Below are 554833 nucleotides of genomic sequence, written 5' to 3' on the forward strand. Positions count from 1 at the left end.
TGGAGGGTGCAGCAGGCCATCTCCCTCCAAGGAGACCCTTGCCTGGGGAGCTAGTGCCCACAGGCCTAACTGTCCCTTTCTGAGGGACAGAAGGCGCCAGACGTGCCACTTGGGGGCACCCTGGAGAGGTCCAGGCAGACAGTGACAGAGAGAACTGGAGGCACTCATGCTTGTGAACTCATTGAAGTTCTGGGGCCTCAGCTTCCCCATCTGTAAATGGGGTGCAGGCCCTGGCTCTGCCTCCGCAGTGTCCCTGGCTGCCCTCCAGCACAGGAGGCCGAGACCCCCCTGCACCCCTTCTCAGGGTGGTCGCAGGTCTGCCTGTGGGTCTGCAGAGCAGAGCGTGCAGAGTTGGGGTTGGGGTGGGGCAGGCTTCAGGTTGGGCCAGTCCTGTCCCAGATGTCAGCTCAGTTACCCTTCACAAATATCCCAGGAAAAGAGAGGGGGAACATTGGCCCAGGACAATTGCTTGGCCTCTGCAGTTTGCCCAGATGTGTCCACTGCCAGAGCACACGGGCACAGCACCCAGCAGGCTGCAGGAGGGTAGCTGGGGTGGTGGCCCTGTGCCAGGTATCAAGCCTTCTGTGACCAGCACCTTTCCAGCTGTAGCCGGGAACAGAACTCCCCAGGCCAGGGCCTCACACGTCCCTCGTGACGAGGAGAGAAGGCGGCATCCACTGACCTCAGCGGGCAGAGCGCGCAGGGGCTAGCATGAGGCAGCGAGACCCCCGGGGGCAGGCTTTGCAGAAGGCCCACATCGAGGAACAGTCAGAGCCCAGGCACGGACAGGGGTCCCGCGAGAGCGCAGGGAGCCAGGGTCCGGGGCGGGCAGCGGCAGGTCCGCGCGGAGGGCGAGGGCAGCGCGCATCTCGCCTGGTTCCCGGGCGCTGCCGAGAGACTGGAGGCGAGGGCGTCGCCGGGAGGCGGCGGCGCTGGGGCCTTTGGGGGGCGCCTGGTCCCCGCCCGCGCCGGCCGCGCCGGGTCGCGCGTGGGCGCGGCGGGCGCCGATTGGCTGTCGCGCGCGCGGGCGGGGCGGGCGGCGGCGGCGGCGCGGAGGGGCCGGTCACCCCGCAGCCCGGCCTCGGCCTCCGCCGTTCGCCGCCGCGCCCCGCCCGCGCGCCCGCCGCCGCACGTCCCCCGCCGCCGGCGGCCACCATGAGCACCGGCCTGCGGTACAAGAGCAAGCTGGCGACCCCAGGTGAGCCCGGCGCCCGCCCGCGCGCCCGCGCGCGCCTTTGTCCCCACCGCCCGCCCGCCCGCCCGCCTCTCACCGTGTCTCCGTCTCTCCCCCGCTCGCCGGCTGGACCCGCCCGGACCCGGACCCGGACCCTGACCTGACCCTGACCCCGCAGAGGACAAGCAGGTACGTGCGCGCCGCCGCTCACCCAGCCTGCTGTCACCCATTGTGCCACCAACGCCGCCGGCGCCCAGGCGCGACCCCGCCCCCGCCAGCCGTCATCCCGCCCTGTCGCGATAACAGATTGTCAGCCTGGGCAATGCCGCCGCGCCTGCGGCTGCGGAGGACAGGAGTGCGTGCCCTGCCCAGGGTGCCTGGCCCCTGTCCCTCACAGCATGCCCGTGCACCCTTCCCAGGTGCCCCTCTCCCATGGGTCCAGCGCCAGCAGGATCTTGCTGACCTGGCTTTTGACCGTGTGCTGGGGGTCCTGAGTGAGGCCACAGGCTAGGGGAGGGGTCTGTGTCCTGCAGCCAGCACAGAGACCCTGAGCAGCCCCATGAGAGAGCCTGTGGCCACCCTACCCTGCTCTTCTGCATCTTATGCCCCTCTCCCCACACACTAATTTGAGTGAGCTGGTCTGTGGCCAGGCCTCTTTCCCAGACTGGGAGCCTCCAGGGCCTGGCCTGAGTCATCTCCGTACCCAGCACAGGTCTTCAAACCTAGTGGGTACAAATAGGCTTGTGGCCTCCCAAAGGGGTGGCCTGGTCCCCACCCTCCAGGAATGCAGGACCCAACAGGAGGCTGGCCTGGACACCCACTGTGAAAACCCAGCAGAGGTCAGCGTTAAACAGAGCTGGAGACCCTGGGAGTGGGGTGGGCATGGGTAACCAGGTGGGCTGGGGGCTCTGGGCAGCCCCGCTGGAGGCCTTTCTGGCTGAAGCTCAGCCATGTTTGGGAGAGAAAAGAAGGGCCCAGCAGTGGCCTTGGCAGCCCCCATCGGGGATGGGGCTTCACACACCCACCGGATGGATGCTGGGTAGAACCAGATGTGGTACTTGGGCCAGGAGCTACCTGGCCGGGGGGGGGGGGGGGGGGGGGGGGGGGGGGGGGAGCCAGGAGTCACTGGCTGCTTAGTGCGTCTCCTGGCAAGGATGTGTCCCACCCTGGGACAGGTGAGGCTTGTGGGGAGGGGCCCTGTCGACCTTACACTGCCAGCAAGGGGCTCCCTGGGGAGCCGGGCCAGGAGCTGCCTCCCTATCCTAGCAGGTCAGACAATGAGTGAGATGCAGGGACTCACGCCACCAGGCTATTGTTTGAGGGAGAGAGAGGGAAAGCCTGGGAGAGCAGCTCCCACAGCTTCTCCTGGGCCTGCAGGCACTTGGGGTCACTGGGCCAGGCAGCTGCTGCCCAGCACCACCCAGAGACCCCTCCTGCCGAGGCGTGAGCTCCTTTGAGGAGCCCATCCTTCGAGGTCACCCAGGAGCCAGCCTCACCCATCCCCTGCCCCTAAGACCAGAGAGAAATGGCTCCGTGCAGGCGGAGGGGGAGCCCCAGGCAGGGCCAGGGAGCCAGGTGTTTGGGGCGGGCTCCCCGTGGGTCTGGGGGGAGCCAGAAGCACGTGGTAGCTTCACTGTTACCATTGTTGGTGTTACTGAGCTTCAGCTTATCCACACTCTGTGACAGGGGGTGGGGGAGCTCTGGTGGCGCTCTGTGCCCCCTCCTCCCACGCCCACCCCGTCTCAGGCAGTGATGGGGGCTCTGTCGGCTTTGGCGTCTGCTTTCAGAGCTGACTCTGGTAATTCTAAGAATGGAAATGCCTCGAGAGCCAGGCATTGGGAGGAGGTGGGCGCAGCTGTGTCTAGGGCTCGGAAAGCCCTAAGGAGTATTTGTTGTGTCTCAGTGGCCATAGAAAGGAGGTGGCAGGGCCCCTTCCTTGGGGCTCCCCTAGGGAATCCACAGGTCCTATCTGGGCACGGTCAGGTGGTGGGGCGGGCAGGGTGGGAGCTGGGAGTGGGACTCTTGCCCTCCCGACCTGGGCTCCCCAGACGCTGTGCCTCACCGGCGGGGAACGGAAGCAGGCTGGGAGAGCTGAGGCTCCTTCTCAGCCTGATGCCAGGCCCAGGTCTGTCTGTCTTCCTGGAGATGCCCTGGGCCTGAACTGCCAGCCTGTCTGGGCAGTGCTGGGCTGAGGACCATGTCTCAAGTGCACCCACGAGTGAAGTTGAGTGGGACTCAGCCTGAGGTCTTCTGCAGGTCAGCATGGCAGAGGGCTGGGGACCAGTGAGGGGGCTTTCTCGGAGCAAGGCCAGGGGACAGGCTGGGAGAGCAGGGGGCCCTGTGGCCTCCCCCTGCTCTCTACACCCTCCTCTGGATGAAAGACTCTCCTGTTCCCAGCTGCGGGCCCACCCCTTCTCCCCAGGTGCCAGCGGTCTCAAGGCCCCACAGCAACAGCATAAGCGTGGACAGGGGGACAGAGGCCCCTTAACCAGGGAAGCCAAGAAGGGAGGGTCTGGGTGGGGAAGAGCTGGGGGGCCGCCTGTCCCTGCTGACACACACAGTCCAGGGGCACGTCTCTTCATACCCCAGCTCTTTCCAGCCCTCCCTCCTGTCGGGCTGGCGCTGGTTTGTTCAGATTCTGGCGGGGTACTGGATGAGGGGGTGAGGAAGGGTTTGGCAGCTCAGGAGACCCTGGTTGTCCCTGGAGTGGCCACATGGGAGTGAGGGGTAAGCTGGCTGGAGCTTTCCAGTCCCAGTGCACCCAGTCCTGTGGGTCAGAACAGACAGGGAAGCTCAGAGGAAGCTGTCTGCTGGGGAGGGAGGGGTCCCGGCTGGCAGGGGTGCTCTGGGAGCAGCCATGGCCAGCAGGGATGGTGGCGGGTCGTAGAGCTGCACAGTAGGGCAGCACCCAAGTTTCCAGAGGTAGAGGAGCTAGCGTCTAGTACTCTGACTTCCCTCTCTAAGCCTCCGAGGACATGGGGGGTGGGGGGAGTGCAGGCTAAGGAGGCTCAGCCCTCGCCCCCTCCTACATGTCTTGGGGGATCCTCCAAACATACACACACACACACACACACACACACACACACACACACACACACACACACACGAGGGGAGAGGGGCAGTGCAGGCAGGGATGTGTCCGTGGCTGGTTGGAGGCGCTGGGACACCGCTGGGAGGTTTTCGGGCTGCATCTGCGAGCAGAGAAGGACTGGACCGGGCCGGTCCCTCGTGGGTGCGCGCGCGGGTCTCCGGAGCGCCCTCTGGCGGGCGGAAGCCGTACCGCACCTCTGGGGGCGGGAGGCGCGGCGGCGGCCGCAGACCCCGGGCCCGCGCGTGGCACCCGGCTCCCCGCCCCGGTTGCCCGAGGCCTGGACTGAGGTCGCGGCCCCGTCGCAGCGCCGCGGCCCCCGCGCCCCGCTCCCCGCGCGGCCCTCCCCGCAGCCCTGCGTGGCTCCGCCCGCGGCCCACTTTCCCGGCGCCGGTCTCCCGGCGACAGCGCCGGCGGGCGGTCCCTGCCCCTCCCGCGCGCCCGCCGCGCCCCGCCTCTGTTGGAGCGAGAGCCGGGCCTGCGAGGCTGCGGCCGCGGGCCGGCGCGGGCCGCACGGGCGGGAGGGGTCTCGCATGGCCTCCGCGCGCGGCGGCACCCGGGCGCGGCGTCCCCGCTCCGGGCCTCTGTTCCCGCGTCCGTGAAGCCCGGGCGAGAACAGGGCTTCAAGGTGGTGCCGCGCGTACGTCCCTCGAGAACGCCCGGCCCGGTCCGGGGTCCGGACGCGGCCAGCGGGGTGGCAGGGGCCGCTGCGATGGATTCGCTGGCAGCGCCCCAGGACCGCCTGGTGGAGCAGCTGCTGTCACCGCGGACCCAGGCCCAGCGGCGGCTCAAGGTGTGTGGAGCGGGCAGCGAATGCGGGGCCGCGCGCGCGCCGCCGGGGCCGGGCCCTCAGGGGCCTCCGCCACTATCTCCGGACGGGACAGGGGCAGCAGGGCCACGGCCGCTCGGGTGGGCGCAGGGACCCCGCGAGCGGGATGGCTCGGCGCCGCTGTCTATAAATAGCCCCTGCTCCGCCGTCGCTGCAGCCAGCCACCCCCGCGGCTGGATCGCGGCCAGACGGGGCCTCCCACCCGGGTACACTGTGGGGGGAGTGAGCGCGCTGGGGAGGGGCGAGTATTGAGGCCGGGGGCTCCTCCTGCCTGTGGAGGGCCTTGGGCCTGTCTGAGGTGTCAGTCATGGTGGTCTCTGACCACCACCCAAGGGAGGACACTGCCTGTGCCTGCTGCGGCCTGACACCCCCCTCTACACACACAAACACATTCTCGGGTCCCTGTGAAGCCTCTCTCTGCCGCTGGCGCAAGGGAGCCTTCAGCTGCCACTCACCTTCCCACCCCCAGGCCTTTGCCCACAGTCCATCACTCCATTTCTGCCACTGAAACGCCCCGCCCTGGGAACCCCGCCCTCTCTGCTGCCTCCTTGACTGAGCTGGGCAGGGGACAGGGCAGGGGGCAGCCCCAGGAGCTGCAGCATGCCCCTGACCTGCCCTGCTCCTGCCCCTGCTTCCAGGACGTCGACAAGCAGTACGTGGGCTTTGCCACGCTGCCCAACCAGGTGCACCGCAAGTCGGTGAAGAAGGGCTTTGACTTCACGCTCATGGTGGCCGGTGAGTGGGCCTGGCTCCCAGGAGGGGCGGGCCAGTGGCCAGCCAGGCTCTTCATGGCACCTTGGACTGACTCAACTCCTTCACTGTACCTGTGGGCAGGTGAGTCGGGCCTGGGGAAATCCACACTGGTCCACAGCCTCTTCCTGACCGACTTGTACAAGGACCGGAAGCTGCTCAGTGCCGAGGGTGAGTGGGCCCCACACTGCCTTTGCACTGCTTCACCCTCCCCTGCTGTGTGACCCCTCCGAGGCACCCTTCAGGGCCAGCCCCTGCTTCTCTCTCCCCACAGCGTGGGTCTCCTGTTCAGGGTCTAGGAGGAGTGTCCCAGGCCACAGGCCCGGTGGCCAGGGCCAAAACACTAGGATGGATGAGAACGAGGGTCTTGGCTGCCCAGAGTAGGGGGTGAGGGTCACAGAGGCCCCTCCAGACAGTCCCCCACCCCCACAGAGCGCATCAACCAGACAGTGGAGATCCTGAAGCACACGGTGGACATTGAGGAGAAGGGGGTCAAGCTGAAGCTCACCATTGTGGACACACCAGGCTTCGGGGATGCTGTCAACAACTCTGAGTGGTAAGGAAGGCCTGGCTGGGGATGGTCCCTGCCCAGGCTGACTCAGCCTCCTCCAGGCTGGCGGGCCGTCCTCGAAGCTGGTCTTATGCGCTCCCCTGCCCACAGCTGGAAGCCCATCACAGACTATGTGGACCAGCAGTTTGAGCAGTATTTCCGTGACGAGAGTGGCCTCAACCGCAAGAACATTCAAGACAACCGGGTGCACTGCTGCCTGTACTTCATTTCTCCTTTTGGGCACGGGTGCGTGTCTGTCCTTGGGCCAGGCTGGGGAGGCACCCACCTCCATGGATCTCCATGTCATTGCCCCTCCCCTGTCCGCATCCCCACAACCATTCCCCCCCTTAGCCCACCCCCACCCTCTCCCTGCACTACGGCAGCCCCCACCATGCCCCTCACCGCCCCGGCTGCTCTCTGCAGGCTTCGGCCAGTGGATGTGGGTTTCATGAAGGCTCTCCATGAGAAGGTGAACATAGTGCCCCTCATCGCCAAAGCTGACTGTCTTGTCCCCGGCGAGATTCGGAAGCTGAAGGAGCGGGTGAGCCTGCTGTGGCAGTGGGGCCTGGCCCAGGGCTCTGGGTCTGCGAGCACCAGCTATGGTGACCCCAGGCATCACTGTACCTGGCTCAGGGGACCTGGCCAGCCCCAAATCTGACAGCCCTTGCCCCGCCGCAGATCCGGGAGGAGATTGACAAGTTCGGGATCCACGTGTACCAGTTCCCTGAGTGTGACTCGGATGAGGACGAGGACTTCAAGCAGCAGGATCGGGAACTGAAGGTGAGCATGCAGCCCAGTGGGGCAGGGGAGGGAGCCAGAGGCCAGTTCACACAGGGCCCGGAGGAGGGCCAAGCCCCCAGGTCCAACCTGGTAGGGGCAGGGCTCTTTTGTCCAGCCAGTAGAGGCCCTTCACCTAGGGCTAGAAGGCTAAGATCACATGTGTCCCCAGCTGCCTTGTGTAGTTTGGGCCCCAAATGGTTAGTGGGTAATGGAGCACTTGCCGGGACCCAAAGGCACTGCTGCTGGCCAGGCCCCCACCCTGACCCTGCTTCTCAGTGTTCTTCACCAGCAGAAGGGCCCAGCCCAACGGCCACAGGCCTGTGCATGCCCTGGCTCCCAGAATTCTGAGCTCCAGAGGATGGTGGTGGCTTTGGGTGTCCCAGCAGCTAGAGTGGCGATGACTAAGCTCAAGCCAGGGGACAGGTAGCCATCAGGCCAGGAGCAGGGTTGGCCTTTGGCCCCAACCAAACTCAGCAGGGGCATCACTAGCCAGAGGCTTCGGCTCAGCTCTGGGGAGGGAAGGGAGAGGTAGCTAGATGGAGCAGCCTTGAGGTGGGTATTGGGAGGGGAGAGCATGCCTGGTTGGGCACAGCCTGGCAAAGGCCGCAGAGTGTGAGCTGCACCAGCTCCGGCTTCAGCTGGCAGCAGAGTGGCTAGAAGCAGGGGCAACGTCGGGATCTCTTTGGGGAGAGGTTGTTGATGGTGATGCTGAAGGGCCCCACCAGGCTCAGGCCCCTCTCCAGCCACTAACTCACTTTCATACTTACTGGGCGTGAGCCCTCACCTGCCCCTTCCCAGGAGAGTGCGCCCTTCGCTGTTATCGGCAGCAACACGGTGGTGGAGGCCAAGGGGCAGCGGGTCCGGGGGCGACTGTACCCCTGGGGGATCGTGGAGGGTGAGTTCGGGCAGGGGGCACAGGGTCCAGGGTGGGCAGGCTCCCCTGGCTGGCGCCAGCTGACCACTCACCCCTGCCCTGCAGTAGAGAACCAGGCACACTGCGACTTCGTGAAGCTGCGCAACATGCTCATTCGCACACACATGCATGACCTCAAGGACGTGACGTGCGACGTGCACTACGAGAACTACCGTGCGCACTGCATCCAGCAGATGACCAGGTGCGCTCCCGCCCTGGACCTGAACCACGTACCTTGTGGCCCCAGCCATGTCTCCGTAACGGAGGGCTGGTCCCCACCACCCACCTAGACCTGAACCTTGCCCCAGCCCCCAAATCAGCTGCCCAGTGCCTTGTCTCCCCAGAGCCAGCCCAGAGGTGTGGGAGCACAGGAGGGCAGGGCTTGGTAGTACCTGGGGTCAGCTGGACCTCCCATCAGTGCTGTCCCTCTCGTCCACCCCACAGCAAACTCACCCAGGACAGCCGCATGGAGAGCCCCATCCCCATCCTGCCACTGCCCACGCCTGACGCTGAGACAGAGAAGCTCATTAGGATGAAGGATGAGGAGGTTGGTGAGGTGGCAGGGGAGGAACGGGCTGGCAGGGAGAAGGGCCAGGCCTCTCCCATCGAGTTTCTCCCCCCACCAGCTGAGGCGCATGCAGGAGATGCTGCAGAAGATGAAGCAGCAAATGCAGGACCAGTGACCCCCCAGCCTCACATTGCCATGGATATACTGCCAGTCTCCAGGCTGGCCCTTCCCACCCCTGGACCCCTACTGGTCTGTACTCTACCCTGGATTCATCTGGATTTCTGACAGGCCTGGACACAACCCCAATCCCAGAGTGGCCCAGACCCGAACTGTTCCCTGCCGTTCCAGACCTGACCCGGAGGCACGGGGTTGCACCCCCCAGCCAACCCTAATTTATTCTCAGCATCAATCTCTCCTCTTATTTGTATTTGCCCCTACAACCAGTTCCTTCTGGCCTTGAGGGACCAGGAGCTTCGTTGGGCCGTGACTTCTGAGATCTGCCCCCACCCCAGAAGATCCTAGCACTCAGACTCCAGGCCCTACTCGGGGCGGGTAAACCAAGGCAGAATAGGGGCGCAGGTCCCCAGGGTCTCGGGCCTGTCCCCCCGTGCGAGTGCTGCAGAGCAGACCGGGGAGCCCTCCTGCGCCCACTGCCACAGTGTATGCTGGGACCGCGCTTTGTGCCAAGGTGGGCCGGGTTCGCCCTCATCTCCTCACCTGCAGCTCAGCAGGCGGGTTGGGCAGCAGAAGCAATTAGGATCCCTCCAGACCTGAGGAGGCCAGCCAGCTGCAGGGGGAGGAGCTCCGGGAGCGGGGCCATCTGTGACAGCCGGCGGGCCCCCCACTAAGGGGCCCCAGGGCTCCAGGAGCAGTGGGAGGTGGGTGACTCCCTGGCAACTCCCATGCCTAGACTGCCGTTCCCTGTCCATGGCTGGAGGTCCCTTCTCCCCAGCAGCACTGTTGCCCAGGGTTCCCTAGCCTTTGCCCTCCCCATCCCGCCACCCGCATGATCCCTCTCCACAAACCCTCTTCTCCAGTTTTGTTCAGTTGTGAATGCCGGGTCCTGTCCAGGTGACAGGAGAACAATGTTGGTGACCGTCGCAGCAGGCTTTGAGTGCTCTCTGCGCCCCTGGGAGCAGTGGGGGCGGAAGCCGGGCAGCTGGCAGCCCGGTGATAGCGCTCTATCTGGGGCCGCAGCGCCTGTCCGCGCGTCCTCGGGGTTATTTCTGGCGGGGCGGCTGCGCTGCGGTCGGCGTGGCTGGCGCCGGGGCCTGGCAGGGGTGGGCGGCCTCATCGCCTGGTTCTCTGGCCAACGCCTGGCGCTCCAGAGCCAGCCGGGTCACTATCCTCTCGCCATGAGCTCCGGTGAGTCTAGGGTCCAGCCGAGCCCCTGCCGCTCCCTGAGCACAGTCGCGTTGGGAGGCGCGCCAGTCGTTTGCCTGAAGCAGGGAGAGATTTGGGTCGGACTTAGAGGAGACTTCCACCCAGTGCGCAGGTGGTGCGGTTGGAGAGCCTTTCGGGCAATGGGGGTCGCGGGCCTGGCCTGGCGCTCCGGAGGCTCAGAGATGCCGCCCAGGTGCCCCACAGGCCGCCCGGCTCAACGCGCGCTTCCCTTCCAGGACCGCGCAGGGCGCTGAGCCTGCTGCTCCTGCTGCTCGCGCCACGGAGCTGCGCGGCCACACGCTGCCCCGCTCCTTGTGTCTGCGCGGGGACGCTCGTGGACTGCGGGCGCCGCGGGTTGACGTGGGCCTCGCTGCCGACCGCCTTCCCATCAGACACGACCGATCTGGTGCTGACCGGCAACAACCTGACGGCGCTGCCGCCGGGGCTGCTGGATGCGCTGCCTGAGCTGCGCGCCGCGCACCTGGGCGCTAATCCCTGGCGCTGCGACTGCCACCTGGTGCCGCTGCGCGCCTGGCTCGCCGGCCAGCCCGAGCGCTCGCCCTACCGGGACCTGCGCTGCGCCGCGCCCCCCGCGCTGCGCGGCCGCCTGCTGCCCTACCTGACCGAGGACGAACTGCGCGCCGCCTGCACGCCCAGCGCGCTCTGCTGGGGGGCGCTGGCGGCGCAGCTCCTGCTGCTCGGCCTCGGGCTGCTGCACGCCTTGCTGCTGCTGCTGCTGCTGTGCCGCCTGCGGAGGCTGCGCGCCCGTGCCCGCGCCCGCGCCGCGCACCGGCTGTCGCTGACCGCCCCGCTGGTGGCGGAGCCGGCTGGAGCCGGCGAGTCCTGAGAGCCGAGCGACGCGGAGCCAACCCGACAGGACCCAGTCCCGGGAGTCCTCGCCCTAACCTTGACCCATGCCCCTCCGCCGCCCAGGCACAATCTCCCAGACCACGCCGCCCCCGGCAGGCCCTTCCACATGGGCTCTGCTCCTTTCCGCCACCACTAGCGAGGCGAAGCCAATCCCTGCACGTTAGGCAGGTCCAGGCGGTGAGCTGCAGCCCGGACCCCGCCCGGGTCCCTCGGGCCAAAGTCCAGTGCGAATAAATCCTGCTCCAAATCCGACCTGGCTCTGCGGCGCGCCACGTGGAAATCTACCTCCCCAAACCGCGGGAAAACCCCTGGGAGGGGTTCAAGGGGACACCCCACAGCTACATGCCCGAAAGTAGCCTCCAGGCAAACACAAGGTCCCTGAGTAAACTCTCCCCTCCACTGACGATCACAGAGGGTCACCTGGGAAGGCAGGGAGCAGTGGATGAGAGTGGGCACACGGAAGGGGGCAGTGAGGACTCTGTGAGCCGTGAGGACTCTGTGGGCCGTGAGCACTCTGTGGGCAGTGAGGACTCTGTGGGCCGTGAGCACTGTGTGGGCAGTGAGGACTCTGTGGGCAGTGAGCACTCTGTGGGCCGTGAGCACTCTGTGGGCAGTGAGGACTCTGTGGGCCGTGAGCACTCTGTGGGCAGTGAGGACTCTGTGGGCCGTGAGCACTGTGTGGGCAGTGAGGACTCTGTGGGCAGTGAGCACTCTGTGGGCCGTGAGCACTCTGTGGGCAGTGAGGACTCTGTGGGCCGTGAGCACTCTGTGGGCAGTGAGGACTCTGTGGGCAGTGAGGACTCTGTGGGCCGTGAGCACTCTGTGGGCCGTGAGGACTCTGTGGGCAGTCAGGACACTGTGGGCAGTGAGGACAGTGAGGGGCAGTGAGATGAGCATTTCCAGGGGACAGTGAGGGGCCGTGAGGTGGCCTGAGGACAGTTCAGGGTGTGAGGTTTCCCCAGTGGCAGTGACCATGCCATGTGGCCAGCTTTCGGGGCAATTAGCGATGGATTGGGGACAGTGAAGACAGCCTGGCGGCCTGCCTGCGACTCCCTGGGCACCCGAGTGAGGAGCTCAGCCTCTGGGGGCTGGGGTCACTGGGCCCAAGGCTTGCCAGGTGGGTCTGTGGCTGTCACTGCAGGGCTGAGGGGCACCGGGCATGGCAGGGTCTCGAATCACGTGCTCCACCTGACCATGCTTCCTGCAGGAAGGCACCTCTGACCACCCAGACCAGCCAGGGGCTTCTCAGGGCCCTCAGGTCCTGGTCCCCCGTCCCAGCCCTAAACCCGAGCAACCAGGGCCTGGGGCTCCTCCGTGGGTGCCTGAGCGTGGCACAGGTTGCCAACAGTGTCCTAGGGTGCCCAGATGACACAGTGACACTTTCCTCACCATCAGGGTCCCACTCCTGCCCTAGGTGTGGCCCCACTTGGCTGGCCCTGTGAATAGTGAAGGCTACTCTCCACAGACCGCAAACAGGACACCGATGAACAGCCTCAGGCCTGGGCCCCAGCCGCCTGGCACAGGAAGACCCCTGGCCCCACTGACCGGGTCGGGGAGGCTGCCGTTGACATGGCCTTTGTCCTAGCCTTTGTGGGACAAGACGGATGACCCTCCGGTCGGGCTGATGCTATCTCCAGGCTGCCGGTCGGACGTGAGACAGGAGCCACCCCCTCCTTTAGGGCAGGTGCATGGCATCCGGCCCATTGTGGGCTGTGACCAACGGTCGAGCCGTCCATCCGGCCTTATCACCACACTGGGGATGGGGGCCCTCTTTGTACAAATGAACTGCCACCTTGCCCTCCCCACGGGGAGCCCAGCACCCCCAGAGCCCCTGGTGGGGTTGTCAGAGGAACAGTCGTTGTCACAGTGAGGTACATAAGCCAGCCCCCAAACTCAGTCCCAACGCGGCACAGGGTGGGGCATCCCCCTACTTTCAGAGGAGGAAACCAGATCTGAGAGCGGGGCTCCCTGCTGGGCCCCAGAGCCTCCACGGCTGCCCCAGGCAGAGCCGAGACCAGGCCCCCAGACACTTCTCCTCCTCACGGAGGCCTTCAGGGAACAAATTCAGGGCCCAGGAGAAAGTAGTCTGGGGGTCCTAGGTGACCCCAAGCTAACAGAAGTGGCCCTCCTGTGGGACAAGGCCCCAGCAGGAGCTGTGGGGAGTGGTCAGCGGGAGTGCAGGCACACTGCACACTGCCCACAGGCTTCAGGATTCCCAGGCCAGTCTGGCTGAGAGGGTGGGCGCAGCCCTGAGGAGCAGGAGCCGCGGGAGCAGTGCGCGGAAGAAAGAGGCTGGCACCGCGGTGTGGGCAGAACTAGGGAAGAACTTCCTGCTAGCTGGCGAGTGGGACAACTGCACCCCATGGTTTCTCTGGGGCCCCCCACCAGTTGTCCACTGTTTAGACTGGCTCCTGCCAAGGTACTGGCCACGGTGGGGTGCCGACCTGGCCTCGCTGGCTGACCTGCTCCAGGCTGCCTGGGAGCGCCCAATCCCAACTCCTGACCCTGAGCTGACCCTCCACAAGCTGGCCAGGGCCTCAGCCTCCAAGGAGTGTGGAGAAGTGGACGGTCCCAGCTCAGTGCCCCTGAATGGCCCTGTGCCCAGAGGGGGACTATGCACCCCTCCCCCAGCTCACGGGCCTACTGTGCCCCTCCCCCAGCAGTGTCCTCCATCTCGTGGACAACACACCTGCCGCAGGGCCCCTTCCCCACTGACAGGCTGGTTCCCACTGTGGCCTCAAACTCCTTCCAGATAGGAACAGGTCGGGGTCCACTCAAGGCCCTGCTGAGCCCCCACACCTCCAGCCCCCAGGCTGGCTGGTTCAGAGCTCCACGCCCTACAGCCCAAGGTCCTCTGACCACACTGCTGCCCACCCAGCCTCTCTGGGCTCCCAGGATCCTTGGCCTTCAATCAAGGCCCAAGCCATGGTGCCCCCTCCCCGACAGCGCCAGGCCCTCCACACCCTTGCCACGCTAGTCCCAAGGCGCGGCATGCCCTTCCTCCTGGGACTCTGTCCTCACTACACAAGGCCCACTCAAGCGTGTCCTCTGCAGAGCGCTTCCAGCCCTGCCCTGGACCAGTACATGGCTCAGGACACTGCCTCCATGCTGGGCCCCTGAAGTCGGTCCAGGCTCAAGCCACATCCAGGGCCTGGGTGCAGCCACCTGGAGAACGAGTGACCCACCAAGGGGTTGCATAGAGTGAGCCCTGCAGCGCCAGATGGCATTCCCGGGGCAGACACAGTCGTGACCTCCCGCCGAGCCCCTCATCCTGCCTGTGAAATGGGCGCCGCCCGCGCTGCCCACCTCCCGCCCCGACGCCCGGTCCAGTGCCCCCTCACAGGCACCAGGGGGCGCGCGCGGGCTGCGGGAAACGCCTTGGTGGGCCAGGGCCGCCAGAGCGGGCGCCGGGGGTGCAAACACCCGGCCGGCCGGCGGAGAAACAGAGGCCGGGAGAGGGGGACTTGCCCAGGCTGGCGGGGGTGGACCGCCGACAGGGGCGGGCCGGTCGCACCCCCGTGGGGGAGGGGAGGGGTGCGCCGAGCGGCGCTGACAGACGGGGAGTGGTGAGCGCGCCCCTCCATCCGCCTCCCTTTCCCCGCGGGCTCCCTGACAGCCTGTCAACCGGGAAGATAAGGGACCTCTTCCGCCGGCGGAGGGGGCGGTCAGCCCAGGTGCGCCCTCGGCCCTCCCGCCGCCTGTTTGCTCCGTAAACACTTATTGAGCCCCTGCTGTGTGCGCTGCCGGGCAGGGCCAGCAGCTGCCAGGCGGGCGTGGAGGGCGACAGTGAGAGGTTGGCCTCAGCCACTTCTGCCCGGGATGCCGGCTGGGGGGCCCTGGAACAGGCTTCTCCGGGGGAGTGGAACAGAGGTTCCCTTACCTCCCCACCAACGTAGGAGTGGGGGTTGTGTGCGGGTCCTGGGTGGGCCCCCTCCAGCCTGGGGACTTAAGTGGGGTTTGTCCTCTCGGCCTTGGGAAGATCTGGGGAGCTGAAGCCCTGGCCACGTTGGGGGGTGGGCGCACCCGCCGCCCAGACAGAGCAACAACATTGGGGTGGGTGGCGAGGCCCTGGGGGCCCATAGCTCACTGCACCGTCTGTGCCCACCCCCAGTGTTTCCGATGGAAGACAGGCAGCGGGTGATAAATCACCAGCCCCCACCCCCACCCACCCAGGCGGCTGTGGGGAAGGGGGTCTGCATATGACAGAGACAGAGACTGACCTAGAGACAGAGAGACAACCACAGAGACAATGGCAGCTATGGCTGGCCGGCTGACACCAGCCAGGTCCCTTGGCACAGGGTGTCTGGCCTCCTGCCCCCAGGCGCGCCCCCCCCAAACCAGGCCCATCTGGAAACCAGCTGAGAGTCACCCAACCCCAGCCCACCCCAACAGGGAGGAGGAGGAGGGAGGGAGCAGGCCTCAGCAGCCACTACTCCCAGACTCCCGCCCCCAGGACCATAAATCAGCAGGGGGCTCTCTGCAAGCCCTCCCCCAGCCCCTCCCCGTGAAGGGGGAGGGTCTTTGGGGTCACTGGTCCTGGTGACTGGGCCTGGCCTTAGCTATGACCCTCCCTGCTTCAACAGCCCTTGGGGGCTCCCCCAGCCCCCACCTCTCTTTTTCCTCAGCATAGTCACATATCCAGAGTTGTCTACACCCAGTGCTGTCTATACTACATGACCACTCACTGCCCTCATCTCTGTCCACAGACAGGAAACGCCAGCAGGGAGTGATGTCCTGTCCTATCAGGAGACCCCATAGGCTGGCCCTGCAGGAACTGGGGGTCAGTGAAGCCCCCCCCCAGAGATCCACTCTGCCCCAGGGGAAATGCCGTCTGTCCCTCTTTCTGTCCTACCTTCCTGTCACCACCCCCCCCCAGGGTGCTGAGGGCCAGCTGGACAAAGGGTGCTGAGAGATGGGCCGGGTGGGCCCCCCTCCGCAGGTGTGAGCACCCCCTGGGGGGTCAGTCCTTGGTGGATAAGGCTCGAGAGAGCATCTGGGGGTGCTCCCGGGACCTACGGAGTGTGCTCAGCACCCCCACTGCCCAGACCCCCAACCCAGTCAAGCAGGCCTCAGCGATCCCTGCCCCAGGGGTCTGTCCTGCAGACAGCCCCTCAGGGCTCATGCAGCAGAGATAAGGCCACATGTCCACAGGGAAATGCACAAAATGTCCATCGTGAAATCTTTCGTGGTTTATCTCAAAGAGCAGTGGAGGCAGAGATGGGGGCTTCCTTGTCTCAAAAGACCCTCGGAGCTCTTGGAATTCTGTGCCTGAGAGTGTCCAGTGGCCTGGCCTGGGCCTCCTGTGACCCTCAGAACAAGGCTCCTGAGCCGCACTGGCACTGGGACATCAGAAGCACTGACCCAGTGTGTCGACGGAGGACCAGAGGCCGCCCCAGTGCGCAGGGGGCCACTCGTTCATTCATTCCCAATCCTCGTGGTTCCCACCAGTGCGCAGCCGTGCCTGGAGGTGCTGGCTGCGAGGGGGAGGGTGCAGGTCCCTCGGTCCCCAGAACTTCCCTCAGCAGAGGCCCCACCCTCCCTCTACCCCTCCTGATGGGGCCTGCCTGAGGGAACTGGCCAGCTCCCTACTACCGGTGTCCCTGGGGGCTCACTTTGCCCTGTCGAAGCACGTCAGACAAATTGAGGGGCTCTGGGCCAGACAGACCCTCATGTGGCAAGGGGAGGGGCGGAGAGGGGAGGGGAGGGTACCTTCAACCAGAGGGACCAGCCTGCCCCACCTACCCCACCTGCCCAGGTGTCTCTGCTTCTGTCCCAGTCACACGGGATCCTGGGGCCATCCCCACAAGGTCACTTATGACCCCAGTGGGATAAAGAAATCCTCAGAGGTGGGAGGGACTGGAAGGGGATCCTTCAAGCTCTGCGTGATGGACTCCCTGGGGTGTGGAGGTACGGACCCCAGAGGAAGTAGAGGGTCCCCATGGCAGCCACTTCCCTTGCCCAGGTGTTTAGACAAGCCTGGCATGCCCACCTCCAAGGGGAGGCTGCAGCCTGGGGCTGGGGTCCAGGGAGGTGTGAGGGTCCAAGGGCAGTAAGGCCCACATGGTCCACCTGTGCGTCACCAGGCTGGCTGTGCTTCTGGCCTCTGAAGGCTCCAGGCTTAGGGGGCTTTGAGGAGGCGCCTGTGGGAGGCCCGAAGGCCAAGCTCTGCCGTGCGTCTGCGTGGAACTCTATTTTGATGTGATTTGTATTTGGGAGTTCGCTTTTCTCTAGGCTTTGTTTGTTTAAAGATGCTCTTGGAGAATTCCAGCCAGTCTGCAGATATGGAGGAAAGGGCTTCTGTCTGGGCAGGGTTGGGGAGGGCAGGCGCCCTGACAGCCGCCTGTCCCAGCACGCCTGCCCATGCCCTTGTGTGCCCACTAAAGGTGCTCCCACATTGCGCTGCCTCACCTTCCCGCGGGAGCACAGCCTGGGGCCAGGCCCAGGAGAGCACCTGCAACACAGACTCAGAGCAGGCGGGAGCCCATGGGTGCTGCCATCCTGAGGCAGCCATGCTGAGGGTCACAGTGGAGGTCACCAACTTTCTTTACAGGAAAGTGGGGACAGGCCTGTTCATAGGAGCCTTGGGTCTCTCCTGCACTAAATGCCTCACCTGGGCACCCCCTGCGTTGGGGGCCCTGGTGGGGGCCTGTATTTTGTGGATCTCTCTGCTGTAGTCCCTCGTCTCGGGCCCCAGCTCCGTATGTCTCTTCCCCACGGGTCCCCGGTGTGGGGGTCAGTGATGCTGCGTCTCCTTACTCAGGGTGCCATGATTCTGCTACAGTGGTCTCTAGGATATCCATGAGCCTTTCTCTCTGGGCTGGGGATCCATCAGAATCCTCCCAGGGGGCCACACTCCAGGGCCTCTTGTGGCAAGGCCAGCAGGAGGAGTGGCTGGAGCATGACTGTGTCCCCAGATCGTCCATGGAAAGGTGTTGACAGCTAAGGTTGACCCACAGCCTCAAACTCCACGAGACCCCCAGGTCCTTGCCAGCCTGCAGTGATGCAGTCTTGAGTCCACTGACCCCTTCCCGACTCCTCCCCAGGTCCTCCACAAGTCCTTCCAGTCCTCCTGGGTTGTCCAGAGTCCTCCCCAGGACCTTTCCTTAATCCTCCTCACGTCCTTGCTGAGTGCTCCCTGAGGCTTCCCGCTTGCAGTGCCTCCACATTCTCAGGCTGGGACTGCTCTCCCTGGATTGGTCCCAGCAGGTAACTGAGAGTGGTGCCACTGGAGCCTTGAGCCTGGAACCGTCCTGGTGGGCAAGGTGGGCAATGGGCACAGTGGTGGGCAAGCCTGGCAGCAGGACTGTCAAGGCACGAGGATGAACTGTGGCCTCTTTCCCTTAGCACTGGTGTCTGGGCTGTGTTCAGTGGCTGGCCTGGCAGGGCCGTGGCTGCCTGGCGCCCCCGGGCCTCCAAGACAGTTAAGCCTCAAAGCAGGTGGGACCCAAACAAGACGGAGGCATCACCACCGCGCCCTCATTCCTGCACATCCTTGTCTCTCTGCACGCTCGCTGTGTCCTCCTTTGACCAGCTGGTCCCCTGCTCTGCCTTTGCCTCCCCATGCGGTAGCCCTGGGTCCCTCCACCATGACCCTCCTCATGGACTGTCTGAGGAGGGGGGAGATCCTGCAAAGTCACCCACACATACCCACACACGCACACACACTCATGCGCACACAGCGTTCAGAGAGCCTTCCTGGCTTTCCTTCCCTGGGTCTGATTCCTCTGAGGGTTTGGAGAGAGCACACCTCCAGGGTGGGTCGAACACGAGGCTAACCACACATGCTTCTGGTGTGCGAGCATGTGCGTAAGCACCACTGTGCATGTGCGTGTGCATGGGTATATTGGAGATGTACAGTCCCACCTCCCCGTGTGAATGTGTCCGTGTCCCCAAATATCTGCTTGCGTGTCTGTGACCCCACACCCCTGTGAGTGTGTGCATGTCCTCACACCTCCTGTGTGCGCGTGTCCTGTTGGCCCACTGTGCCCTCGTGTGCCCCCCGGCAGCCGCCTGTCCCCGCCCGCCGTGCCATGTGTACACAGAGGCTTGTTTTCTCTGCCTTGCGGGCCAGGGGTGTGCTCGTAAATCGTGCAGTCGATGACACATTTATCCCGCGGGCGGCTGGTGGTGCGAATTTATGGCTGCCCCTCCCTGCCGGCTGAGGCAGGACAGGGGCCTGAGCGCCCCACAAGCAGGCAGCTACAGGCCACTCAGCCGGCCAGGCTGTCGTGGGACCACTGGGACTGGGGCTGGGCCAGGAGGGTCTCAGGAGCGCCCCCAAGGTCTCACCTGCTCAGAAACCCAGCAGTTTCAGAGAGCTCAGGGCAGATGGGAGGCCAAGAGGCTGGATGGGCTCCGCCTGGGCGAGGGCTGGGCTGCAGGGGCTTCTAACCTGCCTGAGGCATGGAAGCCAAGAGCTCGGTCGATGCCCTCCCTGTCCATCTGCCCCCCCCGACTCTGCCCCTCAGTCTTCCTACGTGTGAAACGGGGCAGTAGCTATAATGTGCAGGACTGGATGGGTCGCTTCTCTCAGGCGTGGTGTCCGCCCATCCACTGCTGCTGGGCCTGTTGGAGGCAGGGAGGTTTGCGGAGGTCTGTCTGGAAGGGTGGAGACCTTGAGGGCAGCTGGTGCTGCACCGAGGGAGGAAGGAGAGGCGATTGTGGAAAGTTACGGCCGGGAGGGCCCCTCAGAGCACGCCTGTTCTCCTCTGCCTTGTGAAGATGGGGAACCAAGGTCCAGGGAGGGGGAGGGCCTCAAGACCCCAGATTCCTGCTCCTCAGCGTGCAATGTGGGGGTCCCCGGCTTAGCCCCCATCCCTGGGCAATCTCCTTTGTCCTGCAAAGTCTGCGGGTGGGGGAGGGGGCGGCTGGGAAGATGATGTCAACTGGTCCGCAGGGGAAGATGATGGAGCAAGTCAGGTCTGCTCGGGGCCACTGCCGGGACTGGGAGCCAGCCGGGGCTGGGGGCCCTCAATGCCCTGCTCTGTCCTTCTGTCTGTCTGTGTGTAGGGTCGGGTCTCCAGGGGACCCTCTGTCGGCTCTCATGCTCCCTCCAATCTCTGGTCCCCGGCCCCCCTCGCCGCCCGCCTGTCAGGATGAGCGATGGCCGTGCCCCTCTCTGGGCTCTCGGCCCCAGGCCCGGTTCCCGCTCATTAGCCGCTGACACTGTTTGCTTTCCCACCCGGGACGCCCACCCCCGTCACACGCCATTTCTCCCGGCGCCCCCACCCCCGTGGGCCAGCCCAAGAGTCCAGGGTGCCGGGCAGGACCTGCATTTGGCTCCTAGAGTGATGGCCAGACAGAGGCCAGCCCCACCCTCACCTGCACGCCCTGGAGGACAGCCGTGCTGCACTGTCACAGCCAGGCTACAGCAAGAGTGAGACTGGGCCATGCCACTGAGGCTGACTTTGTGGTGACACACAGGGTGGGTCTCTGGTGACAGCCACCAGGCTCACCCTCCCATCTCTGTCTCTCTTTATCACTGGCTCCTATTTCTGCCGTTGTCCCTCTGGGTCTTGCCCCCAGCTCCATCCCATGGAATGACCACTCAACCACCAGCCCCATGCAGAAGGCCCATCCCCCACCTGGAGCCCCTCGGCTGCCCCAAGCAGCCATGACACACAGCCTGGGGTCAATGTGTGGCTCTGAGGATGAACCTGGGAGGAAGGCAGGAGGCAGGGGCGCCCAGGGCAGAGCTGGGGCAGACAGTGGAGGGCTTGGCATTGGCTCAGGCTTCAGAGTAGCCCTAGAGGGCATGACAGGGGTGGCAGGCACTCCTCCCTCAGGCTGGACACTTGCTGGCCCCCCCATGCGCCCTCTCTACCCCCTCCCCCAACCCCAACCCCCACCCATTGTGGCCACAGCTGGGCGGCATCAGGGCCCACAGGCCAGTGGCAGCCAGTCCTTCACTTAAAAATGTGTTTGTGATTTCGGCGGCGGGGCAGATAACGGTGACGAATGGCCCGCATGCCCCATGGGGCCCCCAGCCCATCTGGTTTGACTTTGGCTTGTCGTAGGATGCCCTTGGGCCCCCACCCCTGCCCTCAGGCAGTACCCTCAGAGTGAAGCCTGGGGGCAGGTGTGGGCAGTACCTCTAACCTTTGCACATGCTGGTCCCTCTGCTGGGCACGCCCTCTAGCGAATGTCCCCACCACCATCACCACAGGCCTCCTTCAGCTGTGCCCACCTGGGACCACCTGACAGCACCTGGGCTGCAGCCACTGGGCACTGGCAGGGTGGTGCAGAGGCCGCGCCCCGAGCCACTGTTCCCCCTGTGGACCGGGAGCAGTGCGCGCCTGGCTTGGAAGGCGGGCTGCAGGAGCTGGGCTGGGCGGGAGGGAGCGGCCCTGGCCCAGAGAGGGCAGGGCGGCCGACAGGCCTGTCCCTGCTGGAGTACACGTGGTCATCGTCAGGAGGAATTTCTGACAGGGCTCCCGACTCTCCCATGGCCGCTGCGGCCCCCAGACCATCGATTATCCGGGAAAGCAGCTTCCGGGTCCAGCCCCAGGCACGGCTGGGGCGGTGAGGTCGGCCCTGAGACCCAGGCAGGGGGGAGCAGCTGGCACCCAGGGCTGGGCCAGCACAGGCCAGCCGCGCCTGGGAAGGGGGAGCACGGAGGGCCACTAGGTTTGTGTGGCCTGAGGGACACAGGCTCACGCGTTCCTCAGTGGACCTTCCTGAGCTGTGTCTGTCCAGGTCGCAGAGGGGCTTGGACCCTGCCCGCAGCAAGGAGATAAGGGAGGTGGGAGCTCTGTGTGCAGGATTCCCGGCCCCGGCGAGTGGCCACAGGGCTCACAGGCCAGGATCAGGGCTGGAGGTGCCTCGAGAGGAGCGACCTGAGTTGCTCTGTCCCCAGGCTGCATCAGCAGGGCTGCCCAGTCCCTGCCCTGGCTGTGGGGACAGCCGAGGGGGAGGGGCAGCACCGTGGCAGGACCCCAGCCCCCTCCCCACAGCAGGAAAATCCCTCTCCCTCAGTATCACATTGTTGAGAATTAACTTTGTTGAAATAAAAATTGGTCTTGGTATTAACTCGGCCTTGAGGATTTTCTCCGGGATCCTGGAGGCCGCAGAGGGGTCAGACGCCCATTCCCAGAGCCAGCCGCCTGCTCGGGTTTCAGGGGCGCCAACGACCTCCTAACCCTCCTCCTGCTGTAACTCTCTGCCCTCGGGAACGTAGCACCCGGCCTGCCTTCTCCCGCCCTGGCTGTGAAATGGAACAGTGAGGACAGTGTGCATCTCGGGGACCCGCCCCTGGGCCCTCCTCACCCCCCCAAGACTCTGCCCCCATCCCTCCCTCACCACTCCATGTCACTTGGCAGCCATGTCTGAGGATCCACAGGACACCCCCTCCACGCTTCGGGCTCTGCCATGGCCCGGCCTCACAGTCTCTCTGGGCCTCAGTTTCCCCATCTGTAAAATGGGACACTTGTCCCAGCCAGGGTGTGGGAGGCCCTGAGAACAGACAGGGCAGCAAGATGGTCAGACACTCTGAGGTGGCCCTTGGGAGAGGCAACCCCCCCGATGTGTGGCTGTGTAGCCAAGGGTGTGACGGAGGGGCACCCTGCCCTGGGTCTCTTGAGAGGGCGCTGTGGGCGCACAGGCATTCACTGCCTCAGCCACAGACAGAAACTGCCCCCAGACTGTGCACGGGGGTGGGCTGAAGACAGGAATGCGGGGTCTGGGGATGCTGCCCGGAGCTCCCTGAAACTGGCTCCCAGGGAGGCGAGTAGAGACACTCCGCATTGGTGCTACCAAAAGAAGGGCAGCCACTATTCGCAGTGGTTAAGTTCGCATGTTCCACTTCGGCTGCCCGGGGTTCGCCGGTTCGGATCCCGGGTGCAGACATGGCACCGCTTGGCAAGCCACGCTGTGGTAAGCATCCCACATATAAAGTAGAAGAAGATGGGCATGGATGTTAGCTAAGGGCCAGTCTTCCTCAGCAAAAAAGAGGAGGATTGGCAGCAGATGTTAGCTCAGGGCTAATCTTCCTCAAAAAAAAAAATTAAAAAAAAGAAGGGCAGCCGCCAAAGCCCATGTTTCTATACAGACACAGATCTGTGTCAACAGCTTCAAGACTCAGGGGTCTTGCCCACTCCACTCGGTGCCCTCGGGCCGGCGGGGTCCCCTGGAGTTCTCCACTGGTCTGGAGTGTGTGTACTCCTGCAGGGAGACTGAGTCCACCAACACAAGCAGAGTAGCAAGGGGGGCCAGGTGGACCGAGGAAGGCCGGAGCGGGAGGGGGCATCCTGGGCTTCTACCCGACCAAGGGCGAGGTCCTGTGTCCTAGTAGGGAGCCAGTAGGCGAGATTAGCCAGCTGGTGGTCCCTTCACAGCCTCATCTGACCACATCCCCAGCAGTGTGTTTTGGGGGGTGGGGTGCAGCCTGGGAACGGGCTGGGACGGGGGCCTGGGAATGAAGGCGGTGGCCCCTGGGGGATGCTCGAGTGGGGCCAGCTGTTGCTGCCTGGCTCCAATTCCCGCTCTGTGCCGAAGCTGGTCCCCCGGGCCGAGGCTGGTGGTCTGCCTGGGAGGGGGTGGGTGGGCCACTGGGGCTATGCCTTCCTCCAAGCCGTGTCCCAGGGGCAGCAAAGGTAGGAGGGAGCCACCTTCGTGCTGAGGGGCAGAACCGGCCGTCCAGGAGGGCTCTCCTGTCCATCAGCAGCAGGTCCCAAAGTCTGCTCTGAGCCCCCGTCCCACTCTCACCTGGCACCTGGGCCAGCTGCCTGCCTGCGCGTGCGTTTGAGACCCCTCTGGGCCTGCCCCCAGGACCCTCCGTCCTACACCATGCGCCTGGCCCCAGCCTGTACCCTCCAGGCCTTCACTCAGGCTGGTGCTTCTGTCCAGGGAGCCTCCCCACCAGGACCAGCCTAAAACTCCTACTTATCTTTCAAGACCCTATGTGAGTGTCCCTGTCCCTGGGAAGCCACCTCGAATGCTGGGCCCAGCACCAACCTGGTGTCCTCAGCTTTTTAGGACCTCTCCCTGGTGGCCCTGCATGTGCCACAGGGCTGGACACCAGGGAAGTGCACAGCCCCCGCCATGATGAGGGGCTCACCGTGTGGCCTGAAGGAGGCCGGGCTCCCTCAGGCCTCGTTTTCCCCAGGTGGCCTGTCCTTGGCTGACAGCACCACGGGCCCTGCTGGAGCAGCTCTGAGCTCAGGGAGGAGACTGAGCCGTGGGGCCATGCTTCCTCGCCCAAGGGCTCTGGGGAGGGAGAGGGGCTCTGAAGACATGAGGTTTGAGGTGGGCACACTCGGGTTTCCCCCAGAGCAGAAGAGTGAGGGCCCGCGGGCCACCCCCAAACACTCGGTCGGCTCCAGTGGAGGCTCAGCGGGGGCAGGGGCGGGTGGGGGCCAGAGGAGAACCTTCTTATGCCTGGAATCCCGCCCGCCCGCCCAGCGGCCCCCAGGGAAGCCCTGTGATGCAGGAACCTGATATTTTAAGACTTAAAGCAAATGTTTCTGGAGCCCGAGCTGCGCCGAGGCGCCTGCCCAGGCCTCGTGGGGGGAGGGCCACCACAGAGGAGGGGGTCCCCACCCCCAGCCCCAAAGCAGCCCTGCCCCTCCCTGGGCCGCAGTTTCTGGTGACAGGAGGGGCAATGAGGCAGGAAGCTCCTTGAGGGGTCAGAGCCAGGGCCACTTCAGCACCAAGGGGGGCGCTGGTGTCAGCTGCTATGGGGACAGTGGCCTCCAGCACCATTGGGAGCCTGAACCCCTCTAGGTCTTCAGACTGTCCTCACTGCCCTCAGGGCGGGCAAGTCGATCGCTCTGACCCACCGGCAGAAGACAATTGGCGCTCAGGGCCAAGCCACCAGAAGCGTCCGGGTCCGTGGAACGAGAGATCTGGGAGGGACTGGCAATGTCTGCGCTGGTAGCAGGCATGAGAACAGGGACTTGTGAGCTGGAACTGGCTTAATGAAAAAGCAACATGACCAGGTTTCTTAACCTCAACATCAGCAGGGCCTCCCAATTCCTGGACGACAGAGGGGCCTGAAGCTCGGCTCGGGCTGGGCACAACTGGCTGGGTGAGGCCCAGGCTCCAGGCCCCAGCAGGAGGCTCAGCGGAGCCGTCGTCCTTCTGGGAGCCTCCTGGGGCCCTGAGGGCTGGAGCCTGTGGGTGGAGGGGCCAGGCGGGGGGATGGACAGCACAGGGCAGGGCCCCCTGCTGGGGTGGCTGGAGATTAGGACCTAATCGCTAAGAAATGCTTCAGGGGCTGGGCCAGCCCAGGTCCAGCTGGGAATGTGGGGTGTGGGAGGGCCAGATGTTCTGGAGATTTTTCCAGGGTGGGCCATCCTAATGACCCCAGTCAGCTGGGCCCCCAGCACCTGTGCTGAGTCCCTGGTCTGGTCTCAGCTGGCGTGGCTGGGCTGCACTCCCACCCCCAAGCCAGGGAGCCTGTCAGAGCCAAGGGCCTCCACAGGGGCTGTCGACCATTCTACAGATGGGGAAGCAGAGGTCCAGAAACGGGACGGCCCTTCCAGGGCCACTCAGAGAGGCTACAGCCAGCCCCACTGTGCGGACTCCTTCCCCCAACTCTACCCCAGGCCCTGAGGTCCCCTCCTCTCGGCGCACAGGAGGGACAGAGCGCTGGACAGCTAGGTGAGTCCCAGCAGCCTGCCTCAGGCGTCTGGGTGCTGCCTGCTCACCCTGAGCCCTAGCTTCCTCAAGGGGTCACCACCCGACTGTGGTCTGCGCCTTGCTGGCCCTTCTGCTCTGGTGAACTCCTGTGTACCCTCAAAACCCACTGGGGCCTGAACCGTGAGCCCCGGAATTACCCCCACATCCCTAGCTCCATCCCCAACTACTAATGCCCCTCCCCGGACAGGGGGAATTCTGTGCCTTGAGCTCCCCTGGAAGCCTATCAGCCACCACCTCAGGTAGTCCCAGGCCTGGCCATGACCCCTAACCTCACTGGACAGGCCACCCTCACTGCCAGTCCTGAACTCATGCTGTGAGGACCGACATACTACATTACTATGACTCAGTTTCCCAACTCTGAAATGGAGATGATGGGTGTCAGGTGGGGTGATGAGCCCTGGGTGCCCTGACTGAGTGCTTAGAGGGAGATCAGAGTAGGCTGCCCGGAGGAAAGGCAGCTGCTGGCAGCAGCACCCATGGGGGGCACCACTTCAGGGGCGCAGAAGAGGTCCACGGTCCCCTCATCCAGACAGCCGCTCAGGGCTTCAACCCCTCGCCAGTCCCCTGCTTTCTGCAGGCAACCCCCTGACTAATGGCCCCCCCCCAGGCTGGGGGGCCAGGGGACTGTGCCCACAGGGGGCTGAAGCCTGTAGAGCAGCCCCTCCCAGGAAGCCACTGTCTCCTCAGGGTCACGGCCAGCACCCGCCCACCACTGCCATCATCACCCCACTAGAGCTGGGACCACACCACTCAGCACTGCTTCATCTCAGCACTTCCTTCCATTGCTCGGGCCTCAGTTTCTTCAAGCATAGCTGGGAGAAGGGCCGGTGGGCAGATCTGATTGGAGGAGAGGAGAGGGCATCCCAGGCAGCTGGGGTTAGTTTGGGGAGCGGAGCCTGGGGGCTGGGAGGCAGGAGGAAGGAGGAAAGCCCCCATCGGGCCCTCCAGAGGCACAGCCAGGCACAGGGCCCTACACGCAGGAAGCAGAGGAGCCCGGATTTAAGCCGAGGGCAGACACATGCCAAGCAGGTGGGAGGCACCTCTCCTGAGAGCTCCACACACCTGCCCACTGCCCGCTGTCCCTGCTGTGTTCACACGCAGAGCCCGTTACCCAGGCATCTCCAAGGGAGGCCGAGGGGGACGCGAATCGGAGCTGCCTACTTTCAGGCATCTGCTCCCACCCCTGACCCTCCGACCACAGAAGCCCTGTGGAGGCTGCACCCTGGGTCCCCTCCTCGGCCTGCGACCGGGCCAGAGGCTGGAGGCAAGTGGGCTCAGGACCAAGCCTGCTCCTTGAAGCCCATGTAGGTGACCCTGGTGGCTCAGGGTGGAACTCGCCCACCTGTCAGCAGGTAAGGGCAGGCATGGACAGGAAGGTGGCAGCCAGGCAGGTCCCAGGCTCAATCCCTTTCCTCAGCCACACCCCTGCCAGGGCCTCCCCACCAGCCCCCATCCCTGCCCATTCCCAGGCTCCTAGCCCTGCTTGGGCACCCAGGCCCCAAACCAGAAAAACGAGCGGAAGAAAGCACAAGCCACGCTGCAGCTTCCACCACGTCCTGTGTGTCCAGCGAGGGCAGGGCCATGGAGCTGCCTCCCACACCTCTGCGGTCCTGAAAGTCGGGGCGGGAGGAGCTGCAGGGGAGCAGAAGGTGGTCCGCACTCTCCAGCCAGCACTCAGTCCCCTAGTCTCCCTGGCTGGCCTCGCCAGCCCAGCTCCCAGCCTCCAGGCCCCTGCCTGTGCTGGCCCTGCTCATCCCTCTGTGATGGGCTTTCTATCAGCCAACCTGCAAAGCAACGGCTGCAATGCCCACTGTCCTGGATGCAGTGGGCTGCCTCTGGGCAGTGAGCTTCTCATTGCTAGCAGTGAGCGAGCAGGGCCATAAGACCACAGCAGGGGGGCTGCAGAGGGGAAGCACAAGCTGGCGGGCGCAGCCAATTCCCCAAGGCCCTCCCAAGACAGGGAGTCCCCAGACCCATGACTCCTTCCTAGAGCCCGAGTTTCCGGGATTCTGATCTCTAGGATGGCGACATGTCTCATAAGGTAGGCACATCATAGGTGCTAGATAAAGCTTCACTTGGTCAATCAACAAACACCCAAGTAGGGCTCAGGGGCAGCTGGGTGTCTCAGACTCCAGTTCCCACTCTCTCCTCAGCCTGCCCCTGCCCACTCCGTGCCCCTGAGGGTCAGGCCAGACCCCTGGACCCTGCCGGGCCTTGGCCAGGCCTCCCTCCCCGATGTCTGCCACTCCTGCTCCAAGGCCTGTGCACATGACTTTAGTCAAGCAAGGGAGAAATTGTTGGTTTGGATTCAAGTAACTGGGATGACCCAGCAGAGAACTGGAAGGACTCATCTCTTCTAGGCTGCTCGGAAGTTTTCACTATGTTTGCAGATTATCCGCTTGACGGTCTCCTTCCTACAGAAAGCAGTGGGTGCTGCAGGGGCCAGAGGGACAGGCTGGCTGGGGAGAGCCATGGCCACAGGTGGGCCAGCAGGGGTCAGGACTTGCCCAGCAATGGGGGGGTCAGTGCTGGGCTCAGGGACCTGGGGCCCAGGATGCTGCCTGAGGGGGTGGGGAGGGACAGTGAGGGGTGGGGGTGGCAGGCACTCCCTGCATTGGAGCCCTGACCTCAGGGATGTGGGGCTCAAGGGGACCTGACCAGACTGTCGGGTTGGGAGAGCTTGAGGCCGGGACAGGAGATGGAATGAGCTGCAGAGGGGAACTCCGGAGGACACTGGTGTCGAGCGCCATCAGTCAGGCTGATTGTGTCAGCTCAAAACAGTCTGGAGTAGAGGGGTCTTGCAGGGATGGCACAAGGACAGGCACACAGGGCAGGCTGGGGCCTGAGGGTGGAAGGGACGGAAGAATCTTGCAGGGATGAGGGGTAGAGGGAAGTTGGACAGGGCCAGGCAGCATTCTGAGCATCTGCTCAGTAGCCCCACCTGGCCAGAGGGATGGTCCGTAACCACATGGAACCACAGGCCTGGGGCTGAGCCTGGGGAGGCCAGAAGGTGCCCAGGCCAGAGCGCAGGGTGGGTCTGCCTGTCCTGCAGGCCTGGCAGCAGCCTCAGAGAGGGGGCGAGGACAAGGGCAGGGTTCAGGGCTGCCCGAGCAGGGCGGGATGGGCACCAGCTGTCCTGGGAGGACAGGCCACCCCACTTTGGACCTCACCACCGGACATTCACATGACCCGCGTCTGGCTGCCTGCCCGGCCGACACCTCTGCCAATCATGCTGACCTTCCTCCCGCCAGCACCTGCTGGGGGCTGACAGAGGTCTCTATTCCCGGCCAGGCGCCTGCTCAGGTTATATTTAGGCCATGGGGTGGGGATGGGGGGTACTGACCCCCTCCCGGGGCCCAGAGCAGGGGCCACTGGGGCTGGGCCGTCTGCCCAGGCCTAGGGTGACAGCTCGGGTTGAGCTCTGATGTGCAGGTTGTTGCCTGTGGGGCCTCTCCCTGGGCTCCTGGCCCTTTGTCCATCAGCCATATGCAGGCTGGGAGGCACGGGCTCCAGCCGTGGTTCATATGGGAAACTGAGGCTGGACCAGGGTCTGAGCTGCTGGCCATGGGAGGATAAGGCTGATAGTGCTGGAAACTCCAGGAACCCAGCCCAAGGAGGGTGCTGGGAGCTCCAGGTCGGGGGAGGGGAGTCAGGGGGAGGCCCAGCTGGCCTTTGAGCTCCAGAGCTCAGACATCCGTGAGGTTATTCCCTCCTGGGACCCCCCCAGGGCCCTGCCCAAGGGGATGCTGAGCCCCAGGCCCTTCCTGCCCACCAGGACCAGGCCCTCTTCCCTCCTGCTGCCTGGGCAGGATGTTCCCAGGGAGGAAACGGCCCCTTGGAGCCCACCCCATCCCTGCTGGAGTCCAGGGCCACTTCCTGCCCCACGTGGGCCTTGGTCCTGCCCCTGATTCTGCCAGCCCAGGCAGACCCCAGACTTCCTGCACGCAGCAGCATGGAGAGGCAGGGACATCTCGGCCTCACTCTCCTGGCAGGCACAGTGCAACTCGCCAGACCCGTGGGCCTGAGGGCATCCCCTGGGCCGCCTGGTCCCTCTGCTCTGGCATCACCTGCTGCCCCCAGAGCCATCTCAACAGGGCCCTCAGGTGTCCCAGCCCAGCTCTGGAAGCTGTGTCAGAGCGCCACCCTGGCTACGGCAGAGGTGGGCCTGTCCACACCCACAGGGCAGGCCTGCATCCACAGGGTCCTGTGGCAGAGGTCATGACCCCGCTCCGTCGGCAGCCTCATCTCCAGGAGAGGTCCCTCCTTGGCCCAGCTCTCCTGCTCCACCCAGGTCCCTCGCCCACCAGCTCCTCACACCCCATTCAATGGGGTTTCCTGCCCCGCCGATCCCACGTCGGGGCACGTCGCCTGGCCACCCTCCTCCACTCCCCGCCCCAGGAAACACGTAGCTGGGGGCTGTGGGGCTTCAGGACTGAGTTGGAGAAGTTGAGGGCAGGGCTGGGGGCTCTGGAGGGAAGTGGGAGGGCCCCAGCCCAGCCCGTTCTGAGATTCAGGAAGTGGGGGTCTCAGAAGCTTCCTCTTGGCCAGACTTGCTCCCAGTGGGGCTGGGCAGCTGGGGGGTCAGAGGCCTGGCCACAGCTGCCCCTTCCTTTCCAGCCAGTCACCAGCTGGGTGGCCTGTACTGCCGCCGGCCTCAGGCTGGGTAGCTGGGTGTCCCTCGGGCCCTGCAGGTGGCCGGCAGTCAGGGCCGGAAGGTCTCTGAGCAGTTCAGGCTGGAAGCATGTCAGCTGTGGCCTCTGTGGGGCCGTCAGCACCATCAGCGCCCCAGCCCTCCCGGCAGGATTCGCCAGCAGATGGGATGGCAGGGCCCAGGAGTGCCCGGTGGGCCCACCCCTCCCCAGGCCTGTGTTTCTCCCAGCCGGAGCTCCCCTGAGCCTTGGTGTGCCCATCTGTACAAGGTGACAATCCTGCCCTGAGAGACAGACAGAGGGGCTGCCAGTGAAGGCTGGAGCTTGGACAACTAGGGCAGTGGACCCCAGGGGCCTTCTGGGATGGTGCAGTGGATCCAGGCCCTGCCAGAACCCTGAGACCAGAGGCCCCACTGCCTGGCCTTTGTGCCCCCTCAGCCCTCCGGGTGTGGCCACCTGACCCTGCCCTGAGCTCAAGGCCCTCCAGAGCCTTTTCTCCTTGCCCAGGTGTGGGCTCTGCACAGCCTGCTCAGACTCTGCTAGGAGTCCCAGACCTGCACGTGCAGGGGCTGATAAAGCCTTCAAAGGACGCCACCCCAGCCAGGCTCAGAAGGCCGAGGAGGGCGTTCTTGCCCTCTGGGCGACAGGTGGGAGCCTCGGAGGGGCCATGGAGGGCTTCACCCCCCGGTACGTTGGCTCACCCCCACCCGTGATAAGGCCTGGACTATGATCCCCATGCATCGATGGGGAGTCCAAGACTAGGGGCATTGACTTGCCTGGGTCTCGGTTCACCTAGGTCTCTGGACTGAGAGGGTCTCAGGGTGGGGTAAGGCCAGTATCACGGATCACAAGTGTGTGTCGTGCCTGTGCCCGAAGCCTCATCAGGCCCCCACCCTCTGCCTGCACATGATGGGCGGTCGTCCATCAGCAAGGCCATCCCCTCTGGCCATCCATCACCAGCCGGCAGCCACAGGAGGAACAGCCTGCTTGTTTTGCCAGCTCCATGTTGCTCCCTGGGCCGGGGGCCAGAGGAAATGGCCATTTTCTGTCTGGGTGGGTGGGTGGACAACAGAGGTGTGCACAGCACAGGAGCAGGGCCTGGCTGCGATGTGATGGACCCCTGGCTGGACAAGGCCCCTCATAAATGCCCAAGGCCTCACCCTGCTCTGTGCCTCAATCCTCTTCTGGCACCAGGGCCAGTGACATTGGGATTTTCTGACTGTTTCCAGGGCAGCTGTCTCTGGCCAGGTCACTCACTCCAGCCCCTTGCCACTAGATGGGGTGGGCTCAGGTGTCACCTGCCACCAGATGGGGGGTACCTTTGTCAGAAATCCAAGATGCTTGATGCTGTCTACACAGGCTTTGGGGAGCTGCTCTGGGGCTGGGGGTAGTCAGCAGACCAACTAGTGGCATGGGGTGTGTGTCTGCCAGGAGGTTTGGAAGGGCCTGGGAATCTATTTGGAGACATCCAGCCTCAAGAGCAGAGCCAGGGCCACATTAAGAGAGACAGCACATATAGAATGGAGGAGGTGACATGCCATACCAAGAGGGTGGTGCCCCCAGGGCAGGATTCAGCATCTACACCATGACCACTGCTTTTTGGTGACAAGTATACATAACAGTATGATTCACCAACACAGTGCTAGGCACCCAACAACCACTGATCACTTCTCACACCGCCTCCGAGGCTCTCGTGGGCCAAGCGGGGACATGTCTTTCACCGCTGCAGCTTCAGACCTCTGCCCTCATCCCCTGATCCATAACATGGTCACCACTCACTGCCCCGGCCCTGGCCTCCTGAGTAGGGCTCTGGGCTCCTGCCAGGCCCATGGACAAGGAAAGCGAGCTGCCGAGTCCACAGCATCCAGGTCATGGGTCGGCGGCCCCTGCCCTCAGGGTAGGCACCTCACAGAGCACAGACTCGCACTGAGTGTCTGAAGGGGACTTTGTCCCCAGGAAGCACAGCCAGAAACCCAAAGCTGGAGTCAGGAAAATGCCCTCCAGGTTCAGTGCCTGTCCCTCTGTGTCCCCAAGCAGCCTGTGCCACCCCACTGCTCTCCTCTCTTCCCCAGTGGCCACTCCCTTTGCCTATCTCCCGGGCAGCCCTGAAAAACGCATCGCCCTTCTTCACCTGGGAGCAACAATCTCCTTCCAGAACTTTCTTCCCTTAGACCTGGGCTGCTTCCTCTGCCCTGGGACAGCCCTGCAGATGTCTGCAGGGTATTGCCACATCCTATCCTCCCAGATGGAAAGGTGCTCTCCTGGTTTTAGTGGATGTTAGGAAAGAATCTGCAAAAATTCCCTTGAAGGTGAGAGGGATAAATCGTCATCCTGTCTTGAATATACAGACATGGGAGGGAGGGGCTCAGGGAAATAGTGGCATTGAGGCCACCTGAGGGAACTCTCGGGGAGCTAAGTTGAAGGGGCTCTGGGGAGAGCAAGGCTCCGGGACCAGGCCCACCTTCCCCGCCTAGTGCAGGCTGACTCTCTGGGGCCCAGTCTGGGCCTGGCTCACCAGGGCTGGTTCAACCCCACTCATGTGCCACCTCCCTGTGGACATTCGAGGCCACTCACCAAGACGGCTTGGTCCGGCCTTGCTGCTCACTGCTGCTCTACACTCCCAGGCCCTGATGTCTGGCCTGGAAGGGAACAGTGGCAGGACTGGCAAATGCCCTGGGGTAGATGCCCCCAGCCCCCGCCGGCCCAGGCTCAAGGAGCAGGCGGCAGCAGCGTGCAGGGCCCAGCAGGTGCTAAGGGGTGCAGCCCTGAGAGGGGTTTAACTGTCGGGGGGGCAGGCTCATGGCACAGAGCCAGGAAGGAGGGGACACCTGGATGGGAGCCAGGACACGGGGCAGGCAGGCATTTCGGAGCAGGAAGGAGGCCTGGCCGGTGCGGCTGGCCCAGGGAAACCCCAGGTGATCCTGCTCTATGGCAACTTTGTTGGGGGCACGCTGCCTCAGTTTGTCCAGTGGGCACCTCAGACACTCAGATCGGCCCCAGGGCCTGACTGTTCCCAGTGAGGCCTGAGACAGCCTGGCGCCTGCCCACAACCCACCCAGCATGGGGCAGCCTGGGTACTTTCAGTCCTGGCAAACACTGCAGAAGGAGGGGCCAGGTCAGCTTTGGGGCACCAGTGAAAGCTCGCATCTGTCTGTCTGTCCACCCAGCATAGCCGGTGCCAAGCACCCACTTAGCCAGATGGGGCGGTCAGCGTCTCCACACCACCCACGTCCCCGCCTGTCCCTGCCGCCTAGTGGTCACAGCCAGCTTCACCCTGCCCTCTCTGCCTCCGTTTCTCCGTCTCTGGGAGGCCCTTGGTGGGTAGAAGTGAAGACCACGGCCTGAGTGTGGCAGGGGACTCAGCCAGGCCCTCCCCTCTGTCCTCTGGTCCCAGTGCCGGGCTGGTTGGGGGCCCCTCCCCACACACAACGTTAGACCACTAAGGTACCTGCGTGACCTGCACACCTCCACTGGCATTGACTTAGCGCCACGGACAGCTTAGCGGGTTAGTGGGCACCCAAGTAGGGGGCTTCAGTAGAGACGAAATGGACCCAGTCCCTGCCCACCCAGTCACCAACGGCCACTTCGACAGCAGGAAGAGCCAGGCCCCTACACACAGAGACTCAGGCCGGACCCTCCGGGTCATGAAGGCAGAAGAGGCCAAGGGGGAGGGGTGGGTGGAAGAACCAGCTCCGAGTCTCAGCCCAGGGACCCACCTCAGAAGGAGTGGGGAGCGGCCTCGGGCAGGGGCTCCTGGGCCTCAGGGTTGTCAGGCCCGTCCCCTCCCCGCAGCTGTCTCAAGCTCCCATCTCTCCCGCCCACCCCCAGGACTCCTATTTCACCGAGGAGATTAAGACCACCTGGCGAGAGCCCCCTCAGGCCCCTCCCCTCACCCCAGCCCTCCCTCCTTGCCATGGGCCCTGGAGGTGCCCTCCCGCCCTCCCCTCGCCCGCCTCTCCACCCCACGTTCCCACGCGGCCTCCTTGGCCCTGCTCGGCCCCTTACAACATCACCCCCTCGGCAGCCGCCTGGGGTCACCCCCCAGCACATTGATCCTCCAAGCCCCTGACCCCTCCAGTCCTCACCGGCCTGCTCCGCCAGCCCTGCCCGCCGCACTGCGCAGGGCACCGCCACCAGCTTCTGTTCCCCCAGGGGATCCCTCTTCACGTCCCGCCCTGCCCCGCCAGGCCAGGTCCTTCCTGCTCAGGGCAGGCTGCAGTCTCCTGCCGTTGTTGTGGGTTCTCTGGAGGGACCTGGGATAGCCCCCTGTTATCGGGGATGGCAGGCTCTGAGCCTGGGCGCCCCCACCCAGCTCAGGTCCAGCAGCCAGCAGCCCAGGGGCCTCCGCCGCAGCCCCCGTCCAGCCTGCCATGGGCGGCCGCCTGGGCCTGACACTGGCTCAGACAGACAGGAGGAATCTGAGCTCTCAAAACCGCAACTCTGAGCTCGCCTGTTTGTTTGCTTTTGAGAAATTCCAACCTGGTTCTGCAGAGCCTTGGAGGAGGGAAGGGATTTGTCTGGCTGGGGTGGGGCGTGGCCGTGCTTGTGGATATGGGGAAACCGAGGCTGAGCCTGCGCCATGTGGGGAAGCCGGGCAGAGTGTACATAACCGGGCTTCCCGGGGGCATAGCCAGGACCCTCCTGGCTGAACCCCAGGCCAGGCCTGGAGGCCCCACAGGAGCACAGAGGCAACAGCTCTTCAGGGAACAGTTGGACTGGGGGCTGGCCCAAGGAGGCCTGGGCAGCAGCAATGGTGACGTCAGCTGAGGGGCTATGTTTGAGAGGTCTGTGAGCTCCTTGATCCACACTGTGGGGCCCAGAGCATTCTCCCCACTTCTCAGACGAAAAATTTGAGGTTTGCAGAGGCCAAGATGTGTCCTGGACACAAAGCACTGCATGGGCAGGCTCACGCCTGGCCCAGTTTGTGAGGATGGGGCTGCACCACCACCCCTGGCTCTGCCCTGCTCTGAAGGACCAAGGGGACAGGGGCCCTGCCTGCAGAGTCTCTCCTCTGAAATGTCATCACGGCCGCCTTCCTAGCAGCTCCCCCCCGGGAGAAGGCAGGAGACTGGGCAGGAACGGAAGCCCTGCTGGAGAGAGGCGTCCACCAGGAAGGTCTGGCTGCCTCCCTCCTTCTCCCCAGGCCTTGGTCTCCCATCTGCCCCTGGCAGTGCTGGCCCTTGGCGGAGGGGTCCCCATGCTGGAGCCTTGCCCATCATGCCACTCTGCCTTCACACCGACTCCACCGTGCACGTGACTCCGCAGCAGCATCCACCACTGCTTCAGGCTGGACAGTCTGCCTGCCTTCAGCCCCAGATCAGTGGGCAGAGGGGGAGAACCAAGGCGGACCTGCCGAGGGCAGTGGGTGCCGCAGCTTGGGAGGCCAGCCCATGGCACCCAGCGTAGTCCTGGGCTGACAGAGGCCATCTGGCAGCCCTGGGGGCTCTGCCAGGGAGCAGAGTAGACAGAGAGGGGCAGCAGCTCGGAGCCAGTCCTTCACTGCACCTGGACCTGATTTCCACCCAGGGTTTCTCCAAATAGTCACACAGGGACAACTTGAATTTAATTGCGAACTTAAGCATTTAATGAAAATTCCAAGTCTGATATATTTCATTATTTTTAATGCTCTAAGCATCTTTAAGGGCAGACACAATATATCCAACAATCATAGGGCCTGTAAACATAGATGCTGATGTCCCTGGCTTTAGTGGTCATTCTTCATCTGTCCCCAGTTTGTTGTCAGAGCTTCCCAGGGCTCATTGTACCCCGCACGCCCGAGTCAGTACTGGGGCCTGGAGAGTGGCCCCCTGGGGGATTCCCCTCAGAAGGGCCCCTGTGGAGCAGCCCTGTGATGGGAGACTCTTTTGCATCCAGTGTCCCATCCTGGCCACGGTACCCTCCCCCCCGGGACATCATCTGAGCGTGTCACCTTCAGAAAGTGACCCGACGTGAGTGGACTGAAACATTTCATTTTTCCTTCATCATGTGGCTCCACACGGCCCTCGTCCAAGCCAGTAAATCTAAGGTCCACTTGAGTGACTGAAATGAGTGTCGTCCACACTGAAGACTTGCCACAGTAGCCACTGTGAGGGACGCACAAGCGTGCACATCTGCATATGTGCTCTGCGCGTGCCAGGATGTGCACTCCGGCCCGGGTTGGCATGTGTGTATGTGAACAGTGTGTGCATGTGTGCCCACGCTCACATGTGTAGGATGTGCCCACATACATGTGTGTGCACACTCATCTGTAGGTGTGCTCATGTGTGTGTATGTACATGCATAGACACTCATGTCCGTGCTTACAACTGTGTGTGTAGTGGTGTGGGTGCCATGTGGGTGCACGGCAGGTGGGTGCTGGGGCCTGGCCGGGCCCCCTGGCTGGCTAGAAGCCCCCGAGGAGACTGTCTGCAGGTGCGTGTCCCGTGGCCAATCACCCTCAGCACCACAGTCCAGCTCTAGGGCGGGCCCTGAAGTGTGGCTTCCCCTGTCCAAGCCCAGGGAAGCAGGGGTCTCGGGGGGATGGGTTTCCTCAGCCCCCCAGTAGGCAGGGATCAGCCACCCCACCAAGCCTACATCTGAGGTCTCTGAGCCCCACCGCTGCCTGCCAGCACCCAGGGAGGAGGAGCAGCTAGCGTGGCTGGTAGATGCAAAGACAGACAGACGGCAAGCTCTCCATGTGGCTGGGTCCTCCCACCAAGTGGGCAGCTAAATCAACAGGCCCAGAAATCAGAGAGGAGCCTAGGGCCTGGCTGTCCATCGGTCTGTCTGTTTGTTTGTTTGTTCTGGAGTTGTGGAAACTTCCAGCCTGCAGGGGGGCCTGGTGCCCGGTGGGGGGCAGGGGTGCTAGGACCCAGCCCTAGCTGACAGCCCCATCTGGCCTGGCCATCCCTCTCACTATCTCCCCCCATCTGTCCTCCTGGGCACTGGGCCCAGAAGACAACGCCCAAAGTGAGGGGGTGCAGCTCGGCCGGGGGCAGACGAGAGGCTGGGACCCAGCTATGTGGGGCTGTGCACACCCGGCCCATCCCCTCCCAGCTCCGAGAGGGCTGGTGTCAGCGAGGTGTGTACCTCCCCGTCCCGCCTCCTCTGCTCCCCAGCCCTGCCACCCCTCCACTGTCTGCCCCACTCAGCGTCTTGGTTTCCCTCTGTTCGTCCTGCAGCCATCTGTCCCCCAGGGTTCAGGCATCAGCTCCAAGATGTATCAGGCCCTGCCCTGGGACTGGGAGGCAGGTGGCGCTGGGGTCCAGGTGATGCCACGGGAGGGGTGAGGGACCGGTCCCCCCACCCCAGCCATGCCTCTGCTCCTCTCCAGGCCACCAGAGTGCACACACCCGGCTATTTCTAACTCCCGGGCCTCTGCCAAGAGCTCCATCAGGTCTGCCCGGCCGGGTTCACTTGGGCTTCTCCTCAGAGCCCTCAGTCCCCCTCAGGGGAACCTCAGTGTGGGCCTGGGACTCCCAGGCAGGGCTGCTGCCTGCTGTCTGGCATACCCCACAGAGCCAGGGCCGGGCAAAGATCTCTCCACCAGAGGTTTGGGTAAGGGCTCAACACCAAGGAGGAGGCCCAGGGGTGGGCTCACAGGGACTACTGCTTCAGTGGGGACACCCAAGGGAAGGGCCAGGGAACAGATAGGGGCCAGCGGAGCCACTGCCCTTTCGGGTGCATTGAGCCCCTAAGCTGAGGAGAAGGGTAGCCTCCTTCTCCAATCCCACAGGACAGTGTCACAAGAGACCACATCCAGCAGACGTGTGCACCACAGGGCCAGGGCAGGGAAACTGCTCCTGCCCCCATTCCAGCCTCAGCCCCCTGGCCACAAGCCCCCTTACGACCCCAGTCTGGGCCCAGCACCTGACAAGCATCTGCAAACCCACCGAGTATGTGCAGACAGTGCTCTGGCCCGCGGTGCCCCATGCTGGGCGTGGGTGGAATGTGGGACTCCAGCTTTGGCACAGACCCCTCGCAGATGGAGCCTGCTCCTCCTCCGCCTCTCGGAGCCCGCGGTTCTTCTCCCTACTTGGCGGCTCAGCTGGGGACCAAGGGGTGGGACACCAGACCCCAGTGGCCCCAGAGATCTCATGAGCACGGTGGTCCCCACCTGCCTGCCTCCAAGGCTGGGAGTCACTGGCCGTCCGTGCCCACATGAGCCACCCAGAAAGCCATGTTCATCGGCACCATGAGCGAGTACCTTCATTGGATGGAGGAAGGACAGGGCGTGCCCGCCTGGCCAGGATCCTGCACGAGGCGCCCATGGTGGGCCAGGAGCGGAGAGGTGGGGATAGAGCCAGGAAGGCAGGACAGACCCGCCTGTTCACCTCCTCCCCCAGTTCCAGCGAAGGTCGCCCCCTGCGGCTGCCCTGTTGAGACTGGGCCCCCGAAGTCCCAGTCTCCCAGGCTGCGGGGCCAGGCTGAGCCACTGACAGCAGCAGAACGGCCCCGGGCCGGGTGCAGGCTAATCCTGGGGCGGGGCCTCCCAGAGACCCCTGAGGCCGAGTCAGGCAGAGGCACTGGAGGCGGTTCCTCCAGCCAATCAAGGGGATGCAGCCCAGTGCTGCCCCACTCTATGCTCTGATTCCAGGGAGAAGCGGTCCCCAGCGTCCCCTGCACTCACATCCTGGGGTCGCCTGCACAGTTCGTCTGTGTGAGCATTCGCCTCAGATGGCCAAAGAGCACGCCAGAGGCACAGGGGTGTGCCCCTTGACTCCAAGGGCACTTGAGCGCAAAGATTGCTGTCTTTGTGCCCGCCAGAGATGCACGAGGTTGCGCAGGTCCTTCCAGGGCTGGGAACCGAGAGGGTGGAAAGAATTCTGAGAGGGGTCCAGTGCCTTTACCATGGATGGAGAGTGAGGAGTGGGGTCCCGCCGAAAGCAACCATCTTGACAGCTCCCCTGGGGGAGCCATCGTGCTCTGGGGAGGTGGAGCTGAGCCGGCAGTGGGCAGCCAAGGCTCTCCAGAGGCCACCTTCTGTGCGCTGGGGAGAAATCTGAATTCGGGCTCCCTTCACGTGAAGCTCCGAGGTTTCTGGGGCTGTAAGGTGAGTGAGCGCGGCTGGCAAGGCTCCCTGGGCAGTGCAGGCGGGCAGCCCAGTGCCCACGTGGGACCCTGTGCAGGACCCAGAGGGAAAAGCAAAGGCTGCCTCTGTGCCCGGCAGAGGACCGGCTGCTGCCTTAGCCCATCCCACCCCTCCCGCCTCCTGCCCTCGGCCAGACTGCTGGTCCCCACCCTCTATCCACCGGCTGCCAGTCAAAGCCGAGCCTCCGTTTTAGGGCCTGTAAAATGGTCTCACCAGAGGCCCCACCTCGCAGCCAGCCGGCGCGGCGGGTCCTGTCTTCAGGCACGGGGGCGAACCGCGCAGCCCGGGCCCCAGCCGCGCACCGCAGCCTGATGGAGCAGACCCCGCGCAGCTCACGACCCCCGGCCAGGCCAGCCTTCCTGGCCCGCGCAGGCCGGCGCCCAGCCAGGCCTCCTACCTGCGGCGGTGGAGGCGCGGCCGGCAGGGGGAGCGAGGCGGAAGGGAGCCGCGGCCGGTCCAGGTGAGGGAGGAAGGCTTCCCGCAGGCGGCGGCGCGAGGGCTGCGGGCCGGGGCTGTGCGGGGCGCAGGGCCGGCAGAGGGGCGGGCCGGGGCGGCGGCGGGCGGCGGAGCGCGCGCGGTGAGAGCGAGGGCGGGGCGGCGCCCAGGAGGGACGGGGCAGGGTCGGAGGAGCCCAGCCCCGGTGGGCGGTGGAGGCGGCGGCTCTGCCGGGTTCTGGAGATCGGGCGGCCTCGCGCTTCGAGCGCTTGGGGCCCCTGTGGGCCCCTCCAGTCGAGGCTCCAGGAGGGCCGGGGCGTTGAGCAGGGCGTCCAGGGTTCTGCAGTTGCGCGGGTGAGTAGGGCAGAGGATGGAGCGGCCAGGGTAGGGCCCCTCACCTCTTCCCAGAGACCCTCTCCTCAACCAGCTTTTGCTGCCCCGGCACAGTTCTCTGCTCTGGCGCTTTTGCCCACCCCGCCAGGCCCCACAGGTCCCAGCTCAGGCGTGGGGGGGTTAATGAGAGTCTGGGAGGACCTGGCCCTCCCCTCCACCACCTCAGATGAGGGGGACCAGGGGACCTCAGGAGGGCGCCCCTGGAGGCTGATCCTGCGTCTCCAGGAAGCCCCTGGGTTTTTCACTTTCACTTCTCCCTTCTCAATCCTGGCATCACGAGGACTCAGTGTCTGGTGACTGCTTTCAGGGGTTCGCCCAGGTAATGAGGAAGGCTCCCCCAGGTGCATGCGACATGACCACCGGCACCCCCATCTGCTGGGGCAGAGTGCATCCCAGATAACACACAATCGCATGCAGGAACCACACCCCACCGAGCCCCCTCACAGGACCGACACACAGCCTGCAGGGCGGGTGCCGACCACCAGCGATAGGTACCCCTAGTGAACCGCCCTGCATGCCTCTCCGGGTGTGGACCCCCAGCCCGGGGCTTGCCTCCCGTAGTTCTGCCATGCCCTGCCCCCACCCACACCCCCTCCCAGGTGGGCTCTCCCCTTCATCAGGAGCAGCTCTTCCTGGGGTCCTGGAGGCAGTGGGCTGGCCCCTGCTCAGGGAAGAGGAACAGGGACATCAAGCCTGTTGGTTCCCCACATCACACTCTTCCCTAGACCTGCCCCTAGGTCCCACAGGTGACTGTTACTGTCACAGCCCCAAGGGGCCATTCAGGACCAGGGTGGGGGCCGTGCTCTGGCCACAGCTTCCCTGTCCCTACACAGTCCGCAAAGCTGCAGCCACAGCCTGGGGTTCGAGGGGTACTCCCTGTAGATGATCACACGTACCACACCCCAGTAACACAGCACTACCCACTCCTTGCCTCACGCTCTATCCTGGACCACAAGCCCAGAGCCAGTCAGTTCCCACTGGAGCCGACTCCCTGGTCCTCAGTTCCTGGGAGCTCCCGCCTCCCAGCCAGCACCGCCTCCAGCCTGGGGTCTGAGGCCTGGGATTGTAAAAACCCTGGGAGAGCCTGCCCGCCTCCCACCCCCATCTAGGCAGGCGCAGGCGCAGGCCTACAACATGGTTGCAGGCGGAGAGGCCTTGGAAACGGAGGCCCTGCCTGCCAGAACCTCGCGCAGGGCCAGAGAGGCTCCTGGGAGGCAAGGAGGCTTGACGCCCCGCTGGGGAGACTGTGGACGGGCAGGCCACGGATGCCCCAAACTGGTCAGAGAAGGCCCCAGAGGCAGTAGGTGGAGGAAGGCGCGGGCCAAGTCAGGCCTTAGGGTCCAGAATGCCTGGGCCTGGAGGCCTTGAGACCTTGGGGTGGACCTTGCCTCTCTCTGCTGGGCCTAGTAGGGCGCCGCGGCAGCAGGGCCTTCTCAGGCGGGCAGGCTGGCTGCCGGGTGGGTGGCAAGTGAGGGGTAGCACACGACCCGACCTGGCGGCCTTAACTCCTCCGACGTGTCCTCTGCTCCCTCGGCCAGTCCAGGCCCCGCCCCCGGCCCTCCCTGCACCGGCCGGGTGCGCGGGGAGGTCGGAGGAGCGGGCACTGCCCACCCTCCGGATGTATAAGCGTCCTGGCCAGAGGCGGGCGGTGCGCGCGGGTGCGCGTGACGCTCGGGCTCCCGAGCTGTGCGGCCTGGGCGGCGTCCCTCTGCTCGGGGTCCCTAGCCACGACAGTGAGCCGGCTGAAGGGGGCTGAGGGACGTTTGCTGGGCTGGGTCCTGTCTCGCTGCACCGAGAGGAAAGGACGACACCACGGCCCTGGGGTTGTCCGCCTGTGGCCAGTGCCGGAGCCCGAACTGCCCTCTCCTCACCCAGGTGCAGGGGCAGCCAGGGAGGAGGCAGCGGGAGGGGCCGAGGGCAGGAGCAGGGCAGGGCCCAGGCGGCCCCGCGGTGCTCCATCGGTGCCCCATCGGTGCCCCACTGCCGCGGGCTGGGGCTGGGTGCTCCCAGTGTTGTAGCCGCCTCCCCTCCGGGGCTTTAGAAGCTGACGGTGCCTTCGCCGTACAGAGGGAAGCTGGCCTCGCGGGAGCAGCGGGATATTTGAGGGGCGCTGGTCACAGATGTCCCCGGGAGCAGCGGGATATCTGAGGGGCGCTGGTCACAGAGGTCCCCAGGAGCAGCGGGATGTTTGAGGGGCAGGGAGCTTGAAAAGCGGGAGGGCCTGTACTCACAGGGCGCTCCACCCGTCTGGGCCCCTTGGCTGCCACTGGCCCGAAGTGGGGGGCCGTGACGCCATAATCCCCTGGGTCCTGGGCCGGTGGCTGTGAGTGGCACCACAGGCCCCCGCCCCCGGGGCCCGTGGGCTGGGCTGGCCTCGGTGCGGCTGGGTGCACGCAGTCGGAGGCGGCACCGGCCAGGCCGCCGGGCGCCTATGGACGCACGGAGCCCGCTGTCTCCCCGGGCCAGCGCGTTCAGCATCACCTCTCTGGTTGCAGCGGAGGCCTCGGAGCACACCACTCGCCTGGGCCCTGGGTCCTCCGAGCGGGTGAAGCTTCGCCGGCTGCTGGGATCCCCGGCCGGGATGCACTTCAGCACCGTCACCAGGGACATGGAAGGTGAGCCTTCCTGCTGGTTCCGCACCGACACGGGCAGACCCCGCCGCTGCTGCCTTGGGCCAGCAAAGAGGGGAGGCAGGGCCCCGACACGGGGTGGTGGAGGGAGCTCTGGTGGCTGGGCTCCAGGCTTCCAGCCTCGACTAGGGGCAGAGAGGAAGGGCGGGCATCCTGCCCAAAGACTGTGCACCCTCCAGCTTGGGGCCCCAGCTGCAGACACCCGCACGCAGCCAGACACGGGCCCAGAGAGGGCCATTGGAGCCGGGTAGGAAGGGAGGGGAGGACCAGAGAAAGGCGGCAGAGGTGGCTGTGAGCTCGTGTGAGAGGAGCAAGCGAGTCAGGGAACAGGGGGAAGGGGAGAGAGAAAGCGGTGAGGGCGGCCGGGAGGAGAGGAAATGGAGAAAAGTGGAGGCAACACAGAACATGGGAAAGGAAGATAGGAAAAAGGAGAAGATGAAAGAGAAATAAAGGCAGAACGAAAGAGGAAAAACTGAAGGAAAATTTAAGACAGAAAGTGAAGTCATTAAAAAAAACAAAACTTTAGAGGAAGGCTTCAGTTTTTATTTTTTATTTTTAAAGAAAAAAAGTATGAATGAGGGAGAAAGGCATACAGAAATAAAAGGGAAAAGGCAGACTGAAAAGAAAACAAAGACTGATGAACAATAAAGCGGAAAGAAAGGAGGGGAACAGGAAAAGAGGAAGAGGTAGGGAAAAAAACAGAAATAAGAGAAACGAAAGAGAGTGGAAGAAGGAAAGACGGTTAGGAGGGAAAATTTAAACGAGGAAGACAAAGGTAAAGGAGTAAGCCGGAGGGAGAGCCCGGGAGAGGAAGGAGCGACGCAGCGCGGGCGGGCGGAGAGCGGGGCGCGGGCGGCCGGCGCGCCGGGGAGCCGGTCCGGGCGGTCGGGGCCCGGGCCGGGCGCGCCGCGGCGGGCGGCGGGGGGCCGGGGGGGAGGGGCGCGGGCGGGGGAGGGGAGGCCGGCCGCGGTCTCGGCGGGGGGGCGCGGGGCGGGGCGGGGCGGGGCGCCTCCTCGGGGCGGCCGCGGTGTGGGGCGGCGCGGCCCGGGGCGCAGCGCGGCGCGGCGCCCGCCACTCGGCCCGGCGCGCGGGGCAGCGCTCAGCTCGGCGGCGGGGCGGCGCGGCGCCCGCCGGTCATGATCTCCGCCGTGTCCAGCCCGTGGCTCACGCAGCTCTCGCACTTCTGCGACGTTGCAGCCTTCACGGCCAGCAGCCTGAGCAGCCTGGGGGCCGCGGGGGGCTTCCCGGGCGCCGCGTCGCCGGGCGCCGACCCGTACGGCCCGCGCGAGCCCCCGCCGCCGCGCTACGACCCGTGCGCCGCCGCCGCCCCGGGCCCGCCGCCGCCGCACGCCTATCCGTTCGCGCCGGCCGCCGGGGCCGCCACCAGCGCCGCCGCCGAGCCCGAGGGCCCCGGGGCCAGCTGCGCGGCCGCCGGCAAGGCGCCGGTGAAGAAGAACGCGAAGGTGGCCAGCGTGAGCGTGCAGCTGGAGATGAAGGCGCTGTGGGACGAGTTCAATCAGCTGGGCACCGAGATGATCGTCACCAAGGCCGGCAGGTCAGGGCGCCCCCTCCCCGCCCGCGACCCTCCCCACGTGTCGCCGGTCTCGGGCAGCGCCTCGGTCCGATCCTCGCGAGTGGGGCCGAGAAGCGGGGTGGGAAGCGCGGCCCGGCCACCTGCGGGCCCCTCTCAGCGGGGCCGGCTCCTTCGCTCCGCGATCCCGGCTCCAGCGACAGCCGACGAGCGCGCCGGGCGGGAGGGGACGGCGGGGCGGCCCAGGAGGGCCAGCGGAGGGAAGCCCGGCGAGCGGGACCGGCCCTCCCGACCCGTGGCCCCAGGAGCCGCGGCGTCAGGAAGCAGGAGCCCGCGCTGTGCACACCCGGCTCGGGGGAAGGCAGCCGCCTCCGAGGGGCCTCCCAACCAGCCGGCTCCCGGTGGATTCCCCCTCCAAGGAAAGGCTCTTCTTTGGTTCCCTAGTTCAGTCCATCGGGGCTAGGTGAAGAGGGGCATCTGGGCAATTGTCTGAAAATTTTAGGAGAGAGTTAAGACCCTTAAAAACAGCGTGCTCTTGTTTGGTGGAGGGTTGCCACCCAGTTTTCTCAGGCCTAAATTTTGGGTGATTGTGGGGCCTGGCTCTGCCACTGGTGTCCACCACCTTCCATTTGGCCTGTATTTGTTTTAAGAGCTCAGAGAGAAGGGGAACAAGTTTTGCGATGCAACCCATTTGACCAGCAGACAAAGGCGGGTGCCGGACTGTGTCTAATGTACACAAGGAGACACCAGCTCCGTGTCTGCACAACCAAGGAGAGCTCAGGGCCTGTTTGCAGAGCCTTCTTGAGGTTTCCGTTTCCCTGCCGTGGCCGTCCTCCCTGGGGACTCTGGGGCCTGTACTTGGCTCCAGCTTGCGTCTCTTCTCCAGGGCCCCCTTGCTGTCCGTGGACACATGGGCCCCCCTGAAGACTACACCCCAGCCTCTGGCCCGGGCCGGCCCAGCAAGGGTGTTGGCGGTGGCCAGGCTTCACCCCAGCACCCTCCGGTCTTGCAGAGGCGGGGAGGGGGTGGTAGGCCTGTCCAGGAGGGCTGCTTCACGGCATCTGTGTCCCGCCCCCCACCCACAAGGAGTTGCCTGTGAGGGGAAGCAGTAGGAAGGGCAGGTGGGGGCCGAGCCCTCCTGCTGTCCTCCAGGGCCCAGCGGCCGGCCGGCACTCCTGTGCCGTCAGGACAGGGCCAGCTCCCCGGCAGCCCCTGCAGGAGCCACAGAATGTCCTTTCAAGAGCCTGGGTCAGTCACTGAGTTAGAGTCCAGGGATGAGGACAGTCAGGGGACCGTGAGGGCACAGCCCACTTTGCCCTGACTAGCTGCGTTTTGGGGTTATGGGGTGGGAACTCGCTTGAGTGCCCGAGGAAGGTGGGGAGAAGCTGGTGTTGGTCTGGAGGCAGGCCCTGAGAGTCAGGGCAGGGTCGGGGCTGCCGGCTCCAAGGCCTCAGCGAGGCCAACTACCCGGTTTCACTTTGTTCAAGCCGGGAGTTTAGGTGGATCGTTTTGATCGAGCTGGGGGAGGCCCTGCCAAGCAAGTGAGTGAGCGAGCGCGGGCTGAGAGTCTCTGGGCCGGCGACTCGGGAGTCCTGCTGCTCAGTGTTCCCTGCCGAGACCAGCCAGACAGGACAGCCGGGAATCGGAATCGGCAGTTGCTAGGCTGGGTCTACGCAGGCAAAGGTGGTGGAAGAAGCGCCAGGCCGAGCGAGGCTGGGGTGCGGAGGCGCAGCTGTGGCACTGCGTTAGCCAGTTTTGTGTTTCAGAAAAGGGGGCAGGGTCTGCCCTGGCGCTCCCCTTGCCCGCAGCCGGTAGGGGCCTAGTCGGGTCAGAGCAGCCGAGTGACTGGGAGATGTAACGGAGGGGCCAGGCCACCGAATGGAGCAGCTGTCAGGGAGGTCGCCATCCTGGCCGATCAAGGTGGGGTGGCCCTGCCTTCCCCTACCTGAGGTGATCCGAGGCCCCGCTGCCCCCAGGCGCATGTTCCCCACCTTCCAAGTGAAGCTCTTCGGCATGGACCCCATGGCCGACTACATGCTCCTCATGGACTTTGTGCCCGTGGACGACAAGCGCTACCGGTGAGTGCCCAGAAGGACCTGGGAGGGTCCCCACCCCGTGATGCCTCCCAGGGCGGCCCACAACATTAGTGACCAGGTGGGCCCAGGCACCTGCACCTGCCTGACCTGCTCCCTCCCCACCGCCATACGGGACTCCATTCCCACACACCCTACCCGCAGCAGTTCTCAGTTCTCAAGATCCCCCCTCAGGAGGCTGGGCTCCCTGCTGCAGCTGTGGGCCTGAGACAGCTCCCATTCCCCTCCGCCTGGCTTGGCCTGAGGTGGGCAGGCCCCTCGCACACAGCCCCTGCCTTTCTTCCTGTCTCCCTCTCCCAGGAGTTGAGCGTGGGCACCTTGTCCCCTCTCCCCATACCCCAGGAACGCTGGGCCCCGGAGCCAGGCAGGAAAGGTGGGGTGGCTGCGAGAGATTATGCGGGGCGGGCCTCAGCCGCCTGGACAATTAACAGCAATTAATAAAGAGAACGTGGACCGCCCTGCGCCTGAGGCCCCTGGCGCGGCCAAATCCGGGCTCCCGCCGCGCTGGCGACACTGGAGGCCAGCGGGAAAGCCCAGAGCGGGCCAACCCGCTTGCAGCGAAATATGGCGCCGGAAGCCCAGCCTCCTCCCTCGGTACTGGCTTCCTGCTGTCCTGTGTATTGGGAGTGGAGGGGGTTTTCTGCAAGATCCCCCTCAGAAAAGCTCCCAGCCCACGTGGCACCGATAGCGAAACTCATCAGAGGCACTTTCCGGTTTACTCATTCGGCAAGGCTCTCTCGGTTCACCCCAACATGGCACGACCCCTGTTCTGTGCCACCCCAGGTATGCCTTCCACAGCTCCTCGTGGCTGGTGGCCGGGAAGGCGGACCCTGCCACGCCAGGCCGTGTGCACTACCACCCTGACTCGCCCGCCAAGGGTGCACAGTGGATGAAGCAAATTGTGTCCTTCGACAAGCTCAAGCTGACTAACAACCTGCTGGACGACAACGGCCATGTAAGCGACACCCTCCCCAGGCTGCGCGCTGTCCTGGGTGCAGGCCCTGGAGAGCTTGTTGGTCAGAGCCAGAGGCAGGGCTGGATCAGCTCCGGCTGCGGGGGAGGGACAGGTTGGGGCTCATGGTGGTGGGGGGGGGCGGTCCTCGGACCTGGGAGAAGGGTCACCCTGCTTCCCTTACCCCACTCCTGGGCTCTTGCGGGAGGTTTTTAACTGGAAAGCCGGGGGGTTGTGTGTCAGGGTAGGACAGGAGGCTTTGTGGAGTCCTGACTGGTGATGCCGCTTCCCTGCCCAGCTGAACTCGGCCCTGCGGCCGCCTACCCACGGCAGGCCCGCAGGAGTTCTCCGGGATCTAAGGAAAGAGAGTCTAAGCGTCTAAGCCCAGATCTTTTGCCCCTCAGAGCATCTTTCCCGGAGGTGCCCAGTTGGTCGCAGCCTCTGCTTGGGCCGCGTGGCTGGGCTTCATTTTGGGAGTTAAGGGTTTTGCCCAAGTTCTCTGGGAAGTTCACTGCCTGTCCAGACCTTGGCCCATTTCCGAGCTCCGACCTTGCCTTCTTGTTTTCCAGATTATTCTCAACTCCATGCACAGATACCAGCCCCGCTTCCATGTTGTCTACGTGGATCCCCGAAAAGATAGTGAGAAATACGCCGAGGAGAACTTCAAAACCTTCGTGTTCGAGGAGACGCGCTTCACCGCGGTCACTGCCTACCAGAACCACCGGGTGAGGCCCAGGGGTGGGCAAATTCAACACTTCTGGGAAGGGGTGCAATTTCCAGTCTCAGCCTGGGGAACAGAAGGCTTGGACCCGCACACTGTGGGTCCGAGTGGAACACAACCCGACACTGACGCAGCCCCACCCCCAAGGCCTCCAGCAGCCGGCTCCCCTCTGCTGCAGGCGGCTCAGCCTCCTGTCAGGTTGACCTCTCAAGCGGCAACTGTCACTGCGGCCTGAAAGTTTGTTTTCCAAACCATTCCGGAAACTCCCCATCAGGGGCTTGATCCGTGGTTTACCCAGATTCCTAGGGCGCCCCTCCACTCCCTGCCACTGCGGGTGGGGGCTGGAGGTGACCACATTCCCATCCCAATCACTTGGGGCCACAAAGAGGGGCTTCTTAGTGAGAAAGGAGGCTGCCGAGTCCTTGCCGCAGGAGCGAGAGACAGTCTCTGTGGGGAAGGGAGCAGTTGTGAAGCGGGTTCTTGTCCCCGGGGAGTAGAGAGGCCCTTCCTGGGGGATCCCTCTTGACACCACCCCCCCCTCCCCGAGGCCCGGTGGTCCCCAGCGCAGGGGCTGGGCGGCTTGCACAATGCTCGCTTCTCGGCAGATCACGCAGCTCAAGATCGCCAGCAACCCTTTCGCCAAAGGCTTCAGAGACTGCGACCCTGAGGACTGGTGAGTGCCCTCTGAGGAGACCAGAGCGCCCGTGCCCTGGCCGCGCGCCCCTGACCCGCTGCCCGCCTCCCTCCCACAGGCCCCGGAACCACCGGCCCGGGGCCCTGCCGCTCATGAGTGCCTTCGCGCGCTCGCGGAACCCGGTGGCCTCGCCCACGCCGCCCAACGGCGCGGAGAAAGGTAGGGCCAGGGTCGTGGGATCCGGGCCGCGGCCCTGCGCGTGCTCCGCCCCGGGCTGGCGGCCGCGCCCGGCCTCGCCTGCGCCCCAGGGGCGCTCGCGGCCTTCGCGCCGGTTGCACAACGGCCGTGGCGGCGGGCAAGCGCGCACTCGCCCGCCCGGCCGACGGCTGCGCCCCGCCCGCCGCTGCCGCCCGCGAGGGGCGCGGGCCTCTGGGGAGGGCCTGGGTCTCGGGCGGGTTCGGAGAGAAGGGGCGGGAGCGCCCGTGCGCGGCCCGGCGCCGGCGGGCCCTGGCGGGTCCCCTCTGCGTGCCGGCGGGCCGCGCTCACCCCTCGGGCCTCCCTGCAGACGCGGCCGAGGCTCGGCGAGAATTCGAGCGCGACGCGGGCGGGCCGGCCGTGCTCGGGGACCCGGCGCACCCGCCGCAGCTGCTGGCGCGGGTGCTGAGCCCCGCGCTGCCCGGGGCCGGGGGCGCCGGCGGCCTCGTCCCGCTGCCCGGTGCGCCCGGAGGCCGGCCCAGCCCCCCGCACTCCGAGCTGCGCCTGGAGGCGCCCGGCGCGTCGGAGCCGCTGCACCACCACCCCTACAAGTACCCGGCCGCCGCCTACGACCACTACCTCGGGGCCAAGAGCCGGCCGGCGCCCTACCCGCTGCCCGGCCTGCGCGGCCACAGCTACCACCCGCACGCGCACCCGCACCACCACCACCACCACCCCGCCGTGAGCCCCGCCGCGGCCGCCGCCGCCGCCGCCGCCGCGGCCGCCGCCAACATGTACTCGTCGGCCGGGGCCGCACCGCCCGGCTCCTACGACTACTGCCCCAGATAACCGGGCGCCTGCACAGCCCGGGGGCCGGCAGAAAACGCGCTCCCCCAGCCCCGGGGCCACCGCGGGCTCCCCTTCCCCTGCCTCGAAGCCATCAGGGTCCTAAGCCCTCCAGCCTCGAGAGCCGTGGAAGTGTCCGGCTCCCCAGTCCGGGAGCCACCGCGGGTCCCTCCCCAGCCCCGGGGACCCGGGTCTGCCCGCCAGTGCCAAAGCGCCGGTTAGCGGCGGAAGGAAGTGTATTTATTGTTCTCTGCGAGACCGTGTCAGTTGCAGTGTAGACGACCCGAGAGCTCCGTCTGCAGGCCGTGTAGATAATTGTAGATACTGTAGATACCGCGCCGGCGCCCACTTGATAAATGGTTTCGCCTCTTTTGGAAGCTGCCTGCGTGTCCGTTTATTTGCGTCCAGTTAGATCGCATGGGGGTCTCGGGCACAGTGCGTGCGGTCAACTCGTCGACCTCGGGTTCTCCCCAACCCCAGTCCCCTCGGGCTGCCAGTCTGTCAGGGAGGAGCAGGGTCCCTGCAGGGCCCTCGGAGCGCCTCCTCGCAGCCCCCTCCTGGCTGGTCCAGAGCCTGTTCTCGCCACGCCTCTCTCCGTAGCCTCCCTACCCTCTCTGAGCCCTGCCTGAGCGCTGGCCTCCCCAGCTTCCACCTTGCCACTTCATCCCAGCCTCCCCCAGGCTGTGGGGACCAGGACTCTGCCCCAGCCCCAAGTGTGCATCTGTCCTTTTTACTGAAATTCCCCACCGGGGCTGTCGTCCCTCTTCTAGGACTTGGTCCTGCGCCCCTGGCCTGTTTGCAGGACGCCCGTCCTGCGGCGTTTCCATAGAAGCTGGGAGTAACAGTCGGGACGGGACTCTGCCAGCTGGGGGCTGGGATAGGGAGAAGCCCTGACTGATCGGAAAGACGAAAACAGGCAGTTCTGCTCTTCTAGCATTTCCCCTGGCTGGCCCTTGCCCAGGCCTGCATTTTCCCCTGTTTATTGACTTTACTGGCTGTGAGTGTCCCCACGGAGTGACCTGGACAGGGGGCACAATGATGGTGGTCATGAGTCATCTTGAAACCTGTCTGGGAAGCATTTTTCCCAGGCCAGGTGGTGAGGGACCTCTCCCCGCTATCTCAACACCAGGGATGGGGTGAGAGGGACCCTTTGATCCCGCCCTTCCTGAGTCCAGGCAGGAAAAGCTGACAGCTGGCTGGTCAACTGCAAGGCTGCTAACTTGGACACGAGATGACGGGAAATACAAAGGGCTGAGGTTCTACCCCCTTCCATGCCCGTCCCAGTGCATTTGTGGCAATCGCTGCCACGTGGCAGTGCCAACCTGGTGCCACCTCTCTGAGGGCACAGCCAGACATTTCCCGATGTCCACCCTGGACTGGACACTTTCTTCCAAGATGTGTTTGTCCTAATGGCATGAAGTGACTGAGGGCTTAGCAGTTGAATGGCAGCAACCATTCCCATGAGGCAAGTCTCGGAAGGGGGAGGGTGGCCAAGGCTGCTGAGGGACGAGCTCTGGAGCCAGGGCCCCCTCAAAGCCTCAGAGGGCACCTAGCACCAGGAAGTGAAGACTCTTGCAGCATCTGCCCGAGTGGCCAGCAGGCCCCGGGGACACAGCTTCAGGGATGCACTCCTAAGGGCAGCTCTGGACACCCATCCCGGGTGGACACTCGTCCACCCCCACTGCAGCTCTCCTGGGTGAGCCGCATGTGCCAGTGGGCTCACCGCTTGGGGAAGCCTGTTTCTCACTCGCACCACAAATGCACCCTGCACCCCTCCTATCCTGGGAGGCTGCAGGAGTGACGGGCTGTGGGCTGCCCTGCAGAGCCACCCCCGTGGGTGCTGGGCACCTCTCCAGGGCTTCCCTCTCCCTGTGCACATGTTCGACAGTCGGGCCATGGGGGTGGGGCACGGGGTGAGAACAGCAGTTGGAGAGAGCTCTGCTTTGGTTTTATTCAAAACTAAAGTGAGAAGAAGCTCCCCTGAGCTAATGGTGGTGCAGAGGAGAGGGTACGGCTGAGCACGGGCCTTTGGTGTGCAGCTTGCAGCCTTGTGCTTGTGCACCCCTCCTGCAGTTACTCCCCACTCAAGATGGAGAGTCACACTGCTGCTCAACCTGGTGGCCACTAGCCATAGAAGGCTACTTATGTTTTAATGAAAGAAAGTAGAATAGAACTTAAGCATTCAGTTCCTCACTGGCTTCATTCCAGAGGTGCATGTGCTGTGGTCAGCCCGCTGGACGCCACCGCTGAGGTCTCGCCCTGCACTGGGGAACAGCCCCCCAAGACGTGGTTTTCTCTCCTCCGCCCCCATAGATGAGTTTGCCGGGCTAACAACTTCTCATAAATCAGATCGTGCAGCGGGGCGCCTGGTCCAGCTGCTTCTGCTCCATAGTGCGTTCCCAGGCTGGCCTATGCTGCTGCTCACTGGTCAGTTCTCCTTACTGCTGACCAGTGCCCAGTCCCCTGCAAGGGGCACTCGGTTGTTTTAGGATGGATGCTGTGATGCTCAGCGCTGCAGGCAGGACTGGCTCCTCTGGACAGCCTGCTGTGTGCTGGCCACGCATCTCATCACTGTCACCCTTCCTTTCATCCTGAGGTGGAGGCGAGGGAAGGGCTGGCTCTGGTCACCTGGCTTCTGCTGGGAGCTCCGCATTTCAGAAAGGCACGAGGGCCATCTCTCGGTCGCTCATTCCTAGAACGAATGCTTGGTGAGCACCCCCAGCTGTAGGCGCTGTCTGGCCGCTGCTGTGTGGGGCTGACATTCCTGTGGGCAGCTGCCCCTGGACAGCCATTGGCTTCCCCGTGATGTGGCTGTCCCGCCTTTCTGTGACCATCCTTTCCTTCCCACTTCTGGCTCCCTCACTTTGAGCTCCTCTTCGAACACGCCTGGCCTGCCCCTTCTGGGAGCCGCCGTGCTGTGTGGGGCTCAGGGTCCTGTCCAACCTGGCTCCTCACAGCTTCACCCCTCAGCTGCTGGACTCCCCCACAGCACCTACCTCGGGTTCCCCAGTTGGCCCAGAGGCCCCGTTCTGCTCCCCTTGCCTGTCTCCAGGTGTCCAGCTGCCAGGACCTGGGAGGACAAGAGCATAGACTAGAAGGGACCTCAGAGATATTCCGGCCCAGGGACCCAGACCGGAGCCGTTCAAAAAACAATGGACACCCAACCTGTGACACAGTAGAGGAGGGGTGGGGCCTGTCCACTGCCCCCTTCACCCCTTTGGGTCCCACGTCAGGGGTCTAGGAAACTGAAGGGCCCTGGGTTGTGGTTGGATGACACCCTGGCAGCCCAGCTCCCTGAGCCTGGCGCCCCCTCAGCTCCAGGGAGGCTGGGGGACTCTACACAGAGTGCACCTTTAGTTGTCTCCCAGCACAAATGACCCATGTTTTTGGAGAACTCGACAAGTGCCGCCTCCTCTTACCTGAGTCTCCCCCAAGACATAGGAACTCTAACGACCCCACAGAACACAGGATCTCGCCCAGTCTCATGGCTGGTGCTCTGAAACGGAACCTGCTCCTGCACTGCCACCCAAGTGGAGCTGGTGACACCACATGCGGCGTCAGAGACAAAGAGAAAGCACCTGGAACAAGTGTGCTGGCTGAGCTGTAGGGCATAGTCAGACGTGGGCACGGCCTCTGGTGGCAAACACCTTCGAGGGCCCGGTTACGCAGCCTCCCCAGGGAAGCATCGGGGTGCAGAGGCCATGTGCTGGCATTCGGTTGCAGGACAAGCGCAGTCTATCTAGTGGCGCCTCAAGCCTGTAGTTGCAGAGGGAGGGGGGCCCTGGCTGTGGTGGGGCTCCGGTCCCCCTTGCCTCCAGCCGGGGAAGTCCACGGAGTGTGTGGGACCCATCTGTTGGCCAGTGGTTGGGTGAGCTGAGGCACTGCTCTCCAGGTGTGCTGCAGATCAAAGTGCCCGAGCACTGGGGAATCCAGGGGCACAGCTGCCGTGGGCAGAGCCCTTGGGGCCGCCTGCGGGCGGAGCGAGGGAGGGTGGGGGCCAAGGAGCTTCTTCTAGGACTAGAAGGGTGATTCCAATGATGGCAGGAGCGCAGCCCAGATTGGAGCTGGGTGCGAGGGAGAGCACCTGCCCTGGGTTTCGCAGGCCCCATGCCTCAGTTTCCCCTTAACGCTGTGGTATGGACCCCTGTGGGCATCTGCATTTGGGCACATCTGATGCGTGGGCACCATCCTGACCCCACATCCCTCCCTCGGCCCTCACAGCTGCCTCTGCATCCCGACAGCGGCCAGGGCGTGAGCCCGGGGTACCCGGCCCTGGGGGCACTGTGGGGTCTCCTGCTCTACCTCACACATTTTTTCTATTTAGAAAAACACCAATCGTGCTTTTGATTCACTTTCCTGCTTGTCACACTACTCCAAACCAGATGGCCTCACAAGAGGAGACTTCAGAGGCCAAGCGTCTGCACTTAACCGCTGCCAGGTCTGCGTGTGGGGAGCAGCAGAAGCCACAGCATTTTGTGAAGAGCAGCTCACGCAGGGGAGAAGCTTAGGTTTAATAGCAGTAATTAAATTATCTTCTTAATTGTAAAGAGGAATGGCACTGTCAACATCCTGTCTCTCTCAGCTTTTGATCGCGCATAAAGTGCACCGAGTCCTCTTCTTCCAGCGGCTGCCACCCGCGTCCTCCCCCCCTGCCCCTGAAGCCGCCGGTCTGTTCCTGCCCCGCAGAGCTCCTCCAGGGCTGCGGGAGGCGATTCGAGATGCCCGCCGGTGTTCCTCTCATCAGCATCTCTAAGTGGGGACGCATCTCGGTGGAAGGGGGCTCGCAGTCTCGATGGATGGCCTTTCCCCGGAGGCCCAAGCCCAAGTGTGCACCTTACGTTAGACGGGGGCCAGGCGGGAGGAACACAGTCATTTTTTCAGCCACATATTTATGTGTGGGGCCTGGAGCAGCTCTGGGTGCTGGCATCTAGCCGTGAAGACAGCCAAGCCCCCTCCAGTCCTGGGAGTGCTTGCAAATCAGGACCAGCCCCTCAGCCTCCAGTCCCGAGCCCCCCACAGCGGCCCCGCCATTCCAGGATGGGCACCCCTCCCTTTTCTTTGCCCCCTTCTCTTTGTAACTCTAGCTGAAATTCCTCTCTCCATTTTTTTTTCCTACTTTTGAACCCACCCTTTATCCGAGAACCTATTTTCTAGATTCTTCCCCAGGACAGCTTCTTCCGTGATCTCATCACACAGTGAAAGGTGATGGCAGCAGGGTTGGCCGATGGAGGCCTTGCTGAGGAAGAGGCCGTCACTCTCGGGCGCCCTTGCGCTGCCCGCTGCTCTGGGCAGCACATCCCCTGGAGGACACGGCAGGCTCTTTGTTGGAGGGCCAACTCCCCTTGGCTCTCCTTTGTGGTAAGGGAGAGCCTGGTGCACTCAGGTCACTGACTGGGACACAGGTCCCTTCCCTGTCGGCCTTAGTGTGCTGGGATTCCTGTGTCCCGGAGGGCTGCCCGGCCCAGGGAGTCCCTGCACCGTGGGCCGCGGGCGGTGTGGCTGTCCCTCTGAAAGGCCACCCCCTCCCCACTCGTGTGGAGGTGGGATTCGGAGCCCTGGTAGCGTGGCTGTCGGGCTGCAGCACACGTGGAGGCACCTACTTTGTGCAAATAGTCGCTCTTCTGCTAACAGCAAGTAAAGTCTCACAGGGACTGAGAGAACCAAGTGGCCGCCTCGAGGTACAGCTGTGGGCTGAGAGCTCTCCCCTCAGTGCCTCCCGTGGGAGAGCCCGCAGGGACGCAGAGCCACACCATGGCAGGAGTGCTGCTCAGCCACCGGAGTGGGCTGCCTCAGCCCCAGAGCCCGAGTGTGCCCTCCCTCCCTGTAGGTGGCAGGCCAGGAGCGCCCAGGGCCACAGTGGGCACTTCCTTCAGGAGAGCTGGATGCCCGGTCGTTGTGCAGGGCTGTCCCCAGGGCTGCTGCAGACGGCTCTGGCCTCGTCACTTGCCACCGTCACTTCCCTACCACCACCTGCTTTCCTGACTCCTGCCTCTAACAGGTGGGCGGCAGGAGGGAGCACCAAGGCACCTCACACGGTCGCCACCAGCAAGGGGTTGGGAGCAGGCGGGCCAGGACACCCAAGGGGTCGGGTGGCCTTCCTCCTCGTGCTGGCGAGGCCACTGTGCTCCTCAAAGCCTGCCCTGCTGCTGGGCTTCCCTTGTCACAGCCATTTCCCACTCATGTGTCTCATCCCCGTGAGAGTCCAAGTTTCTGGAAGACAGACATCCTCTCACATTACACCCAGAAAATAACTTATGATGAAAAAGAACCTGAATTAAACCACAATGAGAGACCACTTCATACCCATTAGGATGGCTATTCCTTAAGAAACAAAACAAAACCAGAATATAGCACGTGTTGCCAAGGATGTGGGGAAATTGGAACCCTGGTGCACTGTTGGTGGGAAAGTAAATGGTGCAGTTGCTGTGGAAAACAGCATGGAGGCTCCTCAAAAAATTAAAAGAATTACCATACGATCCAGCGATTCCACTTCTGGGTACCTCCCCAAAAGAATTGAAAGCAGGAATTAAACAGATGCTTGTACACACCCACACTCAAGCAGCGTTAGTCACAACTGCCAAAAGGTGGAAGCGACCCAGTGTCATCAACTGATGAACGGATGAAAAAATTGGTATATCAATGCAGTAGAATATTATTGGGTCCTAAAGAGGAAGCAAATTCTGCCACGTGCTGCAACGTGGATGAACCTTGAGGACACTATGCTAAGTGAAATAAGCCAGTCATAAAGAGACAAATACTCTATGATTCCACTTATATGGGGTCCCTAGAGTCATCAAATTCAGAGACAGAAAGTAAACTGTGGTCACCAGGGGTTGGTGGGGGGGCGTGGGGAGTCAGTGTTCAGTGGTGTGGAGTTCCAGCTCGGGATGATGAAGTTCTGGAGGGGGACAGTGGCAAGGGTTGCGCAACAATGTCGATGTACTTAGGGTCACGGAACTGAGCACCTAAAACGGTTAAAATGGCAAATTTACATTTTTTGGTGTATATTTAACAAAAGACGCTGGATTGTCCATAGTCTGCAAAAGCCAATCTGTCCGTCTTGCGTTGACCAAGTCCTTACCCGTCTCTAAACCAGTGGATTTTTACATGGCAGTTTCGTCCCCCAGGGGACTGAGTGATGTCTGGAGACAGGGATGCTGCTCAGCCAGTGCTCAGGATGGCTCCCAATGCAGAGTCATTGGGCCCAGATGGCACAGCTAATGCCGAAGCCTCAAGTATTTTGAGCCCCACGTCCTGCCTGGCATGAAGCTGGGCGGCAGCTGGATGAGCAACCACCCCTCCCGGTGGGAGCCGCTCTCCTGGCTCTCCTGCCACCAGGCCGAGTCCACCTCAGGCCCTCTCCACACTCCTCCTCAGTGCCCAGACTGTCCAGTGAGGCAGGCCGTCCAGCCTCCAGCCTGAGGGGTGGGCCCTGTGCCCTGGGTGTGGGGGTCAGGACCCCTGGGAGATGGCGCCTCCAGGTGCCTGTGCCCGGGCCAGTCCAGCTGGCTCCCGAGCAGAAGGTACATGGTGGGCAGCATGCACGGAGTGTTTCTACTGTGGCTGTTGGCACCCCTGAAACCATGTGGGAAGCCCCTGTGGCTTTCACAGCAAAAGGCAGCCCTTAGGCCTATGTCAACCCCTGCCCCCTACCCCCTGCCCCCCAGGAGCCAGGGATCTTGCTGGTCTCTCCTCCTCGCCACTCCTGGCCGGCCTGCACATCTCCCTCACGGGACTCTCTCTCCTCTGCAAGGCTCTATCGCTTCAGTGAGGGGCCCCGCCTCTTCCAGAGGACAGTGGGTGAAGGCACCCGGCTCTGGGAGGGCCCAGCCCAGCTGGTGCCTGCTCACACTTTCTCTGTAAGGCAAAGGTGAGGTAGGGAGTGTGGAGTAAAACTTTCACGGCACTTCACATGACAAAGTGCCCGCCACACTGCATTTACTGAGCAAATGACGGCGACAGTTTATGCCCTAAAGGAGTGCACATCCCCACAGGGAGGGACAGACAACATCCATCAGGGTGATTACGGCCTCCGTGGGTGGGGTGGCTGTCATGTGCTCCAGGGAGGGGCTGAGGGGTTCGGGACAGGCCCTGCAGAGGCAAGACCACCAAGGGGGGTGCACCTGCCCACTCTGCTCAAGAACCAGGTCTCCCAGGCCTGAGGGTCACTCTGGGGACAGAAGCCACTCCTCGGGAGCAGCCTTTCGGCCCAGAATGCAGAACTGTGTGTGGCTCAGGTTGGCTGGCCAGGCTTCAAGTGATGCACAGAGACTCACACTGCAGCGTCCACGGTGGCTGGTGTGGCCAAACCAGGATGCAGCCAAGATGTGCCCGGCAGGTGGGTGGTGAGCACTGTGGTCCCTCCGTCCCCGAGCAGGACCAGCAGTGAAGAGAAAGAAACAGCCTGGGTGGCTCCTGTGTCCCGTGAGTGGAAGAGCCAGGCTTGGGAGGCGCCACACTCTGTGACCTGTCAGCTCGCGGTCTGGAAGAGGTAAAGCTGAGGAGATGGGGGACAGACCACAGTGCCGGGCTGTGGGGGAGGGGGACAGCTGCAAAGGGGCAGGAGGGTGTTACTGGGTAGTGGGACTTTGTCCCCATTCACACAACCATCTCCTAAGGAGGGCAAAGGTCATTGAACATAAGTTCTCCTGTTACATATAAAGGCCCCTTCTCTGTTCTGACCCCATTCTGGAGTGTCTCTTCTCTTCTTGCCCCTCTAACGGAGCCGAACAGTGTGCTGGGAAGAGCTTTAGGGTTGTCAATTAGCAAAATGGCAGGTTCTCGCTCTTCACTTCTCCAAGTGCACCGGTAAGAGGGCCGTGGCGTCTGGCGGTCATGGAGAGGGATGGTGGGGGCGCTCTGCCCGTGTGGCTGCAGCCTCAGCCGACTCCATCCTCTCGCCGTCCACGCGGTCAGACACTGGACGTCGGGCTCGTCTATGAGGAACAGAGACCGTTTCATAAGGCACATCGCCCACTCACATCCGACAGAGTTGTTGCCATGTTCCACGCACGCTGGAGATGTCCAGGAGCATGGCTCCACTGCCGGGCACTCCATCCCGGGATGAGGATGGCGAGCGCAGATCCTCCGCCGCTGCGGGCCTGGGCGCAGCGAGGCCTCTAGTGTGGAAGCCGGGCCCTGGCTACATGGGGGGTTGCTGTTTTCCCCTTCATTTTGGTCTATGTTTGAAATTTCCACACACACACAAAAAGCCAATTGTTTAATAAATTCTCAAGGTTAATAAATTATATGTTGTGTAATAAATAATTCTCTATATTGTCACATTCTAACTAGTTGATAAATCAAAATTAGGGATGTAACAAAGTAAAATTTCCCTGACATTTAAACATTGGTTGCAAACTCATTAAGAACACTTCTACATATTCAATGAAAAATAGAAGCCTAACATAGTAGATCTAAAAACACTTCACATCTTGGGAAAGACACCACACGCAACGCGAGGTGCACTAACACTGGTTCTAAAAGCACCCAACTTTTTTAGCTTCTCTTTTCTTTTTTGAGGAAGATTAGCTCTGAGCTAACATCCATTGCCAATTTTCATCTTTCCTTGTTGAGGAAGATTGGCCCTGAGCTAACATCTGTGCTCATTTTCCTCTATTTTGTACATAGGTCGCCACCACAGCATGGCTTGACGAGTGGTGTAGGTCTGTGCCTGGGATCTGAACCCGCAAACCTGGGCCACCAGAGTGGAACATGAGGAACTGTAACCACTTGGCCATGGGGCCGGCTCCGAGGTTCTCTCTTGATTGTTTCTCATTCATTCTTATGTGTGTTCTCTGCAGCCCCAGGGCTCAGCCACCTGGCTCCCCGCCCCTGGCCCCTTCACCCCAGTTCTGGGGTCTCAGTTGTCTGTGCTCACTCTTTCTTGCTACACAGAGAGAAACAAGGATGAGCCTTATCTTGCAAAGGCTGCAAACACTTTGGCCTCCCCCATCACGAGATGGAGTCTGTGTCCCCTCCCCGATGCCAGAGCTGAGCAAACAAGGCTCTTGACTCCCGCCTGGCTTGCTGGACGAGCTCTTGGAGTCCCCACTTAAGAAGCCTGACTCCCCTGAGACCACCCTGCTGAGAGGCCACAAGAAGGTGCTTGCACTGAGCGCGCCCCGGTGCCCAGCCCTCCCAGGCCCCCGCCAGGTGGAGCAGACACAAAGCGCCCACCAAGCCACTCTGACTTCCTACCCGCGGACAACACGCGCACAGAGCTCAGCGTGGGCTGGTTTATTAACGCAGCAACAGAGAACTGCGACAGGATGAAGCGAGCAACTACACAGCTTAGAAAGAGCAACAGAAACGTAACGATCTTGTCCCAGTGGGCTCGGGCTGCTGTGACAAAATACCACAGACTGGGTGGCTCAGAAACAACGGAGACCCCTCTCACAGTTCCAGAGGCTGCGGTCCAAGGTCAAGGCAGGCTCAGTGTTGGCGAGGGCCTGCTCCCTGGCTCCTGTGTCCCCACCTGCTGGAAGGGGCGAGGACTCTCTCTGGGGCCTCTTTCATAAGGTGCTTGTCCCACTCATGACCTGATCACCTCCCAAAGTTCCCGCCTCCTGACACCATCACCTGGGGCTTCAGTTTCCACACGTGAGTCTGGGGACACAGACACTCTGCAGGCACTGGGCCTATCTGACCATTTCAATCCCTTCCCAGCAGACTTCGTACTGACTTCTCTTGCCTGCGTGTCAGTGAGAACTCTTGGCCTTAGCAAAGTCTCGCCTGTTCAAACAGATGACGGCGACTGTCATCTTGATGCCAGACGTCTCGCTGGTCTGTGTGGGAGGTCCCTTGACCTCAGCGCTGTTCCCCACACCTCTGAAGGTATTCTGGCTTTGTGGCAGCAGCAAGACACCCCCGTCTGCCCTATGCCACAGAAGCAGCGACCCCCTGGGGGCCCAGCACACTTTCCTCGGAAGAGCCAAGCAGTGAATCCTCTTGGCGCATGGGCTTGATGGTCCTGGTGGCTGCTGGGACCTGACCCCGCTCAGAGGGTCTGCGAGCAGGTCGGGTGCTGGGTGTGTCCCCGTCAGTGCCTGCTGACTCGTCCGGTTTAGCACATCACATGTCTACACCCTACTTCCCATGGTTGGTGCTCGACTCTCCCACTCAGATGCTCTCCTGAGTGGATTCCCTGAGCAGGGTTTTGGAACTCCTTCTGTAGAACTGGCGATCCGCCACCTGGTGGGCGTCTGTCTGGCGGGTCAGTGTGTCTGCCCCGCTCAGCCGCAGCTGCCTGGACCTCCGAGTCTTGCTCAGCCCCGTCTGACGAGATGCTTCCTTCCTGTCTGGCTCCCACTGGGTCTCCTGGACGAGCTGGTATGAGGCAGCACCACTGCCCACTGGGCTGGGGAAGCTGAGTCCAGGCAGGTCCAAGCTGTCCCCAACACCCGTGAAAACCAGAGTGAGGACAGGGATGCCCCAGGAGCTGCGGGGGTGGGCAGCTCGTCTGTGCCGAAGCACAGGTGCAGGGCAAGCTCAGTTGCGAGGTTTCCATCCGTGCCAGCTCGTCTTTAACACGAGGCTTTCCCATGAAGTTATAGCTAGTTGAGTATCAAGCGTTTCTAAAGAACCCCCTGAAGGAAGGTTTTCCCTTTGTGCAAACAGTTCTTTTGTGCAGAGGGTGTCGTGGCCTCTTGGCAGAGACACAGTCGCAGCTGACTGAACATCGCTCACTTGGGAGTGTAAGACACGCACCGCACGTCAGCACAGAGCCGGCCCGCCGAGCGGGCGCCACGAGGTCTCCCGGACGCTGCGCCCGGCCGGCCCTTCCTTTCTTTGGGGACCCTGGGTGCCCGCGGACCGCGTCCAGCTCTGCGGACTTCATGCACCACCAGACACTGGTCTGGGTATTTGCAGAGGACACATCTGTGAAACTCGGGGAGCACGGGCAAAGGTGGGAGATTCTCCACAGCCACAGCTGCCTCCCCTTGTCCAGAGGGACTCAACCGGCAGTGGGATGCACAGTAAGCGCTGCCTGCCCACTGGGCAGGAATGACCGGGGACCCACACTGCAGGGCGGCCACGGGGCTGGAAGAGGGTCGGCAGCAGGTTCCTCTGGGCCAAGCTCTCGCCAGGTGCACATGCTGGGCCACTCACCTGCCTGTGCCGGCTAGCCAGCACCTGTCTGTCCCTGCACAGCTGTGTCCCTGTCTTCCAGGGGAGACGGCCTGGAGTGGGATCTGCTGCAGCCCTGGCCATCCCGTTGATCAGAGGGGCCCTCACCCTGCACTGGAGGAGGCGGCAGGGAGAAGTGTCTAGATCCCAGGCTGAGCCACAACCGTCACCTCACAGAACACCCCAAGGCCACTCCTGCTGGCTGTGAAAGAGACTGGGCAGCTTCCAGGAGCCAGGAGCCTCAGTCCCACAGCACAACGCTCTGGAGTCCGTCAATGACCACAAGGGCTGGGAGAGACCCCGCCACGCTGACACTGACTGCCACCCGTGATGCCTGAGCAGAGGCCCAGCCATGCTGGGCCCACACTCCTGACCCAGAGAGGCTCCTCTAATAAGGACAAGATGGCAGAACCCCCTGGCGAGAGCCAGAGCTGCATGCGAGAAACGTCGATGGCTATTTCTAAGTATGCGTTCTCAGGCTGCGAGCATCCAAAGCATGGCAGTGGAGGACACTTTCAGAGACTGGTGAACAAACTCCGCACCTCTCGGGGGGGCAGGACTAGGAAACGTCTTGTGGAGGGTGCGAGGACATCCCAGGACACGTGACTAGCGATGCTTGTCCAGCGCATCTCTGGCGCTCGTCCCGGAGCCTCGGGCTCTGCGCTGGCCGCACATCCTCTCCCCTCGGCACCCGCACGCAGCCTTCGCCAGTTCTTGCCAGCTCAGGGGACAGGCTGACTGCTGGGAAGACAACGCCGATGCCTGTGGCACAGAATTGTCACAGGTTAGCCGTTGCGGACTGCAAAAAATCAGAATGACTCCTGAAAGAAATAGCACTCCAGGCCTCAAGACGGCAGCTCGGTAACAGCTAAAGCAGCCAGAAAAGGCCCTTGGGAACCGGGAGGAAACCACAGGGCTGATTCACAAAGCCACCCAAATGCCACGGACAGTTGTGGCTGGGGGTTCGAGGAGCTGCTGGGCCTGGGGAGGGTCCTGCTGAAAATGCCTGACAGGAGGGCACAGGGCACACGGGCCCGGCGTGGCTGGACACTGCCTCCCCACCCGCAGCCAGTCCCCAGCCCTGCACAGGGCCAGGCGAGCACACCTGTCAGCTCGCGAACTGTCGTACCACCCTCTGTAGGGGTGCCCAGGAGCGGGGCTTCTGGCCCGAGCCCTGCTCTCATCCTTTGTCTGCCTGATGGGTTGGAACACCACTGGCAACTGGGCTCCAAGGACAGGCTTCATGGACTGACAGGAGCACGGGGAAGTGCCTTTAAGGAAAGGCAGGCCTTCTGTATCGTGGTTTAGAATGGAGACTGGAGAAAACTGCTGTGGGACACATGCCCCCCCTCCACCCTCATCCTCTGCCCACGCCATCCACGGCTTCTCCGAGTGTTGGAGGCTGGCCCAGAGCAGCCTCTGCGAGGGCATCGCCCCGGGGCGCGCGGGCAGCCCTGCTGTAGACACCCACCCTCCCGGGGCTGGGCTGCGCCGGACTCTGCCCACAACGGCCTTGGCAGGCGCCCACCGCAGCACCTTCCACCCCGAGTCCCATGGTGCCCGTCGGCTCCTCTTCATGCTGGGAACGCTCCGTATGGACGTACCAGTCTGACTCCCCATTCCCCTGTCAATAGACATTCCACTGTTTCTAGTTTTGGGCTATTATGAATAAAACTGCTATGTGCATCCATGTTAAGGAAAAAGAAGCTGCTCCCAGAATGCAAAGGGCCCTAAGTTAACATCAAAGGGACTGAGGGTGAGGGCACACGTGGCCTTCAGTAAGGAGCAACCTCGGAGTGCATGGAGCAGAGCTCCTCCTTGCAGAGCACCTGCCTGTCTCATGAGAGCCGTGGGGATGCACCGTGCCCTCTGCAGCCCAGCCTGCGACACTCAGGGATACTGGCTCAAGCCCTCCCACCAAGCATGGCTGCATCCCTGTGCACCTTGGGTCCTGGAGCATGTCTCCCTTGCCAGGTCAGGTCTGGGGAAAGACAGCTTTGGGCATGTGACAAGGACGGTGTGAGGCTTTGCAAACATGAAGCATGTTCCCCAGGCCGGGCGTCTGGAGTGGGGCCCTGTTCCCTATTATGCTGTGGGGCGTTTGAGATGGGTGAGGTTGGTGGTGACTGGCTAATGCCCCAGGTCCTGTTGACACAGAGGCCGTGCTCTGCAAAGCCGTGGGCCCCACCGTGGGTGCAAAGGAGGGACCCAGAGGACGACCTGGAGGGCCCTGCTGGTTCGGACACTAATGAGCTAGTACAGTTGGTGCCACCACTGTCCCAGGTGGCTCAGCTGAGTGAACAAAAGTCCTGGCCACCAGCCTCTCCCTTGACAGCCATAAGGCCCCGGAGGCTGAGGAACCCATCTGCCTCCCCACTCAGCCCCAGGCACACGGCCCTGGCATGCACAGTGGGGCGAGGGCCGCGGCAGGCATGCAGGGCTCGCAGGGGCTGTCACAGCCCCACATGGCCCTCAGACACCAAGATTCAGCCACAAGACAGCCTCGGGACACTGCTCATGGACGTGTGACCTCGGTGGGGCAGCCCAGAGCTCAGCTCGAGGTCAGCTGCCTGTGACCCTCTGTGCGCCTCTGCCCTTGTCTTCAGCGCGAAGGCGAGGGCCACCTGTGGACACCAGGTCTACGTCTGCCAAGGCCTCCTCTTCACCATCTCTCAGGGTGAGACGCTGGCAGCCAACACGCCCGGCTCACCTCAGACATTCTGGAAGCATCTCTGGGTTTAATGAACCTCACGCTGACTTACAGCGCCCTGTCCCCTCATCTGCACACACTCCTCCACAGCTATTGGTGCAAACACAGAGATGCTGCCGAAGGACAGTCGCTGAGAATCTTGATGAGCCGAGGACATGGCCACACACAGGGCAGGGTGCCATCTCCCCAGCTATGGACAGAGAGCCCGTTGAGGCTGCTCCGGTGGCACCTGGCGCTCAGGGCAAGAGCTGAGGCAGGTGGACGTGCTGCCCGGGGTGCCAGCAGGGCTGTGGGGCAGTGTGGGCCACCCTCCCTGTAGCCACCTCCACGCGCAGCCCTTCTCCCGAGAGCCCACTGGGAAGGGCAGGCTGGCACCACTCGCCCTGTGCGCTCAGTGCTTTGCTTTTGCGGGAGGCCAGGCGGGTCTTGAGAGCCGTCTGACAGAACTCTCTGCTGTTTGGCGTCACCTGTGGCCACCATCGCCTCTGGTTCAGTCTCCAGAACAGGCTCCCACAGGAGGGGGCACTGGCTACGGAGCTTTGCTGGAGGTCAGGGAGGGTGTGCAGCATGAGAGCCTGGCCATGGGCAGGACCAGCAGAGGTTCACCTTCTGAAATGACCACACAGCCCAGTGCCTGCTGCCTTCCGCCAGGTCAGCAAATGGCGCCTCCCCGAGGTGAGGCAGCTGGTGTGCGTTCTGAGCTGGCACTGAGCAGACCACAGCTGCCGCCCCAGGACACCCTCGGCACGTGGCCTCTTGTGGGAGCTGTGGCCAGCCTGTGGCTCAGCGAGGCTGCCCTCGTCACCTCTGAGCTGACAAGCCCCCTGTGAGGGGCACCGAGAGTGTGGCTCATGCGGCAGCTGCCCTCCTGTCTGATGAGCCTAAGCAGAGCTGCCCCCTCTCATTCTTCACAATGCGGAATCCCTCTGGATGCGTCCCCCAGCATGCCGGCGACCCAGCTATAGGACACTTGGGGGTGGCATGGTCCCTCCAAAGGCGTCAGAGGACACCTGGCAGGCCCTCTGTCCAACGGGACCAACAAGGGAGGTGAGTCCCTGAGCTGGGAGGTCCGTGAGCTCAGACAAGGGGCGGCCGCGGGTGCTGGGAGAGGCTGCGTGGAGACCAGCAGGACACACAGTCGGCAGTGTAGTGGGGTCTTTCCTCAAGGGGCCTGGTCTGTAACTGAGGGGCCGTCCCTGTTTTGGCGGTTCAGGTTAGATGTCTGTTCGCTGGATACAGAACACTGCTGCTCTTGTGGACCAACTCAGGCCTCAGCAGGCTGCCTGCCAGCTCCCCTTCCAGGGACCATCACCAGCCCGCACCTGCGCCTCTGCAGGCCAGAGTGCTGACGGCACCCACGCCCACCCTGTCTTTAGCAAGTAAGTGTCACCATGGGATCTCACGATCCCACTGCACTTAAGGATCCCTGTTGTGTGGCAGCAGCTCCCTCTGCGGTTTCTGACCTGCAGAGAAGAGCGACGCAGAGCTCGTCGAGGATGCCGGGCTCCCCTCCCAGTCGTGCGGAAGGCGCGTCCTCTGGACCCTCCTGCACTGAGTGAGCAGGTCTCGGGGAAGTCCCTGGAACACCCCAATCTCCCCAAGCCCTGGGATGCCTCCTTCTACGGTGCACCAAGGCAGTTCTGTCATTTCAGCTGCAAGCAGCGTCCCTGCCTTTTGGTCCATTTTCAATGAACCAACCAAACCCTGGAGCCCTTTCTAACCCTCAAGCTGCCACGGTGAGTCCAGACCCCGTTAGTGGGCCTGCTTCAAGGGATCGGCCTGATGTGTCTCATATTCCCACCACCTGGATCCCACACGTGTTCTCCAGATTTCTGTCTGCATAAGCTGGGAAACCATGCAGCACTTCTGGAGTGTGGCCATCTCATCACGGGTCACTCTTTGTACCTCTTCTGTTGGGGCCAGCTGGGACCTGAGGGTGGTTATCAGCAGAGCAAGGTGGGGGCGGGGCCTGAGCAGCCCGCAAGGCCCCTGCCTCGGGGCTATTTTAGGTCCCTGAGGTAAAAGAGGGCTGGCAGGGCGCTCTTCTGGAAAAGAAGCTGGCGGAAGGAAGGGCCCTCAGCTTCGTTGGAGTCTGCCCACAGCCTGGTCCCAATTGTCAGGGTCCCTTCTTCTCAATCATGGCCTGGCTTTAGGAGAAGACGCCCTGACCCCTGGGCTCAGTCGTACGCGGGAGGAGACAGGGTGCTGCCCCGATTCCCAGCGGCCCCATGTGTGTGTTGCCAGCTGTGGCCTGCTCCCTTGGTCACTGAGAGGGCCGTGACTGCCTCCCCTCATGCTCTGCACTTCATGCCCAGAAGCTGCCCTGGAGCTGGCCCCTCATCCTCCTAGGTCTTGCTCCCTTGGGGGTGGCACTTCCTCCCCCTGCCCCTGCGTTTGGCCGGGCCCTACACCACAAGCTCTCTGTTGGAGGTGCCTTGGCTGTCCCTCAGTGGCACCCTCTTCCTGCCCTGCTATTTGGGAGTCCAGTCACCTCCTTCTACTGGTCCTGCCCTCAGCACTGCGTGCCGGGAGCTCCTGGCCATCCTGAGGTGAGAAGCCATGCGGAATTGGCAGGACCTAGGGTCACACTCAGTTGGACAGGCGCTGACCGCCCTCCCCAGTGGAGGGTGTGAGCATGGCTCTCAGCTCTGACTCTATGTGGGAATCAGGGGGGTCACCTGGAGAATTTGTACTTCGAGCCCGTAGGTTTGCAACTAGAAGTTTATCGGAGAGCACCCCCAGGTTAGCCTCTCCTGGGTCACAGACGCCCAGGTGTCTGGCCCAGTTACTCCTTTCAAACCACAGAGCCAGTTGTACAGATGCTGTATTTCATGAAAGGAAACACAAGGCTCATGCAGAAAGCAAGGACTCCATGGACTGGGCTCTTCTCGTAACTGGAAGAGAACCCGCGACTTGCCATCCTCAGGGTCCCCACATATGGTTTCCACACACCTGGGTCAGGCTGGAGTGCGGGCGCCCACTTCCCTGCCCTCCACACATCCTGACAAGGGAGTGGGCAAGTCACGTGCGTGGGTAGAGTGACCAGACACTGATGCGTTGATCCCTGGATCCCGCAGCCATCAAGCCGTCAGTGGCGAAGGCCACACAGTGGACGGTAGCGCTGTGGAAGGCCAGCACAGCCAGGGGCTTCATTGTCCACCAGTGAAACACACGAATGCGATGGTCCCAGCCTGCGGTGGCCAGGATCTTGCGGTCTGGCCGGATCTTGACATCAGCGATTCCAGGGTTGGTGAGTTCCTGAGTCCTGAGTGCCTACAGGATCAAGAGCAGCAGGGAGGAGCGTTAGGTGGCCTCTCAGACCCGTCACAGAGGCTCTCACCCATGGACGCCCCAGTCTGCCAGCTGGAACATGGAGGGACACACAGCCCACCATGACGGCCACATGCTCCTGCGCACTTACCCACCCCCACCCGAGCCGGTGCACCTGCTGACGAGAGTGGCCTGACCTTTGCCCTCAGCCAAAGCCTCAGTTATGACAGAGGACGTCAAGCCCTCCCCTCAGAGAGCCCTGAATCTCTCTTTGTCAGGCCCCAGGAAAGACCTCAGTGGGCTCCCAGCTCCTAGAGCCCCTCACCACAGAAATATACTGCACCCTAGCATCCAGATCAGAGGCAACATTTCTAGCTCGACAGCAGCAGGAAGTCAGCATTTCTCCCTTCTGGAGAAACCTCACATTCACCCAAAGCATGAGGAGTACAAGAAATGCCAACTCCATCTTCAGCAACACTAAGAGGGAAGTGAAACCTTAAAATGCAAGGGGCCTGGAAGGGCCGCCAAGAGTGGGAACTAGCAGAGTATGGGCAGGACAAGTGAGGATGACCAAAGGCCAGGTTCAGGAGCCATTCAGGGCATGCCACCCTGGCCACAGGCACAATGTCAGTGCCTGGCCGGGCTCTGAGAAGGGAGGAGGCACGACAAAACCAGGAGGTGCACAGGCACATCCTAGTGCGTGGAACCGCCGGGAGCTGGCCTCTCTCCAGGGGCTGAGTGCCCTTGCACTCAGTGCTGGGTGAGGACCCCTCCCCAACACGTGTCCCCTGCAGCGAGCAGAAAACCAGCACTGCCTCTGTGGTCACGGCCATTCTTGCTTACACAGGACTGCTGCGTGCCTTGCGGGGCAATCTGGCATCTCTGTCCCCAAACACTAAATGACAGAGGCACTTTGGTATCACTATGACAACCCAAAATGGCCACTTGCTTCCAGTGATGCTGTGTTTGGCCTAGCCCTGTGCACCATGAGCCCTTGCCGCCCAGAAGTCGCCCTCGCCAGCCACTCACTGCACCCTTTCCTCCCAATCACCTCCTGCTGGGGCATGGTGGCCTCAGTTGAGAATCACTCATTTCTACCAAGACACAAGGAAAAAGGGGGAAAGAAACACGGAAAAACAGAAGGCAACCTTCCTCGGAAGCAAACAGAAATTGTCACAAGCATTTTTACCATAAATTAATAAAACAAAACTTCACGAAGCAATTATCTCTGTAAAACAAGAACCCACAGCAGGAAATCTGGACTAGCAGAGTGCAGGGTGGAAGTGGAAGGAAAAATTCAGAGAAATGAAGGGGAACCGAGACAGCTGGAGGAGACCGGAGACAAGATGGCAAGAGCGGGAATGATCCCAAGTGAGTGAGAAGGAAGGGACACACAGGGTCATGGTGGCCGGCAGAGAGCCGCAGCTGTGCACAGCAGGTGGAGGGCTCCAACACTCACTGACTTAGAAAATCAACAGTAACGTCTAGAAACTGAAGTTTTATGATCCAAGTTCAAAGAAGGGCTAGAGAATGGTCAACGTCAAGAGATGCCTCAGTAAAATCAATGGACTTGGTAGCTCAAAAATGTCCTTGCAGTAGTCTGCAAAAAGATCAAGTAGATTATGAGGGTAAGGTTCAGGCTGTCCTCAGAACGTTCCACGGCCACGTCTGTGCCAGCAGACGGCGGAGTGAAGCCTGCAAGGGCTGCGAAGGGAGGCACGGTCCAAGAATTTTACATCTAGCCAACTGTGGCTCAAGTATAAAGACAACAGACGAACATTTTTTAACATGTAAGAACTCAAAGAATATGCTCCCATAAGCTCTTCTTGAAGGACTAGAAGATTAACTCCAGTCTTGTAAGAGATAACTGGAGAACTACGGCAAATGGTCTGGCAGAGCGCGCTGGATCTACTCACCTGTGGGATTACGTCTAAAACAATACGAGGATTATGGCTAAAGAACCGGTTATGTAACTAACAGAAATACGGGAGGACAGTGAGAGACGGGGCGCTTGTGAAGTTCACTGATTTGCTCATCTCCTGTCATCTGAGGCCAAAGACACAACAGTCAACCTCCTACTTGAGAGATTATCTGAGACCCCAGTGTAAGCAACGGCAAAAACATTACTTTCCCCCCAACCCCAACATCAGGCACTATGGTTTCCTAGTATTTGCCCTTGTATTTTTCCATAAAGGAATAAAAATACACTCAATAGATTCATGATTGGCTTCCAAAGTTAAATCCAAATCTGTACTGTGCATAAGAGACACCAAAAGAATGATTGGGAAAGATACCAGGAGCCTGCAGACAAGAGAATCAGGAGTCTATATTCTTAGTGATAGGAAAGACTGAACTCAGAGCAGAAGCCCTGAGATAGACTATACAGCAGAGCTGATGACAGAGGGTACAACACAACGAAGGATGGAGTATCTGTTGGACAAATCAACAGGCTTATCAGTCATGATGCAAGAACCGTAGGAATGTGGCTGTGACGGAGCAACTGGTACCAGACCCACGCTCACGCTGTAAACAACTGCCAAACTGGACAAAACACACTAAGCAAGCGTGTGCAGGCACTGGACAGCGGGGTGGAGGGGCAGCTGACGAGGCGAGCCTCCCCAGCGCCCTGGCAGCTCTCTGCCCAAGGAAATGTCCTGGCCATGAGGTCCAGGCGGAGCCCAGCAGCCACGTGAAGCTGAGGAGGCGAGGATCAGTGTGGGGCAGCTAGGGCAGCTGAAATCTGTGAGGTGAGGCAGCAGCAAGGAGGCAGCAGGGGAAGGGACTGAAGATCGTGTGTGGTTCCTCATGAGTCCTCGTGTGAGGTCTGTGCATGCTCAGGGCACTACATAGGGTGTACCAGACGGGGGCTGCTGCAGGGTTAAATAGATAAAAGAGATCAACAGTGATCTCAGGCCCAGTGGCCCAAGGGCAAAGACTGCTCGACAACCCAAGACCAGCTGAGGTGCTGCAGTGGCCATGCTTCAGGAACAAGGACCGACCGGCAGGCAGGGCCCCTCTCCACCTACTGAGACAGGGCTGGGACCACGCCCCAGGCAAGGTCTGAATGGGAGGCAGAGTTTGGGAGCTGAGTCCCACCACATGAGAGGAGCTGTGAAGGACCTGGGCTTTCCACAGAGCTGCCCTGACAGAGCAGGGACCCAAGGCCGCACAAGCTCAAGGTGAATGGCCAGGAGCTGAACTGCCTGTGAGAAAAAAAGTAAACACTCTTCAGAGCAAAATACTAGAATTCAGAGTCTCCATCACATATCACTTACAAGGTCCAGCACATAAACAAAAAGTATCAGACATGCAAAGATGCAGGAGTATATGACCCATAGTTAAGAGAAACTGGCCCAGAATGGTACAGATGTTGGACATATCAGTTGAAGACTTTAAAGCACTTATTTAAATATGTTCAAAAAATGAAAGGCAATGTATTCAAAGAACTACAAAAAAAATTGCCTTGATGAGTGAACAGATAGGAACTGTTAGCAAAGAAATGGAAATTATAAAAAAGAACCAACCCAGAACTGCCAACATGATATTAAAGGAGAAGAACAAAGTTGGAGGACTGATACTACCTGACTTTACTTACTGTAAAGACAAGACACTGTCATATTGCAAAAGAACAGACAGAGACCAGTGGGACAGAACAGAGAGCCCGGAAACAACCCACATACAGAGACTCAAGTGATCTTTGACAAAGAAACAGAAGCAACACAATGGAGCAGAGTCTTTTCAATGAATGGTGCAGGAACAACTGGACATCCAGATGCAAAAATGTCAATCTAGACACGGACCATACACCCTCACAAAAATTAACTCAAAATCCATCGTAGACTCAAACATAAAACACAAAACTATAAAACTCCCAGAAGGTAAGACAGGAGAAAATCTAGATGACCTTGGAATTGTGATGACATTTTAGATACAACATCAAAGACTTACTCCATGAAAGAAAGAACTGACAAGCTGGATTTCATTAAAATTAAAATTTTCTGCTCTGTGAAAGACACCGTCAAGAGAATGAGAAGATAAGCCACAGACAGGGAGAAAATATTTGCAAAGGACATATTTGATAAAGGACTATTATCCAAAATATACAAAGAATTATTAAAACTCAATAATAAGAAAACAAACAGCCTAATCAAAAAACGGGCCAAAGACCTTAACAGACACCCCACCAAAGAAGACATACAGATGGTAAATAAGTAGATGAAAAGATGCTCCACATCATATATCATCAGGGAATTGCAAATTAAAACAACGAGATGCCACTGCACAACTGTTAGGATGGCGAAAGTCCAGTTCACTGACAGCACCAAATGTTGTTGAAGGCGTGGAGCAGCAGGAACGCTCATTCATTGCTGGTGGGAATGCAATATGGCACAGCCACTTTGGAAGACAGTTTGGTGATTTCCTACAAAACTAAACATTTCTTACCATACAATCTAGCAATTGTAGTCTTTGCTATTTACCTATAGGAGCTTAAAACTTATATCCAGACAGAAAACTGCACATGGGTGTTTATAGCACCTTCATTCACAATTGGCAAAACTTGGAAGCAACCAAGACGTCCTACAGGAGGTGAGTGGATAACTGTGGTCGATCCAGATAATGGAATATTACTCAGCGCTAAAAAGAGAGAAGCTATCAAGCCATGAAAAGACATGGAGGAAACTTAAATGCATATCACTAAATGAAAGAAGCCAATTGGAGAAAGTTACATACTCTGTGATTCCAACTATATTACATTCTGGAAATGGCACAACTATGGAGACAGTAAAAAGGTCAGCGGTTGGCAGGGGTTAGTGGGGGAAGAGGAATGATTAAGTGGAGCACAGAGGGTTTCAGGACGGCAAAAATACTGTCTGTGAGTCTGTAACGGTGGATACCAGTGGATCCACATTTGTTCAAACCCACAGAACGTACAACACCAAGAGTGAACCTAACGTAAACTACAGACTCTGGGTGATAACGTGTCACTCTGGGACCATCAATGTAACAAATGTCCTGCAGAAAAGAGAAACAGGCGTCTTCCTCTCAATTTTGCCATAAACCTAAAATTGCTCTAAAAAAAAAAAGTCTTTTATAAAAAAAAAATAATAATAGAAAATGTAGAACTGAAAAGCTCAATAATGAAATAAAAAATTTGTAGGATGGCTTAACAACAGAAGGGAAATTATTTTTTTTAAAAAAATCAGTAAACTAGAGGACATAGCAATTGACATTATCCAACCCGAAGAAGAGAGAGAAAAGGCTGAAGAAAACACAACAGCTCCTCAAGGGCCAATGGGATGATGTCAAACTGCCTGACTTACAGAGGCCCCAGGACAGTCACGCTGCTGAAAGCACAGATGAAAAGGAGGTCTGGAGAGTAGCCACGGAGGGAGACACACGATGTGGATGGGAATAACGATAAGATATGATGAGTTCTCAAGAGAAACAGCAGAGCCCAGAAGACAGTGGAACAACAATTTTAAAGTGCATGAAGAAAAGCAAAACTAACGTCCCTGAATTCTATAGACAGAATTCTTGAAAAAGGTGGGTGAAATAAAAACATTTTTCAGATAAACAAAAGCTAGAGAATTTTTTGCCAGTAGAACTAGACTATGAGAAATGCTAAGGGATATTCTCCCAGCTGAAGGGAAACAAAACAAGACAGAAACTCGGATCTCCAGGAAGAGCACCAGAAATGGTAACGGGTGAGTAAATATAAAATACTATGTTGTTGATTTCCTATAAACTTTAAGAAATAACAACTGATGATTTAATGCAAAATCAATGCCATTATAAGGTGGAGTTTATAATATGTGTAGAAATAAAATACATAACAGCGGCAGCAGAAAGGGTGGGAGTGCAGGTGAGTGGGATCATGCCAGTGTGGGGTTGTGACAAGCAGGTGGGGACTGGGACAACACTAAGTTAAGGATGCGTACGTACTGTTAGCCTGCGAGTACCCACTTGGAAAAACATGACAAGACCTATAATAGAGAAGCCAAGAGAGGAATACTCAAAACTAAATTTCTGATTAACACACAAGGTGGCAGAAAAGTAGTAAGAGGGGGTCAAAAACAGAAGTGACAAGTGGAAACAAGTATCAAGACAGCAGACTTCATGCCAGACACATCAATAATTATATTAAGTACAAACAGACTAAGTGCTCCAATTAAAAGGCAGAGATTGTTAGAAAGGATCAAAAAGCAAGACTACAAAAGATGGTCTTAAGTACAAAAAAATCAAGATAGGTCGAAAGTAATAGACGCACCATGAAAAGAGGCAGCGTTAAGAAAGCTCACGCGGCGGTGTTAGTCAGACAAGGCCAACTTCAAGACAAAGGACATGATGAGACACAGACATTTCCAACAACCATTCAGCAGGATGTGCTAACCATCTCCAATGCTTCTATTCCTAATGACAGAGCTTCAAAATTGCAGAGGCAAAACCGACAGAACTCAAGGAGAAACAGGCACATTCACTACACTCAGAGATTGTAAGACCTCGCTCAGGAACTGCAAGAAAACTAGACAAAAAAACGGGTAAGGATATTGAGGACTGAACACCACGACAAAGTACCTCAACCTGAGTCGCGAGGACAGAACTCTCCACCAACACCTGCAGACCACATGCACTTTCACCAGGACGCACCATGTGCTGGGCCAACACAAGCCTCAATAAAGGTCTGAATCGTGACATTGCACAGGGCACCTTCCTTGACAGCAGAATTAAGCTAGATTAAAGATATCTACAAAATCAACAAATGTTTGGAAATTAATTAATGTACTTCTAAGGAACCACTGGATCAAAGAAGAAATCACAAGGGAAAATAGACAGTATTTTGAACTGAATAAAAACGAAGACACAGAAATCAAAATTCGTGGGAAAGACCCACCAAGGTTGGTGACTAGGCTGGGAGCTGGTCTCCACAGCCCAGCAGAGGGGCGGTATGAACCCAGAGAAGCACCTAGAAGTGCGGGCACTGTCAGCATGTGGCTCACACTAGAGGCCTCCACTGAGGGATGCCTGAAGGATGGCATTCCTGGCTTCTGGAAGGAGGGCCAGAAATGGAAGAACGCCCGGGGAAAACACTTGGTGCAGAACAGGCACGAGGAGTGCAATCCATGTGCAAACCGGGTCCTTGAGAGAGACGTCTACACCTGAAGGGAGGCTAAAGGCAACAGATTTTTTAAAATGCTATAAAAGGAAGTCATGACCAGAGGAAACCTGGCCTGAGCCATAGTTGGCAAGACAGGCTTTGAGGCAAAAATCCTTTCCAGAGACGATGAGGGAGACTAAAGCACAGCCTCTCCTCCTTCCAGGAGCCCCTGGAACGGTCGGTTGGGTGCTCCAGGGTGACGTGTGCATGGCTCTTCAGGACGGGAGGGAGTTTGATGAGGGAGGAAGTGACAGTTCCCAGGGGAGAGGAGAAGATTACTGTTCTAAACCTGCAAGTTCCTAAGCCAGCTTCAAAACGCAGAAAGCAAAAATGCATGGACATAGGAAAAGACAGCAAGATGCATGGCAGCAGGGGTTCTGCCTGACCCTCCCAGAGGCCCCGGGCCCTGCGGCATCAGACTGACAGCTGATGTGCCTGGCCCAGTGCGTCAGGGACGGCCGTGCAGCCAGCAAGGAGCAGCACTTCTTTCCCAAGCACATGTGGAATTCTTAGGAAACCTGGACTGGCCCCCACATTTCAAAGAGCTGATATCATTCAAACCTTATTCTCTGACCATAATGGAATTAAGTTAGAAACTGAAAAATAAAAAATAACTGAGGAAAACCCCCCAAATATTTGGAAACATAAAAGCACTCTAATCAGCTCAGCAGTCAGAGAACAAATAAAAATCAGGTCCACCAAGGGGCTGGCCCCGTGGCCAAGTAGTTAAGTTCGCGAGCTCTGCTACAGGCGGCCCAGTGTTTCGTCAGTTCGAATCCTGGGCACAGACATGGCACTGTTCATCAAACCACGCTGAGGCAGCGTCCCACATGCCACAACTAGAAGGACCCACAACTAAGGATATACAACTATGTACCGGGGGGCTTTGGGAGAAAAAGGAAAAAAATAAAGTCTTAAAAACAAAAAAAAATCAGGTCCACCAAGAGTGAGTGCTGATGAAGATGGCGACATCTCACAGTGTGGGACGCAGCCAGAAGGTCACCCAAGCCTCAGCGAAAGGAAGGCTGAGAACGAACGGGTCACACACCCAGCTCAAGTCAGCAGCAGGGCGAGCCCAGAAAACATGGGGAGAAGGGAGCGACAGATCAGAGCAGAAACAGTGAAACGGAAAAAGAAAGATTTTTTTAAAGATCAAGAAAGGTAAGATTGATCAGGAATAAAAAAGTGACAGTCCTACAAATACAGCAGAAATGGAAACAATCACTACAAACAACTAAAAAAAGGGCAGTATGAAAATAGCTTGAAAATTTTTATGCCTACAGACAAGTTCCTAGAAAAATGCAACTTACCAAGAAAGCAGGAGACCTAAAGTAGTCCGAGAAGAAAATCAGACCTTCACCACAGAGAAGACGCCTGCCCCAGGTGCACCAGCAAAGACTGGCCCCTGCCCACCTGGCAGAGATCAGGAGGGGAGGGCACGCTGCCTCCGGGCTCTGGGGCTCCTGAGGTAACAGGAGAGGGGGTGTAGCTCAGTCTGCCGAGAGACAGACAGACACACGGCCCTGAACAACTCCAACCGAGCCCCACAGAGTGCGGAAGAGGACAGGCTACGTAGCAGGTTATTTTAGGACTATAAGGTTGTTTTAATGTTACAAAAATCAAACAACGCAACTCACTAAATTAACAGGTTTGAGAAGAAAAGCCACGAGTCTGATGGCCCAACACCCATTCACCATCCAGGCTCCCTCCTGCCTAGGAGGAGAAGGGAACCTAACCTGACAGTGAGGACCTGCCAAAACCCCGCAGCAACACAGCCCCCCCCCCCCGGCACCCCACAGGCGGAAGGCCGCTCGCCGCAGCCCTGCTTGCACTGGCCACAGCCCACGCTCCCCACTAGTGCAATCAGCACTTGGGCACCGGCCCCAGCTGCGACCTGGCTGGCCACCTCCATGCCCGCCCCATTTCTCACTGTCAAGGCCCCCCCTCCCTGCCCAACCTCCTGCCCTTCCACCAGCTTCTCCCCAGTGCCTGGCTCCACCAATTCATGGGCCTCTGATGCCCCAGGCACCAGCCTTGATCACTTCTCACGGCCCGTCCTTCTCCACCGTCCACTGCAACCAGCATCGTCTCTGCACGTCCTGTATTCTCTGCCCCACTTACACTGCTCTGGCCTGGCAGAACTGTGGCTTGGGGGGCCTCCGTGTGCTTCCTATCTGTGCTAGCACACGCTCGTGGCTGGACAGCAGCACACAGCCTCTGACTCTCATTGCTAACCCAGGTGGGCCCTCGGTGTGTGGCCCCTCACCTCCACACTGCCTCCCTCTCTGCCTGCCCATGTGGCTGTAGGTTCCCGGGCTCCAGGCAGAGGCCACCAAGATGGGCGCATGCTGGAGCAGGGCTGTGGGATGGATGCCGCTGCGCAAATCCCATGTGTGCCCATGTGTGTGGGTGCCCCTCTGAGTAAGCCCTCCCGACTTTCAGGGACCAGGCAGAGCAGCCGGGAATGAGGCTGAGAAGCTGACCGGCATGGTCCCTCATCCTTTTCCCTCCTGTGAACTTTGCCCCTGAGCCAGTGGTAGGGAGGGGACCTCGGGCTCAGGCAACAGACTCCCTGGAACCTCCTCCTTCAGGGTCACCTCCTCAGGATTCCACGTTTATGTGAATTTGTTAACATTGGAGACATTTCCCAGGGAGAAAAGGGCTGCTTTCAAGTCTGCTCTCCACTGATGACTACCAAGAGCCCAAGCAAGCGGAAGAGGAATTTCAGCAGAGAGCCCTAAACTGTGGTCCCCACAGCGATGGAAGTCGGGAGCAGCGTGGGAACCCCTTTCACACTAGCATTGCCACCTGGGAGGGGCTGAGACGGACAGGACTGCCCACAGGGACAGGAGTGCCCGGCCTCACCTGCCACTCTTGCAGCCCCTCCCAGAGACTTGGCCGGCACCAAGGCAAAGGCACATGGCCCGGCTCCCCCGGCAGGAAATGAGAAGTGGCAACAGAAGCTTCGGTCATACAGCGGGTTGGGTGTGCCCACAATTCACTGGCCTCAGGGCCCTGTGCTCTCCCTCCTACCTGCCCCATGCATCCTGCGGCCGGCACTTTAGAGGAAAGCTCCTGGCAGGGCCAGTCATGCAGCGGGGACAAGAGGACGCCTGGCCGACCAGCTGTGGGCGCAGTGCAGGGAGAGTGCGGTTGGTCCGACTCAGCCCAGGCTGGCTGGGGCGGTGAGGGCCTCATTATTACTTAAAGAACTAAAAATATTGCTGGCCGTAAATCAGCCCCTGCTTCAAGGCCGTGGGCCCTGCCCCAAGTGTGGGAGGAAGGCGCAGGTCTGCGTACCACCTGTGTCTCTGACAACGGCCACGGCCAAACCCCCGTGGCTCGAGGGAAAGCCATCTCTGGAAGACAGGCGGGAGGCCTGGCGTCACCATGCGCCCCTGAGGCTGCAGCTTCCTGACAAAGGTGGCTGAAGGATTCTGGTCACTGCTGTGGCCCCTGGCCGAGCCCGTCCTCGATCAGGACCCTCCCGGAAGGATCCTTGGCCACCAGGAGCTCCTAGCGCATGACCTCAGGTGCCAGGAATGCGCACTCAGCGCTGCCGCCATCTGGCTCCCATTACCCACGCTCCGCTGCGGGAAACCTCATCTGCGTCTCGGCTCCCGGCGCCTGCCTGCGAGATGCTGATTTGGCCTCAATAGAGACTTCAGCAGCCAGGGGCGAGGTGAGGCACATCTGCACCTATGCGGCTCGAGGGCCAGCGTTGGCAGCCACGCTGCAGCACGGCAGGGCCCGGCACGCTAGCTGAGGGCCTCAGAGGACGACGCCTGTGGAGGCCTGGGATGCTGAGGGCCTTGAGGCCCCCCGTACTTCCTCCTCAGAGGTCTGTGCTTCACAACTGGAGCGTCCAACTTTGAACGTGGAGTCTAGTTGTCTCCGAGCAAGGGAGCTGGCCGTGCCCAACGGGAGGAGCACTCTCCTCTGTTTCACGTGCAGGGCCGAGCGGGGACCCTGGCCCAGCCACCACCATCACACCAACCACAGCCATTCTGCCATGCCTGGCTCCCCTCTGCTTTAACTTTCCAATTCATCAGGACAGTAAAAGTTCATCTGTGGACTGCAACATGCCCATAAATTTAAGTCTTAAGTTCCAGCAGCTGTTTCCCAAACAAGCCAGGAGAGATCAGGCAGCTCTAGGCCACGAGGGCAGGAGGGGCCTCTTCCCGGAGCCCTGGGTGCAGGGCCAGGGGTGCTGCAGTCCGGGTTACGACGGGGCTCTCAGGGGAGCGGCCTAGGTTTCAGCCCTTTGCAAAGTCAGGCTGATGAAGTTCAAACCACAGCGAGATGGAGCACAGGACCCTATGTGCTGCCTGGTTCCCAGCAGGAGTCGGGGGCTGTGAGGGAAAACCTGATGCCCGCCTGGCCGGGTGTGGCACCCAGGGAGGCGGCCTTGGCTGCTGAGCACAGGAAGACCCAGCACCGGAGTGGCTCCACCCCAGTTCCTAAAGATGACCACCATCACTATGACTTTCTAACCCAGGCCCACGATCCCCAGGCCTCAGAGACCCTCCTTCTGGATAGAGGCACCAGGAGCTCTGCTGCCTACAGCCAGGCCTGGCCCCACTGGGAGGCCTGTCTGATCCTCTTTCCCATGGGGCCTCCATGGGACAACAGGACAGAAAGATGGACAGGAAGTTGACTTTACTCCAAGTCAGCCACATGCTGGCACAGGCTGGTCTGCTGGGGAAAGGCGATGCCAAGGAGGTGTGCATGCGTGCCCTGTTCCCACATGTGACCGGTGACCCCTCCCACACTGGGCTCTGGCTGAGCTGCTCCCCAGGGCACCACAGGACCTGCCCTCTACCCTCAGGCCCCTGCTTAGATCCCACCAGCGACGCCAGGCAACCTCGCACCGGGGCAGGCGGTGTGGCTGCTTGCTCTGGTTCTAACCTTGGTTCTCTGACAGGACTGTTCTTTTTGGGAGGCTAGTAGCCTTCCAGCTGCAGTGTGACAGGTCTCACTTTGCCCGACCTCAGTGTCCATCTGTGGGCCTCTACGTCACTGCTTTCTGGGGTGCACCCTCTGGCCCTGCTCCTTCTCAGCTGCCCTCTTGCCCAGGACTCCTTGCCCACCCCATGACACCCCTGCTCCCAGCTTTCCTTGCTCCATGCCTCTCTTGGGATACCTGGTGACAAAGCCCCACCCCCAGGTTGCACCCAGGGCGTGGTGATGCCTGGTGGGCACTTCAGCACGTCCTGATTTTCAACCGGGACCACCCCCCTCAACCCATGTGCCTCAGGGGCTCAGTGCTGCCCACTCAGGGCCTCTTTCCCTGGCTTTGGGGGCCCGTGCTGGGCAAGTGTGAGGCAAGGCAGGCTTGCCAGGCTGCTGCGCAAAGCTTCCTTATCTGGAGAGGAGCCTCGAGAGATGCCCTCTTCCTTGGTCTCCTGTCTATGATGGGAGGCCTGGACCAGCACAGCCCCAGCAGAGGCAGGCTGCCCCCAGGCCCTGTCCTCCAGCGCCCAGTGATGAGAGCCCAGGTGAGGAAGGAGCGGGGCTGCTGCTGCTGCTGCTGGCAGACACCCTGAGGGCCACACAGCTTCCCCCTGGGCCCTGCTCCCCACCAGACCCGGGTGCAGAGAGCTGCCTCCTCAAGGAGCTTCTACTCGCTAAAGTCAAGCCTCAGCCCTCCAAGGCTTCCAGACTAACGGGAGTTCCTCGCCCACCCTCAGAAGCCAGTGTGCAACCAGGCCACCCCCTGGGGGCTGACAGGACAGGGTGCACCCAGCGCCTCACCCCCCATGACCTGCATCCCCCGGGACCTGCACCAGAGTGAGGCCTGGACAGGACAGTCCCCACCTCCAACTCCATCGCCTCCGTCTCACCCAGGGCTGAGCATGCGGCTGTGCTCCTCTATGCTGAGCACTGGGCACAGGCTCAGACATGGCCGCCAGGAGCTCGCAAGCCACACGGATGGGAAAGTCCGCTAGGACGTTAGGGGAAGGTTTTTAGCAACACTTCCCTCTGCCCTGACTCTTCACCCCTTCCCTGCGGCCCATGAGGAACGGCCTCCCTGGGGCTGGCTCGCAGACCACCACAGGGGCGTGACTCCATGGATCGCTCCACATTGCATTTTGGGTTTTTTTTTGATTAATCAGTTCCTTACTGACCAAATTCCTCTGAGTTTTTGCAAATGGGCTTGCACACTCCTGGACTCTACACGCCTCTTCTCTAGATGGACAGGACGTGACTGCCGCTAACCCCAGGTCTGAGAGAAAGCCAACCCAGCGAGCAGCCCCACACGCCCACGCCCCCTTCTTCCTGTGCCCGGCACCCGCCGCAGAGTGATTAATTAGCCAGGGATCTGCTACAGCTCCTCTTCATGCCTAAATATTGTTTCAGCCTATCAGACTGTTAGTGCAAAGCAGGATAAATGACACTTTGGGTCTGGCGCACTGACCTGCAGGGCCTGCTGCTCATCCAGGCTCCAGACAGCCAGCGCTTTCTCTGCGGAGCCTGAGACGCCCCTGGCCTTCTGGGAGTCAAAGTCAAGGGCCATGACGGGCTCTGTGTGGCAGGCAATGCGGCTGCACACCTTCCGCTCGGAAACGTCCCACAGGGCCACCGATCCATCCTCATAGCCAGCCAGGAGGAGCGGGCGGGGGCTGGAGTCGGCCTGCAGGGAACAGCACAGCAGTCAGCTCCCGAAGGGTCCTGGTGTGTACTGGGGGAGAAAGGGCTGAAGAGGTGGCCGGCCCAGCCGGGGCCTGTTTCTCGTGTTCTCCACACAGCAGTAGCAGTTCATAGGCTCTGCACGCCCCCTTGATGGCGGACACCGTCAGCACAGGGCCAGCACGGGTGCTGCTGGGGCCCCCTGAGGATGGGGACTAGAGGGCACAGAGCCCAGGCGCAGCCCTGCCTCATGCTGCTGTGCCACTGCTCCTGCTGGGCACTCACCACGACCACTGCAGGGTGCTGCATGTCCTCCTGCCTCCTTTCCACAGGCCTGAGACTTGTGGCCATACCTTGGTGGGGCCGGTCACCTGTCTAGAACTGCCAGCCAAAGAAAATCGAGAGCTCCATCTCAATGAAAAATGAACTTTCTGTGCTTTGTCAACGTCACTGCAGAAGCCCCCCGACCCCCAAGCCTGGTGCGGCGCTGCGGCGCTGACTGCTGTGAGCCGCCCTCTCGCCAGCCTGAGCTACTGTGATGGATGAGGGAGTGGGTCAGAGGCCTCTGCTCCCTGGGCAGGCGCCTCGTTCATCTGGCCTCTGCAACAACTCCAGAAAAAGAGCGCTGTGGGACTCTGAGTCACCCTGGCACCAAGGGTGGTGGCCACTGCCTGCTACCCTTCACTTGTCTCTGTTCCCCATCGAGCTGCCTGGGGTGGGCGTCACTCCAGTGTCAGGAATAGCTGAGCACATCCCCTCCTCGGAGAATTTTCAACTGGGCCTCGGGGAGCTCCAGCTGGGCCTGGCCCTCAGCTTCTGGATGGTCAACACTGAGAACGAGAGCCTGTGGGGCTCCTGCCTCCTGAGTCACCTGCAACCTGGAGGATGGTCCCCTGCCCGCGGGCAAGGCTGGTGCTGAGCAGAGTACCTGGGCCTCACTGGACATGGCCAACAGCACCACAGAGGCCTTCCTCACCCGCCTGCAGGAGCTGCTAGTCCTGAGTCGTGCAGGTGTTTCTGCCCGCCAAGGGGCAGAAGGGGAGTCCACGAGTGGACTCTGCGTCCTCAAACAACCCAAGGAAGCAGGGCTTTCTCTGTGCATCAGAAGGGAAGACTGAGGCTGTGGGGTGTGGTGTGAGTCACGGGGCCCCAGGATGGGAGCCAGGGAAGCCTGAAGCAGATCAGCTCCTTGATCTGGAGGAAATGGCTGTGCCAGGGGATGGGGAGGACACGGCCACCAAGACGCACACAGATAGAGCGAACCCTCCCAGGCCAGAGCTGGTCTGGAAGCCGCCTCGTGCACGTCCCTGGAAATGGCTGGTCCACTCAGGGCCTCCGCTGACAACAGACGTTCACACAGACAATAGAAAGGAGGAGTCCAAGGAAGGGAGTGAGGCTCCTGAGAGGACGCCGCGGCAGCCTGTGTGGCTCCCTGGGGCTGCTGCTAGGCTGACGGCCCCACGGCCACCTGGAAGAGCAGTCAGGAGAACGGCCCAGCGGCTGTGAGCCTGAGAGGTGCATGTGCACAGCACCTGGCGAGACCCTGCTTCCACCCGGCCTCCCTGCAGAAGCCTTGATAGCGTTGCTGCGCTTTCCCTGTAGTTTTGTAACAGAGAAGAGCTCCCTTTTGGCATTTTTCAGATCATCTGATCAGAAATTAAGTGTGCAGCATAAAGTTATTTACAATGGTTTTCTCCAAAAATGTGCAGAGGACTTTAAAAAGTGGTCAGGCCCTCTCCCCAAGCAGCTCCTTGTGGGCAGCCATGCCTCTCCAGACAGGGCCTCCCTCCGTGAGTGTATCTGCACGCGGGCCAGGCTGAGGGCCAGGAGCTCGCACTGGCCCTGGGACCGCCCTGCCAGGCTCACCCCACAGGCTGGCTGTGAGGAACTCTCCGGGGCCCACTTGGGTCCGCTCCCCTTGGGCCAGTGCTCTGTTGTGTCACCTGCTTCCCCTCCATGCTGCCTAGGCCCAGCCCGGCCCCGGCCCCCGGGCACGTTCCTCCTGTGTCCAGGGCTCCTCTGGGTGCTGACACATCGGTTCCGGTGAGTCTCTGTAGCCCAATCCCATGTGGGGCCTGTGGTCTCTGGGCTCTGAGTGCCTCAGCTAGCGCAGGGGCTGCACGCTACTGCCCCCCTGTTGAGGTGCCATGGGTGGCCAGAGGAGGAGCTGGACTGGCCTGCAGGCGCTCACCCTGCGGTTGCCAAGGGGGCCCAAATGCTGAGCCCTGGCCCCGGCTGGCTGCTCCTCCCCACCCGAGCTGTGGGCCCCTCTAGCTTCTCTCCTGGCATGTTGGGTCCCTGTGGTGCCCCAGCGACAGACGTTGCAGGCAGGACAGTGCTTCTGTGGCCTCTGGCCTTTGATGGCTATGCCCTTGGTGCCAGGCTGAGCTCCACGGGGCGAGAACCTGAAGTTGCCACAAGGACTCACTGTGTGTCCCCTCCTGTCTCTGGGCACAGTGCCCAGAGAGACTCCCAGCAGACAGGCCCTGGCCGCAGCACCTCGTGGCCCTTGGCTTGGTGGGGCCCACTAGAGGGGCCTGAGGCCCAGGGGCTGGCAGCTTGTTCTGGGCCTGGTGCAAATGGTCTTCCTGACCTTTTCACATGATCATCACAACCATGCAGGTCAGCCACCGTGAGGAGCAAAACAAGAATACATCTGAATGTTTCAGAAAAAATACCGTGTCAGGCCATCTGCCACACTCAGATTACTAAATTATAACTTAGACCTTCAGGTTTGGAGAGAAAAAAAGGGACATTTCACATTAACGTAGACTTTTCTTAACAGAATGCTTTGCGCTGGATCTATATCAACTAACAAAAACACGATTTGTCCTTCTGTCAACTATATTAATTACCTTAACAAGTTTGTACATCCCGTTTCTACACATTCTTCCGCTGGAATTTTTACATGATTACACAATGACAGTGTTACCAGGGGACAGAGTACAAGTGATGCAGCCGCGGCTGCCGTCCTGCCTGGGACCTGCGAGCCTCACACCATCGCCCACAGCATCGGGTCCGGGGGCGTCCCGACCAAGCGGCTGCCACAAACCTGCTGGCGCCAGGAGGTCTGTCACTCAGGTGAGTCTCTCAGGGCCCCACCTCCTCTGTCCCCAGCCCCCAGGCTTCTCTCTGAGAGGCTGCAGCAGCAGGACACTGTAGGATTGGCTGATCAGAGATTCCAAATTCCATCTGGAATGTTCTTGGCTAAGAAACTGCAGGGAGAACCAACTACAAGAAAGGGCCAGTTCCTGGAGGGACCAAAGCTTGGGGCAGGGTCTCTGGGGGCCCTGTCGCCATGTGTGCATCTCCACGTACACAGCCGCTGGTCTGGTTCTAGGAAGGACTCACGGGGTGGTGGGGTATGAGGCAGGAACCACCTCTTCCAGCCCCTGGCGTACGGGTGGCTCTCGGAAAGTGCTGTTGAACTCAACAGAGCTGGCAAAACAGCCCTGAGCCCTGCTCACCATGGTATCTCAACAGCCACGACACTGCCCCAGTCTTGCTGTATCATCTGTTCTCCTGCCCCAGGCATGAGTGCCCCAAGGAGTGCAGCGAATGCTGAGCCAGGGCTGCCCTCTTGGGGTGGGGGCTGGCCTTGAGGAGGGCTTGGCCTCAGGTGGAGGCAGGTGGGCCCGCGAGCATCCCTCCCAGGCCTGGGGCTTGACCCTGGGGCTGAAACTCATTCTGCCAGGACTCAAGACTGTGACCCCCTCCCTGGCCCCCCAGACTTCTGCTGCCAGCCCAGGAGATGCCTCTCTAATCAGATTAGACCCTCCCTAATCAGAAAGAACAGTCGAGATAGAAGGAAATGGCTGTGGACCAGAGATTCCAAGTATGGCTGCAGGGAAAGTCACATGTTAAGCCCACTCCTGTCTCTACGAGGCAGAGAAGTAACAGAAATTCATCCAAAGCAAGCAGGGGCCATGCAGGCCTGGAGAGGTAGTCAGCACTCCCCTCCCAGCCCCACGCAGCATGGCAGATGGGTGTGCGGAGAGGAGGGGGCCGCGTCCTCCCCAGGAGGGGCCAGTTCAGCTGATCCTGCCGTCCCTCCTTACATGGGCAGGGGTGCCCCTCAGAGCCTGCGGTGGTTTGCAGGACTGCCCTTGCAGTGCAGGGAGGCGGCAGGAGCCGGCCAGGACACGGAGGCAGGGAGGCGGGGAGGCGGGGAGCACACGTTCCCCGGGGCTGACTGCCCCTTTGGTTTGCCGACAACCAAATCCTGAATGAGGCATGATTCAGGGCCCGGGGGGCGTGGCTGGCAGGGCGTGGTTGGCGTGTGCTGCGCCTTACCTGCCACAGCTCCAGGCACATGGGCATGCCCGGCTTGGCATCTGCCTCCGGCTTTAGGGTGCACACTGACGTCTTGGATGGCATCTCCAGAATCTGAATCTGACAGTAAGAAAACAAGTTGATTTGGGCTGATGCCAAGTCGAGTCTGTGCTATACAAACAAGAGACTTTTAAGGTGATTAACCAAGGCTGCCACGAGTTTCTGTCTCTCCCTGTAGGAACCTAGGAGCCGAGACTCCTAATTAGGCCACATGGGCTCGTGGGCTTGGGCACTGCCAGGCCTTGCGAAATGCACACATCATTCCTGAGTGACCGGCACGTCCCTCTAACCAGTGTTATCACCTGGCAGCCATCGCTGGCCCCGCTGGATTTTACCTCTTCCCTGAGCAGGAGGCCTGACTCAGCTCACTGATTCTCCTGACCTCAGCCTGCTTCCCCTTGCTGGTGTGGGCTGTCCATGTGAGCGGCTCTGAGCTGTCTCAGGCATATCAGATGGTACAGAGCTTGCACAGGGACACCAGGGACCCAGCACCATGCCTCCAAAGGGACAGGATGGGCACCGAGGGAGCTCTGTTTGGAGCCACCTGTCCCCATACCTTTATACCGGGTCTCATGGCTATGCTTTGTGTCACCTGAATGCAGCTACAGAGCCCTCCTGTGCCTGGGCTGGGAGACACGCCTAGCTGGCCCGCATGACTGGCTCACACCTGGCCTGTCCACCTGAGCTGGGCCAGGCTCCGCCCCACACCATCCGCAGGCAGGGCAGAGGCTGTGAGGAGCAGGCTGGGTCACTGGAGTGCTGCAGACTGGAACTGGGCCTCCAGCCATCTGAATCCCTAGCGCCTCAGCTCCCTCATCCATCAAGTGGGGACAAGGGCGACCCTCCTGCGGAGCGTGGAGGAGGAGAGGGGATCCTGTGTGAAGCGGGGCCTCCGCTCGGCAGTGGGGACACTCGGCGGCCCTTAGCTCCCAGAGGTACTGGGGAGAGGCGCTCTACCAGTAACATCACAACACAACATGCAGCCACCTGGAGCCATGCCTCACCCCCACCAACATGGGGCACCCTCTGGTTTGCAGACAAGGAGCCTGAGGTCCGGAGGGGTTGTGGATGTCAAGGAGATAGCTGGCCTGCTGTCTGACATCCAGAACACAGAACCCCCAGTGAGGAGAACTCCAGGGGAACTTGAAGCGTGTGTGTCTGAGCCTCGCTGCTCTCACTAATCCCCCAGGAGAACCTGCCCAAGGCCCAGAGTTAAGTCCCGGGTCTGAGTTCCAGATCCACCACATGTACGCTGGGTGGCCGTGTCCAAGGGCAGCTGCAGGCAGGGCAGAAAGCCAGCGGGACGGCCTGGCCCTCTCAGCTGTGGCCCTGTGCCAGGCCAGCCCCTGTGCCCAGGCAGCGCCTCTGCGGCTGGGGCCGTGGGCACACTCTGGGAAGGGCTCTCACCAGAAGCTGCCCAGCTGCCCAGCATCCCAGCACCAGGGGAGAGGCTCGCTACCCAGGAAGGGTAAGTCCTGGGGCCCCCGCCAAGGGCACACACAGGAGCACACAGCACACACCAGGAGGCCTACGAGGTCACATCGACACCAAGAGCAGCCGTCTTGGCCCTCACTGCCCACAAAGAGACAGAAAAGAACCCAAGTGACATGAGCAGTTCTTATGTCCTGAAGAGACTGCTAGAAGGGGCCCTAGAACAGCAAAACGCTCAAGGAGAAGCTCTAGTGAGACGACAAGAAATATGAGAGAGAGGGCGCATGACAACCAAGGCGCAGTGGCCACTGAGCATGGCCCAGAAGTAACAAGAAAAACCAAGGGCAGGGAGAGGGCCTCTTGGAGCCCTCCCGCTTGGTCTCCGCAGTGAGAAACATCGGCCCAGTACAGGCTTATCGCTGGAGGACCGCAGAAGAGCTGTGGGGAGTGGGGAGTACCCGTGGGGCACATTCACCCCAGGGGCGAGCACCCCCAACAGAGCAGAGAGACACGCTCTTCTTGGTCTGATGCATCAGGGACCCAAGCCTGTTCAAGGGCAAAGCAGCAAGTGTCAGCTGCATGCATGGCAGCGTCACGGAGGCCCCGTGAGCTGGCCCATATCTGTGCTGTGAGGGACGGTCTTGGAGGACGTGGACTATGCTAGTGCCAGCTCTCCTACAATGAGATCTCTTCCTTCTGTCACCACATCAGGAGGATGGGCTGGTTTCAAGATGTTGACTGGGTGGCGGGAAGAGAAGCCACAGGGAGAGGGATGCCGGAGGACACAGAAGTCACCAGACACACAGTCTGCACAGGCCTGTACCTTGGATGGCCTGGCATGCAGGTCCATGGGTCAATGAGGGACAGTCTGTCCCCATCTGCAGGCTCAGGAATACCCCTCTGGGGGCAGTGAGGAGTGGTGTGAGGCCAACTGGATCAGGCAGGGGTGAGTTGCCCAGCAAGTCTGCTCTGGCCAGGAAGAGAGAGGGCGAGGGGAAACCAAGGGCAGCCCTGAGCCAGAGCCAGGCGCTGTGGGAGGGAGTGTGGGCGGCAGCAGCCAGGGCCACAACCCGGGTGCAGGAGAGCAAGGAGCCCATGCATGGCCTGAGGACTACGGGTGGGCTCCGGGCCCTGTGGGTCCAAGACGCAGTTCTGCGCCCTGACAGGGCCCTGGCGCCTGTGCTGGGGCCTCCTGCAGACACCACCATGCTTTACATCTGGCACTCAACTGCAACTTGTGTTTCCAGAAGGAAAAATGTTTGGTTTGGGCAAGTGTGGCCACCCAGACAGCCGAGTGGAGCGGGGGCATATTCTCTGCAGGCACTGTCTGGGCACAGGCCAGTGAGGCTCTTCCAGGGCCCAGTCCAGGCAGATTCCAGGTGGGAACATGGAAAACAGCTATTTTCCCAGGATATGCAAGGTCCCCAGACTGGCTGCTTCTGAAAAACACACACGCTGCCTGCACTGGGAGGGCTGTGGCCAGGAAGTTGGTTAGAAACAGCCTCGAGCAAAGGGGATGAATGGTCTCAGGGGCGAGGCCCTGGGAGTGGGGCCAGAGGGACATGAACAGCCGGAGCGGCCTGGGGTGGCCAAGATGTGGAGGACAGTATGCAGCACCCTGACCTCAGCGGAAAGAGCTGGCTCAAGCCCGGGCCGGTGTCTGCGGCATGCAGCACGGAAGGAAGCCCGGGCGCTGCCCAGCTCCTGCCGTCCGGGAGGGAGCACAGCCCTCTCTTTTCACGTTAATGAAACTTTTAACAGGTTTTTGGCAAATTGGCAAGAAAAGTGTATGTAGCTCCTAATTGGTGATTTAAACGCAATCATGAACAAATAAATGCCTGTTCTCTCTCATTATTTATGAACTGAATCTGCTTTAAGACAAACGACTCTTCTTGGGCGGGGGCCAAACCTCACCATGTGCACAGGGCCAGGGTCCTGCCCAGTGCCGCCTGCTGCACAGGCTCTGGGGGCCAACAGGGGCACAAGCAAGCACAGGAGTGGGTGGCAGACAGGAGGCTCCCTCCCCTGCCCATGTGCACCCCCAGCCCCCGCCCACACTTGGCACCCTGGCCCCTACACTCACCCTGCCCCTGAGCGTCTGTGCCCCACACTCACCAGGCCCGTCCAATTGCCCTCGTAGTTTCTGCTTCGATTTCCCTTCAGCTCCTCCAAGAGCTGGCACATCCAGCCATGCCTCCGCCCTCTACCACACCCCATCCTGGCTTCCTGCCCGTCTGCTCCAAGTCCTGGGCACTGCTTCTCTTGGTGGACACAGTCCCTTCTGCCCCCAGGCGTGTAGATGCCACTCTGCAGCCTGACCAGTCTGCTGCCACCAACCACTACTGGCTGCTCTGGCCTGAGCTCCATGTGACAGAGACCTCCGAGGCTCGGTCACGTCCACCACCCCTGGGAGCCCCACCCTCTGATGTTCCCCTGCTCACCTGTGCCCCTCTGTACTGCATTTGCCACCCTGGTGCCACCTCTTACTCCTGCATCCCAGTCCTGCCTGAGGCCTCTCGCTCCAGGGCCCAGTTCTGTTCCCCCGAAGTTCACCCTTCCCTGCTGCCCTGGCTCAGGGGCCCCCCTCAAGTTAACCAGGGCCTCGGTCTCTCCCACACCACCTCCTGCTGGCCTCCTGGGACTTCCGTCCACACGTGCCCACCCCTAAGTCCTCTGAGGATCTGTGTGGGTAGTCTTTCCCCGTGTTCCCGACGGCCTCGGGCCTCGACACTTGTCCATTGTGCTGTGTTGTGCCAGCTGCCAGGGCTTCCCAGACACCGGCCCACCCCCAAGCCTCCTTCCTTTTACCACCAGGGCACCTCTCAGGTGACCAGGCCAAGACCCAGCCTGAGGCCCCTGAAGCTGCGATCCAGCAGGCAGACCTATACCTGCCCCTGCTCCTCGGGGTCCTGCCATGGGCAATGCGTTCCTGTAACCAGGTGCTTAGGATGAGCATGCCAGTTTAAGGGAAACCAAGTGCCCAGCAGCTCGTGGAACAAAGGGCCATGTGGGCTGGCGCTCACCTCATCACTGCCTCTCCCTGGCACAGCCAGCGTCCAGTGCTGATGGCCCCTCGCCAGGACAGAGCCCCTGCAGAAGCCGATGCTCTCCAGGCGCACGGAATCCACCACAGCATTTCTGCCCTCTGCCAGGTCCCATAGGCACAGCTTCAGGTCCCGGCCCTGGCTGCCAAAACCAAGAGGGGATGGGCGTGAGCCTCCTGGTGAGCGGGCTGTGCGCCACCCGGACAGATGTCAGCACGCCATAGCCGGCCAGAGGCCACAAGGAGGCAGGGGATGCTTCCAGAGAGGGCCATGGCTGGGGCCAGGTCATCAGGTGGGGGCACCTTGGCCAAGGAAGGGCTTTGCATCCAAGATGCCCACTGCCAGGATGTGCTCACGGCCCATCCCGGGGCGCACTGCAGACTGAAGCCCAGGGCGGTCCGTGGCGCACGCTCCGCAAGCTGCCTCCTGTGGCCTTCCTGCCATTCTCTCTCCCTCCCTCTGTCTGTGAATTAACTGTGATAACTTGGCAATCCCACCCTCAGGTATTTTCCCAAGTGAATTTAAAACCTACATTCATACAAAAACCTGTACACGAATGTTTACAGCAACTCTGTTCATAATTGCCCAAACTGGAGACAACCCTTGGAGAGGAGACTAGATCACAAATGGTCTACACCATGGAATTCCACTCAGCAACAGGAGGAAGGAATGAGCACCACGCAGCAATCTGCAGGAACCTCAATGGAGGCAGCTAGCTCAAAAGGCCACAGTGCTGCATGACCCTTTCTGTGTGACACTCTAGGAGAAGTACGATGGAGGGACAGAGGACTGTGGGGCCCTGCCCACAGGGGGACAGCACAGGGGCTCTGCAGGGTGCCGACTGTCCTGGGTGGCCCTGGGGTGGCGCATACGTCACTGTGGGCCGCCATCAAAACCACAGAACTACAGCACAAAGTGAGCTTTACCATGTATACATTAAAAAGTCAACCAACCAGGAGGTCAGGATCCCAGGACGGACTGCAGACCATGACAAAAGCAGGGCATACTGCGCCCAAGGGGAGGGCAGACAGGAGCCAGCCCATAGAATTTGGGAAAAGTAGGTCCACTTGAAACTGCAAAGTTAAAGACAAAATAACCATGTGACACTTAGAACTCTGGCTGGTAAGTCTGCTCTCACAAGGGTGCAGGTCAGCAATTCTGAAACCCCTCACGTGGACAGCAGGTTGACCAGAGGGGCACGGAAGCAGTGAGAGCAGGTTACTCCCCATCACGGAAAGTGGTCACAAAGAAGCCTGGGGAGAGATGAATGGAGCCTGTGGTATTGGATTCACATCGGAAACGTCAGTATGAAAGTATGTTTATCCAAATACACAGATAGACAGACATAGAGATGCGCACAGGTGTGTGTGCAGCGTGGCTCATACCCACACAGGTATTCCCCAGGCTGCCCCAAGAACACCTAGAAGCAACAACGGCCCAGCAGCGATGCGCGCACCCAGTGCCCAGGGCTAGTTCCTGACCCCTTTCTCCAAAAACAGGAACGAGGTTTCTGGAGAAATGTCTGAGTCTAAGGCTGAAGTGGGGAAAAACTAAGATGAGTTCTGAGCATCTAGTGTAAGGAAATACTCTGAAAAATAAAATAAAGGATGGGGGCATATCCAAAGGACACAGGCTCCAAAGCTGGCACAATCTGAGCAATAACATAAATAATGGCAGCAGGAGATTATAACCCAAGAATACAGCAGGAGGAGTGTGGGAAACAAAGTCCCTGAGAAGCCTGCAGTGAGCGCAGGGGCAGACCCCACAGAAGGAGGCGACAGTCAGAGGGCAGGCCCAAGGAGAAAGAGGACACACGCACAGCCTCAGGGGTCCCCCCAGACGCTTACTAGCACTCCGGTGGCCCTAACACAAGACCACACATCCTTGGACCCTCCCTAATTCTTAATTCTTCGTCCCTTGAGGAAGGTCCTTGCTGGACCCAATGACTCACTGCCAAGGAGCCCAGTAAGCAGAGAGATAATATCCCTGAAGATAGGAAACACGCAGACACAGCCCAGCCCAGGCGACCAAGGTGGCCCTCACCAGAGACTAGTCCCATGGATGTCACGGACTTCTGGACGAGAAGGGCACTTTGACTCTGCGGGTCTCCTTCCAAAAGCCCCCCACCCCATCTACTCCTGAGAAAGCACGAGGCAAACCCCCATGAGGGGCATTCTACAAAACTCCTGGCCAGCCCTCTCCCCAAGGGTGGAGGCCATGAGAAACAGGGAAAGGGAACTGGTCACAGAGCAGAGGGGACTGAGGACATGGGACAAGTGGGTGGAGCCTGGAGCAGAAAGGACAGTGGCGGGAGATGGGAGAACCCTCATAAGGCCTGGCGTCCAGGAGCCGGTGGTGCAGCAGTGTTCTGCCAGACCTGCCCTGGCACATAACATGCCGGGCCCCCGAGGACGCGGTGCTGTGCAGATGTCCGCTCTCTGCAGGCTCCCCAGAGCAGCTCAGTCCCAATCCAGGCCTCAGCTCCATCTCAGAGAGCCCCCAAGCTGATGTGAAACGCGCCCGGGCATCCACAGGACTAGGCCCCCAGGCACTCCCGAGGAGCAGGGCTGACGCGGCGCTCCGCCAGAGAGCAGGCCTCAGCCAGACGGGTGGCAGCGAAGGAGAGAGACGTCACGGCGTTCTCAACACAAGGACGGACGGAGCCGAAGGAAGAGGAGGCACTGAGCAACGTGCTCACACACGGAAGGCATCTGACTCACGGCCGAGATGGCAGCCGTGCCAGGAGCAAAGAACTGGCCTGTTCTTAAGTAACTTTTTATTTTGAATTTGTTTTTAACTCACAGACCAGTTGCTCCCATGCCTCACCCTGTCCCCTAATTAGTTCCTTAATTGCTAATGTACACATTCTCTCCTGCCCTGATGCCCTGCTCCTAGAAGGTCCAGTGTGCACCTCACCACCTCCACACTCCCCTCCAGGGGCAAGGCAACCCCAGAACAGCCCACAGCCTGTCCGCACTTTGCCACTGGTCCTGCAGTGTGTCCTGGAGTGACCTGCTCTGGGCCCTAGCAGACCCACACCATGCTTGTCAGTCCTCATTAGCCCCCTGGACCAGGACAGGCCTCATCCTGCCGTCACTCGTGTCCTTGGCACTCTTAGAGAAAGGAGGCCTTTTGATCCCTAGGGTGACATTTCCACGTTTGGGAAGGACAGCACCCTCTCAGTGCACTGCACCAAGGCACATGATGCCAACTGTCTACCCTGGTCGCCTGGTCAACAGGCGCCTGCCAGGTACGTCCACTGCAAAGTCACTACTCCCTGTTTGCTGAATATTTGTGCAGAAGACATTCTGATATTATGCCGATATCCTAACCTTCAAATGGCCCACTGCCTTGGCACACACTGATGCTGCCCACCTGTCAACCAGGCCTTCAAGGCCGCTAACAGGCAACTCCCTATGTCCATCTTCCACATTCACGAGGTGCCATCCTGCTGAAGAATGTGCTTTCCCTTCTGCTGTTCCTTCTCTCCCTATGGGTGTGGACACATGCATTCTTATATTATTCAATGCAAAATTCTCATTATTTTTGTGCTCAAACCATCTCAGATTGGCCAATGGGAATCCCTTCAAGTTAGTTCAGAGTTCTTCTGACACGTGTCCGTCAGTAATATACTCCAGACCCAGAATCAGCCATTTCTCTAAGGAATCCTTGCTCCTTCCAGTGCAGAGGGATGTTTAGAAACCAAGATCTGGGCGCTGGCGTGCTCACTGTCATAAGGTGCCGTCATCACAGGCCCTCTCGGCAGAGAAGGCCAGGAAATACACACACACATACCAGACACCCCTCACCCCCCCCACACCTTACACATTCATACACCCGACACACACATACCAGACACCCCTCACCCCCCCACACACACCTTACACATTCATACACCCGACACACACACATACCAGACACCCCTCACCCCGCCACACCTTACACATTCATACACCCGACACACACATACCAGACACCCCTCACCCCCCCACACCTTACACATTCATACACCCGACACACACACTTACCAGACACCCCTCACCCCCCCACACCTTACACATTCATACACCTGACACACACATACCAGACACCCCTCACCCCCCCACACCTTACACATTCATACACCCGACACACACACTTACCAGACACCCCTCACCCCCCCCACACCTTACACATTCATACACCCGACACACACATACCAGACACCCCTCACCCCCCCACACACACCTTACACATTCATACACCCGACACACACACATACCAGACACCCCTCACCCCGCCACACCTTACACATTCATACACCCGACACACACATACCAGACACCCCTCACCCCCCCACACCTTACACATTCATACACCCGACACACACATACCAGACACCCCTCACCCCCCCACACCTTACACATTCATACACCCGACACACACACTTACCAGACACCCCTCACCCCCCCACACCTTACACATTCATACACCCGACACACACACTTACCAGACACCCCTCACCCCCCCACACACCTTACACATTCATACACCCGACACACACACTTACCAGACACCCCTCACCCCCCCACACCTTACACATTCATACACCCGACACACACACCTGACACATGTACACACACCTCACACTCACAAATATTTCTGTACCTATCTTTGTGCAATATTCTCAAAACCCCACAAGTTCATGCTGATGCCCTGGGGGTCCTTCCTCTCCTTCCTCCTTCTCAGGCTGTGATCCCTCCTCTGACAAGGAAAATCCAGCTGCTATTATCCTCAAGATATTTTCTGACACGCTCAGCCGATGAACTTGCTTGTGTGATGTAGCTGATCTCCCAACCTCCCCAGCCACCTGTGACCCTGTCCCCATCACTCTGCTTCTCTGGCCGCAGGCTTGCTGCTCCAGCACCTCTGCCCAGGAGCCACCGCCTTCCCTGTCCCACTTCCTTGGATGCTGATGTTGCCAAACTTGGAAGGGAAATGACAGCAGGGAAGATGGGAGCATTGGGTGCCCTTATGGAAACAAAGACCCCTCATCTGCACTGATAGTGGATTCCAGACAAAGGTGGAGGAAAAGGAACAGCAATGAAGTTCTGGGAGACGAGAGGGGCTTCACAGCCTCGGGCCAGGGCTCCTTCACAAGACACAGAAGCAGGAGCCATCAGGGAAGACCACGGACCTGACTTTACCAAGATGACTCACTTCTGCTCATTAAAGACAACACCAAGAGGGGCTGGCCCCGTGGCCGAGTGGTTAAGTTCGCATGCTCCACTGCAGGCGGCCCAGGGTTTCGTTGGTTCGAATCCTGGGCACGGACATGGCACTGCTCGTCAAACCACGCTGAGGCAGCGTCCCACATGCCACAACTAGAAGGACCCACAACGAAGAATGTACAACTATGTACTGGGGGGCTTTGGGGTGAAAAAAGAAAAAAATAAAATCTTTAAAAAAAATTTTAAAAATCAAAAAAAAAGACAACACCAAGAGAGGGAAATGCACGTGCGTGTTAGAGAAACAATTGGTGATATGGAAATATCTGGCATACCAAGACTATAAAAAGAACTCCTCAACTTCATAACCCAATCAGAAAAAGGCAGCCAATCCGGTAGAGAATGGGCAGTGAAGAGAATTTATCCAACTGGCCATCATGGACAGATGAGGCTTGCTCATCAAGTGGTCAGGAAAACAGAAACGAGGCCACACCAGGGGCTCGGGCTCCTGTGGGGTGGGGGCACTCTTGCTGCACTGGGGAGTGCAGTCTGGCCTCCAAGCCACCCAACGTGTGCACACCCTGTGGCCTGGACACCCATCTATGGGCACAGGGTCAAGCCTGCAGACGTGTGTGTGCACCTGGCACTATGAGACCCCGTGGGAGTCTCCTTAAGCTGCATCCTTCACAGCGCCAAGTGGACAACCCAGATCTTCACAGTCAGTAGATGGTAAGTAATCTGGGCATGCGCATCCAGCAGATACCACACAGACAGAGCCCACATGACAAAGCTTCATACTCCACCGGGGATCTTGCCAAGGCAGAGCTGAGTAAAGGAATCAGAGGCAAAGGATGCTGTTCCACATGGCTCCATTCTTTTAAGTTAAGAAAGAAACAGACAAAATGAGTCTATGCCTTTTGGAGATGCACATTCAACAGTGAAGCAAGAACAAGGCACGAGGGGCTGCCTCCCGAGGACAAGGACGGGGTGGCCGGGCAGGCATGAGGGGCTCCTGGGGGCTGCCAGTGCTCTGCTTCCCGATGGGAGTGGGCGCGCAGGCGTCCACTCCATGATAATACACCATTCTGCAGACTTGTTCTGGGCACTTTTCTCTAAGTGCATTACATCTCAAAATAAAAAAGGTAGAGAACAGACTCACCAGGTGGCTGTCGCGGACACAAGTGCGTCCTCGGGTGCAGGTGGGGCTGAGGGGTGTCTGCAGGGCAGCCCTAGGCTTCCTGAAGCCCTGAGCACAGCCTGGGGAGGGCTGGGGCCCCTGGCTTCCCGTCTTCTGTCCTCCAGCCTCCCCTTGACATGAAAGCACACGTTCCCTTCTCAAGGGCCACTTTGGAGAGACTTGACATCCAAACACAGCTGGGCGTGCGGCCTCTAGTGCAATGTACACACACCTGGGCATTCCAGGCACCTACATGGTCTGCACCGCAGACCTCCTGACCCACAGGCCCTGCCTGGATCGAGGCTACTGCAGAGCCATCTAGGCTAGAAGGGGAGGTGCCATCAAACATTCACTCACAGGCCACACTTGGAGCTTGCCTCCCCACATAGCATCAGGCCTGGCTCTCCAAGGAGTGGAACCTGAGATCTGGGCATCAGGCACCCAGGCACTTCTGCCATGGGTTCCCGGAGGACAGCCGAGGGTGCTCAGGCCCTGATGCAGCAGGAATCCCCACCAGGCCTGCACCTGGGCTGGAAACACAGGAGGAACACTTACAAATGGCAACTCTCGATCCAAGTGCTTAGTGGGCTATTTGATTATGACCTCTACTTGACAATCTGGGAAAGACCAACACTGTACAGAGGGCCCTCTACACCAAGCGGGGGCGCGTCTGGGCCAGCCTGGCCAGGAATGAGGCAAGGCCTGGCAAGGGCTCTACAAGCAAACACATCAAGGGCCACTGGCCCCCGGATGCCTCGGTCCCCTAGTCATTTGTGAGCTACCTTCAGGGTGGGGAGCTGCATGAGTCTGGCACAAAAGTGTTCTGTAGACCAGTGGGAGCCTGGCAGGCTTCCTCTTCTCATAACTGGGCTCCACAGTGCCCGGATGTCCAGGCTCTGAGTCCAGAGCAGAAGAGGCCAGTCCTGGAGCTCTGGGGCAGATGGTGTCAGGAAAGTAGCACTCTGACTTGGCAGATTCCTGGGCTGGCACAGCGATCCCCACACAGGGAGCAGACAGCACCACCCAAGAAAAGGGCCCACTCGGCAGCCAGGTGGGCCCCTGGCTCCTGCATGCCCTCCAGGCTGTGGCCTGCCCTGGCACTCCCCTGCCCCCTGGGAAGAGGGAAGCCCCTCCCAACTTGCTCTCCCACCCACCTGCCCCTTCCCGCTGCCTCCTGGCCCACTCTCACCTGCAGTCCTCAGCCTGTCACCTCCACAAGCCCGCAGTGGCAGTGCCAGGACACATCCCCTCTCTGCTCTGCTTCCCAGCCCCTTGTGGCCCCTTCTGACACTCATAGGCTGGGCCCTATGTGGCCTTGGCACACATTCTCCTCTGCTGGGAATACCAGCATCTCCTGCTCACCTTGCACTGGCCAGCCCTGTGCCACAGACCTGGGCACCCGAGTGGCACTTCCAGTGCCCCTGGAGGTAGCCGCGCTGGGGGTGTGGAGCACAGTCCCAAGTAGCCTGTGTGAGCTTTAGGATCAGGATCTGCGCCACCCTGGCCACCAGTCCTTGTCATGCTATGGGAAAGTGGCTCCATGGCCAGGGAGAAGGCCACTCTGTAGAGAGGCTGTCATGACACCCAGGCCCAGGTGCCTGTGGGAGAGAAGCTGAGGCTCCTTCAAGGAGAGACCTCAAGCTTAGCCACAGGCCCCAGCTTGCCACTGGGGAGCCCTGGCAGGCCAGGGCGGGCTCTGCTCAGGCCACGGACAGGGTGGTCCTGTGCATTCATCAGGCTCCTCTCAGTGGGCACCTGCTGGGACAGCACAGTAGTTAGAGAGGCAGTGACCAGCACCCAGCACACCTGGGCTGCGTGGCCTCAGGATGGGTGGAGGACAGAGGTCACACTCTGTTCTGCTGTTGGAGGTGGGGCCACCAGGCAGTTCGGGGAGGCCATGAGCGTCTCCACTGGAGAGCTCCTGGCTCCCACCAAAGGCCACAACTTGGCTCTTCCAGGACTGCATTCACTGCCACCAAGACCCACCTGAGGAGCTGGTGCCCCTGGGGCAGTGTCTGTAGCCAGGTCACACATTGGCCTTCGTGGCCATCCAGGGTGGCAACTGCTCTCCGTGTCTGCAGGCTCCAGATGTGCACCAGCCCACTCAGGGACCTGTTCAGACAAGCACAAGTGTGCGCTCAGGAGGCGGTGCTGCGGTGGGCGGACAGGCCCAGCACACTCCTCGGGGCGGCCTGGACGCCACACAGTAGGCAGACCAAGCGTTTCGGCTGCTCGGGTTTCTAGTTTAGGTGACAGCTTTGAAGGTGAGCTAAGGGTACAGTGCCATGTGCTCCTCTTCCCAGGGGGTGGGGCGTGCTTCTCTGGAGAGGGAGGGCGGGCCGCTGCTGACAGTGCAAACTGGATGGCGTCTCTACTGGGAGGGGGCCAGGCCCGAGGGGACAGTGTGTCAACGGGCAGCCCGAGCCCACTAGGACCCCAAACGAGCACTGGGCTCACTGCTAGCCCAGCCCCCGACTTCACCCTGGGCCAGGCCCTGGGGTGGGGCTGGGGCCGCAGCTACTCACCCAGAGAGGAGCAGTGGGTGGCCTTGCCCCTGGGCTCCTCCGCAGAAGTGTAGCGCGTGCACTGCTGACTGGGTGCCTCGGAGGACAAACTGGGGGTCTGGCGGCGGCGGGGCCGCCATGCGGGTGGGGGTGCAGTCACCTGGGGACCAAAAGAGAGGGCAAGTGAGTGGCCCAGCTCTCCTCTTTCTGAAAGGCAGCAGGAGCCTCCCTGGACACCACCCCCCACCTTCAATCTTGCCTATTGACCTCTGCACCCAAGGGGCACCACTCTGCTCCCAACCCATGCCATCCCTGGGTGGGCACAGGAGCGCCCGCACTTGCCTGCACAGAGCCCTCCGCTGGCCTCTAATTCACCCCCAGCTGCACCCTCTGGCTCCCCGAGCCCCACTGGCCACAGCAGCACCGTCCCACGCTGCCTGGGGCAGGGTCCTCCTTGCCCGGGCTGTGCACACCCTGGAGTCCCGGCCTGGCTGAGTCCTGCCCTCTGTCCAGGCCTAGTCCAGCTTCTCCCTCAGGGAGCTCTCCCTGACTAGCCCTCTTGGCAATTCCAGTCCCCCAGTCTTGAGCCCCATCTCCTCTCCTTCCTGCAGAGGATGTGCTGTTCACCTCTGCCTCGCAGCAAGCTCGGGAGCAGGTCCCACACTGGCCTGCTCCCCCGAGCACCAGGCCTAGCACTGGACACCAGGCACACAGCACCTGCTCAGCAAGTATGGGCTGAAGAGATGAACCAGTGGACAGACGAGGTGTGCGGGGTCCTGAGGGTGCCCCAGGAGTGAGCAGGACTGGGAGACGGAGAAGACCCGCTTCCTTACATGGTCCCGGGCTGTGTACCCACAATTTCTAATCACTGTAGACCCCCTTTGAGGAGGCAGCACCCCTTTACTGATGGGGAAACCAAGGCAGGCAAAAGTCTCGTGAGATGTCCCAAGCCCCTAAGACTCAGGCCCGAAGAGCTCCCGAGCCCACCCCAAGCAGCTGAGTGGCCGGTGCAGCGATGTATGGCAAGAGGCAGGAACCGAGCCACCTCGCTGCTCCCAGAGGGCTGCTACAGCAGATGAGAGGCCCTTCCTCAAATCACTAGCCCTGTGCTTAAGGCCTGCTGGAGCCCACCCACCCCAAAGGAGAGACCTCCCAGTGTCCCTGCTGGGCCTACCCCAATCACGCAGCCCTGCAGAGTCCCCACAAGGCCCCAGCCTCCTCTCACCACCTCAGCCCACAGGCAATCAGAGATGCGACACGCAGGGATGGCTGCGCTCAGCAGGCAGGGGAAGCCCCGGGCCAGAAGTGACCAACAGCAACAGGTGGGGGCACAGTGCTAGGGCTCTGGGCCAGCCCCTAACTCGCCCACCTCCAGCTGCACACCGAGCAGGGAGGAGGCCACCTGCCCACCTGCTGTGGCAGCAAAAGCACAGGGCACAGAAGAGAGGAAAAATTCCTCCAGGAGGGAGCCTTGATCTGAGGACAACGCCAGGGGCTAGAAGGCGTTCCAGGCCTAGGACGGAGGACAGCGCAGGAGGGGGCTGCAGGCTGAGGCAGGCACATACAGGCAGGAGAGCTGTGCGCTTCTCAAGCAGACGGCCAGTCCAGGACACTGCTTCAGCTGTGCCCTCAAAGGCCAAGCCGTGTGCCTCCCCCGCTTAAAAACACCCCAGGCCCTTTCCTGCTCGTCTATCTTCAGAAGAGAGCCAGGAGCAGCTTGACTGCAGCGAAAGGTTCAAAACTCCTAAGAAATGGAACTGTTGAGGCAGCTGGGGACCTTGCAAGCTCCCAGGGGGCTCCAGGTCACCCAGAAAGCAGAGGGTGGGCAGCAACTAGAGCCTGGAGACCACAGGGGCCTGAGCAGGAGGACGGGGAAGACCAGGCTGCAGGGATGGGTGGGAGGCCACTGCCAGCACCCAGGCCAACTGAGGCCCAGCCCACATGAGGGCAGTGGATGTAGTTTTGGGTCCCAGATCCTAAGGACCCTGAGCAGACACTGCAGGACTGACTGTCTCTGACTCCAGGGTGGATGGTCACCCTGACTGGAGAGAGCACCCATAGGTGGCCACTCTAGCATGAGACCTGACCTCTGTCATGAAGTTTAAGAGACAAGGAGGGGTCCCTGGGTCAAGCTTTCAAAGGGCCAAGCCTTTGCTTCTTTCTCTCTCTTTTAGCGTTTTCAGCCTAACAGCCTCTCTCACCTTTGACAAAAAGCCAACTGACTCTTCGTAAACACAAGGATGGGCTCCTGCAGGGGTCACAGGGACCCTCCACACTGCTCCACAACCCATGGCTCTGCTTTGGCGGGGGACAGGAAGGCCACCTGGAGACACTGCCAGGCCAGGGCCATTAATCCTGCAGTGGCTATCACTGGGCAGGCTGGCTTGGCGGACGAGTTCAGAGGAGCAGCTGTTGGGCCCTCAGAAGGCACTGCCTACTTGTGCTGTGCCTGGCCCTGTAAGACCAGTTGGTCGGCGATGGCACAGGGCTGCAGACCCCAGATTCAGAGAAACCCAAGAATGCAGACCCCGCAAAAGCACCTCAACCCAGCCAAAAAGTCCCAGTCCAGGATGGGGGGCACCCCAACTCTCAGTCCAGGCCACCTTCGCACAGGCTCCCACTGCGCAAGCCTGATGTGCACACGTACACCGCACCCGCACACAGGGCACACACACACACACGAGCTCACACACACATGTGCACACACACAGGCAGCACAGTGGCCTTGGGGAGTGCCAGCCAAAGCCCAGCCCACACTTGCCACCTGCCTGCGGCCTGATGGGAGTTTCCAGAACCTCAGCAGCACAAGGCTCGCTCTGAGGTGATGAAACCTAGTTCTCCTCTATTGTTTGCCCAGAACTGTAGGGAACAAACCCGTCACGTTGTTACAACAACCCAAATGCTCAGGCCAAGATGATGCATCAGCAATTAAGGGCTCCATCATTGCAAGCAATTAAAATAAACGCTTTATTTGAAAACTAATTAATTCTAGCTACATATTTTTCCCATGACAATATCCCATGATTACTTGATTTATGACATCTAATTATTCTTTATTAATCTAATTGAGAATAATCACATTATCCTATCTCCCATGGCACCGGGCCGCCCGGAGCAGAGGCCGCGGCCCCTTGTGCAAGGCCGATGCGCACTATCAGCCGCCCGCTGCTGGCTGCCCTGGCCTATCACTGGGCTTTTCCTCGCAGAGGGCAAAGAAACACGAAACTTAATCCACAGAGCACAACTTCGTATTCCGCCTGCATTTCGAGATGTCAAAGTGAGACACATTCTTTTCAAAATTAAAAAGAAAGACAATCTGGCACAATTTGCACAACTCTGACAGCCTTTCTAACTGGTGCTACAAATGCCCCGGAAAACTCACAGGCCCTCAGCTCACAGATGACAACAGTGTCCCCCTATGTCACATCTCAGCAGCAGCAGCCCAGCAGGCCTCAGGGCTATCCCCAGGAGAGCGGACCAGAGCCTTCCCCCAGGTGTGGGGAGCAGCGGGCAGCCAGGGCCCCAGGTAGCAAGGCGCACAGATGGCCGGGGCCAGGCTTCACCAGCACTCACCCTCCCACCAAGGCACACACTCCTCGGGCAGGTGCAACAGTGACAGGAATCCGAGGATGCCCCTCTCTGGGAGGCAGGACCCTGTACGCAAAGGACCAGGTGTTGGCAAAGACCTGCCACAGCGCAGGGGGTCTGCAGCAGCACAGACGGAACCATGCAATTCAAGAGGCACAGGAGGCAGGGCCAGGGGAGGGGCTGGTACCTGAAGTCCAGAGGTCCCTACCCGAGTTTCTTGCGCTGCACATCCCACAGCCTGACCCCCCAGCAGCTTGCAGGCCAGCCCCCCGCACCCGCCCTGCACTCAAGTCATGGAGTCATTTCCTTTCACTGCAACAGGAACATTGGGCCCTGAAGAGCTTGGAACTCAACAAAGAGCACCAGAAATGAGCCAGAGAAGGGACCACCACCCAGAGACGCCAGGCACTCCCCAGCCCAGTGGGTCCTGTCTCACTGTGCGTGTGAGAGGGCAAGGACGGGCCGCGTGGGGTGCTGAGAGCACCTCGAGCAGGACCCCAGGCCCGTGCGTGCCAGGCAAGTGCAAGAACCAGCTCCCCCAGGCCCACAAGGCCCCTGAGCATCCACAACCAGCACAGAGAGGGAGGCACTGCCTTCCCGCTGAACGGACGCCCTGACTGGTCCTACCCCTCAAAATAGCTAAAAATGCTGATTAGAAATTACCAAAACCCTTACTACACGACTAAGTTGGCAAAAAAAGAGTCCGGAACTGTCAGAAGCCAAATACTAAGTAAAAGTCAAACCTCCTGAGGCCTGTGGAGCCCACGCTGGCTGTCGCCCTGAGGGCGCTGCTGCACCGGTAACCAGAGTTCCGGTTCTTAGGGCCTCTGCAGAGGACAGGTAAACCTCCCAAGGCGGTGATCGCATGGGAGCATCCCCATAAAGCTGAGCCCCCATAGGGCTACATGCTCAGGGTCAGACTGAAGCAGAACTAAACCTGCACCTGGAGGCGCCAACATACCGCCAGCCCTCAGGTTTAGCCCGAATTCACACCTCCCTGGGGCTCCCCAAGCTTCAGTCTGTGAACGGCTCCTCAGAAGGAGCCCACCTTCAATGCAGGCCTCAATGAATTCACAGACAAAACCCTACCAAATGCAGGCTCGTAGCCAAAATGCATAAAAAGACAAACAAGGGAACAAGGCTCTAAGAGGGGAAGCCATCAGAAACAACAGGAAGCAGACCCAAGTAGGGGACGGCCATCTGCATACTGGGAGCCAGTTCTCATCAGACACCGGCTCTGCCAGCACCTGGATCTTGGACTTCCAGCCTCCAGAACTGCAAGAAGTAAATGTCTGTTGTTTGAAAAAAAAGAAAAAAAGAAACAACAGGAAGCAGAACTAGGCCCCCAGAGCAAAGCATCCCTGTATATAAAATAAGGATGCTTAATGGTTCTAAAGAAATAAACAGAGGGAGCTGAAGCTACATGTAGAAAGCAAGAGACTACAACAGTCGCCACTCAGATTTGGAAAAGGGCCCAACCGATGAAATGCTGGGGAAGAGGAGATTTGCACTCTGCCAAGGTACTACTCTACAGACTATGTGCTAATCACAAAAGGAAAAGGCACCTTTACAATGGAGACAGCTGGCTGTCACCACCTTCACCGTCTGATGGAAGCTGGCACCACCAACAGTAAACACACTGGCACCACGCATCTCCTAAGATGATGCAAGTGGACACGGCACCACCCTCGTACATCCGTGCCCACGCGTGCAGGAAACAAGCAGACACATCCAGATTATGCGACACCGGGCAAGACAACCAGCCGGGACTTATCACAAAGGTCAAGGGTGAGAGAAACAACAAGAGCAGAAGGCAGGGCCACTCCTGTAAATTAAGAGACTACAGAGGCATCAGGACCAAATGCACTGTGTGAACCTTACTAGATTCTGGATCAAAAAAAGGGGAGCTGTAAGGGACATTTTTGGGACAACTGGGGAAATCTGAATATGGACTGCAAACAATATAGAATGATTGTTAATTTTGGGGGGAAGGATCATGGCATTTTCTGTAGAAGAATGTCCATATTCCTAGGCTACAGAATTTTAGGGGTGAAAGGTCATGATGTCTGCAATCTGTTTTCAAATGTTTCAGAAAAAAACATATTCTCTCAGTCTTTATCTATCTACATATAAGTATGTAGGCAGAGAAGTAAAGCAAATGTGGGAAAATGCTAACAGGTGTGAACATAGGGAAGGGCACACAGGTCTGCACGATGCTGCACTTGCCCCTTTCCTGTACGTGTAACAATACGAAAGCTGCTCCGGGAGGGGAGGAAGACACGCACACTGGATGCGCTAGAATACACTGTTTCAATACAATAAAAAAGCAAACAGCACAAAGAAAAAGGGGCAGAGGCTTGAACAGACGTTTCACAAGAAATACACACGTCCAATCAACATATGAAAGATGTTTATCCTAACTAATAATCTTGAAAATTCCTGTCAAAACCATAATGTGATATAATTACTCTCCTACCAGATTAGTGAAAAATTAAACAGTTTGTCACATGTTGACAAAGATGTGGGACAACTGGACCCCCCTCCCCTGTGGCAGAGCAGAAATGGAGACAACCACTTTGGAAAACAAGTGTAATTACCTTGTACGCCTTATGACTCAGCAACCCCACTCTTAGATGAACACCCTAAAGAAATTCTCACAGCCTACATTAAGAGATTTGTACCAGAATGTTCATAGTATTGTGGATAATGATAAAACTAAGAACAACCCAAATGGCCATCAGTTGCAGAATGGGATACATTTGGTATAGTCATACAACAGAACACTCCACAAAACTGAAAATGGATAAATTCCAGTCTCATGGATGAAGCTCAAAATCATAATTCTCATCAAGCTATACCAAGGAAGTAAAAAATGAGGCTGCGGACAGGGAGAAAATATTCGCAACACATATATCTGTAAAGGACTCATACTCAGGATAAGTCAATATGAAAAAAAGATAAAGTGATTTCCAAAGGCTACAATCAGAGATGGACAAGGGTCTACAAGGCAAATGAAAACAGTAAGAAAGCGGGAGTTGCAATACTGACAGCAGGCAAAGTTGAATTCCAGCCAAAAAGCATTAGGTTTGACAAAGCCAGACACTTTCTAATTTAAAAGCTGCAATTCAGACTAAGTATATAACAATTATGAATATCTAGGGACTCAATAACAGAAACACCATCTTTATAAAGTAGAAACTACAGGAGATGCAAGGAGTCACAGGAAAAAACTCACTAGTAATTGGAGAACGTGGTATACCACTCTCAGGGTAAGCCAGATCAAGTGACAATAATAAGCCAAGGAGACAGAAGACTCAACAAGGTAAATATATGGATCTACATGGAGCGTCACATTCTGATTACAGAGACTACACCTTCTTCTCAAGGGCACATGGAACATGTGTAAAACTTGATCATATATTGGGTCACAAAGAAAACCTCAATAAGTTTCATGAAGAAATATTCTTTGAGCGATATTCTATGATCACAGTGTAATTAAACCAGAAATTAAGAAGATAAAAACCAAAAAGATCCTCCCAACTAAAAATTAAAAACCATTTACTAAACAACTTTTAGGTGAAAGGGGAAATACTTAAACCACAAATTTAAAAAAATGACCACGGAAACACTACATAATAGAATTCATGAGCTATATTTAAAGTTTCGATGAGGGGCCGGCCCAGTGGCACAGTGGTTAAGTTTGCACGTTCCGCTTCTCAGCAGCCCAGGGTTTGCTTGTTCGGATCCCGGGTGCGGACATGGCACCGCTTGGCATGCCATGCTGTGGTAGGCATCCCACATATAAAGTAGAGGAAGACGGGCGTGGATGTTAACTCAGGGCCAGGCTTCCTCAGCAAAAAGAGGAGGACTGGCAGTAGTTAGCTGAGGGCTAATCTTCCTCAAAAACAAAATAAATAAATAAAGTTTCAATGAGAAGATAAGTAGAAGTAATACCATGTATGAATATCATACAAAAACAGTAAATAAAATATTAGCAAATGGAATACAATATCAAATTAATAAAATAATACATGATGACTAAGTGAAATTTATCCTAGGAATGCAAGATTGGTTCAATTAGGAAATCCATGAATGTCATACACTGTATTAATAGATCTACGGAGAAAAATCATGTAATTATCTCCATAGATGCTGAGAAACCTTTGACAACATTCAATATACTCATTTTTTATTAAAATGCTTAAGCAAACAGAAACTGATGGGTTTCTTAAAAATGACTAAAATACACACACACACACACACACACACACACACACACACACTTTCTCCTTAGTTCTAAAGCCAACGTGCTCCTATGAAGAAATACTGGAGGTATGTCCACTAAGATCAGAACACCCATTGTCCACACTACTATTCAACAATGTACTGGAGGTTTAAGCCAATGCAATTAGACAAGAAAAATCAATTAGAGGCACGTGAATTGGAAGAGAAGATGTTAAACTATCTTCCAGATTATATGATGGTGTACATGAAAGTCCTAGACAATCAATGATAAAACAGATTCAAACACTGAAAAAGAACTTCAGTATGGTAGCAGGAAATAAAACTAACAAAGAGAACTCAGTAGTTTCCATATACAAAGACAACAACCCATTAGAGAAAAACACCATTTATAATACCAACTAAGAAGATAAAATACTTAACGAATTTTTAAATTTTTGCATGTCCAAAGAGATAAAAGTCTAGTGTCTTTAAAGTATATAGAACTCGTCAAAATTCAGGAAAGAAAGACTAAAGACCAAATAGAAAAATGGACAAAAGACATGAATAGATAATTCATTAAAAAAATATGAAAATGGCCCTCAAACACATGAAAAGATGCTTAACCTCACTCATGGAGAAATGTAAACTGAAACTACACTGAGAGGCTTCCAGTTCTGGCCAGGATGAAGTAACCTAACTGCAGCCTCTCTGGCTGACTGTAACTAAAAACTCTGGACAAAATATAAAAGGCAATTACTGGAGAACTCTGAAAAGTGAACCACAGCAGACAGATTTTGGAGGAAAGCAAAAACTTGGAGAAATGACCTGTATGGCAATGGTTTCCCGTTTTTATTTTTATGTCTTGGGGCATTGTCTTGAGGCTGGGCCAAGGGTGCATAGCTGCAAGGCAATGGTGGCTAAAACTTGGATAGAAATGCCTAATTTCTGGATGGTGGTACACAGAAAAAGTCTAAAGAATGTGAGAGGAAATCCCTAAGGTTTGTTTTTCTCTTCTCTCTAGACACTACCCCAAGGATGGGCCCTAGACACGGAGCTGTGTGGAAGAAGCAACAGAGAAACCTCCATCTTTCTGGCCAGAGGAACCAAGGGAAGGGAGCTCTGCCAGATGGAGTGCGTGTGCATGTGCGCGCATGTGTGTGTGTCTGTGTGTGTGTGAGAGAGAGAGAGAGAGAAGACTGCAGAGAGGAAAGAGCTAAAGAAAAAGGCCCCTTACCCTGTGAGTGGACCCACAAGAGTCCCAGGCTTACCTCAAGCTGGACGTGTATGGGACGGAACCAAAGCAGCACCCGTTTTAAGAACTTGATTAAGATGTAAACCACCGCCCCACACAGACTGACCCCCGAGTGACTGATGTATGGGGCAGACCCAATGCAGCACAGCAAAAGCTTTGAAAATTGAAACGGGATTAAAACCATAGCCCACAGAGGGCGAGACAGAACTTGTGATGCAAATCTAACTGCGTTGACTGCTTGCTAACACGAAACAACATTCTCCAGAGGACCCAATCCAAGACACATCTAGGGTACAATACAAAATTATTCAACACACCGAGAACCAGGAAATGAGAGCAATTCTCAAGGGAAAAGACAACTTACAGATGCCAACCTTGAGATGATTCAGATGTTGGAAATATCAGATAAGATTTTAAAAGAGCTTTTATGATTATGCTCCGTGAGACAAAGGTAAACATACTTGAAATGAATTGAAGGAAAGCTCTCAGCAGAAAAATAGAAATTACAAAAAGGGAAATTTTATAACTGAATAATATGATATCTGAAACAAAAAATCAATAATGGAATGGGAGATGACAAAGAAGAGTCAATGAACATGAAGATTGATCAACAGAAATTATCCAATATAAAATGAGAAAGAAAAAGACTGAAATAAATAATTAGAGCAACAGTGACTTGTGGAATAATAGTAAAAGGTCCAACATTCATGTCATTGAAGTCTGAGAAGAGAAAGAGATAGGGTAGGAAAATTACTTGAATAAATAATGCCTGAAATTTCACAAATTTGGGAAAAGACAAAAATTTGTAGATTCAAGAACTCAATGAATCATAAGCAGGATAAATGCAAAGAAAATCACACTCACGTCATAATTAAACTGCTGAAGAATAACAATGGAGAAAAAAAATCTTGACAGTAATGGCACATTATACACAGGGAAATAATAATTTGAATGTGTGTATTTCTCACCAGAAACTATGGAGGCCAGAAGACAGTGCAACATTTCTAAAGCACTGAAAGAAAATAATTCTATATCCAGAAAATTATCCTTTGGGAATGAAGGCAAAATAAAGATATTCTCAGATGAAGGAAAACCAGCAGAATTTCTTGCCAGTTGATGTGCTCTAAAAGAAATATTAAAGGAGGTTTTACAGCTCAAAAGAAATGACTATCAGAAAGAAATGTGGAAGAGAAATGGTAAATATCTGGGCAAAGATAAAAGACAAATTTTCACCTCTTAAGTGAACATATATGTCATTAAAATTATAACACTGTCTGGTGGGGTGTTCAATACAACAGCTATAACATGAAGGCAGGAGGGTAAGGGGATCTATATGGTTGTAAGCCTTCTATATTTTACCTGAAATAAAAAAATATTCACTCTAAGACGACTGTGAAAGGTTAAGTATGTATGATGTAACCCCTAGAGCAACCACTAAAAACATATAGAATACAATGAGATATGGCCAAAAAGCCAACAGAAAAACTTAAACAGAGTATTTGAAAATATCCAAATAATCCAAAAGGCAGGGAAGAGGAGACAGAGCAATAAAAAATCAGGGAAAAAGAGAAAACAACAAAATGGTAGACCTAAATAGAACCGTATCAATGATTACAACAATGTAAATGCTCTCAGTGTGTTAATTATAAGACCCAACAACTATAAGCTGTTAAAAAAAAGACCCATCTATAAGTTATCTAGCAGAAACCCTTTAAATATAAAAACATAGATAGATTAAAAGTAAAAAGATGAACGAGATACACTTTATAAATAATAAAAGAAAACCAGAGTGAATATATTAGTATCGGACAAAGTAGACCTCAGAACAGGGAATATTATCAGGGATAAGAAGGATACATAATGCTAAAAGGCATCAATTCATCAAGAAGATATAAAAGTCCTAAATGGATATTCAGCTAACAACAGAACTATAAAATGCACCAAGGAAAACCTGATGGCACTGAAGGGAGTAACAGACAAGTATGTCAGAGCTGGAAACTTCAACTCCTCCTGAGCCACTGACTCAACGAGTGGTCAGGGAGTCACACAGAAGACCTGACTAATACTCTACCTACCTCACCTGGGTGACAGCAAGAGAACGCTCCACCCAACAGAAAAACACAGGCTTCTCAAACGTGCACACAACATTCATCATGATGGACCATATACTGGGTCATAAAACAAAACTAAAAAAATGTAGAACCAAAAGTATGTTCTCTAACCTTATGGAATTAACTTGGAAATCAATAACAGAAAGAGAACTGGAAAATCTCCAAATATCTGGAAAACAAACAACACATTTTTAAGCAATCAATGAATCGAAGACGTTGTCTCAGGAAACTAGAAAAAAAATTTTCTTTTTTTTGAGGAAGATTAGCCCTGAGCTAACTGCTGTCAATCCTCCTCTTTTTGCTGAGAAAGACGGGCCCTGAGCTAACATCTGTGCCCATCTACCTCTACTTTATACGTGGGATGCCTACCACAGCATGGCTTGCCAAGTGGTGCCATGTCCGCACCCGGGTTCCGAACTGATGAAACCCAGGCCGCCGAAGTGGAACATGTGCACTTAACCGCTGCACCAGTGGGCTGGCCCCAAGAAAATATTTTAACTGAATAAAAATGAAAAACAAAATATCAAAACTTGTAGGATGTAGCTAAAGTGGGGTATAGAGGAAAATTTATAGCATTAAATGCCTACATTAGAAAAGAAGAAAGTTCTCAAAGAAAGACCTAGCTTCCACCCTAAGAAACTAGAAAATGAGGAGCAAAATAAGCCCAAAGCAAGCCGAGGGAAGGAAATCATAAGAAAGAGCAGAAATAAACGAAACAGAGACTAAACAGCAGAGAAAATCAACAAAACCAGAGATTAGTTCTGTAAAAAGATCAACAAAATCGATAAATTTCTAGCTAGACTGACAACAAAAAAAGAGAGAAGAAACAAACTACAAAAATGAATGAAAGATTATCAGTACAGACACTACAAACATGAAAAGGATGAGAAGGAAATACTATAAACAACTCAATGCACATACACCCGACAACTCAGATGAGATGGAACTGAAGACCACAAACTATTAGAATGGCTAAAACAAAGAGGAGAAAAATCTGACAAAACCAAGTGCTGACGGACACATGGGGCGACACTGTTGGTGAGAATGTGAGTCCTCTGGAAAATGACTGGGCAGCTTCTTATAAAATGAAATATACATATGTCACATTGCCCAGCAATCCCACCCCTAGGTATTTATTCTAGAAAAATGAAAACTTATTTGCAAACAAAAGCCCATATATGAATGCTTATAGCAGTTCTATTCAAACTGCCCCAAATGGCAAATTACCCAGATGAGCACCCAGAATGAGTGGCACACCCTTGAGCAATAAAAGAACAAACTCTTAACAAATGCGACAACGTGGATCAAGCTCTAGAGAATCATGGTGAGTAAAAGGCTACATACTGTACGACTCTATTGATATGGCATTCAGAAAAAGGCAAAACTAGGGAGGGAGCACAGATGGGCAGGTGCCCGGGGTTGGGGGAGGGGCTGACTACCAAGGGGCAGTTGGAGGGGGTCCTGAGGTAACACAGCCAGTTCTGTCCCCAGATTTGGCGGTGCCGGTATGGCCACGTGTTAAGACTCACCGTAAGTACATTTCATGATAATCATCAGTGTATTAATAACAGATATTTGAGAGTTCATACTGATATGAAGAAATAAATAAATGGAGGAGAGTAGACAAATCTCCCATGCAGAATTCCAAATAATTTATGTATCCTCCGCCCACAAGGAGGTGGAATAGAACTGCCACTCCTGTGTGTGTGGGGACTGCACAGAGTGACTTCCTTTCTAAGAGGACAGTCTGGAAAGGAAGGAAAAAAAAAATAACTTTCCAGTGGAGAAACCTGGCAACCACGACCTCAGCTAGATGACCAAGGTCAAAATCAACAGAGATGTCAAGCTGACAAGACATACCCTTGATATGAGGTATGGGATGGTACTTTATCTTTGAGGTCTTGTTCCCAGAAACCCACAACCCTAGTCTAATTATGAGAAAAACATGCGACAAATCCCAGCTGAGGAACACCCTACAAAAGACTTGTCCAGTACGCCTCAAAACTGTCAAGGCCGTAAAAACCAGGGAAGTCTACGAAAGCGTCACAGCTCAGTGGAGACTAAGGAGACACGATGACTAAATGTAACGTGGTGTCCTAGATGGGATCCTGGACAGAAAAAGGACACTAGGTAAAAACTCAAGAAATCTGAATAAGGGGCTGGCCTGGTGGCGTGGTGGTGAAGTTTGCATGCCCTGCTTTGGTGGCCCAGGGTTCACAGGTTCAGATCCCGGGCATAGACCTATGCACTGCTTGTCAAGCCACACTGTGGCAGCATCCCACATGAAGTGGAGGAAGACGGACACAGATGTTAGCACAGGGCCAACCTTCCGCGCGCGCACACACACACACAAATCTGAATAAGGTATGGACTTGAGTCAATAACGATGTGTCAATCTTGGTGCATTACTGTGACCTCTGAACCACGCTAACGTAAGATGTTAATGATGGGAACAGGGCTCAGGCATGCTTCTGTGCACAAGGTAATGCACTGGCCCACTGCTCTCTTGGCCATTTTTTGGGAGGCTATTTTTCAAATAAAATATATTGTACAATATTTTTGTGCTAACGGTATTTAATTTACCACTAACGTATTATGAAAACCCAGTTTCCTGCTTAGACTTCTCTGGCTTCAAAGCCAATTTCTAATTCTACTTAAAATGACCTTAAACAGATTTCATGCCAACTTGTAAGTTCTTCTCCCATTTAAAATAATTCACCCTCCTATTTTTGCCCTAATATAAATAGATTTAAATTCATCAACCGTTCCCCCACTACCAGGTAGTCAGTATTCAGTTAAGCAAATTAGCTGGTGACTTTTCTCATCTTCATCACTGTCGGCACTTCCAGAAGTAGAGCAGCGCACCAGGGAAATTCCCTGACCGCTGACTTAGCCACACTGCTCTCTCCCAGCCTCCTCAGCAACCCGCTTCCTCTCTGAAGAAGCTCAGCCACTCCAGGTAGGAAGATTCTGAGGTGGCTGGTCCCCCCGGCCAGCAGGAACAGAGAGGCGCTCCCTCTGCACCTCCCAGGCTAGCCCTGGAGCTGGAGAGATGCTCTCTGGACAGGACTGCCCTGAGTGAGGACTGGTCACTAGCCCCACCCCCCCACCACCCCGCCCTTCCTGATCAGGACAGACCAGAGCAAGGCCGGGAATCCCAGAACTGGCCCCTCAAAGCCACATCATACAAGCAGCAGCCTGGACAGTACAGGCCAGGTCACTGGGAAACCTGCTGCTTCACCCCAGGAACTGGAGGTCTGACCCTGCCCCCATCATCTTCAAAACTCGGGGAGATAGGGAGTCGGCACGGGCACCTATAGCACACCAGAAACCAGCCTCCGACACGGCGCTTCTCCAAGTGTCCCTCTCAGTCGCCAAGGCCCCTGCCGGTCAGTGTCCTGTCATCCATGGCGTTGGCTCATTGCCCAAGACAGGGGTAGGGACAGCCCAGTGGTCCTGCCATGAATAAGGCCAAGGACACAGCTGCCTCCCAGAGAGGCCACACCTGCCCACGGCGGCGGGGAAGAGCTGTGTCCCGCGAAGAAGACGGAAGGAGCAGGCCTGCTGGGACGGTCAATCCCTACGCCGCCCCCTGCGGCTCCGGGCCGCAGTGCACTGCACACACCCCGCGGGCCAGGGCCCACCCGCGCAGCCCCTGCTCACGCCAGCCCGTGGAGGACCGGCCGCCACGCCCACGGCAGCTCCCTCCGCGGCCCGCGCACAGGAGGCAGGGCTGCCGGGCAACTCCAACTTCACAAAGAAACCATTTCTGGAACGGGGCTCCACTTGGCGATTCGGAGTGAAAGGCGCACTTCATAGCTCCTTCCGAGCCCGCGCACCGCCAGGCCTCTCCCCTTTGAAGCCTCGGTGAGTGATTGAAGCGTCTGCTTTCCGAGGGGCAGATAGCACCGGGCGAGTAATCCGACTCTAAGCCCCAGGATAAAGGTAGTTTGTTTCCTCTCAGCCAGTCTGTCAACACCTCCTCAGTAATTAGCCCTAATTATTACCAAGGGCCAGCCTCCCATTCGGTTATTAAATCAGAAATAGTATCGTGGCCGGGCATCTGTCAACGCTGGACTGGCGACCTTGGATTCATTGAATCCCCTGTCAGTATCATGGCTTCAAAGATGCAGATCCCGGGGAGGGGTTCCGGGGATGCAGTGTGGCCAGCGCGGCCCGGGATGGGGGGAGGAGTGGGGGGGAGCAGGGAAGGGAGGGAGAGCAGACGGTGCCAGGAGCAGCCCTGCACACTGCAGGCTCGGAGCCCTCCACCATCTCTGAACGCCCCTCCCCGGGGCAGTAAGTGCACCCATTAACTCTGCATTGCGAGGGGGGGGGGCACGCCCACCAACAGCCTTCCGTCTACAGGGCCAGAGGCCCGTCCTAGGAGTGGCAGGCTGCGGCCTCAGTCTCCACTGACAGAGCTCAGCCTGGGGCTTGGCGAGGCCCTGTGCTGGCTGCTTTGTGAGTGCACAGGGAAATGCCCGAGTCTTGGCCAGGAGCCTCCTCTGAGCCTCGTGGACACCCTGGGCACCTCCCGCGAGCTGGGCGGCCTGTGAGGCGGAGCTGGGGGACAGCTGCAGACACAGGTATCTGCGGTGGGGCTGAGCGCAGCACCCCTGAAGGCCCTGGGAAGGACAGCCAGCAGCTCTGTGCTTGGCCTAAGGGCCTCTGCAACTTGGAGGCCTCCTGCTCCTGCAGAGCCCTCCCAGCTCCCGGGGCAGAAGCTGCCCCTCCAGCAAGGCTCACCTCCTCAGGCAGGAGCGGCACTCACCCCATCTCCCTGGGGCAGCGTCCCAGACCCCTTGGGGCTGGCTGCCAGTGCTTGTGTGAAGACCACTGGGCCCCAGGCTTCTCCAAAGGCCAAGGCTCCTGGCCTGCAGTGAGCCGGCAGCACTGAACACAGTGCCTGGACATTAAGTCCACCAGGTCTCTGAGCGACCCTTTCAGCCGGGCCCCACTGTGTTTGGGGGAGAGGGCAAGAGAGGCCAAGTCAGAGCCGAGTCCCCAGGACCAGGATCCTCTGTGGCAGTCAAGGCGCAAGCACTGTGATGGGTGTCCGGGCCCTCCCATCCGCCCGCTGCAGCCGGTTCTCCCCGGCTGTGCCACAGCCAAGTGCCTGCTGGGTGCTCCACCAAGCTTTCTCGAGCTGGCAGGGCCAGGCTGGCTGGGCAGCAAGTGAGCCTTGTGGAGACAAAGGTGCCTCCGGCTGCAGTGCATGAGGTGTGAATGGCCAGTCTGCCCCACAGCCAGCAGGGCTTCTTGCAGCTGTGGGCACAAGTCACAGACTTGTCCTTGGGACTGGCGGACAGACGGCCCTTGCCAAGCGGAGAGGAAATGCCAGGGTGAGGGGCCACTGGGAGGCAGGGGCGGGCAGGATGGGCGGGCAGGGCCTCTTCATCAACAGGCGTCTCAAGCTGCAGCTGAGGACGTCCGTCACCCCCAGGAGTGGGTCCAAGGAGCCTGGCGAGATGGCAGGAAGGAAGCCTAACTTAGGGGCGTTTTCAGCCAGCCTGCCCCCAGGCACTTACGGGCAGGGGCAGGAACCTAGCCAGCGCCGGAAAAACTCGTTGTTTCACAGGAAGTATGAGCATTCCTGTGCGCCAGTGCTGGCCTTTGGGGCCCACTTCTGCCGGGAGGCCTGGTTCACAGTGGCCAGGGTCCAGGGGTGACGACAATGCTCACCTAGCGCATGGACCAGAGGCTGATCCCCGAGGGTTGGTGCCTGGCCTGAGGGTTGGGAACGTGCCCAGGCAGCCCCTGGGCACCCAGTCCCACTTGGAGAGGGGCTCCTAACCACACTGTGGCAACACACTTTCTGACAGGGATCCACGTGGCTGCTCCTGTGGCAGACGCTACCTCGAGCGGGATGTCCCCCAGCAATGTCTACCACACGTTCACAGACGTGCAGATGATGTGCTGAGAGATGTACACATGTTTACAGTGCTCCGTGGGGTCTGTGCACACACGTGTGCATTACGCTAACAGCTGCCGGCAGCGTACGGTTAGTCTGAGGGAGGGGAGTCAGGGGCAGTGATCACAGCGCTGACACGCCTGCCACCTTGCAGGCACATGTGAGGCAGAAATTCCACCCAATTTACAGGCAGCAAAAGTGAGATCTGGAGAAGTTCGGTGACTTGCTGGGGGAAGGGGATGACGACAGGGACCAGGAGGCTGCGGTGGGCATTGTGAAGTGTGCGCCTGGAGCGGGCCAGGAGGGCAGGGGCTTCACTGCCCCGGGCCTGGGTTACCCTCCCAGCCAACACCACCCTCAGGCTTCCGTTTGCACCGTGATCTTCAAGGGAGGAACACAGGGTTTGGGTGGTGACAGGCTGCTGTGCCCCAGGGGCAGCACGCTGGATCAAGTCGCTGGCCAACCTCATGCCTTTTGGATCCCCTAGGCTGCAGACCCTCACAGGCCACCCACCACCCTGCGGCCTTTAGAAAGCTTGGCTACTGCGCGAATGCGTCAAGGTGAACAAGACTGTGCTCTTGGGACCTCACAGAGCACGGGATGCAGCACCCCTGGCGGCCACCACTCCCTGCAGTGACCACACAGCACTCACACTTCAGCTTTAAAGAACGGCCACCTGCATGGCAAAGCACGGGCTCACTCCCTGACCACTGGCCCAAGCCCTGTGTTGCTCAGACGCACACATGGAGAGCAGCCCAAGGTCATCCCTCTCCACTGTCTGGTGACCCTGCCAGTGGGAAGACAGAAGCACCTGGCAAGTGCACAAACCCACCAGCCACAGGCCCCAGCTGTGGCCGTGTGCCCCGAGCCAGGAGAGAAGGTACAGGCTGCTGAGGGCATGCTGTAGGCCAGGGGCTCCTCCCAGGCCCAGCCTGGATGCCCCCAGGTCACACATTGTGTCACCCACCTACAAATGAGGACACCAAGACCCCAAGAGAAACCAAGTGAGCTCATGGCTCCTGCTGTCTGGGAAGCACACTCGGCAAGGCCGCCACGGACACGGCACCCCCAGGGCCAGGACTGACCGCCACCAGAGCTGGGCAGCAGGCACGCCTTGGTCCACTAGGCCAGCCTATCCACTTCTGTTCGTGACAAAATTTGAAGAGCAAAGCGGGGGGGGGGGGGGGGGGGTGATGTTTCTCTACCAGATAATAAAGACTCACGACTGAGCTAGATCAGCAGCGGGGAGAGACCAGACCAGCGCAGGCGTGCAGGAGAGGCAGCACCGCGGCAGGCGCAGCCGGCACCTGAGGCTGCAGTCCTGCGCCCTGCGGGACAGGGGCGACGGGGTCCTCTCTCGGTCAGGATGGAACAGGCCATGCTGTGGGGAACACGAGCCCCCAGCTCAGCGCTGCACCAGTGGAAGCCCACATCCCATGCCTGCTGCACATCCAGCGCAGGTGGGCAGAGGGCCCTGCTCTTCACAGGCTCTCTGATGACAAGAGGAGACCCTCCCGTACCCTGCACATGACAAGGGGATTCGACACTCAATGTCAAAGGCAAAACACCACAACTTGGGGACAGCGGATCATGTCTTTGTCCCCTGAGGTAGGGAGAGATTCCTTAGTAAGAAGTAAGAGTCTCGCATGCAGAACTGGGTGCCTCTTGCTCCAGGCCTGGAGGGGCTCTGTGCACGGGCACCCTGCAACCCACAGCAGGCTGTGCACACCACCGCCCAAACTGCAAAAACAAAAACAAAGAAACCCATCTTGCACAGTATTATGGGCTAAATCATGTCCTTCAAAATTCCTATGTTGAAGTTCTAACGCCAGCACCTCAGAATGGGACTACACTTGGAGAAATGGCCTTGAGTGGGGTGATAACAGTTAAATGGGGTCATATGGGTGGGTTCCAACCCAATCAGACTGGAGTCCATATAAGAAGAGATTAGGAGACACACAGAGGGATGACCATGTGAGGACACGAGAAGATGGCCACCTACAAGCCAAGGAGAGAGGCCTCAGAAGGAACCAACCCTGTGGACCCCTTGATCTTGGACTTCTAGCCCCCAGAACTGTGAGAAAATACACTTCCATTGTTCAAGTCACGCAGCCCCAGCAGACTCACTCAGGCATCTTTCCACGGGAACTGACTCAGGCCCGCCCCCACTTCCTCAACGGCTGTACTGTGGTGTCCTGCTGAGTGGACACTCGCTCTTCTAACACAGAGTGCCCCACCCCACAGTAGGACTGGCCACTCTCATCCCTTGGAACTCAAGTGTGGCTCGGTGGCTTCCTTTGGCCATGAGAATGGAAGGGGAATGACACACATCACTGGTGGTTCACTCTGGTCTTCCCCCTGCCTCTGTGGTTGTGGAGAACTATGTCCAGCGGAATTCCTGACGGCATGGGTCCCTGAGGGACTGCAGTGCACAGAGGGCACCCGACTGATCTGTGAGGATAAGTGGCTGAGATGCTAGAGGTTTTTGTCACTGCAGCACAATCTGGCACATCTTGACTGGTAGAACGGGGTAACACAACAGGGCTGTGGACCTCACTCCTTATCCCTGAAACTGCACTGTTCCCAGTTTTGCTGTTAATAATGCAGTGCCCCCCACCAGCCTCGGGCCACTCCACCCTGTTATCTCATTCAACTCTCCCACCGCCCTGAGGACAAACCCTTCTAACTGCTCAGAGAGGTCAGGTGACACCAGGCCCGGCAGCTTGGGCAGAGGCGGTGAGGTGTCCGAGCTCAAGTCCACGCTCTAAAGCCCACACGCAGGACGAGCGGTGGCCATCTGCATGTGGGCAAGGGGTCAGGTCAGCGTCTGCCTCCTACAAATGCCATGTGGGTGGCTTGTGGGACCTGATGCTCCAGCAGCAGCAGGAGAAAACTTATTTCTCCACGCCTTCAGCAATTCCAGGCATCTAAAACATTTAAAGTCCTGGAATCACAGGCAGAAAAAAAATTCACCCATATTTCCCTGTAGTGCTTTTCTGGTTTCACGGTGAAATCTTTAATCCACCTGGAATAAGGCTGGTGTAAAAAGCGAGGTAGGGGAACAGCTTTACTGTTTTCTAGATGGCTAACCAGTTGTCCCAACTTTTAGTGAATAATCCATCTTACCCAATTAGTTTGAAACACCACCTTTAGCATAAACTAAATCCCTATATTTGGCTCTACATCAAAGTTCTCTATTCTCTTCTATTCACCCGTCCACACCAATTGCCAGGTGCCTTCATTATTACCAGTTTTATAAATGTTGACATCGACTTCAACACTTCCAGTGTTAGAACTTTCTTTGGAGACAGGTAGTTTTAAAAATCCAGCCATGGTGCCACGTCTGATCTTTAGGAAATCAGTCTCCGGGTATTTCCAAGGGAAGTGAGGGACGGACGCAATGGTCTGGAAGTCAGGCCCCAGCATCTCGGCCTGTCCCTGAGCACATGTGGTACACCTTGCCGGACCACCCTGCCAGACCATGCCACTTGCAGGAGCGCCCCCCTCTGGGCTGTCCACCTCTGTGCAGAGAGCCGGGAGTAGTTTATGACCCAAGGGCCCTCCTCCCACAGCACATGGCAGGGCCTCCTCTCCTGGCCCTCTGCTCCTTCTCCCCCAGAGTGTGAAAGCAGCTACATCATCACATCTACCCGAAGGCAGGCCACAGCGCCAGCAGGAGATGAAGCTGTCACTTCGCACAATACTGTAGGCACTGCTTGTCTGGAGGGCCAGGCCAGAACCCTCCCATCCTCTCCTGACCCTATGTGTGCAGACACACAGAACAAGCAACCTTGCTATTGCCACTGAGGCCTGGCCCTCCTTTCCCGTCCTTCGTGGTAAGAGCCCAAGCACAATAGGAATCATTTGCCAAATTAAAAAACAGGTCATCCAGTCTCTCCCCAAATTCCCTCAGGAGAGGTATGCCAGACTATACCCCAAGCCTGCAGGAGCTGTCTGGGGCCTGGGGGAGGAAAGGCCCCAGGAGGACAGGGGGAAGGAAGGGAAAACAGAGCCGTGAGCTGAAGGAATTACTCCAGGTCCACTAAATGGAGGTGGGAAAGGCAGCCCATGCAGAGGCCAGCAGCACACAGGGCGTCTACGGGGCCACACGGCCCAGAGAGCAGCTCGAGGGTCTACTGCCAGAGCTGTCTTGCCGGCTCAAACAAGGACCCTTCTGATATCACCAATGATACCAGGCCCATATAGGCAGGCCAGGCCACAGCCAACCACTGGGGGGGAGCGCGGCGGCAGTCCGACCTGAGCCTGCGAAAGCAGTGCCCACACCTGAACAATAGCACAGAGGGGCAGCAGTGTGACCCCGCAGAGGCACTGAGGCTGGGCTAGTGCATCCAGGGACTGCCTCCATCCGATCAGAATCAAGACTGCACGCTGGCATCTTCTGTCAGCTTGCAGCTCTTGCTTCGGAGGCTGTATCAGCTTCCCACCTATTTCCAAGGTCTGCACTGTTTTACATGTAAGGTATCTGTGCCGTGAAATAACTCACACATAAAACCACCTGAACCCAGAGCCTTTTAGAGTGACCATTACTAAATAACCCCAACAATGTCTATTTTTATTAATTTTTTTTTACCAGATGTTTATTACTGTTTTTCCTTTAAAAAAAAAAAAAGCTTTAGGAACTTACTACATTTCTTACTTTTTCTTCCTACTATCCAGTAAGGTGTTCTTTTGTTGTTTCCACAGTTGGAAAACTGAAACAGGCTTGAAATTCCTGCCTAATGGCCCCTCTTGAGTAGGCGCACTGTGCCCATCCTGTGTTACACTTGGCTTAAAGGAGCTTCCGAGCTCAGCTCTCATCATTAGCAAACCCTTCCTTGTGCAGAACAGGCCTTTCTTCATTCCAATCCTTTGCCCCTGGGGCCTCACAGCTCTGGTCTGCCGTCTGCTCAGTTCTCAAGCCCACACTCCACCTGCCAAGCCTCCCACTCCCACCCATTCAGCCCAACTCCTCCAACCAGACCCCTGGAGCCTCAAAGCCCCGACCAGAAACCACACGTGTGACACTGACCTGGCATGATGGTGGCTGGGCCTAGCCTGCTTCTGACAGCATGGGCACACTGCTTCTGCCCACAGAACCAGGACTCTGCTTGTCTGCAGCCAACACACCACAGACTCAGTCATGGATCCAACACACATTTAATGAGCACAGACTGTGTACCAGGGACACAAAACTAAGAAAGGACCCCTGCACTAGAGGCTCACGGTCTACCCAGAGATACAAGTATTACGGGTGTTACAGCATTGGGGCTTAAGTGCTGAATCAGCAATGTTTAAGAGTAGAGGGGGAGGTTGGGACTGCTGAAGAGCATAAACTGAGAGGGCAGCACGGCCAAAGGCCCTGAGACGTAAAAATTCATGCCAACTGCTGAGGAAAACCAGGTGTGGCTAGATGTTAACATACAGAAGGGGAAAACCCCTGGAACAGAGCTGAGACCAGCAAGAGGACCTGCATCCCAGCTTCCTGCACGTAAACCGCCCCAGCTGGCCATGGCTGCCGGCAAACCCACAGGGAAGCATCTTTCTCTGCCAAGGTGCCATCCCACTCATACCGAACGATGAAAGTGGCTGCGTCCCCCACGCAGGCTTCCTTAAATTCCAGGCCAGAGGGCAGAGGCCACAGAGAGCAGAGACAGGACGGGAGCCACAGCAGAGACCATCCAGGGACCGGATTCAAAGAGCGCCAGCACAGCAGACCCAGCCTAGTCCCAGCCAGCACTGAAGGCGGTGTTTTTGAGTATGGGCAATGCTTTACAAAGATGGTACAAATACCTGATGGGGACTATCTACGGAACCCTCTCCAACTGGTGGGAATAGGCCCAGGTGAGATGGTACTCCCCAGGGAGGTGTGGGCATGCAGCTGAGAGGCCAGCAGGAGGCAGCTTCTGGGCCCCTGGGGGAGCCAGAGGATGGAGGGCATAGGGCAGAGGCCAAATTTCTGCTGGGGCGCTGGGGAGGGCACATGGGAGATGACGAGGGCTGTGGGTGCTCAGATGGGGCAGAGCCCAAACACATGCACCCTGTGCCCAGTAACAGGGCAGGTGGACAGGGCAACACCTGGTATACGATGTCTAGAGGCATCCAGCTGCGCCACTCTGTCCTGACAGGGCTGTGGAGCTCATCAGAAGGGGCACTGCTGCACCTGTTGGCCTGTGTTCAGAATCCAGGGCTGTGAGTCGGGGAGCAGGAGAAAATGGTGGTCCTCCTAGGGCACCCCTGTAGGGCACCTAAGGATGCCTCCTGGTCTCCTGTCTCAGAAACCTCCTCCTCTCTCTTCTGGAGTTCTGGACCCCCTGAGTGAGCCGGATCTGGTTTCTGGGCAGGGGGTTAACAGATTCTGAAAGTACAGGGGTAGGTTTGGGGGCTACCTCCCCTGGCTGGGAAGAGACTGGCCCTACAAGACCAGGATGGGTGCTGCACGCAGAGCTGGACAAGGCAGGGGGTCTGTCGACCCAGGGCTGATCTCCTTGGCCAGCTGTTGCTCAGACAGAGCAATTTTGGACAGAGAACTGGAACTAGAAATAGCGGGGGTGGCCACAGTGGCTGGGACAGGCCTGGGGGGAGCGCCTATGTGGAGTGCCAAGGCCTCCAAGAACCTGGCTAAATACTGCCTCACTCCAGGCAGCTGCAGGGCCACAGGGGGCCAGCTTGAGGCTGGGGGCAGGGAGCAGGGAACTGCAACGTGGTAGTCAGCCAAATTATTTGGGTCTTGAATAATTTCCTCCAGATTCTGGCAAAACAGCTCTTAAGCGTCAGGCAGGGGCAGGTCCCCGTCGAGGTATGAGGCTGTCCATGCCCGGGCTCAGCCCGTCAGGCACCAGGGTCTCACAGATGCCACTGAGACTGTCCTGGCACTGCTCGAACTAGAAGGACATGTAATCGCCCAGCTGAGCCAAAAAGCTGTCCAGCAGCCATGGGGAGCCATCAAAGGTGCCTGAGTCCGAGCCTGCCACCCACTGGAAATCCACCCCGAGGGGCCATGGGCCGGGGATGCACATGGCCGGGAGCCCCCTTTCTGTGGGCTTACCGCCAGGAACATCACTGGGTGTGCTCTCCTGTTCCATGGTCATGTGCACACACACAGGTCCCCACAGCAGGGCCGCTCAATCCAGGGGTCCACTAAGGGCAGTGTACGTGACCACAGGGGAAGCCCGGTCCATCTGTGGCCAAGAGTGTGTACTGGCCTAAGTGGCTGCTGCCCGGATGGCACTGCAAGGACCCTGCCGACGGTGACGGCCACAAGGCATGCTGGGAGCGGAGGTAGCTGCTGCACCAACTACAAGAAGGGAGGAGGAAGGGAGAGCCGGTGCAGAGGGGAGGATGGGCAGCAGCAGCACACAAGACACAACGGAACAGAGATGGGCTGAAGAGGGGCGTGGCAGACCCCGGCATTCCAGGCAAGTGCTGAGGGTCAGGGGAGCTGACAGCTGCGGCCTCAGGAGAGCTGAGAAGAGTTGATGGGACTGTCAGACGCACCACCATCCGAGGCAATCTGTCCGAAAACAAGGTGGGAAGAGCGAGAACTAGGGCCAATCATCACCACTTGGGTAGCAGGAGGAGGCAACAAGTAGGCAAATCCCTGGTGCCCTGCTAAGAGCTCGACTGGAAGAAGGCCCAGGAGGTCGGCCTGAGAGGTTCAAGAAGGCAGGTAAATGCCACCTGTGATGTCTCAAGGGCACGGTGTGACGGCAGATGCTGTCAGTCCCAGGAGAAGAAAAGGGGGCCCGATCAGAAACCCCTGGGCTTCCTTGGGCATCCTGGCTGTCAGGGAACTTCAGGAGGAGAAAAACAGTAAGCTTCTACTGAGCTTTCCATCCGCGCTGAGCAGTGGCACCCTGATGAGGCTGCTACTCTTATCGCCCCCAAGGCAGAGTGGTGAGTGAAGTCACTTGTCTGCGGCCCCACACCAACCACTAAGTGGCAGAGGCAGCAGAACCCGGCTCTGGAACGCACGTGCTTAACCACTTCACCACACCGGTTACTACACTTCACAGTCCACTGAGGAGGTGGCTCTGGCTGCCCCAAATGCTGTGACTGCTGAGGACACAGACTGCAGCAGAAGATCCCTCTACAACACAGCATCAGGAGCACGGCAGGTGCTGCCCAAACACCTGACAGAAGCCTGGGGCCCTGCTACTCCCCTCCAGCCTCCCTGCCATGCTTCCGAGACCCTCCTCACCACTCCGAGTACAGCCTGCAGGCACGGCCACCCTCCCCGAACGCCACCTCCCTGCACCCCACGCACAGCAGCCTGACCCCCAAGGTTACCCTCGCTTGCCATCTTCTCTCACAACCCCAACGTCACTCCTGCAAAGAGCCTGAAGAGCAGTGGTTGCCAACCGCGAGCTGCCTAAAGAGCGCTGACGTGGAAAGGAGACTGCGACCATCAGCAGGTACAGTTCTCTTCCAGCGCAGGGAGCCCTCTCCTGGGGCTCTCACACTCTGCTTAGCCTGACTGTAGCCACCTTCCCAGTCTCTCTGCAAAGAGGTGCGCTCATGGCCTCCACAGAACCTTCCCTGTCTCACCCCTCCTCGTGCAGTTTTCCCAGCAACCCCTCCACGCATACCCCAATGCTGCATCAGCTTGCACTGATGGGCACCGCGGCCTGCACACACCCTCACACACAGTTTCCTATGTGTTTATCTACCCCAACAGAGTGAGTTCCCCCAGGACGATGCGACTCTGTTGGCTTTTCCGCCCAGCACCTTCCCAGGGTTGCCCGCAGCACTCGAAGCTGCCAGGGCCACCAGCACCTACCTCTGCCACCCACGCATTCTGGAACCTCGCAGGTACATCCCCCACTCCAGAGGATCTTCCACACGAAAGCCCCTCCCATCCCAACACAGGAAAAAAATATTCTAGAGCCTGCTAGCAGCAGTGGCCCAAGGAGCAGCACAGGAATGCAGTCCACTCACGAGTCCAGGGCAGTCCCTCACCCAGCTCTGAAGTAATAACCAGCAACAGCACTCCAGCTCCCACCACCAATCTGAGGTTACGTGTCAGGCTGCGGGCAAAGACCACATTGCCTGCCCACAAACCAGTGCACTACACAGCTCTCTGTCTTCCCTTCTCCTAGCCCCAACCTCCCACCCCACTCAGAACCCTAGCTGTCACCCTGCCCAGTCATCTTCATGCCTCTGTGTCCCCTGCAGCCTCAGGGAGAAGGTTCCCCCTGAGCCAAGCAGCCAGCCCTGCTTGGGTCTGAACCTCCGTAAGCCTGGACTTCACTCTCAAAACTTGGATGACGTTGGCCCTTCCGTGCCGGAGGATCTCTTGGACTCTCTCGCTTCCCTCCCCACCCTGCCTGGTGCTGAGGAACTGGAGCCCTTTTCTTGGACCCGCCAGCGCGCCACTCGCGGAGCAGGTACCGCGGCGCAGGCGCACTGGCCTCCGCAAAGCCTAAGGCAGCGCCTGGAACGCGAGAGGGTTCTCTGCTCCGAGGAGACCGGGGCACCGGGAGTGGACTAACCTGCCCAAAGCCTCAGAGCGCGCGGAGGGCAGCCCACTGCACCCTCTCTCGCAGTCGGCATGCAGGAAACCGCGGGGAGATGCGCTCACAGCCCCGCCGCCGTAAGAAGCCGACATACCTGCGGCTCCGCGAGGAGCCCGCGAAGAAGGTCCAGGGATGTGCGGCCAGGCAGTGCGGATGGCTTCCCTCCGACGGCGAGTCCCAGTGCCACCTAGAAAGTGGGGAACAAGACCGCCGCCGTGAGTCCAGAGAGCGCGACCCGGAGACGGCGGGAGCCGCCTGAGTCGGCTCCAGGAGCCCCAGCCCGCGGCGGGATCCAAGTCGGGGCTCCAAGAGCCTCTCTGCGGACAACGAATCGGGAAGGGATGGAAGGGTGGGTCTCCCGCCGGCCGCCCGGGTTCCCGCCGCCCACTGACCCTCGGGTCCAAGTCAGCGACGCCGGCTCAGAGCAGCACAGCGCTCGGGTCCCGATCCCTCAGCGCAGCCACGCCCCCTGCGTGCGCGCGGCCGCCCCGTACGACCCCGCGCCGGCTCCGGGCACGCCCCACGCCGGCCTCTTAGCCGGACCGCGCCTGCGCCATGAGTTCTGGGTGTGCGGCCGCCCAAGCGCCCCCACGCCGGGTCAGCCGGACGGCGCAGCGCGGGGGGTGACGGGAGTGCGCCCGGCCGCGCGCCACGAGAGCAGGCTGGGCGGCGTACAGGGCGCGAGGGCCGGGTCTGAGGAGGGAGGGGAGCGGCGGGGGCCTGGCTGCGCAGAGTGGGGCTGCCGCGGCCGTCGCCCTCGCGTCAGCTGGGCGCTTCGAGCGCCGGGGAGGGCTTGGGCGCAGAGGGGCGCGCGCTGCGGGACGGCGCGCCCGCGAAGCGCCCGGCTCGAGCCCTCGTCAGGGCCTGCTGGCCCGCTTCAGGCGGCGGCGGGCGCGGGGCGGGCTGCCGCACCGCCGAGGCCGGGCTCGGCGCTCGGGCGGACGCGCCGCGGCTCCTTCGTGAAGCGGCCCCTGCGGCGGCTGCGTTACGCCCGGGCTCGCGCTCTTCGATCTTTGAGACGCGAACCGGGCCGCGCGGGCGTCCCCGGGGGTGCGGGCTCCCCGCCGGAAGTGGGGAGCGGCGCCGGCGGGGACGCCGCCCGCAGGGCTCTCAGCGGCCGGGGAGTTGAACTTCCTGCCTCGGGGGAGGGGGTCGCCACGACCCGGCTCCCCGTGGGCCGGGCCCTCACAAAGGCCTTTTTGGGTCCAAATTGCTTTTTTTCTTTTAGATCGTCTTTTATGTATATATTTTTAAACTGTGCTAAGGTATACATGATATAAATCTTAGCGTTTTAGCCATTTTTCGGTGTACATCTCAGTGGCGTTAAGTACGTTCGCAGTGTACACCCTTCGCCACTACCCACCTCCAGCCTCCATTGCCCCCTCTCTTCGTTGGTGCCCGCTAAGGCTAGCCCTGGCTGGCGCTGCTTCCCCGGCCCTGGGGAGCTCCGTGCCCCTTGTCTGGATGAATTTGCCTATTCTCTTTCCCGCGTGAACGGAATCATGCATTATTTCTCTTAGAAGAATGTTTTAAAGGTTCATCCATGTTGTAGCATCTATCGGGATTTTTGTTCCTTTTTAAGGCTGAGTAATATTCCATTGTATGGATATGCCACCTTCCTTGGACCGTGATAGTCACTTGAGTCGCTTCTAACTCTAGGTTGTTGTGACTAATGCTGCCGCGAGCGCGGGCATGCGAGTGTCTGTTTGGGTCCCTGGCTTCACGTCTCACGTGCATCCCTAGGGCTGGAACTGCGGACTCATGGGGGAGCCTGTGTTGAACATGAGGCCCTGCCAAGCTTGCCCGCGGCGGTTGCATCATGCTAGATCCCCACCAGCAGCTCACAAGCATACCCACTTTTCCACGTCCTCATGAACACTTGTTCTTTCCTGCTTCTTTGATAATAGCCACCTGAACGGGTGTGAAGTGGTATCTTGTGGTTTTGATTTGCCTTTCCCTGGTGACTAGTGATATTCAGCATCTTTTCGTGTGCTTCTTAGCATTTGTATACCTTCTTTGGAGAAATGTCAAGTCCTGTGCCCATTTTTTAATTAGGTTGTTTGTTTTGTTGTTGTTGAGTTGTAGGAGTTCCTTGTATATTTTGGATATTAGTTCCTTATCAGATATATGATTTGCAAATATTTTCTCCCTTTCTGTGGGTTGTCTTTTTGCTCTTTTGATGGTTTCTTCTGATGCACAAAACTTTTTAATTTTGGAGTTATCTTTTTTTTTGAGGAAGATTAGCCCTGAGCTAACATCTGCTGCCGATCCTCCTCTTTTTGCTGAGGAAGACTGGCCCTGAGCTAACATCTGTGCCCATCTTCCTCTACTTTATATGTGGGACCCCTACCACAGCATGGCTTGCCAAGCAGTGCCATGTCCACACCTGGGATCCGAACTGACGAACCCCGGGCCACAAAAGCGGAACATGTGAACTTAACCACTGTGCCACCAGGCCAGCCCCGAAAAACTTTTTAATTTTGATAAAGTTGAATCACCCATTTTTTTCTTTTGTTGTTTTGCTGTCATATCCAAGAAATCATTGTCAAATCCAGTGTTGTGAAGCTTTTCCTGTTTTCTTCTGAGTTTTATAGTTTTACCTCCTGTGTTTAGTTCTTTGATCCAGTTTGAGTTTTTGTATAATTTGGTGTAAAGTAAGGGTCCAACTTCATTCTTTTGCATGGGGGATATCCAGTTTTCCCAGAAGCATTTGTTGGAAAGACTGTCCCCTCCCTAGTGAATGGTCTTGGCACCCTTGTCAAAAATCAGTTGACGATATATACAAGGGTTTATTCTGGGATCTCCGTTTTATTCCATTGGTTTCTATGCCTGTCCACACAGTCTTGATTATTATAGCTTCCTAGTAAGTTTTGAAGTCAGGAAATGTGAGTACTCTAACTTTGTTCTTTTTTTTGTGAGGAAGGTTGTTGCTGAGTGAGCATCTGTGCCCATCTTCCTCTATTTTATGTGGGACGCCACCAAAGCATGGCTTGCAGAGCAGTGCTAGGTCCGCGCCTGGGATCCAGACCTGCGAACCCTGGGCTGCCAAAGCAGAGTGCGTGAACTTAACTGCTACCCTGCTGGGCTTGCCCTCAACTTTGTTCTTTTTTTCAAGATTGTTTTGGCTAATTGGGGTCCTTTGAGATTCCATGTGAATTTTAGGATGGATTTTTCTATTTCTGCAAAAGACACCATTGGGATTTTGATAGGGATTACATTGAATCTGTAGATAACTCTGTGGTATAGATATTTTAACAATATTAAGCCTTCCAATCCATGAGTATGGAATATGCTTCCATTTATTTAGGTGTTCTTTAATTTCTTTCAGTGGTGTTTCATAGTTTTCAGTGTCCATGTCTTTTGCCTCTGGTTGAATTTGTTCTTATGTATTTTATTCTCTTTGATGTTATTGTAAGTGGGACTGTTTTCTTAACACCCTTTTTCAAATTGTTCGTTGTCAGAGTATAGAGATACAACCAAATTTTGTGAGTTGATTTTGTATCCTGCAACTTTGCTGAATGCATTTATTAGCTCTAACAGTGTTTTTGTGGAATCTTAAGGGGTTTCTACATGTGAGATCCTGTCATCTGGAACAGATAATTTTACTTCTTCTTTTCCAATTTGAATGCTTTTCTTTCTTTTTCTTGCCTTATTGCTCTGGCTAGGACTTTCAGTACTATGTTGAATAGAAATGGCAGGAGCAGCATCTTTGTCTTTCTCCTGATCTTAGAGGGAAAGCTTTCAGTATTTCTCCGTTGAGTATGATGTTGGCTGTGAGTTTTTCATATGTGGGCTTTATTGTATTGAGGAATTGTTCTTCTATTCCTAGTTTATTGAATGTTTTATCATGACGAGGTGCTGAATTTTGTCAAATGCTTTTTCTGTGTCAATTGAGATGATCATGTGTTTTTTTCTCCTTGATTGATATGGTGTATTATATTGATTTTGATATATTTTAAATGATTTTAACTTCCCTCTAGCTTGATCCTTAACAGGACCCAACTCTGCCTTTTCACAGACACAGTGGGGTGAGCTAACTTTGCTGAGAGCCCTCAAGCCCACCAAGTACCCAGCACGTGACCTCAAGGTTGTCAGTCTTTTCAATTTTAGACATTCTGGCAGGAATGTAGAGGCATCTCATTGTGGTTTCGATTTCCATTTTCCTGATAACTACTGATGCCCATGTTTTTATGTGGTTGTTTGTAATCTTTTATTAATTGGTAAGAATTTTTCTTATACATTCTGAATTAAAAAGTCTGTCAGGGACTGGCCTGCTGACATAGTGGTTAAGTTCGTGCACTCCACTTTGGTGGCCTGGGGTTTGTGGGTTCAGATCCCAGGTGTGGACCTACACACTGCTCATCAAGCCACGCTATGGCAGTGTCCTACATACAGGGTGGAGGAAGATTGGCACAGAAGTTAGCTTGGTGACAATCTTCCTCAAGCAAAAAGAGGAGGATTGGCAACAGACGTTAGCTCAAGGCCAATCTTCCTCACCAAAAAAAAAAAAAAGAAAAGAAAAGAAAAATAATGTCTTTGTCAGACATATGTATTGCAAATATGTTCTCTCAGTCTGTCACTTGCCTATTCATTTTCTTAATGGTGTCTTTTGAAGAGCAGAAGTTTTACCTTTTGATGGCTTGCACTTTTTGCACCCTAAGAAACTTTACTACCCCAGTGTCATGAAGATTTTCTCCTCTGTTTACCACTAGAAATTCTATTGCTTTATCTTTCACATGCTCATCTATGGTGTATTTTGAAGTAATTTTTGTGTGTGATGTGAGTTATGGGTTGAAGTTCATTTTTATCCCTACGGACATCCCATTATTCTAGCACCTTTTGCTAAAAAGACTATCCTCTTCTCTACTGCATTGCCTTGGCACTTTTGTTAAAATCTAATTACTACATTGTGTGGGTCTACTTTTGGACCCTCTATTCTGTTCCACTGATCTTCGTCCTTAGACCAAAATATCCTGTATTCTTTACTGAAACTTTATAGTAGGACTTGAGATCAGATAGTTTAAGGCCTCTGTGAGACAGTAGAAAATATACATTGTCTCTGCCCCTGGTTCCTGGCACCGGGCCCCTGAAACCTGTGTGATTTCCTGGGTGATAGGAGCTTCTTTTCTTCTAGTGAGGTGACTCCGGGTGGGCTCCCGGATGAGGACTGGTCACTGGAAAGACCAAGCCATGATTCGAAGCTTGGAATTTTCAGCCCCACTCCCCATTCTCTGGAGAAGGAAAAAGGAGTTAAGGATCAATCATGCCTACTGATGAAGCCTCCATAACATCCCAAAATATGGGTTTGGAGAGCTTCCAGGCTGGCGAACACATCCACACACGGGGAGGGTGACGCACCCCAAGTGCACGGGGACAGAAGCTCCTGCACTCGTGACCCTCCCAGACCTCGCCCTGTGTATCTCCTCATCTGGCCGTTCATACATGTCCTTTATCATCTCCTTTAATAAACTGGTCAACGTGAGCGTTTCCTGAGCTCTGTGAGCCACTCTAGCAAATTAACCCAACCAAGGAGGAGGACGTGGGAAGCTCCAATTTGTAGACAAACTGGACAGAAGTTGTGGGAAACCGGGAGGCCTACTGCTTGCGACCGGCCCCTGAAGATGGGGGCAGTTTTGTAAAACTAATCCCTTACCCAGTGGGGTCTGACACTATCTCCACGTAGATTGTGCTGGAATTGAGTTAAATTTAAGGACGCCCAGCTGGTGTCACAGAGAATTGCTTGATGTGGGGAAAGACCTCCCCTCTTGTGCATTTCCATCTAAGTTTAGAGTCACCTTGTTAATTTCTATAAAAAATCAGTTTGTTAATTTCTAATGGGGTTTTGGTTGAGGTTGTGTTGAATCTGTGAGTAGATCTGGGGATAGGGGACATCTTAACAATATCAAATCTTGGGGTCCATGAACAGATCATATCCCTTCATTTATTTAAGTCTTCACTAATTTCTTGCAGTCATTGTTACAGTTTCCAGTGCACAGATTTGCATGCATCTTGTTAAATTTATCCGTAAGCATTTTATGGGTTTTGATGCTACTGTAAATAGTACTTTTTAAACATTTCATTTCCCAATTGTTCATTGCGAGTATATAAATATAGAATTGATATTTTATCTCGAGCTCTTGCTAAATCCTGGTGGTCTGTTGTCGAGATTCGGCTCTCTCACTGCCGCAGCCCAGGTTTGTTTCCCGGTCAGGGAACCACATCGGTCGTCACACCGTGGCTGCTGCGTGTTGCCGTGATGCTGAAAGCTCTGCCACCAGGACCTCAAATACCAGCAGGGCCACGCACAGTGGACAGGTTTCAGTGGAGCTTCTAGACCAAGACAGACTAGGAAGAAGGACCTGGCCACCCACTTCCGAAAACACGGGCCATGAAAACCTTGTGAGCAGTGGAGCGTTGTCTGATACAGTGCTGGAAGGTGAGGGGACGGCGCAGAAAGACTGGGCAGGGTTCCACTCTGCTGTGCACAGGGTCGCTAGGAGTCAGTGTCCACTCGATGGCACTAACTTGCTAAAGTCACTTATTAGTTCTAGTAGTTGTTTTATAGATTCCTTCAGATTTTCTATGTACGTGACCATGTCATCTACAAATAAAGACAGTTGTACTTTTTTCTTTTATATATATGTGCATCTATATGACATCTGCATATCTATATATAGTGTGTGTATGCATACATACATGTATGTCCCTATAGCTATATGATTTTTTTTGCCTTGTTGCAGTGGCTGGGACTTTCAGTAATAAAGTTCAGTAGAAATGGTTGGAGTAGGCATCCTTGACCTCTTCCTAATCTTAGAAGGAAAGCATTTGGTCTTTCACCAAGTCTTATGGTGGCTGTCGCTGGTTTTCACAGATGCCTTCTGATCAGGTTGAGGGAGTTTCCTTTGAGTCCTAGTTTGCAGAGAGTTTTGTTTTTTCATAAATGGGTGTTGCATTTGGTCAAATGCTTTTATTCCATCTATTGCTATGATCACAATATTTTTCTTTTTTATTCTGCTAATGTGTTCAATTACATTGATTGAATGTCAACTGTAAAACCACTCTGCATTCCTGGAAAAATCCCACCTGCCATCAAGAATTCTTTGTGTGTATTTTTAGGTTCAACTTGCTCATATTTTAAGGACCTTTACATCTATGTACTTGAGGGATATTGGTTTGTAATTTTCTTTTCCTGTGATGTCTGTCTGGTTTTGATATCAGGGTAATGCTGGCCCCACAAAATGACTTGGGAGGTGTTTCTTCCTCCTCTATTTTCTGAAATAACTGGTGTAAGATTGGCATTATTTCTTCCTTAAATGTTAGATAAAGTTCATCAGTGAAACCATCCAGGCCTGGAGCTTTCTTTGTGGGACAGTTGTTAATGAAGAATTAATTCCTTTAATAGGTATAGGACTATTTGTATTTTCTACTTCTTCTTGTGTAAGTTAAGGAATCTGTCCATTTCTAAATTGTCAATTTTATTGAATTATATTTGTTCATAATATTGCCTTGTTTTCTTTTTAATGCCTGTAGTCTCTGTAACAATGTTTCTTCTTTCATCCCTGATATTGGTAATTTTATTTATTTTTTCAAATAACTTTTATTTTATTAATGTTCTCTATCATTTGTTTTCTATTTTATTGGTTTCACTTTCATATTTATTTCCATCTTTCTATTTCCTGTGGTCTGAAGTTTGCTCTTTTTTTTCTGATTTTTAAGGAGGTCGCTACTTTGTTTGATGTTAATATAGCCACACCAACTTTTTAATGCTTAACTTTTGGTCTGTATCTCTTTTCCTATCTGTTTACTTTCAACTTGGATGTGTCATTATATGTAAATATATCTCTTGCAAACAACACATAGTTAGATTTTGCTTTTTAAAATCAAGTATGACAATCCCTGCCTTTTACTTGGAGAGGTTGGTCTGGTTAGTTTATGTAATTATTGACGTGATAGGTTCAGGCCTTCCATTTTGCTATTTGTTTTCTACTGTCCCATCTTTTCTTCCTTCCTTCCTCCTCCCTTCCCTCCGTTCCTTTCTTTTTTTCTGTTCCTCCTTTTCTGCCTTCATTTGGGTTTATCAAATACTTTTTGGTATTTGGTTTTAATTCTTCTGTTGTCCTTTTCGCTGCGCCTCTTTGTGTTGTATTTAGTGACTGCTCTAGGAGTTGACGACATGCATCTTTAATTCACTATCGTCTACTTACTAGAATCTACATTAAGTGTAAGAAACTTGAAACTGTATAATTCCATTGGCAACCAGCTTGTTGTTGTTGTCATGTTTTTCATTCATATAAACCCAGTTGTACACTGTTAGAATTCTTGCTTTAAGTAATCAGTATCTTTTTTTTTCAAAGATTGTCACCTAACAACTGTTGCCAATCTTTTTTTCTCCCCTGCTTTTTCTCCCCAAATACCCCCAGTATATATAGTTGTATATTTTAGTTTTGGGTCCTTCTTGTTGTGGCATGTGGGATGCTGCCTCAACGTGGCCTGACGAGCGGTGCCATGTCTGCGCCCAGGATCCGAACTACCGAAACCCTGGGCCGCCGAAGCGGAGCACGTGAGCTTGACCATTCGGCCATGGGGCTGGCCCCTTACTTACTTACTTACTTACTTACTTACTTACTTTACTTACTTTACTTACTTTACTTACTTACTTATTTATTGTAATCAGTATCTTTTAAAGAAAATAAGAGAAGGAGAAAATAACATTTTAAATTTACCTAACGTATTCACCATTTCTAGTCCTCTTCATTTCTTTCTTCAATCTAAGTTTCCAACTGGTGTAAATTACCTTCGGCCCGAAGAACTTTCTTTCACACTTCTTGTAGTGCAAGGCAGCTGATGAGGAATTCTCTCAGCTGTCATTTATATGTCTTCATTTCTCCCTCATTCTTGAATAATATTTTTACTGCACATAGATTTTTGGGTTGGCTTTTTTTTTTCTGCACATAAATTTGTTCCACTGCTTCTGATCTACATTTTTACTCATGTGAGGTCAGACATATGTAATGTGTCCTTTTTTCTCTGGCTGCTTTCAGGGTTTTCCCTTTATCTTTGATTTTCAAGAGTTTGTGACGGTCCTAAGCGTGTTTTCTTTATGCTATAAGCTCAGGATTTGCTGAGATTCTTGGATCTTTAAGTTGATCCAAAATTCATGAAATTTTTGGTCATTATTTATTCAAACTTTTTTTATGCCCTATTCTCTCCCTTTTCTCCTTCTGAGGCACCATTATATTAGACTTTCTAATATGTTCTCTCAGGTCCGTATCACCTCTATTGTTACTCTCTATTCTTTTGATTAGAGAATTCTTTTTGATCTGTCTTCAAGTTCATTGACTCTTCTGCCATCTTCAGTCTGTTCTTTAAAGATTTTTTTATTTTTTCCTTTTTCTCCCCAAAGCCTCCCGGCACATAGTTGTATATTCTTCGTTGTGGGTCCTTCTGGTTGTGGCATGTGGGACACTGCCTCAGCGTGGTTTGATGAGCAGTGCCATGTCCGCGCCCAGGATTCGAACTGACGAAACACTGGGCCACCTGCAGTGGAGCACGCAAACTTAACCACTCGGCCACGGGGCCAGCCCCAAGTCTGTTCTTAAGATAATTTAAAGTCCATCCACTTACATTTTCATTTGCTGCCATACTTTTCAGCTCTAGAATCCCCATTTGGTTCTCTTACAGTTTCCATTTTTCTGCTGAAATTCCCTCTATTCATTCATTATGGCCATTTTTTCCTTCAAGTACTGAAACATATTTATAATGTCTCTTCTTAAATTTAATTCTAACATCTGAATCATGTAGGGGCTGGTTTCTATTAACTGGTTTTTGGCTAGAAATCACATTTTCACGTTCATTACCTGTCTAGTAATTTTTTCTTGCATCCTGGACATGGTGAGGCACTTGGTAGCGGCTCTGGATTCTGGTTTCTTCTGGAGTGTGCTGACATTTGTTTTAGCAGACGTTCCGCTCAGAACTTTTGGAGGCTTGGCTCTGTATTTGTTAGGTGGATCTATAGCAGTCTTGCCTTTAGTCCTAGCACAAATCTTTTAGTCCCAGAACACAGACTTTCTGTGGTTTCGATGGAAAGCCCACGGTGTCTGCCTTGTCACTGTCCTTGGCAGGACTTGAGATCCAGACTCTCCCCCTGGGTAGGTGAGAGCTGCAACCTCCGCCCAGCAGTTGCCGTCCTCTGGACTCCTTGAGTCTCACTCCTACACGTGCAGTTCAGGAGTCAGCCAAGGATTCAAGGGGAGTTGATGTGCACCTTTTCGGGGATTTTCTGCCTCATTTCCAGGTGCTCTGGCTGACCCAAACTCTGTTCTCTGGCACCTCAAGCCAATAGGACTACAACTTTCTGCTCACATTTTGGTCCCCTGTGCCATGCCCTGGAGAAGGTCCTCAGGGGAAAAGCAGTATAAACGTGGACCCCAGCCAGCATTTCTCTTCTTTCAATGTTTGGATTCCGCCTCCTTTCTGACTGCTTTTAGTTGATCTTCAGTGCCTTCAAACAGTTATCTTTTCTGTTTCGTCTAGACTTGATCATTGTTATCTGTGGAAAGTTAGCCCTAAACAAGCTGTTCAGTCACTACCCAGACCAGCCCCTCCATACACTGGTTTACAAGCACCATCCAGCTGTGCAAGCCTTTGCAATTACGACACACTGTGCCTGAGGAAATGCTCGAGCAGATCCGGTGCCCTGCTCACTTGATGCAGCCCTGGCACACCAGAACCAGGAGGAGGTAGGCCAAAGGAAGTCAGGTCAGATTCTAAGCCATACCCCCTGTCCATGGACACAGCTTGTGGCCAGCACATGGCCTCTGAGCTTGCAGAGCAGGACACTGTGGACATTTTAGAATAGAAAACATCACAAAGACTTCACGCCAACATTCACTTGACAGCCATGCTTTGAGCACCTGTTACATGTTGGGCACCATGCTGGGGACAGAGATGAAGGGAGGCTCCTACAGAGCAAGAGAGAAAGGGATGGTAATAGAGAAAGAACATTCTGTGGGAGCCCCAAGCAAGCCCCTTGCCACGTGTCAGAGAAGGCTTCCTGGAGGAGGAAGCCTGCACTGAATCATAACCAAGGAGTGAGAGTTGGCCAAGGCAGAAGGGTGGAGGCACAGCTTTGGCTGAGGGAACAGCATGGGCAAAGGCATAAGGGCTAAGGGTGTGCTGCAGGAGGAAGCACAGGGCAGCAGGAAGAGGGGCGGCCCCACTTGGTGCCTCTGGGCCGCAGGCACCTGGTCCTCACGGGGCCTCAAGGGTGGGGTGGGGTCAGAGCCCTGAGCTGCTGAAGGCAAGACTCCTTCACGGTGTGCCAGGGGATGGGGAGCTGACAGGGACGGAAGCTTTGCAGAGAGTTAAGGCGCTGGATGGGACTCTGACTTGCAAAGAAAGGGCTGATGTGACCAGCCTCTCCATTTATACACCATCTGCCCTGCTGAAGACTTTGAAAACCAAATACTCCCCAAGCCAAGGAAACCCAACCACTGGCTGATTGTTGGGACTTTATTATTATAGTCACCGGCCCAATTCCAGCTTCCAAGGGCAGAACAATGAGCCATTGAAGCAGTGCGGAGGTCTCGCTCCCATCCACCCTCTCCAGCAGCCGGGACCTGGTGCTGAGGCCTCAGTGGGGATGATGCCCTGGCTGCACCAAGCTCCCCTCAGGGACTTCTGGGGCTCTGGGCATCTGTCTCCTCACTCATCAAGTGGGAGCCCCAGAGAAAACACATCTGGATGTTGCTTTGATCTCCTCCCATTCTGTCCCATATCGACCCTGGTAGCTCAGGAGCTAATTACATCTGCTTTGGGGAAATTTATGGGTATGAAAATTCTTCAAAGATGCTAAAGACCAAGAGGTGCCATTCACTGTTCTCACCACAAGCGGCCTGCCTCGTATACAATGGTACACTGGTAAACAGAGAGCCTGTGGGGTGCCCTGTGCTGTGGTGCTCACACACAAGTGCTCAGTGCCCAGCACCCTGGGAGCCCTGGCTAGGTCAGTGGCCAGTAGTCAGGATGGGGAACTGGGCCCAGCTGGCTCCTGACCCCCAGCTGCTTCGTAACAAGGTCACACCATCTCTTGTTTATGGTCCCACTTTATTCCCAAGCAGTTGGTGTTATTTGATCATCAGTTATAAGCCAGAAAGATCCCGATTTTATTAGGGAAAAAAAAGCTAACTTCATGGAACTGCAAGGCCGGATCACTGTCCTGTGAAACCCTAGAGGCCAGGATCTCAGCAGGCTTGAGCTAGGCCTGCCTCACCGTTGTTACTGCTGTCGCTGCTGGCTTTGAATCTCCTGCCTGGGAAGAGGCAGGAGCAGGACCAGCTGAGGGCTCGGCTGTTTCCTGAACTCACCTGGGGTTGTCAGGGTTGGCTTTCCACCTGTGGGTGCCCAGCTCCCTGCCTGGTCCCTAGTGGGGGTCAGCTCCAAACACGGCAGGCACACAGGAGGGGGTCCTCTTGCTGCCCATTAGGATGGGGCTGGGACCGCTGCTGGGCCCCCTGCTTGGGATTCAGGATTAGGGAAACCCAAGTAGCATAAACCACGTCGGGGCTGGGATTAGGCGGGCTCAGCTCTAAGATGCTTTGCTGGGTCCTGCGGGCCAACGCGGCGGCCTCTTTGCTGCCCTTGCAGGCACAGGTGCTTGGCCAGGGACCAATGTGCAGCGTTCCTGGGGCCCTTGGGTGGCAGGACCAGAAACTGGAGAGCTTGTTGGGAGCTGCGCTGTGCAGCGAGGGCCGGCAGATGGGGGAGACGGTGGCAGGTGAGGCCTGCTCAGAGGGGGTCTGCAGGAGAGGGTGCCAGGCCGTGCTGCCCTGCAGATGTCAGGCCCAGGTCTGAAGGCCACAGCCCTGGCTGTCCTGTGATCAAACTCACACAGATCAAGATGCAGCATCTGTAAAATGGGCCCAAAGTCCGGACTCCTCCCTTCCATGGTTGCCCAAAAGAGCCAAAGTATCAACAGGAGTGAGCTCCAGCCTCCTGGTGGACCCTGGCTACTCACAGTGAGTGGCACAGCCTTGTTATTCTCATCACCTGAGCACCGTGGCCCCAGCTTGAGGTGGGCTGCCTGTGGCCTGCAGGAACCTGGGGTGTTGGCTGTGTGTCCTTGACCTTGAGCAAACTTTCCCAGTCAGGGTGGGGTCTGGAAACGGGCAGCAGTGACACCAGCCATGTCTGCTGGGCAGGGAGCTGTCCCTGCAGCCCAATGTCAGGGGCCACTGCCAGCGAGGCCCCAGGAGCACTGGGCGTGGCAGCCCCAGGGCCATCCGGCTCATTGCCACCCAGCCTCACCTCTGCCTCGTGGGGACCCCCCGTTGGGGGACATGGGCACCAGCACCTCCACACTTGCAGATATAGTCTGGCCCATACACACGCATTGATGTCTCTTCCGGTTCTCGTAGTTACCAGGGTCCAGCCCTGCTGGAGCTGGGACACTCGGCCTGGGCAGTGGGCAGCACAGTGTTGGTGTCTGCTCAGCTTTCCCCAACCCCCCCAGGAAAAAGAACAGCAGAAAAGCCACTTGGGTGGAGTGTCAGACACCTCCCTCGGCCTGTGTCCCACAGCCTCATGCCCTGTGTGTCCCCCCACCAGCTCTGTTCCAGAGGGCCGTGGCCAGGTCTAAGATGGTGGCAGAGGAAGGAAGAAACAAGGAAGGGGTGGGGCGGGACATAAAGTGCTGCTTGTGTGAGGCCTGTCTGGCTCTGGGCTTCCTCTCCAAGGCAGCCACTGGCACCAGCGCCAAGGGGAATCCCGATGGGGGCGGAGAGAGGGGCAGGAGGAGGGAGGAAAGGGAGGGAAGAAGGGGGCGGGGTGGGAGGCAGAAGGAAGCCAGTCAGCCCAAAGGCTGCTAGGACCATTTGGAGGGCTCAGTGACGTGGGCTGGTCGGTCGCTCTGGGTCTCTGCCCGGCTGACTCAGGGCATCTCTCTCACAGGGTCCTGGGCAGCTCCGGCAGCTCTGTGCCCAGCACTGAGCGGTGGGTGAGGGTCTCAGGCCTGCCCCTGGGGCCTGCTTCAGGCCGACAAGTGGGCACTGGCCACGTGTCCACTCTGCTGCTTGGGCTGGTGGGGTGAGATGCTGTGCGACGAGCCACCTCAGGCACCTCAGGGGCAAGCCCAAACCTGAGGCCAGGCACAGACCCCTGAACCGCAGGCATCGCCTGACACTGAGCAGCTTCTCCAGGGGCAACTCTGCCTGGGAGGGCCCCTGGCTAGGCACAGGGGCCACTTCCTCAGACAGGCCCCCCTTGCCACATGAAAGCGGGTACTCCCTGCTGCCCGCCCAGCAAAGCTGGGGTGCCGGCAGTGCTGTGGGTGCTGGGGGAGCAGAGCGGCCTGTGGAGGGCTTGGAAGGGGGCTGCAGGGTGAGCACCTCGGCCACCTCCTGTGGGGGAGGCCCCCTTCTGCACACCCTGCCGCCAGTCCCAGGGGCCCTCCTTGGGCCAGCCACCCTTCTCTTGCTGAGCCCCTCAGTCCTCAGCCCAGCCCTTGATAACTGCTTGTCCCCCTCCTCTGCGTCAGGACCTTTGGTGACGGCACCTCAGGGGGCTGGGGGAGGGAGAGGAGTGGCTTCACAGCAGAGGGTGAGGCAGGGAGGGGCGACTTGGCCCCTGAGCTGCAGCCCCCACCCTACATCACTGCACACTCTGGAGCCATAGCAGAAGTGTGGTCACACGAAACAATCTGAGGAATTAAAATCATATTTTCACTGCACCATAAAACATGCAAAGCGGCAGGAAGGCGGCCCGGCCCGCAGACGGCAGACAGCAACTGGCCTGCAGCGCTCTGGCCCCTCCCTTTTGGCCCCAGAGGGGACAGAGCAGGGGTGGGCCCAGAGAGGGAGCCTCGGCCACACAGTGAGCCTGACACCAGACTTCCCGAAAGACAGCCGGCCTTCGATCCTGTCCTGCTCCCTGACTTGGCTCTCAGACTTGAGAGCCAAGCGCACGGCCGGCCTGGCCCTGAGAGCTGGGCAGTGGCCCCAGGCCAGTGAAGCGGCTGTCGGCACACTCTGTCCTGCTGAAGCCAGGAAGCAGAGGGAACGTGGGACATCTGGGGCACTGAGCCCCATCGGCAGGCAGGTGCGTACTGACGCAGCACGTAGCCCTGACGGTGGCCCAGGTGACGGCAGCTGCAGGGCCCGGCCCTTCCTGGGAGGCTCTCGCCTGGAACACCCACTGCTGTGAGCTGGGCCAGGCACCTGCCCACCACCTAGGGGCAGGGTGTGAGCCCCCAGGCAGGGGAGCCAGCAGGCCCAAGGCCTCAGGGCCACACAGGCAGCCCCTGAGAGCCATCCCGCATGACTAGTCAGCAAGGCTGGAGATGCCGAGCACTGCGAATGCTTTGTTCTCTCCTAGGTGATGGAAAGCTGGTGAACTGGCCACACTCAGCACGGAGAGACTGGACGCTGCAGACGCAGCACGTGTGCTGGAGCATGGTCCATCCCAGGGAAAGGGGCATGCAGAGAAAGCCACCTGGGGGTCCGTGGGGACAGGGACACGTGGGTGGCACTCTGGCTGCCAGGACAACCACTCTTGACTGGTAGGGCAGGCAGGGAGGCAAAAGGCCCTCACCCCAGAGAGCCGCCCTGTGTATACTGAGGTCTCCCCAACAGGCTGCAGCTTTTCTATCATCACAAAAAGGCAACGAGGCCATTCCAAGCTCCTTGTTTGCCCGCAGCAGGGGCCCACCCAGCTCCAAGGGGCCCCTCCTGTTAGCTGACCTCTGCAGACCATGCCCTTAGCCCCCGAGGCAGGGGGACGCCTCCTCCTCAGTGTCAAGGGGAGCTCTCTGCACCCGCTGGGGCGTGCTGCCAGCCGTGCGTTAAATGGGACACGGCTGATCTCAAGCTGCACTTGCCGAGAGGGCCGGCCCAGCCCAGCACTTGGCGTCTTAATTGGGCGTCTGAGGGCTCCTGCACGCGTTTCACACCCAGCCATTCACACCCAGCCAGCGAGTACCTGAGGCTCCCGAGGCCCATTAAGATGCAAAGACATTCCTTTGTTCACTGACAAGCAGGGTCCCATCCAGGGCTCCTAGACCGGCAGACTAAGTGATGTTTTCTTAAGGAAGACACGAGATTAACCGCCACTAAAGCCCCAGCACAATGTGGGCCCTGCCCATGGCTGTCAGCGCTGCCTCTCTGCATGACTGACAGGAGCAGCGGGTGCCGGCGGGCTCCCAGGGCCCACCAAGCCCCAGTGTGCGGGATCAGCCTGAGCACAGCCCACAAGTGGACCTGGAGGGCCATGATGGAAACGTAATGAGGCGCCCCTTGCTTGGGGGACAGAAAGCCTCCAACAGCCCTGCCAACTCCTGTTGCTGGGCCACACCGCTGGCAGGGCGCTTGGAACAAAGCTGGTGGCTTCTGGCCCCTCCCAAGCAAGCACCTGCCGGGAGCTCAGCTGCCCGCCTTGCTCAAGACCCAGGGGGTCCTGGGAGGGGTGGAAAGGGTCTGTGGTTGGTCCCCTGCGCTGGGGAGGAGGGACCGGGGTCTTCCGAGGTGCGGCTGCTGGGTTATGGTGCAGGCTGAGCCCGGCAGGACTTGAAAGCAGTTCCCAAACGACGGAGTGGGGTCACAGGAGTGGGGAGTGACAGGCTAGGCGGCCAGGCCCCACCCGGCCCGAGCCATCCTAGGGGAGTGCCTGGGGACACCACAGGCAGGGCATGCTTCAAGAAAACACCCTCTTTATTTGCACTTCAGAAATGCCAGGGGGCTCGGACGTGGGCAGCCCACAGGGTGGGTTTCCGCGCAGGTCGTCATCGTCTGGCATCTGGAACCTGGCAGGGCTGGCTCAGGCAGGAGGGGTGCAAGGTGCAGTGTGGGGGCTCACAGCCCCCGAGGCATCCCTGCGGGGCACACGGCAGTCCATCCAGACACACTGCCCCACGCTGACCGTCAGGGCTCTCCAGGCAGGGCAAGACTTGCCAGGGCTCGGCCTCTGGTGTCCTGCCAAGGATCAGGGGTCAGAACAGGGTGGCCACGCCATCTCTGCATTTGCCTGGCCATGTCTCCCATGCCCACACATGGGGACCTTCTTGGGACACGTGAGAAACGAGCCCCAAAGAGAGCTCTGGCCCCCCAGGACTCATAGGGAGCACTGAAGTGTTAAAAATGTTTTGACATAATAAAAACTATGGAAGTTTCTTAACAAAACCGTTTTGTTAGGTACAAAATTCTGATAAGAGGTTCCTCAGGATGCCCTCTGCCCCTTGGGCTGGGGGGACTGTGGTGGAGCAGGTGCCCAGAGCGCCCCAGGGACCCTCAGCCACCTCTCGGCCCCTCACGCTGGCCCAAGGGGTGCTCACTGCTCTGTTCACAGTCCATCTCGGCCCTCAGGACCCCAACCTCAGGAGGAGCTGACAGCCACGGGGGACCCCCCAGGCCAGGTGCTGAGGGAGGGTGCTTTCAGACTGACGGATGAAAAGGCCCTGACCACACGCATCCCTCTGGCAGGGGTCAGGGAGGCACTCGCTAATTTCTTCCTCCTCAGAAGAGGGTCAGGATGAACAACACACCCCGAGGCTTCCGGCCACCCGGCCCAGCCTGGCTTTGCAAAGCTCTAACAGAACCAGATGTGCTGGCGGTGGCCGTGCGCAAGGCAGCATCTCCACCTTCTGGGCGAGAGAGAAACAAGCCGGCACTGCTCTGCGTGGAGCAAGGTGGCAAGGGAGGCCGGCCCCTCCACCCAGCAGCCCACTGAGCTCAGCCAGGGGACACTTTCAACACCCAGCGCCTGGACAGGCCGCTGCAGGTGTGAGCCTGGCTTTGACACTTTCTGTGTGTGGGGAGCAGTGGCAGCCAGGCCAGGGTCTGGGGGTGCCCTGTGGAGGGTGGGGCCGTCAGCGGCCTCCCTTCCCAGCCCTGTTTTTTTGGCTACTGTGGCCTGGGCACAGGGCTCACCTGTCTGAGGTGGCACGGCAGGTGTAGCCTCCCATGCACCTGGAGAGAGCAGTTCACAGTGGCCCCCAACTCCCCTCCCGCCACTGCCCCAGTCTTAACGCCCAGCCCATGTGTACCTGGATGGGAGCCTCTGAAGAGCTTGGCTGTGGGGCAGCAGGTGGGCCGTGCACCCTGGGCCTGGCAGGGATGATGGCTTACCCTCAGCAGCCTGTCACTGTGGGGTCCAGGCCCGAGCGCTTGGTGATGCGTAGCTTGGCCACCTCCTCGGCGCAGGTCGGGTGGATGCCCAATGTCCGCATCACCTGCGCATAGGAGGCCCCACACCTGCGGGTCGGGGAGGGGGATTCAGGGGATGAGCCAGCGAGGGGAGGCTTGTTCACGTCACCCCGTCCCCAGGAAGGTGGCACACAGGGAGGGCCTCGGAAGTCTCGGTGTCCTTGCTGTCCTCTAGCCCTGCCCCCACCCTCTCTTCTCCAGCCAGCAGCCAGAACACCTGCCAACACCTATGCTGGACCTGTCCCATCTCCCCCGAGCAGTGCCGGAAGCGCCAAGCAGCCCCGCCTCGGCCCACTTCCCACCTGCTCCACCCTGGCTGGCTCCAGCCTGGCCTCCTGCTGCCCTCAGCCCACCAGGCGCAGCCCCGCCTCGGGACGTGGCTCCAGCTGGTCCCTCTGCTCCCTCTCTTCACCAAGACGAGGCTGGACTTGCCTGCCCCCACGAACCCGAGCCCACTTCTCATGACTGCAGCTGCACTGCTCTTCTTCCCGCAGCCAGCACTTCCCACATGAGCCCCCCGCCCCAGCAGCAACGCTCCCATGCAATGCACTGTCCACCTCTTGAAGACACAGCGCGTGTGGATGCCCTGCAGGGTGTGTCCATCATTTGCAGACAAGGCTGCAACAAGCCGCCCTTCTCACATCTGCACACACGTGTTGGAATGTCTGTGGGTAAATCCCCAGCACCATCAAGGTGCGCGAGCATCTCTGACGGGGACTGAGGCCCCAGCAGGAGGTCTGCTTCACAGCCCCCTCCCTACTGTGTGTGCACACTGGTCCCTCACTCCACCGATTCGCCTGAAACTTCAGCGTCCCCACTGTGCAGACGCTGGAAAACTATCACCATGGGACAGTATGGAACCTTTTACTCTCACCAACCAAAAGGGTTTCTTGGTGTTTCAATTTCATCTTAAAATTCCAAAGGAGGCACTGCAGCTTTCTACTATTTTGTTTCATTTTCTTCCCTGTGGATTGCCTGTTTGCGTATACCTTTCTAGCGGATTCATCCTACAGTTATTGCGGCTGCCTATGGGGAGTAGGGGGGCCCCTGGGGTGTCTGCACTTGACCCTTGGCCTTTGCAGCCCTCATCAGCCTTCCTGGGTATTGGCCCTGGTCCTGGATCCCTCACCCTGTCCCCAGACCTCCCACCTCCACCCACCCCCAAGGCTGGCTCTCAGCCACACCCATGCCCCAAGCACACGTGGGGCTCCAGGTGGCCCACGTCCCCTCCACTACAAGTTCAGCCCTTCACCTCTGCTGCCAGCCCTCCTGCTTCTGAAAGCCCCATGCTTAGCTGCCCAACCTCCTCACTGCCCTAAGCAGTCCACTCCCACCCAGAACCTCTACCAGCAAAGGCTCCAGGCAGGCCCCGGAGGCTCACAGCACAGCCTGTGCCCCAGGCCCAGTGCTGGAGGGCACATGCCTATCCTGGGGTGCTCTCCCACACATGCATGGTGAGACCTAGCTCAGGACCGCCTGTGTGCTCGGCCCGGTGAGCGAGGGCCCAGCCCTGATCATTCTGAGTAGAAAAGACCCAAATGGTGACCCCACCAGGGCTGGCTGGGGACGCGAGCCTCCCCCTTGCCCCCAAGGTGGCCTGGCTGCAGACAGACACAGTGTAGCTGCCTCAGCAGTGTTTGGCTGGAGAAGAAACCTGCCTCTTGTCCGACTGGACCTACCACATCAAGGGAGACGCTCGGCTGAAAATGCATCCAGCACCACGTAAATGCAACGTCAACACGGTGGACGTCAACTGTAGTGCTGCCAGCACCCAGAGGGACAGCAGTCTGAGCACCGCGTGACGGCCGACATTCCTCTGGACTTACTTGATCCCCAGAGCAAATCCTTGAGTAACTTCACCCGCATTGGGGCCGAGGAAGTGCAGGCCCAGCACCAGCTGTGGGGGCTCCCGCAGGCACACCATCTGAAAGCCACATTGTCAGCTGCCAGCCTGGCTGGAGGCAGGACACCAGGGCTGCATGGGCGGTGGACCCTGGGGCAGGCGTGGCCGTGTACGGCTCCCCCACCCACGGTGGCCAGCTCTTCCCTCCTCTCACCTCCTGGCATGCCCCAGCCCAGGTCTGCGAGGACACCCACCTTTATGTAACACTGGGACGCATCCCGTTCAGCCACCGTGAACTCCAGTGGTTTATAATATGCATGATAAACCTGGGTGACAAGACAGCAATCCCTGGAGTCAGTGGCTATGGCAAAACAAGACCTGTGGGCATCTGACAGGTCTGACAGGCTCTGTGGGCACAGCAGGGACCAGAACTGCCCACTAGGCCTGCAGGTTGTGGTCTGCGGTGAGGACGGCTAGCCATGGAGAGCACCCCTCTCCCACAGACCAGCAGCCTGTGGCTGGAGCCACACCGTCTGCAGGACAGATCCTTTTCCACGCAGGCCCAGAGCCCCATGACCACAGCAGCAGAGCAGGCGCCACACAGGCCAAGCGCCGTCTACTATGATTTGTCTTAGAGCCCAAAGCTCAGGGCAGGGCAGGGCGCCACCTCGGAGAGTACACCAGGTGGATGCTGCAGAGTCAACAGGGTGCCCCGGGCAGTGGAAGGGGTGCCTGGCCTGCCCGGCGGGGGACGGGAGCAGGATGGCCGTCTGGCCTCCCTCGGGCACTGCACCGTGGCACTTGCTGGGCCCTCACTTGAGCAGGGAGGAGGGGACAGGCGCGAGGTGGCCCTGGCCCACACCGGAGCTGCCGGACAAAGGCTTTCAGCACCCGAGAAGAGATCGACAGCGTGTTCAGGGCTGCGGCCGAGTAAAAAATGAGCAGGGCCTGCACATGTGCTGCACAGCCATTATTAATTAATGGAGCTTCAGAGAATATTGTTCTAACTAAGACAGAATTGAAAAGAAAATAAACAAAGGTATTTGGCCATTCAACATTGTGAAACATAAAACAACATCATAGAATGCCATGAACACATGTCCCAGCGTACTTGTGATGAATCAAACAAAAACAGCAAATAAAGTGCTGGGGGGAAGGCCGGCCTGTCAGGCCTGCCTATTGACTGAGGGGGTGGGGGCGCTGGGGCAGGGCAGGCCCTGGAGCCCAGGGACTCATTCCCAGAGGGGACCAGGCCTTGCGGTGGTGGCTACGAGGGGTCTGGTTTCTCCCGGTGTGTTTGCCAGCTGCTGCAGCAGCGAGATGAAGCCACACTGAAGCACCACAGCCTGGCAGCTTTCAGGCCCCCTGCATCTGCCAGGTCACCTGGGATATGCTCTGTGGCCACCCCAGGGCCACAGCTGCCTGCTGAAGCAGACCCAGAAAGAGCCTTGTCTGATGATAACCCCCTTCCTCTGGGGTGAGTGCCCAAGTCTGGGCTATCGGGGTGGCCAGTGAGGACTGGATGATCTCGGAAGAAGAGCAGAGGTGGGGCTGGCATGGGGTGGAGGCAGGGGCGGGGGTCGTGCCTGCTGGACTGCTGTTGCGGGGGGAGCAGAGGTAGGAGAGCAGGAGAAGCCTTTCCAGGCTGAGGGAGACAGGTGCCATGTTGCGGGGGCCACACCCCACAGGCTCCGTCCTTTCTGGGGCTGCTCTCCAACACTCTCGTCCCACACATCCCTTGCTGCCACGTTACAGCTGTTGTTCTGGGCCCCCCTGCCCGACCCTGCCAAGGTGGAGGCCCTGGGAAGCAGGGACACCAACACTCCTGCTGGTCCGCTGGGCCTCTGTGGGAGGGGCCGCCATCGGGGCCTAGGTGCCACACGGCACTGCGTCCTGGCAGCCCCTCTCCTCTGTGCCCTGCAGCACCTGACTTACCTCCACGTGTTCCTCTCCATGGCGAGCCACAGCCTCCTCCTCTGACAGCCCCACACAGCCATACTCCAGAGGGGTGAAGACTGTTGTAGGGACCTGGAAGGCAGGCCCGGAGTCAGGCACGCCCCTGGGGACCCAAAATTGAACATCCCTACTCAGGGACACAGAGAGCAGCAACTGCAGGCAGCCCCTCAGACGTGCTGGCTCCCAGGCCACGAGGCCGGGGGAGACTTGTTTCCGGGCTGCACCCACACGGCTAAGCTTCACACACATGACGCTCCCACTCACACACGAGGCACCCATGCACGCACCCCCAACACCCCAGAACGCGCCACAGCCTGTCCCCGCTGGACTTGGCGTTTTGAAGAGCAGTGAGCACTCACGTTGTCGTAGTCCATCAGGTCTGAGGACTGACCGCACAGCCGCCGGGCCAGGAGCTTCCCCGCCATGACAGCCGGCGGTGTCAGCTCGGGCCGCCCCTGCCAGGAGGAAGGACCTCGGAGTCACCCAGCCCGACCTCTGAGGGCATCTGCTGGTCCCTGCCACCACCCTGCACCTTCCTAGGGAGGCGTCGCCCCTTCAGAAACCCCAACGCTGTTGGCGGCTGGGCCTCTGCGGCGCTGCAGGGCCAGGCACTCGGCCGGTTTGCCTGTCTGCCTCCGATTCCCTCCGTCCTACTCTGGGGGACACTTGTGGCCACGACCCCTCCCTGTGAAAGCAGGTGAGCTGCTAAGGGGCCCAGCTTCTCTGCGTCCCTTCTTCCTGTCAGTGATCTTGGATGGCTGACCCCACGGCAGAGCTCAAGATTCCGGGGCCCTTCAACCCGCTCGCGCTAACTAGGATTCGGGTAGAACAGGCCCTGGAAGCATCCGTGTGCTCCTGACACATCACAGCCTGTCACAAATCCCAAATCAGAGCGTTCTGTGCAGGCCCCTCTGTCCCAGGGGTGTGTCCTGCTCAGGGAGTGGTGGGGGCACGGCCCCAGGGTTCCTGCACGCGTGGCGGGACTGCTGCCAATCACCCTGGCAGCAGGAAATGCAGATGCTGTCTGACATTCCACAAATGAATGGAGATCTGCAGAGATAAACTCCTGAAAGCAGCCTGCATTCCCCAGGGTCTGACGCACTGCGGGAACGTCGTGCACACAGCACACATCTCGCCAAATGCCAACGCGCCGCCCCCCGCCCCCCCCCCCCCCCGCCCCCGTCCCCTGCGCTCGTCAACCGCTGGGCGTTAACTTCTCTAACTGATCAGAATGACCTTTCCCAGTGAGCAAATTTAATGTTGTCATAAATAATGTCTCTGCACGCACTCTGCATCTGTGAAGGGTTATGGTTTCCACTCTGTTAGCCTGAGCCCTGCAGCCACAGAACTCCAACTCGCTGGGCCAGGGCGTGCAGCACGAGGCCCTCTCCCCAGGACCCCAGGCGCTCTCGCAGGGCGCAGCACACAGGATGCATGCAGAAGGCCGCTGCCAGGGAATGCCACGGCCGGACCGTCAGAGATCACGCTGAGGCACTGCACTGCCTGGCCACGTGGGCTGGGTCCACGTGACAGTCGAGGACATGTGAAGCCACTCGCTTCTGTCCATGCTAACAAGCTGACTAGATGGTCAGAGACAACCCCGGCAGGAGGAGTGGCCGGAGCTCTGCCAGCGTGCCCCGGCAGAGCTGACCCTGCAGTCTCGCCTGCGCTCCCAGTTCTGTGCCTCATGCACCATTTCATGAGCCTGGGCCCACGGGAGGCTGAGGGGCTCAGATGGCAGCTGCTTGGCTCACATTTGAGCATTGGCCACAGCTGGACGGTGACCCTTCTGGTACACTGGGAACAACAGGGTCATGTTGCCCCAGCAGGAGGGGTCTGCATGGAGCTGGGTGTCTGGCAGGACAGACCTGCACCAGACAGGCAGGCAGGCTGACCCTTCAGGAAGAAAGGGAAGGCCAGTCTGCCACAGGCCCCTGCCCAGGCATGTTTCCACGCGTGTGCCAAGCTCTCCTGAAGCCCCTGCCCATCACGAGCAGAGGCTGGCAGGCAAGGGAGGGGGAGGGAAGTCCTGCAGCATCAGTGACGATGCCACCTCTGCCCTCTCAGCTCCAGGACACCCCACCCAGGGACACACTCCCTTAGACACTGGCTCCCCCTACCCTCAGGCATTTCCCAAAGTGGACTCTGGGATGCACGGGGAAGGGCGACATCTGCACCGTCTTGTGGGCAGAGCGTCCTCGCCAAGCCCCACGCGCCCTCTCCAGCTCACTCTGCTCCAGTCCAGGCCCCTCAACTCCCCCTCAGGTCTTTCCTGACCGCTAGCACTAAGCATCTCCTGACATCCGAAATAGTTTACTTATTCATTTGTCATCTGTGACCACTACCAGAATGTCACCTCTATGGAGACTGGGACTTTTCCCTGTTCCTGCAGTGGCCCCAGAACCCAGAAAAGTGCCAGGTGCCAGAAAAGTGGGCACTCGGTCAACACGTGGTGAATGATTGTGAATTAACACATCACGGTGGGCCCAAGAGCATCCCCCAAATTCATGTGTGTCTGGAACCTCGGCAGGTGACCTTATTTGGAAATAAGGGTCTTTGCAGATACGATTAAGGTAAGGATTGAGATGAGGTCCTACTGGACTAGGGTGGGCCCTAAATCCAATGAGAAGGTCCTGGTAAGAGACAGACCCCGGGGGGGCTTTGTGAAGATGGGGCACAGGCTGGAAGCCAGCACTGTCTGGGGCCATCAGAAGCTACAAAAGGCAGGAAGGATCCTCCCCAAGAGGCTTAGGAGGGAGCACGGCCCTGCCAACACCTTGATCTCAGACTTCTGGTCTCCAGACTTGTGGAGGGTCAATTCCTGCGGTTCTGAGCCTCCCCAGGTGTGGTGATCTGTGACAGCAGCCTTGGAAAACTAACGCACGTCGATGACACTGGCAGATCTTGCCCCCGAGAGGCCTGCTGGAGTCTGGGGGGCCTGGCACATCTCTCAGGCTCCTCTGATCAGGGACGTCCTAAGCCAGATTCCTCAGGATGTGTACACATGTGCGGGACAGGCCATTAACTACTGAGGCTTTGGGGGTGTGGGGGCCCACGGCTGACCAGCTGCAGGTCTTTCTGGGGGCCTGTGAAGAGGGCAGGGGCGATGCCTCCCAAGCCAGGGGCCAGGGCTTCCACCAGGGCCTCAAAGGGTGGGTCTGCACCCCCTTTCGGGGCAGGGCAGGCAGGCTCGGGGAGTAGGGCTGGGTCCACACCCCGTCAGGCTCCAGCACCCTCATGCCCTGCCCTGCCTGACAGCCGGGTGGGTTGGTGGAGAGAATACTGACCCGCCCACAGATCAGAGGGTCAGCTGAGGCAAGGGGGTCAGGCCTGGTGCTGTGGGGCCAGGACAGCCCAGGGTGGCCCCAGGGCAGCATTTCTAGGGCTCTGTATGTCCAGCCCACCGGCGGGGAGGTCAGGGCCAGAGCCGAGGTGTGGAACAGGCATCCATCCTCGGAGCTGGGGCACCAGGAGGTTGACAACAGGACTTTGCTGACATGCCCTCAGAGTTTTAACCCTTCCCTGCCCTCTCCCCACAGAGGGGAGGAGCACTTGAGAGAGAAAAGGCTGATGCCCGCTTCCTCCCAGAACCCCAGTCTATCAGCACCAGGGGCTTGGCCAGGAGTCCTGTGAGTGGCGTACGTCCCGAGGCCCAGCGGGGTGGGGTCGGGGCAGGGGCTGCGTGGCAGGCGCAGGTCTCACCTCTGCTACGTCTCCGATGGCATAGATGTGGGGGACGGAAGTGGCTTCCCCGGCGTCAACCAGGATCTTCTGACTGTTGGGGTGGGTGTTCACTCCAGCATTCTCCAAATGCAGACTTCTGGTTTCTGGAACTCGACCTGGAGGAGACAAAGAGCGAGGAAGGCTCAGGTTTTCTTCAGTGGTTTTGACTGAGCCTCCTCGGTTTATTTAAAACCCCTCTCAGCCCGTCCTCTTAGTATTGGTAGAACATCAGACACAAACAGAGTCAAGGGGCTCCTGGCCTCGGCAGGCCTCACACACACCTGCACATATACACGTGCGCACACACACAACCCCCTACGTTTGCACAAAGAATCAATGAGAGGATGAAGTGGGAGCAGTGTGACAGTGAGCCACAGAGAGGGAGGAGACAGGGTGGGGAGAGACGGGAGCAAGGCTTCTCCAAACACATCCTGTGACACAAGTTTGATTTTTAAATCATACACATAGTTTATGTATTAAAAAAAATAAAAATAAATAAAAAATGGAAAAAATCCCTATAACCTGTGAACAGCCTGAAACAAAGGGGCTTAACTGTAGATGAAGTTGGGAACGAGTAGATGAAGAAAGACAACTTGTCCAAGAGCCTACAGGAACCCATAGCTGGACTGCACGTCCTTGGACGGTTACATCCTAACAATAAATAAAGCTGCAGACAGATCTTCCGTGCCACTCAAACAGGACAGGTAATACCCTATAATGTCAAATTTGAATTGGAAATTCATGATTTCCTTTTTTTTTTTGAATAAGTTTTAAATACAAAGTTTCTGGCTCTGACCACAGTAAAGGTCTGAAAGCAACAATGACCCAAGAGAAATGCCTGGAAGCCTTGTGGACCAGGCAGGGTGTGATCAAAGCTCACCGCACTGCAGCCGCGGACACAGCAGACAGGGCACGTAGCCTCTGGAGGCGCCTGGCTCCGAGGGGAAGACGTGGCATGCATTTCCTGGTTGAGCAGCGGGAGCGGGCTGGGTCTCTGTGGAGCCAGTGTGTGGGCCCCAGGTGAGTCCCCATGTGGCCCTTCCCAGAGAGGAGCGCCTTCACTCCCACTCTCCATGACCCCAGGGTTCCCCACCCTCCCACATGGCACTCCTCCTGCAGGCTCGTACTGGGGGCAGGATGGTACTTCATGGTGGGTTGACGCTTCTATCCTGCCACCACACTGTTTGCATGAATAGGCTGTGACCTTTTGTCCCCAGAGTCTGGCAGCAGGATGTCCCTCAGGTGCTACAAGGAGGGGGAGCCAACCCAGAGCAGGCAGCGAAAATGCACGAAATCACACTCTGCTGAGGGTCTCAGGGAGGCCCCATGCCCTCTCTGGGCAGCCAGTGCAGGCTGAGCCAGCAGGGCTACAGGCCCTCAGCTCCTCTCCTGCATGCCCGCAGCGACTGCCCAGCAGGCAGCCCAGCTTTGAGACGTCCAGAGCTGAGAGGACCTGGGCGGAGGGGCAGAGCCCAAGCCACACACCACACCCACCCTCAGATGCAGTCTGCTTGGCTAATCCTGCTTGTGGGTGCAAAGGCCAGGAGGGGCAGGGGATGGCAGTCCCCAGGGTGCGGGCACAGCCGCCTCCCTGCCGGGCTCTGTATGCTTACAGCCCTGGACCTCATCACAGCTGAACTACCAGCAGAGATCCTTTCTCCCGATTCAGATGATGTGGCCTCACAGAGCCAGGAAGTAGCAATGGCAGCTCTTCCTGCTGACCCCAGGAGAGCAGTGGGTCACCCCTCGGGGCTCCCAGAGGCTCAGGGTGATCCCCTGATGGCAAAGACAAATGTTTTCCAAGGCAGAGTTCCCACAGCTCGCAGTGGCGTGGACACACAAGAGGCGGGGTAGCGGGTGGTGCCAGTCTGAACATCTGGAAGACCAAGCCTGTGAAAGGGAAACCTTAAGTCTCCAGCTGCTCTCCAGAGTGGGAGTCAAAACACAGACACAGCTAAGCCGTGCTTCTCCAGTTGGTGGGGGGCCGGCTCCAGCCTCCTCTCTGCTTAGCCACAGGAATTGGGAGCCAGGCGGGTTGGCACCCATCATCGATCAGACCAGACATGGTGACACCAGCCCCCGGAGGTCCCTGCCTTCTGACGGCACCCGTGCTAGAGTCACGTGAATAGAGACCCGTGGGAGTGGCGAGCGGGACATATAACCCTAGCCAGTGTCCTGCCCTGGACGAGGCGGCCTGGGGGCCTGGGCCTGAGTCCCACATGGCAGATTGGACCTCTGGACGCAGCAGGCACCCGGGAGCCCTTGTGCAGCTGGGAAGGGACTGGAAGGTGCTGTGCTTCCGGGAGGAAGGAGCTGGGGCTGATGGGCAGGACTAGAGGGTCCCTGCAGGCAGGGGGCTCACAGCTCAGCCCTCTGGTTCCTCTCCAGGCCCCTTGGGGAGCACAGCACACAGCAGCTGACCAGGCCCACCGCCTCTTGGTGATCATTCTGGGCTGGGGCTGGAGTGTCCACGGGCAAAGCTAGTCACCCACAGCCCGCTGCACCCGAGCTCTACCTGCACTCCTACCTGGCCAGGCACAGGGGGCCAAGAGCACTTCCTTGTGTATGTCGTGATAACTATGGTAACTACACACCTTGCAGAAGCCAGCCAAACCACATCCAAGGTCCCTAAAAAAAGAAACTTAAAAGTAGTAACAGGAGACAGTAAACATGCAAGCATCAGGAGGCCTCCACAGCCCATTCGAAGGCAGGACTTCCAGGACACGCTACGCACATAAGCCCGGAAAGTGCATGGAGCATGAGTCAGGCCACTAACAGAAAGAATAAACAGACAGCTGGAGGGACCGGGTGGGGAGATGATGTAGAAAAGAACATGGCTGGCCTGTGGTAAGCACTCCACGGATGCTTCTGGAAGGAACAGTGACGGCAGAGAGGATGCACCAAGCAGTTAAAGTCAGCCCTCAGAAGGGCAGCCGTGGGCACATCAGTTTGGAAGTTGTGCTGACAGGGCCTATGTGGGGTGAACCCTGGCGGGGACAGGGGTCCCAGCTTCACCCAGGCACCCCATATGTGGGGCCACACCCCAGAACTGTGGCAAGCACCACCAGCCCCACAGGGCCACAGCCAGGACGCTGGGTCCTGAGCCCCACCATGGACCTCCTGAGCAGACCACCCGGGCAGTAGGCATGGAGGAGGGAGGGGCATGCTCCATGACCCTCTGAAGCTCTGTTCCCTCTGCTCAGAGCAGAGTCACATGTCCCCACAGGGGCCAGGGCCCAGTCAGATGGTGTAGGCCCCCACTCAGCTCAGGCCAGGACTCCCAGAGGAAGATGGAGAATGGTTGCCGGGTTGGGACCCAGTGCTGGCCGTGCATCAGGGAAGCTCCAGCCACACAGACAGGATCCAGCTCGGCCCAGGCCAGACTTAGCACAAAGCAGAGCAAGACGCAAGTAACCCTACCCTTATGTCTTTGACCGTGTCCTCCTATCTTATAGAAAACTAAGGTGGCACTCCTCAGTGATCTGGCAGCAGAGATGGGCCCCACCACACCCTGTCATCACCCTGTGTGTCACACACGGCACTGTCCCCGACCCAGCACAGCAGGCCACCCACTCTGTGCCCCGTGGGCCCACTGGCTCCCTGCGGCCTTGGCTCCTCCCAGCCAGTCCAGGGGTTTGCAGAGCTGCTGAATGGCTCCCGGGGGGTGGGACTTCTGGGGGCTCCCCGGTCTCTGCTCCCTGGACACCACCAGGAGGGAGACAGTGGTTTGTCCAAGCGTAGGTTTAGTTCCCTGGGGCAGGCCTCGGAGGCAGCCATAGCCTGGTGGGCTTGCCCAGCACAGGGCAGGGGCTGCGCCCCGAGGGTGGCTTCTCAGGCTCTGCTCTTTCTGCGGGGCGCGGAACAGCTGGCTCTCGTGGGCCCTTTTAATTTGCACTTCTCTGAGTACTAGTAAAATTAAGTACTTTTTGGCCACACATTTATTAACTGTATTTCCTCTTGTGAATTGCCAGTTCCTGCCTTTTTCCACGCATTTATAGACATCTTCACGACTTTCTGGACTTGTAAGAACGTCTCATGTCATACACGTAGGACACTCCACCATAGTTCCCGCAAACACTGAGAGCTTTACAGTTCTAGTACAAACATATGCTCCCTTCCCCCTCAGAGGCAACGCCCACACAAATGTGGAGGGCCAGCCTCATTTCTCGCTGGAGTCCCTCTGGGGGACCACATGGCCCTGGTGTCTCTGAAGTTGGACAGTCCATCCTTCCTCGCACCCACCACCTGGGGTGCCAGGCCCTGAAGTGGCGGGAGACAAGCATTCAGCCTGAGAGCGCTTGGCGCAGCTGGACCAGGCCAGCCCCAATGGCCCACTGGAAGCCCCCAGCTCCTGCTGCTGAGTCGGGAGGCGGCCTGGCGGCTCTGCTCACCCAGCCAGCTGGAGAAGGGCGGGAAGGCTGAAGGCTGAAACCCCCAATGGTGGCTGTTGGTCATCACTACCTGCTCTGCTGGGCACAGGGACGCAGATGACCGGACACATGCAGTTTTACATGCCTCTTTCGTCCCATTATGGGAAAATGGGCCTTCCCTCCAATTTCCCGCCTGCCTGGAGCACGTGTTCTGACGAGTGAAGGGCAATCCGTGTAATGAGCTAAGATTTAAGTGCCAGCAGGAGTGCGACAGGGTGAAGGAGGGGCTGGGGTCAGAGAGACGCAGCGTGGGCGTGAAGGAAGCAACTGGAAGCTCGGTGCCGGGAGGACGAGGGCCCAGGAGGCTGGATGGGGTGGCGTGGGTGAGGGCCCAGCAGCAGCTTCACACACAGGCTGAGGGAGGAGCCACCCTGGGCGACCCTCCCGAGGGGCACGCGCGGCCCCAGAGCCGGCCACTCCCACCAGGTCAGGCCTGAGCAGCACCTGTACCAGGCACAGAACGCGACTCACACCTGTGGAACCTCCAGGCAGATCCTTGGAGGCCTACTTTTTAAAAAACTTTATTATATGTCTTTTGTCGTCTTTGAAACTTAAGGGAAAACAATAATAACAGGAAAGGGCTTCTTTTATTTTCTTGAATGGCCCCTTCTCAATGAGCCCCAGGCCTCCAACCACAGCTGTGAGACCCTAGGGCAGGGAAGAGTAACTGTCTGCTGGCCTCCAATCCCAGGTAGGGCTTAATGCTTGTTGAATGAACGATTGAGCCCCTGGACCGCAGTGTGACCCAAGGCTGGCTGCTCGCTGTGACTACCAGCATCCGCCAGTGCTCCCCAGGCTGTCCTGACGGCATCTCTTCCTTGGAAGGCTCCTCGGACAACTAGGGAGAGCTGAGCTGCCGGGAAGCACGGGGCCTGTCCAACTCCAGCGTGTGTGCGAGCAATGACGGTGCATGACGTGAACCACAGGGGCTCCACAGCCCCAGCTGCAGCCTGGTCCACAGGAGCCGCCAGGAGGAAGCACACTCCATGGGAGGATTACTGCTTTAACATTACAGACACAAAAATGATTTTCCTGCTGGTTGGCTGCTCCAAATGGCACCCGCAGAATTCAGATGGCACACATTACTATGTATACACAGTGTCCGTTGATCTCTACAAGTGTTTTCACTAAGGTTTTTTTTTAAATTAGTTTCCATTAAGTTCTAACCACAAATACTGAATCGGACTTGGTAAAAAGACCCTGCGTGACGACTGTGGGCATGGAGGCAGGCCGGCCGGCGGGTCTCACAGCTGTGGGGGACCTGCTGTGTGGGGTATCCCAGGCAGAGGGCACAAGGCCTGTCTGTGAGCTCGGGCGCTGCCTTCCTGCTGCCCTCGCCGGCCTCTGCGATGGGTCAGCACCACTGCAAGCCGGGCCGAGGGGGAATGATGGTCGCTGAGCTGATGGCACTGCTCAGGAGCAGTGGTGCACTGTCCAGGGGCCGTGCAGCGTGGTGGGAAAGGCCTTGGCCTCAGGCATGGCCACTTCCTTTGGCCTGTGGCCTGAGAGTTTGGGAGCTGCCCACAGGAAGGGCTCCAAAATGCCTGTCTTCTTCCCCTCCAAAATGACAAACCACACACAGCAGATTTGGGTCTCTCTTGGCGTCAGTAACTATAAACTTTCCACATGCACCAAATCAAAAAGGCGTTCGAACATCGGCAGCTCCCAGCAGAGCAGAGCTTCCATCGAGGCCACCGCTCCACCTTGGAGAGCAGGGAGAGGCGGGCGCTGGGTGAGTGAGGGGTCCGTCACAAAGCAGCTTCTGCATGTGAGATCCGTCACAGGCAGGCCGCTGTGCGGTCTCCACCAGGAAGAACGCAGTCACACACATGGTTCCCTACAGTTACAGCAGGAAATGGTCCCAGAGAACAGGCCTGCTGACCTCGGACCAGGCTTCTCCCAGGCAGACTGCATCCATGCTCAGCTCGCCAGCTCCACCCCAGGCTCCCAGCGCCAGCTATGCAGAGCCTGGGGTGGAGAGAGAGGAGCCCCAGGCCGCAGCCTACCCTGGGCTGACCTGCTCTTCCGTGGGCACCGTGGGCCCCACCATGTTTCCTCAGGCAGCACTCGCCTCCCTGCCGGTGGTCCACGCACACATGCTGTGCAGGTAGACTGACACGGAGCGGCTCATGTGGGGGCCTCAGTAAGGAGGTTGGATGGAAGCTGAGTGGGCCTCCAGTTCCCGAGGGCCAGGGCTTGCTGGCTCCACTTATACCATCTTGGAGGCTCAGAAGCGACCTCACTGTGGCTTGTTCACACAGGCGGATGACAGCAGCTCTTCTGCTAAGACGAAGCCGGAAGAGGAAATGGCTTCAGCGGCTGATTCCCACAAGTCTTGTCTCCCAGACCGAGGGGGCTCACAAGGCAGGCCCGGGGCCACTCCCCAAGCTCTCTGGATGCCTGGAACCATGGCATCTGGGCTCTTCCCACAGTGGTAGGACTCCTGTGGCCCAGATGCACCAGAGTCTTCATCCTTCCCTTGAGAGAAGGACCCTTCCTGGGAGGCTGAAGATGCTGAGGGATACAACAGCTTCAGGTCCCAGTTTCCCACGGCTGCCATGCAAAGGCCCTCTGTCCGTTCTTTAAAACAAAATCTAAGCTAAACTGAAGCCGAGCTCCAGCTTTGACGTGCTAGCGCTCGGTCGTGTCCACTCAGACACCAGCCTGCTCCTCTCCTCCAGAGCCAGGGACTCAGGCCACAACTGGTTAACTGTGAGGCGGATCGGAGCCGCGGCCGCGCAGGCTGACTGTCTTCACTCAGCACCATAATCGGCACATCAGCAGACAGGAAATCCTCCTGCTGCGAGTTCCCAGTCTATTATCTGAGACACCTGGTGTGGGTGGGTGATTCAGAGACAAACAATGAGCGGGCCCCCTGCACAGCAATTAACTGCTTTAACTGCTAATGTGTTTAATCCACCACGTGGAGATCAAGGCTGCGCCGAGGAAGCGGCGCCGAGTCCTCCTGGGCTTCCAGACTGCAGGGCCGACTTTGCCATCCCTGGGTCCACTATCCTCACCAGCTCTGGTCAAGGCGCCGGGCACACAGGCAGCTGGGCCAGGCAGGCGTTCGGCCCCACACGGGAGCTCCTTGAGGCCTTCCCTCTGTGGTCACGGGGCACGAGGGGCATCCTCTCCTTTTCTGTTTTTAATATACGCCAAAGCCCAGCTTCTGTGGACACAGTGCTCACTGCTGGGTGGGACGTGTGGTCCAGGAGCTGTTTGCTGTGCCAGCCGTACAGCCCCAGGGCGTTTTATTTCAACCTGGATTGCAGCATCCTTTATTGCCAGTAGAAATAACGCTTGGTTAAAGGCTTAGCGGAGTAAACCAGCAGAAAACATTCCCAGTTGTTAAACTGGAAAGTGGCTCCCGAATGTTTACAAAACCTGGCCCGGGAGTGAGCAGCAAAGTCAGCACATGCCCGTACAGCCCCAGAAGGCATGCCAGAAACCGCCGCCACCGCAGCGCCGCCTCGGGAAGCCAGGTCAAAGGCCAAGGACTGTGGAAAGCTTCCAGCCCAGCATCAATCACACTGGGCAGACTGAAAATACAGAAAATGCAACAGACTCTCAGTGGGGGAGGGCAGGCATGCGCACCAGGGGCCTGGCTGCTCGCCCAACAGGGCCCGTCTAGAAGCTGGGAGGACCCCTAGGTTTTCTGCGGGCACAGCCCCTCACCCCCCGCGCCGCTGCCGTCAGCGTGGGCTCAGCCACCGGCTTCTGGGTGCAGGCCTGTGCTTCAGTCTGAAGCTCAAGACACGGGCGTGTGTGTGTGGCGCACGGAGAGACATCAGGGGACAAGAGGGAGGGCTGGGGGCACAGACGGGAGGGAAGAAACTTGTCACCTCACTGTTTAGAATGGACTTTAAGACAATAAACGTCAGTTTACACTTCTGGGTCTCAGCACTTACACAGCCTTTCATGGTGTTCTTCAGAACAAACCTACTTAAAATTTACTTTTACGATATAATCAAGAATATTTCTTCTGGTAACACAATTTTGTTCAACAAGCACTAGATTCACTCCAGGGCATTTCAGACCTTTTCCTTGGTCCTCAAATCTGCTCACGTTGACAGCACAAAAGTCCAGAGCTCCGGCTCCTCTGGAGCTGACCTCGTTTCTGATTTCCAGTCATTCCGAGCAACTCAGGACAGTCTTTTCAGAAGCGTGTTGCTCTGCGACACAGCCTGGCTCCTCCCGGGAGCCCCCTCAGGGGATGCCGGGACCTGGCTGGCCAGGGGACAGCCCCTCTGAGTGCTCAGTCAACACGCACTGAATTGATGACGACTGTGGCAGCCTGGCAGATTCTGAGCCCAAGCTCACTGCAGACACCCCTGCAAACTGGTAACACCCAGAAAAAGCAACACCTTGATCGCTCCTACTTTAACATGCAATTTGGCAGAGTGATTAGGAAGACAAGAATCCAGCCACGGAAGCTGCAGGCATCAGGCAGGCAAGATGTCGGAGCAGGGCTGTTGCACGCACGTCCACACGCCCTCACTACAAGAACCCACTGACTCTCTGCACACGGAGCCCCTCACAGTGCCACCAAGCCCTCGCCACAGGGGCCTCACGACAGGCATGGGGCCTGAGCCCTCCGTCCTCCCTGGCCAGAGCTGGCCAGGTGCCTTTCCTCAAAGCCCATTCCCCCCACTCAGCCCAGCCCAGGACAGGCCCTGGGCACGGGTCTGCCCGACTACATTCTCACTCTGCACCTTGCTCCTCAGCAGGGCGGGCTGGGCTGCAGGGAGGGCCCAGCCTGGGAGGCAGTGTGTCCACTAATGTCGGCAATGGGCCAGTTCTGCACCACACTCGCTCAGCTTCCCTCTATGAAAAGCTGGACCCGGGCCCCTCAGAGAACAGGATGAGAATAGCCACAGGCAGGCCAGGTGGCAGCCACCCCACAGCTGGCTGGGAAGGGCCCACGGCCTCTGTCCCATCACCGTTTGCTGTCTTTGGAAATCTGAAAAGCATGACTTCTGGAAAGGCCAGCAAGATGCCTACTCCCAGCACATGATGACCTGCAGGGCTCAAAGCAACTCATGGGGAAGGATCAGGACTGATCCTGGGCTGTTATAACAGCCCAGGGGGTGCGCTCTGTGGTAGCCAACCACCGGAGAGCCAGCCAGGATGAGGGGAGCCTCCGGAGGCAGCAGGGAGGGGAGGTGGTATGCTGGTCTCTGCTTGTGGGTGCGCTCATGTGTGTGTGCACGCACGTGTGTGCGCATGTGCAGCTTGGTGCAACCTTACCTATGGCCCATAGGACAGTATCAAAGGTGCCCACGTCCTTCTTGCCAGAGGCGAGGTCCTCCCAGATGACCTGGAGCTGGCCGTCCGGGAGCCTCCCCACCCTCGAGGGGGTGCAGCCCCTCAGGAACCGAGTGCCATGAGATGCCATGTACTCAGTGACCAGGGAAGACATTTGCTGCAAAACACAAGAGGACATGCTGTGAGGACCAGGTGGCAGTGAGAATGTCACTACTGATGACTGGCAAGAGAGCACTGGGCCCCCCGCCTGCCTGAAAAAGCCCTGGGGGGGCCCAGATGGGTCTGTCCAAAGGAGAAGGTTCAGTGCCCATACCCCTTCTGCTACACGGCCTCGTGCCAGCCACCCCGTCTCTGACTCCCCTTGCTATCTGTGGAGCTGAAGGCTGAGCTGGGAGAGAATCTGGTGCCCCCTCCTCCCATTGCCCAGCTCGAAATCCAAGGACCCTAGGCCCTTCAGTTAGGATGCACTTGACCTTTTGGTGCTTCTCTAGGTGTTAATTAACTAAGTCTTCACTGAAAGCAATGACAAGGGAAGCATTTCCTTCTCCCGGGATCTCTGCCCTGCCTGAACTAGATGGTGCTCAGCTGTCCCCAACCCCTGACCCCTGTTGAGTGCGGTCAGCAACTCTGCCATGGAGGTGCTGGACATTAGGTGGGCACCTCTGCTCCCCACCAAGAAACGCAGGGGTAGCGGTTACAGCATGGTGGGGGGGGGGGTGGTCTGCAGAGAGGGGCCCAGCTCCTGGGGCCACTGTGGGGGTTTGCATAGGCCAGAGGTGCAGCCAGCCGTCTCTTCTTTCAGGAGAAAATCAAAGTCACTGTTTAAATCCTCAGCTGAACCAGCTCATTTAGGGACCATTACACCATGAGGAGCCCTGCCTGTCTGGAATTGTCACCCTGGTCACAGGAACAGATGGCTAGGCCACCTGTCCCTCCTGGATCCCTCTGATGAGCCTAGACGTCCCTGTCACAGTCTGAGGGGGATCTGCTGGGCCCTCACGAGGCAGAAGGCTGGTCCATCACCCCTTGGCCTGACACTGGGGCTGCACGTTCTTGGTCACCTGGCCTTGCCACGGCGCCTGTCCCAGGGCACATGTGGAGCCTGTCCCCTCTCCTCTCCTGACTCTCGCCTAGGTGACCCCACCATCTCCATGTGCCAATGACATGCAGCCTCTACTCAGGCACTAGACTCACCTGCCAGGCGCTCCTCCTGCTCATGTGGGCTTCACTATCCCACCCACCAGCCTCGCCCTGCAGCCCAGCCTCTCACGCTCCAGCCCCTCGGCAGTCCCAGAGGCACCCTCCTCCTGCCCCTCCACAGCCCCTTGCTGGGAACTGCACCCCTTCCATGGGTCTCCAGCTTCAGCCCTGGCTCAGGGCCAAGGCGCATCTTCCCAACAGCCCTGGTCGCTGCGGGCTCTCTGCCTCTCGGGCCTCGCCTCTGTGTCCGGCCATGCAGCCTCCTCAGGGTCCTGTCTGTTGCCTGGCATACTCTCCCCTCAGCCGGAGGCTCAGAGGCCTTCCCTGGATGCTGTGTCCCCGGGCAGGCACTCACTGCCTGTGTGCTGAGTGAAGCAATGGGTGAGAGACAGCTGCAGGGACAGCGGCCCAGGCCTGTAGGACGGAGCAGGCCTCCACCCTGGCCCGATGGGGCGGAACCTGGAGCCCACATGCTTGGGCCCAGGGACAGACCATGGCCAAGGGGCTGTATGTGTGGACTGTGGTGCCTTTTCCTTCACGGGGGTGCGGGGGGCCTGACATCTTGACGACGTCCCCAGACTTGGATTTTGACAGGGGACTTTTGAGAGGTGGGGAGAGTTTTCAGTTAAAAAAACCTCCACGTGCTCTGCACGCGGACAGCCTGCCCCCGCGCTGGCCCACGTGTCAGCCAGCGCACGGGAGCGGGAGGCTGCCAGGAGAACCAGGTGCTCACTGGCTCTCCATCACGTCTTTTCAGTAGATGGCGGGTCTGTCACCTGCCAAGCCGTCGCCAGGCCTCACCCATCCGCCCTTGGCGAGGCAGCGCCCTCAGGCTCCAGAGGGGCAGTGCGGGGATGGCAGCGCTTCTGCCCCACGCACCTGCCGCTCCCCAACGGGGCGACAGGAGGGCGCCAGGCCACGGGCACCCCAGGGCTGGCCCCTGCTGCCACACGCCCACGGGCATTTTATCTTTCACAATCTCCTCGTTGAACTCCAGGGCCGGTTTCTACAGACCAGACCTCCCTCGCAGCCCACCCCTGCGCCTGCCCAGCCGGGGCGGCCCCTCGGGGCACAGAGCCACAGGGCAGGCGATCGGCCCATGACACACTACCTGGTCGAAGCCCCGGAGGGGGATGCTGCGCACCATGACGGTGGCGTCCAGTCCCAGCCCGGTGAGGAAGCCGGCACACTCCAGGGCCACGTCTGCCAGGGGCGGGCTAAGGAATGCTGACGGCGTCTGACCTGGGGAGCCCTGTGCCCGCGGCACCCCCCGCCAGCTCAGAGACCCTCCACATGCCACCCTCAGAGCATCCCGGGTGAGCGGAGGCTGCAGCAGCCACAGCCCCGCGGCTCCCTCCAGCGTCAAGAGCCAGGCGGCATCTGCCTCCTCGGGCACCTGTCCAGGCCCCCTGCAGGCCTGTCAGCCTCCAGGCCAGGCCCACTGCCCAAGGGGTCCACATGGCGACGGAAAGGCAAAGCCTCCTCCATGAGAGACACGAGGCTGCCGTCAGCGCCGCCCCCTTCCCCCGCTGGCCCACTCCTGCCCCGGGGAGCTCCCTGTCTCGTCACCAGACCCTCCCTGAAAGGAGGATGTGCCCGGAGGGGCTGCCCCCAGGGAGGGCCGCCTGCCTCATGTGGCTCAGGGAAGCCTCCAGGAAGCCCCGGCCACAGGCATTGGCCTCACGCCATCCGAGCGCCCTGTGAGGGCCCGGCCCTGGGCGGCAGGGCGCCCCCGACGGAGACGAGAGCAGGGCAGGGCTCTGGGACCAGGCTTCCACTCAGGGCTGCAAGCACAGCCGTCTGTCACCTGCATGCGAGCAAAGGATACAGCTGGCCCCGACCACCAACCTGTTGGAGGAACGGACAAGAGAAAGGACAGAGGTGAGGCCCTCATGTGGCCCAGCACGATGCATGAGCAGCCGTCCCCAGTGCGGCTCTGTGGCGGGGAAGGCCTGCAGCCTTCGCAAGGTGCTCGGTCAGCTGATGCATCACTTTGGATGAGCCAGCTGAGGCGAACTGTTCAGACAGGTTGTCCCAAGGCACAAAACCTACTTCCCAGGGGCTCCAGCTGTGAAACACGACATGACAAACACTGTCACGGAATCAGGAAATGGCCCAGTGGTGAAAGATGTGAGTGGTCAGTGACAAAACAGCACATGTCACGTGAAAGGCCCCAGCAGCGGGACCCACACGGATCCCACAGAGGTGTTGAGAAAAGCCTGGTGAGAAGCAGCAGAAGGGTTTTCCTTCTGTCCTGAGGTAAGCTCTGCCACAGGGCCCCTCTGGACCTCTCACGGCCAGGGTGGACACAGAGATGCTGTGCAGGAGGCGGAGGCACCGGACAGCAGGGGGCTTCTGGGAAAGCATCATCTGTAGGCAGGACACTCTGGGGCCAGCAGGCCAGGCCAGGCTCGAAGGCCCACACCCACCAAACACAGACCCAGAGCCAGGAGAGCCAGCTCCCCTGAGAAGGGTGCAGGCACCTGAGGGGAGAGGGGACACAGGACAGTGGGACACAGCAGAGTCATTTAAAATATTTGCCCTTGGAGGCCAGCCCCGTGGCCAAGTGGTTAAGTTCACCTGCTCCACTTCGGCAGGCCAGGGTTCGCTGGTTTGGATCCTGAGAGCGGACATGGCACGCTCATCAGGCCATACTGAGGCGGCATCCCACGTGCCCATCTAGAAGGACCCACAACTAAAATATACAACTGTGTACTGGGCGGGGGTTTGGGGAGAAAAAGCAGGAAAAAAAAAGAGGAAGACTGGCAACAGTTGTTAGCTCAGGTGCCAATCTTTAAAAAAAAAAATTGCCCTTGTAGTATCAATCCCCTCCTGTTGTTCAGCTCCAGACACTTCATGCATGCACACACACATGCACACAGATGCACACGCATGCACACACACACATGTGCACAGAACCTAACACAGAATGGAAACTCCAGCTCAGGCAGCGACGTGTGGGTGGGCTTGTCAGATCACCCCTCCAGCCTTTGAGCAGAGGAGGCGATGTCAGGATGGATAAGCGCAGTGTCAGCACTAATCCCGGCAGGTACTAGTGAGATAATCCATTCAGAAAGCGGCGCACCCCATGGAGCAGCCCTGCAGGTGCCCTGCGGGAAGCAGCTGGCACACGGCCTCCTCGCAGGAGCTGGGGACAGAGGCACCGGGTTTCACATCTGGACTGAGTGGACAAGCTCGGCTTGTGAGGAAGTCGAGGGGGATGCTGGGACCCACCCAACAGGAGCACAGACGTGCACTCGGGACTCCACATGGCTGGCAATGCCTAAGAACCAACACACACGTGCACACGTGCATATATAACACAAATGTCTACATGCAGGTACATTTTCAAAACTACGAAAGCCGACCTTTCTGGAACTGGATGCCCATGGTGAAAAGTATAAGCCTTTCTTTAAGATATGAAATTATGAGTTACTTAAAATACAAAGTCTTCAGCCGCTTTGAATATCCTGCCCTAAATGTAAGAACAAGGTTGGGTAAAAGCATCAGTGCCCACACTCAGTGCCTCTGCTCCCTGCTTCCAGTGGTGGGGATGGCGGGGGTCGACTGCCTCGTGGGCAGACGTGCTGTGCAGGGGCCAGGTGGAGCCCCTCTGTCACCACATGGGCTACCCCTGCCTGTCTCAGAGCCTCCCTGTCTCTGTAGAGCAGACCCTCCTACCCAGGGTGGGCTAGGTACAGCCTGCAGCCTACAGGACAGCCCAGGCCCTCATACCACTGCCCTATCCAAGGCAGCAACATGGTCTCCTGATTTTGACAAAAACATTTTGTTTCTGCAGCCCACGGGTGCCTCCCCAACCTCCTGTACTACGCGGACAGGGAGCTAGACAGAGAGGCAGGGCCGGCAGGCGCCAAATCCCCAGCTCCTCCCACGGAGCCCCCTCAGCACCCTGGGCCTCCCACTCCCACCTCAAAGTCATGGTGCCCCCACCCCTCAGGCCACCAGCTCTGAGTCACCGACAGAGGGCTCATCTGGGAGGAGGCAGGCGCCAGCCAGCCATTCCTCTGTGGGTGTCCTTGACCGAACGTGTGTGACTGGAACCTCACACACGAGCAGGCATCCCGCTTGTGCTGAGGGTAACTTTGGGCCTCTTCTTGTCTTCATGAGCAAAGATTACCAACACTCTGCGCTCCCCTCAATTTATCAAATAATGATTATTCTTTGAAGAATGCAGGATCCAAGAACCCAACCAGAGAACTCTCTTCAGATGGGCTAAAGCAAGATGCTGGAGCAAAAATGGAGACAGATACTACAGCCCCCAGATCCCGAGGGCTGGAGGGCACCAGAGACCAGGCCACCGTGTTGTTTTTACAGGTAGCCTTGAAACTACAGCTCAGCCTACCCTGGCCGCTGGAGACCCCTGGCCTGGATGACCATGGAAGACGGTGGTGCTGGCAGCCACAGAAATTAGGGACCAGCTTGTGGGGCCTGGGGGCAGGGCCCGAGTGAGCCCGAGGGCTGGATAACTCGCCTTATCAGTACGTCGAGAGACGGAGACAGGGGCACCGGCCCACGCTGGAAGTCACTACCTGCACCCTCACAGCCTGACTCACTTGTCTGTGTGTTCTGGGCAGCTCCACTCTCTGTGCTTGTTGGTGTGTGAACGTGTTATGCGAAGGTATAACTACGAGGGGCTTAGCCTGATCACACGGCAGGCTTTCTTGTTCAAAATCTGAAGGGGGAGGAAGCAGAAACAAAAGACTTACTTCAGGCTCATGAAGCCTCGGCTTAAAGAGCTCTCCACCTGCCTCTCGAGTTTGAAGGCCCCTGATCCACTCCCCAAGGGGACACCCACAGAAAGTGAGGGCTCACAGCGGCAGTGGGCCCCTTGGCAGTCTCACCAGTGCAGGAAATGCCAAACAGGCTGCCAAGCCCAGGTGCCCCAGGGAGGCAGCACAGGGGGCAGGGGGCCCCAAGGCCTCCTCCCCGGTGGGGCTGGCTCTGAGCTTGCCTGGGACTGCCAGCTCCATCCCTCCCCGCTAGGGCCTGACGCTGGGCCCACCACCACCAGCCAGAGCCTCTATGTTCCGGCCCTGTAACAGATGCCACCCTGAGGCTCTGGCCCTGGGACTCATGCCACTTCGAGGAGGTGCATTCCTCAGCCTCTGCGCCCTATGCGTCTCAGCCACAGGGACACGCATGGGACGCTCAACGGCTTTAACCAGCTGGTAGCCAAGTCCCAGCAGATGGCTGGTCCCTCCTTTGCTGGACACGTGATATCACACCAAACGAATGTGGAGGTTAAACAGAAAATGCAAAAAGCCACAGTGAGTTTTCCTAAATAAATGGCTATGGTTCTTCGCGAGATAAAATTTACTTCTCCCTCTCACATTTAGAAAGAGAGAAAAATGATTACAGTGCTGGTTGGCTTCTGGACTTAACAATAAGGGTCAAACGAAAGCTCCTTCCACAGCCACCTCTGCAGGCCGCGTAGAGTCCGCCCGTCACAAGGCTGCCGCTGCCTCCCAGAGCCCCGGGCCCACGAGAGGAAGGGGCGGGCTGGGACACAGCTGAGGAGAGTGGGCAGGCCAGGCTGGCGCACAGGTGGGGCAGCGCGGGAGGGGTGGGGCAGTCCCTCGCTCTGCAGACCTTCAAGGGCACCCGGGCTACCTGGGTGGGCAGCAGAACAACAGGGTCCTGGCTGTTATCTGGAAATGGCAACTCAGTCGCCTGTAGGTCCAACGTGGGGGAAGAGCCACCCCAGGTGGCTCCGGCCTCATTCACGTCCTTGTTGCTGTCAGAGAAAGGTGGCAACACCAAAATCTGCCCAAAGCCGCCAGCTCAGAGCCCCACTCTGCAGAGAGCTGGCCTCCAGGCACCGGGTAGGCCCAGGCACACACGCACCTGCCACCAGGGAGTGAGGGCATCTGCAGGAGAGTGACCTCGGTTTCCCACTGTTAGGGCACCTGAAGAGTCACAGGAGGCGGGGACCAGAGGATCCTGGCCTGGGCAGGCTGGGCAGCCAGGCCCAAGCCCCCAGCAGGCGGCCTGGCTGCAGAAGCCTGGCAGGGAGGCGGCCCTCCAGGCGGGCAAGGAGATCAGCAGGCGTGGGATGGAGGCGGAGCCAGGTTGCTCGGGGTGCACTTGGATCCAGACACTCAGGGCCTGCCTCCTCCTCCGTGAAGGAATCGGGGAGTAGGCCCACCCTGCTCCCTCCACCTGCCAGGGGGTGGCTGGGCTGAACAGCTGGGCTGCATGTCACCTCCAAGCCTTCCCCCCCCACCCTGCCCCGCCCCGGGCTGTGCACCCTCTCTGTGCTCCCATCTCTCCACTGGCGGGGGGCAGCTTCCAGGAGTGGCCGTCTCTCCCCTCAGCATTCCTTCCAAAGGGGCTCCTGCTACCTGCCCAGGGGCCCCTGTCCTTCCTCCAGAATCCTCCTCACTTCTTCAGCCTGTCCTGCATTTCCACAGAAAAGTGAAGAAACCAGAGGAGGGAAAAGGCAAACAGGTCGCAGACAAGGCCAGCCTCGGGGCGGCAAGGCTGCGTGCTGCTCAGGGTCTGCTCGCCCACTGGGGGGCGCATGCCTACACTGTGTCTGCTGGGGTTTTCTACACTGACCTCCAGGGCTTCCACACCAGGCCAACTGTGGGGTGAAGGTGGAGTTTCGGGCTGCCTTCTACCCCTGGGCTCGCGGGCCCTTGTGCCCTCTCAGCCCTGGGCTCCCCAGCCCTGGCGGGAGCAGAGGCAGCAGGGGCTCCTGCTGACCTCTGAGGGGGATGCCTCTGTGGCCGCGGGCTCCACACAGCACGATGACTTGCGGGGGCAAAGGCGGCGTGGACGACCCCAGGAGGCCACAGGGCCGCAAGAACTTGGAGTTGTGATACACAAGCGGATTCTCCACGATTTCCCGATGGGCACGCTTATGTGGCACAATCTTATGAACAAAGGGACCCAGGTTTGCAATTTGGCTGGCGTTTAGGGTAGAGTATTTAGTGACAGAAGGGGCCAGGTATCCGAGTCTGCACACAGCCCCACCGTGGGCTCGACTTGCCAGGTCTGAAGTGACTGGGCCCTGTGCCCCACACAGACACGCCCTGCCCGAGCCCCCTTGTGGCGAGGAGGGGGTGCCCTGTGCATGCTGCAGAACCTGCAAGGGACTGGGGCCCGGCATGCCCATCAAAGCCTCCCTCAGGCCTTGGGGAGCTGGCCAGGGGAGATGGTGCCCACTGCAGGCGGAGGCCAGGCACGCTGGGCACCCTCGGCCACCGGCGGGCCTGATGGATGGGGCCAAGTAGAACGTCCCGCCCGGCCGCGGGAAGCACTCCGGGCCAGGGGGCAGCCCTGGGGTCCATATTAATTTCAGCTCCATTCTAAAGGCGAGTTAAAATAAACACAGGGAATATTTATAAGGCAAATAAATCTGGCAGAAACAGCCCCTCCAAGTGTGAGCGGAGGCCTCCCCCTCAGCCCCAGCCCAAGCTGATAAAATACAGAAATGCTACTGTAGACCCTCCGGGCTTATTTTGACTGCGGGGAGGAATGTAACATGTAAACACTGACTCCCGTATCGCACTGTTACAACTTGCATTAACAGCCGCGGACAAAAGCCGCATTTTCACAGAAGCATCGTACAGGGATATATCTCCAGCTTAATTTTTAAAAAAGCCATTTCCTCACATAAATCATGCTCAGAACGAAACGGGTGACTGATACATTGCAAACACTTTTTTTCTTAAACAATAACATACCTAGATTCCTTCTAAACGAGAGAGCTTTTTTAAAAAAAATCTTCTAAATGTTTTTTTCTGAAAAAAATAAACACTGCAGTTTCTTTCCTGACCAAAATATCTGGGGCCGTGTCTTCCCGGCCAAGCGGCTGCGGCCCCGGCACCTGGTCTCAGAGGAGCGGCCGTGCCCAGGGCCCGCTCTCAGAGCGTCGCAGGACCCGCTGCGCCTGGGCTCCCTCCCTCCGCAGCCCGGAGCTGCGGCCCAGGCTGGCCTCTGTGCACACCCCGACTCCGACGAACAGCCGGCAGAAAGAGCAACACCAGAATCTGACCCCTTCCTGGAAGCTGGAGATGCTGCTTTTAAAATGTAATGGGAAAGCAGCAAACAAACAAAACCCCAGGGAAACATACAAGAACTAATTTGACAAAAGACCAGGATTCAAAAAATGCTGGCTTTCAGTGATGGGCCAAGATGCCTCACAGGAGAAGCCCGGTGCGTGGAGCTGGCCCCAGACAGCTGCACGTTTAAGGCTGTTTCAATCCGGGGCTCAGTAGACTACTACGGAGTGGCTGGCAGTGTGTCTACATTCCACTCAGAGAGATCAACGTGAAAGCAAACTAAGAAGATCTGAAGACTCTGCCAGGCACTTGCACCAGGGGCTCAGGAAAGCCAAGTCAAGGGCCAGAGCAGGACGACTCCCCCCGGGACGGAGCTGTCACATTGGCTCGAGAGGCCAGGCAGTCAGTGATGCTGGAACCCGGCAGCCTGGTCTCCACTGCGCCACACCACAGGGAACTGCTAACACCCAAGGACACAAAAGAAAGTCCGACCTGCGGAAGGCCTAAAGGAAAATACAGGGGCTTCTTTTCAAAAACAACCTTGGGGTTGGGGCAGGCCTTCCTGAACATGCAATAAATCTAAAAGCCATTAAGTGTAAAAAGAGATCTAAGTTATACACACACACAAAATTTGTCCATTGCACAAGTTAAAAGACGTGACAAGCTGAGAAAATCTGCAATACAAACGACACGGGGTCACAGCGTAATATGCACACCAGCTGCAAGGTAAGAAAAAGAGAAGAGAAGAAAAAGAAAAACCAGATAGAAAGCAGGCCAAAGACCAAGCTGACAGTTCACACACACGCATCACACACTCACAGACAGACACACTCAATTTTAAATGGCCAATAAGCACACGAAAAGATGACTACTAATAGCAGACACAAACAAAACCAGGCCACGTTTAACCTACTGGGTAGTGAAAGATAAAAGAACAAATAACCCAAAAATTATGACATAAAGGGAAAAAGTGATGAATGTCACAACTTAAAAATTAAAAACTTCTGCATGAAAAACTATCGGCAAGTCAAGAGGTAAACCACAGCCTGGGGAACCAGCAGAAGGCAATGGACAACGGGACACAAACCTGTGCGAGCTTGACCGCAGTAACTGGGAGGGACCCCGACGTGCCTCAGGCAGGAGCGCACAGCGCTCAGTGCACAGTTCTATGCCTTAGGAGCAAGCGGATGCCCGAGGGAGGCGGAAGCGGAGGCAGGCGGACAGTGCACGGTTAGGCTGGTGCAGCCCACCAGGAGGGGGCATGTTAGCAAAACGCGTGGTGTGAAGGGCACCTACCCCTGGACCTGCGTTTTCTACTTGTGGAAATACCCCTGACAGGCATGTGTAATGCATAAGAGGCACTGTATGTGTGTATGTATATAAGACGTACCCCAAAGGTTTTCAGTGCAGCATCTTATAACACCGAGAAAGAGAAACTGAGATGTTTGCAAATGGCGGAAAGATAAAATAAACCGCCACGTACATTCAAGGGAATCAAGCCCCAGCACCAAACAAAGACATGTTGTGAAGTAGGAAACAATGACGACAAGCAGAACACATGACACACACGCACAACACACACACTTCAGCATGCACACAGCACACATGCACACACTCCCCCACACCTATACTTGCACACACATGCCTGTCCACCTCCGGGCACACTGTCCCACACACAGTCTCTTGGAGGCAAGTCCCAAGGCAGCCAAGCGCTGCTGATGGCCAAGCCTCTGCTGCCCTCTGCTGGCCTTTCTGGTCCATGCGAGCACGAGGTCCCCTCCGTACCCAAAGGCAAGAGCTGTCTGGACCTGGAGCCACCCTAACAGCTGCTCTGTGGGTGCAGTATTGAACTTCGTGCATTTCCACCTGCTCGGGGACTGTAAAACCACTCACGCTGCCGGTCTCACCTCCACAACTGGGCTGTGCTCTGAGGGCCGTGGAGCCTTTGCTAGATTTCAGGGAAGCCCAAGGCGAAAACCAGAGGAAAGTGGGGATGTTTGACCGAGGCCAGAGGAGGGCCGGACCCTGCTCTCCCCTCCTTGAATGCCCTCCATCCCTGATGCCTCTGACAGGGCCAGCTGGAACCATAGAACTCCTGGGAACCCTGTTTGAAAACCACTGTTGTAGGCAATAAGTGGCTGATTCACTTTATGTGAGTCAAGTCACCACTTGCAAGACAGTCACAGGACACAGTGTGTCAACAGTCCTGCAAGGGGCACGGGTACTGGGCTTCCTTCCTGATTTCAGGTAGAGAGGGAAAAGGTCCAACACAGGGCTCCAAGGAGCCCTGACACCTACAACAGTGAACAGAAAGAGGGCCCCACGGAGGCACACATCAGGTCTTACGTTTTTCCAGGGGATTCTTTCAGCCAGAAGATGTCATCACTGGTAATTCCATATTCCAAAGCACCTTCGATCTATCCGAGAAAGAAGGACCAGTATGAGGAGAGCACCACTTGGCATGAGGAGGATGTCCATTTTGCAGACACAACTCAACCAGAGTCCCCCAGCTCACGTGTGGGTGCACTTCCCTGCTCTGCAGACTTTTCTTCAGGTTGTGGCCTCTGGGGACGGGTGATCTGTCTATATCTAAGTCAGTGCACCACCTGCCCAGCAGCGACACACCGGGCACTCCTTGGCTGTGACAGGCGGCCAGGGAGCTGGGGCACAGCCAGTGGGTCTTTCTTCTCTGCTCCCCAGGACTCTCCCCTTGATCCAGACCCAGGGCAGAGGGGAGGAGAGGAGAGGAGCAGAGTGAGGCAGGGTGTGGAGGGGCTGGCAGGCTCTAAGGGCACCAGGATGAAGGCTGGATGCCGCCAGGCACCCTCGGGGCCAGTCGGGTGGCCCTGTGCCCAGGCACTGAACAGACCACCCCGTATCCCCTCAGGGCCTGATGAGGGGCCGCTAAGCAGGTGGGGAGGCAGAGAGACAGGTGCCCTTGTAGTGGCCCGTGAATAAGATGTGCTGGTGGAGAGGAAACGGATTTCAAACAGTTTATGATTTCAATTGGCAAAAAAAATAAAGTCAGGAATTTCTCGGGTTTGCTCAAGGAAAACCGAAAGGTCTGAAAATCAAAAGGACTGGAACATAAGCAAGCCTTGTTGCGGGGTCGTCCTGGGCAGGCAGTGGAGGGGAGAGGGCATCTAAGCCGCCTCCTCCAGCACCCGGCAGCTCCTGCTTCATCCTGCTCTGGGCAAGTGGAGACACTGGCAGCTGCCCTGCCAAGGCCCAGCAGGACGGGGCCAGGCCAGTCCCCTCCACAGGGCCACCTGGCTCAAGCACATGTGCAGTTCGGCCCGGTGCCTCAAAGGAGTCAAGATGACCGCCTGGCTCCCGGGAGATGACCGTGGCCTCGGGGGCTTTAAGCGGAACCAACATTGGCCTGGCTGCTGGGTGAGGGGTCACTGATGGTCACCTGCTCTGCCCGTCTGGTGTAGCTACCTTGAACAGCAGCACCCTGTCACCTACAGAGCTGTGCAGCCTGCCCAAGGTCCACCACTACGCACAAGCTGCCTGGCCCTCTCTGGAGGCTGCTTTTGCTGGCCTGAGGGCCAGAAGGGAGGTCTGGCGGCCCTCTGAGGCCTGGACGTACACATTTTCCTCGGTACCCTCTGTTCCCAGTTTCTAGAGAAAGCACAGAACTGAATGAAGGTTATTTAAGCATCTGAGAAGAAACAGAACCACTTCCCTTGCTCGTCCCCCCTCCATGCTCTGTCTGGGTCTACACAAGAGGCAGGAGTGGCCTCCAGCCTGTGGGATCTGTCAGTCTGGTGCCCTTTGCTGCAGCCCATGTGGAGGCTCAGGGCTCGGGGAGCTCAGCTCCCCGGGCCCCTGGGAGACCTGTGAGGAGGTAGCCTTGGCCAAGCCCCTCTGTTCTCCTTCCTGCTTCCCATTCCCCTCAGTCCAACGCTGGGTCCTCTTCCTCAGCTCCACTTTCCTTGTGGGAGGGAGGGCAGAGAAGCCCCCCCACTTAAGACTGGGCAGAGGTGACGTCAGGGAAAATGGTGGAGTGAGGCCCTCCCAAAGTTCACCCCTCCATAAAGACAGCAGAAGAGCTGGGGAAACGGTCAGCTCCAACTTCCTCAGAGCTCCGGAAACAAACTGAAGGTGCACAGCAACACAGGGAACATTTAGTCAAGAAAAACAGCTGATACGTGGTAAGAATGGTGAGTTTTGTGGAATTCTAACTTACACTAGTGCCATCCCCCAGCTCAGCGGTAGCCTTGAAAATTGACAGTACCAGAGAGAGCGGAACACAGCGGGAGCCTTTCAAAGCTCCTTCCCAAAGAATAGCCACTGTTCGATCTGCTGAGGTTTCCTGGAAGACCCACTCCAGAGGCCTGTCTCCATCTGGCCTCGCTCGAACCTGCCCGGGGCTGAAACCTCTCCTCGGGGGGGATTTGCCCAATGACCTGACATCACAGCTGACGGACGTGATGGATAACAGTTGAAGCAGACAACAGACTGACCAAAAGCTTAAAGGGAAAAGCTGAGGAATGAGATGTCCACAGGGGCTTTGAAAAGCTCCAGCACATTCCTGGGGATCTCAAAGGCTGGGCGTGCGCACTGGGCCGTGCACACACCTGGGCAAGGCCTGGGATGGCCCTGACTCTGACCTCTGGCTGCCCTTGGGGCTCTGTCCAGGTAGGAAGTGAAAGCTAAGGCAGAGTTTCCGCTACCTGGCTGAGCGTTGAAGGTGTGCCCCAGACGCCCACAGGGCCTTGGCAAAGGCTGGGAAATGCTAGGCTCCCAGCGTTGAAGGAACTCTATCCAGTTGTTAGCTGACCACTAAGCTAACTGAGCAGAGACTTCAGTGGCCTCAAGCGACAAACAATAAAGATTTACAAAATTAGTCCAGAAAATCGCCCAACAAACAAACAGCAATGAACAAAATCTTATGGTGGAGGGAGATTCTGATTTCAGACTTAACACATTACTTCATTTGAAATGTTCGGTTTTCAAAAAATATTCTAAGACATGCGAAGTAACATGAAAGTATGACCTTCACACACTGCTGGCGGGAACGTAAAATCATGTAGCTGCTTTGGAAAACAGTCTGGCAGGTCCTCAAAAGGTTAAACACAGACCCTGTGACCCAGGAACTCGACTCTAGGTACACACCCAGGGGAAGTGAAAACTCAAATCCACAGAAAAGCTGCAACACAGGTGTCCACAGCAGTGCTGTCCATGACAACCAAAGTGGAAACAACCCAGACGTCCGTCAGTGGACAAACGGATAAACAAAATACAGTACAGGCAGACCTTGAGACCACCACAACAAAGGGAATATTGCAATAAAGCGAGTCACACCAATCTTTCAGTTTCCCAGTGCATATAAAAGTTATGTTTACGTACACTGTAGTCTATTAAGTATAAAATAGCATTATGTCTAAAAAAACAATGTACATAATTTAATTAAAAAGTACTTTATTACTAAAAAATGCTAACCATCATCTGAGCCTTCAGAGAGTCGTGATCCTTTTGCTGGTGGAGGGTCTGGCCTCGGTGCCAATGGCCGCTGACGGATCAGGGCGGGGGTTGCTGAAGGTTCGGGTGGCTGTGGCAATTTCCTGAAATAACCCAACAGTGAAGCTGGCCGCACTGACTGACTCTTCCTCTCACCAATGATTTCTCTGCAGCGTGCGATGCTGTTCGACAGCATTTTACCCGCAGGAGAACTTCTTTCAAAACTGGCGTCCATCCTCTCAAACCCTGCCGCTGCTTCACCAACTAAGATTATGTCAGATTCTAAATCCCTGGTTGTCGTTTCAACAATCGTCACAGCATCTGCACCAGGAGGAGATTCCATCTCAAGAAACCACTCTCTCTGTTCGTCCACACGAAGCAGCTCCTCACCCGTCCGTCCGTCAGGAGATTGCAGCGGTTCAGTCCTCCGCAGGCTCCTCTTCTGACTCTAGTTCTCCTGCCACTTCCACACCTGCAGCTACTTCCTCCACTGAAGCCTGGAACCCTCAAACTCATCCACGAGGGCTGGAATCCACTTCCTCCAAAATCCTGTTAATGCTGCTATCTGGACCTCTTCCCATGAATCACAAATGTTCTTAATGGCATCTAGAATGGTGAATCCTTTCCAGAAGGTTGTCAATTTACTTGGCCCAGATCCATCAGAGGAATCACGATCCATGGCAGCTAGAGCCTTATGAGATGTATTTCAAAATGACTCCTTGATCCATGGGCTGCAGAATGGATACTGTGTTAGCAGGCATGAAAACAACACTCATCTCGTTCACATCTCCATCAGAGCTCTTGGGCGACCAGGTCAGGGCGACCGTGAGCAGTAACATTTTGAAACGAATCTTTTTTTCTGAGCAGTAGGTCTCCACAGTGGGCTTAAAATATTCAGTAAACCATGTTGTACACAGATGTGCTGTCATCCAGGCTTTGTCATTTCAGGTATGGAGCACAGCAGAGTAGATTTAGCACAATTCTTAAGGGCCCTAGGCTTTCTGGAATGATAAATGATCAGGCTTCACCTTCAAGTCACCAGCTGCATTAGCCCCTAACAAGAGAGTCAGGCTGTCCTTTGAAGCTTTGAAGGGAGGCACTGACTTCTCCTCCCTAGCGACGAAAGTCCTAGATGGCGTCTTCTTCCAATACAAGGCTGTTCTGTCTACACTGAAAATCTGTTGTTTAGAGTGGCCACCTTCATGAATGATCTTAGCCGGACCTTCTGGAGAACTCGCTGCAGCTTCTGCATCAGCACTTGCTGCTTCACCTGCACTTACACGTCACGGAGACGCTTCTTTCCTTAAATTTCATGAACCAACCTCTGCTGGCTTCAACCTTTTCTTCCGCAGCTTCCTGACTTCGCTCAGCCTTTGTAGAATTAAAGAGAATTAGGGCCTTGCTCTGGATTAGGCTTCGGCTTAAGGGAATGTTGTGGCTGGTTTGATCTTCTACCCAGACCACTAACACTTTCTCCGTATCAGCAATAAGGCTGTTTTGCCTTCTTATCTCCTGTGTTCACTGGAGCAGCACTTTTAATTTCCTTCAAGGACTTTTCCTTTGCATTCTCAACTTGGCTAACTTTTTGGCCCAAGAGGCCCAGCTTTTGGCCTATCTCAGCTTTGGACATTCCTTCCTCACTAAGCTTAATCACTTGTAGCTTTTGATTTAAAGTGAGAGACGTGTGACTCATCTTTCATTTGAACCCTTAGAGGCCATTGTAGGGTTATTAATTGGCCTAATTTCAAAATGGTTGTGTCTCAGGGAATAGGGAGGCCCGAGGAGAGGGAGAGAGACGAGTGTTGGTGGAGCAGTCAGAACACAAACATTTATCGACTGAGCTCGCCATCTTACTTGGGTGCTGTTTTTGGCACCCTAAAGCAATTACCATAGTAACATCAGAGACCACTGATCACACGTCATCGGAACAATTACAACAATAATGAAGAAGTCTGAAATACTGTGACAATTACCAAAATGTGACACAGAAACAGGAAGTGAGCAAATGCTGTTAGGAAAATGGTGCTGATAGACTTGCTCAACATGAGGTTGCCACAAACCTTCAGTCTGTAAAAAACACAATACCTGTGGAATGCAATAAAATGAAGTACAATAACACGAGGTGTGCCTGTGTATCCCCACAATGGGATACTGTTTGGCCATAAAAAGGAATGAAGTTCTGACACAGGCTACAGCAAGGATGAATGGTGAAAACACCACACTAAGTGCAGGACGCCAGTCACAAGGCCACATGCTGTCTGATTCCATTTACGTGAAATGTCCAGAATAGCCCAATCCACAGAGATAGAGAGCGGACCAGTGGTTGCCAGAGGCTGCGGGAAGCAGGGAGTGGACAGTGACTGCTAACGGGGGCAGGGCTCCACTTTGGAGGGAAGAAAATGTCCTAGAATTAGCAGCGGTAAAGGAGGAGTCAACAAAGGAAACTGAGGAAAGGTAAGTGATGCTGAGAACAAGGAGAACAGATCTGGCGGCACCCCAGAAGCCAGCTGAGCAGTGAAGTGAGAACTGCTCTCAAGAGTCAGCAGTGTGGGGTCCCTGGTGACCTGCTTCAGCGGAGTGGATTCAAGAGAAGATCAGATAATAAAAAGTGACAATACTGAGTACAGAAAAAAAAATTTTAACAATAGGAAAGAGTTGGGAGGGCAGCTGGTGTGGGAGGCACTTATGTAAACAGTGTACTGCTTGAGCCTGGAGACCACGACCGTGGCTGGGGTGGGCGCGAAGGCTGTGTTTTGGGGACACTTACATGCGTGGGGTACCTCGGCCGCCCTCCAGTCGCGATGACAATGTGCTCAGCCGAAAGCAGAGTCTGAGAATAAACCCAGAAAGCTACAGTCAAACAGATATGCTGCGGTCACCCGGGCAGAGGGCCCAGCCATGGGCAGGGACCCACGCGTGCTTATGACAACCTCTGCCCGCAATGCTGACCTGTGGGCAGCAGCTCAGAGCCCCACGGAGCGGGGAACCCGCCAAGGGTCTGGGGGACAGGTGGAAGAGGGCAGGGAGACGTTCAACTCCCAGGACTTCACAGTTTGCAGAGCACCCTGTGGGCATCACGTGCCTCAAGTCCCCACAAAACCATCCAAGGGGTGACCGCCCGGCACCCTGCGCAGCAGGCAGCGTCTCACGCGGCCCGTTTCCTCCTTCGTAAAGAATTAAGATGGCCTCAGAGGGACCCGTCGTGTCAACTGCAGCAGCGCGTGTTACTGAGCATAACACTGAGGCCGAGCAAAGCTGGAGCCAGGCCTGCCCAAGGTCCCTGGAACATGAGGATGGCCTCAAGGGCCCCCTCAGGCCATCGGGCTCTCACCTCTTTCCCATCTTTTGTGACACCGCAGACCGTGTGCTCATTGACAAAGCTGGCCCTGATGTTAAAGTACTTGACTTTTCTGCAAAATAAAAATAGGATTTTCAAACATTTCCTCTGCAAATTAAGCCTCACCTCTGGGTTAAACAGGGGCATGGGGCAGATTGCTAAAAAGCGAGCTCAGGCCCATGGCCCATGGCTCAAGTCAGGCAAGAGGTGACTGGAGAAGCGTCAGGAAGCATGGGACAGGCCACTCGCTGTTCCCTGGAGCATGGTGACCACAGCTGCCAGGCAGAGACACAGCAGCTCAGCACCATCCTGAGTCTGACTACAGCCCTGGTGTGTGATGACAGAAGTGGCCGGGCCTCCACTGGGGTCCGTCCTTGTCACCTGGGCACATCCCACCAGGGAGCAGAGGTCCCACGCACACCCAGTTACCCCTGCCACCCAAACCGCCAACCTCCCCTGGCAAGGGAGGGTGCCCACCAGGCATCCATCACCTCCTGCCTTTAGGGGACAGTGAAGCCAGAAGAACAGGTACAACAAGGACACAGGAGCGGAGGTGTGGGGTGTGCAGAAAGGACCCACGCCTTCTCATTACAAAGGCTGCGCTGCAGGGGGCTTCTTGGCAGCTCTGGTGAGGCTTCACCACCTCCTTGACCTCGTGTTCTCCCCAAGGGCAAGCCCGGCACCTTCAGGCACCGCTCGAGCTGCAGAAGGCTCCTGTGGAAGTCCTCACTCATCCAACAGCCCGCTGACAGCCGGGGGCCACAAACACCTGAGGCGGGCTCCAGCCTCCTGTGCAGGTGGCTCCAGAGCCAGCCTGGGGTTGGGCTCGTTTGGCACCTGCCCAGGAGCTGCCCAGGGCCAGCAGGGAAGATGGCAGAGCCCGATGCCTCCAGCAAACTGCACGAGGGGACACCGAGCCCCACGTGGAAGAGAAACAACACAGTACAGCTTAGCTCCCTGGGGGACCCCTGGGCAAGCCTAGGGTGGGTGGTGGGCCGGCTTCACTGGCTCAGTGCTCTTGGGTCTGTGGGCACAAAACTGCTGCCTACTTCACAGCTCCAGGAAGACCACCTTGGGGCCAAGCAGAGGGTGCTTAGATGAGCCACCAGACCTCTGAGGGGCCACTGTCCCCTCCACCACGCACACGGGCACAGGACAGCTACAAGGCACGGAGCAAGGAACAGCCCAACTCAAGTGCAGTTCCAGGCACCTCTCCTGGCAGCCACTCCTCAGGGACAATACTTCAGTGGGAGGAAGTGTGGGGATCTGGCTTGGGGGACCCCACAGGGCTGGCGGGGGCTGGCGGTTTCAGAGTAGAATGGTCATGTTGGACATCTGCTCCAGCAGACAATGCCAGGCCCCTTCATCCGTGCCAGGGGAGCTGGAAGTGTGCAGTGAGTGTGGGAGCCCGGAGGTGAGAGGTGAGGTGTGGGGTTCACTCAGTGGTGCCTGGGCCTCTGCACCAGCCATGTGGGGCCCACTGGGATCCTTCACATCACTGAGGTTGGCCCTGGCAGGAGAAAGGCTGCCTGCCTCGAGGAAGGAGCTGGCCACTAGGGTGGCCCTCACCAAGGCCCCACACTCTGGCCTGCATGCTCCCTGGCGCTGGCCCCGAGCACACTTCCTCCCTGGCACAGCCTCAGGCTCCGGCCATCCTGTCAACGTGCCCCTTGCTCCTCAGTGCTCTGGACTCTGCAGGTGGCAGCCAGCAGGGCAGCCTTCCACTCCCAGGGTACTTGCCCTGTCCACTGACTGTCTGCTCAACCCCATCCACAACAGGGTCCCCTCATCTTATCACTGAGCCCTGTTGTCAAGGTATGAAATGATCCAGAGGAGGCCACGGGGACGGGCAAGGCCTCAGCACCTGTCCTGCAGCTGGACCCGGTGCCCCCAGTTCAGGGATTTCACATGGTTTTGAACAGCTTCTGCCATTTTCTTCCTGTTAACACACAAAACAAAACATTAAAAACCACAACAGAAGTGTTAGCTGTAGTCTCACAACGGGCTATCGGATGTAAACAGTGTGTTTATGAACTGTTTCTAAAGGTGGAAAAACGTGACCTCCATCCCACAGCCGCTGTCTCTGCTCCAGGTTTGGGGCTGTGGGGCTTTGGACCCATGGAAAATGAGGGCTTTGGTCCAGAGCCATCAGAACACGGCCAAGGCCCTGATCCAGGCCATCTGAGCACAAGAAGGGGCCCGTGTGCCGTGTGAGCAGGAGGGCCGCCTGCTGAGGCTGAGGGGGCTCCCACACCTCAGCACTGGCCTTCGGGCCGAAGTGTCCCTCATGGGGCGTCCTGTGCACCACAGGATGCTCAGTGCATGCTGGGGCTCCCCCCAGTCGATGCAGCAGCCTCCGCAGTGGTGAGAACCAAAAACGTCCCCAGACTTTGCCAGATGTCTCAGGGTGCAGAGCATCCAGGGGAGCCCCATCCGCAGGCAGTACGCGCCCGTGAGGGTAAGGGAATGAAGAGACCTCCGCTTCCCCCAAGAGGAGCAGAAAAGTGCTGGGCACAGCCCGGCTCCTCACCAATCGTGTGGGACCAGCGGGGGTACCTCCCAGCCGTAGTGGGGGGCATCTCGGATCATGTCCCCCAGCAGTGCCGCCTGGTGCATCAGCTTCTTGGGGATGCAGCCGACATTCACACAGGTGCCGCCGAGGCCCCACCTGGTGCCTGGCACGGTAGGAAGAGCACATGTAAATTTATATTCAGGTGACTCCACAGGGTTTCCTATTCTTCTACAGTTGTTTAGAATTCCTTGAAGTTGTCGTTTTTCACTCAAACATGGCCCAGGTGGACCCTGCCACATGGATTTACTCTCTGTAATTGTATTCAGAGTCATTTTCAAATGAGAAGAACAAGGAACTTTAAAGTAATGGCGCTCACACGAGAAACAGGATGCTGTCCGCTGTCCAGAGACTCTGCATAGCGGGGGGTGAATGGCTCTGGGCTCAGCTGCCCTCTGTACATGAATCAGGGCCCCCTCCCAGTCCCCTTCCCAGACACACAGCTCCTGCCGGAGGCTGCCTACCTCGGGGGGAAGGCTCCACATAGTCGACCACGGCCACCTTCTTTCCCAGCTGAGCAGCTGGAATGACAAGAGGAGCAGGCAGGTAGGCACAACCAGGAAGCTGCTTCAGGGCTGGGGCTGGGGACACCTTGGGGCCCACGAAGCCCAGAAGAGGGCAGGAAAAGACCCGGGCCAGTGGCTGCCCACCAGCTCTGTACCCAGCCCCCCAGTGCCTGCTGCCCCCAGGAGGGAACCCTCAGGCCTCCTCTTGGACCACAGCCTTCACATTGCCCACCATGGCAGCGCTGGGACCAGTGGGGTCCCTGCCCTCCTTTGTGCACCCGCCTCAGCAGCACTGGGCCCAGCCCTCCCTTGCCTGCTGCCCCTCCTGGGGCGAAGCCCAGACATTCAGCACGAGTCCAGTGCTCCCCCTGAGCACACTGGGACGCATCACAGGAGCACCCGCTCCCTAGGAGAGGCCCCGGGCTTGGAGGCTCCCCCTCACGCTCCTAGTGGACTTGCTCCCCTCCTCCCTTCCCCCGCAGACACCTCATGGGGCCTCCACTGGAGATCTACCCTCATCGGAGCCCCCAAGGGGGCCTTTGCTGCCTCACTCTCGTAGTGAGAAAACGGAGGCTCAGAAGTGAAACACAGGAGGCCCAGGGTCAGCCAGCCCCCACAGTGGGAGTGAGACCCCGACTGGAAACTGCACTCCCTAGCTGGAGCCTCCCGGCCACCCGGGGCACTCAGCGGGTGCCCCTGGGCCGCAAATCCCCGGTTCTGAGGCTCACCCTGACACCGACCAGCCACGGCTGGCTGCAGGGCTTGCCTTGGCAGCCAGGGGCACTGCCTCCCCCAACCCCGGGCCCCGGACTGCACGGCCTCTGAGGGCACACCTGGCTGAAACGTTGTGACAGTGAGTGTTTGAAACACTACGGAACACACTTGATTCATGGCCATCAGAAACCAAAATTGGAACAAAGTTTTAGAAGTCTTCATTAAAAACCTGTTCTGCTCATTAATGATGGGATTGCAGTGCTTGACTTAAAAGTTCCAGCCAAAAAGACTCTTCAGATGCGCCAACACCCACTTCCATGACTGCCCACGACAGAGCAACAGGGTCCAGGCCTACCCTCCCTGCTGAAACAACCAAAACTCCAGACAAAATATGGGAAACAATGGGTTTCAAGACACTGGACATTGGAGACAAAGGACAGCGATCTCCGAGAGACAGGAAGGAAGCGAGGCGAGCCCCATGCCTGGAGAGTCGGCCCAGGGAGGGGTCCGTGTAGAGTCCAGCAGACCCCTGGCTGAGGAGAGGGGCCAAGAGTCCAGGAAGACTGAGGTCGCCAGAGTTCCTGGGGCGAGGACCAGGAGGAGAGAGCTGCACAGAGAACCTGGTCACCTGGTCAGCTCAGGTGTGTGAGGACACTACCCGAGGCCGGGAAAGAACCACCCAGAAGGACCAGAGGAGACAGTGCTCACACAGGGCCGGGAAGAGCGCCTGTTCCCAGAAGCCGGCCTGGAGAAAACACATCCTTCCTGGGGCGTTAGGTAAGTGCTGAGGAAGGTCAGGCCTCAGCAGTTGAGAATAACCAGCCCTAGATGGGGCACAGCTCTGGACCTGCCCACCAAATCTTAAGCAGAAGACCCGGAAGGATCAAACTGTCTCTCACCTGCATCCCAGAACATGCTCAAAAATATTTCTAGTAATACAAAAATATCCAGAACCCAACCAGTTAGGTTCAAAGTGTTTGGCCTCCGTTCAAAAATTACCAGGCATGCAAAGAAGCAGGAAAATATAAGCCATAAAGAGAAAAATAATCAGTCAAAGGAAACTAAGAACTGACACAGATGTCAGAATTAGCAGAAAAGAAAGTAAGAGAGGTATTATAGCTGTATTGCACATGTTCAAGAGCTAAGAATCAACGTAGAAGATACAAAAAATGACCCAAGTCAAATTTACGGAGATGAAAATTACAAGAGATGAAAAATACATTGCGTGGGGTCAGTGGTGGCCTGGGCGCTGCAGAATCTTTTATTAGCGAATTTAAAAACATAGGACCAGAACCCACCGAGAATGAGGAGAGCACTAACGAGCTGTGGGGCGACTTCAAGACCCACGTAATTAAAGTCTTCCAAAGTGAAAGAGAGGGAAGGACATGGCAATTATCTGAAGAAATAATGGTTGAAAATGCTCACAACTTGATGAAAAGTATAAATCCACAGACTCAGGAAGTTCAATGAACTCTGGCAGAAAAACAATCAGGGACTACACCAAGGCACGCCATCACTAAATAGCTCAAATCCAACGAAAAGAGAAAACCCTAAAAACGACCAGAGAAAAAAGACACACGACAGAGGAACAGAGACGAAGATGGCAGGAGATTTCTCAACAGAAACGAGCAGAAGACAGAGGGGCAACATCTGTAAATTGCTCAAAGGAAAAACTGTCTGCCTTGAATTCTGTACCCTGAGAAAGTATTTGAAAAATAAAGGTGTCTTCAGACATATAAATGCTGAAAGAATTCATCACCCCCAAGCCACATTACAAGAGATGTTCACAGACGTCCACAGAGCAGAAGAAAAATGAGCCAGATGGAAACTCAGTTCCACACAGAGGGACGAAGAGCACCAGAAATGGGGACTACATGGGCAGACCTGTACGATTTCTCTCTTTTTTCTTTTTAAAGATTTTGCTTTTCCTTTTTCTCCCAAAGCTCCCCAGTACATAGTTGTGTATTTTAGTTGTGGGTCCCTCTAGCTGTGGCATGTGGGACGCCGCCTCAGCATGGCCTGATGAGTGGTGCCATGTCCACGCCCAGGATCTGAACCGGCGAAATCCCGAGCCGCCAAAGCGGAGCACGCGAACTTAACCACTCGGCCACAGGGCCGGCCTCAGATTTCTTTATTATTATTTAAATCTTTTAAGAAGGTAACTGTTTAAACAAAAATAATAACAACGTGTGTGGGGTTTATAACATGTAAAAGTAAAACGTCTGACAAGCTAGAACAAGCTGGGAGGGAGGAGCGGAAGCGCGCCCGTGCGAGGGTTTGTACTAGACGCACAGCGGGAGAAGCCCCCTTGGCCAGACTATGACAAGGTGAAGGTGTCCCTGTAAACCCTGCGGTGGCCACCTCACACCACATTTGTACATTAACTCAAAATGAGCCAAAGACCTCAGTGTGAGACTTGAAACTGTAACACTCTTAGAAGAACATATAGGCATAAATCTTTCTGACCTTGGGTAGCCAACTGTTTCTATATGACGCCAAAAGCATAAGCAACAAATGAAACAAGAGGTAAACTGGACTGCACCAAAATTAAACTTTTGTGCTACAAAGGACACCATTAAGAAAGTGAAAAGACAAGCCACAGAATGGGAGAAAGTATTTGTAAATCAGATGTCTGATAACGGTGTAGTATCCAGATTATATATATCAAAAAACTCATATAACTCAATAATAAAAAGACAACTCAATTTAAAAAGGGACAAAGGTTCTCAATAGACATTTCTTCATAGATAGGCAAATGGCCAATAAGCACACGAAAATATGCTCCATGTCGTTAATCATTAGGGAGATGCAAATAAAACACGATGAGCTGCCACCTGACACTTACCTAGGATGACTATAAGAAAGGCAGATAACAAGAGCTGGTGAAGATGTGGAAAACCGCAACCCTCATACGCTGCTCGTGGGAATACAAAACGGCGCAGCCATCTGCATTATTGCACTTTGGAAAACAGTCTGGCAGTTCCTCAAAAGGTTACACATTGAGTTACCATACCACCGAGCAACTCCACTCCTAGGTATCCATGCAAAAGAAATGAGAACATATGTCCACACAATAATTTGTACGTGAATGTTCCTAGCAGCATCATTCATAACAGCCAAAAAGTGGAAACAACCCAAATGTCCATCAATGGACAAGTAGATAAAAAGAATGTGGTCTACCCAATATCAGAGGACAAGTAGAGAAACAGTCTGTGGTCTACCCAATATCAACAGAGAAGTAGAGAAACAGAGTGTGGTCTACCCAATATCAACAGAGAAGTAGAGAAACAGAGTGTGGTCTACCCAATATCAGTGGACAAGTAGAGAAACAGTCTGTGGTCTACCCAATATCAGAGGACAAGTAGAGAAACAGAGTGTGGTCTACCCAATATCAGAGGACAAGTAGAGACAGAGAATATGGTCTACCTAATATCAATGGAGAACTCTTCAGCCGTAAAAAGCAATGAAGCACTCATACACGTTATATCATGGACAAAGGCTGAAAACATCATGCTGAGTGAAAGATGTCATGACAAAAGACCACATATTTATGTGAAATGCCCAGAATGGGCAAATCCGTAGAGATAGAAAGTGGATTCACAACGGCCAAAGGCTGAGGAGTAGAGGGAATGGGGAGTGACTACTGGGTACAGAGTAGTTTTTGAGGGTGACGAGAATGTTCTAAAATGGATTGTGGTAGTAGTTGTACAACACTGTGAATATACTAAAAACCACTGAATAACACACTTTAAATGAGTGAATTATATGGTACGTGACTTATATCTCAATAAAGCTATTATAAAAAATATGAAACACTTAGGGATAAATCTGACAAAAGCTGTGAAAAGACCTGTACATTGAAAACTACAAAATCTTGCTGAAAGAAATGAAAAACCGCCTAAATAAAAAATACATACAACAAGACCCAGCTTTTCCACTTTTAGGCATGCACCAGGAGAATTTTGTGTGTGTGTGAGGAAGATTGGCCCTAAGCTAACATCCACTGCCAATCCTCCTTTTTTTGCTTCAGGAAGATCGTCACTGAGCTAACATCTGTGCCAGTCTTCCTCTGTTTTATATGTGGGACGCTGCCACAGCATGGCTTCATGAGTGTTGTGTAGGTCCACGCCCAGGATCCGAACCTGCGAACCCCTGGCTGCCAAAGCGGAGTGAGCAAACTTAACCACTCGGCCACTGGGCCAGCCCCTACCACCAAAGAGAATCTAAAATATGTCAACACAAAGACTCGCACACGAATGCTCACAGCAGCACTGTTCACAACAGCCAAACACTGCAAACAACCCAAATGTTCATCTACAAACAACATGCGCTACCTGCATACACAGCTACTAATCAGTGATGAAATCTGAATAGCTACGCCACCTGAAAGAAGTCAGGAAAGTGAGACTCCATCCAGCGTGCTGCCCCTTAGGCAGCACCTCAGAGCATGCAAACTAACCTCCAGCGAGAGAAGTAGGTCATCAGTTCTCTGGGGTACGGCTAGGGGGTGGGGGGAGGATTCTCAAGGTTTGAGGACGTTTTGGGGGTTGTTACAGGCTGAATTACGTCCCCGCAAATTCCTATGTTGAAGCTGTAACCCCCAGAGCCTTAGAACGAGAGCTTATTTGAAGACAGGGTCTTTACAGAGGTAGTCAAGATTGAATGAGGTCATTATGTTGGGTGGGCCCTAACAGCACCTCACTGGTGTCTTTGTAAGAAGAGATTAGGACACAGACACAGAGGAATGGCCACGTGAGGACAGAGAGACACCGGCCATCTACACACCAAGGAGAGAGGCCTCAGGAGAAACCAACCCTGCCAGCACCTCGATCTCGGACTTCCAGTCTCCAGAACTGGGAGGAAATAAATCCCTGTCATCTAAGCTGCTCAGGCTGTAGTGTTTGTCACGGCCACCTGAGCACACTAGTATAGGGGTGACAGATGCACCCACTCTCTTGATCGTGGTACTGGTTTCACAGGTATGCACATATGTCAAATCTCATCAAGCTGTCCACTTTAAATATGAGTGCTTTATTGTATGTCAATTATACCTCAATAAAGCTGTAAAAAAGCACAATTGGGGCCAGCCGGCTGGCATAGCAGTTAAGTCCACACGATTCACTTTGGTGGCCCGGGCTTCACTGGTTCAGATTACGGGCACGGACCTATGCACCACTCATGAAGCCATGCTGTGGCCAGCGTCTCACGTATAAAATAGAGGAAGATGGGCACAGATGTTAGCTCAGGGCCAGTCTTCCTCAAGCAAAAAAGAGGAAGATTGGCAGCGGATGTTAGCTCAGGGCTAATCCTACTTAAAAAAAAAAACCCAAAACAAAAACAAACAAACAAACAAAGAAGCACAATCATCCACAGGGAGAAATGCACTGTTCGGAAAGGTGAAGACAGACCCGGGAACTGCGAGTTAACCAACACGACACCGGAGTGCCCACAACGTCCAGGGTTTTCTTCTGTTAGGAGGGACATTACCCGGCAGGCGGCTGTCTGTGCAGGCCCTTTCCTGGGGTGGCTCTGTGGTCACTGGGGTGAGGACCTCATGTCCCTCTGTACTCCCCTAAATCAGCCGGGACCCTTCCGCAGTCCTTGGCCCCACCAGTGGATAGCAAATCTCCTCTACGCTCTGTGATCCCAAAACCCCCATCTGACGTCAGAGAACCACAGCTTCCCAGTCAGGGTGCCCACTCAGCTCCCCGCCCTTTGGGCCCATTCATCTCCCCTTATCTCCCGTCTCCTCCTCCTCCCCTGGCCCACATCTGCCTCCTATCATTCAGGCGGCCGGGTGAGCAGCCGGCCAGTACTCCTCCAGCAGACAGCCGACTCCCGGTGAAACGCTGGCCTCTGCTCCCACTCGGACTAGCAGCAAACCACAACACGGTGCCTCTGGAGGCCTCAGGGTCCAGCTGCCTCCACTGGACACATCTTTACTGAGCTCCCCTCGGTGCCCGGCAGGAGGGGTGCAGCAGGGGTGCAACATTACGTAGGGCCATTTTGCTTGCCAAAACTGAAGGGAGGCGAGCGAGTCCCACAGCCAATGGCAAAGGGCAGGCTGGGCGGGTGGGCAGCAGGGGGAGGCGCAAGGCCAGGACGACCCTTGGGCAGCACCTGCACATCAGTGAGGAGGCCAGGGGCTGGAGCAGGTGAGCAGCAAGGACACAGGTGGTGGCAGACATGGTCAATGGGTGGGGACAGATCCTGTGAGGTCTGAGGCTGCAGCCAAGGAGGGCAGACTCAGACTTGGCGCGCCACCCTGGTCTCTGTGTGCTGCACAGACAGCTGGGGCGCGGGTGCAGGGCACAGCAACGAGCCTGCTGGAGTGACCCCGACAGGGTGACAGGGCCCTGGAGGGGCCAGGTCAGCAGCAGAGACAATGCATTCTGCTCATGGCCCTCAGGGCGCATGCCCATCCGACACCAGAGAACAACACTGCCCTCTCCAGGGGTCCGGGAAGCTCAGAGGCCCTGCCACAGTGGTGGGACACAGGATACGTACCTTCCTTGGCACAGGCCAGGCCGCCGGATCCCCCGCCAATCACCAGGAGATCGTATCCCTGTCGCCCTGCTGGGGAAGGGGTGAGAGGTGAGAAGGGAGAGCCAGGCCAAGTCTGGGGCCCAGAGCCCGGAGGTTGCCGCACCATTGCCAAGGGCAAGCAGCTCTGTCCAGGAAAAGGTGGTACAGAATCCATCGGATGGGACCAGAGCCCCACGCTGTGATGGCCTAGGGTGGTAACGCATCACACATGAGGGCAGCAGACAATGACTGGGCTCACACTGTCTGCATGAATCCCAAGGCCAAGCAACACCAGGTGACAACATGTCATGAAGAAGGTGAGTTAACTGGCAGAACTGCTCGAACTCAAACTTCACCCGACATCCTGAGCCAGACACAGGACAAACATTTTCTGGAGTCCATCTGTCTTTCCACTGTAAAGGTCACCTTCTGCTATAAGTGAGGAAGGTAAAGAGCAGCCCCTGCATCAGGTAGCAGAGCCAGGCCGTGGGGCGGCTGTGGGGCGCCCGTGGGGTCCGGGAGGGAAGCGACTGAGGCCACAGGAGCTGCGGGCCCACATTCCTCCCTGGAAATGCCTTTTGGGCTCCCTGTGCTGTCACTTTGGAGGCAGCCGCATCCTCCCCTCACGCCCCGCAGAGGACACTCACGGCCTTCCTGCCCTGTAGGAGGCATCTCTCGTCTCTCTTCGGCAAACCACTGATGTGGAAGGAAGGCAAAAGACAGCCAGAAGGGGCAGAGAAGGAGGGACGGAGGAGGTGGGTGAGGGCAGGAGAGGCCTTAGTTGTGGTGAACCTGAGAGCTCTGACCCAAGGCCCGAGTTGGGGACACCCAGGGCCAGGCACCAGCCCACTCTCTATGGAAGGAGGAAGAAATAACAGCAAATTATCAGTATGTGGGGAGTGTGGGGAAGGCACGGACTGCTGCCAGGGCATCAAGAGCTGGCTGCTGCTCCTGGGCAAGGCTGAGGATCCCGTGATCGAAGGGGCCTGCCCCCACGGCAGGTGCATCGGCCCTCACACCAGCATGGGAACCTGAGGCCTGCCAGTGAGGAGGCTGCACCCGTCTTTGTGGCCACCTCAACCTTCCTGGCAGGCAAGTCTGTGGGGAACACGCCCAGGGTGCTGTGCCCCTGAGGGACCGCGGCTCCCTAGACGTCCTACAGGCCAGGGGGCCGTGGCCTGTGCTCCTGCAGGCCCCAGGAGCTTGAGCCTAGAGAAGGCCTGGCTTGCAGGTGAGGAAGCCCACTGGGGAGCCGGTGCTGGGAGCTGCATCCAGGTGCCCGCCCTGTGGAGACGCTCCACTGTGCCCCCCACCCCGGGTCCATCCCGCAGGAGGCATCGAGGGCCCTGAGATGCGTGTGCAGGCACACAGGGTCTAAGGGAGCCAGAACTGAGTTCAAGCAGCCAGTGCAAAGCAGACCCCATTCCAAATTCAACTCAAGGACTCTGAAGAGTCCTAAACTGCTGTTGGTTATCCCAATGGCTTTGCTATGAGCCCAGAGAACTGAAGACTGACTGCTGGCTGGAGGAGCTGAGGCCAGGCACCTAGGAGCACAGGCCTGCCTGGCAGGGCAGTGCTCCCTCCCAGTGGGGGGGCTGCCCAGGAGAACAGCTTACCTTCCATTGCAGGCGCCTCTCCTTCCTGCTGCCACAGCAGGGTCCCCGCTGGGTCTCCCTGCCCTGCAGTCCTGCACTGTGCCCCCATCTGCTATCAGCAGAGGGCAGGGCGAGTGGCTAGCCAAGCAAACTGTGGGTTTATCTTTGGCAGTTTGCTCTCCCCACCCACCTTATATGCTCAAGAGCCCTCCGGTCTGATAAACACTTGGAAGAGGCCAGCGGTGGAGCCCTCCACGTGTAGGAAATCTGCCTTTAAACACGTGGGAGGGTGTGGCTAGCCTGCTGGGGAAGAAGGACCCCGAGGTGGGTGGGGTGGGCACTGCTCAGCGCGGGTGTCCTGGGACACACCTGTGCACTCAGGTGCCCTGGGGTGCCTCACAGCCTCGCCTTCCCCATCTCAGCCAGGGACACCCTCTCCGCCCACAGGGCTCAGCCAGAAAGGTCTGTCTGCTCTGTGGTCTGAGCCCTGTCCTCTAATTTTCTGCTCCTCTGAACCTGGGCCTGGAACAGGGCCAGCAGAGAGCAGAGCCCGCTGAGCATGCCTTGGCTGCGTGAGCAACTGCTCTAGGAGGACAGGGGAGGCTCCCCGTGCCCACGGACACGCCGGCCACCTCGGGGGCCTCCTGTAAGGCTGTCCTCCCTGCCGCATGGTCTCTCCTGGTAGGAGGTGTGAGGGGACAGGTGACACTGGCTACACTGTCATTCTGGTTCTTGTTCAGGGGCTGCCTCGCCACCCCCAAGCCTGGGATGGGCCGGCAACTTCTGCTCTCAGAGAAGCTGTGAGGCTGAAGTGGAGGAAGAGGCCCCAAATCGGCCCTGGGTGTCCTCCTTGGGGGTTGGCACCATCACTGTCCCAGCAGCTCAGCCCTCGCCCTGGGGCCTCCCTTCCCCTTGCTGCCAGAGGGCCCGGCAGGGCTCTGCCTCCTGCCCAGATGGAAAGGACACGCTCACCCCAAGGCCACGGTTACCAGCAGCCTGAAAGGCCTTGTGCTTGTGACCACGGGGGCAGCTCCCATTGGTGGATCTCTGACTTGCGCCAGGTGGGGTGAGGGCTCCACTGCACAAGTATGTTTAATCCTCATGAATGTCCCACTGACATGTGCAGCAAGGGGGCTGGGAAAGACCGGCTGCCCTGGCCAAGGTCACAGGGATCAGCAAAGACACCCTAAGAGCAGCCCATGTCCCCACCTCACAAGCTAGTGACTGCGTCCCAGGACTCTGCACGGCCAAGCGAACCCCTTAGTTCACCACGGCCAATGCAGTGCACAGCTTTGCCCACTTACCCATCTGGTCTGCCCTCACCCGCCAATCCACCACTGACCAAGGGTCCGGCCACTCTTCCTCCCACGGGCACCATCTGTGCGAAGGAGCCCTCACCCAGATGTCCTGTGGTCCTTCAACACTCACTCCCTGTGGGGAATGGTCCAGGGGCAGGGTCTGGGGCCATCACTGAGAAGGTACGTGGTGGGGAACAGTCATCACGCGTGGGCCTGGCCGTGCTACCATGGCAATGTGGGGGCGCCGCAGCCGGCTCTGGGGAGCGCATCCTGCAGGGCTGAGCGCCAACTGTCCATGTATCCCTGCGCCCAGCCCTTGCGCCGGAACCCTGGCGACACCCGGTGCCGTGGTGACGTGACTATTGTCCTGGTTTGGTCGGTTTCCCTTGGTGGCTCCAGGAGGATAAGCTGCAGATGTCCCCTCCCCTAGGGCACCGGCAGAGTGGCGGCGTGCAGGGCCTGCTCAGAGCCCAGGGTGCCCTGGCGTCCCTCATTGAGTCTCTGCTAGGGCCTGTAGTGAGCACCTGCTGTGTGGCCGCTAGGGTCTTGGGCGGGCGGCGGTCCGCTCTGGCCAGGGGCGTGCACACGAGATGGTGCCTGGTAACCTCGGGAGCGGAGCCACCACCAACGGCAGGACACAGTTAAGACTGGGCTGCACCGGGGCGAGCACAGGTCACTCCACCCAGCAGCACACCCCAGGGGCCCCCCGCGCCACATCGCCGCCCAGGCCCCCCTACCTGCCGCGCCCCGCGCCCCACCCGCCGCGGCCGGGGTCCGCCACCGGAAGCGCACGCCGGGTGCCCGCAGGGCCGCCGCCATCGCCGCCGTCCCGCGCCAGTCCTCGCGGGGACCTCTGGAGCCGGGCTGCCCGCCGCGCTGCCTGCACCGGGACGGCGCCGGGCGAGGTCAGTGCGCCGGGCGTTCCGCGGAGCTGGACCGGGGGCGGCCGGACCTGGGCGGGGGTCTGCACCTGGGGTGAAGGATTCGGAAGAGCGTGGGAGTTCGAACCGGGTGAAGGGATCTGACCTAGGGCAGGAGGTGCGACCTGGCGCGGGGGTCCGACTGGCGAGTGGGGGGAGTTTGGAAGGAGGAGAGGGGACCCGCCCTGGGGCGGGGGTCTGCGGACCTGGGGCGGAGGATCTGATCTAGGGCGGGGGCTGGGGGGATCTGCCCCTGGCTAAGGAGCTCCGATGGGGCTGGGCATTGGCCTGGGGGGAGCGTCCGACCTGGGGCGGAGGTCTCTGGACAGGAGGCGGCGCGCCAGACTGGATCGAGGGAGTGGGAGGCCTGTGCTCGAGTGGGAAGATCCGACCTGGGAATAGGGGTCAAGACAGGGTGGGGGATCCGGGGTCCCATGGGGATCCAGAGCCTGACATCGGGGGTCTGTCCTTGGGGAGGGCTCTGACCTGGTGGCCGACCCGGTGGCAGAGGCAGGGCCTGGCTCACACTTGGGAGGGTCACATTGGTCTTCTGCTGGGATCAGCCCCTGGAGAGTGGGCGAACTGTGGGACCGGCCGAAGGGGCTCAGTAATCTCCCGAACAGGTTCCCTCTTGGAGGCCTTGGGGGTACCCCCAGGCCTTTCCTTTCGGGGCAATGGCTGCCCCACCAGGAAGGGGATGCCCGGAGCCCAAGACCCCACGGGACTGGGTCTGGGTGGTGTGGTCTCAGGCCCAGGGGAGAATGTAGACAAAGGGGAAGTCCCCCAGGCCTGACCTGCTGCCGGGCCAGCCTTTCAGGTTTTTCCTGCCAGGGACTTCTGGGTCCTTTGCCTGAGCTGGAGCTGCCCTGAGTGGCTGCCCTGGAGGGGCACTGCAGGGCCTGAGAAGATGGGCTGTGGATGAGCTGAGTGGTGACAGATCCTATTCAGTAACTGCTGGCAGTAGGGAGGGGCTGAGCGCCCTTCTGTTGGCTCAGAGGCTCTGGGCCTGGTAAAGGGAGGATGAGGGAGCAGGGAGGGGGATGGTGGGGGCTTGAGAGACTCAGGGAAGTGAAGAATTGCAAAAAGCAGAAATGGGGTTTTGGTGCGTGTGACACCTGCCTGGGTTTGCTGACTGGGCTTCTGGAAGTGAGGCTCCTCTCCTCCCACAGAGGCGGGAGCCGGGGTCCTGTCCTCAGATTTTGGCGGGAGCAGTCGCTTCTTTTGTCAGCCTTGGGTTTTCTCAGGCAGGCACCTTAAGGGGACAGAGGTCATCCCAGGGGGCTGGCCTTGAGCTGCTGGACACTATGCTAGCGTTGTTCGAGTCTTTGTTAGCCAAGGTTGAGGCCTAGTCAAGAAGAATGCTCCGGGGAGCCTGGTTAGGGTCTGGTCAAGGAGAGATCTTGGTCAGGTCCCCTCTTGCTGGAGAAGAAGGTCTCTTCTTTCCTCTGAGACATCTAAGTCTGTTTTCCATTTGATCACCCTTTGTTCATCAAAGAGCAGCTGAACCACAGGTTGGGTCGTGGTAGTAGAGGATATTTGCTGGATGGCTGAGAGATCAGGCATTTAATGAAGGGCATTTCTATGGAAACAGAAAGAAAAGCAGAAATTAATGGTTGGAGCTGGCTGTAAACCCAGTTTTTGAGTCCCAAGGCCCCTAGTTGAGAAGAGCTGCGTTAAGTTGTAAGCATCTCCGACTGGTGGAGTGAGGATGGCAGCGGCAGTCTGGTGGATGTCCTGGTTTGTAGTTTGAATGTAATGATAGCATAGATGTCAGCGTCACAGTTGAGGTTATTTCCCAGAGCAGAGCATGGTAGGTGTGGGAGTTCCAGTGGACTTTCTGAGCGGCCCAGGCAGCAGCAGCTGCAGGAATGAAGGTGGCCCACACATGACTTGTGATGAGTGCTTTGAAGTTTATATATGGTTGTCTGGCTTTGGCACACAGAACTGCCTCAGATCCTGGAGGAAAAGGGCAGCTACGAGACAACTGGAGTCCCAGGAAGGGTGTGGGCAGTCAGGTTTTAGTTCTTGGAGACGGCAAGTCAGGAGACAGGGAGGAAAATTGGAAACGTCAGTTTGGAGAGTTGTAACCAGATGTTGAAGGAAACTAGAACTGAGGATTTAGGAAGGGCTGACAAGACGTGTAGGACCGCAGGACCCAGTCCAACTACAGGTAGATAATAAAACCTTAAGGACAATGAATAGGACTAGATTATTTGTCTCCAATAAGACATAAAATTTCTCTCTATAATCACTTCCGTTTTTGACCAAAGATAATCAAAGTAAGATTATTCTTGTTTAAAAAATAATTCTGGTCCCATTAAATTTGGCCTGATTGGGGCCAGCCCAGTGGCGCAGCGGTTAAGTTTGCACATTCTGCTTCTCGGTGGCCTGGGGTTCGCCGGTTCGGATCCCGGGTGCGGACATGGCAGCGCTTGGCAAAAGCCATGCTGTGGTAGGCGTCCCACGTATAAAGTAGAGGAAGATGGGCACAGATGTTAGCTGAGGGCCAGTCTTCTTCAGCAAAAAGAGGAGGATTGGCAGTAGCTAGCTCAGGGCTAATCTTCCTGAAAAAAAAAAATTTGGCCTGATTATTTACATGAGGGCAGCAAGCATGGTAATTGGCCATATAGACTTTTTAAAGTTTGCTTTGTGCAACTTTTTATAGGGAATCTTAGATTGGACTTTTAAAAGCCTCTGGGGGCTAGCAAGCCAACTAAGAACTTGCCATCTGGGGCTGGCCCTGTGGCCGAGTGGTTAAGTTCGTGCACTTTGCTGCAGGCGGCCCAGTGTTTTGTTAGTTCGAATCCTGGGCGCGGACATGGCACTGCTCATCAAACCACACTGAGGCAGCATCCCACATACCACAACTAGAAGGACCCACAACGAAGAATAAACAACTACGTACCAGGGGGGGCTTTGGGGAGAAAAAGGAAAAAAATAAAATCTTTAAAAAAAAAAAAAAAAAGAACTTGCCATCAGAATTCACCTATGGATTTGAGTGAATTCCTGTCTTCTCAAGGTCTCCAAAATATCCTAAGGCCCCTGGGCCTGCTGGGAAATGAACTTCCTTACTCACTGGGAGGCTGGGAACCCTGTCAGCCAGGTACCAAGCCAGCTTTTTCAAGAGGGCTTCTGAGCATTGGCTCTGGGAAGTTGACTGCAGTTCCTTAAAACTGTCTGGTCATATCTGATTCTATATTTCATTGTTAAATTCTTTGGCAATATAACTAATCTTTTTAATTATGTCCTATCACAAGGAGGACAGATTCTCATTGAACCTATGCCAATAGCTATCACCATGAAGATAAGAATGCTCAGTAACAGTTTTTGAGTTTTGGAGAGATCAGGCAGGGAGAAAAAGATAAATGCTTCAATTTTGTCTATGAAGGTATAATTTGCTGGACTGTTAGGAGTCATGGATAGCTTAAGAGAAAAGGGAAGTGTTTTTTTAATATCCAAAAAATACAACGTTAAAGAGCCAACAATATTACAAACAAAACCCATGAAAAATTATGATAATCTTTTATCAGTTTGCTCAGTCCCATGGAGTTAATTCTTGTTCTGCTTGACCTTGGTCAGCGGTTTCGTGACCCCATCAGTTTCTCCACTAGGTCCTGGAGATCCGACTCAGTCCGCTGGGATGTCTCAGAGTTGTTTCAGCAGCGCCCTCAGAAGCGTGTGCCCCATGGTACCTGGCATAGTCCTTTCCGTGGGTTTCAGAGACAGTCCCTTTTCATTGCCGAGGGGGCACTCTGGCCTGTAGCTCCTGCAAATGCTTTTGGAGAAGAATCAGAGCCAAACGAAAACGAGCTGTCGTATGGCAGGAAGAACATTGCTCTACCCCCTGGGTCCTTCTGGCGGGTCTAAGAATTAAGTTGACGTGAGACGGAATAGCAGGAGAAAATCAGAGTTTAATAACAGGTGTACATGGGAGAAACCCAGGAAAATAGGTAACTCACCAGAATGGCCAAAGCTGCCGCCTTTAATACCGTCTTCAGCTAAAGACACGGGATGTTGTGGGGGGGGGGGGGGCGGTGGTTTGGGACTTCAACAGGGAGGAAGGCGATTCACATGGAGATGGAAATGGAAATGTTTGATAAGCAAGTGTTTGCTGGGCCATCTGTAGACAGTGTGATGGGGGGAGTAAGAACTTTGATTAAAAGGGGCTTGCTAGTACCTTCTGTCCACCACACCTGGAATTATCTATGGTGATAGCGGCTTCCTGGGACAGGCCTTCTATCTTAAATCCTTTTAGGCAGTTAGGGGGAAGGTCAGAGCTACCTTCAGAGTTTTTTTTGCCTTTAAAAATAGTCAAGCCAAAGAGACACATTTTGGGGTACCCAACTTTGATCCCCCACAGTCCCGCCTTTGAAACTTTAAGAAGTTTCACAGTCCAGGAGCTGAGTTAGTAGATTGTCTCATCTCACTGAACACCTCTCTTATTTCTCATGATAGATCAATCCAGTTAAATTCACTTCAGAAGGCGGTGATGCAGGTGGGTTCCCAAAGCTAGGCCTGTATTGTGTAAGCAAGCAATCAGATATTTAGGAAGAAGCATTTCTGTGGAAACAAAAAGAAAAACAAGGTTAGTGGTTGAAGCAAATTATAAACCAGTTTCTCAGTTTCTGAGCCCAGGGGACACCCAGTCAAGAAGATTTCTAGGGGGCTGGCCCCGTGGCTGAGTGGTTAAGTTTGTGCACTCTGCTTCGCCAGCCCGGAGTTCTGCCTGTTGGGATCCTGGGTGCGGACATGGCACCGCTCATCAGGCCATGCTGAGGCGGCATCCCACATGCCACAACTAGAAGGACCCAAAACTAGGACACACAACTATGTACTGGGGGCTTTGAGGAGAAGAAGAAGAAAAAAAAAGAAGAGAAGATTGGCAACAGATGGTAGTTCAGGTGCCAATCTTTAAAAAAAACAGAAGATTTCTAAGTGTCAGGGTCGAAGCACCTTTTGCAGTTTGAAATGTCTCTGGTGATGTCATCAGGTGCTCAGCTATCTTTTGAGTGGCTCACACAGCAACAAGTCTGCTGTCGTGGGGACACTCTTAAGTTCACATCAGGTTGTCCAGCTTCAGTTTGCAGAGCTTCAGAAACAAGGGTGGATTTGCTACAGAGCCAGAATGAGTCCGCTCCCTGGCGGGTTAAAATCAGGCTCTCCACCACAAGTATTCATCACACAAAGCAAAGTGTATTTATGGCAAGTAGGAGACCACGCGGAATCATTTCCAAAGTCGCGGCTCCCTGAACAAAGGGAAGCAGGTCTTCTTATTTCGGGTGGGGAGTGAACATTGCAAAGGGAAGTTTTGTCATCACATGTGGAGGTAGGTATTAGCTGGCACAGGTGCAATCTGGAAGCATGCTCTCACACACGTTGCACGTTATGCTAATAAGGCATAGGCTCCTCCTAGGGCAGAGATTATAGTATTCAGATGAGGAAAAGGTCATCTTCAGGTCATCTGTGCGCGTGCTGCCCTCATGGTGGGGCTTGATCTGGTTCAGGCTAGTTTTGGTTGTATCTTTTCCCAGCATAGCTCTGAAAAACAATGTGGAGGGAGCGCTCAGCACCTTTACACTTCCTTCAAGCTGCTTACGGAATGCACCAGTGCAGTTTCAGTTCTCAAGGATTCCAAATGAAAATGAGGGAAAAAATTGAAAATGTTAGCTTGGAGATTTTTAGCTCAACATTTCAAGTGACTAGAAGAATTCAGGATCCAGTCCAGTTTACAGATAGAAAACAAGACCTCAAAGACAACAGAACTAGAATCTAATATCTACTATTGCATATTGTAGTTTCTGCTGAAACGTAATTTTTTTCTCTAAAATCGCTCTCATTTTTACCAAAGATAGCCAAATTAAGACTAACTGGTTTGCAAAATAAGTCTAGTTTCAATAAACTTGGCCCAATTGTTTACATAAGTACAGCAAGAATAGCAACCGATCTTATAGGCTCTTTTAAATCTGCTTTGCTGGGGGGCTGGCCCCATGGCCGAGTGGTTAAGTTTGCACGCTTTGCTGCAGGTGGCCCAGTGTTTCGTTGGTTCGAATCCTGGGCACGGACGTGGCACTGCTCATCAAACCACGCTGAGGCAGCATCCCACATGCCACAACTAGCAGGACCCACAACGAAGAATATACAACTATGTCCGGGGGGGCTCTGGGGAGAAAAAGGAAAAGAATAAAATCTTTAAAAAAAATAAGTTAAAAAAATTAAAAGAATAAATCTGCTTTGCTGGATCTTTTTATCAGGAATCTCAGATCGAACTTTATAGGCCACTGGAGGCCAGGGAAGCAAAGTCAAGGACTTGTCATCAGACTTCACCTGCAATACCTACAGATTTGGGTGAATTCCTCTCTTCTCGAGGTTCCCAAAATATCCTGAGGTTCTTTACACCTGCCAGGGAAGTGACATTCTTTACTCACGTGGTAAGGTTGTTGGTAACCCTGTGAGTAAGGTATCAGGCCAGTATTTCCAAGTGGCTTTGTTTCGTAAAGTCAATTTTTGTTTCTTACCTGCCTCGTCATATCTGAGTCTATGCATGTTTCTCTCAAGTGTGACATTCCAGTCAAAGCTTTGATAATATAAGCAATGTTTCCAATTGTATCCTGTTATAAGGAGAACAGATTCCTACTAAACTTATGCAAATAACTACAGGTGAATATTCACTCATTAAGAGTTTCCAAATTCTGGAGGGATCAAGTAGGGAGAAAAAGATAAATGTTTCAATTCTGCTTATAAAAGTATAATTTACCAAATTGCTATGTCATAGTTAGCTTAAGAGAAAAAGATTTTCTTAAATCTGAAAAGAACAGAGCATTAAAAAATCAGCAATATTTCAAACAAGAGTCATAAAAATTATAATCATCTTCATCAGTTCACTTAGTTCCATGTAATCGACTCTTGATCTTGATCTTTTGCTAGCAGTTTCATGAAGTCATCAGTTTTTCCATTAGAGTTCTGTAATTTCTTACCCAGTTCAGTTTTACAATCTGAAAGTTTATCAGAAACCTGTATTCTAGAGTAAGTGTCAGAGTCCTTTTCATGAATCTCTCTGAAGCTGAAACATTTTTGCAAAAGCATCAAAGTAAAACAATTACTGTTTGTAAATGATGAAAGACTTAAAAATGGCAATTGACAAAGAAATTTGGTTGTTTCTGTGACACACCACACTTTAAAATAATAACTAGAATTATGACTGACAACTAGGATCGATCAGAATTTTAGGAATGTTATATAACTTTAAAAACACTTATATCAATAACATTTACCCACACAGTATCATAGGTCCCTATGAAACAATGCTTAGTTATCCATTTAACCATGGTGAAAATTAAAGATTTTTAGATGAATGCAGAAAATTAAATAACTATAAGAGAAACCTTAGCGCTTGTTGTTAAAGACCTGATAAAACAATACAGGAAATTTATTTTGATAAAACATTAAATCCTTACCCTCCTGGTAGACTACTCAAAGAAAAGCCTTTCATAATCTCTTTATCAAGAGCAGACTAAAAGTTTAAGAATTATCTTTTTAAGAGAGAGAAAATGAAATTCTAATTTTTGCACCAGCTTACTTTTTATATTAAAACTCATTTACTTAATTAAATTCATTTTAATCTAACCCAACTTGATCATGCACAAAACTCTTTCCACAAGGTTCCTCTTCCACAAACCTTTAACTTTCTTTTTACATTCAGAATTTATCCCATGCCTTCTTTCTCCTGTCCTATTACTTAGGACAAATATATCTTTCTTAGAAAAACAAACAAAAATATTTCCAGTCTTTACACCTTCTTTACTGAAAATATACATCTTACTTTCCTTGAATACAAAGATATTTTCCTTATTAATTTTTAGTACCTTTAATCACATATTAGAATTTTTAACCCTTAGAAACCTTAATTTTTAGTGAAAACTAAGAAGTAAGCAATTATAAACTGTCCTCTACATTAGCAGTCTGTGGGTTGGCAAGTTTATAAATACTTTTTATAAACTTGAACATGCTAGAAATTCCTAGAAACATGCTACTTCATAGTACAATCTTTAAATAAAATACAAGGCATGTTTACTAATAGATCCAAATATTTTTGGGTTTTCTGTAATAAGAAGCCAGAAGTAGATAAACCTCTATTTAATAATTAATGTCTAATACTTTATGTTATTTAGAAATGATCTAGATAGTCAATGAATTTTCCATCACTTAATTAACCTAGCAAAACTTCAAAGTTTCAAGTTAGCAAAGAGATTTTGGAAGATATTTTAAATACATATGCCATAAACTATAATTATTGCTATACGTTTATCTATAAACTCCCATCCCACTTGTATCTAAATCATCTGCTTCCAACAATTATATTTAGATTACCCATGAAAATTTTATGAGACATTACACAAAATTAGCTATCATTTTAAGCTATTATTTTGCTGATAAATTGTAACAGAGATAATATGAGCTTATTTGACTAGTAAACCCAGGCTGTATGTCTGCATTGCATCCAGTGCTGATAAGTTTGAGGACATGCCTATTTTAGTGAATCCAAAAAACTTAAGCTTTCATTCACCAAAGACTATTTCATATCGTGTTAACTTGAAAAAAATTTGGGTTAGTTTCTGTTATGTTTAGGAATAATTTATGTAAATGCTTACTTTACACTAGTTAAACAGAGCTCTTAATTTTTGGCCATGCATTCTGGAGGTAGAAAAATATCACATATATATAACATGCATATAGACATACACACACAAAGACTCCACAGCTATTTTAAAACTTTAGGACAATGTACCATATCTTTACAAGTCTGCACAAAGCATTTAACAAAGGCCCTCTTTCTAAGTGCACGGTTTAACCCCAGACCAACTTACCTGGGGGGCGGGGAGGGCTTTTAGTGTCTTTTTTATTAGCACCTGATATTAGCCTCTAGTTTTTATCTCACAGAGTGTGGGGGCACAGGCAATCCCCTTTTTTTGGTGAGGAAGATTGGCCCTGAGCTAACGTGTGTGCCAATCTTCCTCTGTTTTTATGTGGGATGCCACCACAGCATGGCTTCATGAGTGGTGCTAGGTCTCTGCCCGGGATCTGAACCTATGAACCCCAGGCCACCGAAGCAGAGCGCACGAACTTCACCACTATGCCACCAGGCCAGCCCCTCAGGCAACACTAGTGACTTCCTTTTAGCATGTTTAATTAACGTTGTCTGAAGGGCAGATTTATATGCTGTCTTACAATCAGGCAGGGGAAGTGTTCCCCAGTGAGACACAATGTCTATGCCCACAACACAATCTATAATACAATCAGGCAAAGAGATGCAATCACTCACATAAAGCCTATAAATTTTTTTCCCACAAAATTTCCCCTCAATTTCATCCACTCATGCTTCTAATCATAGCTTCCGCCTGGACTTCATCAACAGTTCTCAGTCTTATAATATTGGGTAGGGGAAGCATCCACAGCCAGACTGTCCATTTTCAAAACATACTCAGGCAAAGCTGATATAACCTCTTTATATAAAATTAGCTCAAACTTTATAATCTTATCAACACTTATACTTTTACATTTTCTCAATTTAATTGTAGCCTGAGTTAGGGCCTTAAGGCTAGTCATTATTTGTTTTGCATTTCTTTTTTGTTTGGTGTTTTAATAGGTACCAATAAAACAATTAAGACAAGAGCACTCTAAAAATCTTTCCAACTTAGAAGTTTTTCCAATTTCAATGATAATAGCGACTCAAACCAATAAGCCTTTATGGTTCAACCATGGATGCAAGAGGCATCCCCAAAAGAGAGTGCGAAAGAAGCCACCCCACAAGACCCAGAACGTTCACTCCCAGAAATAATCTAAGAAAGCAAAGGCTTCTGCTGCACAGGCAGAGGTGCACTGACAAGCAACGAAGGTTGAGACGACAAAGGCCCCTGATGGAAGCAATGGGACCCCTGATGACAAACTCACCTGAGAGCTGACACAGCCAGACAAAGAGTGCTTCTTGGAACCCCAGTCTATTTGACTGGCCACCATGATGCACACCAGTATGTGCATCCTCCAGAAGGTGGAGACCAAAGAGGTCACAAAGCCAAGCTCTCAAGACATAGAATAAGACAAAAGAAAAACCCTCATCTAATATGCACATTAACAGCTTTAGCTAAGCCTTGGGTCTCTTGGAGCCAGACTAATACCTAGGAGGGTGGTGCCATGGGGTGGGGGGTTGTGTGTGTTTTGCTGAGTACCTCATTGCATGGAAATTTTCTTGAAGTTGGTGGGGGACTTGTCATCTACTCCATTGTGTGACCAACTTATACTATCACAGGAGTCTGCATGAGGTGGCGAGCGCCCTAAAGGCTCTTAACTGCTCGACCCGTGCCCACCGATACTGCAGGCACTTTGGCTTCCAAGATGCCTTTAGCAACAGCTTTCACCTCACGCACATATTCCCAGAAACAGGCATATGGAGATGCCTATGTCTTGCCCTGTGGTTTTTCCTTTTTATCATAAGTGGTACAAGAGACAGAGACAAGGAAAACAGTGACCATCTCTGGGAGAAGGATCAAGAAACCAATGAGTACTCAAATGAAATTTCCCCAAGTCACTGAGCCCAAGAAGCTAGCTTCACCAATATTTTCTCCTGCTAATTTACATTTAGAAAAGGGAAAAAAACCTCACCACTCTTGTTTCCACTGGACCCTGCAGGCAGAGATCCAGGAGACTGATGTGGTAAGAAGTCTTCCCTCCTGCCAGCTCTTGTCAAGGGCCCAGGATCTCTCAGATTCAGTAGTCCAGGAGTGAGCAGCATCCAGCCAGTAAAGTTTTGTCCCTTCATGGTCACCAAACTGTAGGGGAGGAAGAACATTCCTCTACCCTCTAAGTCCTTCTGGCTGGGCTGCAAATTAAGTTGACATAAGACAGAGTAACAGGAGGAAATCAAACAAGTTTAATAATGTGTACATGGGAGAAACCCAGGAAAACTGAGTAACTCACCAGAATGGCCAAAGCTGCCACCTTAAATACCATCTTCGCTAAATACAGAGGAGGATGTTGGGGGTTGCAATGTGGACTTCAAAGAGGGGGGGGTAAGGAAACTTACATGGAGATGGAAATGCAACTGTTTGATAAGCAACTGATTGGGGGCCATCTATGGACAATGGGACCCCAGGGATAGACTTTAATAGAAATGAGCTTGTTTGTACCTTCTGTCCACCACACCTGGAATTATCCATGGTGATAGCCCCTTCCTGGGACAGGCCTTCTCTCTTAAATTCTTTTAGGCAATTAGAGGGAAGGTCAGTTTCCTTCAGAGTTTTTTTTGTCCTTAAAAATAAGCCAAAGAGACACATTTTGGGGTGGCCAGTTTTGATCCCCCATACTGTGGATGACAAAAGAGTTTAAAAGGCCCTGGGGAAAGATCCGATGAGAGTTCATTATAAAAATAGCACAATTTGTAAGGAGATTTGGTTGTTTTTATGAAATACAAGGTCTTAAATAATAACTGGAATTATGACTGATAACATTATAGCAAGACATTTCATGGACAGTGAAGGCATTGACAAATTTCTAGGAAATTTATATAATTTGTGACATTCTTATGTTAACATTTTTTCATGCAAATATAACCTATGGAGGGTTAAACAGCATTTTTTGTTTGGCAATGCCTTTCATGAGATTCAACATATCAAATAAATCTAGTTAGTTTAGTACCTCCCTTTTACAAGGTGAAAGAACAAACCCTTGGGGATCTTCAGGGGCCCTCTGGGAAATCCCAAAGTCAGTTCAAGATCAAGAACATTTTATTTAGGATTTGATGTCGGGAAGGCAAAGTTGTCAAAAATGTCAAAAAGTTTGAACACTTGACTAAATAGGATCCCAGGTCACTGTGAAACAATATTTAGTTATCCTAATTAACCAAAGTGACAATAAAAGAACTCTAAATGTAGGAGATAACGAGGTTGTAAAACAGCCTTGGCTGTTTTCAGAGTGAGAAGGCTTGGTTCTCTTAAGTAATTGAGGACATGATAATGACAACGTGAAGCACAGGAAATCATTTTGATAAGACTCAGTATCTTTGTTTGCTAGGCAGGTTTCTCAAATGGTAAACAAAAACCTTTTACAATCTCTTATTAAAAGCAGACCAGGGTGGGTGGGCACAAGGGGTGAAGGGTTGCACCTACAACACGACTGACAGACAATAGTGTACGGCTGAAATTTCACAAGATTGTAACCTATCATTAACTCAATAAAAAAATTTTTAAAAAAGCAGACCAATAATCTAAGAAACGTTTTATCAGAGAGAAAAAACAAACTCCAATTTTGTATCCGTACATTATTGATGTTAAAGCACATTTTAAAAGCTTTATATATAAATCTAATTTTAGTAGCTTTGACCTCACAGCATAAAATTCCTTTTCCACAAACCTTCTAAAACTTTCTATATCTGTTCACGTTTTTGTCCTGTACTTTCCCTCTTTTTGAATTTGACTTTAGGACAGAATTATTGTGTGTAACAAAAAACATCTACATTCTTTGCATCCTTTCTATATAAATGCAGGTCCTCTTTTCCTCCCATACTTTTGTACACGGTTGTTTTCCCTTCCTTCCCATTGTTTCTAGTAGTAGTTTTATTTTCACACATAGATTATAATTTTTAACCATTAGCAACCTTTATTTTACAGAGAAAACTTGGAAGTAGGCAATTACAAATTGTCATATACCAATATTCTGTAACGGATTAGCACATTTGGTAAATGTACCATCTCATAATCTGTACAGATATGTTTTTAATAGTACAATGTTTTTAATGTGACAAGAAGAACATGTTTATTAATAGACCCAAATATCTTTAGCATCTCTGTAGCATATAAAAATAAGCCAAAAGTGTATTAACTTAGAATTAATACTGAATGCTTCAGCACTTATCTTATTTAGGAACTATTTAGATATTCAAAGAATATCTATTCTTTAACTTAATTTGGCATAACTCTAAGGTCGCAGATTACCAGAAAGATTTTGGAAACTGTTTTTAGACAGATATATTACAAAGCACAATTATTGCTGAAATAAAGTTTGTTGGTATAGTGACTAAATTTGATTAAAATTGAATTTGTCATTTGTACAATCATCAACATCGAATAGATATAATATTAGCTTATTTGACTAGTATACAAAGTAGAATAAAAATTTAGATTTGCATCATCCTAGTTAATGTTGACAACTCTGAAGGTCTGCCTGTTTTATTAAACCAACAATATTAAGCTAGTCTTATTGACTAAAGGTTGACCCACATTATGCGAACTTGAAAAACGCTTGAGTTGGTTCCTATATTTCTGGGAGTTTCAGGAAGACAGTTTATATAAGCGCTTACTCCTCTCTAAGCCCGTGAGGGTAGAAGTCCTTGAAGGGGTTTTATAAATTTATTTGGTAGCACCATCTGGAGGTAGGGCAATATCATATATGTGACACACACGCATAATAAACACACAGACAGATGCAGCTAGAGGTCTGATGGTTTTCATTGAAACATTGTAGCCATGTGTCACATACGAATACTATTATATAAAACATGGTGGTGTATGAGATTCCGACGGTATCTTTGCTCTGTGCTACGTTCCTGTTTGAACTGTTTCTGGCAGATGGAGCCGCATAGTTACCTGTTCAGTATGAGGGCTTAAAGCTCTTTGTAACTAGCCCTTGGGTTTACGTGTCACTTCCAAATTTAGAATTGCTCTCCTGGGAAATATGGCTTGAGCAAAGGGGTTCGTTCGGTTCCCCCGCTTCTCCTAAGGCGCAGGTGCACGTGTGCCATTGTTACCGAACACTGGGTGCTTGTTGTCCCCCAGGATGGAAATCAAGAGAGACAGCACAAGGGAGGCTGCGTGGAAAGGAAAGGGGGAGGTGACGCCCGTTAGGGAGGGGATTGTGGGGCTGTTCTTAGGTGAAGGCTGGGGAGGAGGGCCTGGTCACCGCTTGTAGGGATGGGTTGTGCTTGCGCCTGCGCTATTGTTCAGCATGCCTCCTCATGCGACGTGCGTATCTTTAGTATGCTAGCTCTCCAGCCCTGGGTGGGATTTTTACTATGCCGATGGGGCTAGGGTCACCTTCAGTGGACTCCTGGGTGCTAGGGCGCATGCCCAAGCCCAGGGACGTCCAGGGGCTGTGGAACGTGGATCTTGGCGGCCTCTGTCTGATTCTCCTAGCCTGCCGATTGGTTAGGCCAATCTTGTTAGGGCCTTATCTTGTGGTTCCTGTCTCATTATAACCTAGAGGGCAGACGAGGACCAGGGAGACTTTGCCGATGTCCCGGGCTGTGGGACACTCGGGGAGACGTCTCCCTGGCTCTCTGGGGCCTTCCAAGCTCCTTCCGGGGAGAGAAAGTAGAGGACAGGGCTGGCCTCGGGGAAGGGGCCCGGATATCTGGACGCTGGTCATTTTCAGGTTATGGTTTCTGTTGATGGCTAACTGGAGGTGAGGGAACTTGGCACAAATGCACAAATGCCGTCTGCTTAGCTGCAGAGCTCAGAGGAGGAGCTGCAGCTCGGAGGGCAGGAGCGGGCTGGGAAAGTCGCTCTGAACGTCAGGGTGGCACGGGGAGTAGGGAGGGGTGTGGGCCGAGGATTTGGGCCCAGAGCACGTGCAGACTTTGGCGTGCTGACCTTGTGTCCACTCTGCCTTGTGTAAATGGGTCACGTGGCATCTGCCCTGCATTTTGTGAACTCTGCTGTGCTGGCCAGCGGCCCAGGGCTGCCCGGCTCAGCCTTGCCCCTGTCAGCAGGGGCCCTGAGCCCAGCTCCGTTTGCCTGCATCCTCAGCTACCTGCCGGAGTGCCGCCTGCCAGGGGAGGCCGTGCTGCAGCAGCCAGCTGGTCACAGCTGGCGTGGCTGGCTAACACTGTGGTGTGGGCAGCAGGCTCCCCTTCCTCATAGAGGAACAGATGCTCCATGTGTGGCTGTCCATGAAGGGAGCGGCGAATGCAACTGTGACCCGTGTGCCTGGCCTGGGGACTGCCTGTGTCCTTCCCTGGAAGCTCCCTTAAAGGACCACAGGAGTCTCCCGGACGGTCTGAGTGTGGGCGCCCAAGGGCCCTGCACATGGGCGCGCCCCTCGTGTGCTGCATCCACCCCAGGCCAGCTGTGCCCCCTCGCTCAGGGCCGCCTGGGAAAGCGCCCAGAGAGGGGGGCTGTGACTGGCAGGCCCCCAGGCAGGAAAGCTAGCCACACCTGTTCCGGGCACCTGAGGGTGTGGCCCCAAGGACAGGAGGCTGTTTGGGGGGTGGCTGCACTCCCCGAGGCTGACATGAGCTAGGTAACTGGGCATGTGGCTGGCTTCTTGAACCTTGGGGCCCCATCAGCATAAGGGTCCAGTGGTAGCACCCCCAAACTGAGGAGAGGGTGAGTGAGCCAGGAGGGGCAGGTCTGCGCTACCACTGAGGGACTTTGAGCTCCCGCACTGGCTGTGGGGCTGCCTGGCAGGCCACAAAGCACTGAAGCCTGGCACCCTCCCCTGGGCTCCTTCCCTTCCCTTCTCTCCCCTCCTCCCCGCTCCACCCCTGCCTACCTCAGATGCTAGAGCCAACACCCATGCTGTTGGCAGCCTTCTCATTGGGCCTGGCACTGCTGCCTCTGCTCTTCTTCCTGCGACGCTGGGGCTGGCTCCTCATCGGCTGGAATGAGTTCATCCTACAGCCCATCCACAACCTGCTCATGGGTGACAGCAAGGAGCAGCGCATTCTGCGCCATGTGCTGCAGCACGCGGTGGCCGGGGACCCGCAGAGCGTGCTGGAGACCATTGACGCCTACTGCTCGCAGAAGGAATGGGCCATGAACGTGGGCGACAAGAAAGGTGAGTGGCCCAGCCGGCAGGCGGTGGACACGGAAACAGGCCTCAGGCGGGGCAGCCCAGCCCATTTCTGGGTGTTGGGGTGGGGGCTCTTCTGGAGCCTCCCTCCCCCCACCAGGAGCAAAGGCCTTGCTGAGACCCTGACACCCACACCGCTGTTCCCATGGGGCGGGAGGGACGTCTAATACACTGTGCAGGAGGCCACTGCTCAGCTGGCCCCTTTGCCACAGACCAGCTCAGCCAACACGAGTGGGAGGTGACAGCAGAGGCTCCAAGCAGGCCCCACACTCGTGCGCCATCCCACAGACCTGGTGCTGGGCAGCGCATGCATCGGGTGCCTGGGTGTCCCTGCTGGGCTTGAGGGTATGCAGAGCTCCTTGGAGTTGCCTGGCCCAGGCCCCTGGCCGTCCCCAGGGCTGCCTCCTGACCTCTGGACTCCAGGCTGGGGCGTGAACATGTGCTGCACTGTCTGGAGTGGAGCCCTGGGGACAGACGTGACAGCCCCCTCAGAGCCTCTGACAGTGTCCAACTCAAGGGAGCCAGGGAGGCTCTGAGTATAGACCATGGGCAAGGTGGGGTGGGGGGTTCCACAGATGGCAGCTCTGGGTTAGGACGATTTGGGGTCAGCCAGGAATCGTGGAAAAGAGAGAGGGACCAGCGTGTGCAAAGTCACAGAGGCTTCAGGCTCTTTGGGAGCCTGGATGGTGCATGAGCTGGGACCAGGGCCTCGAGGTAGGGATGGGGTCCTCAGAGGAGGGGCGGGGGCCATCTGAGGTGGGCCTGGGGCCCTCGAGCGGGTGCTGAGGGCGTCAAGGAAGGCTTGGGGCCATCTGGGGAGACCTGGGTGCCTTCCTAATAAGCCTAGGGGCTATTGGGGTGTGCTGTAGGCCTCAGAGGAGGGCTGTGGAACTCAGGGGAGGGCGAAGGGCCATCTGGAGTGGGCTGGATTCATCTGGGGAGGCCTGGGGGCCTCAGGGGACATCTGTGGGCCATCTGGGGAGGCTTAGGGGCCATTGTGGGGTGCTTGGGGCCTCAAGAAGAGCTGGGTACCATCTGGGGAGGGCCAAGTGCCATGCTGGGGGTGGTGCGTGCTCAGGGAGGGCTGGGGGCCAACAAGGGTGGCCTAGGTGCCATCCTGGGAGGCCAGGGGGCCATTTTGGGGAGTGCTGTGCTCCTCAGAGAAGGGCAGAGCCGTCTGGAGAGTCCAGGGTGTCATCCTGGGTGGGTTGTGGGCCTCAGGCGATGGCTGGGGACCATCTGGAGGGCCTTGGTGCATTAAGAGGTGCTATTAGCTTCAGGGAGTCCAGGAGGCCATCTGGGGAGGGCTTTGGGCCTCAAGGAGGGCTGGGGGCCATTCAGGGGTGCTGTGGCCTCAGGGAGGGCTGGGGTCATCTGGGGAGGCCTGGGTGCCATCCTAGTAGGCCTAAGGGTCATTGGGGGATGCCGTAGGCCTCAGCTAGTGCTGGGGGCCATCTGGGGAGGCCAGGGTGCCATCTTTGGAGGGCTGAGGGCCATTGGGTGGTGCTGTGGGCCTCAGGGAGGGATGGGGGCCATCTTGCAGGGACTGGGGTCATATTGGGAGGGCCTCAGGGGCCATCTGTGGGCCGTCTGGGGAGACCTAGGGGCCATTGGGGGGTCCTGTGGGCCTCAGGGAGGGCTGGGGGCCATCTGGGGAGGCCTAGGGGGCATCCTGGGAGGACTGTGGGCCTCAGGGAAGGCTGGGGGCCTTCTGGTATGGCCTGGGGGCCATCCTGGGAGGCCTGGGGGCCTCAGGCAAGGGCTGGGGCCAGGCATCAGGAGGGGCTCTTGCTCGGTTGGGAGGCGCATGTCCTGGCCAGGAGTGGGTCCCCACCATTGCCTGCACTTACCCCTCCCGTGCTCCACAGGCCAGTTCCTGGATGCAGTGGTGCAGGAGCAGCAGCCGTCTGTGCTGCTGGAACTGGGGGCCTACTGCGGCTACTCGGCTGTGCGCATGGCCCGCCTGCTGCCACCCGGTGCCCGTCTGCTCACCATCGAGATCAACCCTGACTACGCCGCCATCACCCAGCAGATGCTGGACTTCGCGGGCCTGCAGGACAGGGTGTGGCGCCTGCCCCCTAGACAGATGTGCACACTGCCGCTCCAGGCCCGGCAGGCCGGGTGGGAGGGGAGGGCCCAGGGCAAGACCCATGGTGCAGCTCGAGGCCACACTGATCCTGCTGCAGGGTCATGGAGGGTTTCACGGGTCCCCCAGCAGCTCCGGGAGGGCGGTGTCACTGCCCCCATCCACAAGCAGGAAACTCCCAAGGCTGCCCCCACAGGGAGCGGGCAGAAGGGGGCTTGTCTCCCCAGAACCCCAAATAGAGCTGTCGGTGGACTCTCGCGTGGGTGCCCAGGCGTGGTAGTCTGTTTGTCCCTGTGGGTGTGGGCACTGACGGAAATCTGTTCCAGGTAACCGTTGTCCTCGGGGCCTCCCAGGACATCATCCCCCAGCTGAAGAAGAAATATGACGTGGACACGCTGGACGTGGTCTTCCTCGACCACTGGAAGGACCGGTACCTGCTGGACACGCTCCTCCTGGAGGTGAGCCTCGACCCGCCTGGCTGGGATGGGCCTGGGTGCTGGCTGCTGGTGCAGGGGCAGCCGTGTCGGCGGGTCGCGGCCACTCTGAGGAGCCAGGCACCCTAGCCAAGGAGGCCCACCGTGGGCAGAGGGTGTGGCCCTGGAGCTCAGGCACTGAGGGCAGAGCCAGGCTCCACTGCCACTGGGCCTGCCGGGAGCGGGAGGATCTCAGCAGCTCTGGCGAGCGGTGGTGACGGGGCCTCGCTCCTGGGGAAGCAGCACGGAGGAGCCTTAGTGACGGGAAGCCGGCAGTTCTCTCGGGGCTGCTGGCTCGAAGCTGGGGGTCAGCCCAAAGAGGAGGGGCCCTGGATTGGGAATGGCGGCGCTTTGAAACATGTCCTGCTGCCCTGCAGCTGGGGCTCTGCAGGCCCCTGGCCTGTGCGGGGTTGGGGCAGCCCGGCTCTGCAGCGGCCCAGCCGCCCCCTTCCTCAGTCAGGAATAAAGGGCCTGCGGGCTGGCGGGGGCAGGTGGCAATTCACAGTCCGATGGCTGCTGTGAGGGGCCTCAACCCCTTGTCACAAGGCGTACCCACGGGGCTCCTTGAGTGTCCTCACAACATGGCAGCTGGCTGTCCCAAGAGCCTGAAGTGGGAGAGCCAGAGATAGAGACAGAGACAGAGAGACAGAAGGAGCAAGGAGGGAGCCACGGTACCTCGTATGAGCCAGGCCCTGCGCCCCACACTGTGCTCCTGCTCTTCCCTCTGTCAGGAGCCAGTCTCTGGCGCGACCCACACCCACGGGGAGAGCATCCAGACTCCACCTCGTGAAGGAAGGAGGGTCGGGGAACTGTAGAGACATTTGAAACGCCCTTTTGTTCCGCGGTGGTTTGCTCAGACGCCCTGCTCTTTGGGTCAGAATTCTCCAGCGTTCTGTGTCCTCCGTCAGGAGGCCCGTGGTGTCCCCAGGGATCCCCAGGTGGGATGGGTGCCGCCTCCTTCCCCCTTAGGTCCAGCTTCCTTGAGGATGCGCCCCGGCACCCTCCAAAGGCCACCATAGCTTCTTCCTCCGCTTGGTTCGTTCATGGTGAACTCGTGGGGTTTGAGTTTCTGATGCCTCTCACTCCTCGGACCGTCCAGTCTGTGGCCAGCGGTGCCTCCTGCGTCCCTCAGCACGACCCCAGCAGGCTGGAGCCCTGCCCCCGGCTCCCCCTGGGCATTTCCTGCCCCAGCCTGAGCTGCCCTCTGGGGGCTGGGCCCGGGCTGCTCTCTCTTGGTCTGCTGGCCACCATTATTAGGAAGTTCCTTCCTTTTCTGTTCTGAAGAGAAGCCGCTCCAGGAGTCACAGTGGTCCTTCCAACTCTGGCTCATGGGCTGTCCCACCACGCAGTCCTCACAGCTGCATGTGCGCCTCAGGGCCGGCCAGAGGGCCCTCAGCCTCCCCTGTGGCCTGCAGGCTGGGAGTGACAGCCACCAGGAGAGCCCAGACACCCAAGACTGTCCTGGGGCGCCCCCTGGAGGGGTGCAGAGCAGAGCCCCATGGGTTTAGGTCATTGGGATGTCTGTAGGCTGAGTCACACCTGAGGCCACATGTGGGATTTTGCTCTCAATGTCTAGGATTACTTAGTTTCTTAACTTTTAATTTATGATTTTGTAAAAAAAGGCTCCGTTCCCCCAAGTCGAATATAGGGGACAGGACAACAGGGGCGTCCCTTGCCTGGTCTTCCCCCCACAGGCAAACCGCTCCTCTCAAGGTTTCTCTGTTCATTGTTTCCTGTGATCTAGGCAGTGCCTCCCCACGCCACTCAGAGGGACTGCCCACCCAGGTGGTCTTGGCCTGAGGCTGTGTCTAGCCACTCCTCCTTCCTTCTGAGAGCTTAGGCCCTGGAATGCCAGCTAGCTGCCCCGGGCCCGGCCACGGTGGTGAGGGGCACCTCAAATGCCGGGGCGTGGGGATGTTCACAGTGGACCCCCGAGGGACAGGCTTGTGGCTCCCGAGGTCTGCCCCTCCGCCATCCTCCGGCCCAGCAGGGTGGCCCGGGTCAGGTGGCCTAACCCTCCAGTGACAGCCTCCAGCAGTCCACACACAGGCACCAGGCATCCCTCTTACCTGGAGCAGCCATGTGTTCCTGGCACCCAGTGACCAAGGGACCCACTGGCCTTGAGGTGACATTGTGGGTGGGACCCCAGCCCCATTGTCTCCTCCACTCATTGTCCTGGTAGCATTTTATGAGCACCCTCTGTGTGCCTGCCACATGCTGTTCTAGGGGCTGGGGATGCAGGAGGGAGCAGAGGGGATCCCTCCTCACAGAGCTGACAGTCTGGACGTGGGACTAGTGCTGGGCACAGCGCTGTCCTGCAGTGGTCACTGCCAGGGGGAGATGGAGGGCAGTGGGAGACCCTGCTGACCCCAGGAGCTGGGGTGGGGCCAACCCCAGGGCCAGGCACAAGCCTCTGTGTGGAGCCCCCACCTGCCCTCCTGGTTTGGAGCGGGCTCCCTGGTCACCCCAATCCTCACCCCCCCCAACCCCCTGTCCCCTGCAGGAGTGTGGCCTGTTACGCAAGGGGACGGTGTTGCTGGCTGACAATGTCATCGTCCCAGGAGCACCGGATTTCCTGGCCCACGTGCGCGGGAGCGGCCGCTTTGAGTGCACGCACTTCTCCTCATACCTGGAGTACTCTCTGTGGGTGGTGGATGGCGTGGAGAAGGCCGTCTACCTGGGCCCGGGCAGCCCAGCACAGCCTTGACCTCCCACCTGTGCTGGGCTCCTTTGCCCAGCCTGCTTCTGAAGGGCACTATGGCTGCCCTGCTGCCAACCCACTTCTGCAGGTTGGAGTCTGTCCTCAATGGGTGACTCGAGGCCTGCGAGGCCGCGGCCAGCCCACACTGACCCTTCTGCACAGCGGTGCTGCGTGCTCACGCACTGCTCCTCCCCAGTGCAACTGGCTCAGCGCATAAAACCATAGCAATAAATCTGGAAAGTGTCTGCTCGTAAAGACCACATCAGGGCAGGCGGAGCTGTGACAGTGTCACTCACCCCCATGAGCATCCCTTTCTCACATGGGCAGGTCCTTGGGCAGTAGACACAGGACGCCGGGGGAAGTTGGGGACATGTGGAAACTCACACAGTCGGCCCTCGAGGTTTGCCATCACCAGGTGGCAGCAATGCCTCAGTGACGGCACTGGGACCAGCAACTCACACCACCCTTCTGGCTCCCGAGCTCTGTCACCTCCTTTTTAAGCATGAGGTGCGGCCTCTTCAGTGAGGTCGGCTGTTAGCCATCTTCCATGCCAGTGTTGGGCTTAAACGATACTAAAATGGAAACTGAAGAGTGACTACTCCGATAGGAGAGGCCGCCCTAGTGCTGCCTCCCACCGCGGTGCTGCTCCTTCCGTCCTCGGGGCCCTGAGCTTTGGCACCAGGCACGTGCTGCTCCCTGGACTGGGTGTGAATGCTGCGGGCGGTCCCAGGGGCCCCAGCCCCAGCACTGCTCTTCTTGCAGTCAGGCCCAGGGCACCTGTCACATCCCCAGGATGTCTGCAGGCTGGGCGGAGTCCCCACCCAGAGGCTGTCCGGCCTAGGACCCCGGAACAGGGCCGCTGGCAGCCCTCACAACCAGCTCTGAGCAGGCAGGCGCAGGGGAAGGTGGCCCTGGCCCTGCAGCAGCGCCAGGCGTGGTCTCTCCGGCCCCTCGGGGCCCCGGGGTGACCCTGAGTGGACACATCTTCGCCAGTCCAGCTCGGCGTTGTTCATGGGAGAGAGTGGGCTCAGACCACCCCCGGCACTTCTGCAGGCTGCCCAGCCGGCGAGTGAGGAGGGAGAGGTGGTGTGCGTCCCCCCGACTCCAGAGCCGACCGCAGCCCAACCCTGGTCCTTCAGCTCCAAGGCCCCCAGTGGTTCGACCTCTGAGAATCCCCAGGGAGCCCCTGGGTCCCATCTGAGCCCAGCAGAGCCCAGGCCGGCCTCCGGCCAGGACTATACCCTAGGGTTCAGGGCCCGCTAACCACCCAGGAGCAGGCCCGCTCACCCTTTGTGTGTAGAAAGAGGATCGCAGCGAGCCTGGGGATCGCAGTGGGGAAACGTCCACGGACCTGGTTGCTGAGCAGCCCCTGACACAGCAGAGGGACACCTGGGGCCTCTGCTGCCCACCGCCCACCAGGCAAGCAGGGAGGAGGGAGCCGCTCGCAGCGAGAGATCTGAGGCACAAAGACAGCCAGTTCCTTAAGAGTTTTTTAATTTTTAAGTTTTCTTACAAAAATTTAGGTGTTTACCAATACGGTCTTATTTTGGTCTTGTTTTTAATGCTTATTTCCGTGGTTCTCTTCTGACTTTAGTCACAGACAGCAGGCACTGAACAGCAGCCCCCACTGCTCGGAAGGCAGGTCCTGGAGGCGCCACCCGGGGCTCCCGCCTATGCACAGCTCGGCAGGGCCTCCCTGGCACTGGGGTCCAGGCATCACGGGTTGGTGGGCAGGGGGCAGCAAGCCTGGCACCCATCTTATGGCCTCCGGAGGTCCTGCTCAGCCGGCCCCCAGGGCATGCCACGCCCCCAGGCGGCCTGTATGCAGGGTGGCACTCACAGGGTGGCACTGGGAGCCCAGGGCACACCCTGCCCCTTGGCCGCTCCGCCCATGCGGGGGCACACTCTCCAATCCCACTGGCCCAAAGCCAAGCCAGGCGCCCTTTGCTGCCACCTCCCCGGCCTTCTCTCTGCCCCACTCCCTCTGTCTCACGCACAGCACCGAGTCAGTAAAGCGCTAACCGGCCTAGGGGCTCGGAGCGAGGGAGCCAGGGGGCGCAAGCGGGTGTGTCCAGAGTGTTGGCCCTAGCTCTTGTCACCTGTGGCCACCAGGTGGCTCCCAGCTCCAGGCAGGGTCTGCACAGGCCGGCCCGAGTTCCCTTCTTTCGTGATCAGGCCTAAGAACAGAAGGCCGGCCAGGCCCTGAGGAGGGAGAGGGGCAGGCTGAGCAGGGCCGCCAGGCATGCAAGCTAGACCCAGGAGTCGACCGGCTGAGCCCTAGCCGGCTCTGGGGAGCGCATCCTGCAGGGTTGGGTGCCAATTCTCCATGTATCCCTGCACCCAGCCCTTGCACCGGAACCCTGGCGACACCCGGTGCCGTGGTGACGTGACTATTGTCCTGGTTTGGTCGGTGTCCCTTGGTGGCTCCAGGAGGATAAGCTGCAGATGTCCCCTCCCCTAGGGCACCGGCAGAGTGGCGGCATGCAGGGCCTGCTCAGGGCCCAGGGTGCCCTGGCGCCCCCTCATTGATTCTCTGCGTGGGCCTGTCCTGAGCACCTGCTGTGTGGCCGCTAGGGTCTTGGGCGGGCGGTGGTCCGCTCTGGCCAGGGGCGTGCACACGAGATGGTGCCTGGTAACCTCGGGAGCGGAGCCACCACCATCGGCAGTACACAGTTAAGACTGGGCTGCACCGGGGCGAGCAGAGGTCACTCCACCCAGCAGCACACCCCAGGGTACCCCCGCGCCACAGCGCTGCCGGGGTCGCGCCCTCCAAGCCCCGCCCCGCGCCCCGCCCGCCGTGGCCCGGGTCCGCCACCGGAAGCGCGCGCCGGGCTGCCCGCCCCGCTGCCTGCACCGCGACGGCGCCGGGCGAGGTGAGTGCGCCGGGCATTCCGCGGAGCTGGACTGGGGGCGGCAGGACCTGGGCGGGGGTCTGCACCTGGGGTGAAGGATTACGGAAGAGCGTGGGGGTTCGAACCGGGTGAAGGGATCTGACCTGGGGCAGGAGGTCCGACCTGGCGCGGGGGGTCCGGCTGGCGAGTGGGGAATTTGGAAGGAGAAGAGAGGACCCGCCCTGGGGCGGGGGTCTGCGGACCTGGGGTGGAGGATCTGATCTAGGGCGGGGGCTGGGGGATCTGCCCCTGGCTAAGGAGCTCCGATGGGGCTGGGCATTGGCCTGGGGGGAGCGTCCGACCTGGGGCGGGGGTCTCTGGACAGGAGGCGGCGCGCCAGACTGGATCGAGGGAGTGGGAAGCCTGTGCTCGAGTGGGAAGATCCGACCTGGGAATAGGGGTCAAGACAGGGTGGGGGATCCGGGGTCCCATGGGGATCCAGAACCTGACATCGGGGGTCTGTCCTTGGGGAGGGCTCTGACCTGGTGGCCGAGCCGGTGGCAGAGGCAGGACCTGGCTCACACTTGGGAGGGTCACATTGGTCTTCTGCTGGGATCAGCCCCTGGAGAGTGGGCGAACTGTGGGACCGGCCGAAGGGGCTCAGTAATCTCCCGAACAGGTTCCCTCTTGGAGGCCTTGGGGGTACCCCCAGGCCTTTCCTTTCGGGGCAATGGCTGCCCCACCAGGAAGGGGATGCCCGGAGCCCAAGACCCCACGGGACTGGGTCTGGGTGGTGTGGTCTCAGGCCCAGGGGAGAATGTAGACAAAGGGGAAGTCCCCCAGGCCTGACCTGCTGCCGGGCCAGCCTTTCAGGTTTTTCCTGCCAGGGACTTCTGGGTCCTTTGCCTGAGCTGGAGCTGCCCTGAGTGGCTGCCCTGGTGGGGTTGGGAGGAGCACTGCGGGGCCTGAGAAGATGGGCTGTGGATGAGCTGAGTGGTGACAGATCCTATTCAGTAACTGCTGGCAGTAGGGAGGGGCTGAGCGCCCTTCTGTTGGCTCAGAGGCTCTGGGCCTGGTAAAGGGAGGATGAGGGAGCAGGGAGGGGGATGGTGGGGGCTTGAGAGACTCAGGGAAGTGAAGAATTGCAAAAAGCAGAAATGGGGTTTTGGTGCGTGTGACACCTGCCTGGGTTTGCTGACTGGGCTTCTGGAAGTGAGGCTCCTCTCCTCCCACAGAGGCGGGAGCCGGGGTCCTGTCCTCAGATTTTGGCGGGAGCAGTCGCTTCTTTTGTCAGCCTTGGGTTTTCTCAGGCAGGCACCTTAAGGGGACAGAGGTCATCCCAGGGGGCTGGCCTTGAGCTGATGGACACTATGCTAGCGTTGTTCGAGTCTTTGTTAGCCAAGGTTGAGGCCTAGTCAAGAAGAATGCTCCGGGGAGCCTGGTTAGGGTCTGTCTGGTCAAGGAGAGATCTTGGTCAGGTCCCCTCTTGTTTGATTAAAATCGAATTTGTCATTTCTACAATCATAAACGTGTAATAGATATAATATTAGCTCATTTGGCTAGTATACAAAGTAGAATAAAAATTTAGATTTGCATTATCCTAGTTAATGTTGACAACTCTGAAGGTCTGCCTGTTTTATTAAACCAACAATATTAAGCTAGTCTTATTGACTAAAGGTTGACCCACATTATGCGAACTTGAAAAACACGTGAGTTGGTTCCTATATTTCTGGGAGTTTCAGGAAGACAGTTTATATAAGCGCTTACTCCTCTCTAAGCCCGTGAGGGTAGAAGTCCTTGAAGGGGTTTTATAAATTTATTTGGTAGCACCATCTGGAGGTAGGGCAATATCATATATGTGACACACACGCATAATAAACACACAGACAGACGCAGCTAGAGGTCTGATGGTTTTCATTGAAACATTGTAGCCATGTGTCACACACAAATAGTAATATGTTAAGCTTGCTGGTTTATGAGATTCGGACCGTGTCTTTGCTCTGTGTTACGTTCCTGTTTGAACTGTTTCTGTTCAGTATGAGGTCTTCAAGCTCTTCACTGGTAACCGCGGAGGACACCTTGAAGAGCTTTCTGCTCTGATACATAATCTCATGGTGGCGTGGACTAAATAAATATCTTTCCCCAATTCGGTTCTTTTCTTTTTCAGCCTCAGGCGGTTGCTTTGGGTGGTCCCTGAAACCTTTGAGAGCCCCCAATGGGGTAGGAGCCCAAGGTTCTAGTGACTGTGGGAGCTGAAGGGCTGCGGGGACAGGAAGGTCTGGCAGGGTGGCCAGAGGGGTGGAGGAGGTACCAGCTGGAGGGGGACAAATCGGAGGATGCAGGGGCTCTGGAGGGAGGCCCGGAGGTGGTAAAGGAGGAAGGAGGAGCAGAGGTGCTGGAAGGAAACATCTCAGGAGCCAGTGTAGGGAGAGCTTCAGTTTCCTAAAGAGCCACTGAAGTTCCAGGTTATCCTTAGTAGAGTCATGCCGACCAGAAAGGAGGGGCAGAGTTAGCACCATGGTGGCACCTCATCAGCGGGGGTGCCAAGGGGGTTTCAGCCGGCTGAGAAGCTCCCGTGGGAGGCGCAGGATCAACGGGAGAGAAGGAGCCTCCCAGGAACCAGGAAGGACTTCCAGCCCCGGAGCCTCCTGCAGCAGCAGCCTGGCCCCTCCCCCAGCCTCAGAGGCACCATCTACCCTCCCTGCGCTCCAGCACACGTTTACCTGGAGCACTGGACCCAGAGTCGGAACCGCCACCAGATGCCCAAAGGAGCAGCAGACAGACAGGAAACAAAGGTCTCCGAGGGCGCCGCCATCCAGCCTTGAAGGAGTGACACGAGGCGGTCACGGCCAGGTCACCTGCAGGGGCAGGACTGGGACCTGGAGCTCTTGGGGCTTTGCTCCCAGTGCCCATGAGCTGACTGAACCTTCCCAGTTCCCAGGCTCTTGGGCTCTGTCCTGCAGGGGAGCATCCCTCCCTGGAGGCTCACCGTTCTGCCCCCGTCCTTTGTGTCCTCCCACAGGGATCCTGGCAGCCTACCGCTTTTGCCCCACAGTGTTCCTTCCGGGCGCTCTGAGGCCTGCCTTCTGCTTGGAGCCCAGACAGCAGCCCTGCTCCTAGCTCACGAGCCCATTGACGTGAAGGGGCTGGCCCTACAGTGGGGGTCCTCCAAGGAGCAGGTGCCAGGCTCAGATGCGCGTGGGGGAGCGGGGATGCTCCGCTCCTCCAGTTCTTTCTCAGGGAGGCAGCTGAGCTGGCTCAGGCAAGAATGTCCTTCTGTGGCTCCTGCAGCCTCCTGCCCAGCGCCATCCTGCCCCCCGAGCTGCCCCGGTGAGTGTGGGCAGAGACAGAGGCACCCACTGCTCTCCAGGTGGAGGCCACGGCCACATGGGCGCGGGGCAGATTCAGATCTTCGCACAGGGGGCAGCGGGAGGTCTGGTGATCCTTACAGATGTTTTAAATGAGCCTTGGAGCCAGGGCACACAGCTGCTTCATCTTTCTAGAGAAGCTTCATCTTTCTACAGAAGCTTTCAGAATCTCCGCTAAGTTGTCCACTGATGTTTACTTGCAGTATGTTAATGAAAAACATTCCCATTTCCTTTGTGAAAGTTATTGTCATCTAGGATATGTTAAATGTGAAAAAGAATACTGAGCAGCTGGCAAAAGTCATAAACCATCGGGCTACGTACGAAGCATGGGGCGGGTCAGAAGCAAGGCCAAGCCTGCCACCTTGCCAGGCTGGGGCTTCAGGAGCCAGGCGAGTGAGGAAGGCGCAGGCCGCCGGGGACTGGAGCCCCCGTGCAGACGTCGGCCTGGCCTTGGGGAAGTTAAGCTGTGTCCAGCTGGACGAAGCGCACACTTTTGTCACAAAGAGTCACGGAACTGAAGGTCCAGGGTTGGGGCTCTGCGTGTCAGTGGCACATCTGCCCGTCTCCCACCTGGGCCTGAGCCGTGTTGATTGCCATCTTTGGGTCTCGAGGAGTATAAATGGTGATCCGAGTTGATGGAGGTCAGGGTTTTGGGATTGCGCAAAGAACAGGCTTATAGTAAGGCAGGGTGTGGGGGGCTGGGGTGTTGTTATTGTGGTTTTGAGAAGGGAAGTTTGCCCCCCGTGACCCCCAGATCTGTGCTCTCAGCGAGGAGATGGGTGCTGGGTGCACACACTGTGGGCCCTTTGGAAGGAAGCATGTGGGGCCGGCAGATTCTGCTGCGACAGGAAGGCCCCTCCCCCTGCCTCCAGGAAGGGAGATGTGTGCCCCGCAGGAGGGGGGCATCCCTCTAAGGGGCCTGCACAGGCCCGCAGTCCGGCTCAGTGGGCTGGGCAGGGTCAGGCCTGCAGAGAGAGGCTCCCTGAGTGCCTGAGTCCCGCAGGGAGACGGGAGCCAGGGCTCTAGCTCTGCATGCCCCTTTTCCTTTTTGAAACAGAGGGGGCCAGAAGCAGGGTTGTTTGTGTGGTTTAGTTTCCACTATAATGTTTTCTTTTTACTGTAGTAAAATATACATAACTTAAAATTTACCATTTTAAGTATTTCTAAGTGTACGGTTTAGTGGCGTTAAGTCAGCTCCCATATTTGTTTAACCTTTGTGACTATTTCCAGGACTTTTTCATCACCCCACACAGAAACTCTGTCCCATTCAGCAGGTACCCCATCCCCTCTCCCAGCCCTTGCAACCTCTGTCCTACTTTCTGGCTCTGTCGATCTGCCTATTCTAGACACTTCATACAAGTAGAATGAAATGATGCAAATAATCCATAATCAATCTATAAATTAAAATTGGGTGAGCTTATGAGCCAGATCTGAGGACTAGCCCAGGGCCTTCTTTCCCCAAGGAAGGAAGGGCATCAAAGAAGTGGGGTGTACAGAGTGGGTATATCTTGTCTTGGAACAAAGAGCATACATCACACATGACAGGAATGTCCCATTTACAATTGTCATGAGATTACTTTGCTGGCACAACAGATCAGTGGTCAGCAGGTTGGTGGTCACAAGGTGAGTGCAGCAGGTCAGCAATTAATCCTTAGTTTAGGGAGAGATGCTTATCCTTAAATGCTGATATGGGGGAAGTTACATCCCTATCTTTAAGGGCTTCATTCTTGTCTTGGGGACATAGTAAATGTTTAAAGCAGATGTACAATGCATGTTCAACGAGCCACATCAGGCCCTTTTGGAAAAACAAGGTGCGGCCGAATTAGTTTTAATCCAAATGACTTCCTCATATACTCCACTATATCCTATTACTTGTCATTTATTTATCATTATCCCCCTTTTGATCTATAATTCAATAGAAAGCATTGATGATCAAAATATTGTCCCTCAGCACTAGAGTGGTTGCTGCCTGCTCTGGGTCCATCATGTCCCTTGGTGCCAAGATTTTATCTCATTTATTTGTCCAGTTATCCACATTGGGGGGAAATAGTTGGATATAGTGGACAAGCATAGAGGTGTATATATTAGCAGAGGAAGCATTTCATAGGTTGTATAATTTTTCAATTATTTTTAGGTTGTTGCACATTGTACATGACTCCTTATGTTTACATGGTTTACAATTATAAAAGATTCATTTAAGACATTGACCTGCTTTTCCATGTGCTTTAGCAGAGATGACACACTGGAAGATTCATCAGGTATAAAAACACAGCATTCAGTTTGAAGGACTGTACATGTACCACCTTGGGATACAGATAGAATATCTAAGCCCATTCTGTTTCGAAGAACAGCCTTTCTCATTAAAGACATTTTAGTATTTAATAAGGCTATTCCTGCTTGACTATCATTAAGGGTTTCTTGAGTAAATTTCATCAGGGCTTCCAAACGTGATATGACATCCTCTAGCCCCAAAGAAGGAACAAATATAGCTGCTCGGTGGCCATACCAGTGGAACACTGAATGAGCCCATCTGGCCCTAAAGAGAGGAAGATTTGCAACAGGTGTTAGCTCAGTGTGAATCCTTCCCTGCCTCCAAGGGAAGCTCAGTGTGCAGCGTCCTAGTCATCCAGGCAGTAGCCAAGGTCAGAGATTTGTTCCACATAACCATTGAGTTCCATTAGGAGCCACCCAATAAACATGTGGCCTTCGAGACCAGTCTGTTGCAAATCAACCCCTTTCTTTAAGCATGATAGAACTCTGAAAACCTTAAATGGAGCAATTATAGAGTGGGTATATGGTTTAAGCATTACAAGGGTTTAAATGAGGACATATAAGGTTGCGAATACAGGCCTAGTCCAGAGTCTTGGGACAGCTGTCTGAGGCTGTCTTCTTCTCAACCTTGTTTGGAGGTATTTGCATTGGTCAGTTGAAGTTGGGTATCCAAAATAGGAACTGACACCCACTCAGGCAGAGGAGGCTTTTTAAATGAGAAATGTGAGTCCATGAGTTTCTGCCCTTTAATTCTGCAGCACATGGATTGGTTAAAAGTACCTGGTATGGCTCTTTCCAACAGGGCTCAGAGAGTCTTATTTGATGCCTCTTCCAACAAATAAATTCTCCAGGTTCTAGTCTATGATCCTTAGGGTCTTTACCTCCTGGGCGCTCTCTGTGAAAGGAGTCAGCTACAACTTTTCATTTCTTTTAAGCGTCTCAATGAGACCTTGAGAACAATGTATGATATCTCCTTTAAGCAAAGTTGGTTCATACATTCCTTGATCTAATTGCAAAGGCCGTCCAGTTATTATCTCGAGAGCGGGCAGCTGATGTTTACCAAAGGGTGTGATCTAAGGTTGAGGAGCACTAGTGGAAGAGCTTTTGGCCATGAGAGATGAAATGCTTCTGAAATCTTTGCCAATTGAGTTTTGATTCTGCCATTAGTTAAAGTATTGTGTTATTGGCCACATGTCAAAAATAGATTTAATTATTTGTCCTGGTCACTCAATTATGAGTTCCCCAGGCACTGTAACTCGGTAGGAATTCCTCAATCAGGAATTATCCTTTCCAATAATAAGTCACCTGAAGCCATTGCTCTTCTGCAAGGAAAGTCCTCAACCCAATGTGAGAACACACGGATCTATTTATATTCATCCTTGAGTTGGTGGCATTTGAATAAAGTCCCATTGCCATACCTCAAAGGGCCCCTTAGAAAGGAGAGAGTGGCCTTGTGATTCATGAAATAGTTCCCCTAGATTGTATTTTCAGCATATAGCACAATGAGTGTAGGCTTTATGAGCCACTGTGGGAGAAAGTATCTAAAAGTATTGTTTTCCCCCTTTTGTTGTCACCTTTGTTTCTCTTCTTCCATGGTGATTTTTTGACCATATAGAATGGAATTTTTTGCTGAGTTAGAGTGAAAAGAAAGTAGCATTTACAAGGCTGAACAGCATATCCAGCTTTATAATGTCCTTGCTTATCATTTAAGTAAGACCCACCTGTAAACCAAATTAGATAATAGAATGCAGTGATGGTCTTTTCCTCTTGTGAAGTCAGAATCAAGATAGCAGGCTAAAAATAATGAATAATATTTACCTGCACAATATACCCTAAGAAGGTTTATCATCATTTACTTGACAATGCTTTCCATGCAATTTAGCATACCAAACAAGCCAAATTAGTATCTCCCCTTTATATGAAGAGAGAACAAATTTCTTTGAGAAGTCCCAGGGGCCCTCTGAAAATCCTCAGAGAAATTTTTCTTTTGTAAAGATGGGCACCTGAGCTAACATCCGTTGCCAATCTTTTTTTTCCCTTCTTCTCCCCAAAGCCCCCCAGTACATAGTTGTATATTCCAGTTGCAGGTCCTTCTGGTTGTGGCATGTGGGATGCCGTCTCAGCATGGCCTGATGAGCAGCGCCATGTCTGCTCCCAGGATCTGAACAAGTGAAAGCCTGGGCTGCTGGAGCGGAGCGTGCGAACTTAACCACTCAGCCACAGGCCAGCCCCCTCAGAAAAATTTTTTATTTTAAGTCCAAAGAAAGACTTCATTTAGGATATGAATTTTGGGGAGCTTGTCAAAAATATCAGGTTTTAAAAGACTTGTCAAACAGGATCAAGGGGTTGCTGATCTTGTTGCTGTGAAACAGTGTTTAGTTATCCATTTAACCGAAGTAAGACTCACTCAAAACTAAAGAAAACCTTTTATAATCTCTATCGAAAGCAGACTAAAAGTCCAGGAAAATTATCCTTTTTAAGAGAAAGAGAAAACCAAATTCTAATTTTTGTACCAGCTTACTTCTGAGATTAAAACTCATTGACTTAATTTGATTTACTTCAATCTTAGCCAACTAGACCATGCATAAAACTCTGTTTTAGGGTTTCTTTTCAACAAACCTATAACTATCTTTTTACATGCAAAATTTGTCCCATGCCTTTCTTTTTTCCCCTCCTAGTACTTTGGGACAAATTTATCTTTCGTAGCAAAACAAACAAAAATGTTTCCATTCTTTATGCCTTCTTTACTAAAAACATACATCTTTCCTTGAATACAAAAATGTTTTCCATATTAATTTTAGTAGCTTTAATCACTTATATTAATTGGAATTTTTAACCTTATAGACCTTAATTTTTCATGAAAACTAAGAAGTAAGCAATTATAAACTGTCTTTTACATTAGCATTCTGTGGCTTGGCAAATTTGTAAATACTTTTTATAATTTCTAGAAAAATGTTACTCCATAGTACAATCCTTTAATAAAAACAAGACATGTTTTTTAATAGACCCAAACACTTTTTAATTTCTCTGTAATAAGAAGGCAAAAGTAGATAAATTTATACATGTTCAGTAATAATGTCTCAATATTTTATCCTATTTGAAAATGACCTAGATATTCAGTGAATTTTTATTGTTTAATTTCACCTAGCAAAACTTCAAAGTTTCAAGTTACCAGAGAGATTTTGGAAGTTATCTTAAATATACAAACCGTAACATACAATTATTTTAAAAAGTTCACGCAATACTTATTTTTTTCACATCTGTTTAGTTTAGTCATTCCCAATAATAATTTAGATCGCCTATAAGACTTCATGAGACATTAGGCAAAATTAGCCATCATTTTTGGCAAATAGGCACATGAAAAGATGCTCATCATCGCTGATCATCAGGGAAATGCAAATCAAAACTACACTAAGATATCACCTTACACCCATTAGAATGACAAAAATATCTAAACCTAATGGTAACAAATGTTGGAGGGGTTGTGGAGAAAAACGAACCCTCATACACTGCTGGTGGGAATGCAAACTGGTGCAGCCACTATGGAAAACAGTATGGAGATTCCTCAAAAAATTAAAAATAGAACTACCACATGATCCAGCCATCCCACTACTGGGTATCTATCCAAAGAGCTTGAAGTCAGCAATTCCAAAAGTCCTATGCACCCCAATGTTCATTGCAGCATTATTTACAATAGCCAAGACATGGAAGCAATCTAAGTGCCCATCAACAGACGAATGGATAAAGAAGATGTGGTATATATATACAATGGAATACTACTCAGCTGCAAAACAGAACAAAATCATTCCATTTGCAATAACATGGATGGACCTTGAGGGAATTATGTTAAGTGAAATAAACCAGCTAGAGAAGGATAATCTGTGTGTGACTCCACTCATATGAGGAATTTAAAAATGTGGACAAAGAGAACAGATTAGTGGCTACCAGGGGAAAGGTGGGGTGGGGGGTGGGCACAAAGGGTGAAGTGATGCACCTACAACGTGAGTGACAAACATTAATGTACAACTGAAATTTCACAAGATTGTAACCTATCATTAACTCAATAAAAAAAACGGAATGGCTTCAAAAATAAAATCTCAAAATTGAGCTAATAATTGTTATCATAAATAAATATAAAATGTAACATTAAAAAAATTAGCCATCATTTTAAGTTATTATTTTTGTTAACCAGTTTTGTAATAGAGATAGCATGAGCTTATTTGATCAACAAATGTAGAATAAAGGCTGCCTGTCTGCATCATATCCAATGCTGATAACTTTGAGGACATGCCTATTTCAATCAAACCAACAAATTTAATCAAACTTTCATTTACCAAAGATTATTTCATATCATGTTAACTTGAAAGACATTTGGGTTAGTTGCATTTAGAAATAACTTATGTAAGTGCTTACATTAGCCAATTAAACAGAGCTCTTTAGAAACTCTACCACCCAGAGGTAAAAATATCACATTCATATAGACACATACACAGAGTCTCCACAGCTATTGTTTTAAAATTACTGACATGAATCAGGTCCAGTAATATAAAGCTCCCTAGTTATGAATCCAAATTTTGTTTTCAGCCTCTTTTACTAATATTTGTGGAGAAGACACCCAAGATGCTACATTTTGGGCAAAGGGACGCTTATGGCCATTTTTTTGGCCCTTTCCCTTTTTTTCCCTTCAGTCTTACGAATTGGTGATAGGCCAGATAACATATCCCAGAGAGGCGGGGCCATGATCCTTTCTGAGATGAAGGAGCTGGGTGGAATCTGAACTGCCTCTAGTGCTGCTTTTCCAGTCTTACAGGGTTTGTAAGTTGAGGACAGTTGTTCTACCTGTCCAACTGCATCACCCTAATTTTCTTCCTTCCATCTGGGTATTTAGTTTTATTTTAATTTAGGGAAGAAGGCCTAAAAAAAATTCTTATCAGGCTCTGAACATCAACTTCCAGTTTGACCAAATTTCTGATGATAAGTTGCTAAATCCTTTCAAATACCTTGTCAGGTTTCAGCTGAGACAAACAGTAACTACCTGGCTGTATTGAACAGTTTCAGTAATCTTTAATATAGCAGTTTCCAAGAAAAATCTCTCAGTCTCATTAACTCTAGGGGTAGATTACGGGGGTGTCTGTAAAGTCATGGCCTAATATGTTTTCCCCTAGGTGCCTTTTATAACTTAATTTTTATTAGCTTTTCACAACAAAACTTTCAGTAAGGTTATTTTGGAATTTTGAAGTCTTTGCTTTTAAGTGCACTTGTAAATAATCTTATCTAATTGGAATGTTCCTTCTAATGGCCAGTGTAATTCCCCTGAGGCTGGTGGCAGTTTGGTAGAACCCTTAGCCATGGATGGAGTGCAACCTACATTTCTGTCTGAGTATTGCTGACTGCAAAATGGGATGCAGCTGCATATTGTCTGACCATCTTTTGGGACCTCAATCTGACAACTATTAAGCCAAACCCTCAGGACACAGAACAAGCTTAGTAAGGTTTTTTGTTTTGCTGTTTTTTGTAAATATTTACAGCTTCCAGAAACTAGTTGGAGCAATTGTGCCAGAAGTTGGTGAGCTCAACTCTTTAAAAATTTCTTTGTTATCTGCCTCTTAAAAAGAAGCCCCACAGTGGCCACTGTAATTTTAAATTATCCCAGGTTATCTTGCCAGCCATTTACACCTATCCTTAGTTTGTTAAGCACTTGTAAGTTTCAGCAAGAAGCCAGCTGGAGCTCGGAGGGGAGGCTGCCCATTCCGGAACTGGTCAGCTTTTAGAAGCTCAATTTCCCACTTTTCCTTTAGTTTTGTTTACTATAAAGCCTAAAAAATTTCTAGGGATGATGTAAGGAGCTGAACAAGTTCAGACTCTTGTTTCTCTATCAAGCAGTTTGTTGAGACTTTATAAACACAATTCTTTTCCATTTAAAGCCAAACTAAAAAGGTCAGCCTGCCCCATTCACTCCAAAGTTCCCCCTAGGCTCCTCAGTCCTAGGAGATTCCCCCCAGGCTCCTCAGTCCTAGGAGATTCCCCCTAGGTTCCTCAGTCCTAGGAATTCCCCCTAGGCTCCTCAGTCCTAGGAGATTTCCCCCTAGGTTCCTCAGTCCTAGGAATTCCCCCCAGGCTCCTCAGTCCTTGGAGATTCTCCCTAGGTTCCTCAGTCCTTGGAGATTCCCCCTAGGCTCCTCAGTCCTTGGAGATTCCCCCCAGGCTCCTCAGTCCTTGGAGATTCCCTACAGGCTCCTCAGTCCTAGGAATTCCCCCCAGGTTCCTCAGTCCTAGGAAATTTCCTCTAGGCTCCCCTGGCCTAGGAATTCACCCTAGGTTCCTCTCGCCTAGTGTATTTACCGGTACCCCCATAAGACACCTAGTCTTAAGGTTTGAAACAGCTCATATAAACTCTGGACCATTGACTTAGAATAAAGGAGCCTAGGTTTCAGGAGAACTCCCAGGGTCCCCTGAAGAATGCAGTGATCCAGGGGTGCTCAATGGGCCCCTATTGTACTCAATGCCAGTTCAGTGTAGATTCCAGGTTGTCTCTGGTGGGTTTCTCTGAAATCCTGCCATGACTATGCCAAGAAATGTTGATGCAAATAATCCCCAATAGATCTATAACTCAAATTTGGGATGAGCTTATTATGAGCCAGATCCAAGGATTAGCCTGGACCTTGTTTCTCCAAGGAAGGAAGGACACCAAAGAAGTCGGGTGTACAGAGTGTCTATATGCCATCTTGGAACAAAGAGCATACATCACACATGACAGGAATGTCCCATTTACAATTGCCATGAGATTGCTTTACTGGCACAACAGATCAGTGGTCAGCAGGTCAGTGGTCATAAGATGGGTGGTCACAAGGTGAGTGCAGCAGGTCAGCAGTTAATCCTTAGTTTAGGGAGAGATGCTTATCCTTAAAGAAATGCTGATATGGGGGAAGTTACATCCCTATCTTTAGGGGCATCATTCTTGTCTTGGGGACATAGTAAATGCTTAAAGCAGATGTACAATGCATGTTCAACAAGCCACGTCAGGCCCTTTTGGAAAAACAAGGTGCGGCCGAATTAGTTTTAATCCAAATGGCTTCCTTATATACTCTAATATATCCTATTACTTGTCATTTATTTATCGTGTACAATATTTATCCTTTTGTATCTGGCTTATTTCACTTAGCATAATGTCTTCAAGGTTTGTCCATGTGGTAGCATGTGTCAGTGCTTCATTCATTTGAATAACTAAATAATATTCCATTGTATGGATATACCATACTTTGTTTCCCTATTCCTCTGCTGACAGACACTTGGGTTGTTTCCACATTTTGGCTATTGTGAATAATGCTGCCATAAACATTGGTGTGCAAGCATCAGTTCAAGCCCCTGCTTACAGTTCTTTTGGGTAGACACCTAGGAGTGGAATTGTTGGGTCATATGGTAATTCTATATTTAACTTTTTGAGGAACCACCAAACCGTTTTCCACAGGGGCTGCAGCATTCTACATTGCTATCAGCAATGCACAGGGGCTCCAATTTCTCCATATCCTCACTAACACTTGTTATTTCCCTTTTTTTAATTATTATTTTTAAAGATAACCATCCTAATGGGTGTGATGTGGTATCTCATGGTTTTGATTTGCATTTCCATAATGACTAATACTATTGAGCATCTTTTCCTGTGCTTCTTGGCCATCTGTATGTCTTATTTGGAGAACTTTCCGTTCAAGTCCTTTCCCCATTTTTTAATTAGTTTTTGTTGTTGTTGTTGAGTTGTAGGAGTTCTTTATATACTCTGGATACCAGTCCCTTGTCAGATATATGATCTGCAAATATTTTCTCCCATTCTGTGGGTTGTCCTTTGGCTCTCTTGATAGTGTCTTTTAATACAGGACAGTTTTTAATTTTAATGAAATTTGACTTATCTAGTTTTCTTTTATTGCCTCTTCTTTTGGTGTCATATCTAAGAATCCACTACAAAATTCAATGTCATGAATATTATATTTTCACAATCTTCAAGACACTCCTATGTTTTCTTCTAAGAGTTTTATCCTTTTAGCTCTTAAAGTCAAGTCTTTGATCCATTTTGAGTTAATTCTCTGTGTATGGTGTGAGATAAGAGTCCAGCTTCATTCTTTCCCAGGTGGAAATGTACTTGTCCCAGAAGCATTTGTTAAAGACTGTTCCTTCCCACTGAGTGGTCCTGGTACCCTTGTAGGAAAATCATTTGATCATAGACAAGAGAGTTTTTTCTGGCCTCTCAATTCTATTCCATTGGCTGTATGTCTGTCTTGTGCTAGTACAACATTGTTTTAATAACTGTAGCTTCACAGTAAGATTTGAAGTCAAGAAGCGTGAGTCCTCCAACTTTGTACTTTTTCAAGATTGTTTTGGCTATTGTAGGTCCCTTGAGATTCCACCTGACTTTTAGGATGGATTTTTTAATTTCTGCAAAAAATGACTTTGGAATTTTGATAGGGATTGTATTGTATCTGTAGATTGCTCTGGTACTACAGACATCTTAAGGATATCCAGTCTTTCACTCCATGAACATGGGATGTCTTTCCAATTATTCGTGTCTTCCTCCATTTCTTTCATGCTGTCATGATACTAAATGTGTCATCTGGGAAGGCCTCATAAAGGCCCAGCCTCCTCAGCCAAAGCTAGAATTCTGTAAGCAGCTTCACTCCTAGTACTGCCCCCACCCTGAAGCTGAGAGCCATGCAGGATAGACACAAAGGACAGCGTGCCAAAGCTTTGCCTCCTCCCCTCACTGTGGTCCAGAAGCCACATTCAAAAAGTGTGCTTGCCTTCAGGAAATGGACTATCTTATAAATGAGATTCTGAATACAAACCTTAGGGTAACCACTAAACAAAAAAGCAGAACAGAGACGCAAAGAACAAATAAGGAGAAAACAAAGAAATACATCATAAAAAAACTACATAATTCAATGGGTAGGCCAAAACACATATTATGAGAAATCAAGGAAATGCAGGAAAACCAGAAAACAAGTGATAGAATGACAACATTAAGCCCTCATACATCAATAATCACCTTAAACATAAATTGATTGAATTCTCCAATAAAAAGCCACATAGTGGTGAGATGGATTAAAGAACAAGGCCCAGGGGCTGGCCCTGTGGCCAAGTGGTTAAGTTTGCGTGCTCAGCTGTGGCAGCCCAGAGTTTCCCTGGTTCAGATCCTGGGCATGGACATGACAGCATTCATCAGGCCATGCTGAGGCAGCGTCCCACATGCCACAACTAGAAGGACCCACAACTAAAATATACAACTATGTACTGGGGGATTTGAGGAGAAAAGGCAGAAAAAAAGAACAAGACCCAAGAATATGCTGCCTCGAGGAAACACATCTCAGCTCCAATGACAAACACAGGCTCTGAGTGAAGGGATGGAAGATGATACTCCAAGCTAATGGCAAACAAAAGAAAGCAGGTGTTGCAATACTTATATCAGATAAAGTAGACTTCAAGATGGGACAGGTTGGAGCTGGCCCTGTGGCCGAGTGGTTAAGTTCACGCAGTCCGCTTTGGCAGCCCACAGTTTCACCAGCTTGGATCCTGGATGCAGACATGGCACCACTCATCAGGCCATGCAGAGGCGGCGTCCCACATAGCACAACCAGAGGCACTCACAACTAGGACATAACTATGTACTGGGGGGCTTTGGGAAGAAAAAGAAAAAGAAGATTAGCAACAGTTGTCAGTGTAAGTGCCAGTCTTTACTAAAAAAGAAAAAGATGAGGCAGGTAAAGAGAGATAAAGAGGGGCAGTATATAATGATCATAGGGACACTCCATCAAGAAGAAATAACACATAAACATCTAGGCACTCAACACAGGAGCACCAAAGTTCATAAAGCAACTGTTAACAAACCTAAAAGAAGATATTAATAATAACACAATAGTAGTAGGGGACCTCAACACTCCACTCACATCAATAGATAGATCATCCAGACAGAAAATCAACAAGGAAACACTGGAGTTAAATGAGAAGCTAGAACAGTTGGACTTAATCGACGTATATAGAACACTCCATCCAAAAAGAGCAGAATACACAGTCTTCTCAAGTGCACACAGAACATTCTCAAGGATAGGCCATATGTTGGAAAACAAGGCAAGCCTCAATAAATTTAAGAAGATTGAAATAATAACAAGCATCTTTTCCAATCACAATGCTATAAACCTAGAAATTAATTACAAGAAAAAAGCTGAGAAAGGGACAAAGATGTGGAGACTAAACAACATGCTACTGAACAAGAAATGGATAATTCAAGAAATTAAAGGAGAAATAAAAAATATCTGGAGACAAATGAAAATGATAACACGCCATACCAACTCATCTGGGATGCAGCAAAAGCTGTTTTAAGAGGGAAAATCATTGCAATACAGGCACACCTTACCAAACAAGAAAAATCCCAAATAAGCAATCTCAAACTACAGCTAACTGGATTAGAAAAAGAACAAAGCCCAAAGTCAGCATAAGGAGAGAAATAATTAAAATGTGAGCAGAAATAAATGTTATTAAAAACAAAAAAAAGGCAGTAGAAAGGATCAATGAAACAAAGAGATGGTTCTTTGAGAAGATAAATAAAATTGACAAATCCCTAGCCAGACTTACAGAGAAAGAACGAGAGAAAGCTCAGATAAACAAAATCATAAATGAAAGAGGAGAAATAACCACAGACACCACAGAAATACAATGGATTATAAGAGAACACTATGAAAAAGATATGCCAACAAAATGGATAATCTAGAGGAAATGGATAAATTCTTAGACTCTTACAACCTCCAAAAGCCAAGTCAAGATGAGACACACAATCTGAATAGACCGATCACAAGGAAAGAGATTGAAACAGCCATCAAAAACATCCCAAAGAATAAAACCCCAGGACCAGATGGCTTCCCTGGGGAACTGTACCAAACTCTCAGAGACGATTTAATACCTATCCTCAAGCTATTCCCCAAAATTAGGGAAGATGGAACACTTCCAAACATATTCTATGGGGCCAACGTCACTCTGATACCAAAGCCTGACAAGTACAACACAAAAAAGGAGAACTACAGGCTAATATTGCTGATGAACATAGATGCAAAAATCCTCAACAAAATTTTGGCAACCCAAACTGAGCAATACATCAGAAGGATCATACATCATGATCAAGTGGGATTTATACCATGGACACGGATGGTTCAACATCCTCAAATCAATCAACATGATCCACCACATCAACAAACTCAGGAACAAAAACCACATGATCATCTCAATAGATGCAGAGAAAGCATTTAACAAGATCCAACAGCCATTTATGATTTAAAAAAAAAACAAAACAAAAAACCTCTTAACAAAATGGGGATAGAAGGAAATTACCTCAACATAATAAAGGCCATATATGACAAACCCACAGCCAACATCATACTCAATGGGCAAAAACTGAATGCCATCCTCCTGAGAACAGGAATGAGACAAAGATGCCCACTGTCACCACTCTTATTCAACATAGTACTGGAGGTTTTGGCCAGAGCAATTAGACAAGAGAAAGGAATAAAAGGAATCCAAATAGAGAGTGAAGAAGTGAAACTCTCACTGTTTGCAGATGACATGATCTTATATATAGAAACCCCCAAACAATCCATCAGAAAACTCATAGAAATAATTAACAACTATAGTAAGGTTGCAGGGAACAAAATCAACTTACAAAAATCCGTTGCTTTTCTATACTCTAGTAACGAACTTACAAAAAGAGAACTCAATACACTTCCATTTATAATCACAACTAATAGAATAAAGTACCTAGGAATAAATTTAACCAAGGATCTGACAGACTTACACAATTAAAACCATAAGACATTACTGAAAGAAATTGATAATGACATAAAAAGATCGAAAGAGATTCCATGCACATGGTTGGGAAGAATAAACATGGTTAAAAGGTCCATACTACCCAAAGCAATCTACAGATTCAATGCAATCCCAATCAGAATCCTTCCATTCTTCATGGAAATGGAACAAAGAATCCTAAAATTCATTTTGGGCAACCAAAGACCCCGAATTGCTAAAGAAATTCTGAGAAAGAAGAACAAAGCTGGAGGTATCACAATCCCTGACTTCAAAATGTACTACAAAGCCACAGTGATCAGAACGGCATGGTACTGGTACAAAAATGCACACAGATCAATGGAACAGAACTGAAAGCCCAGAAATAAAACCACATGTCTACAGAGAGCTAATCTTCGACAAAGGTGCCAAGAACATACAATAGAGAAAAGACAGTCTCTTCCATAAATAGTGTTGGGAAAACTGGACAGCCACATGCAAAAGAATGAAGGTAGACCATTATCTCACGCCATACACAAAAATTAACTCAAAATGGATCAAAGACTTGAAGATAAGTCCTGAAACCATAAAACTCCTGGAAGATAATATGGGTAGTACACTCTTTGACATCCAACTAAAAAGGATCTTTTCGAATACCAGGTCTTCTCAGACAAGGGAAACAAAAGAAAAAATAAACAAATGGGAGTTCATCAGACTAAAGAGCTTCTGCAGGGCAAAAGAAACCAGAATCAAAATAAAGAGACAACCCACCAACTGGGAGAAAATATTTGCAAATCTTATATCTGACAAGGGGTTAATCTCCATAATATATAAGGAACTCACACAACTGAGCAATAAGAAAACAAACATCCTGATCAAAAAATGGGAAGAGGATATGAACAGACACTTTTCCAAGGAAGATATACAGATGGCCAATAAACACATGAAAAGATGTTCAACATCACTAATCATCAGGGAAATGCAAATTAAAACTACACTAAGATACCACCTTACACCTGTTAAAATGGCTATAATCACTGAGACTAAAAATAACAAATGGAGAGGGTGTGGAGAAAAGGGAACCCTCACACACTGCTGGTGGCAATGCAAAGTGGTGCAGCCACTATGGAAAACAGTATGGAGATTCCTCAAAAAACTAAAAATAGAACTACCATATGACCCAGCTATCCCACCACTGGGCATCTACCCAAACAATTTGAAATCAACAATCCAAAGTAACATATGCACCCCTATGTTCATTGCAGCACTATTCACAATAGGCAAGACATGGAAACAATCCAAGTGCCCATCAACTGGTGATTGGATAAAGAAGACGTGGTATATATATATATATATATATATATATATATATATATATATATATATATATATATATATATATACAATGGAATGCTATTCAGCCAGAAAAAAAGACAAATTCATTCTATTTGCAACAACATGGAAGGACCTGGAGGGAATAATTCTAAGGGAAATAAGCCAGACTGAGAAAAGACAAACACCAGATGATTTCACTCATATGTGGAATACGAACAAACACATGGACAAAGAAAACACTTCAGTGGTTACCAGAGGAAGGGGCATGGGGGGTGGGCATAGGGGGTGAAGGGCAGCACTTATGTGCTGACGGAGAAGAAATAATGTACAATTGAAATCTCACATTGATGTAAACTATTATGAACTCAAAAAAGTGTGCTTGCAAGCCAGTTAAAAGTCTCTGTAATGAGGTGTGGAAAATATACAAAAGGAGATGTTACCACACAAAGGGCATGATCTTCTCATCATGAGACAAAAGTCAATCATCAAGAGCCAAGATGGTGGCAGAGAAAGGGCATTTTATCACAGCTTACTACCAAGAGGGAAGATGGTCAGCTAATGTCCAAAAGAACCATCTTAAGGGGGCACAGAACCTTGAAGCAGTTATATAGGCCAGTGGGTTATAGGGGAGGGGTTTAGGAATGTTGACCCTCTGGTGTTACAGACTGGGAATCGCCACACCAGATCTTTCAGTTGTCATTGATGATGGCTATCAGCACAGACTCTCTGTTCAGGGGTCATCACATTCCTAAGAAACTCAAAAGAATGAAGTTATCACCTTATCACAGCTGGAGGGATATGCCCTAGCAGAGGTCATAAAATCTACAGACCAAGTGGATCTCCTGGAGGGTGCAGATCCAGCTGGGTTAGTAAATCAGAGGTCATTCAAAGTTACAATATGGTCTCTTTTCTACAATATGGCTTCCCTTATGTCAACCTTGTGTTGATCTGGTTTCAATTCCCCCTTTTTGTTTTTCATCCCTCAATCTTGAGGGACATCCTGTTGATGAGGGGCATAGGTTGTTCCATCTCATCCAACCAGTCTCTTAGTAAGATGGTGATTCAGGTGGGCTCCCAAAGTTAAGCCTATATTGTGTAAGTAAGTAACCAGCTATTTAATAAGTATTTCTAGAGAGGGAAAAGGAAAACAAGGATAATGGCAGGAGCAAATTATAAACCAGTTTCTGAGCCCAGAGGGAATCCAGTCAAGAATAGTTCTAGATTTCAGAGTCAAAGCAGCTTTTGCACTTTGAAATGTCCCTGATGATGTCATCTGGTGTTCAAGTATCTTTTTGAGGGGCTTACACAGCAACAGATATGAATCTCTCTTAAGTTTATATCAAGTCCTCCAGCTTCAGTTTGCAAAGCTTCAGGACAAAGGGCAGGTTCAATTCTCAATGATTCCAAGTGAAAATGATGGGGGAAAAAAGTGAAATAGTTGGTTTAGAGATTTGTAGCCAGATTTCAAGAGACTAGAAGAATTTAGGATCCAGTCCAGTAAACAGATACCAATAAAATCCTCAAAGGTAACTAACAAAACAAGAATCTAATATCCATGAATGTGTACCATAGTTTCTATTGAAACATAATTTTTCTCACTAAAATCATCCGCATTTTTACCAAAGATAACCAATTGAGACTCAGTGGTTTGCAAAATAAGCCTAATTTAAATAAAACTTAATTCAATTATTTACATAAGTATAGCAAGAATAGCCATTGATCATATAGGCTCTTTTAAATCTGCTTTGCTGGAACTTTTATAGGGAATCTCAGGTTGAACTTTAAAGGCCTCTTGAGGCCAGAAAAGCCAAGCTAAGGATTTGTCATCAGGCTTCACCTGCAATACTTTAGATTTGGGTGAATCTCTCTCTTCTCTTGAGGTTCCCCAAAGTATTTTGAGGTTCCAGGCACCTGCTGGATTAGTGACCTTCCTTACTTACCCGGGTTACTGGGAATTCTGTAAACAAGGTACCAGGCCAATATTTCCAAGTGGCTTTATTCCAGAACGTCAACCTTTACTCCTCAAAAGGTGTCTATTCATATCTGAGTGTATGTTTCTCTCAAATATGACATTCCAGTCAAAGCCTTGGTTATATAACCAATGTTTCCAAATGTGTCCTGTTATAAGGAGAACAGATTCTTATTGAACTTATGAAAGTAACTATATTGCCATGAAACAATCATACTCACTCACTCACTAAGTTTCCAAATTCTGGAGGGATCAGGTAGGGAGAAAAAGATAAATGTCACAATTCTGCTCACAAAGGTGTAATTTCACCAAATTGCTATATGTCATCGTTAGCATAAGAGAAAAGAGAAAAAGATTTCCTTAAATCCTAGAAAACAAAACAAAACATCAAAAAATCAACAATATTTCAAACAAAAATCATAAAAATTATAATCAGGGGCTGGCCTGGTGGCCAAGTGGTTAAGTTTGCACGCTCTGCTGCAGGTGGCCCAGTATTTCCTCAGTTCAAATCCTGGGCGCGGACATGGCAGTGCTCATCAAACCACACTGAGGGAGCATCCCACATGCCACAACTAGAAGGATCCACAATGAAGAATATACAACTATGTACTGGGGGGCTTTGGGGAGAAAAAGGAAAAAATAAAATCTTAAAAAAATAAATAAAAATAAAAATAAATTATAATCATCCTCATCAGTTCACAGTCCTGTGTAGTCGATTCTTGATCTTCATCTTCTGTTGGCAGCTTCATGAGGTCATCAGTTTCTCTGTTGGAGTTCTGTAATTTCTTACCTAGTGCAGTTTCACAATCTGAAAGTTTATCAGAAACCTGTATTTTAGAATCCTGTGTCAGAATTCTTTGCATAAGTTTCTCTGAAGATGAAACACATTTTGCAAAAGCATCAGAGTGAAATCATAACAGTCTGTAAACAACAAAAGACCCCAAAAATGGCAACCGACAAAGACACTTGGCTATTTCTGTGACATACCACCCTTCAAGATAATAACTAGAATTGTGCCTGGCAGTCAGGACAGATCAGAATTTCAGGAGTGTTCTATAATTTTTAAAAGATTTATATCAATAACATTTATCCATATAACACCAGCTAGGAAGTTTATCATCACTTACTTGACAATGCTTCCCGTGTAATTTAACAGACCAAATAAGCCTAATTAATTTAGTATTTTCCTCCTTATAGGAAGAAAAAGCAAATCTCTTTGAGAAGTCCCAGGGGCCCTCTGAAAATCCCCAGAGAAATTCTCTTCCTTCTTCCAGGTCAAAAGAAAGTCTTTATCCAGGCATGGAATTTATTTATTTATTTATTTTTGTGAGGAGGCTTGTCAAAAATATTAAAAGGTTTTAAAACACTTTTCAAATAGGAAACAATGCTCACTGCAAACAATGCTCAAGTAATATTCAAAATGAGAACAGAAACAGTCAAAAAATCTTAATAGAGAGACTTCAGTCCTTCTAAACATAGGAAGTTGTTTTAACAAAACATAGATTTTCTGTCTTTTAGGTAGACTTCAAGTTAAAGAAAAACCTTTTATAAGAGCAGACCAAAAGTTCAAGAAATAATTTCCTTTGGAGAGAGAAAACCAAATTTTAATTTTTGCACCAGCTTCTTTTTGACATTAAAGCTCATTTACTTAATTGGATTTACTTTAATCTTAGCCAACTTGACCAGGCATAAAACTCCTTTCAGAATTTCTCTTTCACAAACCTTCTATAACTTTCTTTTTACATTCAGAATTTGTCCCACGCTCCCTTTTTTCTTTCTTTCTTCTAGTACTTTAGGACAAATTTATATTTCTTAACCCAACAAATAAAAATATTTCCATTCTTTATACCTTCTTTACTGAAAACATACATTTTAATTTCCTCGTATACAGAGCTGTTTTCCTTGTTAATTTCCAGTGGCCTTAATTACATATATCAATTTAGAATTTTTAACCCTTAACAGACCCTAATAAAAGCTAAAAACCAATTGTGAGCTGTCTTTCATATTAACATTCTGTGGCTTGGCAAATTCATAAGCATTTTTTTAAAATAATTTCTAGAAACATACTACTTCATAGAACAACTTTTAATAAAATACAAGACATGTTTACTAATAGACCCAAACATATTTTAGTTTTTCTGTAATAAAAAGCCAAAAGTAGATAAAGCAGATTTAATAATTAATATCTAATATTCTATCTTATTTGGAAATGATCTAGATACTCAATAATGTTTTATCATTCAGTTTAACCTAGCAAAACTTCAATGTTTCAAGTCACCAAAGAGATTTTGGAAGTTATTTTAAGTACTCATGTCATAAACTATATTATTGCTAAAAGTTTATCTATAAACTCTTATCTCACTTTCATCTAACCATTTCTTGGTAACAATCATATTTAGATTACTCACAAAAACTTCATGTGACACTAAAGCAGTTAGCCATCATCGTAAGTTGTTTTGAGTACGTACATCATAACACATAATCATTGTTAAAAAGTTTTCCTCCAAAACTTTTACCCTTTCTACATTTATTCAGTTTACTTGTTTCTAATGATTACTTAGATTGCCTACAAAACTTCATGAGACATTAGATAAAATCAGCCATCATTTTAAGTTATTTTTGCTAACCAGTTTTGTGATAGAGATAACATCAACTTATTTGACCAATAAACCCAGACTTGTCTGCAACATATCCAAAAGCTGACAACTTTGAGGACATGCTTATTTCAATCAAACCAACAATCTTAAATAAGCTTTCAGTTACCAAAGATTAATTTTATATCATGTTAACTTAAAAGACATTAGGGTTAATTTCTTTTCCATTTAGAAATAATTTAGATAAGTGCTTACTTTAAGCCAATTAAACAGAGCTCTTAACTTTTGGCCGTACCATCCAGAGGTAAAAATATCACACACATGTAACATACGTATAGACACACATACAGAGAGACTGCACAGCTATCATTTTCAAATTACTGCCATGAATCAGGTACAAGGCTCCCTAGTCATGAATACAAATTTCTGTTTTAAGCCTTTTTTTTACCAATATTTGTGGAGAAGACATTCAAGATGCTGATGTTTGGCAAGGGCACTCTTCTGGCCGTTTTTCTTGCCCTCCCCCCTTTTTTCCCCTGCAGTCCTAGGAATTAGTGATGGCTAGATATTCCCCAGAGGATTTGCAGGCTCTTTTTTTTTTTTTTGAAGATTGGCACATTTTTCTCCTTCTCCCCAACCCGCCCCCACCCCAGTACTTAGTTGTATATTCTGGTTGTGGGTCCTTCTGGCTCTGCTATGTTGGATGCCACCTCAGCATGTCCTGATGAGTGGTGCCTTGTCTGTACTCAGGAGCCAAACCCCTGAAACCCCAGGCCACTGAAGCAGAATGCACAAACTTAACCACTCGGCCATGGGGCGGCCCCTGCAAGCTCTTTGAGATAAGAAAAATGGGTGGAACCTGAACTGCCTCAAGAGCTGCATTTCCAGTCTTGCAAGAATTTTTTTTTAAGTAATTGCTCTTAATCTCTCAGAAATTGAGTTGTAACTTAAATGACATTATAGGTTGATCTACCTGTCCAACTACGTCATAAAGACACAGAGAAACCACTCAAGTTTTCTCCAAGGTGGAGTTTCTGGGGCATACTTGCCTTATCAATTTTTTAACATTCCAATACCTACAAGCATTTATGGCTTAACTATGGATGCAAGAGGTGTCCCCACAAGAGAGTGCAAAAGAAGCAGCCCTCACAAGATGTAGAAAGTTCCCTCCCAAAAATAGTCCAAGAAAGCAAAGGCTTCTGCTGCACAGGGGGCAGTGCACTGACAAACAGCAAAGGCCCCCGATGGACTCGGACCCCTCATGACCAGAGAGGTCACAAAGCCAAGCTATCAAGACATAGCACTAGACAAAAAGAAACAAATCTCATCTTGCATGCACATAACAGCTTTAGCTATGCTTTAGGTCTCTCAGAACCAGAATGATATCTAGGAGGGAGATGCCACAGGGTTGGGGATTGTGTGTGCTTTACAGAGTACCTTGTCATTGCACAGACATTTTCTTGAAGTTGGCAGGGGGACCTGTGTCATCTACCCTGTTCTGTGACCAACTCATCCTTTCACGGGAGACTTCTTGAGGTGGCAAGCACCCTAATGGCTCTTAACTGCTCGACCTGTGTCCACCAATATCACAGCCCTTTTGGCTTCCAAGATGCCCTTAGCAACAGTTTCCCTCTTATGCACATACTCCATAGGCAGGCCCTGCAGCAAAGCCTACTGGAACCCCCCTGGACAGCAGGCTTACAGAGTGCCTGGATCTTGCTCTATGGCTTTTCCATTTTATGACAATGACACACACACAAAACAGAGACAAGGAAAAATAGCGACTGTCTCTGGGAGGAGAAGGATCAGTGCAATGAGGACTCACTAGCTTGTACTACTTACTTGTAGCTAAAAGTTGCCCAATTCAGGGGGCCGGCCTGGTGGCAAAGTGGTTAAGTTCACACGTTCTACTTTGGTGGCCTGGGGTTCGCTGGTTCAGATCCCGGGTGTGGACCTACACACCGCTTGTCAAGCCATGCTGTGGCAGGCATCCCACATACAAAAAATAGAGGAAGATGGGCATGAATGTTAGCTCAGGGCCAGTCTGCCTCAGCAAAAAGAGGAGGATTGGCAGCAGATGTTAGCTCAGGGCTAATCTTCCTCAAAAAAAAAAAAAAGTTGCCCAATTAAGGAGAATGCAGCCTAAGGGCCTACAGGTGGGAATTGCATTAGTGTTTCCCATTGTTTCAGAATTTAGACATTGCTGGTCAAAAGTATATTTATGCTGCAGCTAGAATCAGATCGCAAAAATTTCAAGCATCCCTGAAATAAAGACCTTCACAATGAAGTGCCCACCAAGGCTTCCTTCTAAGGGCCAGCGTAGGTCCCCTGAGGCTGACCATGTTTTGGTAGGACTTTCAGCCACAAACAGGAGTGCAGCCCACATTTCTGTCTGACTCTGTCCTACCACAAAATGGGGTGCAACTGTATTTTTGTCTGACAGTTTGGGGACCCCCCCACCCAACCTGACAGTTACCAAGCCAAGCCCTCAGGACACAGAACAAGCTTGGTGAGATTCTGCTGTTCTCTGCAAACATTTGCAGGTCCTGGAAACTTTCCGTGGAAAAGTGGAGCCCTTGACTCTAAAGAGTAAAGATTTTCCCTTGTTCCTTGGTTTGGAGGCTCAAAAAGAGCCCAGAATGGCCTCTGGAATTTGAAGTTATGCTAGGTTCTCTTGCCAGCTGGTTACAGTTGTCCCCATTGTAGGGGGCTTTTCCCAAGTTGGCTGCAACAAACAAGATAATTTCTAAAGAGAGTTTGTTATGATCACCGAGAAACTCACTCCCCAAACAGCCAATTTTAACAAATGGAACAGTCAGACATAGACAAACATGGACAGACACCAAAGTTCAATCCTCCTGACATTCTAACCTTTAGCTCAGGACTCTAACCCGATCCTTTTGAGTGCCCCAGCGGCTCTGAGCCCTTTATATTGTCTCCCACAATCCTGGCCTTGTGACTTTAACCCAGCAGCCAAATCTCACAGTGGGACCTCTAACCTATAATCTGGGTGAGATATTAGACGATTTTAGGCACAGGTGCATTTCAACGAGCTCACTCACCCCAAAGACGTCTGATCCTGGAGCTCTTTATAGACACAAACACAAACACAGAAAAACTAGACACCAGCGAACCAGCTCCTACATTTCGGGTGAAGTCCTATACCTCTTCCCATCCAGCAGGGAACCAGATGGTCCCCCTCTCAAAGAGGGGATGTCCAACGTGGGGGGGAGGTGAGTTCTCAGTGGTACACCCCCAAGCTGACTTACCCTACTCCAGATGTGAGCCCGGAGACCCACCACAAGTAGCTGTTTCTCTTTCCACCATAGGGAGCGTTAGGAGGCACCCAGCGTCTGCACGGGAGAGCAGCAAGGGCAGACCTGATACAAAGGGAGTCTCAGTGGCCGTGAGGGACTTACCCAACAGGTCACCCATCTGAGGTCAACTTGATGTCAAACCTGAAGTGAGCTCACTGACCTGTTGCACAGCAAGCCAATCTCTGACACTGGGTATAGTGGAAGAAAGTAGGAGTTTTATTATTGCACAGTGCTGGGCGAGGAGAGAGGGAAGCTAACGCTGAAATCCCAAACTCCCCGAAAAGCTAAAAGGAAGGATTTTCACTTGGGGTTTTAGGTAGGGGAGGGGGAGCATATGGCCCTGCTGGTCGGAGCTTTCCCACCAGCCTGTCTTTGGCCTTGAGACAACTTGCAGAGAGGAGGGAGCCCATGACCTTGCCGGTCAGCAGCTTTCCCACCAGCCTGTATCTCTTTGTGGGGAGGAGATAATGAATCCAGGTGCTTGTCCTTGGTGGTGTCTGTCTCCATGGAGGATAGTGGATTCTGGAGCCAGGAAGCCAGGGAGTAAGCAGGGACAGAGTGTCTTGGTTTTAACCCCATATATGCTGGGTTTAATGTAGGGAAACTGATATCAGGGTCAGTATCAAACTGGCCAAGTCCCTAGCAGGACTTATTGTCCCTTCATGGTCACCAGATTTTGTCACCTCCAAAGGGCACAATCTGCTCACCGTGAGACAAAAGCCAGTCAAGAGGCAAGATGGTGGCAGAGAAAGGGCATTTTATCACAGCTAACTAGCAAGAGGGAAGATGGCCAGCTAATGTCCAAAAGAACCATCTTAAGGGGGCACAGAATCTTGAAGCAGTTATATAGGCCAGTGGGTTATAGGGGAGAGGGTTAGGAATGTTGACCCTCTAGTGTTACAGACCGGGAGTGGCCACACCAAGTAAACTCTCTGTTCAGGGGTCATCATGTTCCTAAGGAACTCAAAAGAATGAAGTTATCATCTTATCACAGCTGGGAAATGCATGCACAAGCGGGGGTCAGAAAATCTACAGAGCAGGTGGATCTCCTGGTGGGTGCATGTCCAGCTGGGTCGGTCAGTCAGAGGCCATTCAAAGTTAAAATATGGTCTCTTTTCTACAATATGGCTTCCCTTATGTCAACCTTGTGTTGAGCTGGTATCACAGAGAGGATCTGAGATGCCCCTGGGCTTCCATGCTCTCACCTCCTGGCCAGTGGCCATTTCCTCTGTCCTCCTGTCACCCCACCCCAGGGTGGTTTGAAGCCACGTCCCAGCATAAGCCCTTTCAGTTTGGATCTCTGTGAGGTAACCAAGACTCTTTACCCCCACCCAGGGCTCAGAGTCAAAGCTAGGGGGTGGAATCTTGGGGATCCTGAGGCTGCCGCTGGAGGACACAGAGCAACCTTACTAGTTGCTCTTTCCAAGGGCAGAGCAGCAGGTGCTCGGGACCCAGGACCCAAGACAGGAGGGGCACCCCGTGTTTTGTTTCCCCACAAAGGAGTCGGTTCCTGGAGCGAAATCCCAGGTGGGGGCCCTGCACAGCCCTGAACGCTTCCTCTGCCTGCGTCTGTGTGGTTGTCTTGAGCAGCAGGATTCCCCGTTTCTCAGGACCACTGCCCTCCATTCGCTAACTGGCTCATTCTTTTGCTGTACACACCTCCAGGCAGACCTGGACATGTCCTACCCTGGACAGTCAGGTGGGCGTGGCCCTGCATCCCCCCATGGAGAGGTGGGTGTGGCCTCAGTCCAGCTGGGCGATGCAGAGCCTGGGAGGTTGGGAGAAGCCGGGCCCTGGAGTCTGGACCCCCCCCCCCCCACCGTGTTATGCAGGGAAGAGGCTGTGAGCAGCCAGTGCGGGCAGTAGTCAAGGCTCGACTGGTGGCCGGGAACAGCCAATCCCTCACTCTGGGTCGTGGTCCCTCACACTCACAGGAGAATCTCAGGACTCCCCCCTGGGGCCCTAGAGGACCAGGCGAGCTGGTATTGAAGCTCCTTCCCCCAGGCACTGCATCAGGGGCTTTCAGCGTCTCTCTGAGCCCCAGTGCCCTGTCCCAACAGGGTCCTGGAAGGGGCCCAGGGGCCGGGGGCGGAGAGCATGGCGGGGGAGTGAGGAGCATTGTGTGCAGTGGGGCCCACGCCAGCCCCGTCTGGCCGCCCTGCCTGCCAGAGCGTGCCACCCCTCCGGACCGGAGGAGAGGGGCTTTGGCGCCCCAGCTGCGACCCCTCCTGCCGTGCCGTGGCCCCATCCTGACTGCGCCCTCCATTATTCCCGAGGGACACAGTGCCGCGCAGAGTGAGGAACAGACAGACCTAGAGAACAGAGGTTTGAAAGCCGGATTCTTACAGAGCTCCGGTCTCGGGGATGGAAATGGATAGTTCATGACTGCAGGGTCCAGCTAGTAATTCGCCCTTTAAGCCGAATATTCTTTCTTGTTTTTGATATTTGTTTCTAACATTTACCAGATATTATTAAAATGCAGAGAATGAACAAAATGGCCCCCTAACTCACCACCCAAACACCACTACTAGCAACAATAATAAGTAAAGCAACACAGGTGTGTCCTCAGAAAGTGTACCACGCAGGAGGAGCGCAGGGGGAGCTTCCAGCCTCTTCCCGGCCGCTGCCCCAGAAGACCTGCGCTCGGTCCGCGGCCTGGCCGTGCGCGAGTTCTCCCTCGCGCCCGCTGGGTCGGTGCGTACTGCCCGGTGGGCCTCTCCCGGCGAGGTCGGTGCTCCTGCAGCGGGACTGCCGCCGCAGGCCCTTGGAGAGATCGCCCTTCGCGCTTCCTCAGGGTGGGGCAGCGCCCAGACCTGCCCCAGCGGGCACGCGCTCTATGGCCTTTTTCTGTGAGTTCGTAGTGGCTGCCTGGGCCCATTTTCTCTTACATCGTCTTTGTTTCGTTGATTTCCACGAGCTCTATGTAACTAGCCCTTGGGCTTATGTGTCGCTTCCAAATTTAGAATTGCTCTCCTGGGAAATATGGCTTGAGCAAAGGGGTTCGTTCAGTTCCCCTGCTTCTCCTAAGGCACGGGTGCACGTGTGCCATTGTTACCGAACACTGGGTGCTTGTTGTCCCGCAGGATGGAAATCAAGAGAGACAACACAAGGGAGGCTGCGTGGAAAGGAAAGGGGGAGGTGACGCCTGTTAGGGAGGGGATTGTGGGGCTGTTCTTAGGTGAAGGCTGGGGAGGAGGGCCTGGTCACCGCTTGTAGGGGTGGGTTGTGCTTGCGCCTGTGCCGTTGTTCAGCATGCCTCCTCATGCGACGTGTGCATCTTTAGCATGCTAGCTCTCCAGCCCTGGGTGGGATTTTTACTATGCCGATGGGGCTAGGGTCACCTTCAGTGGACTCCTGGGTGCTAGGGCGCATGCGCAAGCCCAGGGACGTCCAGGGGCTGTGGAACGTGGATCTTGGCGGCCTCTGTCTGATTCTCCTAGCCTGCCGATTGGTTAGGCCAATCTTGTTAGGGCCTTATCTTGTGGTTCCTGTCTCATTATAACCTAGAGGGCAGACGAGGACCAGGGAGACTTTGCCGATGTCCCGGGCTGTGGAACACTCGGGGAGACGTCTCCCTGGCTCTCTGGGGCCTTCCAAGCTCCTTCCGGGGAGAGAAAGTAGAGGACAGGGCTGGCCTCGGAGAAGGGACCCGGATAACTGGACGCTGGTCATTTTCAGGTTATGGTTTCTGTTGATGGCTAACTGGTGGCGAGGGAACTTGGCACAAATGCACAAATGCCGTCTGCTTAGCTGCAGAGCTCAGAGGAGGAGGTACAGCTCGGAGGGCTGGGAAAGTCGCTCTGAACGTCAGGGTGGCACGGGGAGTAGGGAGGGGTGTGGGCCGAGGATTTGGGCCCAGAGCACGTGCAGACTTTGACGTGCTGACCTTGTGTCCACTCTGCCTTGGGTAAATGGGTCACGTGGCATCTGCCCTGCATTTTGTGAACTCTGCTGTGCTGGCCAGCAGCCCAGGGCTGCCCGGTTCAGCCTTGCCCCTGTCAGCAGGGGCCCTGAGCCCAGCTCCGTCTGCCTGCATCCTCAGCTACCTGCCGGAGTGCCGCCTGCCAGGGAGGCCGTGCTGCAGCAGCCAGCTGGTCACAGCTGGCGTGGCTGGCTAACACTGTGGTGCGGGCAGCAGGCTCCCCTTCCTCATAGAGGAACAGATGCTCCATGTCTGGCTGTCCATGAGGGGAGCAGCGAATGCACCTGTGACCCGTGTGCCTGGCCTGGGGACTGCCTGTGTCTTTCCCTGGAAGCTCCCTTAAAGGACCACAGGAGTCTCCCGGACGGTCTGAGTGTGGGCGCCCAAGGGCACTGCACACGGGCGGGCCCCCCGTGCGCTGCATCCACCCCAGGCCAGCTGTGCCCCCTCGCTCAGGGCCGCCTGGGAAAGCGCCCAGAGAGGGGGGCTGTGACTGGCAGGGCCCCAGGCAGGAAAGCTAGCCACACCTGTTCCGGGCACCTGAGGGTGTGGCCCCAAGGACAGGAGGCTGTTTGGGGGGTGGCTGCACTCCCCGAGGCTGACATGAGCTAGGTAACTGGGCATGTGGCTGGCTTCTTGAACCTTGGGGCCCCATCAGCATAAGGGGCCAGTGGTAGCACCCCCAAACTGAGGAGAGGGTGAGTGAGCCAGGAGGGGCAGGTCTGCGCTACCACTGAGGGACTTTGAGCTCCCGCGCTGGCTGTGGGGCTGCCTGGCAGGCCACAAAGCACTGAAGCCTGGCACCCTCCCCTGGGCTCCTTCCCTTCCCTTCTCTCCCCTCCTCCCCGCCCCACCCCTGCCTACCTCAGACGCCAAAGCCCACACCCATGCTGTTGGCAGCCTTCTCATTGGGCCTGGCACTGCTGCCTCTGCTGCTCTTCCTGCGACGCTGGGCTGGCTCCTCATCGCCTGGCACAAGTGAGTCCTACAGCCCACCCATAACCTGCTCATGGACGACAGCAAGGAGCAGCGCATTCTGCGCCAAGTGCTGCAGCACGCGGTGGCCGGGGACCCGCAGAGCGTGCTGGAGACCATTGACGCCTACTGCTCACAGAAGGAATGGGCCATGATCGTGGGCAACAAGAAAGGTGAGTGGCCCAGCCGGCAGGCGGTGGAAATGGAAACAGGCCTCAGGCGGGGCAGCCCAGCCCGTTTCTGGGTGTTGGGGTGGGGGCTCTTCTGGAGCCCTGGAGGCCCAGGTCGCCGCCCAGCCTCCCTCCCCCAGCCAGGAGCAAAGGCCTTGCTGAGACCCTGACACCCACACCGCTGTTCCCATGGGGCGGGAGGGACGTCTAATAAACTGTGCAGGAGGCCACTGCTCAGCTGGCCCCTTTGCCACAGACCCGCTCAGCCAACATGAGTGGGAGGTGACAGCAGAGGCTCCAAGCAGGCCCCACACTCGTGCGCCATCCCACAGACCTGGTGCTGGGCAGCGCGGGCAGTGGGTGCCTGGTGTCCCTGCTGGGCCTGAGGGTATGCAGAGCTCCTTGGAGTTGCCTGGCCCAGGCCCCGGGCCGTCCCCAGGGCTGCCTCCTGACCTCTGGACTCCAGGCTGGGGCGTGAACATGTGCTGCACTGTCTGGAGTGGAGCCCTGGGGACAGACGTGACAGCCCCCTCAGAGCCTCTGACAGTGTCCAACTCAAGGGAGCCAGGGAGGCTCTGAGTATAGACCATGGGCAAGGTGGGGTGGGGGGTTCCACAGATGGCAGCTCTGGGTTAGGACGATTTGGGGTCAGCCAGGAATCGTGGAAAAGAGAGAGGGACCAGTGTGTGCATAGGCATAGAGGCTTCAGGCACTTTGGGAGCCTGGAGGGTGCACAAGGTGGGACCAGGGACTTGAGGTAGGGCTGGGGGCCTCAGAGGAGGGCTGGGGGCCATCTGGGGAGGGCCTGAGGCCCTTCGAGGGTGCTGTGGACCTCAAGGAAGGCTGGGGGCCATCTGGGGAGGCCTGGGTGCCATCCTAGTAGGCCTAGGGGTCATTGGGGGGGTGCTGTAGGCCTCAGTGAGGGCTGGGAGCCATCTAGGGACGGCTGGAAGCCTCACGGGAGGCCTGGGGGCCATCTGGGGAGGGCTTGGGTAATCTCGCGAGCCCCTGGAGCCTCAGGGGACATCTGTGGGTCATCTGGGGAGGCCTAGGGGCCATTGTGGGGTGCTTGGCGCCTCAAGGAGTCTGGGCACTATCTGGAGAGGGCAGCGTGCCATGCTGGGGTGTGGTCCAGCATCAGGGAGGTTGGGGGCCAATAGGGGTGGGCTGGGTGCCATCCTGGGAGGCATGGGGGACATTGGGGGTCACTGTGGCCCTCAGAGGCGGGCATGGCGCCTTCTGGGGAGGCCTGGGTGCCATCCTAGTAGGCTAGGGGTCATTGGGGGGTGCTGTAGGCCTCAGGGAGGGCTGGGGGCCATCTGGGGGCGGTTGGAAGCCTCAGGGGAGGGCTGGGAGCAATCTGAGAAGGGCTAAGTGCCCACTGGGAAGAGCTGTGGGCCTCAGGCGATGGCTGGGGACCATCTGAAGGGCCTGGGGGTCATTGAGGGGTGCTGTTGGCCTCAGGGAGGGCAGGGGGCCATCTGGGGAGGGCAGGGGCCCATTATGGGGTGCTTGGGGCCTCAAGGAGGGCTGGGTGCCACCTGGAGAGGGCCGAGTGCCATGCTGGGGAGTAGTGCACACTCAGGGAGTGCTGGGGGCTGTCTGGGGAGGCCAGCGGGCCACTGGGGGGTGTTGTGGGCCTCAGGGAGGGATGGGGGCCATCTTGCAGGGACTGGGGTCATATCGGGAGGCCTGTGGGCCTCTGGGGCCATCTGTGGGCCGTCTGGGGAGACCTAGGGGCCATTGGGGGGTCCTGTGGGCCTCAGGGAGGGCTGGGGGCCATCTGGGGAGGCCTAGGGGGCATCCTGGGAGGACTGTGGGCCTCAGGGAAGGCTGGGGGCCTTCTGGTATGGCCTGGGGGCCATCCTGGGAGACCTGGGGGCCTCAGGCAAGGGCTGGGGCCAGGCATCAGGAGGGGCTCTTGCTCGGTTGGGAGGCGCATGTCCTGGCCAGGAGTGGGTCCCCACCATTGCCTGCACTTACCCCTCCCGTGCTCCACAGGCCAGTTCCTGGATGCAGTGGTGCAGGAGCAGCAGCCGTCTGTGCTGCTGGAGCTGGGGGCCTACTGCGGCTACTCGGCCGTGCGCATGGCCCGCCTGCTGCCACCCGGCGCCCGTCTGCTCACCATCGAGATCAACCCTGACTACGCCGCCATCACCCAGCAGATGCTGGACTTCGCGGGCCTGCAGGACAGGGTGTGGCGCCTGCCCCCTAGACAGATGTGCACACTGCCGCTCCAGGCCCGGCAGGCCGGGTGGGAGGGGAGGGCCCAGGGCAAGACCCACCGTGCAGCTCGAGGCCACACTGATCCTGCTGCAGGGTCATGGAGGGTTTCACGGGTCCCCCAGCAGCTCTGGGAGGGCGGTCTCGCTGCCCCCATCCACAAGCAGGAAACTCCCAAGGCTGCCCCCACAGGGAGCGGGCAGAAGGGGGCTTGTCTCCCCAGAACCCCAAATAGAGCTGTCGGTGGACTCTCGCGTGGGTGCCCAGGCGTGGTAGTCTGTTTGTCCCTGTGGGTGTGGGCACTGACTTAAATCTGTTCCAGGTAACCGTTGTCCTCGGGGCCTCCCAGGACATCATCCCCCAGCTGAAGAAGAAATATGACGTGGACACGCTGGACGTGGTCTTCCTCGACCACTGGAAGGACCGGTACCTGCCGGACACGCTCCTCCTGGAGGTGAGCCTCGACCCGCCTGGCTGGGATGGGCCTGGGTGCTGGCTGCTGGTGCAGGGGCAGCCGTGTCGGCGGGTCGCGGCCACTCTGAGGAGCCAGGCACCCTAGCCAAGGAGGCCCACCGTGGGGAGAGGGTGTGGCCCTGGAGCTCGGGCACTGAGGGCAGAGCCAGGCTCCACTGCCGCTGGGCCTGCCGGGAGCGGGAGGATCTCAGCAGCTCTGGCGAGCGGTGGTGACAGGGCCTCGCTCCTGGGGAAGCAGCACGGAGGGCCCTTAGTGACGGGAAGCCGGCAGTTCTCTCGGGGCTGCTGGCTTGAAGCTGGGGGTCAGCCCAAAGAGGAGGGGCCCTGGATTGGGAATGGCGACGCTTTGAAACATGTCCTGCTGCCCTGCAGCTGGGGCTCTGCAGGCCCCTGGCCTGTGCGGGGTTGGGGCAGCCCGGCTCTGCAGCGGCCCAGCCGCCCCCCTCCTCAGTCAGGAATAAAGGGCTTGCGGGCTGGCGGGGGCAGGTGGCAATTCACAATCTGATGGCTGCTGTGAGGGGCCTCAGCCCCTTGTCACAAGGCGTACCCACGGGGCTGCTTGAGTGTCCTCACAACATGGTAGCTGGTTGTCCCAAGAGCCTGAGTGGGAGAGTGAGAGATAGAGACAGAGACAGAGAGACAGAAGGAGCAAGGAGGGAGCCACGGTGCCTCGTATGAGCCAGGCCCTGCGCCCCACACTGTGCTCCCGCTCTTCCCTCTGTCAGAAGCCAGTCTCTGGCCCGACCCACACCCAGGGAGAGCATCCAGACTCCACCTCGTGAAGGAAGGAGGGTCGGGGAACTGCAGAGACATTTGAAACGCCCTTTTGTCCCGCGGTGGTTTGCTCGGACGCCCTGCTCTTCGGGCCAGAATTCTCCAGCGTTCTGTGTCCTCCGTCAGGAGGCCCGTGGTGTCCCCAGGGATCCCCAGGTGGGATGGGTGCCGCCTCCTTCCCCCTTAGGTCCAGCTTCCTTGAGGATGCGCCCCGGCACCCTCCAAAGGCCACCACAGCTTCTTCCTCCGCTTGGTTCGTTCATGGTGAACTTGTGGGGTTTGAGTGTCTGATGCCTCTCACTCCTCGGACCGTCCAGTCTGTGGCCAGCGGTGCCTCCTGCGTCCCTCAGCACGACCCCAGCAGGCTGGAGCCCTGTCCCCGGCTCCCCCTGGGCATTTCCTGCCCCAGCCTGAGCTGCCCTCTGGGGGCTGGGCCCGGGCTGCTCTCTCTTGGTCTGCTGGCCACCATTGTTAGGAAGTTCCTTCCTTTTCTGTTCTGAAGATAAGCCGCTCCAGGAGTCACAGTGGTCCTTCCAATTCTGGCTCATGGGCTGTCCCACCACACAGTCCTCACAGCTGCGTGTGCGCCTCAGGGCCGGCCAGAGGGCCCTCGGCCTCCCCTGTGGCCTGCAGGCTGGGAGTGACAGCCACCAGGAGAGCCCAGACGCCCGAGACTGTCCTCGTGCGCCCCCTGGAGGGGTGCAGATCAGAGCCCCTCGGGTTTAGGTCACTTGGACTTCCCCGCGGGCTGCCTGTAGGCTGAGTCACACCTGGGGCCCCGCGTGGGATTTTGCTCTCGATGTCTAGGATTACTTACTTACTTAACTTTTAATTTATGATTGTGTAAAAAAAGGCTCTGTTCTTTCAAAGTCGAATCTAGGGGACAAGACAACATGAGCATCCCTTGCCTGGTCTGCCCCCTACAGGCAAACCGCTCTTCTCAAGGTTTCTCTGTCCGTTGTTTCCTGTGATCTAAGCAGTGCCTCCCCACGCCACTCAGAGGGACTGCCCACCCAGGCGGTCTTGGCCTGAGGCTGTGTCTAGCCACTCCTCCTTCCTTCTGAGAGCTTAGGCCCTGGAATGCCAGCTAGCTGCCCCAGGCCCAGCCACGGTGGAGAGGGGCACCTCAAATGCTGGGGCGTGGGGTTGTCCACAGCGGACCCCCAAGGGGCAGGCTTGTGGGTCCCGAGTTTTGCCCCTCTGCCGTCCCCTGGCCCTGCAGGGTCGCCCAGGTGAGGTGGCCCAACTCTCCAGTGACAGCCCCCAGCAGCCCACACACAGGCACCAGGCATCCCTCTTTCCTGGAGCAGCCATGTGTTCCTGGCACCCGGTGACCAACGGACCCACTGGCCTTGAGGCAGCATTGTGGGTGGGACTGCAGCCCCATCGTCTCTTCTGCTCATTGTCCAGGTAGCATTTTATGAGCGCCCTCTGTGTGCCTGCCACATGCTGTTCTAGGGGCTGGGGATGCAGGAGGGAGCAGAGGGGATCCCTCCTCACAGAGCTGACAGTCTGGATGTGGGACTAGTGCTGGGCACAGCGCTGTCCTGCAGTGGTCGCTGCCAGGGGGAGACGGAGGGCGGTGGGAGACCCTGCTGACCCCAGGAGCTGGGGTGGGGCCGAGCCCGGGGCCAGGCACAGGCCCGTGTGTGGAGCCCCCACCTGCCCTCCTGGTTTGGGGTGGGCTCCTTGATCACCCCAATCCTCACCCCCCCAACCCTCTGTCCCCTGCAGGAGTGTGGCCTGTTACGCAAGGGGACGGTGTTGCTGGCTGACAATGTCATTTTCCCAGGAGCACCGGATTTCCTGGCACACGTGCGTGGGAGCGGCCGCTTTGAGTGCACGCACTTCTCCGCTTACCTGGAGCATGTCCAGAAGGTGGATGGCGTGGAGAAGGCCGTCTACCTGGGTCCAGACAGCCCAGCACAGCCTTGACCTCCCACCTGTGCTGGGCTCCTTTGCCCAGCCTGCTTCTGAAGGGCACTATGGCTGCCCTGCTGCCAACCCACTTCTGCAGGTTGGAGTCTGTCCTCAATGGGTGACTCGAGGCCTGTGAGGCCGCGGCCAGCCCACACTGACCCTTCTGCACAGCGGTGCTGCGTGCTCACGCACTGCTCCTCCCCAGTGCAACTGGCTCAGCGCATAAAACCATAGCAATAAATCTGGAAAGTGTCTGCTCATAAAGACCACATCAGGGCAGGCAGAGCTGTGACAGTGTCACTCACCCCCATGAGCATCCCTTTCTCACATGGGCAGGTCCTTGGGCAGTAGACACAGGACGCCGGGGGAAGTTGGGGACATGTGGAAACTGACACAGTCTGTCCTCGAGGTTTCCCATCACCAGGTGGCAGCAATGCCTCAGTGACGGCACTGGGACCAGCAACTCACACCACCCTTCTGGCTCCCGAGCTCTGTCACCTCCTTTTTAAGCATGAGGTGCGGCCTCTTCAGTGAGGTCGGCTGTTAGCCATCTTCCATGCCAGTGTCAGGCTTAAACGATACTAAAATGGAAACTGAAGAGTGACTACTCCGATAGGAGAGGCCGCCCTAGTGCTGCCTCCCACCGCGGTGCTGCTCCTTCCGTCCTCGGCGCCCTGAGCTTTGGCACCAGACACGTGCTGCCCCCTGGACTGGGTGTGAATGCTGCGGGCGGTCCCAGGGGCCCCAGCCCCAGCACTGCTCTTCTTGCAGTCAGGCCCAGGGCGCCTGTTACATCCCCAGGATGTCTGCAGGCTGGGCGGAGTCCCCACCCGGAGGCTGTCCGGCCTAGGACCCCGGAACAGGGCCGCTGGCAGCCCTCACAACCAGCTCTGAGCAGGCAGGCGCAGGGGAAGGTGGCCCTGGCCCTGCAGCAGCGCCAGGCGTGGTCTCTCCGGCCCCTCGGGGCCCCGGGGTGACCCTGAGTGGACGCATCTTCGCCAGTCCGGCTCGGCCTTGTTCATGGGAGAGAGTGGGCTCAGACCACCCCCGGCACTTCTGCAGGCTGCCCAGCTGGCAAGTGAGGAGGCAGAGGTGGTGTGCATCCCCCCGACTCCAGAGCCGACCGCAGCCCGACCCTGATCCTTCAGCTCCAAGGCCCCCAGTGGTTCGACCTCTGAGAATCCCCAGGGAGCCCCTGGGTCCCATCTGAGCCCACCCAGGCCCAGGCAGGCCTCCGGCCAGGACTCTACCCCAGGGTCCAGGGCCCGCTAAACACCCAGGAGGAGGCCCGCTCCCCTTTGTGTGTAGAAAGGGGATCGCAGCGAGCCTGGGGATCGCAGTGGGGAAACGTCCACGGACCTGGTCGCTGAGCAGCCCCTGACACAGCAGAGGGACACCTGGGGCCTCTGCCGCCCACCGCCCACCAGGCAAGCAGGGAGGAGGGAGCCGCTCGCAGTGAGAGATCTGAGGCACAAAGACAGCCAGTTCCTCAAGAGTTTTTTAATTTTTAAGTTTTCTTACAAAAATTTAGGTGTTTACCAATACGGTCTTATTTTGGTCTTGTTTTTAATGCTTATTTCCGTGGTTCTCTTCTGATTTCAGTCACAGACAGCAGGCACTAAACAGCAGCCCCCACTGCTCGGAAGGCAGGTCCTGGAGGCGCCACCCGGGGCTCCCGCCTATGCGCAGCTCGGCAGGGCCTCCCTGGCACTGGGGTCCAGGCATCACGGGTTGGTGGGCAGGGGGCAGCAAGCCTGCCGCCCATCTCATGGCCTCCAGAGGTCCTGCTCAGCCAGCCCCCAGGCCACGCCACACCCCCAGGCGGCCTGCTATGCAGGGTGGCACTCGCAGGGTGGCACTGGGAGCCCAGGGCACACCCTGCCCCTTGGCTGCCCCGTCCATGCGGGGGCACACTCTCCAATCCCACTGGCCCGAAGCCAAGCCAGGCGCCCTCTGCTGCCACCTCCTGGCCTTCTCTCTGCCCCACTCCCTCCGTCTCACGCACAGCACCGAGTCTATAAAGCGCTAACCAGCCTAGGGGCTCGGAGCAAGGGAGGGAGGGGGCGCAAGCGGGTGTGTCCAGAGTGTTGGCCCTGGCTCTGGAGCCAGAGGCCTTGTCACCTGTGGCCACCAGGCGGCTCCCAGCTCCAGGCAGGGTCTGCGCAGGCCAGCCGGAGTTCCCTTCTTTCGTGATCAGGCCTAAGAACAGAAGGCCGGCCGGGCCCTAAGGAGGGAAAGGGGCAGGCTGAGCAGGGCGGCCTGGGGCTGGGCGCCTGCCTCCATGGGCTAGGTGGACGGAGGCGTGGACAGGACAGCTGCTGTGGGCGGCGTGGGCCCATCCGGACTTGCTGGTCCCGGAGGCCCTGTGCTTGGGGCATGTGAAGCTGTGGGGGCCCTCCCTGCTCTGGCCCCAGCTCCTCTGGGCCTTGCTGGCACAGTGCCTGAGCCCAGCTGCAGGCCCAGGGAGGCCTCCCCCTCTCAGACCTTGGCCTGGCCTTCCCTCAGGTGGGCACGCAGGCCTGCCGAGGTGTGGCCCTGGGCCACAGGGAGCGCGCAGGGAGAGCAGAGCGTGCAGCCAGCAGCGATAGATGATAGATGATGGACGATGGACGAGAAGCCCCTGCCCTCGGGAGGGGACTGAGCGGACGAGCAAGCAGATGAGAGAACGTACCAGACATGCAAGCTAGACCCAGGAGTCGACCGGCTGAGGCTTAGAGTCCCCCACGGCGTCCACCAGCCTGACCGCAGGCCTGCTGGGCCCGGGAGGAGGGGCCTTCCTGCTGGGCTCGGTCTGCAGCAGAGGGGCGGTGGGCAGGAGGACATTAGAGGCAGAACAGAGCAGATTATTTGGAGCTGCCGGGTGGGGCTAGGCTGCTCAGCTGGGTGGCTCAGAGCTGTGGGGGCTTGGGTGGAAGCCTGAGGGGAAGGGTCGCTGAGCTAGTGTGGCTCCCACAGATGCAGTGAATAGAGGATGCACAGAGCCCTCTGCCCAAGGTAAAGGGACTGGTGCAGAACAGCTGGCAGGTGCTGCCCTGGAGGCAGGGCAGGGCGGGCCTCGCCCAAGCACACGTGCAGAGAAGGATGCAGACATGCTTGTTCAGACTCCCATGGTCCAGGGCATTGTGTGGGGCAGTGCCCTCTGTCCCATGCCTCAGCATCCCACTTGGTAGCTTTCAAACATCCGCACCTACAGACCGACTCTGACGTGAGGTTACCAAGGTGGAGGGGACGCTCCTGGGGCTTGGTCTCCCAGCCCAGCTGGCCTACAGTTGAGCACCACCCCAGGCTGATCCCTGATCAAACTCAGCATCTTGCTTGGGCCCCTCTCCAGGCCACCCCTAGACATGCTACCTACCTGGGCACCTGCCGACAGCCACTTACTTTCAATGGTTCCTTCTCAGAGCTGTCCCCTGCAGGGTCACTGCCTCGAGCCCTCCGCTCCCTCCGGTCCACAGTGGAGTATCCATCTGCGGGGTGCGGGCACGCAGAGAACTCTAAGAGGAGGCACCGCAGGAACTAATCTCTCTTTCTGCCCAGATGCAGGGAGCCCCTGGGACAGGGCCCTCTGGAGAGGTCCCCCACTGCCCAGCCCCAGCAGTGTCCTGGTCCCCTGGGCCAGGTCTTCTCACAACCCTTGCCTGACCATGGCGTGGGCCTTGCAGCCTCTCACTTGCTTGCCGACAGGGACTCAGAACCCTCCAGCCTCCGCTCAGCTGCCCACCAGGGACTCTAACTGGGCCCTGGCCTCCCTGGCTGCTTTGCCCCTGCTCCCTGAGCGTGCCTAAACCAAATCCCTTTTCCCCAGCGTGTCCTTGGAAGGCCTTCCCAGCACCAGCTACACGCGGCGCACCCTGCAGCCCTCTCCGGCCCTTGCGCCTCCCCACACAGGAAGCCAGCAGCCCTGCGCCTGCACTCACCCGGGCCAAGTGCCTCCATGGGGAGCACGTCACGGCTGCCTGGCTTCTCGCCCTCTGCAAGGCAAGAGCAGGCGCTGGCTGGCTGCAATAGTGGCGGTGGGACCAGGGCAGACAAACCCACGGCAGGGCTGACCTCAGCGACCCTGGGTACTCTTTGTCACTAGGACCTCTGCACCCCTCCCCTAGGCTTCTGCCTGCTGGCACCACCACACCTGGCTTGGCACTCACGTGGACACCACGGTGGAAAGGATCTAGGAGGGATCCTAGCAGGAAAAAGGGACCCCCACCCTGGGGCCATCCTCCTGGAAGAAGACCCTCTCTTTCCTCCACCCCTCACCCACCCTGTCATCACCAGTGCACCTGGATGGAAGAGTCACTTTTGAACCTCAAGGACGGTTCCCACGCTGCCCCGAACTCACCAAGGCTCTTGTCCCCCAGCGGCAGTGTGCTGTCGTCGAAGCCTCCGGGACTCGGGGTGCCCTTAGCTCCCTTGGCATTAGCAGCAGCTGACTGGGCAGGAGGCACAAAATAGACAGGGGTTGGGGTCAGGAACGTTCCCCTGGGGGACCCAGCCTGATAAGGGGAGAGGACAGGCCGGATAAGCCGCACCTGGAAACGTGCCTTGGTCCAGCCTTCCTTCTGCAGGGCACCGCGCAGGTCCTTGTAGCTCCACAGGGTCTGCAGCACGTGGGACGCGGCCTTCGCCTCGCGCACCGATTGGCTGCAGCAGGCCCCCATGGGTCAGCGTCCGCCCTCCCCCCCCCCGCCCCGCCCCCTCCGGGCCCCGCTCACCTGGCGGCGCCAAGTGCCACCAACGCCGGCACGCCGTGGGCCTGCAGTAGTGAGCGCGCGTTGTCCAGGCTGTCAGACACGATCTCATGGATAGTGTTGAGCACTGCCACCACTGTGTCCTCCTCCAGGCGGGCCCCGGGACGCAGCTGGGCCTGCGCACTGCGCACATTCCGCACTAGCTCGGCCATGGCGTAGCTCCCTGAGGGCAGGGTCGGGTGTTAAGACAGCATCTGGGTGAAGGGCGCCCTCAGGAGCTCCAGGACGCCGTGATGACACCCTCCCCCGCCCCCCTGCACAGGGGACTAGGCCTCAGGATGGTTCAGGAAGACACGAGCTCCTGCAGCTGGGATGAGCGCTGGGGCAGCCAGACACCTGAACCACCCATCCTCCAGCTCCGCTGGCGCCCCGAACCACCCGCCTGGTTCCGCTTCCTGGCTCGGTCCGCCGGCGCCCTCACCAATGAGGTCCTTGTTGCGCCGGTCCAGCGAGAGGTTGCGCAGGGCGATGGCGACAGCACGCACCACCTTGTCAGTCTCAGACTGCAGCAGCTCCACGAGCACCGGCAGCCCGCGCTCCTTGCGCACCGTGGCACGGATGTACGTGGCCCACTGCAGCGGTGGAGGCGCCCGGAGTGTGCTCAGCACCGGCCAGACACTCTCACCTGAGCCCTGACTGCTCCCTGCAGAGTAAGCCCTACCCAACAGCTCAACTCCCTCCACTTCCCCGGGGGCACGCTGAACCTCCAGGACCTTGGGGGCTGTGTGCCCCCTCCCTCCCAGCTTGGGGATGCGCAGGGGCAGGGGCAGGCACCAATGAGGCGCCTAGGATTCCCCTCTGCCCCCTCCCTGTCAGATCCAGCCTCTCACCATCCAGCTGCCAGCACTGAGGTTCTGCAGGGCACCTGCGGCAGCCTCCAGGGTGTTGAAGTTCCGGCTCTCAGTGAGGAGGGAGAGGTAGAGACGGACCACCTCGGGCTGGTACAGCAGCTCAAAGCCTGGGCACAGGGCACCCGCCGCCCACAGTCACCCAAACCTCCCCCATCACTCCCTCCCCCCACTCCTCCAGGCAGTGCTCCCAGGACAAGTGTGAGCTGGGGCCCAGGGACAGGCATGGTGCAGGCAGGCAATGCTTAACGGTCAGTGTATTCACCCCTATGGCCCCCCAAGAGGAAAAGCATTCCCATTCACAGAGGGCCAGAGGCTCAGTGAGGAGGCAGTGGGTTTGGGTGAGGTCCTTCTGCCCTTGACCCTGCTGCCAAAGAAATGGGATTAGACCTGCCTGGCAGTGGAGCATCCAGGAGGCCTGAGGTGGGGAGGGAGGCAGAAACCAGGGCCACTTCCCTAGCAACATGATTCAACCTCCCTAGCAACAAGGAATCCCTCCCCCCATCCCTGTCTGAGATGCTCAACGGCTCCTGGTCCCTCAACAATTGAGGCCCTGCCTGGAGCAGTTAGCCCACGATGCTCCAGAGGGGAGGCGCCGAGAGGCCTTCCACATGTGCCCGTGCTCAGACACATCTCCCTCTCCTCTGTCCCCCTGCCCCTCCCCAGTCCTCATATTGTCCCCTGCTCCCTCCATTCCAGCCTTACTGGCCTTTCTGTTCCCCAAATGCCCTAAGCACCTTCCCCCCAGGGTGTCCCTCCCTCAGGATGTGTGCAAGGCTGCTGCCTTCGCCTGTGCTGCTTCCCCCTGGACTTCCCACGGCTGGGCCCTTCTAGCTGCTTAGGGCCTCTGTGCTCGCAGGGTGCGCTGTGGCCTAGTATTCACCAGGACAGACCTGACTCACTCAGGCCGGAGACCCAGTGCACAGAACAGTGCCAGCACACAGTAGGACTCCAACAGACACAGGGGACTCTGCCCCGCCTGAGTCAGGGTCCTCTCCTGGCCCGGCCTCTGTAGGGATCTCCCAAGGTGTAGCGCACCCTCCCAGCTCCCTTGGAATGAACCCGAGCTCCCTGACTGACAATGAGTTCCTGCCTGGTCAGACCCTGCCTTTCACTGAGGACCTGGCTCCAGTCCCTGCCAGCCCCTCACCTGCTGTGACTCAGCAAGTGCCTGGCCTCTCTGTGCCTCTGTCCCCTCCCACTGCCTGAAGTGACCCATAGTACTGACCCTGATTCTGAACCCTCAGCAGGTGCCCAAGGACTGGATGGTCCCCAGGGAACCCCACACCTGTGGGCCTCAGTTTCCCCAGTGGATCTCAGAGGCCCTCCAGGCTTACTTGGTGGCACAAACCTTCACAGCTGGACAGGCCTGGGCCTGGACTCCACCTCTGCCCACTCACCTTTGGCGGCCTCGGTCCGCTTGGGAAGGTCCAGCGTGTCAAAGTTCCGGTCCATCTCACCGTCCTTCTTCCCTGGAACAGAAGAGCAGTGAGAGGTCAGGTGGACCCTGTCGGGGCAGGTATGTGTCAGGAAGGCTGGGCACAGCACTTTCCTGCTGAGAGCCCAAAAAGCACCACCACGTCCAGGACTGGGCACCAAGAGGCCATGGGAGTGGAACACCATTCTGTGTTCCGGCAGGCAGGTTGGCCCAGGGGAGGGCAGTGGTGGCAGTGGGGCCTGGGGACATCCCAGCCCTGCCCCTAGCAGCCAAGACTCATCTCCCATCAGGTGCTGGGAGCTGCACTGCAGACTCCAAAGGCCTCCTTGCAGCTGCCAGGAGCCAGCAGCCCAGGCTGGCTGGCAGGCAGGTGCAGACATGGAAGCCAAGGGCTGGCCGGGACAAGACATGCCTGGTCGCACAGCAAGTCAGGGCTGGGGCCAAAAGTCCCACCCATGGGGAAACTTGCTCATCTAGGGGTAGGATCCAGTCCCAGGATGTGCTGGCCAGGAGAGACCTCCATCCATAGGCCGAGCTCACTCCCGGCCACGCTCCCCATCTCAGATGAGAGAGCATCGCCCCCTCTGGAATGCAGCAGAGCTGAGGTCAGATGGTCTGGGCCCCTGCCCTGCTCAGCCTCATGGGGCCTTTGTGTGGTCCCTCTGAGCCACATGGAGGGGCAGACTGCTCCCCGGTGCCCTAGGGGACAGACACACCCCGAGTCCTACATACCCTCGGCGCTGCCCCAGCTCCAGCTCCAGGCCCAGCCCTGGGAAGCGGAGTCTAAGGTTACAGAGGGACAGCCCCTTGGCCTCCCAACCAGTCCAGGGTTGACATTCCTGCCGTTGTCATGGAGACAGCTGCCCAGAGAAAGGACTGGGGATGGGCAGGGCCCTGAGGCTGGAGCGCCCTGTGGCTGTCATGGAGACGACTGTCTGAGGAATGGAGTGGAGAGTGCCTCCCTGGTGCCCACTGCACCCGCCAGGCCTGGACGGTAGGACAAACAGGGACTCACCTGGATGGAACCACTCCTCTGGGCGGCCGGAGGAAGCAGAGGAGAGAGGAGATGAGCCTGAGCGGGCAGCACCCCATGCCCTCCCAGGAGGCCCCCAATTCCTACTGTACAACCCAGGTCGAGCAGGCAGCCCTGGGACCTCACCCCACTTACAGCTGAGGGCTGAATGCCCACAAGTAGGCAGGGGGGAGGCCTGCGGTCAGAGCAGACCCACATGGGTGGGGCAGGTGATGGTAGGGCAAAGACTCCAGCTGGCAGGTGCCACGGAGTGTAGGTCCCTGGAACTCACACCCGGCAAATGCCAGGGGGGGACGGCACGAAGGCAGGAGGGTGCTGCCCTCAGGGCTTCAGGTGCTCTGCAAACGCCAGGAGGCGGCATCATCTTCATCACTTTCCAACCATGGGCCTCCAGAACCCCTCCCAGAGCTGAGGGACTGGGTCCAGGCACTAGCAGGGACACCACGTGGGTTCCCTCCTGCCCTCCCCTAGGGGCCCCAGAGCGCAGAGGAGGAACCGCAGGCCTGTCAGCTGCATGCCCCAGGGCATGTCCTCCCTAGCTCCCTGCATCCCCGCCTGCCCTCTGGGCTGTGACTGCCTGCCACAGGTAAGGAGAGCCTCCAGCCTGGGGGTGGGGTCCTAGAGTGGTACCCCAGGCCCACTCACACACCTTTGGCCTTCTTGCCACCAAAGCAGCTGGCGTCGTCCCGCCTCCGGCGCTGGGGGCCCGCAGCACTGCCCGGGGGCCCAGGATCAGCCTCCTGGTACCTCTCAGCCCCAGGCACCTCCTTGTGCACGTGGTAGGATAGGTTCCGCATGATGCAGACGCAGTTCTCCACAGACTGTGAGGAGAGGAGAGCTGGTGGGGCAGGGCCAGGTGGGTTTGGGGACCACTGACACTCCCAGGGAAAACTGGCCCCATCCAGCATGCATGGAGGGGCCTAGGAGTATAGAGATGGGGAAGCCCGAGCTAGGGGGCCCTCATGGGTGAGCACCTCCAGCGAGGGGCTGAGAGAGAAAAGGCTGGGACACCTACTGTTTGTAGGCCCGCACACCCGTTCCCCTCTGTGCCACCCAGAGTTCAGGCCTCCTGGGCCCTGTTCCTGCTCCTTCTCCCTGACCCTTTGTGGGAGGCTGCGAGACTGACCCTGCCCAGGAAGGACCTGCTAGGACCTGCCCCACCCTGCCCACCTTGTTGTCCGTGTCCTTCCTGCCCACAGCCGACTGCAGGGCGTGCAAGAGTGCGTCCACCAGCCCTTCACACTCCCGGAGCCGCCGCCGGGCTTCTGCACCATCCGAGCTCACGTTCCTGGGTGGCCAAGAGCAAGCCCTGTGACAGCTGGCTCTCATGGGAACTCCCCTGGCCCCTACCTGGCCTTGGGGGGGGTCCCATCTGCATCTGCAAAACAGCTCTGACGTCACCCTGTTGAGGATATTGGCAGATGACACCAGCCTGGAGCACAGTGAATGTGGAGCAGTGGTGGCCTGACCACTGAGACCCCAGGAAGTAGCCCTGGCCTGGCATCCGCGTGGGGTAGGGGGCTTCCCAAACTCCCAGCTGAACTGGAAATGGACAGAAGTGGGTCCAGAGGCCTGATTCTGCACAGGCAGCTCTGGGCTCCACCTTGCCCTGAGGATGGAGCCCTGTAGAGCCATGGGAGCACATCCTGATGAACAGGCAGGACCATGAGGACCCAGGACTTCCTGTGGGGTCTCTGCAGGGTGAGAGGACAAGGGCAGGGGTCACCAGGAGGTGGGATGAGGCCTCCAAGGCAGACTGTAGATGAGGGTCCAGGCTCCCCCTCCCCTGTCTGTCACAGTGAGGTAAAAGTGGGTGAAAGCTGGGTAGGACTGGAGCTGTGGGGTACCACACGAGAGGCTGGCAGACCTTGTCCAGAGGCTGCTCTCGGGGGTGAGTACAGCCTCATCAGCCCCCATTCTCAGGACTTGGCAAGAACTGTGACATGGCTCAGAAATTCCTAAGACTGGAGCAGCTAGCTGTCTTCCACGATATCTGGGACACGAGGATGTGGGCGTCCCAGGACAGCTGTCCCCAGGTGCCCCAGGGCTCCGGTGCCCAGCTCCTGCCTCCTTGACTGGGAACCGCCCTGGGCAGCTGCGTGGGGAGTGCCCGAGCCTGGCCCCCGCCCACACCTCAAGCAGCCTGAAGTGTTCTTGAAGACAGTTGTCCACTCGGCATCCCGTGGCTTAGAGTCCTCATTGGGCTCACGCTCCCAACCCGAGTGGGGCACAATGACCTCATGGGTCAGCGTCTGCAGGCCGTGATCAATGATGACCATCTTCAGGGGCTCGTAGGATGACAGGTTCCAGAGCGTGCCTGCAGGGCGCCACCGACCAGCCAGTGCTGACCACAGCACTGCCCTCTCTACCTCCCCACCAGACCCTGCTCAGGTCCGGCCCCACCCTCCATCCAGTCCCAGCTCAGGCCAGAGGCAGTAGTGACAAAAGCCCTGAGAAATCCTAAGAGCCCACCCTGGCCTGGGCAGGACGTACACACAGTGCCTGGGAGTGGCTCCCAGCTAGGAGGGAGCCCCAGAGAGTGTGGGATGCAGAGGAGGGACTGGCAGGGACCTGGGGCTGGACATGGTAGGTGCCTTCTCTTCCCCACCCCTTCCCAGCCACGTGGGCAGATGGCACTACCACTCTGGGTCCATGCCAAGAGGTGGTCATGTGACCCTGCCTGGCCACCTGGGTCCCATAAAGACAATCTCCACCACTGCCCTGCTGGGGGTGGGACCAGGGAGGCTGGACCCAGAGGAGTCATTGTGGGGACATGGGGACAGGCGAGGAGGGGGCCTGCCTGAGGGGTCGAGTGCCAGCCCCACCTGTGGCAGCAAAGTCTAGAGGCAGAGACTGGGGACCTGTCACGGCATCTGAGCCGGCTGCCTGACCCCTACAGCTGGGACTCCTGACTAAATGGGGTGCTTTCTCTGGCCAAGCCTTGCTCTTGCCTCTTCCCAGGGGATGTGGGGAATGTGGGTGCTGGGGCGCCACTCACCTGTGACAAGCTCACGGACCTCATTGTCCCGAGCGGCCCGCAGCAGGCGCACCAGGGCAGGCACGCCGCCGCAGTCCCGGATGGCAGCCTTGTTGTCAGTGTCTCGGCCATAGGAGAGGTTTCGCAGAGCCCCGCAGGCCCGACGCCGCACCTCTGCCCTTGGGTGGTCCAGCAGAGCCACAAGCAGCGGCAGCCCCCGCAGCTGCCGCACACGACGCTTGATGCCCTCGTTCTCGAAGCACAGGTGCTGCAGGTAGGCGGCCGCGTTGGCCTTCACGGGGTCCACAGGGTGCCGCAGCATGGCCAGGACCTCAGGCAGCTCGGGGTCCCGCCAGCGCGGCTCCTTGCGGGCACTGTCAACTGAGGGCGAGCGCCGCACTGCCCGGTCCAGGCTGCCCAGGCTGCCCCGTTCTGGCTGGGCTAGGGGTGCCGTCGCGGCCGGGAACAGGGGCCGCTCCTCCATCAGCTCACCACCATCATCTGCCCCGTCCTCATAGGCCCTGTGCAGGAAAGCAGGGCGTAGGAACACCTTGGCAGCCGCCAGCCCTGCCCCTGAGCTACCCCCTCACACCTTCTCCAGGGTACCGTGAACCCATGGACGGCGGGGCTGGGCCTAGAGCATTGTCCCCAAGCATTGGGCGGGTGCTGAGAGTCACAGCTCAGCCCGGCAAGAACTGACTCAGTGCCAATGACAGAGTCAAACCCCAGCCAGTGGTCATCAGGGCTTACATCCCTCCCAGAGAGCTCACTCACTCCCATCAGCAGGCCACATTCCCCAATTCTGAGGTCAATGTATTTCTAGAAAACATTTGTTCATGACTGGGGGTCCCACCTCTCCATGAGGCTCATGTCTGGCTACTGCCAGGAGGTGGCCATCCTGCTGAGAGGATCTGAGGGGCATTCAGGCCACCAGTCCCCCAGGGCACAAGATGTCCCTGTGGGTTGTCACTATCAAACCCACTTCCTGGGGGGGCAGCATTGAGGCAGAAAGGGTCCGGTGTCTAGCCCACGGTCACGCAGCAAAATCCAGTCGTGTTCCCACTCTAGACAGGGAAACTAAGGGCAGAGAGGACAGAACCAGATGCTGTGCGAGGCAGGGCTGGGGGGCCTGGGTTCTGGTTGCTACTGTACATGGGGGAAATTGAGGCCTGGGGAGAGGCTGGGCCTCGAGCTCAGAGAAATGCCCTGAGCTTCTTGTGCTCACATCTTCGTGGGCCTCTGGCTGGAGCAGGTGTCAGGCACTGTCACCAGCTTCTCTCAAGGCCCAGACCCACAGGGAGGGTGCCCAGTGCACCTTCCACCACCCCAAAGCCTGCCCTTACCACTGTCCTGGAGAAGAGCCAAGGCCAATTCAAACTGACGTGTGCATGACCGACTCAGCCCAGCAGCTAGACTACCCGCGGTGGACTCTGTGGCGAAGGAGTGGAAGGCAGACCTCCTGGAGGTGGCAGCAAGGCTGAGGACGCTCACCTGGTGCGGAGGCCCCGCCCACAGTCGGGCCTCCTCCGTGCGGTGGTGCCACAGTCGGGCTGCAGGTCCGCGCCTCCCTCGTCATCAGCAGCCAGGCTGCGCGTGTCGTCCTCCAAGCCATAGGGCTCAGCCTGGAAGCGCTCAGGCTGGGAGCGGCCAGCTGGCAGCACAGGCTCAGGGCCCACGGGGAAGGTCTCACGGTGGCCAGGCAGTGTGAAGCAGCCATCGCCAGGGCCTGGGCCAAGGGGGCCACCTCGCGGGGGTCGCACACCCAGCCCACGGGACAGGCTGCCGTAGTTGGGGACCTCACGGGGCTCAGGGCTATCAGAAAAGGTGCCCCCGCTGCTGAGGTAGGCGCGGGAAAGCGTGGCCGCTGGGCCGCCCCCACGCAGCAAGAAGTGCCTGTCCAGGGGTCCATCAGCAAAGGGGCCTAGCAGGGGGCCGCCATCCAACAGGGGGAGGCCGTCTGGGCCCACGGGCACCTGGCGCACTGTTCGTGTTGTCACCGTCTTGACGGTCTTGGTCACCTGGTGGGTAAGTGGACGGCCGGTGGGCTGGGCAGCCTGAAGGGCTCAGACACTGCCCCAGTAGGGCCAGGGTGGCCTCCATTTTCTACCCAAACAATGGGCAGCCCCCAGGAGGCTGGGACACGTGCCCACTCGGCAAATGGGACAACTGCGGCTGCAGAGCCAACATACCCGCTGCCTGGGCCCGGTCATACCTTGGTCTCAGTGCGTCGGGTAGTGCCATCTTCTGACGTGACAATGGACACATGGGAGGTGGGCGTGCCAGGGTCCTCCTCCACTGTCACTGTTTCCTCCAGAACCTCGGGCGCCTCTGGCATGGCAACCAGTGAGGCCTGGCTGCCCGGGCTCTGCTCCTGGGCGAAGGGGGTGGGCATCAGTGGAAGGATCCACTGCTCACCCTGCCCTGGAGCACTGATACTCATGCTGGCAGGGATGCAGCAGTGCCTTCTTCCCAGCCCCAGAACCCACCAATCCCAGGGCTGTCTCAGCCCAAGCCGGTGAGGACGGCAGCACATTCCTGCCTCCAAATGCCGAGAGGCTGACCTTGCCCTGTCACCCCATTCCATGGGGGGCCCTGGGGACTGGCTCCCCCTCCCAGGGCATTCATGAGATGAGCTGACAGATGAAGCCTTTGGACCTGTGGTGCAGCCTTGGACAGCCCTGTCTGAGTGCCAGGCTTCTGGAGGCCCGGAGTATGCTCTCCAGACATTGCTTGCCACCCCCGGCTGGACCTTTCCGGTGCCCCAGGCCTCCTTCCTGCCCCAACCCAGAAACCTTGAGCGCAGAGGCCTTGGGGGAGCAGTTTCAGCATTGTTCACCGACTCCCCGTGGCACACCCAGGCTCCTGCTGTCCCCAAGGCCAGCTAGATGCCCTTGCAAAACAGAAATATCCAGCTTCCAGAGTGCCCTGTGCACTCAGAGCACCAAAACACCCTTGCTCCTTCCGGCATGGACACTCCTAGGGTGTTGAGCGGGCACAGCCTGGTCCTACCTTGCTTGGGCCAGTGGCCCATGTCCCCCACCAAGACCCTGGGTATCACATCAGAGCCCAGAGAGGATGGGTTCAGGCCAAGGGGACCCAGCTGGTCCTTGACGGCAACCACAGTGTCCCCTCCCCACACACCCCCAAGGTCTCCTCAGCTCTGGGCCACCTGCCTCATTGTTAACCTGCATCTCTTGCCATCATGTGTCCCTGTGAGGTATGACCATGGGGGAATTCCAGGCAAGACGAGCTCTGGACAGAGGCTCTTCTAAGGCCCACATACCTACTGGCCAGCAGGGAAACTGAGGCTCAAAGAGGACAGACCAGCCCATAGCAGAGCCAGGCCAGACCCCCGCTGTGCTGAGTGGCACAGGAACCTGAGAGCCACAGTCTTCCCCCGGGCCTGACCACATGGGTCCTCCGCACAGCACCGGTGTCCTGGGATCAGCATCTGGCCAGGATGGGTAGGGAATGAAATCCAAGCCGAGGTGGGCGGGCAGCCAGGGCTGGGTCAGCAGGAGGACAGGCCCTGCTCCCCAGCCCAGGGCCTGTGCCTTGCAGGATGGATCCCTTGCTGGGCCCCCAGACCCTGAGGCCTGCAGAGACACGAGCTGAGGCCCAGGGAAGGCCAGCAGCTCACATCCTCATCTGCCTGGCATCAGAGCCCTACTCTGCTCCTGTCCTTGGGCCCAGAAGCTGTGCAAGGCAAGGCACCCAGAGCAGCCTGCAGGGCCTGTCTCTGGAGCTCCCCAGGGCAGGAAGTTTCCCCAGGTTGGGGCCTGGTCCTGAAGGGATGCTTGATCCTGCAACTGCACGCAGTGTTGAGAGTCTGGGCTCCTGTGATCTCTTCAGGGTTCCAGGGAGAGACCTGCACCAACATGTGAGGACAGGGGATCCCTCGGGCTCTGGTGACACAGGAAGAGGCCACAGAATGCAACCTCCTGCTCCAGAAGCAGGGCCTCAGAGGACAACTCGTGATTTTACATAAAGGGACACAGGCCTGACAGAGGGCACAGGATTCACCCGAACTCCCCAATCCACTAACGGGAATCTCAAGCATCCGCAGGAAGGTGACTTTGCCAAGCCTTTTAGTCACACTTTGCTCCTCGGGGGGCTGTGGCTGCCACCTTCTCAGTCTTGGGATGTGGGCGGAACGTCTGTTGGGAACCTTGCCAGGAAGGAGGAACACTATTCCCTGGGAAAGAAAAGTAAACTGAGGCCCAGAGTGGGGGCATACTGGTGGGCTGCCGCACAGGGTGGCCTGGGCTCTTCAGGGCACTGGGGAGCTGGGACAGTTCTGGAGCAGGGGAAGGTCCAGGGACAGCGTGTCACTGCTGAGGCCTCAGCAGCCCCATCTGTATTTGGCAACTGCCAGAGCAAATGTGTGGCAGGGGCCGCGCTCTCTCTGCTGGGCCCTTGGGGCCAGGTCCTGGGGCTACAAGTCCGGGCGATGGATGAGGACCAAGACTGACTAAAGGGGACCAGGATGTTGTCCAGGACACTGCCAGTGGGACATGGCCCCTTAGTCGGTTTGCAGACATTTGCAGACATTAACACCCCGAGAGAAGAGCCTGCTACCCCCTAGCCAAGCAGTGGCGGGGAGGTGGGGGAAGCCCACCTGGGCCCTCAATGCGACTATGTGGCCCAGCTTATTCCTCTCACGCCAGCCTGTGGTGACGGTCTGACAGAGTGCAGAGTTGGGGGGATGAGGGGATGGAGGAGTCCAGGAGAGCCAGAGCCCCTCAAGGAGGCCTAGCAGTCCTGCAACATGGCCCACTAACACCCAGCTTGGGCAGCCTGGCAGCAGGATTGCAGGGCCCCAAGAGCCCCCGCTGGCACATGACCTCAGGGAGCTAAAAATGGGCAATGACTTCACGCGGGCGGGTGGGCAGGCAGGCGAGCGTGAGTCAGCCGGTAATCATGGGAAGGCCCAGCCCCATTACACATGCAGACAAGGACCTGGACACACATGTGCACATACCTGGTCCTTCCAACAGGGACACGTGCATGTACACACGTGCGTGAGCACCCAGCCCGGCCCACAGGCCTGAGCACATCAATCTTCGTGCTCTCCTGACAGCACCCAGCGCTCAGTGCCCACTGTCCCCAGAAGCACTCACATGTGCACACACCCCCATCACCTCCCTCAACCACCCACGCAGATGTCCACTGTGGGGGTCTCAAGAGTGGGCAGCAGATGGCAGAACTGAGGCCTAGGGTAGGGAGAGGCCCTAAGGGGACCCATGGCTCAGGCCTGTGCAACACCTTCAGGGCAGGGACATGGGATCATGGCCTAACAACCAGCACACAGTCAACGCTCAACAGAGGTGGCTGAGCAGGGTGCCTGGATCCTCATCTGGCCTTAAGGCCTTGCTCTAAGGCCCCATGTCCCACGTCCACCTACCCAGGCTGGCCTACAGCCCCAAGTTCCCCCTGCACCCCAGACATGGGCACCAGCCTGGAAACACCACCCCCAGCCTTCGCCCACAACCCAAATCCTGCCAAGTCCTGTCAACTGTTTCTTACCATCTCCTCCTCAGCCCTGGCCTCGGCCTTGCCCCTCTCGCTGGGACCACTGCCCAGCCTCCCATCACCGACCTCCAGGGCCCAAATCTGTCCCAGGGCACTCTCATCCATGGTCTACCTGGTCCACAGCTGCTGGGCCTGGCCCAGGGAGGTCCTGCTGTGCAGGCCTGGGGTTTCCCCTGGGCATCCTTGAACTTGTGGGAGGGGCCTGGCCCAGGACTCCAAGCCAGCACCCCAGAAAGGTGGACCCAACCACCCGCCACTGCTCTCAAGAGGGTCCCAGAAGCACAGAGCTGAGTGCCGTGCGAGAGCCCTGGGCGCTGTCACACCCCTGGGGCTCAGCTTCTTCATGGGGAAACAGGAAGGACCCAGGGGTCAAGGCTGTCACACCTTTGTGGCCAGATCCAAGGAGCGTGGGGAGTAGAAAAGTGAGGTGTGGGACAATGCAGAGGGGCTGCCATCTGACCAAAAGCCTACAACAGCCTCTGGGGTGCATGTGGGAATGGCAGAGGGAAGGGACAGAGCAAACAAGCCAAGTTCTAATGATGGGGCTGGACTGAGGTCCTGGAGACATGGATCCACTTATCCCACTTACAGTTGGCAGGTAGGCACCTACAGGATGCATCATGGAAAATAAACTGTGGGGTGAGTGCCCCACCCTGTTCACGGCCTCACTAGCACACACAGGGTAGAGGTTAAGGTGGGATCTCACATTTGGCTCCCACAATCCCCAAAGGGCACAAGACGGCCGCATGGGACAAATGAATGGAGAGGTAGAGGAGTGAAAGGCCCCCACCAGCACAGCCATCCTGGATGGAGTCCAGGACAAGCCAGGCTGGCATCTCCCACCAAGGCACAAACTCTTGGCCACCACAAATGCTCTCTCCCTTGGAGCCCATGGCCTCTCCCCAGCCTTGGTAGACAGGAGCTCATCCCTCAGCAGCAGCAGTCCACCTGCCAGGGCGCGGCCCCATGCTGAGTGGCCAAGAGGCCAAGGGGTGCGGATGCTCAGCAGGCTAGGGGAGCAGGCTTGTATGGGTGTGTGTGGGGGGAGAGTAGGGCTGGCTGTCACCCACCCCAGCTTCCCTGAGCCCTGCCCACATCCACCAGCCACACTGTGGCCCAAATCCCCCCAGTGCCCCCAGCTGGCCCCCCATCTCTGGGGCAGTCAGTGGCCAGATCCTGGGGGCCACACCAGAGATGCACAGCAGGCAGGGACTCAGCGGGCGTGTGGGGGACCTACTTCCCACAAGGGGCTTGGGGTGGCTGCTCCTCCACTCGGCCTCTCTCTCGGCATGTTACTGGACCCCGCCCCTCTCTGAGCAAGAGTGCAGGCTGTCCACATGCCCGGTACTCAACCCCGGTACTGAAAGACCCCCTCCCAACTCTCCATGCAGGCAGGGCATCCTCCACCCGCCTTCACGTGGCTGCCGCACAGACGGGGCTCCATTAAAGCTCCGGAAGCTTCTTCACAGGTCTCCAGAGTAGGAGCCCGCTTTGGGAGTGTGAAGGGAGGGGAGGCCCAGTGAGCCCCCAAGGAACAGGAGGCCCTGCCAGGCTGCCCTCTCCAGCCTCGGCCTTCCTCCTGCATAGAGGGGCTGCTGGGGAACGCCCTCGCCCCCACCCCCGGCTCCGGCACCTGCCCTGGGCGCTGGCCCGGGGGTGAGCCCACCCGGTCCGGGAGCCGCTCCCTGCGCAGGGTCGCGCCGCCCAGGGGGCCCCGAGCCCGGCCCCCAAGGAACGGCTCTGGAGACCCCGCGGCCAGGCCCGCGCCTTGCACACCCCCAGGGCGGCGCGCTCACTCCGCCGCCCCTCCTGGCCCCGGGGCCAGACGCGCCGGCCGGAGCCCAGACAATAGCCGCCTCCGGCCGGCGGCTCTGCGGAACAAAAGCGGTCCTCCCGGGAGGCCGGCGCCCCGCCCTCTGCCGCCGAGCCTGGGACGGTGCCACCCGCCCCGGACAAGTTCCTCCAACCTGTCTGAGTTCGGCCGGCATCGGGCCGGGCTCTGGCGCGCGGGCGGCAGCGGCAGCTGGACCGGGCTCGGCTCCGGCGCCTGGCCGCTCGGGTTCGGGCTCGGCGGACCCGCTCCCCGCGGGGGCGGGCCCGGCGGCGGTGGCGGCGAGCAGCCAATCGGGCGGGGCCGCGCCCAGGCGGGGCGGGGCGGGGCGGGGCTCTGCGGCCGGCGCGCCGGGGCTCCTCCGCCACCCGCCGCCGCTCTGCCCTCGCGCCCCTGCCCACGCCCGCCCCGGGGGGGGGTGACATTTTCCCGCCGAGCAACTTTGGCCGAGTCCTCCTTCCCAGGCCTCGGTTTGCCCCGGGTAAAGGAGTTCACACGCCCCTTCCCCTGAGAAGTCGGGGAAACTGAGTTCTGGCAGAGCCGGCGCCAGTGCGGCCATCGAGAGAGCGCAAGGCCACCCTCCCGGGCACGAGCTGCTTATCTTGGCTGCGACTCAGTATCCCCTTGCTGCGAAATGGGGGCCGATGAGACAGTAGTTACACTGCAAGAGTTCTCAGGTCTCCCAGATCCGGCCCCAGGCCCCTGCCCACCCGCCAGCATGGCCCTCCAAAGAAACGTTGGCATGGATCTCCACAGGGACCTGGCAAATGGCGGTGCACCCCTGGGCTTTGTCTTGTGTTCTCCCCACCAAGACACAGAGGCCCAGGGTACCCCCCGACTCCGAGTGGTAGAGCAGATCAAACAGTGGGGTGGGGGCCCAACTGTTGGGTGACCCTGGGCGAAAGCTCATGGGCCGAGCTGGCCTCAGACTCTCTCCTCTAGGCCTGTGATCTACTGGGAAGTGGTGGCTGGGGTGTCAGGGTGGCTGGTTAATCAGGGCTTCTACTGCTGGGGTGCACTCCCCCCAGCAGCCTGGTGAAGGGGTAGCCACACCCTGAGGAGTCTGGCTCAGCTGGGGGGACACAGACACAGGGGAAGGAGCCACCTCTGGGGTCACACCCCACAAAGGCAACTCAAAGGCTCTGACGTTGTGAACAAAGAAGCTGGGCTCTGAGATAACCAGAGGGGGCCAGCACAGGGAGGTTCACTGGGTGGGGCAAGAGAGTGCCTGGGGCCTGGCCTCCTGCCTCCCACTTGTTTTTCCCCAGATCCCCTGCTCAGAAACCAAGCCATATCTGGGGCCACCCTCTGCTTCCACGACATGCCATGTACACAGACCATGTAGCTGGCATGCTGAAGCACTCTGGGTGTCCACTGGAAGTCCCTCTGAGCCTCAGTTTCACCACCTGCACAGGGGTAAGTTGCCCTGACCACTGGCCCCCTGCATCTTCCATCCATGGCAGCCCTAGGTAGAGCCCCGTGGGGCCGGAGCAGGAGGACAGGACCGTTGCCCTGAGGGAGCCTGGCCTAGATGCTTAATTCGAGCTGTCTGTCTTCTCCCAAAGTTCACCAGCTGCTAGTGCCCCAGTCACATCCCCACCTTGGCCTGGCCCGAGGCTGGCAGGTCCCTAAAGGCACCCCACACACACACACTGGGTGAGGGCCAGCTCTGCTCCAGCCAGCGGTCTGGAGGAGGGGACTCTTCCTGCTGGAGGATGAAGGGCAGGCGGCCAGGACTGTGGAGCAGCTAGCGGGCACAGCAGCAGTAAACCCTAGCCTCTCAACCCCCTGGGCCCAGCTACCTGCCTGGCCACTGGCCCCTGTGTTTCACAGACCTCTGCTCCAACCCCGAGGACAGGCTCCAGGCAGTTGGTGGCTCAGCAGGTAGGTCACCAGGCACCTCCTGCTGAGAGGAATCTGGGAAGCAGGTTCAGGTTCAGCACTGAGGCTGCCAGGCCTGGCCAGCTGGATGTGGCCCCACCTCCCTAATGTCCCCGTCAGCCCTGCCAGTCTAGCCACAGCCCTGGGAACACATGCCCTCTCAGACCTCAGCCTGAGAAAACCATCTCCTCCTGAGAGAAAGAAAACCCAGGGCAGGCTGAGAGGGCCTTGGGTGGGGAGGGGCAGTGGGCACGGTAGGGTGGTGGCCTGAGGTCCTCAGTCCACAGCCCTCAGGGGGCCAGAGCAGCACCTGGCTATTGGAACATCTTCCCACAGGCATGTCAACCCTCAGTGGTGCCCTCTGGGCTGGAGACTGGAGCCCCTTCCAGCCTGGGAGTGCTGGATAGAGCACCTGGAGCCTGAGGGGCGGCCTCGGGGTCACTGGCTGCCAATAGTGGTGGCCCAGCTGGGCTGCTCCACTCCCCTCCAGGTTTGGAGGTACAGGCTTCATCCTTTGCTGTGCCTGGGGTTGGGGGGTGGCAGCGGTGGGCCCCACACCTAGACCCACCCCACCTCAGCCCCAGCCTCCTGTGGACTGGCTATGTAGCCCATCTGGGGCTCTCTGGAGACATGGCTTTGGCTGTGACTGTGTACCGTGTTGGGCTGCGTATGGAGATCACCCACTGGCACATGAGGACATCAAGGCTTGGGGGCAGTCAATTTCCAGGTCCCCCAGCCTGACATGAGCCACTCCTTCTGAGCCCCGCACACCCCAGCTAGGCAAGGCTAGCCCCCTGGACCAGTGTCAGCTGAGACCAGCACCTTGCTTCCTTTCTCTCTAGCCACAGAGGCCCAGGCTGCCCCGAGCCTCCAGCACGTGTGTGCGGTGCCCGCATCCGCAGCCTGTCTGGTTCCCTAGATTTGGGGCCCAGTAGACCAGAGAAGGAGGGTGTGCATGTGCTGGGGGACACATCAGGACAAGGGCTGGCTGCTAGGTTTAGGAGGGCAATGATGCTGCCCCTGCTCAGGGAGCTGAGCCAGGGAAACTGAGGAGCCTGCGAAGAGGGCCCTGTGCGGTCACGCTGAGGAGCCCCTCAGGCCTCTGAGCCCAGTGGTGAGCAGGGGCAACAGGGGGAGGCTGCACGGTGGGCTTCCACCCAGGGGCCCTCCCCTTCCCGCACCTCCTAGGAGAGCTCCGCCCTGCCTGACCTCTGCCCTGCACCTCAGTCAAGAACAGGAAGCACAATGATCACACCAAACTCCAGGCGCCCTGCATTTCCTGTGCTGCCCCCACCACCTGTGCACCAGGGGCTCTTGCTGCCCCATCTGCAGGTTAGGCACCGGGCACAGTGGAGTCCAGGCAGTCTGACTGTAGCGTACACCCCCTACTTTGGAGTTCTCAGGCTCTGGCCCCAGAGCAGACAGGGCTCCACACCTCCTGGGCCTGAGCAGGGGCCTGAGCCCAGCCCGAGTCCAATGGCCAGGCCCAGAGGCTCCCAGGCTCCCCTCTGAGCTGCAGGCAGGGCCCAGGGCCTTTCTTGAGCCTTCCCCTGGGGCTGACTCACTGATGCATGCAATGGAGGAAAACACCATGGCAGGGAGACTCCAGGGCTGGCAAAACCCTCAGTGTCACCAGGCTGACCGCTGAGCTGCCCAGAACAGACCTTGTAGCTGCCTGGGCCCTGACGACTCACTTGAGTGGAGAGTGCTATTCTGAGGGTTGGTTGGGCTGTGTCCTACCCATTCATCACCTGGTGCTCTGCACACCCAAGTGAGACTTCTAGCCCCCTCAGGATCTCATTTTTTTCCCCTCCCCAGAGGCCCTAAGAGGTCTTGCTATAAGCCATTGCATGCTGGCTTGTGGTCCACCAGGGCCCCTTGATTGTTTCCCCACTTAGCTATTTTCATGCTTCCTGAGTCACTGGGCTGTTACCTGCAGGACCAGCTGTTGCCAGGCCATCGACAGGGGCTGCCCACTGCCCACACCACCACTGCCCACACCAGGCTGCTGGGCACGTTCCAGCTGCAGAGCAACATGGCGCCGCTCCTGCTCCAGTGCCCGAGTCAGCCGCTCGAAGCGGGCCTCCTGCTCCTTCACTGAGGCCAGGATGCTGGCGGCAGAGTGCATGTTGCAGTCCTCCATGACCAGAATGCTCGCTGGCTGCAGGTAAAGCAGAGCAAGATCAGGGTGGGGCTAGAGCAGAGGCCTGGAGAGGCCATCACAGGCCCCCTGTCCACCCCACTCTTACATCATACAACTCACTCCCAGACCGGAACATCCAGCTCTCCAGAGAGACGCTGCATTGATTAAATTCTAAATTAAAAGCCATTAATCCGAGCCTGGCCAGAAGCGACCCGCTCCCTCCCTGTGGGGTATGGGCTCTGACTCAGGCTCCCCTGCTCCCTGCCAGGCCCAGCAGAGCCAAGGGCCACGGGCGCCCAGAGCCCGCCAGGCAGGGCGGGGCAGGAGGAGCTGACATGTCCAGCTCACAGACCTCCTAGGCTCTCTGCTGCCCACAGCGCAGTTCACCTCCCCACCATCTCATGGGCCAACCCAAGCCCATTTCACTGAGGTGACCGCTGGGGCACAGAGAGGGTGGGGGACCTGTCTGTAGCCACACAGCTGGTGTGGCAGAGCTGGTGCGCCTATAGGCAGGAAATGAGAAGCTCCGCCACAGCCATCAGGTGTCCTGGACACCTAGGGAGGTGCAGGGGTGACACTGGCCTGCAGACCAGCATCCGACCTCCAATCACAGCCACGCTGGCTGGGAGCAAGGGTAGCGTCTGCGCATATGGCAGAGTGAAAACCGAGCATAGTCTGGTTGAGATTCTGTGCCTGTAAACGGGTTGTGTACCTGATGCCCAATCGGGAGGGAGACTGAGGGCAGAGGCCCGGGCGTCCAAAGCCAAGCATGAGGGGTGGGTCAGCACTGCCCCTGCAGGCCCCAGGGGAGCAGGTGGAGGTGGCAAAGACTCCGCAGCTGCAGCAACAAGCCAGTGCCTTCCTGACCACTTCCCCCTGGCTGCCCAGCACGTTTGTTTTTCATGGGCAAAAAGCAACAGAAGTCTGTGGAGCTCAGACCAGGCATACGGCGGTGCGTGGGGTGCAGGCCATGCAGCCACACTGCCTAGTGCTGCTCAGGGCCTCCTCCTGGCCTGATGCATGCCAGCCCACTGAGGCTGACTAGCCCCCTCCCCCTGCACCAATGTGGGGCCTGGGCTTAGAGACACAGCACAGCAGGCAGCAGCCCCAAACGGCCAGCTCTGCTGCTCACTGGCCTAGGTGGAGCTGGCTGCAAAAACATAACCCTGGAGAGGAAGGGTCAGTGCTGGGTTTGGCCACACCAGTGCTGGCTGGGCCAGGGACACGGTTGGGGGGTATGGGTGTACTTCAAGGTGAAAGGACACTGCAGAACCCAGCCCACTATGACAGCTGGGGAAACCAAGGCCCAGCGAGAGTAAGAGACCAACGTAGGTCCCAGAAGCTGTGCTTCATTTTCCAGCCCCTCTCACACAAATAAAACGGTGCCAGCATGACCTAGCAGAGGGGCAGTGAGGTCAGCATAGCTGGAAGAACGAACCGAACTCCTGCTGGAAGAGGTGGTGGCTGTTGCAGGGCGGGAGGCAGGGGGAAGTGCAGACCGCATCCTCTGGCCAGCAGGGAATAAAGGACAAAGAGCATGGCGCATCCACAGTAATGGGCACGCAGCCTCAGCCTCCAGCTTCCTTGCCCTGAGCCCTCCAGCATACCTCAGCTCTGAGGTCCAAGGAGCCCCATCCCCTCAAAGGGGGTCCATTTGCTCTGGCTAGGGGTTGGCCAGGGGCCCAGAATCCTGAGGCTACACCAAGAAGGTGGCCAAACCCACAATGACCTTCCCCTTGTCCAGTTCTCTCAGCTGGAGCTAAATAACTGTGCGTCCCCCAGGAGACACCCTCACACGACAGCCAGCCCAGGGGTGGAGAACCCCACAGCGCCCACAGGAGAGCAGAGGCCCTGAGTCTGGTGCCCATGCCCTCTGTCCCAGCCTGAGGGTGCACCCCTCTGTCTGCCTGTGGGTTGGGGTGCCGAGCACTTCTGGCTGCAGCCTTGTCACTTTGGCGGCCTCGAGGCCAGCCACGGGGTGCATGGGAGGCCGGCTGCTGGCCAGGGGCATCTAGGAGGCAGGGAATACCCGGACCCACTCCCCTGACATGGGGGCCCCTCCAGTCCAAGATGCAGGGCCCATGTATAGTAGCATGTGCAGGCGTAGGCGCCCCAGGCCAGCACCCCAGAGAGCAGCTTTTCTGATGGCAACTCAAAAGGTTATTTTTATATTAAAACAATAAATATGTGATGACATGGAAGGCAAAATGTACATGAATTTTTAAGATCAACCACAGACTTCAAAGACATTTTCCCCAGCTGGGCCTTGGGATGGGGCCCCAATCCTGGGTAGGGGTGAGCACCAGACTCGCTTCCGCTGTGGCCCCGAGGGCCTGGGGCAGGCAGAGAAGCGCCATTCTGCGAGACCTTGGCTGACCATCTCCCCTCTGGCTGATGCCATCACAGCCTCTGTTCACCTGAGAAGGGCCCCACACTGCCTGCCGGGCAGACCCCTCACAACCCCAATCCAGACCCCAGCCACCGGCTTTGCAACTCCTGGGTAGGGGCAGCATTGTGCCCCACATGCCCGCCTGCCCACCCGTGGAGTCGATTTAGCAAGAAGAGGTGAATGAACATGCTGGCCCGAGACAGCCTTGCCCGTCCTGGGGCAGAAGTGGACATGGTCGACCTAAGGAAAGCCTGTCCAGGCCCGGGCACCCCAGGAGTGACCCAAGGTGGGTGAACTGATGGGTGGATGGAGGGATGGAAGGATAGGCAGCTGGATGGAAGGGGAAACGGATGAATGAGTGAACAGATGTATGGACAGGAGGGGGAGCAGGTGGTTGTAAGAGAGGATGGGGTGAACGGATGGGCAGGTGTATGGGTACACAGGTGGGTGGAAGAATGGGAGGCTGGCGGGAAGAACGAGTGAATGAACAGTTGGGTGGATGAACAGGCGGGTACGTGAGAGAACGAGGCTCTGCAACAATACCAAGAGGAGCGAGTCTCGGGCCCTGGACGCTCTGGACACAAGTGTGGCTAGTACTCGCTCCATCAGGAAAGTGAAGGCACCATCAGAGGACCCAGGGGGAGACGCCAATCCTTCCCCAGAAACCTAAGCCCACATCTGACGTCTTCCTGCTGACCCAGACATTCCTCTTCAGGAGACCAGCCAAACCCTGCTCCAGAAAATCAAATGATGGGGCCTGAGTCCAATCTGAGGAATCAGAGGAATTTCCTAAGGGTCAGGCCGGCAGGGGGAGGCCTGGGCTCCATTCCTAACCCCTCAATGACCATCTGTGGGCACACTGCCCACTGCCCCTGTCCCCCATGAGGGGAGAGAGGGAACTGGCCACTGGATGAGCTTCCTTCCACAGCCCTGGCTCCTGCCCATCCAGATGGGGAGGGAATGGTGCCAGCAGGAGCAGAACCCAGGCCCAGCAGTGCCAAAGCACCTCTTGGCCTAGGAGGGGGTCATGTCCCCCCAGGCGCTGCCAGCATGGAGACGCGCTTCCTACCCCACTGGCAAGGCCCCATGGGGCCCATCTTTACCCTGTCGCCCTTCCAGTGGTCAGAGGGTGCCCACAACCTCGGGGATAGCTTCTGGGCGAGCCCACAAGGACAGGCACCATGCTGAGGCCGGGGACAGGGCTGCAGCAGGAGGCCTGGGGTGTGGGGTTCACACAGGGTGGAGTCCACGTCCGTCCGTCCTGCTAGGACCAGAGGGGCACTTGCAGTCACTGCGGGCTCTGGGGTACCCGGGTGGAGGAGGCTGCTGAGGGGAGGAGGGCCTGCTCACCCCGGGAGGGGGAGGCCTTCCTGCACATCCAGAGCAGCATCACATGCTGCGGTTACGCTCCCCTTATTTTCTTAAAGCGACACTATTTAGAGCAGCACATGCAGCAAGCGTTTTGGACAAAAGCTGGGCAATGACTTTACTTCTGAACTGTGACTTCATCAGGGCAGAAGCTGGTGAGGGGCACATGGGGACACGTCACATTAGTCTCCCTGTTTTTGTGCATTTGTGATTCTCTGTAACAGAAAGTAGGAGAAAAAGACATAAAGACAATGAAAGGCAATGAACACAGTGGGGTCAAGTCTTTGTAACATCCAGCAGTGAAGCAGCACCCTCATCTATAAGGTACTCTTACAAATCAATAGGAAAATCCAAAATCCCAACTCAAAGTGGGTCAAGGTCATAAACAAGTGATGTGGCCACAGAGACAAGGTGCAAAGCAACGAGTGTGGAAATGATCCTGTGTGCACACATGTGCATGGAAAAAAGAAAGCAAGGGTGCATCTCAGGCAGCGTGGCACTCTGGGTGGAGGGCTGACCTCAGGCAGCTCCAGCCCACATGCTGCAGGCACCAGCGTTTGAGGGGGAGCAGGAGCTCCTGCCACAATCAGAACGTAAGTCAGAGGCGGAAAGCAGACATCCCAGCAGGCGGGCAAGTGAGCGAGGAGGCCGGGGAATTCAGCTCCTGGGGCCTGCGTGGCGCCAACGCCTGCGGGAGGGAGGGAGGGAGGCAGCAGGCTTTTCAGGGAGCTGGGGGAGCCATAACGGATTCAGCCTGAAAATCACATTTCCCCCGCAAAGAGGGAGCCCGCCGCACTGGACCAGACACCATGGAGGGCGGGGGGTGGACAGAGAGGGCCCCCCAGTGACCTCTTATTGCCCCCAGGCTGTCCACGTGGACATCCAGCAGCACACAGCCGACGATTATGCAGAGCATGACGCCCATGTGCAGGGAGAACAGTCTGGGGTGTTCTTCCCAAGGGGTTCTTGCCCTGTGCAAATGGGGTGCCCCAGGCCAAGGGCAGGCCAGGTCCAAGGCAGCACTGGTCAGCCCCAGGGCAGGGCCACTGGGCAGGAGGTCCAGGAGGACTAGGGGCTGTGAGGGGGCTGATGTAGGAGGCTCAAGGTCAGGTCAAGGTAGGGACATTTCTGCGGGCTTGGGGAGCTCAGAGGCCAGGGCCAGAGCCAGGTCTGGGGAGGGGCCAGGTGACCGCAGGCTGGACGTGGCACAAGCAGGCCTTACCCTGGCGGGTGGGCAGGTGGGGCAAGTGAGCATCTCAGCTGCTGCCCACTTGGCAGGCAACATGAGCCACAAGGAGCCAGCACCAGGGCCTCCCAAAGGGTCTCAGCCTGAGAATCCCACTGGGGCAGGTCGGAGACACATGCTGCCTGTGCCAACTGTGGCACCCTCCAAATCTTGGTTCCCTGGGACCGCCTCTCTGTGAGGACTCATGGGATGGGGATAGGATTCAGAGCAGCCCCCTAACTCCCCTCCTGCACCTGACCCAGATTCCAGCAGCAGCTGCAGCCCGAGGCCCATGCCCTGCAGGCTCTGAGGGTGGGGTACAGGCAGCAAGGACCCACCTCCTCCAGCGTTCCTGTGGCAGCCAGCCCAGGGGAACCCCAAGGGCTCAAAGCTGCAGGGTTGGGAAGCCATGGAGCTCCAGGCAAGGGTGGCTGGGGCCTGGCAGTCACAGTGCCCTCTCTGCCTGCATGGAAAGCCCACCCACCCCATCCCTGACCATGAGAGGGGAGCCTGGGGGGGTAAGGGAGGGTTTGAGCCACAGGCATCCCACGGTGTGGGGTTGGCTGGCTCGCTGCCTCCATCACCTCCTCCACCAGACAACTGGCCTGCAAGGTGGCCTGTGTGGTTCCCTCAGTGCCCCACCCCCCAGTCCTGCTTACCCTCCACCCCATCTCAGGGAGAGCAGAGAAGCAGTGGGGGACAATTATGAGGGCCCAGCCGCAACTGACTGCACTCTGGGACCCAGGCATTGAAGAGGAGGGGCCTGTGGCTCACAGCCAGGCTGGGGCCAAATCCAGACAGATCCGACCAGCACCAGGGCCTGGGAGCCCAGCCCCTACCAAAGGGCCAAGGGATCAAGAGATGCCCTGATGGCCCCCCCCCGAGGCACAGCCAGGGCAGTTGTCTAGCCAGGCTGAGGGCTGCAGCCTGAGGACATCAGTGCCCTCTGCCTGGAATGCCCTTTCCCCACTCCAGCAGTGGACCCCCCCATCACCATGGCAACACCCAGGCTTCTCCGGGAGGGACAGAGCCTCTTTGTGGTGGTACAAAGCCCCTTTGAGGGGTGGCGGGGGTGCAGCCCCTGGAAGCCTGTGGCCAATAAGCCTCTGGGGGGCAAGGCAGGGCCCCCCTGCCCATCACCCTCCTTGGTAGGAGAGCCTGGTGGTTAGAGGCTGGGACACATCCCCACTTCTGCACCCCCTGCCCTAGCTGCCCACAGAAGGGTCCCTGGGAGGAGCCCAAGGCCCGAGCAATGGCTCTCTGCTGGGGGTTGGGGGTTTTCCTACCGTCTTCCTTATGGTTTTGACAAGGAACACACTCCGCCTGGAGAGGTGGAATGGAGGAGTGGAAAAAGCATTGGCAGCAGGGAAACTCCCATCTAACGGGAACAAGCTCAGGGCCCAGTGGAATGGACAGTCCAGTCCTCGTGGGGCTGGCAGGGCAAATGGCAGGAGGTCCGGCGTCAGGCCAGCTAGGGGGCTGTGCACGTCCCAGCTCACTGTCTCTCCCTTCTCTGGCTTCTCCTGCTGCAGGGGCCCTGCCATCACCTGTCCACCCTGGGCAGAACGCGGCTGGCTCAGCTGAGGAGCTGGGTCAGCCCTGCTGCAGCCACAACCTCAGGGCAGGCCTGGCCTGGACAAGGGCGAAGTGGCCTGGTTCGCCCCAGGGTTGGGGTGACGGGACCCTGAGGACAGTGTCAGTCCGAGCCATGGTGACAGGACCCAGCACAGAGTGCCCCCCCGCACCCAGCGTGGCCACCCTGTCTGTGTCCTAGCCCCACAGCCAGGGAGGCTCACCCCAGCAGGTCCCCAGCGCTGGAGGTGGCCTCAGGCCTGGAGTCCCTGCCCACCCTAGACAGTGGGTCCCTGAACTGCTGACTGCTGCTGACCAGGCACTTGGCAGGGCCCCACATGCTGGGCGCTCTGCCTGCATGGCCCTCCCCAAGTGACCTCAGCCTGACCCACCGCAGCTTTGCTAACTAAGCCCCTGGGGTGGGGTCACGGCCCCCAGGCTGCAGCATGAAGCAGCGCTGGCCCCAGGGGGGATTTGTCCCTTTGTGGGCAGATTCACACAGGTCCCAGGGAGGGTTCAGGGGCCGCCTTGGCACAGCAGTACCCCTCCGAGTCAGCAAGTGCCCCATGCACCCCCATGAGGGCCCCCACCTCACCCTCCCCGCCTGCTTTCCCGTGGGCCTTCCTGCTAGCTGCTGACACTTGCAGGCACCAGGCATGTCCTGGGACCATCATCAGCAGTACCGGTTAATCCTCCCCACAGCCCTGGCAGGGAGGGGACAGCAGGGCCAAAGTGGCAGGGGGCGGGGTGTCCCAACAAAGCCCAGCCTGGGTCCTTGCCAACTAGGGAGACAGGCCTGGGACTCAGCTGGATGCCTGAAGTTCTCTGGGAAGAGTGAGACGTATGGGGAAACTGGTCATTCATTCTCTCATCAGGGAACAACACCGGGGACCCAAGCAGGGAGACCCCACCAGGCCCTGCCTGAGGCGCCAGGGCCAACAACCAGCGCAGGTGTCAAGTCTTCCTGCTGTGGGAAGAGGCACCGTGCCGTGGCGAGGCTGTTGCAGTGGCCATGGCCACCCGGGTCTGAATGGATCAGAAGCGGGTGAGTGTGAGGGAACGGGGCATGCCCTGAGGAGGGAGGTTCCAGGCTCCTCCAGCCCCACTCCTGGCCCTCTGCCTCAAAGGGCCAGGTCCCCTCTGGTCTGCCCTTGCCCAGGGTCCCGCGTGGTCTTTGGCAAGCTCTGGATCTTCCTGGGGCCCCCAGGGAACCCCTTCCCTCCCAGAAGCTGAGCTGGACACAAGCCTTGCTGCTCCCAACCCCCTTCCCTGCCTGAGAGCCAGCTGCTGTTCCTGAAGCTCCAGAGCGCCCATGGCAACAGGTCCAGACACCAGCAACCTCCAGCAAAGTCCCGCCTTTAATATGCAAACAACCCAGTGGGAACGGGCAGGGGGCTCTATCCCACCCGACCCAGTGCAGACTTTAGGCCCTGCGGCGTCCTCATCTGGCTCCCCCCAACCACCCCCACACCAAGAGAGCCTACTGGGAGAGTCTGTGTCCAGCCCCTGCCACAAGGAGGCAGGGACCCTGCAGAAGGTGTGCTGACAGTTTGGGGATCTCCTAAAACTCACCCGCAGGCACACACATGCAGCCACCCACACTGTCATGCACACATATGCATACATACACCCACCCACAGGGACTCACAGACGCACCCAAAGGCACACACATCCCCCACATTCCCACAGGTACACACACGCCCATCGACACTGTGTGGCGGTTGCTGAGCTCACCAGGAAGCCAGCATCACTCGCCCTGCTGGACAGTGGGCAGTGGGCGGCCTGAAGTCGGGCAGGTCTGCGAGTGGGGGAGGGGAGGATGACTCCTCAGTCATCATGGCTCCTGGTGAGGGTCAGCATCCTGGGCAGACCCCACTACTGTCCTGAACACTGGGCAAGGATGCCCCCCACCAAGAGGTCAGGCCTATCTCTGACACCATGGCCTGCAAGTGGCTGCAGCCTCTGATCTACACTGAGGTCTCTCTGTGACAGGCGTGGGTGGCCAGGCCAAGGGCCCCAAACAGAAGCACCCAGCGTGCACACACCTTCCCCCACTGCCCTGCAGTGCTCCAGTGTCCCCTCAGAGGACCCAGGAGAGCTGCCTTCCACTGAATTGCGTTTTAGTTTTTTTTAATTTAGTTCAATATTTGTGCATTTATTAGCACACGTATTAGGGAATGGCTGATGCGTGTCCTCAAAAGGTTAAAGACTGTTGAACTAATGAACGGGGAACAGACCACAATGAAAAGGAGCATCATAAATGATGGGGAGCCCGTGGAGATTTACAGGAGACGAGGGCAGTGGCAGCAAGCAGCAGACAGGCCGCTGCAGCAAGTCAGCAAACAGCGAGGGAGCAGAAAGCCAACTCAGGGCGTCCTTCCAAACCAGGAGAAAAGGACAGAGTCGACAGAAGAGGGAAGGAGGGGATAGATGGATCCAACACGGATCTTGGGCCAAGCTCCCACCCAACAGGAACTCCCGGGGAGAACAAGCAGACACAGGGCTCAACGGAGAAGGCCTCTAGCGGGGCTGTCAGTGTCCAGGTCGGAATCTGAGCTCTGTCCAGAAAACAAGCCGAGAATACTGTGGCTAGGTCTATTCCTGGCATTTTACGACCCACTCTCATGAGACGGGTGTTCCCCCAGTCTCCTAACTGTGCAGTGTCCGCTCCACAGTGTGGGAGGTGGCCCGCCCAGCCTGGCCCGCGGCCGTGCAAATGTCCCCAGCTGCACCGAGGCCTGGGCCACATTCTCCACTGGGCTGTCTCCATCCCTGGAGGGGCCGGCATCGTCCACCCGCAGAGGTCAGCTGCAGCGCTCCACGCTCACTCGTCACCTCTCATGTTACAGACACTCTTTCAAGGGAAGGAATAGCTGACAGCTTTGTTAAAATAAACAGAACGCCTTGCCTCCCTCGCTGGAGGTCTCTAAAAGGGCTGACCCGGCTCTGAGATTCCTTGAGGAGACGCCATGGTGAAGTTCCTGGATTTTCTGCCATCATTTGCTGTTCACACGGTCGCTCTTTCCCTGGGAGGCAGTGCACAACGGCTCACCGGGAGCTGTCACTACCGCTTTAAGAACAAAAAGAAGAGACCAACTGCAGGCTCCGCGAGGCCTGGCCGACCCAAGCGGCCCCCGCGCTGTGCTTCGGGGGTTAGAATCAGGGAGGGGGGTGCCCCACCGCAAGCAGAGGCTCAGGCGCCACCCTCAGGGAACAGGGCTATTGAGAGGTCCAGCTCTCTCTTTTCCAGCGGGGCCCTGCCACTCTGCAAGCCTTGGGACCACTTTGGCTGTCGGCAGCAGTCCTCTGCCAGCTGCCCATGGGGAGTATTTCAGTCTCAGGAAATCTGCGGATCTGTGGACTGTGATGGCTGCAAGCGAGTGGGTGTGAATCCATGAAACACAACACAAAGTCCGGCCAACCCAGACAGCCACACATGCACGGGAGCATCAATATGTGAGGTGATGGGCGGGTTAATTAACTAGATGGTGGAAACCTTTTCACAATGCACATGTACATCAAATCACCACAATGTACACTCCAAATATCTTACAGAATTATATGTCAGTTATACCTCAACAAAGCTGAAAAAAAAGAAGAAAAACAAAGGAATATTTTTAGCTACCCTAATTTTAACATTCAGTTGCTTAAAAAGAAACTTGAAAAACGTAAAAAAGAAAACAAAACCTACTCACTTGTGTTTAGTATGCCTTTTCCTTGTTAATATTTTAAAATAAAAAGAGAATAAAAGAATATTGTGAACAATTATACACCAACAAATCAAATAACCCAGATGAAACGGACAAATTCCTCAGAACACACAACCTACCAAAACAGACCTATGAAGAAACAGAAAAGCTGAGCAGACCTCTAACTAGTAAGGAGATTAAATCCATAATCAAGAACCTCCAACAAAGACAGGCCAGGACCAGACAGCTTCGCTGGTTATCCCACCAAATATTCAAAGAAGAATTAACATCAATCTTCATCAGACTGTTAACAAAAATTGAAGAGAAGGGCATACTTCCTAATTCATTCTATAAAGCCAGCATAACCCTGATACCAAAGCCAGAAAGAAAACTATGGACCAATATCCCTTAAGAATATTGATGCAAATATCCTTACCAAAGCACGAGCAAACTGAATTCAGCAGCATATTAAAAGGATTATAAACCATGACCAAGCGGGATTTATTCCTGAATGCAAGGATGGCTCAACATACAAAAATCAATCAACAAATGCACACCACGTTAACAGCATGATGGGAAAAAAATGATCATTTCAACTGATGCAAAAAAAGCATTTGACAAAATTCAACACTATTTCATGATAAAAACACAACACAAACTAGGGATAGAAGGGAACTCCCTCAGTGTAATCAAGGCTACATCATACTATACACACTACATATCCTACTATACGCACACCACACTAATGCCACGTTCAAGGGTGAAAGACTGAAAGCTTTTCTTCTAAGAACAGGAATAAGGAAAGGATGCCAACTTTTGCCACTTCTACTCAACAAAGTTTAGAAGCCCTAGTTAGAGCAATTATGCAAAAGAAATAAAAAGTATCCAAATTGGAAAGGAAGGAGAAAATTTATCTCTGTTTACAGATAAGATGATGCTTTATGTAGAAAATCCTAAAGATTCCATAAAACCTCAGAACTAATGAACAAGTTCAGGAAAGCTACAGGGTACAAAATCAACAAACAGAAATCACTTGTATCTCTATGCACTAACAATGAGCAATCCGAAAAGGAAATTAGGAAAATGATTTCATTTACAACAGCATCAAAAATAATACAGTACTTAAGGATAAACAACTAAGGGAAAAAAGAATTGCATACTGAAAAATACAAAATCTTGCTGCAAGAAATTAAGAAGACCTAAATAAGTGGAAAGACATTCTTTGCTCATGGAGTGGAATATACTGTTAGGATGTCAATGCTACCAAAAGAGATCTACAAATTTAATGTAATCCCTATCAAAATCCCATGGATTTTTTACAGAAATAGGAAAATCCATCCTAAAATTCATACGGAACCTCAATGGGCCCTGAATAGCCAAAACAATCTTAAAAAAGTAGAGCAAATTCGGAGGATTCACACTTCCTGATTTCAAAACTTAATACAAAGCTATAGGAATCAAAACAGTGTGGTTTGGGGCCGGCCCCGTGGCTGAGTGGTTAAGCTCACACACTCTGCTTTGGCGGTCCAGGGTTTCACCAGTTCGAATCCTGGGTGCGGACATGGCACTGCTCATCAAGTCATGCTAAGGCGGCATCCCACATGCCACAACTAGAAGGACTCACAACTAAAAATACACAACTATGTACCAGGGGGCTTTGGGGACAAAAAGGAAAAAAAAAGATTAAAAAAAAAGTGTGTGGTTATAGCATGAAGACAGATTTATAGACCAATGGAACAGAACGGAAATAAATCCTCACATTTGTGGTCAATTGATTTGTTATGAGAGTGATAAGACCATTCAACGGAGGAAAGAATACTCTTTGCAACAAATGGTGCTGGGTAAACTGGACATCCACATGCAAAAGACTGAATTGGTACCTTTACCTTACACCATATACAAAAATTAACTCAAAATGCATCAAAGATCTAAACATAAGACCTAAAACTATAAAGCTGTTAGAACAAAACATAAGAGAAAAGCTTTGTGATGTTGGATTTGGCAATAATTTCTTGGATATGAGACCAAAAGCCTGGGCAACAAAAGTAAAAATAGATAAATTGTACTATATCAAATTTAAAACTTTTGTTCATCAAATGGCATCATCAACAGAGTGAAAAGGCAATCTAAGGAATGGTAAAAAATATTTGCAAATCATATACCTGATAAGGGATTAATAGCCAGAATATATAAAGAACTCCTATAACTCAACAACAAAAACCCAATTAAACACTGGGCAAAGAATTTGAATCAAGATTTCTCCAAAGAAGATATACCAATGGCCAGCAAGTATATGAAAAGATGCTCAATATCACTAATTATTAGGGAAATGCAAATCAAAAGCACAATGAAAGGACATCTTACACCCATTACGTGGCTACTCAAAAACACAAAATAGCAAATGTTGGAAAGGATGTGGATAAATTGTGCACCTTGTGCACTGTTGTGGGAGGTAAAACAGCACAGCTGCTATGGAGATAAACACGGTGGCTCCTTAAAAAATCAGCATAGAGAGAGTGACGTCAGCATCACAGCTGAAAGAACTTGCCCGGGACTCTCTCCCCTCCAACATACAACAAAAAGGGGCAACCATACTCCAAAAGAGGACGCCTTAACACAATGCAAAAACCTCGGAGAGGCACGCAGCCACATGACGGAGGGCAGAGAGGCTGGAGCCCCCTCTGGAGGAGCTGGAATGGGGTAAGAGAGAACTTTGCTCCCTCCCCTAAAGGCGATCCCTGAGGATCCATGAGGGAAGGAACGCGGGAGGGGACGTGCATTCTCAGGATCACCAAGGACTCCCTAGGGCCCTTGCAGCCTAAGGGAAGCCCTCTAACGGGGCGAAAGCTTTTGCGGTGCATGACCTCATCAAGCCAACAGCCTAGGAGACCACAAAGCAAGAGCTGATAGAAATTCCGGAGTGCACACAGGAAAAAGTTCCCTCCCCCCACCTGCCCCGCACCCCTCCACTGCCTGGGATCTCGACTGACAGAGGAGAGCTCAGAATATGTGGCTCTTGACCCCCACCCAGTGGCGATAGGCAGTAACTGCAACCGAATAATAGAATGCCTAAGACCCACCTTCCAACATCAGACCCTACATCAAATCTCCAGACCAGAGAGGAAACGACACTCAGAACTCAGTCCTGAGGACACAGAAATATGTAAGCTAAATGACAATGAATTCAAAATAGCTATCATCAAAAAGCTCAACGAGGTAAAAGAGAATGTAGAAAAACAATTCAACGAGTTCAGGAGCTACTTCAGAAAAGAGATTGAAACTATAAAGAAGACTCAATCAGAAATATTAGAGATGAAAGACACAATGGAAGAGATAAAGCAAAATATGGATTCCCTGAACACTCGAATGGACAACATAGAGGAGCGTATCAGCACAATCGAAGATAGACATGTTGAAATGCTCCAGACAGAGGAGGAGAGAGAACTAAGACTAAAAAGAAAAGAAGAAAGTCTCCAAGAAATACTGACTCAATGAGGAAATGCAACATAAGAATTATAGGTATCCCAGAAGGAGAAGAGAAGGAGAATGGAGCAGAAAGCGTGTTCAAAGACATAATAGCAGAGAACTTCCCAAAGCTAGGGAAAGAGAGGGAAATCTGTGTGGAAGAGGCTTCCACATCTCCTAGATTTGTCAATGTTAAAAGACCTACCGCAAGGCATATAGTAGTGAAACTGGTAAAAATGAAGGACAAAGAAAGAATACTAAGGGCAGCAAGGCAGAAGAAAATAACCTACAAAGAAACCTCTATCAGACTTTCAGTGGATTTCTCTGCAGAAACCTTACAGGCTAGGAGAGAATGGAATGACATATTCAAATCTTTAAAAGACAAGAATCTTCAGGGAAGAATACTCTATCCAGCAAAAATATCCTTCAGATATGAGGGAGAAATTAAACGTTTCTCACACAAACAAAAGCTAAGGGACTTCATAGCCACGAGACGCTCCCCTCCCCCCCACAGAAATCCACAAGAAGGCCCTCATACCTGAAAAAAATAAAGGGGAGGGGAGAAAGGAGTCACAAAACATAGAGTAAGGAGATAAATAGGGAGACAGAATCAGAATAGGATAGCAAATACTCAAGTATAGCCTTAAGCTAAATGGAAGGAAAACACCAAAAACAAAGATAATCCTGTCATTTTAACCACAAACTCACAACACAAGATGGAATAAGATATGAGAAAAACAACTTAGGAGAGGAGGAGGAAAGGGACTGAATTGGTTTAGACCAAGGAAATAAGAGACATCAGAAAAGGGACTATCTTATACTTGAGATTCTGAATACAAACCTCAGCATAACCACTAAACAGAAAAGCTGAACAGAGACACAAATAGTAAATAAGGAGAAAACAAAGAAACACATGATAAAAACTATGCAATTCAATGGGTAGACCAAAACAAAGGACAAGAAACAAAGGAAATGCAGGAAAACTGGAAAACGAACGATAAAAATCATAGCATTCAGCCCTCATACAGCAATAATCACCCTAAATGTAAACTGATCGAATTCTCCAATAAAAAGACACAGAGTGTCAAGATGGATTAAAGAACAAGACCCAACAATATGCTGCCTCCAGGAAACACATCTCAGCTCCAATGACAACACAGGCTCAGAGTGAAGGGGTGGAAGACGATACTCCAAGCTAATGGCCGACAAAAGAAAGCAGGTGTCTCAATTCTTATGTCAGACAAAGTAGACTTCGAGATAAGGCAGGCAAAGAGAGACAAAGAGGGGCAGTATATACTGATCAAAGGGACACTCCATCAAGAAGAAAAAACACTTATAAATATCTCTGCACCCAACACAGGAGCACCAAAGTTCATAAAGCAACTATTAACAAATCTAAAAGAAGATATTAATAATAACACAATAACAGTAGGGGACCTCAACACTCCACTCACATCAATGGACAGATCATCTAGACAGAAAATCAACAAAGAAACACTGGAATTAAATCAAAAGCTAAATCAGTTGGACTTAATAGACAGATATAGAACACTCTATCCAAAAACAGCAGAATACATAGTCTTCTCAAGTGCGCACAGAACATTCTCAAGGATAGACCATATGTTGGAAAACAAGACAAGCCTCAATAAATTTAAGAAGATTGAAATAATAACAAGCATCTTTTTCAATCACAATGCTATAAAGCTAGAAATTAATTACAAGAAAAATCTGAGAAAGGCACAAGGATGTGGAGACTAAACAATATGCTATTGAACAAGCAATGGATCATTCAAGAAATTAAACGAGAAACCAAAAAATATCTGGAGACAAATGAAAATGATAGCATGCCATACCAACTCATACGAGATACAGCAAAAGCTGTATTAAGAGGGAAAATTCATCGCAATACAGGCACATCTTAACAAACAAGAAAAATCCCAGATAAGCAATCTCAAACTACACCTAGCTGAATTAGAGAAAGAAGAACAAACAAAGCCCAAAGTCAGCAGGAGAGAAATAATTAAAATGTGAGCAGAAATAAATGCTATTGAAACAAAAAAGGCAGTAGAAAGGATCAATGAAACAAAGAGCTGGTTCTTTGAGAAGATAAATAAAATTGACAAATCCCTAGCCAGACTTACAAAGAAAAAAAGAGAGAAAGCTCAAATAAACAAAATCAGAAATGAAAGAGGAGAAATAACAACAGACTCCACAGAAATACAATGGCTTCTATGAGAATACTACAAAAAAGATATGCCAGGATCCAAGATGGCGCCGTGAGTAGTCCTCTTTGTCTCTCGCCCTTCGAGTCTACAATTATTTGGACACTTATCGCTTGACAAAGGATATCCAGACAACATCTCAGGACGTCTGAGACACCCACGCGACTATACATCGGAAGGCGGATGGACTTTCCTCCGGGAGGATGTGGAAATAGGTGAAAACTCTCCGACCCCGACGGGCAGCCTAGTACCCGCAAGCGGCTTTCTTCCAACGGACGCCCCCAGAGGATCCACACACATCTAGGCCAGGAGCGAGAACACAACAGAGGAGCGACGGTGGAAACAGGTGACCAGAACCCTACCTAAACCCCCCGCAATTACTCCTAAACGCAGAGGGAAACTTTGGAGTTGCACACCTGAGCCCGCGGGGAGAGTCTCTCCCCGCCATTGGCGGGGAGACCCAGCCTGGTGCTCGGGGCGCCCGGAGGGTCCCAGAGAGAGACACGGAGGGCACGGAGGTCTCCCAGATGCCGTTGCCCGCCCCGTGGGACTAGGGATTGCCGGAGATCTCGGAGAGGACCGGGGCGGGGGGAAGTTTCAAAGGCCGGTTCTGCGACCCGGAGGGGAAGCGCCGGAGCTCTGCCCGGGCAGCAGACAAAACTCTCTGTCTGCCGTTAGCAGAGGGGCCACACTGAGCAGTCACGGCTCCGGGAGAGGCCCGGAGAGAATCCCAGAGAGCAGGGCGACCCCCAGCTGCCCTTGCCCGCCCCGTGGGGCTAGGGATTGCCGGAGATCTCGGAGAGGACCGGGGCGGGGGGAAGTTTCAAAGGCCGGTTCTGCGACCTGGAGGGGAAGCGCCGGAGCTCCACCAGGCAGCAGACAAAACTCTCTGTCTGCCGTTAGCAGAGGGGCCACGCTGAGCATTCACGGCTCTGGGAGAGGCCCGGAGAGAATCCCAGAGAGCGCGGCGACCCCCAGCTGCCGTTGCCCGCCCCGTGGGGCTAGGGATTGCCGGAGATCTCGGAGAGGACCGGGGCGGGGGGAACTTTCAAAGGCCGGTCCTGCGACCCGGAGGGGAAGCGCCGGAGCTCCGCCAGGCAGCAGACAAAACTCTCTGTCTGCCATTAGCAGAGGGGCCACGCCCAGCATTCAGGGCTTCCGGCAGAGGCCCGGAGAGAAGCCCTGAGGGCGGGGCGACCCCCAGCTGCCGTTGCCCGCCCCGTGAGGCTAGGGATTGCCGGAGATCTCAGAGAGGACTGGGGCTGGAGAGAGTTCCAGAGACCCAGCTTAGTAGCCTAGTGGGAAACCCTACAGGCTCACAGCAGCCTTAGGGAAAGCCTCTGCACAGCACCAGTAGAAGGCACCCAGCTGCCAGCCACAAGGCTGGAAGACCCCAGGGCAAAAGCAGCATAGCTAGGTGTACTAACCACAGACTGTAGAAGATGCCAATAGCTCTCCTGCGACCCATAGAGGACAAGTGAGTTTTGGTGGGTGCAGAGAGCAACGGAGCAACAAATATAAGTGATCCCACCCCTGGCCGCTGGAAAAGCCCATAACACCGTTGCAGACCCCAAGGAGAGAGCACATCTAGGTGGGCTGCAACAGTAGGCACCTGCAGCCTGAAGCCCCCCTGTGACGGCCCCCACGGCAGAGGAGGGAATACAAAGGGCCACTGTGGCTACGAAGAGGGGCCCAGGCCCAGTTAGCAACTACGGACAGGGTTCCTGGTTGGTGAAGTATAAACAGCGGCTCCCCCCACCACAGCAGCTGAAACAAGTGAAAGGAGCAACTAAACTCTATCTCCATGCGGAGGCACAAATCAACAACATCAAGCAATATGAAAAAATACATTAAATCTCCAGAACAGAAAGAAGGTAACAAATACACAGAAAACAATCCCAAAGAAAATGAGATATATAACCTAAATGATGACGACTTCAAAACAGCCATCATTAAGATTCTCAATGAGTTAAGAGAGAACTCTGACCGACAACTCAACGAGTTCAGGAGCTATGTCACAAAAGAGTTTGATACGATAAAGAAGAACCAAACAGAAATATTGGAAATGAAGAACACAATAGAGGAGATTAAGAAAAATCTAGATGCTCTGAACAGTAGGGCCGATAATATGGAGGAAAGAATTAGCAATTTGGAAGATGGCAATATAGAATTCTTGCAGGCAGAGGAGGAGAGAGAAGCAAGACTTAAAAGAAATGAAGAAACTCTCCGAGAATTATCAGACACAATAGGAGATGCAACGTAAGGATTATAGGTATACCAGAGGGAGAAGAGAAGGAGAAAGGGGCAGAAAACCTATTCAAAGAAATAATGGCTGAGAACTTCCCAAATCTGGTGAGGGAGATGGATCTGCAGGTGACAGAAGCCAATAGATCTCCAAACTTTATCAATGCAAGAAGACCAACTCCACGACATATAGTAGTGAAGCTAGCAAAAGTCAACGACAAGGAGAAAATATTAAGGACAGCCAGGCAAAAGAAACTAACCTACAAAGGAACCCCCATCAGGCTATCAGCAGATTTCTCAGCAGAAACTTTACAGGCTAGAAGAGAGTGGAATGATATATTCAAAAATCTGAAGGACAAAAATCTACAGCCGAGAATTCTCTACCCAGCGAAAATATCCTTCAAATACGATGGAGAAATAAAAACTTTTCCAGATAAACAAAAATTAAGGGAGTTTATTGCCACAAAACCTCCTCTTCAGGAAATCCTCAGGAAAACCCTCACTCCTGAAAAATCCAAAAAAGGAAAGGGGCTACAAAACCAAGAGCAGAGGAGATAAGTAGAAGGACAACAACAGAGAGTAGCAGCTCTACATCAGAACAGATTAAACCATGGGACGAGAAACAAAGGAAACTGAAGAAAACCGGAAAACAAGACACAAAATGGGAGTGGAAGGCCCCCACGTCTCAATAATCACTCTAAATGTAAATGGATTGAACTCCCCAATCAAAAGACACAGAGTGGCAGGATGGATCAAAGAACAAGATCCAACAATATGCTGCCTCCAGGAAACACACCTCAGCCCCAAAGACAAACACAGACTCAGAGTGAAGGGATGGAGAACAATACTCCAAGCTAATAACGAACAAAAGAAAGCAGGTGTCGCTATACTAATATCAGACAAGGTAGATTTCAAAGCAAAACAGATAAAGAAAGATAAAGAGGGACAGTATATAATGATAAAAGGGACTCTCCACCAAGAAGACATAACACTTATAAATATATACGCACCCAACACAGGAGCACCAAAATTTGTAAAGCAACTCTTAATAGAACTAAAAGAAGACATCAACAACAATACAATAATAGTAGGGGACCTCAACACACCATTAACACCAATGGACAGAACATCCAGACAGAAAATCAACAGGGAAATAATAGAATTAAATGAAAAATTAGACCAGATGGACTTAATAGATATATATAGAACACTTCATCCAAAAACAGCAGGTTACACATTCTTCTCAAGTGCACATGGAACATTCTCAAGGATTGACCATATTTTGGGAACCAAAGCAAACATCAATAAATACAAGAGAGTTGAAATAATATCAAGCATCTTTTCTGATCATAACGCTATTAAACTAGAAATCAACTACAAGAAAAAAGCAGAGAAAGGTGCAAAAATGTGGAGACTAAACAACACGCTTCTCAACAAACAATGGATCATTGAAGAAATTAAAGAAGAAATCAAATATTATCTGGAGACAAATGAAAATGAGAACACGACATACCAAATCATTTGGGATGCAGCAAAAGCAGTCCTAAGAGGGAAATTCATTGCAATACAGGCTCACCTCACTAAACAAGAAAAAGCTCACGTAAGCAACCTCAAACGACACCTAACAGAACTAGAAAAAGAAGAACAAACAAAGCCCAGAGTCAGTAGAAGGAGGGAAATAATAAAAATTAGAGCAGAAATAAACGATATTGAAACAAAAAAGACAATAGAAAGGATCAATGAAACAAAGAGTTGGTTCTTCGAAAGAATTAACAAAATTGACAAACCCCTAGCCAGACACACCAAGAAAAAAAGAGAGAAATCGCAAATTAATAAAATCAGGAATGACAGAGGAGAAATCACAACAGATACCAATGAAATACAAGAGATCATAAGAGAATACTATGAAAAACTATATGCCAACAAATTGAACAACCTGGAAGAAATGGACAAATTCCTAGACTCCTACAATCTCCCCAAACTGAATCAGGAAGAAATGGAGAATCTGAATAGACCTATCACAAGTAAGGAAATAGAAACGGTAATCAAAAACCTCCCCAAAAACAAGAGTCCAGGACCAGACGGCTTCTCTGGAGAGTTCTACCAAACATTCAAAGAAGACTTAATACCCATTCTCCTCAAACTGTTCCAGAAAATTGAGAAAGATGGAGAACTCCCTAACACATTCTATGAAGCCAACATCACTCTGATCCCCAAACCTGACAAGGACAACACAAAGAAGGAGAACTACAGGCCGATATCACTGATGAACATAGATGCAAAAATCCTCAACAAAATTTTGGCAAACCGATTACAGCAATACATCAAAAAGATTATACACCATGATCAAGTGGGATTTATACCAGGGACACAGGGATGGTTCAACATCCGCAAGTCAATCAATGTGATACACTACATCAACAAAATGAAAAACAAAAACCACATGATCATCTCAATAGATGCAGAGAAAGCATTCGACAAGATCCAACACCCATTTATGATAAAGACCCTCAGTAAAATGGGTATAGAAGGAAAGTACCTCAACATAATAAAGGCCATATATGATAGACCCACAGCAAACATCATACTCAACGGACAAAAGCTGAAAGCCATCCCTCTGAGGACAGGAACAAGACAAGGGTGCCCACTTTCACCATTCCTATTCAACATAGTACTGGAGGTGCTGGCCAGAGCAATTCGGCAGGAAAAAGAAATAAAAGGAATCCAAATAGGTAACGAAGAAGTAAAACTCTCGTTGTTTGCAGACGACATGATCTTATACATAGAAAACCCCAAAGAATCCACAGAAAAACTATTAGAAATAGTCAACAACTACAGCAAAGTAGCAGGGTATAAAATTAACGTGCATAAATCAGTAGCATTTCTATACACTAACAATAAACTAACAGAAAAAGAACTCAAGAACTCTATCCCATTCACAATCGAAACGAAAAGAATAAAATACCTTGGGATAAACTTAACCAAGGAAGTGAAGGATCTATACAATGAAAACTACAAGACTTTCTTGAAAGAAATTGACGATGACATAAAGAGATGGAAAGACATTCCTTGCACATGGATTGGAAGAATAAACATAGTTAAAATGTCCATACTACCTAAAGCAATATACAGATTCAATGCTATCCCAATCAGAATCCCAAGAACATTCTTCACAGAAATTGAACAAACAATCCTAAAATTCATATGGGGCAACAAAAGACCGCGAATTGCTAAAGCAATCCTGAGCAAGAAAAACAAAGCCGGCGGAATCACAATCCCCGATTTCAAAACATACTACAAAGCTACAGTGATCAAAACAGCATGGTACTGGTACAAAAACAGGTCCACAGATCAATGGAACAGAATTGAAAGCCCAGAGATAAAACCACACATCTATGGACAGCTAATCTTCGACAAAGGAGCAGAGGGCCTACAATGGAGAAAAGAAAGTCTCTTCAACAAATGGTGCTGGGAAAACTGGTCAGCCACATGCAAAAGATTGAAAATCGACCATTCTTTTTCACCACACACCAAAATAAACTCAAAATGGATCAAAGACCTAAAGATTAGGCCTGAGACAATAAGTCTTTTGGAAGAGAATATAGGCAGTACACTCTTTGACATCAGTTTCAAAAGAATCTTTTCGGACACTGTAACTCCTCAGTTGAGGGAAACAATAGAAAGAATAAACAAATGGGACTTCATCAGACTAAAGAGCTTCTTCAAGGCAAGGGAAAACAGAATTGAAACAAAAAAACAGCTCACTAATTGGGAAAAAATATTTACAAGCCACTTATCCGACAAAGGGTTAATCTCCATAATATACAAAGAACTCACACTGCTTAACAACAAAAAAACAAACAACCCGATCAAAAAATGGGCAGAGGACATGAACAGACATTTCTCAAAAGAAGATATGAATATGGCCAATAGACACATGAAAAGATGTTCATCATCGCTAATCATCAGGGAAATGCAAATCAAAACTACACTAAGATATCACCTTACCCCCGTAAGATTGGCAAAAACATCCAAAACCAAGAACGACAAATGTTGGAGAGGTTGTGGAGAAAGAGGAACCCTCATACACTGTTGGTGGGAATGCAAACTGGTACAGCCACTATGGAAAACAGTATGGAGATTTCTCAAAAAGTTAAAAATAGAAATACCCTATGACCCAGCCATCCCATTACTGGGTATCTATCCTAAGAACCTGATATCAGATATCTCAAGAGTCCGTTGCACCCCTATGTTCATCGCAGCATTATTTACAATAGCCAAGACGTGGAACCAGCCTACATGCCCAGAAACTGATGATTGGATAAAGAAGATGTGGTATATATACACAATGGAATACTACTCAGCCATAAAAAAAGACGAAATTGGCCCATTCACAACAACGTGGATGGACCTCGAGGGCATTATGTTAAGCGAAATAAGTCAGTCAGAGAAAGACGAACTCTATATGACTCCACTCATAGGTGGAAATTAGTATATTGAGAAGGAGATCTGATCGGTGGTTACCAGGGAAAAGGGGGGGTGGGGGGAGGGTACGGAGGGCGAAGTGGTGTACCCACAATATGACTAACAAAAATGTACAACTGAAATCTCAAAAGGTTGTAATCTATCATAACATTAATAAAAAAAAAAAAAAGATATGCCAACAAAATGGATGATCTAGAGGAAATGGATAAATTCTTAGACTCTTACAACCTCCCAAAGCTGAATCAAGAAGAAACAGACAATCTGAATAGACCAATCACAAGGAAAGAGATTGAAACAGCCATCAAAAGCATCCCAAAGAATAAAACCCGAGGACCAGACAGCTTCCCTGGGGAATTCTACCAAACTTTCAGAGAGGATTTAATACCCATCCTTCTCAAGCCATTCCCCAAAATTAGGGAAGATGGAACACTTCCTAACACATTCTATGAGGCCAACATCACTCTGATACCAAAGCCTGACAAGGACAGTACAAAAAAGGAGAACTATAGGTTAATATTGCTGATGAACATAGATATAAAAATCCTCAACAAAACTTTGGCAACCAGAATACAGCAATTCAATTTCCACTGAAATGACCAATGCATCTCTCACTGACTACCTTTCACATGCTGAAAAGAGAAATTTCTAATAGATACGGTTCAGAGAGGACAGGGCTGAGGGAAGATGCAGAAAATTAACCCGTGAACCTGAGGTTGTCCTGTGAAGTTCACTGCTGTGTCTCTGCCAGCGCTCAGGCCTCTGCATGGACAAAGCAGACCCAACCAATCTAAACCTCCTCCTGCTGCCTCATATAGAACCAAAGGTGGCTGTGGGCAGGCACAGAGACCACCTTGGCCTCTGCAGATCACAGGCCAGAAGCGAGGGGCAGTTAGCACAGCACCTGGCATGTAGCAGGTGCTCAATTAGTTTCTGCTGCATGAAGCAGGTAACGACGAGCAGCTGCAGACCAGCGTCCAGGCCGCCCTGAGGAATCACAGCACGTGCTCTAAGTGAGGCCAATTTTTGCAAGAAACGAGAAACGTCAGGTGGACTGCCTTGGGGCTCCCGATGGCTCAAGAGGATGCTGCCTTGCTGAGGACACCCCTGTGTCTAGAATGACACAACAGCTGGGTCCACAGAGACCCTCACCAGGCAGAACCTGCTGGGTCTGGAGGTGGGTGCAGCAAGGAGTGAGGCTGGTGGTGTTGCACGGACCTGGTATGTCTGTTATCCTGAAGGTGATGGGGGGATCTCCCGGGGGAGGGGGTGTTGAGGGGAGAAGCCAGATAAATATTTGCTGAAGGAGTGGGCAAGAGAACCAGGCCCATCTCAGGGGCTTCCCCTGTCCCAGCTGAAGCGGCCCCCGACTAGCTTCGGGGGAGGGGATGGCGGCACTCCTCCACTCCCACACAGCCCCCTTCCCCTGCCCAAGGCTGCTGTCCTCAGACCCAGTTTCTGGCCTGAGGCTCATTCCTGCTGACCATCAGTTGAGGGGTGGGGCTCTGAGCGATAGGGGCAGGACAAGTGGGGTCAGGGCAGGGAACTGAGTCACCAGGAGCAAGGGGATGTGCTGACCCAGGGTTCCCTCGAGGTACAAGTGTGCCACCTGTATCAGGGTCACAGACGGCCTCCTTCCCTGCCCACACCCTGGGGCACTGCCCGCCCCACCTCTAACAGCAGTAAACCTCTGGAAGTCCTGGCTCTATAAAGACAAAGCCTTAATTACCAGCATAATTACAAGCATAAAGGCTTAATTACAAATTAACCAATGCCCCTGTTTCAAAGGTTTGGCAAATTTATTTCTTCAAATACAAATACTCACTGAATTAATCTCCTCACAAACAACAGCTCCCTGCAGATGGGCAAACGCTCGAGAATTGTCACCAAGAAGCCTGGAAAGGGAAGCTGTGCGTGCCTGAGGCAGGCCTGTGAGGAGGGCTCAAGGTCCACTCCCAGAGCCTCAGTTTCCCCATCATAATCCCCTGCCCCTCACCTGGGAGGCAGTGAGCCAGGTGGGGTCTGGGCCATGGCCCTGTCTCCCCTGCGGCCCTAGACAGGTCACCTGTCCTCCTGGGCGGCAATGAGCCTGCCCCCACCCTGGGCTGGAGGTGACAGGTGAGGCTGGTAGTCTGTTCCCATCAAACAGGGCATCCGGGAATCCCAGACTCACGGCCTGCCCTCTCCCAGTGTGTTCAGGAAAGCCCCCTCTCCAACTCCAGTTCTCCTCAGGAGGCTGGGCATGTGGCCAGGGAGCTCAGAACACACTGTCCCAGCATCCTCCTCACTCCTATCCCGGGGCCTGGGCTGGGCTCTGGGGCCTCCCGCCCCCTACAGGCCTGTCCCCGAACCCCTAACACCTCTGCCTCTCCCCTCCCCACCTTTGCTTTCCCTTCGGCCTGTCAGGCCTCCTGGACAGGGTCCCCAGGACACCACCTTCACCATGGTGGGCAGACTGGGTGGCCCATGGCATGCTCCAAAGGGCTGACACCCTCAGCAGAGCCTCCAAACAGCACGGGGGGCGTGTGCTGCGGTGCTGGAGCCCTGGGCCTCGGGCTGTGTGCAGAGGAGACTCTCACGGCCCAAGCGCACCCTCCCTGGGGTCCTGACTGACCACAGAGGAGATTGTCCGTGGGAGTGCTGGCCACATCAGGTCTCCAACCCCCACGGGGATCAGGATGAGGGGAGCTGAGGATGGGGGACCTGCAGGGCACATCGCCACAGGGACAGGTGTCACCTCGCACACGCCTGCTGCGGCACCTGGGCTCCCCTTCCACACATGAGGGAATGGGTGGGTGGCCCTCCACAGAGGTGTGGCTTGCCCAGTGGGGGTCTGTCTCCTGTGCAGGTCCCGGGGTGGGCTGTCTGAAGATGGTGGGCTGACTATTTCTCGGGAGAGGGGCTGTCGTGGGCACGCCCCAAGGCCACTCTCTCAGGCTTTGCTCAAGTCTGATAATCCTGCCCCGACTCTGCCCCCAGCACACCCCCGGCCCTGCCTGGGCCTCCAGGTCAAGCCTAAGTTGTTTAAATACAGAAAAACAGCTCTGGGCACGAGGTGTTTCCTGCAGCGGCCCTGACAGGAGAGAAGAGCTGCAGACAGCCCGAACATCCACAATGGGATGCACTTCCCCAGCCCTCAGCTGCAGCAGGACACAGGCCCCAGGGACAGCGGGACCAGGCCTGAGTGTGTCCAGAATGTGCAGAGGCCCGAGGGGCAAGGGCCAGGTGGTCGGAGGAGAGGAAAGGCAGGGGCACAGCGGGTGGCACAGGCAGGAGGGGGGTCGCGTTGACGAACCATCCAGACATTAACACAGGAGGCGCTGGTAAGGCAGGGGTCCCAGCCCCACGCGCTTTTTGCCGCCCACACAGGGCCCAGCTCCCAGGAGCATGGAGGGACAGACCTCCTGGCTTGTACGGTGTGACAGGCGGGATTTCTTTTTCCTTCTTCTTTCTATTTTCCACATTTTCCATAAACAAGCACATACTGCTTTATAAAATTTTTAAAAAGGCAAAACGGGGGACTCAGTGCTGTGGTCACTTGATATCTGCAGGCTGGTCTCGTGGCCTCTCCCTCACTCTCAGCCCTTGGGCGCACCATGGGAGGCTGGTGGCCTGGCCAGTTCCAGGAGGCAGCTCTGCACCAACACCAGGCCGTGGCCTTGACCCACGCCTGGGGCAAGGGCTCTGGGGTGATGCGGGGTGGATTCTCTGTGAAGGGAGACGCTGCTTTGTGAGGGGTGGGCCTTGCCTGGGGCTGAGACCCTCCACCTGTGCCACCCAGATTCCTCAGCGGCCTAGGCCTTAGTTTCCCCATCTGTGTGCTCGGTGCCCTCCCAGGCTCTGTGGTCCAGATCCCATGGGCCAGGAATGGCCGCGGGGCAGCGGCAGCTCTCTCCAGAGCACAGAGCCAAAGCCCTGGGAGGAGGACGTGGGGCTGGCAGGCGCTCCGCAGCCTCATTATCTGCAAAACGCAGAGAGCGTCTAGTACATTCAGACGAAGACTGGCCTAATTAGGATTTCACGGAGACTGAAAATATTTTAAAAAGAAAAAGTTTAACTAAAGGCATATTTGAAATACCAAACTCATCGACTGCAAAAGTCAACCCAGCAAGATGCGCTGTGGGGGCGGGTACCTCCCTCTCCCCTCCCCCACGCTGGGCAGCTGCCCTGTGGCAAGACCAGCCAGGGCCTCAGCCCCTGCACATCAGAGCAGCAGGGGGGCGTCCTTGCTGCACAAGACCTACCTCCCAGGGCTAAAGGTCATGCTGGGACAGGGGATGCCCAGGGCCTGGGGGAAGGGAGACCCTCAGCAGCATGACTGTCTAGGGGCCTCACAGGCAGCTCCCCAGAGGGCAGTCCAGGCCGGGGAACAAAACAGAACAAGTCCAAGGTACAGGCTGAAACTGACTATGCCCAAGTGACAGTGAGAGGTACTAGGGACAGCCACATGAGGCATGTTGGAGGCAGGGATGCCCAGAGAGGAGAGTGACGAGGCTGGGAGCCAGGGGCTGGGTCAGCACACAAATAGCCACTGTGGGCCTGCAGAGATGGCCCAGGAGAACCTGCGGGCAGAGCACGGCTGGTGCGGCACCATCTCACCTGGTGGCCTGGGTGATGTAGGCTTCACCGGGCTGGCCCCACAGTACTGGCCATGCCACCAGCCATGAATCACCCAGAGCAAGGGATGGCACAGCTCACGCTGTATCTCTGGTGGCCGACACAGAACACCACAATGTGGAGCCTTTTGTGCGGCTCGGAATTGGTCTTGCCGTGCAGAGTGTTCCTCCTCCTGCCCCACCGAGAACCACGGGCTCCAGGGGTGGGGAGTGGCTTGGGGCTTCCCTGAGGACCGAGGTCTTGGCCCCCGCTTCTGATGTTGAGACCACCTGGGCAATGACCCACAAGTCCAATCACAGAGGCCCCTGGACGCCTGGCTGAGAGCAGCCCCCAGGCATAGGGTGGCCGGCTAGCCTGCACCAGGCTCACCAGCCACACGGCAAGATCCTGGTGGCAGGCAGACTGGCTGTCCAGGACTCACCTCCCAGCCCCCAAGGCTGAGACACAAACAGGACAGTGTGAGCGCCGGGCCTGGTGGGGCCTCCACCTGGGGTCATGAGGAAGAGGCTGGCTCACCCCCCCACAGCATGACAGGGACACCCACCTGTGAAAGTCACCAACGCTAACATCAGGAGACCCATGCCCTCTGCAGGCGGCATGGCAGCTGTCTCCAGCCACAGGCAGCACACGGCACTTGAAGGCCCAAGGCCCGCAAGGGGCCCAGGTCACTCTGGGGTCTTCTGAGGAGGGCCCACCACAGCAGGGACCTGTTCTCAGTAATTGAGGGTGCTCAGCAGGGCTGCGAGAGTCCCGAGTGACAGGGAGACCAGAGCAGGACGTGCGGGGACCTGCACAGGCCACTAACCCAGCAGGGAGGGCCACTCGGAACAGCATGTGCCTCGGCGAGTCCAAAGAGGTCCTCAGAGGGAGGGCTCCACGGAGGGGATCCAACCTGCACCCGCAGAGTGACCACAACTCTTAAGAACAAAGGCTGATCAAGGGGAGGCTCCAACCTGATCTTTCTTACAAGGCAGGGCGCGCTGGCCGAGGGCCGCCACCACCAGGAGCCCCACAACCTGAGAACACGTGCTGTAACATTGCCGACTTCTGGTGACAGAAAATATTCATCAAGAAACAGTTCAAGTATAACTGAATCAACAAAGATACAACATCACCTTATATTTATGTCAAAATAAACTCTAGATGGATGGAGCCTTGGGTGTAGACCCTAACTAGAAACACTTACAGGAAAAGATCAACCCGCATTCATCCAGCTATGTGCTAGGGCGGACAATGCACAGAGCAATGGAACAACTAAAAGGAAGAAAATTCAACAGATTTCACCACAAAATATGAAAGATTTCTGAACGTGAAAGCCATCAGAAACGAAAATTCAAAAGCTGAAAAGAACCTGCAGCAGACAGACAGGGCGAGAGCTCACAGTTCAATGCGTGAAGGCTACACCAATGGCTGAGAAACACAGCAAAACCCAAGAAACCCTGCCTGGAGCCGGCTGTCACAGAAGGGCAGCCGTGCTCAGCAGCAAAGGCCACAGACTGCCGAGGGGCAAGGCCGGCCCAGGGGCTTCCCAAGTGGTGATGTCAGTGCCAGCACGGCTGTAGTGAAGGGCATCCACGTCCCCTGGGCCAGGCATCAGCGTCACCCCAACACCACCTTCCAGCTCCCCCCTCTCAGGAGGTCCTGCTGTTCATCACCATCTTGCAATTCCACAGCTGGTCACTCCTTTCTCTGCTGCCATCTCCTCATCCAGGCTGAGGGCTCCCCCAGAGCGGGGCTGGGCCTACTGTGGTCACAACGCCCAGTGTCCAGCATGGAGCTCAGTGAGCAAGTGCTAAACGGCCGGAGGCGAGTATGGAGGACACATGGGTGCTTGCCATCAGCCCCTGTCCCAACTTCGTCTGGAGGCCCCCACCCCATCTCCCTCTTGATGGGGGCAGGGCCTCACCCCAGGGCAGGGCAGAGCAAGGAGCCCTGAGCCAGGGCCCAGGTTCTGCATCCCAGTCTACGAAATTGTCCCAGCTCAGAGCAGAGATGGCACAAATGCCACCATCCATCCATCCAGTGCCCACGGCAGACACGAATATTCAGTCACCATGGCAGACAGGCATAATCAATCACCACACTAGAAAAGGGCAGGACAGAGACAGGAGACAGCGAGAGGAGAGAGAGGCAGAGAGAGGGCCAGAGACAAACAGGGAGAAGACTAGGAGCAGGAGACAGGGAGGGAAAAACAGGGAGAGGAAGAGAGCAAGCAACGAGGGCCACGGGGTGAGGGCGGTGGGCGACTCCTGCAGGTCGTCACCAGGGCTGTCATCTGGCATCCGGCTGGCCTGCCAACCTGAGGCCCGGTGGCCTACCAAGAGTTAAGGGAGACGGGGGCCAGGCTCCTGCCACATGTCACCTGTGCCACAAGCAATGTCACGTCCCAAGGCCTGGGTGCTCTGGCCCAGCGAGCCCTGGACGTGGCTTGAGCCTCTTCATCCCAATCCAGAAGCCCTCGTGGGGCCCAAGAGCCTGGGCACTGAGATGCTTGGCCAGACCCTGGTCCTCCTACACAGCCAGGCGGCAGCAGACCCCCAACTCCCACCAGCACGGCCAGCAGCTTTCCACACCTGTGGTCCTGGGGAACAGAGAAGAAGGAGCTGAGGCCCCCAGCCCTCTCCTCTGTCTTACAGCCCTCAGCACAGGACACTCAGGCGTCGGGAGGCCTGGGGGCTCCTGTGGTCTGTGGACACTGCCTTCTTGCCACCACGAGAGCATGGCACTGGCTGGGCCAGGCCCTCTACGCTGGACACTCCGTGACACGCAGAATGCACAGGGCTGGGTTGGCCGAGCCTCCCATGGAGACTATGCTCAGTGGGGCAGGGGCAGATGGCCGGGCTTGGGACTAGGGACCTGTACTGGAGGAACAAGAGTGACCGGGGTCATTCTTATCAGCCACCACTACTCTGAACATGAGACCACCACAGCCAACTCTGACAGCCTTGGGTGCCAGCAGGGCATACCTCCCCACCATTCAGAGGGTCCTGTGGGACACAGGGACTACTCAGCCTCTGCCCCTGCTACACTTGCCAGGCAGCACACCTCAGTTCCACTGGAGCTATAACCGAGGAACCCACAAACATAGATAACACCCAAGGCAACAGGCCAGCACACAGCGCCCATGGCTGTGACCAGGGGCGTCACGACTGCTTGGTTACACGCTGTCCACGGCTGCCTCCGCCCTACGATGGCAGACTGGCGCAGCTGTGCACAGCAGAGGCCATGCAGCCTGCAGAGCTGAACATCTGCTCTCTGGCCCTTCAGACAAAGCCAGCCACGTGGCCTCGGGGCCCTCTTCCGGGTGCTCCAGGTGTGGCCCATCACCTGTCTCCCCCAGGCAGCAGGGACCACCCTGAGCCAAGAGCAGAGCTGGGTGGGCTGGGCCAACAGCAGACTGCCGTGGCAGGCGTCCAAGTCATGGTGGGTGAAGATCAGCCCTAGCTAACAGCCTGGTCGGTTGGCCCCACCACAGGCTTGTCCACCAAGCCAGACAGCGAACTGGTGGCTGCTGTCCACACTTAGGCCATCAATAAATCCAAGTAGGGCAGTGAGAGGCCCCCACATCCAGCTCTGTCCAGCCCAGGGGCTGTGCCCACTCATGGTGAGGCTGACCAGAAGCGCACACAGGCTGGGGCCACAGTCCATCCCTCTGTCAACCACAGTGGGCAGACCCTCTAGGACACTCTGCCGTCCCAGGTGAGGGGATGTCCCCAGGCCGCATCCAGGTCACTTACCTGTCTTCAGGGGAGATCAGCACATCCTGATGTCCATCCTGCCGGCTCCGGCTCCTGCAGGGAGACCAGAAGGCACCACATGAGGCCCACCTGCTGGGCTAACTCCTTTCTAGATAAGACCAGATCCCTGGCTGAGCACTGTCACCCCTGACCCCAAGGTCATCCCATGGCGTTCCCAACGCATCCCCACACACTTGTGCAGACTCTCTTGTCCCCACTCGACTGGGATTGTCACATCTGTACTTTACGTTGGGCTGCCGTGGTCCCTTGTGAGTGTTGCTAATGCTGCTGACTAGCATTCAAAAGCGTGATGGTTCAGAGTTGTGGACTGACGATGACGTCTTTCTCCTTCTAGAAGGCTGGGTGTGCTTCTTCGGGATAAACAGCATAGCAGGGAGAACTCCCACACCAGGGTCCCACCAGCCCACACAGCGGGTCACAGCCCCCCAGGGGTCTGCCCCAAGACCCATGTGGCCCTGCTCCCCCAACCTGAACCCCACTCCTGCCCTGTGGGACAGGCCACTTGCCTCTCCTGAGGCTCCCTGAGGTCAGTCCAGAACCCATGTCCCTGCTGGGTAGGCAGCCCTGCTCCGTAGTCCCCAGGACCCAGGCACTGGAGCTATGGCCAGGTGTGTCCCCATGCAAACCCCATGGGCTTCCTGTCTGTGTCGATGACCAAGGGGATGCATTCCTTCTTGTTGTCTCTAGGCCTGGGGATGTTGCCAGAGAGTGTTTGTGATGTAAAAATGAAAAACAGGGTGGCACAGATGGAGGGAGGGTCTGGGCTGTGGATGGAAGGCCGTCTCTAGAGGGACACAAGTGATGGAAGCACTCTCCCCTCGGCTCAACCATGTTTTCCAAATTGTTCCGAGCCTCTGTCCCATCTTCCTTGGTGGATATGGCCCATTTAGGAGCCCCGAGGGTGGGTCTCTCTGTAGACAGCAGCCCCATGGGGAGGGTGGGAGTCAGCATGGGATCATGGGGGGTTAGGATGTGGGGGCCCAGAGGCAGGGAAGAACAAGGCGGCCAAGCCAGGCGTGTGTGTATGTGTGTGCACACTCACACGCGCGTGTGCCCAGTGGGCTGCTGTGGTTGGGAGTTGGCCCGCTGACACCCTCGGCCCCACGGCAGAGGAGAAGCAGCCTTGCTGGGAATGTAACATTTTGGGACAAATCGTGCACAGAGGTTCTGTTCCGCCAAGAACCACGTGCCTTTCTTATCAGGCCTACTAACCGCTGGCCTCGCACGAGGCCTCGCGAAGCACTGGCTGCACACCCTCATCTCACTGACTCTCACTAGGTGTCCTGGGTCAGCCTACTACCCCATTCTGCGGATGCCCAGTATTTGAACTCAGGTCTTCCTGTACCCAGGACCCCCCCAACTACTCACCAACCCAGCAGGGATGTGTGGTCACAAAAACGGGCTCCCTCCTCATGGGGCTCCGGCCAGGCCAAGAACTCCACAAAGGCAGAGGAGAACCAGTAGAAGACACCAGTGTGGAGGAGTGGCGGGTACCCACAGGGCTGTGGGGGTGGAGTCCCAGGCAGAGCTTCCCGCAGGAGGAAGGGGGGAGCAGGTGGACTGGGAGATACTGGGGGACACAGGGTGGTGCTGGTGGCAAGGGGAGGCCTGGGTCTCGGTCCCTAGAGCACCCTTGTTATAGGGCACTGTACAAGTGGGGTGGGGCAGAGCCTGACAGGAGCCCTGGGGCAGTGGACAGATGGACGAGTGTGAGACACGAAGGCAGAACTAGTGACGGGATTTGTGATGAGAAGGCAGGGGCACCTGTCTTGAGGAGCCCTTCCCAACATCTCCTCAGTGCTGGTCTGCAGGCTCTGGGGTCACTTGCCCGGCCGGGGACCCTGAACCAGGAGCCTGGGGGCCAAGGGAGCCCCACGCCCCTTATCGAGCTCCAGCCCCAAACAACGACAGCCTGAGGAAGTAGACAGCCCCACTGGGCTTCACAGCCTGGGCCTACCATTGATGTGGGCCCCCCACGCTGGCGCTCTCCGAAAATCTGTCCAGTTTGTCCCCAGCCTTGGAAAGGCCTGCTGGGTCTCCAACTGGGGCAGGAGGCTGGTCCAGGCTGCAAAGGCAAGTCACGCAGCCAGACTGGTAAGCTATGGACCTGTCATGTTTGACACATGAGGCAGCTCCCATGGACACAAACAGAATCCAGAGGAGGGATGGGGCCTGGGCTGGGCGGGCTGGGTGGGCAGCTCAGGGCAGTGGCAGGTGGTGAGGAGCCCGGATGAGGGTCAGATAGGCCTGCCTGGGATCTGGCGTGATACTCGAGTCGTGCATCCTGCTCTGCCTCGGCACATCCTGACGTGCCCTTCCAGGCCCCTGGTCACTCTGTGTGCGCTGTGAAAAGGCATGCACCTCCGCCGTACCTCTCATTTCACAGGTGAGGATGCTGAGGCACTGGGAGGCACAGGCCCGCCCTGAAGGGCTGGCTCAGAGTCCTCTCCTGAACCCCTGGGCAAAGGTAGGGCGGCCCATGGAAGCCAGGGAGGCCCCTGGGGCAAATGCCTGAAGGAGGCCCCACTTCAGGGCCGTGCAGGGCCTGTCCTCCACTGTCCTTGCCCAAGTCTGTGCTCAACGACTCTCCATCAGCCCTTGGTCCCCCTCTGCCTGCACCAAGGGTGGTCAGGGGCACTGGAGCGACCAAGGGGCCTCTACTTGCATGCACGCCTCTCCAGCTCCACACCCTGAGCGGGCAGGCTGGAGAAGGCAGGGCTCTGGCCTCCCTGCCGGCTGCCTCAGGGACAGGTCCCTGCCGCAGGGGGGGCTGGGTGCAGCCTGCCTGCCATGGCTGTCCGGGGGCCCTCCAGTGGCCAGACTTGGCCTGTTGCTGCTTTGCTAGAAGCTGAGGACCCCTCAAGGCCCACTGGGGCAGTGGGAAGGGCCTGGCCTGACACAGGAGGGGCGAGAGAGGGGAGCCGTGTAGGGGACAGGGGTGCCACCAGCTCTGGGCTCATCTTCTCGACCTGTGGAGCAGGCCAAGACATGAGCCCTCCCCGTGGGGAAGCCCGTGAAGGGATTCCTGACTGCCCTGCTCTAGTCAGTCCCTAATGCTGGGACTCCTGCAGAGTGGCCCAGTGACTCATTCCAGCCTTGATGGGAGCAGCACCACTTGAGCCACCACTGGGCAAGTTCCCAGTACCCTCTATGGTCACCTTGGCCTCTCACACCGCTTGCCCCCAGGACCTCCACCCTCACAGGGCAGATGCTAGGGGCTGGCTGAGGCTCTGGGGTGCCTGTCTGTGCCCCCTAGCTGTGCTACAGTTCCGGGCTCCCCAAGGAGGTGCAGGGTCCCACTGCTCATGTCCCCCAGGCTTTTTTCTTGGGGTGAAGAGAAGGCAGTGAACCCACCCTGAACCCTCATGCAGCGCAAACAGGGATGGAGGTGCAGCCCTGACCTCACGGAGCCTTGGAGAGGCCGAGGGGCCCCTGGGACTGGGAAGAGACCTGAGAGGCTACCTCTGGAAGGGGTGCCACGCAGCCCAGATGTGGCAGGCGGGGAGCAGCTCTAACTCAGCAGGACTGAGGGCTGGGTCCAGTGGGCCCAGGAAGAACTTGGTCAGCAGAGACTCATGTCTGTGCAGAAAAGCCCATGAGGAAGAGCAGGGCCGGGACTGGCTTGGCTGTGCTCCCACGACCCTCCTCCCCAAGCCAGGACTAGAGTCCCTGAGCACAGTGGACTGAGCTCTGTGCCCAGTCCTGTGCTGAGTGCTGTGGACCACAGATATGAGGGCGTGGGGCAGCCGGGGACAGACATGGTACTGTGCATGCAACAGGGTGAGGCTGAGGGAAAGCACACACTCTGGATTCACAGCCCCACACACCATGGCCGGACCTGAGGCCTGGACCACGTGCTCAGGAACTCAGTGGCCATGGGCCCAGCGTGCTGGGCAGAGGGCTCTGACAGTCCCCTGTGTCCAGCACTGTCCCGCGTCCAGAGATACACTGAGCACAGGACAGGCAAGACCTGCTGGGAAGGGGCAGGCCTCTGGCGACGGCCTGGATCTGGGAGCAGAGGCAGAGGGAGTCACAAAGGGTGTAGGCTCCCAGTGCACCCCCGGTATGTGTCCTCGCAGGGGGAGGTTGCCCCCACAGGTTTAGCCACTCATCCCCCAGTCCCTTGGGTTTACTAACCCTGACCTAGTGTGTGTCCTGCACAGGGACGTGGGTGACACGGGGAAGAGGTATGAGTGAGGAGTAACCGCCTGAAACTCCATTGGGGCGGTTCTTTCCTTTTCCTTGTTTCTAAACACGCCTGGGTCTAAAGGGAGTGGGGAGCCAGAGTCTTGGAGCTCCCTCTTCACTGTGATACGTTACTACAGGTTAACGATGATGACACGCTGTAAGAACCCAACATTTAATTCTGTAAAGATTAAAATGGGAAGGCTGGAAACTGCAGGCTGCTGGCCCAGGGAGACGCCTCATCAAACCTGGATTGCATACTACTCCGAGTGGGAAGGACACGCCTCCACCTGGGGCCGGTGTTTCACCCAGGGGTCGAAGGGGTGGCAGGAGGTGGGGGACCCAGGTCGGGACACTGGGCAGGGACCCCGGGCGGCGTCCCCTCCCTGGTCTTCTACGGGGCGAGAGCAGCGCGGCGCAGGGACATCCCTTTGGCCGGCCCGGCCGTGTCCCCGCGCTTCCCGGCAGCGCACCGCCCCAGTAAAGTTCCCCGGCCCCGCCACCCCTCCGGCCGTGGGAAAGTTTCCGTGGCTGCGCGGCCCTGGCTTGAGTCGCCTGGCGTCGCGCGGGGCGGACACGGCTGCGGGGCCGGGCCGTGTCTCGGCTGGGGCGCGCGATGCGGGGCGCCCCGGCTGGGCCAGGGCCCCGATACCACGCACAAAGGGACCCGCCCCCGCCGGTCCAGGGTCTCGCGCCCGGGGCGCCAGCGAGGTGCAGGTGGGGCAGAGCCGGCCTTTGGCCCCCGGTCCCGACGCCCCCCCCGGACCTCGACTCCTGGCCCAGAACCCCACATGGACCCCGGCTCCCGCCCGGACTGCAGCCCGAAACCCGGTCCAGATCTCTGGCCTCACCCCAATCTCAGCCCCGACCCCAGGCCCCAACCCCCCGGCGCCCTCCCCGGACCCCGCCCCCCGGCCCGAGCCTACCTGGAGCGCGGCGTGGGCGGCCCCGCAGCGCGGCCCCCGCCCCCAGACGGGCGTCCCCGGGTCCCTCGGCGCGCGGCGGGAGCAGGGCGCGGCGCGGGTGGCGGTCAGCGGGGCCTCAACTCGGGCTGGCGCGGGGTCAGACCCCTCCCGGGCACAGCGCACAGCCCCGGGGCCAGCCCTCCCCGCCCGTCCCGCGGCCCGTGCGCAAAGCGGGCCTGGCCGGCGACGCGACCCTCCGCCCCGCCCTATCCGACCGCGAATTTTCCCATTGGCCGGGAGACCCGGCGCGGCCCGGCAACCGGCGCCGATTGGACGGACGCAGGGAGACGCCGGCTTGCCATAGGGCCCCCGGGGTGTCCGTCCCGGATGACGACCGGCCCCTTCGTGAAGTGGCCGAGGCCCGGGCACCTGCCGGGACCGCTGCGGCGGCGGCTGGGGCCGTGAAGCTGCCCCTGCCTGGTCGCCTTCAGGGACGTCCGCGGGCCGTGCGGCCCCGATCCGGGGCTGGCAGCCTCGGCGCCCCTTTCCCGGACCCTGGCTCCGTTGCCTCCATTACTACCCCCAGTTCGCAGGTATCTTTCTCCAGCGCCTACTGTTCGCCCGGAGTTGCGCGAAGCGCCCTCCCGTCGACATCAAATTGTATTCCTCGCACAACCCGCGAGGCAGAGTTCTACTGCCATCCCATTTACAGATGGGTAGCTGAGGCTCAGAGAGGTTCTCACTTCCTTTCGGTCACCGGGGCTCCACCCAGTCTGTCTGACCCTGGGGTCTAGGGGTTCTTCCACCCTCATCGCGCCACGGTTGCCATAGCGGAGGAGGGGGTGCGGCCTTGGCTCAGCGAGGCCGGAGAGGGTGGCGGCCTGCAGTGTTTCTGAGGGCAGAAAAGGACACCTCAGTGAATCAGGGGTTTTCCTCCCTCAATAGGCCTGAATCTACAGACACCCTGAGCTCAGCCCATCCTGTAGGGCCCCACGGGACTGTCCTCTGTCACCTCCGCCATCACATCGCCACAGATCTGGGCCTGGGGAGGCGGAGTCTGTGCATTTATCACCCCCACTTCTGGGTGTCCCATTTCCTCCACCCTACCTGCGTCGTGGAGGAACACTGTGGGGTTCAGCCACCAGAGCTGAGTTTACCAAAGGTTGTATTTCCCTGCCAGGTGGGGAGCAGATGCCTGGCCCCTGCAGCGACACAGGGCACAAATGTGACGACAAATGGGACTGTTACCCTAGGCTAGGTCCACTTAACTTCATGGTGTGGAGGGCACCAGTGGGAATGCTGCCCACTGGGGCTTGTTTTAGGAGGTTCCTGAGATGGCCCTGGCTCACACTTTGTTCTAAGCCTTTTCTGCTCTGGTTTTACCTAGATTTGACCAGATCCTCAGTTTACCGTGTTCCCCAAGGCCGCCAGGGAGCCACACCAACCATGACGGTGCTGATGGGGGACCAGACAGTCCTGTCTTATCCATCCACGTCAGGGAACCGGTGTGTTCACCCAATAGTTTCTGGGTCAGAACAAAGAAAGGGAAATGACTTGGGGCCAGAACTCACCACTGCTACCGCCACTGGGTCTCCTTGTGCCCTGGCATACATGGCACATCAACCCTAACAGCCCTGCAGAGCCAAGCAGCCACCAACAATCAACTGGAGCTGGCACTTGAGGTGACAACCATTTGGCACCCTGGCACAAGGATGTTGCTCAAAGCTCTGGGGAGGCAGAATGAAGTATCTCTCTCTGGAACACAGGGGCCCCCATGAGCAAGATAGCACTCGTCCCAGGTAGCCTCACCATCGGTGACATTCTGACCCAGCTGCCTTGTGACCTGGGGGGTTCCCTTTCCTACCCTTAGCAGTGGAATTAATTAGCCCAATGGTCCCTACACATCTCTCCAAGGACATTGGGCCCTGGTCCTCCTGGAGCCCCTCCTCTCTCAGTGACCTTGTGGTGCAGCACCACCCCTTCCCCACACACTTGCTGATGGAGGCAAGAGGGCTGGACAGACCTCTGCTGAGAGCAAAGGGAAGAACTGTGCACCCAAATCAGCCTAATTGAGGGCTGCCCCCCTCCCTCTCATTCCCACCCACCACTCCCAACAGGGTTCCAGAGACCTATCTGCCCCCAAGCTGGATCACCAGCCACATACAGAGGAGTAGGGGGACAGCACCAGTTCCAGGAGGACTCAGGGCCCCTGTCTGGCAGTGGGCCTACCATGACCTAGCCTGCAGGTGGGGGTCAGAAACAGTCAGAGAACAGGGGAGATGGCCTCCCTCCACCACTTGATCACTGCCACAGGGACCAGTAGCCCAGTCTCCTCTCTCTCTCCCACTTTCTCTACCCAACTACTGGACAGCTCTGTAGTGACATCCCTGGGGCACGTGAGGAAAGCTACAGAGAGAAAAAGATTTCAGCTGGAAGTCAGGAAGAACTTCCCACGAGTTGTAGATGTTCAGAGGGTGGCCATATAAGGTGGCAGACATGTGTAATCAGAGGTGGGATGGCAGTGAGCCCCTTGCAGCCCTAAGACCGCAGGGCTCAGGTGCCCACTCCAACCCATCTCATTGGTCTTGCCTGCTCCCTACCACTAAATGTCATCCAGACTGGAGTCAGTGGTGACAGAGAACATCAGAGTGTCTGATCTGGCTCCACTGATATGGGGAGAGCGTGGCTAGGGTTGGGACTGGCCCAGGGCCATATGCTGTTCTCTGTGGCAGAGTAGGATGTGAACTTCCATCCAGCTCGTGTGACACTGCATCCCCCTTTGCAAGCAAGGGGGAAGCACTGCTCACGAGGGCCCCACCAATCTGTACCCCACTCCTCTGAGGTATGTGGCCCAGTGGTTGGGGGTAGACCACTCTGCAGCTGCTGCCCCATACCCCAGGGCATGGTCACTCGCCTCCAAGCCCCAGGTTCTATTTATCTGAACCACCACCTCTTGGCTGGACTGCATGGTCCAGGTGCCCAGAGGGAAATCACTGGCACCAGCCCAGCACAATTCTGCTGCTGGATGGCAGGAGGGAGGATTTGTGTGTCTCGCTGGGTCTACTGCCTCCTGGCCATGGGTCCTTGGGCATCCAGACTCTTTTGGTTCCTGTGCCTGCAAAGGGCTTCTGTTAGGTTCCAGGAGGAACACAGATGAGATGGCGAAAGAGTAGGGTGGAATGGGCCTTCGGGGGTGTCATGCAGGCTTGGGTTCGACTCTTATCTTTGTTGATTACCAGCTAGGCCCTTCTCCTCTCTGAGCTCGTTTCCCACAGGGCGTCAGTGCTCCAAGTCAGGATCAGGGTGCTTAGGTCTTCAACAATCCAGCCACCGCCACTTGCCACCTTTTTTGACTTCAAACAAGCAACATAACTGCTCTGAGCTTTGGTGTTTACATCCTTAAAATGGGATGAATGAGAACTGTGTATCAGAACAGTGGGTTTAGAGCACTTAGCACATTGTTATTATCCTTGATATAACTGTCATGCTTGTCATAGTTTGCTGAGTGCCCACTTTTGAGCAAGCGCTGGGTCTGTGACTCTCCATTTTCCCTGCACTCAGGCCCCAGACACAGCCCCGAAGCCAGTGTGGGCAGGGAGCCCAGCAAATGCCTCTGTCCTGTTGGGAGGGCCCTACTCAGTGCCCCTTCCCAGCTCATGCTCACGTGCTCACTCAGTACAGATCAGGCTGGGTCAGCCCTTCATCCTTGGCCCAGATCTGCAGAAAGCCTCGAGGTGGGCTCAAAGGCTATGCTGGCCAGCTGGGGCTGGAGGGCCTGGTCTGCGGTCTGCCCAGAGCGAGGCAGGGATGTCAGGGGGTCAGGGTTGCAGTGGGAAGGATGGCCAGGTGCAGAGGCCAGGACTGGGTGGATGGGGAGGGGGAGACCAGAACCCAGCCTGAGGGGTGGGTCTGGAAGTGACCATCCCTGTAGCGCTTCCTGCGAGGGCCCGGTGGGCAGGTGACCGATGGGCGCCTGGAGCTCAGGCCGCGGGCCAGACGTTTCCGTGAGGGCGTGGGCTTGGGGGGCTGCAAACGCTGCGACTTCCCGCGGGGTCCCCTGGGTCGGCACGCCAAGAAGGCCGGGAAGGCTGCGGGGGGTCACGATGGGCCCAAACACCAGCGGGGCGTGGAGGCTTGGCGCAGCCCCGGGGGCGGGGCGCCGGGCAGGCTGCAGCCCCCGAGCGACTGCGCGCGCGACCAACGGTGCCCCTGGGTGAGGCGCGCCGCCCCGCCCCTCGCCGCGCGGCCCAATGGCGAGCGCGCAGACGGCGGCAGGGGCGGGGCCTGGGCGGCGGCGGCGGCGGCGCGCGAGCGCGGCACCCGGAAGTCTGCGACGCAGGAGGCGGTGAGTGAGCTGCTGGGGCGGCCCGGGCCGGCGGAGGCACCCTCGCGGGCCGCCGGAACTTGGGGACGCGGGTCTCCAGGGGCGCGGGCGCGACGGGGCCGCACGTCCCGCCCTGCCTCAGTTTCCCCTTCCCGAGGCGTGGAACGGAAATCCAGCGGCCGAGTCCTGGGAGACCCGCCGAGCCCGGCGGCAGGAGAGCCCTGCGCGTCTCTGGAAGGCGGTCCCCGCCGGCCTGGGGTGCGGGGCTTCTGGCAGGCGGAGCCCGGCTCGCTGCGAGGAAGCAGACCGGAGGGAACTGCGCGGTCGCTGCGGGATGGTGGGCTACGGCGTCGTCCGCTCTGAGCCCTGAGTCACGCTGCTGCCCGCCGCGCCTTGCTGCTGGGGCAGCGGGATCATCGCTGATGTCCCGGCGCCTGGACACGGCTTTCCCGGGGTGGCTCGGGGAGTCAGACTCCTCCCCTGAGGCCGTCAGGGGTGGAGGAAGGGCAGGGCTGCGCCCAGGGCAAGGCCTGGCCCCGCTGCTGTCTTCGAGACCTCTTCCACAACCTTAGCACCTCTCGTGCTTCCTGGCTTCCCTCTGGGCCACAGCTAGAGTGAACCTCCTGCTCTTGAACCAGTTCCTGAGCCTTAGGCCCCCTTCCTCCAAAGGGGATGTCGCATGCTCAGCACAGGGCTGGCCTGTCATCCCGCTATGCCCGCTGACTGCTGTTTTGCTGCTGCTGTTTGGGCTTGCAGGCCTCTTCTGTGAGCCCAGTGTGACCTGGTGGCAGCTATAAGGGGTGCTTCCAGCTGGTAGCACTTCAGAAGTGCTTTCTCACACTCGCTTGTTGATCTTCTGGGCAACCTTTTGGGGCAAGTGTTCATTGGCCAAACACTGAAGAAAACTCAAGCTGAGGGACAAATGGTGTTCCCAAGGTCACTCAGAGCCAGGCTGGCTCCCGGTGTCTCTCTCTTCCTGGGCCTGTGTCCTGGAGCCTTCCTCATCAGGTGACCTGTCAGGTGGGGTGAGGGCAGCTGGAGAGGGTGGCTGTGTTGTGTTGGCTGGTGGACATGGCAGAGCTTCTGGATCTCAGTGCTCCTGTGGGGTGGGGTGGGGTGGGGTGGGGTGGGCTGCCCTGGTGCTCCCAACCCTCCGGCCCCTGACCATTCACTCCAGTCTTGCTGCTTCGTGTTACTGTCATGTCCGCAGACTGCAGGCCCCTTGGACCAGGCCTGCTCCAGCGTGATTGACAACAGCTTTCCCCAGATGAAGGCAGCAGGCCGTCAGCTGTGCCCTGGCCACCCAGCCCCTCAGCTCTTGTTACTGCTTCATGCTTCCTCTGTGTCATTTGTGAGCTGTCGTTTTGATCACAGTTCACCACAGGTGACTCATCCTCCTGCCTGGCTTCCACACTAGAGGGCCAGCTCTCTGGAGGCACTGTGGACACTGTTTCCAAGCACATCCGTGGAGAGAACGGCCCAGGGCAGGGAGGCTGAGGGGGCTTCTAGAAGTGGGCCCGCACTTGTCATTGATGCTCCAGATGTGCAAGAACTGGGTTCATCTTCTGCTGAGATGTGAGTCGGTGCATTGAGGGCAGCACCACAGAGTCTGGCATTTGTTGGTCCAGACCATGGGGTTTGGTGATGGGCTTCGTGAAAACAAGGTCATCTCAAAACCAGTGAGCTGCCCTTTTTGGGTTATCAATGCAGCTTTTTTCTTTTTCTTTCGATTTTCTTTTTAGATTGCAAAAGCAATATATGCGCTCTTAAGAGTAAAAGGTCCAGCCCCTGTCTCCTGGCGGCTGCTGACACCCAGGGTGCATCCATTGGGGTCTTTGGGACCATGCTGGCTTAAAGAGCTTGCTTTCATCCTCTTTTGAGAGGTTAGTGAGAATGCCCTTTCCTTTTTTTTTTTTTGACAAAGATTAGCCCTGAGCTAACTACTGCCAATCCTCCTCTTTTTGCTGAGGAAGACTGGCCCTGAGCTAACATCCATGCCCATCTTCCTCTGCTTTATACGTGGGACGCCTACCACAGTGTGGCTTTTGCCAAGCAGTGCCATGTCCACACCTGGGATCTGAACTGGCAAGCCCCGGGCCGCCAAGACTCGGAACGTGCGAACTTAACTGGGCTGGCCCCTCCCTTTCCTTCTTTATTAGTCACGTGGGCCATGGGGGCTGCTGTGAAGCTGGGCTGGGCCCTGGCTTGGAGGGAACTCCCATGTTCTTGCCAGAAGGAGCTGAGGAGCTTTCCGTAATACTCACTGTGTCCCTCGTTTGTGCTGCACGTTCAAACTGTGAAGGGACAATGATACTTGGTGTGAGGCTGAATTATTGCTCCAGAACAGCTGAAACATCTTAGGAGAGAGTATCGCAGTAGAAAATTTGTCATGGTGAAATGCCACTTACCAGCCCAAACGACGAAGTATAGATTGTAGAATCCTCAGTTGCCGAGTAGGCAGGAAGGGGGAGTGTTGCTGTGGGCTGGCTGCTCAGAATATTTACAGACGTCAGGGCTTTCTCAGCCAAGGCCCTGGGAACAGCGACACTGTGTTCCCATGTGTGTTTACCTCCTCTGCTGGCAGCTGCTGGGAGGATGTCACACGTCGGGCGAAAAGAGCAGCTCATGCTTTCCAGCTCCACCCCTGGGGGCTGCCACAGCGACACTGCAGCCGCATGGGGTGGGGATGAAGTGCCTGGCTTCTCAGCCCCTCCTCATGAAGCCCGAGGGACCCTGGCCTTTGCGTGGCCTCTCAAGACTAGATGGACAGGCTGGCTGGCCTTAAAAATGTACTCCCACATGTGTAAAGTGCTTAGCATAATGAAATGGGGCTACAGGTGCTAGGGCCCAGTTGCCCTCCGCCCAGAGCCTAGAGGGGCACGGTCTCCGTGTAGGAGGCTGCTTGGGTGCAAACTGGGAGCCTCGTCTCCTCGAGTGTCTCAGCCCTGCATCTGTGTGTCATGGTAAAAATACCTCCCCATTCACTCGCGTGCGTCCCTGTCGTTCATCGCTGCCTTCCGACCTGGCATGTCTGCCCTCCGACCAGATGCCCTCTTTGCTTTTCAGTTGACAAGGGAAAGCATTCCTCACCTCGTGGCCCCCGGTTGTCGGTTGTGGCTTTGCTCTCTGCCCGGGTGGGTGGCATCACTGTGCAGAACCCACGACAGCCCGGCGGCGCTGAGTCCTCCTCTGAGGCATTCTGAGCCAGGCCTGAGTCCGTTCTTGCCCAGCCTCCTGTGCACAGCCTCTTCTTCCGGCCTTTCCTTCCTCACCTCCCTCCACCCAGAGGAACATCTCGAAGCCAGTGGGGGAAGGAGGACAGGGGCTGTCCACTTGCTTGTCATGCAGCGTTTGCGAGTGGACAGTCCATTTTTTTCCCCGATGTAAGACGTGCTACCGTGAGAGTGTGCGTGTGTTGAGTGTCCAGCTCCATGGGTCGTGCGGTGAGTCTAGTCACGCAGCTCCATCCATATCACTGTGTGGAAACCATTGCCAGCACCCTCCTGTCTCCCTTGTGTCCCATGTCCCCCAGTCCAAGTGGCCCTGCCCTGACTTCTGTCCTCATGGGCGAGTACAAGCGCCGGCGGTGTGCTGTCTCCTGGGTGGGGCCTCCCGCTCCGCCACACGCTGCTTGGGCGCATGGACACTGCTGTGGACAGACACAGGATGGCTTCCAGTTCCCGGCTGCAGCCTTCCTTCCCTGTGTTGCTTCATGGACCAGGGCACGTGCATAGCACTTGTTGGTGAGTGGGGAGGGGCATGGCACACTCACTCAGAGTTTTAGAAGATGCTGTGAATAGCCAAGAGGGAGACTTGCCCTCCAGACACTAGAGTATGTGCTGAAGCTAAGGTAATTAAACCCATGCGTCAGAGGCCTGGTGACATGTGCAGAGCCCCAAGGGGCCATGTGACTGGATGTCTGAAGTATGCCTGAGGTGGGGCAGACTGGACGCCCGGGTGGCTGGGAAGCACAAGGGGTCCATACCTCTGACCACTCAACAGGCAGACCTTGAGCAGATCCAAGAAGTAAGCTAAGCCATAACTGTGCAAGGAAGTCAAGAGAAGGGGCTCTTCCTTTGGGACAGGGAGGGCAAACACTGCACTCAAGATAAGAAAATCTGCAGTGAAATGACAGACCACTTTGGATAGGGAGTACCACGGCAAGGCTGCGAGGAGGGGAGGGCTGGGAGGAAAGCTTTGTGGCTTGGGGAGCACTCAGGGCCTGCCGCCACACCATGGCACCTGCGCCATAGACCAGCGAGGCCAAGGCCTGATTCAGTACCCAGGTCAGTGATTCGTGGACATGGGGGTGCAGGTGGCCACAGGGCACACAGCCACTGGGGATGCCAATGAAACCTTGGTGAGAGTGTTTTCTGCCACTGGAGGGTGGACAGCGGCAGGTTCTGGTGCCATTGGGGACGCCCCCTTGCCTGGCAGGCAGGACCTGTACAGGACATTTGGAGGGAGTTGTGCCAAGTCTGCTCATCTAAGAGCGTCACCCTCTGACCAAGCCATCCTGCCTTCTGGACCTCTGTTCTAGGAAGGTCCTCAGCCCATTTGCAAAGTGTGTACATGGGGTAGAAACTTGATGGGACCAGAGCCGAGAGGCGGAGCGAAGGCCACATCCCCTGCAAAAGCTGGGCAGCGGCAAACAGGCAGGCACACTGCCCTCTGGTGAGGACGGACCTGCGTAGCCTATCATTGGGGAGATAACCCCACAGCACACGCCTATACTTTGCTGAGAAAGTTCTGGAAGTACACAGCCAACCGGAAAAGGGGCTTTTGTGTGACTCCTGTAGTTGGAAACTTACCAGATGAAAGTGTGCTCCTGGATGACCTGGGAGTGGGGACCACAACCCCAGACCCTGCTGGCCCCCAGAAGCTGCTTCTTGTCGCAGCAGGAAATGTGGAGCCTTGGACTGTGGCATGGAGATGCCAATGGAGAGGGTGGACGATTAGGCAGCAGGCGTGAGAGGCCAGGGTGGGCTGTGAGGCTGGGAAGCAGGCTGTCCCTTGGTGCAAACACCAGAGGAGGCCGTGCTGGCTGTCCCAGGTTGGGTGGGCAGCCCTCACAGTCAGTGTGTGATGCCCATTAGACCCTGGGGCAGGGTGAGACTGGCAGCCAGGTAGGGTCTGGTGCGCAGAAGAGGGAGACGGGCCTGCAACCACCCCCAGCAGTGCTGAGGTCTGCCCCGTCCCCGTGCAGGCTCCTTCCTTGTCTGGACTGGTGGTGACAACAGGGCCCTGTCAGTCTCACCCTCAGGCCCCTTTGCCTCCTCTCCCCGTGGGCCTTGCCTTCCCTCTCACCAACCTGTCTCTGCACCGGGCACGAGGGCCCAGGGAAGCAGATCCTTGCCCTTGGTCAGTGGGCTATGGACCAGTCCGTCCAGGCGCCTGGCTTTGTCCCCACATGGCCCTCATCTGGGCCACTACCTCCATCACCACATCCCTTGGTGTGTGGTCTTGACCCATCCTTGGCCATCTTTGCCTCTGTCTGTCTGCGTCGCTTTTCGTTATGCTCTAGTTAGACACTGTGGAGGGAGTTTGGGGCTTGACTCTGCTGAGAAGCCTGGTACTTCTGGAAGAGGGAGTTTGCCTGGCTCCCCATGGCTGTCAGGAACACCCTGTGGGCTCCTCTGGAAGACAGGGGCGGAGGAAAGAGGCCTGGCTGGAGGGGTGACATCCAAGGCCACAGTGAGCAGGCAGTACGGAGCATGCGGGGAGAGCTCTCGAGAGCCGGATCACCAGATGGGCCTGAGTGCTGGGATGGCTTCCGTGCCTCGCCGCCAGCGCCGTGTGCTCAGTCCCTGGTGCTGAACCCACGGCCGTCCTTTCTGTCTTGCAGGACTCCCAGGGGTTAGGCCAGCAGAAAGCGGGCTGCACCGACCTGGGATCGGGAAGACTTCCACTGGCTTTCTTAGAGAGGCCGGGAAGCCCTGGGCTTTGGTTGAAGAGAGCTCTTTCCTTTTGCTTCACACCTTGCAGGTTCTTCTGGCTGGGGCTGAGGTGAGCTGAGGGACCCGAGGTGTGTGCAGGAAGCGCAGGCCCTGCCCTGCACGCAGAGCTCTGGGAGAAGGCCTGGCAGAGGGGCACGCTCAGGCTGGTGGAGGTCCCCCCTGGGACCCAGTGCTTCCCTGGTTGCTTCTAGGCAGGCCAAGGTCACAGCAGGAGCCCCAGGCCACGTGCTGGGGAAGCAGTGGCGAGTCGGCGGGTGGGAGGTGTGGGCGTGCTGGCCTGCTCCATGCTCATGCAGCCTCACACGCTTGCCCGGCCTGCCTTGCAGTCCCTGGGCTGAGGGCCTTCACGGCTGTCTCAGGCTGTGCTGGACCCTGTGGGAGCGAACACCCTTCTTGGGGCTGCGGCCTTCCTTTTCTCCTCAGGACTTCGTGCTGGTCCCTATTTAGTTCCAGAAAAGTCCTGGGTAGTTTTTGAAACAGGGTCATCACTTGGCCAGGCTCACAGAGGTTAGTATTTTATGTGAAATCTTGTTTGTGACAAGGATTGCCTGGTTGTCGTGTGCAGCCAGGGGCATCTGTGTGAGCCGTGGAACGTGGTGTCGCAAGGAAGCCATAGTGAGGATGCTCCAGAGGTGTGGAGCTTGAGCAACTGCCCGTGCTGCCTCCTACCCTGCAGGGCCAGCACCCTGGCTTTCTATTTAGAGCCACCCAGGCCACAGCTGGCATGCCCCTGGGGCCTCACAGACAGCATGCAGTGGCCTGCTCCCCCGCAGCAGTGGGAATGATGGCTTTCTCCTGGTCGGGGCTGTGGAGCCTGCCACTGTGCTGTGCCTGTGTCCTGGGCACTTGTCAGGACATTCGGCCACCTCACGGGCTCTGCTCTCCAGCCTCATGTGTGGCCCCTCAGACTCCTGCCCATGCTTCCTCTCCTTTGCCTGGGCCACCGTCTGGAGTCTTCCATTCTTATGGGCCAATCTGAGGCACGGCCACACCGCTGTGTGCATGGCACTTGTGAGAAGCACCCGTAGTGGGACCACATGTAGGCACGGTGACTTTCCACCATGGCCGGGATGGGGCCACTACCTTATCACCAGCTTTCCCAGGGGCTTCTCACCCCTGGGGAGGGTCGGCTACTGGGACAACAGCGAGACCAGCAGGGCCACTGTGAGAGGCATGCTGGCTTCCAGGTGTTTGTGTGATGTGGCTGAGTGGAGCGGCTTGTGGATTTGCCAGGGTGGTGTGGATGTGCAGGTCCTGTGCTGGGGGCGTCTTGGCCTTCTGGGGAGACACCTGGGAGTGGATACCAGGTTGGGGAGGCCCAGTTGACCCCAGCACGCCATGTGTGCCCACTCCTTCACCACGAGTGCAGTCTGGCCTCCTCCAGGTCAGTGTGTCACCTGCCCAGAGAGCCAAGTTCTGTGGCACATGCTCATTGGGTGGGGCCCTCTTCTCCGTGCCCTGGGTTACCTGGCTGCCGTCTCAGTTGCTGTGAGGTGAAATGAGGGGAAGAGAGGAAAAATGAGCCCTTTACAGCTGGAGAGGGCAGGCATGTGATGTCTAACTGTCTTCCTCAAGCCTGGCAGGTGTGCACATTGTACATGGCCTCCGTGATCTCTGGGGCAGGCAGCACCTGGGCGCAGGATGCAGAGGTGGGGTGTGGCTTCCTGCAATGCTCGGGTGCCACCAGGCATTACCCACCTCAAGGTGTCCGCCCTGTGGTCACCAAGGCCCATGGGCAAGGCTCCTAGTCAGATCCCCTAGGACTCTCCTGCCTTCTTCTTTGGGCTGTGGGCTGGCTCTGGCCCCTGGCCCTCGGGGATGACCCCAGAACCCTGCATAGATCTGTCTTCTTGGGCCACCAGGGACGTGTAGACACTCCTCCAGGGCCTTGGCCTGTGCGCTGGGCCCCGGGTGAAGGTGGGGACAGCTGGGTTGGGGGCCTCACTGAGAAAGCCAGTCATGCTTCTGCCTAGGACGCCACCCTGCCCACACTTTTTACAGCGCAGGTGCCCTTTAGGGTGCTCTCCCGCTGACAAACGTAGATGCCATCTGTAGATGCCATCTGGTGCAGCAGGACCTGGGGAAGCCCCTTCTATCTCCCCACCCTCCCACCGTGGGCCAGGAGCCAAGGGGAGTGGGAAGGAGCGTTTTCTTAGCGCCCCAAGCGACAGGCGGACAGGCCCACAGCAGCAGGGCAGGACTCCGTCTGCCACTGTGGGTGGGGCCAGCCGCCCACCTGCCCTGTGCCCAGGAGATGGTGCAGTGACCAGGACGACAGTGGTGTATCCAGGGCTTGCTCTCGGAGCCTGGAAACTCAGCAGAAGTGAGAAGGTGGCTCATGAGCAGGGGTGTCAGGAGGACCCCCCAAGCCCTGAAGAAGGTTTTGGAGCTCTGGTGGGCCTGGGTGGGGGCACACTGGGAGAAGGGCCTGCGCCCACAGGACCTGCCGGGAGTTTGCTGAAGGAACATATGGAGCCTAGGTGCAGGGGTGCTGGGGCGATGGGAGGTGACACTGGGAAGGGGAGGAGCCACTGGGCAGCGGGCCTGGCTCGAGTAGGGGGTGAGGGATTGGAGAGAAAGGCAGTTCCTGATGGTCCCCTCCTCAGGGGCTGGCTTTCCTCTGGTCCTTCCTTCCCAATGACCGCGTCTTCGTCAAGGCCGCAGCCCTGGGCTCTGTGCCCACATCTCTGGCGCCAGGCTGCCTGGAGACCCACTGGGGACCTGCCCTTTGACCTCCTTGCCGCCGTTTGGAGGGCTGGTCTGCCACCCGCCCAGGCTGGCTAGGACGGTGAGGTCCTGCAGCCAAGTTGGAGGAACTCTGCATCTGCCCTGTGAGCATCAGTAGCCAGAGCTGCCCCTGACCAGTGGCCTCACCCAGCAGCCAGGCAAGCAGCCCAGGGGGCATGTGGCAGGCCAAGGCTCCCTCCCCTGAGAGCCCAGAGTGGCACGTTCCTGGTGGGGCAGGAGGTTCCTGGTGGGGCAGCCGTCCATCCCAGTGGGGCTCTGGCCAGTGGGATTCAGCAGGGATGGGCTGGCAGGGCTTCTCCCACTGATCGCGGTCAGCCTGGGTACCACAGATATCACCAGCTGGCCTCGCCTGGAACATTCTTGTCTGGGAGAGACCAGCTCCCCCAGCATGAGGGAGCCTGTGTCTTCTGTGCTGGACTGTGATCAGGTGGCCAGTGCTGGGTACCCTATCAACTGCACCTGGCGGATGGGACACCTGGGGCCCCGGGAGACCCAGCATGCTTCCCATCTCCCTGTACTGGGTTCTGGATGATTCTGCTGACCCGTCTCAGCAGCTGTGTCTAATCTGCTCTTAAATCCACTGCTGAGTTTTAATTTGTGATTGCTGTAGCTTCCATTTCCAGAAGTTTTTTCTGGAGCTTGATGAACCTCCTGGTTTGCTCTTTGTCACTTCCTGTTCCCTGCAGATGCTTCCAAGCTCTTTACTGCAGAGCATGGTCGGTTCATGAGGTGTGGGGATCTCTTCCTGCTGCTTGCTCATGGCGCTTTGTTTCGTGTGTGTTCTTTCTGACTGCGTGCTGCTCTCCGTTCGTGAGGCTGTTTCTGAGACTTTTTGGAGAGCTTTGGTTTGCTGGGTGCCTGGGGGCACTACTGGCATGGTAGCCCCTCAAACCAAGTCTAGGCATGAGGCTCCCTGGACCCCTGGGGTGGCCCTGGCTCCGCTGGTGGGACTTCTCAGGGACTCCCCCGCTTCTGTGTGCTGTCCCTGCGGCCCCTGGATGGCTGTGGATGTAGCCCACCTTTATCCTGCGAGTGCTGCTCTTTGGGGTCCCTTCACTTGGGGGAGGGTTTTCTAAGAGACCCCCATCTTGGGGCAGCCGTAGGCCTTTTCTTCTCTCTCCCTTGCCACCCAAGGCCGCCAGAGCCCAATGTGCTCCGATGGGCCGAGGCCCCAGGGCAGGACAACCCCGCACTCTGTGTTCTCTCTCTCTGAGTTCCTGTGTTCTCTGAGATGTTGGCCAAACCCTGTATGATCTTGTCAGCTCTTGCCTGCTTTTAAGATCTTTTTATATTCTTTCAAGCATTTTGAGTTGTTTTCACTGGGAGGGTGGTCCCAGCCGCCTGCCCACCAGTGTTGGGATTGTCAGGCACCTTTGGGATGATAGGCCCCTAAGAGCGGGGACCCAGCCTGGCTCCTGTCACCTCAGGGCCCCTTCTGCATCAGGCACTGCCTTTGGCACAGCATCCTATGAGGGCCAGTGGCCAGCAGCCCATCTCAAATGGTGCACGTCCTCTAGCACCCTGCACTTCTGCGGATGGTACTTGTCACCATGGCAGTGCTCCACCTGCATAGCCACCAGGTCCTTCCTGAGGGCAAAGCTTGGTCCTCTGAGGCCATCACCAACAGCCAAGCTTGCGGGGGCCTAGAGGAACACGGGGCTGAATCCTGGGGGTCCCTCCAGGGCCTGTGGGAGCCAGTGGGGATAGTAGTGGAGTGAATTTTACCCCCACCCAATCTCCTACCCTGGCCAGACCAGTGAGCAGAAGTGAATGGGGTAGCAGGGACCCCATGGTGTCATCACACCCGGTCTCATCCACGGGAAGGCCCCACAAGCTCGGCAGCTTCCATGTGGCTCTCAGCTGTGGTCGTGTCCTCAGTGCCGGCCTAGGGCTTTGGACCCTCCTTGGCTTCTCTGTCGGCTGTGGCCTCTTAGTGCTGGCATAGCTTTGATGCAGGGTTGGTGTGCTGGGAGCATCCTCCTTCTGTGAGTCCTGAAAGAGGAAAGGTTTAACGTCAGAGACCCAAGAGCTGGGAGCAAGTGCACTGATGTCAGAGGGGAGCTCTCGCGTTACTCTTACCTGCCTGTCTCCAGGGCCGGGGCGGGCCATTGCCCAGAACTGTGGTGCGTGGACATCAGGGGCCCCCAGCCTGGGCAGTGAGCTGGAGCCCTCCTTGGCCCACTCCTGCTGCCCACATGCCTGTGGGGAAGACTACTGGCGTGCTGCACAGCAGGCTGGCCCCCTCCCCTCTGTGGCTGCCCTGAGACCGGGGGCAGAGGAGCAGGAGGGGCAGAGTGGCCATGGCTTGTGCTGACACCTGGAACAAGGACGTGCTGGTTCTGGGCATCCCAGCCCCCCTGCTATCTCCAGTGAGGGCCTGACTCGCGTTACAGATGAACTCCCTGGGGCGGAGCCCAGGCCCTGCCTAGCAGGCAGCTGGCACTTAGCCTGCCACTGCAGAGACTCTCCCTAGCCCCACGGCACGAGTTAGGGCACAACCCTGCCCAGCCCCAGGGTGCCCCGAGATAGGGCACAACCCTGCCCAGCCCCAGGGTGCCCCGAGATAGGGCACAACCCTATCCAGCCCCAGGGTGCCCCGAGATAGGGCACAACCCTATCCAGCCCCAGGGTGCCCTGAGATAGGGCACAACCCTCCTCAGCTCCAGGGCACCCCAAGATATGGGCCTTGGAGCTCAGTGGCCTCCTCTAGACACACATACACGCACATGTAGTCACACACATACGCACATACCCATGTACTTACACATGTGCACAGGCCTTGCAGCCTCACATATGTGCACATACACTGAACACACCTTTCCCCCCTCACTCATCAGGCCCTTCTGGGGGCATCTTTTTGGCTCACTTCAGCAACTTTGGTGCACGCTTCCCAGCTGTGGGTGCTGGCTCTGCCCTGGAGCCATGTCCCCAGCTCGTCACACACATGCAGAACTAGAGACCCTCACAGTCACCTTGTCTAGGGTTAGTGGCCTTGGGATCTCATCTCAGTTCTTAGCTCGGTTGTGGGAAGAGATCTGCTGGTCCCCGAGGCCGCCAGGTGCAGGGCCTGTGTGTACATGCACGCTGAGTCTGCACTGCCCATGCCTGGGAGCACGACCATGTCCCCTGTGTATGTGCTTTGCTCTGCATCCCTGCCTGCAGATGTGGAGTGCACAGGGTCCACCTGGTCCCCTGGCTGTTACTGGGCCATCGTGGGCAAAAGGCATCTGCCAAGGGCCCTCTGTGGACCCTGCCACAGAGCATACCCGGGTCAGTTGGTGTGGCCCTGCCTTGAGGTGCTGGGGGCTGGAATTGGCACTGTTGCCAGGAGAAGGAATGGGCAGTCTGCTGCTGGGCACTGAGCAAGCCGCAGGGCCAGCCAGGCATGGGGTGGAAGGGCTTGCTGCCCGCCACCCCTGCTGAGCTCATGGTTCTTGGATTTGCTGCTGTTCCCCTCCAGTTTGCACCTGCCACCCCCATGAGGTGTGTCCAGGGCTAGCGAGCATTGCGGGTGTCAGGAGACAGTCTAGCCAGTGCTGACGAGTGTGTGGGTTTAGGGAGATGATTGTGTGGTGCCAGCGAGCATCGCGGTGTCTGGCATCTGGTTCTCCCTTGCCCAGCGAGGTTCGGGGACATTGCAGAGGTGGTTCTATTCCGGGCCAGGGAGCATTGCTCGTTTGGGGAGGCAGTTCTGTCGTTTGCCATTTACTCAACTCATTTTTTCCTTTTCCTGCAGACCACGTGATCCCGTGTGAGCAAAGCCACCCTTGGGGACCCATGTGCATCATCTTCTTTAAATTTGATCCTCGCCCTGTTTCCAAAAATGCATACAGGTAACCCCCTTGTTCTGCATCTGTCATCCTCCATTCGGCCTTGGGTGCCCTGCAGTCCTGGGAGCACCCGTGTAGGAGAAGGGGCATGCCACTGCTGCCCGTGGGCGGGGAAGGGCAGGACCCCGGGAGGAGCTGCATGATCAGACAGTGGTCACTTAGTGTGGGGCCTGGGGGACTACCTCTTGGTGGCAGGGACCCTGAACTGATGTACAAAGATGCTAAGACTTGGCTTCTAAAGGTGGTTATGTGGGCAGGACAGAGGAGTGAAGTGGGTCCACGCAGGGGTGCAGCCCTGTAGCCTCTGATCAGAGGATTGGGGGCAGCTGAATTGGGGTGACAGTGAGTGAGAGCCCAACTTGGGCTGGCTGGTCCATGTTGCTGGTGAGAAGTCTGGGTGATGGCGACAGAGTGTGTGTTGGGGAGAGAGCTGGGGGACCAACCAGAGGAGATGGGAGACCGAGGCCAGGGAGTGGCGAGTGTGATCCAGTTCTCCCCCTCTTCCCTGTGACCCTGGGCCCTGGATGGTGCCACTGCACTCTGTGGAGCATGCCAGCAGGAATCCACCTAGAGAATGAGGCTGAGATGTAACCCACAACCAAAAATGACATTTGAAATTGCTCACTAGTGCAATTGCCTGGGAAGTTTTCATCATTTTAAAATCTGTACCTGGAAGGACTTGAACTATGTTGACTAGCTTCTTGAGTCACCATGCAAAGTCACAGTCGCTGTGTTGCCTAGCATCTTGGCTGAGTTAGCTCACTCCAGGCAGGGAGTGGGGAATGAAGAGTGTCCAGGCTTCCCTTCATGCAGAGGACTGGGCAGCAGAGCCAGCTCAGAGTCTGGGAGCGGACTCTGAACGGCCCCCAGCAGGGTGAGCTGTGTGAGTCAGGGTGCAGCCAGTGGACAGGGTCCAGGTGCCATGACTTGAGCAGGGAAGGTGTAATGTACAGAGGTACTGACTCTAATGGGATTGGAGTGCCCGGGGCAGAGCCGCAGACTTCACCCCTGGGCTGAGGTCCAGCCCTCCTGGAGAGGTACAGCCGAAGCATACTGAGCGGCCAAGAAGTCTCTGGGGTGCTGTGCTTGCAGAACTTGCTGGAAATGTGCCCTCTAGGGTGCAGGCAAATGTCACAGGGGATGTTGGGGGAAGGTGCTGGGTGCTGGTGCTGCTCACTGCTGTGTGCTGGGGAGCCACGCGAGCTGCAGGAGCTGGATGTGGGGAAGCCGCCTGTGACTCTGAGACTGCTGGAGACTGCTGCTGGGGAAGCTGCCTGTGCAGCAGGCGCCTCCTGAGGGAGCAGGCTGGAGCCAGGCAAGGAAGCCTCTCCTCCTCCTCCAGCGTCTCTCCAGTGCCCTCTACTGACAAGACCTGACGTGGCCCCAGCTGCAGAGTTCTGCTCCATGATCACAGAGCAGGCAATGGAGGGCAATGTGGGGTGGGAGGCAATAAATGGATAACTGGTGCGGCCCATCCCTTTGGCTACTGAGCTTTCACACGCACCTTCTATGTCGTTTGAACTCCCACGTACCAACAAAAAGACTCTTTTTCCACTCAACAAGTGAAGAATGTCTCCAATGAGGACAGGCAGCCGCGCAGTCATTGAGTCCATTGCTGGCTATATTTGTTCCCCCAGATTCAGCCCAAGCCCCGCTTGATAGCCTGTTCCCTAAGGTTACCTCCAACCTCCTGGAAGTAAAACAAAGATGGGAAGGAGGAGAAGGGAGAGTCATCATGAGTCTTCCTTGCTTTAGCTCAGGACCTGTTTTTTACTGCCTAGACCTGTCCTCATGACAGCTCCTTGTGGGTTGTGATTCGAGACAGCCTTAGCATTTCTCTCAGATGTTTTCCAAAGCCCCAAGCCAAAGACTAAGTATGTCGTCTCTGGACGACTAACTGAATCTACTTGGCATTTTTCCTACTTCTTGGTGAGCCGAGCCTGGGCCTGGTGGAGATTGGAGAGGGTCTCCCGGTGCCTGGAGTGGAAGGGGGAGCAGATCAAGTGCCAGGGCCATCGACATGGAGGGGATGAGGCCCAGGCTGTCCAGTGCTGCCAGGAGCCGTCTGGGCCCACAGGGCCTGCCCCAACACCTCTCACTTGGGTTCCCTCCTGCCTTAGCTGTCCTGGCCTGGGATACATCAGCCTCTGCCCCCCGCCCTGGCGTCCTCGTCTTCCCCCCACCTAACAGCAGTAAGGAATGAGGGTGTCTGTTTTGTCTGTGGCAAAGTGTACGTAACATAAAATGATGCCATACTAAATATTTATAAATGTACAGTTTAGTGGCATTAAGTATATTCACATTGTTGTGCAATGGTCCCCACCATCCATCTCCAGAACTCTTTTCCTCTTCCCAAATTGAAACTCTGTCCTCATTAAACACTAGCTCCCCATTTCCCCTCCCCCAGCCCTTGGTAACCACCATTCTACTTTTTCTTTCTGTGACCTTGACTACTCTGGGTATCTCACATAAATGGAATCATATAATTTATCTTTTTGTGGCTGGCTTTTTTCACTGAGCATAATTTCCTCAAGGTTCATCCATGTGGCATGTGTCAGAATTTCCTTCCTTTTTAAGGCTGAATAACATTCCGTTGCATGGATATGCCACATTTTGTTTATCCGTTCATCCCTCAGTGGACACTTGGTTTGTTTCTGCTTCTTCGCTGTCATGAATATTACCATACAAGTATCCATTGGAGACCCTGCCTTCCGTTCTCTTGGATATGTACCCAGAAGCAGAATTGCTGGATTGTATGATGATTCTGTTGGAGTTTTTGAGGAACTACCAAGTTGATTTCCTTGAGCATCTTTTGATAGCCACGTCATAGGCTTCCTGCGCCATGCCAGCCCATGACCCCTCTTGGGTGGCAGAGTGTGTCCTCAGAGCTAGTCCTCACTGTGCACCATCCAGACCAGGTCCTCTCCCCCAACCAGATAGGCTGGGTGCCAGGGCCACCATCCACTTGGGCCCTGCTGCTCACAAAGCTACTCCACGAGGCTTGGGCCCCTCGAGGCCCCTGTGGTTCCACGTCATCTCTCAGGCACCCTAAGTGTTGTCGCATGTGCAGTCTTGCCCCACAGGGTAGCAGACAGCACCTGTTTTTATTCATATTGGTGTAAGCTCATCCCTGCAGTCATTGTTGCTCCAGGGTCGGGGGCCAGCGGACTTTCACAGCTGCGTCGGTGGCCGTCGTTGCCGTGTATGTAAGTGTTGATTTCAACAGGCCCCCTCTGCCCTGCAGAAAAGACAGATGTCTTCACTTAAAACATTATTTTACTGAGGTCCTAATAGTTTGTAACACTGTGTAATGTCAGCTGTACGTTATTATTTGTCAGTCACCATACATATATGCCCCTTTACCCCTTATGCCCACCCTCCAACCCTCTTCCCCTTGGTAACCACTAATCTGTTCTCTTTGTCTGTGTGTTTGTTTATCTTCCACAGATGAGTGAAATCATTCGGTGTTTGTCTTTGTCTGTCTGGCTTATTTTGCTTAAGATAATACCCTCAGGGTCCACCCATGTTGTTGTGAATGGGACGATTTTGTCTTTTGTTACAGCTGAGTAGTATTCCATTGTGGATATTTACCACATCTTCTTTATCCACTCATCAGCTGATGGGCCCTTGGGTTGCTTCCACGTCTTGGCTATTGTGGACAATGCTTCAGTGAACGTAGGGGTGCATAAGTCTCTTTGAATTTCTGCTTTCAAGTTCTTTGGATAGATACCCAGTAGTGGGATAGCTGGGTCATATGGTATTTCTATTTTTAATATTTTGAGGAATCTCCATACTGTTTTCCATAGTGGCTGCACTAATTTACATTCTCACCAGCAGTGTATAAGGGTTCCCTTTTCCCTTTTCTCCACAACCTCTCCAACATTTGTTATTTTTAGTCTTGGTGATTATAGCCATTCTAACAGGTGTAAGGTGATATCTCATTGTAGTTTTGTAAGAATTTTCCTTTCTTTTATTTATTTTTTTTAAAGATTGGCACTTGAGCTAACATCTGTTGCCAATCTTCTTTTTTTTTCCTTCTCCCCAAAGCCCCCAGTACATACTTGTATATTCCAGTTGTAGGTCCTTCTGGCTCTGCTGTGTGGGATGCTGCGTGAGCATGGCTTGATGAGCGGAGCCAGGTCTGCACCCAGGATCTGAAACGGTGAAACCCTGGGACCCCTAAAGTGGAGCACTTGAGCTTAATCACTCAGCCACGGGCCGGCCCCTCTCATTGTACTTTTGATTTGCATTTCCCTAATGATTAAGGATGTTGAACATCTTTTCATGTGCCTCTTGGCCATCTGTGTATCTTCTTTGGAAAAATGTCTGTTCATATCCTCTGCCCATTTTTTGATTGGGTTGTTTGTTTTTTTGCTGTTGAGTTGTGTAAGTTCCTTATATATTTTGGAGATTAACCCCTTGTTGGATATATGATTTGCAAATACTTTCTCCCAGTTGGTGGGTTGTCTTTTCATTTTGTTCCTGGTTTGCTTTGCCTTGCAGAAGCTCTTTAGTCTGATGTAGTCCCATTTGTTTGTTTTTTCTTTTGTTTCCCTTGCCTGAGAAGACATGGTATTCAAAAAGATGCTTCTAAGACCCATGTCAAAGAGTGTACTGTCTATATTTTCTTCTGGGAGTTTTATGGTTTCAGATCTTCCCTTTAAGTCTTTAATCCATTTTGAGTTGATTTTTGTGTATGGTATAAAATAGTGGTCCACTTTCATTCTTTTGCATGTGGCTGTCCAGTTTTCCCAACACCATTAATGGAAGAGATTTGCCGTTCTCCATTGTATGTTCTTAGCTCCTTTGTCGAAGGTTAGCTGTCTGTAGATGTGCGGTTTTATTTCTGCGCTTTCAATTCTGTTCCATGATCTGTGTGTCTGTTTTTGTACCAGTACCATGTTGTTTTCATTACTGTGGCTTTGTAGTGTGTTTTGAAGTTAGGGATTGTGATGTCTCCAGCTTTGTTCTTTTCTCTCAAGATTGCTTTAGTTCTTTGGGGTCTTTTGTTGTCCTATATGAATTTTAGGATTCTTTGCTCTATTTCTGTAAAGAATGTCATTTGGATTCTGATTGGGATTGTGCTGAATCTGTAGATTGCTTTAGGTGGTATTGACATTTTTTCTTTTCTTTTCTTTTCTTTTTTCTGCTTTTTCTCCCCAAACCACCCCCCAAACATGGTTGTATATCTGAGTTGCATATCCTTCTAGTTGTGGGATGTGGGATGCCACCTCAACGTGGCCTGACGAGCAGTGCCATGTCTGTGCCCAGGATCCGAACCCTGGGCCGCCGTAGCGGAGTGCACGAACTTAACCACTCGGCCACGGAGCCGGCCCCGACATTTTAACTACGTTTATTTTTCCCATCCACGTGCATGGAATATCATTCCATTTCTTTAAGTCATCATCGATTTCTTTCAGTAATGTCTTATAGTTGTCATTGTGTAGGTCTTTCACCTCCTTGGTTAATTTTATTCCTGGATATTTTATTCTTTCTGTTGCAATTGTAAATGGGGTTATATTCTTGACTTCTCTTTCTGTTACTTCGTTATCAGTGTACAGAAATGCAACTGAGGGACCGGCCCCATGGCCGAGCAGTTAAGTGGGCGCACTTTGCTTTGGTGGCCCAGGGTTTCACCTATTCAGATCCTGGGTGCAGACCTAGCACCGCTCATCAAGCCATGCTGAGGCAGCATCCCACACAGCACAACTAAAAGGACCTACAACTAGAATGTACAACTATGTACTGGAGGGCTTTGTGGAGAAAGAAAAAAAGAGAAGAAGATTGGCAACAGATGTTAGCTCAGGTGCCAATCTTTACAAAAAAAAAAAAAGAAATGTAACTGATTTTTGAAGTTGACTTTGTACCCTGCAACCTTGCTGTAGTTGTTGGTTATTTCTAATAGTTTTCCAATGGATTTTTTAGGGTTTTCTATATATAGAATCATGTCATCTGCAAACAGCGAGAGCTTCACTTCCTCCTTGCTAATTTGGATACCGTTTATTTCTTTTTTTTTGCCTAATTGCTCTGGCCAAAACCTCCAGTGCTATGTTGAATAAGAGTGGTGAGAGTGGGCACCCTTGTCTTGTTCCTGTTCTCAGAGGGATGGCATTCAGTTTTTCCCCGTTGAGTATGATGTTGGCTCTGGGTTTGTCATATATGGCCTTTATTATGTTGAGGCACTTTCCTTCTATACCCATTTTATTGAGAGTTTTTATCATAAATGGACGTTAGATCTTGTCACATGCTTTCTCTGCTTCTATTGAGATGATCATGTGGTTTTTATTCCTTATTTTGTTAACGTGGTGTATCACATTGATTGATTTGCAGATGTTGAACCATCCTTGTGTCCCTGGTATAAATCCCACTTGATCATGGTGTATGAACCTTTTAATGTATCGGTGTATTCGGTTTGCCAATATTTTGTTGAGGATTTTTGCATCTATGTTCATCAGTGATATTGGCCTGGAATTTTCCTTCTTCCTGTTGTCCTTGTCTGGCATTGGGATCAGGGTGTTGTTGGCCTCATAGAATGAGTTAGGATCTGTTCCATCTTCTTCAGTTTTTTGGAATAGTTTGAGAAGGATGAGTATTACATCTTCTTTGAATGTTTGGTAGAATTTTCCTGAGAAGCCATCTGGTCCTGGACTTTTGTTTTTTGGGAGGTTTTTGATTACTGTTTCAATCTCTTTACTTCTGATTGGTCTATTCAGATTCTCTATTTCTCCTTGATTCAGTTTTGGGAGGTTGTAAGAGTCTAAGAATTTATGCGTTTCTTCTAGATTGTCCAACTTGTTAGCAGATAGTTTTTCATAGTATTTTCTCATAATCCTTTGTATTTCTGTGGTATCCATTGTAATTTCTCCTCTTTCTTTTTTTTTTTTTTGATTTTTTTTTTTCCCTTTTTCTCCCCAAAGCCCCCCGGTACATAGTTGTATATTCTTCGTCGTGGGTCCTTCTAGTTGTGGCATGTGGGACGCTGCCTCAGCGTGGTTTGATGAGCAGTGCCATGTCCGCGCCCAGGATTCGAACCAACGAAACACTGGGCCACCTGCAGCAGAGCGCACGAACTTAACCACTCGGCCACAGGGCCAGCCCCTCTTTCATTTCTAATTTTATTTCTTTCAGCCTTCTCTCTTTTTTCTTAGTGATTCTGGCTAAGAGTTTGTCTTCTCAACCAGCTCTTGGTTTCATTGGTCCTTTCTACTTGTTTTTTTTTTTTTTTGGCTTCAATTTCATTTATTTCTGCTCTAATTTTTATTATTTCCCTCCTCCTGCTGACTTTGCACTTTGTTCTTCTTTTTCTAGTTATGTTAGGTGTAGTTTGATTGCTTATTTGAGATTTTTCTTGTTTGTTAAGGTGGGTCTGTATTGTTAGGAATTTCCCTCTTAGGACCACTTTTGCTGCATCCCATATGAGTTGGTATGGTGTATTTTCATTTTCATTTGTCTCCAGATTTTTTTTTTGAGGAAGGTTAGCCCTGAGCTAACTACTCCCAATCCTCCTCTTTTTGCTGAGGAAGACTGGCCCTGAGCTAACATCCATGCCCATCTTCCTCTACTTTATACGTGGGACGCCTCCCACAGCAGGGCTTTTTGCCAAGCGGTGCCATGTCTGCACCTGGGATCCGAACTGGCGAACCCTGGGCTGCCGAAGTGGATCGTGTGCACTTAACCGCTGCACCACCGGGCCAGCCCCCAGTCTCCAGATATTTTTTGATTTCTTCTTTAGTTTCTTCATTAATCCATTGGTTGTTCAGTATGATGTTGTTTAGTCTCAACGTATTTGTCACTTTCCCAGCTTTTTTCTTGTGGTTGATTTCTAGTTTCATAGCATTGTGGTCAGAAAAGATGCTTTGATCTGATTTCAGTCTTCTTAAGTTTACTGAAGCCTTGTTTCCCAACATATGGTCTGTCTTTGAGAATGTTCCACGTGCACTTGAGAAGAATGTATATTCTGCTGATTTTGGATGGAGTGTCCTATATTTATGTATTAAGTGCATCTAGTCTAGTTTTTCATTTAATTCCACTATTTCCTTGTTGACTTTCTGTCTGGATGATCTATCCATTGATGTAAGTTGGGTGTTAAGGTGCCCTAGTATTGTTGTGTTGTTGTTAATATCTCCTTTTAGGTTTGTTAATAGTTGCTTCATGTACTTTGGTGCTCCTGTGTTGGGTGCATATATAAGTGTTTTGTCTTCTTTGTGGAATGTCCCTTTTATCATGATATACTGCCCCTCTTTGCCTCTCATTGCCTTTTTTATCTTGAAGTCTACTTTGTCTGATATAAGTATGGCAACACCTCCTTTCTTTTGTTTGTATCATCTTCCATCTCTTCACTCTGAGTCTGTGTTTGTCTTTAGAGCTGAGATGTGTATCCTAGAGGCAGCATATTGTTGGGTCTTTTTGTTTAATCCCTCCTACACTCTGTGTCTTTTGATTGGGGGATTCAGTCCATTTACATTAAGAGTGATTGATGATATGTGAGGGCTTAATGCTGCCATCTTATCACTTGTTTCCCAGTTCTTCTGTATTTCCCTTGTTTCTCGTCCCATGATTTCCAACTGCCGGTTCAGTTTGGTAGTTCTCTGTGGTGGTTTTCTCAATTTATGATTTGTGTCTCTGTCCTGATTTTTTGTTTAGTGGTTACTGGTAGGTTTGTATAAAAGATCTCATAGATAAGATAGTCCATTTTCTGACGACCTCTTATTTCCTTAGTCTAAGCAGGTTCCATCCCTTTCCCTTCCCCATCTAAGTTATAGTTGTCACAACTTATTCTATTTTGTGTTGTGTGTTTGTGATTAAAATGAAATGATTATAGTTATTTTTGATGCTTTCCTTCCCTTTATCTTTAATATTATAATTAAGTGTTTGCTAACCTGTTCTGATGGAGAGCTGAAATTTTCTGTTTTTTTCTGTCTTTTTATCTCATTGCTCAAGGCTTCATACACCCTTTCTTTTTTTTTTTCAGGTATGAGTGCCTTCTTGACAATTACTTGTAGAAGGGGTCTTGTGGCAATGAACTCCCTCAGATTTGTTTATCTGGGAAAGTTTTTCTTTCTCCATTGTATCTGAAGGATATTTTTGCTGGACAGAATATTCTTGGCTGAAAGTTTTTGTCTTTCAGAATTTTGAATATATCATTTCACTCTCTCCTGCCCTGTAAGGTTTCTGCTGACAGCCTGACAAGGGTTCCTTTGTAGGTTATTTTCTTCTGCCTTTCTGCCTTCAATATTTTTTCTTTGTCATTGACTTTTGCAAGTTTTACTCATATATGCTTTGGAGAAGGTCTTTTTACATTGATGTAAGTTAGGAGTTCTATTAGCTTCTTTTACTTGTAATTCCAGATTCTTCCCTTGTTTGGGAAGTTCTCAGCTATTATTTCTTTGAACAAGCTCTCTGCTCCTTTCTCCTTCTGGAATACCTATAATCCTTCTGTTGCATTTCCTAATTGAGTCAGATATTTCTCAGAGAATTTCTTCATTTCTTTTTAGTCTTAGTTCTCTCTCCTCCATCTGTAGCATTTCTATATTTCTGTCCTGTAAATTAATGATTCTCTCCTCCATAATATCAGCTCTATTTTTTAAGGACTTCAGATTTTTCTTTTTCTCATTCTGTTTTTCATTTCCAACACCTCTGTTGTTTTTTTTTTTTTATAGTTTCAATCTCTTTTGTGAAGAATTCCCTCTGTTCATTCATTTCATTCCTGAGATCATTAAACTGTCTTTCTGAGTTTTCCTGTAACTTGTTGAGATTCTTTGTGATAACTATTTTGAATTCTCTGTCATTTGGATTGTAAATTTCTGTGCCTTCAGGATTGGTTTCTGGGTGCTTGTCATCTTCCTTCTGGTCTGGAGTGTTAATCTACCTCTTCATGCTACATGATGGGGTGCACTTTTCCATTGTGTAGTGGTAGTATCTGGTCTTGGCTTCCACTTTCCACCACTGGGCGGGGGCGCAGGAGCTGTGTTTTCTGAGCCTGCTGTGACCCTGGCAGCTGTGCCTGTGCGTTGGAAGCTGTGCTGATAGGGCCCATCTGTGTCTGTCCCCTGGCCGCTGCTGCTTTACACATGTATGTGCAGGTGCTTTGGCGGGGCTCCCCTGCTCTGGTCGACCGGCCAAGCTGGTGTGCCAGGTGGGAGGGGGGAGAGGGGGCTTTCTTTGGTGTGTGCACCCTGGCTCTGCACTCACTGTCTTCCCGCCTGGGCTGCTGGCCTAGTATGGACACCTCCATGATTGCCCAGCCGTCTTGGTGTGGAGCATCCCACAGGCTGGGAGCAGCTCCGAGAGTGCAAGTGTTCCCGCTGAGGGCTACCTTTTCCCCTTCTCCTTAGAGTCCTGCACCAGCTGCCGCATGAGGTCCCACACCCTACATCACTGCCACTTGGGAGAGAGAGGGGATCTGCTTACCTCCTCCTCCTGCCTCCCAGGGGGGTCCAGCACCCCGACCTTCAGACCTATGGTTGCGTGAGTCTCTCAGTCGTCTATTGTGTTGTGTGAAATGTTTATGAGTGTCCTTTTCGTTGTGTCTTGGGAGGAGAGACTAAGGGAAGAGGTCAGTCTGCCATGATGCTGACGTCACTCTCGAGATGTCCTCATTTTTGACGCTGTGGGTGGTGTCGCCCATGGCTCTGCTCTTGCCACATGCTGATCTCGTGGGAATTTGTTTTCTGGCTTCCCGGGAATTAGTTCCTGAAAGAGGAGCCTGTCCCCATCATGCCTTGCCAGGAACAGCCCAGTGACATTCGTGCTTGTTTGTGCCTGCGCTTTACTGGCCTGCTGGTGGAAGGCTTGGTTCCTGAAGCATCTCTCCCTGTCTTGGGCCACATCTGAGCATCCTCTCGTCTGTTTCCCCACAGTAGAAAGTGTGGCCCACTCAGGGTGTGTGTCTTATGGTCCATTCCCATCCAGATTCAACAGTTGTAGCCTGTCGCCAAGTGGCTCTCGGCATGGGAAGGGAGTGGAGCCAGCTCACCATTGCCCTGGGAGTGAATGTGAGCACAGCTGCCTCGGCAGAGCAACTCTAGGCCTGATGGTGGGTTGGCCCATGGCCTTCACGGATCCCATAGGCTATCCCACGGATCCCACCCCCATGTTGCCACCCCACTGCCCCTCCCTCTTAGAGGCAGCCATCCCTCCAGATGTGGCAGCCCTCCCCACGTCACATCCTGCTGCCACTGCCCCCTGGGCACCACCCTCGCCTGGCCCCCCAGGTGCCATCAGGCCTCCCTGCCTGTCCTCTGGGTGCTGTGCTAGCCCTGGTGCATGTGTGGTCTGCCTTCCAGGCTGCATGCTGGCCACACCCACAGGTGGCTTCTCAGGTGTCACTCCCTCCTGGGATCGCCTCCGGTGTGGTTTGTCTTAGCCCTGCCCAGGGGTGTGAGCCTCTGGGTGGTCCTAGCCCCTGCCCACCACACCTGTTGTTGCCTGGCACTTGAAGCCTCTGCATTTTGCTTGCCGTTACCCCTTGTGAGTACCTTCAGTTGCCTGTTGGTCTTGCTCTTGTTTTTAGTTCTACTACGAGTATCTCTGGTGCTCCAGCAAAGGACATGGCGGATGGAAATGATGTAGTGGGCCGTGAGAAGCTAACTTTGGGGTTCCCTGTGCTGGCTGTGGTTTTGCCCCTGGGTCCTGACAACCTTTCCATGCCTGTAGAGGCAGCTGTGTTCCAACGGGATTCCATTTGTTGTGATCGCCCTGATTGTAAAGGGATATGGGCTCTTTGAAAAAAACCATAGCTCACAAAACCTACAAGGTAAAACGTGAGCTCCCATAACCCCTGTGGTAGATGGATGCCCCTGCTATACACACCTGTGTGGTGTGCTTCCCCAAGTGCAGGTGGGCCTTCGAGGCTAAACCTGAAGAGATTTTGCTGATGTGATGAAGGTCCCTAATCAGCTGACTTTGAGTTAGTCAAACAGATGTCCTGGGTGGGCCTGACCTAATCAGGAGAGCCCCCAGAAGGGACAGGCCCCTCCTGAAGAGGTGAACTGCTGTGCCTGGAGGGGCCCTGTGGCCAGGACCTGAGGGTGGCTCCCAGGAGTTGAGAGTGACTCTGGCCAACAGCCAGCGAGACAAGGGGCCTCAGTCACACAGCTTCAAGGAAGTGAACTCTGCAACAACCTCAGGAGCATGAGGAGGACACTGAGCCTCAGCTGAGACCCTGCTGGCTGGCACCTTGATTGCCACCTCAGGAGACCGTGAGCAGAGCACCCAGCACACTGGGCTACACCTAACTCTGGGTTGAGATGATGAGTGGTGTCACTTTCAGCTGCTACATTGGTGGTAATTTGGTAGGCCGCATGGAACACGATTACCCCGCTCCAGGTGCTGCTGTCACCACTCTTACCTAACAACGTCTTTATCAAAACATCTCTTTAAACTCACAAGCTGCTGCCCTTTACTGGCTCCAACCTGGAGGGACTGCTGGGTGAGCTGAGACCCCCTTGTGGCAGCTTCCATGGGGTCATCACTACTGGGGACATGACTGGGCCACAGGCCGGTGCCTGCTACCTGCACCAAACTCCCTACAGACAGCGTACAGACCACCCCTCAGACGTGCGCAGACCACTGCTCAGACGTGCGCAGACCACCCCTCAGACCTGCACAGACCACCCCTCAGACGTGAGCAGACCACCCCTCAGACCTGCGCAGACCACCCCTCAGACGTGCGCAGACCACCACTCAGACGTGCGCAGACCACCCCTCAGACCTGCGCAGACCACCCCTCAGACGTGCGTAGACCACCCTTCAGACGTGCGCAGACCACCACTCAGACGTGCACAGACCACCCCTCAGATGTGTACAGACCCACCCCTCAGATGTGCACAGACCACCCCTCAGACGTGCGCAGACCACCCCTCAGATGTGCACAGACCACCCCTGAGATGTGATAGACCCCCCCCGCCCCGTCAGAAGGGGTAGAGATCACCCCTCAGACTGCGCAGAGCCACCCCTCAGACGTGCAGAGAGCCACCCCTCAGACATGCGCAGAACACCCCTCAGACATGCGCAGGGCCACCCCTCAGACGGGTGCAGACCAGCCCTTAGATGTGCATAGACCCACCTCCCAGACATGCACAAACTCCCCCTCCACAGCAGGATGGGGAGCCCCGTTGGTGGTGAATAATTAGTGGTTTCGTTTACTAGAAGGAAACAGAGCCATGGGTGACTTGCCGTCCTCAGAGCCCCTGGCTGGGGGCACGCCGCTGCCCCTGGCTGCAGTGGGCTGACGGACTTGCATTGGCATTGCAGTCCCCAGAAGTGGTGGGTGAGGGCTGCTCCCTCCCACTCAAGCACTGATGTGGGCACTCAGCGTGCCCACACGCCTCTGACAAATGCAGCATGTATTTGATGAAATCCCCACAAACCATTAGCAGTGCAGCTAAACAGCGACTCCTGTGACAATAATAACCCAGCAGTTAATGTTCCTAGTTATTAACAAGCACAGGTAACTGCTGCTTGCTTTAAAAATAGGCGGGTGGAAATCTTAGAACAGAAGGTTTTCCTCAGTCAGCTTTTTCTTTTTGTCTTTACTAATTTTTCCTTCTCTGGAGCCTTGTGTAAGAATCAGAACCAGAAGCCAACAGCACCGACCTTGTTCTGGGCGCTGCCTCCCTGTCCCCACTCACTGCTGTGAGCACAGGAGGGGTGTTGTGTATCTGAAGGAGAATGCTTGATGCTGACCACAGGCAGGGGTTGGTGGGGGGCCCGACCTCTGCTGCATGCCCACCACAGCTGCCTGGTCCCCCCACTCGGGGGCGTGGCGCTCTGCCTCCTCCTGACCACTGTCCAGGCTGCTGTGGATGGGACACTTCCACCAGGACAGGCCTATGCAGGCAGCTCGTGGGAGCGGCGCCAGCCAGGATGAACCGGGTGGGGTCCCAGAAGGGACAGAGCAGATGTGGCAGAGGTCAGGGGTCAGGTGGTCAGGGCCCGGGTGGCTTCTCCCTCAGGCCATCTACCTTGACTTGGGCTGGGGTCTGGGTTGGAGCTTGGCAGTCGGAACTGCAGAGGGTTGTTGTGTGAGTGGCCAGGGCTCATGTCAGGGACAGTGACCTCCTGTGCCACCCAGGTGCACATCCCCAAGGCCTGGCCGCAGCCCTGGAGCTGGCTGTTTGGAGGGGATAGAAAGTGGCCGCAAGCCAGACAGGCAACCCGAAGGTGGTGGGGCTTCCTGGGCAGACCCGGAAGCTTCCATGGCCACACACAGTCTCCTGGGCTGCATGGGGAGGTGTGGAGTAGGGGGTCACGCTCCACATTCATGGTGTGAAAATGCTCCCACTGCCCTGGTTTCACTTTCACTTTTACGAACGTCCTTGTTAATTCACATTGTACCATTAGCAAATGTTCATAAAATCAATGAGTCAATACAGAAATTATTTTTGAAGACCTTTTAGGATCTGATCACTGATGAGAATAACTTGGTTTCTGGCCCAGTGTGACCACAGGCCGCCAAACCTCCGCTCCTGGCCCCGCGTGCTCAGCACCTGCCTCTGGTACTCAGGACCTCTGTCAGCAATCACTTCTCAGACCCAGAGGTCTAGCAGACATTGTGAGGTGGACCCCTTCCACTCAGTCACCATCTATATTCTTATGTAAATCGCAAAGCAGACTGGAAACTTCATTTTCTTACCTCAAAATCAGGGCTCTTAAAACTTTGACAACGTCTTTTCTAATTGCAAAAGAAACACTTGGTTGATTCATAATGCAAAAGCCTGGTGAAACAGAAGTCCTTGACCACTCCCTCCCAAAAACCCCCCAAATGGAGGACAGAGTGGCCCTCGGAGACCCTGTGTGCTGCTGCTGCCCACACGCGTCCCCAGGCCCCTCTGGCGGGCGTGCTCACATTTCCAGGAAGCTCACTGGCTCGCTGGGGGTGTCCTGGGGGAAAGGACAGGTGGACAGAGGAGGGACATGAACTGCCACCTGGGCACCGAGGACTTGCTTGTTGCCAGTGCTCAGTGCCCTTACCTGCCTAGCCTGGTCCTGCTGCCCGCTGAGCCCTGTTCCTGGTGGGCGGACGCCTTCCTCCCGGCCCCGAGTGGCCTGGACACGTGCCTTCCCCTGGCCTCTGCCTGCTCCTCATCAGGGCCCAAGGTGAGTCCTGGCTGTGGGCTCCTGGGAAGCACCCTCCTGGAGCCTCCATTGACCTTTGTCCGTGCGGGTTCCTGTCCTTTTGGAGCCCTGCCTGTGTTGCTACAGAGACAAATTTTCTTTGTTAACAAGAGAAAGAACTGTAATTTTCCTGTTGCGACCCGAGAACTTCAGCCCTGCTTTCTCCTGCAGGCTCATCCTGGCAGCCAACAGGGACGAGTTCTACCACAGACCTTCCAAGTTAGCAGGCTTCTGGGGGAACAACAGCGAGATCCTCAGTGGTGAGTCTCCCTTCACGTGGGCGGCTGCAGCGTGGCAGGGCGGGTGAGCCCCAGGACCCCACAGGCGTGACTGGTGCTCCTTCTCAGGGGAAATAAGTAGACACTGATGGGTCTCATGAGGCTGGCTCCAGAGTCAGCGTCCAGGACCTGGGTTGGGGAGACCAGGCCTGGAACTGCCCACCCAGCACTGTCCCCATGGTGTTGTGTGCCATGGATCCCTGGAAAAAGTAGCTGGAAGGGTAGGTTGGTCTTGTGGGGACCCACCCTTTAGCTGTGGGTGTGCGGTTGGCTCTGTAGGAAGTGCACGTCCACACACAGTCACTCTGAAGCTTCACAGTTGTGGGTGTGCGTGTGTGTGCACTTCTATCTGCATGCCTCTATTTATGCACAAGCACCCCTCGCTGCAGGGAGAGGTGGCTTGAATTTGGGGAGCAGAGGCTTGGTTGGGGTGCGTTTGGCCCACCGAATGCTGCACAAAGAGTTACCACGGGGGCAGAAGTGGAGGTGACAGCTGGATTCTCTGCCTTCCCAGTGGCAGCCATCTTGAGCCCCTTGGACAGGGAGCAGTTCTTGCCCGTGGGGTAGGCAGGGGTCTACTTGGAAGGTGTGTGGTCAGATGTTGGCTGGGCGAGGGGTCCCTCTGCCTGCAAGCCAGGCACTAGGCAAGCAGCAGGGAGCATGGCAGAGCTGACAGGGGCACTCCAGGTGCCTGGTGGGCGGGGCGTGTGGCCTCATGGGGCCAGGGAGGCTGCGTGTGCCCCACTCTGCTTGTGGTATCTAAAAGCTCAACTGTAGAGCTTCCTCAAAAGGCCTCCTTTAGACTGTGGTCGGGCAGTGCTTTGAGGAAAACATTGCCAAGGCTGGATGGTCCTGGTGCCATGTGGGAGGAGGCCAGGAGTGAGGAGGCTGGGGCAAGGCACCATCCTGGGTGGGAGGTCTGGTGGGTGGTGGGGAAAGCTGCTGAGAGGCTGTGAGCAGGGACTGGAGCATGGCTGGGTACAAGAAGGAGAAGAGGTTGGGTCTCTGGACTGTGTCTTGACCTTGTCACAAGCTGCACCTGGTGGCCTGGATATGTCTAGACATGCAGACTGGAGCGTGGGGCAGGGCTGGTGAGGGGGCCCCTGCTCTGTAAGCTCTGGGCACAGCAGTATGGGAACCCAGGGTTCGTGTGAATGTGGACCTCTCCCAGAGCTCATGGGGTAGGCCTACAGGGCCATGGGAGGAGGGCAGAGGGGAGCTGTGGCTACCGTCAGAACCATCCCGGGCTAGGGTGAAACAGACCGGGGTCATGGGGACAGGGCAGGCTGTGTGTGCCACTGCTGCAGGGCACGAATGGGAGGCTGAAGTGGGGTGAGAGGGCTGGTGCCCTCAGGCACAGGGGCAGGAGGCCCCTCTTGAGGATTTTTGTGGATGACACAGAGGCTAGAACAAAAGCTTAGCCTGCTGGGCCCCTTGGCTGCCTGGGCTTCCTGGGCTCCCTCTGACCCTGGCACTTCCTGCCCCTGAATCAGTGCTGACCTTTGCTGAGTGCTCCAGCCACTCAGACTCATTCATCCTTTTTAGGGGCTTGGAGGCAGCCGCTGGCATGCTAAATCGGGGCTCCTGCCTAGTGGGAGGTGGCCCTGTCGCACCACAGTGCTAGGTGGACCCAGTGGCCACCACACCCAGCCTAGGGCTGGAAGACACCAAGGTCTACACCCTCCTACTGTCTAGCATTGCCAAATTGTGTGTAAAATTGTAAACCAGTGGTTCTCCAAGTGTGAGCCTTGAGCCAATAGCATCAGCATTGCTTAGGAACTTGTTAGAAATTTGGAAGAATTTACGTATTATTTCTTCAAATGTTTTTCTGTCTCCTGCTCACTCTTCTCAATCTCTTTCCCTCTCTCTGCCTCCAGTTACACCTATATTAGTGTTCTTGAGACTGTGCCGCACTTCGATGATGCTCAGTTCATTTTTTAAAACCCTCTTTTCTGTTTCATCATAGATAGTTTCTATTGCCATATCCTCCAGTTCACTAATCTTTTCTTCTGCAGTGTCTAATCCATTTTTAGTCCCGTCCTGTATGTTTTCATTTCATGCTTTGTAGTTTTTGTCTCTAGAAATTCAATTTTTGTGTCTTCCTTATCTCTACCTAACTTTTTCAGCATATAGAATACAGTTGTAATAACTGTGTAAATGTCCTTGTCTGTGACTTCTGACATCTGTGTCAGTTCCAGATCAGTTTTAATGGATTGATTGAACCCCTTTTAGTGGGCAGGGACGTATTTTCCTGTTTCCTCATATGCCTGGTCATTTTTGATTGGCTGCCAGACATTTGTGGGTTTTATCTTGTTGGGGTGAATGTTTTTGTTACACCTGTAAATATTCCTGAGCTTTGCTCTGGGACACAGCTAAGTTACTCAGAACCAGTTTTATCCTTTGAGGTCTTGCTCTTAAGATTTGTTAGGTGGGTGGGTCTAAGCTGGGCCCAGTCTAAGGCTGATTATTCCCCATACTCAGAAAAGATCCTTCTGTCTACTCTTCCCAGTGCTCCCTGAACCTTGAGGTTCCCCAGGCTGGCTTCTGGGAACAGGCGCTCTTCCCAGCCCTGTGTGAGCACTGTCTCCTCTGGTCCTTCTGGTGGTTCTTTCCTGGCCTCGGGTAGTGTCCTCACACACGTGAGCTGACCAGGTGGCCAGGTTCTCTGTGCAGATCTCTCCTCTCTGGTCCTTGCCCCAGGAACTCTGGCGACCTCAGTCTCCCTGGACTCTCGGCCCCTCTCCTCAGCCAGGGGTCTGCTGGACTCTGCCCAGACCCCTCCCTGGGCCAACTCTCCAGGCGTGGGGCTCGCCTCGCTCCCTTCCTGTCTCTTGGAGATCACTGTCTTTTGTCTCCAATGTCCAGTGTCTTGAAACCCATTGTTTCCTGTATTTTGTTTATTTTTTGGTTGTTTTATGCAGGAGGGTAAATCTGGACCCTGTTGGTGGCCAGATGTAGAAGTTTCATTTGCATTTTAGTTGTTGATTTGTGGAAGTTCTTTCTGCATTCTGGAGATGAGTCCTTTGTTGGACAAATGTGGTTCTATTTGTGTCTTTGCCACCTTAAGGTCATAGAGATATTTTCCTGTTTGCTTCTATAAGCCTTCTGATTTGGGGTTTTATGTGTAGATCTATGATTTCTCTGACATTAATTTTTGCACATGGTGTGTAGTGGGGTTGAGGCTCATGCCACCCCTGTCTCTCCAGTTGTCCCAGCAACATTTACTGAATAGATGTCCTTTGCCTATTGTGTTACTGTGGCAAATGGTTGAACATCAGTTGAACACGTCTGTTCTGGACTCTCGTGTCCCATGGATCAGTTTGTCTGTCTTGACGCCAGTGCCACATGGTCTTGATTACTGGAGCTTTTTAGCAAGTCTTGCGGTCAGGCAGTGTAAGTCCTGCAGCTTTGCTCCTGCTCAGGACTGCTGGGCATCCTGTTCCTTCGTATGTGCGGATAAATTCTAGAGTCAGCTTGTTAATTTCCATACAGCGAAAAGTCCGCTGGGATTTTGATTGAGATTATGTTGACGTTTGGTCATTTGGGGAGAACTGTCGTCCTGACAATACTGAGTCTTCTGGCCGAGGAACAGGGCATCTCCCTTTAATTAGATCTGGGTGACTTTCCTCAGCAATGCCCTGTGGTTTTCACTCCTTAGGTGTTACACATTCTTCCTTAAATGTTTTCCTAAGTTGCTTTTTTTTTAAATCATTTAGTGCTGTTGTAATGGTATGTTTAAATTTTCATTTTCCAGTTCTTGCTAGTATTTAGTTATTAGTTGAAGTAGATTTTATTTTTATAGATTCCTTTTGGATTTTTTTCACATACAATCCTGTCATCTACACATGGAGACAATTTGACTTCTTCTTTTCTGATCTTGACATCTTTTATTTCTTTTACTGTTATAATTTATTATTGTTATAAAAATAATATTTTAATGACTTAGCAGTTTTTACCGCAATCTTGAAGTAAAATAACGCTCTAATCTAGAAAGATGCTCTGCTGTGTCTTTAAGGGCCCCTCTAACCCATGGGTGGGGCCCATGAAGCATTAACCGTGGCCAGGCCTGTGCCATGGGCATGGGGCACACTGGTAAGTCTGGATGTGCCCTGGGTTCCTAGTGAAGCACCCACCCCAAGGGACCCTGGGTCCTGCTGAGGAGGGCAGCCGGTGTCCGTGCCCCTGATCTAGGATGCAGGATTGTGGCTTGGCATGGTTCCTTGACAGGGCTGGCTATCCTCCCAGTCCAAGGCAGGCTCTTGGGCCAGGATGTGTTCGGCAGGTGCTCACTGCATGGTTTCGGGGGCTCCCACAGGCATCAGATGTCATCCTGTGGGGCAGGAGTCTCTCTCGTGTGCCCCTTGGGCCCCAGAGGCTACCTCGCCCTGTGGAGTCAAGCCCCTGTTCCACAGTCAGGCTGCTGGGCTGAGCTGCATCTCCCTGCCGAGTGTGCATCTCCCTAGGACGCAGGGACAGCGTGGGGCTGGTGCCCACCTGTGGGTGCTGCTGGTGGTGATGCCATCATTGTCGCAGGGCTCGACATGGAGGAAGGCAAGGAAGGAGGCACGTGGCTGGGCATCAGCACGCGGGGGAAGCTGGCAGCACTCACCAACTACTTGCAACCGCGCCTGGACCCGGATGCCCGCGGCCGAGGTACCGCAGGGTGGGGACGAGGTGAGGCGGGGCTTTCTCCAGCAGTACAGAGACCTGAGAGGAGCGAGAAGGGAAGGAGGGCACATCCCAGCCCTGCAGCCCACTGGCTGGTGTCGCTGGAACTGCCCTCGGCCTGGGCCGTACTGTACCCACTGCACAGGGTGCTTCACCCTTCTCGGGGAGCCTGTTCTGTGCTGTCCCCCAGCCAAGGCATCACTCCTCAGAGTTGTCATTGTCCCTCACCCGTGGAATGTTTGTAGAGCAATGTCCCCAGGAGGACAGCCCCATGGACATATATTGTCCCCACTGAAGATTTTTTTCCCTCATGCAGAACTTCCATATGGGGGTGTAATGGAGAAAAAATTTTAAAAACCAGCAAAAACAGAGTTCTTGATGCAGACCACTTTGGCTGCTGGGTCGTGAGATGTGGCTGGTATGGAAGTGTTCAGCTGTGGGTGCCCCACACCAGTCTCCTTAGGGGGCGGGCTCAGTCCTGCCTCCTTGCTATGGATGTCTGTCCCCTGCCCCAGGTGAGCTTGTGGCCCACTTTCTGACCACCGACATGGACAGCCTGACCTACCTGAAGAAGGTCTCCGCAGAGGGCCACCTGTACAATGGCTTCAACCTCATAGCCGCCGATCTGAGGTGCGTCGTGGCGAGGTGGCAGCCCCCACAGGCCGGGCCTTGGGCGTGCAGGAGGCGGGGTTCCTGCCCCGCTGCTCCGCTGGAGGTGCTGTGGCATCTGTGGCAGCCTCTCAAGGGATATCGTTCCTTGGTGAGCATCCCGGATGCTGAGGGCCTCCCAGATCCACTGTTGTGGGGACTTGGGGAGCAGAGCCGGGGTAGGGGGGCTTCCTGGGCAGTGTGAGGGCCACTGGCTCCTGCCAGGCCAGCCCGAGTGTGACAGCAGAGGGCACTCCCAGGTGCAGGGTGCGGCCCTCACCCACGCTGGCCCCCACCCCTGGGTCTTCTGCCCACCTCTGTGGCTGAGGAGTCCCCTGTTTTTGAGCTACATCTTACTTGATCTGACCTCTGGTGGGCAGAGGTGCCCCAGGCTGGGGAGGAAAGGTCCGAGCCCACCTGACCATGGTACGGAGCTCTCCAGGACCACGGTGGCTGGTGCAGCTGAGCGCCAGGCCCGGTGGCGGAGTCTTCTGGGAGGAACATCTGAGCCGGCGGCCTGACTCATCTCCAGTTCTGCGAGGCGCTTGGTGGATAGCGCCTGGCCCCGTCTGGAGTTGTCAGGGGGCAATGAACCTGTCCAAGCTGGCTGTGGACCCTGTCACCAGAGACATGGAGGCCCAGCTGCACGGGCAGCTGGGAGAGCAATTCCGTCATCTAGAGTGGGGCAGACAGGCAAGGAACAGGGCCAGGAGAGGCAGAAGGTCCTGTCTTATGGCTGGAGGAGCAGGGCCCCCAGGGAGGCTCGGAGCTGGAGCAGGGACACCTGTGCTGGCTGTGAGATTCGGGAGTCAGGTTGTTGGGACCCTGCAAAGGGCCATGGCCTCATGGGAAGTGGCAGTAAGTTGGAGCCTTGCCAGGCCCATTTTGGGTCTACAGAGAGGTACAGCACGGGTTGATTGCTGCAGCAGCAGCTGGCGGTTACCTGGATAGCCTGGGGGGTGCATGCTGAACCCTTCAGGTGCAGCACTGGGCACCCTGTGTGCCCCTGATGCGGCCAAGCTCAGATAGGCGGGCAACATGGCCAAGACCACTGCTGGTGCGAGCCGGGGCCGGGGTCCCGTGGCTCTGCCCTGGGTACCTAGCTGGGGTCCCGGGTGCCCCTCGAGATAGCAGCCACATCCCACCAGTTGGGCACCAGCCTGGGAAGGAGCGCTGAGCCCTTGGCCATGGTGCCGCTGGACACCAGCTGGCAGCATCTGCGACTCCACCTGAGGTGCAGGTTCTGTGTGCTGGACGGCTGCGTCGGGCCTTCTCCTGGCTTCTCCGAGTGTGTTTATCTCTGTGGCTCCTGGGCCTGGACCCCGGCCATGGGCCCCCAGTAGCTCAGGCACCAGCTGCACAGCGACAGCCCTCCAGGGGGCTGCCTCTGGCCCAGGCCCTGTTACCTGGTGCCATTTGCTGAGTGCTAGCTGAGGAGGGGGTGCTGCCTGTGGCATCAGGGTAGTTCACCTCCCACTGTAGACACTGAGCCCCAAGGAGAAGTGATCATTGGTGCTTGGTGCAGGTTACAGGAGTCATGCTGGACCCTGGTCTCGTGGGGGGACCCCGGGGCCTGCACCAGGGCTGACGGGCAGATGCTGGTGGGCAGAGGCCAGGGGGTGGCTAGGGCTGCATGATGGGCACCAGGCTCCCGCCCAGTCCTGCCTGCAGGTGTGCAGACAGATGAGTGGACGCTGTGGACAGACTCAGTGTACATGACGGAAGGTGTCAGGTGCTAGAGTGGCAGTGCTGGAGTCTCGAGGGGTGGCCAGTGTGCAGAGGCCCTGGCTGGGTGTCCACCCCCCGACTACCTGAGGGCTCCTGCGTGTTTCTCGGTGTAAGCCTCACAGAGCAGCCTGTGAATTCAGGCATCAGTGGGGCAGCCGCGTCAGCCCCACCAGGGTGGGCTGGGTGTGCTGTGTTCCCTCCCACGGGAAGTGTGCTTTAGAGATGTGGTCACAGGACCTGCAGGGGTTCTCTGTATTTGCCTTTCGGGGAAGTGAGTATCCTTCCCTCTGCACTCCTCCGTCCTCTCCGTGTGCTCCTCCACTCCCCCTCCAGTGCCCCAAAAGTCAGTGGATGCCATCAGCTCAGGGACTTCTGTCAGGGCAGGTGCTGGAGGAGGCGGTAAGTGCCCTGCAGTAGGCCCAAGTCCAGATGCCTGTCCTGAGCCTGCCTTCTTCCACAAGGGCAGGTCCACGGGCCCCTCTCTTGGCTGGGAGCCCTGGCCTGCTGTGCCTCGAGTGTCCACTGTGCAACCTGCTCGGCCCTGCGCCACCTTGTGGATGGGTGCATCATTCTCAAGGGAGGAGGGCCAAGGGTATGGCCGGCACTGGTACTTGCTGCCCAGAGCCCTCCCCTCACCACCGTGGCATGCTGGCACCGGCTGGCTCCTGGAGGGGAGTCCCCGTGTCCTCCCTGCTCCCCAAGTTCAGGGGCCACTTTACCTGTCACTAGTTTCGTGTATGTCTGCCCCGGTCCAAGAGATCAGCCCCTGGCTGTGATGCCAGCAGAACTCGGTGCTCAGCAGCCATGTCAAGTGACTGGGGGATGAGGGCCCCATGCTCTGAGTGGATGCATGCACGGACAGGGGGTGCATGGGTGGGCGCTTGGGCCCCTTGGAGCCTGAGCAACTCTCCCAGCTCCTGGGCTGCAGGGTAGGGGCCTGCCTCCCTGGACATGGCCTTTGAGGACAGGCGGTAGCCAGGGGAGCCCAGTGGGTTATGCTTGAGGACAGGTGTCCCAAGAGGAGCATCCCAAGCGTCCAGTGGCTGCTGGTGCCCAGGCCCAAGGTCAGAGAGTGGAGGGAGTCAGAGGTGAGCAAGCAGCCTGGGTGGTGGGTGCCAGGAGGAAGTCAAGGCTGAGAAGAAGAGAGCCTCATCCCCATCGTGGCTGGTCCCTGGGTCAGGCCCCCTTTCTGCCTAACCAGGTATGGTGGGAGTGTGTGCCCAATCCCGCAGGTTCTCGTGCTTTCCAGCTCTTTGCCTACAAACAGGCCTCTGAAGTCATTAGCCAAACATTTTAAGAAAGGAGCCAAGGGCTGTGGGGAGGAAGATGTGAGCAGAATAGTAAGCTGCATGGGAGCGGGGGTCCTGCCTGCGGGGTGGCATTGAGCAGGAGGGCTGAGGTGGGCACTCTGGGACTCCACAGCACCCCCCACCTGGCCCTGTCTCTACGCTTGTTCATCCTGAAGGCTCAGGTCACCGTGTCCAGCATCCCACCAGGAAGGCAGGTCATAAGCCAGAAAGAGTCTCTCTGTAGTTTGCAGAAAAGGCATTCTGACTCTTAGCAGAAAGATTCACTATGGTATTTAGGAACTGGAACATTTTCAGCTCCAGAGCATTTCAAACTGCTTCTAAATGCACATTCAGTGTATGAAGGTAAGAACATGTGATCTTTGGTGTGTTATTCAGAAGCCTCTGTCACCTTGGGGCATCCTGTCCTGCCTCGAGGCACTCAGAGATGAGCTGTAGGGATGGGGGTCATAGCTTTCTGGAGGGAACTGGTGTTGGTGGGTGTGGGGCTGAGCCAGCAGCTGTCGCCACAGGCAGCCTCTGAGTGCCTGTGTGTGAGGGCACCCATCGAGGCAGGAGGGTCTTTTAGATTCTGCTGCTCCCAGGCCAGTGGTCTCTGCGGTGAGTTGGGGGTGTGGAGCTAGGGGTCTTGATGACCCTGCCTGAGAGGACCCTGGGGGTCTGGGGCCCTGACTAGCCCATGCCCTGACTGCAGCGAGCCCCTGTGCCTCCTCTGGCTGCCAGCAGGGGTGCTGGGGAAGGGGCCGTGGAGACTGCCGGGCATCAGGGTCTGGTGCCCTGGCTCCCAGCTGACCCCTCCCCGCCCCTGTCCGCAGCACAGAGAAGGGAGACGTCGTTTGCTACTATGGAAACCGCGGGGACCCTGAGCCTGTTGTCCTGGCCCCAGGTGAGTCTGCTCAGGGGGTGGTGACAGGGCTGCTCCTCTGGGGACACCTCTGTGCTTTTCAGAGACTAGGCCCCTGTTGCATTTCTCTCCTGGGCCTGTGCTTGTCGGTTGTCTGTGTACCTTGTGATCTGACCCTCGTACCCAGTCTGTGTGTCAGGCTGCCCATGGCCTGGGACAGCTTCCCCCAGCACTGAGCCGCAACTGTCGGGGTGAACTGGAAACTAAAAGGCACAAGAGACCCCCTCCCCCCAAATCTGTGCTTTGGCTCAGAGGCCTTTTTGTTTTTTTTATTGAGTTATTGATAGGTTACAATCTTGTGAAATTTCAATTGTACATTAATGTTTGTCAGTCATGTTGTAGGTGCACCACTTCACCCTTTGTGCCCACCCCCCACCCCACCTTTCCCCTGGTATCCACTAAACTGTTCTTAGTCCATAATTTTAAATTCCTCATATGAGTGGAGTCATACACAGATTATCTTTCTCTCGCTGGCTTATTTCACTTAACATAATTCTCTCAAGGTCCATCAATGTTATTGCAAATGGAATGATTTTGTTCTGTTTTGCAGCTGAGTAGTATTCCATTGTATATATGTACCACATCTTCTTTATCCATTCGTCTGTTGCTGGACACTTAGGTTGCTTCCACGTCTTGGCTATTGTAAACAGTGCTGCAATAAACATTGGGGTGCACAGGACTTTTGGGATTGCTGACTTCAAGCTCTTTGGACAGATACCCAGTAGTGGGATGGCTGCATCGTATGGTAGTTCTATTTTTAATTTTTTGAGGAATCTCCATACTGTTTTCCATAGTGGCTGTACCAGTTTGCATTCCCACCAGCAGTGTATGAGGGTTCCTTTTTCTCCGCAACCTCTCCAACATTTGTTGCTATTAGTTTTAGATATTTTTGTCATTCTAACGGGTGTAAGGTGATATCTTAGTGTAGTTTTGATTTGCATTTCCCTGATGATCAGCGATGATGAGCATCTTTTCATGTGCCTATTGGCCATCAGTATATCTTCTTTGGAGAAATGTCTGTTCATGTCTTCAGCCCATTTTTTGATTGGGTTGTTTGATGTTTTGTTGTTGAGTTGCGAGAGTTCTTTATATATTATGGATATTAAGCCTTTGTCAGATATATGACTTGCAAATATTTTTTCCCAGTTAGTGGGTTGTTTTTTTGTTTCAATCCTGTTTTCATTTGCCTTGAAGAAGCTCTTTAATCTGATGAAGTCTCATTTGTTTATTCTTTCTATTGTTTCCCTTCTCTGAGAAGGCATGGTGTCCGAAAAGATCCTTTTAATACTGATGTCAAAGAGTGTACTGCCTACGTTTTCTTCCAGAAGCCTTATGGTTTCAGGTCTCACCTTTAGGTCTTTAATCCATTTTGAGTTTATTTTGGTGAATGGTGAAAAAGAATGGTCAATTTTCATTCTTTTACATGTGGCTTTCCAGTTTTCCCAGCACCATTTGTTGAAAAGACTTTCTTTTCTCCATTGTATGCCCTCAGCTCCTTTGTCAAAGATAAGCTGTCCATAGATGTGTGGTTTTATGGCTCAGAGGCCTTTATGGAAATACCTGGAAACCACCCTCAATGCCCTCAATTCTCAGGGCTTGAGACTCTGTGACTGGAGATGGTTGTTTTCTACTGAATTGTTGCTTGGAAGAAATTCTTTCCAACTACATCCTGTTGTTTTGTTCCTGAGCCTACCTCCACCTGATCCATGTCACTTTTCTTTAATAACAGCTTTATTGAGATATAACTCACATATCACACAGTTCACTTATTTAAAGTGTATCCTTCAGCAGATTTTAGTATGTTCACAAAGTTGTGTGACTGTCAGTGCTGTCTAATTCCAGAACATTTTCATCACCTTAAAAAGAAACCATATCCAGGGGCTGGCCCGGTGGTGCAGCGGTTAAGTTTGCACGTTCTGCTTCTCGGCGGCCCGGGGTTTGCCAGTTTGGATCCCGGGTGTGGACATGGCACCGCTTGGCACGCCATGCTGTGGTAGGCGTCCCACATATAAAGTAGAGGAAGATGGACATGGATGTTAGCTCAGGGCCAGTCTTCCTCAGCAAAAGAGGAGGATTGGCAGCAGATGTTAGCTCAGGCCTAATCTTCCTCAAAAAACAAAAACAGAAACAAAGACATATCCTTTAGCAGTTACTCTCATTCCCCCTGCCCCCAGCCCCTGGCAACTACTCATCTACTTTCTGTGTCTGTAGCTTGGCTTATTCTGGACGTTCACATCAATGGAGTCAGACGATATGTCGCCTTTGTCTCTGGCTTCTTTCACTCAGTGTGTTTTCAAGGTTCATTCATGTGGTGGTGTGAATTAGGGCTTCGTTCCTTTTTATGGCTGAATAATATTCCATTGTACGGATGGTCAGTGTTTTGCTTCTCCATTCATCTGTTGCTGGACATTGGGTTGTTTCCACTTTTGGGCTATTGTGGATAATGCTGCTGTGAACGTTGGTGCACAAGTTTTGGTGTGGGCGCATGTTTTCATCCGTCTTGTGTATATACCTAGGAGTGGAGTAGCTGGACTGTAAGGAAACTGTTTAACTTTTTGAGGAACTGCCAAACTTTTTTCCAAGCAGCTGCCCCATTTTGCATTCCCACCAGCAGTGTGTGAGGCTCCAGTCCCTCCACATCCTCGCCAACACTTGTTATTGTCTGTTTTCATTACACTCATCCTAGTGGGTGTGGCGTGATAGCTCCTGGTGGTTTTGGTTTGCATTTCCCTGATGGCTAATGACGTTGAGCATCTTTCCATGTCCTTATTGACCATTTGTATATCTTCTTTGGAGAAATGTCTATTTAGATCCTTTGCCCCTTGTTAAATTGTTTTTTTTTTTTGTATTTTTATTATTGAGTTGTAGTTCTTCATATGTTCCAGCTACTAGCCCCTTATCAGCTGTGTGATTTGCAGAATTGTCCCCTCGTGTGGGTTTTGTTTTCACTGTCTTGTTGGTGTCTCTTGAAGCACATCATTTTAAATTTTGATTAAGTCTAGGTTATTTTTATCTTTTGTTGCTTATGCTTTTGGTGTCGTATGTAAGAAATCATTGTCTAATCTGAGGTCATGTAGCTTTTCTTGTGTGTTTTCTCCAAAGAGTTTCATAGTTTAGCTCCTACATTTAGGTCTTTGGGGCATGTTGCATTAATTCTTATGTGTGGTTGAGGCAGGGGTCCCACTCCATTCTTTGGCATGTGGCTCCCCAGGTGTTCAGCACCACTGACGCGTGGTCTTTCCTGTTGCTCCTGATGGATAAAGCACAGTGCTCCCTTGCGCTGGCAGTGTGGTTTCCTGGGAAGCGGGTGCAGTCATGTCAGACCTGGTCGAGACCCTCACCCAGAAGTCTGGCCGCAGCAGAGGGGTGGCTGCCTGTCCTCAGTGCATCTTCCAGGGCGCGTGACTCTGAGTTCACTTGCCCCTATTGCCTGCGGAGCCTCTCAACAAGAGGCTCTGGGGGGGCTCTCCAGCCCAAGTCTCAAGCTTCTCCTTTTGCTGACATGAGAAACCCTTTCCTTTTTTTTTTTTTTAAAGATTTAATTTTTTCCTTTTTCTCCCCAAAGCCCCCCAGTACATAGTTGTATATTCTTCGTGTGGGTCCTTCTAGTTGTGGCATGTGGGACGCTGCCTCAGCGTGGTTTGGATGAGCAGTGCCATGTTTGGATGAGCAGTGCCATGTCTACGCCCAGGATTCGAACCAGCGAAACACTGGGCCACCTGCAGTGGAGCGCGCGAACTTAACCACTCAGTCACGGGGCCAGCCCCCACCCTTTCCTTTTTTTGTCACTCCTTCTGTTAACCTACGAGAACTCGTTCTGAGGAACTTGCCTGAGACCCTGTAGCACCCCCAGCCCTGGCCCCTGCCAGCAGGTAGAGGTGGGCCCTGCCTGCGCCCACTGAGTGGGTGGATTTGGGTGTGCTCCCTAACCGCTGACTGGTGTTCTCCAGGCATCCCCCTGGCCTCGGGTTGCTGATTCTCCCACCCCTGACCTTCTCGGGGGGACCCCCAACTCGCAGCTGTCCCAGCTGAGAGCGGGAGTGAGCTGGGGAGGCAGTGCCCTCTCGAGCACCCGCTTTGCTTTGCCCTGTTGGATTTCAGGTTGTTTATTCCTTGTTATCCCATCCATCAAGGCCACTTGGCATCTGTGCCTCGTGGTCTCCTGCAGGAGCCTTGCCATGTTGAGTTCTCCACCCCGGCCATGCAGACGGGTCAGGAATGTGCATAGAGAAGGTGCTGGAGTATGGGGCAGCCTGGCCTCAGTGCCCTTGGCCGTAGCCCTGGTACCTCGCCCAGTGCTGGGTGGGTGGCTGAGAGGTGATCCTGAGTTCAGACGGTGGGGCCTCTGCACTGGCCAGGCTGACCTTCTCCCCACAGGGACCTACGGGCTGAGCAATGCTCTGCTGGAGACGCCCTGGAGGAAGCTGTGCTTTGGGAAGCAGCTCTTCTTGGCGGTTGTGGAGCAGAGCCAGGCCCTCCCCAAGGATGACCTCATTGCCCAGCTCCTGGACGTGCTCAACAACGACGAGGCGTGAGTGGGCGGGTCCCCCTGGGGCCAGTGGAGTGGACGTGCACCCCACTGCTCCGGTCAGGGGTAGAGAGGCAGGCAGGCTCTGCTGTTCTGGGAGGTCTGTGCAGGCAACTGAGGCTGGCTCCTTGGCCACGGGGGGAGCCTGACGGACAGCTTGTCCTCTGCCCCTCCTGCCTTTGCCCCTTGGGCAGCTGCCATTTCTGATGTGGAAGAGGGGGGCTTTGATGACGGAAAATGGAACAGTCCCAGGCCAGTGTGCTGGGAAGCTCGGTGCTCCCAGTGGCTTGATATAGGCTTGCATGGGGCTGTGAAGGGCTAGAGGCTCCCCTCTGCCTGAACACACAGGGCTGGTGGGAGGTTCCAGAAGGCTTCAGGTGCTTAGCAAACCACAGAAGGGAGCAGCCAGCTTAGGAGTCTGCCTGGGGGTCAACTGTCATTCCCACATGCTGTCCCACCATGGCCAGGATGGGGAAATCCAGGGAATTGCCTGGGGAAAAGAAGCCCCCAACCTGGTTTCCTCAACTGTAGGCCTTGAGGTACCTCAGGTGGCCTCTGCAGGGGACACCTGCCACCCCCTGACATGTCTTGGCCATCCCAGCTGGAGGTCAAGGTGCTCGCTAGGCTGGCCTTCCTCCTATGCAATGACCCAGCTCATAGGTCCCTCTCCTTCCCCAGCCAGGCCAGGCCAGGCCAGGCCAGTGTCCTGCCTGGATGGCCCCTTGGAGGAGCCCCCCACAGCCTGCCTTGCACTGTCCTCCCCCAGGGCCTCTCCCTGCCTCTTGTTCACCCTCTCTCTCCTCTCTGAACCATGGCACCTTCAGCCTCAGCACAGCCGCCCGCTTGGGGAAGCCCTGCCCAGTGGCCTCCTCTCAGCTGTAGGTCCACACGGCCCACGGCCACTGTTTGTTGTCCCCACAGGTCTGTAAGGGGGCGCTGGCTGCTCTTATTGATGGCTGTGGTCCCAGCCCTGGCTACGGTGGCAAGCAAGCCACGGGGCTCGAATAGACTCCTGGCAAGTGCGCAGATGCCCACAGGGCACCTCTTATAAGGGGCAAGCAGGGAGAACATGTGGTCAGGTGACCGCACCCCTTAGCCAGGCCACCACCCACCATGCCCCTGCCCACTCAGGCCCTCTGAGATGGGAGGGCGAGCTCGCTCTGGGAAGTGGCTTCCATCCTTCCTTAGGGTGCCCTGCCCAGCTCTGGCCAGATGGACCCCAGGCATTTTCAGACCCAGCAGAGCCTTACCCAGCACTGAGCTCTCAGGTGCTCGTGTTCCTGGATTCCTGGGTCCTGGGAAAGCTGCTGGTGGCCCTGGCAGGGGGAGCTGGCCCTGTGGTCGCTGGCTGGTGACCCAGGCCCAGCAATGGAGCCCTAAGTGAGAGTCTGGACAGAGATTTGAGGCCTTGAGCAGAAACGTGCATGCAATACCCTGTGGGCCCCACCTTCCAAGGCTGGCGGACTCCTCAGGCACTGTAGGGCTGTGAAGATGGCAGGTAGGGCTGTGGCGGGCAGCAGAGGTGCTGGTGCTGACCCCTCCCTCCTCTATCCTTCTAGGCAGTTGCCAGACCCAGCCATCGAGGACCAAGGCAGGGAGTACGTGCAGCCCATTCTGAGCAAGTACGCGGCTGTGTGTGTGCGCTGCCCGGACTATGGCACCAGGTACAGAGGCCGCTGGGCACCTCCAGTCCTGTCCCATGAGGAACCTGGCCTTCCCCTCACTCTGTGGGTAGCCAGGGCGAGGCCTTCCTTCCCTAGCTCTGTGGATCCTGGAGCCTCTGCCCTGCCTAGAAGCAGCTGCCATGTCAGTTCAAGGGCCATAGGGTGAGCAGACGCCACGGTTGATGGTCATGTACAAAACACCTGCCAGCTCCCAGAGGTACTGCAAGCCGGGCACGAGGGCTCTGAGGCTTCCTTGCCTTCCGGGGGTGCCCCTGAGCTGCCCCCTTCCCCCTGCACAGCCATGAGGGGGCCGAGATGGCCTCCGGCTCACTCCTGTCAGCAAATCCCTGTGGGCCTGCAGGTCCCACTGCTTGGCTCTTCCCCTCACTCGCCCTGTGTTCCTGGGCCTGTCATGTTCTTCGTGTGACCAGGGCTGGGATTAGGTTAGCTCAGCCAGGTGATGTCACCTCACCCCAGGAAAAGGGTAAATGCTCATCTCGGCTGCAACGTGAGAACATCTGGGAGGGAGAAGCTGTTGGCACAGGTGTCTGCTGTTCCAGCAAGTTCCTTCCCTGCCTCCCTCCCTCCTGGGTGGAGAAGGAAAGGCTGTGTGTGGCTGGGAAGCCAAACCTGCCTAAATGGCTTCATCAGAGGGCCATGTGGAGGGAGCTGAGGGCAGCCCCCCTGCTGCACTCGCAGGCGGCTGGGATGCACAGAGAGGTTAGGCGGCTGGACCAGCTGGGATGCTCCAGGAGTGCTGCTGCCACATGCCCAGTACACCTGGCCTGGAGGTGGAGTGTGGCCTCCTGTGTAGCCACATCTGCCTGGGTTCAGCTCGCACTGAGGCCTGTGGGTGCAGCCTTGTGCCGGGCTGGAGACCTGTGGTGACTGTGATGGACCCTTGGACCCATGGCTGCCAGGGACTCATGGACGGGGTGCTTGGGTGGTGACAAGTGCTGAGTGATGCTGGAGTGATGTCACCTGTACCCCTGGTCATGGTGATGTCACCTTTATGCCTGGCTTTTGGGTCAGGTCAATGAGCTCGAGTGAGGCCCCTTCTGTCCCTGCAGATGGGAGAGGTTGGGTTATTGCTGCCTTCTTGACGGTGAGGTGCTGGTTCTCCCAGGAGGCAGTGAGGTGACCTTGCCATGGGGACATGGCTGATGCTCTACGGAGGCTGAGGGCATCTGGCAGGGGCTGGATGTGTGAAGTCCTGGGGACCAGCGAACTGAGAGGAGGGCAGGCCTGAGTTGTTCATCCTCAAGGAAATGACAGCTTCAAGCACTGTGGCTGGGGGACAGGGTGCAGGGTGGGGCCAGCTCGGTGTGGACTCCCAGCACTGCGGCTCCAGGGCCCGTGGGTTGTACACCTGAACGGTGGCCTTTTCCCTTAGGCCCCTTTTCCACTGGAGACTTGTTTTCATGACTAAATTGTGTGCTCATGTGTCCTCGTCTTCAGAGCACCAAGTCTACTCCCTGGCTGGGTACGTGGCTGCTGGGTCCGACCCCAGCCGGGAACCCCCGCTTTCAGCATGCGTGGGCCCTCCATGGGCGCCAGCCTGTGCTGGGGCTGCTCGGCAACCTCGTACTCGCCCTCTGGCCATGGGAGATGGGCAGGAGGACTCGCTGTGGGGAGAGCTGGGCAGGAGAAGGAAGGTGTGCTGAACATTTGGGACAGGCGCTGGGGGAGGAGAGAGAGGAAAGGGGAGAGTTCCAGGTGAAGGCCTGGGCCCTAAGAGGTCGACAACTTGATCTCTTGGAAGAGCCGAGCTCGGCCACATGTCTGGGCAGCCCCAGGTGGCAGTGTGGGGCCATTGCCTGGGAGCTCTAGGGGGTTCTGGTGGGAAAGTGCCTGGTCAGCCCAGGGCCACCCTGGTGAGAGTTGGGGCTTTGCTGCAGAGGACAGGCAGGGCGGCTGGGAGTGTTTCAGAGTGGAGGCAGCAGGACACTGAGTGTGGCCTGGGGCTAGCCCAGGAACCCCAGACCCCCCAGGCTCAGTGCCCAGATGCCCCAGAAAGACCCTTCACTCCACAAGGCTGTGGCAGCTGCTCATTCGTGACCCGCCTCAAGCTGGGCCAGGTGCCTGGCACAGGCCCCAGGTGTGGTTGGCTTGCCCCTCCTGCCTCAGATCTTATCCCTGTTGGGGCTCTGATAGGTGGGCAGAAGGCATAGGACAACGGGCTGAATATGGGCCCCATGCTCTGTTTTCTTTTTAAGATTGGCACCTGAGCTAACATCTGTTGCCAATCTTTCTTTTTTCTTCTTTTTCTTCTTCTTCCCAAAGCCTTTCACTACATAGTTGTATATTCTAGTTGTAGGTCCTTCTGGTTCTATGTGAGGCACCGCCTCTGCATGGCCTGGTGAGCGGTGCTAGGTCTGCGCCCCGGATTTGAACTGGCAAAACCCTGGGCTGCCGAAGCGGAGTGCTCGAACTAACCACTCGGCCACGGGGCTGGCTCCCCATGCTCTCTTTCAGAACCAACACAGTCATCCTCGTGGACGCTGATGGGCACGTGACTTTCACAGAGCGCAGCATGTTGGACAAGGACCCCTCCCGCTGGGAGACCACCACCCACGAGTTCAGGCTGCAGAGTTAACCTCCACCCCTAGGCGTGGCCGGGGGGCTCCTGGAAGGCCCTGCCTCAAGGGCCATTGTGGATGGGTACCTTCCACAGCCACATGTACTGCCCATGACTTGGCCACTGTCCCCCAGGACCAAGGCCCTCTGATTTGTGTGTGATCTATCTGTGTCCCTGTGTCCAGCTCGGGGTCCACCCTTATGCCAATGAGAGTGACAGAGTCCCATGGCTAGGGCTGGGGCAGGCCCAGTTGTGCTATGCATGTGTGAATGCATCTGGGCCTATCCCCTGCCCCTGCACAGAAGCACAGGTGCATAGGCACACACGTACACTCTTAGGGCATGCACACATGCTCAAGTGTGCACATGTTCCCAGGCAGACACAAACCCAAGTACCAGATAGGCCTCTCGCACCCACACGTGCTTCTGGCTAGTGGGTCTTTGCTTTGAACAATGTGACAGAAGTAGGCTTTTCTTTAAAAGTGGCTCCTCCTCTCCTGGGCGTTCCAGGTCCCGGCAATCAGACCTGCTCTTGGAGGGGAAACAGGCCACATTTGGCATGAGGAATGACAAAGACCTGGGAAGAACCCACTCTCATAGCATATGCACAACCTGGTTGGTGGATCTAGTGGTCCTGTGTGTGTTGGGGGTCCCATGTGCATGGGGTGGTCCTGTGGGAGGGGTGATCCCCCATGCACTGGGGGTCCTGTGTGTGCTAGGCACCTCAGTAGGCTCTCAGGCCCCTGCCCACCCACTGGGAGCCGTGGGTTCTGGGGAGGCCCAGCTCAGTGAGGGGATGCAGCCAGCCCCTGCCGTTTCCCTTCTCCTTGGGGAGTCAGACTTCACAGGAATCTGTACTTGAATGTGAGACATTGGTAATAAAACTTTCATGCTGGAGTGAGTCAGTGCATTCCAGATCCCTAACTCGTGTGATGGGGATGCCGGCAGCTGTCGTGTGTGCGGGGTTGGCGGGGCTCTCTCCTGGTGGCCGGGCTCCCGAGGCACAGACACCGGCACTAGCCTCCTTCCACTTTCTCCTTTGCCCACGGCCTCCTGAGCGCCATGATGGAAGCCCGAGGGTCCACTGGCCTGTCTATCCGTCTGTCCTTGGGCAGAGGCCAGGTTGCGAGAGAGCCTGTGTGCACAGGATGCCGTTGGTGCCTGTTATAGGGCCTGCTGCGCTGGGCGGAAAGCCGGCGATTCACCCAGGTGCAGGCAGGAGCCCCGAAGGACCCCCTGAGGGGGTGGTGTGGTCAGGCCTGCAATCAGGGTGGACTGTGGAGGCCAGGGGATGGCAGGAAGGGGTAGGTTTCAGAGCAGGAGAACAAGTGGAGTGTGTCTCAGCCCCAGGACCCTGGTTTTGGACAAGCACTCAGGAGTTCCTGTCCCCAGGCAGGGCCGAGCATTCGGCGGTCCTGTGTCCAATGCTGAGACCCAGGTTTCCCTCTGCCTCTGACCCCCAGCTTGGCCTTCTCAGAGCAGTGAGAGCTCGGGGTGGGGTGTGGACCTACACTGGACCCAACTTGCCTCCCCACCCCTCCTCCTTCCTTCCCTGACCACCCCTCAGGGCCTGACGTCCTCCTTGCTCACTTTGAACTCAGAAGCAAAGAGCCTGAGCGCAGCCAGGCTGGAAGGGGTCTCCCAGTGACAACGCAGCCTTGTCTCCCAGGCCCACGGGGAAACCAGCTCCCTGTCCCACACGTCTCTGGCTCAGCCACGACAAGCCACGCTCTCAGCTCGCGCACTGCTGCTGCTGCCAATACCCTTTGTCTGCCTCAGTGGGCTGCCCACATCATGGACCAGTGCCCCACGCCAGCACCCACCCTAGCCAGGCATGTCTGCCCTCGGGGGCGCCGCTGGGCTGGCTTCAAAGCCATCTGAAGAGCCTCCCCAGATGTTTGCCTCTGCCCCAGGGATGGGGACTGTCCTGGGATAGCTTTCCCAGCCCTTGTCACGGACCCCCCTGACCCCAGCCTGCCCTGGGCCCCCCGAGGAAGGGGCAGCCCAAGATGGAGCTTTGTCGTTGCTATGGGTTGAGTTGTGTGCCCTGAAAAAGATCAGTTGGAGTCCTAGCCCCATGCCTCAGAACGTGGCCTTATTTGGGTCTTTAAGGAGGCAGTCAAGATAAAATGAGGTCATTAGGGTGGGCCCTAATCCAACATGACTGGTGTCCTTATGGAAAAAGGGAAAGTTTGGACGCAGTGACAGACATGCATGCAGAAAGAACACCCTATGAAGATGAGCTAGCCTGCTGCCCGCCAAGGAACTGGGAGACAGGCCTGGAACAGACCCTTCCCTGGAGCCTGCAGAGGGAGCACGGCCCTGCCGACACCTCGGGCCAGACGTCTGGCCTCTAGAATGTGAGATGGTAAATTTCTGTGGTTCAAGCCACTCACCTGCAGTACATTATGGCAGCCCTAGCAAAATAATTCACTTGTGACCTTCACTTTACAGATGAGGAGACCGAGGCTTGGAGAGATGCTGTAACAGTCCCTCAGTCCCTGGGCAGGTGGGGAGGCAGAGCCATGAGGACAGGAAGGAGCAGGATGAGGACAGGTGGACCTTGGAGTACCTGCCTCTGTCAGCCTATTGTCCTCCCATGCTGGTCTCACCCTGCTGCCTGGCACCCCTCCTGCCTTCACTTCACTTGCCCTGGCCCTTGCCACTGTTCGTGGCCATGCTTTCTGCTCAGCTCCTGCCCCAGGGCCTTTGCATTTGCTGTCCCCTCTGCCTGAAGAACTCCTCTCCTGGATATCCAAACTGCACTCGCCCTCACGTGCTGCAGTTCTTTACTATAGTGTTGGGGAGGCATCCCATCCAAAGGTGCCTCCGTCCCTGCTGTTTTTCTCCATAGCAGTTGCCACTGTCTGACATGCTGTGTATTTTAGTGGTTTCCTGTGTGTCTCTCTGTCAGAACGAGCGCCCCAGGAACGCAGGACCTTTCCTCTCTTGCCACCACTTTATTCTGATGCTTAAGGCAGGGAGACATTTGAACCAAAGAGGACAGTGCTGAGGCTTCCTGAGCCCCTGTTGATTTAGGCCAGTGCCTTGAAGTGAGGCACCTGTGCTGTAAGAAGGGTGCAGGGACCCTACGACGCTGATCCCTTCTAGAAATGCTTTTGACGTGCCATGCAGGAATGCCTGGACCTGACCTTGGCATGGCCTAGCCAGTCCTCTGTGCTTGTCACCAGATGCGTCTGATCCCTGAGTCCTCTCCTCCTGGCAGATGGGGATTCACCTCCTTCTCAGATACCCTTTCTCAGAGAAGCCACTTCTGCTCTCTGGCTCCAAGATGGCCGAGTTGAAGTGTGCAGGCGTGGAGGCTGGAGGTGAGGGGATGACCAATGTGGAGGCAAGTCTATGAGCAAACACAACCAGTCCAGGAGTGCAGCCTGGCCCTGGGGCTCATCCTAGCAGGCTTGGGCTCCTGGTCTTCTGCCCACAGAGACCCCCCCAACACCCTATCTTTTGGTCTCTGCCAGCAGAAGGCATTGTCCAGGCCGTTTAGCAGAGACTTGGCTCATAAGTGAGGTGGGCTGAAGTGGAAACACAGGAGCCTAGAAGGAAAAGATTCCTCCCCAAGCTTGGGCTGGAGTTCCAGGTCCCAGGTATTGATCCTTGCACCTCAGGCTGGAGCCAGAAAGGGACTGTGGGGAGATCCTGTGGTGAGAGGGTCTTTGTCCATCACCCAGTTGGTCCCGGGCCATTTGGGAAGCTGGTTGTACTGTGCAGGTCTGAAGTCTCAGGTCCGACTGGGTCAGGTGGGGCCCCCAGCTCACCAAGCAACGAGGTGTAGCAAGGTCCCTAAGGCTGGATGATGGCGTATCAAGGGTTCCCACAGGCTCTGATTGCACTTGGCCAAGGCCAGCAGCTGGCCCAGCCACAGGGAAGCTGGTGTCCCTTGACTGAGTCCAGGAGCCAGACCCTCATGGGGCTTGGTGCCCACTGTGAGGTGCCTGGTGCTAGCCACCGGGGCAGCCAGGTGAACAGAAGCGGGCAGGAAGGGAGGGAGAGGCCTGGGTAGGCCACCGGCTTCATCACTGGCAACACCCACTCTCCTCGCCTTTTTTAACTTTTTCATTTTGAAATTATTTCAACTTAACTAAAAACTTGAAAAAATAGAACAGAGCAATCCAATCTTTCACCCTGTTTCCCCAAATGTTAACACCTTACCTAACCACCATAAAATGATTACAACCAGAAAATTAGCATTGATACAATACTACTAACTAATCTACAGGCTTTATTTGAATTTTACCAGTTGTCTCACTCATATCCCTTTTCTGAGCCACCATCCAACCTGGGGTCCAGATCCCACATCACACTTAGCTGGGTCTCCTTTAATCAAAGATGGCTCCTCAGTCTGCCTTTGACTTGAATGATGACACTTTTGAAAAGCACTGGCCAGTTTGTTGGTAGAGTGTCCCTTATTTTGGTTTGCTCTTCATGATGACATTCAGGTTTTGTGCCTGCAAGTGACACACGTCCTCAGGAGGCCCATGATACATCCCTTTACTGGTGCTAACTTTTTTCTTCATTTTTATTGAGGTACAATGAATACAATGCAATGCACATCTTTAAAGTGTACAATTTGGTAAGTTTGAATGTGTAACATTTGCACGTGACCGTGGTCACTTGGTTAAGGCGGTGTCTCCCAGGTTCTTCCCCCTGTAAAGTTACTATGTTCCCTTTGAAATTAGGAAATATCTGGGGCAGAAACTCTGTAGAAAACAAAGAAAAACCTCCACCTGTTTCTCATACTTTCGTTCACTATTTTTAGCATCCACAATTTTTGTCTCCAGCAGTTATCGTGCTAGCTGCCACATGGGCGATTTTCCATTTCCATCATTCCCCTTACAGTTATCGAGTGGGATTCTGATCTAAGGACGAGCTGTCCCTTCTCCGTTTACTGACGCCCTCCCCTCTCGGAAGCTCCCGGTGCCGGCTGGCAAACGAGGCGTGCCAGACAGCGCATGCGCTTGTCTCTTCGCTTTGGCTGGGAATCCTGCAAGGCCTCCGTGTGGGCGGCCTCCCCCGCAGTCCAGACCGGAGACGCCCGGCCGGGGCCGCCCCGCGCCCTCTGCCCCGCGCCCGCCCCGTTCCCGGCGGCGCCCCCGCCGGCCCCGGCTCCCGGCGGCCCTCGCGCTCGCCCCGTTCCCGGCGGCCCCGCCCGCCCCGGCTCCCCGCGGCCGTCCCGTTCCCGGCAGCCCCCGCGGCCGCCCTCCGCGCCGCGAGCCCCGCCCAGGCGCCGACCGTTACGGCCGCGGCCTCGGCGCCGCGCCATTGGGCCGCGCGCCGCGCGTCGGATTGGCGGCGCCGCTGCCCGCCCCGCGGCTCCCCCAATGCGGGCGGCCGCGCTCAGGGATTGGCCGCGCGCCCCAGGGCCCGCCCTCCGCTCGCCCGCGCGGCAGGCGGGGCCGCCGGGCGGAGGAGCCGGGCCGGCCTTCCCGGGGGCGGCGGCGGCCGCGCGCTGAGCGCTCCCCGCGGCGGTCGGGCTGTGGCGGCTCGGGCAGGCCGCGGGCGCCGGAGGTAGGTGCGGGGCGCGAGGGGCGCCCCGCGGGCGGCGGGCGGGCGTGGGGGCCGCGCGAGGGCGCCCTTCCCGCCTCTCTCCCTCCCTCCCTTCTCTGCGGCCGCGGCGCGCGGAGCGCCGGCCTTTGTGAGGCATCATGGCCGCGGGCCTCGAGAGCGCGGCGGGCGGGCGGGCCCCGGGAGCAGCCGGGTGAGAGAGGCCCGCGCCCCGCGGGCCCGAAGCGTGGCGTCGCCTTCAGGCGGGAAAGGTACGAGCAGGGCCGCTCGCCCGGCAGCCTCCGGGAGCACAGTTTGGGGAATCTGTGAAGTCGCCCAAGTCTTTTCTGCCACCAGATGCTCGTGGATTGAGTGTCGCGCAGACGATCGAAGTGTGGCTTTATTGTAACCATGAGCGCAGTAGAAATAAATGGGAGGTGGCAACCTGTTGACAGTGATACCTGTCAAGTGTCACCAGCGGACTTGCGGTGCTTGTGGTAGGAATTGGGCTTGCCGTTTTGCATGCTTGCATGTCCCTTGTTCCCCGATGCACGACAGTCTAGTCTAAGGCTGTTGACTGTGTGAGGCCAACCACTAGGCGAGGACCCTGTTTCCCGTCACCGGGCCACGGGTGGAGTGACCCAAACCCCACCGCAGGCTGTCATTCGCCAAAGAGAGTGAATGGCCACTTGGGGTGCAGAATGTGAGGCCCCTTGGAGGATGACAAAAGGAATGGATGAGGTCATACTGCCGCTGGGTTGGGCGGGAGGCTGCAGCATGAGAGGTTTGACCGAAAGGCAGCAGCCACAGCACTGGACCATCACAGCCGGCCGGTGCCTGATGCCAGCCCAGCGAGTGGACTCCAACGAAGGGTGCTGTCCAGGCGTGTGGGTCTTGCCCTGGGCCGGGGATCCCAGGGAGCCTGCTGCGAGTCTGCTGCTGGCTCACGGTCCAGTTGGCATCCTGTGCTCACTCGGCAGAAGCATGGTGAGGCTGGCGGCCGAGAGCCCCCTTGGAGCCCTGTGTGCCAGGCGCTGTGTAGGGTGCTTCCAGGGCGGTTCTGCAGCCCAGCTGTGCCCTCAGGCAGGAAATGTGCATCTGCCTGGTTTGTCCCGTCTCGGCCTCTCTCCTAGCTGCCCTTCCCTCCTCGGTGGTCGCCTCTAGCCTCCTGGCTTTAGTGCCGTCATCGCTGCTTGACATCTCTCTCTCCCTCTCCAGCCCTGGCCTGCCTTCTCAGCTACAGCCTCACGTTTCTCCCTGCCTCTTCCACATCTCCCTGTGTTACTTTGATGCTAAGTAGCGGTGTCCAAACCAAACCCCGATCTTCACCCACCCCAAAACACTCCCCATGTTACCTTTACCACCTCAGCACACGACGTCTCTGTGCTTGAGTTTGAAGTCTCCTGGATTCCTCTCTCTCAGGCCTTTCTGCAACCCTCAGGACCATTTCTCACCACCTCCAGCTTAACGTTGGTTGGAGCCGCCCGGTGAGCCTCTTAATTCCTCTTTGTTCTCGTCCTGTTTTTCCCCTCCTCCCCTCGCCCCCAATATGTAGTTTTTCTAGACACACAGTGGTTCTTTTAAACTGCAAGATAGTGTAAAACCAAGGCAGTACAGACTGGAGCCAGCTTGCCTGGGTCATAAAGCAGCTCCACCACGTTCTAGCTGTGTGACCTTGAGTAAGTTGCTTAACTTTTCTGTCCTTAACCTTTCTCTCACAGTGCTGTGTGAGAACTAGTGACTAAAAATGCATAAAGTGCAGGGCCTGGCTGAGGGTTGGCTGCCGCTGTTGTCGTTGGGTCATGTGACCTCACTGCTTGAACTCTGCTGTCCAGTGGCTTGTGCCTCTTCAGATAAGAGCCAAAGTCCTGGTCTTGCTCTTCCTCACTGACCTGGCCTCTTCTGACTGCCCCTCCACACACTGCTCTCCCTGGCTAACCCACACTCCCACCCCAGGGCCTTTGCTCTTCTCTGTGTCACCTGGAATGTCCCTGCCCCTACCCCCACTATGCACCTGGCTCGCTCTCTTCTGCATTCGCTGACCACCCTTCTGAAGCTGCCTCCTCTTCCCCAACTCTCTGCTTTGTTTTTTCTTGAACACTTTGAGCTGTTCTTAGTCGTTACTTGTGCCTCTGTCCTGCTGAGGTGTGAGCTCTGTGGAGAAGGGCTTTCTCTGTTGTGTGTCCTCAGCATCTAGAATGGTGTGTGCCACGTGGAAGGCGTTCGGCACACACCTGTTGAGTGGATAGAGAAAGCTTACAGAGGAACAGTAAGTAACTTGCCCGAAACTGCCCTACTGCAGAGTCCTGAGCCTTGAACTGCTGCCCCTGGGCCTGGGCAGGCTTTCCTGACCTCCTAGGAGCGCACTGTCCCTCTCACGACCCCTGACCCCGCCCTGCACCCTTCTTCCAGGTCCCTTTCGTCAGTTATTATTGTTAGCGTCTGTGCTTTGTGCCTCTACGCTGGCTGCTTTTTAACCTTTTAATATCCTGTACCAACATTTGTCTTCAGTCCTCCCATCTCCTCACTTGTCTTCATGTTTGTTTTTCGGTCTCCAGGATCGTAGATTGGCCCTCATTAGGGTCTCTGCAAACCTGCCGGGCGCTGAGGGGTTTGGTCCTGGTCTTCTCTGTGTTCTGTAGCACTGGGCGTGTGACCTGTCTGTCCTTCTCTGAGATGATCTTTCTTGGTTGCCAGGAGACTGGCCTTGCTTCATTGAGTGTTCCTTGTGCCCGTCTGCTGCAGCCTCCTCAGCGTGTACTGCAGGTCTGGGTCTCATTGTCTCCATGCTGTATTTCCTTGATCCTAAGCACTTTTGATGGGCACACCTTTGGAGGAGGTATTGTGTTAAATTCCCATTGAATTCAGAAATGAAAGGACAGCTTAGAATCTAGGAAATAGAGTGACAGCACAGTGGTCATTGCCTTTCCAACTTTGTCCAGGGGGTGGGGACCTTGTTGCTTGGTCATGGTAGTGCCGCCCTCAGAGTAGATGGTCAGTGAACATTTGTCGAATGAATTAATTAAATCTAAACAAGTCTCTGGTTTTTATTTGTGTCTCCATTAAAGTACAACCACCACGCTCTGTCCCTTCCCTGTAAACTTCTTAAATGTGTGGGGTCTGCTCTCTCCTGTTCATGCTACCAGTCAGCCTGCCCCATGTGGGCGTGGGCGTGCATGTGCATGTGTGTGTCTGCATGGTGCGGGGGTGTAGATGTATGCGTGTGCGTGCGTGTGTCTACATGTGCTTCTCCTGCTCTGATGCCCGGCCCTTCTGCAGACCTCCGGCTTTTCGGATTGCTCTTCTGACCTGCCTTCTGAGCCACACATCATCCCTTTTGTTGTGCTTCCTCTAGAGTAAAGCTTCTCAGAGTTGTGTTCTCAGCCCTCTTGGTCTGTATTTCCTCTCTGGATGGCCTCTCTCCTGTCGTTTGGCAACTCCTGCCTCACTCATACGTTCTGGCCCCCTGTTTCTAGGCCAGTCACAGTTCCAAAGCTGTGGCCTCAGCACCTGTCAGACAGGTCTGCCTGGAGGCTCCTTCCATTCTCCTCTGCGGGCTCCTGCCTGGATGCTGGAACACGTGTGTACCTCCAGGGGAGAAGCCTCATTCCCCTTCAGTTCCCTCTTGTCTGTTCTCCCACCTCTGCCTGGTCAGCAGTGCGCTTAGTTCTGTGTTTTCGCCGTTCTCGAGGGCTCCAGCCTTGTCACCAGAGCCCCTTTCCCACTTTTGCCTTTTGGTCTTGAGGATTGGCCCCTGTGCCTTGGGTGCAGGCACTGTGCCTAGCATAGCTATCAGTCTTCTTCCTCAAATAGTGACTAACTATGGCATGAGAGTCACTTCACCCTCCGTGGCTCCTTATTGCCCCCAGTATGGAGCCAGGCTCCAAATGGCACCCAGGGCTCCCTGTGCCTTGGTTCCAGCTGTCTCCTGCAGCTCCCCCCACCAACCCTGGCCAGGCTCCCTTCCCCACAGCCACTACCCCCTCCTCTTCTGGGAACAGAACCATGCCACCTCTGGCGATCTTATCACACAGCATCACTGTCCCTATCCACGTCCCACCTTGTGGGCCCAGGAGAGCTCTGGGGTCCGGGATTGCAGAGTGCCGGGCCGTACCTCTAGGCCCTGGTGCCGCAGAGTTGAGCCAGGGGTGTGGCGCTCCCCTCTGACTGACCCAGCCCTAGCAGGTGAGTGGATTGCTCTTGCTCTGATGGCCAGAGGGAGACCGCACACCTTTTGTGTGTTCTGGAAAGGGCAGCCCTGCACCGTGTGCTTGCTTACCTGATAAACTGAGTTAGGGAAATGCTGCGGTGATGTTTAGTGTGGCTTTTTTTTTGTTTAATCCCTTTGAACCTTAAGATAATACTCGTTTTGTGTTTCTGAAGTAGGAATTACAGTGGACAGTTAATAAGATATTTAACTCTGGGCTTAAATTGTAACGCAGGTTCTCAAGAAAAAAAGTAAAGTCAGTTTGTTTTGAAACCTGAAAGGTTCTCTTAGGCAGTATTATTTTAAGTTCTTTACTATACCGTTAATAGCACTTGGCTCTTTGTACCAGGGAAGTTGAAGGTTTCTGTCATTTTGTGATGATGTTTTTAAATCTCTTTGCAGGTGGAAGAAGAAAGGTGCCACTTTGGCATGAAGACAGACTCGCTTAGTCGTCAGTCATTTAAGCTGAGTGCATTGTGATTTCCAATAATTGAGGCAGTGGTTCTAAAAGCTGTCTACATTAATGAAAAGAGCAATGTGGCCAGCTTGACTAAGCCGCCAGCGTGTGCAGCGCGGGCAGGACGGCACCCGGGTCTCGACGGACTTGTGCATGTTAGCTGTATAGATTTATGTAAGGTCTTTTAAAACTCTGGTCTTTAAAATAGTCTTAACGCTTTTACTATGGAGACATATGAGAGTCCCTCTCCTCTCCCGCGTGAGCCCGCAGGAGAAGTGGTGATGGAGAACCGAGCTTGCCCCCTCCAAGCGCTGCCCCGTGAACAGTCTCCACCACCTCCCCTGCAAACGTCCAGTGATGCAGAGGTAATGGACGTTGGCTCTGGTGGTGATGGACAGGCCGAACCCCCTGCTGAGGACTCGCTCAACTTCTACGGAGCTTCTCTTCTCTCCAAAGGATCCTTCTCTAAGGCCCGCCTCCTCATAGACCCGAACTGTAGTGGCCACAGCCCGCGCACCGCCCGGCACGCACCTGCGGTCCGGAAGTTCTCCCCTGACCTTAAGTTGCTTAAGGATGTAAAGATTAGTGTGAGCTTTACCGAGAGCTGCAGGAGTAAGGACAGGAAGGTGCTGTACACAGGAGTGGAGCGCGACGCTCGTGCAGAGTGCGGTCGGGCCCTTAGCCCTGTCAGTGGAGACGTGCATGCTTGTCCCTTTGGCGGGAGTGTTGGTAATGGGATCAGTGTAGGGGGTGAGAGTGCTGATAAGAAGGATGAGGAGAATGAGCTGGAGCAGGAAAAGAGAGTGGAGTATGCAGTGCTGGATGAGGTAGAAGATTTTACTGACAATTTGGAGCTAGATGAAGAAGGAGCAGGCGGGTTCACGGCTAAAGCCATCGTGCAGAGAGACAGAGTGGATGAAGAGGCCTTGAATTTCTCCTATGAGGTATGTCAGCAGCCCCTCCTTTGGGGTGTTCTTGGCAAATCCCAAAGAGAAGTGTTTGGGAATGGCAACATCTTTTGAAAGCTGATATTGCAGAGAAAAAAGATACAACCCAGATGAGGAGGAATAATGTTAAGGTGGAAAAGAGAAAGCTCTAAAGAGTCCCGATTTTTAAACTTTCCTAATGAAAAGTTTAGCCGACAGGTTGACCTTGTCCCTGTTACCTGACCTGAGCTGAGTTGGAAGGTGCTGCTGAGAAGGCTCCCTGGTGGGGTGTGCACCGGGACCAAGCGTGTTGGTTTCTGTTGTTGGTGTTTTCCCGTTCGTCGTTGAGATGATCACGTACCATAAAGGCACACCTAGGCCCCCTTGACAGTGCCTTGTTTCTGTGTCCATTCTCACAAATGCTGTTAAGCTTGCCCATGGTGCAGGAACGCGGGCGCCGGGGGCCATGGGGTCTGAACAGCATGTTTTGCAGGATGATTTTGACAACGATGTTGATGCTCTGCTGGAAGAGGGCCTTTGTGCTCCCAAAAAGAGACGAATGGAGGAGAAATACGGAGGAGACAGCGACCATCCGTCTGATGGAGAGACAAGCGTGCAGCCAATGATGACCAAGATTAAAACAGTACTCAAAAGTAAGTCGCAAAGTCAGAGGCGCTGCATGTCCCCAGGGCAGCAGAAGTGCAAGTGGAGAGCCCCAGGGTGCTGGGCGGTCTGGGCAGCGGGCTTGTGTTTTAGGGCACGGTAGTCACGTGTGGCGAAGGGAGGACAGGCTGCAGGATGCACCCGATGCAGCGGCCCAGGTGCCGATCCTGGTGTGTGCTGTGGGAGCCACGCAGTGGCTGGTGTTGTGCGGAGGAGCAGGGAAGGGACCTCTGAGGAGGGGACGTTGGTGTGTGCTGGGAGACTGGCAGCCAGTGGGTGTGGAGGCTGAGGCCAGAGGTGGGTGCTCAGCCCCCGTGGCGGATGATGGTCGTGGTCTGGGTTCTGGATTCCATGCTGAGTGTCAGGGCAAGCCGCTAGAAGCAGGCAGATGTTGGTACACAATTTTTGTCTGAAAGCACAGCTCCTGTGGCCTCAGCATGGCTGGTGCATACACTTCGGGTGGATAGGGTGGGAGCTCCTGGGTACAGGTAGAGGTGTGCCAAAGGTGCAGGCAGTGGGATTTGCACTTGGGCTTGGGGACAATGGGGAGAGTAGTCGAGAGGTGCCTAGAGTTGTGCCTGTGTAGTGACTTCACCAATGCGATGCTGGTCTGAGAGGAGTTGGTGTCAGTTTCTATCTCTCCTGGCCGGGAGATGCCTTTGAGTGTCCAGGTGAGATGTCAGGCTGGGCACTTGGGCAGTGAAGAGGGGCTGAAGAGACGTGGGGACTTGGGTACACAGGTGACACCTTCGGCTGAGGGCCAAGGTGCAGAAAGTGGTAAGGCATCACAGGGGGAAATCGAGGGGCAGGTGGTGTGTGGTCTCCTCTGGCTGCAGAACAGGTATGTCAGCCATGCTGGGTGTCACGTGTCTGCCCGTGTCAGCTAGTGTTAGAACAGGACAGGTGTTGGGTTCACTGGTTGCAGATGGAGATGAACCTGGGGCCTCAGCTTCTGGGAAGTGGGGGCAGTCTTTCCCTCGGTGCCTCTGGAAGTTTAACTTTGTGCTCTCTGTGTAGCTTCAGCAGTCTCACTCTGAGCAGATGAGCTGAGAACGTCCTGAGCAGCCCCCAGCGTAGCAGTGTGCCTGGCTATGACTTCAGGTGCCTGCAGCGGCACTGCTGTGCCTTTCTGTAGCCTCCTCTTCCACTTAGCTGCCTGGCAGGCTGCCCGGCAGTGCTGCCTCCCTCCCAGGAGCTGCAGTGTGAGCCTTATGCTCACAGACTCCCTGTGGGCTGCATGGGAGTTCTACTGGTGGCCGGGTCCACTTTGTGACTGCTCATTGTCTCAAATGAGTGGCCCAGATGCACTTGTGTCCTGTGTTGTGCTTGGCTCTTATTTTGTTTCGTTCTCCTTCTCCTGCCTTAGCCCAAAGCTGGTGTAAGGTGGCTCCGTGTTGGCCCTAGCACCCGGTGAGAGTGCCTGATGGAGTCTGTGCAGCACTCCTTCCTGGGGGCTGTCCTGACACCAGCCATTGGCCAGTGTCAGCCATGTGTGTGTGTTAGGCCTGGGGTCAGTGATGCTGGGTGGGGACCTGGCACTGGGGTGCCATTCCCTTTTCCTTGAGAGTCATTGGTGCCTTTTTTGTCACTATGTATTTATTTTTTATTTAACTTTTTTTGAGGAAGATTAGCCCTGAGCTAACATCTGCCACCAATGCTCCTCTTTTTTCTGCTGAGGAAGACTGGCCCTGAGGTAACACCTGTGCCCATTTTCCTCTATTTTACGTGGGATGCCTACCCCAGCATGGCTTGACAGCAGTGCGTAGGTCCGCACCCGGGATCCAAACCTGCGAACCCCTGGCCGCTGAAGTGGAACGTGTGAACTTAACCGCTTCACCACCGGGCCAGCCCCATGTATATTTTCTTTTAGACTTCGCTTGCTTTTTTCCTTTGTTTTAAGTTTTTAACTTGCTCGAGTATCTGCAAGAAAATTAAGTCTTAGTTAAATCTTTGCCTTGTGCTTTTCCCAGCAGCCAGGCCTGTGAGCAGCAGGTATTAAGTGGATAACAAGTTTTGAGCTTTTTTTTATGACTGCCTGTAAAGTGAGGAAGGAGTTGAGATAGTGTGTTAAAACTGATTTAGAATTTATTAATTTGCAGCAGTGTTTCCGTATGCTAGTGAGAGTGTGCAGCTCAGGTCCAGTGCAGACTTGTCAGCTGGTCACGGAGCAGTGGTTGACAGACATGCAATTTATTAGCAAAGCGTACCCAGCTCCTGGGTTGTCTGAGCCGTGGCCATGGCAGGCAGGTGAGGAGTGGAGTGTACATGGTGCTCACTAGCTGGGGAGGCAGCAGCTGAGGCTAGGACTTGTGTCTTGCAGAACCCCGTTCCAGGCTCCTTCATGCACCATATGTTGTTCTAGGCCCAGGATTCCAGCACTGAGCAGGGTGGACAGCTTCCTGCTGTCACAGAGGGACTTGGATTCTCTGGGTTAGACCCCGGGAAACAAGGACACCAGTACTGAGCACAGTTTGGAGTGCAAGAGGTGCCGAGCAGCAGGCACTGAGCGACAGGTGGGGCTGGGATAGGCTCTCTGGTAGAAGGGGTGGGCCACTCCCCTACTGCCCTAGTCCTTAGGGGTTCTTTTCAATATTTGGCCAACTTCTAAGTTTTTATCTGCCATATGTCATAATTTTTAAACATCCCGACAATTCTAAGTGTTTTCAAGAGATTGTAGGATGTCCTTGTCTTCTGTGCAGGTCGTGGCCGCCCACCTACGGAACCATTGCCCGACGGGTGGATCATGACATTCCATAACTCCGGAGTCCCCGTGTACCTACACAGAGAGTCCCGGGTGGTCACCTGGTCCAGGCCGTACTTCTTGGGAACGGGAAGCATACGGGTAGGGGGCGCGCCAGTCGTGAATTTAGTCTTGTAAGTTCACAGACCAAATATGCTTGTCTGCACACAACTATATCATAGCCAAGTAGTGGCAGGTGAAAGGCATCGGTTATTCAGACTTTCAGGGTCATCCTTGTAATCTTGTTGCAATTTCACTATCCACAGAAACATGACCCTCCTCTGAGTAGCATCCCTTGTCTACATTACAAGAAAATGAAGGACAATGAGGAGAGAGAGCAGAACAGCGAGCTTACCCCAAGTGGGGAGGTGTCCCTTGTCAAGCCGCTGAGCCGATCTGCAGAGCTGGAGTTCCCCCTGGAAGAGCCTGACACTGTGGGGGCCGACCCAGGGCCCCCAGATGAGAAGGACCCGCTGGGGGCCGAGGCTGCCCCTGGGGCCCTGGGGCAGGTGAAGGCCAAAGTCGAGGTGTGCAAAGACGAATCGGTTGGTAAGTTTCCGCAGTGAACTGTCTTCCCCCTTGCTGGCCAGGACCTGTCTGCGGGCATGCTGCATTCCACGCCTTCCCTGTGGTCTCCTTCCTCCTGCTGAAGGCCATTTGTTCCTCCTGTTTGTGAGGAAGGGACTGTGCTAGGGACCCCTGTCCACTCCTGTCTAGTTGGAAAGGCCCGTCTCCCTGATCCTCGGGAGTCTTGAGCTCTAGGTGCTCAGAGTGAGCTTTTTCAATCCGTGGAGGCAGCGCTGGGGACCTCTGCCACTGTTATGTGGACATTTCCCTCTTCTCAAGTCACAGTTGCTTTGAGGATGTGTGTGGGTGTTTCTCATTCTCTCTCCTGTGTCTTTGAGCTTAGTTCTGCCCATTTGAGTAGTAGTTGTCTCTTCACTGCAGGGCAGGCTGTTTGAGCCCACCTGCTGAATGTTTTTCAAAGAGAGGACTTTGCACGTTCAGGATTTCCGATTGTATCTTGCTGCCCTGCCTGTCTCATAACTCCTGCGTGTGAGGGGTCCTAGAAGAGCTAGGAGGGAGGTGTGGGGCACTGTTCCTGAGAAAGGGGGCCTGTCACTGTCGCACTCACTGGGCAGAGGAAGCATGACTCTTACATTGAAGATGAGTAATCTCATCCTCTGGTAAACCTCATTCAGATCTTGAGGAGTTTCGGAACTACCTGGAGAAGCGCTTTGACTTCGAGCAAGTTACTGTGAAGAAATTCAGGACTTGGGCTGAGCGGCGACAGTTCAACAGAGAGATGAAACGCAAACAGGCTGAGTCCGAGAGGCCCATCCTGCCAGCCAATCAGAAGCTCATCACTCTATCTGTGCAAGATGCACCCACAAAGAAAGGTGAGTGAGGCTGGTAAATTTTAACATTGGCAGACTGGTTGTACTATTATTTTTCATTTCATGTTCTTAGAATGTATGCTTTGTGTGTGAGTTGCATTGAATTCCAAGCTTGTGTTTGTCCTTTGAATGCAGAGGTCCACCGCATTCATGGTGGTGAGCCCCTGATTCAGTGACTCCGTAACTTGCATGGTGTCAGGTCCTGAGTGCTAGCTTGTGGTGGGTCTTAATGCTGTTGCTGAGATGGTCTTTCTTGTCACAGAGTTTGTCATTAACCCCAATGGGAAATCGGAGGTCTGCATCCTGCACGAGTATATGCAGCGTGTCCTCAAGGTCCGCCCCGTGTATAATTTCTTTGAATGTGGTAAGTTTGACCTTCCCCATCTCTGTCATGAACAGTCACATGCGTCACTTTGGTCACGGCTGGGGAGGCGGGAGCTGACCATTGGCCCCACTCTTTTGGGAAAGGGATGAAAGGGAAGGGCAAGGAGAAGCGTGTTGCAGGTAGGCGGTGGGTCATTTTCACGGAACGGGTCCTGTCGGAGGCTGAATCCTCTGCTTTCCACACTGCCTTCCTCTTGTCTAGCCCCGGCTGCCTTGCTCTGAGGAAGGCCTTCCTGCTGTGTCTCCCAGTCGCCCTAGGCCTGCCCTTCCCACTTGCTGTCTCTGTGGTTGTCCTCATCACACCTTTGTGGAATCCAGTTTCTCCTCCCCTTGGAAGCCAGAACCTAGGCGTTTCTCCTCATTTTCCTTGTTGTTTCTTTGGCTCACAACATCTGTGCATCCCTACCCCTCACAGTCCTCTGTCCGTCTTTCTCAGACATTGGTCCCTGTCCCTGGTGCCCTCTGGCCTCCTGTTTCCCCTCCAGCTCCCTATCCCATGGTCCCCCGTTTCCTTTGATTTTCCTGGTCTCTGCCTGCTGCCTCTCCCTCGGCTCCATCTCCATGCCTCAGAGCTTCCCGGCCTCTGCCTTCCAGCAGCAGCCTTGACCCCACCTTGTCTGTTGGTGTGAGCAGATTGTGTGTATGCGTGTGTGTACACTTGTAATGTCTTGGCAAGTGTGTTTAAAACAGTAATTTTAATTTTAAGAGAACCCAAGTGAGCCTTTTGGTGCCTCGGTGACCATTGATGGTGTGACCTATGGATCTGGAACTGCAAGCAGCAAAAAACTTGCGAAGAATAAAGCTGGTAATGTGCCTGCTTGGGTGTCAGAGAACCATGCTGCTCGCCGTGTGTGCCCCTCCCCTTGGCTAGGGAGGGCTGAGCAGCAGCCCAGGTGGGAGGGGTGTTGGGGGGACAAATCCATTTTATTTGTGTAACCACTTACTTGGATTTTTTAAATTATGTGCTCACTGGAAAAGATTCAAGTAGAGAAAGTAAAATGTGAGAAATAAAAGTGGACGGTCGTTTCCCCACTCAGTGGCAGCTGGGCTGGAGTCTCCTGCTCTCACCCGGCTGCTCACAGACGGTGGGGTGTGCTCAGCGCCAACTGGCTGTGCCGGGCACACGCTCTGGAGTGGGTTTGTATTTAAACCGAGCAAAACGTGGGTATGCTAGGAGACGGCGAACAGACAGATCGGCATGCTGTCAGCATTCTCCGCGAGTGGTTTTTACATTTGAGGATGATTTCCTGAGTCCTTCAGACTCCGTACTTGGGACTACCACTCACTGAACAGGGCATTGCAGGTGTCTGGAAAAGCTTGTTTTATGGTTGAAACCCATCGCTCTTTTTGACCATGTACTTGATGTTTGCTTTCATGCCCAGCACTAGTAATTGTTGACATTCTTTTCCAAAAGCCATTTTGCCCCAGTTATTTTGCCTCTTCTGGGGAGTGGACCACAATGCCAGGTGGTTGTTGGGTGCACCCCAGACCCTGGCACTCACACATCGATTCTTGTGGTTTCTGCTATTGCCGTGTTGTCTTCAGAGCGGCTCTGCCCTTTACAAAGTGTGAAGTGTGTCAGTTTTATCACAGGCTCACTGAGTCTCGGGGTCAGTGAGAGTGTTTTTGCTCACTGGACTCAGAGTTCCCTTGGTGTTGCTCTCTTTTGATGGTATATACTGAGGATGATTGGAACAATACATTGCTGTCTGCCATTCCTCTGTGAGGCTGTGCTGGGCTCACATACTCTGGCCTGGTCTCCAGGAAGGCCTGCTGTCCGTTTTAGAGAGCTTCTGCCAAAAAACTTTTTCAGCTCAACAAACTGCCTGTTACCAGGGTGTGGAGCAGATCACCTGTGGAGTGGGGCCCCAGTGTGTGGGTGGAGACATCCTAGTGGGAGGGCCTGCTGTGCTCCTCCCACGTGCAGAGATCCACGTCCTCCACCTAGACCCCAGCTGCTCTCTGCACACCTGTGCTCCAGCGTTCGGCAGGCATTGACAGCCCTGCAGGTTCAGGCTGTTGCACACATTCCCTGCCTTCCCCCGGGGCCCTGCCTCCCTCTCCAAGTGGCGAATGGCAGCTTCGTTCACTCGGGCGCCTTTGTCCAGCTTCAGGCATCCCTGTATTCTTCCCTGCGCACACTTTCTTCACAGTATCCATGTGATCTGGCTGCTTCTCCCTGCCACTCACAGCAGCCTGATCAGGCCTCAGTCGTCCCTACTTGGTCCAGGTCCTGCTGAACCATTTGCCCGCACGCCACCACTGTGATTCCTCCTACCGGCGGATCTCCTTTCCTCCTTCACCTGCTACAAGTGCCTCAGGGCGAAAGCTTGTGAGGCTGCCCGCAGCCTGATGCTTGCCCCACTGCCTCCTTTCCTCAGGACGTCCTTTCTTCCATGCTTTGTTGTCCTTGCCTCTAAAATGCTGTTGCTTCCCAGGGCCCTTGCTCCCCTCTGAGCTGTGGGGACCCTGGCCCTGCACAAGAGCCAGCGTGCAGCTCACTCAGGAGTCAGGAAGTAGGCTGGGCCCAAGCCCTCACCCTCAGGGTTTTTCTTTTCATAGCCCGAGCTACGCTGGAAATCCTCATCCCTGACTTTGTTAAACAGACATCTGAGGAGAAGCCCAAAGACAGTGAAGAGCTCGAGGTGAGTGTGTGGCACTGCCCTGTTAGTGCGGGCTGCACAGGGGTTTAATCACCCCAGCCCCAGGGGACTCTGTTAACTATAGGGGAGGAACAACATTCCTCTACCCTCTGGGTCCTTCTGGCTGGGCTGCAAATTAAATTGACACAAGACAGAATAACAGGAGGAAATCAAACAAGTTTAATAATTTGAGAAATTCAACATTTTGTGAGAAACTCACCAAAATGTGAGAACATGGGAGAAACTCAAGAAACTGTATAACTTGCCAAAATGGCCGAGGTGCCAACTTAAATGTCATCTTCAGCTAAAGACAAAGGAGAATGTTGGGGGTAGTGGTTTGGGACTTCTACGGGGAGGAAGGCAACACTTATGGAAAGGGAAATGTAAATGGGCCAAATTACGGACAGTGTGACCTGAGAGACACGTTTTATGTGACATTACAATTCTCTTATGGTATTAGCTCCTTCCTGGAACAGGCCCTTATATTTTGAATTCTTTTAGGCACTTACAAGGGAAGTCAAAGTTTCTTTCAGAGTCTTCTGTTCTTAAAAATAGTCAAGCCAAAGAGAGACTTTGGAGTGGCCAATTCTGATCCCCCACAATATTTCATAAAAGAAACTTCTTGTTTTTGTGCGAGCAGGGGAAAAAATGTCATTTTTGTCAGAGATTTTTGTCTCCTCCGTCTTGCAGTGGGAGGTAAGAAGTTGTGGGTGCAAATAAATGTATTTGGAAGTAAATCAGCTCTTGAATCTTTGAGGCAGAATCTACAAAAGTTAGGTTGTTCTAGGGGCTGGCCCGGTGGCATAGTGGTTAAGTTCATGCGCTCCGCTTTGGTGGCCTAGGATTCACAGGTTCGGATCCTGGGTGCAGACCTACACACTGCTCATGAAGCCACGCCGTGGCAGTGTCCCACACAAAATAGAGGAAAATTGGCACAGATGTTAGCTCAGCGACAATCTTCCTTAAGCAAAAAGAGGAAGATTGGCAACAGATGTTAGCACTGAGCCAATCTTCCTCAAAAGGAAAAAAGAAGTTAGATTGTTATTTATATTAAGAACCATTTAAAGTATTTCTAAACCTTTTTGGGTAAATATGATTCCAGTGTTATTTGTAGCAAGGGCTTCTCAAACTTTGACTCCATTCTTTCTTTATAGCAGCTTAATTGTTAATATAATTTACATACCATTAATTTTGTCCTTTTAAATTGTACAGTTTGGTGGATTTTTGTATATTCAGAGGAACAACCATCACAACAATCTAATCTTGGGATATTTTCATCACTCCAAAAAGAAACCTTCTACCTGTTAGCAGTCACTCCCAATTCTCCTGGTTGCCCAGCCCCTCACCCCTGGCAACCACTAATCTACTTTCTGTTTCTATGGATTTGCCAGTTTTGGATATTTCATGTCAATGAAATTGTACAACGTGTGGTCCTTTGTGGCTTCTTTCAGTTAGCATGCTGTATTAGCTGTGGGTTTTCTCAGATTGAGAAAGTTTCCTCCTCCTCCTGGTTTGCTGAGTTTTTGTCAGGAATGGATGTTGGATTTTGCTCGTTTTCCAGTTCTCCTGCATTTCCTTTGTTTCTTGTCCCGTGTGTTTTGGACTAGCAATTCACTTAGGTAGTTTTCTATGCTGGTCTTCTTAGTTTTCTCCTTATTTATCATTTGTGTCTCTGTTCTGATAATTTGTTTAGTGGTTGCCATGTGGTTTGTATAAAAAATGTCATGGATAGTCTATTTTCTGATGGCCTCTTATTTCCTTAGACTAAGCTGGTTCCATCCCTTTCCTCTTCCCCTTTTAAGTTGTTATGGCTACATCTTATTTCACCTTGTGAGTTTGTGGTTAAAATGACAAGATTATATTTATTCTTGGTGTTTCCCTGCACTTCATCTTTAATGTTATGCTTAAGCATTTGCTAACCTGTTCTGATGGAGAGTGGCAATTTTCTGATTTTGTCTTTCTGCTTATCTCCTTGCTCGGGGTTTTATAACCCCTTTCCTTTTTTTTTCAGGTATGAGGGCCTTCCTGAGGATTTCTTGTGGTAGGGGTCTTGTGGCAATGAACTCCCTTAACCTTTGTCTATCTGGGAAAGTTTTTATTTCTCCATCATATTTGAAGGAGATTTTCCCTGGATAGAATATTGTTGGCTGAAAGATTTTGTCTTTCAGAATTTTGACTGCATCATTCCGTTCTCTCCTAGCCTGTAAGGTTTCTGCTGGCAGCGTGATAGGGGTTCCTTTGTAGGTTATTTTCTTCTGCCTTGCTGCCCTTAATATTTTCTGTTTGTTGTTGACTTTTGCCAGCTTTACTACTATATGCCTTGGAGTTGGTCTTTTTACATTGATGAAGTGTGGAGATCTCTTGGCTTCTGCCTCATGGATTTCCAACTCCCTCCCTGGGTTTGGGAAGTTCTCAGCTATTATTTCTTTAAACAGGCTTTCTGCTGCATTCTCTTCTCCCTCTGGGATACCTATAATCCTTATGTTGCATTTCCTAATTGAGTCGGATATTTCTCGGAGAGTTTCTTCATTTCTTTTTAGTCTTGATTCTCTCTCCTCCTCTATCTGAAGCACTTCTATATTCCTGTCCTCCAGACTGCTAATTCTGTCCTTCATAATATCAGTCCTACTGTTCAGGGAGTCCAAATTTTTCTTTATCTCATCCATTGTGTTTCTCATTTGGAAGTAAATCAGCTCTCCCCTTACAGTAGATCCACGGTGGGAATGAATCTTTGAGGCAGAATCTACAAAAGTTAGGTTGTTCTAGGGGCTGGCCCAGTGGCATTTCTAACGTTTCTGATCGGTGGTTCTTTATAGTTTCAAGCTCTTTTGTGACGTAGCTTCTGAACTCATTGAGTTGTCTGTCTTCATTCTCTTTTAACTCGTTGAGTTTTTTAATGATACCTATTTTGAATTCTTTGTCATTTAGGTTATTGATTTCTGTGTCTTCAGGATTGTTTTCTGGGTACTTGTCATTTTCCTTCTGTTCTGGAGACTTAATATATTTTTTCATACTGCTTGACGGCTGGATTTGTTTCTCTGCATGGAGATAAGAGTTTGGTTACTGCTTCCACTTGCTACTGGGAGGAAGGGGCAGGAGCTGTGTAATCTGTGCCCACTAGGATCCCTGTCAGCTGTTCCTGACTGGGCCTGGGACACTCCTTGGGATTGCAGTGGCCCTGTGAGGTCCCCCACCAACTGTGGGAACAATCAGGGGCTCTGAGTTGCTGCCACCTGCCCCCACAGCCCTGCCTTGATGCGCTCCCCCCTCAGGGACTGCAGTGGTGTTATGGGCTTTTGAGGCAACTGGGAGCTTGTTCGCCCAGACTTGCAGCTCTGCTCGCATCTGGTCCTAGGTTGCACCAGCCTTTGAGCTTGGTGGGCAGGGTGTCCCCACTGGGATGGAGGCTGAGTCGCTCTCTGGGGCCATGGAGGGACCATGGACTTTCCCACTGGACCTAGGAGCGACCACACTGGGGCTCAGGGTTGTCACTGCCCACTCCCACTGTCCCGCTGGGTCTCACTTGCCCCTTCTGAGCTGCAGCAGAGCTATGGGCGTTTCAGGCAGCTGGGGGTTTGTTTTCCCGGACTTGCAGCTGCGCCGTGTCTGCTCCTAGGTTGCACTGGCCTTTTGTGCTTGGTGGGCAGGGCCTCCCTACTGGATCTGAGCCTCCCTGGGGCTGCGGTGGGCCTGTGGGTTTTCCTGCTGGTCCAGAGAGCAATCACAGGGGGCTCAGGGATGCTGTCACCTGTTTCCACAGTCTCACTGAGGCGCACGCCCTCTCAGGGCTGCGGTGGTGCTATGAGTGCTTCAGCTGGGAGAGCAGTCGCTCGTGGGTACTGGGCTTTCTGGGGGCCACAAAGTTCTCACCCATCTCCCTCTCCCCTGGGGCAGTCCATTCACCAATGTATAGCAGCGTGGGTCTCTTCAGCATCCTGAGGTGCTGTGTAAGTATCCTCCATTGATCAGTGCATGCTCATTTAGTTGTAGTTCAAAGGGAGAGACAAAGGGAACTGCTCACTCTGCCATGTTGCTGACGTCACTTGTGATCTGGATGTTGGATTTTGTCAAATATTTTTCCTACCTCTGTTGAGATGATTGTATGAGTTTTGTCTTTTATTTTACTAATATGGTGGTGTAATATATTGATTTTTGAATGTTAAACCAACCTTGACTTCCTGGATAATCCCACTTGGTCATGGTATATAATTGTTTTTATGTGTTGCTGGATTTCATTTGCTAGTTTTTTGTTAAGGACTTTTGTAGCTATATATTTGTAAGGGATACTGGTCTGTAGTTTTCTTTTCTTGTGATATCTTTGTCTGATGTTGGTATTGGGATGATACTGGCTTCATAGAATGAGTTAGAAAGTGTTCCTTCCTCTTCCATTGTGTGGGATAGTTTGTGAAAGATTAGTATTAATTTATTAAATACTTGATAGAATTCACCACTGGAACCATCTGGACCTCGACTTTTCTTTATTTGAAGTTATTTAATTACTAATTCTTTTTACTTGTTATACATCTACAGCCGTGCATTGCTTAAGGACCAGGATACATCCTGAGAAACATGTCCTTAGGCTATTTCGTTGTTGTCCAAATATCGCAGAATGTGCACTTACACAGACCTTGATGGTATAGCTGACTATACATCTCAGTTGTATGGTACTAATTGTATGTGATCCCTGTCGTATATGTGGTCTGTTGTTGACTGAAACCTTGCTGTGTGGCACGTGACTATATTCAGATCTCCTGTTCCTTCTTGAGCCAGTTTTGGGACTTTTTGTCTCACTGGGAATTTTTCCATTTGATCTAGGTCATCTGATTCATTAGCATTCATTTGTTCATAGTACTCCCTTATCCTTTTTATTTTGGTAAGGTTGCTGTGTCCCTGCTTTCATTCCTGATTTTAGTAGTTTGAATCTCTCTTTTCTCTTGGTCAGTCTAAAGTTTTGTCAATGTTGATCTTTTCAAAGATCCAACTTCTGGTTTTGTTGATTATTCCTATTGGTTTTATATTCTCTATTTCATTTATTTCTGCTCTGGCCTTTATTATTTCCTTTATTCTGCCAGCCTTGGGGTTTAGTTTGTTCTTTTTTAGTGTCTTAAGGTTTGGGTATTGATCTGAGATCTTCTTTTCAAATATGGAATTTACAGCTGTACATTTTCTTCTAGAACCACTTTGTGCAGCCCACAATCTTTAGTGTGTTGTGTTTTTGTTTTCATTCATCTCAAAGTATTTTTCTAATTTCCCTTGTGATTTCTTCTTTGAACCATTGGATATTTTGAGAAGGTTTACTTTTAATATATTTCTGAATTTCCAAAATTTCATTTAGTTATTGATTTTTAATTTAATTCCATTGTGGTTTGAAAACATAGTTTCTATGACTTCAATCAGCCCTTTTAAATTTCTTGAGGCTTGTTTTATGACCTAACATATGGTGTCTCCTGGAGAATGTTCCACGTACACATAAGAATGTATATTCTGGGGCCGGCTCAGTGGCGCAGTGGTTAAGTTTGCACATTCCGCTTCTCGGCAGCCCGGGGTTCGCTGGTTCAGATCCCGGGAATGGACATGGCACCGCTTGGCAAAAGCCATGCTGTGGTAGGCGTCATACGTATAAAAAGTAGAGGAAGATGGGCATGGATGTTAACTTAGGGCCAGTTTTCCTCAGCAAAAAAAAGAGGGGGATTGGCAGTAGTTAGCTCAGGGCTCATCTTCCTAAGAAAAACAAACAAACAAACACAAAAGAATATATATTCTGCTGTTACAGGGTAGTGTGGACCACGTCTGTTAGGTCTGCTTGGTGTGTGATGTTGGTGGTTCTCTGACCTAGTTCTTCTATCCGTTATTGAGAGTGGGTATTGAAGTTTCCAAATATTATTGCCAAATTGTTTATTTCTCCCCTCATCTGTCATTTTTGCGTCATGTGTTTTGGGGATGCTGTTGTCAGGTGCTATGTGTTTGTGATACTGGAAATACGTATTTGGTCTTTGTCCTTGGTTCCTGGCACAGAGCTTCTAATGTAACACAATGAATTAGTATTTGGTTTTTGTCCCCAGTTCTTGAAATAGCTCCAGGTTCATAAGGTGAATGGAAGTCTTTTTTTCTTCTTACATGCCCCTTTCAACCAGCCCTGACTTTGTGTTAATGGAGTTACTTTTGGAGCCCTTAGGATGGGAAGGGGGCTGATTGCAAGAGGAACCTACTATGTAATTAGAGGGTTGGAACTTTCAGCCCCACCGTTCACCCGCTTCCCCCATGCCCAGGGAGGGGAGAGGCACTGGAGGTCGAGTTATCACTGATGGCCAATGATGCGATCAGTCATGCCTACGTAGTGGAACCTCCATAGCAGCCCTGACAGAAGGGCTTTGGAGAGCTTCTGGGTTGGGGAGCACTGGAGGGCTAGGAAGACAGCATGCTCTGGGCGTGGGAGCTCCACACCCTCCCTTATACTCGGCCTTCTGCATCTGTTCCATTGGGCTGTTCCTGAGTTATATGCTTTTATAATAAACTGGTGGTCTAGTAAGTAAACTGTTTTCCTGAGTTCTGTGAGCCATCCTAGCAAATTACTGAACCTGAGGATGGGGTTGAGGGAACCCTCACATATATGGCTGCTTGGTCAGAAGCGCGGGTAACAACCTGGACTTGTGATTAGCATCTGAAGTGGTGGCAGCAGTCTTGTGGGACTGAGCCCTTCCTGTGGGGTCAGCTCTAATTCCTGGCAGTTATTGTCAGAACTGCTGGGGGTAGAAAACCCACACATTTGGTGTCAGAAGTGTCGACAGTAGAAGTTTCTATTTAATGTTTATAATAGTTATTGTCATCTTGATGGATGGACCCTTTTGTCATTATAAAATCTTTCCAGTAAGAGTTTTTATCTGAGTCAGTTTTGTCTGATATAGTCACTCCTGTTCTCCCTTAACTACTGTTTGCATGATAAATCTTTCCATCCTTTTACTTTTAACCTATTTGTGCTTTTGACTCTAAACTATGTCACTTACGGATAGCATGTAGTTGGATTTTGTTTTAATCATTCTGTCACTTTCTGCCTTTTGATCAGAGGGCTTAGCCAATTTAAATTTAATGTAATATCTGATAAGGTAAAATTTATGTATGTCATTATGCTATTAGTTTTCTGTCTTTTTTTTCCCCTCTGTTACTTGGTTACTGCCTTCTTTGTGTTAAATAGATGCTTTCTAATGTACCATTTTAACTCTCTTGTTTCTTTTCATATATATTTTTTAGTTATTTTCTCAGTGGTTGTTCTAGGGAGTTCCAGTAACATCTAAATGAAAACAATCTAGTTTGGATTAATACCAACTAATTTCAGTTGCATACAAAAACTTTGCTCCTGGAGTTCTGTTTACCTCCATCTTTATCCTGTTTTCACAAATTACGTCTTTATATGTTGTGTGTCCATCAATATAGATTTATATTTATTGCTCTCTGTAGCTGTCTAATTTTAACTCAGGTAGGAGAAGAAAGGAGTTTTAAGCAGAATGCATTTCTGTTGTCTTTTATTTACTGATGCAGTTATCTTAAGCTTTTACAGTGCTTTTAGTTCATCGTATGTGTTTGAGTTAAGGTCTGTAGCATACTTTTATTTCAGCTTAAAGGCTCTTTGGCATTTCTGGTGGGGTAGGTCTACTAGCAATGGATTCTCTCAGTTTTTGTTTACCTAGGAATTTAATTTCTCCTTCATTTTTGAAGCATAGTTTTGCTGGAAACAGAATTCTTGGTTGACATTCTTTTTCTGCATAGTGGGAAACGTCATCCTCCTGCCTTCTGGCCTCTGAGGAATGAGAGGTCAGTTGTTAACATTACTGAGGGTCACATTAGATGGATTGCTTTTCATACTGCTTTCAAGATTCTCTCTTTGTCCTTGGCCTTTGACAGAGATGTCTAGGTGTGGATTTCTTTGGTTTATTATTTTTGGAGTTTGTTGAGCTTCTTGGATGTGTAGATTAATGTTTTTCATCCTCAGGAAGTTTCAGCCATTATTTCCTCAGATATTCTTTTTTCCCTTTTATTTCTCTCCTCTCTTTCTGGAACTCCTGATATATGTAAATTGGTACACTTCATGGTACCCCACAGATCTTTGAGGCTCTGTTCTTTTTTTATTTCCATTCTTTTTCTTTTTTACGTTCCTCAGACTGGATATTTTCACTTGGCCTGTCTTCAAGTTTGCTGATCTTTCTTCTGACTGCTCAAATCTGCTGTTGAACTTCTCTAGTGAATTTTTCATAACTTCTGTCTTTATTGGTATTATTTGGTGAGATATCGTTCTTATACTTTAATTTTTGAGAGATGGGGTTGTGTTTTAGTTCTTTGAGCATATTTATTACAGCTGAGTTAGGTCTTTTTCTCATAAGTCCATCTTCCTCAGGGATGGTTTGTACTGACTGCTTTTTTCCCCCACGTGTATGGCCTATTGATTTCAGTTTCTTTTCATGTCTTGTAATTTCTTTTTTGGTGAAACTTGGACATTTTATTTTTTTATTTTAATTCTTTTAGGGAAGATTAGCCCTGAGCTAACATCCACTGCCAGTCCTCCTCTTTTTGCTGAGGAAGACTGGCCCTGAGCTAATATCCATGCCCATCTTCCTCTACTTTATATGTGGGACGCCTGCCACAGCATGGCTTGACAAGTGGTGTGTAGGTCCGCACCCGGGATCCAAACCAAGGAACCCCAGGGTGCCAAAGCTGAACGTGCGGACTTAACTGCTGTGCCACCGGGCTGGCCTCTCTTTCATGGTGAAATTTGGACATTTTAAATAATGTAATGTGGCAACTGTGGATATCAGATTTCCTCCCCTTCCCAAGATTTGCTGTTTTTGCTATTTTCTGTTGTTGCTCTCTGTTAGTGACTTTGTTAGTTTGTTAGGACTGATGTAACAAAGTATCACAAACTGGGTAGCTTAAACAACAGAAATTTATTGCCTCACAGTTCTGGAGGCTAGACATCTAAAGTCAGGATGTCAGCGGGGTTGGCTCCTGCTGGGGGCTCTGCAGGAAGGGTCTTTTCCAGGCCTTTCTCCTTGATTTGGAGATGACTGTCTTACTGTTTATATGGCTTTCTCCTTGTGTGTGTGTTTGTCTCCAGATTTTCTCTTTATAAGGACACCAGTCAGATTGGATTAGAGCCCACCCTAATGACCTCATTTTAACCTGATTATATCTCTATAAAGAGCCTGTCTTCAAATAAGGTCACATTCTGAGGTACTGGGGGTGTTAGGACTTCCACATAGGAATGGGGGGCGGGGGGGGGCACAATTTAACCCGTAACAGTGACTTTCCTAGACTAATATTGTGAAGTTCAGGTCAGCAATGTCCTGACCTGAGCCGGTAAGCCTCCCAGCTTTGGCCACAGGGCTCTGGGTGGGTTTTGGGGCTCCAGTAGTTGACAGCTCTGCCTTAGTCTTTACTTCCCACTTGCACAGAACTTCTGGGTCAACCAGCAGTGAGAGATTAGGGCCTTCTTGTGTCTTTCCTGGGCAGGCACATGGCCATCTAGATCCCCAGACATGTTGGAGCTTTTTAAAACCCCTATGGGCATCTCATTCTTCAGCATTTCCTTTTATTTTATTTTTTTGCTGGGAATGATTCACTCTGAGCTAACATCTGTTGCCAATCTTCCTCTTTTTTTTTTTTTCTCCCCAAGGGCCCAGTACATAGTTGTATATTCTGGTTGTAAGTCCTAGTTCTTCTATGTGAGCTGCCGCCACAGCATGGCTACTGACAGATGAGTGGAGGTTCTGTGCCCGAGAACCAGATCCTGCTGCTGAAGTGGAGCACACTGAACCTTAACCACTAGGCCATCAGGGCCAGCTCTCCTTTCACAGTTTTTGACTTGTCAACTGGTATCCCAGCCTCAGGCAACTGTGATATGAAACAGTTGCCACTGATTATTTTTGACCAGTTTCCTGGGGAATTGGGTTGTTTTCAACTGAGTGAACTTGCAGTTGGGTCAAATACAGACAAGTCCTGCCACAGAGCTTTTCTAAAGAGCTGCCAAACAGGCCGGATCGTGACGGTTCTGTGGCTCAGGTGTTGGGGCCATTCTGCCTTCTTCAGTGGCTGTGAAGCTGCTGGTTCTGAAGGCTGCCACGGAGCTGGGAAGAGGAGATGGGAATGGGTCTCCTAATGCCACAAAGCTCGTGCTTAGCAAGGTTCTGTTGTTTTTCTTGAATAAATGCTCCTCAGGTTATAGTCTTTGTTTAATTTCCAGAATTCTGAAAAAGTTGATTTTGACAGTTATTGTCAGTGTTCTTGTTTCTTTGGAGGTCCTTATTCTGCCGCTCCAGCAGTGCTTCAAGATGCGTTTAAAATTTTTTTCCAGTCTTCTTGGACTTACATTATTATAAAATATGGTAAAATACCCATGGCACTGTTGACTTACATTCAAGTTTGCAGTGTCTTCTGTGCTTCATTGTTAAGTACAGGCCCCAGATCAGTGGCACACATACTCAGAGCAGACACAGCCTAGAAGGAGTGGCTCCTCCAGGAGCAGTCGCGTCATCAGCTTGATTTCTGCACGAGCTGGCTGTGGAGCGATGGTGTGCAGGGAGGCTTTCAGGCACTGGATGAGCCTTCCCTACACTGTCCCTGGTCTGCCCGACCCTTGGGATGGGTCGTTGCACTTGATGGTACCTGGGCTGTGTAGGTTTCATCCCCTGTCCTTCCTGACCTCTGATACGGGGTGGGGACGCATGAAGGCATGATGGTGGTTTTGGCGCTGGGCGCCGGCTGTGGCCAGGGCAGGCAGGGGTGTGTGGCTGCAGCAGCCTTTCTGGAAGATGATGGGGCTTTGCTTTGGTGCACCAGTTGATCTGAGTAGGCTCTGCTGTGACCCCTAGATTGGGGGGGGCGTCTCACCTGTCCTAGCTTGTAGGATCTATGACCCACTTGCCTGTGGATATTATTGTGGTAGAGTTTACAGAATTCAGGTGAGTTAAGATTGATTTGAGAAATTATGACATGTTGAGATCATTGGGAATTCTCCAGGGCTAGTAGAGTGAAGGTTGGGAATGCTTGGTTTCAAGGGAACTTCCAAAAGAGTCTCTGTTTAGTATTGTAGGCTTCGAGATAACAGCATCTTGCTTGATTGGTTGTTGAGTGACTAAACAATTGAGTCCATTTTTTATTCACTCTGAAAGTCTCTGTGCTTATTCTTACTTTAGCTTATGTTTGTGTTTGGCCCCATTGGGCAGGGGCCACCCAGTTTTCCCTCCGGCCAGCACGGACCGGGGCATGTTCCGTGCTCTTCCAGCCTTGGGTGGCTGTGTGTGTTGCAAAGCAGCCTGTGCTCCCTGCTAGACTGATATCTCAACTGGGTATGACAGGCCCTTCCCTGCCCTGTCCCAGCTGTCCTTTGCAGTCCCACCACCTGAGTGTGGCCTCCTCACGTGTGGCTATGCTCTGGGATACACACCTGTGGGGCAGTGTGCCCAGGCCACGCTGTCAGCCCTGTCACCGCCTCACTTTTGGTGCTGGGACCTGGCAGTCAGCTGCGCAGAGCCTCTTCTCTGTTGCAGGCACGTGGTCTTGTTGGTGACCAGCTGGCGGTCTTTGTCCTCACTCGTTCTGTTGTCCATCTTTCCTCCTGCCCTCAGTCCTTGATCTGTGGGGTCATTGTGTCTGTAGCCTTGTCCCTGGAGCCTTTCACGTCAGGGCCTCTGAGGAAGTGTCTGCTGTGACAGAGACTGCAGGTTGCTGGCAGCCTTGCTCAGGCAAGCCCGTGCTGATGTGCATTGTTGCTCCGCCCTCTCCCACACAGCCAGCAAGGTGATGCACACGGTGGTGGTGCTGCCCGCTGGAGACTCGTAGGACACAGGTTCTCACCATGTACCCTGGGGCTCTTCTAGAAAGCAAGGGATTTTTCCAGAAATTGCATCAAGAACAAGCCTGAGAAAGGAGGTTTCCCCACGTGGAGAAGGGCACATGGGAAGGGGCCATGTGGGCAGTGTCAGCTGGGCTTGGAAATCCCAGTTAATAGATTGTCTTGTACACATCAGGGGCCTTTCTGTGTCAGTTCTCCAGTTCTCTGACACCAGCTGAGTGTCTACAGCTCAGTCAGGTCCAACACTGTCTGTGTGCAGTTGGCTCAGGTCCCAGGCTCAGATGGTTAAAGGCCAATCCCACAGGACTGCCCCACACCAGATGCGAGCCACCAATGGGCTGCCCAGACTAGCCACACTCTGCTTGGCTGGCTACAAATTCAAGGATGCCCATGACCTCCCCATAGGTTTGATAATTTGCTACACCGGCTTCCAGAACTCAGGAGCAAGCATTATGTTTACTGGTTTATTAGAAAGGGTGCAAACAGACGGCCAGATGAAGAGGTACTTAAGCATGTGTTTGGTCTTTCTGGTGACCAGCCGCGTCCTGAAGCCGTCTGGGCACCCCACCCCGAGCCACCTGGTCAGCATAAACTCAGGTGTGGTCCTGACGGTTCATTTTAAATAACAAAAGATACTCTTATGGCTCAGGAAATCCTAAGGGTTTACAGGAGCTCTGTGCCAGGAACTGGACACAGTGACCAACTGTGTGTTCACGTCTCTTGAGAGGTTTTATTCACGCTTCTGAGTTACACAGTGTATGTGTGCGCACACATGTGTTCTGTGTTGTCCCTGTTTTAGACTCTGTCAGAGGAGCAAGTGGCTTCTCTGTCAGCTTGGGGTGTTAGAGCCTCACCGGAGTGGCTGGCTCTTCCTCCCAGAGCGTTGGCTCAAACCCCGCTGTTTCTGTCTCACGTTCTCGTGAAGGCTGGGCAGTGGCAACCACTCTTCCTCGTGGTGCTCGTGTGGCACCAGAGCCTGGGCTCTGGGGGGCAGCGTCCTCATTGTTTGCACTCCAGAGGGGAGGGCAAGTTGCCAAGGTGGGCCGGGTGGGCCCCGGTGCTGTGGGAGCTCTTGCGTGAGCTGCCGTCTGTGAGGCCACACACAAGGTGGCACCAATGCAGGGCGCCCAGATCGCGAATTGCTGTGGGAAGCGGAGGCTTGGGGCAGAGCACGCTTGCTGGTTAAAAAGGGGGCACACAGCCAGAGCAGGGGCCACGCCCTTTCACAGGCCTGGGGTTTCTGCTTGGCATTTGTTTACTTTTGCATTGTTTGGTTCACGGCCTTTGTGGGTTGGTTGGTTCACGGTTATTCTAGAATTTAGGCATTAGTGACTGTTTCTGGTTTTTTTTCCCCTTTACTTTTTTTTTTAGTTTACCTAGAGATAAGTTCACTTTTGGGTACAGTTCTGTGAGTTTTGACACATGCATACTTTTGTCATGTAACCAACAGCACAAGCAAGACAGAACATTTTCATGTTCTCCCCTCCTAGATTCTCTCGCGCTGCCCCTTTGTAGGCAGAACTCCCTCATCTGTATTCTCTGGTAGGCACTGAACCATCCCTGTAGGTTGGCCAGTTCCAGAAAGTCCTGTCGGTGGTGTTACATTTGAATCAGGATCTGACCCCGTGCGATGCCTGTGGGATTCACCGGTGTTGGTGCCGCGTTGACGGTGCTGAGTGGTGCCTGCCGCAGGGCTCTGTGGAGGTCCTCCCTGCTTGCCTGAGGGCCGTGGGGCGCGTCTCTATTTGCGGTGATGAGCAGTAGGCTGCTGTGAGGCTGTGTGGGTTCCTGGGCAGCCTTGCTGACCTTGCAGATGGGCTTGCGGGGCCTGTGGCAGGCGTTCCGTTCAACTAGGACTGCCTTTGCCCCTCTCAGGAGCCGTGTGACCGTGTCAGTGTGGGTCTGTCTCTGGACTCTGTTCTGTCCCCTTGATCTGTGTCTGTCCTTTCACCAGTGCCACACTGTCTTGATGACTAGAAGTCTTGAAATCAGATTGTGTGAACCTTCCTACTTTGTTCTTTTTCAAAAACACTGGTTATTCTAGCTCCTTTGCCTTCCCATGTAGATTTTAGAAACAGCATGTCAGTATCTACAAAAATTTCTACCGGGGTTTTGGTTGGAATTGTGTTAAACCTGTAGATACATTTAGGGAGAAGTGAGATCCTGACAGCATCGAGTCTTAATCTGCAAGCCCAGCATGTCCCTCCATCTGCTGAGGGCGCCTTGGATGTCTCATTGGTGCTGGGCCGTTGTTGGCACACAGATCCCACGCGTGTCGTGTTCATTTAGGCTAAAGTGTTTCCTGTGTTTTGGTGCTGTTGTGAGTAGGACTTTAGTTTCCATTCTGACTGTCGATTGCTAGTATATAGAGATACAATTTATTATTTGTATATTGACCTTGTGTTCTGTGGCTTTGCTGAACTTAATTTATTAGTTCTAGTAGTTTTTTGTGGGTTTCTTTGGGATTTCTGTGTACAGGATCAGGTTGTCTAGTGGGAAGGTGGTTGGCCTGCTTCCTTTTCAGTCCAGCTGTCTGCCTTTTTTCTTGCCTTCCTGCTCTGACGGGGGCTCCAGCACAGAGTGGGGTAGCTGTCGGGGGAGTGGACACCCTTCTCTTGTTCCTGATCTCAGGGCCAGCAACCAATCCCTCCTCTGAGCAGGATGTCTGCTGTCAGTCTCTGTCGATGCCCTCTATCAGGTTGAGGAAGGGCTCTTCTCTTCCTGGTCTCTCGAGTGTTTTTATCATGAAAGGGTGTTGGGTTTTGTCAAATGCTCTTTCTGTGTCTATTGACATTATCATAATGTTTTTCTTCTTTAATTTGTTAATATAGTGAATTGTGTTTGTGATTGATTTATTTTTAAAAAATGCATTCCTGGGGTAAGTCCTACTTGGGCATGGTATCTATTCCTTTTTGTGTGTTAATGGTTTCAGTTTGCTGATACCTGGTTTAGGATTTTTACATCTGTGTTCATGGGAGATTATTAGTCTGTAGTTTTCTCGTATCGTCTTTGTCTGGTGTTAATATTGGGGTACGCCCAGCATCATTAAATGAGTTGGCACTTGTCCCTCCTCTTGAGATTTTTTGGAAGATTGTATGGAATTGGTGTCACTTCTTCCTTAAGTGTTTGATAGTTGTCACCAGTGAAGCCATCGCTCCTGGAGTTTTCTTTGTGGGAAAGTTTTTAACTATAAATTCAATTTCTTGAATAGAATGGAGCAGTTTCAGTAGTTTGTGTTTTTCAAGGCCTTGGTCCATTTTATCTAAATTGTTGGATTTATGGGTGTTGGGCTGCCTTTGGTGCTCACTCGTGGTCTTTGGCTGGCTGCTGAGCACTGGCCACCTGGGCTTCTCCCTCTGCCTGTGCAATCTGAGCTGCAGTCCCCATGCTCCCGTCAGGTTAACCGTTAGTGACGTGTGGCTGAGGCCACTTGGTGCAAGGAATTGTGGTGTGGGCCTTCACCAGAGGCTGTTGAATGTCTTTGGGCTTCCGGGTGTGTGTTCTCCAGCCGTGTGTGTCGGCCTCAGCCCTGTGAGGGAGGCTCCTGGAGCTTGCGGGGCACGCGGGTGCACTCCACATGCTCAGCCTGCCTGCAGGTCCGCAGCCTGGGTGCTGCCTGCTGGTGAGAGAGTGGGTCCTCGTGCGCTGAGGGAGAGCCAGGCGCTGCTGACGGCTCGGCTGCCTGGCAGCCATTGAGGACGGGACCAGGCCCTGACGTCCTGGTGAATAACTCTCTGGAAACTGACCCACACTGATGTGGGCACTTGAGAGTGGAGGCGTCTTGTGGGGACCTGATGGAAGACAATAGCCAAACGATAGCAAGAGGACTTCCTGCTCATCAGAATCAGCAGTCTTCTTCAGGAACAGAGCCTTTCCATCCTTGACTGTCACGAGAGTCTGCCTCACTGCTGAAGCAGGTGGAGAGAGTAGAACCCCCACCTCCCGCTGAGAGCAGCAGTGTCATAAGTGTTCTTGTAAGAAGAGGGGCGGGGGATAGAGAGGACGCCTGGTGGAGATGGGAGTGATGCTGCCATAGGCCAAGGAGAGCTTGGGCCTAGCTGGAAGAGTCAAGGGACGATCCTCTTCAAGAGGCTTCAGAGGGAGCAGGGCCCTGCTGACACCTTGATTTTGGACTTACAGCCTCCAGAATTGTGAGAAAGTAAATCTTGTTTTAAGCTACCCAGTTTGTGGTACTTTGTTATGGCGGCCCCAGGAGACTAAGGCTGTCCCTGCGGGGGAGGGGGCTGTGCTCCTGAGTGGGCCGGGCAGTACCCTGCGTTCACCAGGGCCCGGCTGGGCTCAGAGCCACCTCCTGGGCTGGTGGAGCCCTGCAGAGCTCTCTTTTTCCCCTGACTGGTTAAGTGGTTTCCTGTAAACCTTTCATAACTTTTCTGTTCTTTGGTCACAGTGATTGGTTTCAGAGCCAGGACGACTTTGTGTTTGAAAATAGAGCCGGGCCAGGCCCTTGGCAGCCTCCTGGGCTGGTCTGTGCTATGGCGCTTCGGCCTCCAGGGAGCTTGGCCTTTAGGAGGGCAGCGTTTGTGTCTGGCTTACCTCCTCTCTGCTCTCATCTCACTTATGACGACCTTCACGTTCTTCTCCTAAGGTTGTTTATCTTTAGATTTCTAACTGTCTGATCAGACTCAGATTCAGGCAAGCCTGCCAGGCCTGGCCGGCCATGCAGCCTGGGTCCTCACGGCACCCGTCTCTCCCACCCCGTCGCGCAGCGTACTCTCTAGCCTCGAGTAGTGCCGTTCTCACTCTGTCTCGGGGCAGCTGGACAGGGGCTGTGGGGGTGGCGTGCTCCATGAGGTAGTGAAGAGGACAGGAAGCCTCTGGGGGCAGCAGCACGGGGAGCAGCTGTGCGAGGCCGGCAGGCTTGGCCCAGCATTCAGGGGCGGCTACTTTGTTTTGTAGTATTTTAACCACATCAGTATCGAGGACTCACGGGTCTACGAGCTGACCAGCAAGGCCGGACTGTTGTCTCCCTATCAGATCCTCCACGAGTGCCTTAAAAGGTAGGGCGAGGTGTTTCCCCCTAAGTCAGGTTGCGGGGGCTTCCCTCGGGCGCCAGCACCCTCACTGGCTGTTTATCCTGGTTCACGACGGGATGCTGAGTCCGAGCCATTGCCAGCGCTCCCCGCACGCACAGAAGCCCCTCATGCCTGGCGACCATCAGGGCCCCGTGGGGTTGGATTGGGTGTGCTAGGAGGATCTCTTCGGCTGAGAAGTGGTTCAAGGAAAAGGCTTGGCTTGTCTTCAGAGAAAGGGCTTTCCAGAAGCAGTCATTTCCTCCTCAGCTGATATCACCTGTTGTCTTTGTTTTCTCTTAAAGAAACCATGGAATGGGTGACACATCCATCAAGTTTGAAGTGGTTCCTGGTAAAAACCAGAAGAGCGAATATGTCATGGCGTGCGGCAAGCACACAGTGCGCGGCTGGTGTAAGGGCCCCCTCCTCTCCTCCCGCTACCCACCACGCTTTTAGACGGCCACTGGGGGTGTCGCCTGCCGGCTTGCTGCCTATGGCCTCTCCCAGAGCCTCGAGCCTTTGTGGCTTCGTCCCTGGCCGCTGCCCTGGCATCACTTCCAAGCTGCACTGTGTCCACCAGCACCTCACGGCCACATCTGCAACAGTCAGCCTGAGGCGCGACTGTGGCATCCGTCTGTGCGATCTCTGTCCTCCTCCCTCTCCCTGGCTGGGGCTGGTCATTTTGGCTGGGCCATGTGTTCCCCTCCTGCCACCACTGCCGCCGTCTAGCCCTTGGGCCCTGTGGTGGGAGGAGGGGTGTCCCAGTAAAGGGCAGCAGGGCTCTACCGTGCCGTGCTCTGCACCGTGTGTTGAGTGCGCCTGCCCCTCTGTTCTGGTCTGGGTGTGCTACCTGTATCCTCTACCTAACTTGGTTTTTGAAATAGCCACTTTTAAAAATATTTTTTTTTTATTTTATACTTATATTTATTTTAAAAGAAAACTTTTTGTAACTGCAGTAAATAACAAAGCCAGTGCTATGTAAATGAGAAGGCAGTGCATATGTGGGCCTTGGGAAAACTGCAGGACCACATTCAGACCCAGGGGTACCCTGCACCCCATTCCCTGCTGAGACGCACTCCTGAGCAGGTGGGCAGGGCGTGGGACAAAGGAGGGATCCTGGCGCTGTGATCCCCTCGTCCAGCCTGAGAGGCCCTGTCTGGAAGCCTGGCCAGTCTTGGCCCCCCTGGCCAGAGGTATCTCCTGGCACTTGCCATTCTCCTGACCCACTCTGCGCCCTGGCCCTGCCTTCCCTCTGCCAGAAACCTCCTCCAGAGCACACACATCCTCTGGATTCTCCTCCTCCAGGCCTTCTGGTAGAGCCCCTCCCCTCTGCCCTCCCCCCAGGAGCCCCAGGCCACGTGCTTTGTGATGCCTCGTTTCTTCTTGTCTGTGTGTCTAGAAATGTGGGGTTGTGGCAGGAGGGAGGCCTCTTAAGCTATGTGACCTTGGGCTTGTCCTGACCTCCCAGAGCCTTTCGTGGGCTACTCTGCACAGCAGGCTAGGGGTAGGTCCTGGCATTGGTCACGAGATGCCCATGCTCAGTGCAGTGGCGGAGCACTTCCCACCCCTTCCTATAGCACATGCCCTCAGCTGGCTGGGGGGAATGGCAGGGGCACTGCTGTTGAGGTGAGGTAGCTGTGTGGACAGCTGGATGTGACTCCCTCTCTCCATGTTTCTTCTCCCTCTTCACAGGTAAAAATAAGAGAGTTGGAAAACAGTTAGCCTCTCAGAAAATCCTCCAGCTCCTGCACCCGCACGTCAAGAACTGGGGGTCTTTACTGCGTATGTATGGCCGCGAAAGCAGCAAGATGGTCAAACAGGTACCAGACCCTCCCCCGGGCCTTGGCCAGCTTCTGTGTCCTGTCCTCCCCCAGCCACAGCCACGGCTGGGGTCCTGCTGTCACAGGACAGTTGGGTCACTCTGCTCTTGTTCACAGCTGCGTCTCAGGCTTGCTGCTGGGCCACGTCTGTGACTTTATGGTGAGAGTGGGGTCATCCTTCCCAAAGAGGCCTGGGCCAGCTCTGGCTGTGGAGGGAGAGGTCTGGAGCATCAGGCAGAGCCGCAGGGCCAGGCAGGAGGTGCAGGTCCCAGGAAGGCTCAGCAGCTGGGCCTCTCTGAGGGACCCCTCATGCTAATGTGAGGACACCTGCTGGCTTGAGGGGCGAGCATGTAAGGGCAGTGCTCCTGGCTACGAACACTAGTTTACTTTTACCTAAAAAGCTTGTATGTGTCACTATTTTGTTTTTGTTTTTGCCAAGATCTTGAGATTTAAACCAATACCCTTAGGTTTGTGTGCTTTGTGGGGTGGAGGGAATTGTTGGGATGTGAGTGTTACATTTAAAAATTTTTCCCTTGGTGTTTACAGAAACAGTCTGGGTTATCCACACCCCAGTAAGTGGAGGGTGGTTGGTGTGGAGGGTCGTGACCCTGAGGACCATGCTGTGGGCCCTCAGGCCATTCCTGAAGAGGCCCTCACTCTGGGCATGAGACGGTGGGGTGAGGGAGGTGACACTGGGACCCAAGGTGCTTAAAGGAACCTCAGGGTACGTGTTGTTGAGAAGACTCAGATGCAGTGCAGATGAAGCTTACTTCTGCCTTTCTGTGTGTGTTTTACATCTGCATTGTCTTGGGCTGAGACTGAGGGAGAGAAAGCCCGCTTTGGTCCATGGGTGGGAACCCCTCCTAAGCTGGAGGGTGAGGGGTCCAGCCCAGGCACGGCCTCAGTGCGTGGCTTTGGAGGGCTGGTGGAGTCTGGTACCCCAAGGCATGGCTCTTGTCCTCAGAGATGACCTCAAGACAGGAAGGGTCTCAAGACAGCTTGATGCTGTTCTGAAAGTCATAGGGCCTGCAGAGAGCTCAGCCTCTGGGGCCGATAGGCTCTCAGCTGGCCCCAGTACCGCCAGGGCGTGTCCCATCTAGCAGTATGCGGTCTCTGCTGGCCGTGTTGGAGGTGTGTCCAGCCTCCCTGCTGTGCCTGGGTTAGGAGCAGTGGCAGCTGGGTGCTAGGGTGCCTTTGCCCCCTGAAGGGAGAAGGCTGTGGCCTTCAGCCTGCTGAGGATGGGGCGGACGTGGGGGTGGCCGTGGACTGCTCCACGTTCTCTGCTGCTGCGTCAGCCTGCTGGGCACGGGTCGACTGTGGGGCTGTGCAGCTCTGGCTCCTGGCCAGAGGGTGCCTGTGAGGCCCTGGGCAGTCCTGAGAGCACTGTGCTCCCCAGGAGACCTCCGACAAGAGCGTGATTGAGCTGCAGCAATATGCCAAGAAGAACAAGCCGAACCTGCACATCCTGAGCAAGCTGCAGGAGGAGATGAAGAGGCTGGCCGAGGAAAGGGTGAGTGTGTGGGCCCTGCCAGCACCGTCCCAGCCAGAACCACACATCACAGCTCCTCGATGCCCTCCATACCCCCGCCCCAAAGACAGCAGAGGGGCACTGAGCTGGAACCACACTGGCAGCTGTCGGGGAAGGCCATTTCCCAGGAATCCGTCACTGGTTCTTGAGGCCCTGGCACTGCCCGGGCACCTGAAAAGGCCCGTCTTCCCAGCGAGCCCTCAGTCCTTCCAGATTAGATTTGCTTTTCCTTGAGCTTCAGCATTCCTGCTACTTGCATCCAGTCATTTCATTTTTAGTTAAATTAGAGAGCTGGCAGCCCTGGCCTGTGATTGTGAAGGGCCTGGCCTCCTGTGCACTGACGCTGGGTCTCCACTCAGCACCAGCCGTTTGAGGGCAGAGACAGTGCATCGGCCAGGGTTCTTGTGGGTGACACTGCCATCCTTGACCTCTTCGTCCTCGAGTCCATGCCTCACAGAACAAGGGAACCTGGGGAGGGCTCAGTCCTGGTGAAGCTTCCTAAAGCCACCCACCTGTGGGGTTTCTGGGCCAGGGCCTTTGTTAGCTGTGGTCTTAGCCCGGGCATATATAAAACCCTGAGAAGGAGGTGTCTGCATCTGTGTGGCTTTCCAGTCCAGGAGACGCCTCACTCCTGCCCTCAGGGGGCCGTGAGGAGAGAGACTCACCCAGGTGGCTTGTCCCTGGCGGCTGTGACCTTGGCCCTTCACTTCGGGGGTGTGTCCTGGTTCCCAGGGAAGTGCCAGCACATGGTGCCCTGTGATGGCCTCCAGGGAAACCGTCCCGCTCAGCCCCTACCTGGCCTGCTCCTCAGGCCTTCCCTCCTCCTTCCAGCCTGGCATCACAGAGCATGGGTGCCATTCTGCTGGTCTCACCCCTCACCCACTCGTCTCCCTCTGAAGCCTCTTGCCCAGTGTAGGGCTGCATGTCCCCACGTTGCCAGCATCACTAACCTTCGTTGTTCTTCCAGGAGGAGACACGGAAGAAGCCCAAGATGTCTATTGTGGCATCTGCACAGCCTGGTGGCGAGCCCCTCTGCACTGTGGATGTGTGAGGGAGGTGGTGGGGCCTGGTGCAGGGGGCTGCCAGCTCCACTGCTGGAGAGACCACACGCGACTCACTGCAGCCTCAGGCCTCCAATCTGAGTTCCTTCCCCGCGGCTGCGTGTCTTGAGGGCCAGGGCCGGAGGGGTGGGGCTCCGGTGCACCGGGACAGCCAAGGCCGCAGCTCTTCCTTGGGAGCCGCCCACAGGTCTGAGTGGACAGGTTCAAAGATGGACTCAGCCTGCACTCACAAGTGGAAGCCAAGAGCTTGAAGACAACTGTGGACCTCTGCTTGTATGGATTTGCTGCAGACTGGTTTTATGAAGGTTTTCATGAATTTTAGTACATAATATGCACTGATAAGAAATGATAGTTTAATGACAGATGAAATGAGAAAGTGACTCCTGAGTCTGTGGTGCTCTGTGCCCAGGGCTCCTGTGGGCCAGTGCAGGGACCTGGTCAGAAGGCACACGCTGGCACCCCAGTCCCTTCCCTGCCTCCTTTGTTTTCCCCTTTTCTCTGAAAAAGATACAACGAGAAGGAGTATTTCAGTCCTTTTTCGTTTAAAATAAACACAATTTTAGCATCAGAACTATTTTTCAGAGGTTTCAGGCAAACCATCAAGGTGATGATTCTTCATCCTTGTAATGTGTTGCCAGTGTTAGTATGAGGTCTGCCAGTCTCCACCTGGCTTGTTGCCCTGGCCCTGGGGCTGGGGTGTGGTCCAATTTTCTGAGCAAGTCTTAATGCCCTAAAAACACACCTTAGACACTGAGGCCCCTCACCTTCGCTGGCCTCTGGCAACTTTTTACTAAAGATTTTTGCACAGTCAAGTCCATCTATCCACTCATCAATTTTTAAAGCTTTTATGATATTTTAGCATTTGGAAAGAAACTTTTACAGTGAGAGTAGAAGATAGATTTGGAATCATGTAGCAGATATATAAACAATTAATGCAGTTTAGCACGTAGACTTATTTAAAAAAGAAAACGAGGACCTTCAGTGCAATCCCTTCTTGATCACAAACTGGCGCTCCTCTCCAGAGCTGGTGCAAGCAGGGGGAGGGCAGCTGTCCTGCTCCCTGTGACAATGGCTTCGCTGGGTTTCCAGGGCAGCCGCCCCGCACAGCCAGGCCTAGTGACCAGCTTGCTCCTCTGACCAGCAGTCTTGTGTTCTCCAGGTGACCTCTGTGGACAGGTGCAGGGGCGGATGTGTCCCCTGCCCTGAGTCCCAGGGGATGTGGTTGTGCTTGGGGCCCTGGGTTGTCCCCACGTGCAAGGTAACGGTGAGCCGTTGGCTCCCTGTGCCCAGCACTTGTTCACAGTGCCATGTACTTGTGGCGCACTGCTGGATGCAGGAGCCCAGCACTGGGCTGCACTGTCCTGGTCCACGGGTATGCCACTCGCCCACCACATCCCCCGTGGGTGGGGTTGATGGCATTTGTTTTCAGGAAGACAGTGTCGGCCTTGTGGGCCAGCCACAGTGTATCCTTCCCTCACCACCTGTGTGACCAAGGTTGGCTCCTGTGTTGATCTTTATAAAACAAACTCTCAAATCAAGTTGCTGTAATTAGACGCCTGCTTTTGTCTTGCCTCTGGTTTGCAGCTGTGAATAATCATTTGACACAGACTGTTTGCCCTTAAAACAGCCAGATGCACCATCGTGAGCCAAGGCTTTGTGCACATGTGTTACTAGAGGCGGGCGAGCCTCACTGTGGCCTCCTGTGCCCTTCCTCCCTGTCCTGTGTGTAGGTGCAAGGGTCGTGTGCACACAGCCGTGCAGTGCGGGCGGAGGGCAGGGACAGTGTGCAGCCACAGCCCATTGTGTACCTTCCAGGTGGCAGCTAGGCCACGGCTGTAAGGGTGAGCCTTATTGTCTGAACACATAAAACAAAACTGTCCAAAGAGAATGGCTGGTGTTTGTTTCTTCTAACTGTGGGAGGCTGGTGGGCTGGAGGACCCTCTACTGTCCAGAACCTCTCCTGGAGCCTCCCCTGAAAGGCTGGAGCCTTCGCTTGGACGCAGCTGGTCCTGCAGCAGCTGAGCAGCATCCAGTCTGACCCTTGGCTCCTTACTTGGTCACTAGGGAGGTGGCTTCCCTTAAGGGCTCAAGTTCAGGTTGGGGATGAGGCCCAGGAGGGTCCTCCCCTCACAGAGAAAAGTAGGGGCTGACCACTGGGCCTGCCCAGGGTGGGGAGGGTAGGCGGGGCCGGCACCTTGCCTTGAGCTCTCCCCCTAGCGTGTACACTGGCCATGAGATCTGCATGTCTGCTTCTCAGGGTTAAGCATAAAACCAGCCATTCTATCAAATAGCAAGCTCTCTGCTGTGACTTACGGCCATGCAGTGGGACTGGGAGAACTGCGCCAATGCTCAGCCACACCGCGGCTGATTCTCGGCTGTGCCCAGGGCTGACAGTGCTGGCAGGAGGCAGAGACTCAGACCTAGCTTTATCCCCATGGGGTGCCCTCGGTGCCCTCCTGGCCCTGCTCCTTTGCACCTGTAGCGGGGGGCAGAAACGAGCACTTGTGTGCCAAAACTCTGGGCTCATCACAGAAACATTGGTGGCTCAGCAATTGTTTATTCTGGCTCTTTTGGCCCAGTTGGTCCAAAAAGAACGGGGCGGGGAGGGTGGCAGAGGGGCAGAGGATCCCATGGCCCTGGGCAGGGTGGCCAGGTCTCATGCCCTCCGTGGTTGGTGGCTCAGCGTCCTGGGGTAAGGCAAGGTCTCAGGGAGCCCCTGGGCTGCTGCTCCTGTGATGCAAACTGGGCCCTGTTCTGGAAGGGCTGGTTTCCGCTGCTCCACAGGCCTAGGGAGAGGGGGAGACCCCGCTTCCCTGCAGGGTGTCATCTGGGGGCCCTGGTGGGGGCTGGGCTGTAGAATCCTGGGGCTCCGGGGCCCCTGAGCCATTGGATTGCTCCACTCTCTCAAATAGGATGAGCATCTCACAATGTGAGGTCTGTGGGAACAGATCCACGGCTACAGCCTTGACAGGCCGGAAGGGAGTGCCTTTCACCCGGTTAGACGGGGCCCTGCAGAGGCTGTGGTGGGAATGGAGTGTCATGGTCAGCCACATGGGTCCAGCCAGGGGCTCCTATGGGGGGCGTGGGGCTGGGTGCTGGGCCCCAGTCCACCCCAGGCCCCCGACTTGACACTCACTCCACAAAGTTGCTCATGGCCGCCCGGGGGTTGCAGGAGACGTACAGGAGCCGCTTGAGATTCTCAGCTCTGCGGACGGCCAGGATCACTTTGGAATCTGAGGAGGCAGACTCTTCAAGGAAGAGTCCCCACGGGTCCCTCACCTCAGTGAGAGTATGGGGGTCCCAGGGGGGTTGGGCATCAGGCCTGATGTGTGCCACCCAGACATCGCTGCCCGCCTCTCCCCACATCACCCCCTAACTGGAGGCCACTCACGCAGGCCGGCGCGGGGTGGGTCCAGGACAGCAACGAGCTGCTGGGAGGCCAGTCTGCTCACCAGGGTGGGCACCAAGTCCTCAGCCCTCCCACAGTGGAACTCAACGTTGCTCAGCTCTGGAAATGGCATGGCAGCCCTGTCAGGGGATGCAGGATATCCACCCCCACAGGGCCCGCCCAGCTGCCTGGTATCCTGAAGCCCCTGGCTAGAGGGGCCTTAGGAAGACCTGGCCAGGGAGCCTGCTGGCGCTTCCTTCCCTGTCGGGCAGCCCCAGGCATTGTGGGTGCACACTAGGTCCTCAGGGAGCCCTTTGCACCCTCTGCCCTCCTGGTGGACCCTAGGAGCCACCTGGTGGGTTCTAGGTGCTGTGCTGAGGACATGCAGGGATGACTGCTGCCCCCCAGGGCCTGCCCGCCCACTCGCTGTGTGGCACAATGGCTCTCACCATTGTCGCGGGCGTTCACCCGGGCATCCTCCACGGCCTCCTGGCACAGCTCAATCCCCACGACTCTCTTCACCTTCTGAAGCAAGAAAAAGGCACACACTGATGGCACCCCACCCGCCCCAGGGGGCTTTTGGGGGAGGGGGATAACAGGAATCATGTGGGCAATAGAAAAGGATCTGGGACAGGGTGGGGGTTAACCTCTCAGTCTTTAAGCTGCGGGTCACTGGGGGTCACGAGGCGAGGAACAAAACGGGTAGAGTGGGGAGAGACTGCCTTGACCGGGGCAGGAGGGCTCACCCGGGCCAGGGCCAGGCCAATGGTGCCAGTGCCGCAGCACACGTCTAGCACCGTGCTCCCTGTGTCAAGCTGGGCCCAGTCCTGGATGACGGTGTAGAGCACCTCGGCTGCTGGGGTATTCACCTGGAGGGTGGGCCGGTGGCACCCAGGATGTGAGAGCAGCCCTGCTGTCTGGGCCAGCCCCCGCTGCAGCCCCTGTGCCCCGGATGCCCCTCCTGCTCAGAGGCCTCTGTGGCCCAGTCCCCAGCTCAATCGTCCTCTTCTCAGGTCTCCTACTCCCACTGCTCCCCCACCTCTAAGTGCCAGAGGGCCCAAGGGTCAGTCCTTGGACTGCCCCTTGATCCCCATGATGCTGAGGGACCTCACCTAGTCTCCTGGTTTTAAAAAGCAACTTGATGCTAACAGCCCCCCCCCCCCCACCCCCTCAAGCTTCTTTCCTGAGTGCCAGACTTGTGGGACCCCCGAATCAGCATGAGACATCACAGACTCCAGCAGAGCTCACACCAGAGCCCTGGCATTGCCCTGACTCCTGCTTCCACACCCATACGCGGCCCTCCAGCAGGGCCGTCCCAGGGTCTAGTCAGCGGTAAACCACCTTTCCTGTCTCACAGCCCTGCAGCTCCCCCGCCTGGACACTCCTGCCCACGCCTCTGCCAGGCTAACCCCTTGTTGCTGCTCTTGTCCCAGTCACGTCCTGCCATCAAGTCAGGCCTCCCTCTGTATGTCCTTGTGATGCCCAGAGATTCTGGGCTACCTGGAAGAAGGCGTGAGGGGAGATCCGGAAAGTCAACCCGAGCAGGTCCTCGTGGATGCACCGGTCCCCAGCCACATGCTCCAGGGGCAGGCCCTCCTGGCTGGGAGTCTTCCTGTGGGTGGCAAGGTGGCCCGTCAGTGTCACGAGCCCAAACAGGGATCTGCCCCTCTCCCCCACTGGCTCCTCACCGCTGTCCCTCCTCCACGAAGTAGAGGCAGGTCACCCCGCTGGCCTTGCCCGGTCCTGCCATGAAGTGGTGCGCCAAGGAGGCCTTCAGCCCTGCCAGTTCCTCAGGGCTCAGTTTCTAGAGTAGGCAGTAGGAAAAACCCTGTCAGGCTGTGTCGCAGCTCACTCCGGCCCGGACAACCCCTCCTTGAGGGCCACCCTGCTGGAGACCTGGGGGTGGAAGTAGGCAATGGCCATGGCCTGGCCACGGCGGCTGGTGCGCACAGTCAGCTGCTTCCAGTGGCCCGAGTATGTCTCTGGGTCGTATGCCGAGTATGGAGTGGACCTGTGGGAGCCATGAGGGCCCTAAGTCCCGGACATCTGCCGACCAGGATTCAGCCAGCAGCCTCCCTGCTCTCTCCTCCAGCAACATCCATGAGACCACAACCACCAGACCCCCCGCCCCCCTGCCAAGCAAGACACAGGCCCTGTGTTCTGAGACCGCCTCAGGACTTCCGAGGAACACCCAGCCCAAGTTGCAAGTCCTCACCGGATGAACTCCTGGAAGGCCTTCACCACCCGCTTGGTGGCCTCGGGGATGTGCACCGTGTCAAAGGGGGCGGCTACAGCACACGTCCCACCCTTGTACTTGCCGAGGCGGCAGCCAACTGTGTTGTCCTCCCCATCCACCCCGACGCCGATCAGAAATTCACACTTATTACGATACTCAGTCTGCAGGGAGGGCAAAGGAAGGCAGAGATATGCTGACCTTATCCTGGCCGTCAAGCACTCGTTCGCGGAGGGAACCCCACAGTGAGGGAGAGATGGCGGTGACCGAGAGGCCTGGTTGCCCCACAGGGCCTAGCAGTACAGGGGACGAGGCTGACAACAATTAGTGGTTCTGGGACAAACACTAGGAATACACACAAAGCAGGAAGACGGCAGAGAGAGACTGGCGAGCAGCTCCTCAGCACGACTGAGGGGCGGGGCGGGGCCTGACCTGCTGGGGCGACGGCCTGACCCCCTCCAGCGGGCAGCAGGCCTTGTTGTGCTTGTGCCTCTGCGAGAACAGCCAGGGCAGCAGGGCGCGGTTGGTGCTCCCAATTTCCCTGTAGGGTGAGGTGGGGCTGAGGCTGGCCTCAGCCTGTCGCCCCCTGCCCATCCCCAGCCACTCTCCAAATGTTCAGGTGCCCAGACCCCTCCCTTGGGACTTCATCCTCCCCACTGGTAGCCTAAGAGTCTTACTGGCTAGCTCCCCAAGAGACTGTGCAGCCCGGGGGGTGTCCGTGCAGTGCACCAGGCAGGCTGAGCCAACACAGCGCAGCAGAGCTCCGTGCTAAGGGGGTGGCCTGTGCCCACACTCACTTGGCCAGCTTCTGCAGCACCTGCTCGCACTCTAGCCGCTTCCGCTCAAGCTGTTCTGCGTAGGGCACGGCCCAAAGAGGGGTCACTACATCAGCGACACAAGTGGCGGGTGGCTCCCCCTCACTCTCAAGCCGCCTCTTCCTGGCCATGGGGTCAGCCTTGGGCCTGGCCAGGCGCACGCTGAGCGGCCGGCCTTTCCAAAGGGCACCATGCAGCACACGCAGGGCCTTGTCCCGCTCAGCTGAGCTGCGGAATGTCACAAAGGCGCAAGGAGGCTGCCCGAAGAGTTTGGTCTTATGGGGCTGGAGGCCAAAGCGGCCCAGGAAGCGCCGGACATCGCTGAAGCTGGCGTGGCGGGGCACGTTCTGCAGCTCCAGCTTGAAGATCTCCGAGGTGAACAAGCCGTCCCTGATGTAGCCGTAGAGCCCAGGCTGAGCCCCGGGTTCTGCAGCCGCCCCAGCCCCCTCTTCCTCCTCCTTCTCTTGGGGGGCCGCGGCTGCGGGGCTGCCCGGGGCACTGCCGCTGTCCTGGCCGCAGCCCTCCGTGGGCCCAGGGCCCTGTATGGGGACAGGCAGGGTCTGGGCTGGGGCCTGGACGCCCAGGCTCCCTCCCCACACGCAGACCTCCAACAGACCACCTTCCCGCAGCCCTGTCCCCTTCTACCCTCCTCACTCCTGTCCCCTTCTCCAGCCCTCTCCCCTCTCACCGCCCCCCATCCCTCCCCGTCTTCTCTTGGGCGTTCCTGCTCCGCCCCATCTCCACCCCGTCCTCTCTCATCTCCGCCCGCGTCTCGCCCCAGGATCTCCTTCACTTTACTTCGTTGTCCAGCTTGTCACTCATCGTCCGGCCCGTCCTCTGCCTGGACTCGGGCCTACGAGGGCCACCTCGCCTTGGGCCAGGCACACGAGAGGCGCTGAGGGCGGGTGCACCGCCACGAGGCCGCCCCCGGCTCCGCCCAGGGTGGGGGCGGGACTCGAACCCTCGTAGCTCAGGTCCGAGCGTCGGACATGGGGTGCCCCGCCCGCCCGCCAGGGGCCCGCGCCGGGCGCTCGCCTCGCCGGCGGCTCTCCCGTGCGCCAGCGCACGCAGCCCAGGCGGCGCGTCTCTATGATCCTGGCTTCCGGTAGCGTCATCGCCGCGCGCCGGCTTCAATCCCAGCCGCGTTTGAGAGCTCGAGGGGCGCGCGTGGCCGCGGGGCGGAAGTGCGCGCGGGGGCCGCCGGGAGCGCACACTCTCGGGGCGGCTGGGCGGGTCGGGCATGCGCCGCGGGCGTTTTGGCGGGAAGCGCGGGGCGGGCGGGACAATGAGAATGTCCGCCGTCTGAGCCAATAAAGCTGCACTGGTTTTGAATCGCGGCGCGTTTCCCGCCGCCGGGGTCAGGGGTCGGGGTTCGGGTCGCGGGGCGGAGGGAAGAGCGGGCGGGCGGGAGGCGTCGGCGCCAGACGCGGAGGAAGGAGCTGCGACCAGCCGCCAAGAGGCCGCGGAGCCAGCGACGACCGAGCCAGCCGAGCCGCCGCCGCCGCGCCCCCATGGCGGCCGCCAAGGTGCGGCCGGGCCCGGGCGGGGATGGGGGGCCGGAGGGCCGAGGCCGTTATCGGGGGCCACGTGGGCGGCCCGCGCCGGCGCCGCCAACCCCCGCTGGCCTGCGAGCTCAGCGCCTGCGGGCCTGCGCGGCGCGGGTCGGGTTGCGGGCAGCCGGCCTGGGACTCGAGGCCTCCGGGGCCGGCGCGCGGGGTTCGGGGCGGCGGGGCCCCGCGTGACCTTGGGGCGGCCCGTGAGCCCGGAGCTCCACCGGGACGTGGGGCCCCCGCGCCGCTCGGTCTCGCGTTCACTTCGCCGCTCGCCGGGGACGCGAACGAGGGGCCGGTTTTCTCGGGCTCGGCCCACTGGCAGGCTTCCCTCCGGTCCGTCGCTCACGCAGCGCTTCATTCATTCTGATCTCGTGTCTCGAGCCGCCACAGGCCTCTGCGGCGGGAGCTGGTTCCGGCCGGGTGGACCGGTCCTGGACGCACGGACCAGGGCGGGGGCGGCTCCGTGGGTTGCGGTGCCTGCCTGGGTGAGCTCGCGCGGCAGAGCCGCAGTGCCGTCCCACCGAGCAAAGCGGCGAAGGCTCAGATTTTCTTTTTCGGCTTGAGTTTGGTAGTGAAGTCTCCAGATTTCTCTTGGACTTGCAGATCCCCAAGCCACGTGTTCTGTAAGACTCAACCCACGATATCCTTTGTGCCTCATAGCTATCTTAGCTGGATCGCAGTGTTAGGGCTCTTATTATGTGATTTCTTTTGACTTACCAACTTAGCTTCCGGAACCGAGACGAAACGGCTGATAAACCTGTGAATTCTGTGTAAATCACAGCAGTCCCATAACAACTTTTTTTCTTTCTAGTAAGCAAGAGCACAGTTTTTTCTCAACCAGGAAGAAGTCAAAGGGTTGCTCTTTGTTTTAAGGGTAACACCCCTTGAAGCTCTTTTCGACTTATCTGTCTTTTAATCTTCACTGGGCAGTAGCATCATATGTGTTTTACAGAGGAGGAAACTGAGGCTCAAAAAGATGGGGCAGTTTTCTCCAGGCCACTGGGCCAGGAGGTGGCTGAGTTTTAGGAGCCCCAGCCGGTCTGCACAGATGCGATTGATGCCTCGGGGGCGGGTGCTGAGGTCCAGTGTCTCCCTTTGTGCTGGGGGGACATGCAGACCTTTCCTAGTGTGGAAGCCTTCAGGCTTAAGTTCTTCCTTTCGGGTGAGGCCGTTTACTAGCAGGGATGCACTGGTGAGGCCTGGTTGGGGTCACGTTCACAGCTAGCACACTCACCTCCACACCTTCCTCCACAGGACACCCATGAGGACCACGATACCTCCACCGAGAATGCAGATGAGTCCAACCATGACCCCCAGTTTGAGCCCATAGTTTCTCTTCCTGAGCAAGAAATTAAGACGCTGGAAGAAGATGAAGAGGAGCTTTTTAAAATGTAAGTAAGCTGATGTTGCTCCAGAAATAGTTATCTTTAGTGTAAGACTGAGGTTACGGGTTTTTTGGGGTGTTAAGGTCTTGGTCGGACCTTTACTCAGACTGAGGCTGAAGAAAGGGCCTGGAATTGTGTGGTGACTAGTCCCTCATGGAAATCAAGGCTGCTGAGAGTCCACTTGTTCATTAACTCTCTTGGGTGCCCCTGCTGCCTGGTGGCCAGTGCTGTGAAGGGCACAGTCGCTCCCTGGTATCCTGTCACTGCTGCACTGTCCACAAGGGTGCGTCTCCTCAGCACCCTGCTCCCGTCTTTGCCACCCTCACCTCTAAGACTCCCATAGCCCCCTTCATCTGATTGAGGGAGGAGTATCTACAGTTGTTGTTATTTTCCCACCATGGACTTAGCTGTCTGAAGCTTGTGAGTCCCTGACTCAGTGTTTGGATTGCACAAAATCACGCTTGGAGTTACAAGTGAAAGTGGGTGCTGTTAGAGTTGAGATTAGTTATTAAAAATTACTCTCCACACGGGGCCAGCCCCGTGGCCGAGAGGTTGGGTTTGTGCGCTCCGCTTCGACGGCCTGGGGTTTACAGGTTTGGATCCCGGGTGCGGACATGGCACTGCCCGTCAGGCCATGCTGAGGCGGCGTTGCACATAAAATAAAGAAAGATGGGTGCAGATGTCGGCTCAGGGCCAGTCTTTCTCAGCAACAACATAGTTACTGTCCACGCGCTTCTGGAGCTTCGGTGGGGAGCTGCAGCGGCAGAGGTCGTTGAGAGGCAGTGCTGGCACCGCCGGGTCAAGATGTCCCAATGGTCACAGCACTGCCGAGAGTGGCCTGTTGCCTCCACTCAGAATTGCAGCACGTTGTAGGCTCTGTTACACGTTAATGGCAGTAAACACTGGTGTGTTCCCTGGCCGAGCTCGTGGAACTCCCCTGCTCCCCTCCCTGTGCCGTCCAAGACACCAGGTTAACATTTGAGTGCTTTGCTGTAGATGTGGGGCCATCACCGCTGCTGCGACCCCTAAGGAGGGGGGCCGGGGGGGGCCTGCATGCCCCGTTGGTCTCCCAGGGTGGGGGGCGTTTCTCTGAGGTCTGGCGCCTCCCGGGGGTGAGGACTGCTAGCGGTGCTATTGCTGCCCCCTCCCTGCTCTCCCTGGTGTCCTAGACCTGGGCCCTTCCTGAGGGAAGTGAGGCCTGCAGGGTGGGCCTCTTCATCAGGGACCTCAGGCTCCAGTCAGCCCTGAGGGCGTCTCACTCCACGGGGTTGAGTTTGGGAGAGAGCGGTCTTCTGCGGAAAGGGACCTGTGAGCTGCGGGGAGGCAGAGGGCAGGTGTGAGGGGGAGAGGAGGGCGTCGCCCCAGCCCGATGCTTGTTGCTGGGGCCTTGGTGCCTGGTGAGGTGGGGCCTCGCCTGGGCCCGTGAGGGGCTACCCTGGGCAGGAGGCAGGGGTTGGACCAGGGCCTGGTGGCCTGAGCAGAGGCCTGCAGCCTCCTCTCTGGGTGGGGGCCGGGGAGCACAGGGTGCATCTGGAAGCTGAGAGAAGGGCTGGCCCTGTGGGGCACGGGTCCTCAGCCTCACCTGCTTCCCCTGTGGCCCTCTGGGCACGGGACTGCCCTTGCTTGGTAGCCGCAGGCACGCCCAGCGTACTCGGGTGGGCTGCTTTGCTGAGAGGTTGGGTCTTTCTGTTGGAAAATGCTGTGACTGTAGAAATCTGTTTTCTTTTTTATCGTGAAGTAAAAACCTGGAGTTCGTTGGGCTGTTTTGCCCTTTTGGTGGCGTTTGACTTGTAGTCCTGGCGGTACAAAAAGGGAAAGGGTGTGTGGAGACGTCACACATAGCCATCTGTGTGATACACAGAAAACGCGTGCTCTTCCCAAGGACACGTTTGACTGACTCGTTCCCGTTTCTCTGCACATCTAAGCTCTCGCTTAACGGCTTTTCTTGAAGGCGGGCAAAGCTATTCCGATTTGCTTCAGAGAATGATCTCCCAGAATGGAAGGAACGAGGCACTGGTGACGTCAAGCTCCTGAAACATAAGGAGAAAGGGACCATCCGTCTTCTCATGAGGAGGGACAAGACCCTGAAGATTTGCGCCAACCACTACAGTAGGTGGCCGCCCGGGCCTGGGTTTGCTCTGAGCCCAGCGCTCTGCAGTGGGCAGGAGGCTTCCAGGGCTGCGCTGACAGCCTGGGAGCACACTGTTACATGGAGTGCACGGTCGTGGTGTGTTTTTTTTTAATTTAAAATAGGAAATGAGTTTTTCCGGTTCCCTCTGAGCCCAGAGCAGACCTACAGGGAAGGTTATAGCACGCAGGGGTGTGGAGTCTGGGCAGACAGGACCTGACAGGATGGACACAGCCCCCCAGCATGGGCTTGGGACCATGCTGTGCCTGCTTGAGGACCAGGCGGGGCGTGCGTGCACATGTGTGCCAGGTGCCTGGGAGGGAGAAGGTGGCTGCTTGTGAAGGTCATCCTTAGGTGCCTGTGGAACTGCACAGGGAGTGGGTGGTGGCAGGTGGAGGCCCTTGGTCAGGTGTGATGTAGGGTCCAGGAAAAGCCACACAAAGCCTGGCCTGTGAAGAGGTGACAGTAAGTACCCTGCCACAGGAGATGTCTGTCTCCTGGCTGTTGGGCTCTTCTGCAGTGCTGTGAGCGTGTTGAGAAACAGCTGTGTTCTGGGCTCCCTGTCCAGTGTCTGTATTTCTGGGTGGAAGGCGAGGGGGATGCAGAAGGGTCGGGGAGGGGCCTCTGTGCACCAGGCCCCACGTCGCAGCCTGGCTAGCTGCCTAGGAGCAGCTCCTGCAGTCCTCTCGCCCTCTACCTGGCCTGTCTGCTCTGGCCTGGTCTTTGTCTTTCCAGCCCCTCGGAATCGTTTCCTCGGGGTCTTCCTGACACCCGTGCTTCTCCCAGACCCTTGCAGGTCACTGGGTTGTTTCTGAGTCGTAAGTGGGTCACAGACGCTCGATGGACAGGGTGGGTCGTGGCGGGAAGGGGCCGGGGCACCTTTGTGTGCCCTGTACAGCACGCGGCCTCACCAGGACTGCTCCAAGTTCAGATGTGATGTGTGCCCCAGGCTGGGCATGGGCCGTCCCATGTCCCCAGAGACCTCTGCCCCAGGCGCATAGGCAGATGTGGTTCTGGGGATACTTCTGTTGTTAGGGAGCCTGTCTCCTTCGTTCCCCTTGGGTCTGCCTGGAGCCTGAGGACATGGGGAGTTGGTGCTCATTCCAGGCCATGTTTCTGTCTTCTGTGATGCACGAGCAAGTCACGAGCAGTGTCCACTTCTGGTGTCCTCATCCCCCGAGGTCTCCTTGGACAGTGCAAGGCTAAGAATGGTTGCCCTCCTGGGTAGTCACCCCCCTTCAGGCTTCGGCCTTCCACTGCCCCCACCTTGCCATGGGCTGGGGCCCCGATGGTGTGGCTGAGCGTGGACACAGCCGTCAGGTGGGCGCCCTCCGCAGGAAAGGCAGGGCCTGCTTAGCTGGGTCCCCTGCGTGTCCTGGGCCTGGGGGCTGCTCTAGCAGGGGCAGGACCAAGGGGTTGGGTATGAGTGGCCATGTTGGCCTTGGAATCCTTGTCCAGTGGGGTTGGAGAGCCTTGCTATGGTGTCCTCGTGGTCCGGGAGCCAGCCACCCTGCTCCCCAATTTAGGACGGTCCTGGTTTTAAGTGAACATGAGTGTTTTCAAAGAGGACTGGGTAAAATCTGTGTCCCAGAGGACTTTGTCTAGCCCTAGTTTGTGAACCCCAAATCATCCTTGTTTTGCCCGAAGTGGAACCTTGGGTTGGTGACTAGGGCCCCCTTGTGGGGCAGCTGGGGGTGGGTGGGCTGGCCTCCTGGCAGTTGGCACCACCCTCACAGAGCTTCTTCCCCCAGTCACGCCGATGATGGAGCTGAAGCCGAATGCGGGCAGTGACCGTGCCTGGGTCTGGAACACCCACGCCGACTTTGCCGACGAGTGCCCCAAGCCGGAGCTGCTGGCCATCCGCTTCCTAAACGCCGAGAGTAAGTCGAAGGGCGGCAGGCTGTCGGGGCCTGGCCTGCCTGGCCGCCTCCGTTATAGTGTAGTGGTTTAACTGCAAACAGAAATGATGTTGCTCTTCCAGGAGAGGTGACATAATGGGGGCGTGTGGTAGGGACTGTCTCTGTCCCGCAGTCTGGTGGCCCCTGAGGAAGGGATCAAGGTCCTGTCGAGCCACATACCCGTGGGGCCGCACCTGGACTTTGAGGTCACGAGCAGTGTATTTCCCCTCTTAACCCCAGGGGACTGTGCCAGCTGGTCTGCCCAGGGCAGGCATGTCCCTTTACAGTCACCTGAATGCCAGCAGAGCCTGTGCTGAGATCCACAGGCCCAGGCTGACCTCTCCCCTGCTTGGGTATCTCTCCAGTCCAGATTGTCAAAAGCTGGAGCCAGTGTGCCCTGGAGGAGTTGGGTGGGTGCCGGGGCTCGGAACCCAGTAGCTGACCGTTGGTGCTGAGGGAGCCTCACCTCTGCATTGGGGCGGGGCCTGTCTAGGCTACTCCACCACGAGTCGGGAGCAGTGCCTGGTGAGGATGCCCTGCCCCTGGGTGGCCTGAGGCCATGGTGCTCTGTGCTGCTCTGCCCACCTTGTCACAGAGTCAGATGGAGGGAGGTGGCCCGGCACAGCACCAGCTTCGGGAGGGACTCGGGACACTGTACCATCCAGGCAAAAGCAAGCCCACGGCCGTGTCAGATGGCCTAGCTCAGCCTCGGGTCAGAAGTGGCCGTGGGATGGGCGCTTTGTGAATCCTGGCTCTTTAGAGCCACCAGGACGTGTTTCTCTCACTGCTCAGGCTCTTAAGAAGTCTCCTCTTTTCTTTCTGTAGATGCACAGAAATTCAAAACAAAGTTTGAAGAATGCAGGAAAGAGATCGAAGAGAGAGAGAAGAAAGGTGATGTGGCACCTGCGGTGGGGCTTCCCCGCAGACTCACTCTGCACCTGGCTGCAGCCCCAGGCGGGTGCTTTTTCTGTCTGCCACAGAAACGTTCCAGGGTGCTGTGGCCACCTTGACCTGTCAAGGGCGATGCAGCTGCCTGGGGACATGGAGAGCTCTGGGGAGTGAGCTGGCCGTGGGGCCCTGAGCACGTGCTCTCTGGCCTGGGCTCGTGGCACTTGGGCAAGCAGGTCACGGCATCTGACTAGAGCCCAGCAGAGGCTGAAGGGGCTTCGAGATGTCCTTGTGGTCACCTGCCTACTTGGGGCCCGATGATGGCTTCTGTAGCAAGTGACGAGAGGTCACTGAGCAGCCTGACCAGGGTCACAGGCATGAGCACGTGGTTGTTGGGGTCACCCTGGAGTCCATCTTGGTGGCGTAGGGTGGAGAAGCAGGCTGTCCTATGGGGCGTGTGTCCCAGGGCTGCGTGCGGGCTGGGGAGAGTGGTGCTTCTGTTTTCTTACTGTGTCTCCCTGTGTTTGAGCAGGATCGGGCAAAAACGATAACGCCGAGAAAGTGGCTGAGAAGTTAGAAGCTCTTTCGGTGAAGGAGGAGAGCAGAGAGCAGGCCGAGGAGAAGCAATAAGCTGTCTGCCCTGTCTTCTTTCCCTTCCTTTCTTTCCCTTTCCTTTCTTTTTTTTAATTTTGCCCCGCCCTTTTTTGTTTTTTTATTCTGTTTTGTTTTTACAAGGGACTTTATATAAAGAACTGAATTCCAGCATTCAGGTTGTTTTTTCTAAGTTTTTACCCTGTGAAGTTGACTTCAGAAAATCCATTCCCAGTCATGAAGATGTGCTGTGCTAACTTTCTTTTCCATAGTGGAAACACTTATTTATAGTCGTCAAGATAGTGAATAAACGACACGTTTGAAACCTGCACGGAGGGCAGGACCGTGTGTGCGCCGGCCCTGTCCGGGGAGCAGTGTGGGCTCCTGCAGGCCCACCACTGCCACTTGCGCTCTGCCGGGGGCTTTGGGCTGCTGTTGGCCACTGGGGACGTGGCGTGTCTGAGCCAGGGCTGGTGTGGGGCTGGTCGGTCAGGGAGGCGGCGCTGGGTGCTCTGCCTCCTGAAGGCTCCTGTGCTGCTGCCCTGTGGCTGGGAGTAGGTAGCTTTTCTTCTTTTGGCCTTTCAGGGAGAGAAACGACCACCAGAGTGCGTTGGCTTTGTACTGGGAGGCCAAGCAGGCCTCCAGGCTTTGGCCGAGGCTGTCTGGGCTGTCCCAGCTGTGGTTGGCCAGGATGGCCCTCAGCCCTGGCGGAGGGAAAGGCCAGTCCCAGAGCACGCGTGTCCAGTCTGCCGCAGTGCATAGGTGGGGCTCGCCCCTGCGGCCCTCATTAGATAACCCACTGCCATCGTGGGAGGGAACCGTCTGTCCGCTTGCTCCCAGCATCTCCATCGGGGGGGAGTTGTGGGTATCTCCAAGAACTTTAAATGAAAGGATGTTTTCAAGAATCAGATGGTTAGCGTCATTTGAGGGTTTGTCTTGTAGAAAGGTGGTGTGTGTAGACGTCATCCTAAGGGGAGGATTTTCAGTGTACTGGGAGACTAAAGTGCACGGTCCCACCCATGATAGCATGTGTCCGGGGAGACCACTGGGGCTCTGAGGAGCGGTGGCTGCCCTGCCCTCCAGCGGGGAGCAGCAAGTGAGGACCTGACTCCAGAGTGGACACCCTGGATTCTCTGGCTGTTCGCCATTAACACGTACAAGAGGTGCTTTACGGTGTGGCCTGAGTCGTGACTAGCTGGGCTGTTCCTCTGACCTCCCTGTCTACCCTTACGTTCTGTGACCTGTGTCCGACTTAAACCTTGTGTTCTTGGTCCCCCTGGGGGATGCTCGTCCAAAGGAAGTCACTCTTGTTTTAAAAGCCAAATGGAAGACTTAGTTTGGCAGCCTTAGCCCTTGTGGGGCATGGGTCTCCTCTGATGCTCTCAAGGAAGTGGGCACAGTGGTCCTCCTGCCCAGAGAGGGACATTGGAGCTTGTGTACCTCGTCCGTCTTGCATTGGAATTGTGGCGCTCTAAGTGGTGGAGGCTGCTTCCCTCAGGGCTTGTTGGATGCACTGATGTGGAAGGCTCCCCCCAGGGCTTGACCCTCCTGGAGGGAAGGACGTCAGACTCCCCTTTCAGCACATAGTGGGTGGTTAACATTCTGTCTTTGCTTTAGACTCCAATATGAAATCAATGCCACTTGATGTAAAACCCCAGGCTGACCTCCTCCTCCTTGGGTGAGGTGATGTGTCCAAGCGAGAAGGCCCTTAGAGTGGCTGGGGGCAGAGCCACGCTGTGACCAATGTGCATGTAAAGATGGGGCTTGTTGACACTGCAGCACAGTGGGCCCCGCTGGGATGAGCAAGGGTGTCAGCAGGGTTCCTCTGAGCCCCGAGCCAGTGCATTTTCTGGTGGGCTCCCTGTGGCACAGAAGTGATGGTGAGCCAGAAGTGAGGTGCTGATGGTCTTGAGGAAGGACCTTTCCATTCCTGCAGGTTGGAGAAGCTGTGCTCCCCTTTCCTGGGACCTTAACTCCCTGGGAGAGGGTGCCCGGGCTAAGGCTTAGCAGCAACGTTGGTGCTGAGGCCTCCTGTGGCCTCGCTGGGCGCACCTCACCTGAGACCCACTCTACCAGGCAGTCTGCAGGGACTTAAGGAGGAAGTGCAAGTACCTGTCTTCCATGACCAGCATTTGGCACTCTCTATGGCTCTCAGCCATCCTGGTGCCCCGACCCAGAGCACAGGCCGAGTCAGGCCCGGTCCCAGGGCTCAGTACAGTGGGGAGCCTGCTGGGAGGAGCTGGGACGTGGGCCTGTGGCCTCTGTGTGCTGGGCTGCAGAAGGGCAATAGCAAGGGCAAGCCCAGTTCGTGTGCGAGGCACCTGCACCTTGTGTCCGCAGGCTCCAAGGCGCCCTGAGGGCTGCAGCAGCTCAGGCCCGAGGTTAAGGAGGTGTCTGCTCCACGTGGAGTCTGCTCTTTGCTTATCTTTGCACCCTGAATCCTCTCTGGTGTCCCACACCTCCCCCTGGTGTTAGGGCCCCTTTCGTGTGCTGGGCCTCCTAGAGTGGACACCTGCGGGGCAGAGGCTACAACTAGGGTGTTGTGGGAGAAAGCCCATCATCATATCTGCTGTCAAGCAGCCACATTAACGTCCTGGTCCCGGCTCCCGTCCTGGGTTCCTTAACAGCAGCTCACAGCCCGCAGCCCGCAGCCTGCAGAGCTGGGGCAGAGCCTTCCAAAGGCCTATGTCAGGGCAAGGAGGGGCCCCGGGGCCAGGAGGCGCAGGGCCTGCAGTGGTGGTCCGTGCCACATGGGGTTCTGGCCACAGAGGAGCGGATGCCTGGGGTGGCAGGGCGAGGACCCCACGTGGATCCCCACGCTGGGTGGGGCTCCTGAGTCAGAGCAGAGGCGCCTGGGGACGAGTGGAGGACAGAGATACTGGCTGGTCCTCATTGGGGAGGCTGTAGAGCTTGACTGAGGTCCCACCTCCCAGAGGTGCTGTACTGGCTCCTCCGCCAAGGGAGGCCACCGCCACCGCCCAGCCAGTCCCACCCACGCCCTGGTCCACCTTAAGTGGTGGCTGCCGTGGCACCAGCGGGTGGGATTTTCTGTGGGAGGTGGGCCTGCCCAGGGGCCTATCCGGGCAGGGCAGGGTGCCTGGGCTTGCGTGGGGCACTCCACCTGCCTCCAGGGGCTGCCTGGCCCTGGGTCCCCACCCACATACACTCCCAAGCCTGCGCAAGGGCCAAGACCCGGAGGACCAGCGCCCCTGCCCCTTAGCCAAGTGGCCTGAGGGCGGCGAGGTGGCAGGAGATAATGAAGGTGCCCCTACAGTGTCACACCCCCGCCCTCGTGAGTGCCCGGGGCTCCAGATGGAGGGCTCTGGCCCTGACTGGGACTAGCATGGAGCAGGGGCCATGGCCTGCCCCGCTGAGACACACTCAGAGGGGTTTAGGGAAAGGTCTGTGCAAACAGGCCCAGGAGGGGACCAACATGCCACAGCGCCAGGGCCTGGCCTTCACTAGGTGGTGGCCCAGGGGGCAAGGCCTGCAGGACTGCGACGTCTGCGTAGCTTCAGAGAACCGCGGGCGCTCGCCTGCCTGGGCACCAAGGGGAGGAGCGGCTGCCGGTCCCAGGGTCCTGATGGCTGCGCAAGATGCCGGCCGAGCTCTGCCGCGCACCGGGCCGAGGGGGCTCAGGGGCTCCAGCGCGCCGGCTGCATCCCGCCGGGAGCGGCCGCGGACCGGTGCGTGGGGCGGCCAGGCCCGGGTGCGTCCTCCGGCGTACCCGGCCCCGCGCCCCGCCGCGACCCCCGCGCTGCTGGTCCACCTTAAGGGGCGTGCTGACATCAGCGCGCCGCCGCCGCCGCCGCCGCCGCCGCCCGAGGGGTGGGATTTCCTCCGCCGCCGCCGCTGCCGGGCCTGCGCTGCGTCCAGCCCGCCCCGCCCGCCCCCGGCCCGACCCCGGCCGGCCCCGCCCGCCCGGCCCCGGGGAGGGATGCGGCGGCGCGGCGCCCAGGATGCCCCGCAGCCCCGGGACGCGCCTCAAACCCGCCAAGTACATCCCGGTGGCCACGGCAGCCGCGCTGCTGGTCGGCTCCAGCACCCTGTTCTTCGTGTTCACGTGAGTCCGGCCCGTCGCCGGGGGCACAGGCAGCCATGGCCAGGCCAGAAGGGGCAGGGGCTGGGTACAGCAGTGGCTACGACCTGGTGGGACTAGGGGAAAGGGGCCAGCGGGCTGGGCAGGGCAGGGGGCACCAGAGCTGTGGGCGACATGAGCCCCCACCCTTCGCTGAGGCTGAAGTCATGAGTGTGCTCATCCTGGGGCAGCAGGGACAGGTGAGTCCTGTGTGTGGGGACAGCAGGCACCTCAGGAGTGTGCCAGGCAGGTCCTGGTGGGGGTACTGGGCCTGGACAGGGGAGTGTGTGCAGTGGCTGCCCAGGGTGTGGCTGCAGCCCTCCCCTCCCCGCAGGCTGCATGAGGGGACGTGGGCTGCCCAGAGCTACCAGCGCTCCCTGCAAGGAGCGAGGGTGGCTCTTGGGTCCCCTCCCAGCTCTCTGGCCCTGGGCCAGAGCCATATTGTTCCCACGTAGGTGTGGCCTGGCCCGGCTGCCACGTGCCTGCCCCACAGCTGCTGGTGACGCTGGCCTGGCAGTGCCCTCCGCCCTCCCTTGACCTCCTTCTCAGGAAGGCCCAATGGTCAACAGCTGGTGGGCCCAGGCCAGGCCGCACCCACGGACACTGGCCATGGCCGGCACTGGGACCCTTGAGGCAGAGAGCAGGCAGGGCCCTGGGTCCTGGGCCCGTGCAGCCCTGGCTTCTGCACCTGAGATGCGGAGTGGTGTGTGGATGATACACTTCCTCTCCACGGTCCTGGGGGACCCCCCCAGGGCTCTTTCAGCCACAAGGAGGGGTTAGGGGCTTCAGTATGCAGATCTGTGACCACCCTCCCACACACACACAAGTCCCAGGCAGAGACACTGCCCAGGTGACCAGAGCAACTACCACTTAAGCCTTCCTGGGGACCTGAGGCCTCTGGGGTGGCCGCAGCCAGTGGGGTGTCGGTTCCAAGGCGGGTCAGCCTGAGTGTGAGTGAGCGCGGAGCAGGGGGGGGAGCAGCTGGCCTGGCACCCTTTCACCTGAGCGAGAGTGAGGGTGGCAGCCATGAGGACGACGGGGCTGACTGGGTGCCTGTGGAGGCAGAGAGCGCTGCCTGGAGGCCGGGCTGGGGTGGGCGCAGCAGGCCGCCAAAAGCGTGTTTGAAAAGGGCCTGTGTGGATCGGCTTATTTCGGGCTTTGGCAAGCAGGCGTGTTCTCGTCGCTCAGATGCTGCTTGCTGTGGGGCACAGAGGAGCAGGGCGGTGGGCAGTGGGCACTGGGCAGGGGTTGAGGGGGCGTCCCGCTGGGTTTCCTGGAAGGTGGGTCCCAGCCTAGTCCTGGCCTGGGGCTGAGCCAGGATCTTAGGGGTCCCGGCCCTGCCTCCTAGCAACTTGGCCTCCACTTGCCAGGCCTGATGTCTCACTCCCCAAGTGCAACTCAGCGTTTTCCTTCTGACTTTCCAAGTAATACGTGTTCTCTATCAAGAACTTGTAAAATGCAAGAAGAAAATTTAAAGAGAAATTGAAATCAACCCCGCCCCAGAGAGCCCGCCGTCTCTTCTCCTCCTAGGCTCTCCTGGGCCCCACTGGAGTGTGCTTGTCGTGAGCCCTTCCTGTGGGGTCAGAGGGCCCTTATGTAGCTGTCCTGTGAACTTGACCCACCTGCAAGTGGCGGGCACTGAGGCTGCTACATGATGCCAAGGGCCAGCTCTCCCTTCCTCTGCTCTCACAGCTGGGCTCTGGGTTCAGGGACACCCGTGCCACCAGAAGCAGGGTTCCCTGGGGGCACCTGCGTCCTGCCCTGCTGGGGACCAGTCTACCTGGGAGAAGGAGCTGTGCATGGCCCGCGGCAGGGGGCTCCAGGGGCACGAGCCAGGCTTCAGGTGCAGCGACCATCTAGCCGGGGCGCCTCACTCGCTGCCTGGAACAGGGCTTCCCCACAGCCCGACCCGGAGGCCACATTCCCTGGGCTGAATGGCCACTGGGGTCCCTGGCTTGCCTCTGCCCTGGCCCTGCTGGGCTCCTTCGAGGCAGCCGGCTTCCTGAGGACAGGCTCTGCAGGGCGGCCATGCCCAGCTTGCTGATTCCGGGCAAGCAGGGGCCAGGCGGCTCCCTCCTTGCGACCAGCCTCTCGTCACCTGGACGCCCACACTTCCACCCTGTTTCTGGGCCCAGGCCTGCTGCAGCCTCAGAACATGCCAGGAGGGAGCAGCCCCTCTTCTGCCCTCCACCCTGTCTGCGGGGCCCCTGACTTCTGCCTTCTCTGACTTTGCGCCTTGGACTTCACTGATCCTGAGTGGCCCCAGACCCTCTCTCTGCGCTCAGGAAACGTGAGCTGCCCGCTATGGGGCAGGTCCATTCAGGCAGTGGCTCCTGGTGTCATGCAGGGTGGAGAGCCCCAGGCCTGGAGGACCAAGGACCCCTCCTGCAGGCCAGCTCACTGAGGGGGCTGGGAGCAGCAGGACATGCCGACATGTTGCCAGGAGAGACTGGGGCGTGGGAAGGATGCCCAGAAGTGAGGGCATCCCCCTCTGAGGATGGGGAGCACACCACAGGACAGGTTCCCAGGGGCCCTCCTCCAGGAAGCCTTCCTGGGCTCCTGGTGTGGTCATGTCCCCCTGGGCCCCAGAAGCCCTTCACCATTATGGCTCAGCAGCAGGCTAGGTCAGGTGCTGGGTGCAGGGCTCCCAGAGCCCCCAGGCCGGGCCTCTGCCTCTGCCCTTCCTCCTTCCAGAGCTACTTTGCTGACTGATGAGGACGCTGTGAACGTCAGAGGGCCGCGGCTGCTTGGTGGGATGGGACGCCTGGGGCCGGACTGAGGCGTCTCGTCTCTGCCCAGGGCCAGTGGGCTGACTTCTGGGATGTTGAGGCTGGTCCCCAGGATGAGCCCTCGCCATGCTCGGAGGCCTGGACAGGCCATAAGACCCAGCCTGGGACAGTGGGAGCTCCAGCCCAGGACCAGGCCTGCCTGTGGCAGGGCCGGGTGGACAAAGCTGCTGGCAGGGGCTGCATGGGGAGGGGGAAACTTGGTGTGTGCCCTGCCAGGACTCGCTGTGTGTGGGCTGGGATATCCCTGGCCCCTGAGCCTGTTTCCCCATCTGCTCAGCTGTCTGTAGGCATTGGATGGGTGGGTGCATGTGGCCAGAGGTCCCGCCTGGCATGATCAGGGAAGAGTGGCCGCAGACCCTCTGGTCCTGGGTGCCCCCGTGTGTGAGCATCACTCTCAAACACAAACGGTGTTAATGAAGAACTTGATTTAAATGAAGACATCTGAGTTAAAGTTTTCCATCCCACGTTTAGCTGTGTTGTGCATGCTCCCCCTGCAGAACCCCCCCCACCCCTGCTGGGTGGTGTCTCCCTGCCGGCCTTGACCTGGGTGGTGCCCATGGCAGTGGCCTTGATGCTGGGGAGGTGGGGGCTGTCGAGGGAGGAGGGCTTGGAGCCTCAGAGCTGGGCTGACCCCAGGCCTGCAGTGCAGCTGCAGCCAGTAGAGAGTGGCTGACCCCTGCCTGGCAGGGCAAGCCGGGAGTATATGGTCCCCTGGGTGGGTGTGGAGTGTCATCCCTGTGGGCAGAGGGGCCCTCTGAAGCCTAGGTGTGAGGTGGCCTGAGCAGTGCTGCGTGTGAGGCCTGGCCCCTAGGCTTGCGTGTCTTCCATGTCTTCATGCTTGCCCGTCCACAGGGAGCATAGGGGAGTCCAGAGAGGGCGTGCAGTGGTCAGTGGGAGAAGGGACGTGTCTGCGTCTCTGTGTTCACGTGTGCATATATCTGTGTTTGTGCATGAATGAAGGTGGAGCTATGCCTGTGTGTGTGTGTGTGCCAGCATGTGCACAAGTATGCATGTCTGTACACACAAATGTTCGTGCATGTGTCTTTCATGTTGACACATGTTCGCTTGTGTTTGTGCACATGTACCTTTTGTGTGTGTGGGTGTCTGTGCATGCTCGTGCACTGTGCACATGTGCATTCACACATGCATGTCTCGGGGCATGTTGGGGGTGTCTGTGTGCACTGTATACGTGTGCAAGCACTTGTCCCTGCATGTTTGTGTGGGCATGCCTGTGTGTCTGCATGTGCCTACATGTGCTCTTTCATCTTCTCTCACTTAGCCATTTCCTGAGGTAGCTGAGTTCCGGGCCCTGGCAGCATTGGCCAGTGAGCCAGTCCTATTAGGCATGATCCAGGCCCGGGCCCCCTTACGACACAGCCTGGTGGTAAAGGCCACCTGGGGGAAGTTGAGGGGACAGGAATGCATGGGAGTGCCTGATCCTGGGTCTGAGTCAAGCCTGGGGGACTGGAGACCATGGCCAGAGGGACAGTGGCTCAGGCCTGGTCAGAGAACCCGACCCTCCAAAGCCTGCCCGACACTGGTTACAGCCCCACCCAGCCTCTCTAGGATGCGCGGCCCAGGCACGCAGATGGCTGTGCTCACGCTGGACAGAGGCCACCCCGTGCCTCAGTGCAAGCACGGCCCAGTCACAGTGCAGATTTCCAGATGTGGCCCCGTCGCTGCATGGTTGCTGTTCCCCCAGCCCCAGGCATCTCACCTGGGGATGCTGTCTAGCCCATGTGGCCTGTCTGTGGGGTCGCTGAGGCTGAGAGAGGACAAAGCAGTACCTGCCGCCTGGGCCCGTGGGAACTCTGGTCAGGGCGGGGGGTGCTGCCCGTGGGCTTTAGTCCCTGCCTGCCTGTGAGCTGGCCCGATCCCAGCTCAGAAGCAACCTGCCCTCAGGCCGTGGGCGTGTGACAAGCCACTGATATTTGCTCTTTCTCTGTAAAATGGGGAGGTCAGAAGTACCCCGCTGCAACTGGGAGGGTGGAATGTCTGGTCCACTGTGCAGGGCTGTTGGGCAGCAGGCTAAGGGTACTCCCCAGCAAGAGCTGGACAGCAATGGCGGACGGGGCCCACCCTCCAGCCTCCCCGACATGTCCTCCTGCCTTCAGTGCCTGCCCATCTGCTGCACCCCTTGTCTGCACGTCCACCTGTCCTCAGCCGGTCCCAGCGCTCCCGGGCCCCCACAGCCCCTTCCTTTCCCAGAACAGGCTGGACAGGGCAGGGCCGTGAGGTCAGAAGTGGCCTGTGGACAGCACAGCCATGAGGACCCACATTTGCTTTGATGATCTTCTGTCAACTGCTTGAAATTCTTGACACTTTTGTAACAACGGGCCTGTGTTTTCATTTTGCGTGGGTCGTGTGGCCAGCTCTTCTCAGAAGGTGCTGTGGGGAGCTGGTTTGCAAGGCCTGAGTTGGGTCTGCAGTGCCCATGTCTCCCTGGGTCCGGGGGTGCCTGCTTCTCTCCAGGGGGTGGCTCCACCTTTGCAGAATGGCTTGGCTCAGAGGCCACAAACACACATTAAGCATCATCTGTTTGCCAGGATGGACAGTGTGGAAGGTGTCTGCGGGTGGGCACTCGGGGCTGCCTGGGCAGGGATGGCGGAGGAAGGCCCTCCTGGCAGGTAGAGGGACCCCATGTCCTCAGGCCGTGTAGCCACCTCCACAGCGGGTCCTGGAGAAGAGGAATGGGTGGCTCCCGGCCCAGCGAGCATGCTGCCGTGGGAAGCATACTCTTTAAATAGCCTCTCGCCTTCCACTAAAAATAGGAAGTTCTGCTGCCGTGGAGGTGGGGCTGGGGCGGCAGGGCTGGCTGCTGGCCAAGGCAGGCGTGGGTGCGCCAGCATGGCCGGTGTGCGCTGGGGCGGCGGGCAGGGCCACGGGCACTGCTCACCCTGCTGGCAGCCATGACACCCTGTCCTCCTGATCGAGTCTGCTCAGGGGGATCCCCACGGGCCCCCCAAGTCTGCAGAGAGCCTGGGTGCCCCCTGCTTGTCACAGAAGCTGTGGGAGAGATGGAGAGCCTGAGGCCAGAGGAGATCCGTGGGAGGAGAGTGAGCAGACTCAGGAACCCACTGCAGGCTCAGGGCAGGGGGCCACAGGCCATGTGCCCAAGAACCACGGGTCTCCACAGAGGGGGCTCTCGTCGGGTCCCATGAGGGCTGAGGAAGACGCTTTCTGGGGCAGACCATCCACTAGGGAGGTGTGCAAGCCCCTTACAGGGAGCCAGGAGTCTGAGAAGGCTTCCTGGAAGAGGGGGCAGCCTGAGCCAAGTGCTGAGGGATGGTGAGGGGTGGTGAAGGGGTAGGGGCATCGTGCTTTTCAAGAGTCTCTGTGTTCCGCACTGCCACGTGAGGAGTAAGGTGACAAACCAAAACGAAGGGGCTGCCTGGGTGGGGATGTGCCCGGGGCCCAAACCCCGAGACTGTGCCCCTCAGGGGAGCCCCCCTTCCTTGGGGCCCCCCACGCCCCAGAGTCTCCCTGGAGAAGGGGCCCTGCCAAGCCAGGGACAGGTCTGGGTGAGGGGGAGCGGGCTCACTTCCTGTCCTGGGCTCCTGCCTCCAGTCTGCGTCCTCCCAGGGCGGGGGGCCCGGGAAAGACACTGGGCTGGCGTGGAGGAGGCGGCTTGGCTCTGGCCGCTCCTCTGAAATGCTGTGACCCCGGGCCTCCGTTGAGCATCTCTGCACCCCACTTCCCCAACTGTGAGCTGAGAGTTCTTAACAGCCAGCGGGGTGTGGCCAAGGCCAGAGTTGGCACACAGGGAGCCTGCACACTGTCACGACACGCACAGCGCCTGGTGGCTGCGCACAGGAGTGGCGGGCCTAGGGGCAGAGGCCTCCCAGGGTGCCCGTGGCAGCAGTGGCTTCCCTGACTGCCACGCTGACCACTGATGGTGGCCTCAAAGGCCCAGCGTGCACACACGTGGCCATGCCCCTGCATCCCTCTCACCCACTCGCCACACCTCCAGACCCAGCTCTGGCCTGCTGTCCAACGCAGGTGCCCATGGTTGACGCGAGCTGTGTCCCCAGCCATTCCCGTCTACAATGGCATCATCTTCCTCTTTGTCCTGGCCAACTTCAGCATGGCCACCTTCATGGACCCTGGCGTCTTCCCCCGAGGTAGGGCCCTGTGCTGGGGCAGCTCATCTGCTCACTTTCACTAGAGTGTGAGTGGCTGACCTGGGAGGGCCTTAGGGGAGGGGGGTCCTGGTACCTGGGCTGGCAGATCGGGGAGAGGCTCTTCTGCCAGGGAAGTCACTTTCCTGCTGCTCCCCGGCCCCGGCTCACAGCGGATGAGGACGAGGATAAGGAGGACGACTTCCGGGCCCCCCTGTACAAGAACGTGGATGTGCGGGGCATCCAGGTCCGTATGAAGTGGTGCGCCACCTGCCACTTCTACCGCCCGCCGCGCTGCTCCCACTGCAGCGTCTGCGACAACTGCGTAGAGGTGACCGCCCTGCCCCGCCCTCCCCCTGCCCCTCCCCCCCGCCCGCTGTGCGCCCTGATGTGCTGCTCCTGCCCAGGACTTCGACCACCACTGCCCCTGGGTCAACAACTGCATCGGGCGTCGCAACTACCGCTACTTCTTCCTGTTCCTGCTGTCGCTCAGTGCGCACATGGTGGGTGTCGTCGCCTTTGGCCTGGTCTACGTGCTGAACCACGCCGAGGGGCTGGGCGCTGCCCACACCACCATCACGTATCCTTGGCCTGACCACACTGACTTTGGTCCCCATGTTTTACAGGGGGAACCGAGGCTCAGAGGGGTGGTCGGCTGCTTGGGAGTCCCAGGGGGTCGTTTGCCCTTGCTGGGTGGGCAGTCTGTCCACAGGCACCTGCTTCATGTTCTTGCCCACGGCTGTTGGCCTTAACTGGCCAGCATGGCTGTCATGTGTGTGGCCGGCCTCTTCTTCATCCCCGTCATTGGCCTCACCGGCTTCCACGTGGTGCTGGTCACTCGGGGGCGCACCACCAACGAGCAGGTGCAGACCCTGAGTGGGGCCATGCGGTGATGGGGATTGGCGTGGGAGGATCCTGATGGGCCAAGAGGGCCAGAGCTGCACAGGGACCATGGCGGGGTCGGGGCAGAGCTGCAGGAGCCCTCTGTCTGTGCAGCTTCAGTGGGGGGCTCTGCCCCTGGAGACCCCAGGTGGGGTTTGGGGTATAGGGCTGTACCTGCCCTGTCCCCCTACTCACTCCCGCCTGCGGACACTGTGGCCACCAGTGACTCAGAGCCGAGAAATTCAACAGCTCCCTGCAGGGACAGGCCTGGGGTGACCTGGGTGGGGTGCCCTGGGCTGACCCTGCCCAGCCTGCCCTGAGAACCCCAGCTGTCCCTGTCTGTCCTCCTGCCCACCTTGGCCTGGACCCTGGGTGGCCAAGTCGGCTGAAGGGTCCCGTGTCCACAGGTGACGGGCAAGTTCCGAGGGGGCGTGAATCCTTTCACCCGAGGCTGCTGTGGGAACGTGGAACATGTGCTGTGCAGCCCCCTGGCGCCCCGGTGAGGCTTGGGCGGGGCTCAGGGTTGGCAGCTGCAGATCCTCAGCTTGGTCCACCTCTGCCCTTGGCAGGTGAGGCCAGCAGGGTGGCCCTGGCCACTGACCCCCCTGCTCCGGATGCAGGTACGTAGCAGAGCCGCCCCGGCTGCCGCTTGGCGCGCGCCTGAAGCCACCCTTCCTTCGACCCGAGCTCCTGGAGCGAGCCGCACCGCTCAAGGTCAAACTTAGCGACAACGGGCTGAAGGCCAGCCTGGGCCGCAGCAAGGTGGGGCCCTAGGGTGGGGTGTGGGATGCGGTGAGGGTCAGACCGCTGGAGACAGGGAGCAGGCAGGTCGGAGGGGCCTAGAAGGGAGGGACTGGAAAGATCCCCAGGATTCTCCAGATGAAGTCCCCGGTTAAGCCCCGCCCCTCGCCCGCACCCTCCCCACCACTGACCACGCCCCCTCCCAGTCCAAGGGCAGCCTGGACCGGCTGGATGAGAAGCCACTGGACCTGGGGCCGCCGCTGCCCCCCAAGGCGGACGCCGGCACATTCAGCGGCGACCGGCAGACCCCACGCCCAGGCAGTGCTGGTGAGGTGGGGGCGGCCAAGCGGGGTGAGGGGCACGGACTGACCGCAGCCTGACCGAGGTCCATCACCCCCAGAGAGTGCCCTGTCGGCGCAGAGGACCAGCCCCCCGACACCAGCCATGTACAAGTTCCGGCCCGCCTTTCCCACGGGTCCCAAGGCGCCCTTCTGCGGGCCCAGTGAGCAGGTGAGGCCTGGGCCCACCCCGGGAAGCCCCGCCCCGCCCTGGGAGGCCCCACCCCCAGAGGCCCTGCCCCGGGACGCCCCTCCCCCAGGGGCCTTGCCCCTGGGGCTCTGTCCCAGAGAGCCCGGTGAGGGCGTTGGTGGCATTGCCGCTGGCCGGGTAGGGGCTGCCCCCAGGATGCCTGGGACTCCACCATTACTCCCTCGGCAAGGCCCAGAAGGCTCCAGAAGAATCTGAGATTGTTTGAGAAAGCTCGTTTATTTTCCCTGAGTTGTATGAGCTCTCTGTTCACTGTGGAGCCGTTGGCAGCCTGGACAGCCTGACGAGTGATCCAGAGCCCTGAGCATGCCCCAGCTGCCCCCTCCTCCACAGCCCCCTCAGAGGCAGGCCTGCAGCTGGGCCAGCACACCTAGACTGGGGAGCTCCTCCCCCACGACAGATGTCCTGTGTGCCACCTGGCCTCTTTGGCTGCTGGGCCGGGCAGTGAGTCTGGGCTTTCCTGGCCCCAAGAGGAGTGTCCATTAGCCCTTCTTGGGGATGGGGGTGCTTTAGGTGCCATCGCCCAGGTTGCCTCCTTCCTGGGATCATCCTGGATCCCATGGAGGGTCCTGCTGGTTGGCCAAGTGCCCTGAGGCCACATTTGTCCTCATCCACATCCCCTCTGGGTTTTGACGTTCTGCAGGCTCTTGTCCCCAGACCAAACCCATATGCCTCAATCATGGAGATCTGTTGTGGTGGCTGCCCCTGGGCTGGGCGGGCTCTAAAGGCACTTCCCTGGGCATCTGCAGCTGCCAGCTCTGCCCTTGCACTGCAGCACCCCTGACCCTCAGCCGTGGGGTGCCTGGGAAAGCACCCTGGGTCGTTGTGTGGTTATTACGTCTCCTCGAGGTCCCCCTCCCAAGGCTGCCCCCCCAGCCCCTTTCTCCCCACTGGGGGACTGCCAGCAGGGGTAGAATGTACAGCCTTCCGTGGGTCGACATCGTCTGGGCGCTCTGCTCCATCCTGTCCCCACTTCCTTCTGTGATGGGCAAGGAAGAAGTAGTCAGGAAATAGCTTCTGGGGACAGCTGGGTGGTTGCAGCTGCCACCGCCTTTGATGTCTGCAGGATCGCAGTCTCCACGTGGGCACCGAGCACCTGGTGGTGGGCAGGGCATGACGAGTGGGCAGCGTAGACGTGTCCCCTCTCTCCGCCAGGTCCCTGGGCCTGACTCCCTGACGCTGGGAGAAGACAGCATCCACAGCCTGGACTTCGCGTCCGAGCCCAGCCTGGACCTCCCCGACTATGCTCCTGGTGGCCTGCATGCGGCCTACCCACCATCCCCGCCTCTCAGTGCCGCCGACACCTTCGCCGGCGCCTTGCGCTCCCTGAGCCTCAAGGCTGCGAGCCGGCGGGGGGGGGACCATGTGGCCCTGCAGCCCCTGCGTTCTGAGGGTGGGCCCCCCACACCCCACCGCAGCATCTTTGCCCCCCACGCACTGCCCAACCGCAATGGCAGCCTGTCCTACGACAGTCTGCTTAACCCCGGCTCACCTGGCAGCCACACGTGCCCGGCCCACCCCTTGGCTGGTGTGGCTGGCTACCGCTCACCCTACCTGCACCCGGGGGTGGTGAGCGACCCCCCGCGGCCCCCGCCCCGCAGCTTCAGCCCCGTGCTGGGCCCTCGGCCACGGGAGCCCTCGCCCGTGCGCTACGACAACCTGTCCAGGACCATCATGGCCTCCATCCAGGAGCGCAAGGACAGGGAGGAGCGGGAGCGGCTGCTGCGCTCTCAGGCCGACTCGCTCTTCGGCGACTCAGGCGTCTATGATGCGCCCAGCTCCTACAGCCTGCAGCAGGCCAGCATGCTGCCCGAGGGCTCCCGTGGCCCCGCGCGGCGCTGCGGCTCCAGAGATGACCTGGTGGTTGGGCCTGGCTTTGGTGGTGCCCGCAACCCTGCACTGCAGACGTCGCTGTCCTCGCTGTCAAGCGCTGTGAGCCGGGCTCCGCGGACCTCATCGTCCTCCCTGCAGGCTGACGTGGCCAACAACAACGCCCCAGGGCCCCGGCCAGGCAGCGGCTCACATAGGTCGCCAGTGCGCCAAGGCCCACCCTCCCCACCCAGCACTCCTCGCTCACCCTCCTTCGCTGGCCCCAAGGCTGTCGCCTTCATCCACACGGACCTCCCGGAACCACCGCCCTCACTGGCCGTGCAGAGGTGGGTGCTGGGGTGCAGGGGCTTCCCGGCCCAGGGCAGGTGTCCAGCCGCCTGTGGGGCCTCTTGGCTGAGCACCTGTGGGTTGTCCACGAGGCCTGTGACTGCCTAGGAGGAGCAGCTTCACCTGCCTTGGAGGCTCCTGGCTGGCCCGTGTGAGGGTAGCCCAGCTCCAAGGACACCCGGCACATCCCAGGACCGGGAGGCAGGAGGATTTGCTTCTTGAGCCCAACACCCCACATTTCCTTGGCTCACACAGACTGGGTGCATGGGGGACCCAGGGCTTCTTTTTGTGGGGTGATGCCACTGTCCCTGTCCAGGAGGCTGAGTCTGGGTGACATCGCCCCGCAGCAGAATGTGCCACCCTGGGGGCCGCAGCCCTGGCCCTCTGTGGGGCACACAACCCAGGGCAGCAAGGGCTGCCCTGCTCATAGATGGGAAAACCAAGGTCTGGAGGAAGCAGGTTGGTCCTAGGCCCCCAGCGGGTGGGTAACAGGATGCTGGGCTGGCTGCCTCCCAGGGCCAGGTCCAAGTACAAGAGCTGAGCACCTGCTGTGTGCAGGGCCCCACCCTGGGCGCATTAGTGTCATCAGGGCATCACCCCGGCTACCGAGCACAGGCTTGGTCCTGGGGGTAGGGTGCTGTTGTGGGTGTGAGGGCGGGGCCTGAGGCCCAGCAGGTGGCAGCTGTGCAGTGGTGAAGCAGAGACAGCCACCGAGAGTGGGAGGGGCTCCTGCCCTGTGAATGTTTGCACAGTGAGGTCAGAGATGCACTTGGTCAGTGCTAGGCAGCCGGAGGGCAGAGGGCAACCCCACGTTTTCCTCAGAGGGAGCAGGATCCCCTGTTACCACTGGGCTTCCCAGGTTCAGGCACTAGAACAGGGCCGGGCCTGGGGGCTCGGCTGGCTAGTGTCCACCTCGCCTCCCTATGCAATGGTCTGTGCTAGTGGGAGGTACCAAAGGACCAGGAAGGGGGATGATGGCCATTCTGATGTCTGTCTGTCTGTCCTGTGACAGCACAGCACCTCCCTCGGCAGGCTCTGCATCCCCACCCATTTTCTGGGCAGGACCTTCCGAGCTCAGAGGGTGGGGCTGCCGAGGGCTCTGTTGCGTCTGCGTTATCTGTCCTGTTGCCTCTGCTGGCCCATTCTGCCGTGGTCCCGTGTTCACTGTGTGCGTGCGTGTGTGTGCTTGTTTTGATGCAGGGACCACCCTCAGCTGAAGACCCCCCCAAGTAAGCTTAACGGGCAGTCCCCAGGCCTGGCCCGCCTGGGGCCTACTGCCGGCCCCCCGGGGCCCTCCGCCAGTCCTGCCCGGCACACGCTCGTTAAGAAGGTGTCCGGCGTGGGTGGGACCACGTACGAGATCTCGGTGTGAGGACTGACCAGCACCCATCTGCTGGGGCACCACGGGGACCAGGACCCCCCAGCGGCTGCCCCCCTCCCGACTCCTCTGCCCCAGGAGCGGAGGCCCAGGCTTCGTGTGGACACATCAGCGGGAGAGAGAACTACGCCTCCACGAGCCTGTCCCTCGCCCTCCACCCATCCGTCCACCCATCTGCTCACCAGGGCACGACTGGGCTGAGGGCCACCGGGCTGCAGGATCTGTGTGTCAGTGGCCCCGCCCCATGGGTGAGGCAGTGAAGGGGTGCAGTCTGCAGCTGCACAGCCTGCACCTGTGCCCCCTGAGGTTGTCACCAGGCCAGTCCCTACCACTCCCCTTACACACGGGTCCCTATGGCCCAGAGATGGACAGAGGGGCCTGGGCCCATCCTCCTGGACCAAGGGCCCCACTGCCCGGCTGCTCCTAACCGGTTGCCTTTCAGGGACCCGCAGAAGTTTGTAGCTTGGCAAGGCCAGTTCTTCTGTGGGGAGTCCAGCCCCCAGCCCACTAGCACCCAGCTGCAAGGTTGCTCTGGGTTCTGACAGACAGGTGGACGGACAGACGGACAGCCAGCTATGGGTGGGGTCTGGGCTCCGTGTGTCCCGTCTCGCCCAGCTGGTGGGCGCGTCCCCGTGTCTGTGCGCTGAGCTGCCGTGCCTCGTCCCCTGTGTTAACGCTCGGGCCCCCCTGCCCCCCTGCCGGGAAACCCGCTTTCATTGAAGCCTTAACCTCTGCTTTATGCTCTTGTGGGAGGCGACAGGGGCAGGTGGGAGCAGACCGGGCCGGACGCTGCCAGGGGGGCCCATGAGACCAGGAGCCCCCTCCCTGCCCACCTGGAGATTCCCCACCCCAAGGCATGCAAATCCGGGCTGCCGAGCCTCGGCGCCTGCGTGGGAAGCACACTGGGGAGGGGTTGGAGTTTCACCTGGCGCCAGGGACCTGAGAGTAAGCACACGGCAGCGTCCGCTTGCGTTGTGTCTGTTTTATGTTTTTATATCTACATCTATATATATATATAATTTTATTAAAAAAAGAAAAAGAGTCACTTTGATTCTTTCCTTGAGCAAGGCCAGGCTGTTGCTGCAATGTGGGGGCTCCGGGGGCGGGGGCCCGCGGGTCAGGCTCTGGGAGAGGCGCTGGCTGGCAGCCTGGGTTCAGATGTTCCGAGTAGGCATTTCTGCTGACTTAAGCCGAGCTGGGGCCCTGGGAAGTGGGGGCTGAAAAGCATGAGGTTCCCTTGGGTCCATGTCATCCCTAGCCGTTAACGGGTCATTTGGAGAAAGGCTGGGGTCGCAGCCACCCCAGGGGACCCCTGGGAACCCAAGGGCTAGGAGGAGGTGGAATGGGGGTGCATATGGGGCCGCCCATTGCTTTGCAAAGCTGAGACAGCCTGGGCAGAGCTGGGGGCTGGCCCAGTGTGGGAGGGACCTGGCCTGGCCCACACTGGGCAGTTCTGCTCCACGCTGACCCCCACCTTTCTGCTTCTCTCTCATGGGATGCTGCGGCCCGCAGGGGGCGGATCGGCACCTGCAGCCGTGGATGGGGGTGGCGTGGCCAGTCCAGGGTGCCCCCCGGCCTGCACCTGTGCCACCTTGGCCTCCCTGAGGACCACTCGACGCTGCGGGCCCCCTGGAGCCCGGCTGCTGGGGCTGTTTGCCGCCCGCACTCGGCCGCCTCCAGCCTTTTCCCTGGCCTCTTGGGGCCTGAGCGGGACGCCAAGTAGGCGGCTCTGGGGCCCAGGACAACCTAGCCCTAGGAGCCAGGCTGCCACGGACCCTGGACCTGGGCTGGGGGTCCCCTCTCCACCAGCCACACCTTGACGGACTCCCAGCCCACCGGGGCCCGTGACCCTGTGCCCACCCACCTCAGGAAGTCCCCACCTACTGCAGGCTGTCCAACACCCCAGGTGGGGGCCCTGGAGCTGTTGGGACCAGCACAGCCTTCCCGGGGTGTCATGCCATCACCCCAACTTCCCTGTCTGACCAAGCACTTTAGATGCCACTTCCTCCCCAGGGAGCCCAGGCCTCTATGGGTTGGGCTGGGGTGGGGGTCTCAGGTTGCCCCCGCAGGTCACTGCACTCCCCCCTCCCTGCACCTGACACATGAACGGATGCCTTAACCTGGAGCTACCAGCCTGGTGAGCGGTCCAGGCCCCGCCAGGGTCGGGAGGAGCCCCTGCTGCCCAGTGCGGTTCATGGACGGCTTCTGCCCTCGCCCCGCCCAGGTGGTGCTCACTCTGAGATGTCACATCCGGGGAGCTCAGAGGGCTCCGCTGTCCTCTACCCTGCAGTCTCTGGCCAGCAGGGCCTGGACGCCCCAGGGGCAGGGAAGGGCCCGCCAGCCCTTTTCCCCCCGGGGCAGTGGCTCTGTTTCTCCCACTGGGGGTGAGCAAGCCACAAAGCTATTCTCTATTGTTCTGAAGCAGATTCCCCTCGCCCTGATTTAATGCCCTAAATAAAATGTTTGGTGTTTACCTCCATGGCTCTGTCCACCAGCATGGTCTCCCTGTCCACTGAGCCTTGGGGCAGTACCAGGAGGCCAGACTGGACAGGGACCCTGGGTTGGGGAGGGGACAGGAGCAGGGGGGCCGGGGGGTGGGAAAGTGGCCAGGTGGGTGTGGGGAGGGTGGGGAGGTCTGCCAGCCAGGGACTGGGGTTACGTGAGGGATGGGAGGTCAGTGGGCCAGTAGATTCAGGGCTGAGGGCCTCATCACTGAGGTCCCCCAGTTGGGCCGTGCCGCAGGGATGAGGCCTGAGGACCCCTGGTGCTCACAGTGGAGACCCTCCTGTGACAACCTTGGCTCAGAGCCCTCCCGGGTGCCAGGGACAGGCTGGGGGCTTCCTGTGGAGGGGCGGCTGTCCAGTGGGAGAATGGGGCGTGGGGGCTGAGGTGGGGGCACCACCCTGAGGGACCCCCCTGTGAGATGTGCCTCAGAAGGTGGCAAAGCCTCCTGCCCCCCATTTCCATGGAAACAAGCTCACACACCACGCGTGTCACCACTATATGTCTGCAGGCCCAGCCCTCAGGACAGACCCCACCGCCACCCTTCTCCGAGGCTCCTGGCAGGGACTGTACCCGGCAGTGCGGGAGCAGGGGCCGGCACAGCTCCTGGGCACCTGGGGCTGCCGGCTGCCTGGCCTCCTCCTCCCTGGGGCCGCTGGGCCTCTGGCCTAGAAGGGCAGGAAGTCGTCCACCTCGAGGCGCAGGAACGGGCCCAGCAGGGCCCGGAGCTTCCAGACGGCAGCACGGCTCAGCAGGGGCGGCACCAGCCCCTCGAAGGGCACGGGGTCCACCACGTACACGTAGGCGGCCGTGCAGGCCAGCAGGGCACCCAGCAGCAGCCTCAGGGCCAGCAGCCTGTGGGCGGCGGCCGTCAGGGGCAGGGGTGCCGCGGGGACGGTGGGGATGGGCTCTGCCCGCGCTCACGCAGCCACCTACCAGAACTGGCCTCTGAGGCCCTCGGAACATCCCAGTGGTGGCTGTGCCTTCTGCCGGGGAGGGGCCAGTCAGAGTCTGACCCGGGCAGGGGGCCCAGTGCAGTGGGCCCCTGCTCCCCTGCCCAGGACAGGCGCCTGCACCCACCCAGATGTCTCTGGTCACCTGGCTCCCAGTGGGGCTCCCGCCCTGGGGCCTCCTCCACCGAAGCCCACCTGTCTGCCTCCAGGGCGGGAGCCTGGGAGAGGGTGTGGGGTGGGGCTCACCGCTATGCATGCCATGTGCTGCTCCTTCCTGGCCTGGGTGCGGCACTGGGCACGCTCCCTGGGGGGGGGTCACACAGTCAGGAACACGTGCCGCCCGCCCCGGCCTACAACCACCCCCTGGTCTGGTGCAGTGGAACTGGAGAGGGGTCAGGGATTGGTCCAGCCCATCCTGACCAGGACCCCTGCCCCCATCCCAGCTTAGCCAGGCCCCTCAGGCCCCCAACTCTGCATGTCACCCTAGAATCTCCAGCTGAATGTCCTCCATCTGGTCTAGCACGCCCCGGATGTCCTTCTTGAGGTTCTGGGCGGCAGAGGAGGAAAAACGTGTCCTCCACCTCGATGGGGCTGCTGTGCCCCTGCCACTCGCCACCGCACCAGGCCCTGCCCCTCATCCTCTGGGTGTCACCTCAGGGACCTACCAGGAGCCCAGTGGCCTGGTTATTCAGGGCCATGTGTACCTCGGCCACGCCATCCCACACCTGGTGGGAGGGGGAGGCCAGGTCACGCCTTGAGTTAGATCCACCATATGCCCCACCCGCTGGGCTCCCCAGCGCCCCCTCCCACCCCAGCCCAGTGGGCACCTCAGTAATGGCCATCTTCTTCCTCTCAAAGGACAGTCGGATCTGCTGCAGCTCGTTCTGGGGGAGGGAGGGGCACAGTGTGGGCATGGGCAGGGCCCGTGGTGGTCAGCTCCCTCCTCCTCTGCCACCTGGGACTGCTGCATGGTGGACCCCCCCACCGCCCACCCGGCCCCACCGCCCAGCTCCCTGGCCCACCTGGGACTGCTGCACAAAGGCCTCTTCGCCCCGGCACAGCTCCCGCCGCAGCAGCTGCAAGGGTGGCCTGTCCTCTGGGGGCCGGGGGCCTGCCTGCTCCGGGGGCTGTGGAGGAGCCAAAGGGTCCAGCCCTCAGGCCACGGCCACATCTGAGTCCGGGACTGCTCGGAGCCGGCTGGAGCGTGGTACGTGCAGTGACAGCGTGGTTGCCAGCCCCCCTCCCTCTGTCCTGCCGGCCTCTGCACGCACTCACCCAGGCCAGGGCAGTGCAGCTCGAGTGCTCCGGGCACAGGGGCAGGAACTGCTGCCCTGGCCCCAGCAGGGCTCCCAGCTGCTCCCGCAGGTCCTGGTTCTGCCTTTTCTGGGGGTGGGGCAGAGAAACAGAAGGCCCATCACAGCCGCTTGCTTCTCAGGCAGGAGACCTACGCGGCGCGGGCTGGGAACTGCCGCGAGCCCATTACACAGACGGGCTCTGAGCCCGGGCCAGCCCTGCAGCCGCCACAGGCCCCTCACTCACCAGATTCTGGTTCTCCTGCTCCAGCTGGAGGAAGGACTGCTCTGCAGGCCCCAGGGGCACACTCTGGAGCTGGGAGGGGGCTGCCCTGGGTGAGGCTGGGGTCCCTGCCCCCACAGGCAGGGGCGGGCAAGGGCAGGTTCTGGGCCCTGAGCTGGGGCCGCCTCCCCGCCTGGGGGCCCCCTGTTCTTGTCCTGAGTGCAGGGACCAGCCCCACCCCAGCCCTGCCTCCATCTGTCCTTGTCTTGCCCCCGCTGGGTCTCTCGGTCTCTGCCGCTGCATCTCTCCCTCTTCACTTCCACGAAAGCCACCCGGGGCCTCGTTGCCTACCCGGGGCACCCCGCCCCCTGCCCCTGGGGCTGGGAAAGGCCTGGCTGACTCCATTGAGTGAGTGGAGCTGAGAGGCACCAGACAGGGCCACCTTACAAATCCCTGGCAGGGTGGGTCCAAGCATCCTCCGTGGCTGCTCGAAGCTGGGGACTGGGGGCACTGGAGGTGGGAGTGGCCACAGGGGGCCAGGGTTTTCGGCCCCTCCATACCTCCCTGGGACCCCTTCCTGACCCCAGGTCCAGGCTCTGGCCTGGTCCAACCTGCCACTCTCTCACTGAGGGCTTTCTGGGTGTCACGGCTCACAGGTCTGCCTCAGGGGCGCCTGTCACAAAGGTCTAGGCACGGCCAGGGAGGTCACAATGGGCCAGGGCGGTGGCCAGAGCCAGGGCTAGTGGGACCCACCCAGGGAAGGTAGCGCCCCTGTTACTCAAGTGCCTACCTGGTCACCCTGTCTGCATGCCCCCGACCCCTCACCTGCTTGTAACACAGGTGGTACAGTCACATGGCAGAGACAAACTTGGACAGCAGCCAGGTGTCCAGCACCACCTCCCTCCACCTCGAGGTCCTTGCCCCAGCGCCTGCTTCGGGGGACAGCTGCACATCCCACGCAGCTGAGCACCATGACTGCTCTCCCTTCACAGAGGTGATCATCCCACAATCTGGCTTTTTTGCCTAAAACAGCTCCAAGTTTTTTAAAAAATATATTATTTATTGAACATTTACTTTAATGGTCCTCTAAGGACAATTACTATATCCTCTTCACAGGTGGGGACACTGAGGCATGAAGACATTTAGTCGCTGGCCCAAGGCCGCCCTCCTGTTGAGCAATGGAAGCAGATTCGAGCTTGCCCTCTGCTGCTTCAGAGGCCCCTTTAGTGACCGCAGAGCACACTCCTGTGGTGGAGCCAGACTCAGGCCCCTGGTTTGTTTCTGCTCCCTTCTTTCCAACATTCTGTTCTGCTCTCTGTCCTACCGCCCCCCACACTGTTCCTGGAGCCCCTGTTTCCATGTCCTCCTCTCTCTCAGTTTCCTCCCTTGTGTGGTGGAAGCACATCCTCAAGTAACATCCTCAGAAAGGTAGATGAGATGAAACTCGAGTCCCTATGTAGTAGAAACAGCCACAAATCCCTCCTCTCCTGGCGTCCTTGCCCCTCTGCAATGTGACTTTGCCCCTTCACAGAAAGAGATGGAGCCCCTCCCTTCACCCTGCACTCTGGGCTAGCCTGGGATTTACTAGTCTGATGGGCTGTCACTAAGTTGCGGGCTGCAGAGCTTGAACAACGCTCGTGTGTAGGGCCGCGATCACTCTCTTGCTCTTCTGGAGAGTGTCTTCTGTGGGGGAGGTGTGGCCTTCCTGTAGGACTTGAGGTCATGGGGAGGGAGGCTTCTGTCATCCCAGCTGGTCCCAGCTGCCTGAAGGTGGGTTGACAAGCAGAGTGAGACCCGCGGAGAACCACCCCCTGGGGCTGGCCAGGCCACCAAGCTCCGGGCTGAATTGTGCTTGCTTTAGCCACTAAGTTCTGGAGTGGCCTGTCACATGGGATACATGATGAGGCCCCTCACAGGCCTGAAGGCATCTTGCTCTGTCCTCACACTTGTTGGATGTCGGGCTGGGAGAGAATCAGCTCAGTGGGCATTCTCCCACAGGAGCTCGAGGGGGCCTCGCACCACAGCTGCTGGTCCGAATTCCAGCAACCACGTTCTGGATTTCTAACCCAGCTCGCTTGTCCTTTAAGTGACCCCTCCTCTTTCCTCAGAGCGTCCTGTTTTGTTGTAGGGATGAAGTGGGTTTTGGGGGAGGAGCTTTTTCTTCCTGTGTTTTCTCTGTTCTCTTTGTGGTTCTTTTTTGTCTTCGGTCTTAGGATTTCCCATCAGACACTATCCTCAGTGTTCGGCTTTTCTGCTCCTGTGTGGAAGGGAGGCAGGAGAGAGCCAGGGTCTCTCCCCGCGAGGACCCGGAGCTCCTGAGGGCCAGGCCCCTGGAAGGGCGGCCTCCCGCCTCAGGCAGACTGCAGGGCTGCGGTCTGGATGGGATGGCTGGGGGAGTCGGCCTGGGCAGTCCCCGTGTCACCCGCTGTCCCTCACAAGTGTTGGACAGTCACCCCAAGCCACTCCTTAGCCAGCCCCGTGTTTCTGTCCTTGCTTTGTCCGCACCTGGGCTGCGCTGCTCAGTCCACCCCTACTTCCCGTCTTAAGCAGTTTGTTGAAATCCCTTGTCCGCAGGTGGTCTCACTCCTGTTGCCTTTGTGGGATGGATATACTGCGGGGGCCGCTGGTGGGGAGCTCACCAACCAAGGAGGTGGCGTGCACAGTCCGCAGGCTGCGCCAGGCCGGATGCCTGTGGCCCTAGCCCCAGAGGCCCCTCCGTGTTTCTGGGGCAGGGGGTGTCTATGTAGCCAGTAAGGACAGGCTGTGGCTGGGCGTGAGCTGGGAAGGATAGGCCTGAGCCCCCCTCAGGCATCATCTGTCCCCCGAACTGCCCAGCCAGCTGGGGAGTCTGCTCAGCCACTGGAGCGAGGCAGGGCCCCATGGGATTCCTCCCCCAAGACCCCCTCAGCCTCGGCCCTGAGGCTCCTATCTGGAGTCTCGTGGGTCTCGGGATAGGCTCAGTTCAGAGTACCCATCTGGGGGCCACTCAAGGTGGGGGCCAAGGAAGGCCTCTTGGAGGACTTCCCAGGTGAGATGGCTGGCCATGAGGGCCACGAGGAAGGGGGATGGGGCAACGACTCTGGGCAGCTGGCAGCTGGTGTGGGGAGGGGGCCGGGAGGTGGAGTGGGGACAGCATCCTGTGCTTGGTGCCCAAGCCTGCCAGGTGCCGGTGGGTGCCTGGGAACGTTACATGGGGAGAGAGAGGTCCTTCCTCCTGTAAGAACAGCAGCCACAGCTGCCTGGGGTCCTTGTGTCTCACTGTGGCAGTCCAGGCTGGGCTTCAAGGCCTGAAGGCAGCAGCAATCCCTGGGCGGGTTCGAGGAGGTGCCCAGGGCACCCTGATGACACAGGAACCCCACCCCACTTGCACATCCTCCCCTGCCCATGGCCCCAGGGCGCCTCCTTTTCGACTGGGGAGCCCCATGCAGCTTGCTGCACCCCCACCTTTACCTAGGCTGTGCCCCCGTCTGGAAGGCTTGCTGGTGGCTCAGAGCCCAGCCCTGAAGACCCCAAGTCCCTGAAACCTTCCTCACCCCCTCCCTGTGGTCCTTGCAATGTGGCCCTCGGCTCCAGAACGCCCCAGTGGAGGGGGGCTCTCAGAGCGAGAGCGGATGCTTGGGATCCATAGTCCTGGTGGCATTTCCATGTATAGGGACAGATATGCTAATGTATGCAAAGTACCCTGAAAATCAGTGTCCTGGATTGGGGTGGTGGGGTCTGCATGGAGCCTGGGCTCCAGGGCGCCCGTGTCGGGGTGGATGTGAGTCTGCCCTGGGTGCAGGCACCAGCCGGAATTCCTGGCCATGGGCGGGAAGTGGGGCTCGAGTGCACTTTGTGGGGAGCTCCAGGCCACGGCCCCTGCTGCCAGGCAGCCTGCGTCTCCCTGGTCGCCAGTTGCCATGGCAGCCGCTTCCTGCCCAAGTTGCTATGACGCCCAATGGCCTCAGGGAGCCTGGAGCCTGGGAGCAGGGGTGGGGCTGGGGAGGGAGAGGTGGCTGTGGATGCCCACACCCTTCCTGCCCTGAGCGACGGCTGGGGCGCTCCTGCCGGGACTCACTGTGGCCTCAACATTCAATGTCCTGAGCTGATTTCAAAAGCTGGGAAGCGGGTCTGCAGCAGATGGAATTCGGGGTCCCTGGGTGAGCTGCAGCTCCTTGGGAGGAGCCCCATTTCTGTGCCCCCTAACCCGGGCTCCTGGCCCAGGCCCTCCCCCTCCAGCCCTCAGAGCCACCTTGTGTGTCCCTCAGGCCCTGCAGCCTTCCTGATGCAGCCTGGCTGGGGGGATCGCCTCGCCAGGGGCTGCAGGTCTCTCTTGATCCCTCACCTCCTTCCCAGGGGTGGGATGAGTTCTCCTTTGCTCTGAGTGTGTAACAGACAGAAGGTGGCCACTGGTGGGGCCCCTGGGGCTCTGCGGATGGTCCTGCACCTCTCAGGGGCCTCTAGAGTCAGAGCCAGGACTGGGTGTGACCATGAGAAGGATGGGCTGGCCTGAGGGGTGACTGCCCCACCCCAGGGCCAGAGGATGGGCACGCTCTGGGTGAGCAGACACATGTGGCTGAGCACAGGGAGCCTCCCTCCCCTCCCCAGCCTGTGGGGGCAGCCCTTCTGGATGGGGGACAGGCTGAGGCAGGCCCTAGGAATAGGGTGCAGGTGAAAGGCAGAGGAGGGCGCTGGGTGGGCGGGCCCTTGAGAGCCACCCTGGGCGGTCCCCCTGCACAGGCCCAGGCTGGGGCAGTAGACCCTTTGTCTGCCCTGTCCCCAGCACAGCCGAGCAGCTCCCTGGGCATGGGGCTGTGGCAGGTCATTTGTCTTCCCTTCCTGGGTGACTCTCCAGAACCCACTGCTCACATTTTTTATTTAAGAATCAGAAAAGATAATAAGAATGTCAAGGAAAATCCTCTCAGGGACATGCAGCCCCAATAAATTACCATCAGCCGAGGCGTTGAGGGCTCCAGGCTGGGGAGGGGCCATGCTGGGGGCTGCGTGGGCCCCTGCACTCCAGGGAAGGAGAACCGGATGTGCCCACCCCTGCCTGGGCCCAGAGACACCCCCCCCCCAGAGGATCTCACCCAGCTAGGCTCAGCACTTTCTCTGTCCCCCATGCCCATCTACCCCTGCCAGCTGGACAGTGGTGCCCAGAAAGCCAGCGTGGCCAGAGTGCCTGATGGTCAGTACCAGGGTCACCTCACCAGGTCCTTACTGGGGCCAGAATCCAGGATGCCTGCTCACCCAGCTCTCTGCCTCTGTCCCTAGCCAGCTCTTGCTGGGCGTGGACGGTGATGGGCCATGAGCTCCTGGCCTGTCCCTGTGCCTGGGCCATGGGCCCGAAGGGATTGAGTGAGAGACCGAAGGTCAGTGAGGGGCGGAGACCTCGAGCGGCCACAGTCGGCGCTAGTATTCCTTGAGGCAGGTGCTCCCACCCCTGAAGGACACCTCTTGTTCTCCTGGCCAGCCAAGGTGTAGGTCCCAGGATCCACCACCAGATGGCGCCACAGCCCTGCAGACCAGCTGCAGGCTTCAGGGGACCCCAAGCCCAGGGCAGGGGGCCGCCCCTGGGTGGGGAGGAGCGGTGGTGGGGGGTTGGGGGGGTGGGGGGGTGGGGGGCGATCTGCCCAGGCTGAAGCTTCTAGAGAGGGAGGGACAGTGCAGGGGAGAAACCCCCTCCCACTTGGATCTGTGGTTTTGTGAGGGCCTGGGGCAGCAGCTGGCCGTTGTGGGGTGGAAATGTCCTTTGGGGGTTCCACCCCACTGTTCACACTGAACATTGAAATAAATCATCCTGGGACTCACCCCGCACTCCTCAGGGGCCCTCGCCTGCTCCCTCTCAAGGGGCTGGGGCTCCTTCCCCAGCACAGAGCCCTGCCTGGCAGCCCTGGGTCATTCTGTCATTCGCAGGGTGGTGTGAGGGGTCCTGGGGGCACAGCTGCCTCTGGCAAGGGCCTGCGACCATGGTGGTCGGTCGGGCTGTGAGGCCTTGGCTAGGAAGTGGCTCAGGTGCTGAGAGCTGAGAGGCAGCAGAGGCACAGCAGTGAGAGGACTGCCGCCCTCAGGGGGCCAGAGTGGAGTCAGGACGGGGGTCCCTGCAGGGTCTCCAAGACACAAGCCACAGGGAGGAGTTGCCCAGGAGGCTGTGGATGGGGACTAGAAAGGAGACCGGGCAGGGGTAAGGGATGTGAGAACCCCACTTTTAAGCGTTGCCTCGGCCCCCAAATTGAGAATGACCACCACTGTTCTTTCTCGCAACAGCATCCAGGTGGGCACACCAGATGTTGACTTGTGTGCTGGGGTCAGGGCCTTGGGAGTCTCAGTTCAGGCTCCCCAGCCCTGGGTCTGAAGACCCAAGGTGCCACCTCTCAGCATCAGGTGAGCCAGCCCTTACTGAGGCCTTCAGACCCCTGGGCAGCCCGGGGGCCTCACGAGCCCTGCTTCCTGGAGCCAGGCCAGCAGTCCGCGCCCTGTCCTGGTGAGACAGGCTCCCGGGTGTGGGGCTGAGAGCAGGGGTGGTGAGGTTGGCTGTCCGGGATCTGGGGATGGGCCTTGTCAGGACCAGGCAGGACCTGAGAAGTCAGAGGCAAGTGGGCAGGGCCTGGGGGTGGGCTGGAAGCTCTGAGTTAGGGTACGGGGCTGCAGGCCAGAGAGAGCACGGGGCACAGGCCCTCTCAACCCTGGGCATTTGGGGCCTGGGCCGGGCCTCGTCCCCAGGAGCTGTCCCCGTGACTGTAGCTCCGTGTGGCGGGAAGAGTGTGATGACGGCTGTCAGAGCTCCCTCACCCTGTTCCAGAGCACACGGCTGCCAAGTGGACTGAAGTCACACACTGCCGCCTGACCACAGGCTTTCCAGACCGATGATGCCACCAGGGCCTCCTGATGAGCCCTGGGCTGCAGGGCCCCCTGGGGGGCCAGGTGGGGATGGAGAGGAGGCGGTGCATAGTCACGGGGTGCAGGGTACCCAGTCCCTTCCTGGGCTGTCCATCATCCTCCCTGGCCCGCCCCGTTCCAGTCCCCTCTCCATCAGCAGAGGGCTCAGCCCAAGGCCTCCTGACCTTCCAGGAGAAGGTCAGCCTTCAGTGCCCGGTTCCAGGCTCCTGGTGACCTGAGCTCACTGCCCTTGGCCGGAGTCCGCCCGGACGTCTGCAGTGGAAGTAGCTCCTCGGGCTTCCCTCCTTCTGTCTCGGGAAGCAGAGACTGGTGCACCCCTCTCTCGGCTTTCCCTTGTGACATCTCGCTGTTATGTCCTCTGAAGTGGGGTCTGCTGAGTGCAGCCTGCAGACACTTGCAGCAAACTCAGTCCACAGCCTGGGAGCTCCGGCTTCCTGGCCGAGAAGGTGAAAGGCCGCCCGCTTGCCCAGCTGGCAGGGGGCGCGTCAACTGCCCGTTCACCAGCCGACCAACATACCACCAACCGACTCCCTGCTGGCCCCTCCGAGCCTCTCAGGGGCTGACTGGAGGTGCCATGGGACCCCAGGTGCCCGGCCCAGCCTGGCGGGCAGCTGGCTCCCTGGGGTCAACTTGGGTCCACTGGAGGGGCAGGTGGGTCCCCCTCCCTCCCTCCCGCCAGGACTGCTCACAGCTGCCCCTCCTCCACCTTGTCCCCTCCTCTGGCCTCAGGCCCCACCAGTGACCCACACCATCAGCCCACTACCCAGCAAAGGAGCCGCCCACCCACCAGCCCGCCCACTGGAGTATGCAGCCGGCCAGCCCTCTGGAGCCAACTGCTGCCCACTGGGAGCTGCGCGGTGGAGCCGCCCGGGAGTGCTCTTCTGAATAAGGCCCGCATCGACCGCGAAGGGCAGTGTCTCCCTCACGGACGCGCTGCGAGCCACTCGCCATACGAGGGAGACGTTTAATTTATCTCAGGAACTGGGCACAAGTTATAAAAATGGTAATTTCTTGGAGATTCAATTACATATTTTCAGCATTACCCTCGGTAATCAAGGAACGATTTTTAAAGAAAGGCTGTGAGATGATACGAATCCCGGGGAGGATGGGGCCAGGCGACGGTGTTGGGACGCGGGGGCAGTGTCTGCTGGGGCAGAGCCACAGGGCAGAGTGGGCTGAGCTGCCAGGCCTCAACCTTGCCCCCCCAGGAAGGGCCCGTCTCCGGCCCTGCCGGCCTGGTCACGGAGGGCGATGAAGTGACTCGGTGGCTGCCCAGGACGCCCACGTCCCTGCCCAGCTGGGCACCGTCTGTCTCCCGAAGCCTCTGCGGGGAATGGAGGGGGCTCCTTGTGGGGCTCAGACCTGGTTTTTTTTTTTTTTGTGATGTCTTGGCTCTAAATAACATCCCCAGGATTACGGCGCTGGCGGCCAATGGCACCAGGTGATTGGAAAAAGGGTTTATGGCCCCGCGGGTGAAATTGAACTTGCATCAGATGAGTATTTCCAAGATGGGATTTTCCTCCCGGCAAAGGAGGCACGTTTCCTGCTAATTACAGCGGTGGTTCCTCCTGCTCATCACCTGCGGCCGTGTGCGCACTCAGGCACAGGGCCGGGCTCCTGTGGCCTGGGGATCAGGGCTGGGGTCACCACCAGGCCCCTAATCCCAGCAGACCCTGGCGCTGGTTCTGGGGGAGGTGACCTCACTCACCAGGGGACCAGGAAGGGGAGAGGAGGCCGGCAGGGCCAGGTCACACAGGAGGGGGCTGGCAGGAGGCCCCCAGGCTGGGGTGGGAGGTCTGCCAGGCCATCAGCAGACTCGGGGCAGGGGTCCTGGGCCCAGCTAGGCAGTTGGCCCCAGATCCAGCTCTGCTACTCCTGAAAGTCCTTTTGTACCTGACTGCAGGCTGCCCAGGGCCGGCCAGGGTGAGCAGGAGCAGCCGCTGCCTCAAGAGGCCTGCGCGGTACCACCCTGCCTAAGAGGCTTTGAGGCTCAGGGTTCTGTCTTAGGGCCAGGCTGGGAGCCTGGGGGAGGTGCTTATGGTGAACCCCTTGGGCTGAGTTGGCTTCTGGGGAGGGAAGGCGAGGCCCTGCTGTCTACACAGCAGACAGGTTGTTGTCACAGGCCAGCTTCTCCCTGCTTCCTGCTAAAGGGACACAGACCATCAACATGGACCACCCCTTTGGGGGGCAGCTGCCTCATCACCCATTTTCCAGGTGAGACACAGGCTCAGAGAGGTGAAGGGCTTGTCTGGGGTCATACAGTGGATAAGCAACAGAGTGGACAAGTCAAGGGCCTGGGGATGTCCAGAGTCATCCCTCTGCCAGAGTCTGGATTGGGACGGTGTCCAGGAATCCAGGGATGATGGGTCAGGGCCTGGCCAACAGTTGGGGACTGGCCAGGGAAGAGAGGGCATTGTTATCCCTGCAGCCACTGCCCTGAAGGACAGAAGGGGGACCTACTCCCTGGGGGGAGGCAGGGCCATTCTTCCCTGCTCCCTCCCACCAGGCTTGCAAAGTGGCCCACCTGCCAGTCGTGACGCCGACAGGAAGGGTATGGTGCCCAACATCCTTAAAGGGGACTTTTCCCAGAGTAATTACCTTCGATTCACTTGCAGTAAATACTAGGCTATTTTTTCCCTCTCCGATAATTGGACTTATTTATTTTTAACTAAGATTAAATGTTCTCTCTGAGCTCAAGATATACCGCTGTCCTGTCAGGTCTGGTCAAGCTCTCCTTCTTCCTGCCTCCAGAGGACAGCCCACCAGGCAGGGAAGGGGCCAGTGGCTGTTTGGGGCAGAGGTGCTTGGGCAACGACATTGCTTGTTGGACACTCTGGGTCCTGGAGAATCAGTTTCCATCATCACTGCTGTCACCGTGAACATGACCATCATTACCATCAATCACCTCCATCATTGCCACCATCACCTCCACCGTCACCACCATCACCCCCATCGTTGCCACTACCTGCCCACCTTCACCACTACCACTGTGACCACTGCCTTCACCACCAGCAACACCAACACCACCATCATGACCACCGCCTTCACCACCACCACAACCAACACCAACAGCTCCATCATGACCACCACCTTCACTACCACCACCATCACAATGACTGTCACCACACCACCACTATTGGCACCACCATTGTCACCACCATCATCACCACCACAACCACCATCATCACCACCACCTTCACCACCGCCACCACCATCACCACCACCACCACCATCACCACCACCTTCACCATCATCACCATCATCATCACCACCACCATCACTATCACCACCATCACCACCATCATTGTCACTACCTGCCCATTTCACCTCCACCACTGTGATCACTGCCTTCACCACCATCCTCACCACCATCACCACCAGCAACACCAACACCAGCATCATGACCAAAACCTTCACCACCACCACCACCACCATCACCACACCACCACCATTGCCATCACCATCATCACCACCACCTTCACCATTATCACCACCACCATCAACACCACCACCATCATCATCATCACCACCACCTTCACCTTCACCATCACCACCACCACCATCACCACCATCATCATCACCACTACAACCACCATTACCATCACCACCACCTCCACCTTCACCACCACCACTATTGCCACCATCACCATCATCATCACCACCACCTTCACTACCACCACTATCACCACCATCACCACCATCATCATCACCACAACCTTCACCATCACCACAACCTTCACCATCACCACCACCTCCACCTTCACCACCACCACCACCACCATCACCACACCACCACCATTGCCATCACCATCATCACCACCACCTTCACCATCACCATCATCATTATCACCACCACCATCAACACCACCACCATCATCATCATCACCACCACCTTCACCTTCACCATCACCACCACCACCATCACCACCATCATCATCACCACTACAACCACCATTACCATCACCACCACCTCCACCTTCACCACCACCACTATTGCCACCATCACCATCATCATCACCACCACCTTCACCATCATCACCACCACCACCTTCACCATCATCACCATCATCATCACCACCACCACTGTCACTACAATCTCTGTGACTGTGCCATCACCACCACTATTGGAACTCCATGTTGACAAGCCCATACTACGTTTGAGTTCGCCATCATTTGGCAATAATTGCTCCAGCATAGGAGCCTCCACACTGGTCTGATGGCAACTGGCGGAACGTCAGACATGGCTACTCGTTGGGGAGCACATTGTGAGGAGGAAAGAAGGGCAGGCTCAGCAGGTCTTGAAGAACTTGGGCCTTTGAATGTCCACGGTTCATGGATACTCCCAGTGCCCTCAGTTCATGGACACTCCCAGTGCCCCCTCCTGTCTCAGCACTGACTCAAGTTCTATGTGACCAGGCTGAAGCAGAGGAAGCCACCGTGGGTGGAGAATGGGCAGAGGAGTCCCCAGTCTGTCCACACCCGCATCACCCAGGCTGGCAGGTAGCCTCTGTGGCCTCCCCAGAGCTAGGGAGCGCCAGTGCTGTGGGAGCCAAGGGAGTGGCTTGGGGTCGAGGCCGGGTGCTTGGCAGAAGCAGCTGGGTGGCATCAGCTGTGCAGAGTCTGCATCTGGGCAAGGCGGGCAGAGCCTGGCTTTGCCAGTCTCCTGCCTCTGAGCCTTGGTTTCCTCACCTGGGACATGGGGTGACACAGTGTCCTCTGCACAGCAGGCCATGAGGACAGAGTGGGATGGTGCCCACCAGGGGCCCTAGGGCGTGCTGCCAGCTGAGGACCAGCATCGGTGGGGTGGCCTTACCGTGAGGACCCTCAGAACAGCAGGGAGTGAGTGGGGAGCTTGTGCCCACTGTGCTGCTAGGTCACTGGGATCGCATAATGTCACTCCGTGGTGCCAGCTCCATCCTGCCCCAGGAATCCCTAGCCCCACTCAGCCACCAGCACTGCTGTCCCATCCTTGCAGCTGCCCGTGCACACGAGGAGAGTGGCTCCTGGTGGCTCCTCCAGTGTCTGCTGGTCACAGAGCCGAAGCCAGAGTTCTTGGGGACGCTGGAGACTGCCGTGGGGCTGAGTGGGCAGTAAGGCTTGTGGGAGCTCATGGGCCTAGAGCGAGTGGTTGGGGACTGACCTTGGGACAGTGGGGCTGTCAGTGGGTGCCTGCCACGTGGTGGACACTTTGCAGTCTCCCCGATGCCATCCTCCCAGCAGGCCTCAGAGAGACTGCCGGCCTGGGGCTGGGGGTGCAGCCTCGGGGAGAGGGCCATACTCCTGGTCATGCATTCAGGGCCCTGCGGGGTGTGGAGGGAGCTGGGTCCTGCCCAGGGCCCAGGACGCACTCACTGGGGCAGGGCCTTCCACTCGGAGGCCGGTGGGCCCTCCCTGCCTCACCCCGGGAGGGAGCAAACGCGTAGAGAAGTTTGTTCAAGAAGTATTACCAACAATTAAAAATCTTGGTGACACCCCCGATGGCCAGATAATTAGTACAATAGCAGGCAATAATTACTTAATGATTAATTACTACACTTAATAGTTTTCAAAGTAATTGTGATCAAGAGAAAGTTAAGTGAAAACCCATCAGAATTGCCGACGCCTGCACAGCGTGGGCATTTTGGTGCTGGGGCACGGCTGAGTCCCCTGGGCTGGGGCATGTCCAAAGGAGCCCTCGCTCGCCCACTTGCCGGGGCTCACACACCAGGGCTGGTGCCATCCACACCCAGAGGTGAGGACCCCACACCCACCTGCAGAGAGTCTGGGGTCTTGCTCAATCACTAGGATGGTGGGTGGAGCCTGCCTCTCACTCTGCTCCACAGGGGCTCGTGGAGCAGCTGCAGGGTTGGCTCAGGGGGCCCAGGAGTCTCTGCCCCAACCCTGCAGGTGTCCTGGGTCTCAGGGCTGGTAGGCAGGGGCATCCTCTGTCTTCGGGGGCCAGTCCTTTGTCCTCCCACTGTCTGCAGCCTCTTGGTCCCTGGGAGTAACCCTCTACTATTGGGCTTACCCTGCTGTGCTCCTGGGATCTGGCACAGGGCTGCTCCATCCACCAATTCTCACTAAAATGTGAGTGGTCACTTGGTGCCACCCTGAGTGATTCTAGAGGGCTGCTCTAGGCCTGCAGTCTGAAGCATTTAGCGGTGTGAAGCCTTCACCCGTAGGGAGAGGAGGGCAATGCCAGGCATGGGAGACCTGGCACTTGCTGCCCTGAGTCTGTGAACTCTGCCAGCCCTGGACAGCGGCTCAGATAATGCCAGGAGCCCTGGGGGGTGGGGGGACGGGGCAGGACCTGGGGACCTGCTGTCTTTCATGTGAGCCATTCTTTCTGATTCTAGATCCTGGCCCCGCCTGGTCAGACTCGCAGCTGACACCATGTGCAGTCCCCTCACTTTGACCTTCAGGCAGGACCATCATGTTTATACCCCTCCCCGAGTCATCACAGCTTCCAGAGGCCTCAAAGCCACCTTGTCCCCTCTCTGGGGCCAGTGCTGTCCCTGCACGGCACGCCACAAAGCCACAAAGGGACAGGGTGGCACCCAGTGCCTGATGGTGGGCCAGGGGCAGGCAGATGGCCACTTAACCTGCTCTTGCAGCTTTTTTGAGAGCCTAAAGTTTTTCAAGGTGCAAGATTAAGAACAGGCGGCAGCCCCACAGGGAGGTCGGTTGGGGACCTTCTGTCTCTGCGCAGATGTCGCCGGGGCAATGGGCGAGGCAGGTGAGGTCTCAGACTCAGTTTCCCCATCTCCCACTTTGGAGAGAACCATCTCCTTCATTGCTCCTGTTCCAAGGGCACGCCAGGATGGGTAAACTGAGGCCCGGAAAAATTTGGGGCTGCCCAAGGTCCTGAGGGCAGGCGCTTGGCCCTGGCCACTCCCACCCCCGCCCCCAGCCTAGGCCCTCAGGTCCAGACCCTCTCGACCTCTGGCAAGGGGTCACTGCCCTAGGAGTCTCCCTTGGCCAGCGCTCCCTCATTAGCCTGTCAGTTCTCTGATCCGAGGTCAGAGGCTCTGAGGCCCTCAGCGGGATCGCTCCTCCAAGCCCGATTGCTCATTAAAGCTCCTCCACAGGCCCCACTTGCTCTCCTCCTGTGCCCGGCAAATGACCCGATGCAGGAGTCAGCTGTCCGCTATGTGAGCACCCAGTGGCCTTGGCCCTGATGCAGCGGGTGATGCAGCTGGGTGGGTGGCGCTGGCCCTGCCGCCCTCCCGCCCAGCCCAGCAGGTTGAGCTGCTGCAATAAGCCCGTTGTCTGCCCCCCTCCCCGCCTCCTGCACTGGTCAGGCAGGGGCTGATGACCTATCAGGAGGGCTCCTGGGACGCACCCTGACCAAAGGAGTCAGGACAGGGACAGAAACATAGGGTTCCTGGACGGTGGGCGGGCCGGGCCCTTCCCTGCTCTGCAGTCGGGCCTCACTTGCCTCATCTGGAAGGTGGGTTTGGGTGAAGGGCGAGGCTCTCTCACTGGATGCTGAGGGGCCTGTTGTCGGGGTCCCTTGGGGCCCAGGCTAGTCCTGAGGGCAGCCTCTGTGCAGCCCCGCGGTGGGGGTGCTGGGTGGGCTCAGGAGATGCTGGCCCCCGGCTGCGGCTTCAGTCTCTGTGAGGAGGCTGAGTCTGCTGTGGGCTCGGGGGCGGAGCAGAGGGTGGGGAGAACCATGTGCCTAGGGGCCTTGCCCCTCGGGGCTGCCTCTCCCTCCTCAGTAGGGGCGGGCAGCAGGTAGACAGCGGGAGTCAGGGCAGATCCAAGGCCACAGACACACTTGCCGTGGGCAGCGGCTGTCCTGTGGACCCCGACTCAGCTCCCCGTGGGGAGGTCCAGGGATGGTGGGAGCTGAGAGGATGAGGCCAGGGGAAGGAAGTTTGGAACAAGTTCAGGGCGATTCCATGAGGTGACTGGCGGGGAGAGATAATGTGCCCCTGCTTCCTGTGAGGTGGGGCCTGGGCTGCTGGGGAGGTGTTCTTGCCTCATTTTACAGACGAGGAAATGGGGGTCAGGGAGGGGAGGGACCCAGCGCTGCCCAAGGTCCAGCTGCAGAAGTGGGGCCTGGGGGAGGGGCCAGCTCCCATCCCAGCCAATCCTGCCCCGTGGGCTGAGACTCAGACCCGCCAGGGACAGAGGACATGCTGACCTTGGGAGACTGGCGGGGAGTCTCAGGCCAGGGCCCAAGGATGCCGAGGTGGCTGCCCTGCCTGCCTCCAGCTCAGGCACGAGAGGGTCCAGTCCCCACCACCCCCTCTGCAGCCAGCAGTGAGGGGTCCTCTCTTAAGCGTGGTCACCAAACCTTCCAAGACTTAATTAACATCAGTCTCCGGTTACTCAAATGCCATTGATCTGGGTCTCGACTGATGGGGAAAATATCATCATCGTTAGGGGAAACGTCAATAAACTTTGAGCGTTTGTCTCGGCATAGAGCAGGCGGGGACTCTCCCACGGCAAGAAGCCCACGCTCCAGGCCAGGGACTCTGAGCCCTCGCTCAGAACCCCCTTCCAGAGGCTTCTGGGAGGGATGACTCTGCCGTTCTCTGGCTGGGTGTCCCTGAATCGTCACCTCCTGGCTGAGCCCCAGGAGCTCATAGAAACGGGGCTGTTGGGAGACTCAATGGTTTCTGAAAAGTGTATCTTGGAGTGGCCTAAGGGAGTGTTCCCTGAAGATGGCTCTTTATGGTGTGGCTGTTGCAGTGGGAACCCCTGGCTGACAGGCCTGAGTCCTACTGGGGTCCATGGCTCCTGCCCAATCAGCACCCAGGTGACTGAGTGCAGAAAGGAAGGGCCCGTCGCCTTAACACGAACCCCTCTTGCTCTTGCGGATTTCGAGGCCCGGACTCAGCCCCGGGGGCCTGTCAGGCAGCAGGTGTCCGGTGAGCAGCATCAGACACCTGGATCTCTGTGCACCTTTGTTCTGACCCTTCGGTTCAGCCTCTGCAGGAGAGGGAGGGTGGAGAACAGGACACATCAACAGAGGTAGAACAGCCAAGAGGAAGGAGGTGATGCTGCGTAAAGGCTGAGAAGTGGCTTGGACCAGAGAACGTTGGGCCCTGGTCTGGCCTTGGATCCCTGAGCCTGTCCTGGGGTGAGGGGCAGCCCTACCTGTGAGGCCCCAAGGTCAGGCCCCTAGCAGAGGGAACCAGGGAGACTGTTTGGGTGGGTGAAGTGTATCTGGAGACCATATTGTAAGCCACGTAATCTAGTTTTCCATTTTTCCTTAGAGAAAGAAATATAAAACTCTCAGTTTGCCTGCTCTTAAAATAAAAAGTCGCATAGCGCGGCTCCTATAAATGCAACAAAAAACTAACCTTTGTGTGAGTGTGGGTTAGGTTGTTGGGGTGCAGGCCCAGCAGGGCTGAGAGAAGGGAAGAGATGAGGGAGACGTTGCCATAGGCGCACGTGCAGGCTGCAGGGTCAGGGCCTGCCTCCTGGTCCTCTGCCCTTGGCCATGGACCCCAACTGCCCTGTGAGCCTGAGCCCTTGTGCCCGTCCAAGGAGCTGAGCGCAGTCTGTGCCCAGCGGTGGCGGTCAGGCATCTCCGGGGGTCACAGGGGAGTGGGGAGGGGGCTTTGGCCAGAGCCGACATGGGCTGTGACAAGCCTCCAGGGCCCCAGGGGCCTGGCGAGCATCGGTGGGCATCCCTCCTCTCTCCCCGGGGGGTCAGCACATAAAGCCCAGAGAGGCCCAGCCCTGGGCCCAGTATGGCCAGGAGCTCAAGGCACAAGGCCCCACGTGACCTTCAGTGAGTGGCCTGAGCGGCAGGTGGTGACAGAAGATTCGAAGATGGTCAGGTTGACGGGGGTGGATGCCGCAGGCGAGTGCGGCCAGTGCTGGCCACGCACTCGGCCTCCCGCCTTCCCAGGCGGGCCCAGCTGGCCTCGTGCTGATTCTTCTGTTACTTTAGTTAATGCCCAGCTTCCTGACACCTAATTAAACTGGAATTGCTCCACGTCCAGTAGCTAAGCGCCCCATTAGATACAAGTGAACACAACTGTCTCAGCGGCAGCGGCACGAGGCTGGCGCCCGGGGAGGCGTGGACGCACCCTGGGGAACAGCTGGCTGCACACAGGGTGGGCACCCAGTCTGCACCTGGGAGGGACTCAGCCCCGGGGGAGCCTGACCTCTCCCTGAACCCCGGCCCCCAGCTCCCCGCATGCCCCAGGGGAGCCTGGTTTCTTCTTGATGACACTTTCTGTTCTGGTTAAGTGAGAAAATCATGCCAGTGTAAGAAAAATTGGAAAATGGAGAAAAATTAGAGAAAGGAAAGTGAGGATCCCCCCACTCCACAAATGAGTGTCCCTTTCCTGCGTTGTCCTCCTGTGGCCTGCCTTGGGCTTCACCAGGGGCTGGAGGGTGCTCTCCTCAGCCCGTGGTGGGGCTGGCAGGGCCCTCACGTGAGCGGTGGGCACAGAGGCCACAGTGAGGGGACCTCATTCCTCAGGCCCCAGTAGTTCCGGGAGGGCCCTGGGCCTGGGGGGGCGGCAGGGCGGGCAGCCAGCTGGGGGTGGGGGTGGGCTCCTACCCCGATGGCCTCACTGTCCCTGGCAGCCCTCGGGAGGGGCTCTGCCAGGGGCAAAGGGGCTCATGCCTGGTTGGCCTGTCACCCCAGAGGCTTGGTTCCATTCCTCGGTGGCGTGCACACCAGCGAAGGCCCCTCTGGGGAGCTCTGTGGAGATCACCCCGTAGGGGCTGACTGCCCTCTAGTCTCCCACGAGTGGCCTGGGAGGCCCCTGAGGTGGAAGTGGCCGTCACCCAAGTGTGGGGCTCAGGTGGGGCTGGCTGTGCCCTGTGTGGTGGGCACCGGTGCGGGCCAGGGCCGGTCCTGCCTGGTGCTGGGCCCCGCACGCCATCTACAGCCACTTGAGGCCGGGGCGGCATCCACCTTGCCCTCTACTGTCCCCCAGTGTCCAACTCGGTGCCCCTAGGGGCTGGGTACGTGGCGGTGGGTCCCATGCCTCCCCCCAGGGACACCCTATGGTTGGCATCCGTGGGGAACAAAGGACCGCCTCCTATGTCCCTGCCTGGAGGGCCGGGCGCCCAGGCCCCGCGGTGCGTGCAGTTATTCTTCCAGCCCCTCATTTGTGGTGCGGCAATGGCTGCTGTTTACACAGAGCAAATCCAGCGTGTTTGTTTAGTGAGATTGCCTCTGCCGGGGCCGCCCCACGGGACAGGCCCGGCTCGGCCAGGGAATGTGCGTGCACACCAAGCGTCGCCCCCTGTGGCCACTCCAGAAGGGCCAACCCGGAGTGCTGGACAGTGCGGCCGTGAGGCAACCGCCCGTGGTGGGGCGCTGGACCTGCACACACCGAGTCCTTGCGTAGTGGCCCCATCACACCAGGCACCGCCTTGCCCTTCGGCCCACCTCTTGGGGCCCTGAGCTGCCCGTGGGGGCCACACCCTGGGCCGAGGGCAGGAGGTGCAGCCCCCTGCTCAGGGGCTGCGGGGCAGAGTGGGAGGTGGCAAGTGTGCACAACAGACACGAACGCTCTGGGGGCCTGGCTAGGGGAGGACCCTGGCGCGTCTGTCCCCCATCACTATTCAGATAGGATAGGCCCCAGCTAGACCCTTGGCATCACTCCCTGTTCATTTTTTTCTGGAAAAGATGCCCCTGAGGGGATCTGCCTGGAGCTTTGGGGCCCTTCAGTTGGTCCCGTTTCCCAGGGTGACCTCGGTGCCTGTGGGCTCTTGGCTGGGGTCTGGGTGGGCTTCTGCTCCTTGGATGCCCCCAGCACTCTGTACTGAGCCCGGCCTGCAGGGACTCGATGGGGCTGCTGAAGGCGGCCACACATCCCTTAAGCCTCCACGAGGCCGGTCTTTATCTCTCCCCGGCCCCAGGCTCTGGCCCTCACTGTCAGTGGACATGGCGCTGAGCCAGGCTCAGGGTTCTGAGCCAGAGCGTCCTCCTGCACTCGGCCCTGAGCTACCAGGAGGGAGTCTGAGAGCTCTGGGAAGGCGGCTGCCTGCTGGGCCGGGTCGGGCAGCCAGCCTGCCAAAGCTGGCACAGCCTGAGTACCCCTGAGGGGCCCCTGCAGACCCCGCATGGAGCAGAACCCGCCTGCCCCACCTGCCCGGATTGCAGAGCCACCATCGGGCCGCTTCGTTACCTGCGGTAGGCAGGTGACCCCCTCAACCCCCTCTGCAGCCCTCTCCATGCAGCCTGCAGGGAGGCGACCCTGGTCCAAAGGCTGGAAGCTTGTATCTAGGGGCTGAAAGAGACCCTGAAAAGGACCCTAGCCAGGCCTGCCTGGGGGCTCCAGTGGGGTTGGGGTCAGAATCTGACTCAGGGGTCTCTTTCTAACCCAAGTCTGTATCCCATCCAGCCCTGGAGGCACAGAGGATGGTGACCCGCAAGTCTCACACTGTTGAGCTCCTACCTATGCCTCAAAGCCCAACTCCACAAAGCCCCTGCAATCTGCTGTTGGAGCACGACAGCACCCGTGCCTTCCTCTGACTCAGCATCGACCACTTTGATACTGTTTACGGTTTTGTGTGTTTGGGGAAAAGGCCTGTGACAGGTTTGGCCGCCTGGTGTCTGCTGGGAGGCTGTGAGCTGCTCAGAGCAGGGCAGGCTGGGCTTTCTTCTGGGTCCCATGTCTTTCTAGGCACACACCAGCATACAGAAGGGAATGCAGAGCCTGTGGGGGGTGGTCCTGGCGGAGGGGTGGGGGCACAGCGAAACCCCAGGAGGGGCAGGGCCCGTGGGAAGGAGGGAGGCCTGGTGCCTACCCTCTGCCTCCCATTGTTTCAACAGCAGCCGAGGAGAAAACAAGGACTTTAGGGCTGTCACAGATATTTCATCCGGCGCATTCTACGGTCATGCCTGCCGTGAACACTGCACTCCTGTTGAGCCAGAAGATTCATAAAATGCATGTGAATTTTTATGTTCTGTCACCCTCCCAGGGCCCCCTGCTCCCCGCCCTGCCTCCATCCCGTGCAGCCCGTGCTCAGAGGAGAAGGCTGTGCCTGCTGCTGTTCCAGGCACTGCTCTGGCCAGCTCCACGTGCTGGACCAGTCTCTCCCCACCCGAGGGGCGATGGCCCTCAGTCTACCCACCCCCCGCCGGAGGCCTGCCTCGTGGGTGACGCCCCGCCACGAGAGGGCGCCCAAGTGACCTCCGCCCCAGGGCAGGAGGACCAGGGCTCCAGGGCCCCTGGGGGGCCATGCCTGTGCCCCGGTATCTCACCTGGAAAACGGGTTTATGACTAACGTTGCTGCTGAGAAAGTGCCTGTCAAGAGGCTGGTACTGGGCACTGGGACCCAGGGCCTGGCCTCGGGCTGCGATGGTCCGTGTAGCTGCATGGCAGGGAGCGTCTCATCAGTTGCGGCCTCACGTCCCTTCATTACAGTGCCTGCAGAAGATGTTCTCTGATTAGTCTGCTGAATTATGAATTAGGTTCCGGGTCCCTGTGCAGCTGTTCCCGGCTTGTCATCCCCACCACTTTATTTCCCCATCTGCTTATAAAACCAGGAGCGCCGTCCTGCAATAAACACTTCAAATGCTTTTTTTAGGGGCTAATTAATTGTGTTGCATTTCCCTGACCCAGCATGCAGACCGGACCTGCCCCGAATTCCCAGTGTGGGCGCGGCCTCCGCCCAAGTGCCTGGGAGAGGGCTGGGGTGTCCCTTCCCCAAGCACATGTCCTCAGGGCAGCCCCCAGCCTCTGCCCTGGCAGGCTCGGCTGGCCCAGGAATAAGCTGGGCAGGGCACTTCTCCTCCCCATCCCCCTTGGCCCCCTCTGGCAGCAGATCCCCTGCCAGGGCCAATGGATGCTTCCTCCCCCCGACTCACCAAGACACATCCAAGGTCAAGTTCACCCTCCCCCTCCACTGGCAGCGCTGACCCTGAGGCCCCCACCCCCTCCGCAGCGCCCAGCTTTCACCAAGCCTCCCTCAGCATCCACCCTCTCGGCTCCCTGCCTTTGCCCAGGCCGTGCCCCTGCCCGGAGCCCCTCGGCCCTTGTCTACCTAGTGAGTGTCTGCCGTCCCCGAGACCTGGCTCCCACGGCCACCTGGGTGAGCGCCCCACGGAGCGGCGCTTTGAGTTGAGCCAGGCTCTTTGGACCCACCTATCTCTCGGAGGGAGCCTTTGGGAGACCCGCCTCCGCTCTGCATCCTGAGGCCCAGCGGAGAATGTCGGGGAGGAAGTTTAAAATAATGACATTAATAAGAAAACAAAATCACAATTATCCAGTTACAAAACAGAGAGCTCAGAGACAATTAAGTTCTGACAGCCATTTGGCTATTCTCAATGCCAGGCAAGTGGCCTTTTATTAAGTTGATTCTCAAAGTGGGCTCTGCACCAAGTCAGTAAGAGTTTTTGGTGTTAAACCTCTGCCCGGGTGTTGGTGTCCCCCTCCCACCCCCTGTGGCTGCAAACAGCGCCCAGGAGGTATCTGTCACTTGGGGCTGGTGGGGCCAAGGTCCCCTGTCCCCAGCGCCAGCATGGCTCCTGTGGGCCACCGTCATGCCCGTTGGAACTGGCCGGGCTGGCTCTCTCTGACACCTACTGGCCTCGTCCTCAGAGGCCGTGGTGGGCGGGGCCTCAGCCTGGTTCCCAGCAGAACTTCAGGCTCTGGTTGGCACCTTGGCACCATCTCCCTCCCACGGAGTGCCGGACAGGGTCCTCCCATCGAGACCATGGTCCATCCTGGTGACCGAGGCTGGGCCCAATGACCAAGCTTGTCCTCCCCAACCTCAGGGGCCTCGTCCCCCAGCTGCGCCTCGACACTGGAAATGCCTTGGGAGCCATGGGTGGGCTTTGCTCCTCCGCCTCATCTGTCCAGGCCTGAAAGCCCCTTGATCTGCCGAGGTGCAGCCCCGATGGAGGACGCTGAAGCCAGGGGAGGCCAAGCCTCTCCCTGTGAGCCTCTGACCCCTCAGGCCAAGGGCACAGGGCAATAGCACTTGGCCTGTGAGGGGTGGTCCCATGGGAGACTTGGGGAAGTGTGAGCACAGGTGTGACACGGGGACACATGAGCCCTCAGACATGTGGCAAGCTCGCTCACTGCCATCTTGGGTCCCCCGAAGTGGCCCCTGACCCCAAGCGAGGGGAGGAAGCTTGTTTGGAGGTGAAGCCAGGAACAGGGGCAGGGGCCTGGAGGGCAGGAGGCGACTGGGGTATGCCGGGGGGCAGGGGGAGGGGGAGGATCCTCAGGGAACCCTGTGGAACCACACCCTGCCAAGGGATGCAGCCGTGGGCGGGGCCTGAGGGCACCTGTCACACTCAGGAAGGGAGAGGGAGCAGGCCGGTCCTTGGACCCACATGGGAGCAGAGGGAAGCTCAGGGGCTTCCGGGAGGCAGCCTGACACCCTGGGCCCAGGGACCTAGGATGGTGCTGCCCCCCAGGTAGGCTCAGCAGGCCCACGGGACCCCACCCGGAGGAGAAGGAGATGCTCTTCCCTGGTTGGTGGGGCTCCGCTCAGAACATTTTTATGGGCTGTTAATTGTTATGCTTCCATTTAATTCTGGGTGCCATTCCACGTCAGCCAAGCCTGCCAGGCTGGGATTTATGCCTCCAAATTATGGGGCTCAGGCTGTTCAAGGTAAAACAATTACCCATCAATCAGCCAGCAACTGACTCCCCCTCGGGCTGGCATCCCCGTTGGCGGGTGTGGGTGGCCATGGCCCCAGCAGGACCCCTCATGGGGCAGGGCTGCCATCCAAGGCAGGGGCAGGCGGAGCAGGGGGCCAACACTTGTCAGCCCTGTCCCTGTATCAGGGTTCAGCTTCCTGGGGAGATGGCCTCCGCGGGGGAGGGGCCCGGGGTCTGCACTGGTTCCTTGCTTGGAGTCTTGGCCTCTCTCATGTGTATGTGTAACCCCGGGAGGGCTGAGCTTCCCCATGCTGTGAGGGCGCTGCAGACTCAGCGAGAGTGCAGGCCCACATGTCCTGTGCGCTGAGGGCATGGTCAGCCACGGTCACTCGGCAGACGGTCAAAGTCTCCTGCCTCAGGCACCTCACGCCTGAGAGGAAGGCACTGGCATTGTCTGACCATCCAGAGAGGGAAGCCTCAGCTGCCTACGGGACGCCCAGGGCTCCAGCCCAAGGAGACCACTAGCCCAGATCTGTACACGCAGGGCCACGGGCTGGGCCGCGAGCTGTGAGCTCAACTGCTGACTGGCCACGGCCTTTGGCAGAGATTCAGTGTCTTAGTTTCCATTCTGTGACCTCTAAGCACTGGCTCTGGAGTGTGCAGAAGGAAGTCTGGGGTGCCCTGTGGAGGGTGGGCTGCGCAGACACCCCAGGCCAAAGCCTTGGAGGGTTCTTCCTGGGGAGAGGTGATAGACAGTGTCCTGGGAGCTCGGAGCTGTAGGGAGCATGTATGATGGGGAACGAGGTGTGGCGAGGTGGCACGAGGTGGGGCGAGGTGTGGGCAAGGTGGGGCGAGGTGGGGCGAGGTGGGGTGAGGTGTGGGCAAGGTGGGGCGAGGTGGGGCAAGGTGGGGCGAGGTGGAGGTGAGGTGGGGTGAGGCATGTGGGTGAGGCAGGGTGAGGTGGAGTGAGGTGGGATGAGGCGGGGTGAAGTGTGGGGTGAAGCATGTGGGTGAGTTGTGGGGGTGAGGTGGGCTGAGGTGTTGGGGTGAGGTGGGGGTGAGGCAGGGTGAGGCAGAGTGAGGCGGGATGAGGCGGGATGAGGCGGGGTGAGGTGTGGGGTGAAGCATGTGGGTGAGTTGTGGGGGTGAGGTGGGCTGAGGTGTTGGGGTGAGGTGGGGGTGAGGCAGGGTGAGGCAGAGTGAGGCGGGATGAGGCGGGATGAGGCGGGGTGAGGTGTGGGGTGAAGCATGTGGATGAGTTGTGGGGGTGAGGTGGGCTGAGGTGTTGGGGTGAGGTGGGGGTGAGGCAGGGTGAGGCAGAGTGAGGCGGGATGAGGCGGGATGAGGCGGGGTGAGGTGTGGGGTGAAGCATGTGGGTGAGTTGTGGGGGTGAGGTGGGCTGAGGTGTTGGGGTGAGGTGGGGGTGAGGCAGGGTGAGGCAGAGTGAGGCGGGATGAGGCGGGATGAGGCGGGGTGAGGTGTGGGGTGAAGCATGTGGGTGAGTTGTGGGGGTGAGGTGGGCTGAGGTGTTGGGGTGAGGTGGGGGTGAGGCAGGGTGAGGCAGAGTGAGGCGGGATGAGGCGGGATGAGGCGGGGTGAGGTGTGGGGTGAAGCATGTGGGTGAGTTGTGGGGGTGAGGTGGGGGTGAGTTGGGGGTGATGTGGGGTGAGGTGGGGGTGAGGCAGGGTGAGGCGGAGTGAGGTGGGATGAGGCGAGGGGAGGTGTGGGGGTGAGGCGGGGTGAGGTGGGCGGTGAGATGGAGTGGGCTGACTGTGGGCAGCTCTGGAGAACGTGGAGGTCCGGGGAACCTGGACCTGCAGGGCCAACCCTGTCCTGCCCTGAGCCTGGTGTGGCTGGGGCAAGGCCCCCCGGCCCTTCCCCTGGGATAGACCCCCTCTGCCTGTTCCTCTTAGGGTCTTGGGGACAGGAGGATGGCTGGCTGGGCTCCTCCTGGTCTGAGTCCTCCAGGCGGGCCCCATTCCCCTGATGAGATGGCGTCTCCCTGCAGCAGTCTCTCCCCTCAGCTGCCTGGTGATGCCGTCCCAGCCCCCCTGGGCCCTTGGCAGTGGGCAGGCCTGTGTCCCTGCTCTGTTTGCTGCCCCAGAGTCTCCTGACACTTGGTCGTGTCCTCTGCCAGGGCCGTCTCATGCTCAGACCTGCTGCCAGTCAGTGCAGACACGCCCTCTCCGCGGGCTGCACCTGTCTGCTCCTCTGCATCCGCATCCCAAAGCTCTCCTCCTGCCCCTGCTGGGGGCCGACACCCCCGAACCTTCCAGCAGGCATAGAGAAGCTGGAGACAGGCCCTGCTGGCGCCCACCTCAACTTGGCCCCCTGGGCTTTGTCCCCTGACCCTGTGCTGGGCAGTCGGCGTGCAGCCCTTGCCTACAGGGCCCTGAGGTGGCTGGCTGGCTTCCCGGCACCCCCAGCCCTGGCCTCCCCATTGCTGTCTGCAGGCCTGTACCTTCCTCGTGGACCAAGTGCTGTCGTAGGCTCTCGTTCCGTCAGGGCTTTGAGACCCTGCGCTGGAGAGCCCCTTCACGCGCCCCGACCCAGATTCCCTGGCAGTGCCCCGATCTCTCCCTCAGCAACTCCGGTGGCACCGCATGGCCCATTGTGCTGGATTTCCGCCCGGCTCCCCTCAGAGAGAGCCCCTTGGTTTGAGCATTTGTCTTCCTGGCCTGTTGACTGCAAAGGGTGACAAACAGCAGGGGTGTCAGTCACACAGATAGGACCTCCCGGGGTTGGGTCCTCCCAGGGATGATTGGGTCAGGTCCTCCCAAAGGTCATGGGGTTGGGTCCTCCAAGGGACCTGGAGGAGTCCCTTACCTCAGCAGCCTCACAGGCAGAGTTGGTTCAGCAGCAGATTCTCCTACCTTGTATATTGCAGTCTCCCAAACCGAAAGGAAAAAGCCCCATTTTCGTTTTTCAGCCTATTACCACAGTTGAGTACTGTCCTAAGTATGTTCTAACAAGTGGTACCTACCAGCCAGGTGATCACACGGGCCTTGGCCGGCTCTGACAGCCACGAGGGGGATTCCGAGGCCCAGCCTCCTAGTGCGCATGGAGTCTGCGGGCAGTGAGTGTGCTAATTTGCTTTCCCACGATGGATGCCGCTGCCGCCGGTGGCCTGTGGAAACTCTCTGGGCGTGTTAGCCTCCGGGAAGTGTTGGGGGACGGGACCCTCCCTCATGGCTCCTTCCTCACTGAGTGAGCAGGGCTGGCTGTTGTCAGTTCCCGGGTGCCCCTGACTGACCTTCAGGCTGGGGCTTGGTCTTGGTATTCGGCAAACCTCCCTGGGCTGGCTGCTGGGGTCTCCTGGACTAGATGTGGCTTTGATTCTCGGGCTATGTGGGTCCCTGGAGGGGCTGCTCTAGGCTCCGTGCGCAGGGGTGGGAGGGGCAAGGCCAGGCAGGGCTGCATGGCCCCACCCCTGCCCCCAGCTGTAGAGGGATGCTTGCCATAGGGAATGGGGGGTGGCCATGGGGCCCCCTCTAGCTCTTAACCAGCAGGCCCGCCAGCCCCGCTGCACTTGGCAGATCAGCCCCGGGACCGCCACAACACCCTGGTTGCTCATGCCCATGCTGGGCTGCCTGATGCTCGGTGGGGCTGCTGGCCTCTCCTTGCCACGCTTGGGCAGCCATGCTGGCATTTGGAGCCTGGGGAGCGGCTGACAGTGCTTGTTCAGCCTGCCGAGGAAGTGCTGCCAGCCTGTTTGAAAATGTCAGGCTGGTGGGGTGCAGGCACTGCTCCCACCCCCCACCTCCGCCCGATGATGCTGGACATGGGCTTCGGTCTCAGTGATGAGAGCCAGGCTGACAGTGCTGAGGGTGGAGAGCTCGCTGGGGCATCCCAGGCCACTTGGGGAGGGGCAGAGGAGGCCAGCCCCCGTGGGGATGCTGATGGACGAGGGCCTGTCCTGGCCGGCATTGCAGCCCTGGTGGGCCGGTCGATCCGGAAGAGTGATGGTGCTCTGGGGACTGTGGGGTGTCTGAGGGAGTTTCATCTACGTCGGTTGATTTCTCCCAGGGTCCCTTGCTGGCAGCAGTCACCATGCCCCCCCAAGAACTAACTGTGTCAGGCTGGAAGGGCAGTGGGAGGCCTGGTGGGCCCAGTGGAGGAACCCTAGCTATCGACTAGGTGGGTTTGGACCAAGCCCCATGATGGGCACATGACAGGCATGACAAGGGGGTTGTGGGCACCTGGGGGCCATGGGCAAGGCAGAGGCCAGGAGGCCAGTGGGAGGGTCAGAGGGATGGGGGGACAAATGTCCTGGGTGGAGGGCTATGGGATGGAGGGCGCTGGGTGACACAGTGAAAGGATGACCGAGGGACTGTGGTGGCGGGGAGGGGACATGAATCTGGGTGGGACAGATGGGGACATGGGCCCAGGAGAGGCCTCCAGCTTGTGACTTGGTCCACGCTCCTTATTCTTCTTTGCAGCCCAGCCTGGATGTCCCCTTCTGCCCGCACTGCCTGGCTCAGGCCCCCATGGTATCCTCCGTGGCCACCACCTTCTTGTTTCCTGGTCACCCACATCGAAGTTCCTCCTGGCGGCTCCCCTAGTCCTGGAGCCAGTGAAGGCTGCCCAGCCGCCCGGGCCAGGCCTCGGCCCTCGTTGTGGGGAGGCCCTTCCCTTGCCAGTAACTCCTTGTGGGGCCAGCTTGGTGACGAGGAGCAGGGCCTAATCTGATCATCGTCACACAGTCTGCCCTGCCTTGGCGTTGGCAAGTGCTCCACGAAGAGGTGATGCTCAGCTGTCACTGCCACGCAGAAGGGGCAGGAGGGGGCAGGGGGCCCTGTGGGTGAGGCCAGCTCCCCGCCTCTGTGTGATGGGGCTGAGTGGCCCCCAGGACAGCTCCCTCCTCAGGCCTCATCACCCAAGCTCCTCCTGTGGGCTTCACAGGCCCCCACACCTCTCCCTACTTCTCTGTCTCTTTCTCTCTGTTCCTTGTCTCCGTCTCTCATTCCTCTGGGTGTTACTTTGTGTTGTCACCAGCCCTGGTGACAATGTCCCCTTTTCCCTGGACTCATGTCTCTGCCCTAGAGCTGGACCTGCCTCTTCTTGGCTCTTGGGCCACATGGGATCATCCAAACACGTGGACACTGTCCCTCTGCTGACCTGGGCCCAGACTGGCTCGGCACACTTCCTGTGCACCCCGGCCCCGTCTGCTCCTCAGTCTACCCACCTGCCCCCTGGGCTGAGGATGCCTGCCTTGGACGTGGCAGGCAGGCCAGACTGGCGACAGCTGATGGTGGTGGCCTCGGCTGCCTAGGGTCCGGCCTCTCCAAGATGCCCCCAGTTCTGCCCCATATCTACCCCGTCTAACTCCAGGCACATGTGCCCTGAGCTGGTCTGCAAAAGAGGTACCCATAGCTCCTGGTAGGGACCTCCTTGTGCTCTCCCTGCATGCCCTGAGGACGCACTGGAGTGCATAGTATCTTGGGCAATGTACACCCATCCCACCCACCTCCCAAGCTGGTCTAGGCTCTGCCCAAAGTCAGACTCGAGGGGTCCCCAGGGCAGTGACTGGCTCAGAGCTGAGGCTAGAGTTGTGTAGGGTCTACAGTCATGGGCCTGACCCCTCTGCGCGGGGCCTCTAGGAGGCTCCTGGCCCCAAGAAGGCCCCAAAAAGAGTTGGCAAGGCGGGGACAGGTGGCTGTTTTGAAGTCTCTGGCAGGGTAGCCTGCCTGGAGCACAGTGGGGACAGACGGCTCTTGGCAGGACACACGACCCCACCCTGTGGAGCCAGCTGCTCTGAGCTGGCACGGAGCAAGCCTTCCGGCAAACCCAGCGGACCCAGGTCTGGTGGCAGCCAGGACCCCAGGGATGCTTGAGGCCTAAAGCTGGGGCTCAAGGCACACAGTGGGGTCGGGACCCAGGAGTGCAGAGGCCTACTGCCCTGGCCAGCCTTAACTTTTCTTGCTTTTCATCTTTACGAAAGGAAGTACATTTCTGTGGAAATTGGAACATAATAAATCTAGATAGACTAGAGGTTGCGCCCCACCAACTGCCCCTCTTGGGGGATTTCCCGTCCCACTCTGCTTGTGCCTGGGCTACTCTTGAGCGTGGGTCCTGCTTTCCCATGAACACAGCCTTGTGTGCCCCTTTGGCAGGTTTGCTGGCTGCCTCTTCCAGCGCGAGGACCCACTACTGCGGAGCCGTCTTCCTCCAGTGGGACACTGGGTTGTTTATGACTTCTCCCTTCATAGACCAGGCCACAGAGGTGGCCCCGGCACACGGCCGCATGCCTCTCAACTCGTAGGGTCAGTTCCTGGCGACGGTTTAAGGGGCCGCCGTGGACCTGGTGGTCCCCACAGCCTTGCCAACACCGCCATGGGGAGGCAAGAGCTTCACGATCATATGTGGCGTCTCCCCCGATGCTGGGCCCACCACACACCCAGCCCCACAGGTGCCCTCGCCGCTTGGCCAGCAAATTGGGGCCTTCACTTCCAGCGTCCCCTGTGAGGCTTGAGACGCGGCCTCATCAGGTGGCACAGAAGGAGGCCAGGGCAGAGGCCCTTGTGGCAGATGCCCTCACAGGCCTGCAGGGCACCAAAGTCAGGCCCAGGTTAAAATCCTGGCTCTGCCACTGCTGGGCCTCACGTCCTTGTCTGTGGGGGGCTGGCTGTGCCATGTTGGCGGGGCCATGGGGCACTCCCTGAGCGAGCGCGTGAGGACAGCCCCCAGCGCCCCGCCTGCAAGTGTGGGCCCCTAGGGCCGTCCAGGGTGGCCAGGAGGGAGCCCCCTGCCAGGCCCTCCTCTCGCCACCCTGGGTGGGCAGGAGTGGGCGCTTTGGAGCTGAGGAGGCTGTGGTTGCCTTCCTGTCCCAGTCACCAGCCAGGCCGCTCCGGGCGCTTGTCCCTTGTCACGGGGCTGGTTGGGGCTAGTCTGAGAGGTGAGTAAACGGCCCGCTGGCAAACCTATGTCCTAGTCCTGGGCCCCCACCACCTGGGGTCAGGGCAGATTCCAACTGTGAATCTCTGAGCTGGTGACCACACCCTTTGTCTCAGTCTTGTCCTCCTCCTTAAGTCGGGCTCCCCTGTGGATTCCCACAGTCCCCTAAAACTCGCACAGCCTCATGGCCCCAAGTCTCCTACAATCCCCACAGCCCCACAGCCCCCACAGCCCACACAGTCACACGGCCACACAACCCACACAGCCCAACAGTCACACAGCCACTCAACCCACACAGCCACACAGCCACACAGCCCACACGGCCACACAGCCCACACGGCCACACAGCCACACGGCCACATGGCCACACAGTTACACAGCCACACAGCCACACAGCCCACACGGACACATAGCCCACACAGCCACACAGCCACTTGGCCCACACTGCCCACACTGCCTCCGTGGCTCCTGTGGCCCCTTACCCTCTCCTGAGCCCACATGACATTATGGGATGAAGCTGGCACCATGGCGACGAGAGGCTTTGGGGTGGGTGAGGTCGCCCTCCTCAGTTGCGGGGCTTCCATGGTCCACTCAAGCTGCCCCCGGAACTCACTGCCTGTTTGGTGTCACACACCCTGGTGTCCCAAGGCCAGGTGGGGCAGGTCCCAGGGGCCTAACAGGTGTAAAGGCCCTGCAGGAACCCTGAGGCCTGGGTTGGACCTAAGGGGTACAAGTCCCTGTGGGGTGCTGCATGACATCCCAGAGGCACCACTGGCCCGTAGCCTGGCAACTCCATTGCTCCCTGGGTCCAACTCCCAATGTCACCAAGTCCCAGGATGGCCTCAGAAACCACGAAGTTGGAGTGGCAGGCGGAGTGGGCATGTTTGAGCAGCAAGCAGCGGCCGAAGCCAACTGCCCAAGATTCCCAGGCAGTGGGCCTCCCGTGGGCGAGGGCTGGGGCTGGGAGGGTGCCCTGATCTCCCCAGAGGCTCTCCCTGCCCCGAGCATTTGTCCCCAAGCCAAGCCGTGGCCCTTGCAGAGGGAGTCCAGCGCCCTCCCTGGCCACACCCTCCTGAGGACGAGCCACCCAGGAAGCGGCTCCTCGCAGCTTTGCAGGCCTCGCGCTGGGCCCCTCTGAGCAGAGGGACCTGAGAAGCAGCCCCTCTGGGCCACTGGCCCCTGCCGCCCCGGACGAGGGCAGAGGGAAGGAGGTGTACTTGGGGCGCCCGGACGGTGGAACTTACAGTGGCCACCCCTCCCTGTCTCTTGGTAACCCCGCCCCTGGTATCCTCAGGGATGTGGGTATTCTCAGGCCTGGAGCGCCTCCGGCAGCTCCCATCTTTTCCCCCGCCCTCCCTGCCTCCCCACAACCTCGGGAGCACCCTCTGGCTGCTGCTGCCTCACCAGTCCTTGGGTGGCTGCGTCCCTCCTGCCCTCCCTCTCCAGACCCCTGCCTGCTGACAGCACCCCCTCATTGCAGATGCCAGCCCTCCAGAAGGCAGCCGGGGTGGGCTCTGCGGCCTCTGAGGCATGCACTAGGCCCCTGGCAGGCGGCTTTACTCCAGGAGCTGGCCCACGCCACAGGATCCTCCTGGCAGGCCGGACCCCAGAACTGGGAGCCCACAGCTCCTTAGAGACCTTTCAACAGGCCTGATCCCACCTACCACCATGGCTCAGAGCACCCCACGGATGCCTGAGGGAGGTTCCCCTCCCTCAGCACCCATCTGCCGGACCTAGGAGATGTGGGGCCTGGCAGGGAGGGGACAAGAGTCTGTGTTCTGTCCCAGAAGCCTTCTCTGAGCACCACCATGTGCAGGAGAGGGCCATCTTCACTTTCCTTTTATGGCTCAGCACAAGATGTCCACGTAGAGGGACATCAGCCAAGGTGCTGATAAGGCCTGCAGGGAGCACACAGCTAAGGGCTGAGCAGGGGGTGGGCGCAGCTCTCCCACTGGGGCCGCTCAGGCTGGGGGTGGCTGGGCTGAGTGAGGCTGTACTTCCTGGCCTGGCTTCTTGGAGTGGTGGGCAGCCCTGTGTGTGTGTGTGTGGCCTTGTGGGACACAACAGGAAGAATGGCCGGATGCCAACAGGTTGGAATCATCTCACTGTTGGAGCAAAGCTGGACTCGTAAGCATACTCACCAATGAGGATGGATGTGCTCTGTCCAGGAGCGCCCGTCTCTCCATCCTCCCCCGGGACTCCTCTAGACCCAGGGCGAAGCCAGGGAACAGCAGGGGCTTCTTAGTGCTCTGAACATCTCAGATGAGGGGAGGAAAAGAGATGGGCAGGTAGCCTGCGTGTGGGTGCTGCCAGGGTAGGGCTGCCAGCTTCCTGCTCTGTCCAGGGCCTTGTGCAGCGGCTTGGGGGCGAGGCTGGGGCTGCTCAGGACCCCAGGGCCTGGGGGAAACAGTAAGAGGTGGGAGTCCCTGTCCCCAGCCGCCGCCTCTGAATGGGGGCCGAGACTCAGTCACTTGATGTCCTCACTAGGCGGTGCTTGCAGGAGGTGCCCAATTAATGCTGCACTGAATAAAGGAGGAGCTTTCTGACCCTCCAGTGGGGGCACTCTCCCTGCAGGTGGGGCGTTGGAGGCAGAGAGCCCTGTCATCTGAGGCGTGACAGGGACCGTAACTGAGGAGTGGTGGGGACCAGTGCCCCTCGGAGCAGGAGCTGCCTGCGGGCTCCAGCCTTGCATTCGTCCTGGCTTTCCGCAATTCAGAGTGTGTTTTGTTTGCTTTCTGTTTGTAGGATAACTTCTATTTGCCACCCGCGATGCTTGTTTTCCGTTTCCACTGGTGCTGTAAGATTTCCTTTCAAAATATAATCACTTAAGTAAAAAAAAATCAATTTGAAGAAAACCCTCCTGTAAACAGTAGTGAAGCAGGTGGGCGGATGCAGGATGGAATGTGGCCCTCGGGAGTGGGTGGGGGGGTGGAGCAGGAAGGGGTGGGGAGGGGTGGACCCCCTGCTGCTGCCTGGACTGGCTGGGCCCCCATGGCTGCTGGCCTTCGGCTGAGGCGGCCACTGGTAATCCACGTCTGGAAGTGGCTGTGGCTGCTGGTCCAGCTGGGGGCTCCCGGGGTCCCCCCAGCCCAGCCTCATATCCACTTATGCCCTTGAACCCTGGTCAGTTGTGCTTTTTATTTGCCTGTTAACCTTCCAGCACATTTATTGGTTGGGAAGGTGGCAGGGGGTGGAGCGTTTCGGGGGAAGTCTGGGGAGCTGTGAGTGAGCAGGGGGCTGCTCCCGGAGCCCACCTCAGTTGGGGTCCTTCTGTCCCACTTGGGCGATGGTAAGAGGCAGCTGTTTTTGGCTGCCTCCCTACACAGCCTCTCTCCCCAGAGGGTAAACTGAGGCCCAGGGTGTTGCCCCTTGCCTAGGGCTGCATGCCTCAAGGGACAGCATGGGGGACAGGCTCTGACTTCTCTGCTCTCCAACAAGGGCTGGTGTGGCTGTGCAGAGATCAGGTGTGTAGGTGTCCAGCTGGTGAGTGTCTCAGGCTGGGCCCTTCCCTCTGCCTCATGGCCCATCATCTGACGCCTGTGGGTTGGGACTTCATGGCGGTTGCCCTGTTCTCTGATGCCGTTTTTTTTTTTTTTTTGAGGAAGATTAGACCTGAGCTAACTGCTGCCAATCCTCCTCTTTTCGCTGAGGAAGACTGGCCCTGAGCTATCATCCATGCCCATCTTCCTCTACTTCATATGTGGGACACCTACCACAGCATGGCGTGCCAAGTGGTGCCATGTCTGCACCCGGGATCCGAACCAGCGAACCCCGGGCTGCCAAAGTGGAATGTGCACACTTAACCGCTGCGCCACCGGGCCAGCCCCTCTGACGCCTTTCTTGATGCACGGGGTAGAGCAGGACACACACACATGCACACACACTCCGTGAGGCACATGGAAGGATGGGCTGGGGCCCCGATGCAGACCCTGCCTGTGGCTGGAGGTCATGTCATCTGGCTGCTGAACCCACACGGACACGGAGGAGGGGCACAGACCTTTCACAGACGGGGAAAGGGCCCTGGGTGCCAGAGGCTGCAGGCCTGGACTCGAGTCCTGACTTGGTCACCCTGCAGTGAAGATGGAGCTCACAGGCCAGGGCTGTCACCTCACTGTGCCCCGCTGTCACCTCTGCCGCGGGTCAGGTGTGGGGCAGTGGACAGGGGCTGTCAGAGCCCAGGCGATGCTCACAGGGAGTGGCTGGGAGTGTTACCAGCTCTTAGCTAATGTAAGCCCTGATGTTGGTTCCCCTACAGTGACCCGGCAGAGATGGGTTAAAACTACAGGCGCACATCCCCAGGTCCCTGGGTCTTTAGTTACACTCTATGTAAATGCTTGTTTCTTTAACCTCTGACCCCTGAGCTGTAGAGCCAAATAGAAGTTACAAATTGTTAAAGTCCGGATGGCCTCACCCTGGGCTCCCACTAAATCTGCAGCTATCACAGGACCTTGAAGTTCTTTTACAGAGAAACGCATGTCCAGGAAATATCAGGAAACCAAGGCTTCCCAGGCCCGACTCCTCGGCTTCCTGACATCAGAGTCTCCCTTCCACCATGGAGATACACGGCCACGCACGCTCATCTGAGCAATCCTTTGTCTCCTCTGCTGGACGCAGCCCCGGTCACAGGCCGATGGGAAAATGCTGACCAAGAAGGCCACGGCCCCCCTCCCCTACCTAAAACTCCAAATAAAATCCCCTACCTGTTTCTTAACGGGGAGGAAGCAACTTTGGGGGCACTGGCCCTTGCTTTGCTCCCTCTGCCTGGCAAAATAAAGCCTTCCCTTTTTCTCCCAAGACTGTTCTTGGTTCCTGGATTGGCACCGGGATCAGAGATGGGACTTTCGGTAACAGGAGCCTTGAGCCCCGAGCGCCTGGCGCCACTCAGCCCGCAGCCTGTCAGAGGGCAGATAAGGAAATGGAGGAGGGTCCTCGAGTCACCTGCTCGGGTCTCATGAAGAGCTGGTGACAGAGCCAGGCGCAACCCCAGGCCTGCCTGCTCCCCATTCAGGAGACCCAGCCGATGTCCCCTCCCCTCCGCGGGACTTGCACCACTGACTCTGCCCCCCCCCCCCCCCCCGCCCTGGGCTCAGACCCGCCCTCCCCGCCCCGGACAGGAGGGGTGGCCGTTTGTTTGAACCGTGTGAGACACCCATGTGTGTAAAAACAGCAGCCATCGGAGCGCAGTCCTGCGGGAATGGACAGTGTCTCTGCTTCCAGCCTCTCTGCCCTCCGCAAGGGGCCTGTGCTGGCTGCCTCCACGGCTCGTGACCCACCCCCAGCCATCGCCTTGGGACCTCCAGGCCCCATGACTTGCCATTCTGTTCTGTCCCAGACAAACCCCAGGGGCTGGACCTGTGGGTCATTTTGGGGATTTCATGGGTACAAACGACTCCAGGACAGATCCTTAGACACAGAGCTGGAGCAGGAGTTGCCGACTGATTCAGCTCGATCACTGGCAGGCTCGTTGGGGCACAGGCCTTGGACCCCGTCTGCCTCCCCACCTGCGGCAGGCAGGGACCTCTCCAGAAGGCCGTAGACTGCCTGGCTGGGGCTGGGAGCACCGCCATACAAGAAGCTGTAATTCCACATCTGCTTGGGAGAACTTGGAGATGCTGTGGGTGGGAGGGGCTGGGGGGACGGGGTCAAAGGACAGTGAAGGCTGCTCCCTGTGAGCCAGCCTGGAAAATGGGTGGGCCTGAGGATTCCCGGAGGGTACTCATAGTAATAAAGAGCAGGAAGCTGCCTGTGCTCCCCCGACCTGTGCTCCTCTGGGCCCCCAGCCAGGCTGACCTGACCCCCTCCCCACAGGCCAGAGCTGCACGTGGCCTCTGGGGCTGGGCAGCCCTGGACCCCGACTAAATACTCTCCTGGGGGTTTCACCGCACTGAGCTCCTGAAGACTCAGCCCCTCAACCCTAGGACTCTCTGTCCCATCATGGGGCCTGGAAGGCAGGTGTCAGGACTGCGAGGCCATGCAGCCCACGCGCACCTACTGTGCGCCAGGCCCTTGAAAGTGCATTGCTTCCCTGTGAAGCAGGTATGGTCATTCGGGGTGGGGTTGGGGACATGGGGGTCCCAAAGGTGCTGAGCTCTCATGGTGCCCGGTGTGGTCCAGGGCCTGTGTGCCAGACTGAGGGTCACCCTGGGCCTGGCTGTGTGTCCTGGCACTCCGGCTCTCAGCACCAAGTGTTCTGGGAGGACCGGGATTCCCTGGAGGCAGGGGTCGGCTCCCAGCTAGACATCAGGTAACTCATTCTGCTGTTTTCATGCCACACAGAAGTCTCAGAGGCGGCAGACCTGGGTCAGGGCTGACCTTCAGGCAAGTGTTCCCCAGCGGCCTGCCTCCTTTGCCTGTCTCCAGAGCAGCTTCCACTTCTGCAGGCCTGCTGCCCCACTGTGCGCCCAAGTCTTACTTAAACCCCAGGACGGGCTGAGGAAGGTGCCAGGGGAGGTGGAGCCTGCGGCCAGCCCTGGGCTGCGCTCCCTGGGCTCCCACACCTCTGCTGTCTCCCCCTCCCCCACCTGCATTCCCTGCCCTGGCCCCAGCTGCCACTTGGGGTCTGCATCCCAGGGGCCCTGCCCCAGACACATGGGGTGGGGATGCATGACAGTGCTTTGTCACCACCATGCCTCCCCTGAGGCCTGGCCAGGCCAGGGTGGCTGAGGGAGGCCCTCCCTGAGAGGGAGCTCCAGCCCAGTGGCTCACTTACCTAGCACAAGCCGGTTCCCCGCGGCTGCCAGGGCAGCGGCAGGGCGGTCTGTGGCCATCCAGAAGCCAGGAGTCCCGCTGTCTCAAGGGCCTCCACAAGCCTCCCCTGCCTCCTGAATGCCCTGGGCTCTGCCCTTCTCTGAAGGCCCCTGACAGTGTCCATCAGCCTCTCTTGGGTCATTGCTACCTCCTCCACGCTGACCTCTGAACTGATCACGTGAGGATTAGAGCCAGGAATGAAGAAAATGAAAAATGGGCCACCCCGGGGAGGATGGGTCAGGAGACTGGGCCGGGCCAGCGCTTGTGGCCGTGGGCCTTGGGTCATTAGTGAGCCCCCCAGTAAGAGGGGTCAGAAGGGCGTCTAGGCTCAGAGACTGTGTGAGCCCCAGGGCAATGAGGCGTGCTCATGCCCAGCTCGGCTCCTGCACTTTTATGCCCTTCATCAGTGGCAGACACCACTCAGTGCCCTCCCCAGCCCCATCTGGCCGGCCATATCCCACTTGCAGCTCTGATGGCCTCTGTCTGTGGACTCGAAGCCGAGCCTTGGCGAGCCCTGCTCAGTGGGCAGTGCAGCCGCTGCTCCAGGCTCCGGGTGAGGGTGCGGGAGCAGGACCCTTTTGAGGGGGATCCTGCTATCAGGCCACAAGAAGGAGGTGCTAGTGAGGATGTGAGGGCAGCAGCGTCCGGCAAGGGAGAGCAGCTGCGACTGGCTCTGCAGAGCTGCTGGGCCGCCCCAGGCTGGTCAGGCAGCCTCCCAGAGTCCTCAAGCCCCTCAGCCACGTGGTCAGGTGCGGGGCCTGCTGTCCAGGCTCCTGATGGGAACAGGCCTCTCAGAGGGCCTGGGACACTCCGCAGACAATATTGATGCTGCTTCTGCCCAAACAACCAGATGCCAGATATTAATTCCAGGCTGTGTTGGAAACGTGGAAACTGATGCCCACAGACCGGGGAGGACGGACTCGCAGTGGCCGCTCTTCAGGAGGTGGTGACTGCGGAGGCGCTGGCTGGCAAACAAAGCTCTCAACAGGCGACATGTCCTGTTGCCGCCTCCTCCCCAGGGTGTAGACATCCCTGAGCTCAGGCTCCCAGGTCAGGAGGAGGGCTGGCTGGTTCCTGGCTCCACCAGCACCTCGTGACTGTTGACTCAGCTTCTCACCTTCTCTCAGTGGTGGCCATGTCCCCTGCCCCTGCCCCATGCCCTTCCCACGCCCCAGCCTGGGACATACGTGGTGTGCACCAACCTGCCAGGCTCCGAGAGTGGCATTCTTGGCCTGCTGGGAATCGCACACAGGAAGTGCTTAATACTTGTTTAGGCAGCTGCTGAGGGCCTCCTGCTGGTGTCTTGAGCTCATGTCCCACCTGCAGCTTCCAGGCAAGGCTCTTGGTCCCCCTGGGCCCCTGCAGCCCCCACTAGCGATCCAGGGCCCCACCTAACATCCCCCAACCCCTCCTCCTGCGTGGGGAGCTGGTGCCTCTGTCAGAAGGGGTGGTAGGTATGGGGCAGATTCTGGGTGGCTAGTCTGTCCTAGGTTAGTCAGCCTCCCGGTGCCTGGCACCCATCCCAGAACCAGGGAGGCGCCAGCAGCCTGGAGAAGGTGAGGGTGGGGGCCACTCCTCTTCGCCCTCCACCCCTCCCCATTCCCTCCTTTGCCATCCAGGGCTGCAGCTGCAGGACCAGCGAGCATCTCAGAGCTGAAAACCGGCTCTGAGAGGTCCCGCACCTGAGTCTGTGATTGTGGTACATGCCGGGTACTATAGACTGAATGTTTGTGGCCCTGCTCGATTCTTAGGTTGAAATCCTAACCCCCAAGGTGATGGTGTTAGGAGGGGGTGCCTTTGGGAGAGATGATGTCATGAGGGTGGAGCCCCCATGAATGGCATTAGTGCCCTCATAAAAGAGACCCCAGAGGGCTCCCTCACCTCTTCTGCCGCGTGAGGATACAGTGAGAAGGTGCTGTCTATGAACCAGGCCGCGGGCCCTCATCGGACGCCAGATCGCCTGCTCCTTGATCTGGGACTCCCAGCCTCCAGAGCTGTGAGGACTACACTCTGTCGTTGATAAGGCCTGGTCTGCGGTGTAGCTGCTGCAGCAGCCCGAACACACGGAAGTGCCAAATCTGTGCAGTAACCTCTCTGAGCCTCGGTTTCCTTGTCTGCCCTATACTGTGTGTTGGGGGAGGGGAAACTCCTCGCAGACACATGGCCTGCCCAGTCCCTGTGCTCTCTGGTCGTGCTGGGGCACTGTCATATTCCAGTGGCTTCAAAACCCCTCTGATCCTGCCCAGGTCCCTCCTGCTCCTCTCCTGAGACCTCCTGGCCCCACCCAGGCAGCTGACCCTCCCAGTGTTCTCATTGACTTATGGGGCTGCCTCCAGGGGCCCCGCAGGCCGATGCTGCTCCATCTGCCCCCGTCCAGGCCAGCTGGTGGCCCAAAGCTCAGAAATGCCCACATCTCCTACTGCTGACCCCAGCCAACGCATGTGTAGACTCTTCCCTTGGCTGCCAGACCCATCACCACCCGCTATTCTGGGCCCCAGGAGGCTGACCATGTGGGCCGGACCAATGTGCTTGGTTGGGGCAGGATGGGCAGTGGGAGGAAGGGAGGTAGGGGACTGGCTGCCCATCTGGAAGCCCTTAGTTCCTGGTGGCCCCTCCCCTGGGAGCATCTGCCGCCCCTCCCCTCAGCCGCTGGCCCAGCGTGACCCCTCCATAGGCCCTATCTCCCCAGTCTCTGGCCGGAGGGTAAGGGGTGCTCTGGCCAGGCCCTGACTGGCTTTTGGGCTCCCCCATCACCCCTTCCTTGTGGGCATGTGACATACTCAGCATAACGACAAAAGGACCCCTGCTCACTGAGGCACTCGGCAAGCCCAGAAAACCCTAAAGAGGAAGGACGCCTGCAGACACCCTGCAAGGGGCCCAGCCCGGGCGACTTTCCACAGGGGTGGCTCTGGGCTTGGGGAGCCTTGTGACCTGGATGCTTGGTTAAGCACCTGACTGATGTCTTCCTCAACCGGGGCACTGAGAACGGGGGCCAAGGGCTGGGGGGCCATTGGGGCCTTGCTCCCTCTCTGGACCCCTGCTCCAGCACATGCCCTTCAGCCATGTGTGGGGTCCCTGGCAGAGCACCCCTTCCTCCCACTTCCAGAGGCCCATCTTCCACCTTCCTCTGCCCGCAGTGACCCGTGGGTCCCACAGACTCGCAGTGTGCTCTGGAGTGGGGTCCCACCTCTCAGGCCAGCTTGGCTGTGCTCCTAGCCCCTGCCAAGGGGTCTCAGAATTCACAGGTTTTGGGAGGAATTCCCTAAACACAGTTGTATTTAATCCAAAGGCTGAGATGCTTGGGGCATGAGCAGGAGTGTGTTAATAATGGCGGGCGGTAGACAGCGGAGCCAGCGATCTGCCCCCAGCACAGGACAGGAGGGGGGATCCACCCCAGCACAGGGCAGGAGGGGGGATCTGGCACAGACCTGGAAGGAGGAGGGAGGGATGGGGCAGCCTTGGGCCTTGGTTGAGGTGGAACCAGGTCTGCCGGGCTCTGGCCTCCTCCCTGACTTTCATTCTACGTTCAAACTTGACCCCAGATCAGGGAAGTGCAGGGAGTGGCCATGCCCACCTTGAGGCATTAGTAGTTCTCAGAGGCTGCCGGGAACAGGGCCTCCTCCTCCAGGAAGCCTCTCAGAGGTGTCTGCAGACCTAGGCCTCCATGCTGCTTGGTCCCTTGCTTGCCCCCAGCCCTGGACTGCTTAGGAAGCTCTCTGAGTCCCAGCCGGGCCTTGGGTGGGCTCGCATTTGCACCAGGAGCCCCTCCTGCCTGGGCTCCTTGGAGGTTCGCTCTGTGGCCAGGGCTGTTCTTTGAGTCCTTGCCCCGGCCCCTGCCTGCCCTGCCTGGCTCCTCTGCCCCCGGCCCCGCCTGAGGGGCCTTGGAAGGGCAGGGAGGGCCCATCGCCTGCCAGGCGCATGCCACACCCTGAGCATCTCCAGGCACCTTGCAGACAAGGAAACTGAGGTAACAGTGCCAGCACAGGTCACACAACCACCTGGGGCGCCTTCAGGTTCACCCTGGTGGGCATGCCTGCCAGGAAGCCGGGCTTTTCCAGGGGAGGTGCCTCGATGTGGCGGGACTGCACGCATGTGGTCGAGGCCTTCTCGACCCTCGGAAGGAGAGCGGGGAGGCCATGGGCCGGGGTGGGCGTGCTCAGGGTTACCTGTGGCCCTCTCACTGCTGAGAAGTCGGGACATAGCCCGCTGTGGCCTTCGGAGGGAACAGATCCATTTGTCCCACCGCTCGGCCACAGCGCCCAGTGGTCTTCCCTCCCGGCCTGGCCTGGGGTCTTTCCCTGCCAGCTCCGCAAGGGTTGGGAGTGCCCCTGCTCTGATTTTCTGCTCATGTCTGCCTCCTCCAGCTGCTCCCGCTGCGGGATCTCTCATCATGCACGAGCTGAGCTCAGCCACAACTCCCGGGCCTCAAGAGTTCCCCTCTGTGGACTCCTCCCTGGCGCCCCGCCCTTCCCAGTGGGGAGATCTTGTTTGCAATAGGCCATGCGGCCTATGGGGTGGGACCTGGCGTCTCCTGAAATGAGCCTCCTGGAGCTGTGTGGACCAGGCCCGCCTGCCCCTCCAGCACCCTGATGGCCCTGAGCTGCTTGTCCTCCTGGCCTGGCCTCTGGACCCACTCGGGGGGTCTCCTCCTGTCCTTCGACTAAGCCCCCCTCACCCTGGGCCGTGGCATACCCAGAGGCAGCACCAGTGCTGGGGCCCTTCCCCTGGAGGCAGCGGAGTGCTGAAGCCGCTCCCGCTGAGAGGGAGCTAGCTCTCTGTTCAACTCCCAGCTCAGGGACATCCTGTTGTCAGCGTTGGCATCTGCCCCGCCAGGTGGAAGCATTTACACCCGGAAATCGGCAACCGCAGCCAGTCAGAGCCCCTGACCTGTCCCCTGCGGCTGTGCAGCATTCACCAGCACCTCACATCGGCCAGGCAGCCACCGCTGAAGGATTCAGGGTCACCCATGAAGAAGCCCCATGGGGTTTGGCCAAGCGCAGCCCTCTGCCGGGCATGGGGGACTCTGCGGGGTGGACGCTCTGCTTCCTTGCCCAGGGCTCTCGCTGTTCGCCCAGACCTGCAGCAGGTACACGTACCCACCCAGTGCCCTGTGTGGATGGGATCAAGAGACGCTGCAAGAGGCCAGCTGCCCTCACCACATCCCAACCCCCACAGGGCTTCCACAGAAAGTGGATTCCCGGAGGGAGAGGCTTCCTCTGGAGAAAGTTAACCCTGGATTGCCTTGGTTCCTCTGAAGCTCACCCAAAAAAGCTCCCAGCCCCTAGGGAACAAGACACCAGAACGTCCAAGGTGTGAGCGACCGCACACTTCCGTATCTGAGCCTGGGCCAGGCCTCGAGGTGGGGGGCAGGTGGCTGAAGCGGAGAGGCCTGCGGGGGTGGGGTGCCACTCACTGGCCGCTTTGCCTCCATTCATCAGCCCGTGGCTCCCCCACCCCAACCTTTGAAGCTGCGATAAAAATTGATTCAGCAAGTCGATGTGTTTCCAAGGAACTGGGTCGATAGCAGAGTTACCACGATCAGGGCAAAGTCACCCACACACCCAACTTCTGCATCGCTGTGAGCCTGGCAGGGCAGGGCAGGGCAGGGCAGGAGAAGTACTGGCCACATATCTGGGGGCCAGCGCCAACAGCTGGGCCCACCCCAGGGGCTGTGTGGAAGGGAGGGGCTTGGCAGACATGGGTCCCTTGCCCTTGCCTGGCCATGGCCGAGGGTGTTGATAGGTGGCATCCAGTGGCCTGTCCCCATGCCACCCTCGTCCACCCTTGGGTACCGGAGCAGGTCTGACCTGGTGGCTGAAGGTCCTTCCTCAGGGTTCTCTCTGCAGCCCCTGCTCTCCTTCCTCTAGTGGCACATTCTGAAGTGGGGAACTGCCTCTCCATCTCCGCGCTGGCAGCACCTCGCTCTGGCCCTGGGGCCCCAGAGGAGGTACTCGTCCCCAAACGCATGCTCCATGAGGCAGCCTCTGTTTCCTGCCAGCCCCATCGCCGCCCCTGGTCTAGCCCCTCCGTCTCTCTGGTCACTTCCTCCTTGAACTGAGTCTGAGTGCCTGCCTGGCCCATAGGGTCCTCACTGCCCCTCAGTGCTTTTGCACACACAGCTCCCTCTGCCTGAGGCGCTCGTCCTCCCTTGTCTGTCCACTGTTAACACGCCCAATCCTTCCTCTGAGCTCCTGCCTGCCTGGAACTGTCCTCCCCAGAGGACAAGGACCCTCGGAGGATACCCTCTGAGTCTCTCCTGAGGGGAGGCGGGTGGGATGAGGGCACCGCCCCCCCAACTGTCTGTCTCCTGGACACCCCCCACTTCTCCACCCCTGGCCCTGCCTCTACCCATTTCTCATGTCTCCAGCCTTCTTTGCCTCTCTCTCCTCCTTGAACTTCAAGACTGGGTCTGGGGTGCTCTGAGGGGCTGCTTTATTTATGAGAATTTGGGAAACGCAGATGTGATGTTTCCAGCTCATAGCCCCAAATCACTCGCGTCCCCCCGTTAGCGGGGAACTGGCCCATGTGCATTACACACCGCCTAAGTGGGAGCCAAGGCAGCAGTTTTATGACCCCATAAAACTTTGGGAGTTTATTGCTATTGAACAAACATGTAATCTGATGCTTCAAGCTCAATATCTGTAACCAACGGCCTCTAGAGCGGCTGGGCTGCAGCTCCCATGGCCGGGCCAGGCAGCTGCTCAGGCCGAGCCGTGCAGCCTGAGACATCCAGGGGCTTTGGAGCCGATTGGCAATTGATTGGCTACAGGACAGGGCAGGATTTATGGTGACCATGCCGGGACCTGTCCTTCTGCATACTGAACAGCCCCAAGGGTGGGCAGAGGGGAGGAGCAGCTGCCTAGGACCCAGGGCTCTTGGCAGAGGGTTGGCTCTTGGCTTCTGGGCAAGGGGCTGGTCTGAGGTGCTGAGGCAGAGGCCACAACAAAGGGAGCGTGTGCTCTCTGGAAAGAAGTGGGCCTAGCAGAGCTCTTGGTAGGAAGGGACAAGGGGAGAAGCTAGAGAAAGAGTCAATGGCTATGCCTTATACCCCAGAGGCCCCCACCCATCCTTCCATTCGTCCACTTGTCTACGCATCCATTCATCCAGCCAGCCAGCCCTCCACACACCCATCAGTCCATCCATCTATCCGTCTTTCCATTTATCCATCCACACATTTGTCCACCGATCTGCTCATCCCCCCACCTATCTGCCCACCCCCTTGCCTGTCTGTTCACCCTCCCTTCGCCCTGCATCTACCTGCCCACCTCTCCGTTCTTCCTCCCCTCCCCGCTGGAGCTTCCCTTCATCCAGGAACAAGGCTGTCCTTCCAGTCCCCAGAGATGACTTCGCCTGGGAGAGCCTCTGAGGGTAACGTAACCATCAGAAGATGCTGACATGAGTGCTTTGGCCTTGGCTGGAGCACCCTGAGCCCTCCGGCCCTGGACATCATCCTCCAGGAGCCCCTTCCTCACGTCTGTATGTGTCATGTGTTTATTTTAAATTATGGAGGCCTCATGGCTAACAGGAGTCTATTTGCTTCCTCCCTTCCAGGTTCATATGTGACTCTGCCCTGGGCTGTTGTGCATTTTCACTTGGTGTGCTTGGGTGCTGTAGCTGTCTCCACCTTTTCTGCAGCTAGAAGCTGTGCTGTGGCCACACCTGAGTCCACATAGCTGGGTCTGCCCCTTTGAGTCAGGCCCGTGCGCACAGATTCCAGGAGGGGCCATTCCTGAGCTGAGGGTCAACATCTCTGGACTCAGGACACTGAAAATCTGGCCCCCTGACCCCGGCTTCTGTGGTACCCAGCTTGAGGGGCCAGGGTGTTCAGTAGGGCTCCTCTCTGGGGAATGTGGGCGTCTGGTTTGCGTTTTTCCCATTGTCAGGATGTAGCCATCACGTTGCCGTGATGCCTGCTGTTTGCTCATGTCCTTGGTGTTTTGGCTTCGGATAGGCTCGTGCTATATTAATGGTATTAATTTTTTGTCATGTTAGTGTCAAAATGTGCCCAATTGATTGCTTGCCTCTTAACTGTGTGGTTTCTTCTGAGCCACCTGAGAGTGGAGCTTTCACTCACAGCGTCCTCAACTTTGTCTCTGTCCTTAGGAAGTTCTCTCTCTCTGTTTACTTCCAGGTCCTTTCAATGGTTTCCGTTTTTTTCTTTTAGTCCCACCTTATCCTCCAGCCCACACCTGCAGTCCCCACGCCCTGATCAACAGGACACACGGGATTCCTCCCTCCTCCCTCCCTTCCCTCCAGCATAAAACTTGTCTCAATAGCCTGGAGCTTTCAGCTACTGAGGGGACAGGCCCGACCTGGTCTCAAGAAGTGCAGATGTGGCAGCATGGATGTACAAGGCGCAGGAGCTGGTGCAGAATCAGGCTGAGAGCTGGGAGGTCAGAGCTGGGGGCTGGAGGAGAGGTGGCAGAGTGAGCTGGGACGCTCTTGTAATGGAGCGAAAAGGGGCTTGTTCGGCTCGCCGCAATCTAGTGCCAATCAATTGCAAACAAGCCGGTGGTTGAGAAAGGAAAGTTTATACGATTAGCATAATCGGAAGATGGCAGACTAGCGTCCTGATGAACCGTCTTCCAGTCATACAGCACCTTGAGGCAGGTGCACAGGGGAGACGGGCAGGGAAGGAGGGGGTGAGGGAGGTTGACTATCCGGTGAGATGAACTTCAAGGCGCCACGTTGTCTCTTTCCTCTGTCATTCGCGATGGGGACCAACGCGGGATTTTTCTTTCTGCAGGTCGTCATGTTCCTGGAAGCTCAGAGAACAAAGTTGTTTTATCACCGCTGGGAGATACGTAAGCAAGAGTCCTAGAACTAGCAGATCATGTATTTTGTAAAAGCTAGAGGTGCTTCATCATGGAGGCTGTGAGCAGGCTAGAATGTATTGAGACTAGTGATTCGGGGCATGGTTACAGTGTTGCTTCCTTTACCTAAGATGGCTTCCCTCATGCTAACTTAAGGTCTAGCTGTTATACTCTCAAGCTGTGACTGACACGGGGTGGGCAGGTTGCCAGGTAGCAGAGGGGAGCCCTACTTTGTCCCTGTGTCAGGTGTTCAGGACACTTGTGGGGGAAGGGGGAGGCCTGAGTGGCTGGAGTCCCTGCTCAGTTTGCACCTGCCGCCATCCACTCTCATGCAGACTCAAGGGCTTCTGGAAGGAGGCCCAGCCCTTGTCCGACCCCATTGGAGGTACAAACTAGAGGGTTCCAGCCCTGACAGTCCTCGTCGGAATCCCAGCTCTGCCCCTCAGGAGAGATGCTGACCAAGCCTCTGCGTGTCTCGGAGCCTCGGTTCCTTCATCTGCAAAATGGGATGATGAGTCAATGAAGCAGCAGGGGTGCCTTGTCCAGCACAGTGCCTGGTGCACAGGAGGCACTCTGGAACGTTCCAGAAATATTTCCTCCCACCAAGAACTTCTGGGGCCCCTTTGTCAGAGGCTCTGAATTCCTGGCCTCTGACCCCTTGCTTTGGCCCCTCTGGGCCCCTCGGGCTGGGGCCCGGGGCATGGGAAAGTGGCATGGAAGTGGGTTCCTTGGGCCTCTCTGTGTCAGAGGGGTCCTGCTACTTTAGGTCTCCCCGTGCCCTGAGGCCAGATGCCTCTCTCACAAGGACTGTGCCTTCAGTGGGGGTGATGTAAAAGCTGGACGGACTCGTCTATGCCCTCAGAAGCCAGGCGGGCGCTCTCCCCTGACCCAAGCCTGTCGGCGGCTCCTCCTCCTTCGCTCTTCCTGACGGTGGTTCTTTCCCTCCGACGCCTTCTCAGACCCGGACATGCTGCTCCCGAGTGAGCGTCACTCCTCCCGAGGCAGCTCAGGACCCAGTGGCGCGTGTCCCGTCCCAGCGACCTTGGCGGCCGTGGGGGCTGGGCCACATGGAGGCAGAGTGGGAGAGAAGCCTGTTCCTGGCCCCCCGACAGTGAGAGCGGCCACAGGGCACCCATGGGTGGGGGAGCCTGAGAGGGGAGCCGGACCCAGCGCAATCAGCCGACAGGTCGGTCGTGAGATGGACAGGCGTGGCCTGCTGTGCCGCCTCCAAGGGATCAGTTCTCGAAGAGAGAGCTGAGTAACGTGACAGGCCCCAGGACTGAGCTCCCACACTGGGGCTGGCAAGGGAGTCTCCCTGGGGCACAGGCGTGGCGAAGGGGGCACAGATGTCCTGCGCATGGCTGGGACAAGATGGGGCCTAACTATGATCAGCTGGACCTGTCCTGGGACACAAAACCCAACAATTCAGAGTGAGGTGGAGAGGCAACCTTGGCTGGCCACGGAGAAGAAAGACGCTCAGAGTCAGGCTACAAAGTCCCACGAGTCCCCGATGTGGTTGGATGCTGTCACAGATACCAGCACTGGCCATATTAAGAGAGGTCAGGCCCAGAGGGAGGGAGGGGACAGGTCTGCTGGGTGAGGAGGGGCCTGAAGCTGCGGCAGAAGCAGGTACCAGGTGTTTGGTACCCAAAGCTCCACATGGGCCCCAGAGGCTGCCTGGGCCACGGGCAGAGGAAGAGGAGGAGGAGGGCTGTGCCTCTGGGTGGCCCGTATCAGGAGGCAGCCTCGGGAGGCGGAGCTTGAGGCAGAGTCACCTGGTCTGGGCAGCTGTGACACAGCACTGGGACAGTCCATAGGGGTACCAGCCACAGGGGTGCAGGCAGGCCAAGTCAGGAACAGCACCCTGGGACGGAGCCAGTGGGCAGGGCAGGGTGGCCATCTGGGGCTGGGGACCTGTGGGAGGCCCTGAGGCCCGGGCCTGTGTCTGGATGTCCCTCGTGGGCCCCGCCTCTCCCCTGCAGCAGCCTGAGGTTGTGGCCGGAATGCAGCCCGTTCGCTCCTGGGCGGCCAGGCGGTCAGGGAGGTGGCCGTGCCTCTCCCATTAACTTGTCGAGTTAATTATCAGCCTCAACGGGCGCGTGACCTGTGGCCTGCGCTGGGCACCTGTCAACTTATTACTGCTAATTGCAGGGACTGGGTGGCCCCTCTGGGCCTTGGTCTCCTGGGTCTCAGCCCCAGCCCTATGGAGGCAGCGGGAGTCGGGAGGGGAATGAAGATAGGGGCTGCAGGGGCTGGAGCCAGGCTGGGCCTTCTGTTGGGCCTCCAGCATGTGTTTTTGTTGGCTGGCCTGGAATCACCAGGATTCACAGAGCCTCTGCCTTGCCGCATGCCCGAGGGTTTGAGAGTGGAGCCGGACAGAGGGCCCAGGGGGTGGGCGTGGTCCTGAGAGTGCTTGCTGGCCTCACCTCTGTTCTGCCCCTCGTCTGGCTGCCTTGTGACTGCCCCGCTTGGCCCACACTCCCCATCCTGCAGGGACCCCCAGGGCCTGTGGAGGCGGAAGGTCATGGACTCACTCAGTCACAGATTCTCCTGGCTATGCAGCGGGGCAGGGGCCTGACCTGCACCCTCCACGACGTCACCGTCCATTGTTTTCACCCAGACAAGTGCCTCGCTGGGGGCACAAGGCCGTGAGTGCCCCCTGCCCCCAGGGCGTCCTGGGCAGGCACCTGCCCTCTCCAGGCTGCCCCCAGCCTCCGGAGCTCACACAGTGGCAGATGGCTCTGTTCTTCAAAGATGTGGCAAGGGCCGCTTCTTCCACCAGGGGTGACCATGGTCACCTCCATGGTCATCTTGGGTGTGGCCAAGGCCATGCAGACCAGGTGCTGTGTGCCCCAGGTGTCCTAGCCCCTCGCTTGCCTCTGCAGGTCCTGCACCTGTGCCCCTGGACTACCTGGCCCCACAGAACCTGTGCTGTGCTCTCCCATGAGCAGGCGGCCTCCACCGTTCACCGTGCAGAGCCCAGGAACTTGCCACCGGCACAGATTTAAACACAGCTCCTGAAGCCTGATGGGGCCGGCGGGGGTGGGCTGGGCACCGGGAGTCATACCAGGCGCGGTTGGGACTGGTGGGCGGACCTCTCCACGTCCCCAGAACCGAGGCACGTGGAGCCGGCTTCGTCTCTGATGAATTATGGGTTTAATAGCAGAGGAGCCCAGCAGGCTGCCTGGGATGCTCCGTGCTGGCTGGGGGCTAGGGGCCGGGTTGGGGCTGCCATCACTGGCGCCCGCCTGCTCCCTGTCAGCGGGTGGAAGCAAGCCGAGAGGAGATTTATTTCCCCCGACTTCACGAGGTGCTGTCAGAGACAAGGCTGAGAGGCAGCAGCTAAATAATTGATGGCCCTCTCTCGCTCGGGACCAGCCGAAGCAGCCGGGGCTGGGGTTCGAGGGGAGGGGCGGCCGAGTGCTGGCCGCCGACAGCTGGGAAAACAGCCAGAGGACTGGAGGACCCTGACTTGGGGCTCCAGGGGTGACAGATGCCTTAGGGTGAGTGTCCCCAATAGCAGAGCTTGGAGGACCCCAGGGCCGGCCCACCCCCACTCCCCACGGCCCAACACCCTCACAGTTCCTCAGCCCTGTCCAGCACCTTCCCCCAAACTGTGGGAGAGGAGTGGAGTGGGGTGTGGGGGTGGGCTGTGGCACCCCTCGGCACCCCCTTTCCTGGCATCCTCAGTCTCACTCCAGGGAGCACTCCCAGCTGCCGGGCCATCTGTCCTGGTCCCCCTTGTGCCCTCTTCCCTCCATCTCTTCCTGCCCCTCCATCTCCAGCAGCCCAGGGACACAGGGAGGCCAGGGGCAGGGGGAAGTGCCCCTGAGGAGACAGCCTGCTGGGCACTGGGAGGCTGAGCTTGGCTGCCAGGACCTGAGGGCAGCAGAGACACCGGCCAGGGCAAATAGGCCTCCAAATTGGAGTGCAGACCACCACGAGGCCTGGGCAGCCCCTCCCTGAGCCAGTCTCCTTATTGATGTGAGGGTCTGTCAGTGAACACACGCTTGGCACCCCAAGATGGCATTCCTCCAGGCAGGGGTGCTCAAAGCCCACCCTCCCTCCTTCTTACCCACTCTGCTCTCCCATGGCAAGCCAGGCTCTTTACCACAGAGGGATTTTATTTGTGTTTATTTGAAATAAAATTTTGCCATCCTCTCTCCTGGCTGCCCCAGGGTTGGGAGGGTCACACAGGTGGATTATTTCCTGTGGCACCCAGGGCAGGGGGCAGGAGTGGGGGTGGGGGGTAAAGTGGCCTCTCCCAAGAGCAGCCACATGGCTCCAGGGCCCACCCGCCAGGCGACAGGGTCAGGCCCTGCCTCGGTCCCCTCCAGGCCTAGGCTGTGTTCAGGGCCCCAGACCTGGGACCCTGGCCTCCGAGGCTTTCCCAGTTATTGGAATGGAAGTGGCAATAAAACACACATCACGCTTCCCACGTGCCAGGGCTTGGGCCCTCTGAGAGGGACACAGGCGTGCGACTGAGTCACAGGCACATGAAGCGACTTGAGCAGCTGACTCCTGGGCCACCACACTCTTCCCATTCGCAGTCCGGCCCCGCCCAGTGGCCTCGGGGCCTGGCGGCCCTGACCTGCCCTGGGTCTGCTCCCTGTGGTGCAAGCGCACACTGGGAAGGTGTTCAGCTGGCAGGGGAAGGCTGAGCTGAGCCGGCGTCCCCTCCAGTGTGTTTTTGGTCAACACGTGTTTCGGGCGGTTTTCCTGTCCGTAATCTGCTGAGCCCTTGCTCAAATAGCAGCAGCTTTGCCGCTTTCTAAACACGACTAATCCAATTCGGGCTCTGGGGATTAGAGGCGCCCGGCCCTCGGGGACGCGGCTGGGGTGGAGTAGGCCTCAGCAAGGGTCCCCACCTCGGAAGCTTCCCTGTGGCGGCCCAGCCCCACCCTGTGCCAGTGGCTTGCGTCCTCCCTGCCCTCGCCCTGGATCCCCGTGGCATCTGGTTGCCCCACCGCCGGGAGACACCCAGCTGCCCCCTCTCCCGGAGGACTGCCGGGACCCCGGGTGGGGCGGGGCCTGCTGGGCACCAGGGCAGACCGCGCAGCCTGAGACCCCAGTGGCCACCGCCTCGCTGGCACTTCTGGGCTCTTACTGTGCTGGCCGCAGCCACTTCCCTGCCGGACGACCAGCAGCTCCTGGAGGCCCTGGCTCAGCGGCCTCTGGGGGGCCTTTCACTGGGCTTTTCCCACCCGCGGCAGAAACCACAAAGCTCACTGGAACACACACAGCTCCCAGTTGACAGATTCGATTCACCTCCACAAATATTGACCGCCGTCTCATCCACTCGCCTCCAGCACACTGGCTTCTCTGAGGGGCCGAGTGCACAGCCACATCAACATGTTTCATCCGGGCCCCACCATGTCACTGGGTCACCATGAGGGAGCTGAGGCTGGGCTGGGCCCCCAGCTGGTAGCCCCCAGCTGGGGTCTGTCCGCTAAACCCAGGTCAGCAGCCACAGCCACGGTGTATGCCTAGGAGGTGGATGGGGGCTCAGGCCAGTGGAGGGTCTGCCATGCCTGGTGGGCCAGGGCCACGCTGCAGAGGGGCCGAGGGCTCTGCCAGGGCCCCAGGGGAGCTTGGGGAGTCTGGTCTGCCCAGAGTCCAGGTCCGTGTGGGGCACCTGATCAGGGCCTGGTGACTGGACAGGGTCCGGGACAAAGCAGCTCATTGTGAGGCTCCCTTTCCCCTAGCAGGACAGGTGCAGTGCCCCGGGAACACGGCATGCCACATCTGGAGGCAGCTCCTCTCTGGTCTGGAGCCTCCCCTCCCTTTGTCCGGCCACTTGACTCTGCTTCTCAGATGTTTTGCCCGAGAGCCCTGGACCCTCTCTGTGGTTTCAACAGGGTGGAGTAGGGAGGGGCGAGAAGCGCAGGGTCCAGGGGTACTGTGCCTCTGCCGGGTCGTGTGTGAACCCCTTGAGCCTTTGGGGGCTTAGGGCCCACCCAGGCCAGGACCTCTGCAGGGTGCAATCTGAATTGGGTCTGCAGGGGCCTCAGAGTCTGCTTCCTGGTCTGCCATGGGACCTCTGCCAACAGGAGGGACTGCCATGTCCTGCCTCAGTGGCCTCTGACTCAGTGCTCTGGAGGCCCCCCTGAGCGGCGGGCCCAAAACCCCTGAACAGAGGAAGGTGCAGCCACTTGTTCCTCAGGCTCCCGTCCTCCAGGCCCACCTGGCGATGCCTCCTACCTTCCCAACTGAGGCTGTGGCTAATCACTCACGCCTTAGAGAGAGAGAGTGGCTGGAGTGGGCCTGAGAGGCAGGGCCTGGACTTTGAGGTGTCCTTGCAGTGAGCCTGGACTGTACATGTGTAAGGTGGAGCCGCGGTCCCAGGACAGCTTCTGTCACCTCAGCACTCCTGACCTGGCAGCTGATCTCTGCTGGGCACAGTGGCTTGATGGTGACCCTGGGCACCAGGAAGTTTATCAGAAATGGAACTAATGGATTAAAGTGGAACCAGGAGAGTTGATTTTTCTTCCTGGGGACTTAAATGCTGCTCTCAATCAGGCAGTCAACTCCTGGCCTGGGGCAGCACTGGGGACAGACATGGGAGTAAGAGGATGGCCCTGGGAACAAGACAAGGTCATGTTCCGGCCTAGCCTCTGGGGGAAACTTCTGTGAAGTCCCTTCTCCTCTGACCAGGTGGGGACCCACCCTCCCCCACGGGCTGTGTGACACCAGGCCAGTTCCATCGTCCCCTCTGGGCCCCAGTGGCCTTGGTGTAACTCCAGGGGCAGCCAGTGACTCATCATTCATTCACTCATTCACACATTTGACAAGCCCTGTGGCAAAGGGAAGGCAATGAGCCTCCACAGGGCGCACGGTGGCCACTGTGACCGTCCGGACTGGGTGTGCAGATCCTCAGCATGTGAGGGACCCCCAAGGAGAGACCTCCCTCGTCCACCGCTGGAGTCCCCCTGTGCCCTCTGCTCTGCATCCCTGCCCAAGCCTGCCCATCCCTCTTCTGCTGCTGGGCAGGCGAGGATCGAGGCGAGCAGGCCCATCACTCCCTGGTTCCAGCTACTTGAGCCTGAGAATGTGGCTGGGGACCCCACGGGCACTTCAGGCGGCCCTGGGCCTCGTGACACCCAGGGTTGGGACTCAGGACGGGCTCCTGAGCGGCCAGGATGTGTCTCTGCTGCGCTCTCCCCTCCGCCCATGTGGCAGTGACAGGAGGTGTTGGCAGGCACTGGCTGAGGAAGGACAGGTGAGCCAGCGCTGGACCTGGTCTCGGGGCCACGGGCCCATGCCAGCCTGACCCTGCTGGGCTGTGAGGGGCCGAGGGGCCCAGAGTGACGGGCGAGTCTCCAGAGCAGCCTGGAGGGGCCGTGTTTCTCAGAGCCTGGGAGAGAGGCGGTCGAGCGCCCTGCGGCCCGGCGCCCTGCGGCCCGGGGGCTGCTGGGTGGTGTCAACATGATTGGCCTTGGGGACTCTGAGGGTTGAATTCTTCATGGGATGTCCCCCAACACACATCGCCCCTCTCTGAAAAGAAGGCACAAACAAAACCCTGGTGGTGGCGACTGCCCAGCCCAGGCGACAACTGGGATGTTCGGGTCCAGACCAGTATCCTCTGGGAAGGCCTGTGTTGCCCCCTCTCCTGGGGGTCTGGCCACAGATCCTGACGTTTGTCAGGTGTCTGCCCGAGCCTCCGTTTCCCCCTGCATTTGGCAAGCTGCCCAGCAGGGCTGGCGTGGGGCTGTGACGAAGCAGCAAGGCCCCCACCCCCTGATGAAAGACCCTGATGCAGACCTGGCCCAGGATGAGGCAGGACCCCTGTGTACCACCTACCTGGTAGTCTCCAGCAGCCCCTCCCAGCTGTCAGCAGGGGCAGCCCAATCAGACTATGGCACCTGACCTTTCCTAGTGGCCCCATGGACCCTGGAAGAAGTGCTGAACCAGAAGAGCAGAGGGCAGGCTGAGGGCCGGACTCCCTGGGCGGCGGGGTGGGGACTGGGTACCAGGGTGGAGCAGCCCACTGCCCATCTAGGCCAGTGCCCAAGATGGGTGGGAGACTGGGTGCCCATGATGCCAGCCAGGTGCCAGCTGAGGCCCTTCCAGGCCGGCCATATCTTCACACCCGAGATCCCAGCAGCTCTGGTCTCTGAGCTCTGGGTGTCTGAGCCTTGGTGGGCGATGGGGCCAGGACGAGAAGGTCAGCCCCAGCCCCAGCCCTGACCACGCTGCCCACTGGTGTGGTGGTCTCTGCCTGGGCCCTCCCCAGGCCAGTCCCTCCGCACAGGCACATAGGCTTGGGTGTCCTGTGACAATCAGAAAGTTTGAACAGGCGGGGACCCTCAGGCTGCCTCCTACTATGGTGGGGACCACAGCCGGCTGACATGCCATCCAGGCTTCTTCCCTCTCTCCCTGCAGCCCCGCACACCTCTGTCCACTGTGGTGAGCACCGCAGCCCCCCGTTCACTCCCTCAGCCAACTTTTGAGGGCCTGGGCTCTTCCAGGTGATGAGGGTGGCTTGCTGTGACAGCTGGAAACTCCACCGTCCCCCAACCCTCGAGAGCTGCTCTGGGAGCACAGGCGTGGGTGGTCCTGGGGTGTGGTCCTGGGACCCCAGATCCTGCCTCTGGAAAGCTGGTGGTGGAAGGTCCTGCCGTGTCCTGGCTGTGAGAGTGCGCCTCGGCTGGGGCGGGGCAGTCCCCGAGCGGCCGCGTTGGAACACTGCCCCACCAGTTGGGAGGGCCAGGGCCAGGCTGGGCAGGGCTTGAAGCTGTAGGTGGGCTGCTGTGGGAGGCCCCGGACACTGAGCAGACTTGGCGCAAACTTGGTCAACAGACCCGTTTGCTCAGGACCAAGTGCTCAGGGACTGCTCAGGTACAGACAGGGGCAGGGCAGGCGCCATGTGGTCGGGGGCTCAGGCCTGGGCAGGGGCTGCCCTCAGGTGGCCTGCGGTCAGTGTCTGACGAGTGTAGGGTATGCAAGCTGGCCCCTGGCCCAGGGCCAACCAACTCCAGCTGCCGCTCCTGCTCTGTGCTCTGTGGGACCAGGCTGGCCTTGGCCTTGCTGGATGCTCGTCTCTGCTTGGTGTCTCTCCCCCGTGCAGCTTCCCTCACTCCCCACAGATCCTCCTGAGTGTCCCCCTCCATGCACAGTTGCTTTGGGGTACCCTGAACTGAGACAGCCAACCATCAGCACATCCTCCAGCCTCCCTCCACTCCTCTGCCCTGCCCCTGCCCTCCCCTATCCTGCCTGCCCTGCAGGCTGGGCTGCCACTGGGCTTCTGCCTGGTGCATGGAGGGGCTGGGCTGCCCCTGGCTGAGGAGGAGACCCTCCTGGCTGGGCCTTAGCCCGTGGTCAGGTGTGGCCTGGGCCTCGGGTGAGCCGGCCTGCCAAGCCCATCCCTCCGTGACGGCATGCTGCCCCAAGACGTTCACAGCTGCCGTCACCCTCAAAGTCATGTCAGGCCAGCAGCCAAGTGTATAGAGGGCCACATGGACTGTGGCTGCAGCTCTCACATTGCTGCTACGAGGGCATGGCCCACAGCCCACTCTCACTCCCCACCTCTGACCAGCCTCTCTCCAAACTCAGACCCTGAGCCCCTGGGCAGGGCCCTCCTGGCCCCCTAGACTTGCCAGTGAGGGCGGGAGGGTAGGCGGCTCCCTCTCCCCCTGGCTGGGTAGTCCCAGTGACACCTTGTGACCTGAAGTGTGGCCCAGGCAGTGGGGTCTTCATGCAGCAACAACCCCGCGCTGTCCACCTGACAAGGGCCCTCTGTCTGGCTCCCAGTGCCTGAGTCCCGGGGGTCAACATTGACCCCTGCCCTGTCTTGGCCCAGGACCCCAACCCAGTGTCTCCTCCTGGCCTTTGCTGTCAGAGGCCAGTGAGGCCACTCCTCACGAGGTCACCTTTGGACCACGTGTCTCCTAGCTTTTGGTAATCTCAGGGATAAGTTTCATGTGGAGAGGCCCTTTGCCCCCATCTTATTAGCCTTATTTCTGTCCCCCTAGTCCCACAGTGCAGAGCCCATGTCCTTGTCTGCCCCATGCCCACCACGTGCCTGCCCGGGGCCCCAGTTCCAGGGAGGCCTCCAGGATGCCCAGCCCTGTGGCGCCTGGTCTCCACAGCCACCAAGCAGGTGGGCAGCGGAGCTGATACGCTGGCCAGTGGCCAGCCCTCTGGAGTCACTCCCCACTCGCCTGCTCAGGTCAGCCCAGGGCCTCTCTGGGTGAGGAAGGCAGACCTGTTGTCATGGGTGCAGAGAGAAGGTCTGGAGCAGCCAGCGGGCCCACGGCTGCTCCCTCACACGAGGGAGGGGGCATTTGGCAGCAGCCGCAGGTGAAACACCCACCTCAGAATGTCAGCAATGGATCTGTGCAAAGGGCCTGAGTGAGAACCAAAAGACAAACTGTGCTCGTGTATGTGTGAATTAGTGTGAGAATGTGAGCGTGCAAGGGTGTGAGTGTGTGACTGCACACGTTTGGGTGTATGAGAATGTGAGCAAGTATGCAAGTGTGATATGCACGCATGTGAGTGAGCTTGTGGGTGTGCAAGTGTGTTTTGAGTGTGCAAGTGCCTGTGCACTATGAGTGTGAGTGTGCACGTTTGTGACAAGTGTGCATGTGAGTCAGCCTGTGTTAAGAAATGTGTGTGAGCGAGTGTGCAAACATGTGTGAGTGCGTGGTGGTCCTGGTTTCACATCTGCATGGTTGGCTTCCTGGGAGTCAATTTCGACAGCTGGGTGGGCCTGAAGCAGTGGCCGAATGCCTGGTTTCTGGAACTGGGTGACAAGCCTTGGAGGCCAGGGCCCTCACAGAGGAGCCTGGGCCAGACGCGATTGACAGGGCGGTCGGCACCCACCTGGGAGCTGGGCACAGGCTCTGGGGCTGGAGGACACGCCCTGGCCCTCCTCTTGGCCTCACGGTAACCAGCAACCCCGCAGGGAAAGTGCCCACTGGTTGGGCCTGCCCTGGGCACCCCGATTGCAACTGCAGAGGAGGCTGCCAGACTCCCCGGCCCCCAACAGGCAGCTGGAGGCTCTGGGCTCCACACTGGGTTGCCTTGGGGACCCGGCCCAGGGCCTGACCCTTTGGGGCAGCATCCACCTTCGGCGGGAGCACATGGGCGCTGTGCAGGCTTCCTGTGGATCTGCGGTGAGAACGCCGGCTGGGCGGGGGCGAGTCGCGCGCACACGCGGCTCCTCGTGCTGGTGGGCGTGTGCCGGCAGCGCTGGCTTAGTTAGCGCTGGGGCTTCAGCCCGAGGTACCGAGCCTGCGGCTGAGCAGTGCGAGGGTCAGAGGGGCTGGGAAGGAGAGGCCTGGCCAGGGAAGTGGGGTGACTCTGACTCCGACTCCGGGGCTCTGCTGTGGGTGGGGTCATCAGGGTGCCCCGTGCAGCCTGGGGGCCGCGAAGGTCCTGTGTGTGCTTCTGAAGCCCCGACTAGGACCGCCAGGCGCAGCTTGGGGCCTGGGCTTGTGGCACAGACACACCATCCTTGACCCCATACTCCCCCTGGCAGCAGAACTGTCGACACCCGGCCGCCTGCGCCTCTGGGCCTGGGGAGCCGCTCTCCCCGATTTGGATGGCCCCCGGACCGCGCATGCACGCCCACCTTCCTCACAGCTATTCCAGCAGCTCTGGGTGGTGCTGAAAGCCGGATGCGGTTGGCTCCGTTGGCGTTTTTGGAAAACGGCCTCTCAAGGCAGGAAGGGCCTCGCCGGTATTCCCAGCGGGGTTGTCTGGCTGGGGGTCTGCGCCTCGCCCCTGAACCCCCAGGCTCTTGGCTTCCCCCGCGCAGCCCTTCCTGCCTGGCGGCCCCGCCACCACCCGCCGCCTTGGGGCGCGAGATTTCACAGCGGCGTTCTCCTCACCAGCTTGTGTCTCACGTAAGGGATGTTTCCATTTTTACAGCAGAAAGCAGCAGATTCCAAGCGCCTCAGCCACAGCCGGAGCGCAGCAGCCCCCGGGGAGCTGCCGCCACGTCAGGTGCTTTGTGGGAAGCAGGCTGCTCTGCCAGCCACGGCCCTAATTGCTGTCACTCAGGGAGCCGGCTGTAGCCTGAGGCCTGAGGCTGGTGGAGTGATGGGGATGAACAGGCGGGCAGGAGCCACGGGGAAGGTCTCTTGCACAGGCACTCGGCCCCGCCTCCGCTCTGCCAGCAGCACCACGCCCAGTGAGCCGCGGGGGTGCTGCGGCGGGGCTGTGCCTGAAGGACACATGTGTCAGGCCGGGTGTCCTATGGTCCCAGGCCCAGTGGACGTGATCCCAGGTGGGTTCAAATCCTGGCATGGCTCCTGCCAGCCCCGTGGCCCTGGCTTGGATCCCCACCATAGCGTCCTGTCCCACGGCTGCTGCAGGGACTGGTCGAGGTGGCTCGCAGTGGCTCTGCTGCCATAGCTGTTGCCTGACTCTATTCTGTTGCCAAATGGTACCTGCTGACTGGCAGCGTCCCCAGGGCTGGGAGGGACATGGTGTCCCCGTCACCTGTCAACGTAGCATGGGGCTGGTCTCCCAGGGCGCGTGAAATGTGGAAGCAGCTCAAGGACTGTTAGGAAGACTTCCTCAGAAAGAAATTGCTGCTGATCAGGGCACAGCAGGCCCCATGAGCTTGACATCCAAAGGTCTCAGAAGCCAGTGTGAGCTCCACTCGCTCCTGAGGCTTCGAAGGGAAAGGACAGAAAGGGGCAAACAGCACATTTGGTGGTTTATAGACGCGGGATGAGGACACTCAGGGACCAGGGGACAGACTCAGCTCTGCCATCATCAAAGTTGTGCCCCTGGAAGGAAGAGGGTGCTGTTTGGCTCATCACGTTGGTGGCTGGGGGGCATCACTGATCCCGCAGTCCTGGGGAAATGGGGAGCAGGAGCCAATGGCAAGGCCTGCAGTGGGTCCTGGCCCTGCGGAGGCAAGGTGGGTGCTGGCCTGTGCCTGCCCTGCGGGGATGCATCCACAGGCTCCAGACAAGGAAGACAGGGTAAACTGAGGCAAATAGGGCCCGGGGTGTGCGTGGGCTATGGGTCAGCATGAGGAGGAGTCTGACCTGGGTCCGGCGGCTGCCGTCTATCTGCCAGGCGTGAAGGGCTCAGGACCACTCGGCTTCGCTGGTCTCAGTGGCCCTGGCCCTGGGGATGCGACCAGCAGGCTAATGAGGTGGTGCTCAGTCCACAGAATCACAGTTAGCCGTGCCTTCGACTTGGAAGGCAAGAGGAGTGTTGAAGTGCTCACGGCAGTGCCCCTGAGCTCCCACACGTGATGAGGCGGGCGCCGAGGAGTCCACGCACAGAACCAGGGCCTGAGGGGCGGCGTCGGCCCCACATTCCCCCAGAGTCCCCAGTGGCCATGGAACCATCTGGGGGTAGCTGGCTGCGATCCTGCCTCCCCCTCAGAGCAGCCTGCTACTTGGGGCCACATTGCCCTCCCAGCTTCAGTTTCCTCCTGGCACCTGCTCCTCTGGGGCCCAGCCCTGGCGGGCAGCCATGCCCCCCATGTCCACACTGCAGTCTCGGTGGGCGGCTCCAGTCCCCAGAACCCGGCTCTGTGCTAGGTGCAGCCTGCAGGCCTTGGCTGAGGCCATCACCTCCACCTAGGATGCCTCCCCAGCCCCCTCTACATAAGGACCCCATCTCACCTCTGACCCATGCCCGCCGAGAGGACACGCCCCTTTCACAGACAACATCAGAGCCTCGTTATCTCTGGACGAACAAGGGACTGGGTGAGGGTCAAGGGGCTGGCAGCTGGCCCAGCCACGTTGTGACCCGGGTTCTTCATTCACAAGCAGACAGCAAGAGGAGAGAAAGGAGGTGGAGCCAGATGAGATGAGCTCTCCCACACAGGGTGACTGTCTGGGGGTGTCACAGAAGAGGGCAGGGAGGGAAGCTGGGCAGTCTGGCCTGGGTCCCCGCCAGGGCCACATGCAGGCAATTTCTGGATATCCTGTTGTGGACCCACAACAACCACCCTGGTCTTCCTGGGGAGGGTGCCTGCCAGGGGTCACGGGCCTCACCGGTGTCTCTGGCCCTCTGGGGGCTCTGAGAGTCGGGGGTGCCTCTCAGATCCCATAGCAACAACTGTCTCCTTGCTCAGGGCCCACAACCCCGAGCCTGTTTCCCCTCATTAAAGGGTGTTGGGGAGTGGACCACACCCTGCCACCCTCTCCAGGCTTCTAGCCTCTGCCCATCTTTGTGTCACCGTCCCCTGCAGGCGAGTGGCTCATCTTGGGGTCCGGGACCTTCTTCACTATTGGGCAGGGCTGCTGTTCTCCAAGGTGGGGGCCTCCGGGGAGCGGCCTCCCTCAGCCACAGGAGGGGCCTGTCCTTCCCCCGTGACAGAATTCATAATCCAGCTGCTTCAGAGGGTCTGGCTGCCTTTGCCAGGCTCTGATCCCTTGAGCTTGGACTTGGGGCTGTGGGATGGGGGCCCTGCCTGGCCTTCGTTCTCCTGCAGCCCTGGCATGGGTGCCTTGCCACTGTGGGGGCTACCTTGGCCTCTGTCCATTTAGGAATCTGTTCCCGTGATGCTCTGAGTATGTAAGGATACAAGGACACAGAGACAGAGCCCCTCCAGGAGCTGGTCCTCGGGGCTGCCACCATGGTTCTGATGTCTAGATACACACACACAAGCACGTACAAGTGTGCAGGCGCATGCACACACACGCGTGCGTGCTCACACACACATAGGTGGGCTGGTAGAAGGAAAGCCAGATGGGAAACACTGGCCAACGGGGTCCAGAGAAGTCAGGCCTAGTGGTGGGCTGGGGCTTGGGACCTCCCTGCACCAGAGGTGAAGTATCTGCGGAGGCAGGGAGCCCACAGGCCAGGATTTGGAATCTGAGTTGGATTCAAATCCCATCTCAGTTTCCCAGGGTGTTAGATAAACACTTCCACCTGGCACATCGAGGCACCCACCACCTGGGGTGCAGGAGGCACACGAGGCCTGTGGGGCGTTGGGTCCGGTGCCGTGGACCACCCCCTTCCACCACAGCAGTGCTGGATTGCTCCTGTGCCCAGCAATGGCGAGTCTGAGGCCCCTGGGTGCTGGTGGCTGCAGTGCGCCCTGGACCACAGACTCAAGGCTGCTCCGAGAGTCGGTGCCCGAGGCCCCTCAGGTGCTGCTCTGTCACACCAGGCCCCTCTGGTTGTCTGCTCAGCCACCCTGTGGGTAACGAGGCTGGTCAGCGGGGCTTTGCCTGTGCCCACTGGGCCTGTGGACGTGCCCCACCTCCTGGAAAGCCATCCAGCAGCCTGTGGAGCCTGGGCGCCCCCCCCGCCGCCCTCCCTGCACTGTGCTGGCTGTGGTCAGGAGCCTCTTCCACTGCCCCTGAGACCATGCACGGGCACTGACCCACAGGACTACGGCTGAGAGGTTCCCGGGGACGGGGTGGGGTGCCCTCTGCGAGGAGCAGTGGCTCGACTCTCGTTGTCCCCGGGCCTGTCCTGCCTACTCACAACCCTGACCCTCAGCTTGCACCCACTCTCCCGGCCGTCCCAGCTCTGGTTTGTGCAGGCCTGCCCCTACCCCCAGGCCCTGGGGGTCCCCCGCTTCATTCTCAGCCTGTGCAGGGTCCCCACTGCCAAACACGAACTCCCTCCCACCAGCCTGGGGTGGAGGTCAGAGGGCACACATGCGCCCTGCTCCTGCCCGCTTGCATGAAGACAGGCACACCCTTCACTACTCTCACCCTGCACTGCTCTGTGCCCACCTCACAGCCCCCGCCCTCAGCCCCTCCTGGCCTCATGTCCCCCAGAGGGCCCCCGGGCTGTGCATGCCCGAAATTCCAGTCAGCCCCTCGGCCTCTTTGACAACGACTTTCTGGTTGACACCTGCCAGCTCTCGCTCATCCCGCCTGTCCCATCGTGGAGATGGATTCTCTTGCCTGTCAGCCCAGGATGGGGAGGACCCCAGGGAAATCGCGGCTGCGCAGTATTCAGAACATTCCCTCAGTAGGTGACCCTGCATAGTGAACTGACAATGAAACAGAGACCTCTTTTTGTATTTTTAAAATTTAATCATATATAGACTTATAATTTGGTTTTATTTTTTGGTAGGGCTTTTTTTCTTTATTGTGGTAAAACACACATAACATAAAACTTACCATCTTAACCATTTCTAAGTGTACAGCTCAGTGGCATTGAGTACATTCACATTGTTGTGCAACCATCACCACCATCCACTTCCAGAACTTTCCATCTTCCCAAACTGAATCTCTGTCCTCGTTAAACAAGAACTCCCCATCCCCCTCCCCAACTCCTGGCAGCCACCATCCTGCTTCCTGCCTATGAATCTGACGACTCGGGGCCCCTCACGTATCTGGAATCCTGCAGGACTTGTCCTTTTGTGACTGGCCTGGTGCACCCTCTGTTGTACATCTCTTTGCTCCTGGCCTTTCGGCTTTCTGTGCTCAGTGGCAGTGGGTGGTCCTGTAGATGAACATCCTGCTCTTGATTCTGAGGGCTCGAGTCTCACTCGTCAAAAGCACACTTTCATCTCTGGGTCTCCAATTATCAGGGCTTTGTGATGAAGCGATCCTTGCTGCTTCCTGACGCGCAGACGCTGGAAGACGCATCTTAGACGGCGTCAGGACCGAGCCGGAACCCCGGGTTCTGCCCCTCACCCCGTGCCCTGCATCACTACAACATCAGCACTGACTCCGTGACCACGCGCTCTCAGGGGCCTGAGGCGCCAGGCTCTGACACAAACCCCGCAGGCCACGGGCAGTTCTGGGACAGTGTGGGTGGGGACTCCGTGGCTCCCAGGTGGCCTCAGGACTGCAGGGATGAGCTGGTCCCAGGACATGGGAACCCTGGATGCAGAGTACTCGGGAGGCCCTTCCCTCCACAGTTAGCCTTCCCAACTGGCTGGTCCCGGGGAGGACCTGTGGCCCTGGCAGTGCCAGGCTGGTGCCTCTAGACCCCCTCCAGGGAGAAAGGGGCACTACCTCCTGCTTCTGTGTGAAAAATTCCAAGAAAGCATCTTGATGGCCTGGCTCAGGTCACATGACTCACTCTGCCCAATCACCGTTGATAAGGCCAGGAGGAGGAGGTGCCGTGATTGGCCTAGCCTGGACCATGAGCCCACCCCTGATGCCTGGGGCAGGGTCTGCCTCTGGCAGAAAGGGGTTCAGCCACCCCCATGTTGTCTCCCGCAGAGCCCTTATCCCCGCTTTGCAGAGGAGTTGGACATCAGGAAGGGAGTGGCTAGCCCGGCCCTGTGGCCAACATACAGCCTCATGGGGACTTAACCTGGACTTTGTGAGTCCTGGTGGAGAAACTGAGGCCCAGGGCAGGGGCACGCTGCCTCTGCAGGGCAGAGCCCCCGTCAGGGTCACACAGTGAGCTGGTGGTGTGACTGGGTGCCTCAGCCCACACCGTACCAGCTCTTCCAAGAAGCCTTCCTGGCTTGGCCTAGCCCAACCTGATGTGGTCCCCACCAGATGTCACACTCCGATGGGGAGACAGGGCTCCCCTTATGCACCTGTCCCCAGCGTCCGGGATAGGACAGGTGCTTGACGCACTTACTGGATTCAGTTGGCTTCCCTGGGTGAGCTCTGAGCCCTGTGCCCAGGAGGTTTGTGGAGTTAACGGTTGTGGGTCCTGGCTCCACTCTCCCCTGTCTGTCATTCTCCCCTTGGCCCTCACCCCGCCATGTGCCGGCCCTTCTGTGTCCCCTAGGTCTCTTGGCACAATGAGCCCGCTCTGCCTTCCTCCCCCAAGTCTCTGGGCCACATAAGCGCGGCGCCCAGACCTGCTTCTGCTGCTGCGGCCTGCTCATGTGTGGGACGGACCGCCCTTGCCTATCTCTGTCAGGGACCAGGCTGGGTGGCCGAACCACCGCACAGAGCTGGGGCCGCGGGACAGGGCCACTGGGCGGGGCCACGTGCTGCGGTTCCCGCCGACAGCCCAGAGCAGCCTCCTTACGGCCCCCGCAGTGTCTGTTTTATAAATTAGAAACACTTGTAAGTGTTTCTAGAGCCCTGGCACGATCCTGGGGTGAGGTTGATGATTCGTGGGCCATGTGGAAATGGCAAGCCTTATAAATGGGAGCCCGCCAGGAGGCCCGTTATGGAGATTCACGCCGATCCTTAAATATTGGTGATTAATTTTTTGAAAACATCTATAAAAATAAGAGATTTATGCCTAAAACAATACCATATACCATGACAGGAAGGGATTAGAGTCAATTTATTCATGTATTAGTCAAAAATTCAATTTCATATATTGTACAGGAAAATTAAAACCTTTTCTGCATTTTATTACAAATTATGCATTCTCCATATATGGAGATAAATAATTGATAGTGTTACAAATACTTAATCTAGAAAATATTTATTGGGAACAGACAACTCATTTTTCATGTTTTGTTGAGGACAATATTGCACACTTTAAAAAATTAATGATGATTTTTTGCAAGGAAAAAACACCTAGGGGCCAGCCCAGAGGCATAGCGGTTAAGTTCGTACGGTCTGCTTCTGTGGCCCGGGCTTTGCCGGTTCAAATCCTGGGTGCAAACCCACGCACCACTTGTCAAGCCATGCTGTGGCAGGCATCCCACATATAAAACAGAGGAAGATGGGCACGGATGTTAGCTCAGGACCAGTCTTCCTCACCAAAAAGAGAAGGATTGGCGGCAGATGTTAGCTCAGGGCTAATCTTCCTCAAAAAAAAAAAAGTCTACATCCCAATTCTTTTGTTTAGCATCACATCCTAGCCAAGAAAATGCAGCTGGGTGGCAGGACCAGGACGCAGGGCCGGGATGTCCACTCCCTGAACCTCGCTGTGGACTGGCAGAGGGTTTCCAGCGTCCTGTCATTTGGCCAGCCCTGAGCCTCAAGCCTAGGAAGATGCATTTGGAGAGTGTTAACATATTGTTTTCCTTCTGCTGCCCACACTCTCCTTGGCTTGTAATTTAAAAATAAGTGTTTCTGACATAATCTCTGAGAAAGCACCAAGTAGTGGCATTTGAGGATGGACTCACAGAGCCAAGAAATCAACATTCGCCAACTTTCAGCCCAGAGAATCACAGAGCTGAATTCTGCAGGCTCCCAGCTCAGGTCCTAGGCTCGGCGCATGAAGGAAGGCAGGCCTTGTGGGTGGCGTGAAGCAGGCGCTGGCCCTGGGGCAAGTGGCCTCGCATCCCATGGCCTGCTCGGCCTGCTCGGCCTGCTCTTCCAGGACTGTGACCTCCAGGGCCTCCCCATCAAGTGCTGTCCCTGTGAGGGGAGCTCCCAGCCTCCACCTGGATATTTGCCTGGGGCCCATCTTGCCCCGGGCTCCACCGCATCCCATCTCAGAGCTGGCACCACCCATCCATCACCCCATCCCAGGCCTGGTAGGGGATGAGAGGAACCAGGTGGGGTGCTGGGGCACTGAGGACCCTTGCTCATGACCTCTGCCCTCTGCCCCCGCCGCGCACTTGGGGGCTTGGCGGGTGTGGGGTGGTGGCTGATGGCGGTGCCCCTGTAGGTCCTTGATGCCCCTGTGCTTGTCCACCCCAGGGAGCACTAGGGATTGAATAAATAGCTGCCATGTTTATTAAAAAAGAAATTTGGTGCCTAACAGAAGTGTTGGTTCTATACATAGAAAAAAAGGTTTGAAATAAAAACCAAAACAGTTTCAAAGCACCATGACGTTAATTATCCATCTCTTGCTGATGGAAACATGGCTTTGCAAGGCAACATGGTCTCCCCACACACAATGGGGCTCTCGGGGCTCCCGATGAGCCTGGCCCGAGAGCGGGGTGCAGGGTGCCTGGGGCAACGGGCCTCTGTATGGCAGGCCCCACGGGCCAGGGCATGTGGCTCTGAGCCTCAGCGTCCCCTTGTGTAAAACGGGGTGGCCATGGTATGCCCTCATGGTAATTTATTGAACACCTACTGTGTGCCAGGCACAGGCTGCTCTAGGACTCGGGACCCTGTGGGAGACAGAGGCGATGGCCTGGCCTGGAGGAATGGACAGTGGGTGCTGGTCACCAGGGAGACAGTGGAGGCCAGTCCACATGCATCCCTGGGGAGCAAGGTGGTGTCTGACCTGGAGGAGGGAGAAGGGAGAGGAGGGGTGGGCTGGTGGCAGAGCACGAAGGAGGGAGATGGGGATGAAGGCCAGGAGCTTTACCCTGACAAGATAATTCAGCCCTGGGGACATCTGGGTAGACACGTTAGTGAGCCAGCCTGGCTGGGCCAAGGGGCAGTGGCTCCCCACGGAGGGACCAACCTCATTGTGGCCCGTAGCCCAAGGCTCTTCTCTGTCCTGCAGAGCCACTCACTGCCCACCCTGGCAAGGCCCGGGGACCGTGGCTACGTGCCTATCCTGCTGGCCTACCGCAGTCAAGTCCCCTCTCTCGGGCTCACTTTCATGGGCTTCAAGTCTGCAGGGGTTGGCTGGCCTGCCAGCCCAGACATTTGCTGGGAGGGCGCTTTCCATCCACGCTGCCTCCGGGCAGCCTCAGACCCGGCTGTCGCCCCATTTCTGTGTCCAGTGAGGAACCAACCCAGTGGCGGTCCCCTGTATCAGTCAGGATGGGCGAGCTGTGCTGACCTAGCAAACAGAGCAAGGCTTAAAGCAACAGAAGAGGATTTCCTGCTCACAGTAAATGCTGCTGTGGGCTGGTGGGGGGCCCAGTTCTAAGTCATTTGTTGACCCAGGCTGATGGGCAGCCACCATCTGGGATGTCACTGGATTCTGGGCCGAGGGAGAGGGGGAACTTGCAGGCCTCGCACCCCACTCCTGCCCATGGCCCTTTGGCTACAACCAGCCACACAGCTACCACGCCAGAAGGGCCGGCCTCCTGGGTGGGAAGGGGCCGATGGGAAACGCTTGGGGAGGAACGCCAAGAGCTTCCGCCCCCAGCCTCCAGCCCCCCACAGGCCCCACTGTGCCCCCAGCCCACCGTGTGCAGTGGGGGAATGGGCCCCGGAGTCCCCATGTCCTGCAGGGGCCAGAGGGCACCGAGGGAACCTCACACAAAGCTAGGTTCAAGGCCCTAAATGCAACCCGGGGCCCAATGGGAGCCTGGAGCCCCTGGCCCTGCTGTCCTCGGGCAATCCCCAGTGAGGCCCGAGGCACTGCTCTTTTTCATGCCTCCCTTTGTGAAACAGCGCGAAGGAAACCTTGTTTCAAATGAGGTCGGGAGGTCAGCAGGGGAGCCCTCACACGCTTCTCCTCTTCTGTGGTTACAGACCCCGCCAGGGAGGGTCCTCAGCCACCGCCCGGCGGATGAAGGAAGGTTTCCTCCTGCCCAGCAACTCAGCGACGACGAGAAATGCCACCAACCAGAACCTTGCTTTCCACCAACGGATTTTCATTCAAAACAGCCGCGCCCGACTCCCCCCTTTTCTCCGTAAAGTAGCTCCTTCCCCTTGCATGCTGGACTTGCCTGGGGCCTTCGCTTACTTGTCCCCAATGGCAATTCCTGAAAAAAGCTCATTTACTGGTAAAATAGCTGGCTGTTCTATTTGTTTAGGTCAACACATTCACTCATTCATTCATTCATTTGCTCATTCATTCATTCACAAACAGCCCGACCCCCCAGGCAACTTGAGCTCACACTCAGCAGGCAGGTCTCCTGGGGGCCAGAGGACACTGATCCCATTAGACACCCCCCTACTGCCCCGGCCAAGGGATGTGGGGGCCCAGAGGAGCATCGCCAAGCTGCACCAACAGCTGCAGGCGGGCAGGCGGGCGCAGGTGGTATCCAGGGCGACGGCTCCCTGTGGGGACGAGCTGTGCCCTCGGGCAGCAGTGGAGGAATGAGGCAGGGCCTTTGAAGCTTTGCCAACCCTGGAGTGGGCAGGAGAGGGGGAGGGGGCTGTGGAGAGGGGCCACACGCACTCTGTCCCTGTGAGCAAGGCTGTCCCTGTCCTGGCTGCCCCCTGTGCTGGGGCAGGCAGTGGCATGGTGCCCGTGACCCTGCCGCCTGCGTGCGAGGACCTGGCCCCACAGTTCATGTGCTGGGCGTCCCCCAAGGGTGACAGAACCTGGCAGGGCCTGGCCCAGCTCGGCTCACAGAAGGCGTGTGAGGAGCTGGCCCAGACACCTTGGCCTGTCTTCAGCCTGGGAGTGGGTGATGATGGGCAGCCTGGCCTACTCTCTCCCACCTGCCTCCGCCCCCCGCCAACAGGCCCAGCCTTACTGGAGCGCCGCTCGGCCCAGTATGGATTCCTATCTTCGCCAAGGTGGGAGCCATGCAGTGGCCAGCCCAGGGCGCTTTTCTGTTGTGGGGGACACCCAGCAGGCCTGAGCTGCCTCTTCCTCCTGCCTATGGCTTGAGGCTTCTCACCCAGTGTGGGCACTGGGCCCTGCCCTGCCGTGTGGGTAGCTGTCCAGCCCAGGACCCTCCTTGGCTGAGACCCTCTGCCTAGCCCCCTGGACACCACCCCAGGGCCCTTTCCAGAGCTGGGGTGACTGGGACACAATCCCCGAGCTCAGTGTGCATGTGATCTCACCTAGTGGACAGCAAGGTGGTGGCCGGCCCAGAGGGATCATCCGTCGCCTGGCATCACACAGCCATGCCCCTGGGAGAAGCGCATACTCGGTCCTCGCTCCCCTCACTGCATGGGGTGGGCCTCAAGGCCAGGGTGCCTGTGTTGGGACCCCTGGCTGCGTCGCCAGGCAGAGACCAAGGCAGGTGTGCAAGCTCTGGAGGGCAGAAGCCACGACCTCACACGCAGACATGAGCGTGCACGCACAGGCACGCCCACTCATGCAGCATGTTTACAGATATATGTGTCCACATGCACACATGTACCCTCGCACCATCACGTTCACAGATGCACACTCAGAATTTGCTCTGGGGCCTGCGACGAGTACAGCAGGGACCCCAGGCAGGCAGGGTTAGCTGCTGCAGCAATGCCTGGTCCCTGGTGTCGGGGCCTGGCTCTGGCCTGCGAGGGTCTCGGGACTCCAGGCCTGGGCGGGACCCATCTCTCCCTGGACAGACTAACCCAAGGTCCCGAGGCCCACTGGGCCACCACACTGTCTGGTGCTGGTCCAAGGTGAGGGCCCGCTAGCGGGGCATGGAACTCCCAAGGCCCTCACCCCCGAGCTGCACAGAGAAGAACTGCTCTGCTGTTAAAATAATTTGTTCTGCTCGCCAAGAAACTAACAGCTGCTCACAGTCGCCATGTTGGGGCCACCCCCTGGGACAGCGATTCTGCTGGATCCAGCGTCCTCTTAGCTTCCTGTGTGGGGATGGACCACCCAGGCCGAGGGTCAGGATGGGCAGAGAACGCCCCTGGGAACCGGGCCACGTCCTCCCCACCACTTCCAGGTCTCTGAGGCGTCTCTGAAGCCCCAGGTCCACATCCCGTTGGCCACCGTCATGGGTGGTTACTGAGGCCTCGGCATCGTCCTGGGAGGGGCAGCAGAGATCGGGATGGGACAGCACGCTGTGGGGCTGAGGCTGGGTGCACACAATGAACTCGAGAGGGTCAGAGGCGGGCCGTGTGACAGGGAGCATGGGGTGCAGCTGAGACGTGAAGGAGGTCTCCTGAGAAGGTGGCCTGTGAGTACAGGCCCGGAAGAAGAGGGAGGGTGAACCTGAAGAGAGTGCACCATAAGGGCTCGGGGTGGGGAACCAGCAAGTGCAAAGGTCCGGGGGTGGGCACCAGCAGCAACTCTGCAGACGTGTGCCTCACGAGGCATGTGAGCCTCAGAGCATGGCTGCTCCCTAAGGGGCCGGAAGGAGCATGGTAGTGTCCTCTGTGGCCATGCCCACCAGGCACCTGGGGGATGTTCCCAGTGACTGCAGCTGGGCCTTTGGCTCCTTGGCCATGTCACTGGACGGCCCCTAGGACCCAGGCAGAACCTGTCTGTGTCTGGGCACCGCAGTCCCACAGCCCTGGATCAGGTCCTGGGGCCGGGTTAGGGGCTTTGTCACCTTCCTGTGGGGCCAGCAGGGCCCCCTGCCCCCGCCCCCCATGCCCATCTCCAGGGAGGCCCTTGAGCTCTTGGGCGCTTCTGGGCTGGGACTGGGCTGAGTGTGGACGTCGGCAGCAGGACACCCACCCCAAGCCAAGCCGGCCCCTCCCGCCGCATCCCACACTCACTAAAGAGGCTGCCCTTTGGGCTGGGGTTTGCCAGAGCTTCAGCAGCAGCTTCCAGTTTTAACGTTGAGTAAACTGTCAATGCCCCACACAGTAATGAAGGGCCCGCGTGAGCACGCAGAGCAGGGCTGGGGCTGCCGGGCCGCGGCTTCTGGAGCCTTCAGGGAGCAGGCCCCTCCAAGCCCTCCACAGCCACAGGGGCAGTGCCAAGCGAAAAAGAGGTCAACACTGTAAACCCCAGTCCAGCCTAAGGGCAGCCTTCCTGGCTGAGCTCCCTTCCTGCTTGGGATCAGCCCACGGCCGAGGGGCGGCTACGAGATGAGGCCCTCCTGCCCACCTCTGTGCCTCAGCGCTGAGCACCAGTGAGTGCCTGGAGGTGACAGCACGTCTGGGGTGGGCATGAGTGGTGCTTCCCAGGGCTGGCTGGTCAGAAAACCCACTCAGGGGCAGCTCAGTGCCTGTGGCAGGAGTGCACATCCCAGGAGCTGGAGTCCCTCCATGGAGGTCTGTACTGGGGCCCCCAGCACCCAGGTGAGGATCCCTGGGCTGACAATGCATCTGGGGCCAGCACTGCTGTGGGCTGCCTGGTGACGGGAGGAGGTCTTAGGTAAAGGGACATACGCTGGGCGAGGGGAGCCACAGACACAGGAAACCCAGAGGAGAATGAACCCACCGAAACCCCAGCCAGAGAGTTGGCAGGCTGAGGGGCGTGGTGCCAGGCTAGACCACCCTCCGCACCCGCACATTGCACACGCGTGTGTGTGCACGAGATTCTGTGTGCACGTGAATTTGTGAGCCTGCGGTCAGCCCCTCCCCAGCACAGCCCACAGTGCTGGGCTTCTCGGCAAGTGTGCGTGGCTGTGCTGGGAGGGTGGGGAGTCCTTGAAGGCATTGCTGTGAGTCTCAACATTGCCCCATTTTGCAGACGAGGAAACCGAGGCCTGGGGAGGGAAAGTGACCCTCAGTGTCCCCCGGCAGCAGGCGGCCAGCCCAACAGCCCTGCCTAATCTCCTCGCTGGCCCTCTGTGCTCCTTTCAGACATTTTATCTGCGGTTTCCCTGGTTACGAAGTTTATTCTTGATTGTTCTTAATTCTCTCCATTTGAGGGGGCAGCACTTTGGGGTCTATGTCCCAAATGTGCCCAATTCGGAGTCGCCCAGGGCACTTGCTCAGCCCCAGACCCCCGGACTTGCTGATCCACGCTCCAGTGAGAGGCCTGGCCCCACATCATTAACAAGAATCGGGGGACTCTGCTGTCAGGCGGGGACGGAGGAGGGGGCTTGCGGAGGGAGATGCGCTCCGGAGTCCGGCGCAGGCTCCACGTCAGCCTTCACCGAGGAGACGGGGCAGCAGTGGATCCTGTGTCTCCTTGTGTCCTGCTGCCCAGGCTGGGTCCTCAAAGCTAACTGTGCACGTTTGCCTGGCCCAGTGCTGACGTGCCCTGACTGGGTGCAGGCCCTCCCAGAGTCTCATGCAGGCCAAGCCCTGGCCTGAGCAGGGGAGGTCCTGGCAGCCCTGGTGGCCCCAGGCTGTCCCCACCACAGCTGGAGTCCGTGCCCCTCCCTGCTCTTGCTGCACTCTCCCCAGGGCCTGGAGCTATTTCGGCTGCAACGGCCTCTCCACTCCACCAGGCTTCAGTGAGCAAAGATTGTGCCGACGTTGACAGAATGGGCACCGACCGAGATGCCTGTGTGACACTCTGTCAGGGAGAAGGCCCAATTAGGAGGGGCAGTGTGGGGGCTGGGCAGGCCAGGTAGAGTGCAGGGAGCCCTTGAGCCCCACCTGCCTTGGGTGGCCACATGCAGCCTCTGGTCACTAGTGCCAGCAGGTGGACTGCACGACTCTGCAGTGACAATGCCGGGTGCTGGAGAGGGAGCCACTTGGTGCCACGCCTGCCAGACCCTTAAGCCTGTGTGTCCCCGTGCAGTTTGCATGCCGGACTGCAGTGCACAGACTCCAGCCAGGTGCACAGTGGGGCGGAGGGTGGGCACAGTGCCCTTGGGCAGGACACAGGAGGACAAGGAGCTACTGTGGGCAGCCAGGGCTGGGGGCCAGGGACCCCTACCACCTATATGGCCGGGCCCACAGGTCTCTGGGAAAGCACCTGGTGTGCACAGAGCTCTCTCTGGTGCCACGTACCTCCTCAGGGCGCTCTCTGCTGCGGGTCAGCTCCCCTTCCAGAGACGGCCAAACACAGCAGCCCGCCTCAGCTGCAGAGCTGTGACCGAGGAATTTCCTGGCTCAGTGAACAGCTGGCCACAGTGCACAGCCAGGACTATGCCTCCCTGGCGCCAAGGGCAGGCACATGGCACCGTGTGGCCAGCGGTGTGGCATGGATGTTTTGGGAGGGGAAGAAGAGAAGGTTGCTGAGACCCAGGGCTCAGCAATGTCCCTGGCCAACCCCTCCGCTCTGCCCTCCATCCTCCTCCCACAGGCCCAGGCCCCCACCCCAGCACAGACCTCACACGCTGGAGGGGTCCACCAAGGCTTCCTCATGGTCTTTGGACCCCTAACATGTCTGTCTCACCCTGCACAGGGCTTGGGGGAGGTGCTCACCCCTGACCCCAGCCACATGGCCATGGCCTCTCCCATGGAGGCACTCCACCCCCATGCAGCACCTTATCCCACATGTCACCCTCAGGCCACCCATCCATGTGCCCATCTCAGCCCCTGCTGAGGGCACTCAGCTCCCTGTTCCCTGTCTAGCCCACCTTGCCAACCCCTGAGGCCTAGTAGGGGATCCAGGAGCTGCTGTTGTCAGGGCTGAGGACCGCCCATATTTGGAACCAGAGCAGTGGGGGGCCCAGCTGGGGCAGAAGGGGTGTGTGCGACCCCTGGAGCCAAGACTGCTGGGGGCCACCAGACAAGCCTCTCCGCAGCCCCTGCCCATAAGGGCTCAGGGAGGAAGGGGGCACCACACGCCCTGGGCTGTGTACCCCGACCCTGGGCCCAACGGCTGTGCCTGCTCAAAGCTCTGGGACTGGCGGTAGGGGGCAGTGTCCCCCCATTTGGGCTTCCTGCCTGCACACAGCCCTCCATGTCCTTGTGATCTGAGTGGGGCACGGGCCAGGGTCACAGGCCCAGGGGCCCCTGAGACCCTCTCCCCTCTGGCCAGACCCTGGGTGTCCTCCTGCCTCGAAGCCTGGATTTCAGTCCCCCCCAACCCCCAGGGAAGCACATCCGCTTATTAGTGCTACTTTGCACGGAGTTTGCAAGTCAAATGCTGCATTGTTGAGAGCCTGCTGAGTCTCCGCAAGATGCAGCCCGCTGAGCTGGAGGCCAGCTGGGAGCGAGGAGGCTCAGGGACCCAAGAAGCAGGTGGGGCAAAGCCTACAGCCTCGTCCTTCCACAAATGTCCAATCATCTCCCTCCCCACCCTCAGCCTTGCTTTGGCCCGGCCCGGCACCCCTCACTGGGTTTCCCCGGGAGAATCAGCCTGTGTCATGCAACAGGTAAGGCCAACAGGTGAGCTGGTGCACCTGTGTTGGGTCCCCATCCTGCCATCACCCCATCAAGGCTCCCCAGGCTCAGGCTAGGTCATCCTCTCCTGCCTCAGGGCCCCTCACAGACTGTTCCTTCTGCCAGGATGGCCTTCGTGACACCTGCTTGAGCAGGTGGGGTGGGGAGGCATGAGTACCTCCTTCCACAGGGCCCTCAGGGACTGAGCACAGGCTGGCTCTCCGTGGGACCAGGTGTATGTTCAGCCTCTCCAGGAAAGCCCTTTGTCGGGAAAGCCCGCTGCTCCGCACTTCCGGCAGTGTTTTGGGTGGAAGACGGAGCTACGGGCTCCGGGTCCCGGGTGTGGCTTTCTACCATCCAGGCTGCACTGGCCCCCTCTGCTCTCTCTAGCTTTCCCTTGTCTGAAGTCCCAGGTGCCTCTTTGTACCCCTGGGTGACAGTGGGGCTCGTCCCCCCCCATACCCCGGGGCAGCAGGAGGCAGACCATGGGCAGTGCGGTGTTGCGCCTCAGGCTCCAGGAGGAGGAGTTGGCTCAGGCCTGCCCGAGGCCAGGAACCCCCGAGCTGTGCCAGCCACCGGGGCACCGGCTGTGGTTTGTGCTGGTCCCGTGGTTCCAGGATGGTAGACATTTTCCTAGGTGTCATATCGTTCCCACTTACCCTCTCCAGACCAAGGAAGCCTTTCCAGGAGAGACCAGCATGTGCCTGATGCTTGCCTGTCACAGGCAGGAGCCGGGTCACCCTGGGCCCCGTTCTGAGGGGTGGAGACACTAACATAATTCGGGCCCTGTCAGCAGGGCAAAAGGGACTCTGGATGAGGGCTCGGACTCCAGGGCTGAGCGAGTGCCGTCAGGGTCGCCTTCCAGGGGGAGGTGGTCCCAGAGCCAGGCCTTGGAGCATCCATGGAACTCATCAGGGTGGAGTACGCTGGGTGCTGGACACTGTGCTTGCTGCCTGGAATGCCCGTGACAGCTGGCAAGGACACTGAGGCGGCCCTGATGCCACCGTAGGGGGGACGGATGCTGGGCCCCCTGGCTTCGCTGCACAGCCGTTCTCACCCCGGTGCACACCCTGTTTCTGGAGTGCAGCTCTGGGGGCTTCTGTTTGGTTGTGCCGGTTGGGGTGGGTTTTCACAGTATGTGCTTAACGCTGTGGGAAAATCTGCAAAAGTCTTTGTGCTCCACCAGGCCTGCATGTGGGGAGCAGGTCTGGGGGGCGTTCTTGCTGCTTGGGCACATCTGTCCCCAACAGACCAGGGACCATGCAGGCAAGGCTGGGCAGAAGCTGTCCATGACCCCCGCCCGGGCCCCTGCACAGACCAGACCCGACCCAAGAGCGGGAATGAAGGGCCACAGGCTCCCCTGGGCGTGGCAGGGATGGGGGCAACAGCACCACTGCCCTGGCCTGCATGGTCACCCCGAGTCAGGCTTGGCCTGGGATGTGGCCTTGTGGCCAGTTTGTCCCTTTGCAGGTCTGGCGGGGGTCTGTGCCTGGAGTAGGGGTGTGTGTCCTGGATGATATTGACCCCAGGACAGGAAAGCTGTGGTTCCCCCCCGCCCCGGATCTGATGGAGAGAGTGGGGCCTGTTGAGGGGGAGACCGGGAAAGGTGTTACTGGAAGACCGAGAGGTGGGTCGATGGATGGACAGGTGGACAGGATGCACAGACAGGGCACTTAGCACTGAGGGGGAATTGGGTTCTGACTGGGGGGTCTTGGAGGGAGGGGGCTGGGAGGGGAGCCAGGGAGGGCTGGCGGGTGAGAGCCCCGAGGCCCGCAGTTCTGGCAGCTGCTGCTCCCCATGGCAGAGGGGTCTCGGGAGGGCTGGGCCACAGAACCCCGCTTTCTCTCAGGGGCTGCAGTGGTCCTCAGCTGAGCCCCTTGAGCTCCCTAGGCCTTGAGAGACCCTACTCCCTGCACTTGACGCAGTGAGTGCCTCCCAGAAGTCCCGCACCCCTGCAGCACCCTCCCTCCTACACCCCTGCTTCTGCTCTCTCTCTGCTCCATCATTTCTCAAAAATAATTGTGCGGCACCAGGCGGCATCTGTGCTGCTCTCCGTCAGGCTACGCTCATGCCCAGGTCACCATCTCGGCATCCCCGAGACCCGCCCAGGCTCGCCTGGCCACCCTGTGTGTGTCAAGGTGTTTTCACCCGCAAGGTCTTCATCTTTCCCTAAATGTTCACATTAATTTTTCTCCCTCCTTGGTGAGCTTCCCGTGAAGCCTCGGCTCCCTTTGTGAGCCTCGGAAGGTGGCTGCCGTGCTGGTTGGGACGGGGCTACCCTTGGTCCCCACCCGCTGCCGCTACTCTGCCCACCCCAAGACAGAGCCCCTTTATCGCCGAAAGTCTCTGTACAGCCCCTTGTGAAGACAGTTCAGAGACCTCCTGATCCCGGTGTCTTCTGGCAGCGGTGGGTTTAATCAGCTCTCCCCGGAGCAGGGCTGGCTGGGCACAGGCTGGCGCCTTGCCGAGTCTGGGGAGTGGTCCTGAGGGGCCCGCCTGCTTGGTCTAGGGGGACTGCGGCGGGGCATGTGCAGGGACAACAGATGGCTCCTCTTGCACGCATCTATCTGCGTGGATTCAACACGCCAGACCTATAACTGGCCTCCCTACGCCCAGGCCCAGGCAGCCCCTTTCTCTTCCAGGGGGTCCAGGGCGGGTGCCCTGGAGCCCCAGAGGCATGGCTGCTGGTCCCAGGAAGGGGTCCGTCGTTCTACCCAGCACACAGCAGGCGCCTGTTAATTCGCATGGTGAACTGCTGAGTGCCAGGAGGAGTGTGTCCCACCCTCCCCTCCCTGGGCAATAGCGGGAAGACCCCCTCCACTGAGCCCAGCCATGAGGCCTGGGGAGAAGGTGCCCACAAAGAGGGCAGGACACCCTTGGAGCTGGACATCCCTGCCAATGGCCATGGGCACTGGCCCTGAGTCCTGTCCTCCCCTTGTGATCAGCAGGCCCCTGCTGGCCCTGCCGTGCGATCAGCTGCAGGAAGGAAGGGAACACTGTGTGTGCAGAGCTCAGGACAGCAGGGGCCTGGGCACTCAGCCGGCGTCCGGGTAAGGGGCTCCTCGGCCAGCTCCAGCGCCCCGCAGGGGTGAGATGTGCTCAGGTGGCCCAGCCTGGCCCCACGACCTACTGCATGGCCTCCGGGGACTCCCTTGGTCTGTTTGGCCTGGGAATCCAAGTGCATGCTCTGTACCAAGGTCTGAGGGCCAAGAAGACAGGCCTGCTGGATGGGGTCGAGTGGAGGGAGGGACAGCCCTGGGATGATGCAGTGGGACACCCCATCCAGGCCCCTGCCGGGGGCCTTGGCTGTCTTGCAGTCTGTGAGTCCCAAGCTGGGCCCTTTCACAACGGTTTCATGAGCCACAAGGCCCTCCATGAGCGCTTACATCCTTCTTGAAAGGCAGGAAGACTGAGGGCCGGTCAGTGGTGGGGCCCTGCCTTGGACCAGGCCTCAGTTCTGGACCTCTGTGAGCCCAGGCTGTGCAGGGTGTGAGCTCTGTGGATCCATTCTGTGACCATCTGGCTGGGCGGGGATCAGCCTGGCGGGACCATGGAGGGCTTCCTGGAAGACGAGTCGTGTTGGAGCTGAGTGTTGAAAAGGACCCTGAGGGATTCTGTGGCTGGGAGCTGGGGTGGGCACTACTGTGGGGAGATGGGCAGGACCCCCAGATCTCCTCAGGCTTCCAGCCTGGCCACATGGACAAGGATGCATCCAGAACGCTGTTGTCCCCCTGGGGCTGCCCAGGCCTTGAGTGGGGAGCCCTGCCAACCCTTAGGCTGGGATGTGCACCAGGGCTGGGCCTGGCTTCCAGGGCTCCAGGGCAGCCTCAGCCCAGCGCAGGGTGGGAAAAGAGAGAGGGGTCGGGGCGAGGCAGGACCAAGGCAAGGCCGTTGGCGGCGGGTGTGTTTGAACAAGTGTGGCCTCAGATGGGTGCAATCCTGCTCACACACGTCACTTCACACCTCTGGCCCTCAGTATCCTCATCGGCACACTGAGGGCATCAGCAGCCTCTTCCTGTGAGGACACAAAGGAGATGAGGTGTGTGAGGCGGCTGCCCCACGCCTGGGAGGCCTAGAGCGAGGACACGTGTCCCGGCTGCCCCGGGCCCCAGCTCATCCAGCAAATAAACACTCACTTCCCTGTAAACATGTTTCAGGCATGTTCTCTGTCTCACTGGACATCACGCTACCATCAGCTGCTGAACATTCTGCTGCTTCTATTATTTCAGAACTAATTTAAGGATTAAAAAATAATTCTTCCAATTACTGTGCAAAGCCTGGGGCAGCCAGAGAAATGGGGGCAGGTGCTCCTGTCTGAGGACCCGGGCCAACCCTGCAGCCCAGGTGGATAGCAGCACAGGGTGGCCCGGGACCCCTTGGCCCCAAGAGGGCCCCAAGTCATGCCTCACTGCCATCCCAGGGCCCCAGGGTCAGGGCTGGCAGAGAAGTGACCCTCGGGAGCAGCCCAAGCCTGAGCCCAGCACCCGCCCCATTCAGCCACTGTAAGCCCTGGCCAGGGGTGTCCCCTATATCAATGGTGCATGGTGGGGCTGACGTCACCAGGGCCTGGGACACAAGGATGGGCTTGAGAAATGTGAAGAATTCTGTCCACAGGTTGCCCTGTGGCTGGCCTGGCATCCTGGGACAGGGCTGGGAGCGTCCAGGGTAAACCAGCAGCTGGTGTCGGGGGAGGTCGACATGCTCAACGCCACTTCTCACAGCTTTAATTAGCTTCCTGCTTGGGTCTCTGGTTTTGGGAGACCAAGGTTGGACATCAGCTGCCTGCCTGCCTGCATCCAGTGGGCCCAACCTCAGGGAAGCAGCAGGGCCGGGATGAGGGGCTGGGGTCCTGGCAGGGGCAGGCGGGAGCTCAGCCTGCTGCCCCGTCCCAGCACGCTCCGCCCCTCCCGGCCCCTCGCCAGCACAGGCCGGTGATCTCATCTCTTCCTGGTCTGTAAATATCACCCGAATGCTCACGACTCCCAAATTGTCCTCCAGCCCGGGCCCCTCTCCTGAGCTCAGCCTGCACAGCCCACGCGACACCCCCGCCCAGATGGCTCCTGGGCTTCGACAGTGCTGGCCGCTCCCCACAGCGCCCCCACTTCAGGGATGGGCGCCCCGTGCCAGCTGCTCAGGGCGGACACCAAGAGCCCTGCCTGCTGCATGTGCCTTCTGCCGGGTCCAACTCAGAACGTGGCCACGTCCCTCCTGGTCCCCCCCACTCCACCGTCGTTTGCCCTGCCCCCACCACTGCACAAGCCCCCACTTCTCAGGAAGTCAGCTCCCACCTCTGCCCTCCTCGGGACAAAGTCCCCAAGGCCTGTGGCCTCCCCCAAAATGCCCCAAGTCCACCCCCTTCGCCCTCAGACTCTTCTCCCCACTCCCCACCCTGGCCTCAGCTTTTCTCTCCTGGGAGAGGGGAGGGTGCACCCCCAGGGTGGGCTGGGGCTCTGGCAGGGGTAGGAGGAGCATGTGGCTGTGAAGGCAGGGCTCACCAAGTGTACTTGGGGAGGTCAGCCAAGTCACAGCTCAGTGTAGGCCTCCTGAGGGCCAGCCGGTGGCAACAGGCACAGTCAGCCTTGACAATGCCCTGAGGGCAGACAGGTACCTCTCAATGAGAAGCAGACTCAACAGAGGGAGTGAGAACCCTGTCCTGGGAGGTGTGCAAGCTGAGGAGCTCAGGCAGGCCTCAAAACTCTGCAAAGGGGTGTCTGTAGTTTCCTGGCTGCCAGGAAGGTGGTGGGAGCCCAGGGGCTGCCGTGCTGTGCAAGAACCCCACAGCCTCAGCTTGGAGCCCTGCCTCCTCCCCAGATCTAGCGGTCTGGCTGCATCTCCTTGGGCATGGCAGGGGTTGCTCAGGAGAAAACTCGGCAAAGAAACCCACGCTCCCTCTGCCCACTAAAGCCCAGCGCAGGCTGGTAGGCTCCGGGGCCTGGCAGCGCAGAGACTGGGTGCCAGGGAGCACTGATGGCTGGCCTTCCGGCACAGGGCAGTGGCTGCCTGACACCTTGCCACCAGACTCCACAGACCTACCTCTGCTGAGGCTGTCCAGGGGGAGCACTGGGGTCTCCTGGGCCCAGGGGCAGGGGCATGAGCCGCGTGGTCCCCTGTCTGAGGAGCCTGCTCTGAGCCAGGGGGCAGGGCTGCCAGGCCCTGGAGCTCAGATACGCTGGCGTCCAGTGCACAGAGGAGGAAACTGTCAGTGCCCACGAGGGGAGTGGGCAGCGCCAGTGGGCCAGGCCCAAGGGTCTCCTGGAGGAGAGGGAGTGTGTGGGAGAGTGGCTGGAGGAGGGGCGGAGGCCAGTCTGGAGAGCCGGGACACGCCCCGCAGCACCCTGACTCTGCCCCCCCAACCGGCACAGAGGAGCCAGTAGGGGAGCCGGGGGTGGGCGCCCGGCTGCTGAGCACGTCCCCGCTCCCCCTCCTGGCTCCCCTGGGCTCTGGAGCCCGGGCCGCCCCCATGGCCATCTGGCTCCACCAGCAATGCTCCCCACTCCCTCCCCCAACCCCCTCTGTTCTCCTCCCTCTCCCTGTTCCCCCAGGCCCTGCCCTGAGAGGGACGGGGAGTCTTGGCCACGTGGCCTCTCTCCTCTTTGTTCTGAGTCCTCACAGGCCCAGGCCTTGAGAAAACGTGTGTGTGCATATTTCTGCCTGTGCTGCATGTGCTCTGCATTTGTGAGCACACATGTGCATGCACGTGTGCGCATGTGGTCCCTGCCCCGCCTGTGTGTTGTGTGTGCACACGTGTTGCAGGGGCATAGAGACCCATGTGGCCTTGCATCGGGGTTGGGCTTGGTATAAGTGCAGGGCGCCCTGGACACGTGCCTGCACAGGTGTGGCTGCAGCTCTGGTATGTGCGCGCTGGCAAGTCACATGGGAGTGGGAGGGCAGCCGGGGCTGGGCTGGCTGGGGTGGAAGACTGAGCCCTCCAGAGACCCTGTGTAGCACCAGAGCAGATATCTCCACAAAGGCAGCCACATCTGGCTCTCACAGGCTGAGAGTGTGGTCTGCACTGGATACATGCCTCTCCCCGGACGCCACTGTCAGTCCAGCTGCAGGGGACGCTTGCTGACATCAGTGTCCGTGGCAGGGCCGGCTGGGTCACTGCGCATCTCTGGTGGCCGCCATGGTGCTGGGTGGAGATGGTCCAAGCTGCCCGGGCCGCACGGCCTGTGTGGCTGGCAACCCCCTTCCCTCTCGAGGCCTCCGTGTGCCTGTGACTGGGGCAGCCGTGCCTGCAGGGCACCCTGCCTCTCATTGCCCCTAGCACCCCAGCCCGAGAGGCCACGGCTTAAGAAAAGAGCGCTTTATTCCACGTCGTCGGCATTTTTACACAAGTAAAATAAAACGCGTATCTCTATATACCGCAATCCGGGTGGGAGGCGGCGTTCTGGAACAAACGCTGCCACCGTACCCTGTAAACATGATGGGGTGGAGATGGGGCGGGGGCAGGAGCGTCCGTCCGGGAGGGCCTGCCGCCCCGTGCTGGCTGGCCGCGTGGAGGGACCCCGTATGTACACACACCTGGCTGCTGAGAGAAGCATCCCAATCGGGGGCCAGTCAGCAGGACCCGAACACTGTCCAGAGCACCAGTGCAAAGCCCAGGGGTGCGAGGCTGCAGGCGAGGCTGGGCAGAGCGCCCGAGCCCTCTGAGTCACCGGCCCCACCACCCCCACTGCCTGCCTGGCCCAGACGGCACTGGCTGCGCGTGCGGTTCTTGCGGGAGCAGCCTGGTCTCCGGCGAGGGCCCGTGGTGGGGGGGCCAGGGGGCTCGGAGCCCTCAGGCCTCAGCACTGTCAGCGGGGGCTTGGCTGAGCCAGGCAGGGTCCCGAAGGGGGAGTCATTGATGTGCCGTGGGCCGGAGCCGTTGCCGGGTGGGCTGTCGCCGGACGGTGCACGTCCCTTGAGTGCATTGCCAGCCGAGGCTGGACTCCCGGCCTCCAGCACCGAGGCCTTGTCTGCGGCGTCTGGCTGGCAGCACTTGGGCAGCCCCAGGGGTTCCTCGTTGGCAGGCCCGCCGGTCCAGACAGGATGGGAGGGCCTGGAGGCCACGGCGCAGCCCTCCAGGTCGGTGGCAGCCAGGCGCTTGAGGTCACGGCCGGCCAGGCGTGGGGGCAGGCTGCAGAGCAGCTCAGACGAGGAGCCTCGGAACTGCCGCAGCCACACCCAGAGCGGGCGCGCCCGGCAGTCGCATACCCAGGGGTTGTCGTTGAGCCGCAGGTACTGCAGCGCTCGAAGGGGCGCCAGGGCCTCCGCGGGCAGCGCCGAGAGGTTGTTGGCAAACAGGTAGAGGGTCATGAGGCGGCCCAGGTCGCGGAAGGCGTGCGGGTGCACGCGGGCCACGCGGTTCTGGTGCAGCAAGAGGCGGTCAAGGCTGTGCAGGCCACGGAAGGCGCGCTCGGGCACGCTGGGGATGCGGTTGCCGTGCAGGAAGAGGTGCGTGAGGTTGCCCAGGTCGCGGAAGGCATCGTCAGGCAGTGCCTGTAGCCCGTTGTCCTGCAGGTAGAGGTACTGCAGGGCGACCAGGCCACGGAAGAGGCCGGGGCCCAGCTCCTGCAGGCCACAGCGGTCCAGGTGCAGCGTGTGCAGGCGGCCCAGGCCATGGAACGTGGCGGGGTCCACAGAGCGTAGCTGTGAGTTGTCACTGAGGTCCAGCTGCTCCAGGAGGGCCAGGCCGGCAAAGGCGGTGGCATCGATGCGGGCCAGTGCATTCGAGTGCAGCCACAGGATGGTGAGGTTGCGACAGGCGCGGAAGCCAGCGGCCGGCACGTGCACAATGCGGTTACCGTGCAGGAAGACGCGCTGGCTGGCAGCCGGGATGTCAGCCGGCACGGCTTGGAGACCCTGCTGTGGGCAGCTCGTCGTCACCTTGGGCTCGTTGTAGCACACACAGGCGCCTGGGCACGGTGCCGCCACCCGCCATGCCTGTAGCCACAGCACCCAGGCCAGCAGCCGGCTCCCTGTGGGCAGAGGAGGGGGCAGTTAGCAGGCTGGGGGTTGTGCTAGAGCCTCAGGATTGGGCATCAGGACGGGCTTGGGTGGGGCTCAGGGTGTGCTGCCCCCCACTGCCCCCCAGGGATCTCACATGCTGTGATTCCTGCTCCATCCGCCACCTGGAAGCTGCTGCAGGGGAGTCACATGCTCCACACCTGGAACCTCGCCCACAGACGCCCACGTTGCCGCCCGGCACTCATACACACGAGCTAATGTGCCCACATGCCCCTCTACCACTTGGTCAGAGCAGGGTCAGCGCGGGGACCCCACTTGAAGGCCTCCTGGGATGGGTACTCACCCACAGAAACCTTCTCGGGACTGCAGCGAACACAGAGGTCTCTGGACCTGTCTGCCATCCCTACTGGTCCCAGTGTGATCCCTGGCCTGTCCTCTGCCCCCAGCCCACAGGCCAGGCTGGGAGAGAGGCCCTCGGCAAACACCTGAGCACCAGACCGGCTGAGCTCACGCAGAGGAGCCCTGAGCCAAGGCTCAGGCCCAGGCCTGCCTAGCAGTCAGCTGCTGGGCTCTCAACAGCTTCCGCAGCAGCCCCTCCCCAGGGCCATCTCGGGCTGCAGGAGGGGTGGGGCTGTGGTTCAGACCCCCTGTCCTGCCCAGGCCCCAGAGCCCCTGAGGCCCCAGGGCTGCCCAGATTCTGAGGCCTCACCACCGTGGGGAGCTGCGCTTAAAGGAGGAAACGGCAGGGGCCTTGGTGGAGCCCGGAGCCACAGCCCCCAGCGGCATCCTGCAGGGGTCTGGGTCCCAAGGAAACACTGCTGGGAGCCCCAGGCTCTGGAGCAACTCTACTATCACAGGATCAGGAGCATGGACACCACCGAGTGCAGGCGGCCGGCTCCGAAAGGGAAGGGCGAGCGCAGCCCCCTCCAGGCAGGCTGCTCCCTCCTCCACACATCCTCCTTGGAGCTGCTTCTGTGCTTCCTGACTTGGCACGGAACCTCCTGCAGCCTCCTCCCCTCGGCCTCATTCTCTGCTTGATCTCCTCCCGGGGCGAGGAGCTTACTCCTTCCCAGACCATCACTCCCTGTGCAATCACAGCTGCCCTCAACCCTCCCACCCAGACACACTCCCCATGCTTCCTGCCCCAGTCCCCTCTCCCCCATCTCGGGGCCAGATATATTTGGGGCCTCACCAACGACCTGGACAGGGCAGGAGACCCCTCATGGGGCTCTGTGTCCAGCCTGGTCTTACCAGCAGGGCCACACGCCCCTATACTAAGATCACTGCCTGTCATTCCACCGTTAGAGCCAAGGTTCTTCCCGCCTCCAGGAGTGAGTCTATTAAAATGTGAATCCCCCAGGGAGGGTTATGGCTTATCAGCTAACACTTGAGTTATCAGCTAACACCTGCGTTGACAGCTAACACCTTCCTTGGCAGCTAGCTAAGAGCAGGATTCTGCAGACATGAGGCCGGCTGAGACTTGGGGCAAGAGCCAGGAGGGAGGAAGGAGACGACCATGGGCCATCTTCCCTTACCCAGAACCGCTACTTGGAGCCCGCCCCCCCCATGCTGTGGCCCCCACCACACTGGGTCTTCTCTGCTTGGGCCAGTGCAGATGCCCACCCCAAGCCTAGTGCAGTGGTCAAGAGGACTGGGCCCCCCTGGACTCCAGTCCCCAGGTCCTGGAGCCCCCTCCCACAGCTTGAGGACCTCCTCTGTGCTCTGCCTGCCGCTGGGGCTGGGCCATTTGTTGGCTGCCAGGGACATGGCAGCCCCAGGATGGAGGTCCAGAGAGGCAGCCCAGCCCAGGACCCCCCAAGCCCTGGTGCCCCTCTCTGGGCCGGCCTTACACAGGAGGCTGTGAAGGGGCACCTCAGCCTGCTGTTCTATTTAAACTGCTGACACCCTCTCCCGGCTCTCTAATTATGGGGCCTCCTTGGGAAAGTCAGGCCTGATCATGCCAGCTCTCACCAGCATCTCACTTGCTGTCACAGGATGTAACTGTGCTACAAAAACAGCATGTCCCATCCCCGAGACCTGGTGGTGGAGGACCTAAGACAGGGTGCGGTGAGCCCAGGTACTCTCTGGCCAGGCTCTGGGCCACACCATGTTACGACTGTGCCATGTCACCAACCACACCATGCCACAGTCCTGTCCACACCACTGACTGGGCTATGTCAGCAGCCACCCATCACGACCACACCTGCCACATCACTGACTGAGCTGTTACTGTCGCACGCTGTCCCGTCGCTCCCAGGCCTGAAGCTGTGGTCCGTGAGCTGGGCTGGTGTTGGGTTCAGTTGACTTTACCAGACCAGGCTGGCTTCACCTGCCCTCCCCAATCTGGGCCCCCAGGAGGCTGTGAGCCACATGCTTGGGGCTACGCCCACTCTGAGAACGCCCCAAATGAGGCTCTGGGGCTGAGCCATGCTGTGGCGGTGAGTGGCTGAGCGGCCGCATGGCTCAGCCTTGCCAGGAAGCCGGCACTGGGCACAAAGACACCGCTCTGTTCCCGCCGAGCCAACTGCTTTTTGGAAACCAACTTCTGAGGGCCTGTCCCTCTGCACCAGCCCTGCTGTCAGCACCACGGCCGGCGGTGGACTTTCTCCTTGCTGCGGCCACAGTAATTGGCTCCAACCTGGCCCCCTTGGGGCCTGCCCGCTGGTCTCCATGGCAACCCCTCTGCTGAGCAAGCAGAGGGGGCGTCCTTTTACGAGATAATCAAACCCGGACGTTGCGGCGTGGCTTCTTAGTCACAGCGGGGCCCCAGGGACACGGGCGACCCCACCAGGTAGTGGGAGGGTGTCCCCTGACCAGACCCCATGGACCTGACCCCTCCCAACCCTAAAAGTCCTCCCCATCCTGTCCTCTCGTGCTATCCCCCCATCGGTCCTCCCGGCCTCTGCAGCACCCTGAGCCAGAAGGCCTCTCTGGCCTCCAGATCTGCTCCCTCCTGGGTCCTGCCCACCCATCGGAGGCCCCTGCTCGCCTGCCTCTCCTTCCTCTCAGCCCAGCCTGCCCACTGGCTCCAGCCGGTGGCCTGCCTCCCTTCGGCCCACCTCCCACTGCGCCAGCCTCACTGGGTCCCAGTTTGTAGTGAGCACCCGGGGCCAGCTCGCCTCCAGGCTCATGTGGCAAGAAAACAGCCCTGCCACAGCCTAGGATCTCACTCTCGGAAGCCACGGTCCCACACCAGGCCACCAGGCTACAGGACCATTGCACAAACCCAAACCAGTCCCTTTCTTGTCATCCCCCAGGCTGATACTCACCCCTTCTGTCCTCAGGTCTCAGCACAGAATGGCTGAGGTCTCCTCCGGTACTCTCCCCACAGAGGGGCCACTGGGGCTTGGCGACGAGCTCTGGCCTCAGCCCAGGTCTGGCTCAGGGGCCATGGCGGGGGCATGAGGACAGAGGGTAGCAGATCGGCCACTCCTGCCTTGGGGGGGGTGGTGGGGGACAGTGACTGGATTCGACTCAGGGCCTCTCCTGCTGGGGCAGCAGACGGGCAGGAACGACAGCTGACAAGGCCATGGAGCCAAAGACCCAGGAGGCTGGGGGATGTCAGGCCTGGGCTGGCCTTGAAGGGCACGTGCATTCTCACGCTGCCCCTGCTCCTGGGCAGCAAAGGGCCCAGGTCCCCCTTTGCGGTCACTGCAAGGGGGGAGGAAGGTGGAGGGAGGAGAAGCCAGAGGAGAAGGGAGGGCAGTGGGGAGGGCCGGGAGGCTCCTGGGGGCTCCCAGTAGTCGCAGGAGGCAGTGGGCGGCAGGTAGGCAGCCGCTGAGGTCAGCAGCTCAGGAGCAGGGACGGCCGCAGGCTGCAGGCCAGAGGAGGTCTCTGGTGTGCTCCCTGGCCTCCGCTGCTCCCGGGGCCCCCAGCCTGGGCTTGAGGTAAGCAGGGTGTAGCTCCCTAAAGTCCCATGGGGACACCTCTGCCCCCACAACGTGAGGCCATAGAGACAGCACAGAGCTGGAAGCCTGAGAGGCCCAGAGCACATGCTCCATGCCCTCGGGCCCTGATGCTCCCCGCTGCAATGGGGCAGCAGGAACACCCACTTTGGGGGTTGTTAAGTGGGTCCACCAGCTGGTATGAACATGCAGGAGTCAGAGCTGCATAAGAATCAATTGTCTTCTCAGTATCTTGAGCCCATTTTACAGACTAGGAAACTGAGACAGTGAGCGGCTAAGCCCTGGCTGTCTCCCACCCAGGGTGGTCCAGGAGGAAGGGTGGGCGAGGGAAGGAGGCACCTCCAGCCCAAGCCTTAAGAGTGGCCACTGTGTAGCCCTTCTGCGGAGGGGCGGGGCCAGAGGCACACGGCTCCCTTCTGTGCCATCGGTGGCTGGGAGGGGACCTCTCCAGGGAGGCTCTGTCTGAGCTGCTGCCCACCCCTCAGGAGGCTGGGGTCAGGAGGCTGGGGAAGGTCTGGGCAGCTACAGCACAGCCAGCACCCGGGTCGGCTCAGGACCCTCTCGAGCACCAAAACTGTCCCGTGAAGGGTCACGTCACAGACCGCAATTACAAGGCAGAACAGGAGGCCACAGCTCAGCACACCAAGGCCAGAAATAGCTCTGGGTGGGGGTAGGGGGCTGGTGTCGTCCGCATGCCGCAGAGGGTCAGGGCACTCTGGCAGCGCTGTGCTCACACCCGCCCCTCTGCCAGCGACCAGCTCACCCGCCCACCCTCTGTCGTCCATCTGTCCCCCTCGGTCTTCACTCGCTTCTCACACTCCCCGCCCACCTTCCGTCCGTCCTCCGGGCCACAGACACGCGCAGAGGCAGTGTGCACGTCCGTGGCATTTCCGGGCCCCCTCCCTAGCTCCAGGTGCAGGAAGAGGAGGGTGACGGCAGCTCCTGTGGGGCAGCCCACCCTCGGGACCCTGCATCTCCTGGGGGCATGGTCGCCAACCCCTCGAGGCCCCGCTCCTTATTGATCTTCTTGGGGCTGTGGCTTCACGGGCCAGCTGGGCTGGCCAGGTTGATAATGGGCAAGGTCACCTGCCATGGCAGGAGGGCGCTGGGCCCAGGCTGAGCAGTTCCAGGACAAGCTATGTGCAGTGGGGGAAACTGAGGCCCAGCATGGGCAGAGCCAGCAAGACCAACTGTTCTGTGCTGCCTGAGCCCCTCCCTGTCTGCTGAACTCTCCTAGTGGTCTAGTTTGTTGGTGCATTTTACAGGTGAGGAATATGAAGTTCGGTGGGGAAAGCCACTGGCTCACAGCCCAGGCCTAGTAGGATTCCCATCCCGATGGCACATGGTCACTGAAAGGCCTTGCAGGGCAGTGAGGGTTAAAGCTTCCCCACCCCAACCTTGCCCATCACCCTCACTTCCCAGGGGGTGGGCTGTGGTAGGGGCCGCGCTCACTCACCCAACCCTCACACACTCACTCAACAAACATGCAGGAGGTCTCTGGGCCAGGCGCTGCGCTGGGCACTGCAGGCCCGAGACCAAGATGCGGACCTCGGCTCGTGACACTTGTGATCCAGGAGTGGGCGGACCACGGCGGTCACCCCGCCACACGGCATGCACCACATGGGGGACTTAGGGGTCATGGAGCCTTCAGATGGCCCCAGAGGCAGGGGGCCATCAGGGGAGGAGTCCCAGAGCCCACCACCAGGGTGAGGGTCCAGGCAGGCCCTCTGATGGGCAGGATCCTCGGCCTGGCACCAGGCCTCGGGAATTACCCTCGGCCAAGGCTGGGCTATGGCCTGGAGGCTCTGGAACCTGCCTTCTCCAGCTCACGTCTCCACCCCAGGGAACCCGCACCAGGGGCCGAGGATGCCAGCATCTGGCAGCTCTGTCCGGCGAAGCCCCGTCCAGCCCCAGGACACTGCTGGTGCAGGCTGCCTCCCACCCCAAGGCTCCAGGGCCTCAGCCCGTGCCCCCTCCCCAACAGGAGGCTGCCACCTGCCATCAGGCCAATAAACACCCTCTGCCTAATTACCTGGAGAATTCTGTCCACAACCAGCTCATCACAGTCCCTCTGCTAATTCCACCTGGCGGCCAGCATGCGCTGAAGTTCCCAGAGGACACTAACAAGGAAGTGGCCGAGGGCTGACACACCCCTGCCCTTGGGTGCTCAGGAAGGGGGTATTTCTGGTGTTGGAGCCTGGGCCCTGCAACACCACACCCCTGACACCATGCCCATCTGTCTGGCCTGACCCCTTCCCACCACCAGCTTCTGTCCAGGAGGGGTGCCCAGCCTGACAGGGCCAACAGTGCTGGGTCCTGCACTCCCCGCAAATCCACGCCAGCTCCTCCTAGGACCCTGCTTCTGCTGCCCGCATGAAGCTGACCATTCCTGCAAGGTCCAGAGCATCAGACTCCAACAGGGCAAAGTACACACTCGAGGAGCAAGCCCTAGGAACACACACGTGGGGCGCACACCCTAGCCATGCACACCTGGGGAGCACTCTCGGCCCTTCGGCTGCCAGGACCAGGGTGGATCAGGGCACAGGGGTTGCTGTGATGGGCCAGACAGACATGGAAGCCCTCCCAGGCACCAGGGCTGGAGAACTTCTTCTCTCTTCCGCTGTGGGACAAGACGAGAGGGCACACCCCAACATGCTCTCGAGCCCACGGCACTTGTCAAACATCAGCCGACAAGGCAGCCGGGCGGCCTCTGCCCGAGCAGGATGGATTACGCTGTGAAGAGACGAGCGCAGGTCTTAGCAGGCCCTTGCTGCTCACTCTCTGGGACCGGCCTGTGCCACCTCTCAGCCACCTGGATCAGCCCCAGTGCAGAAGGAGCGGCTGAACTGCAGCCACCTAAGCTGTCCCAGGACAGCCGAGCTCTGGCGAACACTCTTCACCAGGGTGGCCTGGGCCTCCGCAAGGGCTTTAACGTCTGCAGGGTGCCTGGGGGCTTTGAAACGGAGGTGGGGGGGCAGCGCCTGCCCAGACGGTGGAGAAGCGCAGCGTGGCCCGGCAAGCACCCTGCACTAGACAAGTAGGAAAGGCTGGTGCCTCCCAGGGGACAAGGGTTTCAAGAGGCAGCAAATGACCCTCCCAGCCCCAGACGCTCCCACTTCGGTCACCACCAGCTGAGGCCAGGGTACTGTGTCCAGGGGCCAGAGTGAACTCTTGTCAGAGCCGATGGGCCCAGTGTTCCCGTTCTCCCGGCACCTGGCAAACTAGCCCGCTGGCCGCTGCCTGTTTTTGAAACAATGTGTTGTTGACGTCCAGCCACGCCTGTGTGTTTGCTGTGGCTGCTTCCGCTCTACCACGGCAGGGCAGAGTAGTCATGAGTTACGGTGTGCCTCTCAGAGCCGGGATGATTTGCTATCTGGTCCTTTAAAGAAACAGTTTGCCGACCTGGCTTATGATGGGAACACAGTGAGTGCCTGCTGCGTGTGGGTGTTGCCATCTTCACCCTCACAAAGGCCCCACAGAGGTCACCTGAACCCCCACCTAATGAAAAGGAAACCAAGGGTCAGAGAGGGCCACTGTCCTGCCGAGGCCACACTGCTAGGGTGGACAGCCCGGTGGCCACTCACGGGGCTGGTGAGGAGAGATGGTGACTCTGCAATGCCCTGCAGGTCAAAAGAAAAACAATTATTTTGCTAAAGAGGCTGTGGGGAGGCTGGCAGTCAAACATGCATAAAAGAGGGCAACTTAAACCACGGGTTGGTTGTGAGGAGGAGAGGGCAGAGGGCCCAGGCACAGGGAGGAGGCACCGAGCACAGTCTGTGCTCGGAGGACGACGGTGACACTTCAGGGAGACAGATGTGGGGGAGATGGTTTTGGGGTGGGCAGGGGGTTCTCTGGGCCAATCTGGCTGCCCCAGGACACTGTGCCCTCCCCCAGGGCTCTGTGGCCAGTTCACACCAAGGGCAGCTCACTGGCCCGCCAGCATCACACTGCCTGCCTGGGCTGGGAGGAGGGGGCGTGGCAAGTCAGTTCTCATGAACTTCCCAGGACATGGGGATTCAGGCCGGAATCTTGAACAGAAAGTGGGCTGTGAAGGCCTGCACTCCTTGTCACCATCATCATCGTTGCACCGGTCATGTGCAAGGCCCTCAGAGGACAGCTGGCCAGGAGCTGGCCTGGAGCCCACCCGGAGCACAGCCAGCCTCATGCAAGGGCAGGGAGCCCCAGAGGCCAGTGAGCGGTGGCCACTGCTGGGTGGCCATGTCCCGAAACACCCCATTCCAGCATTGGTGCCTTGAAGCTGCCCAGGGGCTTCTTGGACGAGCGTGTCTCCCTGTCAGTCCACCGTTACTCCCCAGCCTCACCCAGCACCAGAGGAAGGAAAGGAGCAGGTGGCAGAGACGGGACCCTTGGCCTCCCTGGGATGGCCTAAGGCACAGACTTCTCTTGTTCCTGGAGGTTTCACCACATCCCACAGCACAGTGAGGGGGAGACCGTGCACCTCCACTCCTCGGACAAGGGCACTGAGGTTTAGTGAGGTGCGGTGACCACATGGCGTCAGGGAGGCCCTGAGTCCCAGAGACTCACACAGCAGAGTGGGGCACCATTTCCCCACAGTGGGTCGGCTCTTGAGCCTCCCACGCTCTGGGCTCCCTGACTTCCCCCAGTGCTTTGTCCTTAGCCTAAGCCTCTGTCCCCTGGGCTCAGATATGGGCTCTGCACTCCCTCATCAAGTGGCTGAGGAAGCTGCTGGCCCTCTCAGAGTCAGTCTCCACACCAGTGACATGAAGACAATAAGCCGACACCCGCCTCCAGCCTGGAAACCCCACGGAGCGCCCCTCCCAGGTGCTGGCTCTGTGGCCTGCGTCCTGCCTCCCCAGGGGCCGGAGTGGGGCCTCTGCCCGTCTGACCTTGGTCAACCCCATTTCAGGTGAGGAGCCCAGGGAGGGGGGGCCCACTGCTCAGGGGTGGCATCCCGGAGCCACGCCGATTGCTCTGCTTCCAGCGATCTTGAGGCCACTGCCACCTGGCCTGACAGCCCTGCTTTGTCCAGGAGAGGCTGTGTCTGGGCTGGAGGAGGGCAGACCTCACTGCAAGTGCACCTAGAGCCACCTGCCCACCTGCCAAGCTCAGCCCTGCGGAAAGAGGAGGCCCGAGACAGGCCTGAGCCCGCACAGCTGGCCCACCTCCTGAGCTGCCCGCCCCACCCCCATCAGCAGCACTGGCACACTCAGCGGCCCCCTCCCACCCACCCACCCACGCTGGAGACAGATTCTCCCCCATTCTTGAGACCCAAGACGATGGTGATGGAGGGCACACTGAGTGGGGTGGAGAGCAAGACGAGGGAGCCGCTCCCTGGGAGAAACACCCACAGAAAGGGTCCCCACCACTTGCCTCCAGGGGCGCCCATGTGGCTCCTGCCTGATCACTCAGAACCTGCCAGTCGACAAGCCCCTCTCTCAACAGAGCATCTGAACACCTTGAGTGCTTCCTTCGTGAATGGGACCAGAAAAGCAAGCATCCGCAAACGCGCCAATGCAGGCAAGAGAGAATGTGACTCTGGAGGAGGAGGGGACAGTGCAGAGAAGGAAGTCAAAATTAGGACAAAATCCAATCAGTGCCCTCGTAGGGAGAGAAGAGGATTTGCAACAAGAACAGGGCGCTATGAACAAGGAGCCATCAGAAAACGAGAAGAGTGCCTGGAAGTGAAAAATAGAACTGCTAAAATTACAAAAAATCAATGGAAGGGTTGGAAAACAAGGTCAAGGAAGTCTTCCAGAAAGAAAAACAAAAAGAGGAAGAGAAAAAGTGATGAGATTCAGGAGACATACAGCCCAACGCCTGCCTCACGGGAGTTCCAGAAGGAGAAAACAGATGAGAAAAAAGTGATCAAAGAAATAATACTGGACAAGCTCCCAGAGCCGAAGAGCTGGTCCCCCACTGGGCGACAGCCCCCAGGGCAGACGACGCTCCCAGTTCGGCTTTGGGCCTCGGGGGCCAAGAAAGGCCTGGACTTCCGGGGGGAAAAGCAACGCGGTGGCAGACTCCACAGCACACTGGCCGCCAGAAGACAACAGAACTGCAATGGCTTCAAAACTCCGAGGAGAAACACTTCTCAGCATGGAATTTTGGACTGGGTTAATCCAGCTTGAATAGATGCTCAGAGAAGAGGACTCACAGATCAGTTCTTCACGGTGCCTTCCTCAGAGAGCCAGCTGGGGATGTGCTCCAGCTGAAACAAGGACATCAACCCAAAAGGAGGAAAACATGAGACCCAGCAAGCACTGGTGATGGAAAGAAGTCCCGGGTGGCTGTGAAAGGGCCACAGCACACTCAGCCCAGGCGGGGACAGCAGGACAAAGGCCTGGGGAGGAGGCCTCCGCCAGGAAGATGAGAGACCCAGCAGAACGCAGAGGCAGAGAGGAGCAAGCACAGGAGGGTGGCGGATGGGGCAAGAGGGAAAAGACAAAGTCAAATGCAAACTCTAGGAAAAACCAAAGGCCACACGAGAGCAGAAAGGTCACCACAGTCCCCTCCCCAGAGCCTCGGCAGCGGGTGAAGAGCACTGACGTGACCTGGGTTGGGAAACACTGGTTGCGGATTTACCCGACCGGAGCGAGTCAGCACGCTGGGGAGTGTGCTGGGGAAGAGGGGCCTGGCGTCAGAACCACAGAAATGTGAAGGTAACTGCTTGGAAAACAGGGAGCAGGGCAATGGCAGCTGCCTCAAGGAGGATGGGGGCCGGGGACAGAACAAGCCAGTTCTCCAGACCAGCCTCCAAGGGTGGGTGCAGGTTTTAACTTTGAGCAAGATATGGTTGACCGCAATGTTATCTTTGAAAAACGACTGCATATCTGTCACTGAAATCTCAAAAATAGAGAGAAATAATGAGAAAATAAAGTGTATCTGCCAGAAGGTGGGGACGAACATGGGTTAGAAGTGGGCATCTCTAAGACAGGAGGAGGAAGTGGGACTGTGCTGCCGAGAGGCATTCTCTGTGGCCTCGAACGAGGCCTTCCAGCACCCTGCTCAGCTGAGGGTGGCCGCGGTCACCCCTGATCTCCAGCAACACTCTGGGCTTTTGGCTCCGAAGGCCACTGCAGCCCAGACACTTGAAGGGACAGCTCCTGGACCGAAGATCCAGCTACGTGCTCAGATCTTCCATAGCCCCTCACCTGGATGAGGCCCCACCCAGCCCCTCCTCATCCCCACCCTGCTTCCCGTTCACAGATCCAAGCCCCCTACACCAGCCTGAGGACCCCTGGGAGCGAGGGCCCAGCGGATAAACCCGGCAGGGGGCCACCTGCACATGGGGCCTCGAAAACAGGGGTCTATGGCCCTGGGGAGGGCTTGCCTGGCCTCAGCTGAGCACAGACAGGCTCCCCTGGCCTCTGCAAGGGCCCCAGTCACGGCTCTGCAACCAGACATGGGGCATGCAGGCAGGGGCGACGAGAATAAGTAATTGCTCTTTTATTAACGAGTGATAAATTATTCCTATATGATTGTGTGATGACTCTTTCTTATTTGAAATCAATTTGGGATGGAAATTGTTGGCGGCTTCTCACCAGTGAGGGTGGGAGGACCAGGCGCCGCTGCCTCCTGGAAAAGCAGGTCAGTGTATTTCGGCTTCTTCCTGAGGCTGATGCGCCAGGCACTCCTGGCATGCGGAGGGGGGTGGGCTGCCCTGGGGGCGGGAGCCAGGGAGACTGGCCTCATTGCCTCAGCCCTGTCCCCCGACGGGTGAGGGGTCAGAGCTGAGGCTGCAGCACTGCCTCTCCCCACCCCCAACACCTGCTGGAAGCTTGGAAAAAGTCCCGGCCCCCCAACCCATCAGACCCAGGGCACAGATGCCCCTGCCCCAGGCAGAGGAAGGGTCAGGTTGGGGGAGCAGCCCTTGAAAGCCCAAGACCTTGTGGGTACCACCCCAGGCACCGGGGCCGTGGCAGGCCGCCAGGGGCCAGGGGGCTTTCTGCAGGCCACATTCCACTCACGCGCCCATGTAACCCTGAGGACCTGGACAACCTGACCTTCTGCCCCACAGAGGATGTAGCCAGCGCCGGCCAGGGTCCCCTGCCTCCCTGCCCAGGCTGACCATGGCTCAGCTTTCTCAAGCCTGAACAAGCATTTGCCTTTTGCCTCAAGACGTTCCTAATGATTTCACAACGCCCCCACCCCCACCCCTCTTCCCTCCTCCCCCAGCCCAACATGGAGGGTCCCCAGCAGGAGCCCAGGCCTGAGTCAGACAGAGCTGGTCCCCGACCCAGTGCCCCTGGCAGGCGCCTGATGCCAGGGCCTCAGCCTGCCTGTGTGAGGGGCTGCACACAGTAGATGCTCAATAACTGCTGAGCAAAGGAGAGCAGGAGTGCACCCCGAAGACCCCCCTCACATTGGCCCTGCAGCCTTGGTGGCCCCTGGGGGCCAGGGCAGCCCCGTGCAGAGGAGGAAGCAGGTGCTTGGGAACGAGGGGCCTTCAGCGCGTGCTCCCAGCCTTGTGGGCCCAGCCAGCTCCTGGCAGAGCCCACGGCCCAGGCCTCAGCACCTCCTCTGGCTAATGTGTCCTTAAAACCCTACCCTCGGGCGGGCAGCTGGGGGCCTCCCCCAAGGCCAGGCCGGTGACCGGCACACAGTAGGTGCTCCATAAACGTCTGTCACGTGAACGCAAGACACGTTCCTCACTAAGGGGAGGCTGCAGGCTCTGCGAGGCTATGGAGATGGCCTTCCCGAGGGTGTCCAGGCCCAGGAGCGCCCACAGGGCACAGCATCCCTGTGGGGGACGTCCCCCCCACGTTCACGTGTGGAGCCCTAACCCCCGGTGTGATGGTGTTGGACGTGGGGCCTCGGGAGGTGGCTGGTTTAGACAAGGTCATGGGGGTGGCCACGATGGGACTGGTGCGGTTCTAAGAAGATTCCAGAGAGCTCGTTTCTGTTCTTTCCACGTGGTGAAGTGGCGAGAAGGGGCCGCCTGTGAGCCAGGAAGAGGCCCTCACCAGAAGCTGAACCCGCCGGCGCCTGAGCCCAGAGCCCAGAGCCCAGAGCCCAGAGCCCAGCCCGGGACGGGGAGAGGCCCACGTCTGCTGGTGAGGCCACCCAGCCTGAGCTGACTGAGGCAAGTTCTTTCCTAAAACTCTGGTCTATTTTTCCAGATTCTCTATGCACACGAACTGGTGAAATCAGAAGTGTTTGAGTCTGTTCTGTCTGGTCTCGTGTGCCGACTGGACGGGCGGCTCTGCTCCAGGGAGGGTTGGGGAGGCTGTCCTTGGGCAACGGGAGGGCTGCCAAGAGCCCCGTGTTGTGGGGCCCCTGCCCACCTGCTCAGGCCCGCAGGGAACGGGAGAGGGCCAGGGCCTCGGGCGCTGGCTCTGCCTTGGTGGGCGTCAGGCAGGTCTCCCAACCTCTTGGGACCATTCCCTCACCTGGAAAATGAAGACACTGAGACCCCTCACAGGGTGTGGAGAGGCCACACGGCTGCCACAGGGCTGTACACAGTGGGTGCACGGGAAGTGCCTGGCCACTCGCCCTTCAGGAGCATCCCAGAAGTGCCTCACATTGCTCCCAGTAGGGACCACCGCCTCCATTAGACAGAGGAGAGATCTCATCACAGCCAGAAAGTACATGCTGGGACCTGACCGGGCTGGTCCCAGACGCTGACCCCAGCACCTGCGCTGGGTCATGTGGCCCCCATGAGCCTTTGCTCAGACAGCACCCCCCCTGGACTGCCCGCCCTCTTCGCAGACACACCCCCTTGGAAGGACTCTTCTCCCAGAGCCCCACCACACCACCCTGTGGAGGCTGGACCCTTCCCAACTGGTCCCCCTCCAACACCACAGCCTTGCTGGGGTGTCCATCCTCAGACCCACACAGAACTTAGCCCTGATGGGGCCACTGAGGGAGCAGGTTCTCAGGCAGAGCCTGTGGAGCTTGGCCAGGGTCACGGCCAGCGGCTCCCACCATGGGGCATCCCCTAGGCCCAAAGGGTCCTGTGTGAATGACATGCTGGGCGGGTCTTGACCTCGCCTGGGCCTCAGGGCAACGTCGGGAGAGTGAACACACTGATTGTTTTCATTCTCCCCACGTGAGGACACAGTGAGAAGGCGGCCACCTGCGAGCCGCCCGGCAGGAAATGAGCCACAGGGGCTGGAGCGTGAAGGCCTGCAGCCCCTCCCTCCCCAACTACCTCCCACAGCCCGCCCGAGGAGCATACTGCCCCCTCTCCCATTGCCCCTTGTCACTGATGAGGACAGTCATGCTCATATCACGCTTCCTGTCATGTCGGGCGGGGGGGGGGGGACAGGCAGCCACGGCGTCGGGGAGGGCTTCGCAGGGGCACTGACACATCCATCCATCCCCTTGCCCCACCCGCCTGCCTTGGGCCACCCGGGGGCCAGGGCCCGGCCCCAGCAGCAGGTGAAGAATGGAGTCCATTAGGGCCACCATCTGTCTCGGCCGTGACGGGTCCTCTCGGTGACATCCAGGAGGTATGTAGATGGAATATCTTTATGGGGAGAGTTTTTCTTTTGCCAATTTTTGAACAGGAAGCCAGACACTTGTCACACCTGTCCCCACGTCAGCCTCTACCTGACATAAATTGGGGCTGAGGCAGGGAGATGAAAGACAGCCTGGACACGGCCGGTGTGCAGGGGCCACGTGTCACATGGCTGGGAGCACAAAGAGTGGCAAGCTGGCCTCCCACTGGGGCTAGGCAGGGGGGCGTGCGGCTGTCCACTCCATGGCCTCCACCCTGTCCTCCAGCCTGAGACCCCCAGCCCTCTCTCTCTTCCCCGCTTGACCCTACGAGTTCCTCATCTGACCCCCATCTCCCTCCCCCCTGCCCAAAGCAGGCCTGGGACCATGCCAATGGCCCCAGCCACCCCCCCATGCAGTGGGCTGTCCCAGAGTCTCCGAGCTTCTGCTCCAGCCAAGAGCCCCCTCCCCCTCGGCCAGCAGCTCCTGCACCTCTTTAAGAACAAAGGCCGGTGTGGCCTGGGTGGGGACCCAGTGGGGGCACTCAGGCCTCAGGAGCCTCACCACCCCGCTGGCACCCAACCAGTACTGCTCCCTCCCAGCACCTCATGGGCTTTGTGGTGTCTACCTGGGACGTGGGGGGCCTTGAAGGCAGAATGTGTCACAGGAACCTAGGGATCCCTGCTGCCCAGCTCAGGGATGGCCTGGAAATAATGCTAGAAAGCATTTGCCGAGAGAATGGAGAGAAAAGCCAGTGGCCCTTGGGGAGCTGTCCAGGGCTGCCTCCAACCCCCATCCTGGAGGTGCACCTTGGGGCCTAGCTACCTAACCCCAGAAAGGGTAGGGAGGGCCTCCCCAGGGGACACTCAGGAACCACAGCCCCAGGACCCCCCTAGTGCCCCATCAGCCCCTGTCATGTGGGGAAGGCCACTCATGTGCTGGGTGGGGGACAGTGACAGGCCTGCTGCTTTCTCAGATGGCCCTGGGGATCTTGGACCCCCGTCAAAGAGACCTAAGAGAGCCAGGGGGTGGCTGGGCAGGGGTGTGACTGGTGAGGTCTGTGCTCTCTGAGGAGGAGAGAGGGGGCTGGCTGCATCCTGCGAGAGCAAGGGGCTCAAGCAGCATAGGCAGAGGGAAGTGGACAGTGGAGAGCACATGGGAGGGACCTCGGCAGGGCTCGGGGGGTCGGGGCAGGCAACATTGGGCCGCTCCCAGGTTCCTGGCCGGGTGCGTGATGGAGGCAGGAGGGAGAGCTGGGGTGGAGCGTCCTGTGTGACCTTGGGCCCCCAGCCTTCCTGAGGCCGCTGTAACGTGGCGCCCAGAGTGTCCTGGTGGCAGTCCAGGTCTGGTCTTTTTCTGGAATTCTGCTTCTAGCCACTTCTTTGGGGAAGGGAGGTTCTTCTGAGCTGGAGGCCACACTCAGGGGCCAGGTGGCCCACCTGCTCCTGCCTGGACCCCGCCCTGCCCAAGGAGGGCCCCACCACACCGCAGGCTGGTGCAAAGTGGATGGCGGGTGGAGCCTCCAAGTGGTGAGGTGGGCGTCCACTTCCTTCCGGGTCAGCTCAACACCCACCCGCCCCGGGCCCCTGCTGGGCCTTGGGCTCCTCGCAGAGACGTGGAGACCCCCACAAGGGCCCCCTCCAGACTCCCCAGCCGCTGGCCCTGCCTGGACCCTCATTGCAGAAGGTCCCATGGAGGAGGTGCCGGCCAGGCAGGGCTTCTTCTCTGTGCTCCCGCAGCTCAGCAGGGGCACCTGCTCCCAAGGGCACTGTGGCCCACCCTCTTCCCCACCACCTGCCTGAGCTCCACCATGGACCCCTCAGGGAAGGGCAGCTGGGAAGGACTGGGAATCTGTGGGGGCCCCACTGCCCACTGAGGGCCCTGGGAGCCCCATCACCAGCCTCTATTTCCGCAGCCAGTTCCAGGAGCCAGGGCAGGAGGGTCCCCCCTGAATGGGAAGGGACCCCAGGAGCTGGGACGGTCAAGGTCCCATGAAGGGCTGGGCCCTGTGGGCAGCATTCACCACCGACTCCTCCTTTACAACATCCCATGTGACATGGAGGCTCAGATAGGAGCGATCCCCCCAGGCCACAGCTGGCTCTGGGCTAAAGCCTAGGGGCTCCCAGTGCCAGGCAGCGTCTGCCCCACCCTTGCCTGGAGGACACCCCCCACAGGCCGGCCCCTCTGGTCTCTCTCTAGACCCGCGCCTTTGCTCATCAGCCGGGGTAGGGCTGCCCTCTTGCAGCCACCCAGATGACTGGCCTGCACCTGGCGGCCAGTGGCCATCCCCAAGGGCAGGGCTTCCAGCTGCTGTGTCTCCTGGGAGCTGACTCAGGGCACTGTCTGTCGGGCCACCCCACTGTTCACGGCTCCCTGTACCCTGGCCCCAGGCCTGGGCTGGACACGGAGTCATGGAGATGGAGAGGCAGGTGCAGTACCTGCTAGGCTCTGGGACCAGGGAGCCATGGCCTCCCCCAGCAGGGGTGGAAGAGAAAGTTCCCAAATGAGGCCCCCTGGCCCAGGGCCAGGACACAAAGGGGCCTCGCCCGAGGGTAGATGTGGGAGAGTTTAGGCAGAGGGGCCTGGCTGGCAGCACGCTTTAGGAGAGCGTCTCACTGCCCGAACGGAGGACCAGGAGGCAGGCAGGGAGCTGTGGAGTTCATGGCAGGCGGCCTGGGAGGGGCCGGTTGGAGGCAGGCCCTTGGTGAGGGATCAAAGGGGATGGACAGGAAGCAGGTCACGTTTGACACTGGACTTGCCTTTGGGGACAGGTAGAGGGAGGCAGCCAGGTCTCTGAGCCTTGAGCCGGGATGTGGGGGCTAGAGGAGCAGGTGGTATAGAGGTGATCACCACTGGACAGGCTGAATCTGGGGGACCTGGGATAGCCAGTGGAGTGGAGCAGGAGGGCCTGCTGGGAGTGGGGCAGACCAGGGGCCTGAGACTGTCGTCCCCCCACCAGCCATGGCTGGCACACAGCAGGGAGGCAATAAACGTTCGCTAATCAACCACTGGGACTGAGGACCTGGGCAGAACTCAGGGTGCGCAGGGAGGCAAACAAATCTGGGGGCTGCGGGTTCCCAGCTGGCCTTGAGACCTCCCCCGCCTTCCACGCCCACTCACTGCCCCTTGCTCTTTACTGAGCACCTACTATGTGGCTGGAGCTGCCACATGATGCCATGAGCCAGTGACCCACCCTCACTGGCCCTGCATGCCATCCCCACCCACTCCCTCAGAGCCCAGCACCCCACATGCCTCAGACTTGGAGCACTTTCCCACCCACAGAGGCACTGAGCAAGGAACACCACCTCTGGTCAACAGCCACGGATCACGGATGAGGCTTCTGGTGACTAGAAACGGGTGGTGCTGCCCAAGGTCACACTGCAAGCTGGTGCGCACAGGCTGATCCGATGGCTGCCCAGACTCGGTTGGGGGGGGTGGGGCGGGGACTTCTGGCAGGTCCCGGAGCCCGCCCCATCTGGACTCTGGCAGGAGGCGAATAAAGGCAACATCTCAACAAGGTCATGAGGCTGGGACAGACCGAGGACATGGTGCTGGGCCCAGGCAAGAGAAGGGCAATCCAAGAGGGCTCCCAGGAGGAGGTGAAGGGCCTGGAGCTCTGCCCTGGCCTGAGCCCTCGGCACTCCACTCCCTTCCTCAATAGGCCCCTCACCCAGCTTCAAGCTCAGCCTGACATTTCCCGTGACATTTGCTGCAAAGAAATAGAGTCATAAACCCAAAGGTTACATTTGCACATTGCCTCCCACTGCCAGGAGAACCACGGTCCCACCACCCATCCAGGGCCGTGCCCGCAGAGCCTGTGTGGGATGGGCCACCCATCCCTGGGGCCCTTGCTGGGGGCCCAAAGGTCCACCTCCCAGGCCCTCTGAGGGACCTCAGCCGCTGTTACCCAAAATGTGTTCCTGGGAACACCTGGCCCTGAGGCGCATCACGGAGGAGTGCGTCAGGGAGGCCCTGCCACTTGCCCGCAAACCGGAGGCCGGGCTGCCTGCTGGCAAGGAGCTCCGTCAGCACCACTCCCCAGCCGGTTCCACACGCCCGACCACGGAGCCCTCGTTCAGTCCCACAGCCACTCCGTGGGGCTCCAACTCCACCGGGCGTGAGCAGGACGGCCAGCCAGAGTCTTGGTGCTGACCAGCGCTGGGGCTGCCCACACTCCAGGCCCCGTACCGGGCTCCGCCTCACTGTCGGCCACGCCACGCGCCAGGGGCCTGAGTGGCGCTCACCTCCTGCTAGGCCCCCTGGGCCGACTGGGGACCCTGGTCTCTGCCCTCTGGGAGGCCTGCCCACAGCCCCGTCCTTTCGCTTGGCTCCTGGGCCTGGCTGCCCTGTCCTGGGGGGGCTGCATCGCCCATCCTCCACCCTCTCCCAACAGGGCATGGAGGCCCGCCCCCGGGGACAGGACTGTCAGGATGTGGAGGGCGAGGGCAGAAGCTGTGAGAAGGGGCAGGAAGGAGGTGACCTGCAGCACCGGCTGCACGAGTGGCTATTCCCAGAGCCGGTTCCACTCGGACCAGTGAGAAATTCGACCTCGGGGACCAGGGACAGAGAAGCTCTCAAGCTCAGCCCCAAAATGTTGGGAGGGGGCATGTGGCCACATCCCCAGGGGACCTGGCAGGGCCTCCACGGAGGACACGTGGGGGCCTGTGCATCTCCCAGAGTCCAGCTACACAACTGCTGGGCAGTGTGAGAGGCCAAGGTGGGTTTGGATAAATAAACTATGGCTCACCCTCAGGAAGTGCTTCCACACTCACCAGTGAATCTATGATGCACAAGAATAGTTCGCGACGTGCAAAATGTTTAAAATACAGTGACAAAAGAAGAAACTGCAGCACAAAGCTCCCGGTGTGGCGGACCCAGCTGGGCCCACGCGCTCCAGTAACGATGCAGGGAGACGCAGGGGTGTGGATGGCGCACCCTTCTGGCTAGGCTTCCACGTGTGGTTCTGTGACCTCCTGTCATTTAAAGCATTTAGTCCTACTTACTCAGGAGGTCACAGTTCACATCCCTTTATTTGTCTGGCTGAGGACAGGGTCCAACAGGCTGGGAATAAGTGACTGACTGAGTGAGTGAATGAATGGGTCTCTGAGTGAACGGGTTGTCAGGAGCAAATGCAGGCTAGGATCGGGCTGCTGGAGGGAGTCGGAGTGGCCAGGCGACTGGGTAGGGGATGCTGAGGGCTGCAGAGGCTGGGCCTTGATTGGGCATGTGGGGGGCCAGCCCTGGCACTGCGGCACGGCTGCAGGGTGGGGTTGGGGGTGGCCAGGCCAGTTCCTATGGACCTTGAGCCCAGGCTCAGTGGCCACAGAGGGTCAAAGGTCAGGGCCCACCAGGCTGGGGGCGGGAGGCATGAACTTCATTGACCAGGCACAGCTTAGAGCCAGGAGCCCTCGGGACCCCCACGATGATGTCTGGGGGTGGAGGGATCACTCACACACTCGCACATTCACTCACAGTCTCCCTCCTTCCCAGTCACCGACACACTTATTCCCTCACACACTCGTTCTCTCACTCAATTCGCTTCACTCATTCACTGAGGAACTCCTTGCTCACGCTCTGTTCTCCTGACCCTTCTGGATGCACAGGCTGAGACTCCGTTGAGATTTCCTGGCTGCAGGCCCGGGAGAGCAGGAAAGGCGGCCCTGGGGGGTGGGCTCCCTCTCCCGCACCGGCCGGCCCCTCCTGGTGCTGCACCGCCTGCCGCAGGCGTCCATGCCACAAGACCATGGACTCAGGCCCGGCAGGGGCTGCGCTGGCTATGGGTGAGCACGGGTCCCCTAACCTGCGGGCAGCAGAGGAAGGAGGTGTCCAGGGTCGCGAGAGTGTCCGGGAGGCTCAGCCACACACGCCCAGCTCCTCATGGTCTGTTACTTGAAACAAACCACAGCAAACAAACCTGGGCCCCGCCAAGGGCCTGGGGCAGCTCTCAGCCTGCCAGGACAGCAGGACTTTGCCCCTCGCCTTCCAGAGCCCCGGCTCACCCTGTGGTCAGGGTCTTCTAGAGACCTCCACAGCAACTCCTCTTGCTTGTTCAGACCCATCTTCCTCAGCCCTGTCCCTTCCCTCTCATCCACGACCACAGGGAGAGGGCCAGTCCCGACAGAAGGACCCCTGGCAGGCCGTTAATCTTCACAGAGGGCGAGAGAGGCTCAGGGGCTCTGCCGTCTCCCGGCTGGTGAGGGCAGAGCACAGAGGCCACCCCGCTTGGCCACCTCCCACCTCCTTCGGGCCCTCTCTCCCTCCCACCTCCGCCTGCCCGGCCCCTCACTCTAACCCGCCTTTGGCCTCCATGGGCCTTCATTTCCCCATGTGCAGATGGGCAGGAGGGAGGGGTCCGGCTAGCAGTGCCAGGGCTCCAGGAGGATCTGCCTGCATGGGAAGCGCTGACAGGGCTGGGGTGGGGTCTGGAGTATTTTGAAGGCAGAAGCACTTGGGTCAGACCTCACGAGACCCTCAGCCTTGAGGGAGGGAGGCCTGATTACTGGTCCGCGTCACAGGTGAGGAGACTGAGGCATAGAGAAGTGAGCTGTTACACCCAAGGTCACACACAGACGGGCGGCTGAGCCAGGACGCAAATCCAGGCCGTTCTTGTCCTGCCATCCCACACCCTGCAGCCAGGGTCTGGGTGCTAACCACCGCCTGGGTCTGTCCCTTGCATGGGAGCTAGCTCTCCCTTACCTCAGCTGGAGCAGCAGTGGGAACAGCACCCACTTTACAGATGGAAAGACGGAGGCTTAGGAAAGGGGAGTGGCCAGCCCCACTGGCTGCTCTGTCATGGGGCCCACCTTCCAGCCCCCCCTCTGTCCCCACCTCACACACATTCTATAAGGATGGCCCACTTGTCTCCATTCTATAGACAAGGAGACTGATGGCAGCTGGGGGAGCAGGCGGTGTGGCTGGCCTCTCTGAGCCCTGGCTTGGGTCAGGGGCCTCCCCACAGAGAGAGTGGGTCACCAACGCCCTTACCCCAGTGCCCCACACAGCACCCGAGGCAAGTGACACAGCATGGAACCCCTTACCAAGAAGGCTCCCACCATGGAGAACCCACAGCAGCGGGGGCAGGGCCCTCCTGGGGCAGCTGCAGAGTGCCCACACATCCCCACCGGGCCCAGTGGCAGCGGCTGCTGAGCACACGGGGGAGTCTGGACTGTTTGTCACGGTGTTGACCTCGAGGTTTGGAAAGGGCCTTCCCTGCCCAGAGGGACCCAGCCCCCACTGGCCACCGCTGCCCCAGCATGGGAAGTGAGGAGGAGCGGCCAGGAACCCTTTTGCCTCACACCCTGTACTGGACGCACTGAACTAGCCCCCAACACACACCCCCAGGGCCTCTGCTCCAGAGTCAGGCAGAACCCAAAGAGAACCCACCTGGGTACACCGGGGCACCCACACCTGGAAACAAAGAAACACATGCCGACGTGTCCATAGGCACACACGGTCACACGAGCAGAGACTCACACGTGCGGATGCACACCAAGTTACACACACACACATACACACAGGCCCAAGGGGCTGCACAGGGGAAACACCCAGCACATGAGGGCAGGTGGACAGAGGTGGGGCCAGGCTCCGGTAGCTGGTTTCTGGTCCCTCTCGCTGTGAGCGCCGGCGGCTCAGAGCCTCCCCCTACTCACGTGTGCATGGAGGCACAGGCGGGGTCCTGCTGAGGGGCCCTGGCATGTGCCAAGCATGGAGACCACAGCAGGCATGCTATGTGCATGTGTGTGTGGCCGTGGGCGTGCAAGCGGGGGCGAGGACACAGATGTGTACCCTGAGTGTGTGTGCGAGTGCACACTGGGACAACCTGGCATGCGTGTGCACATGCGGTGTGCAAGCATGCAGCCCTTGTAGACGTGCACGTGCAAGGAAACGTGTGTGCAGCCTGCGGCACCCTGGGTATCAGCAGAGCAGCCCAAGTGGCACCTGGGGACCACTCTCTAGGCAGGGCATGCCCAACTCTCCCACAGGAGGTCACCCCCCAGCCCCCACTGGCAGGACCTCGCAGCAGGTCGAGGGAGGGGTCCCACAAAGGCTGCCAGGGAGGGGGTATTCCGAGCCCCACTACCTCTGCCCCCTCGCGCGGCCCCGCAGGGGCCCTCAGGCTGCGGATGGTGGGTGCTTCGCTGCCTCCTCCTGGCCAGCCCCGACCCCCACGCCCTCTACTGTTGCCAACGCCCCCATTCACGCCGCTGCGGCTTGACCCCAGCGAAATGAGAGGTCCTGAGCCGAGTCCGCCGGGCAAGGTGGAGGCGGCCCGATACCCCGACACCTGCTCGGTACCCACGTTTCTGCAAGCCTGATCATTAACCCCTTCGCGGTCAGGGCGCTCCGAAGCCGGACCCCGCCCTTCCCACCGGCAGCCCTCACCCCAAAGCCGGACGAGCGTCGGGGGCTACCCCGACCCGCCGCCCCCGGCCCTGCCGCCGCCAACTTTCCCGGGAAGCGGCAACTTTTCCTGCTGCCGCGGGCTCCGCCCTCCCGGGGCCCGGGCGCCCGCGGCCCTAGCCAGCGGGGCACTGCGGTGGCCCTCACGGAACCCGGCGACCCTTGTGCCTGCTCGCCCCAGCCCCGGACGCGCCCTGCAGCTCGGGGACTGCCGCCCCTGCCCGCCCCCGCCGCCCGGCACTCACCTCCGGCGGACGCCCTCTTCATCTTAGGGGTCGGGTGGGGCGCGTCGGGGACCGAAAGTCGCGTCGGGGCCGGCGCCCGTCTCCCCGCGGCCGGGTCCGCATCCAGGCGTCGCCGCTCCGGCCCGGCCCGGCCCGGCCGCGGGACAGGGCTGGGCGCGCTCCGCTCCGCCGGGCGGCTGGGCAGCGGGGCCGCGGCGCGCGGGGCAGGGCGGCGGCGCGGACTGGAGGGGCGCTCGCGGCGCGGGCCGGGGCGGATGAATGTTTTATGGGATCATGTGGTTTGACGCGCGAGGAATCCGCCCGGTCCCCCCGCCGGCCGGGCGGGGCGGGGCGGGGCGGGGCGGAGGCGGGGCGGGGCGGGGCCTCGCGGCGGGCGGGGCGCTCACCTGGGCGCGGGCCGGGCGGGGCGGGGCCGGGCGGGGCCGGGCGGGGCGGCGCGGGCCGGGGGCGCAGGCCGGGCCGCAGGAGTGCTCAGCCGGCCAGGGTCCCGGCGCGCGGCCCAGCCCAGACAAAGGCGGCGCATTTCTGAAGAGGCGGCGGCCCCTGCAGGCGGCCGCGAGGATGGCGGCCGGGCCGGAGAGGGCTGAGGGCGCGCGCCCCAGGGCGTGGCGGCCGGGCTGGCTCGGGGTGGGGGTCACAGAGGCGGCCAGACACCGGTAGGGGCTTTGTCCAGAGGCCCGAGGATCGCGGGGGTGGGGGTGGGGATGGGCGTGGGGGCTGCTCCTCTGCCTGGCTCGCTCCTTTCCGGCCTCGGTAAATCCTGCCCAGCGACCTTTCGCTGAAGTAGGATGGCTCCATTTTTCAGTTAGAAAATTGAGAGTCAAGCTCAAGAGACTTATGAGGGCCCCCACCCTTCTTTGTGGCCCTTCTCCTCCCCCCCCCCCCGGGGAAGGGATGCAGACACAGTCCTGCCCCTACCCCTGCAGGGGTCCCCCACCTGTTCCCCCCTGTAGAATGGGGGCTGCAAGCCCGGGAGACTCCCTCCAGCCCTCCTCTTAGTACTCCCCACCCTCCACAGAGCCAGCCCAGGCTCTAGGGCCAGAGAACCCATGACCCTGCCCCCAACATGCAGCCCAGCACAGGCGTCCCACTTCTCTCTCCTGCTCAGGGATCTACCTTGCCTCACAGAGAAGCTCCTGGTGCATCCCAGGGTCTTCAGCCAGTGCCAGGCCAGTGTGCCTGCGGGCTGCCCTACACGTGGAGGCGTGCTGGGAGGTGATCAGCTGGGCCTGGGCCTCTTCAAGCCTGCCCTGCAGGTGAGAGGACCACCTGGATGGGGGACTGGCTGACAGAGTTGGTTCCTGTCTGCAGGATCCTGTGACCAGGGCAGGCCCTGGGTCCTGCCCTGTGGCTGGAGCATCCTGGCTGAGGGTGTGCTGGTCCCCCTGGAGCCCTAGGCGGTATTAGCCGGCGAATGAAGCCAAGAGACCTGTGACTGGGCAGGCCGGGGTGCTCTGCCTCCCCACCAGACTGGGCCTCCCACCTGCTCACGTGCCCACAGGTCTGTGTAATGGGAGCAGGGCCGAGGCCTGCAAGTGGGCCGCCATGGGCTCGGGACAGGTTTCCTGTGCCTCTCCGGTGAGCAACTTGGCCAGCACCCTTGTCTCCAGAAGCCCAGTCTGTGGGATGACTTCTGGGTGTTGGTTGGGGTGGGTAGGCGTGGGCTGGCCCTGAGGGGGCTCCTGGCAGGCAGAAGGGGAGCTGAGCAGCGCTGGGTAGCGAGTCGGTCTGCCTCCAGCAGGATACAGCTCACTCCTTGGCCTGGAGATGTGGGGAGGGTTTGGTGTGGCACATTGGTCAGGATGCGGGCAGGTGCAGGACAGCATGAGGGACAGTGCACTTCCCAGGAAGGCGGCTGTGGAGCCAGCACCATCCCGGGCCTGGAGGGCAAAGGAGGGAGGGCAGATGACAGTTAGTGAGGGGCCAGTGCAGAAGGCTTGACAGGGGCTGCAGCTTCTGGTCAAGGGGCACAGCCAGCCCTAGGGGTCTGCCCTGTGGGAGGAGTCAGAGACCCCATGGGAAGAGTGTGGCTGCACACCCTCCCTGTAATGCAGTCTACACCAATCAGTTCCTGGAAGGCCTGGCAGGAGTGCAGAGGTGACAAGCCATTGGGGCCGCACAGATCTGAGACACACTGCCCTCGGGAGCAGGAGAGGGCCTGGACTGGAGACTGCAGACAGCTCCGCTCTCAGGGATGAACAGACTGTCACACCCTGCCTGGGCTGGGCTTCGGCCTGAATTACCCCCTCAGACCCACCACACATGGGCCATGGCCTTCTGCCAGTTCACCCAGCCCACCTCTCCCGTCCAAGGAGGCCTGGTGCTGACATGGGGCTGCCTCACCCTTCAGTCCTGGGGACCAGCTTCCACGATCAGCATGGTGGGCATGAGAGGGCTCTCCTGGCTGTGTGCCTGGGCCCAGCCCCTGGCCTCTCTGCGCTCAGTGCAGCCTGTGGATGAGGCAGGCACTAATGCCTCCTGGGCTGGGTCAGCTGCTCACCGTCCCTCCGTCCACCTCTCCTGTCTCCTGAGAGGGCTGTGCAGGGCCCTAACCAGGCAGTGTGGTTTTCACTCAAACCACCAGGTCCGCTTGTGGAATCCAGCCTGGCTGAGGGTGCCCTTCCACTGCGTCCGGTCCTGGGCTGACAGGGTCATGGCTCGACTTCCTTAGAAGGCCACTTCTTCCATGGGCTCCTGGGGCTTCCATGCTGGAGAGTTGGGTCTGTGGTGGCTGTGCTCAGCAGTCTGGTGGGGCACCCATGCGTCCAGCCCCTTGACGCCCTCCCGGGGAGGGCTGGGGAAGCGAGGTACACAGTCTCTGCTGCACACGTTCTGGGCCACCCCAGGGCGGTACAAGGAGAGCCGGAAGGCAGCTCGAGGGCCATGCAGCAGAATCCAAGGGCTGCCCCAGTGTGGCCCTTCCCAGCACTCCAAACGGGCAGCTGGGGACGTGGTCCCAGTCCCGGGGGTGGGGGGCAGCCCACATCAGCTCTCACCGCAGAAGGCACCTGCCTGCCCAAGGCCCGAGACGACTCTGTGCCAGCCCTGCTAAGTACTTTGTCCCGTCCTATCCTGTGGTATAGACACCACCACCACTACCCATTTTACAGACAGGAAGTCAGAGGTCATGGAGTTTAGATAGACCCACATCCTGGCAGCCCCTCCCAGGACCACCTTTGCCCACAACACTGCTTCCTCCAGAAACCCCCCCACCACACCCCCACGGGGCTACAGAGGGTGTCTTGGTATTCTGTCATCAGCCCTGCACCCCTGAGGAGTCCCTCTGCCCACCTTTGGTGCATATTAAACTGTAATTAATCTCCTTCCTCATTTCTTATTCATCAAAGCTGCGCACAGCAGCAACCAGGGTGAGCACAGGGAAGGGGCTGACAGCCTAACCTCCAGCAGTGTCCCCAAGAATCCCACTGGCCCTGCCTGTCTCAAAATGCCTCCGACCTCCGCACCGAACAGGGGCCTCCTCCCACAGGATGGTGTCCTGTCTTCTGCCATGCTGGGTGTGCCCCCGCCAGACCATGTGCATCTCCCACCTCGGGAGGCTGCCGGGGACTGTTAGGGAGGCATGTGCATGGGGCATGTGCATTGCATGGCAGTGGCCCTCCCTGCCACACCCCACCCCCCAGGTCTCTAGGAGAAGAGCCTGAGCCTAGAGTGGGGAGACTGGCCGAGTGAACGTGTGGTGCTGGCACCTGGCCCCCAGGCTGGGTCTGCCCCTTCTGCTTCCAGAGGGAGAGGGGAATCCCAAGGGCTCCCTAGTGGTCACTCGGGGGTGGGATCAGGGTCCTCTCCCAGCGAGTGCAGCCAGGTTGGTGGCCTCTGTCTGGACCCAGCCTGAGCCAGGGCTAGGGGTAAGTAGGATGCTTCTAGTCTTTGAGGGCCAGAGTCTGGTGCAGGGGCAGAGCTCCAGGAGGCAGGGTCCCCAGGCTGTGCCTGAGGTGTCAGTGCCTGATCCATGCCCCTCCCTGACCCCTACAGCAAAGGTGGAGTCTTCTGGAGCGACCTACCCAGCTAAACTGGGAGCTGCTTTTCACACCAGGAACCCAGCAAGTGCTCAAAACTGGGTTAGAGGGTCACTTGGGGAGGGGACCCAAGAGTACTCAGTGGAGTGGGGAAGGCAGGCCTAGGCATGGCCATGGCTGCCAGCTGGAGTGGATAGGAGTGGAGGGTAGGGCAGGCATTGTGGCCCCATTCTGGGGCCACAATGAGGGGCTCTTGCTGGGCCAACTCAGTGCCCAGTCTTGCTCCTCCTAGGGCTCCCCAGGCCCCTGAGCCCTTGAGCACCCTCTCTGGGCTGCCATGATCCAAAGGACATGCAGATCTGCTCCATATCTCAGATGGAGAGGCTGAGGGCAGAGAAAGACCAGCCCAATCTGGTGCTCAGAGCTCCCACCCAAAGGGCACCATGGAGGGCTCCCTTGCTTTCCCCCCTCAATGCCTTCATCTGCTCTCTTGCTCAGTCATTTAGTCATTCAACAAATACTCTGGGAGGCCAATTCCAGATACCCTCATACCTCTGCTGGACTCCCACTCCTCTCACCCTCACAGGGTACAGGTGGGGAAACTGAGCCCCAGGGAGGACAGCCTGGTCCTGGGTCACTCAGCTAATGAGCCTAAAACAAAGGGTGTGTCCATGCCATGTGGTCACCCAGAATCCCACAGGGACTGATACACCAATGAGGCAGGCAATTGAGACAGAGCCTGCCTGGCACTCACCTGGCGCCCCACATTCTGCTGGAGTGACTCAGTCCAAGCTTTCAGGGCTTTGCCCCCGCCCCCCCCACACCCCAGTAACTGGCTCTGCATCCCAGGAGTCGAGGGACAGAGAGCCGTGCAGGGTCGGGCAGGCAGAGCCTTCACCCCATGCCCGAGCTTATCCTGGACTGAGCCTCACCCTGACCCCTGCTCAGGTGAGACAGAGGTCTCTGTGCCCGGTCCTGGAGACGGGGCCCTGGGCTGGGACTCACTGGGTGCAGGGCCTGAGTCTTCTCGTTTGCTCACTGCGCCCTGTTGCTGGCCTCTCGCCTGAGGGTTGAAGGCATGTCTGAGGCACCTGAGTGGGGGACTATGAGGCAGCTGCAGCAGCAGGCTGGCCTCTGAGACGTGTATTTTTAGCCAGGATTCCTGCTGACAGTTCAAGCTTGTCCAGGTTTGCTGCCAGCCACAGAGGCGCTTCTCCCAGCTTGCCTCAGGACAGCTGGGGTCTGCCATCCTGGCCCAGGCCCTGCTCAGCAGTCCATCTGGCCACAGCCCTTCCTGGCCAGGAGGCTGGCTCCTCCCAGGCCGGCCGCTGTAGAAACTGAGCCTGGGCCCTAGGGGTGCCGCTGAGAACAGGCGAAGGGAGACCTGGGTGCAGAGCAGTGGGCCGCCCCCGTCCTGGGTCCCGGGCTCCCAGCTGCCACTCTTGACCTGCCTGAGGGTCAGGTTTCTGGAAGGCTTGGATCGATGCCTAGGCTCCAGGCTGAGCACGCACAAGTTCAGCCTGAGGGCAAACTGGCTGCGGCCTCCTACCTGCCTGCAGGCCTGCTCTGGAATGAGTGGTCAGCAGAGTAGCCATGGCCCCCTGCCCCAGGCCAGGCTCCTCTCCTGGACATCCCTGCCCAGTGCTGCCCACCTGTGCTGGCTACCAGGCCTCCAGCCTATCCTACAGGGCCAGGCCGCCTCTACCCAGGGGCACGTGAGCTGAAGGGCCCACGTCTTCCCATGGGCAAGTGAGGACACCCCGAGAGAAGGTCCTCCGCCTCCGTCTCTCCCTTCGGGCAGCCCCCTTCCTAGGCCAGGGGCAGAACCACAGCCCAGCACCTTGGACAGCACTGCGCCTGCGCAGTCCGCCCGCGGGGGCGTGGCCCGGCTGCAGAGCTGGCGAGAGGAGCCCAGCGCTGGGAGCCGTCACGTCCGGCGGCCTCGCTGCGTTCTGCCTGCTTGTTCTCTGAATAAATCAGGAGGCCTTGCCTAGCAATTCTAAAGTTCACGTGAAAGAATCAGCAAGCAAAGAAACCCCGGAAAATGTTTTAACATGAGCCTACCGAGGGAGACCGGCCACGTGGGACCCTAAAATATATTCCAGAACCGCAATAATTAACACTGCCTGTGGACAGTCAGATGATGGGAAAAACCCAGAGACTCCAATGCAAATATGAGAAGGGAGCAAGTGAAATCCAGGAGGAGAAATGGAATCATCCAGTAAGTAATTCAGAATGTATACTAAATACAGGTTTCAGGATAAGTAAACAGACATTTGGGGGGAACTTTTGGATCCCTACCTCACTCCTTGATGCTAAAATCAGTTCCAAATGGACCAAAGCTTTAAAAGTAAAAACAAAACCATGAAACTACTAGAAGAATAGAAAAATCTAAGACCTTGAATCATTCTAAAAATTATACAAAATCCAGAAACCATAAAACAAAAGATGGATATATTCAACCTCATAAAAATAAAAGACAGATGCATGGGGGAGGCGGGGAACCAAAAAGATAAACAACAACGTGGGCATATCAGCAACTGGTCTCACAGAGGGCCACTTTTTGTTACATGGAATGAATTCTTACAGAGCAGATGCAAATTTAAATTACAGTGAGATGCAGTCCCCCACCCTCTGGCAGGGCGGCAGAATTCTTCAAGGTGGGGAGCTTGCTCTGGCAAAGGGGCGGCCACCCACAGGTATAGCCGGGGTGAGGAGGGGGGCCATTGCAGGTATAGCCAGGGGTGTCAGGTGGCTGGCGATGGGGCAGGACAGAGATGCTTCCTTGTGCCCCTTTTATTCCACATCACAGGCCAGGGGATCCAGTCAAAATAGGAAAAAAAGAATTATTTTAAATGAGACGAATGACACTGTGCCCTCCTGGCTGCCACCACTGACGAGGCAGCAGGGGCTCTCCTGGTCATGCAAGCGCCTGCTCCCCTTTTGTCTTCATCGGCACTGCGCTAGCAGAGGCCTGCTTTGAGGAGTCTCGTGTCCTGCTTCTCTGAGCAGTGCCAGCGTCGGCAGGGGCATGTGAGGCCCTGCTCCACCCCAGGCCCTCGCTGCAGCCTCTGACCCCGAGCTCCGCTGCCCTTCCTCATCCGGTCCAGTCAGCTTTGCCCACATTGCTTTATCACACCCCAGCTGACCCCACGTGTCACAGGCGGCCAGCGCATCCCAGCCTCCCACGGATTGGCCATATGTCCCTGAGCAGTCCCTTCCCCTCCCAGCCTTAGTTTCCCTAATGGTGAAATGGAGTGAGACCTACTTTGTAGGAGAGAGAACAAGCAGGAATGGGGAAGGCAGGAGGAGTGGAATATGAGGGATCACTGTCCCTGAGGGGTTCCCAGAGCAGAGTTTGCCAGGCCTGCCTGAGGACATCCATCTGGGAAGTACAGGGATTCCAATTGGTTGGAAAAGAGGTGGGTAATCCAGGAGAGCTGCATGGAGGAGCCAGATCACTGGTCCCTGAGTGCCGGGCCACGGTGGCCAAGGCTGACTGTCCACTCTTCAGGGACACCTGCCTAGCTCTGCCTGTCCACCTCTCGTCTACTCACATCCAAGGAGGGGGTGCCTGACAAGCCTGAGCTCTGGGCATCCACCCCACCCCCCTGGGGGCTGACCTTCAGGGACCTGAGTGAGGTGGGAGCTGCTGTCACCGAAGCAGAGCACGTGGGGCTCCCCTGTCCCATAAGTCACTGGCTTGTCTTGTCCTGGCAGACCTTTCTGGGGAAAAGGTCACCTTTTCAGCTGAGGCTGAGCTGGAGCTGGGACGATGGGCGCAGAAGGAAGAAGGGGGTTGAGAACTGAGGGGATGAGACCCGGAGGAGGCCCCTCCAGAAGCCACTCCACTCAGGGAGCAGGCTGTGCCCACTGCCCCCATTCCATCCAGGCCTCGGAATGGGGAGACCCTGTCTGGGAGACCCAGGCTCCTGGGAGAGGGGAGTCCAGGCCCAAGAGCATCTGGCCACAGCCAAGGGCAGGTGCCTGTCAGGTGCCGAGCATGGTGTGGATGTTGCAGCAGCCTGCGCCCATGGCACAGATGAGGAAACTGAGGCCCAGAGGGTCTCCGTGGTTCACAGGGAGTAAGGAGTGAGAAAGGGTGACAACCGATTATGTGGTGGGTCCCTCTCTCCACCTTGTCCAGGACTGACTCCCGGGAAGCCCACGAATGCCTGGGGCCCAGGGGGGCCGGAGGAGGTAGCAGCTGGCGGCCCAGCTGGCGAACCACATTTCTGTGTCCCCTTGTTCTTGGGGAGTTTCAGTGACTAAAAGTCAGGCAAATCCTGGAACAGGAAAAGGACATCAGGTAAAACCTAAGGAAACAGGGATAGAGTCTGGCTTCAGTTGGTAATGGAGCATGAGCAGTGGCCCGTCAGTCAGGACACACTGCTGTGAGCTGTTCATCGGGGCACCACGGGGGAGGGAGACAGGACTCCCTTACTATCTGCTCAACGGTTCTGTAAGTATAAGACTGTTCTAAAATAAAAAAGTTTATTAAAAAAAAAAGATGGGTTTGTTATCGAAAATCGGGGAAGTACAGAACCCAGGAGTGGGACGGCCCTCCCTGCGGGGCCCTCCTGGGCCGTCGCTCGGGCAGTTTGTTCGCACCTGTTTTTTTTCACCTGGTCAGACCAGTCCTGGACCAGCGTCCTCTGCCGGCCTCTTGGACACATGCCCCCGCTCGGAAGCTCCTCTGAACTGTTCTTCCTGGCGTTGGAGGCCCAGCGTCCATCCCCTCGTCCTGCACTGTTGCATGTGGGGAGGTTCTGAATCAGGCTGGCTCTTGCTCTGCAGAGGGCACCCCTGCACCCAGAACCTGGCCCAGCCCCCTTTCCCCTTGGGCTTGGGTCAACCCAACCCCCATGGGCGACCCCATGTGCCGACAGCAGATGAGGGCATGTGGCTCCATCTGAGCTCCCGGGATGTGGGAGGTAGTGGGCTCAGGCAGGAGTCCTCAGATGCAGCTGGCCCTCTCCTGTGGGGCTGTGGCTGAGTCTCTGGCCTCCTTCCGTTTCTTCTGTAGAAAGCAGAGTGTGATGGGGATGCCCAGGCCTGAGGGTCACACAGGCTGGGTTCAAACCCTGCACTGTAGCCTAGCCCTTCCTGGCTGAGTGGCCTTGTTGCCGTGGGCCAGGTTCCCCCTTGATGGAACAGGTAACTTCAGCTTCCTCGGAGCATGAGTGGTGGCATTCCGCCCACTGTGCCCACCCTAGGAGGGGCTGAGCGGGGCTGTGCCTCTTGTAGGGTTTCTTCTACTGGGCAGGGAGCACACATCAGCACCAGTGATGTCCCTGAGCTCAGCAGGGGTGGGGCTGGGGAGGCCCGGGGACCCAGCACGCCAGAGGCTCTCAGAGTTAGTCCCTCTTCCCTTCTAGACACATCCTGGGCCCGGATCAGGCCCGGTGGAGGCTCACGCGGTGGAGAAGGGGCACCGAGCCTGAATTAGTCTCTTCAGGCTGCTACAACAAAACAGCCCAGGCTGGTGGCCTATGAATGGCCCGCAGTTCTGGAGGCTGGAAGTCTAAATAGGTGCCAGCATGGTCAGGTAAGGGTCATCTTCTGGGTCAGACTTCTCCCGTGTCCTCACATGGCGGAAGGGGTGAGGGAGCTCTCTGTGGCCTCTGTTATAAGGCGCTCCTCCCACTCACGGGGGCTCCATGCCCTTGTTTATGCATCTCCCAAAGGCCTCACTTCCTAATGCCACCATCTTTGGAGGTTAGGATTTCAACATACGAATTTTGGGGGGATACATTCAGATCGTAGCAGAACTCGTTCCAAGCAAGGGAGCTCGTTGGCCTCATGCTGGGGAGCAGGCAGCCGACAGGCACAGCCTGGGGGACCCGCCGGGGCTAGCCTGGGAGCCTGGAGCCCTGACGCAGTCCCAAGGCACATGTGTCCACTAAAAGCTCCTGTTTTTGGACCCGAGACACTAGTGGGCAGTGTCTAGAGGTGGCTGTCCCCTCTGCTGGGGCTGGGCCCAGCGGCATCCTCGGACACCTCAAATTTTCACCCTAGAGCTTCTCATGGGGTGTGGCGACACTGCCTGGTCATGGGGCAGCCACTCTATTGCAAAGGGATATCAGGCCATCCCCAGCATCCTTCCAGAAGGGAGAACCTGCTTCCAGGAGGTTCATGTAAAGCGCTGAGGGTCGCCTAGATGCTGTGCTGGGGCACCACCTTGGGGAGCTGCCTGGCTCCTGCTGTGCCCGTCTATCCCATGGCCCTGGCCTGCACAACCTTTTTTGTGTCCGTGTCCCTTCCTTGCCCCTGGGGCCAGGACCATGGTACATCTGTGCAGCCTATGAGGATGAGGGCTGCCCTGGGCTGAGCTGCTCATATGGGCTGAGGGTTCAGGCGGGGAAGGCTGAGGCTAAGGCTGGGCCTGTGGAGCTAGCCTGGGCTGCAGCCAGCTCTGCTGCCTCTCCCTGGCTTCCTTCCTCCCTCTGCCATCTCCCAGGGAAGTTCCTGATTGGCCCAGCCTGCCCTGGGAGCGGGGTGGGAAACAGTCTGCGATTGGAGGGAGGGGGCAGTAACTGAGGTGCCTCATTCCTGGGCCGAGCCGGACCCCAGCCCCCAGGCATCTGTGGATGTTTGCTAAAGGGTGGAGGGCTGCTTCCAGTA

The 554833-nt window shown here is 57.4% G+C and overlaps 16 protein-coding genes and 1 non-coding gene across 74 annotated transcripts; 10 read left to right on the forward strand and 7 right to left on the reverse strand.

Moving 5' to 3' along the window:
- Positions 1-1030: 1030 nt before the first annotated feature.
- Positions 1031-9692, forward strand: SEPTIN5 (septin 5). Of its 4 annotated transcripts, none has more exons than XM_044775486.2 (12): positions 1031-1198; positions 1353-1363; positions 5730-5826; positions 5926-6012; positions 6274-6397; positions 6503-6637; positions 6815-6932; positions 7070-7171; positions 7949-8066; positions 8151-8286; positions 8529-8631; positions 8711-9692. In XM_044775486.2, the coding sequence occupies exons 1-12, from the start codon at positions 1156-1158 to the stop codon at positions 8765-8767; spliced, it is 1131 nt and encodes a 376-aa protein (XP_044631421.1). In that variant the 5' UTR covers positions 1031-1155; the 3' UTR covers positions 8768-9692. The 4 variants fall into 4 exon arrangements, with proteins under 4 accessions (XP_044631421.1, XP_044631422.1, XP_014682642.1 ...); XM_044775487.2 differs by having other exon boundaries at positions 7970-8066; XM_014827156.3 differs by lacking the exons at positions 1031-1198; positions 1353-1363 and adding an exon at positions 4492-5055 and having other exon boundaries at positions 7970-8066.
- Positions 9609-11097, forward strand: GP1BB (glycoprotein Ib platelet subunit beta; the record flags this gene model as incomplete). The annotated part of the gene is given in 4 exon segments (XM_070516820.1): positions 9609-9863; positions 9865-9985; positions 9988-10071; positions 10074-11097. Coding segments are annotated over 4 exon segments (1209 nt in total), but the record flags the coding sequence as incomplete, so codon positions are not given.
- A 30551-nt stretch (positions 11098-41648) lies between these two features.
- Positions 41649-50008, forward strand: TBX1 (T-box transcription factor 1). Of its 2 annotated transcripts, XM_070516659.1 has the most exons (9): positions 41651-41904; positions 42525-42644; positions 43857-44214; positions 46167-46268; positions 47067-47238; positions 47805-47960; positions 48562-48629; positions 48709-48809; positions 49156-50008. In XM_070516659.1, the coding sequence occupies exons 2-9, from the start codon at positions 42611-42613 to the stop codon at positions 49632-49634; spliced, it is 1470 nt and encodes a 489-aa protein (XP_070372760.1). In that variant the 5' UTR covers positions 41651-41904; positions 42525-42610; the 3' UTR covers positions 49635-50008. The 2 variants fall into 2 exon arrangements, with proteins under 2 accessions (XP_070372758.1, XP_070372760.1); XM_070516657.1 differs by having other exon boundaries at positions 41649-42644.
- A 17166-nt stretch (positions 50009-67174) lies between these two features.
- On the reverse strand, positions 67175-126351 carry GNB1L (G protein subunit beta 1 like). Of its 2 annotated transcripts, XM_014827152.3 has the most exons (8): positions 126215-126351; positions 125917-126009; positions 99243-99381; positions 98704-98829; positions 90313-90475; positions 85820-85918; positions 81315-81530; positions 67175-67743 (listed from the first exon to the last, which is right to left on the reverse strand). In XM_014827152.3, the coding sequence occupies exons 3-8, from the start codon at positions 99359-99361 to the stop codon at positions 67492-67494; spliced, it is 975 nt and encodes a 324-aa protein (XP_014682638.1). In that variant the 5' UTR covers positions 99362-99381; positions 125917-126009; positions 126215-126351; the 3' UTR covers positions 67175-67491. The 2 variants fall into 2 exon arrangements, with proteins under 2 accessions (XP_014682638.1, XP_070372789.1); XM_070516688.1 differs by lacking the exon at positions 85820-85918.
- RTL10 (retrotransposon Gag like 10) lies at positions 122345-123789 on the reverse strand. The gene is given in 6 exon segments (XM_070516702.1): positions 122345-122657; positions 122660-122779; positions 122782-123146; positions 123148-123412; positions 123415-123454; positions 123456-123789. Coding segments are annotated over 6 exon segments (1083 nt in total). The 5' UTR covers positions 123576-123789; the 3' UTR covers positions 122345-122484.
- Positions 126352-142504: 16153 nt separating the features above from the next.
- TXNRD2 (thioredoxin reductase 2) lies at positions 142505-193342 on the reverse strand. 7 transcript variants are annotated; one of them, XM_044775490.2, is made up of 19 exons: positions 193208-193342; positions 189560-189625; positions 182297-182353; positions 181794-181938; positions 181128-181202; positions 179258-179336; positions 178694-178756; positions 172807-172877; positions 164262-164281; positions 163545-163636; positions 161216-161390; positions 152416-152529; positions 151515-151651; positions 148172-148267; positions 147792-147884; positions 146111-146182; positions 145840-145937; positions 143854-144061; positions 142505-142783 (listed from the first exon to the last, which is right to left on the reverse strand). In XM_044775490.2, the coding sequence occupies exons 1-18, from the start codon at positions 193287-193289 to the stop codon at positions 143938-143940; spliced, it is 1659 nt and encodes a 552-aa protein (XP_044631425.2). In that variant the 5' UTR covers positions 193290-193342; the 3' UTR covers positions 142505-142783; positions 143854-143937. The 7 variants fall into 7 exon arrangements, with proteins under 7 accessions (XP_044631425.2, XP_044631424.2, XP_070372777.1 ...); XM_044775489.2 differs by having other exon boundaries at positions 189560-189628; positions 193208-193341; XM_070516676.1 differs by having other exon boundaries at positions 145693-145937; positions 189560-189628; positions 193208-193341.
- Positions 193254-214757, forward strand: LOC123275677 (catechol O-methyltransferase). 5 transcript variants are annotated; one of them, XM_070516701.1, is made up of 5 exons: positions 193254-193375; positions 208964-209212; positions 211096-211289; positions 211640-211771; positions 214290-214757. In XM_070516701.1, the coding sequence occupies exons 2-5, from the start codon at positions 209074-209076 to the stop codon at positions 214491-214493; spliced, it is 669 nt and encodes a 222-aa protein (XP_070372802.1). In that variant the 5' UTR covers positions 193254-193375; positions 208964-209073; the 3' UTR covers positions 214494-214757. The 5 variants fall into 5 exon arrangements, with proteins under 5 accessions (XP_070372802.1, XP_044631433.2, XP_070372800.1 ...); XM_044775498.2 differs by having other exon boundaries at positions 193267-193508; positions 208933-209212; XM_070516699.1 differs by having other exon boundaries at positions 193337-193508.
- A 2345-nt stretch (positions 214758-217102) lies between these two features.
- Positions 217103-256076, forward strand: LOC106822108 (catechol O-methyltransferase). 11 transcript variants are annotated; one of them, XM_014827133.3, is made up of 6 exons: positions 217103-217360; positions 248778-249056; positions 251055-251248; positions 251599-251730; positions 253747-253934; positions 254259-256076. In XM_014827133.3, exons 2-6 carry the CDS (start codon positions 248918-248920, stop codon positions 254578-254580), a joined length of 975 nt encoding a protein of 324 aa, XP_014682619.3. In that variant the 5' UTR covers positions 217103-217360; positions 248778-248917; the 3' UTR covers positions 254581-256076. The 11 variants fall into 11 exon arrangements, with proteins under 11 accessions (XP_014682619.3, XP_070372785.1, XP_014682623.1 ...); XM_070516684.1 differs by having other exon boundaries at positions 254317-256076; XM_044775493.2 differs by having other exon boundaries at positions 217241-217360; positions 248809-249056.
- On the reverse strand, positions 255930-313169 carry ARVCF (ARVCF delta catenin family member). 14 transcript variants are annotated; one of them, XM_070516673.1, is made up of 20 exons: positions 313015-313154; positions 307883-307936; positions 276663-276890; positions 267698-267856; positions 266977-267503; positions 265507-266006; positions 264642-264825; positions 263679-263796; positions 263158-263329; positions 262491-262508; positions 261438-261509; positions 260020-260147; positions 259611-259761; positions 259154-259352; positions 258971-259082; positions 258781-258871; positions 258362-258415; positions 257826-257911; positions 257116-257235; positions 255930-256668 (listed from the first exon to the last, which is right to left on the reverse strand). In XM_070516673.1, exons 3-19 carry the CDS (start codon positions 276870-276872, stop codon positions 257128-257130), a joined length of 2889 nt encoding a protein of 962 aa, XP_070372774.1. In that variant the 5' UTR covers positions 276873-276890; positions 307883-307936; positions 313015-313154; the 3' UTR covers positions 255930-256668; positions 257116-257127. The 14 variants fall into 14 exon arrangements, with proteins under 14 accessions (XP_070372774.1, XP_070372766.1, XP_070372775.1 ...); XM_070516665.1 differs by lacking the exon at positions 257116-257235 and adding an exon at positions 280752-280844 and having other exon boundaries at positions 257826-257938; XM_070516674.1 differs by lacking the exon at positions 262491-262508.
- A 209-nt stretch (positions 313170-313378) lies between these two features.
- TANGO2 (transport and golgi organization 2 homolog) lies at positions 313379-364168 on the forward strand. 10 transcript variants are annotated; one of them, XM_044775494.2, is made up of 9 exons: positions 313379-313586; positions 329759-329855; positions 345141-345229; positions 349781-349900; positions 350431-350545; positions 354414-354484; positions 358880-359033; positions 360590-360694; positions 363170-364168. In XM_044775494.2, the coding sequence occupies exons 2-9, from the start codon at positions 329800-329802 to the stop codon at positions 363288-363290; spliced, it is 831 nt and encodes a 276-aa protein (XP_044631429.2). In that variant the 5' UTR covers positions 313379-313586; positions 329759-329799; the 3' UTR covers positions 363291-364168. The 10 variants fall into 10 exon arrangements, with proteins under 10 accessions (XP_044631429.2, XP_014690927.2, XP_070372795.1 ...); XM_014835441.3 differs by lacking the exon at positions 313379-313586 and adding an exon at positions 317260-317338; XM_070516694.1 differs by lacking the exon at positions 313379-313586 and adding an exon at positions 317273-317338 and having other exon boundaries at positions 360594-360694.
- A 4496-nt stretch (positions 364169-368664) lies between these two features.
- On the forward strand, positions 368665-405361 carry DGCR8 (DGCR8 microprocessor complex subunit). 4 transcript variants are annotated; one of them, XR_011505514.1, is made up of 15 exons: positions 368665-368800; positions 373386-374384; positions 374860-375019; positions 377729-377871; positions 378036-378318; positions 378972-379169; positions 379429-379530; positions 380257-380355; positions 382113-382195; positions 398952-399052; positions 399370-399476; positions 400757-400884; positions 401002-401044; positions 402281-402394; positions 403380-405361. XR_011505514.1 is itself a non-coding variant. In XM_070516707.1 (15 exons), exons 3-15 carry the CDS (start codon positions 373665-373667, stop codon positions 403461-403463), a joined length of 2322 nt encoding a protein of 773 aa, XP_070372808.1. In that variant the 5' UTR covers positions 368738-368800; positions 370199-370263; positions 373386-373664; the 3' UTR covers positions 403464-405361. The 4 variants fall into 4 exon arrangements, 3 of the variants coding, with proteins under 3 accessions (XP_044631443.1, XP_070372808.1, XP_044631442.1); XM_070516707.1 differs by lacking the exon at positions 401002-401044 and adding an exon at positions 370199-370263 and having other exon boundaries at positions 368738-368800; XM_044775508.2 differs by lacking the exon at positions 401002-401044.
- A 430-nt stretch (positions 405362-405791) lies between these two features.
- On the reverse strand, positions 405792-411088 carry TRMT2A (tRNA methyltransferase 2 homolog A). Of its 5 annotated transcripts, none has more exons than XM_070516705.1 (12): positions 410708-411017; positions 409892-410448; positions 409527-409635; positions 409077-409258; positions 408758-408872; positions 408550-408665; positions 408362-408473; positions 407608-407730; positions 407311-407386; positions 406865-406981; positions 406610-406706; positions 405792-405949 (listed from the first exon to the last, which is right to left on the reverse strand). In XM_070516705.1, exons 1-12 carry the CDS (start codon positions 410729-410731, stop codon positions 405823-405825), a joined length of 1755 nt encoding a protein of 584 aa, XP_070372806.1. In that variant the 5' UTR covers positions 410732-411017; the 3' UTR covers positions 405792-405822. The 5 variants fall into 5 exon arrangements, with proteins under 5 accessions (XP_070372806.1, XP_044631438.1, XP_044631437.1 ...); XM_044775503.2 differs by lacking the exon at positions 405792-405949 and adding an exon at positions 406011-406491 and having other exon boundaries at positions 410708-411088; XM_044775502.2 differs by lacking the exon at positions 405792-405949 and adding an exon at positions 406011-406409.
- A 24-nt stretch (positions 411089-411112) lies between these two features.
- On the forward strand, positions 411113-418681 carry RANBP1 (RAN binding protein 1). 2 transcript variants are annotated; one of them, XM_044775516.2, is made up of 6 exons: positions 411113-411435; positions 412717-412853; positions 414799-414956; positions 416727-416855; positions 417699-417827; positions 418294-418681. In XM_044775516.2, the coding sequence occupies exons 1-6, from the start codon at positions 411421-411423 to the stop codon at positions 418389-418391; spliced, it is 666 nt and encodes a 221-aa protein (XP_044631451.1). In that variant the 5' UTR covers positions 411113-411420; the 3' UTR covers positions 418392-418681. The 2 variants fall into 2 exon arrangements, with proteins under 2 accessions (XP_044631451.1, XP_044631452.1); XM_044775517.2 differs by having other exon boundaries at positions 411240-411435; positions 417699-417764.
- On the forward strand, positions 417795-417920 carry LOC123288505 (small nucleolar RNA SNORA77). The gene has a single exon (XR_006532204.1). It is a non-coding gene; the product is annotated as a small nucleolar RNA SNORA77 (small nucleolar RNA).
- A 3211-nt stretch (positions 418682-421892) lies between the features above and the next one.
- On the forward strand, positions 421893-437516 carry ZDHHC8 (zinc finger DHHC-type palmitoyltransferase 8). 3 transcript variants are annotated; one of them, XM_070516703.1, is made up of 11 exons: positions 421893-422415; positions 429219-429340; positions 429511-429584; positions 429745-429917; positions 430098-430200; positions 430627-430718; positions 430840-430981; positions 431167-431287; positions 431361-431470; positions 432662-433662; positions 436554-437516. In XM_070516703.1, exons 1-11 carry the CDS (start codon positions 421949-421951, stop codon positions 436762-436764), a joined length of 2616 nt encoding a protein of 871 aa, XP_070372804.1. In that variant the 5' UTR covers positions 421893-421948; the 3' UTR covers positions 436765-437516. The 3 variants fall into 3 exon arrangements, with proteins under 3 accessions (XP_070372804.1, XP_044631447.2, XP_044631446.1); XM_044775512.2 differs by having other exon boundaries at positions 421899-422415; positions 429511-429668; XM_044775511.2 differs by lacking the exon at positions 436554-437516 and adding an exon at positions 434864-436086 and having other exon boundaries at positions 422156-422415; positions 429511-429668.
- A 695-nt stretch (positions 437517-438211) lies between these two features.
- Positions 438212-440569, reverse strand: CCDC188 (coiled-coil domain containing 188). Its single transcript, XM_014835429.3, has 9 exons — positions 440036-440569; positions 439772-439879; positions 439519-439623; positions 439324-439380; positions 439162-439221; positions 438979-439043; positions 438743-438800; positions 438480-438529; positions 438212-438398 (listed from the first exon to the last, which is right to left on the reverse strand). Exons 1-9 carry the CDS (start codon positions 440567-440569, stop codon positions 438212-438214), a joined length of 1224 nt encoding a protein of 407 aa, XP_014690915.2.
- A 79040-nt stretch (positions 440570-519609) lies between these two features.
- Positions 519610-544503, reverse strand: RTN4R (reticulon 4 receptor). The gene is made up of 2 exons (XM_014835443.3): positions 544233-544503; positions 519610-521274 (listed from the first exon to the last, which is right to left on the reverse strand). The coding sequence occupies exons 1-2, from the start codon at positions 544252-544254 to the stop codon at positions 519875-519877; spliced, it is 1422 nt and encodes a 473-aa protein (XP_014690929.1). The 5' UTR covers positions 544255-544503; the 3' UTR covers positions 519610-519874.
- Between the last annotated feature and the right edge of the window lie 10330 nt (positions 544504-554833).

Source organism: Equus asinus, chromosome 8, assembly GCF_041296235.1.
Source record: "Equus asinus isolate D_3611 breed Donkey chromosome 8, EquAss-T2T_v2, whole genome shotgun sequence".
Taxonomy (NCBI): domain Eukaryota; kingdom Metazoa; phylum Chordata; class Mammalia; order Perissodactyla; family Equidae; genus Equus; species Equus asinus.

Coding starts and splice junctions, on each gene's coding strand:
- SEPTIN5 (XM_014827154.3), top strand. CDS start 4,975: ATGGATTCGCTGGCAGCGCCCCAGGACCGCCTGGTGGAGCAGCTGCTG. Junction 5,056..5,729: donor AGGCCCAGCGGCGGCTCAAG/GTGTGTGGAGCG, acceptor CCCTGCTTCCAG/GACGTCGACAAGCAGTACGT. Junction 8,067..8,150: donor CCCCTGGGGGATCGTGGAGG/GTGAGTTCGGGC, acceptor CCTGCCCTGCAG/TAGAGAACCAGGCACACTGC.
- TBX1 (XM_070516657.1), top strand. CDS start 42,461: ATGGACGCACGGAGCCCGCTGTCTCCCCGGGCCAGCGCGTTCAGCATC. Junction 44,215..46,166: donor ATCGTCACCAAGGCCGGCAG/GTCAGGGCGCCC, acceptor CGCTGCCCCCAG/GCGCATGTTCCCCACCTTCC. Junction 47,239..47,804: donor TGCTGGACGACAACGGCCAT/GTAAGCGACACC, acceptor CTTGTTTTCCAG/ATTATTCTCAACTCCATGCA.
- GNB1L (XM_014827152.3), bottom strand. CDS start 99,361: ATGGCGGCCCCGCCGCCGCCAGACCCCCAGTTTGTCCTCCGAGGCACC. Junction 98,830..99,242: donor CACCCACTGCTCCTCTCTGG/GTGAGTAGCTGC, acceptor TTGTCTGAACAG/GTCCCTGAGTGGGCTGGTGC. Junction 81,531..85,819: donor TGTGCCTGGAGCTGTGGCAG/GTAAGGCGCAGC, acceptor TGTTCCCTGCAG/GCCGACTCCAGCCCCCGCCC.
- TXNRD2 (XM_044775489.2), bottom strand. CDS start 193,289: ATGGCGGCGGCCCTGCGGGCACCCGGCGTGCGCTTCCGGTGGCGGACC. Junction 151,652..152,415: donor GTGTCCGCGGCTGCAGTGCG/GTGAGCTTTGAT, acceptor TGTCTCCTCCAG/GTCGAGTTCCAGAAACCAGA. Junction 146,183..147,791: donor ATGGAGAGGAACACGTGGAG/GTAAGTCAGGTG, acceptor CTTGTCACCCAG/GTTTATCATGCATATTATAA.
- LOC123275677 (XM_044775498.2), top strand. CDS start 208,933: ATGCTAGAGCCAACACCCATGCTGTTGGCAGCCTTCTCATTGGGCCTG. Junction 209,213..211,095: donor GAACGTGGGCGACAAGAAAG/GTGAGTGGCCCA, acceptor CGTGCTCCACAG/GCCAGTTCCTGGATGCAGTG. Junction 211,290..211,639: donor TCGCGGGCCTGCAGGACAGG/GTGTGGCGCCTG, acceptor AATCTGTTCCAG/GTAACCGTTGTCCTCGGGGC.
- LOC106822108 (XM_014827133.3), top strand. CDS start 248,918: ATGGACGACAGCAAGGAGCAGCGCATTCTGCGCCAAGTGCTGCAGCAC. Junction 249,057..251,054: donor GATCGTGGGCAACAAGAAAG/GTGAGTGGCCCA, acceptor CGTGCTCCACAG/GCCAGTTCCTGGATGCAGTG. Junction 251,731..253,746: donor CGGACACGCTCCTCCTGGAG/GTGAGCCTCGAC, acceptor CTGGCCCTGCAG/GGTCGCCCAGGTGAGGTGGC.
- ARVCF (XM_070516664.1), bottom strand. CDS start 276,872: ATGGAGGACTGCAACATGCACTCTGCCGCCAGCATCCTGGCCTCAGTG. Junction 263,797..264,641: donor AACACTTCAGGCTGCTTGAG/GTGTGGGCGGGG, acceptor TTGGCCACCCAG/GAACGTGAGCTCGGATGGTG. Junction 259,762..260,019: donor TCAGTGCTGGCAGCTGGATG/GTGAGAGGCTGG, acceptor CCACCGCTGCAG/TGGGCCACGTACATCCGTGC.
- TANGO2 (XM_070516689.1), top strand. Junction 349,901..350,430: donor CCCGGATGCCCGCGGCCGAG/GTACCGCAGGGT, acceptor CCCCTGCCCCAG/GTGAGCTTGTGGCCCACTTT. Junction 350,546..354,413: donor CTCATAGCCGCCGATCTGAG/GTGCGTCGTGGC, acceptor CCCTGTCCGCAG/CACAGAGAAGGGAGACGTCG.
- DGCR8 (XM_044775508.2), top strand. CDS start 373,665: ATGGAGACATATGAGAGTCCCTCTCCTCTCCCGCGTGAGCCCGCAGGA. Junction 399,053..399,369: donor CTCCACGAGTGCCTTAAAAG/GTAGGGCGAGGT, acceptor TTTCTCTTAAAG/AAACCATGGAATGGGTGACA. Junction 400,885..402,280: donor GCAGCAAGATGGTCAAACAG/GTACCAGACCCT, acceptor TGTGCTCCCCAG/GAGACCTCCGACAAGAGCGT.
- TRMT2A (XM_044775501.2), bottom strand. CDS start 410,731: ATGAGTGACAAGCTGGACAACGAA. Junction 410,449..410,707: donor GTGACAAGCTGGACAACGAA/GTAAAGTGAAGG, acceptor GTCCCCATACAG/GGCCCTGGGCCCACGGAGGG. Junction 409,636..409,891: donor GTGCTGCAGAAGCTGGCCAA/GTGAGTGTGGGC, acceptor CTCACCCTACAG/GGAAATTGGGAGCACCAACC.
- RANBP1 (XM_044775516.2), top strand. Junction 414,957..416,726: donor GATTTGCGCCAACCACTACA/GTAGGTGGCCGC, acceptor TTCTTCCCCCAG/TCACGCCGATGATGGAGCTG. Junction 417,828..418,293: donor GCACCTGGCTGCAGCCCCAG/GCGGGTGCTTTT, acceptor GTGTTTGAGCAG/GATCGGGCAAAAACGATAAC.
- ZDHHC8 (XM_044775512.2), top strand. CDS start 421,949: ATGCCGGCCGAGCTCTGCCGCGCACCGGGCCGAGGGGGCTCAGGGGCT. Junction 429,669..429,744: donor TCTGCGACAACTGCGTAGAG/GTGACCGCCCTG, acceptor GCTCCTGCCCAG/GACTTCGACCACCACTGCCC. Junction 429,918..430,097: donor GCTGCCCACACCACCATCAC/GTATCCTTGGCC, acceptor TTAACTGGCCAG/CATGGCTGTCATGTGTGTGG.
- CCDC188 (XM_014835429.3), bottom strand. CDS start 440,569: ATGGAGGGGCCGAAAACCCTGGCCCCCTGTGGCCACTCCCACCTCCAG. Junction 439,880..440,035: donor AGCAGGAGAACCAGAATCTG/GTGAGTGAGGGG, acceptor CCCCACCCCCAG/AAAAGGCAGAACCAGGACCT. Junction 439,222..439,323: donor AGAAGATGGCCATTACTGAG/GTGCCCACTGGG, acceptor CCCTCCCACCAG/GTGTGGGATGGCGTGGCCGA.
- RTN4R (XM_014835443.3), bottom strand. CDS start 544,254: ATGAAGAGGGCGTCCGCCGGAG. Junction 521,275..544,232: donor GAAGAGGGCGTCCGCCGGAG/GTGAGTGCCGGG, acceptor CTCTGCCCACAG/GGAGCCGGCTGCTGGCCTGG.